The 531382-nt window shown below is 42.3% G+C and overlaps 25 protein-coding genes and 1 long non-coding RNA gene across 44 annotated transcripts; 12 read left to right on the forward strand and 14 right to left on the reverse strand.

Moving 5' to 3' along the window:
- The first annotated feature begins 25614 nt into the window (after positions 1-25614).
- On the forward strand, positions 25615-27742 carry LOC124405292 (divergent protein kinase domain 2A-like). 2 transcript variants are annotated; one of them, XM_046880088.1, is made up of 4 exons: positions 25615-26513; positions 26624-26924; positions 27071-27201; positions 27265-27398. In XM_046880088.1, exons 1-4 carry the CDS (start codon positions 25902-25904, stop codon positions 27280-27282), a joined length of 1062 nt encoding a protein of 353 aa, XP_046736044.1. In that variant the 5' UTR covers positions 25615-25901; the 3' UTR covers positions 27283-27398. The 2 variants fall into 2 exon arrangements, with proteins under 2 accessions (XP_046736044.1, XP_046736043.1); XM_046880087.1 differs by having other exon boundaries at positions 25843-26513; positions 27283-27742.
- On the reverse strand, positions 27660-31339 carry LOC124405291 (eukaryotic translation initiation factor 2-alpha kinase 1-like). The gene is made up of 8 exons (XM_046880086.1): positions 31046-31339; positions 30578-30748; positions 30202-30358; positions 29399-30110; positions 28977-29153; positions 28674-28829; positions 28322-28459; positions 27660-28197 (listed from the first exon to the last, which is right to left on the reverse strand). Exons 1-8 carry the CDS (start codon positions 31113-31115, stop codon positions 27982-27984), a joined length of 1797 nt encoding a protein of 598 aa, XP_046736042.1. The 5' UTR covers positions 31116-31339; the 3' UTR covers positions 27660-27981.
- A 697-nt stretch (positions 31340-32036) lies between these two features.
- LOC124406025 (39S ribosomal protein L15, mitochondrial) lies at positions 32037-33838 on the forward strand. The gene is made up of 5 exons (XM_046881336.1): positions 32037-32288; positions 32569-32723; positions 32884-33049; positions 33176-33335; positions 33450-33838. The coding sequence occupies exons 1-5, from the start codon at positions 32187-32189 to the stop codon at positions 33749-33751; spliced, it is 885 nt and encodes a 294-aa protein (XP_046737292.1). The 5' UTR covers positions 32037-32186; the 3' UTR covers positions 33752-33838.
- LOC124406024 (WW domain-containing oxidoreductase) lies at positions 33453-36159 on the reverse strand. 2 transcript variants are annotated; one of them, XM_046881334.1, is made up of 7 exons: positions 36030-36159; positions 35531-35595; positions 35167-35403; positions 34884-35079; positions 34595-34780; positions 34244-34499; positions 33453-34154 (listed from the first exon to the last, which is right to left on the reverse strand). In XM_046881334.1, the coding sequence occupies exons 1-7, from the start codon at positions 36122-36124 to the stop codon at positions 33924-33926; spliced, it is 1266 nt and encodes a 421-aa protein (XP_046737290.1). In that variant the 5' UTR covers positions 36125-36159; the 3' UTR covers positions 33453-33923. The 2 variants fall into 2 exon arrangements, with proteins under 2 accessions (XP_046737290.1, XP_046737291.1); XM_046881335.1 differs by having other exon boundaries at positions 36026-36152.
- Positions 36160-36239: 80 nt separating this feature from the next.
- On the forward strand, positions 36240-41573 carry LOC124406023 (cytoplasmic dynein 1 light intermediate chain 2). 2 transcript variants are annotated; one of them, XM_046881332.1, is made up of 11 exons: positions 36240-36345; positions 36475-36572; positions 36846-36919; positions 37153-37269; positions 37718-37948; positions 38045-38255; positions 38396-38584; positions 38663-38777; positions 39015-39155; positions 39687-39852; positions 39983-41573. In XM_046881332.1, the coding sequence occupies exons 2-11, from the start codon at positions 36475-36477 to the stop codon at positions 40111-40113; spliced, it is 1473 nt and encodes a 490-aa protein (XP_046737288.1). In that variant the 5' UTR covers positions 36240-36345; the 3' UTR covers positions 40114-41573. The 2 variants fall into 2 exon arrangements, with proteins under 2 accessions (XP_046737288.1, XP_046737289.1); XM_046881333.1 differs by lacking the exon at positions 36240-36345 and having other exon boundaries at positions 36412-36572; positions 39015-39131.
- Positions 41574-41614: 41 nt separating this feature from the next.
- Positions 41615-281678, reverse strand: LOC124406022 (E3 ubiquitin-protein ligase MIB1). 3 transcript variants are annotated; one of them, XM_046881331.1, is made up of 16 exons: positions 281460-281678; positions 280868-281215; positions 280484-280684; positions 280223-280342; positions 279617-279946; positions 279162-279309; positions 278789-279030; positions 278433-278630; positions 229647-229798; positions 46105-46324; positions 45463-45773; positions 44356-44530; positions 44083-44248; positions 43804-43958; positions 43540-43685; positions 41615-41693 (listed from the first exon to the last, which is right to left on the reverse strand). In XM_046881331.1, exons 1-15 carry the CDS (start codon positions 281559-281561, stop codon positions 43545-43547), a joined length of 3009 nt encoding a protein of 1002 aa, XP_046737287.1. In that variant the 5' UTR covers positions 281562-281678; the 3' UTR covers positions 41615-41693; positions 43540-43544. The 3 variants fall into 3 exon arrangements, with proteins under 3 accessions (XP_046737287.1, XP_046737286.1, XP_046737284.1); XM_046881330.1 differs by lacking the exon at positions 41615-41693 and adding an exon at positions 42346-43023; XM_046881328.1 differs by lacking the exon at positions 41615-41693 and having other exon boundaries at positions 42346-43685.
- LOC124406026 lies at positions 124492-135364 on the forward strand. Its single transcript, XR_006929149.1, has 4 exons — positions 124492-124528; positions 126058-126299; positions 134524-134643; positions 135300-135364. It is a non-coding gene; the product is annotated as an uncharacterized LOC124406026 (long non-coding RNA).
- A 1502-nt stretch (positions 281679-283180) lies between the features above and the next one.
- Positions 283181-289161, forward strand: LOC124405068 (CDK5 and ABL1 enzyme substrate 2). The gene is made up of 10 exons (XM_046879652.1): positions 283181-283304; positions 283631-284074; positions 284888-285271; positions 285354-285477; positions 285583-285710; positions 287468-287553; positions 287649-287749; positions 287852-287958; positions 288063-288267; positions 288423-289161. Exons 2-10 carry the CDS (start codon positions 283641-283643, stop codon positions 288561-288563), a joined length of 1710 nt encoding a protein of 569 aa, XP_046735608.1. The 5' UTR covers positions 283181-283304; positions 283631-283640; the 3' UTR covers positions 288564-289161.
- A 610-nt stretch (positions 289162-289771) lies between these two features.
- On the reverse strand, positions 289772-294131 carry LOC124405910 (radial spoke head 10 homolog B-like). The gene is made up of 13 exons (XM_046881180.1): positions 293275-294131; positions 293013-293188; positions 292703-292906; positions 292506-292609; positions 292363-292449; positions 292205-292273; positions 291813-292145; positions 291345-291698; positions 291052-291261; positions 290862-290981; positions 290569-290748; positions 290386-290504; positions 289772-290284 (listed from the first exon to the last, which is right to left on the reverse strand). The coding sequence occupies exons 1-13, from the start codon at positions 293398-293400 to the stop codon at positions 290081-290083; spliced, it is 2286 nt and encodes a 761-aa protein (XP_046737136.1). The 5' UTR covers positions 293401-294131; the 3' UTR covers positions 289772-290080.
- A 2112-nt stretch (positions 294132-296243) lies between these two features.
- LOC124405069 (phospholipase A2 group XV-like) lies at positions 296244-299821 on the reverse strand. Its single transcript, XM_046879653.1, has 7 exons — positions 299424-299821; positions 299096-299238; positions 298793-299027; positions 298462-298689; positions 297195-297366; positions 297004-297126; positions 296244-296912 (listed from the first exon to the last, which is right to left on the reverse strand). Exons 1-7 carry the CDS (start codon positions 299524-299526, stop codon positions 296702-296704), a joined length of 1215 nt encoding a protein of 404 aa, XP_046735609.1. The 5' UTR covers positions 299527-299821; the 3' UTR covers positions 296244-296701.
- A 1039-nt stretch (positions 299822-300860) lies between these two features.
- LOC124405852 (heat shock factor-binding protein 1) lies at positions 300861-302279 on the forward strand. The gene is made up of 3 exons (XM_046881102.1): positions 300861-301307; positions 301486-301552; positions 302021-302279. Exons 1-3 carry the CDS (start codon positions 301209-301211, stop codon positions 302107-302109), a joined length of 255 nt encoding a protein of 84 aa, XP_046737058.1. The 5' UTR covers positions 300861-301208; the 3' UTR covers positions 302110-302279.
- LOC124405848 (protein FAM92A-B) lies at positions 302260-304756 on the reverse strand. Of its 4 annotated transcripts, none has more exons than XM_046881094.1 (8): positions 304630-304752; positions 304379-304516; positions 304153-304281; positions 303850-304030; positions 303511-303735; positions 303197-303229; positions 302944-303105; positions 302260-302844 (listed from the first exon to the last, which is right to left on the reverse strand). In XM_046881094.1, exons 1-8 carry the CDS (start codon positions 304659-304661, stop codon positions 302716-302718), a joined length of 1029 nt encoding a protein of 342 aa, XP_046737050.1. In that variant the 5' UTR covers positions 304662-304752; the 3' UTR covers positions 302260-302715. The 4 variants fall into 4 exon arrangements, with proteins under 4 accessions (XP_046737050.1, XP_046737052.1, XP_046737051.1 ...); XM_046881096.1 differs by having other exon boundaries at positions 304415-304516; positions 304630-304751; XM_046881095.1 differs by lacking the exon at positions 303197-303229.
- A 1503-nt stretch (positions 304757-306259) lies between these two features.
- On the reverse strand, positions 306260-308579 carry LOC124405846 (ultraviolet-B receptor UVR8-like). 2 transcript variants are annotated; one of them, XM_046881090.1, is made up of 5 exons: positions 308374-308579; positions 307642-308218; positions 306860-307084; positions 306519-306680; positions 306260-306426 (listed from the first exon to the last, which is right to left on the reverse strand). In XM_046881090.1, the coding sequence occupies exons 1-5, from the start codon at positions 308398-308400 to the stop codon at positions 306263-306265; spliced, it is 1155 nt and encodes a 384-aa protein (XP_046737046.1). In that variant the 5' UTR covers positions 308401-308579; the 3' UTR covers positions 306260-306262. The 2 variants fall into 2 exon arrangements, with proteins under 2 accessions (XP_046737046.1, XP_046737047.1); XM_046881091.1 differs by lacking the exon at positions 306519-306680.
- Positions 308580-308802: 223 nt separating this feature from the next.
- Positions 308803-341697, reverse strand: LOC124405842 (neither inactivation nor afterpotential protein C). Of its 3 annotated transcripts, XM_046881077.1 has the most exons (25): positions 341609-341682; positions 337412-337648; positions 337112-337293; positions 335373-335477; positions 333308-333696; positions 333102-333192; positions 332907-333002; positions 332645-332830; positions 332377-332565; positions 332085-332284; positions 331654-331997; positions 331365-331575; positions 330960-331101; positions 330421-330882; positions 330037-330326; positions 329717-329976; positions 329567-329641; positions 329289-329476; positions 328980-329200; positions 328717-328817; positions 328253-328467; positions 327955-328157; positions 327781-327865; positions 327007-327574; positions 308803-308813 (listed from the first exon to the last, which is right to left on the reverse strand). In XM_046881077.1, the coding sequence occupies exons 2-24, from the start codon at positions 337599-337601 to the stop codon at positions 327227-327229; spliced, it is 4773 nt and encodes a 1590-aa protein (XP_046737033.1). In that variant the 5' UTR covers positions 337602-337648; positions 341609-341682; the 3' UTR covers positions 308803-308813; positions 327007-327226. The 3 variants fall into 3 exon arrangements, with proteins under 3 accessions (XP_046737033.1, XP_046737034.1, XP_046737035.1); XM_046881078.1 differs by lacking the exons at positions 308803-308813; positions 327007-327574; positions 327781-327865; positions 328717-328817 and having other exon boundaries at positions 328108-328157; positions 341609-341697; XM_046881079.1 differs by lacking the exons at positions 308803-308813; positions 327007-327574; positions 327781-327865; ... (1 more) ...; positions 328253-328467; positions 328717-328817 and having other exon boundaries at positions 329009-329200; positions 329567-329636; positions 341609-341697.
- Positions 308985-311878, forward strand: LOC124405843 (cell division cycle protein 23 homolog). 3 transcript variants are annotated; one of them, XM_046881082.1, is made up of 8 exons: positions 308985-309176; positions 309245-309909; positions 309993-310172; positions 310244-310408; positions 310514-310760; positions 310935-311199; positions 311341-311497; positions 311570-311878. In XM_046881082.1, the coding sequence occupies exons 1-7, from the start codon at positions 309073-309075 to the stop codon at positions 311452-311454; spliced, it is 1740 nt and encodes a 579-aa protein (XP_046737038.1). In that variant the 5' UTR covers positions 308985-309072; the 3' UTR covers positions 311455-311497; positions 311570-311878. The 3 variants fall into 3 exon arrangements, with proteins under 3 accessions (XP_046737038.1, XP_046737039.1, XP_046737037.1); XM_046881083.1 differs by having other exon boundaries at positions 311341-311485; XM_046881081.1 differs by having other exon boundaries at positions 311341-311878.
- Positions 313430-314308, forward strand: LOC124405851. The gene is made up of 2 exons (XM_046881100.1): positions 313430-313649; positions 313751-314308. Exons 1-2 carry the CDS (start codon positions 313553-313555, stop codon positions 314107-314109), a joined length of 456 nt encoding a protein of 151 aa, XP_046737056.1. The 5' UTR covers positions 313430-313552; the 3' UTR covers positions 314110-314308.
- LOC124405849 lies at positions 314597-316506 on the reverse strand. Of its 2 annotated transcripts, XM_046881099.1 has the most exons (3): positions 316332-316506; positions 315993-316198; positions 314597-315684 (listed from the first exon to the last, which is right to left on the reverse strand). In XM_046881099.1, the coding sequence occupies exons 2-3, from the start codon at positions 316065-316067 to the stop codon at positions 314950-314952; spliced, it is 810 nt and encodes a 269-aa protein (XP_046737055.1). In that variant the 5' UTR covers positions 316068-316198; positions 316332-316506; the 3' UTR covers positions 314597-314949. The 2 variants fall into 2 exon arrangements, with proteins under 2 accessions (XP_046737055.1, XP_046737054.1); XM_046881098.1 differs by lacking the exon at positions 316332-316506 and having other exon boundaries at positions 315993-316269.
- LOC124405844 (protein abrupt-like) lies at positions 318557-326452 on the forward strand. Of its 4 annotated transcripts, none has more exons than XM_046881084.1 (5): positions 318557-318859; positions 319152-319583; positions 319756-319858; positions 324315-324748; positions 325010-326452. In XM_046881084.1, exons 1-5 carry the CDS (start codon positions 318680-318682, stop codon positions 325229-325231), a joined length of 1371 nt encoding a protein of 456 aa, XP_046737040.1. In that variant the 5' UTR covers positions 318557-318679; the 3' UTR covers positions 325232-326452. The 4 variants fall into 4 exon arrangements, with proteins under 4 accessions (XP_046737040.1, XP_046737042.1, XP_046737041.1 ...); XM_046881086.1 differs by having other exon boundaries at positions 324315-324738; positions 325010-325181; XM_046881085.1 differs by lacking the exons at positions 324315-324748; positions 325010-326452 and adding exons at positions 321303-321699; positions 323085-323834.
- Positions 341698-344985: 3288 nt separating the features above from the next.
- LOC124405845 (protein Wnt-10a-like) lies at positions 344986-355619 on the reverse strand. Its single transcript, XM_046881088.1, has 4 exons — positions 355049-355619; positions 351167-351420; positions 346515-346798; positions 344986-345752 (listed from the first exon to the last, which is right to left on the reverse strand). The coding sequence occupies exons 1-4, from the start codon at positions 355153-355155 to the stop codon at positions 345225-345227; spliced, it is 1173 nt and encodes a 390-aa protein (XP_046737044.1). The 5' UTR covers positions 355156-355619; the 3' UTR covers positions 344986-345224.
- Positions 355620-376839: 21220 nt separating this feature from the next.
- Positions 376840-393681, forward strand: LOC124405847 (protein Wnt-6-like). 2 transcript variants are annotated; one of them, XM_046881092.1, is made up of 5 exons: positions 376840-377038; positions 383223-383443; positions 392252-392377; positions 392800-393002; positions 393136-393681. In XM_046881092.1, the coding sequence occupies exons 1-5, from the start codon at positions 376971-376973 to the stop codon at positions 393595-393597; spliced, it is 1080 nt and encodes a 359-aa protein (XP_046737048.1). In that variant the 5' UTR covers positions 376840-376970; the 3' UTR covers positions 393598-393681. The 2 variants fall into 2 exon arrangements, with proteins under 2 accessions (XP_046737048.1, XP_046737049.1); XM_046881093.1 differs by having other exon boundaries at positions 392252-392371.
- Positions 393682-412776: 19095 nt separating this feature from the next.
- Positions 412777-424805, reverse strand: LOC124405334 (protein Wnt-1-like). The gene is made up of 4 exons (XM_046880145.1): positions 423756-424805; positions 421134-421396; positions 413511-413785; positions 412777-413376 (listed from the first exon to the last, which is right to left on the reverse strand). The coding sequence occupies exons 1-4, from the start codon at positions 423854-423856 to the stop codon at positions 412819-412821; spliced, it is 1197 nt and encodes a 398-aa protein (XP_046736101.1). The 5' UTR covers positions 423857-424805; the 3' UTR covers positions 412777-412818.
- An 18007-nt stretch (positions 424806-442812) lies between these two features.
- On the reverse strand, positions 442813-448521 carry LOC124405911. The gene is made up of 4 exons (XM_046881181.1): positions 448494-448521; positions 448327-448433; positions 443698-444717; positions 442813-443170 (listed from the first exon to the last, which is right to left on the reverse strand). The coding sequence occupies exons 1-4, from the start codon at positions 448519-448521 to the stop codon at positions 442979-442981; spliced, it is 1347 nt and encodes a 448-aa protein (XP_046737137.1). The 3' UTR covers positions 442813-442978.
- A 12957-nt stretch (positions 448522-461478) lies between these two features.
- On the reverse strand, positions 461479-463463 carry LOC124405912 (integrin beta-PS-like). Its single transcript, XM_046881183.1, has 8 exons — positions 463425-463463; positions 463359-463376; positions 462937-463224; positions 462655-462867; positions 462388-462573; positions 461886-462054; positions 461655-461794; positions 461479-461562 (listed from the first exon to the last, which is right to left on the reverse strand). The coding sequence occupies exons 1-8, from the start codon at positions 463461-463463 to the stop codon at positions 461479-461481; spliced, it is 1137 nt and encodes a 378-aa protein (XP_046737139.1).
- A 57-nt stretch (positions 463464-463520) lies between these two features.
- LOC124405913 (integrin beta-PS-like) lies at positions 463521-472047 on the reverse strand. Its single transcript, XM_046881184.1, is given in 24 exon segments — positions 463521-463785; positions 463854-464018; positions 464088-464186; positions 464263-464433; positions 464855-464921; positions 465006-465234; positions 465402-465606; positions 465965-466166; positions 467598-467753; positions 467804-467860; positions 467950-468082; positions 468174-468342; positions 468740-468862; positions 468944-469156; positions 469226-469513; positions 469719-469850; positions 469913-470074; positions 470148-470315; positions 470396-470494; positions 470571-470741; positions 470844-470937; positions 471020-471227; positions 471342-471546; positions 471901-472047. Coding segments are annotated over 24 exon segments (3873 nt in total). The 3' UTR covers positions 463521-463575.
- Positions 472048-493485: 21438 nt separating this feature from the next.
- On the forward strand, positions 493486-519922 carry LOC124405969. Its single transcript, XM_046881240.1, has 8 exons — positions 493486-493763; positions 496860-497083; positions 505354-505498; positions 508350-508472; positions 508613-508801; positions 519027-519239; positions 519385-519424; positions 519802-519922. Exons 1-6 carry the CDS (start codon positions 493640-493642, stop codon positions 519218-519220), a joined length of 999 nt encoding a protein of 332 aa, XP_046737196.1. The 5' UTR covers positions 493486-493639; the 3' UTR covers positions 519221-519239; positions 519385-519424; positions 519802-519922.
- LOC124405970 (lipase member H) lies at positions 513031-514168 on the forward strand. Its single transcript, XM_046881241.1, has one exon. It carries the CDS (start codon positions 513156-513158, stop codon positions 514134-514136), a length of 981 nt encoding a protein of 326 aa, XP_046737197.1. The 5' UTR covers positions 513031-513155; the 3' UTR covers positions 514137-514168.
- Positions 519923-531382: the final 11460 nt, after the last annotated feature.

Genomic DNA, 531382 nt, shown 5'->3' on the forward strand with positions numbered 1-531382 from the left:
ATTAGCCAAGAAACGGTCATACAAATCAATTCGGAGACCAGAAATTTTCTTCTCCAAAAATCGCGAAAAAAGTAAGGCTAACCCCTTTGGATTTTTGGCAAAAATTTCGACGACTTTGAAAAGTGCTGCAATTAATTCTTTACGGCACTATTCCGACGTAATTTTGCGAGAGAAATCGATTGAGCGCAGTCCCAATACGCTGCGAGCAACGGATCAAAAGTTACAGCCAAAAAACTGCAGATTTTTATCGTCATTTCTCTGCTGTTGGTCGTACGCTTTTTTGAATGTGTTTTTTGAGTTCCTGGGGTTCCAATTAGCCAAGACACGGTCATACAAATCAATTCGGAGACCAGACATTTTCGGCTCCAAAAATCGCCAAAAAAGTAAGGCTAACCCCTTTGGATTTTTGGCGAAAATTTCGACGACTTTGAAAAGTGCTGCAATTATTTCTTTAGGGCACTATTCCGACGTAATTTTGCGAGAGGAATCGATTAAGCGCAGTCCCAATACGCTGCGAGCAACGGATCAAAAGTTACAGCCAAAAAACTGCAGATTTTCATCGTCATTTCTCTGCTGTTGGTCCTACGCTTTTTTTAATGTGTTTTTTGAGTTCCTGGGGTTTCAATGAGCCAAGAAACGGTCATACAAATCAATTCGGAGACCAGAAATTTTCGGCTCCAAAAATCGCCAAAAAAGTAAGGCTAACCCCTTTGGATTTTTGGCGAAAATTTCGACGACTCCGAAAAGTGCTGCAATTATTTCTTTAGGGCACTATTCCGACGTAATTTTGCTAAAGGAATCGATTGAGCGCAGTCCCAATACGCTGCGAGCAACGGATCAAAAGTTACAGCCAAAAAGCTGCAAATTTTCATCGTCATTTCTCTGCTGTTGGTCCTACGCTTTTTTTAATGTGTTTTTTGAGTTCCTGGGGTTCCGAATAGCCAAGAAACGGTCATACAAATCAATTCGGAGACCAGAAATTTTCGGCTCCAAAAATCGACAAAAAAGTAAGGCTAACCCCTTTGGATTTTTGGCGAAAATTTCGACGACTTTGAAAAGTGCTGCAATTATTTCTTTAGGGCACTATTCCGACGTAATTTTGCGAGAGGAATCGATTGAGCGCAGTCCCAATATGCTGCGAGCAACAGATCAAAAGTTACAGCCAAAAAACTGCAGATTTTCATCGTCATTTCTCTGCTGTTGGTCCTACGCTTTTTTGAATGTGTTTTTTGAGTTCCTGGGGTTTCAATTAGCCAAGAAACGGTCATACAAATCAATTCGGAGACCAGAAATTTTCGGCTCCAAAAATCGCAAAAAAAGTAAGCCTAACCCCTTTGGATTTTTGGCGAAAATTTCGACGACTTTGAAAAGTGCTGCAATTATTTCTTTAGGGCACTATTTCGACGTAATTTTGCGAGAGGAATCGATTGAGCGCAGTCCCAATACGCTGCGAGCAACGGATCAAAAGTTACAGCCAAAAAACTGCAGATTTTCATCGTCATTTCTCTGCTGTTGGTCCTACGCTTTGTTTAATGTGTTTTTTGAGTTCCTGGGGTTCCAATTAGCCAAGACACGGTCATACAAATCAATTCGAAGACCAGAAATTTTCGGCTCCAAAAATCGCCAAAAAAGTCAGGCTAACCCCTTTGGATTTTTGGCGAAAATTTCGTCGACTTTGAAAAGTGCTGCAAATAATTCTTTAGGGCACTATTCCGACGTAATTTTGCGAGAGAAATCGATTGAGCGCAGTCCCAATACGCTGCGAGCAACGGATCAAAAGTTACAGCCAAAAAACTGCAGATTTTCATCGTCATTTCTCTGCTGTTGGTCCTACGCTTTTTTTAATGTGTTTTTTGAGTTCCTGGGGTTCCAATTAGCCAAGAAACGGTCATACAAATTAATTCGGAGACCAGAAATTTTCGGCTCCAAAAATCGCAAAAAAAGTAAGGCTAACCCCTTTGGATTTTTGGCAAAAATTTCGACGACTTTGAAAAGTGCTGCAATTAATTCTTTAGGGCACTATTTCGACGTAATTTTGCGAGAGAAATCGATTGAGCGCAGTCCCAATACGCTGCGAGCAACGGATCAAAAGTTACAGCCGAAAAACTGCAAATTTTCATCGTCATTTCTCTGCTGTTGTTCCTACGCTTTTTTGAATGTGTTTTTTGAATTCCTGTGGTTCCAATTAGCCAAGAAACGGTCATACAAATCAATTCGGAAAACAGAAATTTTCGGCTCCAAAAATCGCAAAAAAAGTAAGGCTAACCCCTTTGGATTTTTGGCAAAAATTTCGACGACTTTTAAAAGTGCTGCAATTAATTCTTTAGGGCACTATTCCGACGTAATTTTGCGAGAGAAATCGACTAAGCGCTGTCCCAATACGCTGCGAGCAACGGATCAAAAGTTACAGCCAAAAAACTGCAGATTTTCATCGTCATTTCTCTGCTGTTGGTCCTACGCTTTTTTTAATGTGTTTTTTGAGTTCCTGGGGTTCCAATTAGCCAAGGAACGGTCATACAAATCAATTCGGAGACCAGAAATTTTCGGCTCCAAAAATCGCAAAAAAAGTAAGGCTAACCCCTTTGGATTTTTGGCAAAAATTTCGACGACTTTGAAAAGTGCTGCAATTAATTCTTTAGGGCACTATTCCGACGTAATTTTGCGAGAGAAATCGATTGAGTGCAGTCCCAATACGCTGCGAGCAACGGATCAAAAGTTACAGCCGAAAAACTGCAAATTTTCATCGTCATTTCTCTGCTGTTGGTCCTACGCTTTGTTGAATGTGTTTTTTGAGTTCCTGGGGTTCCAATTAGCCAAGAAACGGTCATACAAATCAATTCGGAAAACAGAAATTTTCGGCTCCAAAAATCGCATAAAAAGTAAGGCTAACCCCTTTGGATTTTTGGCAAAAATTTCGACGACTTTGAAAAGTGCTGCAATTATTTCTTTAGGGCACTATTCCGACGTAATTTTGCGAGGGAAATCGATTGAGCGCAGTCCCAATACGCTGCGAGCAACGGATCAAAAGTTACAGCCAAAAAACTGCAGATTTTTATCGTCATTTCTCTGCTGTTGGTCCTACGCTTTTTTTTAATGTGTTTTTTGAGTTCCTGGGGTTTCAATTAGCCAAGACACGGTCATACAAATCAATTCGGAGACCAGAAATTTTCGGCTCCAAAAATCGCCAAGAAAGTAAGGCTAACCCCTTTGGATTTTTGGCGAAAATTTCGTCCACTTTGAAAAGTGCTGCAAATAATTCTTTAGGGCACTATTCCGACGTAATTTTGCGAGAGAAATCGATTGAGCGCAGTCCCAATACGCTGCGAGCAACGGATCAAAAGTTACAGCCAAAAAACTGCAGATTTTTATCGTCATTTCTCTGCTGTTGGTCCTACGCTTTTTTTAATGTGTTTTTTGAGTTCCTGGGGTTTCAATTAGCCAAGACACGGTCATACAAATCAATTCGGAGACCAGAAATTTTCGGCTCCAAAAATCGCCAAAAAAGTAAGGCTAACCCCTTTGGATTTTTGGCGAAAATTTCGTCGACTTTGAAAAGTGCTGCAAATAATTCTTTAGGGCACTATTCCGACGTAATTTTGCGAGAGAAATCGATTGAGCGCAGTCCCAATACGCTGCGAGCAACGGATCAAAAGTTACAGCCAAAAAACTGCAGATTTTCATCGTCATTTCTCAGCTGTTGGTCCTACGCTTTTTTTAATGTGTTTTTTGAGTTCCTGGGGTTCCAATCAGCCAAGAAACGGTCATACAAATCAATTCGGAGACCAGAAATTTTCGGCTCCAAAAATCGCAAAAAAAGTAAGGCTAACCCCTTTGGATTTTTGGCAAAAATTTCGACGACTTTGAAAAGTGCTGCAATTAATTCTTTAGGGCACTATTCCGACGTAATTTTGCGAGAGAAATCGATTGAGCGCAGTCCCAATACGCTGCGAGCAACGGATCAAAAGTTACAGCCAAAAAACTGCAGATTTTCATCGTCATTTCTCTGCTGTTGGTCCTACGCTTTTTTTAATGTGTTTTTTGAGTTCCTGGGGTTCCAATTAGCCAAGAAACGGTCATACAAATCAATTCGGAGACCAGAAATTTTCGGCTCCAAAAATCACAAAAAAAGTAAGGCTAACCCCTTTGGATTTTTGGCAAAAATTTCGACGACTTTGAAAAGTGCTGCAATTAATTCTTTAGGGCACTATTCCGACGTAATTTTGCGAGAGAAATCGATTGAGCGCAGTCCCAATACGCTGCGAGCAACGAGTCAAAAGTTACAGCCGAAAAACTGCAAATTTTCATCGTCATTTCTCAGCTGTTGGTCCTACGCTTTGTTGAATGTGTTTTTTGAGTTCCTGGGGTTCCAATTAGCCAAGAAACGGTCATACAAATCAATTCGGAAAACAGAAATTTTCGGCTCCAAAAATCGCAAAAAAAGTAAGGCTAACCCCTTTGGATTTTTGGCAAAAATTTCGACGACTTTGAAAAGTGCTGCAATTATTTCTTTAGGGCACTATTCCGACGTAATTTTGCGAGAGAAATCGATTGAGCGCAGTCCCAATACGCTGCGAGCAACGGATCAAAAGTTACAGCCAAAAAACTGCAGATTTTTATCGTCATTTCTCTGCTGTTGGTCCTACGTTTTTTTTAATGTGTTTTTTGAGTTCCTGGGGTTTCAATTAGCCAAGACACGGTCATACAAATCAATTCGGAGACCAGAAATTTTCGGCTCCAAAAATCGCCAAAAAAGTAAGGCTAACCCCTTTGGATTTTTGGCGAAAATTTCGTCGACTTTGAAAAGTGCTGCAAATAATTCTTTAGGGCACTATTCCGACGTAATTTTGCGAGAGAAAATGATTGAGCGCAGTCCCAATACGCTGCGAGCAACGAGTCAAAAGTTACAGCCGAAAAACTGCAAATTTTCATCGTCATTTCTCAGCTGTTGGTCCTACGCTTTGTTGAATGTGTTTTTTGAGTTCCTGGGGTTCCAATTAGCCAAGAAACGGTCATACAAATCAATTCGGAAAACAGAAATTTTCGGCTCCAAAAATCGCAAAAAAAGTAAGGCTAACCCCTTTGGATTTTTGGCAAAAATTTCGACGACTTTGAAAAGTGCTGCAATTATTTCTTTAGGGCACTATTCCGACGTAATTTTGCGAGAGAAATCGATTGAGCGCAGTCCCAATACGCTGCGAGCAACGGATCAAAAGTTACAGCCAAAAAACTGCAGATTTTTATCGTCATTTCTCTGCTGTTGGTCCTACGTTTTTTTTAATGTGTTTTTTGAGTTCCTGGGGTTTCAATTAGCCAAGACACGGTCATACAAATCAATTCGGAGACCAGAAATTTTCGGCTCCAAAAATCGCCAAAAAAGTAAGGCTAACCCCTTTGGATTTTTGGCGAAAATTTCGTCGACTTTGAAAAGTGCTGCAAATAATTCTTTAGGGCACTATTCCGACGTAATTTTGCGAGAGAAATCGATTGAGCGCAGTCCCAATACGCTGCGAGCAACGGATCAAAAGTTACAGCCAAAAAACTGCAGATTTTCATCGTCATTTCTCTGCTGTTGGTCCTACGCTTTTTTTAATGTGTTTTTTGAGTTCCTGGGGTTCCAATTAGCCAAGAAACGGTCATACAAATCAATTCGGAGACCAGAAATTTTCGGCTCCAAAAATCGCAAAAAAAGTAAGGCTAACCCCTTTGGATTTTTGGCGAAAATTTCGACGACTTTGAAAAGTGCTGCAATTATTTCTTTAGGGCACTATTGCGACGTAATTTTGCGAGAGGAATCGATTGAGCGCAGTCCCAATACGCTGCGAGCAACGGATCAAAAGTTACAGCCAAAAAACTGCAGATTTTCATCGTCATTTCTCTGCTGTTGGTCTTACGCTTTTTTTCATGTGTTTTTTGAGTTCCTGGGGTGTCAATTAGCCAAGAAACGGTCATACAAATCAATTCGGAGACCAGAAATTTTCGGCTCCAAAAATCGACAAAAAAGTAAGGCTAACCCCTTTGGATTTTTGGCGAAAATTTCGACGACTTTGAAAAGTGCTGCAATTATTTCTTTAGGGCACTATTTCGACGTAATTTTGCGAGAGGAATCGATTGAGCGCAGTCCCAATACGCTGCGAGCAACGGATCAAAAGTTACAGCCAAAAAACTGCAGATTTTCATCGTCATTTCTCTGCTGTTGGTCCTACGCTTTGTTTAATGTGTTTTTTGAGTTCCTGGGGTTCCAATTAGCCTAGACACGGTCATACAAATCAATTCGAAGACCAGAAATTTTCGGCTCCAAAAATCGCCAAAAAAGTAAGGCTAACCCCTTTGGATTTTTGGCGAAAATTTCGTCGACTTTGAAAAGTGCTGCAAATAATTCTTTAGGGCACTATTCCGACGTAATTTTGCGAGAGAAAATGATTGAGCGCAGTCCCAATACGCTGCGAGCAACGGATCAAAAGTTACAGCCAAAAAACTGCAGATTTTCATCGTCATTTCTCTGCTGTTGGTCCTACGCTTTTTTTAATGTGTTTTTTGAGTTCCTGGGGTTCCAATTAGCCAAGAAACGGTCATACAAATTAATTCGGAGACCAGAAATTTCCGGCTCCAAAAATCGCAAAAAAAGTAAGGCTAACCCCTTTGGATTTTTGGCAAAAATTTCGACGACTTTGAAAAGTGCTGCAATTAATTCTTTAGGGCACTATTCCGACGTAATTTTGCGAGAGAAATCGATTGAGCGCAGTCCCAATACGCTGCGAGCAACGGATCAAAAGTTACAGCCGAAAAACTGCAAATTTTCATCGTCATTTCTCTGCTGTTGTTCCTACGCTTTTTTGAATGTGTTTTTTGAATTCCTGGGGTTCCAATTAGCCAAGAAACGGTCATACAAATCAATTCGGAAAACAGAAATTTTCGGCTCCAAAAATCGCAAAAAAAGTAAGGCTAACCCCTTTGGATTTTTGGCAAAAATTTCGACGACTTTGAAAAGTGCTGCAATTAATTCTTTAGGGCACTATTCCGACGTAATTTTGCGAGAGAAATCGATTGAGCGCTGTCCCATTACGCTGCGAGCAACGGATCAAAAGTTACAGCCAAAAAACTGCAGATTTTCATCGTCATTTCTCTGCTGTTGGTCCTACGCTTTTTTTAATGTGTTTTTTGAGTTCCTGGGGTTCCAATGAGCCAAGACACGGTCATACAAATCAATTCGGAGACCAGACATTTTCGGCTCCAATAATCGCCAAAAAAGTAAGGCTAACCCCTTTGGATTTTTGGCGAAAATTTCGACGACTTTGAAAAGTGCTGCAATTATTTCTTTAGGGCACTATTCCGACGTAATTTTGCGAGAGGAATCGATTAAGCGCAGTCACAATACGCTGCGAGCAACGGATCAAGAGTTACAGCCAAAAAACTGCAGATTTTCATCGTCATTTCTCTGCTGTTGGTCCTACGCTTCTTTGAATGTGTTTTTTGAGTTCCTGGGGTTCCAATTAGCCAAGAAACGGTCATACAAATCAATTCGGAGACCAGAAATTTTCTTCTCCAAAAATCGCGAAAAAAGTAAGGCTAACCCCTTTGGATTTTTGGCAAAAATTTCGACGACTTTGAAAAGTGCTGCAATTAATTCTTTACGGCACTATTCCGACGTAATTTTGCGAGAGAAATCGATTGAGCGCAGTCCCAATACGCTGCGAGCAACGGATCAAAAGTTACAGCCAAAAAACTGCAGATTTTCATCGTCATTTCTCTGCTGTTGGTCGTACGCTTTTTTGAATGTGTTTTTTGAGTTCCTGGGGTTCCAATTAGCCAAGACACGGTCATACAAATCAATTCGGAAACCAGAAATTTTCGGCTCCAAAAATCGCCAAAAAAGTAAGGCTAACCCCTTTGGATTTTTGGCAAAAATTTCGACGACTTTGAAAAGTGCTGCAATTATTTCTTTAGGGCACTATTCCGACGTAATTTTGCGAGAGAAATCGATTGAGCGCAGTCCCAATACGCTGCGAGCAACGGATCAAAAGTTACAGCCAAAAAACTGCAGATTTTTATCGTCATTTCTCTGCTGTTGGTCCTACGCTTTTTTTAATGTGTTTTTTGAGTTCCTGGGGTTCCAATTAGCCAAGACACGGTCATACAAATCAATTCGGAGACCAGAAATTTTCGGCTCCAAAAATCGCCAAAAAAGTAAGGCTAACCCCTTTGGATTTTTGGCGAAAATTTCGACGACTTTGAAAAGTGCTGCAATTGATTCTTTAGGGCACTATTCCGACGTAATTTTGCGAGAGAAATCGATTGAGCGCAGTCCCAATACGCTGCGAGCAACGGATCAAAAGTTACAGCCAAAAAACTGCAGATTTTCATCGTCATTTCTCTGCTGTTGGTCCTACGCTTTTTTTAATGTGTTTTTTGAGTTCCTGGGGTTCCAATTAGCCAAGAAACGGTCATACAAATCAATTCGGAGACCAGACATTTTCGGCTCCAAAAATCGCCAAAAAAGTAAGGCTAACCCCTTTGGATTTTTGGCGAAAATTTCGACGACTTTGAAAAGTGCTGCAATTATTTCTTTAGGGCACTATTCCGACGTAATTTTGCGAGAGGAATCGATTAAGCGCAGTCCCAATACGCTGCGAGCAACGGATCAAAAGTTACAGCCAAAAAACTGCAGATTTTCATCGTCATTTCTCTGCTGTTGGTCCTACGCTTTTTTTAATGTGTTTTTTGAGTTCCTGGGGTTTCAATGAGCCAAGAAACGGTCATACAAATCAATTCGGAGACCAGAAATTTTCGGCTCCAAAAATCGCCAAAAAAGTAAGGCTAACCCCTTTGGATTTTTGGCGAAAATTTCGACGACTCCGAAAAGTGCTGCAATTATTTCTTTAGGGCACTATTCCGACGTAATTTTGCTAAAGGAATCGATTGAGCGCAGTCCCAATACGCTGCGAGCAACGGATCAAAAGTTACAGCCAAAAAGCTGCAAATTTTCATCGTCATTTCTCTGCTGTTGGTCCTACGCTTTTTTTAATGTGTTTTTTGAGTTCCTGGGGTTCCAAATAGCCAAGAAACGGTCATACAAATCAATTCGGAGACCAGAAATTTTCGGCTCCAAAAATCGACAAAAAAGTAAGGCTAACCCCTTTGGATTTTTGGCGAAAATTTCGACGACTTTGAAAAGTGCTGCAATTATTTCTTTAGGGCACTATTCCGACGTAATTTTGCGAGAGGAACCGATTGAGCGCAGTCCCAATATGCTGCGAGCAACAGATCAAAAGTTACAGCCAAAAAACTGCAGATTTTCATCGTCATTTCTCTGCTGTTGGTCCTACGCTTTTTTGAATGTGTTTTTTGAGTTCCTGGGGTTTCAATTAGCCAAGAAACGGTCATACAAATCAATTCGGAGACCAGAAATTTTCGGCTCCAAAAATCGCAAAAAAAGTAAGCCTAACCCCTTTGGATTTTTGGCGAAAATTTCGACGACTTTGAAAAGTGCTGCAATTATTTCTTTAGGGCACTATTTCGACGTAATTTTGCGAGAGGAATCGATTGAGCGCAGTCCCAATACGCTGCGAGCAACGGATCAAAAGTTACAGCCAAAAAACTGCAGATTTTCATCGTCATTTCTCTGCTGTTGGTCCTACGCTTTGTTTAATGTGTTTTTTGAGTTCCTGGGGTTCCAATTAGCCAAGACACGGTCATACAAATCAATTCGAAGACCAGAAATTTTCGGCTCCAAAAATCGCCAAAAAAGTAAGGCTAACCCCTTTGGATTTTTGGCGAAAATTTCGACGACTTTGAAAAGTGCTGCAATTATTTCTTTAGGGCACTATTTCGACGTAATTTTGCGAGAGGAATCGATTGAGCGCAGTCCCAATACGCTGCGAGCAACGGATCAAAAGTTACAGCCAAAAAACTGCAGATTTCCATCGTCATTTCTCTGCTGTTGGTCCTACGCTTTGTTTAATGTGTTTTTTGAGTTCCTGGGGTTCCAATTAGCCAAGACACGGTCATACAAATCAATTCGAAGACCAGAAATTTTCGGCTCCAAAAATCGCCAAAAAAGTAAGGCTAACCCCTTTGGATTTTTGGCGAAAATTTCGTCGACTTTGAAAAGTGCTGCAAATAATTCTTTAGGGCACTATTCCGACGTAATTTTGCGAGAGAAATCGATTGAGCGCAATCCCAATACGCTGCGAGCAACGGATCAAAAGTTACAGCCAAAAAACTGCAGATTTTCATCGTCATTTCTCTGCTGTTGGTCCTACGCTTTTTTTAATGTGTTTTTTGAGTTCCTGGGGTTCCAATTAGCCAAGAAACGGTCATACAAATTAATTCGGAGACCAGAAATTTTCGGCTCCAAAAATCGCAAAAAAAGTAAGGCTAACCCCTTTGGATTTTTGGCAAAAATTTCGACGACTTTGAAAAGTGCTGCAATTAATTCTTTAGGGCACTATTTCGACGTAATTTTGCGAGAGAAATCGATTGAGCGCAGTCCCAATACGCTGCGAGCAACGGATCAAAAGTTACAGCCGAAAAACTGCAAATTTTCATCGTCATTTCTCTGCTGTTGTTCCTACGCTTTTTTGAATGTGTTTTTTGAATCCCTGGGGTTCCAATTAGCCAAGAAACGGTCATACAAATCAATTCGGAAAACAGAAATTTTCGGCTCCAAAAATCGCAAAAAAAGTAAGGCTAACCCCTTTGGATTTTTGGCAAAAATTTCGACGACTTTGAAAAGTGCTGCAATTAATTCTTTAGGGCACTATTCCGACGTAATTTTGCGAGAGAAATCGACTAAGCGCTGTCCCAATACGCTGCGAGCAACGGATCAAAAGTTACAGCCAAAAAACTGCAGATTTTCATCGTCATTTCTCTGCTGTTGGTCCTACGCTTTTTTTAATGTGTTTTTTGAGTTCCTGGGGTTCCAATTAGCCAAGGAACGGTCATACAAATCAATTCGGAGACCAGAAATTTTCGGCTCCAAAAATCGCAAAAAAAGTAAGGCTAACCCCTTTGGATTTTTGGCAAAAATTTCGACGACTTTGAAAAGTGCTGCAATTAATTCTTTAGGGCACTATTCCGACGTAATTTTGCGAGAGAAATCGATTGAGCGCAGTCCCAATACGCTGCGAGCAACGGATCAAAAGTTACAGCCGAAAAACTGCAAATTTTCATCGTCATTTCTCTGCTGTTGGTCCTACGCTTTGTTGAATGTGTTTTTTGAGTTCCTGGGGTTCCAATGAGCCAAGAAACGGTCATACAAATCAATTCGGAAAACAGAAATTTTCGGCTCCAAAAATCGCATAAAAAGTAAGGCTAACCCCTTTGGATTTTTGGCAAAAATTTCGACGACTTTGGAAAGTGCTGCAATTATTTCTTTAGGGCACTATTCCGACGTAATTTTGCGAGGGAAATCGATTGAGCGCAGTCCCAATACGCTGCGAGCAACGGATCAAAAGTTACAGCCAAAAAACTGCAGATTTTTATCGTCATTTCTCTGCTGTTGGTCCTACGCTTTTTTTTAATGTGTTTTTTGAGTTCCTGGGGTTTCGATTAGCCAAGACACGGTCATACAAATCAATTCGGAGACCAGAAATTTTCGGCTCCAAAAATCGCCAAGAAAGTAAGGCTAACCCCTTTGGATTTTTGGCGAAAATTTCGTCCACTTTGAAAAGTGCTGCAAATAATTCTTTAGGGCACTATTCCGACGTAATTTTGCGAGAGAAATCGATTGAGCGCAGTCCCAATACGCTGCGAGCAACGGATCAAAAGTTACAGCCAAAAAACTGCAGATTTTTATCGTCATTTCTCTGCTGTTGGTCCTACGCTTTTTTTAATGTGTTTTTTGAGTTCCTGGGGTTTCAATTAGCCAAGACGCGGTCATACAAATCAATTCGGAGACCAGAAATTTTCGGCTCCAAAAATCGCCAAAAAAGTAAGGCTAACCCCTTTGGATTTTTGGCGAAAATTTCGTCGACTTTGAAAAGTGCTGCAAATAATTCTTTAGGGCACTATTCCGACGTAATTTTGCGAGAGAAATCGATTGAGCGCAGTCCCAATACGCTGCGAGCAACGGATCAAAAGTTACAGCCAAAAAACTGCAGATTTTCATCGTCATTTCTCTGCTGTTGGTCCTACGCTTTTTTTAATGTGTTTTTTGAGTTCCTGGGGTTCCAATTAGCCAAGAAACGGTCATACAAATCAATTCGGAGACCAGAAATTTTCGGCTCCAAAAATCGCAAAAAAAGTAAGGCTAACCCCTTTGGATTTTTGGCAAAAATTTCGACGACTTTGAAAAGTGCTGCAATTAATTCTTTAGGGCACTATTCCGACGTAATTTTGCGAGAGAAATCGATTGAGCGCAGTCCCAATACGCTGCGAGCAACGGATCAAAAGTTACAGCCAAAAAACTGCAGATTTTCATCGTCATTTCTCTGCTGTTGGTCCTACGCTTTTTTTAATGTGTTTTTTGAGTTCCTGGGGTTCCAATTAGCCAAGAAACGGTCATACAAATCAATTCGGAGACCAGAAATTTTCGGCTCCAAAAATCACAAAAAAAGTAAGGCTAACCCCTTTGGATTTTTGGCAAAAATTTCGACGACTTTGAAAAGTGCTGCAATTAATTCTTTAGGGCACTATTCCGACGTAATTTTGCGAGAGAAATCGATTGAGCGCAGTCCCAATACGCTGCGAGCAACGAGTCAAAAGTTACAGCCGAAAAACTGCAAATTTTCATCGTCATTTCTCAGCTGTTGGTCCTACGCTTTGTTGAATGTGTTTTTTGAGTTCCTGGGGTTCCAATTAGCCAAGAAACGGTCATACAAATCAATTCGGAAAACAGAAATTTTCGGCTCCAAAAATCGCAAAAAAAGTAAGGCTAACCCCTTTGGATTTTTGGCAAAAATTTCGACGACTTTGAAAAGTGCTGCAATTATTTCTTTAGGGCACTATTCCGACGTAATTTTGCGAGAGAAATCGATTGAGCGCAGTCCCAATACGCTGCGAGCAACGGATCAAAAGTTACAGCCAAAAAACTGCAGATTTTTATCGTCATTTCTCTGCTGTTGGTCCTACGTTTTTTTTAATGTGTTTTTTGAGTTCCTGGGGTTTCAATTAGCCAAGACACGGTCATACAAATCAATTCGGAGACCAGAAATTTTCGGCTCCAAAAATCGCCAAAAAAGTAAGGCTAACCCCTTTGGATTTTTGGCGAAAATTTCGTCGACTTTGAAAAGTGCTGCAAATAATTCTTTAGGGCACTATTCCGACGTAATTTTGCGAGAGAAATCGATTGAGCGCAGTCCCAATACGCTGCGAGCAACGGATCAAAAGTTACAGCCAAAAAACTGCAGATTTTCATCGTCATTTCTCTGCTGTTGGTCCTACGCTTTTTTTAATGTGTTTTTTGAGTTCCTGGGGTTTCAATTAGCCAAGAAACGGTCATACAAATCAATTCGGAGACCAGAAATTTTCGGCTCCAAAAATCGCAAAAAAAGTAAGGCTAACCCCTTTGGATTTTTGGCGAAAATTTCGACGACTTTGAAAAGTGCTGCAATTATTTCTTTAGGGCACTATTCCGACGTAATTTTGCGAGAGGAATCGATTGAGCGCAGTCCCAATACGCTGCGAGCAACGGATCAAAAGTTACAGCCAAAAAACTGCAGATTTTCATCGTCATTTCTCTGCTGTTGGTCTTACGCTTTTTTTCATGTGTTTTTCGAGTTCCTGGGGTTTCAATTAGCCAAGAAACGGTCATACAAATCAATTCGGAGACCAGAACTTTTCGGCTCCAAAAATCGCCAAAAAAGTAAGGCTAACCCCTTTGGATTTTTGGCGAAAATTTCGACGACTTTGAAAAGTGCTGCAATTATTTCTTTAGGGCACTATTCCGACGTAATTTTGCGAGAGGAATCGATTGAGCGCAGTCCCAATACGCTGCGAGCAACGGATCAAAAGTTACAGCCAAAAAACTGCAGATTTTCATCGTCATTTCTCTGCTGTTGGTCCTACGCTTTTTTTCATGTGTTTTTTGAGTTCCTGGGGTTCCAATTAGCCAAGAAACGGTCATACAAATCAATTCGGAGACCAGAAATTTTCGGCTCCAAAAATCGCAAAAAAAGTAAGGCTAACCCCTTTGGATTTTTGGCAAAAATTTCGACCACTTTGAAAAGTGCTGCAATTAATTCTTTAGGGCACTATTCCGACGTAATTTTGAGAGAGAAATCGATTGAGCGCAGTCCCAATACGCTGCGAGCAACGGATCAAAAGTTACAGCCAAAAAACTGCAGATTTTCATCGTCATTTCTCTGCTGTTGGTCCTACGCTTTTTTTAATGTGTTTTTTGAGTTCCTGGGGTTCCAATTAGCCAAGAAACGGTCATACAAATCAATTCGGAGACCAGAAATTTTCGGCTCCAAAAATCGCAAAAAAAGTAAGGCTAACCCCTCTGGATTTTTGGCGAAAATTTCGTCGACTTTAAAAAGTGCTGCAAATAATTCTTAAGGGCACTATTCCGACGTAATTTTGCGAGAGAAATCGATTGAGCGCAGTCCCAATACGCTGCGAGCAACGGATCAAAAGTTACAGCCAAAAAACTGCAGATTTTCATCGTCATTTCTCTGCTGTTGGTCCTACGCTTTTTTTAATGTGTTTTTTGAGTTCCTGGGGTTCCAATTAGCCAAGAAACGGTCATACAAATCAATTCGGAGACCAGAAATTTTTGGCTCCAAAAATCGCAAAAAAAGTAAGGCTAACCCCTTTGGATTTTTGGCAAAAATTTCGACCACTTTGAAAAGTGCTGCAATTAATTCTTTAGGGCACTATTCCGACGTAATTTTGAGAGAGAAATCGATTGAGCGCAGTCCCAATACGCTGCGAGCAACGGATCAAAAGTTACAGCCAAAAAACTGCAGATTTTCATCGTCATTTCTCTGCTGTTGGTCCTACGCTTTTTTTAATGTGTTTTTTGAGTTCCTGGGGTTCCAATTAGCCAAGAAACGGTCATACAAATCAATTCGGAGACCAGAAATTTTCGGCTCCAAAAATCGCAAAAAAAGTAAGGCTAACCCCTTTGGATTTTTGGCGAAAATTTCGACGACTTTGAAAAGTGCTGCAATTATTTCTTTAGGGCACTATTGCGACGTAATTTTGCGAGAGGAATCGATTGAGCGCAGTCCCAATACGCTGCGAGCAACGGATCAAAAGTTACAGCCAAAAAACTGCAGATTTTCATCGTCATTTCTCTGCTGTTGGTCTTACGCTTTTTTTCATGTGTTTTTTGAGTTCCTGGGGTGTCAATTAGCCAAGAAACGGTCATACAAATCAATTCGGAGACCAGAAATTTTCGGCTCCTAAAATCGACAAAAAAGTAAGGCTAACCCCTTTGGATTTTTGGCGAAAATTTCGACGACTTTGAAAAGTGCTCCATTCATTTCTTTAGGGCACTATTCCGACGTAATTTTGCGAGAGGAATCGATTGAGCGCAGTCCCAATACGCTGCGAGCAACAGATCAAAAGTTACAGCCAAAAAACTGCAGATTTTCATCGTCATTTCTCTGCTGTTGGTCCTACGCTTTTTTGAATGTGTTTTTTGAGTTCCTGGGGTTTCAATTAGCCAAGAAACGGTCATACAAATCAATTCGGAGACCAGAAATTTTCGGCTCCAAAAATCGCAAAAAAAGTAAGGCTAACCCCTTTGGATTTTTGGCGAAAATTTCGACGACTTTGAAAAGTGCTGCAATTATTTCTTTAGGGCACTATTTCGACGTAATTTTGCGAGAGGAATCGATTGAGCGCAGTCCCAATACGCTGCGAGCAACGGATCAAAAGTTACAGCCAAAAAACTGCAGATTTTCATCGTCATTTCTCTGCTGTTGGTCTTACGCTTTTTTTCATGTGTTTTTCGAGTTCCTGGGGTTTCAATTAGCCAAGAAACGGTCATACAAATCAATTCGGAGACCAGAAATTTTCGGCTCCAAAAATCGCCAAAAAAGTAAGGCTAACCCCTTTGGATTTTTGGCGAAAATTTCGACGACTTTGAAAAGTGCTGCAATTATTTCTTTAGGGCACTATTCCGACGTAATTTTGCGAGAGGAATCGATTGAGCGCAGTCCCAATACGCTGCGAGCAACGGATCAAAAGTTACAGCCAAAAAACTGCAGGTTTTTATCGTCATTTCTCTGCTGTTGGTCCTACGCTTTGTTTAATGTGTTTTTTGAGTTCCTGGGGTTCCAATTAGCCAAGACACGGTCATACAAATCAATTCGGAGACCAGAAATTTTCGGCTCCAAAAATCGCCAAAAAAGTGAGGCTAACCCCTTTGGATTTTTGGCGAAAATTTCGTCGACTTTGAAAAGTGCTGCAAATAATTCTTTAGGGCACTATTCCGACGTAATTTAGCGAGAGAAATCGATTGAGCGCAGTCCCAATACGCTGCGAGCAACGGATCAAAAGTTACAGCCAAAAAACTGCAGATTTTCATCGTCATTTCTCTGCTGTTGGTCCTACGCTTTTTTTAATGTGTTTTTTGAGTTCCTGGGGTTCCAATTAGCCAAGAAACGGTCATACAAATCAATTCGGAGACCAGAAATTTTCGGCTCCAAAAATCGCAAAAAAAGTAAGGCTAACCCCTTTGGATTTTTGGCAAAAATTTCGACGACTTTGAAAAGTGCTGCAATTATTTCTTTAGGGCACTATTCCGACGTAATTTTGCGAGAGGAATCGATTGAGCGCAGTCCCAATACGCTGCGAGCAACGGATCAAAAGTTACAGCCAAAAAACTGCAGATTTTCATCGTCATTTCTCTGCTGTTGGTCCTACGCTTTTTTTAATGTGTTTTTTGAGTTCCTGGGGTTCCAATTAGCCAAGAAACGGTCATACAAATCAATTCGGAGACCAGAAATTTTCGGCTCCAAAAATCGCAAAAAAAGTAAGGCTAACCCCTTTGGATTTTTGGCAAAAATTTCGACGACTTTGAAAAGTGCTGCAATTAATTCTTTAGGGCACTATTCCGACGTAATTTTGCGAGAGAAATCGATTGAGCGCAGTCCCAATACGCTGCGAGCAACGGATCAAAAGTTACAGCCAAAAAACTGCAGATTTTCATCGTCATTTCTCTGCTGTTGGTCCTACGCTTTTTTTAATGTGTTTTTTGAGTTCCTGGGGTTCCAATTAGCCAAGAAACGGTCATACAAATCAATTCGGAGACCAGAAATTTTCGGCTCCAAAAATCGCAAAAAAAGTAAGGCTAACCCCTTTGGATTTTTGGCGAAAATTTCGACGACTTTGAAAAGTGCTGCAATTATTTCTTTAGGGCACTATTCCGACGTAATTTTGCGAGAGGAATCGATTGAGCGCAGTCCCAATACGCTGCGAGCAACGGATCAAAAGTTACAGCCAAAAAACTGCAGATTTTCATCGTCATTTCTCTGCTGTTGGTCTTACGCTTTTTTTCATGTGTTTTTTGAGTTCCTGGGGTTTCAATTAGCCAAGAAACGGTCATACAAATCAATTCGGAGACCAGAAATTTTCGGCTCCAAAAATCGCCAAAAAAGTAAGGCTAACCCCTTTGGATTTTTGGCGAAAATTTCGACGACTTTGAAAAGTGCTGCAATTATTTCTTTAGGGCACTATTCCGACGTAATTTTGCGAGAGGAATCGATTGAGCGCAGTCCCAATACGCTGCGAGCAACGGATCAAAAGTTACAGCCAAAAAACTGCAGATTTTCATCGTCATTTCTCTGCTGTTGGTCCTACGCTTTTTTTAATGTGTTTTTTGAGTTCCTGGGGTTTCAATGAGCCAAGAAACGGTCATACAAATCAATTCGGAGACCAGAAATTTTCGGCTCCAAAAATCGCCAAAAAAGTAAGGCTAACCCCTTTGGATTTTTGGCGAAAATTTCGACGACTCCGAAAAGTGCTGCAATTATTTCTTTAGGGCACTATTCCGACGTAATTTTGCTAGAGGAATCGATTGAGCGCAGTCCCAATACGCTGCGAGCAACGGATCAAAAGTTACAGCCAAAAAGCTGCAAATTTTCATCGTCATTTCTCTGCTGTTGGTCCTACGCTTTTTTTAATGTGTTTTTTGAGTTCCTGGGGTTCCAATTAGCCAAGAAACGGTCATACAAATCAATTCGGAGACCAGAAATTTTCGGCTCTAAAAATCGACAAAAAAGTAAGGCTAACCCCTTTGGATTTTTGGCGAAAATTTCGACGACTTTGAAAAGTGCTGCAATTATTTCTTCAGGGCACTATTCCGACGTAATTTTGCGAGAGGAATCGATTGAGCGCAGTCCCAATACGCTGCGAGCAACAGATCAAAAGTTACAGCCAAAAAACTGCAGATTTTCATCGTCATTTCTCTGCTGTTGGTCCTACGCTTTTTTTAATGTGTTTTTTGAGTTCCTGGGGTTTCAATTAGCCAAGAAACGGTCATACAAATCAATTCGGAGACCAGAAATTTTCGGCTCCGAAAATCGCAAAAAAAGTAAGGCTAACCCCTTTGGATTTTTGGCGAAAATTTCGACGACTTTGAAAAGTGCTGCAGCTATTTCTTCAGGGCACTGTTCCGACGTAATTTTGCGAGAGGAATCGATTGAGCGCAGTCTCAATACGCTGCGAGCAACGGATCAAAAGTTACAGCCAAAAAACTGCAGATTTTGATCGTCATTTCTCTGCTGTTGGTCCTACGCTTTTTTGGATGTGTTTTTTGAGTTCCTGGGGTTTCAATTAGACAAGAAATGGTCATACAAATCAATTCGGAGACCAGAAATTTTCGGCTCCAAAAATCGCCAAAAAAGTAAGGCTAACCCCTTTGGATTTTTGGCGAAAATTTCGACGACTTTGAAAAGTGCTGCAATTATCTCTTGAGGGCACTATTCCGACGTAATTTTGCGAGAGGAATCGATTGAGCGCAGTCCCGATACGCTGCGAGCAACGGATTAAAAGTTACAGCCAAAAAACTGCAGATTTTCATCGTCATTTCTCTGCTGTTGGTCCTACGCTTTTTTTAATGTGTTTTTTGAGTTCCTGGGGTTTCAATGAGCCAAGAAACGGTCATACAAATCAATTCGGAGACCAGAAATTTTCGGCTTCAAAAATCGCAAAAAAAGTAAGGCTAACCCCTTTGGATTTTTGGCGAAAATTTCGACGACTCCGAAAAGTGCTGCAATTATTTCTTTAGGGCACTATTCCGACGTAATTTTGCTAGAGGAATCGATTGAGCGCAGTCCCAATACGCTGCGAGCAACGGATCAAAAGTTACAGCCAAAAAGCTGCAAATTTTCATCGTCATTTCTCTGCTGTTGGTCCTACGCTTTTTTTAATGTGTTTTTTGAGTTCCTGGGGTTTCAATGAGCCAAGAAACGGTCATACAAATCAATTCGGAGACCAGAAATTTTCGGCTCCAAAAATCGCAAAAAAAGTAAGGCTAACCCCTTTGGATTTTTGGCGAAAATTTCGACGACTCCGAAAAGTGCTGCAATTATTTCTTTAGGGCACTATTCCGACGTAATTTTGCTAGAGGAATCGATTGAGCGCAGTCCCAATACGCTGCGAGCAACGGATCAAAAGTTACAGCCAAAAAGCTGCAAATTTTCATCGTCATTTCTCTGCTGTTGGTCCTACGCTTTTTTTAATGTGTTTTTTGAGTTCCTGGGGTTCCAATTAGCCAAGAAACGGTCATACAAATCAATTCGGAGACCAGAAATTTTCGGCTCCAAAAATCGACAAAAAAGTAAGGCTAACCCCTTTGGATTTTTGGCGAAAATTTCGACGACTTTGAAAAGTGCTGCAATTATTTCTTTAGGGCACTATTCCGACGTAATTTTGCGAGAGGAATCGATTGAGCGCAGTCCCAATACGCTGCGAGCAACGGATCAAAAGTTACAGCCAAAAAACTGCAGATTTTCATCGTCATTTCTCTGCTGTTGGTCCTACGCTTTTTTGAACGTGTTTCTTGAGTTCCTGGGGTTTTAATTAGCCAAGAAACGGTCATACAAATCAATTCGGAGACCAGAAATTTTCGGCTCTAAAAATCGCAAAAAAAGTAAGGCTAACCCCTTTGGATTTTTGGCGAAAATTTCGACGACTTTGAAAAGTGCTGCAATTATTTCTTTAGGGCACTATTCCGACGTAATTTTGCGAGAGGAATCGATTGAGCGCAGTCCCAATACGCTGCGAGCAACGGATCAAAAGTTACAGCCAAAAAACTGCAGATTTTCATCGTCATTTCTCTGCTGTTGGTCCTACGCTTTTTTTAATGTGTTTTTTGAGTTCCTGGGGTTTCAATGAGCCAAGAAACGGTCATACAAATCAATTCGGAGACCAGAAATTTTCGGCTCCAAAAATCGCCAAAAAAGTAAGGCTAACCCCTTTGGATTTTTGGCGAAAATTTCGACGACTCCGAAAAGTGCTGCAATTATTTCTTTAGGGCACTATTCCGACGTAATTTTGCTAGAGGAATCGATTGAGCGCAGTCCCAATACGCTGCGAGCAACGGATCAAAAGTTACAGCCAAAAAGCTGCAAATTTTCATCGTCATTTCTCTGCTGTTGGTCCTACGCTTTTTTTAATGTGTTTTTTGAGTTCCTGGGGTTCCAATTAGCCAAGAAACGGTCATACAAATCAATTCGGAGACCAGAAATTTTCGGCTCCAAAAATCGACAAAAAAGTAAGGCTAACCCCTTTGGATTTTTGGCGAAAATTTCGACGACTTTGAAAAGTGCTGCAATTATTTCTTCAGGGCACTATTCCGACGTAATTTTGCGAGAGGAATCGATTGAGCGCAGTCCCAATACGCTGCGAGCAACAGATCAAAAGTTACAGCCAAAAAACTGCAGATTTTCATCGTCATTTCTCTGCTGTTGGTCCTACGCTTTTTTGAATGTGTTTTTTGAGTTCCTGGGGTTTCAATTAGCCAAGAAACGGTCATACAAATCAATTCGGAGACCAGAAATTTTCGGCTCCGAAAATCGCAAAAAAAGTAAGGCTAACCCCTTTGGATTTTTGGCGAAAATTTCGACGACTTTGAAAAGTGCTGCAGCTATTTCTTCAGGGCACTGTTCCGACGTAATTTTGCGAGAGGAATCGATTGAGCGCAGTCTCAATACGCTGCGAGCAACGGATCAAAAGTTACAGCCAAAAGACTGCAGATTTTTATCGTCATTTCTCTGCTGTTGGTCCTACGCTTTTTTGGATGTGTTTTTTGAGTTCCTGGGGTTTCAATTAGCCAAGAAACGGTCATACAAATCAATTCGGAGACCAGAAATTTTCGGCTCCAAAAATCGCCAAAAAAGTAAGGCTAACCCCTTTGGATTTTTGGCGAAAATTTCGACGACTTTGAAAAGTGCTGCAATTATCTCTTTAGGGCACTATTCCGACGTAATTTTGCGAGAGGAATCGATTGAGCGCAGTCCCGATACGCTGCGAGCAACGGATCAAAAGTTACAGCCAAAAAACTGCAGATTTTCATCGTCATTTCTCTGCTGTTGGTCCTACGCTTTTTTTAATGTGTTTTTTGAGTTCCTGGGGTTTCAATGAGCCAAGAAACGGTCATACAAATCAATTCGGAGACCAGAAATTTTCGGCTCCAAAAATCGCAAAAAAAGTAAGGCTAACCCCTTTGGATTTTTGGCGAAAATTTCGACGACTCCGAAAAGTGCTGCAATTATTTCTTTAGGGCACTATTCCGACGTAATTTTGCTAGAGGAATCGATTGAGCGCAGTCCCAATACGCTGCGAGCAACGGATCAAAAGTTACAGCCAAAAAGCTGCAAATTTTCATCGTCATTTCTCTGCTGTTGGTCCTACGCTTTTTTTAATGTGTTCTTTGAGTTCCTGGGGTTTCAATGAGCCAAGAAACGGTCATACAAATCAATTCGGAGACCAGAAATTTTCGGCTCCAAAAATCGCAAAAAAAGTAAGGCTAACCCCTTTGGATTTTTGGCGAAAATTTCGACGACTCCGAAAAGTGCTGCAATTATTTCTTTAGGGCACTATTCCGACGTAATTTTGCTAGAGGAATCGATTGAGCGCAGTCCCAATACGCGGCGAGCAACGGATCAAAAGTTACAGCCAAAAAGCTGCAAATTTTCATCGTCATTTCTCTGCTGTTGGTCCTACGCTTTTTTTAATGTGTTTTTTGAGTTCCTGGGGTTCCAATTAGCCAAGAAACGGTCATACAAATCAATTCGGAGACCAGAAATTTTCGGCTCCAAAAATCGACAAAAAAGTAAGGCTAACCCCTTTGGATTTTTGGCGAAAATTTCGACGACTTTGAAAAGTGCTGCAATTATTTCTTTAGGGCACTATTCCGACGTAATTTTGCGAGAGGAATCGATTGAGCGCAGTCCCAATACGCTGCGAGCAACGGATCAAAAGTTACAGCCAAAAAACTGCAGATTTTCATCGTCATTTCTCTGCTGTTGGTCCTACGCTTTTTTGAACGTGTTTCTTGAGTTCCTGGGGTTTTAATTAGCCAAGAAACGGTCATACAAATCAATTCGGAGACCAGAAATTTTCGGCTCTAAAAATCGCCAAAAAAGTAAGGCTAACCCCTTTGGATTTTTGGCGAAAATTTCGACGACTTTGAAAAGTGCTGCAATTATTTCTTGAGGGCACTATTCCGACGTAATTTTGCGAGAGGAATCGATTGAGCGCAGTCCCAATACGCTGCGAGCAACGGATCAAAAGTTACAGCCAGAAAACTGCAGATTTTTATCGTCATTTCTCTGCTGTTGGTCCTACGCTTTTTTTAATGTGTTTTTTGAGTTCCTATGGTTCCAATTAGCCAAGACACGGTCATACAAATCAATTCGGAGACCAGAAATTTTCGGCTCCAAAAATCGCGAAAAAAGTAAGGCTAACCCCTTTGGATTTTTGGCGAAAATTTCGACGACTTTGAAAAGTGCTGCAATTATTTCTTTAGGGCACTATTTCGACGTAATTTTGCGAGAGGAATCGATTGAGCGCAGTCCCAATACGCTGCGAGCAACGGATCAAAAGTTACAGCCAAAAAACTGCAAATTTTCATCGTCATTTCTCTGCTGTTTGTCGTACGCTTTTTTTAATGTGTTCTTTGAGTTCCTGGGGTTCCAATTAGCCAAGAAACGGTCATACAAATTAATTCGGAGACCAGAAATTTTCGGCTTCAAAAATCGCCAAAAAAGTAAGGCTAACCCCTTTGGATTTTTGGCGAAAATTTCGACGACTTTGAAAAGTGCTGCAGCTATTTCTTTAGGGCACTGTTCCGACGTAATTTTGCGAGAGGAATCGATTGAGCGCAGTCCCAATACGCTGCGAGCAACGGATCAAAAGTTACAGCCAAAAAACTGCAGATTTTTATCGTCATTTCTCTGCTGTTGGTCCTACGCTTTTTTGGATGTGTTCTTCGAGTTCCTGGGGTTTCAATTAGCCAAGAAACGGTCATACAAATCAATTCGGAGACCAGAAATTTTCGGCTCCAAAAATCGACAAAGAAGTAAGGCTAACCCCTTTGGATTTTCGGCGAAAATTTCGACGACTTTGAAAAGTGCTGCAATTATTTCTTTCGGGCACTATTCCGACGTAATTTTGCGAGAGGAATCGATTGAGCGCAGTCCCAATACGCTGCGAGCAACGGATCAAAATTTACAGCCAAAAAACTGCAGATTTTCATCGTCATTTCTCTGCTGTTGGTCCTACGCTTTTCTTAATGTGTTTTTTCAGTTCCTCGGGTTACAATCAGCCTAGAAAGGGTCATACCAATCGATTCCGAGACGAAAAATTTTCGGTTTTGAAAATCACAAAAAAAGTGAAGCTAACCTCTCCGTATTTTTGGCGAAAATTCTAACGTTATTGAATAGTGCTGCAAACAACTTTTTCATGTACGATTCTGCTGTAATTAAGCGAGAGAAATCGATCGGGGGCAGTCATAATACGCTGTGAGCAACGGTACAAAAGTTGCAGCTGGAAAACTGAAGAGTCCCATCGCCGCTTGCTGCTTTTGGTCACACGCCATTTCCAATGTGTTTCATCATTTTCTGACGTTCTAATTAGGCTAGAAAGGGTCGTACAAATCGAATCACAGACAAACGATCTCCTAGTCCTTGAAAAAGTATGGCTAACACCTCTTGAGTTGTAACGTATTTCACTACAACGTTTTTTTTTCCTTCAACGTACGTTCGAGTATGTTATTTTAATGCTTCTGCCGAGAATACTTCCTACGCGAATAATGTGCGATTCTTTCATCTTTCTCAATTCTCGTTCTTTTACAGAAACGCGCTGAGCTACAATTATACGACATCACATCTCCACTACCTCAATGTCATTCCGAACATGACCTATATCTTTCCGTGAAATCCTGAATTTGAACAATTCAAACTGCTCATCAAACTGGCCTCTCTTCTGTTATCACTGGATGCAGCCCTTAGGGGGTATGACCGCTCGAAGCTTGTTCTTTGAGTAAATTTTCACAATTTATTTTGCTCAAGTTATTAAAGCTACAGTGGCAGGGTTTTTGACGTATAATAAGACATGTTTTAACTAACAACACAAATTTCTATGAAATACTTTATTGAAATTTATATAAGTTATGAGCTGTTGTGCAGGTCGTCGCGTGAGACGCTCGTCCAATCGGGCGCACAGGTCGTGGCAGTTCTAGTCGTCTGATGGAGAAAAACAATTTCTTTTTTTAATTCATATGAATGTGATTTTTGTGTTCACTAGACGTAGCAAGTACAAAATTTTTCATCGGCATCGCAGCTGTTTGAAAATCCTGTTTAAATTTTCCCGGAATATTGTCAACTAAAACACGAGAGTAGGGCTCAAATATTTACGCAACCGGTATCATTCTAGTTCGGACCATAGGTGAAGGATCCCTCGAAATGTGTGCCAAACCAGAAGTCAGTCGGTCCAATAGTTTTGGAGGAAAATGTCGTTTTGAAAACAACGCGTTTAGCGTTTGCTATACATTTAGCACTTATACGGCTGAGCACATGGTGGATGACAACTGGTTTGAGTAAGATACCCTCAATCAGCTATACCGAGGCCACATTGACCACCCTCCGCAGCTACAAAATCAGAATATTAAAGAATTTTTCAAGTTCATAGCCGGTAATACTTCTTTAACAATGTGATCTTGATTCCGGAGCATCGAAGCACGTACAGTTTGAGAGAGTTTTTCGAACTCTGATCATTTCCAAAGCATTATTCCACGTTAGTCCCACCTTCCGCCAACTGCCTCAATCGAATGGACAATCTGTCTGTTACTCCGTTTGCGTCTTCTGATAGGAAATGATGTGATGCGAGATGTAATTTCACTTCTCACTTCGCCATCATCGAAGCATTTTGATTGGTTTGCAAAGTTTAGTCAACTATTCAGAATGCTTGGATGGTTAAAAATTCGAAAAGTGAATTGATATAATCGACTCCCTGAGCGAACTACGCACGACGCGCCTATGTTTACGGAATTGCCGTTATCGTGGCGTCAGGCGCATTATATGGTAAGGCAAGCATAAAGGAATCGCGAACACGAAGGTAATGGCGGTGCCTTATGTATCATCCGTGATCAGCACAAGGTCGGCTGGGGCTGTTCTTCCTTCGATTGATTATATTCTAATCTATGACTCTCAAAACCCCTCATAAAACTCGGCATAAATGTTTCTGTATTGAATTCGCGTGCGTGGACATGTATTCTAGTTGGAATCGCACTTTTGCAGTGTCGTGCCACACGAAAGCTATGGTGCATTTAAAATATTGTCATCCAATTAGTAATCATTGAGTGTACTCACCATACAATCGTGGAGTAAGCCATTCCCGATTTCGTAATCACCTATCAAAGCAGCTCTGTCAAAATTTCTTTCGAACGATGCATAGCAGAAGACACTTTTGAACAAGCAGAGATACTTTATGTCTCATCCGCTTTGACCATGTTGTATTTCAATAACGTCGTAAGATTTCGTAAATGGAAAGTCTTTCTTATTCTTGGTTTGTTGTCATTAGCCTTAGGATTAAAGGTCGTATTAAAAACATTGCGAGTAACTGCAGCACAATTAACTGATTTGCGAAAATGTCCCGCATGTTACGGGCTTTCGATATGTGGGGCAATTTTAAATAACGAAATAGGCATCAGGCATAGAGGTGTTTACGCTACTTTTGCCAATTTATTCAACACAAAAAATGTATTCTTCGGAAATTACGCCGGGGAAAAAGTTGTTCTCAAGAAACTCGCTCACACTTCAGAGCTATACGCATTTGACAAAATGCTTTGTACTGACCCAAAACTTGTCGAATTATGTCCCAACAATAGTAACAAGAAATCCGTACCTCATGCTATCGATTTTTACAAACAAATCACCAAAGAACTAACCACGGATTTCGCCAGCGAGGATACATCCAACCTGAGGCTCTGTCCGATTATCGATCACATGGACGATCTCTTTTACAATGTTTACGCAAATAGTGGCAATGATAGAAAACAAATATCGCATGCTTACCTCTGGACGATACTGAGGATTAATCCAGAACCGCTGGTCTTACAGGTGATTGACCATGATAGAACAAAATGTAGCTCAAACAGTACTGTAGATAATACGGGAAAGCATTATTTATGTACAAAGAATAGCAAATATAATATAGTTTGTTTAAATAGATATTGCCAACTGATGACGGATGGCCAGTACCGAAATATCACGGGGCATGTGGGAGATTGGTCGTCGAGGAATACGTAGGTCCTCCGTTATCCAATTACCATCAGGAGCCTTGGATAAGGCGAGCGAAAATTGCTTCAAGTCTGCTTGAGGCTGCACAGATGTTCACTTACCGAAGTCCTCACTTTGGCTTTTACTTGACTGATGTATCCCCAGATAACATTGCAATCGACCCCGAAGATAATGCAAAATTTATTGACATGGAAAACATAATAGTGGTAGATAAAAGAATTCATCAAAATAGTAAGTTCAGGGACGTAATAATAATAAGAGCTAAAACATTGATGTTACATAGTTCAATCGGATCTGAAATGTACTGTAGCATTGAAGTGTTATCCAATTCATTAGAACTTGAGAAAAGAATTTGTTCTATAAGTCAATATTTTCAGACAGAACGTCCGACTGGGAGGAGTTGGAAGTTAACAAGGTTGATTTTACCTGTCAAAATTGTTTGGCATTCTCGCCAGTAGACATATGTAGTCATCATTTCAGTGATCATAATTATTATGCAGTCTGCCAGGTAAATTAACTTAGGTCAAAGCATGTTTGAAATTATTGTGCAACATTTTCATTCAGGCTTCAGTTGGATTTACTGTTTTAGCACCTCTTATCACGGACTACAAGCTCCAATGCAATACCTGGAGGATTACTGCATGATATTCCAAATGATATTTTACAGCAATACCCAAATCTCCCAACCCTTATAGAACAGTGCGCTATACCTAGTGCAGCACATACGAGAATAGTAGCTGGGGATCTTCTGCGGGAAGTATTGAATGCGATTGTGCTGAAGAATACAAGACAAATGATCAGACGTTAATTTGATGTAGTATCAATCATTTACGGTCAACCCGTTATGTATTATAAATATACTCTCAACATCAAAAACAACGTGCACAATCATCTCCAAGAGAAAAAAGGGAAATGACAAATATTTTTTTACAGACTAACAGTACGTTCAAATTACTCATATCCAAGTGATTCAATAATTAACAAACGATTCTATTTTTTATTGAACGGAACTCCATACCATGAACAATAAATATTGATGCTTATCATTGTGTGCAGTCTTATCTTCAGTATCCTGTCTAGATTTATTTCGTTATTTATTTATTTAGATTTCATTTCAAACGAAATAGGTATAATCATTCTATTGTAGCTAGAAAAATATTTTAAGTTCTGCACGCCTACACAGCAAATACGCCACAAACAAGTTATTATTCTTTCGGTAGGTGTCGTATGCAACGTAAACACCCGTGGTGACATGATGGCACAACATTTGATATTCCGATAAGTACTGCTAACTATTCTCGAGTAATTTCTTCAGTCTTGCTATTTCAGCTTCTTGCTGTTCTAATTTGCTTTGCTGCTTCTGAATTATAATACTTTTTTCATTGTTGTCGTTTCTTAATTTAGCTATCATTAAATCTTTATCTTCACTGAGTTCTTGCAGAAGTTGTTTCGTTGTTGGCCGTGCATTTGGATCCCTCTGAACCAATTGGCTAAGTATGAAGGCCTAGATTCGAGAAAAATTCACGAAACCAATGAATAATCAAAACCCAATATTTTCAGGTTCCCACACGAATGTAAGTTGTAAGTACAATGAAAAGAATGATTTGTTCTTTCAAACATCAACATACCCATTTAGGATGATTAATCTTCACTGTGTCTGGGATTTGGCCTGAATGCAATGCTCCAATAATCTTGCTGCGTTCCATTCGAGTTTTCATCAACATAATAAGTTCTAGAAGGACGATTCCCAAACTAAAAATGTCACTCTGAAATCAAAAAAGGATAAAAGTAGGAATACTGACACAGAAATAAATACTACTACAGTATCAATTAAGGGCATATATAATTCGATGATAGTACTAGCTTTACAGTTAAAAAAATACCGCAAAGATTACCAGACAGGTAGAAAACATTAAGTAAGACATAAAAAAGGTTGAATTGAATATGAAAAAAGGTGGGAAAAGAAAGAAACCAAAGTACCTTGGGATTGCATTTGCCACGTAATTGTTCTGGTGCAGCATACATGTGTGTACCAAATACAGAATGATGATTTTTTTTCTGCAACGCACAGGCCAATCCAAAATCTCCTAATTGAACCGTAAGATGATCAGTTGTTGATATGAAAATGTTGCTTGGCTGAGAAAAGCGAAAAATAAAGCTCAATAAAATGAATAATTTCCAACATACTATCTTGTGATATTTGTACTTGACATCTGCTCTTACTGTCTCTTCCATTTTTAAGAAATGCAAAAAGTAGATATGTTATTCATTTAACTAAATTACCTTTATGTCATGGTGTACTACTCCACGAGAATGAATATAATCCAATCCAGACAAAATTTGTGTTAAAATCACAGTGACAAGGGGCTGAGAGACAGGTTCCACTCTATCATCTAACCACTCCCGTAACGTGCGCTCGCAGAGTGCCATTTGTATATACAATGTATAAAGGTTCTGGTTCTACATGGAACAGTTGAATTCTGTATTACAGTGATTGATCAGCAGTAAAACCCCACTTGTCAATGAAAATTTACCGTGGCCCAAAATTTTTGACAATGGATCTACTAAGTTCCATTCTCAATTTTTAGCCACTCCATAACCACTTATTTCAGGTTTAAATTAGGCATATCATTTCCCATGCATATGCATATACGGAAAAAATCACAAAGAATGAGTTATAAAATTCTTCTAGCGTTATTACTAACCATCTTCGAATTGTACTGGCATATTTGATGTTCAGAAACTGATTCTTCAAAGGATTCGCTATCTTCACTCGCCTCTTCATCATTTGAATTACTGTCCATTGTGAGGTTCTTGCTACTTTCTTTTGGACAGCTTTTATTACTTTCATAATCACCTCTGAATGACACAACACTGGAGTACGATTTCTCTGATATATTAATATCGACTTCACTGTCCAATATTCTGCAATCCATATTATTTGTTGTAGAATTTGATAAACTGGGGATGCGCAGACCTGTGCTAATTTTTCCATCAGTCTTCCTGCTTTTAGATAAATTTATTTTCACCTCAGAATGGGAACCAAAGTTTGTATGGCTGTTTTTACGATTTTTGCGACTTCGGCTGCAGGACAGTTTCTCAGATATATGTAAGCCGTATTTATCAGAACGTTCGGGTGATGCGTTCTGAACAAATGGAGCTAGAAGTGTTTGCTCGATCCAAGCACCTTTGTACGGCACAATATTAGGGTGATGTAGGGTAGCCAATGTTTTCACTTCTTCAAGATACCGCATGATGTTTTGCACTCTGCAAGATGGCACTACTACCTTTTTTATAGCATATTCAGTTCCATCTAGTCGATGTCGAGCTTTAAACACATTTCCAAAACCACCTTTAGATATAAAACCAATTTCCTCAAACTCGTGTCTGTAGCGGGACCATTCGGCCATTAAAGAGCTGAAATGAGAGGTAAGTGAATTTAGATGAAAATGAAATAGGCTGTATAATCTACAGTATTATTGTCAAACATTGTTTCATTTTTTTATACCTTGGTACTTGTAAGGCACTTTCAGAACCTGTCGAAGCTCTTGCAACAGTAACTAAATGGAATAGTGCTCGCTGATATTGACTTCTGACTAACTCCAGCTCTTCCATGTTATATGAACCATCAATCAACTTCATTTCGTGTAATTTATCACAAATGGCTGTTGAGGGATAAAATGGGATTCTCATAAACAAACACAATTTAATGAAATATGGAACGCATCATTGCCTAACTCTCACAATAACTTAGACCTAGTTACAAGAAAGATAGAATAATCAAATTACGCGAATTTTTGATTGAATAATTCTCAGATCAACTACTTAGCTTTCATGTTTAATTCTTCATTCAGAGTTTATACGATTAAAAATATCATATTTACCATAGTATAATTTATTCCTGCGTACAGTATCCTGCTCAAAGAGTGTGCACAGTTGTTGTATAAGCGCTTCGATGAGTAGGCTGGTAGATGGAGAAACCCTACCAACAACTTGACCACCAGCTTGTACTTCCTTGCAATCATCCATTCGACAAGTTGTCCATGTGTCGTTTCCTGCCAGAAAAGTAAATACTGACACTTGTAAGCCAAACCAATTTAGACAAACTAATTTTACGTTGAGCTAGGTATTGCTGAGCGAGAACAGCACATGTTATTCTAGCTAATAAAATATCTTTGCAATTCCAATAAACGTAAATTTTTTTCTCTTTAGATTTAAAATATGCATCTCTTGTCTAAAATAACGTAATGATGATAAAACACAATGTCAAAGGTGAGGACGTGACACAATTTTTGTATTTGCAAAATGCTCCAACTATTCAAACTTGGAAAATGTTAAAAACACGCTCTAACCTCTATCGAATGTGGTAACAGTCGACAGATCAGCCCAAGGATTGTTTTCGGGTGATACGCTATAATCCATGTTGACACAGATGAGCAACTATTTTCACATTTTTATCCAACACTTCTGCTCCCTGAACCTTTCGATTCACATCACGTATTTTAAATCACATACATATACGCGAACATTGCGGCACTAGGTTACGTATTCACGCATACGCGACATATGGTGTTTAATTTTCAAGGTGATCGTAGTATATTTCTAATAGTGGGCTCCAGAATATTCCACATAAAAAGCGCGTGTAGTGCCTCTGCAGCTGAGCAAAGTACTTTTCTTATCTTCCGCTTGGCAGTGCTGGCAAATTTGAACCACCATGTCCAATTTCAACTCTGTAAAAATAATTTACGGAATTGGCACATCATCCGTTCGTTAACTTTGAAAGAGAATGATAACAGATAATAGCGACTAAGCAGGAAAAAGAATGTACGGAAACTCTTAAAATCCCCGTTAAAATTAATGTCAACAACCGAAGTAACATTCATTGACTATGATAGTCAATCAATGATATTCAGTGAATGATTAAATGCACTTTTTAGTTATTCATTTTCTGCGAAATTATTACTTTATCCGTTTCAGTAAACCAGACACCGTACGAATATTTCAACCCGATAAAAAATTAAGGAAAAATTCGAATTTGAATAGAATATGTAACAATCATATTTTCATAACATTTGTGATAGGTATATCCTCAGTCAACGCCAAATCAGAAAGTGAAAAAATCTGATTTTTTTATTCAATAACATGAGTTGGCGGAATACTTTATTAGTAAGCGTTGACCTTACTAGAGCATTACTGAATATGCCGTAAGGCGTTGAATGATACTTCAATGATCCATCAATCTCATACGTTTGAGCATACGGAAATTGGCTCTTGCTAGTTTTTTGAACGGAGTCAATTGTTTATTAGATAGTCGATTATCAATCGAGAGTCGTGAGTCGCCGCGATTCCAATTAGTGGTGGGGATAGTGGAAAAGAGTAGGAGCGTTGAGGAGCGTGTACTTGCAGGGTGCTTGCTTTGGGATCTTCCTTGGAGTCTTTTAATAACTATTAATTAATCTTTATGAGTGATACAGTTTAATTCTATCTATAAAAATGAGCGGCAAACAAGGACGTGAGTTAGCTCTGTCAATGCTCCGAGTACTGCCCCGTGTAACTTTGGCGAATATTCGAGATAATCCTGGCTCAAGACAAACTGTAAGTTTGTGCTTTCATTTTTTAGGATATAAACATAACTGAAGGTTTACAGGCATTCGACAACGATATTTCAAATATCCCAACCAGTTTTTACCAACACATCATGAAATTTCAATTCACCAATAAATTAGCTCGGCAATATTGTCTCCTTACCGAATATCGGAGTTAAGATTATATCAAGTCAGGTTAGGTTTCCTACCGGCCAGCGGTTCATTGATGAAATATCCCATTAAATGCGTAAGTATTCAGATAATCTTCATTGAAAACTCGTGATGTATAGAAAAAAAGAGGCAGAGCTCAGCACGGAGGTGATTACCATGGAGCAGGAAATAAGGGATCAGGTCAAAGGCAAAACTACATGCGTCCTGGTTACGAAACTGGAAATAATCCATTTTACTTGAGATTTGGTCTCGAGCCATATTATAAAGGGCATCAGTAAGTGTTCTGAAATTCAATCAATCTCTATTAATATTATCCTTGCAATTCAAAGCAATCAATTCCAATTTCTGTTTATATTTTTATTGCAAAATTGCAATTGTTTTTCTTTTTCTACTTTCATGAACTCTCGAAATGATTATTTTACTTTTTTTTGCAGCCTGAGGAGACAGTACCCACCTTTGTCTTTATCGAAACTTCAACAATTCATAGATACAAACAGAATAGATGCTTCGAAACCTATAGATCTCGCAGCTCTACTGAATACTGGACTTTATCATATATCGCCACCCATGAAACATGCAGGAGTTCACCTCACTGATGAGGCAAATATAATTTTATTATTCAAACAGTAACTAACATTATTTGCCGTTTGAGAAAGGAATGAACCATGATCTGAAGTGAAGTTATGCTTTGTGTCTGATATTTAATTTTATTTATAATTTTCACAGGGAGCTGACGAGTTTCAAGGAAAAGTTAATATAGAAGTTCAATGGGCATCAGAGCCTGTAATTGCTGCAATTGAACGAAATGGCGGAGTAATTACGACAACCTACTACGATCAACAGAGTTTGCATGCTGTATTGAATCCCAGAAAGTTTTTCGAGAAAGGTATTATGCAATTTTACACCACCTAATTTTACTGGGAAATGAGGATCAGCGACTGTTTTTTCCAGGTACATAATATTTTTTGTATTTAATTTTTTAAAACAAATATTTATCCAGGTGAAGCTATTCCAAGAAGAATGTTGCCCCCCATGGATTGCTTGGAGTATTATTCAAGCGCAGCATCTCGTGGATATTTAGCAGACCCAGAAAAAATATCTCACGAGCGCTTGGTGCTAGCGCAAAAGTACGGCTATAATCTTCCGAAAATTGAGGAAGATCCTCAATATGAAATGCTGTCTGAACGTAAAGACCCTCGTCAAATATTCTATGGACTCGAGCCAGGCTGGGTCGTCGTCCTCAAGGACAAGGCAATATTGAAACCAAAAGCCGATTATTTGAAAGAATTTTACCAAAATTAATAACCCATGTATTTATAGTTCCTTAAATAAAAACATCATGTACAGTAGAATTATATATTATTTTCATTGGATTAATGTCGTTGTCGTTGTGGTATAAAATTAATAGAAATATCAAAGCATGAAACAAATATTCATATAATAAGGATACGAAGAATCTGTCAATGAAATTTGTTCAGGCAGTCAAATTGTATTTTTCATTATCTGCCAGGCGATAACCCAGCTTCTCTTTACCAAGAACGTTGAGTAACATCTCTTCACTGAGGCTCCATAGTTTTTCAGCTAATGCTGAATCTTGAGCAGCAGCAGAAGGATCACACCGATAGCAATTGTTGAAATAAATACCTGTTGCTCCTTCAAGTTCTGGTGCAGTTGCACAAAATACAGACGTGCTAGCGGCTTGTTGCTAGAATAAAGTAATGGAGCACATTTTGATATTCATGAAATATTCCAGTTTCTTGGAATGTCAGTTTAGTTTGTTCTTCGATTATTTACCAATGATTTTGTGAATGGGCGTGCCAAAGCGAACAATAATCTCCAAGGCCACCAGTGTCTAGATATATCTGTAGACACCATATTTCCAGGGTGTAAACAAAACACAGCAACTAACGGCCACCGTTTGGCTAATTCTACAGCGAATAAAACGTTACAGAGCTTTGAGTTATTGTACGCCCCCATTGCCCAATAGCTACTTGCTGGTGGTGACAAGACTGAGGGATGAATATCATCTGGAGATTTTATAAAAGAGAATCTGGAATGTAAGTAATAGGTCAAGGTTTAATAAAATGCCTCTTGTAAATAGTTGAAAAACATTGTGTGTAGATATTTTTGGTAGAAAAATTTTACCTGTGCGATTCACTTGATAAAACAACAATTCTAGCATTATCCGTATTGTGTATGAGGGGCTCCAGTAACATTGTGAAATAAAATTGTGCCAGATGATTTGTTTGAAACGTTGATTCATAACCATTTACAGTTATTAAGTGTGGCATTCCAAAGACTCCAGCATTCAATATGAGTATATCAATCTTTCTGAAAGTAAAATAGTAACTCAGTAATTTAGTTGTCAGATTTATGCTGAATTAAATAAAGAAAATTTATTTTTCTCGATTGCAAAATGAACGAATTTACTTACGTGTATTCAAGCTTGAGTTTGGAGGCAGCTTCGGTAACATTTTCTAGATTATTTAGATCCAAGTGTAGTAATTCACACTCAACATTTTCCTTTGCCTTTATTATTTTGTTTACAGCTTCTTGGCCTCTATCCGGGTTTCGGCAGGCTAGGATTACTTTGCAGCCATGTAAAGCCAAGGACTTGGCAGTTTCAAAACCTGAATTAAGGTCACTCAAATACTAGTAATAACTAATCAAGAAAGGGAATTTTGAAGCTTTAATGTTTAATCGCAGTAGCTAATTACCTATGCCACAATTAGCGCCAGTAATCACTGCCACTTTGCCTTTAAGATCTCTGCCATGTAGTACAGACAGTGCTGTGCTACTGGCATCAAACCTCTGTCGAATTGGCTGTGACATCTCTCTGTACTCCGTGGCAAAGGCTAAGCGTGGATCTGTGTATGTAGTTGTGCGATTGACGTGATCAACAAATAGAACTTTACCGTTTTCAGAAATACATTTTTCCCAACCAGGTGGTAGTTCTGAAAAGAAGATTATGCACGTTAGCTAGATTGAACAATCTCATTTCGAGATGTTAATAATTAAGCGTACTGTAAAGTTTAAAACTTTGAACATTATTGTTAGTAAATTATACTTTCATGTACACACCTCCTTCTACAACTTTTTTACGTCCAGTACGAGGATGCATCCATTGGGTTCCCTTGGTATAGTGACTACCAGGAAAAAACTATTATAATCCCAGATAGATAAGATGGATTGACTGGATTATGAATTCCTGAGTGTAATTTCGGCTAACGGTAATTGCGTTAACTGAAAATTGCTCAAGACAGCCAGCTAAACTGGGAATTTTGAAATATGCACAAATTAACTTTTTAACCTTGATGAGCAAGTCGGTAAATATAGGGCACTGCCGTTACCCCCGTATCCGTCATACCCTTTTGCTTGCTTCAAAATAAAACCTGTGCCTGACTGTCTTCGGCAATATTCAGTCACCGGTTGTTCCATGGGATTGTTCCATTGTTGGTTCAAACTCGGTCGACTCGGCCTAACCTAACGCAGCTTGACAATCATTAAATTCCTAATATTGCAAAAGCTAGTTATGGAAGAAAAATTTTAAATAAATAGTATCATTCTCGGACTTACTAACTTTACGTAGTAAACGTTGCCATCTAACGTAGCTCGTTCCTCCCAACCCGGTGGTAACTCGTCTTCGCTATCCGAATCCGACATAACACCCACCATCTTGAAATTATAACCTCAATCTGATAGAAGGGAAGTTGGCAAGGATCGAGCTGTCAGTTTCAGAAGCCGGAAAGCGCCGAATTCGATCCGTGTATAGCTGCGAACTTTTGTCGAAATAGATTTGAGTAATTAGAATATTACTGAGTAAAATTTGCTGAAATTTGCATGCCTTGCCACGCGCACTGATAAAATAATCGATTTTAAGGTGTTATTCCAATAACGTAAGTATTCGGCAAAATAGTCATTCTTCCTTTAGTATTGTGAAGTTGGTTGCGGGCCGCGCCCGAGTGAGATTAATCGATAAATTGTATCAGTGTAATAATCGACAAGTATTTCTTCCTGTCAAATGGATGATGGCAGCGACGGTCGTTGAAATGATGTCGCAGACGCAGAGCAATGGGTTTCAGTCAAAAAAGAAAGAAGAGGCGGATAATAAAGACAACTTATGGTACGTCAATTCCAAAAAACGCAGAAAGTCCCTCACCTAAGTAAAGCGTGCATAGATGTAATTGAAAAATAAATCTTGCTAGCGTTAAAAAACATTCTTTCGATCTCTATATGTACACCCACATATTTTTCACTCTATATGTACGTAGCTGGCATGCTAATACACATAACGTGAGCCTCTCTTTCTTTTCTTCCATACACAGTAATGTGTAGTATGATGTATTCATAACCCATAGTTCCCCACTGTATTTTCTGTATTTCAATTCCTTTCCAGGTCCTCTATTTTAGCCGAAGTTCAAAATAGTGGGAACAACAAGCTGCCTTCGTACAAAAATGTTCTGGTACTAGGTAAAGTACATATAACCAAATATGATTAATTTCATGAAACATTGTATTATAATCTTTAAACGTGTTATGCATCTCAAGTAGCAGCGGTGTGAAGGTAGTGGTCATGTGTCACTGAACGCAATGCGTGAGATATTCGCATGACATCATACTTCCTCACCTTGTCTTGTCAGGTGTGGAAGATGTATAGGAGTGTAATTATTATTTAATAATCCCATTTCTCTCTTTATTTTCAGGTGATAATGAGAGTGGTAAGACAACACTCATAGCTAAACTTCAGGGTGTAGAGGACCCGAAAAAAGGTTCTGGTCTCGAGTTTGCTTATATTGATGTTCGGGACGACTACAGAGATGGTAATGAGTCATTGTGTCACTGAAGTAACAGCTGTAATAGTAATAATAATTATTTCACAATTAAAGGAATGGTTGAAACAGGGGATCAGTTTAGAAATACAATTTTGAAGTAAACTTAACAGGATAGTTTTTACATTTTCAGCATGATTCATACCTAACCCGATGCCTTTTTGGATGGTATTTAAGCACAGTATGTTAATCGATTAGTAATTTAACCTTGAAAAAAGATGGGATAGGATTGAAATGTTTATTTACATCTTTCCTGTAAACTAAATCGGTGTTTGATTGATAGACATGAAATAAATGAATTTACATTACTTACAGTAATATGGAAAATGAGAAAGAAATTCGATTCACTCATTTGTCAAATCTTTCAACAAAATGCTAATAATGAAATAACTTTGTTCCATATGTCGTCATTAAGCGGAACTATTGATTGTTTCAACAGATCAGACAAGGCTGTCGGTTTGGGTACTTGACGGAGATCCTGGTCATACAAATCTTTTGAGATTTGCATTAAGTGCAGAAAGATTTCCACATACCTTAGTGATGTTAGTAGCGGCAATGACCAGTCCATGGGCTATCTTAGAACAACTACAGTCCTGGGCAGCAATACTCGGTGATCACGTTGATAAATTGTCTCTTGATAATGACACGAGGCAGCGTTGTCGGCAGCTTAGTAAGAATGTCTTCGTTTATTTTTTAACTTGATAGAAGGGCTTGTAAATTGATGTCTTGTCTGATCCACCTGTGCTTTTCTTCTAACTTTGTTTAGATGTCAAAAAGTGGCAAGAGTATACGGAACCTGGCGACGAATTAGATCCGGGAAGTCCATTGAGACGCACTAGCCGCAATTTAGATGAAGAAGCTGTTGATGGTTTACCTTTGCCTGAAGGAGTACTTACTACTAATTTGGGTCTAGATGTTGTTGTTGTCATCACGAAAACGGATTATATGACAACACTCGAAAAAGAACACGATTACAAGTAGGCGTTAGATACTTTATACACCCTTGTTTATCGTTAGGTATAAATAAACACAGCAACTTTGATTAACACAAGCATAAATAGACCCATAACGCATTTATAATTGATTATTGATGATTATTCATTCGAACTTTTACCAGGGACGAACATTTCGACTTTATGCAGCAATGGGTGAGACGGTTCTGCCTGCAGTATGGCGCAGGACTGTTTTATACTTCCGCTAAAGAAGACAAAAACTGTGATTTGCTTTATAAATATCTAACGCATAGAATTTATTCATTACCTTTTCGAACGCCAGCCTTGGTAGTTGAGAAGGATGCTGTACTTATGTGAGTATTTAAATTATCAAGATGCTTTCAGGGTTCTGTAATATTTTTATGTAACGTCCAACTATTCCGTACTTACAGTCCTGCTGGATGGGATAACATGAAGAAAATAAGTATTCTCCATGAGAACTTGCAAACAATGAAGCCGGACAGTTATTATCGTGACATTATAGCTCAACCACAAGTTAATCGTAAGGTAAGGTGTGAACTAACGTTTTTATTTTACGGATTACCCCAAACAAAAAAGCATCATGTGTCTCCTGAATTGAAAATACATTCAGGAGTAGAATATGAAACTTCATTAATTTTATAACTGTTCGAAAGCAAACAAACCCTTTTTACATATTTTTTAACAACTTTTATGGTGCTTTATGTATTCAATTCGGGTTATGAACAAAAATGAATTATCTGTTTGTTGAATATCTGCTAATAGGCTGTGGCACGGGAAGTCGAAGTTCAAGCGGAAGAAGAACAAGCTTTCCTTGCTAAACAGCAAGCGGCATTGACGGGTTTCAAAGACCCGACACGATCGCCAACGACCCGTAACCAGGCAAGCAGTGAAACCATCATACAGGTCATACCAATTATGATTAGAGCATGCTGTTGATATTTGTGAAATTGTAACTAACAGCGAGATTCAGCGTGTGTCTTTAACTTGTGGAATCATAATATTATATAACGACCAACTGACTAATTTCTAAAAGTCATTAATGCTGGAGCTATTTGTGATATTAAATAATCAAAACATATAATTCATTAACGATAGTACACATTGTGACTGACCACCACTGTAAAACCGATTATCTACACGTTTTTTTTTTTGTCTGAGTCACCTAAAATTATCTGTAGACCCATAATTTAAATCCGATTACATTTTTCTTGCTTAATTAAAGTGAATTACATTTTACAAGCTAAATTAAAGTTCCTAAATTATAATAGTGGCAATAGCTCAAAGTAAACTTGTGAATCGAGCTGTCATATAAAAAATTCTAAATTTTACCTTCATTTTTGTAGCATGCTCTAATTTATTTGTGGTATGGACTTACATTAAATGTCTCTGTAAATTAGTGTTGTCCCCATATCTACATTGAACTCTACATCTCAGGTGGCATCACCTAACAAAAAATTGGATCCAAAAAGTGCAGGAAACACGCCGGGAGGAGAAGGTGTATTAGCAAACTTCTTCAATTCACTACTCCACAAGAAATCTGGAGCATCCCCTGGTTCTCCAGGAACTCCAGGCGCTGTCGTATCCAGTCCAGTTAAAACTGGTAATTTGAATAGCATCAAAATATATGAACGTGAAAATTTAAAGTCAAACAAGCAAAATTTAGCAATTTCTTATAGATATATTACAACGTCATTGAATTTTCTATTAAAGGTATTTTACTCTGTCCACAGATATAACGAGTCCAGATGCAGGGCCGGTCGACAAAGCGGCTATGCGCAATGATGCAGCAGCCGAGTTAGATCGGCTAACGCGCATGAAAAAAATACCGCCACCTGATTTAAACTCTTCATCCGAGTGCTAGACTAATGCGAGCTTGTTTTGCGACCCATTCACGATGGCATGGGACTGACTAGTGAGGCTAGGGCTCTGGTTCTAGAGCGTCAAGCGATCAATTAGTGGATTTAAAAAGCCTAAAATCTACTGAGTATTGAACGCGGCGAGATTGCGGGCTGTGGAAACCAGTGCTTAATCTTGAGAATCCGTATTGCCATTTTGAACTGGTTTTTGATCTAATTGTGTTGCTTATCAACGAAAAGTAACAATCATGCAGTCACTTCTGTCTGCGCACGAGGCAGATGCAGCGTACGGTTCATCATAGTTAACATAAGCTTGTAATTATTTGGCTGACTAAATAAGAAATAGTGCAAAATCAAACGAAAGTACCTACTTTGATTCATAACGTTCTGGATTATTATTTATTTCCTTTGAACACGAGAGACAAAAAAATCATCTTTTTGGCACGAACTATTGCATATTTACATACTCCTGATTATTTAGATGATTTAATGACTCGTTTTATGGGTAATTTTGGAAGCTAATGACTAACGTGGTTGTAATGTGAAAATGGTACGAAGGGAGCAATTTTTCATAATAACGAACGTGCAATATCACATTATGGGAGTTTTGCCTGGTAGTACGAAGGCATTTAACCGTACTATAAATTCAGAAATTATACTAATTACTAATAATCGGGTGGAGAATGGGCCGCAAAGGCAATTATATTTTTTTCCTTCGAGACTAAAATTACTCAAAAAGACATGAAACAAAAAATAAGATAATATATACATAATGCGCTACAGCAGCTACACAACAGCCTTAATTGTTGTCTTATAAAGAAAATTAAAAAATTCATAATATGAAGAATAGAAAACCCTTGAGGTTAAATGTAATGAAATATTTAATATCGTGTAATAAATAAACTTCAATTAAGCTTACGCACATGCCCTTGCGTCTCGTCATGCATACATATAGTAAGTTATTTAGTGAACCGTTGGCAGTAATCTGTTTTTCATTATTAAAAATTTGCACTTTTCTTTGATTATTTCTCTTTCTTTTACTCACATGAAAAAGATAATTTTCATTCATATACGGCACTGTCAAAGTCACTTTGAGGAGTTCTTTTTTCAACACATTACTCAAATTACAATCGGTCTAACTTTGGTGACGTTAATTAATGAAAGGAGTACATGAGTTTGCACGAGTGTGTAAAAAAATTTTTTTGTAAGAGTTGTATATTTTAATGAGATTTTAGTCTTTGTCCGTAGCAGTAAGATGATTCTTGCTTCCAAGTGAAACAAAGATCACGATATTTCTCTACCAAAAATCATTATGCACTTATTGTATACTCCGTCTGCAGTCAAAGCTCATCTCAAACTGTAAACATTTGTTTTTTGATTATATACATACATGGCTTTATACTCATCCTAATGAACAGTGTAATATCATCTAAATAATTGATAAAAATAAATAATTTTTCATACAGTTTGTTTTTTACCTTTAATTACCTTTAATACCATACCTTTTGTTTTATTTGATCAAATGAATAAATCAGTTCACATTTTTAGTTAGAGTTGGTGAACTGTCGAAGAAGTCTTGTGGGAACTTGAAAGGATCAAAGATTAAGGGCATTCTTATTTAACCCGATGTATCGTAACATCTATTCACCGATGAGATGCACATTAGGTTTACGTACTCTTTTTATATGTATATGTAACAATCAAGTTGATGATTACACGTGAACGATTATGTAAAGGTATTCATATAATATACTATAACAAGGACATAGCGGTATTATGCTAGAATACGAAGTGCAGCTACCTACAAATCCCGTTATCTTATCGAAATACCATTAATGGAAGAGTTTTGTGTTATTAAATGGCTTGAATTGCCACTGGTAGTCGAACAGATAGGGAATTATTGTTGAAATGTAGCGCGTATATTAGCAATGGTAGAAATTTACTCAATACTATGTAAGTGCATGATTTTTACACTCCGATTACCTCAACAATGAGATTCTACATTTGCGAACTCATGATATTGTCTGAAAACGTATGAAAATCTTAAAATCCACAAACCATCGCAACAAATTCTTCTTATAATACGCGACTAATAATTATCATTATCATTGCCGTATTACCATGAAGTTCTAAGAAATTTAATACAAAATCTTCAAGCGAATTCATTGCTTATTGGAATTAATACTTAAATCATTGTAACCTTGACGTCACGATTGATTTGTAATATGGATGTACTTGTAAGTTATATTTAGTATATTATTAGATATCTCGTAGGTACATATCTACTATTCATAGGTACTTAAGTACTATAGTGGTTGCAGCGTTATAAATTATCGTTTAAGTTGAACCTCAGAAGTTGAACTAGAGTAAAATATTTAAATCAATGGACAAACTTTGGAAAGTCTGTCTAAAGCCCAGCAAAGTTGTGCTGTTGTTCAACCTCTGGAGAACAATCCGTTTCAGTTTTTATTCTAATTGTAATGTTGCGTATCTAATTAAGGCGGATTCAAGCGTACATACTATGCAGATTCGTTGCCGAACACGATTAGGATTTTCAACATCACCATCACCACGAGAGATGAATAATAAAATCACGCTGAGACACGCGAAAACAATTTTTCGCATAGGATTTTCTAAGATAATTTAATACGAGAATTTTTAGTCGAATGATTATTAATGGAGGATTATTTTGACGTTATTATCTTATATCGGCGTTCTAGATTCAATAACAAAGTTACAAATAATTTTTTTCACGGAATATTACGATTCTTCGATTTAATCCGGAAGAGCAGACTGTAAATATTTACCAAATATAAATGCACGGAAAAAATGCAGTAACAAATACTGTACAATTGATACTTATATAACAATAATCATTAGTTTATCCGTTAACTAAATTTAAATAGGCCAACCTGCTGGAAGAAGAAATTAATATAAATTTAGGTTCAAGATTGTTAAATCTTTGTCGACGGAATCACGATCAAGATAAAAAATTGTCAGAGCTATATTTACAATTCTAAAATACTAACAGATTCTAAAATAGGATCGTCACAATCTTGTCTTGACAATGTGAAAGGTTTTTCTGTATAAGCTGTTGTTCAAATTGATTTATATATCTGCTGTATATGAATTGAGATGCTTATGAACGATATTGTGATATTGATATAGATAACGAGAGAAATTGAATATTGAACAGCAGTGTCTCAATTTTTTTGTTGCCAACAACCATGATATAAAAGCATCCTAACACATTTCTCATTAACCGTAATATTGCATCACACATCACTGACAGCGGTGTTCATCACACTGCCGATATTTATGAGATGCTTTAGTGTAAATATTAAGCGTACTTTAGTATAATGACCCCGACAGCATATCAGACTATTTCATGTATAATGTAACTATAATTGAACTGATAAGACTAATTTTACCTTCTCTAATAAAGCAAAATGCGTTTATCGACTGCTTTACGACAGATAGGGCATTCGGACATTCGATCACCGCACATCTGGCATGTGCCATGTCCGCAAAGGAAGATCATATTTTTCAAACGATCTAAGCAAACTGGACACATTGTCTGAAAAGAACAATGAATATCGTTACAAGGATACGCCAAGCAATTGAGATGAGTTTTCTGTACAGACCAGTTTGGGCAGAGAAATATATCTATGTATAGATTTTATTTTCTTTAATACCTGTTCCTTAATGTCTTGTAGCTGTTGCTGGAGTTTTTGTATGTCACTGTGCGACGTGTCACGGCTTCCGTTATTCATCAGCGCAGCTTCTCCTTCATTGGGAATGACAGGCACCGGCTCTTCTTCGGGATCTGCTTTTACTTCGGATATGGTACCTGCGTAATGCACATGTTTCATGACAGTTGAAATAGTGGTCGATGGAAGCAAAGAATTTTGGAACCACAACCGATATGTACATACATAATTATAAAGACCTATTCAACATTCAAGTACGATTACCTCCTCCTCCGCAGCATATGGAGAGCGGTACCATGTGTTGAATTTGTGCGCGGCATTGGACGCACTTTTTCATCAACGAGGCGCAACTTTCACAAGCACACATGTGACTGCAGGGTCGAAAAAGTACTCCTGCTTTGCGATCAGAGCAAACGACGCATTCTTCGATCTGTGAACATTGTAGGAAGATAATTGATAACTTACTTTTCCTGACTGTTGGGATTGAAGAATGAATATCCCGATTTATCAGCGAATCGAGTTTCACTATACACGTACCTTGATTCTAGATAAAACGTTTTCTCTGCAGATCAGACACTTCTTTACTCTAGGTGCACAGACGTTGCAGCAAGCTACGTGTCCACAGGGATTAAATAGAGTCTCTCTCTTTCCATCAGAACACACCAGACATTCGTCGATTGCTGCTGACGGTACAGGAGCTTCGATGTCGTGCCTACGAAAATCATTTGATCGAACATTTAACGGTATGCTGACGAAAGAAACAACAACTTTTTCTTTATTATAAGCGAATGCAAAAAAGATTTAATCTCGATTTTAAATTCTATTTTAAAATGCATTTTTTTTTAATTAATTCTAAATCGCAGTGGATGACAAAACTCGAACCTCCGTGTGAACTCAGTTTTTCAATCCTTTTATTTGTACACTTTTTCAAACTGTTCTAGGCTTTTAAGAATCAGAAAAACATTCAGCGCTTCTTCTCAAAGTATTCGATATTTGGATAGCTCAAAGTTTTTAAAGTATTGTTCATAATAATCGATATTGAGAAAACGACTGTTCCCTGAAAGACCCAGTGTTCATACGGAGGGTTAAGAAGTCATTCCATGAAAGGTTTTGAATGCCACAAGTTTTGTCTAAGCGGACTACCTTTATAAAATTACATCAAGATATTCGATTTTGAAAGCAAGTAGGGTAAAATTGGGAAAATGAATATCTAAAAAAGGTTATATCGAATGCGTTTATACTCGACTCAGAAAAAAATGGTCGGAGCAATATAATCTTCAATATTTTCGTCGCCCAAAAACAGTTATTTGTTTCGTTTAAATAATTATTTCTGACTCGGGTTCCTTGAGATTTACGTACGATACACAGTCTTGAAAACTTTTGGAGTATTTTTTTAGTTTTATTGGCATGCGTATTCGCCAAACGTAAATAAAAAAAACGAAAACTTCATCGTGCATTTTGAATCCATAACCGAAACTGCATAAATCGAGGGAAATTGAAGGCATAGACAGATAATACAGTAGCGGTCGAAGTAGAATGCCAGAGCGTAGAAACCCGATTTTAAATTCAATCACTTTGGACAAGTTAAAACGATACAAAAAAAGTCCGAATGTAAAATGATAGAATATGAATTTTTGCCCGTACGATTCTTTGTCCTTGTGGCATTTGGTCAAAGTTTTGCAGAGATTTGGATCAGGGCAGAGGTCGAGGGGGGTTTGTCCTTTCTTATTTTTCAGGGTAAGATCGGCCCCGTGAGCAGCCAGGAAGCAGGCGATAGACGCGCTGCTCTTTTTGTCCTGGCCTTGGGCCCCAAGACCCATAAGAAGTCTACCGACGTCTTGGACATCCTGGAGTTGTCGTAACTGGGACAACGTGTGATGTCTCAGAGCTTCGTGCAGCGGCGTATCTCCGTCTTTGTCAGCCACGTTCAAATTCGCACCTTCGCGGACCAAGAGCTGGATGGAAAAAGGGAGAGAAAAAAAGAAAAATTAAATGAACTATCGAGTAGCTAAGGTCTTATGGGGATCCAACAAACCGTAAACCAAAGCAGTAATTAATTTAAATACGGTGTATTTAATTGCAAGAGTAGTTATTCGTTGGAGTTTGTTTTATTAAATCTTGAGTCTGTGCAACAAAATAGGAGCTTTGACAGCGTGCAGGAAGTTTTTTAGTATTATTGATCGAAAACGATCAGCTGATTGCTCTCTTCTCAACGCTGTGTTGCATATTGTGGGCAGTCAGGTTCACAAGTTCGTTCCCAATTTGCAGAGACCGCGTTATACTCACCCTGACTATTTGTGTGTGCTGCCTTTCGACGGCTAGGTGTAAAGCGGTCTGCAGATTTACGTTCTGCAAGTCTAAGTCGGCTTTACCGGCTTGTGCTAATTGCTCGGCAACTTCTACGTGGTTGTTAAGGGCCGCAAGGTGTAGGGCCGTGTAGCCATCGTCTTTTTTTTCATCCACTATCCATGGTCTCGGAAGTTTCGAAAGGAGCACACGCATCGCACTGTAAAATAAAAAAATTTACAGGTGGAATTAATTCTCAAGAATTATTGTGCAAATTAGGATTATTGATGATTTTCGGTAAAAAATTAATTTGCAGAGTCGATCTGAGTGCTTGGAGCTATTTTATTTTCTACTTCGCAAAGGTGTCTGGTGATAAGCTGAATTACGAAACAGTTAGGTACCTTGTAATATCTATAAGGGCAGTTTGGCGCGAACATTTAAATTATTATTCATTCCTTGAACTTTGTAAAACTTTAAGAATATATAACGTTCGTCATCTGCATCCAATTTGCAAACGTAAATTTCATTTAAATTCTCCCTCGGCTTCTTCGCTTGAATTGGAAGAAGCAAAAACGCGAACAAAAGTTGAAAAAAAAAGAAGAATAAAAAGAAAAAAATCAAGACTTTGTCCAGATCACAATAGGTATTATCATATTGCGACGTTTGAAATATCTTGATAATAAGATAGGCGCCAAATTGCAAACTGCCTATAGATCTATTCCGGATCAACTTTTTCACAGTGTAAAGTTAAATATTTTTATGAGTAAAGTTCGTCCATTTTCCTACCAGAGAAATGGGTTGAAAAGTATTTCAGAACTGTCCAACTCCTTTCGCGAGATATAACTTTCGGGTTCGAAATTGTTTGCTCTGTGTATCCTGTTTCCTGCACATACCTACACATCTGCGCATCGCGGTGATCAGTTCACTGATGTGAGCGGAAATCAAACTTGTTGCGACCACATTCCGCGAAGGGGCGCAGTTAGTTTAAATAAAATGAAATAAAAAAAAAAATAAATAAAAAAATAAGTATGAGATGAAAATGGTAAAATCTCATAAAATTGATGGTGCCTTTCGCTTTCTTAATTTCTTCAATTTCATTCGCAACATGATAATATAAAAATTAATATCTACTCCTCACAGATTTTCATACGTACATAGACATAATACAATAACGTGTAATTTTATATCACACACGGTTTGTGATGCTAAATGCGATTCTTTGGACGAGCGAAATTTCGTCCAAATGCTCGGTAGTGATTTTTTGAAAATCAATTTGCCAGCGACCAGGATAGCATGACAGAGACTGAAAACAGGCATAATATCAGAATCATATCCGAGTCTGTAAACTGCGACGGAGGATCTCCGTCGAGCCGGTGCCCTGCACATGTGCAGAGTCTGGTGCACCGCTGCCGTCTTCGTCTCCCGTCTCCCGTCCCGTTTCTAGGGGTAACCGCGTAGGCCGGGAGGTCAGTTTCTTTGGCTAAATCCCTCGAGGAGGCCCGGTAAGACACTGACAACAGCTGTTAGCTCTGGAGCTTCGTCATGGTCCCCGTGCATTCTCGGGTTGAAAACCCACCCGTGGGGCATAATTTTTGCATTGTCGCGAGCGTCGAGTTGTCGGAACTATTCGCACTTTTACGCTAGATTGAGTTTAGTTTGAATTTTTTTTTTTTTTTTTTTCTTTTTATATTTTTTCTATTGCTTTCCCCGGAACCCCGAAAGAATTTATTTTATGCATTATATCTGTAAGTTTGAAAAGTAAGTGAGTAAAAATCACTTCCAGATCAATCGGTTAACGTTGTTTTTTTAGCGAGGGTGTGGATTTATACCAGCTATTCCGGATATTGGCAATTGATCAGTGTCGCTACTAAATCATCGAAACTTCGACCAATTTCATACATATATTTTATGTAACACACACACACATATAAATGAACGAAACTCAAAGCGTCGAGAGCCGTTATTCGTTCGGCGGCGGTGTTATTCCGTTAGAAAACTTTTGTCTCGTCCTATAGTATGGCTCCCTATGATTTACAGCCCGGTAGTGATGCTGACGATAAAGAGAATCGCACAGTTTATTTTTGCAAGACCTGCTGCCACGCAGAGGTCCGCTATTACCAAAGCTTTAAAATATACGACTGTGGATATACATATAGGACGTCTTACTTAGGCGTAAACAAATTTATAAAAAGAGAGATAGAGAGAGAGAGAGATAGGGAGAGAAAAAAGTGAGATGCTGAAAAGAACCTCCTGTAACGTCACGTGCAGTGCTTATTTTCAATATCGACGCGGGTAAATCAGAAAACCGCGGCCAGATTCGCTTATCTTCTCACAGACATGACCGAGGATAAGACTCTAGGATGAATCTTTGTTAAACGCCCTCGTAGTTATAATATAGGTAGGCAGGCGCCGAGGAATTTTAGAGAGACAAACGGTTGGCGCCGTTCGTTACGACTGTGTTTAATAATTAATAAATTTAATTATCTCAGTAGAACAGCTACCGTCGCTGTTACCAACCACTGCGGCTTCTGCCACTGTTGCATAGCGTAATAATTATGAAGTACACAATACACACGCTATAATATTATTACGATAATTGCTTGATTAGTACCAAACGTAATTGCGATGTGCAGAGTTAGTTGTGTGCGATTGTTGATACTTCGCGGAGTTAACCCGTTACGCGATTCTCTACAATATTTGTTACGTAAAATAGGTACAGGACCGTTTATGTCATTGACGTCGACGAGTATTTTTCATCCTGATTAATATACTTGTCGATGATATTATGCATAGGTGGTAAATATTTATTTCAATATAGGTATACGGGCTAAAAATAAGATGTTTTTTCCATTAATTAGAAGTATCGAGTCCGTGATGTTTTTAGAGATTAATATATAACTCAGCTGGGGCACCTCAGTTTTCCTTATTTCCGTAGCTCCTTGACGTTCGTTTATTCTCCATTACCTATTGCATTGCGCACTTTACTCTCCACTTCGACAGTTTGGCAAGTCTTGGAATTCTATTTATCTTCCCTCACTTGCACGCACAGTGCGAGGAACTTTGTTTAGGTAGATTGTTACAAAGTTGAAAATTCTATCAGTCAGTTGGGCGGCCGCCGTCTGCACCGCGGAGCGAATCCAATTCCATCAAACTTGGAGTAATAAATAACAGTTTTGATCCCCCCCCCCCCCCCCCCCCCCGCATCGTTGTCAATCATATTTTGGATTTCCGCTTTACGGACGCGTCATTGCCGTTTCGAATGCCCCTCGCCGCTATTCGGTTTACTTCGAAACTTCACAGCTCCCTTAGCCCAGTGAATAGAAGTTGAATTTATAGGGCTGTAATGCAAAATTATAAATCAGCTGTTTCAACGTCGCATGCGTTTCATTGACAGGTAAGGAGCTCAACTTACAAAGTCTGCGGTCACACCCATCCGGCGTAAGTTATCTTGAAAAACTCGTCTTATGTCATACCTCGAAAACGGTTGACTTTAGGATAAAAAACATACAGGATTTTTGGTAGGTAATTAGATTCCTTATATTTTCTATTTTGAATTTCTGTTTAATTTAACAGCCTTTTCAAAAATGGCGACTTATGCCGGATGGGTGTAACCGCAGACTTTTTAAGTTAAGCTGTCAATAAAACGCATGCAACATTAAATCAACTTATTTAGAATTTCACATCATGAATTGCAGTTTATTGACTGGGTTACACGCTACACAGCGTCATTCTGAAATATATACGTCTACCTATCTGTGCAGGAACTCCGGGAGTCGAGGAAAACGTGCAGTGCACTTCTTGAGGGAGATTCTTTATTATTCTGAGGGGCGGAAATCGGCGCAGGCAGAAAATAAGGGCTGTCAATTAACTCGCGGAAGGAAAGTAAAATAAAGGGATCGTCGGTATTCCCGGTAGATATTCGAAGACCATTAGTTGGAGCGTAAAGTTGTTCTCGTCGATCCGCAAGGTCCCTATAATTTATGCGTTCAATACGTTCCGCGCCGCGTCACGCTGTCATCTTTCGACTCTCGCCGCTTTTTCTCATCGTGGGCGTTTTAAGTCACACGAGGGTGAGGGTCTAAAGGAGGTAGGGCTTGGACGTGATCGAGACGGGGGTGTCGGCAGTGAAAAAAATATATTAATTTCAAGCTTGCTTAAAGTTATTGCAAAAAATTCGATAGCACTCTTCAAAACTTTTTCGCGGTTGTACGGCAATGGAAGTCATATCAAATAAAATACGACGCGATCGTCTCTCCCCGAAGAAGAGAGAGAGAGAGAGAGAGAGAGGGAAATAGAAGACGAAGAAGAAGAAAAAGGAAAAGAAGAAATTGACGAAGAAGCATGCAGAGAGCGGGGGAAAATGGAGGGAGAAAAAGAGAAGGAGATAGTCGGAGGGAAAGCCAAAGTGCTTTTATAATACGAAAAAGTTATGCCATGCGCCTGAGACGTCGTCGTATATTTGTACACGCATATACGTATATAACAAATATACGTACCTTCGTAATAAAATCTATAAATTTTAGGGGAATTTTTTTGGAAAGAGCGTCGAGTATGTAAAGATGTGTGCAGTTAAAATAAATTACCTGCTCTGGAGCAAACTTTATTCATAGATCATACGGACAAAGTTCTAGCTAGAGACTTTCGTCAAATAGATTGGCGAGAAAAAATCTAAACGGGATGATACGAGACGTATGATATTAACCGTACTGATTTCGAATAATATTCAGGTATGCCAGATATTCGTATAACAGAGTGCAAACATTGGGAGTAATTGCGGAGGAAATGAAACGAGGTTTTTCTTGCAATTTTTTTTCGCAGCTTCACCGTAGCGTATAAAGTTCAATAATTGATTGAAGAATAAAAGTAAAAAGAAAAACGTGGAAGAAAAAAGAAGATAAAAAAGTAAACACGGATAAGGATTTCAAAACCGCCGGAGGAATGTTTCCGGCGTATGTTTTATAGCGTGATTCCCGAAGCACCTGGTGAGTTGTAAAAATTTAACAGTAAATTTTCAGTCTGCAGAAAAAAAGCACGTGGGCTCGTACCTCCACGTGGGCCATGTGGCGATGATGCTTGCGGAGTTTCTGAAAAGTTTCTTTTTTTCTCTTCCCTCTCTCTATCTCGCTCCTTTTCTCTTTTTGCCTTTTTCCTTCTCACCGAGAGACGGGCAAGTGCAGGGGGCGAGAAGAAAAAAATAGAGAGTGAGAGAGAAAGAGAGCGAGAGAGAGAGAGAGAGAGAGAGAGAGAGAGAGATAGAGGCAGGGTAAGTGGTGAAGGAACGTTAAGCGCGTTTGTGGAATCTGATAGGATCTCCGTATATCGGTCTACGGTATCCTACGGATGGCGGGAGGAGTACTGGAAGAGATAGAGAGGATCTTGAGAGAGCGACGCACTTTGGGTCAATGCGATCGCATGGCTCACGCTCCAGTGGCAACATCCGAAAGATACTGCAGGTAGGCACGGGGAATATCGGAAGCAAGCAGAGAACGGAATAAAAGCGGGGGATCCCCCGTGCACACAAAATGCCTTGGCGTATTTTTCGAGTGCTTCTTTACAGTCGGAGTGGATTGGATCGGACGAAAGTAGGCAATTGATCGGATAATAGGAAAGATGCGATATTCCTTTCCTCGGATCCTCAGTTCCTGGATTCCCTCATGGTCCGACCAGAAACGCTATCCTCTCTCCTCAGGGTATAAAGAACAGTCTCCATGTCTTATATCCGAGGGTGCGGTGCGGGTGTCTCAATTGCAAAAGAAAAAGCAGCTGGATTGTTTTTGCGCCGAGCACTTTCGCAGCTAGCCGTGCGAGGGGAGATTTGATACGCCGTGGAAAATCCTAGAGCGATCCGCATCTCACCAAGCCGCAAGTTGTAATTATTTTACAAAAAAAAAAAGAAAAACAAACTCAGAGTATTTCGAAGTCGCGATTCGGGACGAGGTATAGGCTTTGGAAAAATCAATTTCGTTCATCGATCATTGGCAGTCAATGGTGACAATGCCCAAATCGATAAACTGCTGCACGACACATCCCTGCACTGATTGTTTGTTGATATTTCTTCTTGTTTAGCGAATAGATTATTCGTCGGTGCACATTCTTGTTTTAATAGTCATAACCCCGAACTCCGTTTTTTCTTTTTCTTTTTCAGAAACGAGAACATGCTTCCCTAATTATCCCGGTTTTTTCTATCAGTCCCCTACTATACGCGTACCTATCCGCCCGTCCAGGAATACGCGTTAAGCCGACGCAGTTGCCCAACAGTCACCACCATCGAGGACAAACGCTATTCCCGGAGTTATGTGACGAGAGAGGAAGAAAAGAAAAAAAGAGAGATAAAAGAACAACGATGCAAGTAATATTATACCGACTCTTCAGTACCCACTTGAAACGATCGTTGAAAAATAAGAAAAGAACACGTTTGTGCCTCGACTTCCATTTCCGCGTAACTTGTGGCAAAGTCAAATTGTTCCAAATTATCTTTGATTTTGCTCGAAAAATGAACCTCATACTCAGCAGGTGCAGCGATTTAAGGGGTTGCCTCATATCTCACTCCCGGAGTAAACTTGAGGAGCGAATGATCCTGGATGCAGGTTCCAGGAGGTTCTGCAGGTTGTAGGAGTGGCGGTGCAAGGGGTCAAATAGAGCGGAGCTGAGCGAGCTCATCTGTCAGAGGGATATATTTACGGAGTAAAATACTGTCAACAAACGTTGTAGGTTGTACATACTCTCAAGGCCCCTTGAGCTCTCCTCCTATTTCGTCCTAGAGCAGCAGGACCGACAACGACCAAAGGATTTCCGAGGTAGGAAACAGGGTCTCCTTGTGTCAAGCCTATCTTGTGCTTTCGTGTTGCCGTGTTTACGTTGATGGACAGCTTCTGGGTTAGTTCCACCACCTGGTGCCTCGTTCAACGACCAACCAAGAACGCTGTTATCCCCCCCCCCCTGCCCCACCGGCTCGTGTATGTGGTAAAAATCCAATTTTACAAATATCCGTAAGGGTCTCCTTGGCGATGATGGACGTCAGAAACTTTCTGCGCGTAGTGACCGGTTGACAAATAATTTTCGACTTTGCAGTGATGGTCGAAAATTAATCTCGATCATTCTCTTTAGGTTTTTAACCCAGTTGCGATGCATTTTTCACATGCATTTGTAGCTTCGAGATTGGGTTATCAGGCATATATTGGGATGATACGAAAAAATCAGTAAGAAAAAGGGAAAAAATAATTTCATAGTAGAATTAACCTTTTCTCTCGATTATCTGAATCTTTTTTTTTATCAGCGAGAAATGAATTGTTTTTCTTTTTTTTTTTCAAATTTTCATTCCCTTAATATTTTGAGATGTTAGTAATTTTAGGTATAGACTTTACAGCTAAAACTGATCTGCGGACAGTACGCGATGTGGTGAATCTTTGAATCATTGGGATTATTCAAATGTTGAATGGTTTTATTTTTATTTTTATCTTGTGTGTATTTATAATAAAGAAGAGATGAAAATTCTCATTCATCCGAAACTTCCTCAATCCAACAGTTTATTTTCCGACCAATATTGCCTCCCCCCCCCTTCCCCGGCCTCCGTTCTCGCGACGTAACGTTGTATTATATTACACTTGATGCAACCATCTGCAAACAGTAGCGCGCGGTATTTCTCCCTTTAGTATTTCTACTCTCGAGCTGTAAACAAGTCGTTTTCGTCGTACGACGATTAGGAGGCAGGACTACGAAGACTACAAAGACGACGAAGAGTAGGAAAAAAAGGATGAGAAGGAGCAGTAGCCTTAGCCTCGAATGAAATTTCCTTATTCCGCAAGTCTAGCATTAACATAGGCACGATGCGAAGGGTCCCGGTAACGCCAACGGGTCAGTACTACGTCGTAATTTATTTTTACGTTACCGTAATAAGTATAAAAAAAGCGCGCGACAGGGAAGAAACTTAGTTTCGGATGCATTTTCGTGAAAAGAGGATGAAAGAAAAAAAAAAAAGAAAAAAAGAATTAAAGCTTTAAGGAGGTCTTTTCCTAGTGGCAATTTTTCCTTCGACAATTTCCGTAACGCGATTAAAAAAGCGACTAACAACGAACGAAATAAAAAAAAAAGGTTGTAAAGAAAAGCAGAGAAACAAAAAAAGAAAAGGAAAAACAAACTCTACAACGAGAAGAAAGTGAGAAAAAAGAAGACGATTATAAAAGTAGGCGATAAAAAATAGGAAATATATATATATGGTTAAGGAGGGGAGGAGGACGGCTCACGCGCGCGTGACGACGATCATGCGTGTGTAAGATCGCTGCGGGTTTAATAAAAATAGCGTCGCGACGCGTCCGTCGTTCGTTTTCTCTCTCTCTTGTAGCAGCACCGCGTGCGCCGGCATTATTCGGGGATGCATATCGGTAGGCCGCCGGCCGGTGCGGCGCGCGGCGTCGCGGTGCTGCCGCAGTCACCGTAACGCGATTTAATTTTAGACCCCCGCGCGGACGTCGAGAAATTCATACTTGCAGCTGCAGCGGAGGAGGGGTGGCGGGGAGCGGTGCCGAATCATCGAAAAAATGACGATCCGTGTCGCTGGCCTCGGGTTATTCAACGCCAAAAGAGAGGATCGTGTGTAACAGCGAGGTGGAGGAAGAGGGTGACAGAGGGTAGCCCTGACGATGAAGACGAAGAAGAAGAAGAAGAAGAAGAAGAAGAAGATGATGAAGAAAAAGAAGATCAGACGCCGCGGGTGATCGTAGACTGGGAATAATAGCCACGGGTCTCTCTCCTCAGCCCGGCTTCTTCATCTTCGTCTTCTTCGTCTTCTTCGTCTTGTTCTTCGTCGTCGTCGTAGTTGAAACCGGCGAGACTTCTTCGGTCCAGGAATAGTCGCCATGTGGCGGAGGAGGCCGTCCATAGCAAACCTATTTCGGGTAAAGACAAATTTGGCCCGAGGGCTGCCGAGCCATGCCGTCGAGCGTTGCTCGTCAAGTGTAGGTTTACATACTCGGGCCCCTGCAGGGGGGGATATGGGTGGCGTTGGGTGTGACAGGGAGGCCAATGGGATGTGTGCAGCCATTTTTAGAGGGCTTGTTGAAGGAGCTGAGGCCAACGGATGCGGCATTCAGTCCGAGGCGGTCTAGCCGGCCAGGAGGCCACGCTGCGGTCTAAGAACTAGCGAACTCCGCGGTTCCGACATCCCGGCACAATCGCTCGGCGTTCGATCCGGTTTTCACCCTCGAAGAGACGTGAGAGTCCAGTCTCGGCCCTCGAAGAACGCGTCGGTCGAATCGCGACGAGGACCGCGGTGCCGTTTTCACGGGGTTTTGTTACTCGATTCCGCGCTTCCTTCGTACGTCCCTAAATTGATCAGTGCTCCTTGGAGAACTGCTGCTGAGAAGGTGTTCATCGATAACCCTAAACGGGTGCTGACACCCTCCTCCGCACGAAGGAAGGAAGAGCGAAAAGTCGAAGGTCCTCACAGAGCCAGACAACTGTTCCGTACTTCCTTACTTCCCATAGTGAAAGCGACTTATGGAATGTAAAGAAGTATGGAGCCGGGTTGTGGCCGTTCGACACCCGGAACCGAAGAGAAGACCCGAAGACGGAGTTGCAGTTAAAGTGAAAAAGTAATTGTACCTCATTAAAGTACTACGTCGATGTAGAAGAGAGAGAGAGAGAGAGAGAGAGAGAGAGAGAGAAAGAGAAAGAATGAGCGATAGAGAGAGAATGAAAGAGAGAGAGAAAGAGAGAGAGAGACGATTGCTGAAGGATTCGAGGTGTAATTCAACCAACCAATCGAAATTTCCGATTTATGGACACGCGGCAATCGACGATTCCTCAGACCCGGTGTGCAGACGATACCCGAAGGAGTTTATAAATAGCGCCGCGGTTCTCCGTGGGGGCGCCGCGACGGGCGTCGTTCGCCGTTCGAAAATAGAAACTCGCGTCCGCGTCGGCCATATTTCCAGAAATAAGTTCTCCGATTTCACGATCTATTTCCGGCACGCCCGCGGCTCCGGTGCAGTAGACCGCCGTATAAGGAGAGAGTGCAACGCCACGTACTCGGGGCCCGGGCTCCCTGGACATCGGGGGTGATTATCACGCCGAGGACGATCGAGGGGACCAAAGATCCCCCGCCGCCTCCCGCAACTGCAACGCCGCGATTTATGCCTCATTACAATTTCGGTGATTCCGGCACCGGCAAGGATCAAATTTATACCCGTTCTGCAGCCCCTCTTGATACGAAGAAGAAATTTTTGTATGCACCTCAGCCTTCTCCTTCTCGCCATCCCTGCCCCCCCCCCCCCCCCTTCACCACTTTCACTTTATCATAAAAAATGGCAATTGATACACTGCTCCGCAACCGACACCGTTATATAAGGTCCGTATTACCACCCCCTCCCCCCTCCCTCTTCGGGCACTCATTTCACTATATTCAATTCAAGATTGCGAACGAAATACGCATTTCACCCTCTCGATGTTCAGCTTCTCAGCGCTGTACTCCCGTCGTTTCTTGAACTGTAATTTTTTATATGAATTTCTGTGTATCAACGATCGGCACGCGGGTGAAAATTATTCGTACAATTTTATGTCGAGTAAATTATCTTTCGAAATGGAAGCTTAAAAGTGAGAATGTAAAGAATCGTAATGCATCGTAATACCGCGATATTTTGATGAGTCCATGATTGTTCGTGAAAAGAAAAAAAAAAGAAAAAATTCTTCCCTGTCATTCGTTTGAATAAGAATTTTGAAACATCGAACGTATAAGTGAGGCATAACGAAATGCGCGGGAGAAATGTCTCCTTTTTACGCACTCGGATCTTGCAATATCCAATTTAAATTCAATTTCCCCTTTACGGCTAGGATATATATGCGTTATATAGATATACAGATTTACTGGTATAACTCGGCATATTGTCGACGATATTGCGTACGTACCTATATCTATAATGTGTGTATTTGTATTTGCGTATACATGTATTTACGTGCATACATATAGGTATAACCTATACTGGGGATAATAAATGCGATGCATAAAGATACGATCCGTGGGGGGAAAATGTTTGCTAGTAAATTACGTATACGTACAGAAACGGTACCATTATTTGCTCTTGCGCCTTCTCACGAGTTCACGACTCGAGTTCATGTACAGCGAGGTAAATATCTGCTTTGAATCACTTCGTTCGTGTATTCAGAAGAAATAAAAATTATTCCCCGATCGTCACTGTCGTTATGATTATTGATATCATCATCATCATCATCATCATCATCATGGTCATTATTTTTATTATTATTATTATTATTAATATCATTCCGTAAATTGCGTGGTAAAATTAGCCAAATCCACACAAAGCACGTTTCAAAATTTTCGACGCGTTATTTCCATAAAATAATATTGATAATCGTAATGATGGTAATATTAATTATAATAATAATAATGATAACCGCTTCAACACTCGAGGTAATATCGTTATTTTCATTAATACCACGGGCACACGATCCGATAGACGATGTATACATGGTGTGCACGGTAATGTTAAACCAGTGTTGCTACATTTAGTCATCAATAATTTACATCACGTCATTGTATAACATAATTTGCATAAACAAGGACAAAAAATAATTAATTACCATCACCCGGGTGAATATAATAAAAATTTTACATCCTCAACGCAGTAATGCGTCCTTCTTAATTTTTTTTTCTTTATATTCTGCTAACGTCTAATCAGAACTTAAAGATCTAACTCATTAAGCTGTTAACTGACGAATTATACGTCATAAATGAATATTGAATTTTTTACGTTATGCGGTTATTGTACATTTACTAATAAGCTTGTTATTAGATAGACGCAGACGAAATTGGAGCATGTGGTGCACTGCTGTTGCAGGCTTCTTGTGAGATTTGTTTTACCAGAGGAAGGAGGATCTCATCCACTCGTACCCGGTCCGATCTTTCCTCCGGCAGCATTTGCAGCGTGAAAATGAAGACCCAGAACAGTTGTTCTAGGTGAAAGATGTTCCGTATGACCTCGTAAAGACGGATAGACAGTGAGTAATGAAAACTCGGATCAATATTCCGACGATTAGTAATTTTCTATTAAATATTCAGCAGGAATCAAGGGCTGAGAACCACTGGCCGAAGGGGATATACACAACCCTGTATGAAATTCCGGGAATATATCAGCCAGAATCATAACTTCAGAAGCGTATAATCATCGGCATTTGCTAATTACAAAGCTGTAATTGCTCGACATGTGCGTACCTGCGTACTCGTACACAGACACCGACAACGGAACCTCGGAATTGGCAACAACTGCTGCTGCAGACCGACGTCTCATGCGATATTAATCACGAATACAGATACAACGATTCTAATCAGACCTACCCGGCGACACATTCTTCTTGTCGAACAATTCCGGGTAATCTGCAAACCAAACTCTCCCCCCCCCCATTTCCATGTCTGTGTATGAAAGTGTGGGTGAATCAGCCAAGTACAACGAACATCGTACGACGTTAATTTGTTACAAGAATATTACAAGAATCTAGACGCAAGATTTTTCGCAGATGTTATCTCACCAGTCACTTCCACGAGTATTAAGTCGGAGACAAAGTAAAGTTGTCTACGACCAGCGTCATTTTCAGCTCGAGGAATCATCGTAGTTCCTTTTTACAGTAAGACCAAAAAAATCAAGGAGGCATGGACGTCCCAATCTTTTACGCAGGTCGGGAGTCAGGGGACTTCCCCGGCGGGTTTAGCACGTGGCGGAGTCCCTCGGGCGACAGGTTTGGGTGCAATGCATGTACCTGGCCGGGCGATCCCAGCCGGCGGGGTACCGATGATCGTGCGAATTGTCAGGGCGCACGTGACCGTCGTACGAAGAGGCCAATAGTTGTCACCAGCTTTGCCCTCTTCTCCCATCACCCAGCCGCCAATTTCGCCCGGCTTTACCCACCCCCGAGTTTTTTTTTCAACCCCCTAAACTTCGCCTCGTACTCAACGCTCTTTTGCCGACTCTGCGTCGGCGTTTAAATGTATCATATAAGCAATCTGACGGACTGAAATTACGTCGGGCTTTCCGACGATGCAGCTACGCGTAATATCGATTATATTCGCTTGATTCGCGCGGTGTTAGCGACGTGTAATCGGTGATTTTCGATTGGTGCGGGTTATACACTGCGAATCGTCGATTCGACGGCCGATAATTAGAGGAGAATCGAATTGTGATCGTCATCGTCATCAAACGACTGTCGATGAATAGTTTATTCGTATTCGAATAGCATATTCTGGGTACCAAAGCACGGATTAGTGCGATTTTCGTTGCAGCTAATTTGCAGCTTTTTACAGCGATGAAATGGGTTTTGTGAAATTTCAGGTACAAGCAAATAACTTGAGGCAATTATAGATTTAACAAGTATTTTGATACGTCAACACACGCGTACGCGTAAAGCTCCCACGTAACGACTGGGTCGTCTCTTGATTAATTACGTAATCATAAGAACATCGAGGCAGAGAAAAAAAAATTCTTAGACTCGACAAACTCAATTAACGAAGGTTATACGCGTCGCCGTCGTAATTCTGCAAAGTGGAACGGGTCGAAGATTCGTCGAATCGTAGAAACATAAGGTCGCGAGATTCATTTAGCAGGTCCGTCTCAACCCGACCTTATAGCTTACTTATCAACGATCAGCCGTCTGATTTAAGAATCGTAACAGCGTCGCTCCGCCATTCCTCTTCAATTCTTCGCCGCATAAGAGGAGGACCAAAATGGCCGCGGGTAAGCAAAGCGATCTATAAAAATTTGCTCGCGGGATGCTAAGACGGCGACTGCGGCGATGTTTTTCCGTGTATCAGAGCCAAATTGTGGAATTTGTAACGGAACTTCCGGTTGTCTTGGAAAGGGTCTATAACCCGATCCTGGTTTCCTTGACAGTGGGAAGAAGTACACGTGTTTACATTTCCAAACGAACGAACGCATCGCGCAGCGCTTCACCCGGTCTGTGCATCGCCTATCTCTCTCATTTTATCTATTTTCTCCTATTTACCGAGATTCCTTCCGGCTTTTTTATCGCCTCACCGATTTCTCCATCCCCCCCCCCCCCCCCTCCCCCCCGCCCCTTCCCTTGGGCTGCCAGCTACGGGATACAATTTAAATACCTACTTCCAGACCATTTTCTACCTCACAGGATAGAACGTGCGCCCCCCCGCCCCCGACATTGTTCAGCCAAATACACCTGCCGAGATCACATTCCTCGTCGAACGTTAAGGAATCTACATTATGCATTTTGTACGGCACGGTAAATGGCAAGATGGACCCGTTCTTAACTTTGAATTTCATCATGATTTATCAGGGTGTCTGCATTTGTGTTTCAGAAAATTTTGAAAGCACGGTTAAAGCCTCGTACTTCTTGGCAGGTAACAATAAGACAATAGACTATAATGCACGCTGGTTTTCAAAAGACCGTCCTTTCAGATATTATCAGAAACGGAGTAGAGCAATTGTATCACTATAACGAGTAGTTCCGTGTGATCGGAATGGATCGTGTATGAAACCGGATCATGGATAATAACGGTGATGGAAAAACGTCGCAACACGTGCCGGAGATGCCGGCTTGTCGTTTAAATTCGACATCTTTTCAATGAACCAGTTGATAACCGCCTGGCTCGACTGATAAATCCGTCTACCCCTGCAGTCGGGGTGGTTCCTCGCTTGCCAGTTTGCGCACGTAAGTGAATCGTCAGCTTGTCGACGAGCCGGAGTTCTCCAGACTCGACTCGCTTTATTCAAGTTCCTCCGGTCCCTCGTCCGGCGGCCATCGCCATCGCCATCGCCATCACCAATCGCCATGGCAGTCTCCAAGCGAGAACCGATTGGAACTCAGCCCGGAAAAGGTGTCGAGTGCATTCCGGGGGCGCATGACGTGAATGGCTGGGCGAGAATCCGCGTTTGAAGTTTCAAAATAAGAACAAAGCATACCTCGGTGCAATTTATAAGATGGTCACGTGCAACCGTCGTCCAACTTTGCCGGCTAATCAGAAAAATCCACCCCCGCATCCCTCCGACTATCGAACCGGGGGATGGGGGTTTATTGAATTGTTCCTCGCCAGTCCTGCCATGCCGGATGACTACCCTCCTCCTCCTCCTCGCCTCCCGCAGGATCCAGTCAGCCGCGAAGAGGCTTTGCCGTTCCGTACGAAACCCCCACCCTCCCACCCTCGGAGCTCAATCAAGACTCTGCTGTTCTAAGATTTTTTACGATAGACTGGAGTTGGCTGTCTCGAACTCTTCTAATAGTTTGTCGGGCTTTTTCTTACTCTTTCCTCCGCTCCCCAGTTGAGACAGCATTTTCCGATTTTAGTGAGCGTTGAATCGGTCTTCCGACGTTCGTCCTTTTCGTTATAAATTCAATTCTTCGACAAAATTCGCTCTTCGATGATCCGACTACGTGTGAGTCTATAGGTACGTATACGTATGATTCAAAATTCTCTTTTTTCCGCAATAATGAACCTCGCTTCAACCCTGTCCCAACCCCTTGAACTTGACCCAGAATTTGATTACTGTCCCATTCTCCTTCATCGAGCAAGGACTGCACAGTGTGTAAGGAAAAATTCCCTGCTTCACCATTCTCGGGATGGATGAAAAGGAAGAAAACATACATTTAGGCGAAGCGTGCGAAGGCCAAAGAAAATATACAGTATAGCCGGTACGGGACTACGTCTAGTTGGGAATTTCACCCGTCGGGCAAATAACGGAATTGAATTACCGCAAAGATTAGTTTTTCTATCGGCATGAGTTACCGGGGTGGGGGGATGGCGAAAGAAAAAGTCGAGAGACGCGGTTGCCGGGTATGGTTTTCGTTATACGAATAGAGGGCAGATAGCACCCCACACCTCGGGGGTAGGTGTAGCAGCCGCCGCGGCCGCTTCTCATCCCGTTCCTGCTCTCTTGCCAGGCGTTTTTCGACCCCCAAACCCCGGCGGCTGAGCGACGGTATGTGTGTCACGTACGAGCTGCCAGCTCCTCCCTTCCCTCGCCCTCGGCCCCCTTTTACGCTCCTGGGAGGATCGCGGGGGTGGGATGGTCACGTGTGCAAGCTCGACTGGTGTGCGAATAAGTGAGGGGGGTGAGGAGGGGGGAATTTCGTGAACGGCATACCGAGCCTACACAATAATACCGCCATATACAGCCCTTTTCTCCCTTACTGATAAACACCGTCAATACGACGATTGCCGGCGTGTAGAAAAGGAGGGGCAGCTTTTCTGTTTGTTTTTTGTATTATTTTGTATGATCCTTGCAAGGCGAAGGAGCTCGAGAAAGTTTTTAAAAACGCTTCATCACTCGTTAGTTGTTACCTGTCTGCTGTCTGCGGGCTCGATTTATGCTCTGAGAGATCGTAACGGCAACATGGTTCCGTAGGTCGTTTGTATCTATTCCCTTGGAATTTAAAACACTGCTAGTTTAGACCACTTAGAGGAAGTTTTCTCGTATTTTACTGCACAGAGTGGAATCGACGTCATCGACGTACTGTGAACTAATACTACCTACATATACTCTGAGTGAAATATTTAATATTCTCTTTTACAGCGGGGAAAAGATGGAAAGAAAAAAGGAGCAGTAAATTGTGATGGAAAAAGAAAATGTTTAAGTTTTCATTTTTAAATACCCAGAACGGAGGCAAAAAAGGTAATTAAAGATTACAATTTGTATAATTATTAAAACCTGATTATTCCAGGACCAAATTGGTCAGATTCAGCATAATAGGTACTATAATAAATACGCTACGTATATTCAATTATATTGAAATCGGTGTATGCCGGTCACGACTTCGACTAGGACTAAAACAATATATTTTTGACGTCTAAAATATTTAGTTATTTGGTATTCACGTAAATAACAATTACGTATAAAAATATTGCCACAACGAGATGAACGACAAGATAAATTCGCGAAGTGAAATGAACATAACGTACATATATGCATTAAAGAAGAGAAAAAAAAAATGATATTTATGTGGTTTGGAAGAATTGATATTTGTGGGTGAACGAAATCGATTTAGGAGCGATAACTTTGCCGGATATAATATTTTCCCAAATCTATCACGTCGGTATGTCAGATGAGAAGCGTTCGGATAAATCTATGTCAATATTTTCGAAGACACAAGACCCGGCTTAATAAATCCCCGTATAAAAGTGCGAGTATTGAATATATAGGTATACATACGTTACAGCAGTAAGTTCGGCGTAAAAAGTAGGTATTTTAACGGGGGTTGATGCTTGGCCGATATCCTACCAGGCTATCCGGCTCGACGAAGAACGGAATTAAAAAAAGCATCGAGGCACCGTAAAAACGAGAGTAAAACGGAGTAATACTTGAGCGAGGAATATTCGGCCTCCGTGCAGCCCCGGAGGCTTCGTAGATATTCGCAAATTCGTAGCTCCGTGGCGTGTCACTGGGATTTTATAAGCAGCGATTTCTTAGGGTTATAAAAAGTGACTGTAAGCTCCGGGTAAAAGTGGAAGCGAGATAGAGAGAGAGAGAGAAAGAGAGAGAAAGAGAGAGAAAGAGAGAGGAGAGAAAGTAGGCTGCTTTTCCTTCTCTCCGGCGCAGCAGGACGATGGAAAACGACGCGCGCTATCCACCGAGTGCCTTGCTCTATTACCATAGCAATAGCGGCAAATCAAATTGAATAGAAATTTATGTATCAGAAGGGTAGTAAAACCGAATAGATTTGGGACAGAATGGGGCCGAACGGGGCCAAATCCATCAACCAGGATTTCGATAAAAGAAGATCGTCCTGCAGAACTCCTTCCTGCGTAGCCTACCTAACCTCCCGCTTTCCCCCCCATGTCCTTTCCCATTCGACGTAGCGAAAACCGAGTCCTTGTCTCTGCCGAGAACGGTCGCGTTTCCCCCCGTCCACTAATCACTTTTTATCACCTCTTCATCTTTATCCGCCATCTTTGGAATCGCCACAACTTCACCATCGGTCATCTCTTAACTATGGATATTAAATTATTGAAGAAATTATTGTACCACGCTAATTCCGGATCTCTTTTACTTTTATATCAACGATATCGAAAATGCTTGAGATATTTGTGTACCGAAAGGGCTGGTCTGAAAGCAGGAACGCGATCGAATATGGGTGAGAAATATTTCCACCTGAAATCGTCCCGAGGCCGGATTTCGAGCTAAGAATGAACAGTAGCCGTGGATTTATCCCGGGTATTTAGAGATCTAGAAAAACCGCCGTTCGCCGGTCCCGCGGGATTTTTCCCTCCTTTTCGAAGGCCATAGCCACTAGATTTTACGATTGTGCCACCGGGGAGTAACGCCGTTCATCGGCAAAGCTGCGATCTTATCGAAGTCAAGTCGTTTTATCGCAACCCATCGAGTAACCTATCCTGGTACAGGATGTCCCACGTCACGTGACACAGGCAGACTCTTACCGGGATGGTATTTAACGCGCCGGGAAACGTTTACCGAGTAAAATTCGTTCCAGATTAAATTTCGAAGCGATGATCGCGACAGAGGGACGTGAAGAAGGCCGGAGGTGACATTAAGCGCGTCGCAAGTTTCAGGCTCGTTTGAACGAACCTGTAGACATTGACTGACTTCGTTGGCACTGGTACAAAAATAGCTCCCAGCGATTCGATTTAATTTGGTAAATGTAATTATGCAAAGTCTGTATTATTGGACGGATGGAAAAGAACGATAGGAAGAAAAAAAAGAACAGGAAATAAAAAAAGAAACGGGGGAAAAAGGGAAATACGCCAATGCATTTTAAACAGCGAAACTGAGTAGGTGTTCGTAAATTTGGCTGGATCGGCTGTACCAGGCTGAATATCGGGGGGCTAAGGTCGCGGGATATTTCGTCCCGCGCCGGCAATCTAAAATCGGATTGCGTCACATCCGATCTTTCGGCTTTCGAATTTCGACCATTCGATTTCGAGACCCCGAGCCGCAGCTCCACCCGCCCTTAACGCCCAGAAGGCCAATTCGCAATCAGCTATTTCAGACGGCCGACGGCACGACGCCGCCCGATTCGTTCCACGTCAAAGAACTTTGAACCAACAATAAGTCCTCGCCCCAAGATTTGCCATTCCAGTCAGCGTCTCAAGCGGAATAAAAACGCGACGGGCGAAAGATTATTTATAATCCGATCGCGAGTCGCCCCAGATCTCAAGAAAGATCGTGAATGACGTGCCTATGTAACAGAGAAAACGCGCAGCATATATATATCGCTTCTCAAAAAATTGCATTACCGTTTTTACCCCGTTAGGCACGAGACCCTTAAATTTTCTCAAAACCGATCTCGTTCCAACGTAAAAGGTTTCAGCATAGAAGAAGCGACTGTGAAACTTCCGCACAGAGTGCGTTTCAAAAAAGCATATAGCTACCTAATTTCGCAGGAAATCTACTCTGGCAATCAATATCTTGTATCCGCGTATATCGAATTGCCAGTTAAACTGAAGTTGAAAAAGAAGCGAATAAAATTTAATTTCCTTTACGTCCGTACGATTGCTAATCAAGCGGGGGGAAAAAATAATAAAAATATCTCGTCCCTGACGATGATATGAACCGAAAGAATTTCACTTTACTTAAAATGCACGAATTTCGCTGCGGAGTGTGTCCTCCCCTTTGGCTGTGGGGGGTAATCGAGTAAAGATCAACTTAAATGAATAAAAATCGGCTCTGTTTTAAATTAGCAAGTTACTCGATCGACTCGCGGACTACAGTATTAGCAGCAGCAGCAGCAGCAACGGCTTGGAGTGGGCTGCATCAGCGCGATGTTAACTCGGTTAGCGTTATCGCGGTAATCATATTTGTCCGTGCAAGACCAACACCCTGAATCAAATTACCTCGTAAAAAAGCGACGCATCCCTAGGGTGAGGTTTTCCCCATTTGCATACGAGCGAATGCGCCGCTTTTATGCAAGCCCCAATTCCCCGTTGTCGACGAACCGATGATTGAATACACGCAAATAATTGCCTCGATTCCCGTGTTGAAGTTGCGGAAAAAGAAGAGAAATTATAAGTAACAAAGAATATAAATTCTCAAGATAATTCTATAGCTGGTGAACGTGTATAAATTTTATGTTTAAAATTGAAAATTTTTATAAATACATCGTCAGTTAAGTATTTGCTCATTTTCAGGCTAAACTTTCACCGAATGACGCGTTTCAGAATTAGTTGCAAAATCTGGGGTTGTAAGTGAAAAAAATGAATCGACATGAAAGGTGAAATTGTGCCGGCGTACGTCCGGTTGCAGGGCGGCAGGCGCTCTTGAGAGAAGGCAATTCCTCCGTTCTGGCAAGCTGAGCCATTTCGAGCGTTGATTCAGCTATGAAGATAGCCGGAGCAGGAGCGTCAGTTCCGCGGGTAATATCTCGGGGTTTTTGCGCCCCCTTTTCTTGTGTGAATAAATTAACGTCGTCGGTACGGCTGGCTTGGGAATTCCCAAGGCTCGTTACGGAGCTTTAAAGCTGCCATTAAAAGACGAAACGACGTCCCTTTGTTTCCCGCGTCTCGCCAAGAAAAATAGGTGATATCCATCATCGAGGTATGTAGGTGCGATATTTTCATATCCCATATATCAAAGCCGGTCAGTTATACCGAATCAATGAAAAATCTTTTCCGTTAACAAAAAGCCCCAACGTTCATTGGAAAAGTTTCTCGGAAGGTTTGATCCGCCTCTTCTTTTCGTCGGCGAAGAAGCGTTGCGAGAATGAAATTCGGCTGATGAATAAAAAATGAATAAAAACTGAAACGGCTCACGCGGCTCGTCCCTCGACAGCCTCGTTTTTTCTCTCTTCATGTTTTACGCTAACTTTTTTCAACTTCAGGTTATAATCCTTTCACAGCTGAATATTTTCAATACCTTTTTAACCCTTTTCTTTTCCTCTCGTCAGACACGTCGTGTATAGTATTAAAATTCACGGAGTTGACGTATCGCGAATAACATTTACAGCCATTCTTCCGGACGTTTTTCACTAACGCAACGATGCGTGTTACCCCGGACGGGCTTATTAATGATATGGCGCAACCGAATCTGGTAAAAGCAATCTGCTGATATACTGCGCGGATTATAATCAACAAATTGACGATTATTTGGGTCAGCGCTACGATCAGTTACATCGCTTCTCCTCGTTTATACACGTTGCTAAATAACGAATCGCTAACATTTCAACAATTCGCCAAGCAACCAAACTTTGTTGTAGGTATAGGAGTGCTACAAGCTATATACGTCACGGGAATGCTGAAGAAAATTAGGAATAGAGGGAAGAAAAAGTGAGATCCAAAGGGGGTGTGGAAAAAAAAATTGCTTTGCTCAGTCGGAAATATTTGACGATCACGAATCGGCGTCGGAAAGCGAAGGCGGCGATAAACGTCCGATGGAAGTCCGGGACATTTACACGTTTGGTTCGGATATCCAGCGATTTGACAACCACTGAAACGTAATGAAAATGGAAATGGAAATGGCGGGAAATGCTTATGCATTCCGTCGGCATTCGACCATACTTTGCCGTGCTCCTGATGCGCCCGCCGATCCTCCGCCTCCGCTCGTTCCGCCATATCACACGAGGGGAGGAAAAACAAATTGGCAAATAAATAACGTTATTTATGATTCTATGCTCTCGACGAGGATTTCGTGCGAGCCTGTTTCTCCCTTTTCCCTCCTTTCCCCCACCGCGGACGACAACCCGGGATAGAAGTACATACATTATTCGAGCGTGATCCGCGCGGACAGATATGGGACCGTAGGAAAGGACGTCGCTCAATTCCGACGCACTCAATTTAGAGGATGTGAGCAATTTCGCAAATGGTTATTATACCGCTGAAGAACCCCGCGAGTTTTTTCCTTGACGAAGTTTTTTCCAGGTTTAATCCGGTATAACGCTACGAAGAAGCTGGAGTTCCAACTAACCTGTGTGCGTATGTTTTGTTCGAAATTCTGAATGTGAATATCAGGGGGAGAAGAGTGTTGGGTCATAGATAGCGCATGCTTCGCATCGTATATACGAAGAGGCAACGTTCACCTGAATTTGAATAATTAAAATTGCTTTACTCCAAATAGGAATAGTTTTGGTTAGAGGAAAGATGAATGAGTGAGAGGAGAAGGAAGAAAGGAAGGAAGGAAGGAAGGAAAGGTTGATGCAAAGGGGGAAAGGTCGTGGCGAACTTTTGGGAAAGTGCGACTCTCTTCCCCACCAAAGAAAACTAATTTAAATCGTATAATAGGTTTGTCGTTACATGCATTCCGTATACATGTATACATATGTAGTACATATAATACGCATACCAACGCGAAAACGTTTCATCGATTAAACGATCCGCAGTATTTTTGACCGACGAACCATAAAACGAAGGCTAGACACTATATAGACGTCACACATTTATTATTTTTGAATTTCCCGCGTGGCTGCCTCTAATTTTGCCAGCTCACAATTCCGTCGTAATTCGAATTCACACCCCCTTGGTTTACGAAAACTATACACCACCCTAACAGCGATGCCGATATAATATTTTGCTGCAGTTAAATACGACGAATCAATCATTTCAGCCTTGCGGTACGCTCTTCGTGCTGTTAAACCTTTATTTTCTGAACAACTCGATTATGTGTAAACTATTCAATGAGTCAAATGCGGGCTGATCATAGAGAAAAAAAAAATTGATGTTTTCTACAACCACTGAAGTATTTTTTCTCGCCAACATTGAGGTTCTCCAAATTTGTCGAGAAAAATGAAACGCCCGCTGAAGATAATCATCCTTTACCTTCCCATTTCAAAAAGTCAACCTATGCGTTCACCCCCGTTAAATAACGGGATGTTTTAACTGTTGATTCAACGGTAATTAACTCTCAGAGGTTTGCTCTTCATCTCTAGTACTAATACAGCAGTAGCAGCAGCAGCAGCGGAGAAGTTCCCGCGTGCAGTGTTCTCACCGTCTTCTTGGCACGTCCCATTCTCGACAAGTTTAGTGCCAGAGTCGTAATCGAACTGGTGGGTCCGTTCCGTTCTTTCATTGCCCACGTAAAACGTTTCGATTTGCAATTTCTTCGCTTAACTGCCCCGCGCTGTCTTCCGAAGCAGTTTAGATACGGGGGAAGCCACCCTATAAGCTACCTAGATACGTATTTTCTCCCCTCTCCCATAATAGTACCCATTTATACACAAACACTAGCCTCTTCCCCAACTTTTCATTTTGCAGCAGCACCTATTTGTCAGCAGTGGCAAACTCCAAGCCTTGTAGGGCACGTTAGTAAAAAAAGGAAGAAAATTGTGAGAAAAGAACAAATTGAATTATTCTACTTCGTTTTTAAAAAGAAACATCCAAGCATTGTCTGACCAATGGACGAATTTCGACAAACCGACCCCGTGCAAACAAAATTTTAGAGTATTATTTCCTCCATAGAAACGATTTACGTCAACGGTCCGTTTCACTTTAAAACGGGAATGAGGTATCAGATTATCATAAAATTAACCGACAAAATTTGCGAACCGTGTATCCGTCTGACAGAAACAGCGGTGAAGATTATGCGATTTTGAATATCTTATTTTTGGTGTTGTGACGTGTCTGCGTGAATTTTGCTCAACTTTCCGAGGATCGAAGCCATCTCCGGAGATATTATACGAACTTCGAGTGCAGAAATCGGAAGCAGTTTTATTTCATCGTCGGCTAACACGCCGCTCAATGTAGGTATCTACCGGTGGAGTGTCGCGTCGGACGAATCGTTGGTTCCCACTACTTGGTGCGTTTGGATCGATGCGGTACCGTAGAAGGATGTATACGTATTTAAAGTAAGGTGAGGCAAAACGAACCCTTCGTCTCCAGAAAAAAAGAGTAAAAAAGATAAAAAACATCTTCGCGAATGGCAAAGAAGATATTTTGTTCACGTTTAAATTAAATTTAACTTAATTTCTTATCAAATCTTTCGCTATCTCAATAAAATGTTATTTTAGTAGGAATGAATGATCATTTTGTTTGACTAAAAATGGTTCTTTTTTTCTTACAACTGTTTGACACGCATTGTAGAAAACGTTGGAACTTTGATCGACCGGGAGAAGTTTTTTTTTCTTTTCATTTAACGTTTTCTGTTTTCTGTCCCCGCATTCAAGGAATAGAAGCGTTGCTATGGGCTCTGGATTTCCCGTAGTATCGATGCTAGTCCGCTAGTCAGCATTTCCAGAATGCGTAACTGGCTTTATTGGAAAAGTCTCATTACGCGTCGGTTCGTCATACGGTCTTCCCTTATTATTATATCAGCACCGAGAGCGGTGGAAAGGATAGATGAGGATTAGATGGGATACTGACGCAGCAACTTCTCGCAGTTGACATCTCGCTAACGAGCCGTATTTCAACGGCGACTTGAAGCCCTGTCTCTCCGCCTGGCTGCAGGTTCACCTTTCATTTCCTGCTGAAGCTTCGAATTTATCAGCCGGGTCAGCAGCGCACTAGTCGAAGAGGGTAAGGGGGACCCCCTCGTTCGTTCGAATGTCGCTTCTTGTTTCCTCGGAGCTGATTACGGACTTGGAACGATTCCTTTTTATAATTCACAACGGATTGCGGGGGTCGCGAACCTCGGTTGCTGGACAACCGGGAGGCTAGGCGCCTAGTCGTCGATAAGATGAGGCGGATATTGCTTCGTTACGGACCGGGTCTCTTGTACCTCTAATGAACGAGGAGTGTGTCCGTTCGAATTTCCAGGACGAGTCGAGCCTGCAGCTAGAATCTGGCGTGACTATGGATGAGAGAATTTTTCCTGCTTGAGGTGAAAAATTTGCTCGCGTGCAGCTAATATACGGAAGCAAGATATCGTCTGCTTCGAGCGGAATATTATCCGAAGGAGTATAGATATGTGTACAGACTTCGGGGAGTTATTAGGGCATAAAACGATGGCGTGTACTCGAAGTTGCTGAGTTTAGAAAATAATAAAAACACGCCAGGTGTATTATAAGTCGACTACGCGATCCGAGGGCCCAGGATCCCGCCGTACTTCCGGCGTAACGATCAAAGTACGGAGATAGCCTTGTTTCGCAAATACGACGGACAGCCGGTCTCCCGCGCTTATAGGTGACATCAGTTTCGTCCCGGATGCAGGTAACTATACATCAACTGTTGTAAAATACAAAATTCCACCGGGATTATCCTTCCAGGATCCGGGTTAAGGGGTGATACTACACTCCGAACTTCAGCTTTACAGTCTTGGATATAGGATTTTCATGCGATTCGCACGATGCTTTTACGACGTTCAAAACAACCTCGGGGTGAAATTTCACCTGGAATTTTCCATCCGCCCGGACCGGAATACTTCATCTAATATTTTCAATTCTTTTGCTAATTTTTTGCTCGGTACTTCTTGCCGGTAGTATATATATATATATATATATGTGATTATAGACTTGGTAAAATCGATAATCACCCGTTGCTGATCAAGACTGGGAAACCGACTGTCTCAGTTTCTTTCTTTTCTTTTTCTTTTTTTTTTTATCGCTTTCACCGACATACTCTCCGCTGCAAATTTCGGTTCTTACCATCGAGTCATAAAATCTGAATGTTTTTCGGTTACGTATGTCCGCACAACATATCTGTTTTAACTGATCTGTAAAATTTTACTGCAACGCCAGTTCTTTTCCTTCTATATTGAAGTATGAATTTTTTTCTTTAGAACCAGGTGTCGAGTCACTCGTTGCGACCATAAGCCAACCTTCGTTTTATCAAGTGGATCAAAAAAGTTATGCTTACGGTAAAGGAGTCTGTACGAAAGATTTTCTTGTTTTCTGTACTGACGGATGATTGAAAAAAAAAATATTATGAAACGGATTTGTTTATAACACAATGCCCCACCTGTGTTTTATTTATTAATTACTATTTGTGACCAATTTATTTGCAAACGATCATTTTTCACCTCGACTCAATTTCGTCATCTAATTTAATACGATTCGTTCCCGAGAAGCTTCTGCTTCGGGTTATTTCTATTTTCCTTCACCCCGAGACTACCAGGTACATATTAAAAGTTAACACCTCTTCCACCGGGAAGTCGTCGAGTCTGCGGCGGCCGTTGGGTATTAGTGGGTAAACTTTCACGGTACGTGGCGGTTAAACTTGACCAAGGATTTCAGAACTCCATTGCGAGAGGGCGGGAGGTAAGGGGTTGGGGGTTACTTTGAATTCTTGTCACGCGCATAGCTGGGAGCTAGATTTATTGATAAAAGCAAGATGCGAATTCGCATCGTGTCTGAAATATAGGCTACAGATCGAGGGGCTGGCGTGGACGGCAGGATCCGGGGCCCGTTTGTTTCACGCCCGACCGGCCGACCGACGGAACGAACGAACCCCGGCATCAGGCATCGGAATTAAAAAATGGTGGCTCCGCATTTTTTCACGTCCTTCGGTAATTTATACCGGATGCCGACCCGTTCGCAACTATATTATATACTTTGATCGCCGATTACAACATAATAGCTTTGCCCGACTTGTTTCTACCCCGGATGTATATTCGAAATTTGCTCATCTCCGTTTGAGCTCCGTATATAACTTCCGGTTTCTATAACTTCTATCCTCCCCCTTCGTTCTGCTTTTCCAGCCATTCGAAAAACTTGCAAATCCGATTTCTTGACGCGGTGAGAGTTTCGGGGCTGGAGGCGTCGAGGCGTAGCTGAGCATAACGCGACTAACCAACCACTGGAATCCTTTGTTCCCGGAGCATAAGGGCGTCCAGTGGGCAGCTCGACGGACCAGCGTTTGGGCGTTACGGAAGGTAGCCAGCTTCGCAAATCAACCGGGATGTTTCGGAATTGAATTTTGACTCCCCCGGGACTAACCAACGGGGTTATCGACGGCCAGTAGGCCCTCTTGCGGAGGCAGAACGCCGCAAACTACAACTGCGAAGATGTTGGCCGACCACCTCTGTGTTCCCAAGTAAGTCGCCAAGGGACAGCGAACCTCCGTTTCCCGCCCCGGCGTCACTTCTTACCGTACGCCCAACGCCCGCCTTCCAGGAACAATCCAGCCGGTCCGATTCTACCCCGTGCACGTGTTGTTCCGCCTCAAGGGTCAAAGAGCCGCGGAGAGCATAGGGCGAGTGTCAAGGGCCAAGGGTCCGAGGTCGAGGGTTTTCAGTTGTGGGCTTAGGAACAACTGCCTACACGCCGCTGCGACAGCTGAGCTTTTAATTTCCTCTCCTCTCGGCGATATGGACCACCGCTGGTTTCAACCTTGGACCGGCTGTATTTTATACCGTTCGATTTATGCTTCATCAGGACTTCGACGTTTTACCGTTTACCGAACGCGAATAACAGCACTGACTTTTCCGTTGCGGGCCTTTGTAGGATACAATTAGTCGTCAATCCACCACTGCCTGACGCTGAGTCTCCAAATTGTCATTAAAAATCGTTATACAGCAATTCACAATCACCCGATTTAAACACCACATATCTTTTTGTGTTTTTTTTTTCTTTTACCTACAGTATAAAACGCTCTACGATTCACTTTGCACCGGACGTTGGCTGCAGGACCAGGTTATACGAGTCGAATGGTGCAAACGGGCAAGAGGGTCCTCGAATTTGGGAACTGCAGTTAGCCGCCGTTCTTCCGTGTAAGGTTTTCGCGGAGGTCGGAGGTCGGAGGTTCGGGGTTCGTGGAGTTTAGTTCAACAGTATAAATGCACGCCCCCGGGGCAGTTTCGCGTGCCAGGACCGCGTGGCACCCCACGACCGATCCTGGTCGATATCCCCCCTCACCCCCTCGCCCCGCCCCCCTTCCTCATCCCCTCTAACTAGCCACGTAGTCATCGCGCACGGCCGACCTACCCGCGCTGACTGGTACCGACAGCAAAGCGGCACAAGTCCTGCAGAGCCACTAGACCAGAATTGACCAATTTACGTATATCGCAGGGTGCGCTAGGTCTTGCTCGGCTGACGAATTGCATTAATGCGCGAAGACAGTGGATGTGGGACCCGGGATTGTGGGAGGAGGAGGGGGGGGGGGGGGGGGGGAGGCAGTGAATAATGATTTAACAGTTTTTCTCCCTCATTATGCCGCCGAGTCGTGTATAATATAGCTTATACCAGGATTCAGGGGAGAGAAAGAGAGAAGGAGGCAGGGGCGATTTTTTTGTAATGATCACGCGGAGGAGAATAAGGGGATCGGGATATAAATTTTGCGTAATCCTTTTAACTAAGGGTAGATAAAGCATTGAGGAAGTCGAGCGAATCGGAGAGCGCGGTTATCCGTTGAAAATAAATGCATTTTTATACCCGCATCGACTTCGCCTCAACCCCTGCCTATTTCTCTCCTCTGCAATATTTTTTTTCTCCTTTTTTTCAATTTTTATTTCTCTTCTCCTTAATTTTTTTTTTTGCTACGGCAGACGGGTTTTTGGGGAACAGACCGAACGGCGTCGCCTTTCTGTTTAACAAAATTGAGAGATGTTCGTCTTTTTTTTTTTTTTTTTGGCATCATTCTTTCTCTTCCCTTTCTTGTTCGTGTTTTTTTTTTTTTTTTTTTTGTGCTTCTGCCATCCTATTTACGGCACACAAAAGCGGCGTGATTAATCGAGACGAGATGCCGGAAAAATTAAAACCTGTCACCGTCGAAAGTGGTGGCGTTGCATCAATCTTTTCCGGCGCGGCTCTACCCTGAAAACATGCGATTGTCACACGTCTGCCATTTTTTACCTTCGCTATTTTTTTTTTTTTTTTTTTTTTTGTTTGCTCACCCAAAGTCATTTTAATCCTCCGCTTGGCGTTGGGATTAATACGTGTATCAATATTCACTTCACATCGACATCCCGCTCCGCGTTTTGTTCAAAAATTTCATACGCATTGTAAAATTTATAATTATACATAATTACTTTTTACATATTAAACATTCCACCCACGAGTAGCTGCACCGAGAGCGAGCGAAAATGGTTAAGTGAATGAATGTTGAAGAGAAATGCGAAACGTGGTGTGTCGGAAGGCGCGCTGATTTCCGCGCGAAGAAATAAAATTTACACCGCAGAGATGCGGTTCCGAAGAACACGAATGTACATACATACATACATAGATCCCTTCGTTTCTCTATTTATTCCTCCCGTTTGTTCATTTCACACTCGTCTCAGCTGGGAATACAAAACAAGGGAATCCCCTGACCGACCGAACACATGGCTAAAAAAACAAAAAAAAAACGCCAAGTTCTCGAGATTCCTCGCATGTTACATTTTCGTAGAATTATAGTCGAGTGAAGTAAAATTTAGCACTAATTTCCCTGAGGTCTAAGGCAACGGGAAAATCTCAAAGGTTTAATAAAAACTGTGCTGCTCAATATTGACCAAATGGAAAAACCATCTTCTTTTGGTAATGAAGGGCGTTAGTCTTTTACTAATTTGTGTTCATTGATATATTCCTCGAAGATGGACTGGATATTCAGTTAATTAAATAAAATTTGTCATTTCTCAGTTCTACGCTCTGATTTAGATTCAGAACGGCATCTCTAAAACTCCTCATTTTTCACAAAATTATTATAGCTCATGGTAGAGCAGAGCGTAATCTTTTAATCCGTAAGAAAATATGTCAAAGAGTGGGTAAACGAAGGTGGAGTTGTGATGTATATGAGAGAGGATGAAGAGGGATAATGCGTGGGAGATTCAGTCGTTGAAACGAATGAACTGATTTCGAGAAAGAGAATCAGGCACGTGTCTGTGTTGCCTGGTTATATTTAATAGAGTGGACGTAGCTTTTCATAAGTTCATTCGTCCTTCTACGAAGATACGCGATACCCTGGAATCGATCCTTTCCCAGCGGATGATATCGTTCAAAAGGTGTAATCGGGCAAAGGACCGCTGGTAACAAAAGAGCCGGCACTCCTTTGGTCAGCGGAAAGTCTGCAAATTCGAAAAGCGCGGTCTTTACTTACGCCGTAATTCAACTATCGGCGGCTTTCTCTTTCTCCTGTAATTACGAAGCAAGCGCGACCCTGTCGGGTGAAATTCCACCATCCGATAGAGAAGAAGAGAGCAGGAGAGAACGAGAGAGTCAGCGAGTCGGAGGGCGAAGATGGGCCAGTGCAGCCAGCCGCAGTCTGCAATGCGGTATCCCGATGTCCGATTCGATTTCAACCCTCCTTTCGTCCATTCCTTTTCACCCCCTCCTCCTCTCTCACTCTCTCTCTGCTCATCTTTCCGTCTGTTTCTACCAGCTAAACGTAGAGAGGGAGAGAGCGAGTGTATCAAAGGGAGACGTTACAGGCCGACTAAAACATCACTAGCTGGTACTCACTCAAATTGATTACAGATTACCTATACGTGTACGTCTATACGTGAGTCTTGTACCTAGGTATGCGTAATTTTACCTCGATTCACACACTTTTTCCAAATCCTTATAGTGTGAGTGGTTCTGAGGAGTAGAAAAAAAAAACAAACACAGAGATACCCGACTTCCGTTCGGATCCTCGTCGAAAACATGACGGTTTCAACATCACTTAGATGATTCAATGCGTATAGGTACCCACGGTACTCATCCATTACCAAATGTCGGAGGAATCATGGTCAACAACTCATGAGGTGAAAACAAGATTTCCGAACAGCATCCATGTTCGATTTCGTAGATCCAGTTCGCGTCGTGACCGTAAAAATAACCGATAACTTAGACCTGAAGTGTCATAATTCTGAATGATCGGAGAAAATGATCTCCCCGATGCGTGGATCGACGGCGTTTCTACCCCGCGACCTGCTCCATAAACTCTGACTCCCATGAGCGGGGGGTTATTAGATCGTTCAGTGATGAACGACCGAGGCCGATGCACGGGGCGAGCATCCGTAGTATGGCAATGTGTCATTGCCATTTAGGATTGTGACTTCCGACCCGTATTACGAGCTCTGGATCACGCGAAACTGGGACTAGAATGCACATCGGATCGACGTTAGGGACTTCCGAGAAGAAGCATGATCCATACCCACTACATTCTTCATGCACCGCGCGAAGTGGGATGGTTTTGATTAAAAGTGAGACACATTTTACCAGACCGCAAGATTTTTCAGGAAAAACCCTTTCCCAGTAGTTGGAATAAGATACGAAGCGAAGTTGATCATGAGCGCAGGGATCAGAGCTAACTATACGCGAATTTTAATCCAAACATTTATAGCTTGTAAAACTCGTTTCATTTCATTGTCAGATTAATCTAGAGAGGCACGTGGCGATGGAAGTTGTGACTATAATAAAATGTCATATCTAGCCAAATTTTTCCCTATAGTAGGTATGTATGTAATAACATGAAGCGTGACAGATGAGCCCGTCTTTCATTGGTATTTTTTGGCTCGTTGTGAGTGGCAAATTTATGAAAATTGCGATAACAGTGGTATGACACGGAGGAGAGTGAAGTGATACGCGGTATCACGAATGCGCTAGCTGTTGCTCTTCGCTAACTGACACGTGGCTCGTCTGTATCAGTTTTGCGCTACGCGCGGTGGTCCAATTTAATGGGGATGGTCTAGTTGTCGGTTGAACATTCCAACTGCACGTATCGGCGAGCGAGTGAGCAGCGTGAAAAGGTAAAATGATAATAATAAACTGAAATAGAAAATCTGGCGAAAAAGTATACCTCTTGTAATTTACGCGTGTATCTTTCGGACTCGTTTGTTTCACTCGGATCAACATTTCCACGTTCTGCTGTAGTTTATAACTCACGAACCGGGCTGTCCATCTGAATGAAAAATTTTCACTGCTGGACAGAAGGTATTATCAAAACAATTTTTTCCAGACCACCAACAGCGTAGGACAAGACTGCTCGGAACGTTGTTTAGCAAATTTTTACTGTCAAAAAATGTACGATTTTTTGGTGGAAAATTGTGGATCAAATTTTTTTTAATCCACCTTCAGTTCTGCAGCTTCAGTGCTTTTTCTCATCAATGCTAGCGTTCTGCTGCCCGGGAGATTAGCATTTACATCGTTTCAAGGGAATTTAAGTGACTAATCGCGTCAAGAGTATACACACAGAAAAATGATTTATTGAACTTAGCAAATATTGCGAAAGAATTTTTTCGATTGAAAGAAACATTATTTGATTCAACGAAAACGTGATGAGAACAATAATTTTTGTTATTAAGTAAGATCAAATATATTTTAATAAAAGAAATATTTCATTCCCCGCATTTGATCGTCATATTTGGTAAGTCAAACTAATTATTTTTGTGTGTACACCTGATTCAAGCACGCTTAACTATTCGTTGTATAATCAATTTTCAACAACAATTCAAGATCATAATTAAAATGAGAAATTTTCAGATCACACATCCTGAAATCTATATGCAAAATGCATGTTATGTGAAAATGTTGGCAATCGCGTCTCCTCTTATCCCGTTTTTTCTTTATCCCTATTCTTCTCCGCTGAGAAAGGTATAAGGTATTCTCATTGTGCCAGTAATTGATGAAAGAATTATACGCGAGTTCTATGGTCCGAGGAAGTAGGTATATGTATATACCTTATAAGCGTTGCAGATACTGCAGTAGCAGCGGAGGCGCGTACGGTGTTTTCAGTCGATAAGCCGGTAGTGGCGGACAGCAGTAGGGGTGAGGTCGAAGGGGATGAAAAATCGAGGAGAACGAAAGATACGAAACAATTGTAGCGCGGGCGTTCTTTTTGTCAAATAAAATGCTGTCGAAGCTCCATCACATCCAGTATCTGCTGTGCCTCTAAGGTAGGTACATATATAGTTATACGTAGTACAGCCGACGGTAAAGTAAATTACAGTAATCCGTAACGAAGTCGTTTGCGGCGAATGTACCGCGATTAATCCTCCGCTCTCTGCAGAACCATACAAACCAGCAAAGAAGGAGGAATCCGTATCAATCCATCGAAACGCTAGCGCCCAGCTACTGTATGGAATTTAATTGCACCCTCCGTTTTGCAGCCGTAAACGATTTTCTTCTTGTGTATAGGTAACGTACGTACATCATATAACGTGTATATACGCTACGTCACGTCGTTTGATCATTCTCCGTTTCTTCGCCTGACCACTACGCTCCGGGTATAGCCCGGGGGCAACAAAATGACGAAACACCAAGCAGCGGCGCGACGCTGCCTTCTAAGGGGTTGAGCGACAGCTGGGGACGACCTCGTAAATCAAGGGGCAAACCGTTTTTCGTTTACAAGGTCACCGTCGTTCGAACTGGCAAATTTTACCCACATGATTAATGCCGCTTCAACCCTTAACGACATCACCTGTCATTGGCACCCAGCGTCGACGCTTTGGGTAGCCGAAAAACTGACCCAAGTCAAGTCTGACCGCGAGTTCAATGCGACATCGTTTGCATAAATTAGTCTAAGGCGCTGTGCAGAGTTCTTTTTACTTCGCCAATTATACATGGTGTTAGCCAAATCGTGGCTGATTCAGAAAAAAGTTTGGTCTTAATGGCCAAATTGTAGTCCTGGCAAAGAAATGCCAGCGTTAATATACATCCGACCAAACATTATTTTTACAGAACCAAAAAGTTTGGTTCATTTTATAGTGTACAGAATACAAAATGTTCCAATAATGTCGAAGAAAAGGTTTGGCATCGCATCATATAGATTCTGTTGGGATTGTGAAATCGGATCTACACGGTGAAATCATTTTGTAAAGATTGAATAACGGTTGTTAAATTGTTCTAATTGAAAAAAAATTGTCGTTACATTGTAATTTATGAATGGACAATCATATCAAACAATGGCAAAGAAAAAAGGCCATTAGGAATTGCTAATTGTAAAAAATGTAAATTTACGAATCCTTATCCACCAAATAGATTCCGTGGGCTGCATAAAGCGATTTAGTTGAATCTACTAGAGCGTGTTCAATATCTTGATAATACCATGAAAAAAGTATTATTTCATTAAATCGACTAGATTAAAATCGAGATTTCATGTTTATAAGTATATTTCATTCAATTAAAAATTTTTTTTGCGATTTTGAAACAAATTATTTAATTACATCTGGTATTCAAAACAAAATATTGTGTTCCCGCAAGAAAATTTTCTACAAAATGCGTCTATTTTGTTTAATTGTGAAACTTTCTTCATACCGGTTCCTTTCGAGTAAAATTTTTGTGCGCAAACGTGCGTCTATTACATACTCGAATAGCTGCACTAATCACCGCATAATGTTCGACAATTCTGATTGTGAGTCAGGAGTTGTCAATAAAAAAACTCACTGCTTTTTATCCATCCTGCAGTAAATCGAAGCTTGTAGGTAAAGATTGTTCTATTCGCCCGTGTTCTACCCTCATTAGTTAGCGGTCGAAGCGACAAACGCTTAGAGTTACACCAACACGTGCACACACACACACACGCACACACAGGCGCAGGTTCACGAATAACAGTAATAATAATTACGACGATAATCACAGCCTCCCTCTGCGACCTGAACCCAGCAGAGGCAATCAACGACCGCCCCGTCTGACCTGTACTCTTCATTACTACTAACGAGCACGGTACAAGTCGGCTGTTACTGCTGACAGTTAACCGCAGGACCAACCGACTTATCGTTGGAGAGTTTCGTCGGTCGTCCTGTTGGCCGTCGTCTCGTACGTTCACAAAGGTTGTTACAGTCCTGATTAATATCAGCGACACCGGGGTACGAAGGAGAATATTTTGGGTGTATATTGTTTTACAAATCGCATCTAAATAATATAATTTTTTTTACTCACGATCGTGGGAGCGCTCAAGTGCTTATAGATCAGTCGAAGGATCACTCACCTGAAACAGAAAAGAATTTTTTGTATTTTATAGAGTGGAAACGAATGAAATTCACTGCAGAGGGAAATGCGCCGGCTTATCTCTCCCACCCGATATACCGAAAAGTTTAGGAAATGTGAACCGGGCGGAGAGAAAGAGACGAGCGCGTAATCGTAAATCACACATTGCGCAATAACACCACGTAATCTACAATCTTAAGACGTTTCAATGTTTTCAGCACTCGGGTTTGCCGCGGTTTCTTTTCGCCAGATCTTCCGCTTCGAGAGTCATCTGTGATTTGTCTCTCTGTTGTTCTACCTCCCCGCGTCATATGGCAGGATATAAAAATACCGATTTCCCTCGACTGTGACCACGTAGTACGTCGGAGACTCCGAGCAAGTGGAAAACGCCGACTTTGTTTTTGGGATTTCACAATTTTTTTTTTATTCTTCTATCCCTTAGCTAAGCGTATTTGCAAAAACATTCACATTCGGAACTCCAAACGATACGTTCTCTCTTCCGAATAAACAAACCGCCATCAAGATACGAGCGCTAGAAACGATCATATCGATCTTTTTATCGCTTCAGCTTGAGCGGTGAGCCAAAAAAATAATTCAAACTAGTTCCGAATAGGTGGAAAGAATACAAATGAGACTCTTTGTCAAATTAATTCTGGCAAATAGATTTGAATCGAAACGTACAACTCATTCGATACACCCGAATCTGCTATTGTGTAGTCTGATTAATTTCTCAACCAAAGGTTCGTGAATCTACAAATTCTCCCATTAAGTCACCGATTACAGATGTACAGAAAAAAAAATACCGTTTCATTTAATTTCATCGCTGAATAAAGACAATCGAGTTATTGAGACGTAGTGTGGAGAAAATACAGGCTGATCTACACCGAATCAATTTTCCGCTAAGATTCGGTCTCACGGAATTTGCAATTGCGCGACCTGGCTAATAACTATTAATCACCATAGAGATATAAAAGCGAAGCGACGGACCGGTAAACAACGAAATCCCCCTCCCCCCATCCTTTCCCTCCCTTTGCCCCCCGAAGTAACACCTGCTACTTAGCACCCCGGGTCTGGGGGCACATAAATTATTCATCGAGACAGTGTGGAAATACATCGAGCTTGGAGGCGCGCGCCAAGTTCTCTCTTCATCCTCTCGCTCTTTCGCTCTCTCTGCATGGTGGCGGCAGTGCGAGCAGAGCAGCCGACAAAGCCGTTGTGTTACGTTACGCGTTACGTCGTGTTACGTTAGGTTACGTTAGGTTAGGTTGCGTTACAAACCAGACTACCTTCCGAGCCGCTTTTCAACGCGTTTTCACCCACGCACTCGAGAGAATCCTCCATCCCTTTTTATACTATTTAAAGCCAGGGTACGCGCCTCTCGCGCTTTTGAGCTTTTAACACTCAACTTGAGTTTCAGACTTTCCGACGGTTTGCCGTTCACGTATATAATCAGAGCTAAGTGTAAGCTATTATCGCCGATGCGAGTTCGCGCCTTCAAATATATACGAAAAATTGATGCCACAGGTCTGACATGGAATTTTAAGCGGAAACAAACGGCGGTGAAATAGTATTGAGAAAAAGTGAGGCTCTGTACGTTCTGTGAAGGGTGTCGACTGTATAAATAATTAAATTTTCTACAACGTGAGCGTTTTACACTCTCTAAAGGTGACGAACCGAATCAAGACTTTCTCGGGGAGACAATCGTCGGCTGGATGAAGACCCAGCGACGGTTTTTGAGACGTAATATTTGACAGGCAGGGTTTGGAGTAGCAGTTATCTCGGGTGTTTATACGCGCTCGTAAAAGGCCCAATCTGCCTCGATAAGTTGCGGTGGAAAAGAGGCGAATCTGTTGTCGGATGAATATTTGTACACCGAGGCGGTCGGGGAAGCCGGCAAATGAGCGTCATAACTAGGGAGGGCATTGTCGTGGTATTGTCGAGCTTTTTACGCCTCGAATTATCAGCCCCGCCGATTTCTCCGGCGAGTGGTCGAGGCCTCGTTTCTCGCGGCGTCAAACAAAGCTTGAACAACGAACAGCGGGCGATGCGATCGAGGCGAGAGAACATCATCATCTCTTCTTCCTCTTCCTCTTCCTCTTCCTCCTCCTCCTCCTCCTCCTCCTCCACCCTCTCCGCCTTCTCGGCGCGAGCATAGGGCGAATTTTATCGCGAAATGAAATCCCCGCCCCCGTCAAAACGGGAAAGGAACCAGATTAGCGGATACAGTGCGGCTAGAGTCACGTCCAATTGTCGAAATACGAAAGCGAAGATTCAGAATAGCCGAGGTTCGGCGGAACACGATTGTCTAGTCAGATTACCAGGATCATCCCGTCCTAATCTCCTTCTGGACCCCCGTGTCTTTCGATCAGTTCCTACGACCTCCGCTCTTTCCGACATCCGGCCTTTGACCATTGACCTCTGACCTCCAACCCTAACTCTGTCGATTCTCCCTACCCCAGATCAAACGAAATCCGGAGACGTAGACGGGGGTGGATAACTCGGGAGAGGCAGCTGCGCCAATCCCGCGGGCAGTTGGTGAATTATTTATGAATTATATCCAAGACCTATTTGCTTTTTAAGACAGATTCACCAGCCCAGCCGAGCCCATCTCCCTACGCCCACCAGGAAGGCCTCGATATACGTCCGCAGGGCTCAGGAAGTTTCGGCAGGACGATAAATCACCGCGGTAATTCCGGCCCGAGGGACGAAAACAAAAACATCAATTTTTATCCACTGATAAGAATTCGCTCGGTTGAAATGTCTGCTTTCATTTCTAGAAAGAGGAATTCGGTCAGAGTCATTGAACATAAAAACGTCCGGTTTTAAGTTATGTTAAGTTATATCCGTAGAGGAATAAAATACGACATAAACGTTTGCGATATTTTCTTTTTTTTTTTTTATTCATATATCGGTAAATACCTTTTGAAATATTCGCGTCGGAAGAGAAAAATTAACCCTTGACTTTATACATCGGTTTACGAAATAACAACGAGAAAACATAGCAGCCAATCACTTTGTGTGTACAAAAACATGTTACGTGTACGAGCAACCAGGGTCCGTCAGACGTACGAATCGTGTTTCAATCGAAACAAATAATTCGGTTCTTTGTCTTTCTTGTGATTATTATCATGTTTGTTTCATTGGTAATGAGTTTTGTCGCAGGTATAATCCTAAGGCTGTTCTTTTGATTTTTCCCTCCCCATCAGCCTCGTCTGAATTTTCACATTATTATGATTAGCATGATAATTATTGTCAAAGCGAAAAGCTGTTCGTTCCAACTGCCAAAGTCGGCGAATGATATCGCGAGCGTGTCTGACTGATGGACGTTAATTGCAAGAGAGAAACGACATAGCTGTGCGACGGGACGACCCGCCGAATGACGATGTCGGGTAGAATTAACATCGGGCCGCGGTGGGGGGTGAAGTTGTCACAGGAGAGGAGGAAGGGAGGAAGGGGGAGGGGGGGGGGGAGGATTGTGCCGGTTGATGACTCGGTTTGGCGCGTGTGAAGTGAGGTGGAGGGTCGAAGTTCAGCTGCATGTATCGTTCCGACACACGTGTGGATATAACCTGCTCCGATACCGGGACCAAAATTTCGCAGCTAGAAGCAGAGAATGATCAAGGTGTTTGATCAAATTCCAAGTTTCAAGTTTCAAGTTTCAAGTTCCACGTATACCCACCGCGTATTCACTAAGCAAGCCTTGGGATCACGACGGACGTGTCGATAAGGTACGGCGTAAAATTTGCGACTAATTTTTTTGCACCATAAGAATGGTTGAGACGCGCGACGTCATGCGTCACTTTGCTCTTATACAGGGTTACGACAGATCCGCGGGACGAGCATTAAGGCGGGTGGTGTCGGGCTTGCAGGTCGCTCGGGGTGTGAAGATATATCACCCGGAAAGAGGGTAGCACTACGTCGAGCCAGGGGAAGACTATTGCTCGAGGGCGGGAAGGGATAAGTGCGTGTAACGAGGACCCAGGTAATGCCTCCTCCTCCCCGTCGCCCGTTCCGCATCGTCGTTGTGCACGTCGGCGGCGTAATCACTGTAGCTTATGCCACGCGGCTTAGGTCAATGTTTGCTCGCGCGGAGTTGCAGGCTTCGGGTGTCGAGCGATTCGGTGAAATACGAGAGCGAGAGGGTGGGAGGGAGGGAGAGGGAGAGTCCTGATCGGACGGGAGGATGGTCAACGCCCTTCGCAGGATAATATGAGGACGCGACGCTGGGAAGCCCGGAATTCCGCACACGGCGCTGCCGCACCTCGAGGTCTCGACAAATTTAATTAGCCCGTAATCGCGAGAGGGGCTTAACCTACGAGATGACGTAATCAAGGCGAAAGGGAGAGACAGAACGACCGGAGGACCGCCTGGTGCTAAACCGACCCTACGACCTCTTTCCGCGCCGGCCTGGAGAGCACCATTTGCCGGGGTCTTCTCCATTAAATGTCGTTTATATATGTGAGCAGACAGAGCCACCCGTCGCGCATCGCAGAACCAGGTTACCCTGTAGCGACGCGGCACGTGGTGGTCCTCCACCTTTTTCAAGGCTCCCATTTACATGGGCCTACAGTTATCAGAGGCAGCTCGAGGAGGAAAATTCACCGACGCTCTTCACGACGGAGGCTTTATTTTTATTTAAGGAGGCACCGATGATCGAATGTTGCATCAAAATTGCAGTGGATCTTGGATCGTACTACTTGTGAGATTGTGCGATACCAACCGGGTATCGTGGATTGCAACTGTTGAATAAAATTCGGTGTTGTTAAGAGGGATTATTGCCTCCGTCGTTAGTCGCGGTTGTGTGTAGGTATAAGGGTGATCCGACGAAAAGAATGGAATTGGAATTTGATTGGTGAAATTTTGGCGTCCAACTTTGCGGGTGCTCGACTTTAAGCAGGTTGAGAATTATGGGAAACCGCCGTCCGCAGAGGGGAGTCGAAGGGGTGGCGAGGGGACAAAGTGTAACTTAATTCTAGGGGTTGCCGGCGAGAACACTTCACGGGATAACGGCGCGGCGGCACTCCACTTTACGGTCGCGGTTTCGAAGGGATAACCCTGAGACTTGGGGAGGATACGAGCGGAGGGGATAAACTCTATATCGGAATGACCAAGTTGGATATTAAACCGCTAAGCCGGGACAGAGTCCGGGCGAAGAGAAGAGCCCCGTGCCATTCTACGGCCGGGACTTGGTCGACTATTTGCGATCTAGCCGCCGTTTTCCCCAGGATCCCGGGATCCATCGCAACCGATTTAACTTGGTCACGTGTCCCGGATCATTCCGGTTCCGCGGCGAGCCGCGATGAAACGAAGGCCCGTAACTTATAAATAATTAAATCGCTGATTAACACGAACACCCGTATTGCGAAAACGGTGCTGGGGGTTGAAAAAAGGAGGAAACTTGAAATTACTGCGCCTGCCGCTCGGCGCCGATGCTACCGATGCTCCTTACGGTATTTTACTCACGCGATACCCGGCTGAAGTTTTGCCATTAAGGTCAACGGAATATTTCTCACTGCAAGATTGATAACTCTATCTGTATTAATAATGATTACACTAGTTTTGGAACAAGATTATATCATACCTATATACTACAGTCGCTTATTATTCTTTAAATATAAAATACGGTTAAAATGAATAAACGGATATTTTCTTCTCCATGATTAACATTCAGCTATAATTATTAAGGGTGTAATTTTATAAAGATATTGGCGATTTAAAGTCTTAAATTAGTTTTACGTTCATGGCCAATCTCGCAGGAGTTTGAAAAAAAAAAGAACGAAGTACGAAAACGATCGTTATTGAGTTGAGTGCATACAGATTTGATCTCTGGCTTCCATCTTCTCTCTTTCTGTCTTTTATTATCGTCTACAAGGAATGAATCCTTTTTCCACCCGACGAGTATTTTTGACGGATCGATCGATCAATAGATCGATCGGGAGTTTCAGGGGGTACGATTTGTCAGGCATGTTTTGGTTGAATATGCGCGATACATACGGGTGTATACCCTTCATGCATTCTAACAGCCGCATACATTACTGATTACCATCTTTACACTAGCCAAGTGACGGGAACGACGTCAAGTGAGGGGGCGTGGGATACACCGGAACGAGGATGAGCGTGGGTTCCCCATGAGTAATAAAAAATAAATTTGATTAACGGGAGGCGGATGAGAACGTAAATAAAAATGAAAATGATAATAAGAGTAAAAAAGGACCTGTGGAGAGAGAGAGTGGTGAAAAACTGAATAAACAAGCAAATAAATGAAAAAACCCAAATAAAATTACGGTAAACCAATGAAAATTCATTAAACAAGATTTATTTTTAAGAATTTTTTTTATCAAAATTTGATTCAGTGCACGCACCGGGTCTGCGTGGGTGCGTAGGTATGTCCACGGTTAATATAATTTGTACAATATATAATGTATTTTAGAAAAAGCAGTAAGGCAGCGTAAACTGTGCAACGAACAGCACGTCTCTGATTAACGAGACGCATCCGTTAGGCGTGAATGAAAAGATTAATACGGTGATGCCCGGTCGACAAATAGCTCGGGGAATGATATTGGCGAGTGACTAAAAGACGGACATTAATGCGGAATGGCGCCTGATAGCGATGCGGCTCTATAGTTTCCCTGCAGGATGGAAGCGGACTAATGCAGTCCGACTCGTTCTCTCTCTCTCTCTCTCTCTCTCTCTCGTCTCTTTCTCTCCATTCCGTTGTCCAGTCCGTAGAAATTGCATTCGACCGGCACATCTCCGTGTAGCTATAACGGGAGATGTAAGCCTATTCAAGCTATCAATTATCTCAAATAGCTGGCGTTAAACCAACCCATTCTACAATTCTCCCCCTTCCCCTATTCTCCCTCTCTCTGCCTACTTCTGTTTCCCCATTTCCTCTCTCTCCCTCTCCATTCTCGACAACAAGGAGGCTGCGGAACGCTCTCCTCCTGACTTCTGATTGCTTCTGTCCCCAACCAGCTGCTGCTGCTTCCGATCAATTCGGTTCGATATTTCTTCCTATTTCCAAATCATTTTTGTTTTTGCGCCTCTTATCGCGATGTTTTCGTAATCTTCTCTTCGCACAACGAAAACCCCCAGGATTGATACAGAGACTCGCGAGATTTTAAGAAGAAGCGAAATATCAAGGAACTAAGTTTTGCACTCAGTGCGTTTTGAGCACTAATCGGAGGGGATGAAACGTGCATCACTGGAATTCAGCCACGATTTCTAAGAGCTTCAAACGTCAACCTGCGGTTCTGAGGATTCGGTTTGCCCGAGAGTTTAATTGTCGCCGAGTATATACACAGATGGAGAGAGAGAGACAGACAGCGGATAGCGGAAGGTTGGTTTTCTTGACAACAAAAGCACCCGGGCGGAAAGACAGACGGCGCCTGATTGCACGACCGTGGGCTAAATCCCGTATACACGGCGGCGTGTGCTGCGGGGGGTTATATGGCGCTTTCCGAGATCGAGGCTAAAGCGCAATTTCGATAAGGCGAAGGGAAACAAAGCGCGAAACGGGGCTAGGATATCCTCGACAGAGAGCGAGGCACGACTGTCACCTTCCGTCGAGAGAGTTCAGAGCCATTAACGGTCTCGCGTTTCCATCCCCCGGGCCGTTCTCTCGACGCGGCGTGGCTTCGTTTTCGCAATTGTCACCCTGGAGGGCGGGATAGTCAGGAAGGCAAGCAGGGAGGTGTCTGCGCCTCCGGTATTTATATCGCGGAGCGTGTACACTCGCAAATAGCTCGTAAATAAAACAACACTTCTGTTCACCACGAACCATTTATCCACGGGTAACCGTTAGTTCAAATTAATGGGCCGAGCTACCGGTATTACGATAGCTGCCGAATGAATATGCATAAAATTGCGCAAAGTGAATTGATTCCCAGAGAGCGAGAGCGAGGGGGTGCGGGAGGGAGAGAACAGGCACCGCAGGGTTCGTCGCTCGCTGTCCACGTCCCCGTATGTAGAATAGCCGCCTCCACACTGACCTCCATGTACCGAATCGCCTGAGTCGAAACTCACTCCCCATTGTTACATTCCGTTATTTGAACTGCCACCACCACCACCCCGAACGTGGGATTGTTGACTCTAATTTTTCACGTCATGACTTCAAATCTATTTCAATAAAAATCATCTCGTCTCGTGTCATTTAGCGATGCGTTGGTGTAACTTATATGTGCCCATTTCACAATCAATTTTTTCCACTTTTACCATTATCTCGATTCAACTCGGCAACTGTGCCATTTCATTCGATGTATTCAGTGTAACATACTTTAAGTACTTCGTGGAACTTCAATTACTTTCACTTTCTACTTACACCGGTAGCCGTGTCAATGAAATTACAATGTTATGGCAAGTGAACTGCAATACTAGAATTTTACTTTTCATGTTTAGGAACCTTCTTCGCCAATCAAACTTGCAAGTTTAGATAACCCTGATATACTTCCTGAGTAAGTTAACGATGTTATTATAACAGATATTCAACTCCGGGTGAATCGGACTGACTTTAAAACAATTACATGATGTTGAACGATGGTATGGTTTTAGACGACGAGGCAGGTTAAAATCGTAAGATATTCATTAAAATTTCGAGTGACTTTCCGAGCGATCATACCAACAAGAGTGAGGAACACCTGAACCCGAAATGATTAGAAGAAGGTGGAGAGATACGGGTGTAGAGGGTGAAGAAGAAGGAATTTCATTTTAACGAGAATAAAGGACTGGAAAAAATTTTCCTTGATGTTTCGAGAATGAGTGGAATAATTGCAATTACGAATATCCTTAGCGAAGGCGAGTACGGTTAATGTAGCAGAGAGTGTAACGAACAGATGGAGATAGAAGTAGAAACGAGCTAGTTAAACGCGCTGCAGGTAAAACTGGAGCCCGGGTAACGAGGGCTTCAATTTTGTTTGAGTATCGTTGTGGCTGTTGCAGGTGGATATAGGATAGGGCTGGTGTTCGGTTCCCTTTATTCTCCGCGGCGAATGCAGAGAGAGGAGTCACAGTGGCCGAGGCGAGGCGACAGCAGTGTTTTGTGTTCCATGTCCAGAGCACCGTTTCATAAATCAACGGGTCCAAAACAGGATGTGGGGCAGCGATTCTGTACGCCCGGCCGCAAAGCCAAACTCGATTCCAACTGTGAATGCGTAATTTCATTTCACGGAGAACGACTCATTGTCAGCCGTGAAGCGACCCCAAATTTTATTTCCTTTATTTGTATCATTTCTTTTTTCAACATACCGTTTGTTTTATTTTCCTTTTTTTTTTTTCTTAACTTTCTCTTTTCATTCATTAAAACCCGACTAATTTTTATTAATTTTGAGAAATGCCTTCAAGATCTGGTTAATTACTTATTTCTTTGATCACCGCGTGACTCGTTTCGCGCGGAATAAATAAGGAACGACTTCGACCTAACGGCGCAGAGACGCGTCCGACGCGATACCGACGGTTACTACTTGGCCGTTCGAACAACGCGTGGGTGGGAAGAAAGTAATTTTGCGAACGTGTGGTTCTGATGGCAGTGAGACGAAGTTCGGTCGGTTGATGGAATTTTTCTATTGAACGGTGTGATCTTTGACGACGTGGGGATGGAGCAAAGAGGGGCGGGAGGGAGGTTTCCGTTTTCCCTGAATCAGCTGCCTGCCGACGAGAAGCAATCATCTAGCCACCCCGCAGGAATAAATTGATATATTCAGGGAGCGTCTCGCAAATAAATTACCCGGATATATTCCGATGGGCGATGACATTTCCGATGTCGCGGAATTTCAAATTCCGCATTCTAAACGCTCGCCGCCGCCACCACCCTCCCCCCTCCCCCTTCTCCAGCTGTCGTCTCTGTACGTAAATATTCTTGAAAAATTCACAGGTTATTCGGGAATACACGTGCCAGTGTAAACAGGAAGCCACTTGGTCCCGGCGTACAGGGTGCAACAACAGCGTGTCCCTTGGATGACACGGAACTCGCCAATCGACTAGTATAGTGGCTCTGCCGTGTAGACCTCAGAAACTTTTGGGAGAGGAGAGGAGAGAGTGAGAGCGAGAGAGGAGAGGACCAGCCAGTCAGGAAGCCCGTTGTCGCGTCTGGAAACTTTTCGCTTCATGTTTATTTCATGTTTATGATAACCCTGCCGTCGTTGAATCTTTGCCTGCGCACCGAAGAAGAACTCGGGCGGCAAAGAGAGTCGGATTCGCGCCTGATTCCGTGATCTATGCTCGCCAGTCAGAATTCAAACACTGCATACGCATTTTATCAAACAGTCGGGTTCAACGTTTTTTTAAACTATAACAGCACCCTGATATACTCTCCTTTTGGTGTTTACTTCGAAGGGAATTGAAGGAACGATGGGTTTTACTAAAAATCAGAAAATTTTATGCGTCACACAAGCAAAGGTAACAGCATGGCTGATTGGTTGTGACTTAAACAAGTGAACAAAAATAGATTAGCCATTCAATGCGCAGTAATGATTTATGGATTACAGAGTTATACAGTCCGTCCATGCTGGCAACGACGTGGATTTGACTCTGAGCAGACGAAAAACTCTTCTCACAGCTGCTACGTGGTGGTGAAATCAGTGATAAATCACTGCCTCTTCATGGTAGCACGAAAATATCACGCGACTGAAGATATGATATACGCACAGTGTCGGAATTTCAACGATTCGTTAAAACCTTCCGTTCATTATTCCTCGAGAGAACCGGACCAGCAATGTGAATTCCTGATTTGTATTTCTCCGACAACCTTACGGAATAATTTGTTCGAAGTAAGACTGCATGAAGTGTAATTCTGGAGGGGCTTGAAGACGTGGCATTACTGTAGAGAACACGTTAGAAGTTCGTTGAGAAAATGTGAGCCCAGACCTTCGTCTGCCATTTTCTATTGCTGAGATACCGAGATATCGAAAGCTCCATTCGATAAGGATCAGCCACACCGAGTTCTTCGACGTCGTAAGTACATTAATGCGTGATCAGCCGCAGCGACTAAGATTGTATCATCTGTCGTGACTTCAGACCGTGAATTGTCGCGGAAAAACGAGCGTAACGGAGAAAAATAGAAGTCAGAATATAAGGATGTTTTATTATAGTTTCTCGTGAACTTATAAAGCATCAGGAATAAACTAACAGCATAGTTTATATACTCAGCTGATCTGGTGCAGTGTAGATAAAAAAAATGATATAGAAAAAATATCGGACAGGTAAAATCACGAGTGCATTTCAGTCCAGAAAGAAAGTCCCATAGATCTATTCTGCAGTACGTGTGTGTTTATACCATATACATGCATTTTACGGTGAGTCCGCGGCGACTCGTCTGGTCTTCCCCTCCGGCAAGAAGGGAGGAGGGGATCGCTTTGGCACGACCCTCAGGAATACGGGATGCCGCGAACGAGATGTTGTAGAGTAGGCTGCAGGGTCGGGAGGACGCTGGAAGCGGTGTTCTCTTACCGCGAGATGCTGGACCAGGGCTTTACGCGAGCCAACGAGGCTAGGAATCAATATACCGTGGCCCATAAGTACGTACAATGCAGTAGGTGGTTAGGAAGGTAGGTAGGTAGGTAGGTAGGTTATACGTACGGGGTACAGTTTGTCGAGTGAACGAGAGGAGTGTACGTACGTGCCTACGGCATGCCTGCCTGCCTGCCCAACCACCGGCCAATGGTCAGGCGAGAGAGCGAAAGAGAGAAGGAAGGAGAGAGGAATTACGGGATATTTTCACGCACTCCCCGACGGCAAATACAGAGAGCGAAGAGAGAAAAGGAGAGAGAGAAAGAGAGAGAGAGAGAGAGAGAGAGAGCGCGAAAGAGGGAGGGCCGCGGGGGTGTGGGGGGGGGGGGCGAGAGAAGGGAGAAGAGCGGGACGCAGGGAAGCATATCGATCCCGGTATAAAACCAGGCCTATTTCCTCTCTGTTGGACCTGTTTGCTAGATGCCTACACCGTGTTTTGTGACGAGGATTTTGGCCGACCGCCAAAGCCACTGAGCTCATTTCAAATAACCGTACGATTTTACCCTCGTGACGTCACTCACGGGTTTAACGAATCAATGATCATCACTGCAGGTGCTCCGCATCCATGATATGTACAGGCAACTCAATCTGCATATACCGCGGTTGTGTGTTCGCGATGTTACAAAAGGGCCTCCATGATACTTGACGATGAAAATGTCGAACCTTCAATCGTAAAAGGCATGCATGCATGTGCGTGCATATACCATGTTACGTCCGCAGGTCAACTGATCCGGGGTAAATATGAACGCACGCGGCCCCATATCGAATTTCATATCTTGTTTTTAATCCGAATTATGATGAAACACAATCGAGGCTCAGCCAGACACATGAATGTATCAATATTTCATCGGGTCTCATCCGCGGCACCAGAGAGAGGTACCGAAAAATTTTTACTCTTTGTTATTCAACGTAAAAGCGAGTTCCATGTTATTATACTTTGAATAAATATAGGTATGTATTGAAACGTTTGATAATTAATATTTTCCCTCCTTTCCACCGTCTTACATTATTTGGAAATCGTGTAACATCGGTATTTTACTGAGAAATATATAAATTAATGGAAACTCAAAGAATTATTGCGAATATTGCCTACAAGTTTTGTGCCAAGAGTTCTCATTAGGTGTGATTTACGTCTCGGTACGTAAGTGCTTGAGAAAAGAAAAGTAACGTAATATCGAGTGGACCGAAGTCTGCTGATCGATTCCCAAATTTTCGACCCTCTCTCCTGCGAAAAGAGTGGATAAGCGAATCGCTCCGTTTTCCTCGCGATAGCCAAGTGAGAGAAATTCACGCGTTCGATGACGCTTCGTTGATTCCTCTACTATATAATTTCCCCCTCTCTTCCTCCCACGTTTTGCCGAACTCGCATCGATTGTCCGCATGTGTCCGTATAATCATTGTTCGACGAGATCGATTTGCACGCCGAATAGTATAAATGAAACTGTTTTCCGAACCTCCAGTCAATCTCGCTCTCGGACGTCCCTCGAGGATGCTGGAGATCGTCGATCAACTAGGTACAGCATCGAAACAGCGACAAAGAGATGGTAAATCGAGTCTAAAGGGAATTGAGAACGTTTGCAAATATTAGTCGCGGAGCGAAGTAGGCGAATGGTGAACGCGGGGAAGACTATCGTGCATCCCGAATATACGACGTATGTGGAGGGTAGGAACGATTGATAATTGGCGAGCGAACAGAGATAAACAATTTTCAATACGTCGATGAATATTTGACGCTCTTTCGATTCGCACGATTCGGACTTCTACGCGTGTCACGTATATTCAAAAAAAGAAAAATCGCTTTTCAAATTTCGGCAGACTGTACGACCGTCTGTTTAATTCGCGATGGTTGGAGTATCGGGTGGAGAGAGGGTTTGAAGAGAGAGAGAGAGAGAAAAAACCATCTGTGAATGGGAAATACAGTTGGGTCGTTGACACGTGCGAATGTACGACAAATACGCAACTAGCGTAAGGTACTTGGGCGTTTGCGGTTAATGTGGTTTTAATATAATACCGGGATAGATCGGTAATAAAACACTACCCGAGCGATATTCTCTTTCCTAAACTCTCAACGCCCCAGGGTGGCACCATATTAAGCCAATAACTCGCAGTTGGCAAATATATTGTGGATTATACGTTTATATAGGTTTCACTGACACACGCAAACGTACACGAACACCCACAGACACACGCGCACAGAGAGAGAGAGAGAGAGAGCTACCGACAACCTGAGGAGTGCCACCTACACCGATGTTATTAATTTTATGAGATTATAACCGTAGAAGGAATTGTGTGGAATTCAAGACAGCGAGAAATCAAAAATAATTATAACTCGAAGAGTAGTCGGTACGGTCTATTCACACGCGATGCGGCGGTATATCGATCAGAGAGCATCATCGCGTCCATCTTCAGGAGCGTATAAAAATTGTAGAACGAGGGTGCAGGCAAAGAGTGTTTGTAGTAATTTATCTGTTCTGTCATCAGGCGGCGTTAGTTAATCAAGGCATAAATCATCGGAACGAGGCTTTTTTAAAAGTATATGCCGAGTACTTGGAAGTTTAGAGTAGAAATTGCCCGGCGAACTCTCGGAAGAAGGCGAAAACATCGGTAAACATTAATTAGTAAAATTGGCTCGCCGTTTATCTTGGCTTATTGACAGGAAAACTTGGAAAACATGCAATTTATCGCTGCTCGGTGTAATAACGAAACCTCAGGCTTGGCTTCGACGCTGGGTAAAAGTACCGCGACTCTTCAAGTTCTCATGCACCTCGCGGTACATCAGCATCGGTTTAAGAACTAATTAAATAAACTCGAATGAACGCGGGAACAAGGCAACGCCCGTAATAGCTTGAAGAAGAAAAAAAAAACACAACAAAAAGAGAGAGCGGAAGTTGACAAATTGTACTTTTAAATGTTCATGGGTAAAGTTTAAACGAGGCCGAGGTTTTAAGCTATGCCTGGCTAACCTACTCCATTTTCATCGCGAAGAAACGGAGTATTCGGCAAGTGCCTCTAAGAGAGGGGACGAAGGGAGAAAGAGTAACGAGATATAGAAACAGGGAGCAGGGTGAGGAAGAGAAGGGGAGTCAAAGGAGGGTGAAAGAGGCAGAAAATTAAATGACGCGAGTAAGCTTCGTTCAAAGTTTTAGATTAATATTGCTACGTGAAATGGTAATTGCGATAAGCCGAAGAAGTTCTTCACCCGAATTGAACACTTTGCCGCAGGGTATATGGCCGAGTGACTTACACAAAGATATTTGCATCTACGAGAATATATACACACGTTTACCCCATCTATGGATACACTGCGTATTTCCCAAACCGGGAAGCTAAGAAATTCTAACAAGATGCCTCCGCTCGAGAATTCATCAGTTTTACCGAAAGACGTTCATCCTTTGGTTTATGCCGGGATTTTCCCTGCTTTCGCATAGGAGAAATATCCTTGAGAAAACTAACGAAATTCTTCAAAAATCCCATCCATTCTGCTTTACGAACGACAGCCGATCGAACTCTCCCAAGTATTGACAAATTTGACGATCATTGGTGGGTCTCGACGACATTTATTACCTGCAGCATGCGATGCGACAGTTTGTCGTCAGTAAACGGCACGTTTCGAAAGATTTTATAAGAATTTATCGGATGTAGCGAATATTGAGACATAGAAAGATTTCGAGTAACGAAAATGAAACAACAGTTCGGTACTGACGAATGAATTTTTTTTTCATTTTAAAATACATCGATAGACAAACGAACTGAATATGACCAAAAAAAAAAAACAACCTAAATTTGCATGCGAGAGAGAAATTGTTCGCCCTACATGTCTGGGCGTGGGAGTTCGAGATTTTGGCAAAGTGTAATTCCCGGCGCTTCGAATTAGCATTTGAATATTCGCATTACTCGTAACTGCCGAGCGTATTACTTGGAGCCAGTATGGCAACGTGCGGTATCGTCGCCACCGTCTGAGTCAGTAATTATAACAAACTATCCCCCGAAGTACCGCGGTGGTGAGCCGCGAAGGAATCCACGTATTTTGGGATTCGGGGGCGGAGGGCGGACGAACATCCGGCTCAACAATTACCCAGAGTTACAATTACCACACCGATAAGCATGCACGTTATACCTCGGTGGTATTAGACACGTATAAAATATAAATATCGAAGCGCAGCTAAAATAACAATTAGAAATATTTTTTATACTACTAAATCTCGTATCTGACAACGACTTGAGTTAAAAGTAGAAAGAATAAAAACAAAAAAATTGAAAAATCTTCACGAAAAATGAACAAGCATGCGATTTAACTTGACCTAACCTAGTGTAATATAATGTATAAGTCGCAATTCGATTGGATCAGGTAAGTCAGATGTCACGCATGGTTTCGCTGATGCGCTTGTCCGTCTGTCTGTCTGTCTGTTTGTCTGTCTGTCGGGGGTTGCACACCATGGGGAGGGGGATGGGTTTGATACGTGCGCCGACTTCAACGGAGAGGAAAAAGCCCATTGGTTTTCTTGGTTTTCGCCTCAGTTTTCCTCGGGCCTTCCTCGACCCGTTGCCGCCGAGGCGTTGCTCTTTCCCGGGCGCAGATGAAAAACATCGAGTCATATAAACGCGGCGGTACCAACGCGGAATACAAATACTTTCGAGTCTCGATTAAATACCGATACACAAACCCTCCGAGGTTCTTCTTCTTCTTCTTCTTCTTCTACTTCTTCTTCTTCCCCTTCTTGTTCTGTTTCTCTTTTCTTTTTTTTTGGTCCTGCTGATCTCACGCCCCGGTTTTCTTGCAGTCCCTTCGTCGGCTTCACGAGTCTCGGAATTTGCTGCTGCTCATTCCCTGTCCCGTTTGCACCACGTAGGAACCCTTGATCAATCTTTTTCTTTCGAATTACGCCGATGAGATAGCCGCCGATTCGATTATACAATATAATCCGCTGTTAAGTAAGCCACTCTTCGACTACGTGAAAACTTTCCCTGATCATCATCATCGAGTTAATCTGTATAATCCATCGAAAAGGCGGCTGATCAGGAGCCGAATTCCGATTGGACGTCTCTCCTCCGAGTAGGTATATCCACAAGATTTAGTCGAACTTTGATCTACTTTCAATGAAATGCCAGTTTTTTTTCTCTCTCTCTCCTTCTCTCTCACCTTGCGGGAAAGTTGACTTTGAGCATGAAATTTGTTGTCCCCGACTTATTCGGCTTTAGCAATGATTCCTCCGTAGGATGTATCTGGTGTTGTAAACGTGAGCGTAAAAGGAGGAATCGTCAATTTCACAGGACGTGTCTACAAGAGAGCAGGGATGCGGAGAGGAGAGAAGAGGAGCGGCAGGCGAGTGTAAAATAAAATTAAAGCCCGGGGAGTTACGACAATAGAAAAGTAACCGTGGAAAGTCGAGGAGGTGAAATGGTCTGAAAACTGGGGAAACTGCTTGGAATACCCTGCAGCGACGGGGCGACGTCGCGTCACCCTTCTGCGGAGGGCGAAAAGAGAAAGAGACCGAGAGAGAGAGAGAGAGAGAGACAGAGAGAGGAGAAAGTCGGGGAACCGCAGGAGCACCTCCTTTTGCGTGGTTTCCTGCAGCAGCATTCCACCGCAGTAACAATAAGAACTGCAACTGGGCGGGGCAGCCTGCACATATTATCCGACACGTACTCATCGCGAAATCTACGAAACACGCTACGTGCTCGTATCAACCGACTTTATGGGGCATATTTACGAGCCTGCGAAAGAGACGAATAACACGTGGTTCTTCGCGAGCACGTGCATCGCGTCCGTCACGAAGCGTGCAAAATGCTTCAAGAATTCATCTTTGAGGGTGACAGAGGAGCCGAACACTCGCGAGATTTTCCGCGCTACACGCGTGTACGTATTCTTATAAAATTTCTACGTCTCGTATTCTACATTGCAGACAAATAAATCGTCATACGCTTCTGGTTAAAGCAAGGGTAGGAAAAATGTGGTCGAGTAAAGAAATTGCAGGCACTGGGCATAAAGTGGCGAAAAGGAAGTAGCCGCGATGATCAAAGGTCGGCGTCAGCCAGTGTCCGCAAAAAGGACTTGGCGAAGCAGTTAAAATTTAAGTGTCAGCGTGGAGGTCGAGTGGCCTCCGGTACGGTCCGGAACCAAGTGACCATAAAACTGCTCCCCCCATACGGACTCCATGAATAATTAATTAGAGAACCACGAACGGCTTTTGTTTCAAGATTATTTCACCCGTCGAGGCCCTGTGCTTGCGTCGTCGTACCCTTAAGGCACTGTATAAGGTAGTACAGTGCGGACACTATAATCACTGCCATTAGCATTATCGACGGCTCTGCACCGTCGGCAAAGAGTAAATAAGCGGAAAGTCCACCGAGAATTGGAAACACGTAAACGAATGGGGCCCAGGTAGACCCTTTGATCGGGTATTCGCAGTGAAACACGTAAGCGGGGTACGTGGCAAGCAAAGGAAGAGATTCCTCACCACGTGTGAAGACGTTGTGTAGGTGTATAGAGACGAAAAGTATTATAGGATGAGAAGAAACCTCAGACGAGAATAAGAGTAAAATGGGATGAAAATAGAAAACGGAGGGGCACTGCGAACAAACTCATCGCCCTCTAGCCGCCCGGTTGCCCGACGGTGGCTCGAAAAGAACCTGCACTCCTTGGCCCCAATATCGTTTCCCTGTTTATACGTGAGCTCCGCAGCAAATACGTCCCGATTATCATATAAAAGGATGAGAAAAGTCTGGCAGAAAACCAGTGGAAACTGCCGGTCTCATACCGCATACACCATACAACCACGCGATACGACGTACACAGGGTATGCCGATGGGAGATACGGGTCAGAAATCATTTTCAAAGGGATATCAAAACGGGAGTGCTTCAAGCTCGAGTTGGAGGATCAAATTTTAAGGAAACCCGCACGACGAAATTGAAACCATTCAAATAATCCATAGTCAGATATGCTGAGCCAGGTTATGATGGCATGGCGGTGCAAATTCGAATGGTTATATTCAACACTTAAATACCGAGGATTCCAACAGAAATAAAAGCCACTTCTATATACTATGAAGTAATAAAGGGTTTCATTGCATCACACCCGAATTGTATCGGTCAAATCAGGAGCGTGCACCTCTGCTTTGGAAGTACGAGGCGAAAGCCGTTGGATAGTGCGAAGACTCTACGAAGTTAGAATTCAAAGGGTCGACGACAGGCAGTGACAGAAAAGTCTGTCCAGCTTTTGGATTGGAAAGGGAGAAGAATGGGAGAGAATCAGAGAGGCGGAAAAAGAGACAGAGGGTGAGAGCGGAGCTGTGCGTATTGATCTGTCATCTCGTTCTGATCGGCTGCGGCGGGTGGCTGACTGGCTGACTGGCTAGCTGGCCCGGTATGGCGTCCATGCAGTGACTTGCGGACCCAATGAGCAGCACTTGGCGCCAGACTGCTGCTGGTGGCGAAGTTTGCTCCTTGGCGATTCTCTACGAATTCTGATCGCAATTCTCCTTGAGTACCGGGCCCTCTTATTTACTCGTTCGAAATCGTGAACCGCTTCGACTCTCTTTCTCGTCCCTCTGGACTCTGGATGCTGGGTAGGTAGGTAGCGAGTAGGTACACAGAGCAATTGCACACGTACGAAATGTCAGCGTTCCGGATATGCGATAAAGAGAATGGAAATCCGTGATGAGAGACGAGGCACGACTGGCACGGAAAATCTTTCCGAGAAAGTTGAAGGCTGGCTCGTTTGATCGCGTTCATCAAACCGGCACCATTACGGGTAAAGTAATAAAAGCAATTAAACTTCACAAAAAGCGCGGGCGTTCGGCCATTTTACGAAGGGGATTGGCAGTGTTCCAGTTATCTTTCCCTAAACTGTACGTGAAAAATTTCTTTTTCAGTATCACCAACGACCTGAAAAACTTTTCTTGCCAATTGATTCAGACGAACGCCAATAATGGTTCTTTGCATGATTTTGCTTTGTACGGACGTTAGAGAGTTACCTTTTTCTTCTTCGCGTTTTTACGATAGAAGAGTAATTATCTGTAGAAATGGTGAATGCGATGGTTGTCAGAGTGCCAGGAACCGTGGGGTAACCCGTTAACCTGGATGAACGCAAGGTGGTACATCTAGCCACGATTACAAGCGAGAATTTCAATCTAGGCCATTCGTTCGCCGTCTCCGACAAACTCGTCCAACGAAGACTCTCGAGCAGCCCTTAAGACTGCAGTATCAAAGGCGTTCCGACCTCTTTTGTGACGTTCCTTTCACCCATCGAGGGACGGTTTACTCCAACGTAAGCGATAGGCGCGGTATATATAACACGGAGAAAGGTGGAAATATTCAGTTTTGACACTGGACCCGAGTGATCGAAGAATCGATGTAAAACGACGGAACTTCCAAGTATATTTTTCCCCAAGAGAGATTTCAGCGAGGTCTGAGTGAGAAACTACAAAGAGGTAAGCCATGCCACGGAATAGGCGACTTCCTCACCTGTCCCTGCCACTTTAACCAGTTCAATAGACCGCAACGAGACTGCCGGAAGATTCAATTTGAGATAGGCGAGAACTCTGAACTCTGAATACGCTGTCGGTGTATCAGAGTTTGCCAGTGCAGTTAGAAGTGAGTGCATGCACTGTGCGCAAGGAATAATAATATACCCGTGCCTTACACCTCTTCAACTCACCTGCCTTTTCGCACCTACTGCGAAGCGGAGGGAGATCGGATGGAATAAAAGAAGAGGCGAGAATGAGGGCCGGAGCGCACCCGTATAACGGAGGAGTTAACCACCTGTGAGCATCTCATCCGCCAAGTAATTTGCGAACAAGTTAAAAGGGTTCGAGTATAAAGCCGTATGTTTTTTTTTTTTTTTTTCTCTAAAGAGAAGGGGAAAAAGAGAAGGGAGAAAGAGAGAGAACGAGAGAGATAATCGTAAAAACGGATTTAAAAAACTTGCTGACTTCGTAGGCGCGAGGTCAGCGTTCTGCGGGGTCAAAGGCCGGTTACGTCGAGGATTTTCACATCCTCGGCCCATTAGCCGCGCGCCTACTTTGCCTACCTCGAGGAAATTTCTAACCTGTGGAGGGCTGAGGAGGGTGGAGGGGGCGGGAGCATTGGATTCGCGGTGTAAAAAGCTATGGGGCGTACCGTAGAGATAAAAAAATATATCCAAGGCCTATAAACATGTTTATAGGAAGGGATCACACTGCCTATTAATATTCAAGAGGCACTGGATCAAAGTTTATTCACGTAAAACCACACCGATATCCCCGCTCATGTAGGTACCGACGCATTTGCATCGACACACACACACTACGGATGCAGGGATGCGTGGGTATCAGTCGTCGTAAATCTAGAACGGTGAAAAAAAAATGTAGCCACGCGGTGATTCATCGACAGCAGTTTATCACAGAATCTACAATTTTTATTACGCCGTTTGTTCTTACTTCGGCTACGAGTTAAGATTTTCTGAACCTGCACTCGACTTCTCCCTGATTCGCACTGCCGAAGGACTGATTTTTTATTTACGAAATCAGCGACGAGATGTGATCGTTCAATCGGACAGCTTTCAAAATGCACATTTCAGGAGGCTGTTAGTCCAGTAATGCTTAGCCGAAAATTTTGAAACGCTGTATTTAGCACACGCAAAAGCTAGTAATTGATGAAAAGTAATACGTATTTTGAGGAAAGTTTCGTGGCTTTGCGTCGGGGGTGCTTTGAAAAGTATTCATTCTCTGAGAGGCGAAGAATTTTCGTTGGGTTCGTTGGTTCCATACGAGGTACGATCAAGTATAATCGAGAGAATGACTTATGTGAAAACCGTTCTAAAAACTGATGGATAGAAAGCGCGCGGCTTTCCAAGTTTCTTATCTGCGTGGTTAAGAGCGTGTGAAAATGCACAATCGCGGGACGCGCTGATGTAGGTCGGTGCGTATGCGTACATGTATGTGTGTATATGTGCTTTACGGATGATTTGCAGACGTCCTCCATTGTTCGTATATCGGGGACGGTGCGTAAGAATTATGGTACTATCAGGACGACGGAGGCTGCTTGTGAAAGGTTTTACCTCTTTAACAAAACCCCCGCCTCTCCCCTTCAACTACAGTCGACTGTCACTCTACCATCTTATTTGGTTCCAAGTCCAACCGAAGTGACTTGGGTTTGAACGTGACCCACATACGGTCACCGAGACGAAAAGGATCGCATGGGTTCTGAGTTTTTGAATAAGAGTCAACATAACACGAAGGAAAATTCAAGGCCATGGGGTTAAATTCCGTGAGCTAGAATTGTCATCGAGTCAGTTTTTCAAGATCTCGCAGCGTATCTTTTTGGCGTTGGAGGTGGCCGACCCAGCTTATAGACACTTTTTACGGACAAATCGCGGTCAGAGGCTTTGGGAACGAATATTTTTTACTTTTGATCAATCATGACGAATAGCAAAACTCGTTCATATTTGCTGTTCGCACGATATTGCTTCAAAAGTTTTTAAACTATTTCATCTTTGCATCAATGACTTTTTTTTACAGATATTGAACGAGGCTAAATCTCGCCATACGGATAAGTGGTACCTTAGCTTGCTACAAAGAGTTCCTTCTAATTTTAAGCCATCGTTGAATCAAAATGCGAAAAAAAATTATTTTTGGGGCCTCCTGACATTGATTGGTTCATGAAAATAAAAGTGGCTGACTCGGCATCCTGTATAATCTTTTATTCGCGGGAGTTTGCGAAAAAAGATCCGTCAAAGGAAAAACCAACAAGCCTATAAAGTGAAAAAGAGCAAAAAGTAAAGAAAATGGAAAAGAAAAACACGAAAACCGGCAAAAAGATGATCTCGTTGAATTCGCACGACAAAAGCGGCGGTGAGGCGGGTGTTCTTTTGTGACCGAGGCTAATCGTCGTTTATTTTCTGATACGATGATGATATCGGGGTGCAAGAAGACAGACTGCGCCGAGTAAAAGTCTACTAATTTCGTTATCGCTTGAAGGAGCATGGTAGATTATTAATTTCGCGAAGCCAAAGTCAACACTCGACATCGTCGCTGCAGAATGAGGGAGGATAGCAAATTGATAACCCTTACGCGGGGAGAAAAGACAAGAAGACAAAAAACTACTGGAGCAGGTGCCCTCTGGGGTCCCCGCAGGGAACTCACTCTGCACCCTCGCCTCTCTCCTCTTCTCTCCTCTCCTTTCCTTCTTCCCTCTTCGAGGAAGACGGACTCACCGAGATCAGAAGAGGGCTGGAAGGAAGGAGCGCGCAACAAGGGGGCAATTAAGAATCTTATCGTCCTCCACCGCGCCTCCCACTCTCCGTTATCATTTACAGGGCTTATACGCCACCGCCTTCCACCACCCAGCATGGCTCCCATACTCGTCCTCATAGAATCTTGGAACCCACCTTGTATACCCCGCGTCGTAAATTTATTCGCCAAAAAGTTTCAACTAGGTATATATATATATATGTATTTTTTTTCACCTATGCATATTTTTTGCTCTTTTCTAAACTGCCCGAAGACGTATATACGTAAGAATGCAATGAATTTTGAGAAAATATTACCATAAATGTATATGAAATATATTTATATATATTTGTGTGTGTGTATAGAAAGTCTCGTTACGAGCGAGAGATAATTATGGATGTATAGGTGTGGGTGTTCGTGTTATACGTATAGATACAGCCGTAGCGGTATCTTTGCGAAATTAGATTTTCGCCGGATAAAACTGAGCTTCGCGCACCGAGCGGCAACTCGCATCTGCTGCTCTGCCCATTTAGAGCACGTGCGACTATACAGTTTTTAATATTGGCAATTAGGCAGACACCGAGTCCCCTGCAGCAGCACACGTACACGGTACAGAAAATACACGTCAACGTACGTACGGTCACACCTATAACAGAAGTTATAGCGTGATGTGTGCATCGTTTATACTCCATGCCTGTCTCGATACTTTCAGCATTATTTTTGATGAATTTATTCTCACAAAGAAATTTGGCAAATATATATATATATATAGTAATACAGTTGGATGATGATGATGATGATGATGATGATGATGGTGATGATAAAACAACGATGTCGCTAGCTTCGTTTTTTATTTTTTGGTGTGATCATTTATAACGGAAAACGACGACGCAGCCATTTTTCAACACTTGTTTCATTAAATCGTTAGTTGAACATTATTTCTACCCCTGGTCCATTCCTCTCCTTGGACATTTTTTGCCACAGGATGTACAAAACTTTCTCTTTCTATATAAAGTTGAAACGATTACTGCATACAGTCAGGTCTAATACAAATTTTACTCGTGTACTGGGGGCTTGGTATATATATTTTTTTCTTCATAGAATTATTTACGGTTAGTTTTTGCTTCAATGATTATCTGTAGACATTTTCTCATAGGATGATCTAAATTTAAAAAAGAATACAATTTTCTGCTATTACAGAGAAAAACATCGTATTCAAGTGACAGAAAATGCGGAAACAATATTGCTGATAGAAATCTATTACACTTCCAAATGCATCGAATAATGAAATCAAAGACTATCGACAAGCCGGTAAATTTCAAGTTAATCTAAACTTGATTGCAAAGATTGTAAAAATGAAATTCCAATTAATTTCCACGTTTTTCTTCAAGGGGTAAAAAATTAACTGGCATTTCCGGAATGACTGAAACGACACCGTTTCTCCTGAAACGCGTTTACTTTCTCCAGACGATCGGTAATCTGCCTGCGAGATGTTGCGATATTATACACAGAATGGGAACTTCCTGCAAACGAATGTGCAAGGTGCACATTAGGCTGGAAAGGGGGCGGTGTTGGTACGGCTGCTGCCGGTCCCAGACGCTCTTAGACGAGCAAACAAGAGATAACCAACCGTCGGTTCTATGAAATACAACTCAGTCCGATGTACAGCGCGATGTTGTAGGCGAGCAGCGCACTAATGCGATTACAATGGGCGACAGTTGTTGCCAGTGCATCTCGAATAAGCTGAGAGAATCTTACTTGGTAGCACGGTGCAGGTGGTTTATACGTTTCAGCGTTTTTTTAACGGCCGACGTTTTCCTCAAGGCGTGAGAAAAACGGTAATTTTTATCATCAAACCCCGGAATAAAGTATTCAACCCGGAGTTTTACACACCGAAATGGTTATTAATTTTTTATTTTTTACATTGCCTAATTAAATTCCTATTCGCGGTAAAAAGAAAGCGGATGCGAAATTGAGCCAGAAATTAATTTTCCTCTTACCTACCACGGGACCTCGCATCGCTAATTCCTTCTACCTATACCTACATATATATATATATATGACACACCTGGTACTTGCGTTGCAGGAGAAAAGTGCACCGAAAGAAAAGCTGGGGAGGAGGTAATAATCAGCCCCGTCGTTCCTGCCGTCGAGAGATAAAGCGATTACTATGTATAAGGATCTTGCGGAGCGATGAAAAGTGTACCGTGAGAAACTTCAAAGAACTTTGAAACAGTAGGGTTGGTGTACGCTGGCGCTCGCTGAGGCGGCGGGGTTTGGTTGGAACCGGGCGGAAGGAAGGAAAGAGCCTTTAAAATCGAGAGGATATAGAGGAAATACTCGAGTATAAGGGTGAGACGAATAATCGGGCGATCTGAAGGCATGCGGGCAACGGGCTATCAATAAAACGATGGCGCGGTGTTATTCGGCGTCGGGTGTAAGGGGCGCCGACGGAATAGGGAAGAACCGAGTTGCACGATTTCGCGAGCGCGAAACTATGTGCCAGTGGGATACACGGCGGGTGGAGAGAATAGAAAAAAAATAAAAATAAAAAAAATGTGGTGGAAGAAGGAAGGGCCCGCCATTCGTTCGATCCTAATGACACGACGGGCTGAGCCACTCGCGCTGCTGGGATAACAGTAATGGTTTTATACATTTTACTTATGGCCTGCAAGCTTTTGCACCCTTGATTTAAAGATCATCTTAAGCTGTGCAGTTCCTACAATCGAACAATAGATACGAAGCCGCACGATTCCTAAACGTATCTGATCTGCGATCGTTCAACCGACATACCGACTTCACCCCGAGCCACGCGATGCTGCGGTATAAGAAAACCGGGAGATTGCTTTATACGGCCGAACAGAGATTTCGTAGGATACCTATATTCTTTCTCCTTCGATTCAATTTTTGGGTCATGTGGGGTGAAGGAATTCCCAGACTTGACTACGATTTTACTCATTATTTTCATTCAATTTTTTTTCTTCTTCTCCACGACAAGTCGTCACTTTGATCCTTCTAACAGCATATATATATTAAGCCTAATATATACATTACGTATACACGCGTGTGTGGGTTTGCATTCGCAGAAAAGGATCCTTGAGTACCCAATATCGCAGAGGCGGTTCCGGTGAGTATAAAAAACGACCACTTGATTTTGCCATCATCGTAAATTAGAATTTATTCAAATTTCAAGGAGTAGCTGGTGGGTAATAACAGTGAAACGAGTCTTCCCCAAGTTTGGACTTTACGAGCCAGGCAGGTAGGTAGGTAGGTGGGTAACTCTCATTTTTTTCCACTCTTCGCGACGCGAGACACACTCGGGGTGGTTTGTACGCGACGTGGAAAAGCCCATCATTACCGCCATAAGCATCTGAATCAGCCTAGGTTTCATTTTTCAAACCGAGAGTACAACACAGTGAAATGTCAGCCAGCCGCGAAATCCCCTCTCGTTGCTCGATACTACCCCAAACGTCAAGTAAGCAATTTTGGTATAAAACAAGAAATTTTGACGCCAACTTCAAGTGAAACTGTCAAACGAAGTACGTTTGTTTTTTCCTTTCATACCAAAACTGCTTCGAGATCATTTTTTTTAGCATTCCAAGTCTGGTGGACAGCCACGTTTAACACCCTGGTTTGTAGCGTATGATACGTATGTATGTGTGTGTATTTTTTGTTCTTTTGCTTGCTCCTTTTCTCACCCGACGTCTGGGCTCTGTAAAAAAGTTCACTCCCAGGGTGTCAAACTTCGCGACTCAACTTTTTACCGTTAGGCTTAGTTAATTAACGTTCCTAGAATAACGTAAGACTGAAATTAATTAATTTCTTATTCTCAGAAGCGCGGTGGCGGTGTTTTCCAAAGTCAAATATAACGAAGACTTGAGCAACCCGCAGGTACATTAGGACGCTCCTGGAATACAAGCACCCTTCGCAGAATGACCCTGCATCCTTCTCCGAAAGCGCAGTAGATAGCTACACCACGTATTAACTAAAGTCAGGGAATATAAACTCAGAGAAATGATCAGAGGCAGAAGGGTGCAGAGTGATACAGGGGTGTATATATAAAGTTACACCATTAGCAAGGATCGCGATGAACGGGGTGTAAATGCCTGCAGGAGACCTAGCTAGATACAGCCTGGATAAAATTACACCGCCCGGGCGATTGGTCCGAAGGTTTCGAGTGACGACTTCAGAAAACACCTGCTTCCCGGATGAACAGTTTTTCTTTTCCCGCGATAAACGAGAAGCCGGAATAGGATGAGAAAAATATTTCTGTTCTATCACCCCTCGCGGTCATCGATACCCGCGTATTCTTGACCCGCGTGGCGTGTGGGTTACACATGTGGGGGAGAAAATGGGCCCCGTACGATAAGAATTATCTTCAGGCGAAAACAAAACAAATGCTTGTCTTGAAATTGTTTGAAAATAATCTTTTCGTCAACGGGTCCCATTTTGCCTGGCTCTTCTTTTCCTGTCAAAAAAATACCGAGAGGCAAATTAACGGAAGTAAAATACATCACGGTGGCAGAAGAAGAGTTTGACTTTCCAGTTCACGAGCGTGACTATTTTCTGTGACATTTTCCTCGGCATATTTCTATGAAAGAGGGTGAGAGAGCGAGAAAGAGAGTGTTCTCTTTTGTTCGATACGTGATAAAACAAGCGTAAATTTTGACCAACTTTTTTTCATTTATCGTTAAAATAACATAGACTAACGAGAGAAACAAAAAAGTTTATCATATTTGATTCGTAGAGAAGAATAATTGAGGACAAATAGGAGGAAGAGGAGGGAGGATTGGGACCGAGAGGAAGGGTACGACGATGGCAAACAAAGAAATATAATCAAGCTCTATTTCTGAAGGTAAATTTAGCGGAGGAAACGGAGTTGCAGGATGTCAGACGTAAAGGAGCTTGATAGATCGATGATTCTGTCGGATGTGGCAAGAGAAACCCGAGGGTACGAAAGAAGAGAGTAAGAGAGAAAGACGGGAAGATAGAAACTGCGGAAAGTACGAGTGAAGGAAAATAACGATAAGATTGATGCCACCGGGTAAATTGAACGTTACCAACTGACGACAGGACGACAGAGGCTGAAAATAATAATGAAACAACGGTAATAAGAACCGGAGGATAAAAAGTAGTAACAATAATACCTTACACGGGGAGGCAATAACAGCAAAGAGACGAGGACACTGCCCGGACCGCTGACTGCTGCAGGGGTAATTTATTTTTCAGCTAAAACGGACCGCGTATATTTTTTGCGGTTCCTCCATCGACGCGGGAAACACAAATAAAACCACGTTTCATCTCGCAGCGATGACTCTGTATTTTAAAACCAATTTTTTCACCTCAGGCAGCGGTCTCTTTCATCTGTTATCAGTTTATCACCTCCAATGCACCTATACTGAAAGGTTCCACACCATGCACATCCGACCTACGGGTGATTGAATGAATGAAATTTTAAGGACAAACGCTACCGCGTTTCAGTTACACGTGTAAATTTTGTTCGTTTTTTCTTCAAATTTTTTTCGCGAAACCAGATGCAGATTGTAGGTACCTACACCGATTTGTCCATGAATTAATCGACGCCGTGTGCTTTCATTCAATCGTTGCAATCCGTCGACTCCGGGGCACGACCCCTAATGAATTATTTATTTAAAATACCTTCGGGATCCGGGCGAGGGTGCAGCGGCAGCGGCTGGGGGGCGGAGTGCTCCGCCATTGTGTGCCGACTTCGGAACCGCGCGCCACCGACGGCGTCGTTTCCGTTGAAAGTTCTTCTTCAATAGAGGCAATAGAACGCGTCTAGAATTCACCATTTCAACGCCAAGGTACCGCCGCGCACGTAGTTCGCTTGTCCACGCCTTCGCGGGAAGCCCCGTAGAGAATGGCGATTAATGCTTTTCTCCAACAACTATCTTTCTCCTGGATAACGATGACCGAAAGAGAACGCATCATGCTTGGATAATTGAATGGATAAAACTGTAGAAAAACTGTGGGATTTTATGTCTTCAAACTTTAGTAGAGAGCCATCGAGAATTCGGCACGAACCAGCTTTCATTTTACTGAGTTAGCTATTTTCTTTTCAAGAACTTTCTTTTTCCAAGTAGGGTGGATGCAATAATACGGTCTCTGCTATGGAGGAGAACGACGCCCTTTACATTGCACGACTACTCTACAACATTTTTCAATTAACAATAGCAAAGATATTTATTTTTCTATTAGAGTGTACAAATACAATCAATAAAATAATACATGACCAATATTCTTTACGTTGCAAGCTGACTTTTATGTATTTCAATAAGAAACGTTATTGACATGTTATTCATTACGTACTTCGTGATAAGCAAATTTATTTTTTGTTAAATTCCCTCTACTTTTCCCAAAATTTTTATTTTTTTTTTTCACGAAACTTGTAGAGAACGAACCACGCCTTGATCGCGCAACAAAAGAAGATCCCGACGCCGAAGAATGTAGGAAATTGGGATCGTTAGAATGATGACTGTATTTCCCCGAAAGCAGTTTTTCGCAGGTGCCCATGTACGTAATGCCTAGGCTAGAATGGGTGAGCTGAGATCCGCTGGTTTATCGGGTAGCGGTAGATAAGTGCGGCGGGTTTAGGGGGATGAGGTTACGCGTTCGTAGGTAAAAGTTTGCGTGTCCCTCTTGAATACTAAAAGCCTGTTTCGGGAAGGGCCGAAGGGCCGAAGGGCCGAGGTAATCTTTGGTTCGCGCCGGAAGGTATTGTCATTAAGCGAAATAGGTTCTGGAACTTGATCAGGATTCAGGGCGGCGGGTAATTCGTTTGACGAAACGAGGACAGATTACAAGAGCGCGAAGTGCAGAGGAGGTCGTGACCTAGGAGTAGGTACAAGCTTCAAACGCAGCTGCAGGAGTAGATACGCGCGCATCTCCGAGAATCAAAATAATCGCATCTAGCCTGCGCAATTCCATCCGCTCTTTGTTGCTTTGTCAGTCGATGAAATCTGTCGGTAAAGTATTCAAGAGCCGGGAAGATGTAGGAACGTCCACAAAGGCGGAGATACGCTAATTTCAGAGAAAAGACATTATACGGAACTCCGCTATCGGTGATTGGCTCAAAATCAATCTTCGATATGCGATATAGGATCGGGCGGGATTTCGTTGAGCGAAGCTGAGCGATTTCGACTATTCGAAAATTTCGAAAAATTTCTAAACATGTTTTGAGAATTTCATGAATTCACGGGTGTAGAGCGTTTGGAGAGACACTTTTCATCCTCTCTCTCTCTCTCCCCTTCCCTCTCTTTCGATCTCCAGTGTCAAAGAGAAAGGTTCGGTGGTGGGTGTCACCGGGGCGATTATCATGTGGAAAGTTTTGCGAGAGTGTCCCTAAATGAGAGACTTCGAAGCTTCGGCCAATTGGGACGAGAGATCAAAACCCCTTTGAACGAGAGAGCGAGAGAGATGTGTTTATTCGCTGAATGGAGATGTACAACTATGCAGTCATCGTTCTGCGATTCAGAGAAATTTTCACAGCGAAGAAATTAAACGGAAAACTGAGGTGGGAGTGAAAATACGCGAATAAAATAGAGTTAAAGATAAAAGTAAGACGAAATTACAAAGGAGTGGAAAGACGACCGATGGGCGTATAAAAGGACGAGACAACGTACAATAATTGTGCAAAGGAAAATACGTAGCAGTGAGTTTTCAGTACTCGGAACTATTGTTGGAGAAAAGCGGTTCTCGTATATCACTGCAGAAATTTACATTTGCTTTCGAAATAAGTTCAGCGATAAAAGCATTTCGAATAAAATTCAACCCTCCCTTCTCCCAGATTGCATGGGTACATAGAATCTTCCGACGTATTTTTGATTTAGTTTTCGTTCAAGAGTTGGCAGGCTCCTTGGAGAGCCGCCAAGATTTTTACCATTTTCTATACAGCCAGCATCTAAATTTTGGGCGCGCACCCTTGTACCCACCGACACTCGCGTGACAAAGAATTCAATTGACGATTCATCGAAAATTTTTACTGCCATTATTCGTCATTTTTAACAACCCAGAAGATACCAAGGCTTACAGTTTTTCACCTACCTAAGGGAATATAGTCCATTATTCTTACGAAAGAAAGAAAAACAACGAATACAGTTATAAAATTCTATCACACGGTGAATCCAGAGATGAGGAAGCTGTCGAAAAAAAAAAATCGATTCCACTTCCAGTCCTCACAATTTCACTTAACCCCAATTGCAAAAAAAAAAAAAACGCTGCAGCGACTGAATCGAAGTTCTGTTTAGCTTTTGGCTCGACCTTAAATTGATCGTTGCCATGCAATGTGTGCCATAAACCTTTCCGCCCACATTGATTCGAGATTTTTTTTTTTTGGAAAGACAAAAGCTTTCGGAATTCCAATTTTCTATATCAATTATTTTTCTCGTAGTTTTCGGAATATCCTGCGCAGTTTCGATATACCTACCGTTGAAAAGAGTAGTTTTTGAAAATTTTCATAAGCTTTAAGAGAAGAAATGGGTGTTTCGTTTTCTGAGGAACTGATACAGCGAGCCGAGGTTTTACTACGTTGATGTGAGGACTCGTGCTCGTCGACGTTTGCTCCTGTTTCCAGGATACCGGAGAGGAGAGCCTGCGCGCGAGGCTAGGCGTCGGCCAGGGTACGAGAAGCAACGCCGGCATCCTCAGTGCGACGCTGGCCGTCGTTAGAGGCGCCCAGAGACGGCAATTTTTTTCAATAAAAAAAAAAATCATTCGCTTCTCATTGTTATTGTTTACTTGGTACCGTACACATACGAATAACCCATGGAGAGACGACGTACGTAAGATATAACGAACACTAACAATTAATCAATAAATTTTAATCGATACATATGAACGCCGATTCGGTTTAATCGTAAATGTAAAAGAGCAAAATATTTCTTTGATCAGTTAATTTTTAGGAATTCTCAAAAATCACTCATTTGAACTTCTCATTTGCAACATTTTGCAATATCAAAAGCGACAATGTTGTACATGCGTGGTAAGCAATGCTCGTTAATTTTCGATACAATTAACATGTTGCCCAATTAACTGTTTATAACGAAAGAAAGTCGTGAAAAGAAAAAAACAAAATAAGAAGAAAAGTTTTTCTTTCCCATAGTATGAAAAGTTTCTAAATTAATAATAGACTTCCGAGGTAACGACGACGGTGTGGCAAGAGCCTTCAGCGTAATATCCGCCCGCTGACGGATCTAATCAATTAAATCATAATTAATCGCGCAGGGATGTCGGTTCCTCTCATTTTCCCCATATTATGCTACTAAGATCAAACAAAATATATCTCGCTATCTCATCGCGTATATCGTTTTTATGCAGAGAACTCGTACAATCGAAATGAAAAAAAAAACATGATAGTAATAATTTCTGTGCCTACAAACTTTTGCAACGTAAAACGAGGCAAGTTTTTTTTTTTTTTTTTTTTTTTTTTTTAGTTCGATCAAGGGGGAAAGCATCAAAAATTTTCATCCACATCTGTCAACGTAATCTGTATTCATTCGACAAAATATACGAGATTGTACGTGAAATAATTTTGTGCGATTTACATGATACCTACACGTACACGCAATATGGTGATATCCAATATTTCGTGTCGCCTGTCAGATTAAAAGAACATCGGCACAAAGGCATGAAGTAAAATAGATTTTTTCAAACATTCCACTCCCTCGTTTCCCATTCAATTTCACCTCTCGAGTACCGTCGTGATATTTTACTTAAAAAATTTTCCTGCCCCTCAAATTTTCTTCACAATTGTACCTGTCCCATTCGGGTAGATTGAAAGCAGTAACAGCAGTATAGCAGCAAAGAGGCAGGGCGAAGACGATTTGATGAAATAATTCCGAAACGAGGCAAGGTATTACAGAAAGTAGAGGACCCTCTGCACCGCCGTTCCCAATTAGTGAAATTTGTTCCTTTGCTTTATATTATCATTATCATTATCATTATCATTATAAAATTCAGGAGGATCGTTAAGATAGATGATAGACACAAAGATTCATCTTCGAACGTGAATTTCGTACAAATTTACCGTCATAATATCTACCGACGATGTATTTTCTTCCTTTCTATCTCTCTTTCTCTCTCTTGGGAAATCGTACCACCCTGGCTACCAGCTCGCTCCCATATACGATACGCGGGGAATAAAGTGGTGTAGGGCAACGTCGCCGGTGGCGATACGTGCTAGGTCTAGGTCCACCGGAAGTCGCGGGTAACGCGCCAAGTAAAACTGGAAGGCACGGCACCCCTTCGTCCGCCAGATCGTTACCTCGGGGACTTTATAGGGAGCATTATCAGCAGCCGGCAGTCGGCGCTGGGCTCCGCGCGTACAGCTCCATTGCGCGTTACCGTCCCCCATAATTTTTTCCTTCATGTTTTTTGCCTGTTTTTCGTGCCAGACTTTTGGGCGTCGCCGCGATTTAGCTTGGGGGACGAAACAAGCACAGACATGGAGACTCGGACGCCGGGTAACGTGGGAAGTGCGTGTGGATGGGTGACTGCCACTTTTCCTTGGGGAAGTTAAATTTTGGCAAGGGTAGAACGGCTGGAATATTCGAATGCCTCGTACGAAACGCGTCTTTGGCCGTGTCTGCGTATAATGTGTGCGTTTCTGCTCGAGTATACGTAGGTAGAAATTGTGGTACATAACGTGTATAGATATATGTACATGCCTCTATGCAGAGTAGTCAATTAGCATACAAAACAGAAACATTTGCGTTGATATTAGCTCGACCCTCGGCCCCTGCCCCGTTCCATATACTTCGCCCGGGTCTTACCAACCGGCAACAAATCTCGCGTGCGCCGCAAAACTCGGGGAGATATATTATTAACAGTATAGTTCATCCTGTCGCCGGTTACGAAACGGCACCAGCCATCATTTACCCCCCTGGCGTAAGCTCACGTGTTGAATTATAGGAAAATGTATAATGTTACGCATTTTCGGGGAGGCGAAGAGGAAAAAGAAACAACCAGCAATCAGTTCGAGACGATTCGTGACACGTAGTTTTTCAATCTCCGATTCTCACTCGAATTTCTTATTTTGGACAACGACGGGAGCACCGCGATCAATTGATTCATCTCGAAGATGACAGATAACATTCTAAGCGTTTCGCATAACCTTGAAATTCATGCCCGTGGTTCCGAGTTTCGTTCGTGATAAAATCTCATTTGAGAAGCTAGGTTGTTAGAATTGTAGTGCAAAAAAATACTCGAACGTTGAAATTTTCAACAGCGTTGCAAATATATTAAAGAAAGCTTGGCAGGTAAGGTTGGTGGAAAGCCCAGCAAAGTACTGAAAGCACGAAGCCTAGTTGATCAGGAACTGAATAAAAGAGGTAATGAACGTACCGTGGCTAGAATAATCAAATTCGTTACGACGAGATTTTAAAACGAGTTACGTAGCATCGACGGTTTTTAAATTTTGTACTGAATAGACTAGATCATTCGTATAGAACTCTGATAATATTACATATCAGCATAAAATTTTTCTACGATTCAAGTCCCGGGTTAAAGACTTGGTTATACAGTGTTTTGAGTGTAGAATTTGTGACCTAAAAATACTTGTGATTTTCCCCGTCAAGAAACGGTTGTCCTGACCTACGATCATCCGGACTGCATGTTATCGTTTCTAAGAACTTGATTTCGTATCTCTGCGACCTTCGTATGTAAGTCTCTCAAAAACACAGAGTACCTACGTTTTAGTGCCTCCATTCTTTGGACAAAAGCACTAGCAATCATAGTATCTTATCTTTCTACCAAAAAAGTAGAAAGATTTCAAGCTTTCAAACCGCGTCGATCATTTCATATCATCAGTACCAAAGCGTTTGCATCGATGATACAGAAGGGTATGAACAGAAAAATTGGTCGAAAAAGAAAGAAAGAAAGAAAGAAAGAAAGAAAAAAAAAAGAAAATGGTGAGATTCAAGACGGCATGGTATTGAATAGAGTCTGGCAGAATAATTGCCGATCAAGAAGACAGGGTGAACCGGTAAGGCGGGGCCTTCAATCACTTAGCTAATCATGGCGGCTCCTTCCCAAGCTGTTATCGCCTTGGGCTGGGGATGACGCTTGATTTCGCAGGGCGTGTGCCAGTCCCTGATTCGAACTTCGTGTAGTCTGGCGGGCACGTCTGAGCCTCCGCACGTTTCCTGGCCAAGTCCTTCGAGTGCCGGATCGCCTGGCTGCTCAGGGTGGCGTTGCCAGGTAATGCCTTATCGACCTGATGCGAGTCTCAAGTCAAAGGGGTAGTTGGTGCAGAACTTATAGGTACCTACCTACCCAGAACGTTGCGACGCGACGCTACGCTACGCGCTCCACCAATCCTTAGATTCGCGTGATGGCTTGACGATTAGTTCGGCTCGTTTCTCGCCTCGGGCTGCTGCCGATGGGAAATATTTGTCCTAATGGTATACCTTCGTTCGCGCGGGTTTTGTTGGATCAACGTAAATGTGAAAGACACCGACGGAGCTCATTTCATTTCGTTGAATGTATATTTTTCCCCGGAGAGATCCCTCCCCCCCCCCCCCCCCCCCCGCCCCTCAACCCTACCTTGTTAACTCGGCGGCATGCAGGTATTACCACTCGGTGTATGCCATACAGATCTACAAGGCGACAGAATTTCATTAGAGGAGGACAGGGTTTCATTCATATTAATGTCTAGGTAGTTGCGGTGGGACGATCTTAATTTGTGGATAATACAATTACAGGCGACGGGGCGCGCGAGTGAATTATTTTACCTGTTTTTCAGATTAATTGAATCTTTCGTTTTCTCTCTTTGCTCGGAGAGATGTGCAGAGGGACTAAAGTTCGCGTCTACCCTTCAACTCGTCTGCTTTCCTCAAAATGTACGAGCCCAATTTCGTTGAAAATCAACGGCAGAGTTGAGCCGTGTTACGTAGGCGTGAATTATCTGTGCACGGCAAACTCGTTGAGCTGGTTTTTCAAACGAAGAACGAAAAGTCTATCAGCGACGTTGCCACGCTTTCCTTCCGGTGACATTTGTTGACACGAGACAATTTATACACCAGATATACGACTGTTTAGTTTTCCTGCCCACGGTTTCTAACGCCAAGTATTAGTTTTGACGTCAAAGCTCGTCGGTAGGTTGAATCACTGTTCCAGAAGCATCCATTTTCGCATCTCAACTGGCCGCATATTGTTTACTATGCCAAAGTTCACAAGCATCTGTATTTTAAATGGAAGGTTTGTACGATCGTCAAGATGATTATTTAAGACAAGTTCTTAATATCCGTTCAAAACTGATTTCTTAATTTACCGTTGGTTGATGATTGTTTAAATTTAAAAAGAACTTTTTACTTGTTCGAATCATACTTGAAAAATCGGTTTTCATAAATTTAAATAACGCGGCTTGACAAAAAAATCCTTCGGTTCCCATTATTATTATTATTATTATTATTATTATTATTATTATTATTATTATTATTATTATTATTATTATTATCCATTTATACTATCGTATGCAATTATAAACGACGAAGAAAGTAAGATAGAAAAGGAGGTTTAAATAAACGACTGGTTCAGCGTTCTCGCGTACGATCTGAAGAAAGAAAAAAAAAAAGAGAAAAAAAAAACGGACGCAGAAAAGAATGAATCAAAAACAAAAACGTAGGGAACGATTGCGAGTTTGTAAAAAGTACGCGCGAAAAAATTCGGCGTTACCTTAAGGGTAAACGGGGGAGAAATCGACGTCCATAACCTAGATACATCAGTGTGAAATAAAAAAAATGGGTCATATTAAAGGTTCATTAGGGCGGCGATGCCTATAGGAGGAACGGCGGCTGGTATCTGACCTAAATTCACGTAGGTTCGACGTCGGGTGCACCACCACCACTGCCACCACCTCCATCTCCACCACCACCACCGCGGGTAGCAGCAGCAGTAGCGGCAGCAGAAGCAGAAGCAGAAGCAGAAGCAACGGCACCGAGGGCGGTGGTTTTGGGGATAGGAAGGCAGGGTTGGCGCAGTTTGAACCCGACGTCTGAGCGGCCGGAGCGCAGGCGTCGCGACGCTCCCACCACCCTGCGGCGCACCCCTGCGGGCGGGGAAGCGTCGCGACGCCCGCCGTCGGCTGCACAGTACGGGCCCGGATGCCCAGCCAGTAGTACACCGACGGTTTGGTCATACAGTTCGCAAACGGTTACCTCCGCTCCCTCATACTCACACACACCTACACACATACACATACACATACACATACATACACACACACACACACCTGTCGTACAGCAGCATCTTCTCGCCGAGTTACATCCGCCACGCATACAAGCCTAGAGGGTAGGGGCTAAGGGGCTGCGCTTTCTTACATTCGGGGAGAAATTATAGCGGCGAAAAGGATGCGAAGTCCTTCTCGAGGGCGACGAAGAGTAGACGTGGTGCAACGGGTTGAGAAATTTTCGTTTAAAGTTTATTCTACCCTCACGTCTTAATCAGGAAAGTACTTGTGCCGACGGATGTTGGGTAAAGGCAAGGAAATTTCCGTCACTCCTTTACACAAGATTCAGGGTATTCCAAGGGTGTTAATAAACCTCCGCGAAGGAAAAACCGGCGCTTTTCAAGCTTTTCGTTGTACAGCTTTAGCTGCTCTTTGTACTCTCGGTAATTGTTTGACGCCCCCTCGTTCTTTCCCGACCGTGTTGTGCGGATTATATTTTAACCTTTCTTCGCGGGAACTTTGCGTGAAAGTTTGCGAAGCCGTAGTCTCGGGGGGTCTTCGAGCTCTGACACTTGTAAAATGGTGCTCAGAACAATTTTCTTTCGGTGAAAGATTCACACCCGTTTTGAATTTATTTGTCAGTCCCTCCAGATTTACCAGGATTAGATAAAACTTGAAAGAAATATTTCCTCCGGTTAAATTGAGCGCCGACACTGAACACCGCGTGGCGAAGATCAGCGCTCCGCATATAGGCCGGCATCGAGACGACGGTAAAGCTCGCGACGGCGTGCGTCGCCTTGACGAAAATATCGCCGAAAGAGAGACAGAAGAAAAGAGAGAGAGAGAGAGAGAGTGGACGACGCGCTCGGAAAGCTCGTCTATGTCTGTACAATGTTTGCATTAGACAATGTGCTTTCAATGTTGAACCGGTGTGCGTTTCGTCAAGTTTAAAAGCCGCAAGCTCTCGGTTTCGATTTCAAATCACGCTTATACGCGTTTGAGAAATGTAACTTGACCGGTGTATTTTCTCACGATCTTTTTATTCGCTTCAACCAGTCAGCGCGCTGCATGATAAGTTGTAAGATTTCACAGATAGAATGGGGATTGGTAACGGAAGTATTCATAGCATGGAAACGATACGGACGACGCATCTTTGCGTCTTTGCGTCGTCTCCCGATGTCAAGCGGCGACGAGATTTAGCCACGCTCTCCTTTATACTTGACGTGCGGTCGCGGTGAGAGTGTGCGAGGGTCTGGAAATAACTCTGGGGATTAAAAGATGGCGACGCTGAGTACCGGCTGGAGATAGAAATTAGAGAGAAATAAACGAAAATACAGAAACAGCAAAAACGAAATTTTAAAACGAAAAGCCCGGCTTTTCCGAGGTGACTAAATGACTCGACAGTGAAAATTTTTCATCATTGTGAACAAATCGCGACAATGAATTGGCGATTGGCAAGAGAGAACGTTTGGAGGTCACCGTTGAACCGACGAGATAGAAGTAGATCATCGGGGACAGAGAGAATGGTAGAAAGAAGTGCGTGTAGAGTGATAAACCGTTAACGTCATCGATACTAGTCGAGTGATCCGATCGTCTGTCGGTTCTGCTGCAGCTCCTGATTAATCAACAAGGTAAAGATAGCAACAATTCTTCTCCTCCCATTAATCGTCGTCACTACATTTCCTTTTCATTTTTTACCGTCTTTTTATTTTTCTCTTTCGTCATCTTGAACTGAGAGAAAAATATGCCCCCGGAGTACGCGCCTTGGCTCTCTATATTCATACATTCGTCGTCGCAAAGTATGCATAAATGAGGAGAACACGACTGGCGTGATAGTTTGGGACTCTAGAGATATATTTAACACGGTGGTCTCGCGTTACCGACATATCTTTGAGAGCTCGAAATAGACAGAGTTCCTCTTTAAACGCGACTTGCGTCGAAATGTAGTAAAACTCTGGTGCGCGTCCTCGTCTGATTCAATGGGTTTCTTCTCCTCCTTCGTCTCCTCGCCCCCAGCAAATTCTTGGCCCTATCCACTTTCCCATCTCTCTTTTTCTCCGCCACGTCTGTCTAAAGTCTAATTGAATTTCATCTAGTTTGATCAAATTGAATTCACCCTTCTTCACCGTAAAAGAAGAAACGATCAGTAAATTCCAAGCACCACTTTAGCCCTAACAGAACAAAGACTTTCAAACCTTTGTAACGACATGAAGCGACTGTATTGTTACAAGCTTAATGCTTTCCGTTCAGTCAATACGCCAATTCAGACCTTGCGGAACCTTAACGAGCCAAAGTAAACTAAAGAGAAACTCAGTCCTCGTTAATCCGTGCCATTTTGTGAATTTAGCAAATTTTTCTCGACAAATTCTTCAAGCTTTACGTTTCATCTGCACACCTATTGTATACACTGAAACTATTCACTTGTGCTTTGAGCTTTGCTCGTGACCCAGTAGCATTCAGGTGCCGGAGAAGGAAGTGACGAGCAGCGAAAAGGGTACGTGAGAGTGACTGACCATTGCGCGAAATGCCAACGACCTCAAGACCGCAATAAAACTCGAATATTGTCATATTGCGAATTGGCGTTTACTACCGGACTCGACATCACAGCTTTGGGAAGAGTTCGAGCGTTAACAATAAACATTCGAACAGCAAAAGGAATCTTGACCAAACGAAGAAAACCAATAGACGGAAAAGAGTCCAGACATCAACAAGGGATGCTGATATTACGCGTAATGTTAAGCTTAGCTGGTTGAACACGGGTCAAATATATAGCACGGTTGAGGCATTTGGTCCCCTTCAACCAGCTGTAGTTGACATTAGACCACACATCGATAATCGTCATCTAGATGTCACGTTCAACTTCGGAATTCACACAAATCAAGACCCTTCGAGTTTTTTCACCCCTCCAAAGAAAAGAGGAAAGAAGAAATATGGCATAGTGTGTGGTGATTGTAACGCAGCTCTCGAAGCAAGAGGACGGAAACGGAACGACAAATGGTGTCAAAATATGTTAAGTGCGAGGTGACATTATCGTTTGTGAAATATGGGTAAATGATATTGTGACGTATGAGCTGTATATACATGACGTTTTGCAATTTTTATTTGAGTAGCGATAAATGGTAGCGGTAGTATGTTCGACAAGTTTTGCACGGTCTGTTCAAGAGCGTAGTGCGACTAAAAGTGTTTTTTAAATTTACACCCGTCTCTTTCGTGAGGTTACGTAAATCGCTGTACACCTGTCCGTCTAAAATCTTGGCGCCTGCAGTCGACTCTGCGCATGTATTTATAGAAAAACTGTATAATTTTAGGATCTCGAGCAGTTGTTGGAGCCGCGGAATTCATTTCGTCTTCTTATTTAAAGCCTCGGATTAATTAGCAAAATGGTTATAGAGAACTTCGGTATCCGGCGTTATGCACTGAATTCGTAAAGTATCGTTATTATTATTTCAACAATCTAGTAAAAGAATTATTTCATTTTCACAATTATCGCGTTATTGGTTCAAGTTAGTTCTACAATGACGGACGTGAATTAAAGCTAGTTGAATAATAAAATAAAAGTTCGCGGTTCTCGGAGGTTCAATTATTAAAAAGTTGGTGGAAATAAATGTACATATATACCTACATATATACATATATACGGTAATATAGATATTATACACACATACTTTTTTTTTCATCGTTTTACCGGAGCCGCGCCGCTTTTCAATTTCATAGAGAGACAATTGCGCCTCGTCGAGTCGAGGTTGGGGTGATGATTCGAACAGCAGAGCCAGTATAGCGAGGGTGGAAAGTGCAACGCCGGGCAGAGACAAGAGCAATTATTTTTAAATTGTCCTTTACAATAATAATGATTCTCCTAATTATCTCAGGGAGACTTTTATATTTAATTGTATAAATTTTTACTATTACAACTAGCAGTAGACTGTGTGGACCTTTATCTACATTTATGTACGCCGCTTAAAAACGACATCGAGTAATTATGTCTGGCTAAATAATCGCTTAGTTTTCATTATTTTTTCGTAAGACATACCTACCCGCGACTTTCTTTCCACTTTTAACTTTGCACCGCACTCTTAAGTGTCGTCAACAATAAATACACACGGTAAAACAATACCAGAATGGATAGACAAGCATTGTCAAAGTTTTTTTTTTTTATTTCTCACACACTTCGAGATATTCGCAAGCCTTGATTTTCGCGGATTCACCTCGCGTTCAGAGAGCTAATAAGATCGGAACCTGTTTCTGTGACGCTGAATTGTCAAGCACTAGTTTCGTAATTTTGGTGAAATCGAAAGAAAGCGCAAAATAACAGCGATCGTCGCCCAAATGTTGGCCAAATACTTATCCGACACTCTGGAGTTTAAAGTGTTCTAATCTTGCCTCCGGACACAATAGCAAGCTTGATACAGATTCTAATCCAATATAAGCCAGCTGGTCAGCCTAGTCCGATGCATGTATACTTCTCTCATTGTCAACCAGAATCTGGTTTTAATTAGATTTTCACCCCCCCCCCCCCCCCTGCCCTTTCGGATCCTGTACGATTCATTACCATGAAAGCAATAACAGTTGATTATAAAGCTCGTGTATTTGGGCAGAATAGAATGGCAAGGAGTTGAGGTTTCGGTTTAGGCTTTCAGGCTTACTGAGAGGTCAGGGGTTGAGAGGTTGAGCTATGAGACTCCGGATCGTCTTACGTTACGTTATTTTAGCTGTGCCTAAACCAGGGAACGTTTGATCAATTCTCTAGATACATAAAACTCAACGACTCTCTGTTAGTCGGTCCGTATGATCGCTTACAACTCCAGAACTACTGAACCAGTTTGGATTCTTTTTTTTTTTAGTTGACAGTTACAACGTGTGTCCAGGTTTTGAGCAATATTGCGTTACAACGCGACCAATAGTTTTGGAGATATGATGATATTTGTAAGTCGGAATGTGATCACACGCTTGTACGAACGCTGACTAGAATCTTACAGATAGAGGGAAGTTATGCTGTAGAATTTTGAAATATTTGAAAATATTGACAAGCGGAGCTGCAACGGGCTTCTAGTCTTTTATATACGATATAATAAAAGTGAGTGGAAACAGTTTTAGCTAGTCGATGGTGTCTCATCGGATATAAAACCACACGAGAGCGATGAACGGAGAAGAATGGTTCGACTAAAGATTAAACATTTTTTTGAAACAGGGAAAAGAGAGATTGCCGCGTACATCCATAGAGGCCATATTTGTTCATGCGATGAAAATATCGTTAAGATCTCTGCAATGTACGAGTTTGACGAGGGAGTGGAGGATCTGGTGTGCAATGAAACAGATGAGTGGAATGTGGAAGATAAATGTATAGGTGGAAAGAGGGATGTTGAGGTGATAGATGTAATAATACTGCGCGGGGACCGCGACAAGACTGTATGAAGTGATTGGATTTGGTTGAATTGATTTTTTACCTCCGTAACGGTTTCGCTGCCTCGAAGCTTTCCTGTTTTACCAAATGCGATTTGAGGAAAAGAGTAGAAAAAATGCGTGATACGCGATCTCGTTGATCGAGTGGGAAGGTGGGAAGGTGGCTAACAGGAGTAAGATGTATTTCAAGTATGCACGTGTATAAATTCAACGGTGGAAAAACACTTCAATCGTTTCAGAACGGAAAATGTATATAATGTATAATATACTCTGCGTGCATGAAGGAAGTGAATAAGCGGTATTTTATGGGAATATATTCTAAAAGGCAAAAGCAATAAACGAAGGAAATGGGTAGTGAAGGAGAGTCGAAAAGTGTCATGCGGGTGGAGAAGAGAGAGAGAGAGAGAGAGTATGAGAACTCGAAAGGCAGCTTAAAGCTTAGAAACATCGCTCCGCGTGCGCTGCGGTTGGAAGAGGTTGAATTTTTCCCATTGAAATAAAATTCCAGACGTGTACAAATTAGGTTGAGTGCATTTCACTATACTTCAAAGTAGCCAGAGTAATGTAATCTTCACGTTCATGCCGACGTGGTGTGCAAGCGGCGTATGCTGGGCGTGTTGCGTTAGTGAAATACGTTTTTCCCTTTCTTCCTTTGATTCTCTTTTCATGTTTAGACTAAATTAGCTACTAACGTCGTATAATCCTCGACGGTTCGTACCTTGCGCCTATTTATCCTCCGCCGACCTACTTCATTCAAATTCTCAAAAACATTTCATCGTCCCCTCTTTATCCTTGCACAAAGCGCCAGAATAAAGTGTGCAAAAGACTCGGGAATCCTTCGTTGAACATTCAAGATCAGAACTCCGGGTATAAACTTTCCATAATAAATTCGAGGTTTTAAAACCCACCCGTAATCCAAGCAACCAAATAATAGTTCTCGTCAAACTCTTTCTAAAAACTTTTTAGAAATACACGTTGGCTCAGCAAGTAAATCACTCCGAATGAAAATACTTTCCAATTAATTTCCACGAGATACTAATCCTCCGCGAATGACGTGAGGTACAAGCGGCAAGACTGTTTGTGGTCGAGAGACACGGAAGTACGCGTAGATATAGTTTAGGCTGTAGGCAAAGTATTTGCACACCTTCAAGTGGAAGATGGAAGATTTCATAATAAAATAATTAACTTAAAAACGAGCTTCACTATCATGCTGTGAAAGTACATTCGTTCGCTCACATTTTGGCGTTGAAATGCTTGTTATTACGGTTATATATGTGCATATAATTCCATCGAAACCATTTTAATTATGCATGTTTACAAGTTTTGATTACTTACAGGCAGGCCTGCTTCCTTGACGAGTTTCCTTTCCTCACATCGGCACCCCGACATCGTGATCCAGGAAGACCACCACCAACCACCACCACCACCACTTGAATATGCGAATCACTCACTATCAACTGGGTATGTATGTACGGATGAATATACATATGCACGCACACCTAAAGGTACTTAGACTGACCGAACTAGGCGACGGTTCGCGGTGTACTGACTAACACAAAAGTTTTGACTGTGGGTATCAGTTAATCGAGCCTCGAGGTCACCCCGGGACAATAGTTGATTGTAAACAGAGAGGGAAGTCTAGCGTATGGGGTTCTGTCGAATAACTTTCGCCGTAAACCAGCAACGACGCTCTGTTTGTGTTATGACAAAACGGCGATCAACACGCTGATTTGTTTGCGATTAAGTACGGTAATTACATGCCACCGACTGCACGGTAATAACAACTTTGGGTTCATTTGATACCCATTGATTTACAATCAAATTCTGTTTATGAGTCTGTACGAATTCGCTACTTAGTGAATGATAATTTGATATTAATGAGATCCGAGATGATTATTCCATCTCCGATGCAAACAATCAGCCCTGCAGGTGCATTGCCTCTGTTTAATTATCATCCACGTACCGCGATTTGGATAAATTCATATTATTTGTTTGTCTCTTTGTTTTCTGCAAAGTCTATTTCCAGTTTACATTTGAGAAGACAAAAAAAAAAAAAAAAAAAAAAAAAAAAAAACGAAATGAAATCTGATTGCGTGTACCAAGTTGTTAAGGAGGTTCAGAAGGTTCCACGTATTTCACAGAAGCGATTTCATCACCGCCCCCAAATCTCAACATAATACAGAACAATTTCCAACAATTTTCTACGTAGCGCCTTCAGCACACACCGTTACTTCGTCCGTGCTCTCTCGCAATTATGATCCGAAAATTGTAGAGGAACGCAATTATCAAAGTAGAGAACCCCTGGGAAAATAAAGTCCCGAGACAATGGAAGGCGACGAAAGGAAAGCCAAGGCTGCGCATTGATAATATAGCGGGGTGCCATGAAGGGGTGACGTCGGTTTAGGGTTAGCAGGACAAGAAGGAGAGACGAGGATAAGGGTGAGGGAGAGGGAGAGGGGGAGGGTGGACGAGAAAAGAGAAGCAGGCAAGCGCGTCACTCACAGCTGACAGCCTCGCCCTGGCGTTCAACGTCACCCAGATTAATGTTTCCCTTTACTTAAAGGCCGCGGCGCAGTAGGCAGAGCACGTCACACGCGGGTCGCCACACAACACACTTATAGTAGCCACACCACGGCGCAACACCTTCGCCGCGTTGTTTCTTTCCGTTCTTGTCAGTGTCGTTGTCGCTATTGTCGGCCAGAGGCAAGCACGCAGGTTCTTTGTCATGGCAGGATGGCGAGGCGACTCGAGGAACTCGCTTTCCCCTTTTCATTCAAGAGGTCGAGAAGCCGAGAGCGGAAAAACACTCTATTCCTGGGATATTACCTTGCTTGGGGATTTGCATTTAATTGATAATCCGTACTGTCGAGATGGAATCCTCGCCCCCTCTTCTTCCGCCTACTTGTACATACCTATGCGCGTATACGTAGGTATATACCTACGTACGTATATACGCAGGAAATTCATTAAACCTTTGAACTTTGCCGTAGGGAGGTTTGGCGAACGAGGAGAGCTTGCGATGGATAAATACGGACGAGGAACGTTATTAGGAATCCATAATCAACAGGTCGGGCCTCCGACTCCAGGTTTGCTCAACAGGTCGGCCCTACCTGCGCAAACTTTGATACCTCGACGACGTTCGTTTTGATAAGTAAATAAGGGTGAAAAAGAAAATGAAACATACCGACACCGATGACCAGCTGGGTATAAGTGCGACGCACCTTCATTCCGGGTATGCAAATCTCAGTGCAGAACGCAGAGCGCATCAATAGTTGCATGTGCATGTGCGGATAAAATTTATACGAGGAACACAATATGCTGCACAGACATTCGAATGTGGAATGTCTTTCCACTCCTTATCTACGAGAAGAGCGATAGTCCTCGGACAAGGACTGCCTGAATCATTTTCTCGCGAAGGTAGAACCGTGCCACCTTTTCGCGTGATCGAACATGCAAATATCTCGAGTGGTCACGATGTGTGTGTAAATTATGGACGTTTGCCGAAATCCACATATCAGCTCACCCTCGGACCTCTGGCCAAATTTGATTATTCTCGTGCTTCCTGTGCAGGTTGGCGAGCAGACAGACCCTTTCGTAGACTGGTTTATTATTCATCAAGAGAAGCGTGAGCTGTGAAATCGAATGATGGAATTATCCTGTCGAAGTTAAACGCGCAACTCGATCTTGATTTCATTGGTATAGAGTTAAATAGCGAGAATTTGAAGATTGAATTTCAATCCAGAGTGGGACAATGCGGTCCACGCTAACAGCGTCTCTTCTAAATGGTTCATAACTACGGTCATATGGATCATATATCAAACGCTCCGATTCTTCAGGGTGACACGTGCTTCCCCGTGGTTTTTTTAATAAATCCAGATGGCTGCTCAGTTGGAGGAATCGTTATGGTTTAAATCGGAAGACCATGCCAACTTCCATTGGGTTGTGTTGATTCGACTTCTCAAGATCACATGAATACGTCAGTCTTTGCAACATTGAAGTAGCCACTATGAAAAGTTAATTATTTCCTTCGCGAATGATTTCTTGATTGAGGCATAACCTTTAGATTGGGCTGAAAATTGAATCACCCTCCAACAGAATGTTCCCGCGTAAGATATAACGAAACAGAAGAAGAGTCATCGCATAGGCACGGCTGTTGTCCAAATTGATGACAATTCTGGTACCTGGGTTCTGCAACGCTTTATTTTTTAGAGATTACTTGAATTCCTGGCAGCTTGTAGGACTCGGAAGCTTTAGTTTCTAACGTTACAACTAGAACCAGCCATCCGCAGTAAAGACACATCATCACATCATACAATATACACGTTTCTCATCGCTTCAAACACACACCACTTATTACCGAAGGATGAATAATGCAGATTCGGTTCACGTTCTTGTTCACACGTGAATAACCAAGACCGCGGCAAAGAAAAGCGATAGCGTATAAACCGAGAGAGCATGTTTAAACCGTCCTTTTCTATATAACAACCGATTTCACAGAAGCCATAAACTCCATCGTCTAGAGTAAATAATCGGTAATACGACTGAGCATTATTACTAGATTCCTGTTATATACCGACGGATCTGAACTATACGGTGAAATCTATGTGATGGGCGATGGATTCCAGTGTGGAGATTGCATTTGCCGACTACCGTCAGGTAGACACCCAGCTCGGTAGAGTTAATATTTACCCTGTTCATACCATTTGCGTGAAGGCAGTGCGCCGAGGATTTCCAGCAGTCATATCATCATTCGCCCGGTGAAAAACCATATCATTCGCTGCGAATTGCTACCAGGAACGAGCTCTGCCGTCTGCTTCCTGTTCCGCGATATTCCCCGCGCTTTATACATTTCGCACTCCGAAATATTATGTTTTCATGGAATCGCACACCTACGTCATATTTAATCCTGACGTATTTTATTACTGTATGAAACGAGAGATGAATCACAGCCGTGTTAAATTTGACTCGAGTATAATTTATTGTTACAATCAGTATTATTATTATTACCATTGTTGTTATATTATTTCGCTGTTACACAAACAACGGAAACACCTCGCATTCCTCATACTCCTTAGACCACGACTGCACGAGCGTGTTTTGTACAAGTATTTACACAGCTATGTATGTATACAATATGCATGTATACGGAAGATTTAATCCCTGACAAATTGCAGTGTTCGTAAATATCCGTCGAGCTTATCTGCCGGATCCATCTAAGCATCAGGGATGTGCAATGCGCGCGGTATTTAGGTTCTCAAAATGTTGGCACTCCGTATTACTCGTATTAAATGGTCGCTAAGCACGAGCTTGAGCAGAAAAAATTGCAAAAAGTCACTGCGAAGCGTTGCGCATTAGCATCAGGGGATGAAAATTTTCAGCGGACGAAAATACGTGCTTCCCGATATGAAACCGGCATCGTGGACGAGGGGTGTCCCGTAAATGTATATGGATACAGTACATCTGTATCGAAACGCGTCCTTTTACTGCATCGTTACGATTCTCCCTCCCCTCGTATTTCACACCCCCGCAAATACCGCGCAACGCCGGGCTTATCGCGACGCAATGACACGTTCAGATGACAAAGTCAAATTTACTACCTTATGTGATGGGACGAGGAGAACCGGAGGCATTGCAGCCAGTCGAGCTATTCAAAAGCCAGTTATCGTTGCTCGGTTACAGGTGGGTCGTAGGTGCGCGCTTTCAGGGTGGTAGATATATCGAGTCGAGAGATCGCCGGGAGGGTTGAACGTTGATTATTCAGTTGGGAAATAGTTAACATTCTACGATTTAATTGGACGCGGACCAGGAACGAGGGTGTCGTTGCAGTCTCGGAGTTGAAATCTCGACAGCACGTAAGGTTCTTCGAAGGGTTTTATGTTCCGTAATGTTCAGCGCCGCGGCGGCTGATAGAATTCGAAAAGTGTCAAGCACCAGAGCTCGAAAATATATGGGCTATCCCGCCACCTGGGTATGTGCGTCAGGAGCGAAATAACGTCCCGGGGTAAACCAAGCGTGTCTGATAGATCTTGCGGCATGTCGCGCGAACGGTAAAGTACCCCTTCCTCCCCCTCGCTGCGGGGGTGGGGACGCCGTCAACGACACCTCAATCACCGATCCATTCGGCACTGCGGCCGCGGTTCCGCGCACTCCGCAACCAACCCCCCCCGGCTTGTGTACATAAACGTGAAATCCATTAACGATACCTTCAATCGACGTCTTTCCTTCACGTGTGCTCTCAGCCGGTTTTCGGACCGGGAACCTCGCTGGTTAAGCAAATAGAACTTTACCTGACAAACGACGTAATTCGGAACTGCATTAACGCCTTTCGCCACGTCGCGCGTCGCTACGCTGCATACATATACCCGATAAAGCTCGTTCGGTCAGAAGTTCGTCACCAGATCGCCTCACCGTCGAGTTTCTGTCTTTCACGATGAACGCCGACTAACGACAGAATTATCCACAACTCAAACACATTCCCCTGGATTTGTTCGCCCAGTGCGATAATGCCGTGAGCACTAATTACACCCCGTCGTCGGACCGGTTGAACCGGTTCGATTTATCGCCCGCGTAACGCAGACAGCAGCGGGGTGCAACGAAAGTACACACGTGAACGTTGTTAGGCGGATGAAAGTCAACAGAGGCGGCGCGTGAGTACGATATGGAAATTGGCTAATGGCACCAGTGGGGGATGGCGGATGACGAGCGAAGGTGAAATTCGGCGATGGGGTGAACGGGGTGAATCGCGCTTTTCACCCACCACCTGCTATGCCATGGGAGGCGAGCATCGCGGTTCTCGTTTCGCGTTTCAACCTCTGAAACCACATCGTATAGATGCGTCTATGGCCGGACATTGATATCCGAGGGTCGTAAAATCCCTGGCGCGAATTGATACGTGTAACGAAAAAGTTCCACCCCGTTACAGGGTGCTCCGTTTAATCGAAACAATTTTTTCACCTCAGCGGTACGAAAGTTATACATAAATTTCTAACTGCAATCTTGAAGAGAACGAATTTGAAGTACTACAAAGAAAGCGCCGGATGGAGGTTACCTCATCAAAGTTTGAGGTTATCATTTCTCGCCCTGGCGAAACAGCCTAGGCGGAGGGGTAGGGGGAGGAGATGGTTTGCTCTGTGTCTGGAGAAGCTAGTCTCCACCTTCACTTCTACTCGCGGCTCCATCGCCGCTCGTCTAGCTCTTCCTGCTGCTGCACTTAGTAGATGGAGAGAAACCAAACTGTGGATATACAGAAACGGAAGTAGATATGTTGATATGGTGTAAGCGGTATAACGCACACCGCGGAGCAAACAAAAGTCACTAAGTCAGATCCCGTCCCGAAGTACCGCCGTTCCGCGTCCCCTTCTCATTCCGCTTCGACGACGAAACGACGTTTCGGGAAAATACATTTAAATGGAGGCCATCCACGAGGCTCTGGGTAGTTGGGTACAATGATGCCTCCGGTCAGCGAGGACTACAATGGTCGCTTCCTCCTCCCCCGAATCTCTCTCTCCCTCTCTCCCTCTCTCCCTCTCTCTTTTCTCTCTCCCGTCCGCCTCGGAGGCCGCGTTCTCGTTCCTTTCTCCGACTATAATTTACCCCTGCTTTGCATATAAAAAGCAACAATGGAAACGGCTTCTAGCCCGGTTGCTGGAGCCACGGTCTCTGTGCGAAAATTTGATTTGTCGTTTCGCGGGTTGAAATTTGTACTTTTTGTGTACCTAACCCACGCCGTTCTCACCGAGGAAGAGCTTCAAAACGGGGACTTCTTGATTGCCTGTTTTCCTTATAAAGTATTGTTATTGTAATATATTATCACCGCGAGAATCGTTTATTCGTGCGGGACGGAAAGAGAAGAAAAAAAAATCAGTGACGAAGACCAATAATACCCACGCAAATGATTAAAGAAAATATCTGAATTACCATTACCGAATTCAACGACATCCTACAGGTCCCCAGGAATCGGAAACGTTTCATCAATTTTGAAGGATGTAAAGGGTGCATTTACATTGTGGTTACACAGCAAAAAAAAAAAAAAAAAAAAAAAAAAAAAAAATGAGTCACGCTTTATATCAGGTATTTTTTGCGTGGAATAAAATTCGACGAGTAACAGCGTTTTGAGTATCGGAAAGCTCCGAGGTTTCGACAGCAGCGAGAGTTACGGATGTCCTTAGTTTGACGGATATCCGGATAAACCGGAGCACCGCTGGGGCTGAGCGTAAATTGTCGGATTTGAAATTTCCCGCTCTGCATCGAAATATTAGAATTTTTCCGAGAGTTTGGTTGAATGCAGGCAAAAGCGGCAGCAGCTCCGGGCTAGAGGTAAAATTTAAATCAGTTTTACATCGTTGGCCGTCTAATATATCTTACCATCTTCCCAGAACTGTCTACCCACACCCGGGATACTGGAAACCGGCTCGCTGGTTGCATTTCTCCTGGCATCTATTTCACGGACGAAAGTTCCGGGCACCTAAAAGGTGAATCCGGAGGAAGCTTCAGCGTTGAGTGGAAAAATTTTTCCACATAAGTTATACCCTGCTTATATCTCTTCCTAATCGCCTCATGTATAACTTCACGGCCGTATCGTAACAAATGGAAAATCTTTCGCCTGACAGAACCCGAATAAGGAATAAGGGAGGAGTTGAGGTTGAGAAGAAAATATTAAGGAGGGGACGAGGAAAATGGATCGGCTGGACATTAGCTATGCATGTTAAGCGAATGCCAAGCTGCAGAATTTCTGACGCAATAATTAATCCGATTAATTAAGACCACTTGCAGGAAAATATCTGCGCTGTGTAATAAATCAAAGTGGTTTTTCCATCTTGGAGTTTTTTTTTTTTTTTTAACCTTTCTTCTTTTACCTCGTTTTTGCCAAAGCTGAAACAAATTACATCTCTTCTATCCACGCCGAATCTCTCTCTAGCTCTCCGGCTGGGGCTGAGACAAACGCACCTTTAAACAAGATAATTGGGTTATTTTTCTCGTCGTCATTTCTCGGCTCTAAATTAAAGGCGCAAGGAAGCACACGAAGCGAGGCGAGGCGAGGCGAGGTACCCCAAGAAATTCTCATTTACAGAGCGAAAGAGAGAGAGAGAGCCTTGATTTCTAAGCGACTATGATAATTACGCTTCTGGCATAATGCCAGAAATTTCTTTTTCCAACGGCGGACAGGGTAAATTTAACGGGTGAATTTATATCGCTAAAAGAAACCAGAATCCCCCCTTTTACGTATAACAGAACATACCCCTATAACAAGGTAGAAAAACCTGCGCACCTACCGCAAAAATGTATCATCTATACTCACTTCCATCATAACAAGCGATATTATCATTATTATTTCCTCGAGATCTCGGTGGGATTATTCGCGGAACCTGCAGCCGGCGACTGGATATAAGAACGTGGTAATCTCCTCCTCCCCCACCCTTCCACCCTCCCATCCCTACCATCCCCGACAGAGTCCACCAATTCCCGTAAATCGTAAATTGCAGCTTATCTCGCAAACACAATCCCCGAGCACCATTATCATGCTGATTCACGATTACCTGTCCACCCGTGCACTAACTGACTTCAGCTGTTTCCCAGCCTCGGTTACCTTGAATTAGGATTAAATTGGAATGAACGCGTTGTCCACGAGTACCGCGGGATATCCAGCGATTGCTGGATCTGGGAAAACTACGGGGACAGAATTGCGAAGTTCTGCAGCATGGCGGACGCAAGTTTCAGCAACACTCTAGAGTTTGGAAATGAATTACCGACGGATGTTTGAATATTTTTCATCCGGTAAGAAAAGTGTCTTAATGTTCAAAGGTACAGTGGACTGCAAACGAATAAGGATATCAGACAATTGGCGAGCGTCTTAGTGATTGATTATAGTAATTGTTAATGGTCCGTAGATATAGATAATTAATAATTGTGAAAGCACATACTACGTTTCTTCCCGTATCCTTGCCTAAGCAGAGCTTGAAGTTTTTCAATTCATTAATTTCATTTCATTTCACTTCGATTATCATTAACATTGATGAAATTCATTATTAACTCGGGTGAAGTGGTCTTGTTTCGAGCGAGTTTCAACGTACTTTCCTCCATTTAAAATACCTATAATACACGTGGATATTATTCGCAGAAGAAACTACTCTCCGCGACATTTGACAAAGGGAATTTTTCCAACTATTATAAAGCACGCGGAAACTTCATCGTCGTTTTTCCATATTCTCGGTTTTATCGCGAAAGATTGGCACGGGGATAAAGTGGAGACAGAATAAAGCCTCGCCTGGAGCGAATAAGAGTTGAAAGATGAAAATTGCGGGTGAGGAGAATAAAAAAAATTGATTTGATAAGCAGGGATTCCGTGTTTTTTCCCTCGGTCGACGATCGCGTTTTTATCCCAACTGACGTGATTCTGCATGGAACGAAAGAAATTAAATAAACAATCTCACGGCAAACAAGTGGACAACGATTGAGCGCTTTTAACGGTGAATAGAGGGTGAATAGAGTTTTAAAGCGAAGGGGTGTCGCTTTTATTTGATCCCTTGCGACTGCACGGAGAGCGTACCTATAATACCCATAGACCTTTACTACCGTAGCGTCGAGGCCGCGTCGCAACGTTGCTGGCAGTGGTTAACACGAGGGTAATATAGACTTTATCTACACGCGTGCGAGGGAGTGTCACGGGATATGTGTAAGCGATTAAAGAGTTTAACAACCGCGCGGCGTGAGCGTAGTTAACAGTAACCGTTTACGCCATCAGCTGTACGTAACGGCGCGGCGGCGACGCCGAGCGTCGTGACGAGGCGACGCCATAAGCAGTCGCGGATAAAAAGACAGAAAGAAAAAAATTTGCCACAGTAATTGTCAGTTTTTATTATCATTGCAATTACGTCCCCCCCCCCCCCCCTTTTTTTCATTTTTCTTTTCGCAGCTATGTAAAAAAAAAAGATCAACGGAAAAACCAGGATGGAGAATCGTGATACGCCCTGCGAGAAATTCAACCATTCATAACAGAGAATTTTGCATAGGGGTAGAATTAAAATGATTAGAGGGTTACGAATAGCTCTGGAATTTTTATACAGATCCACAGGACGAAAGATTTGCAATTTCATTCTACCTACGTGTTAGGAGTCAAATTGAACTGTACAGCTACGTATAATAATTATATTTGGAATAATTGTCCCTCAATGTACCCATCAGATGTGTTGAGAAAGTTTAAAAATGCGTCCAATATCATTCTGAAGACAAGAAAATTAAAAGAAACTTGAGGCCAAAATTGCAATTCGATGCACGTTGAATTTTTTTTCGAAATTTTACTCGACCCGTCCGCTCCCACTGGGAAAAATACATTCTCATTATTACAGCCACGTATGCTACAGACTGTATTAATCAATGAAGGTAATTACCTACGTGAGATTTTCGTTCTCATGTTCCGTTTTTTCTTTTCTGATTTTTTTTCTTTCCCTTTAATATAGCCTGAAACGACTTTGGAAGGGAATTTCGACAGAGGTGGTGCTACATCGGTTGGAGAAAGCACACCCAACGGGTTTTGCGCAACGTCTGGTGGGAAATCTAAGGCTTAACGGAAACGACACGTACGTAAAGGTGAACGCGGAGGGGTTTATATCGTTGTTATTTCTAACTGAGAAAATTGATTGCCGAGGATCACGGGTGGATTACATGTCGAAAATTATCACGCGATGTGAAATTTTATACTGCAAGGTTCAAACCTTAAAAAGACCAAAATTCTGAAAACCAAATACCCGCAAATTTCGAAATTCCGAATTGTCGTAATAGCAGAATTTTGGATCCCGCCCGTCTATTGTTACAATGCTCTATCTCTGTTTGAAAAAAGTTAGGGGTAGGGGAAAAAGTACCCTGTACGTACAGTTTGTTCGAAAAACCTATTGTCATACGTTAGTAAAGAGGAAAATGAAAAATATTCTCGTTCCTAAGGTAGGTGGCGAATGATGATGTTATAACAGTGAAAATACAACGACAAAAATGTATACTGTTCGTGAGGGGGTGGATCTAGACCTGACATCGACCTCTGATCGGAATATACGGTCTATGTATTAGTAGATATCGCTTCTGCGATCGGAAAGCCACTTATACGAGCCAAGAAATCTCTTCTACGCTTGCTATCGTGGCTGTATTGACGATCAAATTTACGACTTGAACATACTCTTTTCGGAGTGGGTAAAAGTCACGTTACTGCGACAAGATTTTACAGCATCTACCATATATATAGGTCTGTGCGGCGGACAGTGCGGTGTTATGTGCGGAGATCAGGAAACAAAGCTGAAAGGGTTTTGGTCAGCGGGACCGAACCGGGCCTTGGAGAATTGTGGGAAATCAACGCGATAATTAAATTAAATTTATTGCGACAAAATTTTTTGTTTCTCCTTTTTTTTTCGAAGACGCGAAAACGCATGTCATGCATCGCGAGATTCCAGACGATGAAAACGTGCCGGGGTGGAAAAAGTTTTCTATATCCAAGGGGGGAAAAAGTTTGACGGCTTCGCTGAGTTTCTCTGACGGTGCCGAAACAAGCTTTTTCGCAACCTGGTATTATGTATGGTACACATATAGCAGTTGTGTCTATTCGCGATGGTAAAAATACCTCGTGAAATCAAATACGAGTCGTGAATTCAACTAGGTTACATCTCCCTCTGAGATGCAGCGACCCTGGAGTATCTCTTCTTTAAATCGACGACGATTCATTCAAGATTCCTTCTACAATTTACGGTGACAATTTTTCTTTCATGCAGTTTCAAGAGAGGCTGATTACCACTGTAACTCGGAAGGAAGAACATTTTTTCCGTAACGGGAAGTGTTTTTTATACCAACTACTGTGATGCCCATTTATTTCTAGAACAGAACCATAGAGAATACCGAATTTAAAAACTGTATACTAATTTTGTTGCAAATATTAAAAACGCATATCTCTGAGTAATTTACCAGCTCAAATTTATAACGAAATAGTCATAGTTTTTTCTAAGATCATTTCTCATACGTGATTAAAATAAAAAATACTACCATCTTGGAGAAAAAAAAAACATTTAAAAAATCATGTCAACTGTCGGGCAAACACAGATATTAAAATTTCTACTAATCAGTTCACTGAATGATTTTCATAAGCCAGATTTAGTATAAAACACCCGAAATCATGTCAGTCACCGCGGTAAACTTGTGGCAAATTTAAGCCACGAAGCCAAATGACGAAACAGATAATTCAACCTTACGTTGATGCGTATAGACCAATTATTATGTATTTGTGACACATAGAACACATGTTCGAAAAGATAGCATTGCTGGCTTTCAAAGTATGAACCATACAGTGAATTTCACTTACTTTTGTACAACTGTACTATACATTAAGCACAGTGTGGAATTTGGTAAAATGTTTGAAATGAAAACTGCAAATAAAGTGTGTTAAGTGCACTCGGTTTAGGTCATGGATATTAAACAGCAAATTTGCTGTAGGGTTCGGCTTTCAGCTGGGCCGTATAAATCCAATCTGAAAGAAAGTGCGTTTTTTCAATACCCAGGGGTGCCGTACCGGTTTAACAGGGTTGAGCTGCCGGGTGTCAATTACAGTGGAAGGGGGGAGCGCGAGTGATTAAAACAAAAAATAAAAACCAGAAATAAACATTTAAAAAAAAGAAAGAAATGGCGGGGAAAGGAGAAAAAAAATTGCTAAATAAACGGCGTAAACGAAACGGACAGCGAAGAGGAGATGTCGCTTCGGCTCGCTAATGGTTTGAATTATTTTAGCAGTGCAGGGGTGGTATTAGGGACGCGGTCGGCCAACGACTCTAATAAAGTAAATAAAAATAAATAGGTGCCTACTCGCCCCGCGTTGTTCCAGGGCCGTGTTCCACCTTCCCGAACGCCACGGCGGCCACCCCGGCTCGGCATACTGCCACCCCTAATTACCCCAATTTAGGGTAATGTTGTTTTCACTCCCAGCTATCTGTACTCTTCTGTTTAATGTACCGTGGCACCTGCTTGCAGCCTACGTTTAGTTTCACGTTTTTATACCATTTTTTACTTTACAGTTTCTGCTTCATCCCCTCTCTTTTTATTCCGTTTTTTGTTGTTGTTGCTTCTTTTCTTTTATTTTATTTGCACTTCCTTTTTGACCTCAAAATTTTCGTTTGTTTCTCCGTGCGAACTTACTTCCCTCCCTCCGTGCATGCAGGGCGAAGAACAACCGGGAATGCTAAGCGCACGGTTGTTCGACGTGCGAATTTAACCCCCGCAATTTATCGCTAGGTAGTTGCACTTACCTCCTTCTAGCGGATATTTATATCCACCTGGTTGTAACAACTATCTGCGTATATACGCGAGATTGTCTATGTGTTTGCATATGCATATAGATATACATATATACATATATGTATTTACCGGCAGAGGGAAAGATACTGGGGTGCAAAACGCGGCCGCCCGATGTTTTCGTACTTTGTATATATCTGTACGTGTACGAATATACCACATGTATATATGTATATGTATACTTTTATTTGTTTCCATTTTAGTTCCAGAGAGCTGCGGCAACCACGTCGGCTGAAGTGTGTGCGTGTGGGAAGAAAAAAAAAAATCAACGGAGATTCAACGAGGGAAGTTGAGGAGACTTTTTTTACAACCATATCCATTTGTTTAGCTCGATTTTATGCCTACGAAGTATACATATATGTAAGTTATATCTCCCCCCCCCCCTCCCGCCCCCCCAAAAAAATAAAATTATACATATCGAACTTTACAAACTAAAATTTGCATTTATTGCTTTGTTCTGTTGAAAATTCAATTGCGATAAAAATAATGTAGACAGTCTGATTAAAATGCAAGGGTGAAACTTTCTGGTGAGACTGCGGAAGGAGAGGAGGAGAAAACAAAAGACCCCCACCCCCCTTCCGCCCCGCGGTCGTTAGTCGGTTGTGCATGCTTCATGCCAGTATTGAAAAGTTTGCAAATTTTTCCAACTCACTCGATAATCTCGCCCCGCAATTTGAAATTCCAATGCAATTCTTCCCGACAAGTGACGTACGTGATCTGCCAGCCTGAGAAAATAAAACACCCAGCAGAACCTATACGTTGAAATACAACGAACGAAAGTTCCGCGGGCGCACAGGCCGAGAACGGGAGGTTCTAGATGCGTTCAGTCGATGATTTGCATACGGTAAGAAATTCGCATTCTCATCCGAAGGGTTCCTCCTCTATCATCAGTCATCCCGCGATTTTGCGGAACGAATTCATAAAAAATTTCCATATTCTCAATTTCTTTCTCCGGATGAAAGTATCAGGGCGGAAATAACGAAGGACAGGGCGAAGCTGATTAGAAAACGGTCGGCATTGGTATTAGACGAATCGTATCGCAAGCATATTCGTTCGTAACGAGTAAAGCAGGTTTGAGGGTGGAATTAAGGAAGACGGAGGCAGGGAAGATGGCGGTTCGGGCTTTCTCTGAATGGAACGGTCGAGTGAGCTCGGCAACGCAGTGGATTGTAAATCTCTATTGTTAACGCGCTAATTATTTAATGAATTTAATTAGCGGAGCATTCACGAATATTATCTATGTCTGTCTGGGAATTTCAATCCTCCAACTATATTCTTGCGCGCTAGGCTACAACAGCTGAACAGAATGCTGTCTGCACCTTAACGTGTGCAGAGCCATGAGTCTCCTTTTCTCAACAATAACGCGAGCGATCCTCTGAATATTGTTGAAAAGAATCCAGCTTCGTCTCAAGCTATCCGAAAGCTCACCTCGCGCATTCAAGTCTTATTTATTTGTAATTCAATCGTAGTTTTCACATCGAGCTTATTAAATTGAAATCCGAGCAAAGGCTCCTTTCGTTCTCGTCGTCATTACACCCGTTCAACGATGATTCCTCTCTCCCATCTCCCGAGGGTTTGTTCATTAATTTATCCTTCAGTTTTCTCCCCCTCCCCCTCCCCCCCCCCCCTGCACACCTGTTATCCATATCCACCTGTGTCGGATTTACGCATGAGACTGGCATACAAACAATCGTTCGATGAATAGGGGTTGAATGGTGACGATAAACGAATCCAGGGAACACGGGCGTACGAACAAAAGGTAAAATTAAGAGAAACTCGGTTAGCCCCATATACCAACCAACCAACCCCCATAACAGGCGGCTACGCATCACGTATAGACAGAGTGATTTTAGACTTGTCTCGGTTCATCGCTTTCGGGTTTTCACAATTTTCCTACGCCAGAGAACGAGGTTCGGGGACGCTTCCGTCGATCGAGGTCTCTCCGTTCATCGGCACGGTTCCGGGACACGCGTTTCTAATGCCTATCTGTCTGGGCTCACGGAGCGGCGGTCGGACTTCACCGCGGGCCGCTCGCTCCACCAGCATCGCGCTCTCTCCCAGCCGAAGGCTCCTCTTTTTGCCCAGTCCGCACACACTGGGATCAATAATGCACCAACCACTCTCCCTCTCTCCCTCTCTCCCTCTAGTCACCCCCGTTCGCGGTCCTTCTCTCTCCCTCTTTCCCACCCATCTCCACTCCACTCCACTCCACTCCTCTCCTCTCCTCTCCTCTCCTCGCCTCTCCCTTCCCCTCCCCTCCTCGCCACTACCCTTCTCTCTCCTCCTCTCCTCTCCGCTCCTCTTTCCTTCGCGGGCCGGGCCTCTCCGCCGCCTCGCCTACCCCTATTTCTCCTCTCTCTTACATTCGTGAATCTCCACCCTCCCTGCCGCACCCCCGAACCCCAACCCCTCGTCCTGGTCCTCGTCTCTGGCCTCAGCCCTGCGCTCTCACGTGTTATACCCACCAATACAGCCTTCGCACCCACGTGCGTGTGAATACCGAAATACGTCTAACGGCAGAATGTTGTCTTGAGGAGTAGGTATAAGGCTGGCTTCCGATGGTTAAATTTATACTATAGAAAGATCGAAGTTGGAAGAGGAGAAGAGAATTTAGAAAAACGGAAAGTCGAATTAACGAAAGGAATAAGTTTACTCGGGTCTTAAATCTCAGCTATACATGTAATGTTTCAAACGCTAGCCCGTTATGCATTTACGGTAGTTTACTTTCAATCAGGTTACAATTCTTGCTGACGCGTAGGTGGAACTTGGTTTTCTTGTGAATTTCCGTCGCCGTCGAACGGAACATGGTGCTATTCACAATCGATCTATTTTGGAGAATTTATGTCCCAAATAAAAAAAGATTGAGGATTATTTTATTTGTCGACAAAAGAAGCTTCACTCGCTTGTATCCCGAGCTCTGGGGACGACGAAAAGTATATCGTGTCGAAAATGATTCGATTTGATTCACTCAAACTCGTGTACGAATTCTGAATATAATTGTATTCAGCGTGAATTTATCTTCGTTGATGACGGAGGTAAGCTTTTTTTGATTAAAAAACGAGAAAACAAAAAAAAAAAAAAAAAAAAAAAATTATTCAATGAATCTGAAACTTTGTAAGAACACCGAAGAATTTTTCAACAAAACTGTCGTTGTATGAATTCGAAATAACGTTGACATATTAATGCTTAGAATTACGTCAACACCATACGACATTTCCAAATAAAAACAAAAAAAAGAATATTGAATCTTGTGTGAATGCGAGCTTTCGATCGTAGAGTTAATTAATTAATCGCTTTCGGCCGGTGTCCGCAGCACAAAAATCCGGGAATTCGAATGGACGGGAATGAAAGAGAGCGCGAGCGAATTTTTCCTTTCTTTAGATTTGTTCAAAGGCGGTTTGCTGATACACGAGCTTAATTATCTCCTGCGGGATTCAAAAGAGGAAAACCCTCCGGGTCGACGAAGAGGACCGTGTTTAACGGAGAGATACCTGATCTCCAATTCTGATGTTTTCACCAGCGTCTTAGGTCTCAGCTTCTTAGGCCATTTTCGCTACCGATGTTTCAGGTTTGCTCCAAAACACGCAGGCCACCCCCAAGGCCGTAAGCTTGCGTCGCAGCTCGCAAGCCTGCCTAAAGTTTTATCAATAGATACGAGAATAGGATTTACAGTGGGACGCGGTGCAAAGACGACTTGATATCGACTAAACTGAACGCGGATGACAAATACTTATACTATTTTTTATTACCTCTTTCGCGGAACGGAATTCTTTTCCCCAATTTGTCTCTAATCTTTTTTTAAAACATATACCACGTGTTACACTCACCGCGCAGTTTCCGCCACACACGTCACGTCATTTGAAAGAAAAATCGCACAAAGTATCTCGACTCACCTGAAACAGAAAAAACAAGGAACGAAATATTAATACTCGCGTTTCATTATCCAGAGTCCAGGCGTATGATTTATTGTTCGTTTATCGCTCGAGATGACGATAATTCAAAATTAATGACGATGATCAGTGTGCTCGTTGAATTTTGCATCAGGGGTGATTATTTTCCCCGGAATATTTTGTACGTCCATATTCATCGGCAAATAGTTTATTTTTCGTATCATTAGTGGAGCAGACGGTACACCGTGGTGCTAGAACTAGATTTATACGTGTTTGTGGTATTAGAAGCGTCGTTGTCTGGCGCAAATTTGTAGAGGATTAAACGGCGATTAACATGTGAGTGACGTTACGACGCGTTAAACGAATATGTATACGTATACCAGCTGCCCTGCAGAGGACACAGGAGGCGGGAATGGGAGAGGCTACCGCTGCCCGAGGTCCGATTATCCATTGCCATGTCCTAAAATCGAACGACCGACAGGTGCTATAACTTCCCAACATCGGGTCAGCCTTCCGCGCCAAATAACTCGGCGAAATTGTTTATTTTTAAGACAAAAAGCAAAAAAGAAACGGCCTTTAAATATTATACGGGAGCTGAAGAAGTGGATTCGGTGATGCTTTTTACGGGAATTTACGAGTCGTTGAAACTGACTGAATTCTGTGTTTTTATAGGCGAAAAACCATCATCTTTCAACGCGGGGATTTTCCCCTCGACTGGAATCAGGGCAGGCTTATAAAAGTCAAGGAGTTTTGAGTAAATGGAGTAGACAGGAGTGGTCTGAACGGAACAACGTAGACTAGGATCCTTGAAGAATGATAGATGCTTTTAAGGGAATGGCAAGAATGAGGTAAAATCGTTCGTCAGTCGCAGAGACTTAATTCTAAAGCGAAATGACGATGTTGTTCAGTGTGAGCGACGCGGACGAATTGGAGATTTCGAACGAAAATAAACAGTATGAAAAATGGTTAATCCTAGTGCATTAACAGAAAGAATCTAAAAGATGTAACGCGTTTTCCTTTGAGAGACACAAATACTTTTGAAAACTCAAGGGGGTCGGATCACCGATATAGCTTGGAATAAAATCAACAACATTCAAGACTCATACAAGGATTTGGCAAATTTCGGTACATCGGATTAGCGGAAGCTTAATAAATTCGTTCCCGGGTTCCTCAGATCTCGTATCGAAAGTTGTTATTCTTTGTGATAAAAAAATTTGGACCCTTCTCAGGAAATATCAGTAAAATATATAAATACTCGGATACTCTTCGATACAGTTATACGAAACGATACCGAAGGTTGATCCTTTATTTTGCCAGCCGACTTAACGGTCTCGTGAAGAACTACTCGAAGTAGAGTCCCGTCAATTCGACACAATCTGGAAACGTGAGTAGTCACCCTGCGGCAGCATAATCGCTAAGGGCTGGCGAGACGTACGTTGCTGATACGGAGATAGCGGCTGCAGTGAAACCGCGACGGGTTGAAGGGTGAACAAATGTATTCATGGTACGTAAAGTTATGGGGGTAGTTATCACTGCGCGATAACTCTTATTGCTGCAATAAAGCCTAGCGCGCCGCTTCCCCAGGGGCGTCAACTGCTCCCTGGGGAACTCCCGACTCGTTACCGTCCCTGCTGCATCACCTTGCACGGTACTCGACGTCGCCTGCGACGTCGGAGGACCCGACCTGGGTAGACAGGTGAGTCAGTTCCTCGTGAAATTTTTCAAATTCGTATATATATTTCCGCCTTCTCTCAGCAGCAGGGATATTCGGCCAGGAGCGATGGGAATACCGAGGTGTTTGCTGGCTGTTGATGCAGGTGTGTGCGGACAGGTGCAGAGGTGTAACGGGGCTCTAAGTGGGATAAAGTGTACCCGGGACGCAACGGCGTGGCGGAGGCGTTGGGAATCGGGATCGAGATGGCTACCGGAGGAAGCGTCGTCGGTCAGGAACCGGACTCTGCAGCACCGGAGAGCCGAGTAAATTCCCTCAAGGCGCAGTCTGCCCTCTGATTACCGCATTCAACGCAATCTCCTCCATTGTCCTGGTCGCACGTCGCCAAGGACATATTAATATTACGTAGCAGTCGCTTAAAGGAGCTGCCGCGACAGCCTTCCAACTAAATCCAACGCCAGTTCCATCTCGGGCGAACTTTTGGTTGGTGCTGCTGCTGCTGCTTCTACTGCTTCTGCAGGATGGAACTGCCAACTTTCATCAACCAGACAGGACACCCTCCCTCCGGTATAATACATTCCCATACACCCGGGTTATATCTCCACCATTAAACACAAATTATCTCTGAAATTAAACGCCGCGACCCAGCATTTCAAAATCGTCATCCCCCCTCAGGGCTCCGATTTTCCAATCCTGTGGGAGCTCGGTTATGCCGCTAATTACAGGAGCCTCACCTGCCGAAATTAGCGGCAAAAATCAGGTGATAAATTTACCGACGATTGGTGCGTTTTGATAATCTTATTTTCTTTTAACAAGCCTTTTTCTTGAACATGTAAAAATCTTACGGAAACTGAACCGAACAACGAGAATATAAAATTCATCTATTCCCTTAGGGAAATTTGAAAATTGGGTAACATCGTTGCTGTCCTATAATTCTTACGACGAGAGCGAAAGAAAAGAAGAAAAGAAAAATATGTAACTGTTGGATCTTATAACGAGTTTCCTCGACTATGAAAAGAGACTACGGAACACTGCACGGATGGGGGAATTTGTAGTATTTCTGCCAACCTCGAAATTCTTGAACTATATTTCACGGGAAGGCTACATTATCAAAGGGTGAAAAATATTAAAACGACTGTCGCGATACGCAGTGGGGCTGAAGGGAGAGCCGCCGGCGCCCTCGGCTCGCCTGCAGGCGGGCCCAAAGAGGCCTCGCACATTTTTCAAATTGCCATTTTGATTTACGACACTTCGAAATCGTGTACAGCGTCGAGTCTAATTTGCATGTAGATTTGCGAGGCGATTCACTCACTCACTCTCCCGATTTTTGACAATTCGGAACGATATTTCCTTTGCGACACCTGCACCTCTACTCTCATTTTATTACCTACCCCGCAACCAAAACTCTGACCATCGCTCAAGCCCCTCATAGACGGGAACTAAAAAATAACCTGACGCGAAACCGTTGACGTGATTTGAAACGAACGACTGATACAAGTTTTGAAATTTGTTTATTTTTAAGTTCTTCCGCCGATTTGCAGGGCTACACTTCGGAGGAGACAAGAGAAGATGAAGAAATTCTAGATGGCTCGGTTAACCTGTACTGGACGAAGAAAAGCGAGACTATAACGCGGCACGATTAATAAAGATGAACTTATTCAAAGCAGCCCGTGTGGCGTTAATCCCGTCGGCCAAGTTCTTGAAAATGGGCAAAATTTATGGGCGTGCATTTCTCGCATTCATTCCGCGACTGTGTAATTAACGAGTGTCTGGTGTAGGTGTCTAGTAATTAATACCGTGAAATAACCCGCACCCACATAATATACAGGTCTATAAATGGGCGGGGTGAATGTGATAAAATCGATGTTTAAATTCTAACGAGAATCTGTATACGAGTACAATGATAATTTAGATATAAAGATAGGAACTAATTTCATTGAATAATAAGTAAATGCTTTAGCACCGGCACCGTAACGTTTAATAAATAATAATTATCGGGGACCGGCTCAGCGTAGTCTCGTAACAAATGTACCCGCACGTGTATTAACGTACCCGGAGCTAAAATATCCGTGCATCGACCGTCTGGTAATTGCATTTTGGTCAGCAAGAGTAAATTCTCTCGTTGCGCCGAGGCTCTACATCCCGGCGAAACGTTCGCGATCAAACTCTGCGGCGCACAGGTGTGCAAAATATCCCGCATGTACCTACCCATCGACCGTTGGACCTGCTGCACCGTCCCGCTGCTGTTCGGATTTCCCATTCGAAAAGCCACCAGGCGAGAAAATTTCTGATTTCGAGCGACTGGGTGATGATTTTACCGGCCGAGCTGTTGTTGCATGCGAAGACGAAAACTACGAAGAGAGATTCTCTCCTGAGGGGTGAAAAAAATCGTCTTTTTAATCAGTCCTCTCCGTTGTTGCCGGCTCGAATTAACCTCGGAGAGTTTTTCCCGAATGAGTAGGGGGTCCAGGAGCCTGCAGAGGAGAGTAATAAGATCCGGTTGTCGCGGTCATGAAGAGAGGCGAACCGAGGGAACTTTCTCCAGGTTCCCGGGGAGAGTACCGAGATGTTTTAATTATCTTTCGAGCACATTTGTCTCGCTTTTCATTGTTACACTGAGCTGCGAGGATTTAACGCGGTCATATCTTACGCAGGTGGAGCGAAACGTTATTCTTTTCGTTTTAACCCGCAGTCGAACAGCCTTCTTATACAAATACTATATATATACATATACACGCATGCATACATACATACATACATACATACATACATAGAGCTGCAACGCCACGTCGACTCGCGCAAAGCTGAGCCTGTGGAATAATAATGTGGAATAACCTCCGCTTTCCTACGGCTCTCGAGTCCACGAGATTTAAATCCCGGAATGACCACTTCAACTCTCGGCTCTTTACGCGAATAACGTTAAAACGAACTTCAACCTCCGTTACAATGTTCAGTGGAATAAATTTGGCGCAGGATTCGAAGTGTCTTTTCATCTTTCTGCTACATGCTACGTATATATATATATGTTACGGTGTGTAAAAAAAAACTAATTTTGTTTTTTATTCTGTTTCAAATGCGCATCAAAATTTCAGTAGAGTATCTCAAATAGAATATCTCAGGCATATAGGACCTCTTAGTCTTGATATTTAGAGGAACCTGTTATATTTTTTCTATTTTATACTTAAATAACACGTAAAAAAGAATCCGAAAATAAAAAAAACAAATTTCTCGTAAACGGCTTGATTTATAAACTATCTAAATACAGGTTCTAATAGGAAATTTAACGCTTCAGAAAAAAAGTACCGAGGTAAGATTACCCTAACTCTAAACGATCAAAAGATATTTGCCCATAAATATTGAGTCATAGGCGAATATCTCCCTAATCGGTTAGAGTTGGGAAAATTTTAATTCGGTACTTTTTTTTATAAAGCGTGAAATTTCTTATAAGAATCTGTATTTTGATAGTTTATAAATCATGCCATTTACGATAAAAAAAATTATAGTATAAAAAGGATAAAAACACAATTCGAGTCCTTATATATTATACATATACATATAATGTAATTGTCGATGCGGCTGATAGTGGTAAGAAGTTCCCTGTTGTCAAAATGAATAAATAAAGTTGATCATAATGACTTGATTCGGCCGAGTGAAGACGATCAGATTATGAGTTTTATTGTAAAACATCTCACGTCGAAATTCCACCCTTCATGATAAAATAAATTCAGTGACGCGAATGAATAATCGATGAAAAATTTCTTCGCCACAAAAAATTGATATCCCATAATTAGTGTTATATTTCACCAAGTCACGTATGGTTGTCAATTTTATATTGTAACATTGAATAATGAATAAAATTAGTGAACGACGAATAAATGATCGAAATCTATAGATATTAAAATTCGAACAGGAATTGAACAGAATAAAAAAATATCCAACTATCGTAATATACGCGGATGTAGTAAATTATATGCTCAACGGAGATATAAAAACGCAGGAGATACCGCAGCTACCTATATAGGTATGCCTGCATAAACTGCGATGCTGCATTTCGCTAGTTCGCAATTTCGATTCTAAATCGCTCCAGCGAAGCGAAGTGGGTTATACAGGTTATACCTACATACATCTACCTGTAACGATGTAGCCCATGCAGGTGTGTATAGGTTACTCGGTAATACGGGCATCATCGCTGAATCATTCATGCGCGGGGCGTATTAGATTAGGGTGGGTAAATTTTGAGTTACGATTAGGCTCTCCCGGATCTCTATGGCGACTCGGAATCCGAGCTGCGTCATCCCGCAGACTCCCCTGGCAATAGGACTGAACGAGTGCCTGGTATAGGGTCTCGATTAGGCAAATCTAAATTCGATATCACGAGTAGATGGCTGGCATGGCGCGGCCGTTTTCTCTCGTGTAATATTCAGCCATGCAGCCGCGGGACGAAAAGCCCTGAAGAAAAGTAATTACACAAATTGATGTTGCGGGCTGACAGAATTTCTTTGCAACGTTGTATTAAACACGGTGGAACGGTCAAACGTCCTCGTTAATTTCGAGGGACCTCAGCACGTGATTACATCGCGTACTGATTGTGAGCTCAAAACATCGTCTGGCGTTTCGAAAATCGACCATCGCGGCTGTTATAATTAATGAAACAAGTAACAGTAAAAATTTTTCCTCACTTTGAGATTCAGACGGCGAAGTCAATCCCCGGAGCTTCAGAATTCTGAGATTCTCGTACCCTTTGTCAGTCTTAATTCAGGCGAAGTGCGTTTTCACTCAACCAGCAAAGTAGGAAAAAACAAAGCCCGCGGCTTATAAACAATCGAGTAAAAAAATGGACTGTATGCATCAGGTTTTTCGGTCACGGGTAGGTCAGCTTTAACATTTCCGTGCCTTCGCGGTCACCTTTCGCAGTGTCCTTTGACCGCTTAGAAAGGGGCCTTTGAAGTAACGATGCAGGAAACGGAAGTAGAATGATATGAAAATCAAACGTTTGTTTCGAAATACAGGAAAGAGCCGGAACTCGCTTATTTGCCATTACATGTCGAATTCCCTGTTTAGCTTGCAGATCCAGAGCCGACCGCTTATACTGAAAGGAAAATGAGAAGGTGGGGGGAGAGATGGAGAGAGAAGCAGGGGAACAAAGAGAAACGAGAAGGAGGGAGTTGAGAAAGAAGAGAAAGAGACGGAGGAAGAGGAGGCGTTCTTCTCTGGTATTCGTATGGAAATTTTAGGGGTTGAATGCGGTCGGCGAGCAGGAGAGAGGAGAGACATTATCTTTCGAAACGAGAGTCTGGGGCGAGGGGATCATTAGGATTCGTATGGACCACTCGCTGTAGATTCATGGGTACATAAGAGCGTCGGGATGCTTGGGAGGGAAAATTAATGCTTTAAAATATCTCGATCCCCGGTTCGACGAGAAGCGATGTCAGCGGGTGATTATCGGGATGGACTTTCCTCCTCAATACGGCATTTGTCTCGGTACAGGGTGTATATATATACACGATTATAGGTATACATACCTACCAACAGGCAGTGGTAAACGGTGAGTTCAACAGAAATTTTTAGATCATAGACTTTATGACGAATAGAAAGCTGCAAATCCATTGAATATTTTGCCAAAATACCAGAGATGTTGACTACAAGCGACGTGATTTCCCATTCAAATAGCCATGCTGCGAGAGATGTTATTTATTAGAAAGGATATAAATTCTTCGTTAGAATATTTTGAATATGAGAAGTCATGAGGTTGAAGTTGCGTACTTTTATGTCACGTTATTGTGACAATGCATTTTTAGGAAACCGTGATATATCTCATCTGCCGGGTTGTCGGAAAATAAACAAACCGTAATAGAGCGAAACGTATTCATATTATGCAAACTCAATTGTTTCAAAGTCATTCCAAAGTTGGAAAATAGTATTTTCGTAAAAATTTTCCTTACGTCAACGTTACTAACGTTAATTTCGTGGCAAGTCATAACGCGTGTCAAACAATTTTTTTTTTTTGCCTGACAGCCGAATATAATGAGACCACGTGAAAGGGGTGTTCTATTATTTTCATACTTGATTAATTAATTTTTAACTGCAGTTACATGAATCAATCCAAAAAGTGGACCGAACAGTGGTTACCGCCATCGTTTTCGTAAACGATTGCAAAGTGATATTTAGGAATATTCTAAAGTTCATCTATATAGTACGATGCAATGTAAAATTTTATCCTTCAATTCATCGCAAATATATTCAATACTGTAATCATCTTCAGCGTTATTAGTTCCGAGACAATAATATTAACTTGTATAAAATTAATCGAAAAACAGAACGCAAGTGTAGATTCGAAGTGTTTGCAGACATGAAATAATGCGGCAATGTTTTTTGCTAGTAAATTCAAGGGGTTGATTAACGGCGAGCCGAAATCGGGACTGAGGAAAACACACCTGCAGTAGCGAGAGTCCGCGTCAGGTCGGCCGGGCGAAGTAGTTCAGACGGTGGGGTCAGACAGCAGTAGTAAAGCCTCGCCTGCGTCAGCCGGCGAATCGTGAGGCGTCGAGCACGAGTGGGTTCTCACCTTGAAATTCTGGCGTGTCTTTGAGGGAGATTCAAATTCGAGCACGTATCTCAGGAAGGCGAGAAGGTGGTAGGTGGATGGGCATGTAGTTTTAGACCTCGTATTTTACTCTCAGAGTCCGCGAGGAGAATATTTTGATAGAGGCCACGTGTACAGGTTAGAAGAAAACAAGGATAGAAGGAACGGAGAGAGTGGATGTACGTAAAGGCGAAAAATGAAAGGCTTGCGAATATTTGCGAGTGGGAAAATTCTTTCCTCTATCCCTCTGCTACGTAGGTAAGCATTATAAAGCTTCCACTTATTGCTCGGGGTCACAAAATGCGGTTTCATCTTATCTGCGGAACATGATCGTAGTTGGAGCTATCATTGTGTACCGGAAGAGTAAATAATTGTTTGCAATTCTTCAGGCTAGGTGAAACAGTGAAAAATTCTTTTTTTATTTTATGTCTGGTAGGAAATAACAAAGGAGATAAAAAAATTCTTTTATACACAAAAGCTCGCTCAGCTGGCATAAACAAAGCGCAGTTCACGATTTATTACCCACAGAGCAGGTTGAAATAAGGGAAAAGTTTCACGGCGCTCGTCTAGTAGAAAAACTAGCTGCCAGAACGCGCCGCCACCGCCGCTGCCGCGTGAGATAAAAGAAAAATGGCGACAGATTTTATCTGTTAATTGGTAGCTCTAAATCCCCGTGAAACCAAGCCGGGGAGGGAAAGAGCTCTGCACTAAACCCGATACGATACCTAACCCAGGCACATAAATAAGGTGACTATAATTACTTTTAAATCAGATGACCCAGCTACTAAATCTCGGGACTTGGGGAACGTCACCGCCACCTCCTAGAAAACCGTGTAATCCCGCAACGTAAATTCTGAAAGTATAATTTAATCGCAATTTAAAAGCCCGAATAAAGCGTCGATAAGAAAATCTCTGCATTATTTATCACGTTCATTTTTTTTATATACTTTTTCAATGCTCTTTACATTTATTTTCACTGATTGATTAGCAATTTCTTCCGTATTTACTTTACGGTAAATAAATATTCTTCGATGCCTTGCAATACAAGAGCTTTTAAAAAGATTTACTCACCATCTAGATATTCCAGGGATAAAGTGTTCAGTGCAATTTAGTCCGGGATAGAATCGCACGAGTATATTCGCACGCCGACAAGCCTGAATCTCGATGAAATTCTGATTGAGTGAAAAAACAATTCCAATGTCGGTATATTTCACTTTTACAGAGCGCAGTTCTATAAACTATTGCGAGGCTCGTTGAAATTCCGAATTATACGCCACTTAACGAGTGAAATTTACTTCCTCTGTTATTCCCTCGATGCGAACAAATTTTTTTACCCCAGATATCCCGCTGCACGTATACCTCTCTTAACACTCCCCTTAATTTAGCCTCTATAGCTCGGAAAGTAATTAAACCCCTTCCGTCAATATTTAGTCCTGAAAGTTGCATAAGTTTCGAAACTTTCTACGTTTGTGCGGTCTGCGAAAATTTTATCTCTAACATTTCCACCGCATATCTATACACGCACGGTTGCCTGTCGGCAAATTTACTGGTCGGAATAAACGGAAGAAAAACTTTCTGGTAGGCGCAGTGTTCGGAGAGAAAACTAGTTTCACCTAAATTAGCAATTCATCTGCTAGTAGATACGAAGATGTAATCTACTACAGAGTCTCTAGTGGTTTGGGTTGTTCGAATCTGAGGAAAGTTTGAGTTTTCGTCATTTCTATTTTTCCTCTTTCTATTCGTATGGATATAGAAAGTATTCTTCAATTACTCCGAGGCACTAGTCAAGTTTTTTTCGGTTATTGTCGATAAAGCGTAGAGAGAAAAATATTTTCATATCAGCGACGATCCGAAGTTGTTATATTTATATATTATATAACTTGACCACGGAGTTCTTCAAGAAAACGTAATTTTTTTATTCGATATTAAAATAACACTTTACTCCACTGTTGAGTCCTTTGAAACGCGAGTAAGTTTTGCCAAGATCCGCTTTCATCCTATTTCAAGAATGATTCACAATTTTTCTTTTTTCCTCAGTTCTTACAAGTTCTTACTCGTGAGAAAAGAAAAACAGTTTTCTATTCGTACGATCGCGTTGTCATTCCCAGCTGGTATTTCGCTGAAAGTAATCAAATTTCGCTACACACGGAACGGTTGATGAACGGGTGAAAATAATAATCTCGTTTAATGTTCCCTCGCGTCAAAGAGTCAAGATCGATACGAAACCGTCTCTCCTAGTGCATTCGTATATCTACATTATACGCCAATGGAAGTTTCGTAAACGCATGTGTAACAGTTTAAACAAAATTGACGCTCTTTTACTTTCTGAAGAGGACTTGTGGACGTTCCTTAGTCAAACATTCAGTTTTTACATAACCTTGACACTTGAAGTTTCTTTGAAACAGTTATCCTTTGCATGACTTTTTCTTTTTCATTGGTATGTGCAAAGAGAAAAAAAACAATGAAAAAATCAATCCGTCACAACATATAAAAAGTACATACTGCGAAAATATATTATTTTTGTAACGTTGTAAAGTTGTCAAACATGCGCGTAATCGTCTGCAGAGCTAATTAACGACGAAAGACAATTAGTAATTAAGACAAACCGATGGACGAGGCAAAGGATACGAACAGGTAACAAAGAGAGCAGAGAAAAAAAAATCAGGAACAGCAAAGGAATAAACTTTCCGGAAACGCGCTGTTTATGCATCAGGGGAGTAGTTCGTGCGTGCGTTTTACAACCCGAAGAAGTTGTGCGATGGGTTAGTGTGGGGTGTGACTGGTACGAAATTCGCCAGTGATATTAACACTCTTAAACGAAGGCCCTGCCAATTTAAAGTTGGCCGTTGTTGTTGGCGATGGGGTAGTTGTACACCGAGGAGGATGGGGGAGCGAACGGAGGGGGGGGGGGGGGGGGGGGATAAAGGGCCAATAGAAACCGGGATGGAGTTTTGGTCCGTTCTTAAACAACGACGCCGTTAACCCGAAGCTCCTCGACGTTTCCCGTGAGGACGCCGTTCGAGCTTCCAGCCTAGACCCGCGCCTCTTATAGGTGCACACAGGCACTGACTGAGCGAAAACTCTTCGAGGAGACTTTATACTTTCCCGAACCAAGGAACCCGGGCGAAATAATTATCTAATAAAAAGTTTACCGTCGAACTACCTACTTACGACCCCCTACGGTAATTAAAACTAGATAACTGATATTAACAGCCGGTGTTATGGCTCGGATACTTCGCATCTATGCAACAAATATCCCTAGACTCAGCGGGCGTGGCGCTGGTTTATTAATAAAACTTCTCTGTTTTGGACTGCTTCTATGGTAAGTCGTCTGGTTATTCGTTATCCTGCATCTGCGAAGTTACGAATACCTCAAGGAAAGAATGAGAAATCGTTTGATCTAGATTATCGTGATCGAAATCCACGGGCATGTTTCTTTTTCTGTTTAGAACTTGATTAACAATCCTCAAAAATCATTGGACATTTGACAATTTCCGTGAAAATTAGAATGACGGGAAAAAGAACAGTGAAACTGAAAGATGAAAGCGAAAAAAGCGAAGTTTTTTGTTGTTGCGTTACTATTCAATATTCGCGTTGAACCGTGTTTCTTCTCTCCGTTTCACTCGCAAGGAAGAGCTGCCACTGTCAACGAAATAAAAATAGCTGGTAATAAAAAGAAGGGCACAGTTTGAAGCGAGGCATTCTTCGTTGTAGCGTACTTGTTTTACTGCTGAACTAAAAACAAAAAGGAGCACAGAAAAAAGTAGATAAAAATGAAAAAAGAACCGCGGGAGAGAAAGAGAAAACGTTTCACCGCATATTATAGCGGCATGGAGAAGACGTACGGGGAAAATGCGAGATGTAAATATGGCTTTGGAGGGAACCTGAGTGTGTGTATGTGTGTGAGCGTGTGAGAGAGAGAGAGAGAGAGAAAGTGTGTGTGTATGGTGGTTTTAAAATATTCATAGCAGTGCACCGCTAGACCAGAACATATGATATCGAGTCTGTCCAATCTTCAGCGAACATACGTTGCCTCCTACAACGCGGCGGGCACTCCGCAGTCACCATGAATTTAGAATGTTCAAGATATGACGCCGCCGAGCGAGCCAACCGAACTTCGGCCTCACCGCCCCCGCGCATTATCTCATCTCACCTTGAAACCTGCTCACCCCCGTACCGTTTTCCCGTTATCTAGTATCATACGGATGAGAATAATTTTCCCCTTTGTGTGAGAAGTGAGGAATTTTTATTGTAGAACGACTTTTGTTTGTCGTGCGCTTAGCGGGGCGGGGTGGGGGTTGTTTTTTTTCTCTCTCTTTATACACGTCATCAATCACGATAAGTCTAATAGACACTCAAATTTAGTCGAGGCATTAACGACCGATTGTCGGGTATAATCTGGCCCAGCAGCGGCAGCAGCAGCAGCAGCATCAGGCTGTGATTGATTTAAATATCGATCCAATAATTTTTAGCGGAAGTTTTTCCCCGGTCGTAGCTGTCGCGATAAATTTTAACGAGTGTCGTCGTTAAGATAAGGCAAAGAGGCAGCAAAGGAGCGGAGAAAAGAAGAGAGGAAGAGGAAGGAGGGAAATAGGAGGAGGAGGAGGAGAAGGAGGAGGGAAAGTAGCAAATGTTTATGTCATAAATCCTAACGGCGGTTTTTGGCAAGTTTCTCGAGACCAAAGAATCCGGAATAAAATGAGCGAAGAGGGAGTCCGCAGTTGCTAAGTAAGTCCCTCGCCTCTCGCTTCCCTTCGTCGACGGTTTCAGGTCCAGGTGACCCCCCGAAGACCGCCGACGTGTAGCGCGAAGCCATGAATAATGCTGATTATTTTAAAAGTTTTTTCTCCCGATTTTGCCAAGCCCTCGGAAAGCCGCTACCACGGCAAAGATGTAATGTCGAAAACAGGACGCTTGCGGTAATTTTCGGCGAAACTTAATATTTCGTAACGTATAATCGTTCCTACATGGTTCTGCAACACTATAGCCGTCTATATTGAATTTTTTTTCTACTTTTACCTGAATCTTTCCGCCAAGTGATGAACCCTTTGGATAACTTCCCTCGTAAAAGTAAAGAATAATTCGTTATTTATCAAGTATTTGAAGAGCGTTACATTCGATTTGTTCAAAAATTGACAAAATTTTAGATCGTATAATATGCTGGATATAAAAAAAATGTCCAACGTTCAAAAAAGTCGGTAAAAAATTCCCACGCAAACATCCCGAAGTTAATCCAATCCTCGTACGAATGCTACCTAAAAATATGCCGGGAGTCGGGGGTAATTAGCTGGCGGTAGGTTTTGATACTTGGCAGAAGACGGCAAGAGGTGGGTACGTGTAGTCAGAAAAGCATGCGACTGTGCAGGGATGTAAATTAAAGTACAAGGAGAAGGAGGAGGCGGAGGAGGAACGAAGAAGCGAATGTCTCGACGCTCGGCGTAAACCAGAAGATTGTTAGTTCTGTTGCAGCCGCCAGGAGCTCCTTGCGCGGTTGGGTATTAATATTCATTTACCGTGCAAGCGGTACACTTAACGCTTGCTGGCTTGAATATTACGTGCTTCGGTGCCCTCGCCACACAGTTTCACCAGTTTTTCACCCTCGTCGAGTACCGCGGGCGATTTCTCGCGTCAGTTAATATGTTCAGCAACCGATCTCTCTCTCTCTCTCTCTCTTACTTTTTTTTAAAAGAGCACAGAGCGGTCCCGCGCCCGATTCTGTGACTCAATTTAATTTATTTTTGTTTTCCCCGCTTCCTCTCATCTAATTTCACCGTGTATTGTATAGAAGAAGCGCGTCGATTCGGCAGCGGTGCATTAAATTCGAAACAATCGACACGAACTGCCTCTCGACGAACGAGAGGACAGTTTTTTGTAAAATTATAGAATAAAAAATTCCTGCGATCGAGAGACGAGCGAAAGTGTGTGAGAGTAAACGGAATGAGAAGAAGATGAAGAAGAAGAAACAAATAAATAAATAAATAAGGAAAATATATTTGATCGCATCGTAATTCGCAACAAAAGTTATAAGAGCCCTGCAATTTTCTCTTCCGTTTTCTCCCCTCGTTCTCCTCTTTTTCCTCCGCACGAAGCGAAGCTAGATTTGTGCAACGCCCGCAAGGCGGCAGATATACCTAACGGTCTACGGCAACCCCGGTCGTTACGGGCACGCGGGGATGAATTGTCGAGGACATTACGGAAGAATTGTTGGCTAGTGCCGTAGGACATTCTCGCGAGGTGGCTGGGGAGGAATAAGGTGAGTTACCTGCAGCTGTGTAAATACATATCGCCCATTTTTCAGCCGCAAGGATCAACCCGATATCCAGGCAAGATAAGACCGCGTGCATATACTTACTGGGGAACTTGTACAGCGAATACGGTTCGGCTGATTTCAAAAGTTTGCGGAAGGTACGATTTCAACCCTCCAGGCAATTAAGAGAGCGCGGGGAAACAAGTTCTCGCAAGGCCCCAAAGCGGCTGTGGTTTCCTGGAAATATCGCTTTTGTCGTCTTATACGGCCTCGTATCCGGACCGGAAAATGTCGAGTTGGGAAAACGGTGAAAAACGTTGAACAACCTTGCCAAAGTGGACGATATTACGGTGGGCAAATCGAGTTCATAAAATTCCAGGTTTATTTGCGAGAATGCAAATCGGTTAGAATTAAATATCCTTTTCGTATAATCTGAACTATATTTTTTTCACCTACCCGTATTAGAAAAAAGCGAGCTACCGACATGGGACGTCGAAAGTTTTGAGGATATTTCGAGAAGAATTATGAAAATTGAACTAATACGAGGGACGAATGATACGGGAAAAATGGGGTTCATCGTTGAAACTTTGTATTGCACTTTGCGTCAGCAGGATAGGCGGGTACGTCGTATAAATTGAAGTCAATTGAATTTCCCGCACTGGGCGAAGGATGGAAGGAAGGAAGGAAGGAAGGAAGGAAGGAAGGAAGGAGCGAGTCGGGGAACCCGAGCGATCGATCTGGTAAAATGTTACGGTGATAATATCGATCTTCATATCCGCAAGGCAAGATTGAAAACAGATTGTGAGCGTTCTTCGGGCGGAAACTAGGAGCTTCTCCTCCTCATCCTCCTTTTCCTCGGAGTTTCGCGCGATTTGTCTTAGCCTATATACCCACCGCGGCAAGGAGCATAACGGAAGTATCTAGGCAAGGAGGACCTCGTCGAGACGAAAGCGACGGCGAGGCGTCGACTCTAAATCGAAAAAGTAAACTCCTTTATTTTACGCTCTCCGGAGATTCGACCTATCATTCGGCGTCCGCCAATCCCGCGGATCAACCAGCTACTAGATACCGCTAATACACGTACGCCTCGGTGCAGCAGAAACTTTGCAAAGTCGAATTCGAACTCGGACGATAGTCGCTGCAGTAGACGCGCCAAGACGAAGCTTAGCGAAGAGAGTATTGCGGAAAACAAACGGTCGAGATACGAGTTTATGGGTATTTGTAAGCTTGGAAGCCGTGACGCAGAGCGCGAGAGAATCACTCGATAGTGCCGATTAAAATAATTCCCAACTATAACGTGTTGAAGATTATTCAACGAAACTTCCACCTGCAGAATCACAAATTTGGAACTGTCATAAAAGTTTTTGTAGCAACGCAACTTCCAGAGCCTGATCAGTGAATTAGGTTTGAATAGATCGGTACGAGCAGCGATAAAATTATTCGTTCCGAATGTCCAGCATATTGTTGAAAACATCTTAAATCGCAGGAACTAACGTTTCAGACAAATCTGAAAGCCGAAGGTTTCGAGAAAGGCATGCTGAGCTTGTTGCTTTTAATCTTTAGAGGCGACGAAGATACAGAATCGTAGAAAATTCCTCATATAATATAAGCACTGCATCTTGACTCGCGCATGTATTATTTAATAAATAGCCAAGATATGGAGATAAATTGTATTTCTCGTAGGACGGTTGAAGGCGCGGCAAAAAGTCAGAAGTAGAATATTTTCCATCTGGCTGCCTACCTGTGCAACAGAAAGCAGTGAGCGAGGCAGCAACGGGGCGAAAAAAATGAATTTCATCCTTCGACTTTTTCCATAGAAAGTACCGCGCGGTTAGCGACTCATGGCGCGTCATGGCGCGTCATGGCGCCTCATGCCTGACTATGGAAACATTGCCGTATCTTTTCCATAAGCAGTATTCTTCGCACCCTCAAGCGTCAGACCGTAACCCCATTTCGCGCCTTCCGCCACCCCTGCGCCCCTTTTTCATCCGGTATATTCGCGATAGACAGAGAGGCTCATATTTGCATTTCGGGGACCTTCTCTCCTCTCTTCTCTCCGACCTATCTGCGAGGTTATATACCCACCGAGACGCGAAGCTGTGCTCTGGTTTTGGCCCGCGTCAGGGATTTTTTTTTATTATCATCCGATGTTACGGCAACACTGAATATATTAGATTACCCCTAGCTGGTTATAAGTCGCAACCAGCCTTTTATATCCACCGACGTAGCTTTTCTCTGGATGAAATTTCTGCCGTGACGGCCAGGCGCCCGTCCAACGCAACCGACGTCCAGGATCCTAATTCGATTCTTTTTCTCTTCTTTCGTGAATATATCATTCCATACTTTGTTTTTTCATTTTCCCTAGACGTAATCGAGATTTTTTACACCTTTCGAATCTACGCGTGTGAAAATTCTATAACCAAGCCGAGGACGATTGAGTCGCGTGGAATGAAACAGAACGAGAAACTGGGTACCGCGAAAAAACGAATGAATAAAAATGAACGAATAAAAAAAAAAAAAAAAACATAAATAAAAATAAATATATTCGACGTTTCTGTATCAGTGCGTTCCGAAACGTCGTAATAAATAACTCCAACTGTCAGGATTGAATCAGCCTCCGGGAACGAGATACGTGTGTGTAAATCCATGTACGTATACCTACATAATATAGATATACTGTTTACGTGGAGATACATATCGAGAGAGTTATGCAGGGAAGGGAAAATAAAGCAACGAGAGATGAGGGGCCAGACTTCGTTTAAGTCAAGCTCTTGACTGCAGCAGCGCTTCGATTATCCTGAGGGAAAACCGTAACTCCGACGTTCAGTTCATAGATTCAACCCAGTCGAGGAAAACTTTCTATTATGATTTCGTTATACTATATTATATATTTTTACAAAGGTTCGAGGCGAGGATTTCGCCGCGAAGTAGCTCGAGGAGAGAGAGAGAGAGCTGCAGAGAGAAATTCTCAACGATCAATTGAGCCCTGATTGCTGCCAGTTGCGAGACTTTCTGCAATATATTTACACATCTGTATCTCCGCGTTCGCGATGCTCACACGTACACGTACGTACACAAACAACCTGTAAAGTATAATAGAATGTATCGCGCGCGTGTGTGTGTGTTTGCGTGTATGTTGTTGTTGTGTACGTACGAAGGTGGAAAATTGAATCGAATAAAATGTGAACGCAATTTGTACTTCTCTCAATCCCTGTATAACAACTTCTTGACAAATGTGCTTCATAAAAATCACTGCGCAATCTATTTCGTCCATATACTATACGTATATCGACATTATTCTGCCATCGTTACATGCCGTTTTATCGTTGACGAGTTTTTTTTATTTTCATCTTTTTATCTCGGAAGTCACGAGCGCGGCGACTCGTTAATTTTCAATACCTGCATCGGTTGAAGCTCGGTTCCAGCTTGCGTACGGATTTTAAAATTTTTTTAGTGCAAATTCGATTGGTCAAAAGCTGCTTTGACGACGGCAGCTTTAGAAAAATTCTTATCCCCGATGAAGATCCCCGCAGCACGGTGTCGTCCTAATTGGCAATCTGCCTCTTCATAATTCACCCTGTACACGTATACTTGAGCACACTGCGCTCAACGAATAACGAAATTTAATAAGCAGTCTTAATTTTCCAAGTATCACGGTGTGATCTCTGACAGAGCCAATTGCACCCCGACGCGTTTCCATTCTTGTCTTCCGAGTCTTTGTCCTCCTTACCAACGGCCTTTCATCCGTGTATCAGGATCGTCAGGTTATTGGAGAATACCTGACAACAAAGGGAACGATCCTGGAACGTCTGAGAGCTGAGCTGCTGTAATGCCATCCCGGAATAAATTTCCCTCCCTCCTGCACTTTGTGAGAAGGTCAAAGACGAAGGGAATCTGCCGGTGGAGGGTAATGTCCAAAGTCCAAGAGGACTAAAAAATTATCAAAACTATCTTGGGGCCTCGTCGAAACTTTAAAGTGTCGATTAAAACGGAGAATGAATATTACCAAACTATAAAACGCGGGCTATGCGTTCGGCAAAGTTCAGCGGCGCGTGTAGAACGACACGGATATGTGCATACATGCACTATCTCTGTGTAAACCCAGGCTCGCAGGGTGACAACGGAAATTCGCAAAGTGTCTGCATAAATCGTGGCAACTGGGTCGTGAAAACAGCCGCACCGTTATACACGAGAATTCGGGCTACGAACTTACCTCGTCTATTCCAAGGAGCCTGACTTCGCGTAAATAGCAAACGAACTTGCATGATATGTGATACCCTGGGAGGATGCGGGAAACTGCATCGTTTCTAACGAACTTCCGGTTGGGACAAAACTACCTTTCACCAACCACCGTTAGCCAGGTACCTACCTACACACGCGACAACGAACCGCAGAACTCAGTGAAAATTCGCGGATTTCTACTACACGAATGATTGACTTGGGCCCAATAAAAAGACGGCTTGGAAAATTTCACGAGACACGTTATCTCTCTGTTAGAATTATCGCGAAATAAGCAGGCGGTCGTGTTATTTTCGTTAGTGCGGAGACGCAAGAGGTGCAATCCGCAAGACTCAGGCGCTGGGTACCCGCGTAAGATTCATAAGCCGGCACAGGGGGCGTCTGGTATAAGTACTCCACACTCGGTGCGCACCACGAGCGCACTAAATCTCAAGACTGCACTTAATTACATTCTCAGGCAGTTGCGTCGTTCCTTAATGCTGTTCAGACAGAAGTAGAGAGGATATTTTTAATGCGAGAAGTTTGAAAGATTCCCTTGTTTCGATCTGATATCTCATAACTTTTCTAGCACTAGAATTATTTCTCTACGCTATTACGCGCATGCGCCGGTGCCACTCGCGCAATTGAGAGAATTTATCTATAATAAGCGATGAAACGTAGTAGCGAAGGAGACAAGCCTCGTGTTACAACTAGCGAGCGTGAACGAGCTGCAACTGTAGAGTGAACACTGAAGAGTCGCGTTTCTCGCGAGCTAATTGCACTGGCACCACCGTTGTGCGGTGCTAAACCCAATATTCCGCCAGAACTGCAGCAGAGATGCGCGAACAATCTGGTAACATGCAATTACAGTGACCGAGGAGCGAGAACCTGCATGAAACAAAACAGAAGATCGCGAATTCTCCGGGTATAAATTGTGGTTGGGCAAAAACAGCACTGCATCTTCGTAAACCCGGGATTTCCCTATTGCGTCGAACTCGCCGTTTAGGGAAATTGCGTTGAAATTCGGAGAGCAAGGAAACACCAGGAGAGGGCGTCGCCACGGCGCAGATGGATTGATTGTGTTAGGAGACAAGCGGCTGACTAATGAGCTAATCCATAGGATTTACTTCATTGTCTCGTAATTAGCAGGTTCACTGAAAACTGAGATGTCTGTCTGAGCCGATTTGTCTCGCACTCGGAAGTTGGATCGACTGATGTTCAAACGAAGTTTCGCGAAGCTTGACAAGAATAAGAATATTCGCCTATACGTATGAGTATTCTATCAGCTTGCACCACCATCTCGAAGACGGCTACTTTCATTATTAACCCAAATTTACACAAACTAATTACCGTAACGAAAGAATCTTATTTCTAGAGGGGGATGAAGCCCGGGGATTTGAGGGAAGGGTGATGACTACGGGCTACTGCCGGGAAAAGATGTGAATTAGCGATAACCGGTAGATGCACGTTTAGATTCCCCGTATAATCAAAGGGAGGAATGAGACGCTCTGGAAGCATTTCCATGGTCGGCTCAACTTTTGCTCGAGCTCGCTGCTCTGCGAGTCGAGGATATTATTAATCATAATTATGTCACGCGCACTCCTCGCGCCTCTATCCTCACTCGTCGTACCTTGGCGTACCTTCCCCGACAACAGATGTCCCTGATTTGTAGTCCGGATCTTCGCAAAGCGGAGCGAAGCCGAGCTGAGCTGAGCCAAGCTAAGCTAACTTAAGCCCAAATACCGAAAGTTGTGGTAAAAATCTCTGCAGTCAGTGTCGTCGGAAAGGGAAAATATTTCTTCGACTCGTTTCGTTTCATTTTTTGCCTTAAAAATTTGCGAGAAAAATATATACCTATATAGCGCACTGAAAGGCGTGAGAACCCATCATCGTCAGAACGAAAAAAAGAAAGGAAGAAAGAAAACCAGGTTAACTTTTCAACGTAAAGAAAAAAAAATCTGAGGGGAAAAACAGGAGGCAGGAAAAATCAGTTTACCGTGCACTGTGTGTGGATGAAACGTGGGGAGCTGAAAACCCAACGAAAACGAGTCAACTTCATGAACGAAAATCAACGTGTACCTACATTTACTTGAAGAGCAGCGTATTAATAATTCATGGAGCTTTGCAAACACTTCTCATGATTGAAATCTTCATCATTACCGTGAACTCTGGTAAATTCATCGCGTGCCTCTCGGTGACGAAACTTTACCGCGTGAAAAACTCAATTATGCAATTCTGTCTATGAATAGGAATCAATGAACGATAACGAGGGTAGATTCTGTTCCTATTTTATTTATTTGCTGCAAGAATTAACCGAGGAGCTTTTATTCTTGCACAGCGACACGTGTGTAAGTGCGATATAGATAATGAAAGTCCAAGGTTAAAATCTCAAGGAAGTAACAAAATCTTGAAGAATTCAGACCATATCCATTGTCACGCCAATGTCAATTGTAAGAGTAGGTAACCCCAGCGGCACAGCTTAAACGGCGTCACCGCGTTAATTACGAGAAAATAAGCCACCCCATTTTACATTACGTGTCTGTAAACAGGAAGAAGAACCAGTGTACATATTTCCTTAGATTTTCTTTTTCCCCACAGGGGTTTATATCATCCTCAAGATACGGGAGTGCGGAGAAATTGACCCCAATTTTGCGTGAGCACGTAGGACCGCCGCGACTTAAGCTAGGCGTCACGAGCGTCGGCAGGTCCCGCGGGTTGTTTTTGGCGTCGACTCATGACGACGACGACGTGCCCTGTAACGTGGAGCATCCATCCTGCAGGGCCCGCGGTCTGATCCTGCTCAATATATCGCTCACGCTTCAATATCCGAGCTTGAAGGATGCGAAGAGAAGGCCTTTCGTCCGATCACGATCCCTGTAGTAGCTGTGGTCTACGGTTTTCTACGAAATTCACCACTTCTTACAAACTGCCTTGATGTCAGCAGATGCATATATCAATTCTAGGACGTTTAACGTCTTCTATTTTGAAGAGGCATAATCTGGTGGCTAGGATATTCGTCGAGAATGAAAACAAGGACAAGCTAGTACTAACAAAGTTAATATCTAGGTTAAATTAAACCAGGTATTAAGATAAAAAGATATCGCATAAAAAATTCTTCTCATTCACGCTACGTACATTGGTAGTTGAAAAACCTATATGGAATTTAATCCTGTGATTATGCCAGAGAAAACAAATATATTCCAATATTATTCTACTCTCACACACCACACGGACAATCCGTGTTGCCGTTTACATCCATTGGAATGTGCCGTTGCATATTTTCTTTCTGAACAATTTCCGATCTCAAATTTTTTAATAGGTTGCGAAAGAATGTACGTCGAAGCCGTAAACGTCTCTTTCGATCAATCGACGTCCCGGTCAGTCGTTCGTACTTCATTGATACAGCCGAATATCACAGACGGCGACGTTACCGTGAGTTATAACTAAAGGCCGTGCTTACACACGCAATTGAAACGAGCGGTGGTGGTTGTTTTATGCGTAATAGCCCGATTCGTCCCTGGTAAAGTGGAAAGGTCAGGCGAGGCTAGTAGGAGAAGGATTGTGCTTGTATTGGGCAATAATAGGAAGGCGAACGGACAGCGAAATGCGTCCTCCGGTCCTTCGTGGAGCTTTGTCTCCGCGGGGCGATAGCCGGACGACAACAATGGGTTATTGTACGTACGTCCAAAAACGGGCTGAAAAGGGGAGGACACGGGACGCAGAGCAAGGGGCCGGTAAGCTCCGTTGATACACGGTGCTCCACTCAAGTTGTTATAGCTGCACCGAAATCTCGAATCTCTAGCATCACCCGCTCTCTCCTCTATCCTTTCCCGGCGACCGTGTCCCTCGAGAACGATCCTGCAGGATCCGAGCAGGAAGGGAGCAGCGACAAGATGGAGAAGACGGGAGGCTACCGGACCAAAAGCTGGGCCTCGATGTGCTCGACGGAGAGACTCCTAATTACCAGCTAACAAGGTTAATCCAAGAGATTTTAGAGTGTGTCACGACGAAATCCGGCGCGGGATTTCTCGTTGATAAGGCATAAGTGATTAATAATATACCCAGAACAACCAAGTCAAGTTTATCTCTCTGGCTGGTTAGTTGCGAATAGAGAAAACTTTTCGGACAACGGAATGACTCGGCGAATTGTCGGGAAAATCCATGAATTTGCACGACTAGGCAAATAAAGCTCCACTCTGCCATGCCAGTAAGAAGTGTAGGTAGGTACAGCAAAGTTATACACTCCGCTTGGAAACAAATATATGGAGGGAGGGTATTTGTTTTGATCCAAGAAGCCCGAGCGCCACGGAGAAACTACACGGTCCGTTGTACAGCTAACGAAGTAATAGGCTGGAGGCTGGCTAATGTCGCGAATGAAGAGTAACGCCAGAGCTTTGTTAGGCCGACGGAGAGGAGCAAAAGGGGAATGGCTTAGAGTGAGGATTAAAACAGCGCTTAGAAATTCGTAGCCAAAAACGAGGCCGCATGAATCAGCTCCGCAAAGTGTGCCGCAGGGCCTCGCGGCTAATCTTCAGCTGGTGGAAGAGGGGCACATACGCCGGTATCAGGGTTCAAGAATGTTTAAACGGCGCTGGGTTTTCCGGGTGATAGTTATACCCTGCAGATCCCCACGTGCGAAGTAACGAGTTTAATATCTGGGATAATCTTTTAGCGTGCCCTCCGGGGATTAATTCAAGGTCAATAAATGTTCCACCATTGTGGAACACCCTGAGGAGGTGATGGAGGGGGAGGGAGGCGGAAGTGTGGCGAGGGGGAAGGCCCGGGTAAGTCGTAACAGTAAAAGAAACGACGGTAATAACAATAGGCTGCAGTATAAACCTAATCATCGCCGAGGAACACGGAGTAACTGCTGTTTTTTTCACTCGACTCGACCCTTACCGGCACCTGCAGAAGAGGGTCGACCCTCTCTCAAGTTTTTGAAACGTCGCGAGGTATAAGAAACTTCGACTAACTGAGGAGCCCGAAGTTCGAAATTCAGCCCCGGTAGTATTTCTCACTATCACAATTGCCATCGGGCAGGCTAATAAGGAACGAAGCGAGAGGAACAGCTGCGATGGATTTCACGTCCTTTATTACAGGGTGCTGATTGGAGGACTCGGTCTGCAGAGTGGCTGCTCGATCGGTAATATTTTATATCGTTACGACCCCGAACTTAAAGCAGCACCTTCTCTTGCATCACGGTAAGTGAGATAACGGCTCGACCTACTAGATCATCGAAGATGTGAACCGTAACTGCAGTCGATGAGCCGATGGTCGCGTTTTAAGCGTTTTTGATCAAGTCTTCAGGTTGGCGTTCGGCGCCCCGAAGAAATTGCAGTTCACAGTCTCGAGTCTGGAGCTGAAGAAGGATGGGAAATTGTGAAATGGCGCATAAACCGGACACGCCTCAGTCGGCCATAGACACATAGGTTTTACGGGACTCTCTTGGTTTCCACTACGTCGCCTACGTACGTGTATAGAAAGGAGCTCCACCGTCTCGAGAGTTCTTCGACTGCCGGGACGAGCGGTAATAAAACACTCGTTTGTTCAAAAGGTAATTTGCAACAGCGAGGAACCAGACGTATACTCACGTTACCATCGATGCAAACTCCGATCGTAATTCGTCGCAACCAGTTCGATCTTCAACTAGAAAAATTCGAAGCCTGCGGTACGTATTTGAAAAGTTTAGATGCAGTTCGATTTATCCGGTTTTAGACAAGTTTGATGATTCAGTACGGGGTTGAACGTCGGGAAGTGAGGCAAAAAATAGCCATCTTCGAGTTAACGGTAATAAGATGAAAGTAGGAAACTTGGAGAGAATGATTGTTTTCGAATCCCGTGAGGCAAGAACAGTTTCAGAAGTTTTGGTTTCGCTTCAATTCCAACGAACGACTTGAACATTCAAGTATCATTTCACATATACTCGGGGGTCTTCTAATGACAGCGGTAGAATTTGATAAGAATATGCGGCAGGGGTGGCGGGTCGTAAACTGTGACTTCCGGGGTAGCAAGTAAGCCGGCTAATTTGAGGAGACAAAATGGGGAAGTGTTTGAAAACGGAAAGATCCGGGAAAGCAGGGAAAACGGGATGTATGGTAGGGGATGAAACGGGACAGGACGGGATGCTGTGGCATGGTGCGGGGGACGTCAGATTTACGAGGACTGAGTTAATTACCTGCGGCTACATCAGAGCGCAAATTAATTATACGAACGTAGCAAAACAAGGCGGTACCAGGATCACGGAACGGCGTCTGCCAGAGGTGGAAGTAAGTCGGTCGCCCTGGAATTCGGAGTAACGGAAGCTACGGTCACTGCCGAAAGAACTCCCGGCGAAGGTGTCCCCGTGTCTTTTGATCTTGGCAACACAAATTCGAGTGGAGAAAACTACCTTTCCTCGTCCTGCCCGTAGTTCTCTCCACCGTCACCGCTCGGTTGTTTACGCATCCGTGCATTCATCCTCCGGGTAGTTGATTTGGCACAACAGGCCCATAAAACGGGCGATTAAGTCGAGATTAACCCCCGCGACCTGACCCACAGGCACGGAGCCACCGAGCGAACCCCTAGGCGCCACGGAGCTCGGAACACCGCCCCGTAGTTCGAGCAGCCTGCAGCCGGGTCGGAATTAAAGGATTTCATTAATGAAAGTTAATTTTCTCCTTCGCCCTCCCTTCCCGGTTATCCCGTAGCCGGTCTCTCTGATCGGCAGGAGGCCTCCCTACCCTACAAGGGATGGAAACTGCACAATGCCACGAGATGAAATAATGTGTTATTCAAGTTCAACGTGGGTTGGATCAAAGGTTCTCGGAATGGAAACGTGCTTTTTGATTGGAGTGAAAAATATAAATCGAAACAAGTCGCGCCGACAATCGCATCTCTATTTTGGAACGGAACTGTGTTTTTTACCTGTGTACCGAGATATAAATGTCACAGTGTGTAAGATACACGAATAGGGTGACTTTGCTCAGTTAGCTACATGGAGTAGATAAAGCATAGACTTTCGTAAGTAGTGGGCGTATAGCCGCGGTCACAATGGCGGGAGTTTCGAAACTCCGGGGATAAATCAAAGTGAGGAGAGATAGAATTGTAATGAGCGAAGAGATAAAGAGGGAGATATACTGGATGGGTGTTCACCCACACAACCGCGCCGCGATTCTTCCTGCGCTCTTGGATATCCAGAGCACGCGGGGCGGGCGCACACGGACCAGAACTGCGCAGAGCGCGCGGCACGGATACACGATAGGTTCTGTCTGTAGGTACGTACGTATTACAGACACGACGCGATGCGACGGGCCGGAGCCAACTGGGACGGGAGAGGACGAGAAAATGGAACAGGAGAAACTAAAACTGCCATCCGCTAGTGCGGAATGGCTTCGGGTTCGCCCAATGTCTTCAATTCCAACGATAGTTCCGAAACAATGTCACCCTTGAATCGGGGACAAACTGATTTTTATACTAAGGTAAAGACCCGGATCGTTGAACACGGTATCAACTCCGTCAGAGGTTACAAAATTTGACGAGAATTGGTCAATTTTTAACGTGTGCAAACGGGATTAACAATATGTGAAAGTATAATGTCAGCAGAAGACTCGTTGTCACTAGAAATGACAAGTATATTGCAGTTAGAAGTATAGCGGTGTCAAATTCACAGTCACTATTCGTGAAGAGACTGTGAACTCCGTGACGTTGACGAAAAAAAGTTTACTAAATGGCTTCGAATGTAAAGAATTTATCGCAAGATGCAATTACTACGGCAGGGACGAAAATTCCAAGTAATGAAGTTCAATTATTTCTTCTTGAGTCAATTTCTTGCATGAATAGTTTCAAAGTACGATGAACAGAATAATTAAGCTGCAAGCAACATCTAACTCTTAGAATTTCAATCAGCAACTTCTCAACTAAGACCATAGTTTTCCAAATTTCAAACTGTTAACTTAACTTCTTCGTGGTAAGAACTGTTTTGAAGTATAAAGATCGTGGGTTTCAAGAGACCGTTTACCGTCAGAATAATGTAGTTTCAAAAACTCGGATACCATTATCAGCAAAAGTGATAGAAGTGATCAAAGACGATATCTGCTCTTACAAAATCATGCCACCCCCAAGTGCAGGAAGACACTTGACCCCAAGCCCTGCAGAAGAAACGCGGGAAAGGTGGAGGCGGTTTTGCGGAAATTGTGGGTCCCCTTTTCGGCGCCTAGGGCAACGATGCAGACAGCCTTTGCTAGTTTATGCGCGGGCGGCCGGAACCGAGGTTAGACTTTCGGTTATACCACGGAAGAAAAACTTTGGCCTGAAGCCACCGCTGAAAGCGACTTTGAGAAAGTCCATTAACAAAGGAAGGGCCAGGGGAGATCATTACCTCGTCGCCGCTCGACTCGACCCAAAGCTCGGTACCGAGAACCACAAAATCGTGAATCCAACCCACGAGGGAGAGGGGGGGGGGGGGGGGGTTAATTTCGAAAGAAAATATCGGAGGAATTGCGTCTGCCGTTGCCAGGCCGGCGGCGAAGGTCAATCGTTACGTGAACACGGATATCCGTTAACATTCCACGCGAGCCTCTCGCTGTGCTCGACTTATTTACTTCCTCTTTGAGAAGGGGAGGGAAGACGTGTGCGGGAGGGTGGGTGTCGAGGGTGGCTGCGTTTGTTCTGGGAAAAGATCTCGATAAAAAATGATGGCTCTGTCCGGTTGTTCGCTCAGCATCGCTGTGGGGTCGAATCATTAATTATACGCTGGACAGACGAAGAGAATAATTCTTTTCATCAATTCGGTCCAGGGGCCGAGTTTTATCGCACGTGAACCGGGTGGTTCGACAGACACAGAAGCGGCCGGTGCGATTTGCCGAATGGCATGAGGTTCCAAGTTTTTAACGATCGGCCAATTACGAATCGATCAATCCTTCCCCGATCTGCGAAGCTATACATCCTGGGGCCAGAAAACGATCGAGTGTAGTCCCATAACCACCACTCATTGTGTGCTTCTTACCACGATGCGTGGACAGAGAATTTTCGCAATATCCGGAGACGATCAGTCAAGACTTGTATTTCGTTTTCAGCAAATTATCGGAGGAACGTGAAAGAAGCGATCCGACTTTCCCGTAAGTTGATGGTTGAAGAGCCAGATATATAACCCGATAATGGTAAAACCACTGGAACTCATTCATCGCGGTTGGCTCTCCGCAAAGTTTCATCACGTGTATTTTACTCAGACTCGGGTATCTCGTAGAGTCGACGGCCGCTGCGTAGTCACGAGTGAAGATATTAGGTTAATGATCCTTAATGGTATGTTTATAATTAATACCTCTGGGCTCTGGGCTCAGGTTGCTGAAGGGGCGACTGAGACGGGGATTAGCAGCGGAGATATTTGGACTGCGAAAGCGGTTCCTTGGTTTAAACTTAATGAATAGAAGTTTTGGCGGAGTCAGCCATAGTTTACCCGTACTCGAAAATTAATCATTCATAGTCGTTAGTGTGTAGTACCCGGTTGCACCCCAGACGACCTTTTCAAACTACTTACACTTGGTTGGTTCAGACTTGGTTCAGCCTAAACTTTGCGGACGTTGTCCTGTCTATGATCGCAACATTCGTGTGGAATGTGGATACGCATCTCCATATTTGGTAAAACTGTTTTCGATCTACCCTCGCGACTGTCCGCTGCAGACCAATCTGAAAGTCTCCACCACGAAACATTTGTTTTCGCAAGTGAAAACCATACTTGAAAATAAAATTTTTCCCCACTCAAAGAGCGTGAGCGGTTGTATTGTTCGAGTGAGAAGAAAAATCCCCTCTCGGGCAAAGCTAATTGTAATAAAGAATGGCGGGTGCGGATCGAGAAGCGAGGAAGGAATAACAATAACAACACTGACAATAAACGCGTCAGGCATAAAATTGGCGTTTGGATTGGTGCAATTAAAAGGGCTATCTTTCCACCTTCCTCTCTCAACGTACCGTCTCGCCCCCTCTTCATCGCTTTCTCTATTCGTTCTTGTCCCGAGGCCGCGACCAAGATTGCTTGTTACCTACCGCCAAGCCATAAATGAACAAATTGGTCGTTCCGTTTTAACGCGTAAGCGCCCGTCGGAGCGATAATCGTTCTTGCAGTAAAACCGAAAAGGTGGATGTATTCCATCACATTGCGGGAACGCGTCTCGCGCAGCTTTAGCTACCGAGAAACGCATGCATGCTATGGATTGGATCCGCGAAAGCAAAGATGGACAAAATCCTGGCGTTTTCATTAGACTCGCAATGGTGCACGAGAACTTTGACGCATCGTTTTCCCCGTATATGCGGTGTAGCAAGTCTGTCTGCTGCGGTTACCTAATGTCCTCTCACGGAGTTATTCCAACGGTTAAAATAATGATTGAACATTAAGGTAACGGTATTTAACTTCTCGGCGGGGGGGTGCGAAGTCTGCGGGGATGTTGGAGATGAGAAAAGTTGAAATGGGGAAATGGGAAATGGAATTGGATGCAAAAGCTCCGCCAACCATTTTCTACACCGAACCCACCACCTTCTTCTCCTCCCTCCCATCTCTTGAACCAAAGACTGTTTCACCGACCTCCTTCCTTTACAATCTCGACTTCTTATTGCGAGCAGATTTACGTGCCGTGCACCTTATGTTCCGCCCTTTGAAAATTACTCAACAAAATATTCAAAGACTTCACGTTCCTGCCGCGAAATTATCGTACCGCGGGGATTATCGAACACGTACCTGTCGTTTCGGTATTCCATGGACAAACCTATCGCGACAATTACGCGACTCTAAGAGACAAGGTATAGCAGCGTACATCCCGCGATGTCACGGCATAACGGGAGACCGTTAAGATAACGCTGGTAGGGTGATTGGACCCCGCCTAATTATACGCGGGTAGGTGTACCTTGGCCGTATCGAGGAGAGGACCCGGGATGATCCTGGATCCTGGATTTCAGTTGTCTCTTCTCGCCAATCCCGACCCCCATAAAAACGACCTTGGAATCCCCCTGCAGCCAGCCATACCCTTTACCCTCCACCCTCCACCCCCGATCCTCTCACAATAATAATTCTGGCGGCGATGTTGTCAGGCGTTTATTACCACCCAGTGTATGGATATACAGGTGCGATTTTATAAACGAATGATTCTGTCGACGCGGTATTTTCACGAACGTGAGTGAAATTTTGGAGCGAAACTAGGAAAGAATTGAGAACAGAGAGAAAAAATTCAATGCAACGCTACACAGCAGAGCTGCCAATCCGGAGATGGAATAATATTAGAGTTACTTTTTCCGTGGTAGCAGGAAATCATTTTGCATACCTAGTTCGATAGGAGCTCTGGATGGTTCAAGCGTGGCTAAGATACTACGACACAAAGTACATACTTTGAGGCGATGGAAAGAGATAAAACGGGTGGAATGCAATGGCCAGGAGAAGAGAGAGAGAGAGAGGAGATAAGGAGGACGAAGAAGAAACATCGACAAATCGAATCGTGAAATCTTTCGTCCTGCATGGCAGGACGAGGATGTAAGGTACGTAGAGTTTTCTCCAGTATGGACTGCAGAGCTTGCGGCTTACGAGCACTAAAATGCACCGAAGTCGACCCGTTTAAATGTACGATGAATTCGAAATCGTGAATAACTCTCTCGCGTTTAAACAGGGCATTTATACTGTGTCTTGTCTGACAAGCTGAGCGAAGTAGGAGATGAGAAAAGGGGGCAAGAAACAAAAACAACCGAAATACACACCAAAAGCAGAGATGGAGGGGATGGGGGGGAGCAAAAGAGAAGAAACAACACAGACTGACTTGCAGTTATTTTTTCGTTTTACATCTCTTCGAGGCACTAAAACTTTTCCGTTTTAAACTTCTTGTTGCTTCGCCCGGCAAAGTGTAAGAAGAGTAGGTATAGAAAGGAGAGTAGAAAAGGAGCGAAGAGATGAGAATAGATGGAAAAAGACAGGCAAGATAAACGTCGGTGTATACAGCCCTATTGTTTCTCGCTACTCTCTCAGGTTTTATAGCAAGCGATTAAAGAGTCTCGAACTTTTTACAAATTCCCTCTGACAGGCAATACACAAACACAGGCGAAGATTATATCCTCTCTCTATCTCTCTCTCTCTCCCTCTCTCGCAGGATGAAATAAATAATTGAATTACGAGTTGAGGAGAAAAAAAAAAATGAAAGGGCAGAGAGAGTGAGAGCGAGAGTGAGAGTAAGTGAGGGAGAGAATGTCAGCTTTCACCAAAGTCGTCTTCTGTTCAAACATCTCCTAATTGTTTCCCACTCAAACTAATTAATTAACGCCCTATCAACTACTATAGGCAATTATCCCTTTCGCCGCATCTCGTCAGCAAGGAGGGAACTAAAACTAATTGAATTGCCTAGTTTCAATTCAGCGAGGGCTTAAAGCTGTTCGGAAATTTCGCGGATGTGCGAGGGATCGAATTTCAATTTCCTGCAATTGGAATTTTTTCACCGGTCCTTCATCCGAAAGCAGCACGAAGTTTTGAAATCCGATGAAAACGGATCACCGTGTTTACACGCGGAAACCTATATAGCTATACATATACGTTACCCGATGGATTATCGTTACCAACAGCCAGCGATAAGACAAACGTTGATTATTGCCAGTGAGTTGTGACGCGAGGATATGCAAAGGTGTGTACGGTTTAACCGCCGGGCGTATCTGCAATCTCCGCAAACGCGTCGTACTCGGTGTATTCCGCCCATGCCTTCCCTCCAGGATTAATTGCGTTAATTATTATGCTAATTACAGAATAACAACCCTTGCCCACTTACATAACACACTACGCACGCTCTGATCATGATATGCGCGGTTTGAGCGTAATTTACCGTGCGCAAATCTACATCGACGATGATGATCTCGATCGTCGTTACCTGTATCAATCATCGATCAATTTGCATTTACCGCGCGGGTACAGTAATCCGTTGTCGGCGCACTTCCCGTCTGAGAAAATCGCTCGAACCACGGAATTGAGTGATCGATGAACCGGTTATAACGTCCAACGATGAAGTGACCTCTGCAGTAATGATGACAAAAATTTTCCACTCTCGTAGTATAATTTCTCTTTTCGAGGGAAAGTACCTGGCCTCGTTATAAAATACGTCTTTGAAGGAGAGCCGTTTGTTCCGAGACAGCGGAGTTGATCTCGTGAAAATCTCGTCATTCGCACCGTCGCCGGGGCTGTCTTGACCGGTGAAGTCACGTCCGTCGTTACCGAGGAGTAAAAGATAATACCCGGGTAAATTTCAGCCCTCCATTCCCGTCGCTGCACCCGCGTACTTGGCAATGTCACCTAAATTGGTATAATTTAATCGTTTTAACGATGATTTAGGAAAGCGTCAGCCGAGGACGCAACCCTGCAGAGTCTCAAGACGGCCGTGACCAAATAGAAGAAAGTCCCGACTCTCCGTCAAAAGCGGGGATACATAATTGCGTAATTAGCGAAAGCTCACGTAGTAGCTTTTGGCCTTCATCTCGGTAAAATTCTGTCGCTCAAAATCCGTCTGCCTGTCTCACCAGGTTCGGAATTTCATTCAATTTCTGCCTTTGGTTCTACGGCGCAAGATGAACTCGCTGGACTTGAACTCTGGTCCGAGCTTAAAGGGGACAAAAGTTATCGGTAATAGGTTCGTTGGAATAATGGACGATGAAGTGGATAACGATCGAAGATATCATCATCGTTACTGCCGATATTATTACTGCAGTCTCATGCGGTAAGCTGGCCAAAGTATGAAGGGGAAAGGAAATAAGATAAAGAATAAAGGAAACAAGAACCAGCGTATACAAAAATGGCTCTATTGTTATTCCACTCGCCGCAAAAGTACGCCGCAGTCGTAAAAAAAATTGTACAATTTTTATCACGTTTTATGCAGATCACTTTACCTTGTATAGCCTCTCCGCCTCCTCTTCTCTCCCCTAAATCCACCCACTCGCTATACTTTTTTTATACGACTTGTGCATATCTCTACGAATAGCTATACAAACTCCACGACTTTGCGGATCTTTGAATTAAAGAGATACACATAGATTCTAGACATTATAAGAACAATCGCTAGCTTCGTACTACGAAGACTCTGTAAGTAAGATGTTTGAAAAATCGTAGGGAATAGCGAATAGATAATCATGCTTTTGTGTACACGACTTACGCGTGCCTTTGTTATTTTGAATAGTCAAATTTTCACGACGAATGTAAAATAGAAATGATATGGTTGATAGAATATCATTAGACAGGATAAATCAGACGTGCATTTGTCATGAAGCTGAAGCTAGGAGCCAGAGTTACCAGCTAAACGTGTCTAATTTCTTGAAAATAGAAAAATGCAGCCCAGTATTATCCTCATAATTCTATAAAACTACTGGAGGTTCAAGCTTCAAGGTATTTTATAAAAGTTTGATTTTCGGTGTTCAATACCTTATTCGAATGAAGATTAGAACGTTTGGCTGCTAATTCCAGCTGCTAACTTGAACGTCGTGTAATTATGGGCGATTGGAAAGAAATGTGCGGTGGGTGCATTGAATTGGGTAAAAATTTAGGATCATCGAGGATTTGAAATATTCGTGAGATACATCAGTCCGCGATGCAAAAATTACCCCTCGCGATATGATTGTGATAATATAGTGAAAGAGGGCAGCAAATGGAAGGGAGATGACGAGGGGTTAATAAGCGGAAATGAACGGTAGAAGGAAGAAAAGGGTGCGGCGCGATTATCTCAAAAGGGGAGGGGCGGGGCAGGGGCCGCGTTGGAAAGGAAAAGCAAGAGAACACAAGGAACAAAAAATTGGCTTTCGCAAGTTCGGGCGTCGGAAGAGGAGCCGACGTCGTCTCGTCGGATCTGCATAATCTTGGCGCGCGGTGCTCCAGACCGAGAGAAAGCTCCCGAGCGTGTAGAGAGAAAGAGAGAGGGAGAGAGAGAGGGAGAGTATTCTAATCCACATTCGTCAGGCTTATAAAACAAGGCGGGAAGAGCACCTTTGCCGAGGTACCAAGAAGGAGAACGTATTAGGGGGGGAAGGAGGAGGGGGCTAGAGATAAATAGAGAGAAAGAAGGGGAGGGAGAGAGCGGCTGACGATGAGACTGACGATGAGACTGACGATGAGACTTTATCTAAACACACCGGAGTCCTGTGACGAATCGCTGCCGGCTTACCCCAACTTCCGGAGACTATTCACTCTTATACGTGTGCAGGCATGTTTCTGCCTTTCCCGAAGCGCAATGCCACTCGGACGTTTCCTGATAACGCAAACAACTTGCCTCGCGAGTAAGTATACGCGAAGTGCAAGAGGATGGAGAGATTAGACCGTCTTTAACGTTTCAAGATTATAGTCTTGCACTGAGGAGCAGCATTGCGAATCGGTTTTGAATTCCGCATAACCGCGTTATAGTTGTCCTGCAGGGATTTCATTGTTATTCCCCCTTATTTTTCTCACACCTCGGGGTAATTAATATCGTTACATTATTATTCAAATTTCGAGAGAGTATAAAAGTAAAGTTTTTTACTTCCCAACTGAGTTTTACGCGGCTAGGAAAAATTTTACCGGATCCCTTTGTAGACCGCGTACAAAGCATTCGGATAAATCCTCCGTCTCCGCGGGGCATTGTGTAATATACGGATGATATTTTTCCGAAAAATAAAAGAGGAAGAAGAATTAAACAAAAGGACTCGAGGTGCGATGTTTTATACCTTGTATAAACACTGGGGTGTTTCGGAGAAAAATAATTTGCCATTTTCCACCATGGCACCCCCTAAAAAGTTTGTTCGGCTTGAAGGGAAGGTTCTGTCAAAAAATGAGCGTTCTACGTTACGTGGAAGATCGCGTTCAGTTGATTTCTCACTTTTATACAGTTTTGTTAAGTTTATAGGTATATCGTTGTGTTATGGATCGTGATTTTTGGGTTGAACATAAATATCAGGAAAAAAATAATAATTGAAGTGCTACAACGTGTTTCTTCACAAATTCAGAAAAATTAACTACGTGACGTAAAATGCTGATACTTTTTGAGTGAAAAATTTATGCATCATCATTTCTACCGCCAATGGTTTCGCAGTTTTAACCAAAGCATTATATCATCGTATCGTAGGTGAGTTATACTCGCGTAATTATGTTAATTAGACTTACCCCGCAATTCTCCAACGCGGTGGTAAAAGTTTTTGCGTTGATATATAGAATGATGGGAAGACGGCGAGTGAATCGGTGCGTTCCGCGAGTCTAAGTTAGCGTACACACGTACAGCCAAGCAGCTGAACGAGTTCTGGAGGAAATTGCATTTTCTGCATCAATCTCCGTCCAAAGGCTTGGAATTTTTCAATATAACACCGTTCACAGACACGTTTTATTGTTCCGCATAATTACACAATCCACTGAGATGTATTATATATTATACAGCGCTGAAGAGAACGATATTGATCGTTTTCAAATGTTGATTCTGTCCTGTTCTGACAAGGGAATACCATCTAACACTTGAACTCTCGGTTCGTAAAATCTGCCAGTAAACTACGTGTAAAGTTGCAGAAAAGAAAGGTGGTGAAAAAAGATGGAAATATAATGCACACAACGTAACTGATGCACATGTCATTCAATTTTTTAAATTTAAGAATTACCTTATCTCTTCTGCAACGAAAGAAAAAATAAATAAATAAATAAAAACTACGAAGGCAGCCAGCTACTGCGATGTAATAAGGAGAAGACGGGCTGGTATCATTTGACAGCTGTGAAAGTGGATGGAGGTGGTATAACTGAAAGGAATATTTTCACCTCGGTTCTATATAATAAGGATCTTTTCATATTTTGTATAGCTCAACTAATTATGTGCCTAGGTTGAAGTTGGGGATTCTTCGTATTTTTATTTTTTCTTTCACGTTTCTCCTTCTCCCTTCAGGAAAGATAGACAGACAGAGAGAGAGAGAGAGAGAGAGAGAGAGAGAGAGGTAGAAAGAGACGGAGCGAGACCGCAACGTCTGCAAGGAGGTTATTACTTTTATGCGTTCTTTTCTCCAGGGATGTTTTCTACGCGATGTACCTCCTCCTGGCGGTCAGATGCGGTTATTACAACTTGAATCAAAATTATAATCGATTATCATTTATTTCTCTCGTTATTTCCCACCGGGTGAGAAATTCGTTCACACCCGTAGCCAACTTATAAAGCTAAGACCGAGAAGAATGCCTCCATTATAATTCAAATGTGAATTATAATCGAAGAAATGCCATCCGCACCTCTTCTACCTATGATATACGAAATCTCATATGCTGGGCGAGAGCGAGAGATAATGATCCAGGTAAAGAGAAAAAGAAAGCTCGACACGATCATTTTTCATAAAAATGTGATATATTCTTAACCGTTAAAAAATTTTTGTAGTTACGGAGAGAATTTTTTTCTCTTGTTATTAAAATGGATGCTCTTTTTAGCAAGACTTGAAGCGCTGCAAATAATTTTCTGTTACATTCTCACGCTCTCCCTCTCTCCATTTTCTGTCAAAGACTGTGAAATTTATAATTCCCTATCCCTCTCTGTGGAATAAGCCGTCTAACGCCAAAAGATAAGGTGAAAAATGAGAACTCGATAGTCTGGGAGTTTAATATCGTCAAGCGTAAGCCCTGCAGGTTCGGGGTTGATTTTCTCTCATTGTTATGTGTCGCGGGGCGATTATTGAAGAGGTCTGAAGAACCCGGCAGCAGGTGAAAAGTATTGGTCGTGTTTCGTCTTAACGCCATCCAATATCGAAGTTAATATCGACGTCTACACAACTTGGTCCAGTCTTATGGGACTCGAGGCGGTACAGCGGGCTTCGCGACGATTAGGAGCACACCACCGTTTCTCCACCTCGCCGATGAATTTCCGGTGTCGGGTAAACAGTGTATTCACCCGCGTATTGCAATAAAACTAACCCGTTTCCATATCGTTTCATCATTTTGTACGGCTCGACGTTTATCACCCGTACCGCACGGTTTTGTTTAAACTCAATTGAACACTGATATCCTTGCTTATTTTATTCTTTCTTTCTTTCTCTCTCCTTTTTTTTTTCAGCGGTTATCGGGTTAAGAGAGCGCGATACGAGTGTCATATCTTTTACATTCTGTGACGTTAATCTTTGAACTCAATACCAGCACTGTATTAGCCGTTGAGGGGTGAATTGGACGAGATATCATCACTTTTTCTTTCATTTTTTTCCACACCTTATACCGCGTGTATTACGAAAGGGAAAGGAATTACCGTGAAAGAAAGTGTCAAGGAAAGGAGTGGGGTGGGGTTGCTAAAACACCGGCGAGATGAAAGTCAGGTGCCGCGTACGTGACGCCACCCTTTCCATCTTCTAGGTATTCGTAGGTTGTTCGCGTTTGCGCCCTTTCCCCTCTGCAACCAGTTTCACCCTCTGCGAAAAAAAGGGAGTCGGAAGTAGCGTCAGCATTTTCGTTAGGGTCCCGGGAGCAGCAAGTAGGTACAAAATTAGAGAGAGGAACGTGCGGGGCGCAAGGACGCTGGTTTATTACATTTTTTCTCCTTTTCTTTTTACTTACGCGCGTGTGTGTGTCTGTTTGTTTGTGTTTGTGTGTATTTTTGGCACCATTTTTTCATATTTCCTGCAGGGCTCGATTGGCTCGTTGCGCTAGAATCGGGCTGGGCCAACGGAGAGGGTAAAATTTATTAATGGCAGGGAAAAATCGAGCGCAGAAACGATTGAAGAGCGAATAGAAGGGAGACAGGCCGTGGAGAACAAGGTAAAGGCGGAATACGAAAGGTCCGGAGAGCAGTTAAGCCCGGCGGGGGTGTTTTCGGGGAAGCTTGAACCCTGAGAAGAAGCCGCGGGACTGTAAAAATCCTGCACCGGAGGGCCACGCGCGCGCCAAATGTCTCAAACTTTGGGCTATAATAATTCGTCGAAAAACGTTGAAACTTAAACCATTCCCGGTGCCCATTAGAAGACGGGCTTAAAACTTTTCACTTTTTTCATTTTTTATTTCTCTTATCCTCTCATTCCTCGCTTTCTTTCGCTTTACCAGCCGTGCCGTATGGGTAATTTATCGAAGACAGCCTAAGTTTCTCCGCAGCCAACCAACTTAGGTACCACAGCGATAGTATTTTTACTTCGCGTCCGTCTTACGCCACCCTTACGGCGAATTTTTCATCGGTTAAAAACGCCTCCGGCTTTCACGCTCTGTTATCGTATTATTAGCCGAGAGTTTTCCCAGCAGGGCTTCGTTCGTCCGTCCGTTCAGCCCATCCTCTGGTACCACGGACACCGGATTCTACGCCAGGTTCATGTGAGTTACGGGTCAATTATGCTACCAGGTAATATACTCGTACGTCAGTCTGAAACAGTCCAGCAGCAGCGGCTCCGTCTCCCTCCCGGAGATCGAACGATCGGAGAGGAAATCGAATCCTTCGTCGACGAGTTACGAGAAACTACACCGAGAGAGGGAGACTCTACTGTAGTAGGATGCAAAAGATTCAACGACATGTTCACGAGATTATACCTACTATCAGATAAGCGTCGAAGCCCGTATTAAAGATTGATAAAAATTAAGGAGGTGAAAAATTTGAGTGAAATGTAGGTATCATTTCCCTAGAATTGCTGGTGCTTGTAACGAGAACACAAATATATGGTTCAAATAAGGCGCGAAAGTAAGCTTTTTACTCTGAAGGTATGAGAGATAATTTTATTAGTAAATGTACGCAGGCAAAAGTAGAGTACAGTCAGATGAAATAATGACTCGATCACTCTTCAGAAGAAGAGCATGGAGATAAAATTTGTCTGTATTATTCTCCATTAAACAGTTTAACTTGACCAAATTATGTAAAATCTATTCAAAACCAATAGCATAACTTGACTGCTGCGAATTTCAAAACAACTTAAATTCAATTAATCTTCATGTGACAATAGACATTTAAACCTGTATAAATTCTAAATTTCGAAAGAAGACTCTAAATTGAACCAAGTCAAACGTGGCCGAGGATCGATATTTATTATTTATTTATTTATCAACTCTTAAAAATGTCATCATAATATCTCGTCCAGTTTAACAATAATGAATCAATTGCTACGAAAACGAAATTGAAGAAACTGATCGACGTTTGATACTACGGAATCACGGAAATTGCTGTTCAATAATTTTATTTCTATAATCATGGAAATGAACTAACAAATCACGATCGTCAAAGATATAGAATAGTTAATAGAATTTTATATGTGATATGTGCTATATGCTGGTGCTTTATTTCAAAACATTGTTCCCCATTAATCATGCGATACGCTCGAATGAAGTTCGCCTTTTATCACCATTAATTACGCGCGACGTGTACAACTGGAGTAGCGACAAAGTGAAAATCAAATTTCGGAAAGTGCCTTCCAGTTCTGCTTCTTTGAACAACCATTTTAATCTGGAGTTCAATATCCAGATATGCGCTGATAAAATACAAGAGTGATCATATATTCAAACGAAAAAGCCGTTCCATCGTGCCCACTCAGCTAATGGCCACTGATTCAGCCCCATTTTTGCTCGCCAAAACGAATCTAACACCCCCGAAGCTGTTAAGGGTACTGATTTGAGTTGACTTTGACAACAAACGGGAAACTCAGAGAGCCCTACAGTTTTGAAGGTTCTGACAGCAAACTTTAACTATCAACAATTATCGTTGATAATTGAATTCTATTGTTTCTGAATCGATAGCACATATTTCATTGACAGTCATCAAATATTTCGTGATACGTATCGGACAAAAAAAGTGAAACAAGCCAGCTACAAGGGTGGTGATTTACTTCGGGCAATTCAGCCATCTCCACCGACGATCTATTTCTGGTATTGAATGAAAGAGACGCTGGCAACGTTATTTTCTCGGGCATAAGAGGGATGCTGCGCATAAATGAGCGTGGTTATCAGGGGTAGAAACTAGAGAGCAAAGAAGAAGCGGCGTAGCGTGGAGCTCCAGCGAGTGAGCTGCGGCGTATAACGAGGCAGTGGTAAAGGCAAAAACTGGCTGGCGGACTGGATACCGCTAATGCATCGCCCCAGCCATCGGAGCGATGAATTATTTATACGTAAGAAGAACCGAGAGGCACCGCAGCTGCCGAGCACATCGATTCTACCATTTGATTCTGCATGTATCTACCTATGAAAAAAGCCCATTAAAACTGAACCCCAAAGGTGTCGGGTTTGCGAGTAAAACACTCCCCTTTTTCAACACGTGATTCTTCACAGTACGCAGCCACCTCGATGTAAAGTAACAAAGTGTTACATTTACTAGACATTACTCGTACCTTTGTCGAAAGATCAAATAAAGTTCGCCGGCACGTTCGTGTAACAAGTCTGATAACACGGCGAAAAGTTTTCTTTTTCTTTTTCTTATTTCCTCCTCTTGAATTTTGAATTTCGTCGACATCACATCAAGCAACGCTAATAATATTTAAGATAAATTTCATTACCTCCAAGGGTGAATGAATGGTGGAAATATTTTGGCGAGCAATCTGCAAGGGTATTCGTATAATAAACGTCTCGTCTAACTTTCGTGGACTGTATCTCTCAGAGCGTTAACAACGGGAGAGGTGGGATATACCGGGACGGCGAGCTGTGCAGCTAGAAAATTATTGCTAGGCCAGCGGAACTCTGCTCAAATTTCTAGGAAGCTGCGGAGTTTAGAGGAAACATGGCCACGCGCGCGTCTCCGTGCTTCCTGAATTCTGCAACAGCAGGAAGCTCGGACGAAGAGGACTGCGAGCTTAATCAACCGGGATATTTCAACAACCAACAACAACTGAGTCGGATGCTCCTCAGCACCGCCACCAAATTCTACACAGACTAACTCGTACTGCGAAACTCGTACACACACAAATGCACGCGCCTAATATACATATGCATGCAAAACTGCTGTCAGATGGATTAAACTTTTTAGCCGGATGCGGATACAAGACCCGGGCTGCAAATACCGACTCGCAACTCTATCGTTGCGGCGTTGCAGGCTCTTCGTTACCGTCGACGAATTTCGTCGGTGATTTTTTTATTCACTTTCAGGAGGTTCGCTTTATCACGAGTTTCAGGACTGGATTGAACTTCATGGACGCTTGACCTAAGCTAAGCTTTTTCGACCACTAAAAATCCTCCGGTTTTCATATATAAATCTTTGGATTGCGTAAAGGAGAAAAGAAGGAATATATCCTTTTTAAGGTAGAATGCGATTTTTCACTTGAGATTCAATTACAGAATCGTCCGCTTTGAAGGTACAGTCACTTTCCGAACAAAAGTTTTTTCCTTACGCAACGAAACTCGTTTGCCTAAAATTTAATCCCCCGACAATCCGTGTCTCAGAACTGGTTCAAAGTTGGTGTTATCATTTTGAAATTACTTTTTGTACGTTCACTGTGGCCACGTCTGCCCCCGGCATTGGATATGAATTGATTGAAATTCTTATTGGATTGGCCGCAAGGAGATGAGAAAAAAATATGTAAAAAGAAAAGAAAGCAAGACAGTCGGTAAAAAATCGAGTGAAGTTCAAATTTTTTTTTTTTTTTTTTTACTAATTTCAATCTGCCGTAGATTTACTCCAGTTGCAACAACTGATCGCAAAGTTAAATCCTGTTGGGACTAACGTGAATATCAAAATAAATTTAAACGCAATTCGGTTACGTTTTCCGAGAAATCGATTCGATCAACGATTCCATAAGAATTATAATAACCGATAAAATTCGTTGGCGAACATTTTTTTCACCATAGATAAAATGAAGATAAACGACATTTGATACCGCAGTGGAAATCGCGCGTGACTTTTGACAGCAGCTGATGCCTACAAGTGGCGGATACACTCGGGATTTTTAACCCTCTGCAGACTCGACCCTCGACGGTGTCCGTTCGAAGGAAAAACAGGATCAGAGAATAGCCAGCAAACAGGGACCTATCTCTGTCTCCCTCTCGCTTTTTCCGCGGGAAGATCGTATAACTTTCGCGAGAAATCCTGGCAATAAATCAAATATATTGAGTCGCGCAGTCGGGAATAAAATATATCGGCCGAAGAAAAATAAAAGTAAAGAAATTGGCTGCGGGGACTAAGCGCAAATTCAATTCATCCTCTTTTCTTGGACCGTCCGGTACGTGGGATCCCGGAAATCTGTAACTTGCCGGTCACGAATGCCCGCGACGTATTCTCGATGATGAACAGGTGCCGCATGTGTGCGTTGTATACTTGTAGGAATTCATACGTAACGTGGATACGTTGCATGCGCGTTGGGAGAATCTCTCGTTAACTCTATAGCCACTTTTACCGCGGATATCGAAGTATTGATTCAGTTCCTTGGCCGAAAACTTTGCGATTCCCCTCCTACGCCCGCCTTTCTCCCCTTCGCCTAGTCCCGCGTATTACGGGCTTAACGTTCTCGACTGTGCATTTACATTTCAATTGGTTAATTAAGAATCTATAATCGAAGGAGACGGTTCGGTTCGGTCGGATTTACTTCCTTCTTTATTTTTATTCGTTCGGAAAGAAAGGAAACAAGTCGAGAGATACGCGAAAAAAAAATTCAAACGATCCTTTTTTTCCAGGAGTTTAGGCATGCAATATTCCGCAGGTTAGAGTTTAGAGATATGCGTAAGCTAAGGAGAAAGAAAATTGTGATATTGGCAGCTGTTGCGAGTAACGCGAGTTGGTATGACAAAAATATGAAACGAAGCTGCGGAAACGTGCAAAGTAAAAACTTGCAGGAGAAATAGTGCAGAAGTAGATTAAAAAGAAGAATTAACAGTGGGCAAGGAAAGAGAGATGAAGGGGGGAGGAAAAAATCCAGCGAAGAGATAATAAAAAATAAAGAGAACACGAGAACCAGTCGTTGCAAGAGAGTTGTCTATTCCGGGGATCTCTTTAAGGGAGGTCCTGCACGTGGTGCTGGTTGCCTGGAGATCGGGGTCTAGATAGTGTGCGGCATGGCGGCGATGCAGGGCTGAGGAAACTCGGGGCGCGGAAAAGAAATCCCCGATAAATCTATCCGCCGAAGAAAGCTTCTACGTGGCGGATATCTCCTTATGTACCGCAGCCCATGTGCACCGCCATATCCAATCTGGATATCGTCGCCCATGAAGCTCGTAGCCTCCTGCCCCCTATATCCAGCAACCCTTTCCCTAATTCGGCAGAGTTTACTTTCTCTTTCGAGCCGGTGAGAAGAACCGTGGCGATAACTCCGCGCCTTCTATCCGATAAACTCTTGGCGATACAAATCGCTTAGCGAAGAGCGAAAAGAGAGCGAATATCGATATTGTCTATAAGGGGTTCTCCGCACGCACTCTGGGAACGTTGCCTTGCCGATTTTTTACCCAATATCCGTTCTCCTCGCGGGATCACTAAACTCCCAGATTTGTTAAATTATTATAAAATTCTAGATAAGCTTGGATAATAATAGCAACCAATTCCTCAGCAATTTCTCATTCGACTTTCCGAGCACGAAACAACAATGACTTTTGAGTGAGTCTTACAATCACTTGACTTTCTCTCAAAGATTGACCAAAGGCTCTGTCCATTATAAGTGTTATTGTTGAATTCTGATGTATCGTCCCTTCATTTTGATGGTTAGAGAATAAATGTGCACGAGTGGCTCTAAGTATCCGAAGAATTTCTTCATAAAGTGTTCTTATTGTACCTTTCATTCTCCCAGTCTTTTGAAGTGTATAGAAGTAAAATTCATAATCTGTAAGACGCGTGGTCGCTCGCTGTTATCGACTGATAAAATATAAGCTGGTGTAGCTAAGGTAGAAAATGGGAATATTAAAGATTGAGCAGGAACGATACGCAACGTTGTCGTTTCCAGAGGAACTAGTCAACTATAGATGATAAATTTCCGTAAATATCCCCCTGATATATCCATTATATCGTTTAAAAAACTAAACAGACCAGGTTTTGACGAATCCATGCACGAGTACAAGGTGTAAGAAATATTGTATTGAAGTCAGTAACGTTATCGTAACAATTCATGCTAAGGAAAAGGCGTTATTCAGTGATTTTGGAATCATCGAAAATTCATTAGACCGTAATAAAGCAAAACACACTTCCATTTCGAAGTATTGGCCCCTGCAAAATCGTTGTAAAATCATGAAAGTGGTGATTTTTTCCCCAATGTTTCGTTACGATAACGTTACTAACTTCAACCTCGCTAAGAAATGTTGACAAGAAAAAAAATGAAAAAAAAACACCGGGAGAAAAAAGAAAGAGGGGTAACCGTGGTGAAATGAAACAGCGTTATTAAAAAATTTCATTTGAGGAAGAGGCAGTCGATCAAAAATGTCCCCTTAATTTGAAAATTAACCGAAGTCTGGAGGCTCTTGGCAGTTTTATCGAGACACTTGGTCTCTGCGTTGCAGGTTCGTCGAGTGTTCAGAAAGGCTCTTCCCGATCGTTGGTTGGCCGAGACTCGGGACCCGGGGGCGGCTGACTTTCCACGGGATCGTCGAAGGTAGGTACGCGCGACGTGATATACGATAGAAGTTATCCGAAGTCTGGATATTGGAATTTTAATATAGGTAGGTACCTACGTTACAATCGCCCCCGCCCACCGTCATCCCGGCTTCTTTCCATACTCTACCAACCGCCGAGCCGCCGTCCAAAGTGGGACGCCATTAATCCCGGGGTCTTGCCTCCCCCCGCAGGCACTTCTCATCTTCCTCGGCTTCTCCGCGGCCATATTTTTCCGTCATTGCTATTATCATTATCCCTATTTTTCCCAAAATTTATCGGTCAAATCTCACCTAATTTGACGACGATGCCACCGCTGAAGAGATTTTTCACCGTCAAATGACGACTTATACCTCGACACGGGGATGGTGGTTAAGGAGCGGAAGCGTGTTCCTTCTAAAAGACATCGTACATACCTGAAACACACAGAGAAGAGGGACAAAATGAGAATAAGAAAAGCAGCAAGACAAGTAAAAGGCGGAAACATTGAAGTTGCAGATAGGCTTTACACCCTTTGAGAGAGCCTGCTTCGCAAGGATACTTTTTAACCCTCTCAGCGCAGAGTGATATTGTCTCGGAGGCCGAGAGGCGCACTCGCACACCCCGAGGGAAAGAGATTAGAAATGTGAGGAGTCGTAGGTAGGAGTAAGAGATGAAAATTAAAATAAAAAAAGGGAAAAAAAGGAAAATTAAGAAATCACGCGAGTGGGACGAAAAGGATAACCGATTTCAAACGCTTCGTTACTTAAGCCGTGAAACCTGAGGCCCACTCACAATCAGAGGTTAAAAATTTTTCTATCATTTCAAAAAAAGAAAAATCAGAATCATCGCTGAATGGGGGTTAATAGAACGGGAAAAAGCTGTTGTATACATTATTCTAACCATTCATCAAGAGCCGGTGCGAAAAAGAAGAGCGCTGTTTTACGTTACAGAAATATAAGGCTTTATTTCGACTATAAATCAATTGTCTATGCATGCGATGCATCGAAATAGGGGCGAGGCACATTCGGTATGCATAAAACGGTCCGCGCCGTTGCACCGCGGCACCGGGAGCAGCGCAGCGTCATGCGGCAACCCGGGTCTCGGCATCGCCGTGCAAACCTCGGTCTATACATCACTGGAACGAACCAACGTCCGCCTACTGTATGAATTTGGCGCCGGAATGAAACGCGAAACTCCTTATATAATCGATAATGAGGTGAAGAGGTTCGCGCACTTTTCATTCATCCTCATTTCCTTCCACTTCGCCCTTTTCGGAGGTGACGGAGGTTAAGGAGTAAATCCTGAACGATTTGACTTCAGGGTCCCGCCTACTCGCGGGCTGCTACGACCTCGACCATGCAGGGAAACACGGTGCCAATAAGATCGATCAATATTTTTACGGCAAGTGTCAGGAGGTGCGATGACTTATGACTATAATAACGCCGGTGACCGAAGTAATATTGTCCCTACCGCACACGCGCCTATATCTATGTTTGCCAATTGGTGGGACCGTGTATCCTGCAAGTGTAGGTATGCGGATAAATCCTTACCAGCAACGCGTGTGCAGTATACGGACACTGGGTCAGGGCTGTAGATCACTGAAATACGATAACCAACCATTGCTCGGTATCTCCCTTTTCCCGATTCCTCCCTCCTCTTGCCCCACACGCCACCCCCCGCCGTCGTTATTTACGAAAGTGAGAAAATTACCAGCTTCACTTACCCCCCGTGCCGAACGAATCGGGTCACTGCTGCAGACGATAGTATTCTACACTGAGAATTAGGATGAGGGACAATGAAGGAACGCTGAGTTGGATACCACACTTTGTAAGATTGAAAGCTTATCTTTCCTCATTCTACATATCTAAATAAGGCTGCTTAATTTCATGCGATATTATATTCAAGGACTGTTCTATCGTCACATAAAACAAGTTATAGTTTTTCGTTCGGTAAAAATTCACCAAAATCAAGATACGCCAAGTTTTATTCGGAATATTGAATGTCATTGCAATCCTGCATACAATTCAAACATCTTCATATCATAGCTGAACAGTCGTAAGTTTCATCCAAATTCTTATTACACATAAAATCATTTTGAATATTTCGTGAAAAGCTCTTCCTGCCTGACGAGTTTTTCTTTTTTTTTTTATTCTTATTAAAAACATCATCTGGTTACAGATATGATAAGCGCGAGAAGCAGCTCCGAAAGAAAAAGGTTCTTCGTCACCGGTGAGTAAATTTCACAATAAGGGCTCGAGGCGATTTTTCATCGGATGCGGAGCCGGATGGATGAAAATCGAGTAATCAGAACACCCGATCCTTTCTGCTCGTCATTAACGTTGACGGAGTCGAACGACCCCGTCACCTACCAACCGAGCTCACAGAGGAGGGCACAGGCGAAGCGTCCGACGCCCTGCGCATCCCGACGCGTCGCGTACTCGAGTCACTTGCCCGTTTGGCCACTCAGTATATAGAGAGAGGCGATGCTCTCCTAGGCACTCGCTTAATCAACAACGATATGAAAATTGGCCATACCAGGGAAACGATAAAGTATTGCCAAGTGTACCAGAAAAATTTTGAATTCATTTTTTTCTTTCTTTCCCTCTTATTTCCTTTGGATTTCTGATTTTTCATTAATGTGTGAGTGATTCTCGTTTTTTTTCCATTGCAATTGTTCGAGCATTTTTTAGTATCGTGTGAGACCTTGCAGTGAAAAGCAGCCAAGCTATGGCAGTTGAAGGTGGTTTCAGCAATTACGAAATTTCAGTATGCAATGAAAGGGGTGCAGAAATTTGCTGAACAACGGGAATTTGAAATGAGCCTATAGAATCGAGTGATTCTGTTACATGGAGTTGATGAAATTTCGAGTTAACCAAAGCACGAAAAAACAAACAAACAAAAAAAAAGAAAACAGCGAAAAAAGGGAACAACAAGGGATAAAATGTTGCGCTGGAGTTTCAAGTGAGAGAGAGAGAAGAGATGGATAGGAAGAGAGGAAGGAATATGGTAGTAAAACCAAAAACACACATTCTCTCGTGAGTAATGCGGGTAATCACCATTATTTTTAAATCTCATTAACGCTTCTGTGTCTACATTATTCTCCATGGCGAAGCAAACACACGTGGGGCCAGTTACCTCCGAACCCCCTTCCATCCCCATTTTGTCGTTCCAACTCCCCGGGTTACCGGAATTGCCACTGCTGGTAGCTGAGCAAATTTATCGTGGCAAAATAGCAAATACAATTACATATTAAACACGTAAATCATGCTAACGAACAAAACTATTTCCCCGAGAAACATACGCGCGAGCGATTTCTGTTCCGGGTGAACCGAACGCGAAACCAATTTCTAATTTCATCGTTGTACCCACAGAACCCGTCCTCCGTCGAATATTATAGATACTCCAGGTGCCTCTTGGGATCCTCAAGGATCCGCAATAACCGGGAGTCGACTACCAGACTCGAGGGGGGGACGCACACGTGACTGCAACTCTCTGTACCAAAATCAACATGTTCCAACCAGTGAAGTTATTTGGTGATACGTACGAGTATTTGAGGTTGGAAATGGTGTAGAAATCCGCGACGTGAGTTGGCCCGGAGAAGCGGAGCGGTTTGAGTGAGAAAAATGGCAAACGAGTCGGCGGTATGTCTCGTAACAACAAAAAAAAAATACGCTGACAGGTATGACAGCTCGGAAATCCCCATGTCATACAGGAATTTTACAAGCATCGTTTCAGTCTTTTTTCAAACGAATACCCTCGCGTTTTTCCTCCAGCCCTGCAGCCGTCGCATCGGTCCAGTGATCCGCACCCTCTGCGTGATAGAAAAAAAAAGTAACAAAAAACCAAAAAACTTTAACGCGATGTTTCTTCGCGAAAAATTTCATCCCAGCCTATGTTTGTATATATAGGTGTTCATTCCCCCATAATCGACGAGCGATATCCCGAGACCGCGATAAGCCTCGGTTTCGTCCAGCGAGGCGAGGCGAGGCGAGGCGAGGCGTCGGTGGGACCTGAACTTGGTCCGACCAGGACCTCGGTTCTGTTTGTTGCTTTGTTCGTCGGGGGATAAGAGTTTGTGCAAAGGAAGGATCAGATACGTGTTTGCGCTCTCCGTTGGGAAACTTCTATTATTGACCACCAGCGTCCCTTCAGAAGTTTCACCAAACGCCTCCTGGCCTCTGCTTATACTGGCAAACAAGCTCACTCCACATATCGTCGAGTCAGCAGGAGTCTGAGATAACATCTATGGTCGACACTGGCGCGAGTCAATTCGAGGATTACGACAACGACGATGATGATGATGATGATGATGATGATAATGATGATAATGATAATGCGATGAATTTTTAGCGAGTAAATGTTTGGACCAACACTCTATGCGACGTATGAAAATCGATTCTAGGGTCGAACGGGACGCGACCGATTAAATTACGAAAGTGATTACAGCAGCAGCGATCGAGGCAAAGGAGAGTCTCAATGTCCGGCATCCAGGGTTTTTGGTCATACACGTGCAAAAACGACGGATTCTTAGCTCACCGTCCGCTCAATCAACTGCGGATTAACCGACTCAGGAACTCGAACGACTGATTCAGAGAGCGAATTTTGTTGATTGCATTTTGTTATCTGAGAAATGAGGTATCACGGTGATGAAACTCTCCATTTGTACAGATATTTCGTATCTGTAGAGAAATGCTGGTAATTCCCTGCCAAGTGTAAGAAAATAATAAGAGCCATAAACATTCGATGATCGTGCTTCGAACGTAGAACGATTTCTGGAATAGAATATCAAACGAACATACGAGTATGTTGTTAGTCTAGGGATCGAGGGAGGCAAAAGTTGAGAGGCAGCTTCAATTTCACAGTGAGTTTATGCACAAGTGGCTTCGCCGATGGAGAAACCTCTATTATGTAGGTACATGCACATTGTACACACCTACTGCGTGTACACTGCGCTCTGCAATAAGCACGCGTGAGGTATTATTACGAGTAAATGGTAACGTACGTATAGCTCAGGCTTTATCCGTCTAATTAAAGGCTGCCGGAATTACGGGGTTCTACAAACGCTAAACCTTCGGCTATACGCCGTTGTAGAATATGCGGATTTCCGCGAAAGGAAACTTGCAAGCCACAGACGGATACCGAGATAATTATTGTGGGTAGGCAACAAATTAGCCGATGCGTAGACGCAATCGCGGAAGAAAAATTGCAAACGTAGAATTTTAAGTGAGGAGATCCGGCATGGCGTGAGTATTTGAGTCGCGGAATAATCTGCAGGGCAGCTGAAAAAAATGATAAAAAGTATACCACTCCCTAGAAGCTTCAGAAATTGCAACGATTTCTCAGGAGTGAGCGAGTGTGACAAAAAGCGACGGAGACACCCGGCTAGCGGGTTTTGCAGTCTAGCTGAAAGCTGGATAATATTCCAAGACGCGAGCAAAAAAAGTGCAATAACTTTGTTAAGGCAAAAACTTGCGAGTGAAAAGTTTGCAGTCAACGGATGCTGACATGTACTCCAATATACATATATATGCATATACATACATACATACATACATACATACACATGTATATTCGCACACACTCAGGTATGAAACCGCAAAGATATTTATACTCTTTCTTATCTACCTCTGAGCGACTCGAATAACGTTTACATAATACTTGCAGTCACCGCTCGTTTTTTTTATTTTCTTTTATTTTTTTTTCCTTTGCGACGCGTAAATTAATGAGCTCTAAGTTTGAAAATAGTTGAGTTGTTCAACTTTATCTTCACCCATTTCTCAACTATTATACGCCAATTTAAGTTCCACGGAGATACCTTATACCGAAGAATCTCAAGCGTTCATCCGACAAAGTCCAAAGATTCCTGCACGTCGGTGTATTTTTTGAGATAACAATAAGTTTCTTTGAAAAGAAGGATCAGAGGAGAAGTGGAAGTAGCTCGCTTACTTTCTTTCGTTGGAAAAAGTATCATTTTTTTTTATCTCTATAGTGCTCTCCTTTTTTCTCGTTCTTTAGCTTGCGCAAGCACACAAACACGTACTTTCACAATATACTGCGAATTGGGAATATTTTTTACAACTTTTGCCCAGATCCGATTCACGGAAATACCCGACATCGAGAGCTCGTAATCATTCGTAAGACATGAGATCGTCTCAAGTCTCAGCTTGATATTGTTTTACACCCTCGTATCTTTCTTATTCGTCAAACGAATCGGATAACTGTTTCGACTTTTTCTCAGACGTTGTTATTTCATTTTTTCTTATTCTTACGGCACATCGGATTTCTTGTCCAAAATATTTATGCCAAAGTTCAGTAACGCTGCAAAATGCAGAAAATCTTCCTCCGTTACAGTTTCGTTTCATCGGTGTTAATTGGGGCGAGAACTTACAATCAGAAATTGTCACATTAGAGTGTAACAACAGAGTTACATATCTGTTAAAACAGTTTTTCGATTTTTTTCTCCACTTAAAGGGAAAACCCTTCCTTGGATCCGCCGGCGATAATTTTAGTATCGAAAGAGCCGAATCCCCTCCCGGCTCTCACACTCTTTCGAAATTCGGGATAGGGGGAGGGGGGAGGGGGTTGGCTTTCTCCACGCATAGTTATTAATGGCAGTCCGCGGGCCGTATCCCATGACTCTGCTATTTTTTAAACCCCGTTGAGACGAAGCTCTAGAATCGCGGGGGCGGTTTTTAAGGGATGATAAAGATGAACAGCCGTAATAAAGGGGAGGATTAGCCGAGATGTCGAGTGGCACAGTGCGAGCGTAGCGTTGCTCGCGGAGTTGAGAGCACGAAGAGGGGATGTGGTAAGCGAACGGAGGGGAGAGAGAAAGAGAACAAGAGGGCTCGCTCAAGAGGACCGGAAAGTTTGTTTCTCCCAGGGTCTAGAAATTCATTTAAGCCTCCACTTTTAGGAAATGAGAACATTAAAATAAGAGTGCTTCGACGTGATCCACTAGTCATCGCCCTCTCTTTTGCCCCTGCTAAATTATATCGACAGTAAATTGAGAATTCGAATGCCTACGTGCGAGATATTTTGGCCGAGCGTGTCTAAGGATTAAATTTTCATTTTTCTGTAATATCATAATCCTGCACATGCTGAACAAAAAGGAAAGAAAAAAAAAAAGATATTGATTTTACCCAAGTAATCCGTTACTTGTGTATTAGCAAGTAACTAGTTTATTAGAATCGAGCAAATTTGTATTCATTTAAATATGCGCCTGTAAAATAAAAAATGCTCTTATTGAATCAAGTAAATCATACTTTATCCAATCACACATAATATGTAACATATTGACTTGCCTTTAGTGAAAGTAATAATCGTTCGCTCGGATGAAATTATTATTAATTTTTTTTTTTTTCTCAAGCGTTTACTCATAGCAATACTACCTGCTTATCCGATAAGCCTCATAATATTGTTTGGAAAATTGAGACGAACGGAATATTGAACGACTTATACCTAATACAAGATGTTGGAAGAGAAAGAGGAAAAATAAAAATATAAAATTGATCTCGTAAAAGACGATACGCTCGGGTTGATATCAGCTAGTAACATAAACCAATTACAGACCCCCCCCCCCCCCCTCCCCCATCCCCCCTCCCTCAAACCTTTTCTCTTTCACTCGCCCCTTTCCATTCCCCTTCGCGCTTCCGTGGAGCTCCTGCAAATTTCCGCTGAGTCGTAAAACACGGGAGCCCGTCAAAATTTATGCTCTTTGTTTTTCGGGATTAAATCCACCCACTGCACGTACACTATGTATGTATATATATATATATAATACCCTATACAGACGTGTATGTGTAGGTTGGGCCGAGAAGCGAGGCCGCGATGGGTAAACCTATACGCATGCATGTATTGTATACCATTTGAACGCAATAATTTATGCACGTGATAAAATTCAGGCCATTCCGATCTTCGGACCGCTTTTTTTCCCCATCGTTTTTCTCCCCCAAATTCTTTGCGCAGCGCCAAACCTATTAGTGCTTTTCTTTTCGTCGTTTCGATCGATTTTTTTACTTTCAAGGGGAGAAATGGTCCCCAGTTCTCTACGCCCAGTGCCGGGCAGGGCAGGGAAGGCCGTATTTCACCACTTGACCGTGGTAAAGTGAAGCTCGACTAAGTTCCCAGAATCTGTGGTCCCTAAGGGACATCTCTTTTTTCAGCTTGCCCGATTTCTGAGATTCTCCGCGAGGATTCCCCCGCGGTTTTTTCAACGTTTTCTACCGATATTTTTCAATCCAGACGTTAGTGGGTTTTTTTGGGCAACCCCTGGAGGGAGCGTCAGTTTCTTAAATACGTTTGCAGAAATAAAATAATCGGGAATTCCCCAGGACATGACTGTCGAGTTCCAAGTTTTGCCCGTTTCAGGATCATTCTGATGCGTTTCCTGGTCAGATTCAGGGTCCATTGTCACAACCAGAGCGTCGGCAAAAGTTGAACAAGAACTAAACCATCTCTGTACCTACATCCCTCGGTATATATATATATATATATATATACGGAGAGGAAATTTTGTTTGCCTCTTTTGCGCGATATGTCATCCGTCTCGTTACACTTTTTCCCCACTTCGACGGGTAGCGAGGTCTATTGTTAGGTATAAAGCCATTTAGAGTCAATAGCCGATAAAAAGCGAAAGCTTTCCTTCAAGTTTTTTTTTTTTTTTTTTTTTCTCTCCCTTTACTTCTCCTTCCGCCTACTTTTTTCTCTCCTCGTCTTTTTTTGGATGTGCGTAAAGGCGGGCGGTGGTGCTGTTACATTCTGCCGCGGGATCAAACGAGGCAAGTTTGAGCGGTGCGAAAAGAAGTTGAATGAAAAAACCCGCGAGAAACGAAAGAGTTGCGCGCCGTAACCTGCAATTAATCACCGCACAACCCGGGCCTCGCCTCGACTTCCTCGTTTTTTTCCCTTCTTCTTCTTCTTCTTCTTCTTCTTCTTCTTCTCTTCGTTCGTCAACGACATCCGGCAGCTCTTCCCGACTTGTCCGCAAGCGGAATCGTCTTTCTAAAATTACGATTCAAACTTACAGCCCGATTCTTCTCGATGTTAGAATAGAGGCGCACCCTTTTTTTGATTTCATAGCTGAAGGTCTGTGAAAATTTGTCATTTGTATCGAACAAGTTTTTTTTCCCCTTGGGACAGGTTATTTTTCACCATCGCGACTTTCCGCAACGTCAACAACTCTGAATTCTCGTTTACAGTGAAAATCAATGACAGTGCTCAGCCTGGTTTTTGCGCATCGAGAAACATTATTTAATCAAACTGAACGTGAAAAAGTACAGTTGAGTAGTTTCAATATTCCAGAGTGGTGGTTTTTACTATGAGCAACCCGTTTGTATATACGGAAAATACGTTTTCCTCGATTTTAAGTAGAGCGTGTCAAGGTATCGCTGCCAATATTTCATAGCCGCTGTGCTTTTTCACTAGCTAAGACTAATGAAATTTGTGAAAGGGGTGAGTAGGGGCCGAAACTTGGAGGGGTCAATATTTCAAATGGTTGATATATCGAAATTTCAAGTATGCGAAAATAAAATAACGAGAGATGAATTGATCGAAAATGAAGAATTAATCTTCTGAGGTGAAAGGTTAAACAGTCATGGCGAGCTTGAGTTAACCCGCCTTCTAGACTATATACCATTGTTGCAATTGAAACCTCGCCACAAAGAGCCGCTGCACCTATCTGCAGCACTCACATCTCTCTTGCTTCAAACGAAAGTCAAAAACACTTTTAAAACCGCCCAAAAGAAAATTGTTCTTTCTTTTTTTTTTTTTTTTTTTTTATACGAAGATGTCTTACTGCCTAAATCCCACATGAAAACGTACAGGATTTCGAAACCCGACGAACCGCTTACGCCAACTACTGACAATGAGCTAAAAAGCAAGGATATTTTAGGCGAGAGAAAGTGCATGTTTGAATAACTGGAAATCCATTTCTCCCGCAGGGATATTTAATTGGAAACTGGCTGCTCCACTGCAACACTCGGCAGTTTGCGTTACTTTGGCATTTGAGCGCTTTAGGCGGCGCTTCGAAACGGAGAAAGCGGGCAAACACACGCGACCACGTACGTAAAAAGGCTAATTGTCGAGTAGCGCCGCCGTAAAATATCCCGTCGTGTAGATTTTACGGTGCAAAAACTAGAGGGGCGTTTTAGAACAGCGCAAAAAGCCACTTTATTTATTATTTCAATTTCTGACAACCCGCACACTTCTCATTTCACTCTACACCGATCTCCGCGTGAAAATTTTTCTTCAGCATTAGCATTGGACAAATATCACATTATCAGTTAACTCAGCGGTAATTAAATTTTTTTTTTGGTACAAATAAGAGCCGAAAAAATGGTCCGAGAGGTAAGAAATTTGCTGTAGTATTGAGCAGCCTCAGACGTCATTTATCTATGATTGGGATAAAATTTTTTTACATTTTATAGTGTCGGTATCTGTCTATGTTTCCGCTAATTGTCTTTCTACTCACGCGGCTCTGTAAAAGTTACTGTTTTTGTCGTAATGCGTCGTTGCCTAACTTTCATTTTTCTACTTATTTCCATTTACACCAACGCCTCGCCATGATATTGTTTATTGTAAATAAGATCATTAGTTAATCCTTTTTACAAGCACTAGTACGGTTGCCGCGATTGAAAATTACGAATATAAATCGTATCATGCTGTTAGAAATATTATTCATTAAATCACTTCTCTTTTGGCTAGCACGTTCCTGACGAGTCCATTCTAATGAATCTAATCTCGTTTTATAATTTCTGCTTTTCCCACCTCGTTCGCAAGTTACCTTATATCTTCTGAATTAATTAAACAAACGAACCCTACGAGTTAAAAGCTGTCCACGTCCTAAGTTAATAAGAATAACCCACAGCTGTGAAACAAACGACATATCTCGAGGCTTTGCTCTAAGTACACCGCATACCGTGGCGAAAATGTTTATCGCTGGGCAACCAGGCACTTGTGTTATTAAAGTTAGATAGTGGATGCGAGTAATACGTCAGGTACACGGTGTATATTAGGTAATATCTGCGTGACTGCAGGGAGTTCTCGGCCATCCGTAGACGTGCCCGGTGTAGGTGAATGTATAGGCGAATGTGGCGAGCGTAGGCATAAAGAGGACCAAGACGAAGGGTGCCTCATTTTGAAGATGGATGCCGCTGGTCCAACCCTTATATTACGAGGAGAGTGCCGCCCTGAGCAATATACACGGCGACCCAGACCTTTCCGACAAGGGATGTTTGCTCATGACCCGTGCACCAATTCACGCACCCATCCATAAACGCACGCGTACGCGCGTTTTTTGCCTCAGAGTTTTTTATCCCCCTCGATTCGCAGCCGGTAGATCGTTCTAGTTTGCGAATAATTCGTCGTCCTCTTGGTTGCCCCGGAGTTCTAATTTCCTCGCTTCTATCCCACACCGAGAATGGATGGATGGACGGATGGATGAGGAATGCGATAAAAGCGCTCATGGTGTATTATATAAACAAGTCCGGCGAATTTATAGACTCAGCGTCTCTAGCTCTTCTCCACATTTAGTTACTCACCCGTATACCGCACGATTATTCAGTGAGTTAACTTGAAACTATTGTGTTTACGCTTCTTTATTTTAAATGGTAGGAAGGAGCTGAAATAGAGAGAAAACCCGCTCGGAGAAGAGGCGGATGTTTCACAATGTTCAGGGGTTAAGACATCGTGTTATAAGAAGAATGTCTTTGCGTTAGCTTTGACCGTCAAACCTGAGAGGAAAACGTGAATAAGTGTATGGAAACGAGCGTGGTTTTTTTTTCAGACTGTTTCAAAAACTTAACTGCGATTCACCGATTTGGATCAAGCAAACTAATGATGTCTCGTCGGGGAAGATCAGTGATCCACACATTGATTTGGTATGTGAAAGCCTGACAATATTTCTGGGACATTTATTGAAAAAAACAGCATTAGGCATCTATTTGATTGAAAAGTGGCTTGTGCCCTGTGCGTTAAGAGTTTTTAAGGTTAAGCACATGTGTGGCACGGAGTATACAACGTGCAGAAATTACAAGTTAATAACAATAGAAGTTGACAAATTTAAAGTTAAATTACAACGTACAAGAAAAGTTTTTAATTATTGTGAAGTGTAAAATAACTTACAAGGTTAGAAACGGAAGAATGATTATTCAAGATTAGTGAGCCTTGCCACAAGTATCGGAGAAACAATCCTCGTGTGCAATGTCCACGTCCAAAGTCAAAGGTCCCGTTTCACTTGTCACCTTCGGTGACGCGACGAGAAGCAAGATTCAAGAGAGAGAGAGAGAGATAGCCGTCTTAATTGCCAGTAGCCGTCTATTCATGGCTTCAATAATTCACGAGCTACGGACTCCTTCCAAGTTCGGCATCCCCTCGCGCAAATCCGCACGCGGCATGTTCGCCGCTGATGCATCGCTCCCTAAACAATCTGTAACTCCAGCCGCAAGACAATAATACCCGCCTTCGACACACCTGCAGAGGAGGTCATGACGATAACGATGTTGGCGTACCCAGGAGGGTGCGGGCCATTTCTCACCGTACATATACGAACGGCGAATGTTGGCTGGCTCACGAGGTTCGCGAGGTTTGAGCATATGCAGATATGCCAGGTCGAATGGCAGGTACATCTTCGTTCGCCACCTCCACTTCTCTCTCGTTCCCCACCGTCGAAATACTCCAGACAATTGAATCGGCGAGGTATGAATATCAAATGGTCTTCGCCTACGCTTCACACTATATATATATATATATGGTATACGGCGGAAGGTCAAAATGCCTCGTCGTGCTCTCTGTTCTCTTAATGTGTATGATAATATTCGGGGCGAAATTCCCGAGTACCTTTCAATTTTATTAATATTTCGCTCCCACTCAGCCACCCTTCGGCCGTGCCCTTCTGTTAGCATACTCGAGACGCTTGTTGGCCTCTTAAGAGGTGCGAATTTCTCCACAACGTAGCGACGTTATACTGGCACGTTGTAACGGGAACTAAATTTTCGTGGGTTTTAACTGCTGCAGTGTCTACCAACGCGTCAAGCTCCATTTTTATTACCACTTCACCGTAGTTCGAACACATATTGGTGAGTCAGCAAAGCAATGTTTCCACCTTGCGTCAACTTCCCCCTTTTACTCTTCACCATGGAATTCAATGAAATTTAGCTTGCCTTTACGATGTACAGTGAACGGATAATAAACGCAAACTAAGCTGTGCAAAAGACGTCGACTCAACTGAAATTTTTATAGAAAGTGGTCAGAGTTATTTTTTCGATTGTATTTTCACTTGATTAATGGAACTGGAATTTGACCTTTCAATATTTTCACGCAACGTCACGATTACAACTGAGCCGCAATCAGTCGATCGGTAAAAGTTTACAGGTGAGTAATTTTTATTTGGGATAAATCCTGCGGGTGGAGATGATACAGGTAATCCGGCATTACTATTAGCATCATCCCCTCGCGACGGGAGTGTGGAGCGGAAATGCGGTCAGGAGGGGCGTAAGCCCGTCCAGTAATCTCTGATTAACGATTTAGCGGTTTGTTCCGTAACTTTCGGGTCAAAACGAGCTCTGCTCGTCGGAAACCTCAGACTACATAAAACGAATACGCTAACCCTAGGTTGTAGGTACTCTTTCCATTGGTTTCTCAATCATTTTTCGTTTCCCTACGCGTGATTCTACAAGCACGTAAGAAAAGCTTTGTCGTTCCTTCTAAACTCCGATGTGCATATGCATGCATACGTAGATGCTTTCAAGTTTTCAGGCGAAGGAACGAGATCTACCTACTCCGAGAATTTTCAAACAACGGTGTATAAAGGTGGATGGCGCAAGGCGCTGGGTGAGAGGGTGGGAGGGAGTCTAACGAACCAGTGGCATGTAAATCTATGTAGATTGGAGTCTCCTTTTTGCGGCGGAGATGTGTGCACTCTAGTATCCTCCTTTCTCGCTTCCTTCCTCTCTCCCCCGCCGTTCCCATTCCCTCTCTTTTCTCGACCCCTTTCCGTATAATCACTCCCCCTTAATTACACCCCACCCCGCACCTGTCGCTGACCCGGACTTGATTTATACCCACAGTCAGTGCTCGCCGACAACGACCCCCGACTCGCGACCTCTTCCTCCAGCTCTCTTATTCCTCATTCTTCGTCTCGCGAGCTTCGTGTCACCGACCTATTCGTTTCTATTCAAAAAGAAATCAGTTTGCAGTCCGTCAGTCAATCTTCTCCGCCTTACCGTCCAGCTTTTATTACATCTTTCCGACGGGAGTAGAGAAAAGCGTCCACTCCGGCATCTTAATTTTTGAATGAAAAAAATTCTCGGAATGATGTAGATAAAATATAAGACCGTTGAATTTTGAGACGGAAAAAGTTATCCGTAATTATGTGAAAGGTTATTTTCACTATAAAATTCTTGATACACTTAGAAAAGTGAGTCTATAAACTCAGTGAATGATCGATTTTACTCATCAAGCTTAAATGCCAGAATTTAATCTTTAGTATAAAAATAATTAATCATCATAACCCAAATCGCAAGGGAACAGTTTGGATTTTGGATGCTCTTCTTCTTCTTCGTTTCTTCTTTTCCTTCTCCTTTTCCCGTTAGAGTATAAAATAAAGGCAATTTGCGTGATACCTTCTCTTGCGACAAGCGACGACGAGGGTATGCTGAGCTTTACTCGGTGCGCAAATGCGCTCAGGGAAACCTCAAGCCATGGCACCGAAGGAAAGCCATCGTCTGCGGCCCGACCGCCATTAGAGAAAGACCCGGATTCATCCTCGAGGGTGTCTTAGACGCGAGGAATGCCACGCGGGCACGAGGAACACGAAGCAGAGAGCGGCGAACCGAGGGCTGAGAGTTTCACCGGCTACTGCACGGCTCGGTATCGCCGAGAGATTTTTGTCACTGGCAATCTGCATAGATTTACATCCGTTTAGTCGCTTAGTTAAACGCGTTATCAAAGTCACTTTCACGCGGGTTGCCTACGGGGCATTTGAGCGTAATAGAGGGTCATTCCTCGAGAGGACGGCCATCTCTCCTCCTCCATTACACCCGTCTATCCATCTCTGTCTCCGATCAGTACCTACCTCCCAGCGATGCCGCGATGCAGGGAAGCTCCGTTCCGAGGCCTCGTTGCAGCTGTGACATCCGGTTAAACGGTCCTTACTGACGATAAGATAAGACCGCTCGACAAGGGAAAAAATTATTTTTGTGCCTGGCTTGAGTAAATCATTTTTTTTTTTTTTTATATATATATATATATTTTTCGTGAAGCAAAACAATGGATAAATATACACCCTCCCCGTTAAAGTTTACTTTTGTAGTCTTGGGAGGAATAACAACGATTTAATGATTTCGCTAGTACAAGTCTACAGAGATTTTGTGTGAGTGATTGTTATACATGAAATGATATTAAAGAGATAAATATTAATATTTTTCGATAAAGTTTGACTTTGCAGTCAGGAGAGTGTTATTTCTAAATTAAAGAAAATCTGTGATTTCAATTACTCAGCTAACAAAAAAACCCAAGAATATTATTTTTTAATAAAAGTGATTTAAATAAGAAACTGAACTTTGTTCAATTTTTACTTACAATAAATATTCGAGGAAATAGATAATTTTTCTTAAAATCTGAAATATCGTTTTGTTTTATACAAAAGCAAACTTTATCTAATGAAACTAGTTTTTTCTTTCATTAGTTACGTGGAAGAAATCAAAAATTTTATATCTGGAATCCAAACTCAAAATTCCTGTTGGCCGATGTAATCGGTTAAAGTCCATAAACAATGCCAAATAACTAGTAACATTCTTCCTTGATTTCGACCATATATATTGGCCCGATCGTATGTATATCTATGCAGAGAGTCACCGTCACGTCATTAAACAAGACTAGAAAACAAAAGCGTAGCGATGAGTGTCAGAAAAGTGAAATATCATGGCGCAGCTATAGAGTATAAAAGAAACGATTCCGGATTTTCGCCTTAGTATTTCCACATTATATCCTGAAATGGACTCTGCCCAGCGTGATGTGCTTATATCATCGACGTCCATCGATCATTCCTCCTTCTTATTATTACTTACATCCGCATATACGTGTATATATCTATATGCTTTGCACAATTGTATTTTCCTTCAGATTTCTTCTGACCGAACTTTATTCATGAAAGAAGGTGAACCGTAGTCCTCTCTGCCTCTCCTAATCTCCGTTTCTCTCTCTCTCTCTTTCTCCCTCTTTTTGACGTACGTACCTTATACCCGCATCGCATCGGCAAGTACACCGATGTCCGTCGACAAAGGAACAATCTTTGCGATCGTTACGGTATAAAATTGCTCCGTCGTGATTGTCAGCAAACCTCGAGTACCGTTACGTCACGTTCGTGGGCGAAGAGGATCATACTGTTCTTTTCTGTCCTCTTCTTTTACTTGTTTTTTATTCACCCCGTATCAGCGAGTATACGTACCAAATTTATTTAAACATTCCGAACCACGCCGTCTTCGGCGAACAAATCAATTATTCAACGAATAAAAGAAGAAGTTAATTAAAATAAAAGAAAGACAATCACGTTCCAGCGCATCATCATTGGGTTATGGAAAAAAAATCCATCTGATCAGAAGTCACTCAACGATATTATCAGCCCAAGATTGGTCTTTGGCGTCGGACTTTGATTGGTCGAGCTTTGAGGCAAGTGCCCTGAATCCTAATAATTAGTTGACCCTAATCCCGAGGCAACGATAACTTCTGCAGGAATGTTCCGCCGGTTATACGTCCACCATTAGTTTCAGTCTGGGGCAATAAAAAGAATAATAACGCCGTCGCTCTAGAATGGAATACGAACACACGTACACGGAGGGGATGGAGGTTGGGTAGACAGAGCAGGTATGTGTACAACGTGATGAGAGCTCTTTCGAGTCGGGTCCAACCACACGAGTAAACCTCTGACCGTATGTGTTTAGCGCACATGTCTATCTACTCTACTGTAATGCAGCAGAAGCTGAAGCAGAAACGGTTTGGCGTGCCGGTGGCTATTATACGAAAGAAGGAGTTAGTTTTGCGGGTAACGACGGTTATTATACGCCAGTTGGTGTTCTTTATTGTTAACTTTACAACTCTACTCGAGGAGCGACACCCGCGTGCGCATATAACATGCAATGCACCCCAGGCGAGGCGACGCGACGCGGCGACCGCGAGTATTTTCTTATGTAAAACCACCCCACATCCCGCAATGCCGCACGAAATGCCAACTTGGCAATGGGGTGGTGCAAATTGGCCGAACTAGTGTAACGTGAATTTATTCCTAGGTTGCTCGAACAATCATGCGTAAAAAGTTGAACTCGTCAAATTTGTATGTAATGCTGGTTCGATAATAGCTGAGAGAAGGGTTTTTATTGGCATCTTCGGCGTTTTACGATGAGGATATAAAAGCACAAGATTCATTGACTCGGGAACGAGATAGCGAAGCTGTAACCGAGGTGGTTTATGCTGTTATACAACGATACGGTAATTGAACGACACTGGCACACGGCTTACGCACTCTGATTCGATTGCCAACTCGTTTTCCTACCCGATAAAAGTCTGGATTGAACGAAAGAGAGTGGAAAAAATAGAAGGGATGATGAAAATAGAGAGAGAGAGAGAGAAGGGAGACTTTGTAACGGAGTGCCAACGCGTATAACAAGAAGACTGATGTATTACAGGGAGATCGGTGAGTAGAGGGAGCGGATGACGGGCTTCCCAAGTGATTGCATGATTGATTGAACCCCGGGCTGAAATACATCAGGCGACGCCTCAGTCAGTGAGTCAGTCAGTCGTTCATTCCACGAGAGTATTGTTGATAGGGTGGTGTGCTGCAGAGCTGTCGAGTGTAGGCCAGAGAATGTTTGTTTTGAAAATTCTAAACCATACAGTTGCGGATCATAGGGAGAATGGCGAAGGGACGGATCCAGGGTGGAATAGAGGCGCCATCGCATACCGTAAGAAATACTCGTAGACTGCGCCGCCAATCGACTGTCAGTCAACAGTCAGCCTAACATTTGGTGAACCATGTCTCGACGAGGATACATGTGGAAACAGAAGATCCCCTTACCAGTCCCTTACGGGGATATAATCTAATATAATGTCTAAAGTGTTGTATTTTTGGAGGGTTCCTGAGTCCCCATGGAATTTCTTGCTATTACGCAGTATTTCACGCAAGTCTCCACGATGAAGGAACACGAGAGAATTAGAATCTCTGAAACACATTGCGGAAAGTGAATATCGTTGTGTACAGAATACAATCCATCTTCTTCGCTGGAAGAAGGCAAGAGATTTTCGTTCTTTCAATTTCAGCCAAGATTTATGAGAAAATTGAGCTTCTGGTATATTTTTCATTTTCACTACGAATTGGATCGTTCTGAAACACTCCTTCAGTAATTTCAAAAGTTTTTAATAACCGCGGTAGACGGTCTGTACCTCGCGACATCTGCTCTCACTATGACTGCATTTATAACTAGCAAAGTGTGCGTTCTATAGATTTTACCTTTAAATCGATCCCACTTCGAAAGAATGTAGGTAAACTACCGTAATAAACCTGCGTTATTGAGAAATTCCTCTCCACCATCTGCGAGGTATGCGAACCTCCTTGACGATCAGACTCCAATTACTGGCTGAGAGTAGAAGTCTTGTGAAAATTTTTTATCAGCAAAGTGCTATTAATTATATGCGCACGGGTAACCGATTAGGTGTAAATTGCCGTTCTACTCCGAAATTTGATAACACGACTTTGATAAAAAAAAAAATTCTATAAATACATATCCTTTCAAAATCACAATAAAGAGCTACGCGATCACATAATTGATATTGGCTCGAAGGAACCAGCCGCACCTCTGGTTTGTGTTGGGGCTGTATGAAGGTAATTGAGAAAGCCTGGATTCACGAGGAGGCGAGGGTATAAAGTAGTTCAGAGCCTCCATCGGTCTCTGGTGAGTGAGTATTATACCTGGTAGATTTCGAGCTCGACTCTATGGCGCAGAGGTGAAAGTAGACTGATATAAGGGTGGCGAGCAACGTTTGGTTCAGACTTCGAGTTAAGCGTGGCAGGCAGAGCGAATATGGAAGGGAGTAAAAGGAGGACGAAGAGGAGAGGAAGACCGAGAAGGAGGCCGCCTGGCCGCCACGATACGGCAGCGTTGATATGCAAAGCAAGCATTCGTCTCTGTCTCGACTGCAGTTTAGTTGGCGCTGGGCAACAAAGTACATAGTAACTTCTTCAGAGCATGGGGAAGGACGAAGACAAAGAAGGTGGCCGTGGAAGACGGAGTCGTTCCGAGGACGCCGGCAAAAGATTGCGCTTATGATTACGCTCGACGTTGATCTCTCCCCGCGATTACCAGCCAAGGAGAAACCAACCCTCTTCTATCTGCTCTTAAGCAAGTCCTTCAACGCTGGCTTCCCGGCTATCCAGTGTAACGAACTTGGCCTACAATGGGCGAGCGGAATAAATATTTTCTCGAAAAACCCCCGAAAACACAGTCTAGGTTGACGACTGCGGTGTTATCTCTTGAGTAGGAAGAAACGGGCAACTCTGGTTACCACTTATTGTTATACCGCGTTTTATGGCTGCTTCCTAATTACCACAATATATCACCAATAGTCTGGTACCATGGTCCCTTGAATATCCACGACGTTGTTGACATTCGGTGCAGGGTTATCCGATAGAAAGCAGAATGAACGACCATCTTCCATTTTCGAGAAAAGTTCTTCAGGCCATGGATTATAAATAGTCAAATTCAAATGTCTTCGAATGAAATGACAGCTTCTCGAACACCATTAATCGGATGTTCACCTTGGGACAAGACTAAACTTACTTCCTTACTTCAGGGAGCTACTCTTACCCTACTGTTCTTGACTGATCGTGGATTGGGAAATTACAGTGAGGTAGGTATGCAATACGCGTGTAACATGGGGCCTATTATCTTGACTTTGCGGGATAAACGGCGAGTGGTTGAGGCTTTCGGACGATATCTCCTCTCTCACGATTCGCCGGACGGTTAATAGCGGTCGATGGAATAGAATTGGGTTGGATTTTATGTCTTCCTGGGACCGGTTATCTCGCTCGCTGCTCTAAATCGGTAGTTAATATAGAATCCCTGTTAGATTGGACATATACCTTGGTCTCGCTCGTTCTCTAACTGTGTAGCGTTTCTTTTTTCTCTCTACATTTATTATCCCAATCGGGATATTTATGTACCTAATAGATGGATCAGATTACGTAGATATTATCTAATTCATTTATCCACACCCACAGTGATTCTTATTTTAACAATTGATTCTCTCTCGCTGTATAACCCGCTACACAAACATACCTACTAGCCAGTATCCTAAGTAAACAAGTGTCTGATAAAATTTTGAAACTCTATTCACTGAACCGAGTATTTTGAAGGAAAAGTAAATTGGATCAGAGGTAATATGTTACACATACTTTTCTCTTCCTCTTCTCTCACAATTTCTTCATTTATTTTAAAGAAGGGGAAAATTTTTCGCTATCGTCGAGCCACCCACTCGAGGATCGAGGGTCTCCATCACTTTCGGTGTATAATAACCGTTTCAAGAGGCTTTTAAGACCTAACGAGGAGAGAAAGAATATAGGGCAGTAGTAGGAAAATAAGATAGCATGTCGAAAAAGGAAGAAGAAAGAGATAGAAGTCACGCAGGGGTGCGCGCTCGCTTCCCGTAAAATTACTCTCGGACCCCGACCCAGGGATCCGTTCAGACTACGTCCTTGGGCCCGGAAGGGTCGACACTCAACGCATCCACCGGTAATGCCCTCTTCGACGTTTCGTCTATGTATACGTAAATAGCTTTGTATACATTCGGCCGTTTGCCCACATAGGAACAGAAAGGAACAGGGTGAACTCTTGTCGAAGGTACTCTAGGGAGAGCTACGACTAAATTAAGTTACGGAATAGCTGTTCTCGCTTTCGTTTCAAGAATGAAAAGGTAGTGCAAATCACGCAGTAAGAAATCCTTGTCTTCATCAGCTGACAAAAATTGCGGTACCGAAGAAATACGCATTTCTGCAGAGCTCTTCAAACTTCATAAAATACCAATCTATTTCCCTTCTGATTAATTATGCAGAAATGAGGAAGAACTGGTGAATTCAGATTTCCGATAAGGCGGACTGAAACCGATGATCCTGGTGCATTTCAATCGTGTCTGCCGCAAGGATGCGGGATTACGATTTCACGGCGAGTGCAGCAGACACTTTCAAAGGACTCAGCTCGCGGCTCTCGTCATCCTTTTAGCTTCCCCGACGCTTCAACGAAGTCGGAGGTATAGTACACGCTCCGCGGGATATCTCGTGAATATTTTCTGCATCCTTACGTCAGAATTGACACGTAAGAATACAAATTCTAGACGCACGTTCGTCAGCGGTGCGAACTTGCAATACCTTTCAATTTTTATTTCTTTTTTTTTTTTTTTATTAATGTCTCCTGTCGAGAAACTGTAAAACGAAAAATTGAAAATATCGTTCTGCACCTGCACATGAAAATAACAGCAATCGGAGCAGCCAACTGATCCATCCACTACCTACATTCTGACCTTCATTCTTCGGTTCGTTTTAGCGGTGGTTTCTTGAATTTTTAACACCAAATTTTAATAGCAGATCGAACCAGAACAAATCACCACGGCTCGGAGCTGGATTCTAGGACGAGAGCAAATCCCACCGAAGCCTAACACTTAGTCGAACCCCTTCTGTCTAGGGATTACAGGGTACAGTGACGTATGGTATGCCGTAAGTTTATGCGCGTGGGAGTTGGGCTTGGACTCGATACAGGGTGTCTGGTGTGAATTGATTCCCACGCGATGCTTGAACCCTGGCACCACGCGTGCGACAGAAATGTAATCCACATTATTCTCTTTCCGTTGAGCTCACTTCGTTTTCAACCAATGATCGTGAGTTTCAAGGAGTGAAAAGTTCAGCGATTAATTGCTTTTTACTAACAAGCCTTACCAGATGTACTTATAATCAGGTGAAACAATATTGTTAAGAAACGCGGCTACAGAGTTGAGTTAATTACAACAAGACGGGTATGCGAGGAGAGTTTATCTACTTTAAGTCAAATCAAATCGTGAAGTAACCAACTCTCGGTGCTACAGCGTTGCCACAAATTCTACAGTCGTACAGAGATACTTCTAAAACACTATGATTCTATGTAAGAATTACGTAGACGGATTCGGAACACCCTTTATACGCGAACACGTGCGTGTAAGAATTTGGACCCTGTCCAACAGTGGCGTAGCAAGGGAGGTCGAGTTGAAAGCTTTACCATCAACGCGTTCAACTTGTGAAAAGTGGTTATAAATTAACTGGGTGAAATGATGCGGAGGTCAATTACGTGCACGTTGGAACTAGGAAAAGTCGCATATCCCCATTACAGCTATGAATCAGTCAAATTTCGAACACTTCCCAATCGAGCCAAATATCTCCAGCCAGCAGCAGCTCTGTCTGTACAGTTTACCCTACGCTCAGGGAGTACCCTGTGTCTTCGAGGCATGGTTGTACACCGCACACGACCCGACACTGTCAACTGACCACTGTCCATCCACGGTCCACGATCCACAGTCCACATTGCCGTAGGCACCAGACCGAGTAGGCCGAGAGCCGTGACAATGAATACATCAGGCTTCCATTTACATCCACATCTACATTTAAATTTACATTTACATTTAGATTTGCATTTCCATTTGGACTAGTACCAGCTACACCCGTCTGCCTTACAATATTATTGCACCAGTACACTTTCAGCTGGTCAGTTTTACTAGTGGCAGGCTAACCACAGCTTACATGGGGAATAATGAATTTCACATTCGAGAAATAAACTGCAGGGAAGAAGAATTCCGGGATATAAACACTGAAGTTCTAGCGTTCGATGCTGTACTCAAGAAGGTGAGATATTCTCACTAAGTTACTAATTGGTAAATGTAAAAGAAACGATGATGATGTAGTTATGGAATAACTGCATGCAGAGATTGAGAGATTTTTGTATCCTCATTCCTCGGGATGAGAGACGCAGAGGAGAATCCCACACCCGCCGATGAATGCAAAGGAATTGAATACGTCGAAGTGAACGTTTGAGAGAGGAGTTGGAGAAGTGGTGCGGTGATGGAGATGAAGATAGGAATATTGAATGCGGCGAAGTGCTCGTTCCTCCTCGATTCCAATCACAGGGATATCCCGACCTCAGCGACGGTGTATGGATAAGTTAATTGTGGCGGTAAGAGCTCGTTCGAGAACGCGAACGCGGCGGAAAGGCGGTGATCGAAAAAGCGATACGACGCCGCAGAGCGGAAACTGGCACATATTTGCAACTCCTCGTGTTTCGTTTACTCTTTGAGAAGCGATGACTCTCTCCGTCTCTCTCGGTCTCTTTCCGTCTCTTTTTCCACACTCAGAGGAACTTTGAAGACGAACTATAGATGAAACTCGAGAGCGCGAAAGATGAACCAACGCGGAGATTAAATATTCAGAAGTATGTACACAAATGAGGGTGAATGCGATAACCACTTTTCAACTAAACGAGAGGATCCTTCTCCGCACTCAAACCAGCTAATTTGTGAATGAAAATAACTTATCGCTCCAGTAATCTACGGTTAATATACAATTCATGTTTAAAACCGATTTTTTCGATTTTTTTTTTATCTTTTAGACAAACTTTAGTTTTTAAACACTTTGCCTCTCTAATGATATTGTTCTAAATATACCTGTCCGCTAACGTAAAACTGTACAATATTCTAGACTCCTGATAAAAACCTTAATAAATTGCGAACTAATCTCTAAAAATAATACGTTTTTATTTTCTTCTTCCATAACTATAGTATTCGAGATCAATAAGTATCTGCCACTAAAGAAATATCGAGTAATACAGTTTCTTATCGTTTCTTTATCGACAAAGACGAAAGAAATATAGGTAATGTTATACCGAACCGCGGGTGAAAACGGTGATCGAGCACGAGGACGCTCCGATATTACCCTGACAATTCAATATCAGCGCTGATTCATGTAAGTGTCAATAAAAAATTACAAGTTGAGAAAAGTTTCGCGCTTATACATGGGGGTTATAAATCAATGTAGGTAGGCCGAGATTCGCGGCGAGGCCACAGGTCAAAGGCTGGAGTACAGGGGAAGAAAGTAGGAGACCGAAAGAGAGAGAAAGAAAGGAAGAGAGAGAGAGAAAGAAAGAATTGCGAAAGATACGATGGGGGGCGATTGGCCCGCAAAGTCAATCTACTTCGAGCTACTAAGGAGAGCCAGAAGTATCAAGTAGGCACAAGATTGAGGGAGACGAGAGGCGGGAGTCCCGAGTGCCGAGTATATACTAGGTACATAATATAAGCCCGTCAGGAACTGATCCGGCAATTGGGATCAAAACATCATCCCCTCGCATCCCTGTAGCCGTGGAAAGAAGAAGGAAAAGGAGAATAAAAAGGTGGAGGAAGTGAGGGGAGGGGGTCATCGGCATCCGAGCATTTTTTCGCTTCCTCGAAGTGCCTATCCGCGATATTCTATTCTAGCTTACGTGTACCGCGAAGCGGGTTAGCGAAAGGGAGATGAAAATATATGGCATTGGTTCACTATTTGGAGTGAACGTAAACGACCGTCATAACGGAGGATATGATACTGAAAAAATAACGAACTTTTATGGAACCGAAGTCGAGACGTGGGAGTAGAATTTTTAGGTATTTTTCTTCAATCAAGCTTTGATTGAAAGTTATTCGGTACACGTTAATTACAGTCGCGCCGGCGATGCATATTTACTTTCTATCAATGCCGACTTCATTTCGAAGTGAGTATAATTACTTCGAGCCTGACTATATCCGTGTTTGTGGAGTATCCCCTTCGGGAAATTGAAGGATCGCTAATCAAAGGTAACGTAGTATTGTCAGAGAGATTGATTCGCGCAGCATGTATGGAAATGGATGCAAAACTCAAGCACAATCCAGAAACAACAAATGGTGTTATTCGGCTTTTTGAGGCACAAAATATTTTTCGTCTCCAGGGACTTACAGACCTTTGATTCATTGAAAATGTACAATTTTCGGATCGAAAGACATTGTGTCATATTTATCTCTAACGTCATAATACTCATATTTCCTAGAAATTTATTTTCAATATAGATTCAATTTTTTACTTCGGCCTGATAAAATGGCTGCAGGTGCATCAAATGTGATAAAAATTGCTAACCTCTGCTCTAAATTACGTCTGGCAATTTTTCTTCCACTTCGACATCTCTGTTCAGCTTCCGCTTTCAGCAAACCCTTTCATCGGTCACCCTGGTTTCTCGGCTCTCCTCCAGCGCAGGAATAGCCGGGCAAATATCTCGCTTCTCGGTTGAAGTTCAATTTTTCACCCTTTTACAAGCAGCTCGATGGTAAAAAAGGTTCCCATCCCCCCCCCGAAAAAACAGTATTGAAACTTGGCACAACGACCTTTTGTGCCGGGGCGCGGTAACGGGACATTGTTGATTCTGGAGGGCGACGGGAACATGACTTATACATACGTCGTATGTACACAAGTTACATAGTCCAAGAAGGTAATCAGCCCAACGATAACGGATCAATTAATCACCAGCCCGGAATCTCTGAAGATTGAAAATTCTTTCATTCCAACAACAATTGATCAACCGAAGACCACCCTGCACCTTTGAATAGTCAAGTCAAGTTTCGACCAAGTCAATCTGTAAGGAACCATCGTCTACCTAGAGAACAAAAATTTGGCAAAGCGAGTCCGAAAATATCGAGAGTAACAAGCTTTGAGATTATTAACGGGATCGAAGGTGACAAGAACTTTTTTTACTCTCCATTTTTCCCCCATTCGAGCATTCAATGTCTTAATCTCGAGAGTGATCAGATTTTCCGACAGTGGCATTGCAGGCTGAATCTGCGTTACTAACGTAAACGACTCGGACAAGCCGTCTCCGAATTAATGTTCACGTGTGTACATATTGATAAATTTTTTGAATGAAAAAATTGAATAATTTCGAAATAATCGTTCGGCCAAGAAATACTCTCGATCACTTTACCTGTCTTTGAAACTCTCTCCATTACCCCTATTACAAAAACAGCGAATGTGACGTGTTGTAATGAAATAAAGTCGCCATGTAAACGACGACCATTCAGCAGTCATGAAATGAAGAGATCCGATGTCGAAAAGCTGGGAAATTGCGTGAGCTTGGAGAAAATAGAAGAGAGAAGCGAAGGAATGGGAGGGATTAACATTTCCATTGATTTACGCAAACTGCCGTGTTGACAACGGCGAGCCTATTCTATATCGAGCCGTGTGGAGTGTCGGGGGATCGAGTTCTCCTCTCCTCGCGGGTTCCCGACTCCTCGGCCGTTCGCTTTTAAGCTTACGAGTCAAGTTTGGGGAAAACAGGAAGCCGGCGTCGGCGTTGGCGTCGTTCTCGACGTCTGCGGGTTTCCTGCGGGGGGGATGGGAAGAAAGATGTATCGCTGAACTGACGGTTTTTCCTGACAGTGGTTGTTGATGCCCGCTTGCTAGTTTTCTAGTACCGGCTACGACAAACGTCCTCGTCCCGCGAACTGGAAACTAGAAGAAGCGCAAACCCGAACCAAAACTTTCTCCGGTATTAAAAAGATCCCCGACGTTTTTTCCGCCACTGCGCAACAGCCCGGCGTACTTTTCCACTTCCGCCGCAGAGTTTTCAAGAGCTTCTTCTTCGCCACGAACCCGAGACCCTTCTCATGCTCATTCTTAATTGCCCGAAGCCGTATCAAATAAACTCCCGAATTCGAGACGGTCTTTCCAATTTCCAGGAGTTCAACGCAGTCCCGAGATTCAAGAAATTTTGCCCTTTCATGCGGGTGGTTACCAAATTTTAACCGGACGTCATTTTGTCGCCAATTATTTGGACTTTGTACCACAAAATCATTTTATTGAGTGCACTCCGGAGTAGTTAAAAATTGTACAATCCGTTTCAAGTAGCTCAGAATTGCATTTCGTAAACTTCAGGATCAAAAAAAGATATAATCTTGCCGATCGAACGTTTTGTTCAATAACAACTAAACACTTCGAATTTTCTGAAAAAATGAACCTGTTTTTCGACGACAACTTGTTTAATGAATTTAGCCTAAGGAAGAACGAAAACATTTTTTTAAAGGGAATTAAGAGTTGAATGTAAAAACTTTGAAACGATAAAGATTTGTGCTCAAAGAAAAACCTGCAATAATTTCTCGCTAAGTGTATGAAGCGTCCGCTTCCACGGTAAAATAGCTAAGAAAGAAAATCGAGAGGTATATAAGAATTAGCATAGCGGACTTAACAAAGTTCGCTCAGCAGTTCCGCTGCACCGCACTTATAGCAATAACTTTAAATGCATTTTCCGGATATATTTACGGCAAGCGCCTATTTCAACGGGGAATTCTTAAAAGCATTTGAATGGCTCCCAAGGTAAGTGGTGAAATTTATAATTTATCCGCATGAGTTAGTTTGGAACTGACAGCGCCAAAGTGATTTGCGTAGTCGATCTGGTGGTACAAGTTGGGAAGAATTTTAATGGAAATATTACATACCCAATTCTACGACGAAACATAATTACTTGGTTATTTAGCAAAATTTGCTGATGCTGATGAACAGAGTGTTAATAATTTGCCAAATCATCCTGATATTCGGTTTATTTGACCAAAAACCATCAGTGTTAAACAGTAAACAGACAGCGAAGCCCAATTACTAATTACGCGGAGGCGTGTTTGGTTATTAGAACAGCGTATAAATATCGTCCAGGTTAGAGTGCAGTGAGTAAATGTTGCCCGTTCATTCATATGCAAATTACACGGCAGCGATTTTTTTCCATTTCCATACCGAAACGAATTACTTTCTTTTCTATGTTTTTTTCCCCTTTACAAATTTGTTAATTTACTGCACAAAATTTTTCATACACAATATAGAAAGTATACGATTATCCATTCGCATTGTTCGACAGATGATCATAACGATTCGAGAAGAAGAATGTAGAATAATTTGGTCCTCGAACGTGAATTTAGGTAAGTCTGTGATTATCAAGTAACAGTGTGCTACTGGGTCAAGTTCATTACATGCAGCGACAATGAGATGAGACTTTGATTAGGAAATTTTTTTATTTCGCCTTTTCCCCCGTCCTTCCCGTTCTCTTCTTTTCATTGAACTTTTGTAACTTCCGGAGAACGGAAAGATTGGGGAAAGAAAAATAGATGGAGAAAAGTAAGGACAGTGTAACGCTATTTGCTCTCACGCGAAAGAGTCTTTCGAAGGGATTGGAAGGAAGGAAGGAAGGAAGGAAGGAAGGAAGGAAAGAAGAAAGGAGTAAAGTTTTCTCAAGTTTTCTGTTGCTGAACCGACGGTAGCCCGTTCCTTCGATACTCGGGTAAGCCACATTGCTTGAAGGATAGAAAAAAACCGAGATAGATATACATCTCCGTATATCGGCCACGAGAATAAAGTCATCACCACTTCAGAATCGTCTGCAAGCTACATCGATGGACAGACCTCGTCTTCGCGGAATTCGATCTGCACATAAATCAGCGAAATCGTGCAACGCGGCGAGATTTGAACGACTAAAAAAAATGTATGCGACTGCTACTGCAATATTCATTCGTCATTTTTATTTCGAAACGTAGAGGTCGTGTAACTTTTTAGATCCTACAATAATCTGCATCTGCATACATATATATGTGTACTTAACGAACGCAGAGATTTGTTTGTTTTTGCACGAAACCCTTCGTCGAGGAAAACTATGGCATGCACAGTTGAAATTACGTCCGTGTAAAATTATTCGATCGAAAAGCTGCGGCTCAAAAGTTCGAAAATATACCTCGAATCCCGGACTCTCGACGACGAGTAAAACCGCACGTATAACGTCATATGTATTGTACCTATGTATAAATCGCGACTGGACAGAGTATATATGTTTGGAGGAAAATTTGCAAAAAGTTTGGCAACAAACGAGGTCGCAAAGCGTTTGGCCATTTCCCGAAAAATGTCAACGCTAGTTTCGTATTTTTCTTGCTGTTACTTTTCCTCGAAAGCTCAGACCGTATATCCTGTACTCAATTCTGTCTCTTTTCTTTTTATCTCGCTGTTTCTCTCCGCTCGTAAACTTTACAAAGTTTTACCAATTCCCGAACACCGTGTGCCACCCCATCGGTCCTCTGTACCGGGAATACAAATCTTTCACCGAAAATCGGACAAAAGCTCTCTGAATATAATGCACAGTGTCCCCAATTTAACCATGTACTAGTATTACGTCTAAATTTAAGTAAAGTAAAAAGTACACGAAAAGTTGAACATTGAAACTATTCTTGTCCAGGAGCAAAATTTTATTTATTGAATAAAAAAATTATGCATCTTTGAAAATAAAATATTTTCAACAAAGCTGCAATTTTCAATGCAGTACTCGGCGGCAAGGGACCAAGGAACGGCCGTTGAAACGGTTAATGTTTCATCATTAGTAAAGTGTATTATAACAGTCAAGTAATTACAGCTCCCGGGAGTTGGGATAATGTCGGGGTGTCCGGGTCTTCCGAGGGCCGCAAATCACAGCGGAACGAGAAACCCTGTCCCGCAGTCAAGGAATAGTCGGACTCCTGCAGCATAAAGATCCCGCGCCCGTTCATCCGCCGAGTCGTAGCCGGAACGCGATGACCAAGGATTGCCGTCCTGAAACTCCCGACTAAATTATCCAACTTCCGCTCGAAGGTCCCTCCGCTTTTCGAAGCATTTCCCGGCAAATTGAAGCGTTTCAAAAATTCCTTCCCGCATCCTTACGCGCTGCACCTTACCCGAACATCCTTTCAAGTTCGCACAAAACAAGGAAAACCCCAAAAAGAATGCCCGTTTAAAATGACAATGAAAACGTTTATTAAACAAGTATTTCCATGATCCATTTTGCAAATTTGTCCCACCAATGCGACGTTTTTGTTCCTTCGCACCTGCGGCAGTAACCGGCCGTCATCCGAGTTGGAGAATAAAAAGTGTGACGGTGTTTCTGATGGGGGTGGAGAGGGAGGAAGGGTAGCACCGAAGCCGTGGATTACGTAATAACTAGAGCACGTTGTGGAGGGATGGGGTGTGCAGTAGAAAGGTAATAGTGTCGGTGGCACGGTGCTTAGATTATAAATTATAATAATTATCCCCAAAGCCATCCGAACCACGTGGGTCACCACGCGCGGCATGCTGTCGCCTTAAACTTTCCACCGAAGGTCGCAAAATTTGGCATTCGCAAAAGCGCACAACTTTTTGCACCCGGGGTACACGCCAACCGGTGTCTCTACCCTCATATAATACCTAAACCCACCTCGCCGCCATTCAAACTCTCCTAATTCTCGATTCCAGCCTCTATCGACGATTCTCTTTGAGAAGAAGAAGAGCTTTTTCGATCGAAATGGAGATGGAAAAGGGAAAAAGCATATTGAATTCAACGATCACAGGAATTAGATGCTTCGCATCTTGTTCAAGAAATCAGTGTTTCGATGTAACCACTCAGTTCAAACCCAGTTGTCGGATTCAATTCCGACGACTACTCTAATTCAAAGGTACGTGAAACATGCAATGAAAAATTGATGATTTCCATACAGCAGATCGAGACTACAATGTAAACGGTTCTCCAAAATACAGTCGCTACATTTCCTAAAAACATTACCAATCCTCCACCACGACGCACGCGTTTCCTGCGAACCTATAACATCTAACGTATATGAAGAGATAGATACTCACGGAGCTGGAGGCAAGGAGAAGACCATCGAATAGGATTTCCATAGATATACGTAGATGTAGGCAGATGTGCGAAGCCACATAGTGGAACTCGCGTTGGTATAATGTATGCATAAAGTGAAACTAGTCTGGCCAGGCCGTGTTCAGCAGTACTATGTAGGCGTGTATGTTGTACGTTCAGTGTGTTCTCAACGAGAAGTCAGAACTCCAGTTACTATCGGCGTGTACACCAAGTATAAGGCGAATTGCGCCAAAGTTTTTGCTCCAGCTAATATACCTGTATATGTATACAGATTTCCTCCAGATCGCAGCGGAAGTTCTATTCGGGATATCGAGAGAATTGATCGAGAAATGGAGGCAGTTATTATTATTACGTGAGGTACGCGAAAATCTGTACATTTTCTGATTATAATAATATACGCGCGTTGAAGAGGTTCATCGCAATTGTGAATTACGATAAATAAAGGATTACTTTTGTTCCGACCTCGGAATAAACGGATTCTAAGAGGTTGCGACGATCGTAAGAAGTTCCTTGAAAATTGGCGGTAAGCCGTTTCGCACAAAGCTTTTTTCTCTAGTCAATTTTTTTCCACCAATATTTGTCGACGTAAGAAAACGGATATTCTAGATACGGAGAAAACAAGCAAATTCGGCAGTTTGGGATCGGAAGCGAATGACAGGGAGCTCCTCGACGTGTCTTTCGGCCTCGAGGGTAAACAGAAGGGATGCGAAAAACACATTGGCAGGATGGGTAAAGGGCGGGGACGGGCGAATAGTAGCTGGTATAGACACTAAAGCTTCGTCGATGTGTGTGCACATGGGTATGTGAAAAAGGCGCACCCGTCGTGCCATTGGCGCCTACTAAAATATGAAAATATTTCCTCAAATTTATCTTCACCTATGGAATCGGCTCTATCTCTTTCCCGAGGTCCCCGCCGGGTCGGCTCTCAAAAGCTCAAGCGAAAAACGCTGTCCTCCCGGCGATCGGACCGAAACTTTAACGTTGATTTATACCTCCTGCAGGATAGTAGAAAGCAACGCGGGAACAGAATCTCGTGTTCAACACTCAAGGTATCAACTTTATCCTGCCTGAAAGTTTAAAAAGTTTCTTCTTTCTTTTTTTCTTGAATCATACGACGAATTAAGGTGGAACGTATCTTTAACCCGAGGAGGATTTATACCGAACGAAAGGTTCGCGAAGCGCGGCACCCTTCATCCGAACTTCACGCACTTCTCTTTCCCTCGTCCTCTCTTTCGTCATTTTTTCTCTCTTCCTTCTTATCGACGGAAAAGCGTCCAATCAATTCTTAAGGTTCTTTTTTCGAAACCAGCCAATTTTTACGATAAATCTACTAAATCTTCTCTGTCTCTTTCTTCATCTTTTCCCTTTTCCTTCTTCGTTTTTTCTCTCATTTGTGAGAGGTGGGCGTGATGAAACTTTTTCCTATCCACTTTTTAAAAGCGCATTTCCAAACTTCGTATCTTGCAAGAATAACGGGCTAAGTATAAAAGAACTAACGTCAGGGAGCTGCCGGTGCTGCTGCTCTTGAGTAGAAAACGAAAGAGGATCGAGATCGTGAAAGAATCGCGAATTCTTGGGAAATGAAGAAAATAAAATGGCTCGACCATATCTCAAGAGCCAAGAGCGTGAAACTGGATAACAGCGGTTAAACAACAACAAAATCCAACCCTTAATATTTATATACCTTACTTATAAGCGTGAAGATGGATGGAGAGCTCTTAATCACCGTTAAGATACTTCCCGAAAACTTCCCTGCACGTGCAGACACAAAGGGATACAAATACAGAAGGCGAGATATTCGAGGGAAAAGAATCTCAAGGGTGTTTTGAATCCCGAAATTGGCACACGATCCAGTTCAGCGTTTTGCTTCGCGTTCAAGGAAAACCCTGCTAACCTAATTTTAGCATCGTAAAAAATCTCCACGGCGTATCGTATTTTCAAAAGAACTTGATCCCACGTCGGGTAATTCAAGACTTGCAAAATATTGACCCGTTCCCTCTCACCTCGTCTACACCTTGCTGCCTCTGGAGATTCTCCCTATCGCTTTGTGACTAAAAAATAAAAATAATCCAGCAACGTTTCCTTGTAGAAGATATCCTGAAACGACTGTAACGGCACACGGTCGACGATTGGAAAAATCGATTATACAAATGAATCGGAAAAGAATTCCCAAACTTTTAACAACCCTTGTGTAAGTATAATTGGATGAAAGAACAACATTTTTACTTCAACTTTTTCTCAGCCAATTTTTTCCGCGAACCGAATCGAACCCAACAAAGAAGACTACTAACGAACAAAAGTTGTTAAAAATTGTTGCATCTCTCTTTAAAAACTAAATGAAACCCGATGTTCGTGTATAATATTTTATAGTATTCGTATGAGAAAAAGTTAAAACTGTACAAGTTTCGAAACCCCTAAGTGTATCCATAATATCCTGTGCCCGTGTATCCTTTGGGCACAGGATCAGCCGACTGACGTAATCGGGTGAAAGTTTCGCAGCAAAGACACAGCGAACGATTAAGAGCTCGTTTGCAGCTGCAGGCATAGCTGCGCGAAGTGTAAACTTGAAACTGCAAACTGTAAGCCACGAATCGGTAGGAAAGAGACAATATCTGGATGTCCTATACTTTATACGGTGAGCTGGGTACACGAGGCAAGGAGATTTGGAAAACATCACACTCAGCTATATCCTCGTAAGAGGAACGGAAGCCAAGGGTAGGCATCGGGTGTACGGGTACACGAAGATCCTACAGGGTACAAGGGAATGTCTGCTAATCCTTTACAGGGAATTCAAGTGATAAATTCTGTAAATCCAGGTTCGGGCACGCCCACGTTTGCACTATTACTAGGCGGAAGGAAGGAAGGAGGAACCCTTTCGGCCTCTTCGTATCCGGCCAACACCCGAGTCGGCGAGTCTTTGGAGTTGAGAAAGCGAAGGAGAAGAGGAAGAAGGAAGGAGTGGAGAAAAAGTGGAAAACTCCGATTACAAAGAGTCCCGCCCTCCATCCCCCGGCAACACCACCCTATCATCTCCTTCGCGAGACTTCGTGTCTTGGATTAAAACTTTGACACTTTGTTACCCCCGGCTTCTTTTTCCCCTTCGTCGTCATCCCGATCCCTTCACCCTCCCTCCTCTTCGGACGGCTTCCGCTCAGCGCGACGCGGCGGCAGCGGAGCGAGCCAAGTGTAATCCCGGCCTTCCGGTACGTTGGACAAATTTCAGTTTCAGAACGAATTTTACCTCCTGACGTACGTAACGTAACCTCCCGCCTGGAATTACCCCGCGACACCGTTATGCCACGGGCCCAACTACATGGCTCACTTATCGCTCACCCTGTAGAATGATATCGGCAAAGCGTCGTGTCGAAGCTTTGCCAGCAATTACTATTGAGAAGGAGGGAAAAGGGGGGAAGGTTGAGCAGCCTGCCAGAGATTTTGGATATGCGGATAGGCTTATCGTTGAAAGTTGGCGGGGATAAGATTTTCGAGAGGAAAGATAAAGGGGGGAAAACATAGTGGATGAAAGTCAAGAATCCCCTCTTTAAGGGCGTTTCCAAACCGTCGGCGTCTCGTGATCAAAACCCGTTGAAACTATGTGTCGTATAACTTGACAAGCTTTTAGGTGAAAGAATCAACGGTTACAGTGTAGTAACGCGAACGAAACATATTTCCAGGAGTTTTTCTTTACTCTAAATAACTTAATATATGAAAGCTTATCGCGATAACGATAAACAAAAAAAAAGTTACAGATATATGCATGAATGCACGCAAACATATGCAAGAGCAGTAAACGCTGGGTTATTCGGTTTTGAAATCAATTCGAGACGGTGAATTACTGGAAGCAATCGACTAGACTGGAGGAAAGATTATCGCCTCTATAAAGACGCAATTTCGCCATCAATCGCTAATCCTCAAAGAAGAATTAGATCCGTAGAGAGAACTAGATCTAGCGAAAACTGGCTTCGCAAACTGCAATCTATCCTGCAGGGGCGTTTCTTTAAAATCTATTAGCTCCAAACGACCCTTGATCAACTTCTGATTACGGTCCAGACTCGTAGATACATTCAATCAACCTGGATACAAATACCGGATACAAGTATCAAGGAGTATATATTTAACAGAAAATACGGATGAAAATTCTCTCATTCGATTAAATAAACTACAAGACGCGAGGTTTCGTGTGTTTGTGAATCTGCAAGCTGACACTTGAGTTACAAAAACAACAAATTTCGATAACTGTATGATGGGAAAATCTCGCAAGACGGAAGACGTGATAAGTCCGTGAGAATAATGATGCTTGAATGTTTTCTCCATATTCCATACGGCTAATTGGTTGAAACTTTGCGAGGCAAAGTATGAATAGAAACGGAATACGGCGCATGAAGAGAAAATAATTAATGAGAACTAACAAACTGACTCGGTCTGTACATTTAAATACCTTGTGAACGCGCTAGACGACAGTTATAACTGCAGTCCCCGTTCCGTCGACGATAAAGTATGCAGCCCGTAGGTAATAGCATAAGGCATTCCTGTTCGAGTAAACTTCCTTCTAAAAACTAGCTAACTGGGTTTCGGAGCGAGTAGGCACTTTGATCGTGCCCCTTAAACCCCGGGGTGTTTTCGGGAATGCACGTTTATTACGAAAGCCACGCGATCCTACCGAGTTCCGCTTGTATACTGCACATTCTACTGTACTTACATAATCCAAACCCGCAATTAGAATCGTGCCGAAGCTAAGTCCTAATTTGTCTGCATATTTTGGATTGAATTTCTGGTAAAAATGTTCGCCAAATATATTACGAATCGTCGTAGAGTCTGTTTGCCGAAATGAATTTTCCTTAGTCATTTGCTTTTGATTTGAGTGAAGGTATTGGACTTGATGGAGAAAATTATTTAATCCAAGGATATTACGTGGAGCAAATCTATACCGTCGAAGGAACTCAAGAATGGATAATTATGATTCGAGCATAGCCGTTAATTTTCCACAGAATAGATCGTTGAAAATACAGATAAAGAAGAAACGGCGGTGGAATAGCGAGTTGAATAAAATGAAGACAAAGCAGGAACGTAGACAAAGGGAGAGACTGGTTAGCGTCCGTACCTGCCTACGTCATCGTGTACAACGGTTCTGCAGAGAATTGGAAGCAACTATCCAATTTCCGAGGGAGCTGCACAGAGAACGGGGCAGAGAAAAAGAGAGTGAGGGGAGGGGGAGAGGAAGGGGTCGAGTAGGAAACTCGGAGGGGATGATGGCGGGGGACCGAACCAAGTCAGCTTAGCGGCCCACTGACCCGGAAACTCTATCCCTACTCCGGAAGCTTTGGAAGATTTCGCAAACGCGACGTCATTTCTTGCCCCGTCTTCCTGGGCGTTCGCAGCAGCTGCCGAGTGATCCAAATTGTTAAATCAATCGAAGAAAAGTAGCTATATGTATACGTCGTGTCTCTTCGACAGGGGGCAATCGGCGGCAAATTCCAGTCCCGAACATTGAATGGCCAAGTGTTTCTGTTGGTTACTTTCTTCTTGTTTTTTTCATATCCGACATTTCATTTCGAGTAATTTTTCATGAACCGTAAATGAAATTGTGGTCACATGACGACTTTCTGGTAGCCTGTGCAGCTGCCTGCGTCATTCCCTGAGAGGAAGGTTGTGAGATAATTTCCGGTTGGACCTTGGGCTAAAATTGATGGAATTCTGGGTAATATTCTCTCGGGGAGTGTAACGATACTCCAGCGGTTGTAAAACTGTAAACTTTAGAACACCACGAGGCAATGGTATAAATAATTAGGCGGGTTAATTTCAGAGTTTCGGTTGACTGAATTGGTCCCAGCGATACGAGCAGGTATAAAATGGGGAAGAAGCGGGGCTACGAGCTCTGACAAAACAAATTTAGTTTGGAAAGTGTGAAAAAACGATTCTCTGTGAACTTTCTCGTAGCTTTCATTATTCTCGACGTTTAAATTTCACCCCTTCCTTTATTTTTTCTGTGCGATTCAAATAACTGCCTGCTATTCGCTACAGGTGCGCGACGTCACGTCGATAAAGCATCTAGCGGGGATTCCTAGTACTGAAAGTGTCAAATGAAAGAATATTAAGGTTAATTTAGGTTATGAAATTTAATTTCAGGTAATTTCGATATATTTCACACGTTTAAGATAAGAGAAGGAAAAAAATCGAACCGTAATCGTTAATCGAAAATTAATTCTTCAATTTATTAGGTTAGGAGGTTGAAAGCTTGGAAGAAATTTCTTCGTTCAAAGGACTCGACGGCGATGAAATACTTGACGCGGGTTTCACAAAACGCATACTTTTGAACAATAAAGTTAAGGAGTCGGGGTTGAACCAACCGTAGCGCTGATTACCTTGGTTCTTTAGTAAACATAACGCGAGACTAACTGGCGACTGTATAGAAACGTCTATTCGTCGCGGCACGTTTGCATACGCAAGCTCTTACCATCGCGAAAGATCTGAAATCTGATTAGAAGTTTGTCGGAGCTGATTCTGCAGCGAGAGCTGGAGCTTTCTTGCCCCGGACTATACACGTAATTATCGCTAATTTTCCTCGGCCGCACGGTTACTGGAGTTAGTCGAGAGTCTTCTCGTTCCCCTGTACTTTGTTTATTTCCCTGGTTACACGGGGGTTATCAAGATGGTGATTCGTTAGCGTGTAACGCAGAAACGCCGCGTCGCGTCGCCCCGCGGCAATGTAAACCGGATGATGTTTAGAAAGTCTCGATACTTCTCTCTTCTCTCGCTCTTGAATTCATCCCTCTATTATCTGCGATCGCGAATTTTCTGAGCAGGGAAAATAGGAGAAACGGGAATTGGAAACAGGGATGAGTACCGCCTCCAAACTCGGGAATATCTCCTGTCCGACCATCCGGAAGGACTCGTGCGGTGCAGCAGCAGCCGCAGCCACGGCACGTCGTCTCGGGGTTGAGATATATGTACGCCGGGAAGAGCGTCGCTCTCCCACCGAAATCCGATCCCGATATGCTTCTCGAGCTCGGATATGGGAGGAAATACCTCAGGCTCGCCAGACTGGAGGAAGAACCTTGTTCAGCTTGATAGCATTCGGGATCACCGCGCGCTAATACCTTGTCACGGCTCTACCCATCAGACCAGAATACACACACATACACAGATATATTTCTTAATTATCTTCAGAGTTTCGCGACGCTCTTATTTTTTCCTCCTCAAATACGCTGTTCTCGATTTATCATTCGCCTGGATACTTTGCGGCGTCGACTGAATATTGAATATCCGTTAAAGTACCTTTTTTTTTTTTTTTATCAACAAAGTGGTATTTTTCAATTTGCATCAGTCTACCACCGTTGAAAGAAAAAAATTAGTAAAAACAACGATAACGGAGTAGAAAATCGAAAGGAATCCAAATAGAACGATATTCATGACCGGTAATTCATACTGACAATACAGACCGAGTGACTAAAGTCTGCCTGTTTAAATAATAAGGCTATCGAGTCGGGTATAACGTGCAGTATGAGGGGAAAAATATCCTCGCCTGTCTTTTTCGCGATGTAACGTCGGCGCCAAGAGAGTCACGATAATGCAATTATGATCCGTCGAGCTCTTGGCGGCGTTGTTGGAACTTTTGGGATTAGGGATGCAAAATGTAGGACAATACATGAATACCTAATTCGTGCAGGCGCGAGTGCTGCCTCGGTGGGAGTGGTGGTCGGTTCTGGTCGCTCCAGGGTTCGCAGCATCGGTGCTTATAGCCCTGCGTGATGTTCACGTGAACGTGGATACAATACACAGACCGCCGCGCCGTGCGCCGCCACCCTGCAGGGCAAGAGTTACTTCCAAACGATTTCGCTCTCATCCGATTTAACAAGAGAGCTATTATAACTCCATATAGATCTAACGATGCTCCCGAGTCCCGGTCCAGCCTCGGGATGCCGGGACTCCTGCGCAGCTATTAGAGTTAAGCCCTGATCCTACTCGTCGCGTCGCGTCGCGTCGTCCGAGTCGACACAGGCTGAATATCGAATCGGTATATTAATCCCCGTGTCTACGGGGATGAAAATTGTTTATGGATTAGCATCATTCTGGTGTCTACCTACACACATGTTTTATATTTACACACCCATAATGCACGTTGACGTTGCGACGTCTTCGCGCTGCTTCGTTTACTCGCAACTTCTCGATGCCAAAGTGACAAAATGATAACTGCATGTGTTTCAGGGTGTTTCGTTTGGAAGCAATATTTTTTCTTTCTTCTTGTTTTTTTTTTTTTTTTTTTTTTCTTACGAAAAATAAAGAAGAGTATATCTTAAATTAAATTAAATTTTAAAGGATCGCCGATCTCGGAATTTCGGAGGTTTTTTATTTTTAATAACGTCAGAAAGATATAATTAAAAAAAGAAAATTTTTAATTGTCATCACTCGACTTCAGCCGCATCTTACAGAGAATTAAATTCTTTAGGTAAAAGGGTGATTTGAATTTCTACTGTAAAGTCGATGGTTTAGCTACTAAAGACGTTTTAAGATGAATTTTTACATAAAATCGACTTTCGAGCCGGGGAGCTTATAAGTTTTGAATCGTTTGAACTACAGATTTCACTGAATAATGTAGAGAATTTAATTCCCTACAAAATACTTCCAAGATCAATCCCATATCATTAAAGAGGCCAGTGTAGCTATTTAAAAAATAATAATAATAATAATAATAATAACATATTTCGAAATCGACGATTAAGTGGCACTCTCCGAGTTTCCACGTTATTTAAATCGGAGAATTTCAAACTTCGACAGTGTCCTTTCAAAATTGGATTCAAGAGACATTCTTGAGCGATGATTTTTCTTTTCTTCTGTCTACGATTTTTTTTTTTTTTAGGCGGGAACGAAAAAAGATTTTGCCTCCAAACGAAACCTCTAGTGCAATGTATGTATTTTGTCTCTTTCTTTTATTTTGTATTATTCGATTATAAATCGGATAAACTTTTTTCCGATACAGAATATTCTCATTACACGACAGTATTTTGCCAGAGAGATTGCCAACACGGAACGAACGAATGTATAACATAGGTGTATGCGGATAAAGTAAACGCCATTTTAAATCGAGACCGGCGGTAGCGGTTGTTGATACCGCAGATGCATAGCGTTATGGATGTACGCCGATAAATATGCATGAAATAACGTGAAAAAAAATTCTTATTTGTAGTTTTTTTTTTTTTTTTTTAATTCGTTTCTTTTTCTTCTTCTTTACACCTTTTTTAACATCATTTCCATTTCATTTCGCATGCAGCACGACGCGGCGTATTCAAATTAAGTATTAAAATACAGAACAGTTCTTTTTCATATTACGTTGGTTTTATTATTATAATATCCTTTCATTACGTTTTTTTTTTTTTTTTTTTTTTACTTTTTTTTCGTATTACGATTATCATTATTTGTAATTTTCCTCCCGTCCTCTTTCTCATCCAACATTTATATCTTTCCATGCTTTTTGTTGATTAATTTCTCCTCATTCCCCCACGTCCCACCCTTTCGTCTCGCTTTCTCACACCCTCATTCTTTCACTCATTCATCTGCATGCATTAAATATACGCACACAATCACCAACTCGAGGCATCAAGTGTCAAACCGGAAGTAGGTCCGTAACAAATTGTTAGCCACAACACTGGCCGAATCCGAGTAAAAGTAAAATACGAATAACCTACATAGTTTTGGTTTTTAATGAAAAACTGTACATTGTGAAGGTATAGTATACCTGCAGGTAATATTAAGTTGACCAATTTTTACCCTCGTCGTTTTTAATGCGGTTAAGATTTTTGAACGACTCAATCATCTTTTAAAGCCCGATTTAATTTTTCTCCCCTAGAGTTTAAAACTTTTATTTTTTTTTTTTTTTTACTCTTTTAATAAGCCCGTTAGTGTCTCAGAGACGCTATATACTGTCACCCTGCGACAGAAGTTTAAGCAAAATTAAAAATCGCGACGTTTTAAATTGGCCGATTTAAAGCGGAATTTCCCATAGACTGTAAATCATCGGGATTTAGAATGTCGACTAAATTCATCCCTCCATGCCTGAGTGGTTTGCAGTTCTAAATAATGCCCTATTCTATCGCAAATACGTAACACGAGGTGTTTATTTACTAGGAACGGGGCGCGGTAACCACTTTCAAGCGACCACAAACGGCGTTGCCATAACTCAATTTTAATCACAGTGAAACGCAAACTTTCCAGCTATCGCCTAGCGCATGGCGTAGGGAACAGAGGCGACACACGCTGCACCGCGGCTACTGTCCTAACAAAACAAAGCGAGATTAAGCCGCGCGAGGCTATGCCGATGGCAGTGGGGGTGGCAATCAGAGTCCGCTGCAAGGTAGATCAAAGGGATGCTCAGACAGAGAGCGTGTCCATCTATGGGCCACGACACGTGTGGCTAACGTAATCAACCACCTGCCCACGCCGTTCCGGAATTCTCACGGTGAAACGCGTTTGTTTTTCTCCCTCCTCACTGTTTATGTTGTTGTTGCGTTGAAGTTGCCTTGAAGCTGCCGTTAAAAGGCAAGTCGCTTTTCATTTTTGAGCATAATAAAATTTGATAAAAAAAAAAAAAAAAGGAAGAAGGAAAGATCCGACGAACGATAGAGCGATCATAAACTGGGTATCGCAATCGTGGAAAACTTTTCTTTCAATACGTCCAGACTGTAAAATATTTTTTAACATTTTTACCTGGTTTACCGTTTGAGTAGCCGGAAAAAAAAACAAGTACCATAGAAACGACGATAGGCGTCACATGAAAAGGATTTCACGAATGTTGAAACTGATGAAATTCAGTTCTGTTTATTAAATTGAATGAAAATAAATGGAATCAACTTGGACCAAATTGAAATTGATCACTAGAATAAATTCGAATTACAGCACGAAATCGAGGATTATTTTCTTCAATTTATTCCAGAAGAATGAATTAATATTTTTTAATTCTGTTTTTCATACATGTCAATATTAAATATTCAAAAATATTAATTCATATTTCTTAAATAAATTGAAGAAAATGACCCTTGATTTAGTGCACACAAAGTAGTATTATCCCTTCAAAAGTTGCGTATATTTCCTTTATTTCGCAGGCTTCTAGCTCTTGAAGTAATAAGTATCAAGTATTCTTGCATTTTAGTGATTTCAATTACCTCTTCGTATACACTGAAATTTTGAAGAGAAAAAACGTTATAATAAAATATTTTTCACCACAACGCACACGTACGAAACATCGAAATAAAAATGAGGAGAGATTATCGTCAGACGATGAAAAATAATCGCGAGACTGCCCCTCGATTTTGCCCGACGACGTTTCACCCCGCAGCGTGGAGCGAGTGTATCCTGAAGGACGCGATTCAACTTCGACCTACAGCATAAGATAATGATAAAGGTGACAATTTTTCCATTCCGACAGTTCAGATTGGAGCCCCCAATCCGGTCGATGACGATTTTGCCGGATTCTGCCGGATCCTGCCCTCGTCCGCGACAGCTGAGTAGGTATTTGGATCAGAGATCTACGCAAGGGGTTCGCTCGGTCTCTGTCTCTTTGATTTGTCGCCTGCCGGCTATTTTCTGCCTAGCCAAAGTGGCCGCGTCGTCCCAAGGGCGACGGTGATGCCACCGAAGAGGACGGAAGTGACGTCGGTCGTCCGATCGCACCACATTCCTGAAATTGGATCGGTAAATCAAGAGCGACCGTTTTCCGGGCTAACGCTCGATTCTCACCGTCGTTAGTAGGTAGCATAATAAACAGAGTTGTCGAATACATCCTCGGTATATCACCGGTTGCACCGTATTGTTTCCTATTTCATTCCAGCGCTTCAAGATGGCTGATATTCGGATTATTATTCTTCCAATTTGTTCCCGTCATCGAATCCTCGAACTTGAGTCGATGATATTCCTGATCTCCGTGGTCGCCTGCATACTTCAATTTCGAATACGAGTACAGACAGATACGCAACTGATCATCTCGTGAGGAGTGATGCATGTAATGACGTGAATTCCATAGATCAAAGGCAAAAAAAAAAAAAAATTACATCGAAACTTGTATTAATATCAGTAAAAAAATCTTGCGAAGAAAAAATCTTTCGTAAAATTGTATTTGCTTTGTGCATCCGCACCGTTTAAGGGGGAGGAAATTTGGCATGATCGTTTATTTTAAACCATATTTTCTCCCTCGGTATCTCCCGACTCCTTCTTCAGCTTTGTTGGAAAATTGTCAATTTCCGCGATTGGTCGGAGTTCGCGAATGGCTTTCGATGGAATTCGGTTCGGAGGGAGAAACGATATTCTGGTTTGTCAATTTCGGAAGTGGACGTCATACCCTTGGCGAGGTGAGGCGAGGCGGGGGTTGTTCCAGGGGTTGTAATACCTAACGACGGCTGTGTGAAACTGCGATCGTAGCAAAACTAGAATTGGACGTACGGCAATAACATACGCGGAGCGTTTTGAGCGACATCCGCATCCTTTGTTTCCCCGGGCTGGTAATAAAAGAAGCACAGAGAAGAAGAGGGAAAAAAAAAACAAAAAAGTAAAACAACGAACAAAAAAAAAACACAACAAAACACGGGGTAATAGAAATAAAAATGAACAACGAAGCGTGGCGTAATATCGCAACGCACAGCAGCTACGCCCTCTATACGCACATTGCCTCATATAACTGGCCAAAATTACGTGCACGGAAATAAATTCCTCGCACTGGCAGCGGCGGATTATTTGATTACTTGAATTTTATTGCACTTTACCAGAGGATAAAGGAGGGAAATTTTTTTAACTGCCCTTCGCAATCGGGGTTGTAGTGTGAAAAAAACTTTCACCACAAAACATTAAATTTTCGATTCAATTCACGATTGGCGAGAGAGGAATACTTTCCTTCTCTTCCGCTCAATTTGTCCCCGGAAAAATTGCAGTTATTATAATGCTTATTCGACTTTACATCATCCGTCGAGTGAATAACGTCACGTAATAAGGTAGAATTGGAGCGCCTAGTATCGTAAAGAAGATATCGAAATCACCGAGCTAATCAAAGCGACGGGATAACTCACGAAATTAATTTACCGCCAATAATCTTTTCCATAAATCTAAGCTAGGGTATAATAGAAATTGGTAAAATTGATTCGTTCCGACGATTATATACCGTCGCGTCGCGTCGCTCGAACCGTTCCTTCAAATTTTATCCTCAATCGCGGATTGGACTCGGGAAGTAAAATACTATAATGACGCCCGATGAAAGAAATTCCAGGAGCGTCTATTCAAGCTAGTATAAGAAAGGTTCAAGCACCAGGGAAAAATTGGGAAAGCTGATCGCGGCGTAGATCAGTAATGAAATCCTTGCAATTCCAGGCTTTTGATTGGGATAAAAAAAAAAATCGTTCCCTACGTCTAAATTCGAGTCGCGTCTGCACAACGCATCGACGCCATTGCTTCTCAAGCACTGCAGCATATTCTCGGTTAAAGTAGACCGCGGTGTTGATAGAGGAGAGAGGCAGAGACTTACCTTGGATTTCCACGTAGAGCAGCGTGATGTAGCGCGTTGAATCCATTGTTGTTTGTGAGTGTTATGTCAGCCGCATGATCCAGCAACAGAGCCAGCATGTCGTCCCGTTTCTTGGAGATGGCGTCGTGAAGTGGCGTGTCCCCTTCAGAGTCCTGAAACAGACCAAGAAACATATTGGTCTCGGTATAATCGACAATGACACAAGTAATTAAGAAAACGTTAGAAAGCGGGCGAAGTCTTGAAGAATAATTTCTGGAATATCTGGGTTCAAAAATCGAATCCGAATAACAAAATCCAAAGTTTCCTTTTCTTTTTCCCGAAGGATAAAATGTGTAAATTATAAATCGGTGAAAAGTTTAACGGGGGTGAGGTGAATAAAGGGGGAAAAAAAAAAAAAACAAACAGAAAAGAAGAATAAAGTTCCAGACTGCGCGGCAGGTGGTACGAGGGAAGAATTGCAAGGTAGAAAAGAAGTCCGAAGACCGAGGAACATTGCCAGCTCGAAACTTACAACTTGCAACCGGCAACCGGCAATTCGCAATAAGAATAAAAAGAGTTTTGCAGTAGAGGACGAGAAGAGGACGAGGGTCGCGGCGTCTTAGCGAGAGCGAGTGAAACTTTAAATCTCGGGATCGAACCGGATATACTGCAGGCTGCACAGGAGAAAAGAAAGTTGAAAATTCTCCCCTAAACTGTAAGAGAGAGTAAGCACCTATCGTTCCTGCGCCTGCCGCGCATAACGAACTTGCATCAGCTTTTCCAAAGCCTCGCCGTGCAGTCGCTGCACTACACGGAATCGGTTTCGAGTCGCGATCCGCGATGAAAATCCGAAAACAGGGCTCGTCCATTACGGGGATGAACAAGCGGTGCGAAATGTGGAAAAGGGAGTAAAGTGGGAAGAGGGAAGAGGGAAAGAAACGCACGGGGAAATGAACAAACGGAAAACGGGGTTGGTGGAGGTATAGCTATAGGTCGGTATACAGGGTGTCGTAAACAATGCTTGGCGCAGGCCGCGCGGACGAAGCGGCGTTATAGCGCCTTTCGCGCCAACTAACCGCGTAAATAATAGGCATCAAGCGCAGATACTTTATGGGATCAGTTGGAAAAATCCTTTGTATAACTCCAATAACTGTGCGGAATAAATCTCCCAGAGTCGGAATTGCCGGGACGGCCGGGACTGTCGGTATAAATGCCGGCCATGCGTCACCCCGCGAGTCGCGTCGCGTCGCCCCGAGGCCGAGCGAACCCCGAACCCCGATCCGGGTTCCAGGATTCCGGGAAAATGGGAAGTCGGAAGAGCGGAGATCGAGCGGCAGGAGTTGCGGAGAGGAGAGCCGTGATCCTGCGGTGTAAACGTCGAAGCCGATTACAAAGACGACGAGATCTGATCAAGCCGGCTTTGTCGTCTCCTCCCCGTTAATGCCTGCTTTATTATATCACAGGCCTCATACTTCTATCGTCGGTTGTTGCTTCTCACCCTTATTTTCGTTTCCAATTCTCTCCGTTCCAATCCCTCGTGGCGGAATTCACTCCACTTCAAGTGTCGGTACCGTGCAAAGCCAAGTCCCGAAAGGATTCAACTCAATAAAGAACCAAAGGAATTTGCAGTATAATCGGTAAAATTCATGTGAAAATAACGATGCTATGGATCCTAGTTGAGAAAATATCTGCAGCATAATAGTTAAAGAAAACGGTGTCAAATTTAAAATTCATTTTTTTCCCAGAGCGAAAATTCTTCCCTCGCAAAAATGTAATAAAGCCTCTGCAACGAATCTCTGCAATTCACCATGGACACATATAACCACCCTTAAATTTTTTTCATCGAGCTTTAACTTTTTTCTACCCCGTCCACACCGCTCTATGCTAATTTGCCACTGCAGAAGAGAAAAACTTTTACGATCCTAATTCGTTGAAAGATCATGACCCAAATTCGATAGAATTTCTCTAGGAACTTCAGCCTTGTCACGAAGTGAAAATCGCTTCAATGCAATTTTCCACCTTTCGAGTGTTCCCTAATCTTTAAAGTCAGTCAAGGTTGAGCTACTAACTTCGACAACATTGCATCGAAGGAATGAACACGAGAGAGTGTGGATGAAAGAAGTTAAGATGTAAATGTAAATGCTTCGTGAATCCATTGGCTTGTGGGACTTTCAAACTGTCTTGCTTGGGCTTTTTCACGTCGGCCAGATCGTTAAAGTTCTCATTGCTATTTTCTCCGGTCTCTTCTTTTTTCACTTTCCCATTTTTCTCGTTCTTCCCCCCTATTTTTTCGCAGCTATACAAGTTCGTCGACAACTTTTGCCTCCCCTCGAAGCGGGTCACCCTTGGCTTTAACTCCACTCCCAGTCTTTCCGTGACTTCAACAAATGTCGCCCATCTGCGGAGCCTAGCCTCCCTTTCAAAAAACTTCTCCTCAAGTTAGCGTTGCTCGACTCAGAGAGCCTCACGCTCTGCACCGCGTACGTATAATACGGCAAAGCTCTCCGCCATTTTTCCTTATATTATTCAGAGAAAAACAAATTACACGTATTATTGACGCCACCTCATCTTCCAAATTTACCGCTTTCAGGAGAAATTGATTTTTTCATATACAAACTTTTACGAATACTCATATCCTCTCCTTTCGCTGATTTCACTTCCATTTTCAATTTACCATCGGTGTTTTAGTGGCCGCGGAATCCGTTGTAGAACACTCGACTTTCAATGTTTCGCTACAATCTTTTCGAGTAGGAAGCAGAGCTACAGCAGAGTTCGTGACCCACGGAGGAATGAGACTCGCCCACCACCGATTCGGTGTAGGTACATTGGCATTCATAGCCGTTGTTGCAGAGTAACGACCTGTCATTGTTGCCGCAAGAATAGCAAAAAGATTTATTACGAGTCGAGAGAAATCAGCTTCGCGATTCTCAATCCTCGCTTTCACCTCCCTCTCTATCTTTCTCTCTTCTTTCTCTCTCTTACTCTCGCGATACGAATATTACCCACAAAACTACGCCAGCCTAATGGACAGCTATTGTCCGAAAAAAATCAACAGTTCAGACGGAGCCTCGAGAATCTTTTATTGTACCAGAAATCACCGTTTTCCACAAACCGTTCTAATACGCGCGGGATTTCCTGGCCGCAAAATCGTATCAAAGAAACAAATTTCATTGACTAAGCGATCACTGAGAAAGAACTTTTCGCGACAATATCTTCAAATACGTAAATATACTTACAATATAAAAATCGAAAACTGGCAACTGATACAATTAATTTGCAAAAAGATTATTATTATTATTGCATGTAAAAATCGTCAGGGTGCCCAATAATAGTTATTTCCAAAATTTGAACAACACTTATTTCGAATACCAAACGAAGTTTGTCTCGTTAGAAGCGTCCACAGAATTTAACGGGGCGGTAAAAACCCTTCGGCTAAAATGAGAAGAGTCAACAACAAAGAAAGGGAGAGAGAAAGATCCCGTGCAAGACAAGACAGCAGATTCGGCTGATATTCGCAACCGGAAGTGCGCAGCTCCGGTACTCAGAGAGGCCGGGGCTTTGGGTAGGTATAAATGACAATCAGTATCGCAGTGCTCCGTGTCTGTTACTTGATTGCAGCGTAAATATTTACGCCACTTAATTCCTCCTCGCACCCTTTCACCCGACTCGTATATCCCTGAGCGAATCGGGATACACGTGCTCGACGACGCCTAGTCTTCCGGATACACCCGGGAGGAGTGTCGAGTTTCCGGTGTAGCTGCACAAATCAAGGAATGTCAGCGAAGATGAGGCTGCTGCAGGATCGGGTCACATCGCCTTGTTTGCTAACTAGGAATCGGAGACGCTGCGAGTGAGTCACCGACAGGATTGTTTCGAGCGCATTTCACCAAAGCAAGGAAATTTTTTATTCAAAATCCTCAATTTTTTCCCCTCCCTTATTTCTGCATGCGGGAAGCAGGAAGAAGAGAGCACGAAATCCCTTTACCCACGGCACGAGTCTTTCTGCCAAGGCGGGTTATGTGTATATACCCTTATATTCTTGAGACGGGACAAAGCGGAGGATCTCGAAGCGGCTGCAGTCGGCGGTATGCGGGCAGTGTGCTCAAGAATTTCATGGAAACGTGGCGAAATGGAATCGAGAGGGCGGAGGATCCGACGGGGATATACGTATACCGAGTATTCAGAGGTAACGAGCGAATAGCAAGCGAGAGAGAGTTGGCCAACTCGTTAAAACGCCCTGCGCCGGCTATACCCAAGTTCAATGGACAACCCAGAGACCCTGCAGAGACGACTGCGAGAGCAAATCTCCGAAGACGTCAATTTCCGAAGACGTCAATTTCCGACGAACTGGATTCAACGATTCCAAGTTACAATCGCCTCTAGTTCGCCGTGTACATCGTACTGTGGTATCGAAGAAATCACACTCAAGACACACAGAACTGCAGAACTGATCTGAATCGAATGAAAAACGCTGCAATCATTTTGCTCTCAAAGTCTGTCGTTCTTCCTTAGTCGATATTCTTTAGTTTCATTTATTCATCGTTCCAAGTTGTGCCCTTTATTAATTTGTTCATGTTTTGTTCTATCATTTATCCGCAAAACTTGACTCGCTAAAATTCCTGCAAAATTACGAGCTCCAATAGAATGTGAACAATTTGTAGGTACGTGTATTGTAATTATAACAATGAGAAAATCCAAACACCAACTATACGGTTGTCGACAATGAAATTGGAAAATAATAACCGAGGAATAGTATGTAAAATGTTTTTTTATATATTCACCCAAGAAAAAAATTAACTTTAACAGTATGTTACTAAATAAAATTCGGATGAGTGCAATATCGTATTCACCGCAGGTGTATAACGATGATTAAATAAAAGGTACGTGTTTCAATTTTTAACACTAACGTATCCATATTTTGTCATTCAATAACGACTTTTTTATTGGCTATAGCACAATGGAGACCAGCCGTTTATAGGCAGATGGAGTACAACTATATCGAAAATGAGATGTAAAATTTTTGTAAATAGAGTGCAGCTACAGTACACTACTGGACCTAACGACCATGCCCGGACGTCAATGAAATGATACATAAGTAACAAAAAAAAAAATGATATATAAAAAGAAACTAAATTTGTAATTATTTTTTCAGCCACAGAATTGATTCCACATCTGATTTTTGTCGTATATACAGAGTTTCGACAATACCATTGTCACCCGAATGAAATTTTCCCCTCTGGTGAAATCGTGTCGTGGTATTATCAACGCCTATGTACATACATACATTATACATATATACTTCGAATTGGCACCAATTTGTACAAAGAGTAACAGAATTATACGGAGCAAGGGAACGAAATTAGCGGCTAACTCGACAAAACCGCACCCCACGTTATACGCGTTCAATTTCATTTCCGAGTTTGGTACGTGGGGAGAGGAGGGGGGGGATGATTTTTGCGAATTGAATCCAGCTATGCAACAATCGATGGTTACCATCTTGCCGGAGCACCTGTGTCGGGGGTTGGAGGAAGTTTGGGGTAGTTTTTCTCCTCGTTTACACGACAGGTTGTGACACAGTTTATCTCGCAAAGATGAGAGCGCTGAGTACATACAACCGAGGATATTCGGAAATGAAACTCATCGGCTCTTCTCGTCGGGGCGTTACGGGCTGAGCAAGCATAAAGCCAATCGTAGTAAACACGATCAGAAGGGGGTGTTAGTCGCACACGCGTGACGGGGGAATGTCGCATTTGCACGGGGCACATCTCGCATTCATCATTAGCTCTGTAATTTATGTCGAACACGGATTGCAACCGCGCTAGCGAGGCTGTACGGCGTTGCCTCAGCGTCCCCTAATTAATATAAATTGCCATTACCGCGAACGGGGCGCGTCGCCGCGTGTATAACGCTGCAAGCTCAGCTGCTGTTTACCGGGTTTCTGCTATGTATTTACCCTCCACATATTTGCCATTTATCGTTCCGTTGTGCAGCCAGCGATATAGCTGCCGAAAGGGTATAGAATTCATTGTTCGATGGTTTTTATTTATTCATTTATTATATTTATTTTTTCTTCTTTTCTTTTGCATAATATAGATACGCAACACCTTCCAAAAAATCTCCATCCGCAAGCACCAAGCTTCGAATCGCGGCGACGTGCCGACCGTTTCTACCCCGGTACAATATAATTTGAGGGTGAGAAGCGACGCCTCGCGGCAGCGATATCGTATCTTGTATCTATGTTTCGCGTATCGCCCAACCCCATTTACTTGCCCCATTAGTATCTCGCCGCCGAGCTGTATATGCCCCCCCCCCCCCCCCCCCGCCACGGCCCTCACCGCTTCTCCTCCGGCAATTGCTTATTTCCCGACGCGAATCCGTTCCTTCTGCGGGTGGTTTATCGCAATACGGTGCACGGGCTACGGGACAGGCGAAAATACCTCCCGGGCACTGCCTGCAGTGTGGGAATCAAGTGCTTCATCCATCTCCCAGGGCAGGAAAGCCGGTATCGCCGCCCCCATTGCAGCTGCCAAACTGCAGGGACTATTTTTGTTGTTTCCTTTGTTGGATATCCACCGAAGGATTTCGAGGCGAGGATGAATGGCGTGTGGTTGATGAGACATGTGCGTGTGTGTGTGTGTGTTTGTATAAGCAACGTGTACACAAAGGAATAACAAATGTTGTTGGGAAAGAAAATTGTACGGTGCTCGTTCCGATGCTGAATGGAATCCATTTTGCCAAGTGGACAGCGGCTGGGGCGTAAGGTATGAGCCTTGAGGTATAGGTTGTTCCTGGCGCCGTACCGAGTCTCAAGGATCGAGGATCTAGAATCGAGTCTTGGCTGCTCTTAACCTGTGTCTCCTCGAGGCTTGCAATCCAAGGCAACGTTACCAACGGCAGCGCGGAGCAGGGCAGGAAGAAAGTACAGGTAGTGGCGAAACTCGTAGCGACGGTTTACGGTTACTTGGACCCGGAGGCCGTAACTTTGGACAAACAATTCATAAACCACTCCCGGTCGAGGTGGAGAAAAAGAGGCTGAAGAATGTGCAGGAAACGGTAAGATGGAAGAAAGAAGACCTTGCAGGGGTGAGCAGGAAAACGGAGGAAGGGAGAGAGGGAGGAAGAGAGAGGACGGGATACGGAGAACGAGGAGGATGAGGACAGAAACGGGTGCAGAGCGATTACGAGGAGCGCCAAAGTGCTTCCTAAATTATTCTATATATCTTTGCTTCTATTCCTGCAGACAATGAAGCATCGACAGAGAGGAATAGAAGTACGTGTATGTAAGGAAACGAAGGGATCAAAGAATTTTCGGTGAAACGGTAATAATAACAATCGAAATAATTATTGCGAAAATGATTAAAAGGTATTATATCAGCTTTTTTCCCACACCTCATTGAAAAGAGAATCTACAAAAGCACGACGTTGATCTCTGAAAACACCTTGGAGAAGCCTGTCGACGGAGAAGCAGCGCTAGCGGAAACTAGGTTGATACAGCGAGAAAACGCGTGTTCTGAGTATATTGGAAAACGAGAAGACAGATGGATAGACAGACAGACAGATGAACAGACAGACTGGCGGAGGTGAACGAATTTTCAATACGAGAGTAGACGAAAAGCTTGAGAGGAAAGGAGCAAACAGAACTGTGGAGGAAAACCAAAAAACAATCTGCTCAAATTGATTACACTTTGATGATCAAGAAACAACGCGATTTTGTATCTACGTGTATATTATTATCACGATAATTAAAACGTGCCGAGCCTCGATTACGGAAGGTTTTATTACTCGATAAAAAAAAAAAAAAAAAAATAGAAGCGCGCCGACTGCGGGGTAGATTCATTAATGTTGAATAACCCAATACCTCTCGACCCGTAATTAATTTGTGACATAATATTACGCGAGGGGAAATTAACCTTGGTAAAAATAAATCGCGGATCACCGCAGCGAGTTCCTTACGTATGGAACTAACGTTTTCATAACTCTGAAGTAACTAGATCTTGTTGAATCATTGTATGTATCCGAGGTCTTTGAAATAGATAAGAAATCGGATATAAAGACGATTTTACTATTTTTCCAAAAAGTGCTAGCTACCTTGATCATTTACGGTTAGTCATATATTAGTCAAAGTTATAACTACCGTTCGTGTATATCATGAATATCTTATCGTGTGGTTAATAAATGTTTCTTACGTAATGTGACGAATTTATCTCTTGGTGTATCTGAAAAATGAATAAACAGTGTTACAGCAAACGTTGGGAGATGGAGGAGGGAGGAAAAGAATGATCATCTAATTTGGAGTTCTGAAATTGCATTAAATTATGTAGAAATAATTAGGCACGAGCTGTACAGGGGCTGGAAAACCGAGAGAAGAAAGGAGCGGGTGTTAAAGATAAAGCGAAAGGGAGAGCAAGAGAGAGAGAGAGAGAGAGAAAGATCGGTGGTAGGAAAAAGACGAGAAGGAAGTAAGGTAGGTTGAGAAAAACAGGACACAGATAATATTCGTAAACCGAAAACTGGTCGTAACAAAATCGATTAACCTGTACCTTAGCTCGGGTACCATAACCGTAACCGTATAATAATAAATCAATAGAGAAATCGTACAATTTCAATCTCATCTCGCAATATATCCGCAATCATCGTGCATTCCTCAGGCAGCTCGGGTACGACGACGACGCGAATTCGTTAGTTCCTCCGACCCGGAACTTATTGCGATTTTATTTCCGAGAAGCGCATCCGGTACAAATAGAATCAATCGAGGAGAGCTTATGCTGCAGAGACGGTCTCTCACCCCCCCTCTGTTCTCCGCTCGTCCCTCCCCTCATCTCGTCTTCGCTCTCCCAACCACCCTTCTCCGTATCTTATTCTCAGTGAAAACGGAAGAAACTCCTTTACCCCCCGGATCGGCGAGCCACCGATCTAAACTACTTTAATCTAGTTGCAAACGATTGGGAAACAGCTAACTTCGAGACTCTTGCGCCTCACTTCAGACAAAGGTAGCGGGCGGTCTATCTCCTCGTCGTGGCCGCTGCCGGAGGCTAGATAGAACGCGTATATATAGTAACACCTGGCCAACGATTTCGGCTCTATTATCTCTAATCCTCCCCCCCCTCCCCCCTCCCCCGCCAACCCCACAGCACTGTCCGAAAGTACGTAACACCATTTCAACTGCCATTGCTGTTAGAGTAGCGAAGGGTGATCAGGAGCGAAGGAAAATTCGTAGCGGTGTCCTACGATGATATACCTATACAGTGTTATTATACCTTGAGATGGTTAAAAAGTGCGACTTATCGGCTTACTTTTATCCGGAACATAGACGCTGTCGGGGAGGACGAGGAGGGCGCAAGGTACCGGGCTACAAGCTCGAAGCTTGGGCTTTGCTTCGGCTTTGCTTGACGTCAGCCTCGGTGCCTAGCGGAAATGCGATGAGATTAAAGTATTTGGAGTAACTGCAAGCGACAGGAGGGATAGAAGCAATGAGAGAGAGAGAGAGAGAGAAAGAGAGAGGGAGAGAGTGACGGAGAGAAACCCGAGAGACAAGAAAAAAGTACTCAGACTTCCCAGCTGTTGGTAATCGATTACCCATCGACGATGGGGACTCGCTCTAAGGATGATGCCATGCCGCACGATGAATTGTCAATTTTGTCATATTTGTCAAGAAAAGATCAACTTACTACGAAAATTTACCTTTTATTTCATTTATTTATTTATTTATTTATTCATTTATTTTAAACATACGGTGCCAGGTTGAAAGTTCTCTTGATGTTCAACCCCAAGCACTCCTGATACCCGTTACGCATTTCCGTCGTCGAAACGCATCGCCGAAGATAAACATCGGCGTTCACATGCAGGAGTGATTTGCCTGTTTGCAAGGCGACGATCGCAGCTATCGGATGCTACGCGGGGCGTCATAGATCCTCGGAAACGTTTTGCCTCGGGAACAGGAGACAAGTCTGGCGTGTCCGTCGTGTTTACGAGGGCATTTACTGCCCATAAAGTAGCACCTAACTGGGCACACTCGTACACAATGCTCACCGAGTCGCACGCCCACGACTCACGTCAGCTTCTCTCCTGGCTCATTGTCGGCGTGTATCCTTGTGTCTGGATACTGCGGTGGCGATTCTCCGCCGATTACATTCCTCTCTATTAGCTGACCTGGCGAAAATTAACCAGACCGACCGAACAACTTGCTGCTGAAAGTCTGTCGCTCGAATATCGCGACGCGCGACAGGAATTTTAAGTCAGATTTAAGTCTGAAGATCATCCTCGATGCTCCGAAGGTGTAAATACGTTTGTGAGGTATATGAAAGAGCGATATTACTGCTTTGCAATGAAACGATTTGCGGGAAGTTTATCTGCAATCATGCGTTTACGGCACGATTTTACGTTTGTACGTATATAATGTTTCAGCATGATATCTAAAATCAAAATCGTTTTTCACAAAACAAAAGGTTCCAAGATTCAAAAGTTATGTATTTACATTCTGAACTTGTGAAACACAAACATGTATAAAATATTGCACGGGCTGATGCAAGAGGGGAAATTCTTGTCAAGAATAATAAAAGCTTGAAGAATTCCTCACAAATTGTTATAACAACGATGAATATTATTCTCTCCAGTCATTTTTCCCTTACTCTCACGTCTTTCTTTGAGTTAAACTGAACACCTATAGTATATTTTATTCCCAGTTCTTATCCTTGATTGTTGAATACAAAATTTTCAAAGAAAGCATTTTCCTCGACGCACAGCTCGCGAGGAGGTTAACTAATTTCGTCAAGAAAAATATGATCACGATATTAGAACAAAATTAGTAGAACTGAGAATTTTTCAGCCGCAAGTAACATCCCCGAATGAAATAATGCACGACGCGCCATAATCGTATGAAATATTTCCTCCAGCGATACGTCTCCACGAAGTAACTTTTTTGCATGAACCAATTCGCTAAAGAGGAAGAGAATCAGAGAGCAGACGATGTTGGTGAATAAAATCACGGCAAAATCCTGTCTTTCCGAACCAGAGTCAGTCCGACAATTTATTGGGGGAATGCCAACCGCCAAGCAGTCCAGAGTCGTTGGTGACACTGGTGAACTGGCGGAACTTTGCATGTCCGTCTGTCCGTTCCGCTTCGTTCCTCGAGAACTTATAATATAAAACAGAGGTATGGAGTGCGGAGGATCATAAGAGTGCAGCCAACCGGCTCAGCACGGCTGGCAACAAACGTGGACGAAACTCTTCGACCGCGTTGGGCAATAAAGTGAACGATACCGCCGGAGTGACACTCGTGAGGAAGTCCCACCAGCTCCGACGCGGCTACCTAGACATGAATATTTCACTGCTAATTTCACCGTCGACTTTATTCCCCCGGTGAGTATCAGTCGCGAAAGTACCTTTCCCTAAATTTTCGTGCGTTTGTGTACTTCAATTTGCCTATTCCCGCGTGTAAAACTGCAGATTCAAGTATCGTTGAGCAATGACGTAAAAGCTGCGAGATATGGAGATTCATTTTCCGATGACAATATTAGGTACTCGACATATCGTAGTTGCACCCTTCATAAGTCTTAAGAATGTTGAAAAATAATCGATTTTCGATCAAATCGATATAATCTATTATTTTTCAAACTCGATTGATCGACCGAACTGATTATTTTCTTTCGCAAACAATTTTTGTTTTTTTACTCCCATGAACGAAGCAATGCAATATCAATTTATGTGATCAGGTGAAAGATAAACGAATATTTTCACCTGAAATTGAAAAATATTCTGAATAAAACTACAAATTATGAAAAAACTTTTCCGCTATTAAGACTATATACTGAAATTTACTAAATTTCGTTTTCACGTACACCGTTTTAAAAAAATACAGCATAATCAATTAAGCGATTAATTTTTACCGACACAATAGTATCGCACTCGATTATTTTCTTGAACTCGATCAATCGATACATCGATTATTTTTAGCCTAAAAGCCATCGCTGATTAAATTTATCTCTTGGCGGGTTCACGAGTGGCCCTAATTAGGTAGTACGCGGATCAACATCGTCAGATCTTTTGAGCTTTCGACGAAACGTTCATTCAGTTTCTCCTGTTATTTTAACCGATTAATTAAAACCGGGAATTCGTCGAATTAGCTAATCAACAACTGAAGATGCGAGCACGTGCACAAGGCTGATGGCAAAATACAGGCTGCTTCAAGATATATGTATGTATATATGTATGTACAGGTACATATTTGGCTGTTGATTAACTAATTCCAGGAATTGCGAATCCAGTTTAATTAACAGGGTGAAATAACAGGTTAACTACCTCGCTACTAATTTCGAAACTGTAGTATGTTCGAGACGACAGTTGACCTTGATTCTTTACTCAAATTTGACTCTACTCTTCTCAAACTTTGACGATGAAGTAAACAAAGTCAGAGTTATTTCAAGAAACGTACCCTATTTTTGCGATAGTGGATTGATAAAAATCTTGATTCGGTAACTTTTTACAAAAATCTGTTTACAGCCACGGCAGAGAAACGAGGTTAACGAGGCCATCGCCAATCCTGGTGTTAAATTAACCCTTTCAGTGGGGCAATTCAGTTCTTTTTTTTTAATTTTTTGCAGGGAAGTGCAATTATGCATTACGTATTTATTTTTCGACGCTGAATGCTAATCCAATGTCAAAAATTGAATAAAACTAAAAACCACCCCTAAATTGGGGTGAAAATGGGGTGCATTATCAATATTGTTTTAGACAGTGTTCCTGAATAAGTTTTATATGAATATTTATTTTGAGACAGTACGATTTTAATCCGAGAATAGGTGCGAACCCCGAGACTATCTATATACACCCCTAAAAAGGGTAAAAACTATCCCTACGCATTGAATTTGTTAAATGTAATAGCCATTCTGAGATCTCTGTTTGTCAACCAATGAATTCCAAGTGATTTTAGTACACGTTTATTATCAAATGTCTCCGTCAACGAATCACATTCAAGAAAATACGTTTTTTCTGTGCATATGTTTATTCATAACAATTACAAAAAATTATTGAATCACAACAAAGCCTAATCATTCCAAAGTTTAGGTATATTTTCACCTGATAATGCAAAAGAAATCCTGATTTCGCACGGAATATAAAAAAAAGAACAAAAGAAAGAAAAAAAGGCTGCCACTGTAGTGATTTTTGTGACTGAACGGGTTAAACCGGATTTAAAATTACAAAATTGATGATCGATAGATACCCAGGTACCTACGTGAGAAATGCGGGAGAACCGAGGAGTAGATTTAGCTCGGAAGTTCGTCTTGCATATTCCAGAAGCGTGAGAATAATAAATCGAGACGATGCCTTTACAACGGTACACTCAGGCCCTCTTCTGGTCCCACTGCGTCTCTGTCCCCCAGCATCACCAGATGAGTCCGGGGACACCGAGTCTCCCGCGTCTTGTAACACCTTACGCGAAGCGACAAGGCGTAGGTACGTACCTTCTTTCCACCGCCCTCTTAGCGCACCCTGCGCCCTTCGCCATCTACCCTAAGCACCGTATCTACCCTGCACTCAACCCACCGTCATCAGACCGGAGTTTTGGATTATGCAGCGCACGACCCAAGTACTCCGGGCTTACTACACTTATTCCCTATTTTATCCACCAGTCGGAACTTCAGAATGTCTCTTTCCAGCTAGACGGCTATTTTTATAATCTGGATTCCCACGGGGAAATCTGCCATGTCGTTTCGCACCTATTTCAAGGACTTTCTCCCACACTGTTAGAAATTTTTGTCATCAAATCACGAGGAGCCTCGGAAGTTTCCAGCCAACGTAAAAATGCGGCAAATCTGCGGCACGATGTTAGCTACTAGAAAAAACTCGCGCGTTTTTAGAGTATCGTTGAGAAACACGTGTTTAAGAAATTCAAAGGAAAGTTTATTTTAGTTATGAATTCAACGTACGTTGGTGCTTTAATCCCGTAGCGATTTCACCAGCGATGGTCGACTCTTTACGTTAACTCTTTGCGTATTCTTACCACCTACTTTATATACATTTTTTGTATATTTAGAAAACTTTTAAACATATTTCTTTGCCGATTTTTGCCATTCCTGATAGTGTACGAATAGGTTTTCAATACTAGAGAGTAATTATTGCGATATAATTTAAATTATTATTGCTAGAAAAAAATTGATTACAAACATGTAAGTTTACGCGTCTAGATGTTTTACAAAAATTAATTTTTCTGGGGTCACTGATTACGAATCTCTAGTCGGATTTAAAAAATTCAAGATAGAGGATTCAATACGGCGAACGAAAATTTCAAATTCGATCAAATCCGTTTTGGGATCGCTGATTACGAATCTGAGATCACATTTTGAAAATTCAGTATAGCGAATCTAATCAAAAATTGTTTGACCGTATTCGATCAAATATGAAATCTTTGTCCACCATATTGGATCTGCCATCTGGACTTTTTCAAATTTGATTTCAGATTCGTACACAACGACCCCAAAACCCACACATACTATCTTGTTATATAAAAATTGACTGAGCATAATAATGTGTGACTCGAAGGGTTAAAGCTAATACCAGCCTTGGAAGTAGAAGAGCTCAGAGTTGGGTCGGGCATGTCGGTGACGGCACGGGCGAAAGTATAGTAGTCGAACTCATGACCCGGTCGGACAGCCGCGACGTGGTCAGGAGTAACGGGCGACGTGGTCAGCCCGGTGGGTCGTACCAGCGATGAGTGTAAGTAGTAGCTGAGACGTCATTGGTCAGACGCCCTACTCCTGACGCAAGTAGAAGCCACGGCTTTGGTCAGACGACGCGCTGGACTACGAGCGTCACCCCGAGAGTGTCAATTTCAGCTATTTATTACTTCTCTCGCTGATTCTGACACAAAGGAAATTTGAGGAAATTCATAGGAGAGAAAAACCGGCGGGTTTTCATTGCGGGTCAGACAACCTCCACGGATCACTATGTAATCGAATTCGTGGCTGTAACGATATTTATCTGCTGTAAGATACAGGTTGCTGTGTCTGGTCGAAGCTGACATTCACGGATTAATCGAATAAGAATCGAGTCGCTAATTGCGTCGTTGGATGTAGTTTGGACGATATCATTTTGTTTATTCAATGGAATTAACATCGGTGTTCGGAATGAAATTACTCGTCTCAACTGGTCGATCGTGGAAATAATGTTGTTAATATCAATAACAAGAATAAAGCTGAACGATTATAATGTAAGAGCAAAAGCAATGAATTTCGGCTAATGAACTCACCCAACGTTCAACGTATCAAATTGGAGGATAATTGTTAGAGAAATATTGATACGAAGTAAAATCGTCGATGGTTAATTACAAGAGTTAATTGGGGTGAAGAACTTTCTCGTTACGGAGTGGTATCAGCAAAATTGGTACCGTTTGATACTCAGGAAGTTGTTGATTACCCACCGTAGAAGTTATTAGGGGAATCTAGAAACACGGTGTGCCGCAACAATAATTAATAAGCTAACGGTGAATGCTTAGCCTTTGTGCAAAAAGCGTTCCTTCGACAACACGGTAAGGAAGACGGGCATTTGACCGTCAGAAAAAGTTCTTCACCGAAATATACAGAATGAAATTCCCTGACTAACTGTCATTTAAAAATGATTTCCCGCTCGAATTTATTTCAAGAGGATGAACAGCAACGAACAGCCGTATAAACCTTGCAAAAAAAAAAAAAGATCACTGGCTGCAAAACCGATTGAAACAGCGTAATTAAGTCAAATGCCGTCTATCCGGGGTGATTAAAGTACGGCCAGAGTGCCTCTCGAGTGTCTGAAACGAGGTCGTGCGTTATCCCATCGACGAAGTTGAGGTGCCGCCGAAGCCCCGCGGTGAATTGCCGAAGAGATAATAACCCCGGCAATTATAGTGATATATCCACTTGGCGCGTATACAGCTCCCTGGGCAAAGCTACCGAGGCTTGCATGCATAATGGCGCCCATCCATGGGAGAGCAGTGAAAAGTGCTTACGGAACTCTCGTTATTACACCTGCGATGTCGTTATTACACCTGCGATCAGTCGGCTTTGGGCCTCGCGATATAAACGCGACGATCTGACACTGAAGTCGAACGGAGGATATCCACCCTCGTCTTCGCCTCGCGATCAGTAACACGTGCATGAATACCCCGTGGTTTGAAGACCCGGGGGAAGTTCAGACTCTGCACGATCATATCGGCGCCCACGTTCCCGGCAAATGTCATTCCGACGAGGTTGGGCCATCCCGCGGAGCGTGCGGCGAATAATTACGCAGATTAGGTAGGTGGCTGGCTGCAGGGTGGCTACTAGGTACATACATGTGGGCGGTTTACCCTGCTTCGCGACAACGCGGAGAAGATCTCGTACATTCGGCCCGTTGACGAGGGCGATAAACCGGAAGTTATCGCCGTAGTGGATCGAAATTGGATAAAAATCGGCCACGAAGTCATTTTTCTCGTCGAGGAGTTGATTCCAAAAATGTGGAACTTTTGTATGGAGTCATTTTTGGTACGTGAGTAACCGGATCTATTATCAAAATTTTCGTTTAAATAAGATCCATGAACCGAGAAGTATACAAAAACTGGGTTTTCTAGGTAACATCATAAATGTCATAAATAACTTATTCGTACCTGAAAAACATACGAGACTATTATTAACAGTTATTCTCGAATATTTTTCACTATGTGTGACTAATTAATAGATTTCCAAATGCGGATGTAAATAATGCCCAAAACCGATTACTTTAAAATGTGTAATGATGCCGAGAATTTTCGTTGTGACGTCTGGAATTATTTTGCTTCAAAGAAATGACCAAAATGTACGCTGATTTTTTTACATAAATAATTCAAGTCCGATTCCTGTAATCGAAAATGATAACCACTTAATTTTATTCTCTCATTTTTAGCGTATTTATATTAAACATTTGATGAAAATCGGATATAATTTGTGTATTTTAATATCCGTGATATCAAACCCGGGATTTAAAAATTTGGACATAACATTGAAATTCGGTGATGTTAAGATCCCGATAAGTGTACGGATTTTAACGGAAATCTGATAATATTTCAATTTCAACGTCCGCAATTTTGAATATCTAAACGTAGACGTCATATTGGAATTGAGTAAGCGGAGAAAAGATTTAAAAGACGAGAATCCCATGGGAATTTGATGAGTTCGAGACTCTTGACCCATTTTTTTAAAACTCCAGCCTCCCAAGACTCAGCCCTCTTCTCTACATTGCCTTCGCTTATTTTCGTTTCTTTATGAAGAATTATTGAATTTCTGTACGAGTGAAATTAATTTCTGCCCGAATGATATTTCATCTCCAGAGTTGTTTCGCGTTTTAATGGCCAGCCATTTAGGGTTCGACGTAGGCAGGTAACTGTATCTTCAACTTCCCTTACGGGATTAATAGCGGACTGCAATAAATCGCCCCCTTCTCGAGCCTTCTCTCCCTTCTCTCTCTCCCTCTCTCCTCTTCCAACTCACTTACCGGGAGTTACCTACGCGCCGTTGTATATCCGGACGCTCGAGGTAGATTTAAAGGTTCACGCTAGATTACGCAAATGGCACGATAATGCGGGGAATCGTTTTCATGCCGAACCATACCGAATAACTCGATCCATCCACCGTATACAGTATATACGCATTATATATACATATGCGTGTGCGTGTTGCGTATATACGGCAGCTTTTATCACGGTACATAAAGAATTTAAATTCCCTCATCAATTATGCACTTGCGCCAAATGATGTCCTCGTCATGCTTGGGTCCATAAGTGCACGTAATTGTCGCATCAATAATTTGCAATTAACCAACTGGTATTACAGTCCTAATTAAACGCGCATCAGGAGTATACGATATATATATTTATATATGTATATACATATATCTACGATATACGTGGGTGGTAATTGTTCGAACTCCGAAGTTGTTGGTAGCTCGGTATTTTAATATAACCGATACACGACCTGACTTTGCCTCTGCATCTCTAATAGATTTCAAAATTCAAATTTAGTTTAAGGAGCAAAGCATCTTGCGCAGGGAAGCCGTGTCTTCGGAAAGTTTCGAAGACCGTGAATGAACAGGATTACAAATTAGTGACTATATGTATATATATATACCTATATAAATTAGGTAAATTTCAGCAAAAATAATTGGAAACTTTCCTAATTGAAATGACGAAAGTTGCAGTGACTACTTTTCCGTTCACTCGCAATCCCCGAAATTTCGTATCGATTTAAGTGAAACTTGACGTGTGATCAAAACTTGAATCTTACTTTCAACAAACAACTAAAGAGATTGACTTTTTTTATTCATACATTACATATGTTGATGATATAAATTTCGTAATCATCTTGACAGTACTTAAGTAAAATCTTTGGAAATTTAATTCAGATACAGACCTATATGGGGTTAAAAAAAGGCGAAACTAACCCCAATAGATTATTACGTCCGAAATAACGTTGAAGGAATAAAAGAAGACCGTATGAAAATCAATTTTGCATTAACGGATACATATGCAGTGTATATTCTATATATATGTACATAGAATGCGGAATATGTAGGTCGATAAGGGGGCTGAATCGGGGGTTGGTGGCCGTTTCGACGGGTATAGGTGGCGGGTCCAGAGCCCTCGGTTTCTATTATTTCTCAGGGCCGGCGAAAGATTAATGTAGGTTGAGCACCGGTGCGCGACGCGTGATCGTAATGTTAAGAGGCAGGCAGTCCGGGTCGGCTCGGGTAAACCTGGGAATCCCCGCAGACCTCGTACCCTGGTTGATAGTAGCGTCGCGTCCCGCTCGTTATAACCACAGACTGGCGAAAGCGGGAAGAGGCGGCGGAAGGACGAACCGAGGGATGGAGAATAAGAGGTTGAAAGAGGAACGGAGACACCGCTCCGCCTGCGGAGCCCCGCAGGAGCGGTTCCTCAAAGATGAAAAGCACCTCCCCTCTCTGTCTGTACCTGCCGACTATTCCCGATCAATTTGGCCGCTCGGTTAACCCAGAAGAAAATTTTCTACCGGATGAATAATGAATGTAATAATAAGCTGCGTCGTTGATTGATCGCGGGTCGACAGAGTTTTATATTATATACATATATATATGTATATATACATTAGGTGCGGAGCTTCCCATCACGACGATCTCTTCCGGAGGTGGATAGGTAAGTGTAGAATACATGAGGTAGGGTGGATTGTAAGATGTAGGGTGTATCGATAGATAAACTCCGCAAGGCATGAAACGTGCGTCTTGTTTAGACCGACAAATTTACAGTAACACACCATTATGAAACATTTTTCAAAGTCCCGACAGTTTTTTGCTCAACAGCTCCGAGGATTCTGATGCGTCTAACGTTAGTCTGAAAGTTCGATTGAAGAGCTAAGCCGTGACAGTTTGTTCGACACGTGTATCGGTATGGGAGAAAAAACAATAAATGTGCGAGACTGTTTGTTCTGGTTGAAAAAGTAACGTCAAATCAACCGGCATGTGGGGGGTAGGAGGTCGTGGAGGATGGCGCGGTGTTAATTGAAGGTCGTGCAGAAAAGCTAACGATACTTTCAGGAACATGTGTTTCTCGCCAGTTGTGGCGCAGAAGTTAAATTGAAAGAAGGTGAAAAGAAAAGTTTTGGTTAACTTTCCGCGCATTCAAAGCGACCGAAAAAGTCAATGAAACATGAATTGGCAGCAAGTTCTGTCTCCGTTAATACGTTAATTTCGATTTTGGATCCAGGATCAAATCTTCGGATCAGCGTCTGAGAGCAGCAGGAAAGTGACTTATAACGACGTGATTCAAAACCGGATTGGAAAGCCGCGGTGTAAAGAAGTCTCGGGGTTTCGGTTATTTCTGGATCATTGGATAGCCGCGAAATCGTAGTTCACGAACCGTAAAGTGCAACAAATCAGAATGCAAGGAAGGCGACACTTTCCTGGGGGCACGAGTGAAGTATCACCTCGAAACTCGGCTAGCTAGTTCACTTGTAAAAATACTTTGGCGAGACGAATGTGCAGAAATATGTCGCCCCGTCTATAGTTTCACATTCACGCCCCGGCCAAAGTAAGTTGGGGTTACTTCCAGAGTCAAGAGGTGCATTTCTAACAAGATCCATTAGTCTTTCTGTCTTCCATTTCCATTAATTTCGACCGGTGTGAAAACTTTTTGGCAAGCGCATATTCTTCCTCGATCGATGATTACACAAGTACCTTTATCACATCGTCATCGAGTCATTAAGTAAGACGAGGGTAACTTTAACTTTGGCCGAGGGCAACTAGGAGTTTGAGAAACTCATCCGGAGGGAAAAAGATGAAGACAATCCGCCAAATGTTGGAAGAGTTTTTGAGACTTTTTTGGGTATGTGAAAGAGTTGGATCGAGTTCTTTCGCAAGTTACATAATTCGCGGCGAAGCTGTAAACGGTGAATTATTATTCAGAGGGGATGACGCCACGTCGCAAAAGCTGACATAAAGCTTTTATTCGATTCTATTTCGTTCTATTTCCTCCCATTCCGTACAGCCCGCCTCTCTCTACTCCTTGTTTCCGTCAATTCTCCTCGTGTACATACATATAAGAAACGTAAGAATAAATTTGCTCCGGCGCTGAAAACTCGGGCAGCAACAAATTGGAGTAGGTATACGGATTATGCAAACCAAGGACACTTTTCAGTTCCTGGTCGGCCCAAACGTGCCACGCCTAGCAAAGTATTCGATTCCCACGAAGCGGGCTTCGCGAATATAAATCAAGCTTCGCTCCGGGTGTTTCATTCACACTCATTCATTTATTTATTTACCTGTTTCTTTATTTATTCACGCACTCTTTCATTTGTTGGTTCGTTCATTCGTTCGATCGTTCATTTATTCATTTAGTCACTCGATATAATATGTTATCGTTAAATTCGAGGCATTTCAATTTAACGTCCCTCTCGCTCTCTCTCTCTCTATCCTTTATTATATGGTATTAGTGTTTGCAATTGGGTTTATATTGATATTTGTATTTTTACTTTTATTTTTATTTCTATTATATGCCTATGTCTATTTATATTTGTATTATTCTATTCCAACTACCAATGCCAACTTACCGTACGGCCTATTTCTAGGATACGGAATAATAAATGATATCTGTTCTGATCTGGTCCCTTTCTGTCTCTCTGCCTCCCTCCCTTCCACCCGCCCTCCCCTTCTCTCCCTCGTTCCTTCAAACTCTGCCTCTCTCTCTCTCTCTTTCTCTCTGTCTACGGTCTTCGCAATTTCCACAAAGCGTAAGTCACCCCCGCGGCATATTCCTCTTCAAAAGCGTGAACTGTCACCAAGGTATTCCTCAACGTATAACGCCAGAGTCGGATTTGAAATTTTTAGAGCAAGAATATAAGGTTTCATGAGAATAAAGTCGAGTTAAAAGCAGCCGCGTAATACCGCTCTTCAAATCCTGTTTGCAAAAGACACAAACTCTTTAAAAGAAAAAAACCAACGTCTCAGAGTTTCAACTTATTCTAGTTTATATAGACGGTTTTCAAAGATTTTTAATTTATTATATACCAAAACTTGGAAAAAAAAAGGAAAAAGAAAATACTAATTACGGAACAGATTGGGTTCTTCTTGGTCGTGAAAATCGGGGGTTGGTAAGGTATATTCGAAGGGTCTTGAGGGCAGGCAGCTCAGTAAGTAGTTCGAAAACGTCGACGATTTAGCCGGAGCTTAAAGCCGCAGGGGCGTCGTAGGGCAGGAGAGATGACGAAAGATGACAAAGAAAAAAAAAAAGAAAAAAGGTGGGAAAAAATTCACCGATGAGTTATAAGATGGGATTTTTTATACTTCGCGGCGGCGTGGCTGCACCTTTACGAGCCATCCGAAGGCGAAGATTTGCATTAACAAGGTCTGGCACGCACAATTGCCCGCTTATAGTCCCAGATAACGCCTCTTTTATTATAATTTCCCGCTCGCCGGTCTATCTCATCTCTCCCACGACGACCCGGCAACCTCCCCGATCCTGCAGGTCTTTAAAACATGTTTACCGAACGAAAGCCACTTTGCCGCCTCGGCGATCACGCGGGATTGTTTCTCTAGTCGGATTAATCCCTCGCGGGGGTTAATTTTTCCGGCCGGTATACCTTCACCTAAATTCACCCCGCTCTATATATATACATATAGCTTCGATGTATATTTATATATATAAGGTTTATTTGAATTTGTCGAGTGGATTTGAGCCGGTGAATTATTATACGCGTTATCCACCTTCGATCCCGTGCCTGATCGTTATGACATTCCGTTCCAATCTGATACAAACATTCCTCGTCTTAATTATTACATACATACATGAAAATACAGCATTTTCAATCAATACACTGCAGTGATTATTATTTGCAAAACTTCAAATGTGGCTGAAAAATAATTTCAAAACCAGTAACGGTTATGTGTGTACAAAACAGGGGAAGAATTTTTGTACTACCAAGGAAACAAAGGACAAAAATAATCGTTTCTTTCTTTTTCTGCTACCCTTTATTTATGCAAAGGTAAAAGTCGAGGATATATCCCGATGTGCAATCGCGCCTATCGTGCACAACAGATGTATAGGTATATAAACGCCAGAACTGGCCGTTCCGAGACAATTTATGATCGAGTTATTTTGATACAGGTAAATAAATTACATTCAGAGAAGAAACAAGGAAATCTCTTTTCCAACCTACACGTATACCCGTCACATCGCGGTCAGCACACGTAGTCACAGGACCATAGGTACATGTATGTATGTATGTATGTCCTCAGGCCAGTGAACATTTGGATCACTTGTCATACGTCATGAATAAAACAATTGGTAAGCGAAACAACATACCATAGGTATATGGCTCGAGGCGATGTCATACAATCCAGCCCGGTGTACGTGAAGAATTTTTCATATTTCTCATACGAAAGAGACACATACGTAATACTTATATGGGTATCCTGGTACGTACATACATACACACACACATACATACCTACGTGCAGGGATAGAGACAGTCATAAAAATTGATAAGCTTTCGTCCTGCGGGATGCCGGGAGTAAATTGCGGAGATTATTGGCATCACATGTTTCGCTTTTTTCGAGTTAACCGGTGTAATTGCCTGGGGGCTGAGTGTGTATAGCCGTGTTCTCCCCCCGCTCGCCATCCCCATAGCTTCGGCCGTGTTTCGTGAAAATAAATCAAATACCGCACAGACAGATAGCGGAGGATTTTCGAGTTGGTAAAGTTAACAGCGAAGTCAATATAAGAGGGCGCAGGTTCCCCTGTCGACACGTTTCGCAAGATCATCTTTAGAGTGACTAGTGGCTCGTATTATGTATCCGAGTCTTACGATCAAAACGTCGAGTACCAGCGCGGCAAGAATAATCGTCTCGACGATTTCTGCCTCGTTCTAATTCCACCCTTTACTTCGTTCGCATTCTGAATAGTCTAGCCACGTGATTGCAAAAACAGTCGTAATTGAGGCGCGGATTTTAGGTCATTGTTTATAACCGCCGTATGGTGAGGCCAATTAGCGCGTCAACTCGTCAGCTGAGAACCATCTGGAGTCACGAAGGTCGGCCTCCGTAACCACGGGGTAATAGTTATTGGTTTGAGGGAGGTGGTTGTGGAGGGGTTGAACCCCGGTGCGCAACTGCGGGCGCGCTGGTGATCACCTCGAAACACCTTTCCGCGGTGTTATGGTTATAATGAAATTTTACAACCCACGGTCTATACACCCGCGTAACAACTACCGGCCTCCTATACATTCCCATAATATACACTCGACCGAATCGATGATATACTGCAGAACTGTATACGCTCGTTGCAGACGTTTTATGTCCGACTCTGTGGTATGAGAACACTCGAAGTGTCCCGTGTCAAACACGACGAGAAGAAAGAGAATTTTGTGCCTCGATTACTTCTCGGCTGGGTGATGCGAGTCAATGGCGTTTCAATAAATGTTCAAAATCGTTGGGTACCGTGTAGTTTCGGTCGTTTTCATTTTGTCCTTAGAATTTAGTCGCATTTTCTATTACAGAAGTGACTTTTAGCAGGGTTTGAAAAACTTTACTAATTTGCTTAGAGTTACGATGAAAGCATTTGGAATATTGTTGATAACGATTTAAAATTACCGAGGTTGAGGTAATGTTATCGGTCTGATTTACATACTGATGAAAGTTCTCTTACCGATTTGGAAACTTTGTTCTGCTGAAACTAATTAGCGTATTATGGCTTCGCAACAACGACGTTAGGGATTAAGTACACTTCAGCATGAGCTGATCAACTCTATCACAGATGTTATAGTTTCGATTTCGTAACATATTGTTAGAATCCGGTACCGGGTAAAACAATGATCAGCAAAAACGGTCGCCGCTTGTAATTTGGATGAAAAGTGTGAGAAGCTCTATGCGAAGTAATGTGGGTAAGGAGGTGTGACTGCGGTAAGAAAACGGTGAATGAAAAAACGAAGAGAAGAAAGTTAAGGAGTCTGAATAGTTGAATATATATGAAGAGAAGTGGCGGCAGAGGGCGCGGTATATTAAGATGTCGCTAATATAACGAGAAAAGAAATAAGGAGAAAATGAAATGAAATGAAATGAAACGGAACGAAATAAAATGAAATGAAATGAAATAAGGGTTTCATTACTCCTCAGAGTGATACATTTCTGAGGACTCTCTCCGACGTCAAGGTGGCTCCTAGGGTGGTGGTATAAGGTGGGTATAAGGTGACAAACGACGCCCAGCATTCCTTGGGAATTAAACACACCCTTACGACGACGCGAGAAGAACGAGAGAATAAAAGTGAGAGACTCTCTCAACCGAGTTTATGAGGGCAAGATAATCCCACCGCACCGTTATTGCATCGCACTGCAATGACTGATTGCGAGTGAGTAATCGGTGCTGCACTAAACGGCTCGTAAAGGCCTGGTGAAGGCCTCCGCTTACAATATACTTACACCTACCATCTCTGACAATGACTGACGGAAAGTCACGAAGCAGAAATGATAAATAAGCGCTCTCTCGTATCGATGAATCATTCTTCCCGGTTCTAAACAGACGTAGAAGCAGTCTGTGAAACGGATAATTAGAATTATTCTGACAACTTGACATTTCCAGGTTTTTCTAGGACCCAAGACCCAGTTTTCCTGAGATTTTCTAGTTTCTAGAAAGTGACTAAAACCTCAATCAATCACCTTATTAACTGTATATTCGGTTCTATTTTTCTCGCTGTAAAAAAGTAAATTTGTCAGGTAAAAAAATCATTTCTAATTCTCATGATAGAAAACTGATATTTTCAGTTGTTTCCATGACCAAAACAAAAATTCCTTTCAAATCCCCTGATATTTCCAGGTTTTTCAGGTTTTCCAGTTGCGTTGCCACCCTGAGAAGAGGAAGATACAAAATTGCACCAGCATCGAATGAGGCTGTTAAGAAAGTTCGTTACGTCTAATACCGCGAGACGGTGGATGAACCCAGAGCAATGACGAGTAGAAATGCAAGGAAGCATCCTGGGTGGTTGAAGATCCAATTCGTTTGAATTAGAACTGATCGAAGCGGTCTAACTCTGTCTGCCAGGAGAGTAGATAGTCACGTCCGATCGAAGAGACAAGAGCGATGCCTCGTCGATCCCTGAATGGGTCGAGACTTCGCGAAGGAACTCTCTTCCCCGTGACTCCCATTTTCCTTCCTTCGCTCTCGTATTTCTCTACCCTCATTTCGCTAATCCTTAGTCAAGAGTTACAGCCTGGTTACCATCCCAGAAAGCAACATTAGCGGAACTATTTGTTGTCGTGATCTGAGCCGGCGAAAGATCTTTGTCGCAAGGGATTAGGGAGTTTGGAAAATTAATAGCTCGCCGTTAGCCAGCTAACGCCGAGGAATATTTGACGGTAACATTTTGAAACCGTTGTTTATCCTGGTATACAACGATTTTCATCCATGTTTTCTTTTCGGTTAAAGTTCGCCTTTTATTCGCCTCCATATACTTTTCAACTCCATCAACGCATTACCGTAATGAGATATTGTTGTATCGATCACTGTGAACATAAATTCTTCCATCATGCAGTGAGGTCAGGACAAAATATCGCCATTACCGTAGTCGGACCCCGGTGCTCACTGTATCCCTTATCCGGGAATCTCGATTCACGTCACGAACTAGAATTATACACAAGGACAACAAACGCAGGCGGAAGTAAAGCCTGAATATTTTCCTTTCGCTAGGGGGAGGTGGAGGGCGATGGTGGTCACGGTTTGCTACGGGGGCGGCGAACAGCGCAACTACCAGAAGAAGAAGGAAGAAGCATTGGAATAAGAATAAAAAACAGTATAAAATAGAAGAGGCGGAGGCGAAGGAAAAGGAGAGAATACAGGCGGCTTGTATTCTTATAAAAAGGGGCATAAATTCATCAGAGATAAACACACACTCTCCGGGTTTCTTCTCCCTACCCAAAAAGACTTCATCCTGGCGGTAGCCCGTGCAAGAGTTATATATCTCCTGGTCGTCCGACGAACGAATGTATTCCTGCTTCGAACCCATGGCGAAGGGTGCCATCTCTCTTTCTCTTTCTCAACTTTGTCTCTTATTTTCGCTTGCGAAAAACTTGGCGACAAAACTCCGCGCACTGCAGAATTAAGTCTGCGTGTCTCTAATCTCATTCCGTTCCCGAAATTTCTGTTCAAAATACTTTTATCCTTGTGGAGGACATATCTACGTGTGATCAACCCCCTCTATTTTCCGTCTCGAATATTGCCTGGTGTTTCGGCTTTCTCAAATTGTCACATCAAGATCGAGGTTATACGATAAGTTATACGAGATATTATACATTCATCCCTCGATCTGCCGCATGTTCTTTCTATTTATCGAAACTTACCCTCGTTCTGGACGGAAATCGAGGATCTTAAGTTTACGGCTCTCTTCCCGTCGAAAAGGAAAAGATGAGAAGGATGAGAAAGGAAACAGAAAAAAAAAAAAAAGCGGCGTCGACATTCCTTACGCCCGTCGGAACGATACATGCGCGGGACAGACATGAGAGGAAACTTTTCGACTCACTCCCAAGCTCTGGTCTTACAGATCTACGAGCTGTTTACCACGCGGAAAAGTCGCTCTAGACACGAAATAAAATATAACGTCCAAGCCACTTGCCTGAACCCGAAAATGTCGACTGCGATAAATTTTTTTTTCTTGTCAGTTTCAACATCTTTCAACGCGCTCAATAAATTTAAAATTGAATAAATTTCTGTATGGAAAAAATTTTGTTTCCACAATTGCCAAAGGAGAAATTACAAATTCAGGTACAAGGTATATAAACACGTATTACATGTAATATAATTTCTGCGGAGAAAGAAAAATGGAAATGAATAAATTAATTTTATTCTTAATTTTTTCGTGTCTTTTTTTTTCGATTCCTGTTTTTCACTTTGAATACCAGCCGAGATAAGGACGAGAGAGAGAGAGAGAGAGAGATAGTAGAAGAAAAAGACTGATGCTCGTATAAAAGAAATGACTGTAGTATAAAAACGAAGTAAATACTTTCGCGTTTATTATCCCGGGACAGAAGTACTTCGTACGCTAAACCCACCACTGCAAACCCAACACACGTGCAGACCATATTCCACGGACATCATGTACGTCGATATACACACAAGAGACACGCGTGTGCGTAAAGTATGCAGGTTACACGTACGCGTGTGTGTATTCCGAATGTTGTGTATATGTATAAGACAAGATATAATATATTTGCGGACGAGGCAGCGAAGCGTGTGTTATTCTTCCTTTATCACACATACGTGTTATACATACACATATAGATATGCATGTATATACATACATAAATACGCATGCATACGCAGTGAGGTACACGTGGTCTATATATATACGATATTCCAGGGCGATCCCGGGGAAAGAAGTATTTTATATTATGTTGTCCGGGATATAAAAAGAAATGTTTAAGGCAAAATAGGTTATTTCCTCGAGGGAATATGTAATGCTAGTTCGTATTAAAATGCAGAAGTACCGTCGTACGGGTAGTTCGGCTCCCCATACAATATATGTATTTATGTACGTTGTACATATACATGCGATATTCGAGATATTACCGAGGTTGTGCAGTCGAAAGCAATACGAGCTGGAAAAATCCTGGTTGACTTCAATTTTTCCTCCGTAATCACGCGGAAATGTTGTAAGAAAAAAAGAAATAAATACAAGTAAACAAAGTAAAAAAAGAAATAATAATAATAATAATAATAAAAATAATAGATAGGACTAGAATTTAGTGAAAAATTGAAGATGAACAAGCAAAAGAAATTTTTTAAATTCGGCAGAGATCCTGCGTCAGACGGAATCGTACGCTTGCATGACTGCCGCAGTGGGTGTCACTGCAATTGCCTGCGACCCTCAACAAAAAATAGAAATAAAAACAAGAAGAAAAAAAGCACGTGGAGCGGAATTGCACGCGTGCAAATTTCCGCGCGGTCTGGCGAGCCATGCGCATGGCAACCCACCCAACCCCCAACCTTAAAAAAAAAAGCAGAAGAAAAAAAATCCGCATAAATGCAAATGACACCAGCAGCGAGAAACGGATATGCCCGCCGCTGACCAGGCCAGGCCATTTCCATTAAACCGAATACTGCGGGAAACCGTGTGAAAAGTATTTTAACGTTGCCGAAATTTTAATTCGTATATACATATTTTGTTTTTTTGTTGTTTTTTTTTTTCAGTTTCTTTTAATCTTATTTTTATTTTTTTTCATACTCCCCCTCACTTTTTCAATTCTACGTGACATTTAATGTACAAAATTATTTCCGCTATCACGGCAATTACAAGCGATGATTATTGTTATTATTTTTATCGTTGACATTGCGATTCGGTGTGGGCGACCACCGCGACGAGAACTCGAGCGTTATGGAAATTGGCAAAAATATACGAGAGAGAGGGAGAGACGTTTTACGAGGATAGTATCTGAACTGAGTGCACAAAACGACGCGGGTTGTTCACACATCGGAGATTCGGTACTTAATTGGCGAGAAGCATGCAGATTGAACAATAAAGATAAGCTCGAATTTAACTTGCTCGTTAATTTCGTCACGTAATTGAAGTTTGTTGAGCACTATAAGCCGACACGTGGTCGATGAAACGTGTTAGTATAATAATTGTCGAAGCGATGACGGACGCCATGGATAAGGTATGCCGCCATATATACGTACGCACGTCGCGGTCGCGTATTCCGGTATATCTATACACAATCCGCCAGGCATTTTGTTCGTTCAGGGTGGGAGTTTTGGCCTGGCACGATTTCCACGTTTCAGCTCCCGTAGGTAGGCAATTTAGGGAACAATTTACATGCCTCTGGTATTTTTACCTCGGATGAAATTTTCCGTCTTTGTTATTTTTTTTTTTTTTTTCGAATTATTTTCATCTTGATATTTCGCATTTTTTTAATTACTTCCGTGTCATTTAATTAAGCTCGGTCGAGCTCGGATATTTGGAATAGTTAACGCACTTGATAATATATAATATAATATAATTTAAAGTATGAAGCAATATGAATAACTGTAGGTCGTGGATTTTTAATGTATAAAAGGAAGTTAAATGAAACACATACCGCGTGCAACTCGAATTTCGAAAGTATACGTGAGTAAATTTATTAAAAACCACTGATTCCTCGTACATGAAATCTAACATTAAATTGTCAATTTTCAATGAATTACGCAGAGCCCAGAGCATCTAAGTTGTTGTCGGTGACAAGATCGATTAGTTCGTTTATAAAATTTGAAATTTAATCCGCGTATGCCGTATGCCCTAAAGACTAAAAAGCTTCGTTGAATGTTCGCGTTTCGGTTAGCTACATATGCACAATTAGACCAAGAGATGTGACGGATTGATGGAAAAAGAGAAGCTACCCAACCTGGTTCAAGGGACAAAGTCGACGGAAATGGAATGACGTCTGCAATGGTCCTGGTGAAACACTGCAGGGTTGAAGAAAATCCCCCTTCTCTTTCCGCCCACCACCCTCCACCCTCCTGCACATGGGCCACTAAGAGGGACATTAATCCAGGTTAAGTCGGGGGAGTTAAATAAGTGACGTCACCGCGGTCCGGATCCGAGTCCCTTTTTCTCCTTGGTTTTCGGGTGTCTCTGTATCTCCCATTCCCTTCCATCCCGTCGCATAAAGTTCGCAACAGAATTGCTTGGAAGAAACCGAACCTGGCGCTGAGGGTGGTTTCGCATTAACGCGTGAAATATTAACGACACTGACAATATTAACAACGGTTAAACGCTCAACGTCGCTTTGTGTCCCATCTGGTAGACCTCGTCACCACTCACTCGTTTCGCCTAGCTTCCCCCGAGAGAGACGGGATGTCGAACGGCCGAGAAGAGCTAAGTGCTCTTTCTTAATTGAACGACCCGCAGGTATTTTACATCACCGAAACGTTTTCACGCAGCGAATGTAACAACGAGGATGCATGTTTCAACACCTTTCATCAATAATTTATTTATTATATCTAATTCTGTATGAATTTTTCATTCTTAGATCCACGTGATCGCCATGTACACTGGTTGAATAATAATTATGCGACAAGTTACCTAGAGCTTGTCACTGTTTCCAACCGATACCTTCAAATGTAACAAAATACCTCTGCGGGCGAAGTTTGAATTAGAAAATAGGGAAATTTATCGCTCTTTTTCACTTTTCCAGTGACAGTGTGAATGCATAGATATCGATATTTCTGCAAAAATTAAGAGCCACGGCTAAGATCGCGTTTTGTCAACTAGGACTACACACCCTTAAGAACCCACAAAACACGTGACATACGACTACCAATGTATCGCTGAGCAAGTGACTAGCTGTTCGGTCAACCTGACCTCTGCAATTCGAGTACCGCCGTCTGTATCAAGCAGCCTTTTATGAACAAACCACGAATTATTCACCTAGATCAAACAGTGTATCATTCCATCGAGAAGAGTCCTCGGAAAGGACGATGTCACGCGATTCCGTCAGCTTGAAGTCCGTTGAAGTGACTGCAGAGAGAACCGTTCAAATTCCCCCGATAGCCGGGGTCGAGGAGGGTTGAAGTCGCTGTCGACCTGCAGGAGTCCCGCGACTCTCGTGGCGCATATAGGTATACACACATATATATCTATACACATACATATATATAAGTTTTTGTCGAGTCAGGTTGGCGGGCGTGGATACATCGTGTAGACAAATGGTCCGGCATCTGTCTTTCTTGCAGGGGAAAAGTCGGCTTGTCGTGCACTATGTTGCCGTGCAGGAGAACCAGAGGCAAAGGCGAAGGCGGAGGCGGAGGCGGACAAGTACGAATGTAATTATACAGGGGAAAAACTATAACCGAGGGTGGCTGGATGTGCGAGTTAACCTGAACCCTGGCGCCGGTTTTGGCCTGCATGGCACGCTGTTGTGCTTATATATATATGTATATATATGTATGTATGTATATATATAAGGCGACACACGTGCAGGTGCGATAAATTTAGTTTACCAAAGCACCCCGCGTGATTCCTACGGGACAAAGATATCCGGGTAAAGTTATACGTGTAAAGAGTAAACACAGGTGAAATTTGGTCCGCGGAACTTTGGCGAATTCGCGAAACGAGTGCTCGTGTACTCCGTGCACTCGGGTGTGTCTGTATACGTACGCAGACGTATTCGTAGGTATACCTGGCGGAGTTTAGCTTCTACTCTGGTCCACCGGCACGGCGAGAGGCGGCGAGAGGCGGCGAGAGGCAGCATGGCACACCACCGCGTTAAAGAGGAGCTTGGTTTAATGAGAAACTTTATAGCTCGTAGTTAATATTCCGTCGAGTGGAATATTCAGCGTACCTACCTACCCCTACACACCCAAGTTTATAAGCGTTGGCGTTGACGGGAAAGTGCGGTCGTAGACGCCAGGTAATAAACAGGTGAGTAAGTTCTCATAGTTTCTTTCTTACTTTGTTTTACCTGTCGAACTTTCCGCCTGTCTAGAGATTGACCTCGAAGAAGCTGCGCGAGGATGAGTTTTCACTTCGGTTTACGGGCTTTTTTAGTTTCTCATTATTCTTCACACCCGGTTTTAAATTTCGCTCATCGCGATTGATTGTCGTAAAACGGAAATGACACCTGCAGGTATTATTGATGGAATTTTCATCGCAATCGAAAATTTTCATTATTCATGCCTCGTTTTTAAACTGGGCTCCATTCGTTATCTGGGAAGAATTTTCATTAGTTATATAACCCGCGCAAAAACCGATGGAGTGAAAACAACGAGCCAGTTATTTGACTTGGGGGGGGGGGGGGGGGGGGGGGGGGCATACACGTATAAGCCTGCCTGTCTACCATCCTTGTTCAGCTTAGTCAACGGTAATTTACTTCGTCAAAGAGTTGTGTTATTATTAAGAGATTAGGATAAGTCAGACGGGTCAATTCGGGAAATACCATGTCAGGTACGCGCCCCTTGAGAATTGAAAATTATGCGATTTGCAAAAAATTGAACCTCAGCGTCGCTAGAACTTGGAAGAAACTCAACTTTTTCCACACACAGAAATATTCCGCAGTTGAAGAGAATTTTTATGCTCAAATTCAGTATTCAAATCAGTTTTTGCGAATAGAAAAATCCAGCTACACCCGCGCAGAGGTTTCGAGATATAATCAAGAGGAAGAAACGTAGCGTACAAGCAATTTTGATATCAGACTATTACACGTACTAAACATTAGACTCTACGCTAACTTGATGAATCCAGTCATCGAAATCGAACGGATCTGAAAAAGAATCATTGAAGTAACGAAGCATCGCTTCATCCTGGGGATCAGCTCCGTTCTTTCGGTAAGTGTGATGAAAATTAGTCGCCTAGCAAGGGTACGTGGTGGGTAAAATAAAGTATCTATATAAGGAGAGGAGAGCCGACGCGTGTTTCGTAATATTCTAGACAAGCTGTTAGGTACATTGTATCAGCACGGCTCGGTTGTCAGACCGAAAGTTCTTCCCGCTGCTGGAAGTCGTGCCGGTGGGGTTGGGAGGGGCTGCTCTTCCAGCTTGGAGCGCATCTTAAGATAGCTGGATAACAGTGCGGAGTAAAAGTTATCGCGAGTAACTCGCGTCGTGCGAGCGCAAGACGGGCGCGTGTATCAAGTGGCTTCCGCGAACTGCAAAGTCCCGAGGCTTTCGGAGACCAAAGTTGAAGCAATAACTATAAAACACTCGAGTCAACCGCACATAAAGGTATTCCGTGCACACATATGCACATGCACACACACACACACTCACACACCTAGACGGCATCGGGGAAACTGTCTTTTATACTGCGACCTCCACCGCGGGCTTCGCTAACGACGAGCCATTTCCGGTCACCGTTCTTTTCTCCCACCGATTTTTCTTCACTGCACAGGGCGACCGATTTCCGGACATCGAAAACGTTCCGTCGATCGGAAGTCATGTTCAGATGATTCAAAGACTTCGTGCTGCATCCAATTAAGATTCTTTTCTTTTTTTTATCAACGCGAATCTTGGCGATGTGAAAATGTGGATGGATTTCAAAGATCGTGAATTGATATATCAAGGAAATCTACACTTCCAAAGGAATATACGCGAATACCCAATGCTTCAGGTTTTCGAAAAGTTGAAGAATGTACGATCCATGTCGAAGCGACATTCATCGCGATAAAAGATCTCGAGTCGCTGTTCGGAATGAGGCAGAGAAGTAGGAATAGAAGGAAAGATACGTAGCTGTATACAGAATAAACACCCGGCGGTGGCATAAATTGCGTTAAAACGCTTACTCGATCAAGATTGATGAACCCCGAGTCGTTTATCTTTCCAGAGCGACTGCCACGACGCTGAGGATCCGGTGCGGTGGGGCTTATTGTTCGGAGATCGACTACGGAAGCCGGAAATTCGATGCACAGTCGTTCTTCACAGTGTGCTATATGGCACAGCTAGCGTAACGCAACGGAACCCGGGCTTATGCCAATATAAGCCTCCGCATGCATTTTCCCTCGCAGTTTTTCAGGGAGTGCAACGAAGCGCGCGAAATATCGAAATTTCCGAGAGTAACGCGAACTTTGAAAATGAATATATCCTTTATTGAAAGACATGACGGTTTCCAAAGAAGTTGATCCATGATGATAGCCACTAACTCACTTACTTTCACAGTTAAAGAAGTGAAACTTGTCTAATTCACTGTAATAAAAATTGTCCACAAGATTTTCCAAGCCTCTGCAGAGTATCTATTCTTATCCGCGCTGCTGAATAATCAAGGTGTAGAAAAGCCTGACCTCAAAAGCTCGGCGATTAGATGCCGCAGCTATGACTGGAATAAAAGGCGCCTGATTCGCTACCACGATGTATACGATGTAGTTGTATTATCGATCACTCGAGACACGATTCCATAAGAGAAGCCCTCGATATCATATCTTACGTGACACACATATCTGGCTATTTTCCAACACGGTCTCCGTGACGAATGACGAGTATTGCGAGTATAGTGCTTTATATATTTTATTGCGTATCCACCTAGTATTCATTCACGTACATATCTGTTTATTCCACGTTGAATTATCGTGTGTTACGAAAAAACACGTTGTGATACTTGTGAGAGAATGGAATTTTGATCTAAGACACCACTTGCTGGGATAATTTCGAAATATTTCATTTCCTTTCTACTTGTTATTGTTTTTTCTTATTTTCTTTCAGTTTTCCGCACAGTCTCGAGCAGCGGCACGTCTCTAATCCAAGTACCACTAGCCACGGAGTCGGAGGGTAAAAATTTGTCGTTCCATCTTTTACCCGCCAGAGGCAACGTTGCGGAGACATTAAAGGTAACTTTTAAAATTACCTCGAAGGTTCTCAAGACGCGCAGAAGATAATGATATAGCTTATTACGCAAGGAGCCTCGAGGAGTCTTTAGTTTCGACTAAAAACCTTGGCGCGTTGGAATTTACACTGCGTGGCTATCGTACTTAGATCAGCGCATAATAATTTCATACAAAGCACTTGTATAAGACTAGCTGAAAAATTATTGAACTTGTTTCGCAGATTGAGAACAAGAAACGCAAATCGTTGAAAATTATTGGAATAAAAATCTTCACGCGAAAATATATAAACTCCGAGTATCTGGGTAAAATGACACTATTCTGAAGGTGTGCAAGTATCCTTGTAGAATTCTGCTTTTTTCGATATTAACAATTCTAGTTACATCCCAAATTTCCATAAAATTAAATAACTTAAGCTGTACAGTAACGAAACATTCTGATCACGGATTATATTTATATCCACGCTATCTTAATTGGTGTGGGACTGCAGCTGGGATGGTGATCACCATTTTGTGTTTTCGTTCAGAGCCATGGATGAATTATAACAGTATATGGACACTCGAGCTCTGAACGGTGAGACAAATTCTTTTTATTCGCGATTTATTTGCAGCTGATATATCTGCTTTTGATACATGCATCGCTATAGTTTATGCACAATAAACCTACTGAACTGTTGATTGATATACGATGTTGATTTTGCTTTGTGAATGACTCATTCAATTGCAACCGCGGTTTAATATCGTCCACGTGGGAAAACCTGTTGTGGCAGTTTCCAGTTCACCGGACTGTGTTTTGCGTATTTTTGAAATATCATATGTATTTGGTTACTTGAATACTAAAAATACACAGTCAAACTATTTCACCCGTTTTTCCACTCCTCTCAAAAAGACGGACGCTCCGTTTTTAACACTCGAGAACCCCACACCGCGAGTCAATTAAAATACCCGATTAGATAACAAATGTTAATGAACCGAAGGGCTGATATCCGAGCAATAAAAATTTTACGGAAATCGGAGATAACGTCAGTCTAAAGTTTCGGCCTCGTAAAGGGTTATCACTATCAGAGAGCTAATTCCACTGATAAATCCATTTTCAAATCGCATAAATTACTTCCCCGATATGACAAACGTATAATCACAATCCAACTCTCGCCAGTATCTGAAAATTACTCGGTACTCTCCAGAAACAGTCTCAAAATTCGGTAAGACTTGGGTCGAATAGCAAAAATATTAAATGAAAAGCAAAAAAACGAGAACAAATAATAGAATAACTGCGTAAATTATGTATTATTATGAGTTTGCGTTGTGATGGGATATTGACAAGAGAAAAATTTTTTTAGACTAAAGTTAATTGGATAGATATATTTGTTATCAGTTCTCTTCCATCATTTCGGGCTAATTTCTTTTCAGATCGTAGCTCGGTATTTCATTAACTTTGCAGGGCCAAGCTTTCTGCCAAACAAAAAGAGATCTGAAAGCCCGTAAAGCCCGGAGGAGGGGAAGGGGGAGGGACCGTAAAGAGCGAATCTTCCGAGAAATATTTTTCGGCTGTGGCGACGCGAAAACACCTCTCCAGAATTTCTTAATGCTTCAGTTACCGTAAATTCCCGTCCTATCTCTCGCCCCCTCCCCCTCCCTTTCGCCTTTCCATCCCCCCATCGGCCCTTCTCTTCTCTCTTTCCAAGGCAATTAAAACGGAGACACAGTTCGGTCGTTAGAGCACGAGGAAAAATTCGAGCCAAAAATCTGAACTTTATCTTACGAGATTCTTTAAACCAGACTGCAAAACGTGCGGAAATAATTAAATATTAGCTCGAGACAAGAAGTAGTTTCCCCTGTGCTTAAAGATGTATGAAGAGTAGATGAAAAATATCTAAGGAATGACTTTTTATTTCAGCATGGGAAGTGTGATTTTCGAACGATTTATTTATATAATATTTATAAAATATTAAAGTAAATTGTTAAAACGGATAAATTTTTTTAGTTTAAGGTGAAAATATCTGTTTTATTATGATCGTGTGGTGAAATTGCTGGTTGAATTTGACAGGAGTTTTTACAGCTGGCGGTGATGATAGGATAGTGTGACGACGCCGCGGTTCAGTTTAGGGTGCGAGATTCGTCTCGAGAGTAAAAGGACAGTAAAATCTTGATGATCGATTTAACGACGATTGAAGAACGACGAATCGTTTGGTATCCGCGGCCGCTCACCCCCCTCCCCCGGAGTCTCAAGAATCTCCAAAAGCATTCGGGCGACGCCCCGCGAACGATAAATCGGAAATACTGCTGCCGGAACGGTCATTTCTTCACAGTTAGAAGAAATAAATTTACCTCGACTGAGAAAATGCACGGGAACACCCCCAGCGAGCGACAAAGAAGCGCGACGCGCACTTTAGACTTTTTTCAGATCTGCAGACAATATCGTTCCTGCGTTTGAACTGCAAGTACGTACTTGAACGACGACTGATGCTTCCCTTTCCACACGTGGGGTGTACACGTTTCGTGCTTCTGCTAGTACACTGGCGATTTTTCCATCCCTCGAAACGTGCAATGTTCTTCAGTTTATCGCAACAACTTCACCGACTGTGGGAAGGAAGACTTAAGAGTTTCTTATCCGTTGTCGGGTGTTGGGAGGGGGGGAAAAACCTAGTTTAACCAAGTTATTTTCTTAATCTATCCTTTATTATAGTTATTGAGAGAAATGACAATCTTTACATGTATAATTGTTCTCTTTCTATAATAAATGAATAAAAATTTTATGGATCTTCATTTTTCTAATCCGCATATATACAATATGTACAATGTACATATACATATACTTACACGACGTGTGCCGTGAAAAGCGTGTCGTCCACGCATACGCGGTGTGGGGATCTGCATTGCCCTCGACAAATCATGCCCACCGTAGAAATCACCCCCCAGTCCCGAACCCCGGGTGTTCATAGCCGAGCCCAGATTATACGAGATCGCGTCGCGGCGCCATAGAGTACAGTTCACGGTGTGTGCGGATGTGCAGAGAAGGGTGGGCGGACATTACGTATGTACATACCTACCGACTGTCCTACGGTCAATGGACCCGTTGCGTCACGGGCAGCCCCTAATTAATTACATTGGTTTTGTTCCCCGCAGGCTTCGCGCAGTCCGCGAGGAGGAAAAGGGGTGGCCCAGGGTATTAGTTCTAGCGGTTTGGTAGCCGGGCGACAACCCTGGCAGAGCTGCGAGGACTTTACTTTTCGATAGAACTCGCGCAGGACCTGCGAGGGGACGAGGACGAGGCAAAGTGAGATAGAATCGGCACCTGCATGTATACAAGGTGGGTATGTAGGTGATACTTTGCCCTCTGATACCATTGTTATTTCAGCCAACCCTCTCAATTCCATTCGAGAAGGTGGTGGAAACCGCGGCAGAGATTCTCTTATGTTTTATCGCGCGTATTTTCCAATCGATTTGCGGGACTGTAAGGAAAGAATTTTCATCCCCCCGCGAATGATCGTCGCATATGGAATAAGGTATACATCTAGAGATGTGTCTTGACTTATTGTTTTCCTGCTTGTACGGACGCGACTTGCATCTAGATTTCTACGAAGAATTGTAAAAACGCAGAGTTCGTACGATACTTGGAATCTCAGTTCTCTGACTTTTCCAGATATTTCAGGCTGTGATAGTAGGATTTTTCCTTTCAAAGTAACCTTTCAAAAAATATGCCGCTGATTAATGACAATTTCTTCAGGCATTAATACTAATACCTTCGATATAATCTGGTAACTATTTTACTACCTGACTATCAATTTACAAACAACATTCTGCGATTTTCCATAAGAAAAAAATTAAAGAAAGTTTGGTAATAAGTAATATACATAGAATGTGTGAAGTCGTGCGACGAAACAAAATATTAAATGCAATTTCTTATTTTAATATCGATAGTAACTTTCTATAAAAACTCGAAATTCCAGTCTTATTTTCGAAATCCCCTAACTTTTCCCTGAGATTTCCCGGTTTCCCAGGTTTTCCCAATGCGTACGAACCCTGAAACTATTCCCAAGTCCTAGCGTGAATCTTTATTTAAAAAATTCATCAGCAGCTTCTTTCGACATATTCTTTTGTTATAAAACTATTTCATCGATTAAAAATTGAATTAAATTATACAATCGTATAAACCGATAACAAAATACTTTGTTGTATGTGCGGTTGGTAACGAAAGTGTAATCTTCTGTAATGAAAGTGCTGGGATGAAAAATAATGAAAAATTTAAATTAAATGAAATAGCATGTAAATGAATAATATTTGGTAAAATATATATACCGCGATGAAACGACAACTTTTACCTTGTTAAACTTTTTTTTTGGTTCACTCGCGCGAAACACTCTCCCTCTTTTTATCAACAGAAATTGTTTTTACTGGTCCAAGTTAAATATTATCACAATCCAACTTTGTTGAACAGATAAAATTACGTAACCCCTTCGAGGATAAACACCTGCCTTGCACATAAACCGTTTCACAAAATCAAAGAAAGTAGATGGATATACGTATACGTGTACCTGGTTAAATTAAAAGATCATTCCACACGTTGCCAGATTCGTTCATGGCGATTTCATTGAATTCGTATAAATTAGCTTCGTTCATTGAATTAACAATGTAAGCTGTATTTCGATCAATTACCTAAATTTAAAATACGGATAACAAGAAAAAATATGATATCGCGGTTGATTCGGGATTTAATATTAAATTTCTGTACAGACGAGATATTTTTTACATCCGGTAGAGAGTATAATTGGACCGCCGAGTAAGGCATAAAATATTTTGTCGAGTCGAATAAAATTTTCTCCTTCCAAGCACAGCAAACAAAGTGGACGAGGAGAAACGGGAAAAAAGAAAGATTTCCTCTGCAATTTATTATTATTTACAATCGATGCATCCTGCACAAGATTCTGACTGACGTTATGCAGACGCTTACGTATCGTGTATGTATATTATATACGTTATATGTATTATATAGCGACATAGCTGTCTGATATTCGAATAGATGCTGAACAGGCTGAGAAGAAGAGATGAGGAATGAAAGGTGAAAAGTAAGGAGAGTATAAGGTACCGGGACAGTATTCGCGAAGAGAAAGCAGTACACGGCTAAATCTCGAGTTTTATATCAGAGGAGAATGAGGCCAGCTTATTGTCTCAGAAAGTTCTCTCGACGATGAAGAAAGATGGAAATAACAAATATGTATAACATCGAGAGCCGACTGTTCCGAATCCTCTATTTCTATAAGATAAAATACCGATTCCTACGTGCGTACACACAAATACAATGTCTGTTGAATTTGCCAAATTTGGCAATTAAATATGGCGAAAGAAATGTTTTTTTGATAACGACATTTGGTTCAACGAAATTGCGATCTGAATAATAATTTGTGTTGTTTTTTTTTTATTCTTGTATGTGCGTGTGTACATGTGTATGATGATAAAAAAATTTCTTGCACCCTTCTTGCATTACTTCTTATTCTATCGAAAATCTAACCGTTTTCGATCGTTTGAAACCAGGCTTGAACGAAGCCTTTGTTAAATCGAAATCATGTGTGAAAAAAAGGGAAGTAAAATAGTAATAAGCAAGAGCGAGTTTAGGATGAGAAGGAGAAGGGTACGTATGGGTACCCGGGCATCAGACAAGAAGATGGAAATAGTTTGTGGATCCCACGTAATTTCGCAATTGCTTAATCCCCAAGAACTTTGGCCAAAGTAAACATAGTTAAGTTGGGGGTTCTGCCTGCCTCCCACTCTCACTCCTCCCCCCCCCCTCGCGCCTCCTACCGGGCGTTGTGCACACAGATCACGGGTACTTTTCCTTCTCTTCCGGATAAATTCCGGGAAAAGAAAGAGCCGGTTGCACCTGCAGACCGAGAGTAGTTTCTCTCGACGTTTGTTCACAACATGCCGGACGCAAATCACACTTGTGTAATTGCGATGCCTCAACTTAAACTTTTCAAAGGCTACCTGCGCTGTTATCTCGCGAAACTCAAAGCAGCCCCTAAATTCGTACATGCTTTGATTTTCTTCAGTTTCGCAGAAAGAAACTGTCCTCAAGTTGAAAATTGACAAATGAAGGAAAATCTGTACGGTATTATATCGTATGTGCAGATTTTGTCATATTCGCGAAATTTTAAAAGCATGTAAAGATATTTCAACGGAATTGAGAAACATATTTTTTAAGACCTAACTGAAAATATCTCGTTTTTGAAAAATATACGGAGTAATGCATCTTTCTCTGAGTTTAGTTAAACTTTTATAATGAAACATGTCAGATCACCCAACGATAAATTGAAAACACGATGCATTCAACACATTACAAAATAATATGAACGTAACTCATAATTTTCCTTGATAATAATTTCTATATCTATATTGAATAAAATCTAAAGAAGCGATAAAAATCATTAATACAGCGCAATTGATGTGTCAATATTACGATAATCAAAAATCCAAAATTTATTATCAAAAAAGAAAAAGTGTAAGGCATAATATATCCTATGAAACCAAAGGCACTACATAGGTTACAGCTCGAAGATTCGACTAAGGGTTGAAAGAATTTTGGAGAAGTGAGTTTTCAACGCGTCGACGTCGAGGGTTTCAGGCGTCTTCGTGAATTGAGGAACGGCTGTATCAAAGTTGGCGCGATCACGACCCCGTGCACAAGTAGGCATAAAGTATGCACGAAATCGCGCCCCATATTCTGTCTGAAGTTGGAGGAGAGCGCCGCAAAGCCCAAACGAATTCTTCGAGGTCTGAAAACCGAGCCTGGGGGATGCCGACGTTTTCGTTAGGAGGCTTATCGCAAATGCCAGGAAAAGTTTCACACCGCACGCCGAGGCAAAACTGTCCATACGAATACCTGTGTGCGTATATACTATATATATATAAATATATACATATTTTGTAACGTTGTAAAGCACACTATATATCAAGATGCGAAAAAGGGTGGCGAATCGATCTGACACCTGATATATGTACCTGCAAGTGAAAATGATATTTTCTCCCTTCCCAAAGAGAAAAGTGCGAGATATTTTTTAAATTGTCAGCCAAGTTTTTTCTGTTTGTTTGTTTTTTTTTTGTTTTTTTTTTTGATGATAGTGAGACGTTACAAAAACACTGTACGATTTTCTCTGAGGAATGAACGCGTAACTAACATGGAAGGTTATACGTCAAGTTTCGTAACAAACAATTTAACAACGCCAATCCCCCCGCCGGAGATGCAGGGGCGAGATGGGGTTGAGCCGCAGGGAAGAATGGCTTACATGAGCCTTGGAAATTTTGTACGGCAACTTGTGTACTTTTAGGAGTTACAAGCTGCAAACACAGTCTGCCGAGTATGTAAGCAATGAATTTATCGATAGCAGCTAATTTTTTTGACGACAATATTTGGGGTTTTATCCTGAGAAATAATTACATCGTTTTATGCAGATTACGTATTTTCGACGAAAAAAACCTGCAGCTCGAAGATAACAATGTTAATGAAAATATCCCCTGTTTCGTAGGGTAAACGATTCTTTTCCGAGAAGTTGGCACCCCTAAGAAATGAACGTCAATCAATTTGGAACACGCAGCGAAACCCACGGGATCCTGATCGAGAAATGAACAATCGCTTATTATCATAACATTGGAATAATTATACCTGAAAAAGTGAAGTAGGTGTTTCCAGAAAGTATTTCGTAGATGATAAAACTGAAATTAATTACCCGCGAACCCTTGAAAAGGATATAAGAAAATGGCGTAAATAATCTTTACCCTGTAGTTTTCCCTGAAATTTCAGTATTTTCCCCAACGGAGGCAGAAACTCTGTAACATATTCGAAGTGTTTTGAATAAAGCAGTAAAGCTTTTGGATCAGCCTATAATCGAAGAGACTTTCGTCCTTTCTTCACGACTTGCAGGGTGAGCTGATAGGGTCCTTTTATTTTAACAACGACTAACGGCCTATATGTGAAACCCCCTGCGATTCCCTTCTTCCTTTCCATTTCCTTTTTTTTCCTCTCTCCCTCTATTTCCGTCTCGTTTCTTGGCAGAGCGTGGCAGGCCGCAGGGAGGCGACGAAGGTGTCTTCCTATCGTAAATAAGCGCCTTCCCACCCCCACGTATCGACTTCGGAGGGTCGGTTTTAACGCGAGCCAAATATTACCGGGCACGAAGTTCGCGACATAAGCAGCACCGCAATTCCCAACTCAGGCAACCTCGATTCCTTCACCAAATTTCACTCACAGACACACGCATGGACACAGCGATGCTACACACGTTTTCGTGCATGCTCGTCTACGTAGGTATAGCCTGGGCAGGGTCGGTATCCTGCAGGAAGCTCCCGCAAGGAGCCGAGAGGAGAGCCAAAGAGGAAACGCCACGACGCGGTTGCTTCTGCCTCGTCTGCAGCAAGGGGAATACCCTCAACGTCAGCAAATATGTTTTATGGAAGGCGTCGCGGCGCCTATAAGCCATAAGTATATGCCTCCAATTTCAGGCTTCCGGGCCATTATACCGACGTGAGAATCGCCTCGCATAAATAATTTAATAACCGTTATGTTGTACATAAGCAAATAAATATATAAATATATAAATATATATATATATATATATATATATATATATATATATATATGTATTGCATTATATGCATTACATGTATAGAGCAATAATTTATTATTATACCCTATATCATCACTGTATAATACATCGACCCGCAAAGTTTATCGTTGAGTAATATTATTTATTGTGTAATATGCGTCAAGTATTTCTGAAAAATATCGGCATTAATTACATGCGCGTAATTGAGAATATAATAGACAAAAGGCAATAAATTACTGCTGAAATGAGACTGATTTGTGTTTTTTTTCTCGTGAAAATTTAAATTCCAATCGTGATAGTAGCTCGTATGTAAACACCTGCGCGAAATTCAGGAAAATCCTTGGCAGTCCTTTTCTGACTCCTGATACAGCCTATAAAATAGTATAAAAGAACGTCGTCGGTAGGTACTTGACAATATCGAATCGAGTGGAAGATTTTCCGGAATACTCGTGTATGTACATACATATGTGTAATATCGATGGATCCTTTCCTTTTGGGAAAGGTTTGATATTTCTTGCGCGCGTAGCTATTTGCGAGTCAGTCGTGTGTTTTTTTTCTTCATATTTTCCTCCTCGTTCGGCTATCTCGGCAAAGCTCGAGACTCGAGTCTCGTATTCGAAATGCCTACGAAGACGAGAGAAGTCGTCGTTGGCAGGGCTCAGCAATAAATCGACCCAAAGTTCGCCAGCAGTGATAATTTTTGTCGGAGTGCGTCAGTGGCAGACCCTCGCCTCAGCTCTCGTACCTATCATTCCTTTTCCGTCAAATTTGTCACCGCCAGAAGAGCAGACAAGGAGAGAGCCAAATAGCCAAAGAGTGAAAGAGCCAAAGTGCTCAAGAGAGAAGCTGCTGATGTCGCAATGAGATCGCCGGAAGGACAGATAGAGAGAAGAGGGCGAAGAAAAAGGAGAAGCTTACATCGATAGAACGGACGCTCGAGTACTGTATACATCTAGATGGATCGAGCCAAACAGTTTTCGAGTAAAACTTTTTTTATGCATATTTTTTTTGTTACAGAATTCAATAATTTGCATCGACAGAAATATCGATCCGCATAACAAACTTCTGCTTGGAAATTTAACCGTGATTGAATGGTCTGGTGAATGATGCCAAAAAGAAAAGTTACAATTTATACAGAGAGTCATATTACATCGAACAGACGGGGGAAGCAATATGCGTGAAGAATTGAAAGACAAAAGTTTAATGGTTGTAAGTTATTGAATGACCCCCCCCCCCCCTCCCCCCTGCCCCCGGGCATCCCGAACCTTCTTCCAACTCGGGTACGGAGGTCAGAGAAGTAATTAAGAAAGTTAGCTGTACAGCTTTCGCTCATTTTCATAATCACCACGATAATGGTATAAATTAACAGTTAGCGTAAATCAGGGATGTTTTTAAGTGGCTCGCCCGACACCGCCGACTCCAATATAATGTTCCTCGCACTTGGCACGCGTGCCTCTAATTCTCGATTCCAAATAGTGAGCTTTTTAATTTCAAAATTCCATATGCATGTGGGAAGAATAGAGAGAATTTGACCGCGGTGAGAGACGAACTCTGATGTAATATATTATATTAATCTACGTTTTATGCACACGACTTGATTTTTGAGAGGCAAAGCACGCGGCGGTTCGTCGCCGAATGTGCCTATTTACTCCTGAGGCAGTCTGGGCGACGTCGTGTTCCTGAATCTACAACCGCGACATGTAAGACGAGGAATCCCCTCGTCCTCTTTGATTAGGAATACGCAGCCGAGCTCCTTCGTCTCCGGCTCAGACGGAATTCCATGGTAGTCTTAGACTTGCGAATTCGAAGCCGCCTAACGAATAACAAGATTAATTAGGACCCTCGCAAATGAGGACGAGGTCTTCGCTCCGCAAACACAACCGACGTTGCTGTAAGGTGGGTTACATGCGGGGGCAGTTATTCGTATACCTCGAGGTGTGCGAGGCACTTTCTTCTCTTTGCTGGTTTGTTACACCACGACGAATTTCGGTGGAAATCTACGGATGTAAAATACGGTGGATGGAACATTTCCACTCACCTCAATCGACTTTTAAGACTAACGCCTACTTTTCGCTCTCTTTCTTTTACAAAGTCATGTTATAAAAAATCTAATTAGATTTTCAGTTTTTTCCGTCAAATCGTAATCATCATTCTGATTCAGCTACGAAATATTCTTTCGGTTATTGATGACAGATACGTGGATAGAGAGATGTGCAGGTATAAAGAGAGAGGATGAAGATGAAAGGGTATAAAAGAAGTATATACAGTATACGGGGAAAAGTGTTATTCCAGCCGCGATCTCGAGAGTAGTCCCTCTAAAATATTTTCCTGATAGGGGAAGGGATAATATATGTGCCGATATATCCTGATTGGAATCTTCGTAGTGATTCACCTACAGCGAAGCCCCCCACCTCGCCGTATCGAGGACGCGTATGTGTACCAACCAGCCAACGGAGCCCCGCCTTTCCCTCTTTTCCGTCCTCCCCCTCGGCCCCTCGCGCAAAACCGGGAGCATGTAATATATACCGGCGTATTCGCGAATCCGAGATAACCCGCGAGGCTATAACCTATCCCATTTCCAAGCGTGAACGATAATTCTACGAAAATACCTGCGCCGCACCCCGTCGCCGTTTGTACGAGTATATGAGCGAATCGGTAAGCGAGCACTTTGCGTATCTTCGTATAGGTGGGTAGAAGGGTTACACACTTGCCTGAGTGAAAGGTGACGAGAATCGCGAGAGTGCACCATACCTAATTCGAATCTTGTGTATATGTAGAGGGAAAAGACAGAATGCGTACACTCCGTCACATTTTGATCGCGAGATTGTTTTTCTTTTTTCATCAACGTTCCGAAAAAAAGGCGCTTGAACCGTTGGTGAAATCACCCTTAATTATTATTCACAGTCAAGTATTATAGTTCCCCTAGGATTTTTGGGATTACTGACTACGAATTTGAAATCAGTTTTTGAACATTCAAAATGGCTGATCTAATATGGAGGAGAAAAGTTTGAAAAATTAATTAAATTAAGACATTTCGAAGGGAATTGATGTCATAATACTTTTAATAAGATGTAATAAATAAAATTTCAAACGGCAGTGTTAATTAAAAGAAAAAAAGGTCAATGTAAAAAAATCCAGTACCTAATTACATCAAAGATCCTATGAACTTGGAGCTATCAGTAGACTTATATATGTATACCGGAACGATTCATTCGTTCAGAGCAATCTATCTGAACCCATGAGCAAAGATAAAGACGCACCTAAGCTCAAGTTTGGTCTCCTTTCGGTTTCGTTCTATATATTCATACCATATATAAGGTATACCTACGGGGGAATTGGGCTGAATCGTAATGCGAGCCACGGTAGAAACGGCGAAAGGGAATTGAACGAAGAAAATCGAGGTTAAGAGGAGAGAAACGGCCGCATGGGAAGTTTGGTACAGGGGGTAGAGCAAAGCGACTCGAGTAGGAATCCAAAACAGGAATAAAACAGGTATAGGGCGGGAGGGTTTAAAGCGGCGTAAAAAATGGCTGCTCTGGATTAAGAGGATTTGGCGGAGCCGTTATCAGGCAGAACGACGACCGGCCCTCCAGCTCCTCTTCGCGGCGTAGGTAGTATACCTCACCTACCTCTACGTTCGTATAGTTGTTCGCCGTCGTTCGTTTCGCTCGCGGCTGCTGCTGCAACCCTCGCAGGCATAAATCATTGACGGCGGGAGGGGTGGAGGGGGGCAAATGAGAGTAAGAGCCGAAGCGTAGAGGGAGAGAGAGGGTGGGAGGAAAGGGTCCCGTGCTACCAGCAAATGTATTTACGCCTATTGATGCATGACCCTAAATATATAGGCGTATGTATCACCCTTTGCGACAGCTCAGAAATAAAGTGAACCCCGAAGAAAAAATACCGGGCGCGCATTGCGCTTCGACTCCAGATCATTTGACGTGGTAATTTTTTATTCATTTTTATTTTTTCTTGAAATTAAATAATAATTGGATGTAAAAAACGAAAATTGGTGCATCGAAACACACTTTTTACCTGTAATCTCTTGTCTCTCTGCATATAACTTAGACTATTTCATACAGACTAATGATCTATGCTCGGAACATGATGATAACTAGAACTAAAAGCGAAAATATAGTCAAACGACGTGCCATTTATGCATATTGTAATCAATCATCGATTGGAGCAAACTGAAAATAATCACAATGTTATAGATACTCGTTTACTTTTAATTATACTCGAATCAGTCAACAATCGCATCAAGCCCGACTAGTAATTAACTGAAGCCTGCCTATTTCATCATCTAACTGATACAGCTTTTCAAAGAGAAGAAGAGGGATAAATAAAATTTTCATGAGAAACAAATTTTGGATGTAAAATTAATAATTAATTGAATTCGTAGAAAATTTCGGCCTCGCGCATGTAATATCCTTTTGTTAGAAATCGTTACATACGGATAGATGTATGGGGCACATTCGTGTAGCTGAATAATTTCCGTGGTTTCGGTACGTGGAAAATGGAGAGAGTCGTAATACTAGGAAAAGATGAAGGTAGTTGATGAGAGTAAAAAGTAAGCTCTAATCTCCGAGGGCGCGGAAAACTTTTTAATTAACCAAACTAAGCACGTTACGTACCTCGGCGGGTGTTGCCGGCTCTTTTTGTGGCCGTCACAACGCCCCTTTTTCACCATAACGATGCTAGCTAAGTGCAAATTTTCATTTCAGCTACCTCCGGGATAAAGAAGAAGGTAAAAAATGTCCCAAAATGAAGAAAACAACCGAATGAACGAGACTTATGCTCACCTAGCCACTGTAGCGTTGCAGGACGGATAAAGATTACAGGACATATACAAACAATAAAATATACACGTGGGACTCGCCAATCAATATCAAAGTTTTTACCGAGAAATTCTTTAAATGAATTTATAAACAATTCAATATAAATATAAAAAATGTTCTGGTAAACTTATTCTTCGTTGAATTTAAATATCAATTTTTAAAAATATAATTCGTAAGAATATTCGGAAGAGCGGATTACAAATATTATCGGATCACAATAAATCATGTTTTCCCCCCAGCAAAACCTTCGTTAAATGCTTCAAAAGAATTTGCAGAGCAAAAAAAAAATATTTCGTAGTACTGACTTCAAGCTTTGAAATATTTTGCAGTAAAAATATTTCGATTCTTGTGTTCTCGATATTTCCTCTCGAACCGTACAATTTCGGGAAGCAGGCATTATTTAACTCGAATAAGACTTATAGACAGATTTATAAAGAGAGCTTTAAGGACAGAATGCAATGAGCTCATCTGTGAGTGAACTTGATTTTCGTCAATGCCTAATAATGACGGTCTGCTGGCTGAATTTTTACAGGGGTTACAGAATACCAGGCGCTTTCATTTTTCGGAGTTCTGCGATCATTAAAAGAAAATTCCACTCACCTGAAGACTTGGATGACAGCCGAGCTCCAGCAACGTTCGTACGACACCCGCATGACCCTTATTTACCGCTATGTGAAGTGCAGTTTGACGCCGTTTATTGCGAGCATTAAGATCGGCTCCTGCTCCGGCCAGCAATGCCATTACACCGGGCTCATCGCCAAAAGCTGCGTGATGAACTGCCCTGTCTCCATCTTTATCCTAAAATGACGATACATTGAATACATGCCGTTAAAACGGTGAAACGAACGATGGATCGAGATGGAATCAGTTATAGCGGTATTTGGAAAATGTTCAATCTCTTCCAACCATTTGAATGGTTCACATTAGAATCACTTCGAGTTTAATATCAGTAATACCTCAATTTCTACGTCTGCTTTATAACGCAGAAGAATTTTGATGACTTCTAGGTGACCATTCTGGCTAGCAGCTTGAAGTGCAGTATGACCAGCAAAGACGCCATTGACGTCTGCTTCAGGTCGCTTCAAACTTTCTTCGCATTTGGCAGCATCCCCATTCGCAGCAGTTTTTACCAATTCTTCATTAACGTCACCGGAGACATGGGATTCAAACAATTTTTTAAGAAGTGCGGATAAACGTTCTAGAAATAACAAGGAAATGAATGAAATAGGTATAAAAGACCTATTATGAAGTGATAGCATTATTTTATAAATTGTGAGTGACTCTAGACGCAATGAGAATTGTTTTTTTTTTTTCACTGTGGAAACTCACCTCCGCTGGTATTTCCGGGTACACAACCATCGCTACTGGCTACTTTGGTAACCGCTTGAGGATTGTATGTCCAAGAAGTACTGCACACATCAACTTTAAGGTCTCCATCGTGATATATTTGCTGTACCCGTCCAACTTTTCCAAGTGTCTGCAAAATCATGGCAATGACTTTGTTAGCCGTCACAGACAATGATTACAAGTACAGTAGATACCAAAGTTGAGCTAAGAATTCTCTCCAATTATTTTATAATTAGAACGACATATGAATTAAATGAAAAATTTTGACTCTCCAATTTTTTATACTGATCAAGAAACCAACTCATTTGAATAACTCAGCATTATTTCAAGTATTATATCGAAAAATTACAAAGATGGATGGATTAAAATTCGGATCGTCAATAAATTGTAGAATGCAGTCAAACTTTTTACATATCATAATGACTTGAAAGCCTTACCGGGACCATAGCTTCAGCCCATTCGCCATGTCCACTTTGAAGGAGTTTGATTTTCTCCAAATCATTAGAAATTTGCACTAAATCTCCGACTGCAAAGGTCTGATTATCAGTACTTGAGCTAGTAGCAGACGCAGAAATCTGTACTTTGGTTAAAACTGCAGGATTGAATGTCCATCGATTTCCGCTCGGGTACGATACGACAATGTCGTGATCTTCATCTATTCCGACGACAGTTCCGGTCGTCCCTAAACATTCAAACATTCCATCTGTCCAACCACCATGACCATGCTGCAGGGATTGCACTATTTCCAACTCCAAGTCAACGTTCACCTGAAGAATGAGAGAAAAAAGAAAAAATTATATTAAAACACATCAATGCAGTAAACAAACTTGAAGTATACCTATATTCATTCATTCAATTTCAAAACATAGGGGACTATATATTTCATTTTGTATTCCACAGTTCTATGCGTACGAATGTCAAAATTAGATAATACCGAAAAATCGACCAATAAATATTATTCAGTGTATCACAATTAATTTGTTCATTGTTTTTTATGTATTAATTTTGATACTGTTTGTTGAAAAAATAATTAAATAAATTACTTGATCTCCAATTTGAAGACCATGTGGACCTGTGCGACCAGGAGCCTGTTCACCCAAAAGTGGTAGATGATCCCTGTACACCGTTTGTCCTTTCGCATCATTCACCACTTTCAGATCAGCCTAAAGTCGAAAAAAATTGGGAGATTCAGTAGAGTTTTCAAGTTAATTACTTTCCACACCCATGTGGAATTTTAGGCTCATTTTCGTGTAACATGAAACGTTTGAAGAAATTGACATTAATCGGTATAAGTGTGAACCAACCATTCCCTCAAATCCGACACGGTAAAGATTTTTAGCTCCATTATCCCAGACAACATAGGCGGCCGATCTAGGACTAGCTGCAGACCAATCCTGCATTTCCGCAACTTTGCCTCTGCGACCATTACCACCATCCTGATCTTCCCATTGCCAGTCGACACCTCTTACAACTCTGGCACCAGGGAAAATTCCACGAATTGCAATCTAAGATGGTCAAACAATTATAACACGTTAGGATTATTAGTCATAACTACTTAGTTCACACTGAAAATATGCTACCAAGTCACAATGTCTTTATCAGTAGCGAGCAGGGGATATTTGCTTGACTTCAGTTTGCAATCATTTTACTCTACAACTACACAGGATATTTGTCAGCTATTAATTCACCTTTTTACTCTTTCGTCTCGGCTCCAACAAGACTCTCTCACTGCCTGGGGTGGCAATTCGATAAAACCTATGCCTCAGGTGATGTTTATCTCCATGATAACAAATGGAGCATAAATCGTAGTTACCGCACTCGGCACATTTCCATCTGATGCCAAAAATAGGCTGTTGGCGACAGGTGTCACACATAGTGCCATCATGCTTGACGCCTGTTGGAGCTGAATCTAGTATACGTAGATCAAACGCTCCTGAGCATCGATAATTTGCTGCAGTTCCGTTATCCCAAACGACAACAACTTCCTCCGGAGATTCAAAATTACGAACAGTTCCAACGTGGCCTTCGCCGCCATCCTAAGGGTAGAAAAAAATTATTTTCAGAACTTTAATACCAGATATTCGAATCTACAGTGATTGACACACACACACGTCGTAGTTCAGAACTAAGTAACGTTAAATCGGTTGTTAAAACAGTTTGCAAGAATACAAAACGGATAAAATTATGAAGTATTCGATGAAATTATAATAAACAAATATCAGGAATTGCTGAGGAAGAAATAATTGTAAAATACGGTACGAGGTAGTGGGTTAACCTAACCTGTTTCCCCCATTTCCATTCCGGACCACGAATGACTCTGGCACCAACTCCTTCCATCATAAATCGCGTTGTGCGAGTCCCGGTACTCGCACCAGCCTCCATTTTTCACTGACAAATTGATTAACGATAGTTTTCTAAATGCAATAGTTATTTTTCACGAATCTTCGAGGAATTCTACCGCCATCTTGGACTAATGTCAAAACAACGACACCAATTCAACGGGACAACTTCACAGAATCAGAAACCTAACGCCATGGAAGGAACTAGACGTTCAGTGACCGCAGCGCTCTCGCGGCTGAAAATCGAAGCTTCATTCCATACTGCCGCATACCAAGAGCATACCTTACTGACCGAGCAAACTGACCCTTTTTCTTCCTATATTAAATAAACAAAAGAAGGAAAGGATTCAAATTTAAACGATGCATCGCTCTTTCGTAGCGAAATTCAGGAAAAATACTCACCAAGTATTTTCACAAAAATGATCCCAGGGGTAACCGAGTCTTTCATTCTTCCGTTAGCGAATGAAGTCAAACTCTTGAGATCTGTAATTCGAAATTAATGTTACAATTCTCTGAAAATCAAGCCTGAATTATGTGATGTGAAAATGCACAGCACCATTTACTGTTATTTAAAAAATATTTAAATAAGTCTGTTTACTCCGCAGTTGGCCTAATTGACAGAGGCAAACACAATTAGTTTTATGTGTCAAGTCTAAATAACTTTACAATTTTCCTGATATAAGTATGTCATTATTGACACTTTTACACATTTTATCTTCAGTTTAACATCAACACGTATCATATGGAATCCAGTATCCTTGAAACTTTGTGTATCTGAATTTACTCATACGACAGAGGTGACACTCTTCACGTGATTTTCATGTTATAAAAACGAATTTTCTCCACTATAATTTCACAGGCCATGAATGATTTGAAATAAATTAAATATTGATTATTATGTTAAATTATTACCCCTACAGAACATGGGAGGATTATATAATCAAACAGGATTTTGAGTAGAAAGTAAGCCTGACACTTGATTTTGCTTGGCTACCTGATTTTGAGTAAAAAAACATTCAATGAAGAATAGAAAAAATTTCAGAAAAAAGTTTACAAACCCGTATAAGAATGGCCGTAATGCTGTACGTCTTCTATTTTCATAAACGTTTCTGTTATAATGTTTCGTGCATTCTTCTGTCTCCTTGCGACTGAATTTTTACCACAGATGAAACGGTATTGAACAAAATAAGTGAAAAAATTTCATCATGATTATTGAGCTCATTTTGTATTTTGCAGACCATACAATTACCAACCAAGTAATACCAAAATATATTCAAAATAATTCTAAAAATGTAATTACATACCTATTCAAATCGAAACCAAGCAAAAATTAAACTACACGGCAGCAATGACGCAGAAATATGTATATATCTATACTCTACGATACATTATTGTTTGAAAAATATCGTTACAAACTATAATAGTGTAAAAATTCCTTTTCATGTGAGAGCACACTGCTTGTAATTACCCTGTTGCTTAGCTAATGCTTGTGTTGATGCCGCAGTCATCAATTAAAACAAATTATTACCGACGTAAGTTTACGTAGTTAAAAGTTATGATCGAGTAAACAGAAATGAATTGCTCGATACATTTCCTTCGCCGATATCGAACGCAGTCGTTGGACAGATTTGAAACAATTGAATTGTTAGGAAGTATAGGGAGTTTCATCTATGATTTTAATGACCGTATTTGTTTGTTGGTTGCACTGGTGCAAAACAAAAGGAATGCACAAATAGCTATTTTCAAGCCGCTCACCGCGCCTCCATTCAGTTCCAATTTCTGCGAGATAGGACGACATGAGTGATTGCAAAGATTGAAATAAGAATTGTGTACTCGAATAATCCGATGAAAATGCAAGGCTTTGCGTGCTCAAGTTTCGACCTGTGTGGTGCTAGTATTTTATACAATGTTAGGACTAAATGTGCGCGCAATGACGACCAATTTTGATCTTAGTTTACATATCTCCGACGTAATCGCAACTCATTTGTGACTCGGCTGTCCCTACCGCCCGTCCCAGGGCAATAATCCACTCGAGGAGCGTATCTCACCGCCTTCTCGCCCCGCCTACTCATCCTAACCATAAATTTCGCGTTTCTTGAAATTATTTTTCAGTTTGTGTGGAATGGCAACAGCCTTAAAGAAGAATCATTCCCGTCGAAGGCTCGCCGCTCTCACATTTCTCTCTAACATATCCCTCGACGGTAGTCACAGGGATACAAAGCTCGCTATCCTAACGCGGAACTCAGTCTTCCATCGCAGGACACTGAGCGACACTCACCATGACCATGGAAACAATATCCATCAAAACGACCTTGAAACATCGGCGTATGAGGGTATCGATGGCTTATCCATAGAGCCGTTGATGGTTGCTCGCAAAGTAAATCCTGTGACAAATTCTCCGCCGGTTCGTAAAGTTCATGAGCAGCACTCTTTTAGCTCGGACTCTGAGGGCCCTTTAACTCCGGCCAAACTTCCTACTGCGGCATTTGTAGACCAGGAGCGAGTAGCAACTTTTGTTCATATGCCACCTGGGATTCATGGTCCTTTTAGAGATCGGTAAGAAAATTCAACAACAAGTTCAACACGTAGTTTCACTTTTTTCTTCTTTAATTATTTTGAAGTCTGAGTGGTTCCAATAAATCCAAGACCAACTGTTCATACAATTCATTTGGACGTGCAAATATTGTTACATAATAATTGTAAAAAGTTCCGACTACACAGAGACAATAACAAAGCAGTCAATGTGTTGCGCAATTGTTTTTCAACCGAGACATACAGTCTGTTATCATCAGAGAACGCTAATTAACCAACATTTGATGTTTATCACTAAGCATTCAATCTCTGTGAACTTTAAAAGTTCTTATCATAATTGCTCGGAGAGAGATAATGCTCTCAGCACCCGTTGAATTGGATTAATTTGATCTGGGTCATTAAAATCTATGCGAGCTTGGCAACGATTGTTCGTTTATTATTCAATTCTATGAATAGCAATTTTATTCGTGTATAATGAAATAATTCACCAATTTTTGAGAAGCTTAGACATACATTACAGCATGGCCTCATGCCAATCTGTATTTCTATGGAGCAAGATCTTATTTTTAGATGACCTTTCCACATTTTCATGTTAAATGACCTATTTTGTATTAATGATAGGCAAGAGACGTAACTTTATTTATTTCACTTATATTTGGAGTAGTCAATACATCTGAAATAACACCACTGTGTAAAGAACATTGAAAAAAAAGATCAACCTTCAAACGGATTCATAACATTCGTATACATGTCGGAATCCAAAACACGAAATGTATGTCATATTTGTTTAGCTTACTATTCAATGTTGAATTAATAATTTATTCAATTACCTTCCAGTACTGAAACAGCAAGTAGTGAATATTCACTTCCCGAAAGACGTATTGGATCCTTTCAACACAGAAAGAGAATCATTCATCAAACTTCAACACTTTCAGAGGATATTAAGCATCATCACAATAGTAGCAGCGAAAGTATCGGCTCTCTACGTTCGAAGTCTATATCACAGTCATCTAGATCAAAATCAAAAGCAATCAATAATGTCTTATCTAACTGTTCCAACAATAACATCATACCTGAAGTCACAAAAGAGCTACGCATGATGCAGCGACCTTTTATTGGCCATAAATTTGGAGACGATCGACTCATCTTGGTGTCTACTAAGAGGGTCCCATTCCTTGTTTTCTCTGCCCTTCCGTACAACAAAGGATCACGTACTGGCTGGTGAGCAAAATTTGTGAGAGCTTTTAACACAAAGTACATATATTTCCCCTGGAATATATCTATGGTCCTGCACACTTTATAGGTCTGAACTTCGAAAAGATCCTGGGCGTAGAAGAAACACTTCAGGTCCAAGACCCCTTTCTGCTATCAATGATACATTAGACCCATTTGGTCTGTTAGGTATCGAGCGGGGCAAAGATGGCCAGGTATGTATGAGTCTTATCAGTGTCATAGACTTTAATGTTCAATTTTTATTCCTTCAATAATCGAGAAACAGCAGTATTCAATATAACTGATTTTTTTTCTCTCAGGAGATATCTTACGGACAACTTCTGATACCATCAAGGCAGTTTTTAAAGGATCGCAAGGGGTATGGAAATGATAGCGAGGCCATAGAGCTTATGCACACAGTTCCAGCTAAGCACAATGTGGCGGCAAGGTATGACTAGAGAAGGAAAAAATCTCCAGCTTGCATACACCCAAAAATGCTTCTTCATGTTTGTTTTCAATTTGATCCTGTTTTGCTTGACTTTGTTCTTGTCAAAGATAAGAAAAGAAATTAATGAGCTTCTTGTATTGAGCAATAAAATAGTGAGTGATTGGTAGAAAACCGCCACATTACTTTCATCATCTAGCAACACTTTCATTTGTTCTTCAGCCGTAGCTTCAATATTTTCGTCATTTTAAATGAGTTTATGAAGTGATCATCATTTCGTTCATGCTCACTTCATCCAACATATGAACGTCAAAGCCTTCTTTGCCAATGTCGAACGACTGACAATGAGGAGGGGCGGGGGGGAGGTACGTGTTAAATTCCAATAACCGGATCTGACTTCTATATAGATGCCAATATCTAAGTTTCGGTCTCAATCAAAGCGTGATCTGATTGTACGTTCTCTATCATCAATCTTGTTACAGGACACAAACTATAGCTTGGAACGTGGACTGTAAACAATGGTAAAACTTCAAAATACTAAGCATCACGAGTAGACGATTTGTATTGTAGGATAACTTTTCTTATACTCTCAATTTCGAATAACTAACCCTGGAAAGCGATATTTTGAAATCTATAACCCATATTATTAATCTTCCTTGTGCAATTTTACAAACTTATCCTTCAATATCAAAGATTTTATAAATCTCACTCCCATCTTTCCGCATTTGAAATACGAATTAAAAGAAATTTTGTCATTCAAAAATGTGTAGTTGAAATTCATAATGTAATATTTTTCGAAGTAAAAGCTCATATAATAATATTAATAGTAAATACACAGCGTCATTTACAATCACACTTATGTATTGGGCACTAACCATGCAGCTATTGGTATTTGTTCAGAGCCAATACAACGAATTAGGAGAATGGTGATCAATTTAAATAAGTCACAAGTCAAATAATCAGCATTAGAAAAGCAACTAGACAAGACTTTCGATTTTTACATTCTGCATATCACCTAATAAGACAAGATAATTTAATTTTTATATATGTTTATGTATAAAATCAAACTTTCATGCTTCCATACTATCTTTAATTTGTGCTTTCTTGCAAAAATGCGCTTTGTGATGAATTGCCTTGAGTCGTGTATCTTGTAAATCGCATGATGAATTCTTACTATTCTTTGCATAATTTTGTCAAAACTGAATCCAAAGGTACATAGTTTTCCTGTTTATTTACTTCAGTGCTGCATAGTACTTGGAGAGTGTTTGCTTTCTCCTATTATAATTAGATATCATCGTCTTATGGTCTCCAAGAAATGAATCTATGTCTAAAGATGTAAAAAAAAATTTCATAGGGATTATCATTTGTTTTTACACAGATGGAGAAGACATTGGTTTATTTGTGAAAATCAACTTTCCAATCCTTGCTCCCAAGTTTATTCCCTGTACCCAATCTCTACCACGTAAAATATTAAGTTAGCTTGGGTAAGTAGCTTATAACCACTGATAGCCCTGTTCTTGCAAAAAATAACACTAATTTCTTACCTATGCTACAGTTATCCAAGATACCGAATAATTTCTGAAAATTAATGTGAAGTTGATTGCAATCAGTGTTCACGAAATATAATTATCACCTTATTTACATCTTACAATTATATCTTATATCTTCTGATTGATTTAATATTGGAAATAAGGGAGCTCTACTACAAATTTTCGTACAAAGCATAATTCAAATCAATTCATCCAGGTTTTATGTTTCAGGTGCTTATCGTATGATACAGCTATACATCGACCGTCACACATTATTCCTGCGTCACCCCCGCTATCTTACAATGCAGATACAAAAGGTAAAAACATAAAATGAAAGTTGCAACATTAAATTTATGCAAACTATCAAAATTATTCAAATTATTGCCTGGCTACAAATTGTTTTCAATTCCAGCTTATGAATGGGAGGATATGCCATACAATCCAAATTTGTTAGACGACCCAGAGTTAATCGCAGGCAAACATCGCACGCTACTTACATTTACGTCATACATGGTAAATATTTGCATTGGTAGATTGTTCGTCAGATTCAGAATTGCTGGCAATTAAAATAAATATTAACTACCTAATTGTACTTTGTGTATTTAATTTTTGCAGACATCAGTGATAGATTATGTTAGACCATCTGATCTTAAAAAAGAACTCAACGACAAGTTTAGAGAAAAGTTCCCTCACATACCGTTAACATTGAGTAAACTCAGAAGGTAAGACCACTATATGGGTATTTTATAACACAATAATTTTGATAACAAAATACTTGAATAAACTCATAAAATATTTTTTACTTCCATTCATGTTTGATTTTTAGTTTAAAACGTGAGATGAGGAAGATATGCAAGCTCGAATATGGTCTTGATTTACTGACTGTAGCTACAGCATATGTATACTTTGAGAAACTGATTCTTCGCAACGTTGTGACTAAGCAAACAAGAAAACTCTGCGCTGGAGCCTGTCTACTGCTTGCAGCAAAGCTCAATGACGTGAAGGGTGATGTTTTGAAGTCTTTAATCGAGGTACTACGTTAGTCTATACGTAACTGAACAGTTGCGTTTATTGAACCCTAATTCCTAGAGATAAGATGGCAGCTGAGTTTAAGCTCACATGTTAGGTGATAACTAGGCATTGAAGATTTATAACTGCTTGTATGTACATTGTTTTTTTTCCACAGAGAATAGAAAGTGTTTTCCGTTTGAATCGCAAGGAACTGATAACGTCGGAGTTTGCTGTACTAGTGGCATTAGAATTTGGTTTGCATTTGCCTACGTGGGAGGTTTTCCCACATTATCAGCGCCTCATGTATGAGTCCTGACCTTCCCCTATACCATTGGTATTAGTACACCGGGCACGAACATTTTCTTCGTCAAACTAAACAGAGCTTTAACAACAATGCATTTTGCGAATTTTCTAAATTTTTGAAAATAATTATAAGTAGAAAATTCAAGAAGAGATCAAACTATGCCCCAAACAAATAAGCATAGAATGATAATCCGAGAAGTGGGTTTAACTTAAATCCGGTGCTAAGTAAGTAAAGTAGCTCTTTACTCTTTGTATACTATATAACATTTAAATCTTAATCTTCTGCATTTTAGCTAAGGCTAATTGTATGAACAACTCGCAAGTTCAACTTACCTTGCTTTGTCCCCAATCTTACATGAGAGTTCATTTAAATTTCTTTATTATTCATATTACTACGATGAAAGTACATGCTTACAGATGTGCGATGGGTAACACTTTGAGTACCAACAAATTATATTATCAAAAAGAAAAAACAGAGTACTTATTTCTGGAATGATGCATATACTGTTTAGTCAATAACTTTATACTCAGTATGTAATATACATAGTCTGAAGGTCTAGGTACTTGGAAATTGAATAGTTTTATATATATAAAAAAAAAAAATTCATTGGATATTACCTTTATAAAAAAATTGAATGTGTAACACATTGAGAATTGTTGTATTTCCAATAAGCTCATGAAAATATACATAAAAATCTATTCTGTAATTTAGCTATTTCTGTTGAGAAGGAATGAAAGCATCTTAACTTGTGGTAGGAATGAACTACATACATATATTAAAAAAAAAAACTGACAGTTTGTCACTGATTTAGTATTCACTACAGACACCTTGTATCTATAAAAAAAGAGTATCTATAAGAAATAACGTTCAAACTTGAATATGGTTTCCAATCATGACCCTTTGTAATTGACTCCCAGATATATTCTAGAGAGTGAAAAAAACACTAACAATTATCAGTGCCATATGTTTCGTTTGGGATTTTAACAGATCATACGTTGGGTACTTTTATCATATATTGTGTATCTGTTGTTATTTATTTTGATATAGAAACTGAAAAATAATTTGATATGAAAGAACGGTGGAATTACGGATCATTCTACTGTAATATATATGCCAAAATGACGTGTAATAACGTTAGTGCACGTAATACTATGTACGTTCGCCCCACGTGAGAATGCGTGGTAACGATTTTTTTTTTTTTTTGCCTTTTTAAGCATGCATTCTAGTCTGTTGTTGATATTTTATTTTATTCCTTAATTTATCATTGATTGATTGTAATTATTGATTTAACGTTTTTCCGGATATCTATTTTATATAGTACTTACGTTTTATCATTTATTGGCATTCTGGATATGCATTGTATTTTAAGACGTAATTTTTGTGGAGTAACTTGTACTTATGTGAATAAATTGGAAAACTGAAGTCATTCTTTCTCTTTTACGTACACATGCTTATATAAATCATAGCAAATTAATCAAACTCATTAGATAGACTTAAATGTCATTGAAGGAGTTAAATTTTCCATGAAGTCACTTTTTCTTGTATTTAGAAGTTTTCAACGACTTATGTTTCGATTCGGTAGGTTCTGACATCTGTGAATGATTCAGTGATTCCGCTGCTGCACTAGCATTTGCTGTTACGTTACAGGCCTCTTCTTGCATTGCTACCTTTTTTTCGTAGATCAAAACTCTTGCAGCCTCTAATAATATTTCATAGAACTCGAGAAAGGAAAGCTGTAACATCAAGTGGATTATTATAATTACCATGAAGTCTTCTTTGTAAGCCTTCACGTTTTTCCAACAATTATTTACCTGTTCAAACCCATCGTACTTACTTCATAATCCATGTTAATGATCATATCAGTTTCTTGATCCTTTATCCCTGGACAGATTTCGGCTATAATTGAAATCATTTTTCGAGCACCAATGTGTCTCAAGGCAAATAGTTCATGAGCTGTAACACATGTATATACCAGTGTGAATGCCTATTCTCACATTCTTGATCACCAGCACCTTACCTAAATCGTCTTCGTAATGTAATACACGTTCGGCAGATTCAGATTGTAGATCAAGCTTTCCTGCTGGGATATAGCTCAGTTTTTCTCCAACAGTAACAGCGTTTATTCCATTGATAACGTATGACGGAATTACAGTCATCTTTGGTCTGGGCCAAGGTAATGGTTTGGGATCGCTGGAACCTATACTAATTTTCATTTTCCATTCATAAATTGGATTCAAAATTATAATCTCTTCATTATATCGAGGAATGATAGAATGTTCTTTGATGGCTTATACTTAAAAAACAAATCACCTTTAGCAATGCATGTGGCTTGGAGAAATTTTTTGGCTGTGTGTGGCGCACCGAGATCACAATATAACTGATAAACGGAATAAATCGGAAACAAATCTCGGTAGACAGTTGACACCTTTCCTATAATAAATTCGAACAATTTACTTTGCTATTTCAGTGATATGAAATGATAGTTATTGACCAAACTGACCAACGTGTTTTCCAGCATTTGGAAAAATATCTTCAATTAGGAGCTTATGTAATCCTCCAGCTAGTCTTCCACGAACAGCTTCTGTTTCTATGTCACCTTCTTTCGTATAAAGATGCCAAGAAAACTCAAGTAGTGCGTGAAGGAATTGATAAAACTCTATCCTTTCAAAAGGGTAATATACCTGGTCGATAAATGCTGATTTGTTGATAGCTGCGTAAGAAAGTGCAAAAATAATATTAACGTCGGAGTTATCATTTATTGAACAAAGAATTATATAAGTGCATTGGACTGACCAATATATCGATCAAACTGTATCAAGCTGATGCCTCTTCCATGGATGTTACAGTCTCTCATGAGCTGCCAGAGCGCAATTTTACCCATTGATAAACGATGCGGAACTCCTTTCTCTGAACAGTATAATTCCGCATACAGCCTATATATTTTACGCAGTCGAAGTATGTGCCTCGCTATACATTTGTGAACCCAGCGTTTCTCATATTGCTCCTCTGTCTGCTCTATCGTGTCGTCTTCCTCTGTGGACTTTTTAGGATGTTTACAAAACTTTGATGATGTACTCGACGTACCATACCGAAAGAAGGAGGATGTCATCTCTGATGACTCGGTAGAGTGGCTCTCTCCCAGATTAACTACAAGTATGTGTAAAAGGAATATACTTTGTTGAGAAACATAATTTTATAGGTAAAGATACAAGAATATTACTGATACTTAAATATTTTATCAATTTTAGCCACATAACATACCCAAAGAATCGTAAAGACAAGTGCACTCAGAGTCACTGCTACACGCGTAACATTTTCCAGAACGAATTGTAATAGAAGACGTGATAGACGAAGAGTGAGCTTCAATTTTTGGTTGCAATAATCTCTGGATGTGAAACCACACAGAAGGACATTGTAGTGGCTCCAGAATGGTCGTTTTCCGGGGCTGTTTGTATTCTATTGAAGGTGGTTTGGGGGTAGACCTACAGCATAATGTAACTGTTGGAAAACCAAGTCCTTCAAGTAAATCAAAAGTATTCAACATAGTAATTTGGAAAGATTTTGTAAACTTCAATACTCGAATAAGTCTTGATTTTTTTTAAGCTCTACTTCGTGATCGCGATCAAACACTGGATTTGTTAAATAAGTTGCACCGGTATCCAGCGATGTTAATATATTGTTGAGAAATAGAGGATCTGCTTCAGTGACACCACCGTTGTTGCCTTGAAAAAAAATTAGAAGTTTGGGTAAATTTATATGGCACACCAGTTCATAATCGACAATGTGTTAACTAACCATTTTCAGTACTTACCGATGATCATACCATACCCGTGTTTTTTATCCATATGCCAGTCACCGGAATACTTTGCACCACCGACTGATTTTAGTTTCAAAACACCTAAATATAAGAAACAATAGAAAATAGTGTAAGGTGCATGTTTTTGCTGACGATACCTTTGCCATGTCTCATTCCATTTAGCCAGTCTCCCATATAGGAATTTTCTTGAGGCCATGAAAGTGACTTATTCAAAAACCCATTCCATACATACTCTCCGTAACTGAATTGTGAAGGAAAGAAATTAAAAAATAATCGCACAGATTTGATTTAGGACACATGAAAGCTCCTCAGTAAATCTCAATACAGACTTTACCCAGTCATCGTCCCATTTTCCCAGTCACCTCGATATACATCCCCATTAGACCAAACCATTGTACCCACTCCATGTCGCTTTCCGTCTTCCCATTGCCCAATGTATCGAGTGCCATTTGCATAAACACGGTAACCAGTTCCTTGTCTTTGATCCATATTCCACTCTCCTTCATAATAGTCATCTTGTTTGTTGTAACGGCAATAGCTGTAATACAACCCATAAATTATAAATTAATGTTACATCAATATATATACAATATTCTAACGGCATGGTCACTTTTAGGGCGTGAACATTTATAAATACAACCTACCCATTTCCGTGTTTACGACCCATATACCACTGACCAGTATAAAAACGTCCATAATCATTTGACACAAAATTTCCAGTACCATGACGATAGCCATTGTGGAATTCTCCTTCGTACCAGCTCTGGTTATTCCATTCGATTCGGCCATTACCTTCAATTAAATTTTGTTCAAATCTTCCCTGTGAATAATGTGAACTGACAATACTTTTTGGAATCCACGAACTCACGTCACCGTTACCACATGTAACTACTGATTTAATAGTACCTTGAAAGTTTCTCCTGACTTCCATCGATATGTACCGTCTCCTTCCATCTGTTTGCAATGTACACGGCCTGTGTATGTATTCTTATTTGGAAATTCCACTTGAACATATTCATCTTGTAGAGTCATCCAATCTACTGAATTGAACCCTTGGCACTTGGATTCCTAAAAAAAACCTATACATGTTTTGTTTCTTGCTATGAATTCGGCCAAAAACTGAATGTTCGGCTTCGATTTCCTCTTATTTTACCTCTTTTATCAAGAAGGAAATAAAATTTGACAAATTTATATTTGCCTGTATATAATACCTTGGCGAGATTTGCTGCCCTGAATTGGGGTAAGTTATCTGCATCAGTCACCTTATGATTCTTGTCAGGCATCATCATCGGAGAGTACCTTCCCGCCACCGTCTGCTTTTGCAAACTAGTTCCATGCCAGCTAATAAAATGTAGCTGAGTTACAGTAATCATAGTTATATAACATTGTCAACTTGCTTCCATTACTTTGTCAGTAAAATTTGGGTGATGTCATTATACAAGAGGTAAACAAATTCATCTTTGGAATTGTAACACCACCGAGCATATGTAAGAATATCTTCTGATGATTTTGACATATTGTCAGATGATGTGGATTTCTTGAATTCTTCGCTCGCCTTTTTGGCAGAGGTAGTTCCTACGTTCTGTGCCTCGTAACTCATATTCCTCATTGCTAATGACTAATCTTGTCTAATGTGTTGCCACTCCCAAAACAAATAAGTGCCATAAAAATCTGAATATTAATTAAACTGAAACAAAAATGATCCATACATGTGGATCAGATTTTCCTATACATTTTCAACACGTCTTATCATCTTTACAATTATAATATGTGAATTTTCTGGAAAATTGTGACTGTGATAATTGTTTTGATAATATATGTGCTGGCACTGAGCTCTCCAGGATTATGCCTAGACGAAATATCGTTAACGTGAGATGATTTAGTGACATAATTGATTCTTCATTTCTAAATTAATCCTACTAATGCTTATACAGAACGAAATAACGATTCACATGAATATGTTCAATTCCAGTCAGTGTTTCCCCTTGACAAGAGAGACGAACAAATAGTGGTTGAATCGCTAGAGATTCCTAGATCAAATGCAGGGAATCCAAAAGTATTGCGTTACGGTTGGTAAGTTGCAAACTGATCATAAATTTTGTATGTAAAGATTTTCTCAAGTCAATCTGTGAACAGGCAATCACTAGTACTAGCAGAGCCACGAGATAACACGGATTTTAAGCCACCCAATGGAAACCTGCATACATCGACATATCGGCGACTGGGTCCGGAGAGTGAAGAAATTGGAATATCTGAGACACATAGAAAACTGGAAGAGATAAATTTGAAAGATGATTATATTACAGTTTATCCACACCGAAGTACTTTGAACATGTTCTCCTTCAGTTTAACAGCTGAGTATGAAATGGCTGTACAACTTAGATTACGCTTGCTAATCAATTTTAACTGCTTCATTCGAATAAATCTATGGAGTTACAAAATCCTATTACACATAGATACCTGGTACAATTGCCCATAATTGAATAAACCATTGAGGCGTCAAGAAATGAATTCCGCCTGTTTCAGTGATGACGAACGAAAGGATGTGCTGGAATCAGCTATGTGTAAACTATATCCGTACAATTATGGCTGTACAGATTATCGAACCACTTCACAGATTGACTATCGTCCTCATTTTCCTATGAAGCCATGGCCAAATCTACCCAAAGATAAGCCGTGGCTTTTTTACAGACGTACATTGCCCTATGCAGATGAAGTTCTAGCTGAGCGTAACTGTAATGAAAAGTTTTATGATCAAGGGATGGAAATGCATAACAAAATTGCCATTATGAAAATGGAACGTTATCGATCTTACGATCCCATTATTGGAAAATTTACCGAACCTTGTAAACTTGCACCACATAAAGCTAAATTTTGAATTATACAAGGATTATTATTTAGCTGAGTAGAAGTAACGCATATATGACTATTGTTACAGGATATTTCATTCTTATACATTACTGAATGTTATAAAAACTCACGAACACTTACAGTGAAAACTATTCAAAAAGCACGTGGACATTCAAGCCTTAAACATGACGATGAACATATACCACAATAAAACCGTCGAACAGAATAACTAGAAAATACACGTATCATTTGCAATACCGATTCTGTGAATGTGTACCCATGTTTTAATCAAGATGGGCAGCAGCGAAACGCCACCAAGTATCCGTAAACCAGCGAGTGCTTTGTGTGTGTGTGCGTATGTGTGTATACATGTAAATATACATGAGTCATACACAGCGAGTAAACTAAATGTTCAAAGTTCCTAAGCTTGTTTTTAACTGAATTACTGCAAAACTGCATTTATAAATACAATGGTTGAGAACGGAATGCTGAATATCTGTCTCTTCTCCATGGTTTCTTCCAATCAGTATCCGATTGTGTATGACGATGTGATAGCAGCTTGAACTTTGTGACATTGACAAATTTGTTATATCAATTTCGGAAACATTTTCCCTGTGAAAAAAAGTAGATTGTATTGATCCATGTATTGAGAACAGATCAATTTTACAATACGGATCGTTGTGTTAGATTGCAATTTTAGACACACGTGTTTGTCATTTCTACTTAGATTCAATTTTAGCTAGGAAGTTTCTTATCAAGATTAATAAATCATTATCACTACAATTTGATGACTGGAATATATATTTTATGCAACCATAATATCACAAACTGTGTATAATTATATGCATTCACAGTAAAATAAGTTATGTACACATATGTATTAAATAAATACGATTTAGAGAGCAGCTATTTCCAATTTGAAATTACATCTTATTTTAACATTCACAATTTTCTAACCGATAAATGAGGGTATCTAGTATGACACGGTTATGTATATACAAAATAAAACTATACAAATCTTGGTCTAGAGTAGATAGATTTTACCATAATGCAATTCATGCTAATATAATTGGTAAATTGGAAGATGAAAATTGGTTGAAATTCAGTATTGCTGTAATTACAGTTACAATAAATTGGACGACAGATATTGTTACAACTCCGAACAAACTATGAAAAATCTAATACTTATATTTACATGTACTCATAGAGCAAAATTTACACGCTTTTGTTATCTTCACATGATTATTCTTCTGAGTAAATCGAGCGTATCAACAAATACTTTGACCGTGTACATAGAAGAAACATGCTAAGACCTAAGTAACGGTATTTAACAAGAGAATTTCTCTTAAATTGTAGTTAAATAAGAGTCCTTGAAGCATAAACTTATTTCGTAAAAATCAGTAACTTATCACAAATTACTTGAATAAACACCTACCTATAAGTTTAAAATTTTTTTTATGATTTGATATTAACAAATTAAACATCAAACTTTGAGAACAGTTGATATGTAGTTCAATATATCAACATTTCTCAGTATTTGCATGTGGTCAACTTTTGGGAACTCCTTGTGATATATTTTTTGTTTTTGCTTATCCTGCCAATGTAAACAGCCCTCCAGACTGCGAGAATTTACAGTCCCATCGCCGTCCCCCAAAACGAGCTTAGGGTAATCATTTAGATCTCCGTATGATAGTCTGGAATATCACATGTGAAATTGAAAATACATTTTCTGCAGTTTTTTTGCGGGAATTCCTAACTCAAAAACAGTCAAGATTCAAATCTCACTTTTCTACTGTTCCCACTTCTGATCCGTGCAAGCAATGAACCGTTACTCCAGGTGCTGTGAACTGAAGCTGATACTTTTCGTTATCTTTACGAAACTCCCAGCCGTTTGGTACATTTATGTCTCTAAAAATATTGAAGAATGATAGATCAAAGAAGTATTTTTCAGTCTTTGAAAAAGAAAAATATCTCACATTAGATACTGCTGCAAATCAGCGAGCGTATAATTTTTAGTAGCTGTTTCAACCAAAACTTCTGTGTCTTTCCAGAATAATTTTGAAGGTAGTAGCCATCCTAGACTGGGGTTTGTGATTTGTTCTTCTCTCAGTACACTTTCACGCAAAAAATAGGTACCCAAATTGTCACCTATAGAGAACAGAGTAACGAAATAAAGAAGCTGTTAAAACAGTTATACTTTCAAGTTTCAGAAAGAAAAAATTATAGTGGCCCATAAACAAGTACCTATTTTAGTCAGCTTTTTTTCATCAAAAAGAGGATTGAGAATACAAATTCTCAGGACAGCCTAGACCACCATTTAGTTTGAGATAAAGTGAACAAATAAAGAACAAAATTTTATTCTCTTTAGAATCATAAGTTGTTGAAATGAACTTTAAGGCTTTAGAATGTGTGTCTTCACATGCACTATATACATAAATCAATTAATTAATATTCATTAGGAGTATTTTAATTACTCAAATGTAGTAACAGGTTTTCCAGATATACTGAAGGTTATGAAACATTCTGTGGCCACTGCAAAAGTTAAGAAATTTATCTCAAGAATATTCTGTTCGTGTTAATTTTGAATGATCAAAAAAATATTAACAGTTTATTCCATAAGTTGTCGTTAAAAGGTCGTAAACAAAAAGAAAAATCGCAAGATCAGAATTAGTAATGGTAACGTAACAAAACATTGACTAATTGATCATTTTGTAGCTTTGGAATGACTTTGAAGCAATTGATTTTTCAGTATGAGCAGTTTTCACTTTATGAAGTAAGGTTACTGAATTTTAGACAGTCCCAAAATTTTGAAATAACGCGTTACCCTAAAAATGCTTTATGTCACTAATGTTACTAACTTCAACTTTGTAAAAAATTATTCGATCACAGAATCGTGAATATTCAATAGTTTTTTCATAGTCATGTTCACATTGTGTGTAATTTCCTGAGATGTGTTGCTGACTAAAGATAAGTAACTGTTTTGAAACATTACTCAGCAAGTATTGAATGTGTATGATAAGTGCGTATGTTTATATTGTGGATAATTATTAACGTCAAGTGTTGTGACAGCTTTTGTCCTTTGTGAGATTAGAAAGCAGACAGAAACTACTGAAAACAATTACTGAAGTTGGCATGCAAAATGATAATTACGATATTATTCTTTGCAGCCTTAAATGAATGAATGAATGAATGAATCAGTTCAACAGTTAATCTCAGTTAGATTTGTTTTACAGCTCAACTTACCGATTGCAAAAACTTTGATAGCTTTGACCGATCCGCCCCATACGCCAGCCAAAGTGATCATAGATTCGATGTACTTATTTTTCCACTTCTGACTTTGTTGTTGGAGGAATATTAAAGTCATTGGACAACCCATGCTGTGAGCAAGCAGAGTTACAGGCTGATTTTTGTTCATTATGTAAGTTTCCTCGACGAGAGTCTTTAGTTTAACAAAGAAATCCTGATTCTCGCCTGAAAAATAACGCAAAAATCATGTGACATATTGAGACACACATATGTGTCGTTATTATTCAGTGCTTAACCACTTTGAAAACCTTAAATTAATTAAACTTACCGGGTCCTTTCCGAAAATCGTAAGGCGCTCCGCGTAATGAAACGTTTCTAATATAGCCTAGATTGTCGACCAGCATATTTCCAATGTCCTTGAAATACGAGCCAGGAAATGCTTTGCTGGGATCAAGGTATTCGACGACAAATGGATCGCCCCAGCCAGGTATTCGAATATCAACTCCTGGCTGATTGTGTGTGGTTCTTGTAACATTATCATAGTTCAGGACCATGTTGTCGATCTAAAAATGTGCCATTACCGATTCATTATCACAGGATTTTAAATTGTTAAATTTTGACAAAATCATACCCAGCATCCTATCGCATATGGCACCAGGAGTTCTAAATTGAGCCAAATATTGAAATAGTCACTCGATGTTTTCTCACAAGCATAATGAATTGTACTTGACTTGTTGAGCTTTGCTTCAACCTGGCTTCCGCCGTCTCCTGGAACTGTGGAAAAATATATTCGCTTCACTTCCAATACACGACTTTGGAAATTGACTGTTCTGTTGAAATCCAAGAACTTACACGACACATAAACAGAGACGGACTGAGAGTAAAAGAAAATACATCAAAATTTACCTCTCAATTGTGTGATACAAAGACTATTTTTACTCGTGGGTATTATTACGTACTCAGTATCACTGGTGATCTTTCTTTGGTTTTTTTTCGCCACCCTGCTTCCCCTTGGATGCAGCAAGAGAACAAAACGATGAATATTACCAATTTAAAGCGCATTTTTCGCAAGCCTGACAATGAGTGATCTATTTCGAGCCCGATATTATTGTCGCACTATATCCGTATTATTTGTCCTGCTTACATCTGCTGTTACGAATGTCCATGGAATAAACACTACTAATAATAATGAAACAACCGTATTTAAATCACGAAGCTCTATTTTTGAGAAGACCTAAGTACTTCGTACTGTACGTGTCGAATGCACACTGTAAATTCACTGAACTTTGAACACGCTGCGCTGGCGAAATGCGAATATTTAGTCAACAGACAATGCGCTAACTCATAGTCATAGAGCACCGACATTGAAGGTTGGACGTAGAGAACCAATGAAATATGGTCAGCTGATGCAGTCGGCCAATCAAATACGTCGACCCGAGATCACGTGATATCTGACAGAAAATCACATGTGCTTTTGTATATCACGAAACCTGCGCATGTGTATCGATATCTTAATTGTTATTGATTGAATAATGATTACAGATTACGATTGGATACGTTGTCGACATGTTATCGATATTTTCTTTTTCAATATCAGCAAAATGTAACCAAACATGCGCAACTATAAATTTTTTGATAAATCAACACGTTCGAGGCTCTACTTTAGCCTACTCATCTTCTGCTGTAACTGATAGCTCCGAAACACATATGACAAACAATTGCGCACACGTGTAGGTTATACCTGAAGCAATATAAATAAGTTCGTTACTGCCAATTGCGAAACATATGTCAGAGGCTGGGGTTTGAGGATTCGAATTATTATTCGTAAACACAAGATGTTGACTCACAAGGACGTCAACAAATCGTTGTTGTTTGCCATTTCCAAACATGGCATGTGTGCGTTAAATACGTCAACCTCGCAGTAACGTAATCATATAAATAATATTCATTTCTGCGTTACGTCTGCCTATAAATTTGTGATGATGTTACGAGTAGATGTGTGCGGCAGCGTAAAATTTGATAGCTTGTTTCAACCTACGTTAAACGGAATGAAATTAAACGATAAACAAAATTTGAAATTTCGCACGACTATATATCTGCGGAGTATGGTCGAATGGAATTAACAAGAATATTGAACCTTATATTTTCCATTATTATACGTATAATACCATTAGTATGTATAAATGGATAACTTCTAGCTCCCTTGATCAAAATTGAACATGGCTTGGTGCGTTGTATCTCGCTTATCGCGGGTATTGCCAGAGGAGGTATTATTCATCACTTTCCTTCGCTGTTTATTCCGTTTATCGTGAATTGCGTGCTTCTCGACCGTAAAATCCTGTTACGATTAATATACATGCAAGTTGCGGTCAGTGCGTTTTACTGATAGCCGGCGTAACGGAGTTTGTTTAATCAATCGCCGGCAAAGATTAGGGTTCTCGGATGGTGCCTTTCTCCAAGTATCACCCACGCGATCCTCTCGTTTATTATGATTGAATCGACGCATGCGTTCTTTCCTCGTAACGTAATTTTTCCTTCGTTATGCATGTCGCGCTTGACAAGTGCGTCCATTCGTTCATGACGTTTACCGACGGATACGCACGCGACTCGTCTGATATTCTTTGACGAGTGAAGTGATTCGGAAATACCGGGAAAATATATAAAAACGTACAACTAACCTACGTTCCGTCTCGTTAAGAGGTTCATTAGGTTATAAAAAACACTGAAAAGTTTATTTAAACAACATGGCTGACGTTAAGCAAGAGCAAAAAACCGAAGACGACGAGAATTACGCTGTCGGTAATAACACTGAGCCAAAAAATATGCAGGAACTCACCGAATATGTACGTAACCTAAAAATATCAACTCTATCGAATCTTTGTTGCTTAGTTCAATATTTCTCTGTCTGAGATTACTCGGATTTTGCAAACGAACAAGTACGAATGTACACAAACAAAGGTATCAAAGATCATAGTAACTCGTTTCTGTATCGCTAATCAATCCTTTGTTGATGTTATTTAGGTACAGGCGCTGCTTCAGCGAATGCAGAACAAATTTCAAACCATGTCAGATCAGATCATCGGACGAAATATCCTTTTATGTACATAGTAGCGTTACTCCGTAACAACAGTTAACCTATTCCATGTGTAAAAAATCCCATGTGTAGTGGTATAATTTTCTTATAACCTCAACATAGGTTAGTCGAAAACCTTTTGTTTCAGGTTTTTCGTAAGCGTAAAGAACAGATGGAAAACTGAGCATTTCTACACAAATTTTAGAACTTGGAATATATGCTGTACTATTTTGCTCATCGCCAGATTTTATTTATTTTCTAATCAATAGGTAAATCTAATTTTTTCAAATTCAAACAGAGTACGTGGATTTTGTGATGACGATATTACATCGACACAACAGCATTTTAAAAGATTCCCAATTCTATACAGATAGTAAATAATTAAAATTTTAAGGGTGTTAGGAAATACCAAAATTTCAGTGGCAACAAACTGTTTATGTCGTTCGGTTCAACGTTGAGTATTATTCCTTAATGAAGATATACTAGATGAAATGGGAAACAGGATAGACGACCTTGAGAAGAATATCGCTGACCTAATGACCCAGGCTGGTGTCGAAGGTCCGGACAAATGAGCTGAAGCTGAAGCTAAGACTACAAGAGTTGAAATGTTAACCAATAATACACCAAACACAATCGTCTTCACTGTATACGCGTGACAACGCAAATTTATTCGTCAAGAGTACAGCTGGCATAGAAAACGATGTTGTATTTTAAACAATATGAATAAACGCACTGTTTTTTTCACTATAATGATACGTAAAACTTACCAAACAAAGATAAAAGCTTATATCACTATTAGCATTTTCATAATTTAACTAAATTACTACAATCAATGTAAAGTACCGTTGAAAAATTATATTCATAGATTCCCTCATGGGATCACAATGCTCAAACAAAAAAAAAATAATAATATTAAGAATACTTTCCAGGCACTTTTATTACAAGCAATTAATTAGGAATAATTAATTAGCTAATTATGAAAGTAAGTATTTCGTACGACGCGAAATTGCATCAATTAAGTGTAAGATATACTGTGGATGACTGACGATGTGAGGGATTTTTGGTAGTTGGGTGCAGCAGGCACTGCTCTTAGGCTTAGGCCACTTTGCCGATTCTGCGATGAATATTCCATTATGTTATCCTAGAATTAGATATCAATATTGTTACTTCGAGTTCATTTACATGGTTTTGTGCCTGTGTCTCACTGATATCTCCTGTATTGATTCCGAGTCTGATTCCTCAGAGCTATGCCCGTATTCCTCGACCCTCGTAGACTCAGAATTTGTGAACCCAGTCTTTAGCGATTCCTAACATAAATCGAATGCAATAATTTGCTTTATGATCGGATCTGACAAACAGCCGAAACAAATCCACAAGAAAAAATATACATGTATAATAATATTTACCAAAGATTCGGTCGGCCGATTGGGACTCGATTTGGAAGTAATCGGGGAGGAAGTAAACCGGCTGGCTAGATTCGTGAGGGAATAGGCTTGCCGGAAAGAAGCCCGTCTGACAGTATCGAGACGTGATACAGACTCCGGGACGCGCATAACTTCTCGAAATTCCTGCAATTTTGATATAAGAAATTGATTACTTAAGTCCGTAATCGGCGTTACGGGAAAATTTGAACCCACTAGAGAATTGATATATTTTTACCCCATTCATATCTCCTCGGGTTACTTGAAAGTCCTGCAAGCCCAGGAGAGGAGAATTATCGTGAATCAAGCGTTAGTCAGATAAATTTATTGCATTATTTAGTACGTTATATAATTATCGAATTATAGCTGTTTCAAATACCTTACTTAATACACAAATTTTCAACGAACTCCAGGCAATGATTGTTTCTTTAGGAAAATATAGTGCAAAAAATAACTTGGCGAACCAATCAGTGAATAATTTGTTTATTTCACATCCGTGGCCGCTACCCCATAGGTAATCCCATAGACAATAATGCTGTTGTTCGTACATACCTCTAAATCCTTTGCTTCGTCGATTTCGGCTACGTCTTGATAAGCCTTGGTAAGAAGTTCCACAGCTTTTGTGTGGAAGCCAAGTTCGACGGTAACAAAATCTAATAAAACCGATTTGACATCGTGTAGTTTCCGCCTTTCAAACGAGTCGATTTGTTCCTCCAATCCTTTAACAACTCTTGATACTTCAACCGTAGCTTTCATTAGCTCAGATTCAGCTTGAGACTGATTAGTATTTTCATTTTTTTTTTTTCATAAGATTAAGGAAATCACGTGGGCGTAATATCGAGTACGTAACAATTAAAAAGTGAGCATATTCGATAGTAAAGAGTAGGATACGATCATTTGTCGATTTCTTGGATTACGTTCCCTAACTTTGTCCAAGTGCTTTCGTCTTGTCAGCTCTTTGTCACGTGCGGCGAAAGTGTTTTTCACATCCTCCCTAGCGTGCTTGCAAATAACAGCATACTGCGATAACGGTGATATCACTTTGCTGTCCAGTCTCTGAACTTCGGCGTCTCTGAAAAATATCCAATTTCGCATAACTTATATGATACAAGTTTCGCTTATTTATCATTCGGTTATTGACTTACATGCTACTTTCGCATTACGAAACTTTTCACACCGATAAATCAATCATACCTGTAATCTCCGATCACCGATAACGTAGTGGCAAAATTTGCCAGGCCATTGCTAAGAGATTGATTAATGTTTTCCGACTCCGCGTAATTTTGGACAACCTTGGCAACCTCGTCATTTTTATCGCGCAATCTTCACGCCCAGAAAATAAATAATACACCGTATGAGGACAAGAGAAAAGATCACTTCGATTACACGATATTTTGTACACTTGACAGATTAAATTTACATCATTATTATATACTTTAAATGCATGGATAAAAACCTTGCAGCCTTCCTTGTGAATGCAGCGAAAATTGTGCACAGTTCGGCGAAGTGTTTTTCAACAGCGGATATGCGTTCTTGAACAAATTTGGCTTCTTGTTCGCTGGTGAAATTGAATAAATGTAATTCTTACCACATGTGATCGTAACAGTGTGTGTGTGTGTGTGTAAAAGGAACGATGGATTAAACGCATCTGTTTTTGGATCGAATACATACCAGATATGATTTTGAGACCTTATTCGTAACATTATTTCTCATAAGAACGATCAAATCCTGGTTATTTCGATTCCTTAACGTTTCTGAATCCTGCACACGTAAACACCGCGCATAAGCACAACGGCCACTGTTTTGTTATAACAGGGTGTCAGTTGCCTAGCTGCACAGGTGATGTTGATTACAGGTGGTGAAATGTGAACTAGCCATGCGCCCCACAGCGAGCCCCCATTACCCGTTTGAATTTTACAACCAAAGAGTTGCGCAATTTAAAGAAATTTCTCATTTCAGTACGTATTATAGGTATTTTTGAAGTGAAGAGAAAATACACAAACATGATACAACACAACCAGGTTTACGTTGGAGTTTAAAATTTATTTTTTTAAAAATTATTCGGTAGAAAACTCTCTTAAAAGCAATAACATTTTACACTTAAAAACTATATTAACGTAATAAAATTTTCGTCATATTTGTGTTACTGATGATAATTATGTACGGGATTTGTAATTATGATTTATATGTATGAATATTTTGTCGATGTATGAATTTGTTATGTACCGTACAAGTGATACGTTTAAATTGTTGTTTTCGCAGCTGAGAATTTGTTCCCCGTGTTTTTACAACAAGATTTTCTTGATTTTCTTGAAGATTTTCTTAATGAAGTGGCGGTTCTCGCCTGGCGTCTCGTACTGGTTTCCGGATCCTCCTGTCAGATCCGAATCGTCGATCGGTGTCGCCGTGACGAAGACGACTGCCAAGATGACAAGGCACAGGATCTGTTCAAGGATGAAACAGTGATTAGAATTTTGAGATAATGGTACTTTTCTTGCGCTCGGCAGATCTTCTTCGCTCAGTTTCTAAGTCACATTTTCGTGAATTTATTGAAATCTAACTGCAAGATTTGAACTGCGAAACTTGAGAGAATAAGTCTTTTTAAGAAAAATGCTTTTGAATCCACTAGGACATTTGTGATCGAACAATAAATTTTGCAGTTCTTTTTTTTTAATTTTACAATAGGAATTCTATTTTTACATTGAAATTAGCGAATTAACGTACCGTTAGAAATTTCATTTTGAAATTTAGGTGTACCCGGAACTAGGCGACTGTAGCGGTAGTGACTCTTTCCACTGAGGAATGGAGATGATCTGATGGTGTCGCTGTCGAACTAGCGGTTTAAATAGTAGAAATATTACAACACTCACCTTAATGTCTACATACATAAATTGAATGCTTTTAGTTGGTTATTTTTAAAGGTAAAGTGTCCACATAGGGTATTTGGGTGCGTATGATATCTACAGGGTTAGAGTGGGGATAGAGAATGGCGTGGAATACTGAAGCGAATATTCCACTTGTTACCCTGCAGCAGATTCGTTTGAGGCGAGCACATCGTTTCGATGTTTGGAGAATATTGTGCAAACGGCAGATATTATAATAAGGCATTTATTTTATATATATATATATATATACACAAAAGATAATTTATTTACAGGCGTAATTTTCACTATTTCCGTCGCCTAGTTCAAAATTGCGCGTCATACAATACTGATATGTTTGAGAGCAACATTCAGCCGTTTGTTATGTGGCATTTCAAATTTGCCAAATTTTTCCCACTCGATTTTGGCAATCTTTTTCGTCTTCAGGATTGCACAACGGCAAACGAATGTCCGTAACCTGTTCCGACAAGAGTTCCTCTTCCTTTTTGCAGAACATCGATTCGTACCGGTTCTCTAACGTCTTGAACAGTTCCGGTCCCGCAATTCCCATGCTCATTCCATCCCCAACACATCACTGAACCGTCTTCTGCGGTAAACAATAACAATTTTGTTTTCTTTCGTGTATTGACCAGGCTCCTTGGGAACTTCTTACTTCTTAAGCTTATTTTTCATTTTTACCTGCGAGAGCAATGTTGTGCTCCGATCCAACAGAGATTTGCACAAACTTGGGCACATTTTTTATAATTTCGGGTAGCCAAGTGGGTTCGGATTCCGCAAGGAATTTATTTCCGCGCCCTAATTGTCCGTAAGTGTTTCTGCCCCAAGCGAAAACTTTTCCATCTATACTTGCGGAAAACATATTACTATGCGAATGTAGTATAACAATTAATTTCTGATTTATTTTTCTTCCTATGTTTGTCTTTCTCTACCGATTCTTTAGAAATTTTTTGTTCGCAGACACATAAGTCAAGTCGTACCCATGTGCGTGTACATAATCTATACTAATGCATCGTACCTACCGTAAAGCACAGCGGTATGCGTCCATCCGGTGAAAATTTTACCATCTAGACCGATGTTTATGTTTTCCAATTTTAGAGGTGTTTCAAGACGCGGATATATCTTCGGATCGAACCCAAGCTGCCCGTGCTTGTTGTCACCCCATGCATACAAATCACCATTTTTCGACAGTGCTATTGTATGGTGTTGGCCGCATGCGACACTTTTTATCCCAGTTAATCCAGGTACTGTAATTTATACATGTATAGTTATGATAAAACATTCATAAAAATATTTTCATAAAAATATATCCATTTGGCAAACTGGATTGAATCTACTTATTGTATTTTTTATCGGAAAAAACCTGTTTCTGGTGTAGAACGATTTGTCTAAATTCCATTATATTCGATAATGTTTAATGAACTACGCTTAGCTACTGATATCTAAAAATGAGATCTCCCAATCGTACTTGTTTGAAAATAAAATTGAATTTATTTGTTCATCCGTCTGGTCACCATTCACAATTTTTTTCTCTCTTTATAAAATTGCTACATACTCTTAAGCCGAACGCTTGAAGAAAGCGTCGCATATTGCATGTTGTAAATAGTTTAGAGTATTCTGTGCAGTCGATGGAGTTGTGCATGAGAAATTTCGGGGAAAATTGACGTCATAATTATATTAAGTATTTTTACATAGATGTTGTTCACCAGTCAAGTATATTGAGTAACAGCGGTGGAGGCGCGTCATAACGGTCATTTCCTTACATAATGAAATTTCTTCACCCTGAGGTGGATGTGTGATTCACCTTGCGTGAAAGTGTCGGTAGCTTTAACGGGTTTCTTTGATTCGCCAATTAGTCCCAATTGGCACTTGTTGCCGTATCCAGCGACGAGTACGTTGCCACTGATGGTTACGAGGGCTGAATGCCGGAGTCCCATTGCGATATTCGCAACCGGATCCAGCGCAGTTTCTTCGAGATGAATTATCGCCGGTTTCTGCACAGGCGTTTTACCAGCGCCCAATTGCCCATAGGCGTTCGATCCCCACGCGTACAAATACCCCCCGTTATCAATAGCCATTGAGCTATCCCAACCGCAGGCAATGTCGACGATTATTGCCTCTTTCAGGGTATCTATTTTTACCAAACTTTCGACATACTTTTGCGCCTCGGTAGCACCGGCCTGTTGCTTGCTGTTCAGTCCACAGGAATAAACCTCCCCCTGCCTATTCAAAATCAGAGAATGTCCCGCCCCGCCGCTCATTTTAGTTATATCAGACGCTCTCAGCCCCCGACCCCGAGGTTCGTTCAAATTTGCCGCCTTAGGGATCAGGCATTGCTCCGATTCTACATCGTGGCCTAGTTGACGGTGGGAGTTTGCACCCTACGGATCACCATCTCCGTTACACGAATGTCATCGTTTCATTTATCATTTATCATTCATTGATTCATTTATTTTCACGCTTTAGTTCTTCGCTATATGTATATTTGTACGATTATATTCGATATATTTTCTGTGATAGAATATGCGGCTCTTACCCACGAGAGAAGATCGAACGTCGTCATTACTTTGATCAACTGATTGTCACGTGCTCCGAAGTATTTGCTTGACAACTTGACATTTTCATTTGATGCAATGAACGGAACCCGTGTTTAGGCTTCCGACTAAACACTTAATTTTATTTCTGATTCTCTACTGTTTAAATCATTTACGACAGGTAAACTGATTGTCTATTTCATTCTAATGCAAACCACGAGTGAAACATACATTTCAGTTTAGTCATCGGTTTGTAGTTCACAGAGCTACAACCTTAACGAAAAACCATGAAATGTCAAATCTTGAATAGGAAATGGGGTGACAGATATTACTAGGATTCAAAAATTGAGATAAGTACCCGTACAGCAAAATTAGCAAGTTATTCTGCCTTGTAGATTTTTGCTTTCGAATTTGTGATCGTTCTGCATTTATATATGCTTAACTAAATTACTAACAAGAGAAATTGTGCAAAAATCAAACATGCATCCTTACCCGGTGAGTAACTTCACGAAAAAAGTCGGTATTGCAGCAGGCTGCATTATCATTCGGTTGCGTGCCATCGTTTATCTAGAGACCGTTGATCTTAGTCTTTGCATTGACCGTGTTCGAAAGTGGCGTTTGAAAATGTTTACCGGCAACGACTGCCAGGATTACTAACCTATAAAAGTATTGTAAGAATTCCGTGCATGTAATAAATTACTATGGAAGATTCGATAGCGAAATATGACCTTAAAGTAATAAAAAGCGACTTAGTCAAAGCAATAAAGGAGTGCTCTGACCGAGGATTAAGGCACACGAGAAAATGGTAGTAAACATCTTCATGCCCATTCCTATGCTGCTTGTAAACTTATTTGATTTAAATATCGTATTTAGGCTTGGAGAGTTAAATTTTTCTCTCAAAGGAGTGAAACTGGATGATCACGATGTGACTGTGGATGTAAGTTTTTCGGATACAGCAGAGGATGAGGAGGACGACTATACATTGGCAAAGGGTTACTTTGACCTGAAGGAGTATGATAGAGCTGCGTTCTTCACAGCGGGCTGTAAAATGTCCAAAGCAAGATTTCTTCATTTGTTTTCACGCTATTTGTCTGGGGAAAAAAAGAAGATAGATGACATGACGGATCTGCCGCCAGATCCATTGAAAAATGAGAGTCTAAAGCAGCTCTGTGCTGATCTTCGAAAGGATCACTCAGCTGGAAATTTGGATGGTTTTGGTCTCTATCTTTTTGGAGTTGTCCTCAAGAAGTTGCACCTTGACAAGGAAGCCATTGAGGTGTTTGTTAACTCTGTTCGAAAGCAGCCAATGCATTGGGGAACGTGGCTTGAACTTGCCGCACTCATTACAGATAGGGAAAAGCTCGAGAATCTCAGCCTGCCTAATCACTGGATGAAGAAATTTTTTCTGGCTCATATGTACCTTGAATTACAGTTAATAGATGAGGGTATGGCTGTCTATTGCGAATTACAGTCAATGGGCTTTGAGAAAAATGGATATGTGCTCGCGCAGATCGCTATTGCTGTTCATTACAAACGAGGTTTACCTTGGTTTCAATTGATTGTCTATACGTCCTGAATCCTCAAATTAGTAAAATCCTAATTGTCACTTTCTCGATTTCAGACGTTGATGCGTCAATAGAAGCATTCAAACGCATAATAAAAGACGATCCTTATTGTCTGGACAATATGGACACGTATTCGAATTTACTCTACGTGAAAGAGTTGAAAGTTGAATTAGCACATTTAGCACACAGGGCGACGAAAATTGATAAGTATAGACTGGAAACTTGTTGCATAATAGGTAAGATAGTCAAATTTATGGTGTTACTTTCTCATTGTAATATCAGTAAATTCAGAAACAGTTTTTTGCAGGAAATTACTACAGCTTAAGAGCGGATCATCAAAAAGCTGCCCTCTACTTCCAAAGAGCACTAAAACTAAACCCACAGTATTTATCTGCTTGGACTCTGCTTGGTCACGAATTCATGGAAATGAAAAATACCAATGCTGCTATCCACAGTTACAGACAAGCCATAGGTGAGATAATTTGAAGTTGAACAACAAATGATTGGGAAATGCAACGAGGCAAGAAATAATTTCGAATCATCGAAACCATTCAAATGTCTTCATAACTTTTTTCAGAGGTGAATCGAAGAGACTATAGAGCTTGGTACGGCTTAGGTCAGACATATGAGATCCTCAAAATGCCTTTTTACGGTTTATACTATTACAAACAAGCGCAGCTGCTCAGGCCTCATGACAGCAGGATGGTTCTTGCTTTAGGCGAGGCTTACGAGAAGCAGGAAAAAATTCAGGATGCGCTGAAGTGTTACTACAAAGCTTGCAATGTCGGAGATATCGAAGGAATGGCCTTGATAAAACTAGCCACGTACGCAACAATCATTTGCCAATACTGAACGAAATGTTATTGAATTAAATTTGGCTAAATTCATTCATGAATCGGATTTCATAGACGTGAAAATATTGTTTCTACCTAGTTTTCCAAGTTCTCTATAAATATGACGCATGTATGGGCTAAAGGAACGTTTACTCTCATTTCTAGGCTCTATGAAAAATTAGGAGAGCAGGATCACGCAGCTGCTGCATACACCGACTTTGTTATGGACGAACACAGAAACGCGGATAGGGGCGAGCTGAGTCACGCATACAAATATCTAACAACGTACCATTTGAAATTCGATCAATTAGACCAGGCTAATCATTATGCTCAAAAGTGTTTGCAGTTTGACGAAACTAAGGAAGAGGCTAAAGCCCTTCTCAGAACAATCGCTCATAAACGAGCAAAGGTGGAAGAGAATCCGATGGTGGTGAGTAACGAGAACAAAATTCTTACATTCCCAACAACGTCTCGCGATATTTTAAAAAAATCCGACCTCTTTACATGGCTATGTCTTAAATTCGCCTAGTTCCAGGGATGGCTTTTAAATTTGTAAATTTCGTATTTTCAGATTGAAGATATGAACGAAACTGATCCAATTGCTGAAGGAACTGGTAGCCGCGTCGATGGAACGCCCGGAAATCAATTATCTCCAATGAATTTGTCTTTTACGCCACCGCAGTGAAGCGTAAGTCGCTCCTTCGCTTCAGTTTCGGGTAGCTAAGTAGGTTTCTGGATCTGTCTATTAATTTTTGATACGATATTACAGTTCAAGTTTATCAATTTTGTCGGTGTTACAGATAGTGCTCCTCAAAAAGTGGAATAGATTAAAAAATTAGGGAGACAAATCTTGTGTTGACACTTTAAAAAGTGAATTTCTTGGCAGAAACTTCCTATACTCATTTGATATATTCCGTTGTACAAAACCCCTGCCCTTTTTCTAGGATAGTAGAATTTTTACGAATGTAATTGTAAGTATTCGTGTACTTACGTAACGAACGGAGAAATCGATTAAAAATACATGTACATACGCCATTTTTAAAGAGTTTTCGTTTTATTAAACTGTCATTTTACTAAAAATCGATATCTATCTTAGACTGTACGATATTTAGTATCCTTAAGGGGGTGCCCTAGTTGATTTTGACGTTGTCGTATATATCTCCAAATATCTGTAAATCCGAAAATATCTATTAATCTTGAAATATCGAAGTCCGCGCATCTCAAATGCGAAAAAAGCTTATTCTGAACAAAAACACTCCAATAACTTTTCATTTGACACAGAAATAAGGAAATTGCGTAGATTCTAGGAAGTCGTAACTGTAAATTCCTAGAATTCATGCCATTTCTTTATTTCTGCGTCGTATATTATATATTTCGAACTAACATTTTTCTACGATTCGAAGTATTCAAGTTATTCAACTGTCCCGGAACTTTTGGCACACCATGTATAATGTATGACTAATGTTTAACCGCTTCAGAAAATGCGGCAATGACTAATTTATAGTTCCGACCTACTGTTTCATCCTCACGCTAATCCGATTATACTTCATAGGTATTAGTGTGGAAATTCAAAAGGCCGTAATTGAAGACACGATTAAGTCCTCGTATTCGGTAATATAACAGAGCAACTCGGTAATCAGCTCCTCGTACCGGTATAAATCACAATCCCTCCGTCCAAATTTTAACGAAGTCTATTTTCCTAACGATGTAAGTGATAATTGATTTTCCGAAAATCTTGCTGTCTAAATAACTACAACTGCATAATTTAGCTTTATCTTGGCTACCTGGATTTTCGAATTTTCTCTTTAGCTGAAAAAATAATTATATGAATATAATTATTTATTAAATAGCAGTTGAACGGAGGTATGACCGGTATGAGTTATGAAATATCTAACAATCAGGTTGTTGGTACCAAAGAAAATACAAAATACAAGTTGGTACAGAAAATTCGAAAACACTCGACTCCGTATGGCTCGACAATGTAGAGTATTTTTTCATACACCTAATAGCTTCGACTGAATTTTTACAGGTTTCAATCGCGCGTTATAATGAGTTATAAATATTCGAATCATGTCGTCGTCATTCTGATATTAACAAAAATATTTGTGCCGAATGAGTCAGTAAAAAGGATGTTTATTATATCATTACTGCATTATACGATTAGTATAAATTGCTTTGAACTAGAAATTTATTCCGGACGAGGGGATAACCAGATCGTGTGAGACGTATATAAACCTCGATCTTTCGCCTGTGTAAGTAGTCACTGAATCGCGATGCTTTCCGGGATCGTTAATAATCCTGCTTTGGCAGCGCTACAATTCTTCGCTGTTGTAACCATCGTCGTTTCTGCGGACGTCGTTAATTACTGGCCGCAATGCCGTCAAAAATTGGAATACTCGTTACCGGACAGTGCATACTGCGATAAATACTTCGTCTGCAAGGACGGAGTTTTAACTGAACGTTTCTGTCCGGACGGACTCGGCTTTGTTCCTTACGCTGGCTGCAAGCCCCTGCATCAGGTCGAATGCGGACCAAGGAATCAGCTGCGTACGTTGGCCGTCAAATTAATTAAAAAATCTGCACGATTTCTTTCTTCTACTTCAATTAAGAAAAATCAGAGAAGAAAAATAATACGAAACTCTTTATCCCTTTATACAGAGACTCCTCTTGGTACCGGGAAGTGCCAGCGGTTAAATGGCGTCTTTTCCGCCCCAGAAGGATGCGGGCGATTTTACAAGTGCTACCAAGGGCTTGCTCAGCCTGACGCGTGTCTGAAGGGTCAGATGTTCGACGAGCAAAAAGTGCAGTGTCGGTATCCCACGAGTGCCGAGCTCTCGTATTGCACTCCAATTTGGTACCCGGAAATGGCCGTCACTCAAGGTATGTATTATATCAGAAGAAATTGAACTGGGCAAAATTGTTCCTCTTTATAACGTGACAGTGGGGAGATTTCTGTTACTAATTTATTTGCGGATATGCAGCTCCTGCAGTTTCAGTAGTTCCTGTGACTCCTGTTGCTCCCGTGGCTCCTGTGGTACCGCCGACCGAGATGCAGACCGTAACAATTCTACCTCCGGGTAGCAGCCTCGAAGGATTAGAAATCATTGTACCTGACCCAAATCTATACAAATGCCCAGCGATTGACGCCTATCCCTTCGGGGCTCATTCCCGTCATCCGATACCTGGCAATTGCAAATTCTTCTTAATCTGTCAATCTGACGGAGTGAAAAAGATCGCCGGGTGCCCAGATGGCCTGGGATTTAATCCGAAGACAAGCCTCTGTGAAGATTCCAGAAATATTCCCGGCTGTGTTTACTATTATAGCAGTCCTAATCAGTAACGCGTGTTGGCAGCTTTGCGCAATTTGTATGCTGCAGATATGACACACACTTATTGCGTTATTGTGAATTTGGGTATCTTATTTTTAGATTTGAAATTTTCCTATAGGTATATACGTAAATTCGTTGGCGAATTGAAAAAATAGTTTAAAATGTTGTGCTAATATTTGATTATTGTATTCTTTGGATTTAATTTCATTAAATATTACGGGCGAATGAATTTTCTTCATTGAATTTTTATTTTTATTCCTGTAATAATGTTATTACATAACTTGCGGTATAAAAATTTTGGTCAAATGTCTAAACATAGTTGTTGTATCGATAAAAAATACTATCATAGGTACATATGACTATGTATAATATCTACGTTTACAAAAGTTGAATACGCATATGATCGATACAAATGTTGTTTGGAAAAATTTGAAAACTTACATACTAAAGTTCCTTATTTGAAGGACATTTTTTGCATAAAACTACTTCTAAATTACTCGATAAATTCAACGGATTACAACAATCCTAGGTATAAATCGTTACAAAACACATCACATTTCTTGTTAGTAGTTAGTAAGTACAAAATGACATGTAGAGGTACTGAATCAGTAACCATCGATAAATTGATCACAATTTTGACTAAAATTGAATTACCCGTACACTGATACCTCGATATCCATCCATAACAGAAACGTTACAATCACACATAATTTCAAATGACAAGAAGCAAATTTCGTCCTCTTAGACTTTTCGAAAGTACAAAAACTGTATATAACATACCTTGCTTACGCGTAATTATTTATACAGTTTAAATAAGTACTTGGCCCCATCATGAAAGGGAACTTGCGGCGCTAGTTGGCTTGGTTTGTTGGAGCATTGTAATAACCGGTAGTCGGAGTTGGTGCTGGTGGTTCGTTCTGATAGTATAAATGTCTCCCCATCGGTTGGGGGATTGAAATCGGCGGCAAGTAAACGTCATTGCACATTAATACAGGTTTCGAGACGGGTCCTACAAACGGCAGTTTTCGGGGATCATGGTTGACCGGGTACTGATTCATGTACCCGGGGTAGTTACACCTGTTTGGAAATGCCTCATTAAAATTTGGCAAAATACAGTTCCCAGCGGCGGCGTTGAAAAAGGCCGAAGTTGACGGGGTGAAGTTCGGTTCCGGCTTGGGTTGTGGGTGTGGGATCGGAATGGGCGCCGAGTTTTGGTAATGATTGTAGATCACACCAGGAGAGCAGATACCGGGTGAAGCTGTCGGAAACCACATTTCACGAACAGGCGTTGGCCTCACGATGGTTCTTCCGCTTATGGGGGTGCCTTTTAGTCTGAAGTGCCCGGATATCATTGAACAGTTTGTTGGTTCCCCGTTATTTTCACGCACTATGTCGTCTATGGTTAGTTTATCCAGTCCGCGGATCTTGAAGTTCCTGAGATTTTGCCGATGCAGACGCCGCTTCCAATCCCTGTATCCTGCTTCTGTTTCACTTTCCCTTGGCTTGTTTTCCCCGAAGAACCAAGGCATTGAATGTGAAACAACGTAGTGATCAAAAATCGGGGTGGAACATCGAGACTCTGTGGACTATTGGGGAGAAAAAAGGATAATTATTAAATAAAAAATCATAACATTTCGATACAGTTCCTACGAAATTCATAGAATATTTTACACAGATTTTGCTATACAACGAGTAAAATAATACAATGAGAAAAAATTTCATGAAAAGTTGAAGACACATTTGATAAAAAATAGAAAACTTCAACCATAAAAGATTTTGATTTTATTTGACGGTACTTCCACTAATTGAATTGGTGTGCGTAGTGATAAAAGGCTTGTTTCGTATATAGTTTTCATCCGATTTTCAGTATGATGTAATGTGATGTATGACTTACCTCAATACGTTTCGTTTTTGACGATTTTTCTTCACGTGCGTAATTGTGATCATTCTCTAGTGCAGGTATCATCATGATAGGTACGTTTGAACAAATTGCTGTGTTACTAACAATTTTTCACAATTATTTTTCTTATGCAAGCAAACGTGCACTTATATAAATTTATACACCAAATATTTCCGAAATGTATTGCGAACAAATAGCACCTGAGAACAGAAAGCAGGTGAACCTGCAATGACGCGTCCTTGGTTTAGCGCAGCGCGGGCAAAACTGAAGTAACTGCGAAAATTTGTCGTCACTTTATACAGGTACGAGTGACTAACTACGCAGAATATATACCCCACTATTTTCAAATTTGTTGTGTATATGATGATACTTGCTGCAGTTATAACCATCGGTACACGAAAAATGTATATAATCTACATTTCCATGTAGGTATGCCAACACCCTTGTGGCCCCCTGTTGCTTTATGTCACACCAAGGATCCGCGCAGTTGTGTCTCATGCTAAGGATTAAACGGTATACGGTCACTTGAGGGATTTTCGACTTTGTTCTGACCTATGGATTATCGTTCCAGCAGGTATGGGCGATAATTCGTGGTATTGACTTGTTTGTTCCGAATGCTTGTCCAATAGTCTCAGGGGTCTCAGGTATGTACTGTAACGTAGCTTAATGCCTGGTATAAGCGACTCCTTCAATTCTGGGCGGAACTCAAAATGGGAAAACTTTTGTCTGTAATTGTCGTTGTGGTGGAAAAAGAGTGACAAGTCGAGGGTCACCCATCCGAAATTCCGAGAGCCAATCAAACCCGGGGAAATTTTGCTACATTAGTTTGTCACTCTTGCCCTGGTTGCGGTACAGATTAGAGATTTCAGTTGAGAAATTGCGAGTTTCGATATTGTGGAACTAGGAGACAAATTATCTGTATCAATTATTATGCAAAATGTGTAAGTACATTGATATATGCTGTAACAGTAAAATAGAATCGTATACATCAACTCGAGGTCAGCGTTCAAATTCTTCTGTATATGATCGACTATAGTTAAATTATACCGTTCAAGTCACTTACAGTCGTTTAAAAATTACGCGCTGTCGCGCCATATTAATTTGAGGCGAATGGGATAAGCGCGTTTGAATTTATGGTATTGCGCAAGCGTCGAGTTGTCGAGCGAATTATCGGGATTATCGATCCGAGCCACGTGAAGTGAGCTGCAAAAGCCGGGACGATCACTTTTATGCATCTCTTTCGTGAAATTTTGTCTAGTGTCAAATTTCGCGAATTAAACATCGTATTGACTCTCGTGTTAAGCTTTGGAAAAGCATGCATCGTCAATGAGTTCGTTTCTTGCAAGAGCTCTTTGTTAATTCGTATACATTGTCTATTATAGATCTTTGACTCTTACGTCAATTAGTACATTGTATCGACTCGTGCGTCGAATCCTTGCTTTTTTTATATTGTTATTATATTAATTCGTTAAGTTTATATTGCATCAGTAATAAAACGACTCTTGTGTCGATTTCGTGATCGCATTACGCGTATTTTTGTCAATCGTATAATCGTATTGGTCATTGCCAAGAAATAGTGACTCTTGCGTGATTGTTTATTGTTACGTGGACATCGTGTATTACGAACAATGTCGACGATTTAGATCGTTCAGCGCTAGGTAAACATATAAAGAGTCGGATTTCGACATTAATTTGTAGATAAATAAACTTGATGTATATTCTGTCCAATTCTTTCTTTCTATAGGTACTCTTGGAAATTAAGATTCTCCCTTCCTTGGGTCCCCAAATGAACTCCACTGTGAGTAGGATCTAATAATTATTTATTTATTTATTATTTATTTGCCGGCCAAGCCGAGTCGTATGTGTTTCGTTTTCGTTAATTTTGATAATTGTCTGGTGCTCAACTTATTGTGAACAAAATTGTCTGAACCTCAACAGACCGCGTCGAGTAAGTAACTCGAAATAAAATTACATTTTAAGTAGAAATATTAATAATCTTCGAATAATAAGTCAAAATAAATAGAAGAGAGTAAGTTACTCCTGTTTCAATGCGCTGTAATGTTGGCCAATCTTCCGCAATCGTACCGGTAAATAAAGATAGGTCTAGTGTAAGTGTACCCGATAAGCCTTTGTTATTGAAATTGAGTTTCGATATTGTTTTGAAGAAAATCGTGAAAAGAGCGTGACTTGTTAATCTGTCGTCAATATACGGGATCGAATTTTGCGTAATTTGACTTTATTCATAATGTCAGTATATTTTTAAATAAAAAAAGTGAAAAAAGACGATCGTTCTACGGTTGAACAGTCTTCTGTGGGTCTAGGAGTTAAAATGGCGGCCGGTGTGAAGTTTTGAATAATCGCGCGTTAGATTAAACTTCGATATTCTGACTTCGCACTGGATGTCGAAACTCGATATTAGTCGAAACTCGATAGTTGTGTTCGATGTGTTTTGTTGAGATTGCTGATGCGTGCTTCGCGTGATTATTTCCCTTTCGATCCCGCAAAGAAAACATACAGAAAGCAGAAAGGTAGCGAACTGCGGGAGAGTAAGAGAGAGAAAGAGTAAGAGAGCGATAGAGAGACAGAGAGAGAGACAGAAAAGGAGTGAGTGGTGTTGTTATGCTTGCGTTGTGAATGAAGACATTTTTCGCTAATTAACCGAGGGATCGTCGCGGCCCGCAATGTCGAACCAAATATGTCTGAAATGGAACAGTTTTCTAAACAACATTGCGACGAGCTTCGAGAGCCTCTGGGAAGAGGAAGGCCTCGTCGACGTCACCCTCGCCAGTGACGGGCAATGCCTTACGGCACACAAGGTGATCCTTTCCGCCAGCAGCCCCTTCTTCAAGAAGGTCTTTCAGGTAATTTGACTCGACTCGTCAGCGGCTGAAAGAACCCTTCCGCTCCTCATAGCACGTGTATTTCACCACTCGATGATATAACCTAAAACTGGGTTAATTTTCTCTTATTTTTCGTTGTATCTAAACGGTGTCAAGTTCATCGTTACACAGCCAAGAGTTCGATTCTTTGAGTAAATTGTATCTGTTATTGGTAGTCGTGTTTTGATGTAACGATCACTAACCTGTCGGTTGGCGAGCAAAATTCTATCCCAAATAACGAGCGACAATGTCAATCATGTCAACTTACTTTCAGACCAACCCTTGCCAACATCCGGTGATAATACTGCAAGATGTCCACTTCAGGGAGCTGGAGGCACTGCTTATATTTATATATAAGGGCGAAGTGAACATAGAGCAACAGAATTTACCGGCACTTCTCAAAGCGGCTGAGACATTGAAAATCAGGGGCCTGTCCGGTGGCGATATGTTTGCTAAAGAATCGTACAAGAGATTTGTGGATCAGGATAATCCAGAAGTCGACGATATTACACCGGCCAAAAATGATACACCTAAAAAGAAACAAAAGGTTGGCAAGAGAGCCAATAATTCTATTCTTGAAAAAGCACTGACTCCCCAGCTACCGCTGAACGATAGCACCAGCGACACCACTACCTCAAATGTTGAACAGAATTTCAAGGAATCGGATCCAACACCTGACCCTGTTCTTCTACGACTAGAAATGAAAGTTAGTCGGTTCAAATTTCTGTATTGTTTTCAAGAAATAAGTTGCAAAAAAGATTTTGAATTATTTTCTTTAGGGCAAAGAACTCGAAATTCCATTGTTATTTTGACCCATAAATTATTAAATTTTTTGCCCATTTCATGGAATGTTAATCAATAACTTTTCGCATTTGCAGACAGAGCCGTTGGAAATCCATGTGGAAGATTTTCAGAAGCGTTCACCAATCCGCAAAGATGTGCTGGAGCGACTAGACACAGGGCAAAGTGACGCCACACAAGGTTAGTATTAATTTAGCAGCGCATGATGCAGGTTATTGTTGTTCGTTCACTGGTCAAACACCCTGCGATATTTTGCTGAGTATCATTTTGTACATATGTGTTACTTTTCCATTGTGGAACAAAGGTTTTTGAACGATATTATTTTTGGCCTTTATGTCTGCCAAGAGAATGTCTGTTACTCAGTTGTCACAACATGTCACCCAATTTTGTTTCCACAACTTTTCAACGAAGTTGAGGCATATCTAATGTTGAATGACGCACAATTATATTTTTCTCGACATTGTACTGATATTTCGATTGTTGTTTTACGATCAAACTCTTTCGACAAATTAGTTCCAGCTTATCACCAACTGTTTGAAGAATCGTTAACATGCCAAGGTAGCTTGCATATCTGACACTTCATTTCACTTTGATGTTTAATTTATGCTGTGAACATTTTTTTAACCATCCGTTTATTGCAATTGACGCTTATTGATAATTTTACATGATTTGATTTGAACATTTCTCTGTGATTGTGTCGTTTGCACATAGGCAATATCCCTTTTTTCATCTCTCACTTTCCTTCACAGAGCTTTAAAATTTCGTAATTTAATCGATGGTCCGTTTCTCAATTATATTTTTTGATTGAGTTCGTTTTTCTAAGTAAAAGAGTACATATATGTACGTGTATTCTTTCATCTCTTAGCTACGAATAGCAATCATTTGTAAAAAATTTTCAAAGAAAGTTACCTGGACCATAAAATAATTTGATAGAAGTCCTGGACTTTCTTTTGTTTCAATTTTGCTGGATACCAGCCTAGTGGAAAAAAATTTTTCTTGCGAAGGCCATAAATTTGATCCACAGTCAACTTTAAAATGCGATTCAAATCTTGGAATTTTTTAACCAAAATTCAGAGGACATCCCTCTTTCTTTTGTTTCAATTTTGCTGGATACCAGACTTAGTGTAAAAAAAAAATTTTCTTGCGAAGGCCATAAATTTGATGAACAGTGTGCTTTCAAATACGATTCACATCTTGGAATTTTTTAACCAAAAATCAGAGGACATCCCTCTTTGCTCCGATCCTACCACCACATCCTGCGGTTCCCACATGCCTGCGAAAAGTGTATTATTTTACAAATTTATCTACAACGATCTGATGGCGAATGTATATCATTGATGTTATTTTCGTTGCTTCACCAAAATGCTATTTACATTCGCAAACCTCATGTTTTAATTTGGTAGTGAAAAAGTTTTAATGAAACACGTGGGTTTATACAACTTAAAAGAGAAAAAAAACAGAAAAATAATGCAAAAGAGCCCGGAGAATTAGTTCCTAGAACTAATTGGAATGGTACGTTGCCTCTCATCTATAGAATATTTTCCACTCTGAAAACCACTACTACCACTAGTCGTGTCTTGGTGTGTTGTGACTCGCTAAACGGCGATGTGCTGATGTGTGGCAGGGTCTGGGAACAGCCCTGCTGAAGATATATCTGGTTTATCTGGACTATCTGGGATACCTGGAATATCGGAGGAGAAGCCCGTCGCTATCTACGCCTACCAGCAGTTACCCTATGCGGATCTTCTGCCGAACCCAGACGTGATCGCGACGTGGGCAAGTTCCCGGCCGATAGACGCCCTGGCTTGTGATCTGATGAAAATTTTATTCACCCCCGAAGAGAGGATCTTGTGCAATGTTAATGGAAAAATGGGGAAGCAGCAATTTGACAGCAGCAAAATACATCTGATAAGAGAAGTACTCCTTCACTTCAGTGGAATTGCATCGGATAGCCTGGAATGGGAGGAAGCTTGGAAAAATTGCGTAACCAAAATTGATACAAGTAACAGAGGTTTGAAAAGGTACTTATTCCAAAGACGATCTGTTTACTCGCAATGACTAGGGCGTTCCAAGTCGGTGATTAAACGGAAACGTTTTCACTGGCTGGAATAAAACTTATGTGTTAATAGTTGTTAGTGTTGTTCGGAAATTTTTTTTATGGTAGAAGCCTGATAACTTGATCTATTCTAACTTGTTGTAGATGCAATATCAGCGTTACTCGTTTATCTACACTCATAATTATTATACCCGCACATATGGCAAAAATTATACATAGTACTCAACCTGGTTAAAATTGACATGAACAATGCTGTTGTCTGAAATAAGCAAATCAAAACGTTCATCACCTTCGGCCTGCAAGGTAGTCGTGCTAAGAAAAACCATCAAATTCTGACCGTTTTCCATTCGTACTATTGCATAAGAGACGAGATATCAAGCTTCTACGGTACTTTCGTTTAGCTTAAATTTCTTGATCCGTCAAAGCCATTGATGTCCAATTTTTCAATCGGAAATGTCATAGTGCATAAGAACTGTTGCTGTTTAGAATATTTTCCATTGTGATTTATTTCTATGGTATACATATCGATAGCTGCCATAGGCAAACATTTCCTGATAAATTTAATTAGAAAAAACCATGCTACAGTTAGTGCACTTCTTTTTCGGCTCTCTCATATGTTATAGCTTCTTCGTTTCGATTCATTTACTTCTTGCGTATTTTGAGTTGCAAATTTGATAAGAGTTGCAAATTCATAACAAATTCATGCTAAATTTGGACTGGCTGATAATTACTATGTTTTAAATTGAGTTTCTTTGCCTCGCAAGAGGACAGCACGAGAATCAGTTTACAGAAAACAATGTACAAATATTTTGTAACCACCTATAATGGATCAATATTCTACAAACAGAAAACCAATTCAAAGCAATTCATTGCTTTCAAATGCGACTTGAAATTTATATCTGAGAATCAGAAGTTCAGGTTGATGCTTGATTCTTTTTCAAAATATATTGGATTTCTTTTATACAATGAAATAATAAATTAGGGTAGAGCAGACAAAACCATGAGAATATTTTATCATACTGCACTATGTGCCTTGAGGCATGAAATAACCGAAAGACCGAGATTCTTGGATTGAGTTGGTTTCAGTTTGGTTCGTGTTACACAAAGAATATTTTTTATCAAAGTCTTATAGCATTAAATGTAAATTTTTATCCATATGTAAACAAACGTTACATCCTCGCAGGAAATACATCAAAGAATACTCACTTGTTGCTTGAATAGTGTTATATTTTTTAGATATTTGTTTGGTTACTCATATATTGGATGAGAATTGAACATATAATACGTATAATTACGCAGGCTCTGTTTTTTTGAAAAACGCTTTGAAACTATCGTTATTTCAATTTACAGGAAGAAAATATTAAGATCGCGCCGGCTCGTGAATCATGTTTTCAGTTATAGCGACTCTAGGTAACAGTAACATTCCTAATAGAATGATGATTTTTTTTGGATGCTAAAATGGTGTGTACTTGGTCAACCACGAGAAGAGAATTCGCTCGTACTCGGTATGCTTCCTTGGATATACAAATATCGCAGACATCAGCCGCCGGGGAGCGTCTCTTGCTTTGAAATTTCATGGCAGGTTTATTTAATATTCATTATAAATAATAACTATTATGCATAGATCTAGATAGGTCATAGAACAACTACAATTAATTATGTAAGCCTCAATATAGTTAATTAAGAGACGATGTTTGCTATTGAGTTATTTAAATTTAAAAGGGCTGTAATAAGCTTGTAGCGATTGACGTGTAACAAAACCGCGTAGCAATATGTGTATAAATTGAAGTTGAGGATATTAATTGACGATTGCTTTAATTTAAGAGTAGAAAGTTGCGATTAAGTAAATGAGGTTCAACGTACTTCGCTTAATGTTGTTTTGTCGGACTGTTTTATAATTAAACTGAGTCATGTAAACGCGAGTTTAGTGATCCAGAGTGACAAGTCACGTCACTCTAAAAAGAAAACGAACTATTATTCTTGTTACTATAGTTAAGTGGAAAATTTTTTTATGTTTTTTGTGAAATATCCCGCAGAAATTTTACTCGAAATTATTTTTCTGTTAATTCTCGTTTAAAAAGAAAAAAAAAAATTCTTTTGTTTTATTGTTGTTTTTGTTATTGTTTTCAAATCATCCAATCGGCGTACCAATGATTATTTTTTATAATCTTAATCTAGAGACGATAGATGTACACCTGTAACTTGGAAGAGAAAAATAAATGTGTTTTACATTTTTAATTGACATTTGTTTATTCCATATTATACCTTTGTTTTTAGTTGACATTAAGAATATTTACGAGCCTGCAAATAGTTATATTGTATACAATCTGAGGTCTCTCTAAGAAGTTGAAGTTGAATAAATTCTCAGTAAAATTTCAAAAAACTTTTTCCTCTCTGAGCGATACTTATTACAAATATTTCTTATCTTCTCTTTGGTGCGAAGATGCAATTGAATACGATAAAAAAAACTTGATTCTCGAATAAAGAATGATTTTCCCTTGAAAAGAAAAAGAAAAACAATTGACAATTTGTGCCTGAAATTGCGTTCAGCTTAATCGAGGTCTTATCAAATCCTTCCAGGATGCTCGAAGCCAACGGTAACCGTAATCGCGGAGGCTCGGGACACCTCGAGTCCATCGGTGGTTTCGAAATATCCTTCGAGTGTAAAAAGCCCGAATCCGCACCCATCTAATCACTTGAAATTGCCAAATGTAACCAACTCACCCGAAAATTCATCGACCGATTCCCCAATCGATCCCCCGGAGCCATTGACTTTCCCATCCGATCTAAATCCAAATATATCTCAGCCAGCTTTTCCCCCCTACAACACAACGAATCCTAGCAATGATTCCGAGTCCTTTGAGGACTCTCAATTACTAAAAGGTGGTCCCGCCTACCCTCCTTTCCCCTGCCCATTCTGCGATCGGGCTTACACCAGTTGGGGATTCCGGAGGAGGCACATCAAGGCTGTTCACACGATATCACCGATGCTCAACTGCAAGTGGTGCTTACAGGTTTGAATTAATTCGAAGAGTTGATTGCCCGAGGTTTTGGTACGCTAATCTATGCATAATTTTACACTCGGAACGCCGAGATGCCACGAGGAGTATGTCACCATTTATTTGAAATATTAATTTTCTTTTTCTTTTTTGGTTTTTTTTTCTTCTGTCTTAGTTATGAGTTTGAATAGAAAATATCTGCACCTTCAAAGATCGGTAGTTTTTTTGTCCTAATTTTTTAATTTTATCACTTTTCTTTTTATGCGGTGCACGCAGGTCCTACCGACGCATGCGGCATGGAGACGACATGTGATATCTGCCCATAACTTGTCGGCAAGCGACGCTCACAATGGTCTATTAATTCTGGAGGAAGCTCATATGGTTTTACAAATTGCTCATCCTACTCGGCTCGACACTCTGGTTAACATTATTAAGCAAAGTTCTCAGCAGCAGGATAACGCTCAGGGCAACAATCAGCCCGACAAGGATAACGATTGATAAATATATCGTAAACTTCGCGAATAAGGTAATTGGCAAATGGGATTATAAAAGGTAATTTATTTGCATTATACGTTATGAAACAATTGGGTTTAGTTTAACGCTCAAATTATGGTTTCTTCAGTAATTCATTTATTCTCCACTCGAACCGAGTTTAGTCTTCACTCCAGCTGCGTGGATAGAATTTTGAACTGTTCCTGGTATTTATGGTACTCGAGCTTCCATCGGCGTTGAATATGCGAGATATGATAAGTCGGAACATGCCGATAAATTCGTACCTAATTATATCCAGTAAATACGAATGAACTATATTCGATGCATAATGATCATGAGAATTGAAATAACCGCAACCATGCTATGGTAGTATAGTATAATATAATATGCGTGATGTGTAGACATAATTTTTCATTTAATTTTTTCCCCTTCACTTCCGTTTGTATTCGGCAATTTTGTATAACGTATACGCGGATACGAGTATACCAATTTATACATATGCCAGAGATGAAGTAATCGGTTCAAAGTTTATTCTAGAAGTTTTGATGGTACGGCATACCTACAAATATCGTAGCTTATTATCGTCTCTATCGAACGGTGTATAAACGTCGATTGCTCACCCAAACGCAGGAAATGTACATTCAAACTTTGGATGGTTATTACAGCTGAAATTTTAGCTCCGTATCTACGGTGAATTTTATTGGATTGAAATGATCAAGGAAGTTGTAAATTTGCTTTTAACATTTAATAACGCGGAGAAGTGAAGTCTTACAAGAATATTTTTTTGTATCAGATTCGTTTATACCTTGTAATGACGCAGGTGCCTTTGGTTACAGAAATTGCGTGCAACGCCGATGCGTAAAAAACAAGAAAAAAATACGATAAAATATCTTGAAACCACTTCGTCAAACGAACGGGTATAAGTTTAGTTATTGCAAATATAGGGTTCAACGTTAACAGTGGCCTTAACAAATCTCTTCGATATTAAAATTACTTGAAGAATATTTTTCTTTCAATACTCGAATTATTCTTGTTGTGTAATGGAAATTTTTGAAATTGCATTTTCGAAAGTTGGTTTGAATAGCCAATTTTTTCCGCAATATAAAGATACACAGCGTCGTAATTTAGGTGCTGCATCATTTGATCGATATTATGTGCAGATAAATTGTCTCATTCAATACTAGGATTTAGTAACTTATTTTCACCTAGCACAATGAACAACATTGATTGGTCTAGGTACGTACGCGTTTATCCCCTAAAACATATATTTTCATACGTATTTACGTACGTATATCAATGTACTGTGATTATTAGTCAAACATTTCTTTTAAAGACTATATATTTCGTCAATTATGTAAGGAGATGGTTATCAATTAAATACTACTATTATTACATATATTTATACACTCAGATATCGTTAATTTTATTACTACCATCATCATCGGCATTATCGTTATCACTATTATCATCATCATCATTATTATTATTAATATTATTATTATCGTTATTATTATATTATTATTAAGTTTTATCATTATTCTCGACTGGCTTTTATGAATGGCCAGTATATGAGACGAAGAAAAAGAGTTTCACTATTTTATTTACTACGAGCTATGAAAAAATAAACAAGTATTTAACTTATTACTATATTTGTTGTTTCTTATTTTCATAGTGTTAAGGTACACTGTCATCTTTCACTTCCCTGCTTTCTTTTTTTTTTTATATTCTTACAATTCTTACCTTCATTTTGTTCTATCTGAATACATATTTTATTCAGCTACTTGCTCATTTTTTTCACCTCTTCGAGGTGCAATTCCCGAACAAACGTCGTAAATATATTGCTTTCTATTTGTCTATTTTCTGTTGTTTATCGATAAAATTTACGATAACATATACGTAGATTTACGAAAGTTTCGTTGTTGCGTTGTTCACGATTGCGAGACGATGACAAAAAGTGGATCGAACGTAAGATACGAAAATTGATGGAAAATAAAAATCGTTTTACAAATCGGCCACGAAGCCTTCAACTATGATACCAGGCGCTATTTCCGTTGTAATACTCTCGCTGGCGTCCAGAACGTTCTCTCTTTCATCTCTGCCCCAGCCTCCCTCTCGTCCGTACTTTTCGGACATCCGAACCATCTCGTTAGGACTCCATTCTGGAGATTCGCGTCTGGTGTGACCAGAGCTTACCCCGCTACTCCTGTAGACGACGTTACCGTCACCGTACGAGTCGTCGCGAGTCGAAGAATTATGCCCCATGTACGGAGGCGGCGTTGGCGTATGATTGTCGTATATTTGAGTACGTTTCATCGATGCTCTATGATGTTGCGTCTTCCTTAACATCCCCTGTTCATTTAAGAATACAATTAATTACGCAGATTCGCGTACGATACGACGTGTTACTGATTTCATCCATTAACTATAGAATCCGATAAAAAGCCGGGGAATTTTTAATTCGAATCTAGTGCCTCCCACAAAATTAATTTGAAGCTATGGTTTTGTTGAACTCGCAAAACCCCAGGGTCTGAAGTGTATAACGTAGATCGGTTTACCTGAAAATTGAACGGTGGTTCGTCGTCTGTGTAGTTATTGTTATTTTTTCGCGCCATCATTTGCATTTCGTGGATTGGGTTTACTCTGTAATAGATGTGTTGGAATTATTTTCCACTTCTGATTTCAAATATCGAATTTCCGTTTCGATTCTGACGTAATTTCTCGTCACTTACCGATTGCTGCTCACTGAATTTCTGTTCATTCTGTCCTCGAACTCCCACTCGTTATTGTAGCCACTATTCAAGTTTCCTGATCTCATCTCAGAGCCGTAATTATTATTCAAAGGTTTCTGATTTTGGGGTATTGGGGGAGGAGGTACTTTTTTCCTAGAACGGATTGACCCTGTGCCGTCATTTCCACCGCTGTACCCGTGATTCTATGTGCATAAAAACAAACATGAACGCCGTCGCTTTTTAAGCTTATTTTTTCACAAGTCTAAGTAGTAAAAGTAACATCAAAATGAAAACTCACTGAATCTGCATTATTTACTGCAACCCTTAAAGGGTTAGGAGCGTTGCTGGGCCCTGGATAGCCCCGGGTTGGTTTTGCTGGTTGAACCTCTGCCGGGGGACACTTCACGGGGATATTCGGATCTCTGGAAAACGGAGTGTTGATCAAACTTTGACCCCCGGTCATTGGCGCGGGAACCACTCGGTGCGGTGAGTTGGTCGTTTGAACTTCGACGTCTGTAATTAAAGATATCGGTAACATTTGTCCGAGCGGAATGGTGCTGCCAATGCAGCTGCTGTTCTTGATCACTTGAAAGTGGATGATGACGATGATTTTCTCGCATTTTCCTGGCTACGCTATAATAATACGTCGCTATATGAAAAACGTAATCAAATCGGGACGTGCTAACGCGGATCGTACATGTGCGGCGAATGAATGGCAGATGATAATTGTGCTTCGTTGAATGGTGAAATTGATATAAGCACCTCTAGTGTGGACGATGTTAGTTCCCCAGGGTACAGTTTGTCGTCGTAAAGGAGCGTCCCACGGCTCGGGTTCGTCCTCAGATGCGAGCGTCGACATGGATCTGTAGAACGCATGTTTAGCTGGGTGAAAAAATCTCCCAAAACTTACCTTTTCTCAAAATACAAAATAAAAAATGACTTAGAGAGAAAGATTTCATCTTGCGGAAGAGTTGAGATATCTCTAGATAGGTCTCGGCTCTGTGATATCCGGTAATATCTCTTACCCTCGAGGCCTGTTTATCCGAGACGATTTCGTTGGATCGCTCATGTAGCTACTATCGAAGTAGGGAAGCTCTTGGTTCATGTCGAAGGGTAGCTTGTTCACGGTAAGACGCCGCTCGCCAAGGTACAGCGATGCTTTGACTCCGGGGTTAATCCTTTCTAGGGGTACGCGTTCACTCGTTGTCTGAAGTTTGGCTATCATCGATTGATTGAACAGGTGGACCTAGCATAAGTAGGGCAGAATTTCATCTCCAACCTCTTCGCCGTCCTTTCTCTCCTCAATTGTAATCAAAGTAAAAAAGTGACATTACTTGCTGTGAAAAATGCACGAGGTCTTGATACCGGGCTGCACGGTAGTGTAGGAGGACTTGGAACATGCTCTTCGACCTCCACTTGCTGCTGTAGAACATCACAAAGTTCTTCGTCTCCTGATCCCACTGATCTGACTTCAGGTCCCCCTTCGGAAGGGAGTGCTTCCTCACTGAGTGACCCCTGTACGCTGTTCGAAACATTGCAGGGTACGATGAAATAATTGTTAGACTCAGTAAGAGAACTTGTCCTCCATTTTTCATGGAAACTCAGAATTTACCTTTTTGTATCATCACAGCTGCATCCTCCTGCGACATCTCCCTGTTCTCCTTCGCTGTTATCGAGGCTTGCTTCACTGAAACAATTTCCGTTAATTCTCTCTTGTCTTTCATAGAAATGTGAAGAGTTTAACATCACGCATATGACTTACCAACAGTTCTTTTAACGCTGACAATTTTCGAGGCCATGCTCTTACGCGCGAGGAAAGCCCTCATCATGCACTGCACCTTGATGATCTTTTTCACCTGAGTCTCGTATAATCTCGACAAATACTCCTCGTTATAGTATTTGAGGAAAACTTTCGTCTTTCCGATCACCCATCCCTCCATTTTCAGTCGCACCAAAAGCAGTCTACAATTGTCCTTTGTCAAGTCAACGTTCTCGTCGAAGTCAAAGGCGAGGAACTTGTACCTGGTAATTAAAAAGAGATCAGTGTTGCCTGGAAACAACCGTGTTTACTTGATGTCGTACCTCCTGAGGAACTCTTGGAAGGGTATTCTGTGCGGGTAACCGCGCTGCCTCGCTTTTGCGGTGTCGAGGACAGCCAGGGCTCGTATCTGTTGTTTAACAACTTCCCTGTAAAATCCCCGCGGTACCCCTTCGAGGTCCGAGCGAAGACACCTTACGAAATGAGTACCGCCACTTCCCCCACCGACGGACAAAGTTTTCAATATCTCGAGACTCGCGGACCGGAAGGTGGCAGAGCAAGTGCGCATCTTTCGGGTTTGAGAAAACTGTCCTCTCGATGCGGTGTTGAATTTCTACGATAGTAAAGGAAAATATTTGCATAGTGCCAACTTGGCAGTACTTCATCCTAATCTATGGACAAATATGCCATTACAGAAAGCAAAGTACCCTTGTCTTGGTATTTTCCTGCAGTAAAATTGCGCCCCATTTTCCCTTTGTCGTTTTTTCCGCTGGCTTAGGCTGCTGGACAACGATTGTCAGGTTACCGGAGCGTGTCAACTGGTTAGTGAACATCTGAACGATCGCTTCCACACTCGAGAGCCTCATAGTTTCGATCATCTCGGGGGGTACAAAGTCCCGGTTCTTCTCCGATATCTCGTGAGCGTCGTAGACGAGCTTTCCCGTGTAGTGAGCGATGCTGAACTCGTGGTTGCTTAGAGCCTTAACGTGTACTCCTTGCGCCGACGTTTTCAGGGTCTCACAAATGTACCGAGCGTCCTGAAGCTGTCGCGAAGCGTCCTCTATTATGTGAAATAGTCCACTGGTCTTACCCATTAACTGTTCAACCGCCTCGCGGTTATCGTAGAAATGAAGTTGCTGTACGGGGATTTCTTCTTCTTGTTGCTCTTGCTGAAAGTCACGGATAGAGGGTTCCATCGTTTTGACATAATGGTAAATGATTCAAAAAAGGACAACTGAGTGCTTACCATTTCCCACACGAATACTCTCTGGTTATAATGACACTGCAGCTGCTCGTTCATTGTGTTTACGAAAAGTTGCTCGATTCTGTTGGCCGCAAAGCATTCGAATCCAAATAGGTCTAGGACATTGATACAGTACTTGTCGCCACTGAAAACAACAGTCTTTAGGTTGAAATTGTGCCTTTATGAATATATTGAAAGTATCGGTCCTACAAACCAGTTGGAGTGTATTTTTTTATTTGTAATTCGTTATACGGACGATTCATGGAAAATAGAATATTTTTTTGATTCCATATTGTTTTTCGATATTTTAATCGTGAATTTCTGTCGTCCTTTTCTAAAATTACTAATCTTCTACTTCGTAATTCCGTTGAATTGTAGTTTAGTATTTTCTAATAAAAAGTTACTCACAACAAAGTCCGGGTTACTGAGAGCTTGTAGTTAATGTTATTGACGGTCCAGTCAACTAATCTTTGATAAATCGTATTCGCAAGCACATCCCTGGCTTCCTTGGCTTCCTCAACAGTATGCCTTCTTCGTACTGCTGACCCCTTTTTGATGAGGCAATAGTTAGTCAGTGACCAGGAGAATTTTTTCAAATCCACCCCCAGCAACTGAGCAGCTTGAATGTGAAAAAAGTGGATTCAGAAAGTGGTTTGAACATAAAAATCAGGACTTGGAGTAGTCAACAATGCTATACCTTTGCTTGTTACGTCGCTGTTCTCGATTTCGGCATCGGAGTTGTTCCCCTCGACAAACTTGACCTCTCCAAGGATTAAAATCGCCGCCAGTGTTTTCCAAATCGTTTCTGATTCTGCATCCATTTCCAAAATTTTTAACGCCTCTCTAAAATCTTCAAACTTCCTGGAATTTCCGTGAGGGTCGTTTCTGACTTTGAACGATCTCTTTTTGTTGCCGCTAGTCTTGTCAGCGATTCTCAAATATCTGTATCTTCGCCCAGGGCTTAATGAATACTGTCGCAATTGACCCGCAGTGTCGAGACCGTCGTAGAAGTAGTAAAAAATGTGGAAGTTCGATTGATTTCTGAAGCAAAAAAAGAAAAGAATTTTTAACGAATGAATCGACTGTAATCAATCAACTGGGTAGGTACGATCCATTTTCTCAACTCACCTGTCGCGCGTTGAGACGCGCCATTTCTCTAATTGGTAAAGCATAAAAATGGCGCCAGATGCCTTTCCGGTGGTACCGAAGGTGGTTTGGATTTGGAGAACGCACCTGGTTGAATTTGGGTTTAATGGTGTCGCGGCGTTGCTCATGGCGTGGATTACTTCGATAGCCTTGAAGACCCTGACTCCCGCGTCTTGCATACCCTTTCGTGAAACAGTAAAGAATAAGCAAAATCTTCTCGAAAAGAATAAATTTTCCAGCAGCGTATGAAAACCAAACCTTTCGCTTTGCTTACCTTTCCCAAGTACATCAAATGTCTCACTACATGCATCATGTTTCGCGTTTTCCCTGAGTAACTTTCTCCTGCGAATATTATGTGCTGAGTTTCTTCGTTGTGCAGGACGTCTTGGTAGGCGCTATCTCCTACCGCGTATATATGAGGCGCATTGTCCGATCTGGATTTGCATTGATACTTTGTGTGGAACTGGGAGTAAAATTGAAAAAATTGAAACTTTGTGTTAAAAGTTGTACTAGGAATCCAGTTTACCAGAACTGGCACTTACGTGAGCTCCGTAGATATCTTGTTCCTCATTTGGGTTCAAAATTAGCAAGACATCGCCGACGAAGGACTGAAAGTATCCTAGCTTCAGTCTTTCCTGTAACTCATCGAGGATCGTATCCTCTGAAAGGTGTTCCAGGGCTGCCAAATCTTCAACCAACATTTTCTCAAGAGGTCCCGTCTGATGAGTCTGCAAGTACGGTCACGTAGAGAAGTAAGGTTCAGCAATTTTTAGTCAAATTACAATCTGATTGGGAAAGCGATACCTTGAGGTGTCCCGTGCGAACGATTACTTCCGGTCTTCTGTCAAGTCGTCCCTTTCCGCTGAAGTCCATGGCTAAGGCTTTCAAGTCCTGGGCGAGCTGAAGATGAGGGTTTTATCAACGTTGGCATAAATTTGCTGGCCATTATTCCGAATTTGTTATATAGTGTTATTGTTATATAGCGTTATGACAGTTTACCGGATAGTCATTCTCCGGTAGTTCTGATAAGAAAGGGTGCTCCATTATCTCTGCCATAAATGGTCTATTGTCTGGATTCTTCTCTAGGCACCTATCCAAAAACCGAATATCAAACTCAGGACACAAATTGATCTGACAATAGGTCGAATTCAAAATCAAAATTGGGTTACACTACGAAAATTCTTGTGTGCAATCGTGTCACTTACTCCGCAATAAAATCGTTGAAATTCTGTGTCCAGTTAGCCGGTCTGTAAAGATTGGGTGGTGGGTTTCTGATGATTTGGAAGAGTGCTCTACTCGGATGCATGTCCTGAAACGGTGGTTTGCCATCGGCTAATTCAATGGCGGTTATTCCTATAGCCCAGACGTCTGCTCTGCTTCCGTACCCCGTTTCCGGTGTGTCTTTGCTGGTGACCACTTCCGGTGCCATCCAGCAGGGTGATCCTATACAGGTCTTCCTCTTACCCAATTCTCCCTTTATCATACGAGACAATCCAAAGTCCACCAGTTTAACCTCCCCATTTTTTGTGAGGAGTATGTTATTTCCGCGGACGTCACGATGCAGTATATTGTTCTCGTGAAGATGCAGCAATGCCTGGGTGAAAATGAAATTAAAGACAAAACGCGGTCATTGATATTTATCAGTTCTTGGAGCATATCTTTCCAGCAATTCAGAATCTGTAAATGGATCCGCAACGATACGTTGTAAAAAGGGGACAACAATCGCGTCAGCTTTTTCCGTATCTATGCATTGTACGTAGCGATGCGTTAGGTCGCTGGGCCATCCGCAGCGTCTGTTTGAATAAAAGGGTAAAAGAAGTGGTTGAATTTACTGCTAATTGAACGATCTAAAGTTTGCGGTCGCTTAACGATTAACAAGCAAACGAGTGTTACGGGCTCGGAGTCCTGGCATGCGCATGAAATCATTAATTCCTGGCTCATCAGGTTGACTGCTTCCCCTTGCCGAGGCGGGAGAGCCAACGAAGAAGAAAGAGCACAATAGAGACGGAGCGAGAGACGATAGGAGGGACAGAGGGAGAGGGTTGGGGTGGTTACTGCAGTTCTCCTCGCACTGTAGCTCCAGAGCGGGAATTTATTTTCCGTGTAATTTGCTGGCATTAAACGTCAGCGTGGTCTGATTTACCGCAAGAGTGACCGTAGAGACGAATTGCTACCGGCCCAGAGAAACACGTACTCCGTCGGGCCCCGCCGGACCTCCGAAGGGCATGAGACCCAATAAACCGTCTATCACTCAATGAAAACTCCACCACCAAAACGGCCAAGATCTGCTCAAGTTGGAAGACTTTTGCTCAGCTTAAACTGTTGCCTCACCTATTCTCACACCTCTTGTGGTACCCATCCCGAATCCTGAAGAAGGAAGAGGATGCAGATTTGGCATTAGTATTTGGTCAAAAGCAAACGCTGGTGCGAGAGCGAAGAAGCATGAAATAATTGAAGTATTAGTCTTGCGATGTGAGTACTGAGCGAACGGAACAAGATCGGATTAATTCACTTGAAGGTCACTCCTTTGACAGACAGCCCTGAATTCGATGTGTCAATTCACAGTTCGTTGCTGTGTCAGAGTTCCTTTTGTCTATATGCTTGTCATGTGGAGTATTTACAGCTTCCGCATATCATTCGCGCGTAATGGTCGATCTCTTGAATGTGAGGAAAGATACGTTTCGTTTTGTTACACGTGCTACGCGAGGATTTTTTATTTAGCTTTATTACCAATCTAATTTGACTTTTTGTTTGGTTATATCTTTCTTTTCTCTCTGATTTTTTTTTAACTCTGTCGACGAAGCGTGTTCCACGAATCGTGGACAGGTTAGCTGCGGCTTGGCACATGTATATTATGAATGGATAATTATATCGTAATGGGCATATTACAGCTGGTAATTATATCTCACCGGTGCGGCATTATAATTGCGGACGAAGTGTTCGCCGCTCAAGAAACCGCCGAATAATGCATCACGAACCAAAAACCGACGGCGCCAATTTTAGGAGGAAGCGGTCAGCGCTTTGCACACCATTCCTGATCCGCATTGTCTGATGTCTCACTATATGTATAAGTATATCCTCGCAGAGTGTGTAAATCAGCAGAAGAACAGAGAGCGAGAAAAAAAGAGCTGAGAGAAAAATACGAAAGTGATGCACCCTGTAATTTTATCCTGCAGCGAATGAAATCAATGCCGCGTGAACAGGAATGTTTGGGAATTTTAAATTCGCTGAAAAACAAGAAGACAAGATACGAGAATAATAATTCCTCACCTTAACGACTTCTTTCAGTATATAACCGATGTGTTCCTCCTTAAGTTTTTTATCCGAGGCTGCCAACCCTCTGACCAAGTCCATCACAGATCCACCCTCGCAGAACTGTAATCATTTCAATTCTCAATAGTATAAAGGACGAGTTCTTTATCCTTCATCGCTCATTTTCTCACAGTGTTTTGAAACTTAATGGCAAAGAAACAACGACACACTTTAATAATACCGACAGTGAGAATAATACAGAAATCCCAGAGTAATCGAGGAAGTAATCTAGATTCGCTGCAGTTGATTGCGCGCTTGCGCACTTGTCCAGAGTTAGCTCAAGATTTGATTTAAAATTGAATTGTGGTCGCGCCTTCGTCAATTTTTCTGCAATCAAGCTTCAACTTAGTTCTGTGGTTTCCCGGCTGAATTATTTTCCCTTCTTCGCTCATCGTCAGTCTCCGGTAACACTGTACATCAGATGCGTTTTGTTCGCGTAACATTAAAGCTGCGCTAAAACGATTTTTCCTCGTGGAAGTTCCGAGCCTAGCCTAGAGGGAGTCTTGCACCAGGATACATTCCGCATCTGGGTTCGTATTTCACGGTGGTTAATTTTTTAACGGAATCAAAAATATTTCCACCCGACGTACGACGACGAAGAGCTACTATCGCAATTTTACCTTGGAAGAGGAGAAGTTCTGCCAGGCTCCGGAGCCCAGGCGCATCGCGCAGTTAACGACAATGTGGCAAAGATTTACAGCTAGCAATGTTTCATATCAAGCGATTTTATGGCGTACCGGCCTTGCAGCCTTTACCGGACTGACGATGAGTACGCACGGAGTGCGTTTAAGCTGATGCGAGTTTGTTACGCTCGCACGCGGTGCCTGCTCTTCGATGTTCCCAACCATCGACGTACTGCGATCGTTTAACGGCTCCGTCGTCCTCCAATGTAATTAATTACGAGGCCGAAAGTAACGACGTACTCGATTTAAACCACCGATTGCGAACGTTGGGAATATCTGAACTTTCAAAGGGCTGTAAATCGTCGGATAAGATGGAGGAAGTACAAAGAAACGATATATATATATTCTTTCCTCCCAATTATTTCGGTGAGATTAAAAATGTACCATTTATTCAGCATCTTTTTTACAATGTTGAAGAAATGAAAATGCAGCAAATTGCAGCAAAGTTTACGGTGCACCCTCACTTTCTTTTACTCTAAATTGTTTTGTGGTCATTTTTACACGAAGCACGAGTTTCGTCTGATGAAAGTCAGGGCGGAATGCCTACGATTGCGTCGAGAAACGAAAGCTGTAAACCGTTGTTAATAGTGTCCATACTAATAAAGTCCTCGCGTTTGAAGTCACTCCGTAAGTTACAGAGATATGAGATTGCAGATTGCAGGTAGCCGGAGTTCTAAGTGAAATAATATTTGACTCACAGGAGGTCTCCTCGTAAATTTTCCTTGTCACACGGCAGAGTTTCGTACCTGCGTGTCCGAAGAAGTTTAATGATCGTTTAATGAGGCCGTGAATCGTAAATTACCAAGAAAGTTTCACGGTGCACGTAGGCAGGAACGTTGGTATAACACAATATACTACATACGCCGAAGATATAGTCGCGGGGCAGAATCATCTGCGGATCGGTAGTTACTTAATCCATTGAAGATCGTTATCATCATTATTGAGATCTTTCGAAAATCAAGTTATCCGAGTTCAGCACCTCGATCAAAAGAAACGCCGAAGACGAACGCTTACCTCCATCACGAACCACACTTGATCGGGTTCCGTTTTCTTACCAGACCTCCTTCGGTAGATTCCATAAAATTCTGGCAGGTTTGGATGCCCGGCAAAGTCGCGAAGCACTCTGTACTCCTCGACTATCAGAGCCTGCGTGTCCTGAGTCAGCTTCTGGACTTTGATAGCGACTTTTTTGTTTCCTGCATCAAACGAACCGCGTTAATCATTTTATACCCTCTAAGACCACCCGCTCATTGTTCGCCGCAGAAAATTCTGCCCCCTATTGTTACCTCACTTGATCTTAATATTAAAACGGACCGGCCTGTAAATCCGTCGCTTCAAAGACATCACCGCAGACTCCGGACCCGATTCGATCCTTCAGGGTGTATCGCTTCCCTGGATCCTGGATACTGTCCAGTCGTTGAAGAGTCCCTCCGCCTCCTCCCCCTGCGTCCCTGTGATCTTGGCGGCCTTCTCCCCACCCTCCACCCCTCTCATAGTCCTCCATATTGTTCCTACCGATCTTTATCAAACTATGATCAGGCGAAAATGTATCTGAAAAGAAAATTTTTGTTCAACAATTTTTTAATGTCATATAGGTGGAAAAATTAGTCGTGTTGTAAATTATACTCGAACAATGCTCAAAAGTGCTGTTGTTACATTGTGTGGTCCGGATTCGAGCTTCAGTTCAGCCGGTAATTTTTCTCGCACTGAAAATAGTGCATCGCAGCGCAAAAGCAGAAACAAGTATTCTGCTGTGAGTATCAGTTGCGGATTTATCGACGAAAATAATTGGCTTACGGGGAAATATTGGGTGGAATGAGACACCCGGTGTGTATATTATACGTCCATGTATTATACCGCGTATTTCTTTATTCTTAGCGGGGGTGTGTGCCTGACGTCGGAGTTGCCCAAGAAAATTACACACGCTCCAGTAGCAGGAGGAACAGCTCCAGGAACACTTGAACGACGTGACCCCGCGTCGGCAGAGTTGTCCCTCAAAGCATTATAAGCATCGCGCCGGAAGAAACACTGCGGCTCTCAAAGTGAGTGTTAATTATTTCCGATTTCACCCCGATATTACGCAGGCACTTAATGACTAATTAGTCACTAGTGGGCCGCCTGGGACGCCACCGACGAGAGTCGAAACGACAAATTCCCCCTCCGTGTCCTCGTCATTTTTCATCCCGAATCAGATCCCGTCGAGACAGCGTCGGTGCCGGTGCCATACGGATAAGAGCCTTTGTGAGGCCTCGTAAGTCATTCCCTAGATCCGTTTAGCAGCGAGTTCTCGTTACGCAAGGCGAACTAGAGCCAGAGAGATACGAGGGAAAAGGAACAATAGAGGAAGGGAAACACCGGGTACAGAGGATTTCGATATGTAAAGTCGACTGAGGCGTCTGTTAATTTCCATCCCCTCACACATGCGCAACACCCTGCAAGCTCACCCGCTTCCTTACTTACAATTAGTTATTGACCGAAATCTGTTCACCAGTTCGTGCGACTTGTCGCAGCATTTATCGCGCTTCTCGTAAAACATGCCCCAGCACTCACATAATTCCCTAATTGGATCGCGTTAAAATTTCAAACAGCACCGTTCTCCCTTGGCGCATGCCCGATCGGCCTTACATGCTTTTTGCTCTCCGTGTCGTCGATTACACAGTTCTTCCCGAGGCAATTTTGTGGTTCAAATAAACAGCTGAGACCGTTATGCGTCATAACCGTAAAAATTTATAATTCGGCAATTATTCAGCTCAATTTTTTACGGCATGAATTAATCGAGCAACGTTTCCGAAGCGAATCATCAAAATACAGATATATACAGACAAGTTGTGCAGTCGTATTTGTAATATCATTGAAAGATATTCTTTCTTCGCATTACCTTGCAATTTAAAATTAGAATTTGAGATGCCAGGATTAATCTCGCCAAATAACGAGTGAAAATCTACATTAGAAATGATTTATAGCCGCGGTGTTGCGACGTTTGTTCTTTCTCCAAGAAACGTGTCTTCTGCTCGCACGTAGATATGCGGAGCGATGAAGTTTGAATTTTCTGCTATCCTGCGCGGGGTTCGGAGAAGGAGGATGAGGAGGAGGAGCTGCTGTGGTCTCGGTGACAAGGGAGCGACGAGGGGGGTTGTTGGCGGTGACGGGTCTGTCGCTTGGTTCGATTACATCTTACAAAAAGTCGCATTACACGCGACACGAGTTGCGAATAAATCGACGGATTATGCCAATAAGTCGCGAACCCGGGGAATAAATGAATTGGCTGATGATTCGCCTTCGAACTGTTTTACCGAGTTCGCGGCTACGTCCGAGGAATTTAACGCCTCAATGAATTTTTCACCTCGAAACCTGTCCTCGTACCTCTTCACCGGAATCGCGTCTGATTCCTCATCTTTATTCATTCTAAACCCTGATCTTTTTTAGTTTCATGAGATTATGCAGAGATACTCACATCGACACTTTACCGATGATCCTTACTTTTTATCTCATACTTAATACAGAAATCAATCTGTCTGCAAAAAAAAAAAATCTTACTTCTGACAAGCTTCGAAAATCATTAAAAAAAATTCAAATACAGTTTATGATTTTTATTCTATAATCTTTTTATTTTTGGCTGCAAATTCACAACGCGTAGAATATTCTTGCTTGAACTGGACATTTTTTTACGCGCCAAAGTCTTAGATCTGCGATATTTGATGAGGTGGATGAAGTGAAAATCACTTAAAAAATGAGAAAAATTTAGACATACCGACGAGTACAAAATAAATTTGCTTACGTAAAAATAGTTTTTACCTGGTGATAATTATTTCCCATAAAATACCTTCTACCCGTCCGAGTGTTGTCCAATGAAAAACAGCTAATTTGATTATGTTTTCATTGCGATGCAGGGAGTGCACGCGGCCGTTTACCGCGGTATGCATTATACAGTATATAGTTTAATCAGTCCCGGGAATCTCCGGACGACTTGGACGATCGTTCTGTGAAGTTCGCACGTCTTAGTTTTTTGACTTTCTCGGTACACCGCAACGCAGACACCGTTCATCCCGGTCTCTTTCTTCCCTCCCTGCCTCCTCTTTCAGCCTTTTCTTTTCTTCACTCCTGCTGGTCACAGATCGATACAGGGAACCATCGATACGTCAAACTTGGTCGGCTATGGGCGAGTAAAACAAGCAGGAACACGTGTTCTGGCACCTCCCGACGCGCGTCGAGGAACGCGATATCTCGTACCTTATAATACCTCTCCAGGGAGATGCGAACAAAGAGAGAAAGACGCCACAAAGAGACGTGAAGAAAGAGAGATAGAGAGAGAAAGAGAGACGACGAAGCCGTAGCCGTTAATTATTGTATTAACAACCGAGATCACGGGGACGATATAATTTAAAAAGAAGTTTTTACACATATTTGCGAAGAAACAAGTGATTATCGGTCGGATTTACCCTCTATCCTTTGTCCGGTTTCATGTCATGGACACCAGCGGACTCGTTTTATCATTCGTTTAAGTTTTGTACGGCTGATTTGCTTATACGGTGAGATTTATTTGTTTTTTTGCTTAATTTGAATAGTAAAGCCAAAGAAATATGGGTCCAATGTCTGGAACGTAAAGCTTTAATGGGGTGAAACCACCCCCAAAAGTAAGGCATGTCAAAACACGATTTGGCAGTTTCACCCACAAGAACATGATATTTTTTAACTAATCTAACTGGAAAAGTTTTCTCATAACTAGAAATGAAAAATCTAATTTTCTCAATTAAAAAAAAAAAAAAAAAAAAAAAAAAAGTGTTGCTTAGTTTTTCGTGTATTGTAATATATTGCAACAGAAATCAAATCGGAGATATCGAACTGGGAATCCTTCCTTGGAAGATTTCGATTTTGAGGAATGTAATTTCTGTTTCTCAGCTTATTGTTTTAATTAATGTTATATTTGTTAAAAGTGATCTTATATCATACTACTTCAATTCTTAATAGTTTGTGGGAGGAATTTAATAAGTAGAGACCATTATTTGTTTAAGATTTATCGTAACTAGTAAGATTTGCTCAGTTCAGTAGGAAATATTGCTAAAAATGTAAAGTTCCATCGTTGAATGTTTTATTTTAAGAGATACCTTTAAATTATATCATCATTAACACTTTACAAGCCTTAATTATACCCAAAAATCAACTGTTTCAACTCACCCCGCCCAAACAGAATGACTTGTTACGTTCAAGTCGTTTTTTCGCTACATAATTCACACTTACACTTTCTTTGTGTCAGTCATCTGAAAGTGTAAGAAATGAAATATCGATTGTCACTAGTCTCATACGATCTGTGCTTATAGAATTTTTTGTACGAAGCAAAATGTCAAAATTGTTTCAACTCCCCTCGGTCTCCCCCATAAAATCTGAGGAAGAAATGAAACGAAAATGCACACACTCGGGTGGGTTTCACAACGGAGATGAAAAAAAGGGAGAGAGATGGAGGATGTATGATATAAGAAGAAGTGCCCTTAAATTTCCGAGGAAGAAACTCACCTCTAATTAAGACGTCTGGCAGACTGGCAGGTTGCAGGCCCCGCGGCGTCCGCGGCGTCCACCCTCGCAATGCGGCCGCCCCGACGCCCGGCGTCCCCTACGCCGGCTTGGCTTCCATGATCCAATAAGGCGGACCTAATTAACTAACTGCTAACTCACAAGCCTGTTAGCTCATTGATTTCATTCTCTTTCTCCCAACCTGCCTTCCCTTGAATCATTTAACCATTTTCGACTTTTGCATTCCCCCGCACAGCTATGCCTGCGGATTCTCTCACAATTTCGCAAACCTTTTAACCGATCCTTTCAATTCTCCATTAACTGATAAATTTTCAACGCTGTTTACAAAATATTTATTTTCTCACAATGTGGGAAGTAGACCGTCTTGCACGAGAAATCAGACAACAATTGTATCGGTCTATTACTTCAGATTATTAGTGTTGAAATATAAACACTGTGCCAAGTGTTCAGTATTGCAGAAATATACTTCATTTCGTTTACATTCAGGAAGTTCAAAATTACAACAAAAAGTCAATGTAACTTCTGGACGTGAAATAAGAATATTTTGTGGAAATTTAACAATCCTCTTCAATTCCTACACCGTTACGGTAATTCGGGAAACGCGAAAAATGACAAAATTAATAAGCGGTGGATATTAGCGGACTTTTCCTGGCCCTAGCCTAACCTACCCTGCACGGACGACCTCGTTTGTTGAGAGGGTAATCGGCTTAAGAGCGATCTAAGAGTAAGCAAAAATGGAGAGTCATACGTGCTTGTAAATGCGTACGAAGTCCTCGGTAATTACCTCGGTATACCGAGTCTCCTTACTTAGAACTATGCGCGAGGAAGGCTTGCTAGGGACTTCTTGCATCGACAGTGGAAGAGAGGAGTCGGATTGATGTTCTCGCACGCAAACGCGCCGACTCATATTTGACGTTTCGTCGGAAACAGGACTGAATTATAATCCCGATGTCCGGAGAGAAGTTGAGAAGTTTCCTGCATGGCCGACGCACGAAGTAAACGAGAAGACACTCGGGGCAAAAACAGGCCCAATTAATCTTGCAGCTAGTTATTTGATTCGCTTGCCGAAGAACTTCTCGCGTCCGTCGAGTCTGCATTGACGTGCTGCCGTCTCGGTAATATTAGTCTCAATAAATTAACGTGTTTTACTGTAAACTCGCATCGCTCGCTATTCGCATTAACCTCCACGCTGCAGGTAAGGAGGCGACTCTTTTGCGACGAGCTAAGCCTCGTCAAAGGTACCGACAAGATACAGGGATGAGGCTCGAAGCTTTATACTCGCGGTTTTTTTTCCACACTTCTTCCTCCCTCCCACTTTTCTGCGTTGTCGTTCTACACCAAAGTTTCTTCTATCCTCTCTTTCTACGATATTCTTTTTTTCCCTCCCCTCAAGCATTCATCATCCTCCCAAATTCGCGTTCTCCTACCCGGGTCGAAAATCCTCGTGTTGTAAGGTACGCTGTATTCCAATGTTCCAGTGTTCCGATTCGCCTACATAACACTGCAATACCATCCGGTATTTATTGTCTCATACAAAATCAATAAGGGGTTGCGGTTTGACGAGGGCTATTGAGAGTGTGTACGTGTACATACCGTGTGTACGCGATTCCGACGTACCTACCTCGGCGAGGCAGTGCGCAAGTACAAGACATATCACTGATCGTACGATAAACCGTGTACCGGTCACACTTCGATTATAAGCGGCGCGAATCAAAGGCATTGGAAATATAAAGCTCAGGTTAATGAATAAACATTATGGAAGACCATCTCACATCTCGCATCTCGCATCTTGGATCTCGGATCCATCGTATCTCGTGAATCGGCGATCGATCGATCTTGCCCACGCTGTGTGTGCCTTTCTACCATAGGTATACCAACGGCGAGCTCGGTGGAGAGCAAGTTTTATCAACGATCGCTAGATGCAGGTTAAGACTCGAGAGATATATTAGTCTTTCTTAAATTTTCATGAAAAATATTTGGAATTTATGCCGGTGCATATCTTTTATTTCAATAAAAATTTCAGTAATGATTCCGTGAAATATGTCAAGTCTCACTGGTTCTACGTTTTTTTTTTTGGAATGCGAGAAAGTTTACTTTCGCTGTCGAACGAAACCTGCTAGTATCGTGAAGGAAAACGATGGAGCTAAAAGACGTCGATATACTTCATAGAAATGTATTTACCCACACATAAAGAGTGTTTATCGGTCCCGTTGCATTTCCGGTAGACCGAGCTTACGGAGTGCTTTTGAATCCACGGAAGCGTAGTTAACATGGCGATTACGACTAGATCAGGACGGAATAAGTGCTTGAAAATAGTCGAAGAGGCTTACCGCCTGTAGCTTACAGAAACGAATGAGGATCCTGGAAAAGACTTGAATGGTTAAAAGCGGGGGATTCAGTCAGCCAGGGGTGTTTTGATTGAGGTTGTATTTGAGGAGGCTAGAGAAAAGAGCTGAGGCCAGAAGTTCACTACCAGTTTTATAAAGGAACTCTTTTTATTATTGTACGTTTCAGTATACAGTCGTGCCTTTCGCGTAGTATTTATTATCGCTAATAATACTGCAGAGTAGAAGAGGTGTTACAATTTATTTGATTTGACGTTGTATATAATGATATATAATATATGTACGAACATACATATACATATATATTTAAATATTAAATAAACTTATAATAAATAAATTAATTGAACTCTTATTGGCTAGGAATTGTTTATATTATTTAATACTATCTTAAAGTTATGAATCTTGTTATTATTATTGTTGTTGTTGATATTATTATTATTGTTATTGTTATTTTTGTTATAAACGGTACATTAATTATTGCCTAGGCTTCTCACCGGCAACGGTCAATTGCCCTTTTATTACATATACATACATGCATATTCACCTATCTATAATTATAGCCATTGTTATGTTACAATTTTTTAACTCAATACTATGAACGCCCATCTTATGAAATTCATACAACCCTTAAGAATTACTTAACTACATCATTATTTGTGTCAGTCTGGTCATTTTCACTGGTTAGGTACGTATATAATAATATACAAGCTTTCCAAGTGATAAATTACATTTTCAAATTGTATAATATAATTCTTTAATATTTCTAATGACAAATCTTATCCTCGACGAAGGAGAAATGGGCGGCTTATTTTTCCTACAACGTTGTCGGCTCATTGAAATCTCCACACTGCTTATAGTACCAGAGAAAAAACTAAAAACAAATGTCGAGCGTCGATCGATCGGGTGACACCGTTCAATTTGATTTGGTAACGCGTTCGATGTTTCCTGACAAAGAAGACTCCTCAAGCCAAGAGCGAATGTCAAAGATACCATATGATTTAGCTAAACAATCGAAAATCGCGGCATAAAGTCCCTTATGTGTGTGTTATAAAAAATTCACCCATCTCAGTACTATTTATCTTTGGTCTCGATCGCTTTTCCCTCCATGAGAGCCATCAGTAAAAACATGAAAATAACCCGATAATAATCCGCGCACAAAACAACGATCATACCGATGTTAATAACGTCGAAATTGTTCCGTTGAAAGTGATTTGTTGCATACTCTCCGGTATAAAAGAAGAATCCGAATAAAGTCACTTGCAGACCGTCACCCATTCCTCGACGGTGCAATTTTCGCACTGAACGAAGCAGCACCAGTGGAACTTGCAGTGGCATCGTTCGGTCCGTCGTTGACGAACGACGTTGTAGCCGCGGCCGCAGCAGAGCGAAGCACAGCCGTCCCCGCTGGGGCTGGTTCGGTTGCACCGCCTCCCGTTGGTGCCGGGAATGTCGGCTGCCGGGTCCCGCTCGCAGAAATTCGGTGACTTTTGATAGTAGAAAAGCTGCTTCGCGAGGTCCTTGGGCTTCCGTTTTCGGCCGCCCCTGTGCTTGCGTTGCTTTTGCCTGTGCTCCGGTCTTCTTCGCCGCGATCCTCGGACTCTGGTCAGTGGCGTAATGTTTCCTAAATTGCTCTGGGCGACGAGAATCGCGCTGCGAAAACGGTCCTTCAGCGTCTTGCCGATTATACGGAATTCGGGGACCGCCTTCCAGCACGTCTTCAACTCGCAGGATCCCGACATTCCGTGACACTTGCATCGCACCTGCATGTTGCTTGACAGCGCCTGAAAAAGCAGCCGAAGATATTTAATATCCGTAATTTAAAAGTGTTGGTAGTTTTTTACGCGGTGCGTAGACTTCGCGGCAATTCAACCCCAACGAAGAAACAACAAACAATGTCCGTACAGGGAGATTTTGGGATAGAGGGATAATCACCGGAAAGAGTTTTCGGATCTAACATGTTGTGCAAACGGAAAGGCTCACGTTGGTTAGCAGGTGCCTATGGAGTGGAGGGAGAGATGGGGATGGGGATGGGGTTTTAGACAAAGAGGTGTCGCGTACAAAACAGTTAATGAGTCTATGGCTGGGTGGTCCAGCCCGGGGGCCTCGTCTTAATAACGTGAAGCGTGAGCGGGCTCGAGTAAGAGATGCACGGGGCCTCGTAAGGAGTCGGTGGGTAGGTATTGAGGCCGCGAGCGAGCCGTTAAAAAGTAAAAAGTTGGGAAAGAAACGAAAAAGAGAAGAAGAAGAAGAAGAAGAAGAAGAAGACGAAGAAGATGAAGAGGTGGAAGAGGAGGAGGAGCAGGAGGAGCGGGAGAAGGGCGAAGCAAGAAAAAACAAAAGACACGCGTATGCGTCTGAATTATTGGACGTTGAAAGCACGTTGACGCCATCGTCGAAACCCTTGGACAGGGGCTACGCTGGGCCACAAAACCGGTAAGAAAGTTGAAACAAAGAGGAGTTGCCGAGGAAAGGACTGTCCGCACGACGTCCAAATTCCATAAAATAATCAGAGGATTCGGACAGGAAAATGAATCCCAACTCACCAATCGTCCGGCCTGGTTATTGTGCAAATTGACCGTCGACTGGATGTCGCCCGCCTTTTCACGCGAGTCCAAGAAGTGCTTTGAAAACTCCATCCCGTAGTCCAGGTTGTGGGAGCATCCACCCCACTTCCACTGCGCGCCTCGAGCTTTCGCCGGAGGTCTGCCCTTGTAACTGGATGGATCACAACCGCAGGACACCAGACGACCCATGCTGCAAGCTCTGGCGACGCTGTGCGCGACACCAGCGGCCGATATCGCGTAGGCGAAGGCCGTTTCTCTGTAACCTGAAACATCGACGTCAGGATGAAAATCATCATCGCGAAGTCGGCTTATGATAGGCGGTTTGTTTGTAGCAAATTCAATAGTGATTTCATCATTCCTGTTGCGTGCCGAAGGGTTTCACATATTCTATTATATCTTACTGGATTGGATCGACGGATTCTTGGGGTGGGATGGACTCAATTTGTTGGTTTTGTTTCGACCTGATGGAAGTGAATTTCTGGACAGCTTTCACTCTTAAGCTGGTGAGTTACACACGAGAGGGAGAGGTTCGAGCTCTGTAGCTCGAAACAAAGTGACGGGATAGCAAATTGCAACTAAATTGCGCTACGGCTACCCTGGACAGCCACAAGTTACGAGTCGTAGTCCTTAGAAGGAAATCCGGCCGACGTTTGCAGTCGACTCCGGCGGATGGACAGGCTTCAGACGGTGCGGGTACGGCAGAAGTATTACTTAGCTGGATGTCTTTTGACGGCGCGGCGCGGCGCGGCGGGGCTGAATTTCCTTGCGGGGTGGGCCAGCTACCTCTTCTTATCTCGCCTGCCTACCCGCAGCGAAATAAACTCGAAGGTATTGCGGTGACATTTGGAAAGGCTCAACTGCGGGAGACTTTGTAAATAACGTTACGTCAAACGCGGTTTTTCTCCGGATTACGGTGACCGAGACGAAGACGAAGAGACGAAGACGGAACAGAGGGCGACGGCTCGACGCGAATTGACGGACAACCGAGGATCGAACGGCAGCAGTGGTGGCTGTCAACTTACAAACGATACGACACAGGCCTCTCTCCCTGTACGCGGTGGAATACACAATGCCTCCGAGCTGCTGTAGCACTTGAGAGTTTTGCACTATTCATGAGATCCCAGCAAAAGCGCCAAGAAGAGTTCTCCGAGCATCTCCCGGTCCCCTTCGGTGAGGAGGATTTGTTGCCTCCGGACACGATGACACGTCCCGCGGTAATCGTCGTCGTTACGTTCATGCGGAATACTCGCGGAATCCCTCGACGTTTGTTAAATTTTCGGATCCAAAAACGACGAGGATTGATCATCGGAACCGCTCCTCGTTGCTCGCTTGTTATTCCCTACTACCGTAAGCTTTTCTCTCACAATCAGCTCGACCACGTCACGATCAGCCTTGCGCACTTTATATCCACGCGTCGTCTCCGGGAATTAAATCGGTAAAAAACTGAAACGAGAATTATCATCTCCTGCCTTATGGTATAGCTGGTATCATCTTTTTCGCGGTAAACGACGGTGCGGAGATCTCCGCTCTCCACGGCTCCGTTCGTTCGTCGGGTCCGCGTATAAGGACTCCATGGGTGGGAGGGGTTTCGTACGTCTTCTGCTATATACGGGTATTGGCAGCAACTGTTTTTTAATGCAGATAGCTACCAGGGCTGGTGGACAGCAGCGGTACCCGGGGACGTAGCAATAAATCCTCTCCAGGGAGTTGTACGTCTCTCCGGGACCCTCTGCTCTTTCCAACGAGCCAACGCGAGCACCTCCGATCCCAGCGCTATCTCTACCTACTGTCCGCTCCGTGATCCCGACCAAGTATTTTCGCACGCAGGGCCGCCGTATGGATATTTATTCCATCACTATACGCACTTAAAAATACTTCCCTTTTCCATAATCTTATTTCCGCCAACCTCCCTCAAAATTCTTGCAGGCTTACAACCTACTTTTTTAATCATTTGTCGTACACATTCGAATCGCCAGGTTCTCCCGCCGAGGAATCTCTTTATTACGCGTGAGGTTTCGTTCATCTCATTCTTTTGGCAAGGGTTGCAATGGCAGCGGAGTTTCGAAACAGAATTATACTCGAACCCATTCTTTCTGAATGAATTTTTCTCCCCTCCAAGATACCGTTATGGTAAAATTTTGAGTTCAGCCCGCAGCTTCCGCAGGGTGCCAAAGGAGGTTTTTTGTCGAAGTCGACTTGTGCCGCCCTGTACCGTGTCTTCGGCGACAAGACGGATCGCCCAGCAAACACTATAGGACCTTTCTTGCCCGGGCTTCCTGTCAGTGGTAAAATAATGATTAATTCTTCGTACGTTAGATCCGCTCCTTGGGGATTCGATTCGATGCCCGATAAACGCAAGCGGTAATAATGTGTCAGCCGTGCCCTCTTTTCTCGGCTCGTCGCCCCGTCGCTCGCGCGTCGATATCAAAGGTTATTGATTTGGTTACATCGTCAATTACACGCGTGGTGCAGCCGTGAAATCAACCGGTTGACCACTGCTTTGCACGATACACGTGTACGAAAGAGAGGGAGGAAGATAGGGAGATACAGAGAGAAAGAGTAGGGTGGATCGTGCTGCAAGGTATAACACACACCGGATTGCGGATTAAAATGCATTGACGGAGCCGATTTACTTGACGGCGCGATATGCTTCGTACTCTCCTTCCTCTTCGTTGGTAAGTGATCCGGTAGTTTGTTTTTATTTATTTATTTATTTTTCAAACGCGCGCTCGAGTTGACGGATTGGGATATTTCTATCTTCATCTTCATCTTCATCTGCATCTGCATAGCTAGCTGCAACTCAGCGTCTGCGCGGTCTCGTACACGAACCCAGAGACTGTTATTGTTTTTTCGCTTTTTTGGAGGACAGTTTCTTTTTATCGTTGATCACCTGTTACTAAATTTTCCGTGCTTTTAGACACACCGTTTTTTTCCGACCGGCTCTCCATTGTCGCGTTGTCGCGCGCTAACCGAGTGACATGTTTCGGATCTTTGGTAAGCAGCACGTGTACCCTGATTAGAAGAGCTGAGCGCCGCCGGCTCCCCGACTCGGGATGACGAGGAAAGAGGAATCCGCAGATCGCACGCCCCCAGGATCTTGTATTAGATTCGAAAAAGGGGTAGAAGAGAAACGGAAGTGGTCTGGAACCGATCAAAAAGCCGTTAAGGTCGTAATAAACACCGAATCGTTTGACGGCCGGTGAGCCGGCGCTGCTGTTGCTCAGGGTGCACGTGTGTGGCCCTGACGTAAGTAAGGTGCTCGTGTATTTTCGTAATATATTAAGTTGTTTACCGACTCTTCGTGGCTGAGTTATGAAAGCACCGGGGATTTAACGACTCACGGGAGCCGCTGTAGTCGCTGCAGCCAACCGACCATCCCGCCGTTCCGTTCCGTTCCGTTCCCGTTTCTGCGCGATGCTACGCCCGAGGATGGCTTCGACTCTCCCGGGAACAAGATGGACCCTGTCGAATTTGACACGGTGGATTTGTGGCGACGCGAACGCGGACGCGGACCACGGTATAGACCCATGCACTGTATGCCTCCGACCGAAGAGCGCGCGGCTGACGAGAGATTTATAAAGGATACTGACGATGAAAAGGAAGAGGCGTCGCTTCCTGGAAACCTACTGAGGCCATACCCGATATATAACGACTCAATAATCGGCAAATCGGTCCTTTCTACGGCAACGGATCCTCCTCACCGAAACAGCTCCTCAACTTATTGTCAGACCCAGGAACGATTAGCCACACTTTTTTCATACCGCGTTAACAAAATCCATCCACTCTCAGGCATCCTCTCTTCGGCCAAAAGGCACCGGGACAACCGTTATCTCCCTCTTTATTCATCTTGATACGTCTATACGTCTATACGTCTTTCATTCACCGGGTGCGACAACTAGCTAGACCTTCAACGTTCTCTTCGCACGCTCCCTAAGCCTCACTTACAGTAGCTGCATCCACCGGTTGACATTGACGCCTTTCAATTTCAATTGCCAAGGGTGTGCTCCTGCCTTTCGGACCGTCACCCCACTACGTATCCGTTGACGGGTTAATTTGTTCGCGGTGGTGAAGCACCATGGACACAAGGAAGTTCGAAATCACGTAGGGGATCGTGGGTAGTATAAAACTCCGGCAATACGAACAATCAACACCTTGCTTGGAACAAAAGAAGTGAGGCAAGGGTGGACGTGTGATCTTGGTACGATAAGAACAGGGTTTCCTAACTTTTATTCCCGGCGAACTGTTTTTATTATTTCGTTCTTCGGTCTTAGGCTTTCAGGTCAGGTGCGCTCGTTGTCCGGTGTGTCATATGGTCGTCGCACTAGCCGGGCTGTTCTGGACTCCGGAGCAACATTCAGTCGGAACGAAATATGTTTCCGTCCATGCGTCACGTACGAAGCAAATTTATCTGTCACACCGTAACGTTCTCTCTTATTACGGAATTGGGTCAGGTTTTCCACCGCCGCACGCAGGATGGGTGTGTATGCCTGCCTATTTGATTTAGGCATGCCTTAGGATGGCTGCTGCCGCGATGTCCTAAATCAAGCGCCGCTCTTAGCCTCTCGTAGCGAGTCGTCCACCACCTTGTCAAAAAGATCCCCGACGGGAAATAAGGAAAATCAACCCCTTACCTCGCTGGAGAAGGATGCTGCTCTGCTGATTGCGGCTGTTCGTCGTCAGCGAGGAGCAGTTCCACCTGTGCCATGCGAACTGGTGCTGACACTCGGACACGGCCATTTGCAGTCCCTTCAGAGCAGCGACAGTCACGTCACTGTTCCTGTTGCAGAGTTCTCGCTGCTCCTTGGTCAAACCTGGGATACCACTGCACACAATGGCGTTTCCCCCGGCCCAGTCGTCGACGGAATTGCTCATCAGACACGTCGCCCTGTTGAATCGAAGAGAGGACAGGGTTTCAGAAAAGCACTTGCAACAAGACACCCTGGCTCATACAGATTATTTTCTTCTTCATCCTGACGCTTGCGAAAATGATCGCGAAACCAAGCCGGAACGAAACATTCTTTAGGCAACCCTTTAGCGACACCAGGAGCTAATTTTCCCACGCGAAGACGCGCACGATCCGTTTGAGTGATTTTAGGGTTCGGGAATTCGACTGGGGGACATTCCTCCTGAGGATGGTATGCGATGATCTCCCCCCAAAATCTCTGGCTATCGGATTCCTGATCAGGAACACGAACACAGCTTCTCCGGGGTGTTCGTTCATCCCTCTCTCTCTTGCTCTCTCTCTCTCTCTCTCTCTCTCTCTCTCTCTCTCTCTCTCTCTCTTTCTCCCTCTATCTTTCTCTTTTCCTCTCTCTTCCGCGCTCTGCAGTGTTCGATTATTTAGAGGTTGGCTAAAATTTCATTTCGTACTGGTGCACTTAAAAATGATTCATCGACAGGATCGCAGTGCCTTCTAATCGCTGGCAAGGAGTAAAGACTAAAAAATCAAGGGGAACGCGAAGGTTTTACTTCCGAGCTTATACCTGTATTTCTCCCTCACGAGCGATTCCCGATTCACAACCCAAGGTGGGTATTCCTCGTTAAAAGCGAAATTCCGTGTTTCTCGTCTCCAGCTCCGAGAACTCGAGTGAATAAAATATCTCCGCCATCTTGGATTCTTTACGCACGTTTCTCGAAGCTTCAGAGAGCGTCCGTCCCAGTGTGCAGTTGTTCCAAAAACATACAACTCGTATATATATATACATACATACATATATATATATATATATATATTTCTGCTACCGGTGGACGTGGCTTGAGACAAAAAACTGTGAGATACAACGCAGCAGGTAGTTATCGTGAAGTTATCGCACGCCAAATCGGTAAACGTCGCCTTGGGTGTCGCTAAAAACATTTCCCCTCAATAAACATTAAATTCCATCACTGCCGTACAACGTGAGTAACCTCGATGATAGGCATGCGTCAATACATCTACACTCGGAATAAATTAATAAGCATAATATAACAGAAGGATGAGAAGCAAAGACGTATTTCTGATAAATACTCCTCAATTTGGCCAATATGTGTTGAAAAAAAAAAAAAAAAAAAAAAAAAACTCTCGCATGAACTGAAAAAAGGAAGATCGGACCACGTATAAAAGTAAAATCAGATGATAACGATACGTTCCTCGGGTGTGGAACGGTGTCCGGCAATTTGTTGAGCCAGTTCCAATCATTAATCTACATTCGTCGGACCATTAATAGCTGCGAAAGATAGCCGGACTACGATGTAGCCGTAATGGGGTCCTCAATAACTCGAACTCCTCTAACGCCTCGAAAGATTCAAAGGCGTTCCTGTAACGCTGCAGCAGCGATCGTCGACGAGGCTGGTCTCTTCGTAAAACGTACGCGCCACGAGCCTCTACCAATATTACTACACGTATAAGGTAATTCTTTTGGCTAGGAACGTTACTTTCGACGCAGGATGATTTCGCAAGCTGAGTAGAAAAAAAACTGCATGACGGGTAATTACTATTCGCGTACCTTGTGTCAGCCGATACGTCATAACACCAAGGCGCAACCTGACGGTGACCGGCTACCGACGGCATACAAGGAGGACCGGGTCATCTGTTTTTCTTTACTATGTTTTACGAGGCGAAGGTCGAAAGGTGCGAATATTCAAAGAGACGATAAGTTGGATACCGTCCAAGAGGCTCTTAGGCTTTATCTTAAGCGCCGGCTGCTGCCTGAGCCTAATGGTTGGCTGTTTAGAGGGCCGCTATCGCGGCTGATTATTAATTTGGGAAAACAAAACGGCGCCACTCCCCCCTTATCTCTTATTCGCGTTTTTTGATGACAGGCAGCTGCGGACAAAGTCACGAGCGTCGTTCGCTGGGGAATGGGCAAATAAATCCTCATCTTATCTCATCGGACCGCGTATACCTGCCTTTAATTATTCTGACAAGGGCAATTTCTAGGAATTGAAATATTCTTCTATAAAGTGAATATTTCATTCAGATATTTCTCGAATATTCAACCAGGACTTACGGTCATCGTTCGATTGTTATTAATTCACTGCCATGCTCAGCTCGTAAAGAGCGACAAATTACGGGAATATAAATTAATGAGGTAATTTACTTGTAAACTTGTTTAAGATATCTTTAACACGCGATAGTGCTATTTTACAATTAGCCTCGACGCAGCTTTCATTTTGGCTGATCAAAGTTACGAGGAAGTAGATAACTTGAATTGGTTATCAACACCGAGACTGCCAGACTGTGCGTACGTCTAAACCACAGCGGAAAGTCTGAGTAGTAAGATATTAATTTAGAATGGATCGTAAAGGGGTAGGATAACAAAAATCACGATATCCTGCGAAAGTTGAGGGGGCTTCTTAACTTTTGACTAATATTCTCGAAATGCAAAAGTTGCACCCAAAGTAAATCTCGTTCCATTTCCTTGAGCAGAGTTGGTAACGTTGAGCTCGAGAAATCCTTCGGGTATTGTTGGCTGTTGTTTGTGAGCCGTGCCGATAGCCACTAACTTCGTGACACGTGAACTATACTTCATTGAGTGTTACATTACCCCCCTACGCGTCGGTATAATTCAATGTCGTCATGTCAAGTTGTCGGTGAAGGATTATTTATTAGAACGGAGAAGCTGTTTGTCACGACCACAGAGTCGTGTCGCACGGTAGTCGTGTTCATGCCTGTATACTCACTCTTTGTCGGAGCGAACACCGGCTTCGATATTATATTATTAATCGTGTGCAATCGACGCTGCACTTTCATTGCAATTACCGAACATGTCCGCCTGGAAGAGAACGCTCGGATGTAATATTCAGGTGAAATTTAACCGTTAAACTTTCGTCGTTAATTTATTCTCTTCTTCTACCTGTTAATTCTCTTTGCCGGTGTGAAAAACTTCCGCAGAACTTTGCTCGACTCTAGGCCCAATTGTCACGGGACAGGTGAGCGAGTTTTGAAAATGTCTATGGTGAAAATCGGCTGAAGTGTGATTTTTCTGGAATTTAGACTTTGGGTCGTTTTAGAGCTGTGTCATCTCGGGGGGTCGCGGGGTTTAAAGCGACGAGGCAGTCAAAGGCAGGGAAAAACGCCTCTATTGACAAATTCTTTCCGCAAGGCGCTACCAGGTCGTCAATTTTTCACTGACCGAAATTAGTCACACCCTGTCCAATCCTCTGCCGTTTCTCTCAATCGCTGGGTGTATTCACCCTCTACGTAGGCAATTCTATATTCTTTAGATTATTGTAAGAATACTCCATTCGAACATTTTTGTAAAACTTTCCATTCTTAAGTTAAAAAATAATTATTCTCGAACTTCCCAGCGAAAAAATAAATTATGCGATAATGATCTCTTCTACTCTGACATGTTTAGCTGTAAGTCGTTACGTTTTTTCTTTTTTTTTGCGTCTTATGTCAAAATTTCCATGGATAAGACGAAACAACTTCATCAGATAGTTCCGAATGCAGATCGTCTTCTTCGTGCCAAGTATTATCTAGATATAAAACTTGCAAGCTTTGATAAATAAATGAATAAACGTGTCTTACTTACCGATAGTTTGAGATAAAAACGACCACAGTGGCGAGAACCAGCTTGTAGAATCTCGATACTATACGCGATGGGGCTGGTTTGGGCACACGGCGTCGAAACGAAGGCATCCTGTCATCGCCTCAATATGTCATGAAAATTTTTTTAATTCGCGCTCACTCGATCCGTTCACTTTAACGAGTCCTGTGTCCCTCTCTCTCTCCTTCTCTTTCTTTCTCTCTCCCGTCTCTCCTCCGGGAATCAACCCTTCCGGGTCGCAGAGCGGCTCCTCTGATCAGCACGTGGCACGCGTCAAGGACTAGCCTCAGGGACCGGCGTAGCTTTGACAGCACTGAAGAGCTCGTCACTGATTCACTAGATGCTGGGCGATGCAATCTGGATGCATCCGAAGGGACTTGAAAGACCCCGCGGGAGAATTAGTAGCCGCGGCGTTCGGTTCTGTCAAAAGTTCGTTAATTTTCACTCGCGGCAGCGATTGTTCATTGCCCCGTGCGACAGTGGTCTTGGAAAAATGAATCTGTTTTTAACAAACGTAAAACTGCACTATTTCATTGACTCGGTGTGTGATTTTCCACTCCCCCCTCTTCTTCGGCTTTCTCCACTTTGGCGTTTTCAAAATATCGTTACATCCTTCTAGCCCGCTGGATTTGAATTTGACGTTTGGTATATATATAGTTTTAGACTTGTGCTACGCGATCTTTGTATTCTTACATCCCGGTTTTATTTTTTTTTTAAATTTGTTCCACTTGTTTAATCACTGGATTTGCCAAGCCATTGATGAAACACAATCCGGATCTTCATGTCGATGATTTCAGGTCCAAGCTTTCGGTTGTCCGGGGTCCGATTAACCGTGCTGAATTTCGAGAGGGCGTTTTAAGAAACGATAATTACACAGTGGCCGGAAAAGAAACGAGAGAAGTAAAAATTGTCGGGGGTAAAAGCAGCAGAAAAAAAGAGAAACCCAGGTTTCTCCACACAGAGCCCACGAGGAGGAGGATGTGTCAGTTCGCGTACGTTCACGGCAAAGCCTTGAGCTCAAATAAAGTAAAAAGTTATACAGCCGGGGTCCTGGCGGGACGCGGCGAAGTGCAAATAGTATTCGATAGTGTTAAGGACAAACTTCCCGTGTCGGGCATAGATGGAGAATGGATGGGTTTACTCGGCGGGACGACGTGTGGCTAGGTTAGCGAATGTATGGGCAGATTCTGTAACACGGAGCTGTCAGTCTCTGTCGGTGTGTCTATGATGGACTCGCGCAGTGCGCGGGGACCTTCCTAACCTTCTGCTTCAGGGGAGAGTGGCGGAGGCTGCGAAGAACCAACCCCCACCACGATCATCATCTTCTCCACCACCATCACCATCGCGGCATCACCTGCACACCACACCACAACCACCACTATCGCCATCCTCTCCACCACCATCACCCCGATTCGAGATATGTGCCCGGGTACCTCGACGACATGGCACGGACCTCCGTGTTCTGCATTCTCTTCTCTTCTCTTCTCTTCTCTTCTCTTCTCTTCACTTTGCCCTCTGGTATACACAGATGATCTCGGCGTTGAAAATTCCCCGCCGCTGCCGCCGCCAATTACCATCGCGGCTGCGCAAATCTTCTGCAGGATTTCTCCAAGTGATTTTCACCAACCCCTCCCTCTACCTGCGAGTCTCCATCTCCTCCTTCACCCTTCTCCCTTCTACACCTTGACACTGCGATATTCCTCATTCCTTTCGCCACCTTTCGGACCCCGATTCATTCTCTGCTCTGATGCGACACATTCCCCTCGTCACGATAAACTCGTGCCAATTTGCCCGGTTTGCGCCAATTAAACTTTCCCCAAATTCAAAATCATCACCTGCATGTCCTCCTATCGCGCGTTATCATCTCTCTTTCTCTCTTTCTCTCTCTCTCTATGAAGGTATTGCATCGGCATTACTTCCGTTGTCTTTTGCCTCTACAAGATAGCCTGGAGACGTTGTCTCAAATATTATACCTACTGCATCGATAAATCAATTATCCTCAAAGCATCCGCGCCTGCAGTCGAGAGAGAGAAAGACAGAAAGAGAGAACGAAACTTTGGCTACTCAGCTGAATCTTTCCATACCGTCTTGCCGCTGCGGAAAGTAATTCCTTCGGCCGGTGCAGCAGCCAATGCCGAAAGCTCCGAAGTCGTCGCAACGTGGGGATGACGGAGTCTGCACCCTTCGGTGGTGGCCCTTTGGTGTCCTGGAGGGAAACGGCGAGGAGGCTGGACTGCAGAGGTCACGTGATGGGGCGGTGGGCGGGCTTCAACCTCCCCTACCTGCACTCTTGCCCCCCTCAGAAGTCACCCTACCCCTCCGTCACTCCGCCACCCTCGAAGAGTTAATCAGCGTAATTGAGGCTTATCTCCCTCCCTCTCGCACCGGGTGGATTTTAGGCGGTGCAACTCAGCGCGGGCTTGATCTTAGACCATACCCAAGATCCAGGGGTTGTAGGCACGGATCTGAAGCGAGTTACAAAAATGCCACGACGAATATCACAACCGATTTCTCCTCCCGCAGACGAAAGCACGCTGCTCGTTGTACAATTCAGCGCTGGTTTCTAGCCGTTCCTGAGTCGGGCTCGCAGGTATCTTTACGATATCATCGGCGAGTCGCTCCTGGACGGTTTCTACTTTCTGGGCCTCGGTTTTCGGCCGCTCGACCACCGCGTCCTGCAGCTACCTATCGAAAGACATTACTTATCAAACCCTGGGCGACACTGGCACGCGAGCTACGATACAATCTGGTCGTTCGATCATCCTATCACCGAGCAATGCGCGCCCGATTCTTCCTCCTCGAGGGACTCCCCAAGGCACAGACCCACGTCCTGCAGACCGCGGCAGCTACCACGGCATCTCGATTCCTCGACAATATACTAATTGGTTCTTGTCCCAACCGGAATCAAAAATCCTACTCTTCCTACGCGTCGTGACGACCTTTTTGAATAGCTCACGTAGGAATAGTGATTCGGCGGTAAACCCTGGTGCTTACTTCCACAGAGTACCCCGTGACATGTATACCTGCGCGTCCAGGCCTGTTGTAGGAGGCGTTTGTTTCAAGATGGAATGAAAATATGAGACACGCCAGTGGGCACGAGGATTAAGGAGACCACCGGGTCTCTATGGAAATAATTAAAGATCCATAAAGAGGATGAGCATCGTGTTATGTGGGCATAACGATCGGCGATGAATATTTATGTCGCTCTTGCGCTTTATAGATCTCGCCTGAAGGCAACGAGTCAACCTGCGCATCGTCAACGCTTGTAAGTATTTATACCGTGGATGATCGTTAGCCGAAAGATCCATCGATGGATTTCAATTGCCTGTCCGGTTGATCGCTGTATTATTTATTGGCTGACGTCATTTTTACGTATAAAAATTTTAATCTCATCTTGTAATTTCATTAGTGGCTGTTTAAGATTTGACAAAATCTGTGCAACTATCTGTCCGATCTTGTGGAACGTTTGAGTCAAAAAATCGTGGATCACAAGAAACGAATAATCAATGTTGTAGAAATTTTTTTTTTCTTTTTTTTTTTTTACCCACAACTTTACCTAACAATAAGCAGTCAACATAAATCAGTTTGAAGTTTTCATTAGCGTTCAGTCCTCGCACGTACCACCATTTGTGTAAATTCGCTGCTCAATCGTCACTCGTTTGGTTACGGAGGCACTCGAAGTGTTGATCGATGGTAGACATAATATGCGTCCGTATTCGGAGATTAATAATCGGCGACGTGGTCGAGAAGAGAGCTGGGAATTGCCGGGTGAAAGGGCCAAAGTTCGCGGTATTTTTGAACCACATCCCGTTGAATGGCCGGCTTCCTTCCCTGATCTATTGATGATTATCAACACGTTTTAGGGCGTAAAAACATCGCGAGAACAGAGTGTGATAATCGATTGCACCGGGCTGCCACGATGCCGGCATTTCCGCGAAACGGTGCGGCCCACCGTAAAGGAGCTACTGTGAAAATCGTTAATTGTTAACCGAAGCCTACGTGCATGCGGTCCGGTCTTTTAATTGAGACGTGACTCTTCCGCTCCGCGAGACTCGGCTCGAATTTCTATCCAGATTTCACGCTACCCAGGATGCTGGATCTTCCTGAGTACCGGAATCACAGCTTCACCATGCGAACGCGACTCGAGAAGCTTGTCTTTGGAGGGAAGAATTCTTCCGAAGGAAAAGTTTCGACTGTTGTTAACCACGCTTAAAGTAAAACCTTTGGTGTTGTTCAATAATCAAAGTATATACGGTCTTCGAGTAATGCAGAAAAAAAGTTCCACGTATACGGCATGAAGTGAAAGCGCGCTTGGCAATCTTATTTTTCTTTCCACATAAATTCCCGCAAGTTTTCTTTTTCCTTTCCCGTTTCCTTTTTTTTTCAAATTTCCTGCGTTGTGGTTAAAAAATCCGCATAAAAAGAATACCAAAGCCAACTTTGGGGGGACGCCTGGGAGGTTGGTTGAAGTTTGCGAAAAATTTCAATATACAAAGCGAAACAATTCGAAGGATTTGCGATGAAACATTCTGCGAACTGCGTTACACGCGCAAGTCTGCAAAGTACAGAATATTTTCGTCCGACCGCAATATGCGTCGTATTCCTGGAATTTCGAAGTAGCGAACTTGTGATAAAATTAATTTTTCATAACGTAAAGAAAAAAAAAAACAAAAACGTAAAGAAGAGGAGAGAAAAAGCAGTATAAACAAAAAGGCAAACTAAAAACCACGTAATGGTTGTACAATTTTTACGCGGATATTCATGCCTACGCATTTTGCGAGTAAATATTCGTTAACATCCGGCTTTGCCTTAGATTGTGGCTTTTGGACCGTCGCTGTTAAACTTCACACGAGCGGATTGATTGGGCAGAGATCCTCGCGTAGGTGGGCAATAATGGTGGGCCCGCCTTTCAACCTCTCAACCTTTTCGTATTATAACCTTTATCCGCCACTTTGTGCTCCGTCGCGTCATCCTGCGGGTATGCAAATTGGGCACGTCTACTGCTCTTCAAATTCTCTCCACGGGATCTCGCGCCTTTATTTCTCTTCTCTTTAACTCCCGACTGCAACCAACCCACGTCCTTTTTCGTTTGTCAGCAGCTTGTCCAACCTATTCAGCGTTAAACGAGCACTTTGCAAATTTAATACCCGCGCAATTGCTAACGACGGACTCTTGGTCATCGGGATATGTACGCACGTATGCGTAACGAGTGCGTTCCTCCTTTTTACCTTTCGTATCCGTTTACCCAGCGAAGGATAATCAAACGGCCTATACCTGCCGAGAGAAAAAGCAAAATATAAGCTTCAGCAATCCGTAATGGCGGAAGGATTAATGGAAGCACATAAAATATTATACCGCGCAAGTTTGTCGTGATGAAAAAAGCAATTACTCGTTAAAACGGTCGACGATCTCGTCCATCAAATCACTTTGAAAAAAAATTGCGCTGACTGAGAAGGGGTTAATCATCTCAATCCTTTCCTTTGACGAGGACCCATGCAGTTGCAGCCTTGAGGGTATGTTTCGTCGCTTTCAGCCTCCTACATGCGGAACCCTTTTTAGGCTGGAGTAATACTAGAATTAATTATTCCTTTATGCGTTGGTAATGAATGTACAAACATCCTGACGAGGAGCGAGGGAGGGAGACAGCGAGAGGTAAACCCTTTCAGTCTCGATTCATTCACGCGAAAGCGGCGGAGGATAGGTCCTGTCAGATAATCGGTTCTCTCTGCCCGTTTATTTTTGTATATTGAAACGGTGCGGCACAACGCGCGGGACCAGCCGATCCCATGAATAGCCTGGGCGTGCCTGCGACATCTGGGTGTTTTTTGGGCACCATTCGGACTCTATGGGACAACATAATGGCTAATGATGGGGTGTTCTACTCGCATTAGCCCCGCGCAACCCTCCGGCAGCAGCTAAACTTGATCCCCGGATCACCGGCGAACCTCATCCTACACGTGGAATTATACTGGCGGCGATATCTTGATCCGATTTCTCTCTTGTACTACATCAATGGAATACTTTTTATCCCCCTCCTCCCCCCTCTCCGCCCCCCTCCCCCTGCCCGCCAACTGGAGTCTGCGACGAGGACTGAATGCTCGTACGAACATTACCGAATGTTTGAACCTGTTGAATGAAAAAAGGTGACTTGAAAAATTCTTGCGAGTGGGGGATCAACCTTTGGCGAAATTCCCCAGGGAGATCCGTTAGGAATATGCTGTTCATTTTCGTGTCAAAGTTACCTACTGGCACTCGATACCATTTTCACAAAAGGTGAGAGGACCTTTCAATTTGTGATTCCCACCGCTTCTGAAAACCAAGAGGTACTAATTGAAAATGTACCGACAATATTCCCTTTTTCGAAAACCACTGTTCATTGCGATAAACTGTTTTTATTTTGTTAACACTGAAAGAAATATAAGTTCAGAGTTGTCGGGCAAAAAATGTTAGGTAGAATGCAGTAAAGATGGATCCTGAAAGTGCACTTAGGTCCTCAATTCTGCTTGACGAGAGGACCTTTTCGTTTACCGGGTATTCGAATGATTGGCATCCAGCGATCCCGAGATCTTACTTACAGCACTCGGAGCGGAGGTCAAAAAGATTCTTTGAAATGCACGCCATATTGTTAAACGGTTGTCAGTTGTTATTCTTGCGTCGAAGAGCACGCGTATAATCTAACCGTGCGCGCAGGTAGGTAGGTACACACTCCGACATGTGTAAGCGCCTTTGTACCTGCAGCTACAGTCACTGTGCCAGGGTGTGCATAAACGTCGTCCCCGCGTCTGTCTTCCTCGTTGTTTACCTGTTGCCAGATTCCGTTAAGGATATTATGTCTGCGCACATTGTGCGGGCCGTATCTCCCCGTTTCCATCGTACAAGGTTCTACTGTGCTTGAGTGAGTACTCGTAGGTACCTACCTATATCCGTTTCATTACCGATATTGCTATCCGAGACCTGCTGCCGTCCCGATCGTCGAGTCCGGCTCGAAAAGGCAAGCCTTGTTCGGGATCGTTCAGCCGTGATCAATTTGTTCGGCAAAGTATCCCGAGGATGATCTGCTTTCGAAGATCAGAGCGACGTAGCCGCCTCGCCTCGCCTCGCCTGTTTGTGTTTGCACAAACGTTTACCGGTTAAGTAGAAAATCTGCTCACGATAAAAGGAGATCCATATCCATATCCATATCCTCGTCATTGTTTTCTATTGTATCGCGATCAGCCCGGCTATTACGAGCTTACGAGCTATATCTCCCTTTGCACCCGTTTCATTCCGCATTCTAAAGAATCGGGCACCGAGAAGCGATTCTTCATATCCGGTCCTCGACTCGCAACAAATCGGTCCAGACGCCTTCGACCCGAAACTTATATCTTCAGCCGAAAATCCACGGCTTACCATTAACAGCACGTGGTCTTGGCCATGCGAAATCCTCCAGCAGCAAATGCACCGGGCCAGAAATTTTAGGGACAAACGTACCGGGTTCGAAACGCGTTGTTACAGGTCCGATTGAAAACTGAGCTACAAGATTGTCGTGTTAAATTTCAAACATTGCGAGGAAAAGTACAACGTCTAGGGTTGATTCGTGTTGCATTTAAACACGTGGAGTTGAAAAACTGTACCAACGTTAGAATCACGTCCGAGTCACGATTGACGAGGTTGCGCTTTGGACGTCCTATACTAAAAGCATAGGTACAACGAGTACAAAGATCAAGTCGAGGGAATCAGTTCCCACAATCCTCGGCTCGGGCCACCGTCGTCGTGTGGAGTCGTCCTCCATGCTCCATGACCGGGTATTACGACAAAAGGTTTCCTCCTGCAACGGTATTTGAAATAAATAAAATGAGAAAATAAGATAAATGTTCATGGGTGGAGCGGCGAGGCGGTGCCCTGCTCATTGCCACCTCCTGACGTTCGGTCGGCCAACACCATCGCGTGGGCGCTCTGCAGCTCCGCCAAGCCGGGTATTCTTTTCTCTATTCCTCTTCTCGCCTCTCTCCCCTTCTCTCCTTCATTCTCCTCCTCGTCCTCCTCTTCTTCGAGGGTGGAGGACCACGCAGCCTTGCTCAGCTCGCGCGCCCGGAGGGTCCACCGATTAAAATCTTGCCACCTACGAACACGCCGCCCTTCTTCAGGGTGCCGTGTGGGGATCCAGTATGGCTAATCGGCGCTGTTTTACACGCTCCATGCGTGATTAGGATCTTAACACCTACGCCTCGCATGTTTCGACCTTAGGGCTCTGATTCCGGCCTCTCGAACCGCCCTGCGATTCGGTCCTTCCAAGTGTCGCGTTAAGGTTGCACGTATCCTTTCCCAATCGTGCCTGAATCCGTCAAATGAATAATCGAGTATCAAGTGTGAGAAGCATGCAGCTTTTCTCGCTGTTAAAAATATTTGCTTGTTGATCTGTTCCGACTACAAATCTACCGGTACTATCACTGCGTAAATTAGACTTGTGAAACTCGCTGTACTCGGGATCTAGGATCTTCCATGCTTAAGATTGTTCTTCTTACGCGAAGAAAATAAAACTGTCAAGCGATTGATTGAATATCGTCAGTGTATGATCTATGAAGAAGCGAAGGTGGGTCTAATTGGATTCGATGGTCTTGCCAAGTGGGAAAAATAAAAACTGTGGGATCTCGATAGCCGCGGTGAGATCTAATTTCTTGACGATGTATCAATCACTGTACCTCAAAATACGTTTCCCACAGCATGAAACGGGACCTTCCGCACCCGAAACATCATCCGCTGGGTTCCTCTTCGTACTCTTGAACTCTTTTCAAAGAATTGAACGACTATTCTTCCGCCCCGTTTTCTTCTCTCCTTTTTTTTCTTTTTTTCTTTTAATGAGTTTCAACGAAGTACCTAGCCTCGTTTGTTCGATTCAAGGTTCTGGCCATACGCTTACCCACCTGCAGCCTACCTACCTACCAGATTTGCTGCACGGTGGTCCATTTACTCGACTGTCTTTTACTCGCTGTTGAACTCGGTAAGAAGTTTATCGTATAATCGATCTGCAGCGATAAGTGATCAGTGATCAGTGATCAGTGATCGGTGATCGCGCACAAGGATCTTCGAAGGCATCGAGTCCGACCGCGTCTTTCCATCTGTCCCCTTCTCAATACCGACGTCCTGTAGCTACAGCCATAGCTCCCCCGCGTCCAAAGATTGACTCTCCGATCTGAGAGGGACGTCTCAATACAGCCGCATCATTGCATATAATAATCGGACAATGCGAGTCGAGATATTATCGCCGTGCATTGTAATGCGTGTATAATAACGCAATTAACACTTCTTTGTTGAGCGGGAATCGTGTTTGGACACAAACGGTCGGTGCCCGAGAGCCTTTTATCGGTTCTGGATCTGACATTATTCGAGATTTTACATTATAAAGGAATTCGCTTCGAGCAACGATTTTTATTACGATTCATCGATCTAATCGAAGATTTCTGGTGCACGGTTGTTAGATTCTCTCATCGCTAGTTACCGTGGAGAGTTATTTCTTCATTTATGATTCTTTTTCTTTTTCTCAATCTTTGCCTGTTTCTCTCTGATTAAAAATTTAAAATAATACGCAAAGTATGAATATACATAAATCTGGCATGAATTAACGACAAATTATATTTACGGCAGGGACGATCGGCGTTCGATGTTCCTTTTTAATAATTTGACTAAACTACGTTGTTAATGAATTTGAGCCTAATGAATTCTTGGTCAAAATTAAGCCTAATATAGAGCCTAGCTTTGTCGTAAACACTCATTTGGGCCTGATAGTTTTCATTGCTGGGTCCGCTTCGTTACCGATATTACGCGATTTCGTAATTCATTTATTTTTCAGCCTGCGGGCCATTTCACTAATTTATCACGTCAGGCTCGATCGTTTGTTTTTCGTTTTTTCTCCTCTCTGTTTCTGGTTTCATTTCTTCTCATCTCAAGTTACATCTACATCCGTCGACTCGTTGAAAAATTGCCTCGAGTATAAATTGCATTGCCCGACGATGAGCACCTGTCACGCCTCGGCAAATTTTGATTAATTCAACAAGCACCAAAAAAAAAAAAAATTATTTAACTCATTCAACACATAGCAAGGAAGCGTGGTGTGCGAAAATCATTTACCAGATCTGTGTGGACGTCTATATCTACGGTAGAAGAAGAATGGAGTATAAAATGCTTTAGCGACCCATGCAGGGCCACCTATAATGTGAAGTAAGATGTATCTTTTTGTTTCGCCCTGTGGGAACCAATTTTCGTATACTTCAGGGAGATAAAGGATTTCATGAATGAAACTGATCCTCTCCGGGCTTCTTTTTCCCTTAAATTCTTCGTTTTTTTCTTCTTTGCTTTTTTTCAAAAGAAGCGCCTGCCCCCTCGGTATAACAACTTTAACAACTTAACCGCTTTCGATCTTTCATATAATCGCGGTGAATAGAGACGTACCGTTTTTTCGGTTTTTTTTTATTCTCCACCCGGCACACGGCATTATTTCGTTATGGAGTAGTCAGTCTCCAGTCAGTCGTCAATGATACGCTCCATTTTCCATACCCCTCGCGCCGTCAAATCCGATCTCACGTTATTATGGCGATGAACAAACTAAAACCTACGGTGTTATAATGGACTTGGGGACAGTGCACTGAAAATAGACGACTCTGTCATTTTTATTCAATCTGTATTCAAACAGTTCATTTACACTTATAGGTATACAGTTATTTTTACTTGACAGTAAATTTTGTATACCAAATTTTGAATACTGTTATCAAGATCTGCTGAGGATGCTTCATTTCTAAACTCGTCTGCTAACGTCCAACATGTCTTCGAAATCTTGACAAACCCTGCGAAATTCAGAAAAAATCTGTTAATCAATTGGCAACAGGGGTGATTTTTTTTTGATTTTTTTTTTTGTTGCTAAGAAGATTCAACCTATTTTTCTATGTAATATATACAGCTTATTTGATCCGCCGAGTACGAAACGGATTGCTAGTTAATTTATTTTGAATACCAGGCTAGGATCTTGCCGATCCGAAAAAATATATTGTTTTTATAATTATCCTGGTGAAATTCCTCGCTACGAATTAGATAGCATCGAATCAAAATTATAAATATAAATTATCTTAAGTATACTTAATTATACTTCACTACGATTCTCGGACCGTCACAGAGTTCCGCGCTTAGTCCGATAAGACTGTAAGGGTCCTTTTTCCTCCGACAATTAGAGAGCAAGCCACCCGAAGTCCGAGATTCCTTGCCACAGGAATGCCCCTTATACTCAGACCGTGTCATGATTATACCAAATTGGTGCAATAAAACCGCGTTATTAAAATATATCTCTTTAAAGTCCGAGAGTTCTCGACAGGAACTCCGTATCTCCAGTGCGTCTGTGGGTGCGTCCGGCGTAGACTGCCGAGCGGAAATTTTCGCGTCGAGGTTCCCTAATTTACTATTAAAAAAAGAAGAGCCTCGAGGATCCGACTGCAGGAGATGACGGGCATGACATCGTCGGAGGCTGGTCGGTGCGGTATATCAGGCACAAATATTGCCGGATTCCGTAGCGTCCCCCGTCGGGCATCTCACCGTAATTAACAATCTGTTTTGTATTCGGCTCACCTTGGCGCGACGTGTGCGGTCCGTGACGTCATAATTTGGGCCTCTTCTTCGGCCGGCTGCAGGGACCCGCCCCCTTAATACAGAGCCCGACACCTCGGCTTGGCTCGCACCTTTCGTTGCCGGGGAGGTGGCTGCGACACCGAGGAGGATTCACCCTCCTCGAGGCTAAGGGGGTAGTTCAGAGCAGCCTCGGGACTTCTCCGGGTCTCGGATGCGTGCCCGACGCGACGGTGGCGTGAACGGTGAGCTCTGCCGAGGCTCGTTCCGTGTCCAGGAGGTATTACATGCGCCTCGATGCGGCCGCGTGCAGCAGGGTGAAGGTGAAGAGAGAAAAGGCGCTGCCCGGGTAGGTCAGCGGGATAATAGCCTGGACCGGACTTCACACGAAGCCGCTCGGAACCGCGGAGGTCCGCCACGAGGAGGAACGAACGGCACTCGAAGAGCCGGGCCTCAGATGATACAGACCTCAAACCTCCTCGGATTAATCCGGCCTCCGCTCCTTTACCGCGACCTCGAAAAAAGCCCAAGTATTCACGATACCGTGCCAATCGGTGCCGCGGGAATATATTACGTGCCTAATTACACGTGTCCAGCCACCCCGGGCCAATTTCCGATCTTTCTCCCAAATCCTTATACATGTGTGTAAATAAAGGCGATATACCCACCTACCCATCTACCTACTCCTCAACCGGATAATACCCTCTTCGGTGGACCCGCTATCTCCACATGCTTACACAGCTCGTAACGCGCTCGTGTGCGTGCCCGAGTCGGGGGCGAAGGGGGGAGGCTGGACCCAGTGGGTCCGTTCAGGCTTTGTATGGGCCGCTGTCAGGCCGCAGGGGCCTTATTTCAGAACCGTGTCGAATCAGGCACGACAATTGCCCTAATATCCACACGAATGGTGGGGCCCCAGTGCCGCTCAAAGGGACGAGATGAGTTACAGAGATCAGTTCTTGTATATATAGTATCATATGGCGCGGCGTGTGGCTTGGTAAAATAAAATCGCGGGGACGTCTCTGTGTGCAGTCGGCGTGTTTGTGTTCGACGGGGGGATGAGTGAGCACCATTAGTTTCAAACTTTTAACGCTAGTCAGGGAATAAGAATCCGGGAAAAAATCGTTTAGGAAAGTAATAGAAACTGGCCGGGTTTCGTTTACCGAACCATTTCGGCACAAAAGCTCGGGGACAATTGGTCATTACGATCTGTTTGCGACGCTCCTCGATTGTTTGCACTTTTTTTTTCAAGCCCTTCTTCCTTATACGCGCGCATATATTTCGCCTAATACCTCCGACCTTGCCCTACGCCTGTATAATTTAACCCCGAAGAATATCCTCTGCAATAAGATAATAAATGAAGTAAGTTTTATTGCGGGAAACTCGAGTTTTCATCGTTGAAAAACGAAATTTTTGGAAGGCGAAGATGTGTTTGAATTTTCCTCGTTCGTCCATTTTTTTTTCTTTCGCTTTTCGTTCCGACCTACCCCCTTCCGCTCGACGCTTTCACGGTATGGGTGGGTTCCGGAGATTTTTGGGGGTTCCCAGTTTTCCCCAGACGCTGATAAACGGATTAAGAAACTTAAGGTTGTTTCGTCGTAAAAATAACATCCTACTTTTTATTGCGGTGATTCAACGTACACGGCGTAGCCTGCACGTCGACGGCTACGAGCAGGCAGAGGATAAGAGGAACTGCTTGAAAACCAACTCGGCTCCGGCTCGTCGAGCTAATATTTACATACATATTTCCAGGGTCTCTCGTTTTCCGGACTGATCACTTAGTTTCACCTGACAAACAGAGATTAACAAACTACGGTGCAAGGTGCACCGCAAATATTATACACTTTTACACTGTAATCGGATTTACTACCACATCAGTTATTATATTTCGCGTAGCAATTCTTCAGCCTCATCAACTGTTAAACTGTTATACAAACATTCGGCCGGTGCGTCGTTTTTGTCCGCGGTACCTGCCAACCGATTTTGTCGAGTTTAAAACTGAAAGATCGTAAACTCACGTTTGGTGGTTCACTCGGCTGCATCATTTCGGAGTAGAACTTCCAACTAAGTAGGTACAATCTAAAATTAAATAGCAACACTAAACTATACGACAATCTTGCTGATTACGCGTCTGCTGAAATGTTATTTGATGGAACTGATTTGCGTAATAAAAAATGAATGCAAATGCCTGGACGTCGCTTGGAGAATCAAAAGATATCTCTGGTGGAATTCGGTTCGTTAAGAAGAAGGTTCGCCTTTGCATATAAGAAGGCCCGTGGAACGTTGTGGCGGATTCATCGTTCTTAAGCGTTTGCCCAGGTTGTTGCAAATTGCATCGCGGGTTTCGCGTCTCAGTTCTCGCTCTGGTTCTTCACGGGTCCAGATTTCGTCGGTGTTATAATTTGAGGCTGTTTCAGGGAGGTCCAGCCCGAGGGCTGGGCGCCAAGAAGTTCAAATGAAGTCATCAGCTAGGTTGGGGAGGCTTGCCTGTTATTACGACCTGGTACCGCGTCACCGTCGCTCGTTCGAGAGAGAAAGAGACCGGAGCATCTTCTCCAAAGTTCGTTTCGCACCCCCCTCTTTCGGCCCGCCAAAAACTCCCGAAGATCGTCGGCGGGATGGAGGAGGAGGAGGAATTGATACCGAGCGGGAGTTTTTGTGTCAATTTAATTAATATGACCTCTTCGATCTCCCCGCCACGGGGGATGAAGGGATGGAAGCTACCCGGAGGCTGAGCGGAGTAAGTGAGTTCCTCGTATCTCCTGAAACATCTTCAGGATGCGAGGACCTCGGTGGATAAATTCCTAAACCGAGGTCGTCCTTCTGTGGGCAAAGTATATTCCCAGGCGCCAACAATTTAGAACAATACCAGGGTAGAGATGGAAGCTTCAGAGTTAACCGTCATTTTGACATTAGGCTAACCCTATAATTTACTCCCGAGAAGCCTCACTCCTCTAAATTCCATTATGTATACGATTCATTTAGGGACAGGAGTCACAGCGTGAATCGTAAATTCTACGACAGCTTTTCGTCTCACCTTTTTCCCGACTTCTTTTTTTTTCTCTTCCTCTTCCTTTTGTAGCAGCAGTACTTTCCCTCTCTTTCGATGACTTTCGGTTGAAACTTTCATGCAAAATTTTCAATCTGTCTGAAAATATCCTTACACATCTCGATCTCAGGATAGAATACGTTTATGCACCATTATATGCGAGGATCCTACGGGACACAATAGATCTTTGCTACTTCTTTGTCAAGCTGATGTCACGCTGAGATTTCTCAGTTTTTTTCTTTCATCCTCGGGGCTCCTTCCTCCTTCGACTGCTCGTTGTCTCTCCTTTACTTTCGTTTTCTCCTGTTTTTGTTCCCTTTTCCAATTCCCTTCATCGAATAATTCGGCCCCGCGCAGAAACTCGTACGCTGCAGCGCCGTTTGATCCAGGCTGACTTGACCGTCTGCGACGCGACCTTGCAAGCTCGTTGCTGCAAAAACCATCGGCTCTATTCTTCCCGGGCTTCGCAGGCCAGACTCCAGTTTGTCAGGTCAAGGATGCCCATCGATCTAACCGTCGATTCACATTCCGTGAATACAGAGTCTGGGCGTAAAATATCGCCTCAAATCACTTTTCCATTGCTATACTATTCGTAGACGGATTAAAATTTCATTGCGATCTGCTGCAAAAGTCTCGAATCAATTTTTCACCTCGACTCTCGCCCGTTTCGCACTTCCACCGCGGATTCACAGTTTTGGTCTTAAACGGTCCGTTAAATGGATAGTCGACTAAGTGCTGCCGTAGCTGGAAGCCAGTAATTCGCCAATAATAGCTACGCGTAGAGCGACTACAAGCAGAACTGTGCTCCAGATCGGTACAGTCCGAATAAATATCGCTCAGCAGTGCAATTACACGGTATACCTACTTGGTCCCCATAGCACGGTGTTCGCCAACTTTTCACAATGGTAATTACGCATTTGACTGCTCGTAAATTTGAGCTCCGCTAAACTCGTATATGGCGCTGGGCGACACACCGCTTAGGTTGCCGAGGCTCGAGTCTCGCTTGCAAAAAGAGAGAAGCGGTAATCACGGGAAAAGGGGAGTGAGAGAGAGGGAAGAGGCTAGAATAGCGCAGCTTGCGCAGCTTGCGCAGCTTATTGTTAACTCAGCTTAGGCGCATATCACAATACATGCTCTATCATGTACTCTTCCACGCAGTCGGCAAGGATCGTGCTTTCTATTCCCATTTCGGAACGATCACCGAGCCAGTCTACTAGGCCTCGGCTCCGAGTAAGTTGCGAGGACTCTTGACCCTCGGGTCAATCGGCCGTGTCACCAGCCACGAGGACATGTTACGGGCGATTTTATTGCCGATGAAGCTGAGAGCCGTTCAAAAGCTCTGTAGTCGTCCATTGAGATAAATCGATACGCGAACATGGATTTATGCACACACGTACCTTTATAACGCACTTGAGAATTCTTTACGAGTCGCAGTTTCTCGATTGATCTTCGTTAATTGTGAAACACGTATGATGAATTCGTTTGTTATTTGGCTGATTCGCACGCAATTGTGCGATAGAAAATTGCAAAAGGTATAGTTATGATGTAAAACTATATAATGCTTACAGATCAATTTCAAATTTTGTGATTCCGAGGAAGTGTTATATGTTTATACATGATCATTAGGTCTGCATAATTTCATCGAGGGAACCTTATCTCTAGATGTTGCAAAATTCGACGGGGAAAGTTCTGAGTTTTCAATGCTACTTTGTGTTTCTATAAAAACCGATAAAAACGGTTTCTGAACAAAAAGCGAACCGTAATGCGTAAAGCGCGATGCGTCAACCCATGGAGTGAAGCTTTATTAAATTCATTGGCCGGGGTTACAGGGTGGCGGCGTGTCCCGAGAGGGATATTCAATTAGGTACTGGCGAAGGGGGTTGATATCCCCTGCGCACTCCAGGGTTATTAAATTCTCAGGTGGATAAGCCGTGCAGGCGAGGTTCCCCGTGGCCGATCCGGAGCGAGAGAGAGAGAGAAAGAGAGAGAGAGAGAAAGAGAGAGAGAGAGAAATAGTGGGACGGAGATGAAACTGGGGAGAAGGAGAGGAAGACGGAGAGGTAGAGGACCCGCTAGACGCTGCGGGTGGAGTAGAGGCTGCATTCTCTGGTAATTAGTCTCACCCATAAATTACCCACCATTCCGCGTCTGTGTTGGTCGAGTTGGTAACACTGCAGCACTTATACCGCAGCTCGAGGACCATTGTGCTCCCCGAGGAGACTCACGGGAACAGCTCACCTGTACGGAGGCAACCTGGCGACCCGCACCTGGTGCACTGCCCCGGGACTCGCGAGTGTGCGCATTATACGCAGTTCCTGTGCACGTCGGTCGACGTCCTGCGTGTCTGCGTCGCGCGTTTTCGTATACCTATATTAAGCCTCCTTTATTTTTGTTACGCGCATCAGTAACCCCGCGCGTTGGTATTAAGACCGATTACACCGTGAGAAGTTAAGCCTCCGCATAAATATATTTATGTGCATCCTATACGTGTTGCTGTACCGGCTTCATGCCTCTACGTAGCTACCTAGTTACATAGGTGTACGTAGCCAGGGGTAATATATGTATGTAATAAATATTCAGCGTGTGAGGGAATTCGTACGATCGTCTCTCATTCAAATTGCGGTGTCTTATACTCTAACAGTGTGCAGCGTTGGCGCGAATACTTAGCTGTACCGAGCTGACCTGCGATGAGGTGAAATTGTCCGTCCTGTTGCTATCCTCTGGCCGCGACAGCCTTGCATTTTCCAGATCATAGAGACATTTGAGTTGGGGCTTGTAATTTGGAAATCATTTGTACCTTTGGATTCACCGGGGTTTAAAGAATTTACTCCAAGTCTGATAGTGGGAGAATTTGAACCATATCATTACCGAAAACTGAGTGAAAAGAAATTTTGCTTTTTTCTTTTTCCAAAAATTTCATTTCATCTATTTTCAAACACCTAACGAAGCGTTACTTCCGTAATAGTGAGCAGAATATCGACTGAAGTGAGTGTACCTACTTGACTTTTTGTCTAGTGCACCGCGTGACGTAGAACTGAAACGTGATTGAATTCTTAATTGATCGAACCTGCTTTCGCCCATTCGTATCACATTCGGGTATCAAAATCTAAATATGGAATCAATGATACAGAGATATAAATGTATCGTCTAATAATAAGTAAGCTTACGTATTAGGGTAAAAGAAAAATATGTCCAAGTAAAAGGGACCGAAGCATGGCTAGAGGGCGCACTGATTCGAGTCTGTGGGAACGGAGGACGTTTCCTATCCCCCCTCCCCTCCCCGCCCCCCAATCCTCTCTCGCTTCTCCTCGCTGTAGGTCCCGATCAGGACCTGTTCTGGCCCACTAGGCCCGGCGAACGCCAAAGAAAGGGCATCGCATCGCCTCGCCTCGCCTTGCCTCGCCTCGCCTCGCCTCGTCTGGTATCGCCTCGACTTGGCGCGGCTCGCATGCGTGTATATATGTATATAGAAGGAGGACCCCGCTGCTAAATGAGCTGTAATAGGGACCCCCGCTGACCCCTCGGGCCGAGGGCCCCGCCGCCACTCATTCTGGGCCCCCGGGGCATGATAGGGGTATTCAAAATCTCCCGCTCGCTCGAGCGACGTGAGCCGAGCGATGAGATTAAGAGATGGTCCAGCCGTACGCGCTACACGAGAGACAATTTAGTCAATTAAATAATTAATATATCAATTAACCCAACGGAATGCCGTCTCTCTCTCCGTACGAGCCTCGAATGTGGCCTCGACTATTAACAAGCTGCAATGATAAGTTGGATTCCTCCTCCTTTCCCTCTTCTTACTCGAAGCCGTGCAGGTATAAGATGAAGAAGCACCAGTCATATCACGTCGTTTTGATTTTCACCTCGCCGAAGGGTCGTTAAATTTTTCTCTCATCTTGGGTTTCCTTTCTTTTTCACCTCTTTCTTTTCATTCTTTTTTTTCCACTTTTTTTCCCAGTTCGTGTATCATATTATACGTATACCTGGCTTGTACCCATTGCAGTTGAGAAATTTCCTTACTGCACGAGTTCTTTTCTTGCACCTCGTCAGGCACGACGAATGTGCCGCCGGAATTTGACGCTAGAGCGTAAAGAAGCTTGTACGTTGTAATTTTTTGGTGTAATTAAGTATAAGAGAGAATTAGTATCGGTTTAATTAGAGGCAGTTAATTGTCCGGTATAGCTTCACCGCGGGGAATGAAATACCCGCTCCGAATCGCATTCCTCGGTGTCGTAAAATTGAGCTAATTGCATCGGCGTCCCCCCACCGAAGCTAACAAGCCTCACCGTCAACCTGATCCAAAAACGAGAGAGAGAGAGAGAGGGAGAGAACAGACGGCGGGAGGGGGGGGGGGCGGCGGAGAGGGCGAAGAGACGGAAAATAAGAGGAAGAAGCATAACAAACAATGTGAAACACTTGCGGTGGGGTGACGCGAGTTGTCACCCTCCCGTGGTCACGTGGTACTGCCGAACGGGGGTGTGGGCACCTACATATACTGCCTACCTGGGTGCCCCGCGTGCATCTCTCGACGGCGCGGCGTTCCGGGTGAGTCGTGGCGATGCGGTATTCACGGCTTTGTCGTGTCGGCATAGATGAAAGAACGGTTCAAGCCACACGCCGCACGGCAAGCTTTTTCAATAGCCCACTACGCCACGGCGAGAGAGAGAAAGAGAGAGAGAGAGAGGGACGCCCGGGTTCGACGGAAGAGAAGCAAAGCTCTACGGAAACCGTACGCCGAGATGCGGAGAGGCCCGAACGCGGGATGCTGCGAGCGCGCGAGTGGGCTACTGAGTGCCCCTCCAACAAAGGCTGACAATGGGACTTACTCGCCCATTATTGAGCCCTTACTTACACATCCAGGGGCGCATCACCTCTTGGCGTTTCGGATAATGTTGAAAAAAAGCAAACGACACGAAGAAAATAAATTGGGCGACTGGCCTGCCGAAGAGCTGCAGGCCTCCGTGTCGACCGTGGTAGACTCTGCACTCGACCCGGTATTTAAATACCTTATAGCTGTTCTCAAACATCCAATACATTTTTTTTTTACCTGCTAGTTATACCGGAAATACGTCGGGTCCGTTATGCAATCGATTATTCATTCGCCGTTTTCTTCGGCGTATTATTGAGTTCGCTGATTATACATATAAATTCCTCGGATACACTCGTTTCATTTTACCAAGTTTGATTAAAAATTTTCAAATCATTTTTTCAGGCGTTTATAGCATTGCGACGAGAGATGAAATCTTCAGGGTATCGCGAAAATGTATGTTAATTGCTGAATTGAATTATATTGACTCTAACGAGATACTATTGAGTGATGTCTACGGCTGCCTTGAAAAGAAGAATTTGGTACTAGAAAACCCAATCATTTCGTTTTTTTGCATAGAAATATTTTTGTTCTTTTGTGCATCTTCTTATTGCGACTTTCTCAACGAACCAGAGTGCTGCCTAAACGTCTGCGTAGGTTTTAAAGATTAAGTAGGTTGAATTTGAGGTTGAAATTAGCATTTCCGGCAACACAGGTATATTAGTCAAGAATGTGAAAAGTGTTACAACTGATTGTGAGACAGGCTACTCCCACTGCCTGAAAGTGATTTCGAGTCTTAGCGATCCTGAAGAGTTCACAGCTTCCCAGGGTGCGGGAAAACGTCTCCGTTACAAAATACCGAAGCCTCCGAGCCGAACCGGATAAGACGAAGGTGGTATGGCAGTTTAGATAAAAGGTGCAGCCCACCCTTTCCCACTCATTCATACCCCGACTGCCTTTCGATGCTTCGTGGTATGCTGCTCGAGCCACGACACATCTGAGTAATTCGTCCAACCTGCCGGAACCCCAGAGGTGGAAGGATAATCAAGTCCCACCGCATACCCAGTGCACAGCTTCCGATTGATCGTGATCAGGACCTCGGGGCACCGTTCCTCCGACCGAAATCCAAGTTCAGTTCGCGAAGAGGCGAAATACGATGATTGCACGAGTGTAGGATCGGCGCATGCCCAGAGCCGCGTTATCGTAGTCGCAAGAGACTAGAGTCTGGTCGTTTCTCCCGTCTCCGCGTCTAGCCGCGAAGCTGTTACGAGACCCGCGAACGGTGCCTCCTGGGCTCGCGGTCTCGCGGCCGCTTCTCCGCGTTCACAGCATCCCGCCGACTCTCGTGGACCATAAGAGGGGCTTGGTGCGGTCTTTTGCCGCGACGTGGCGCTCACCTGCCTCGCCGCAGTCTTAAGGTGGACCGTTGCTCAGCGAGAATCAGCCGCTTACTTCTGCCGGTCCTTTCCCATACTCTTACCTTTCGATACATCTTCGCGGCATTTAAAGTAATCTCCGAGATTAGGCAACCGCACGTTACGCTCGGACTCGGTTCCTCCGCGACGTATCCTCCTGGGAGCCGTCATCCCTTCATGGATTATCCACCTGGAACCGGCGACGAGGCGATCGATTGATCCTCGAGGAGAGTACCTACCTGTCACCGCGGCGAAGATCCACCTGCTCCAGGGGTGGTTGATTCTCGGCTTGGAAGTTCTGATCGGTAGCTGAGGTAGCTCGAGCCGATTTCATCAAAGTGGTGGGGATTCTATGGTGGGTTTCATAGTGGGGGTAACGGAAGACCGAAAGATCCGGGTGACACAGTTCTGCAGGCCGCTTCGCGTGTCAAGTTTTCCAGTTTTTTAACGCAACGACTTTACCGTCGCATTCAAACGAGCCTCAAAAACTTCGCGATCGAATTAAATCGTCCCTACCGTCTCGCGCCGACTCTCCGTTCACGGAGTTCAAAGATAGTGCTTCGTTAATTTTTCGTTGTTCCTTCTTCTTAGCTGTCTCGCTATCTCCCTTCTTCTGTACACATTAAAAAAAGGACCTTGCAGAGGAGTATAAACTTTGAGTGATGTTCGTCAAGATGAAGATAAAGTGAATAAACGATAAAAGAATGACGGAGGTCCATCGAAATGGGTTGCCGATTATCGACACAGCTTGAAGGACCTTTCTATCGATAATCCTGTGTCGTAGTGCGCGACGATTTTCCAAAAACGTGTAAATATTTTACAAACCTGCAAAAGAGCTGAAGTCATCGATTCGATTGGGGATGCGAAGTGACTAGAAATATAATAAAATATACAAATATATAAAAAAAAAAAAAAAAAAAAAAAACGAAGAGCGAGAATCAACACTGGTAGATGCTGATGCTGTTATAGAATCGAGGTGAATTAGGGGAAACGCGTTATTCGGTGAGGGATTTCTTGCCTCGGAGAAGATCTCCGAGTCTATCTCAGGGAATGGAGATGCGTACCGTCCTGGTGGCGGTTTGCCTGTTACTCGTTACTCCGATCACCGGATCTCTTTGGTGAGTTCCTCATCCTGATTTTAAAGTTTATTAAATATCTAGAGGTTCGAACTCTCTTACTTTTATAGTTTAATTTTTTAAGTGCTAAGGCTGCTCGATCCGCGAGAAGCTTGTACGAGTATTTTCAGTACAAGTAAAAAGCGAAAAAATCGTATATTATCGATTTCTTGTTTTGATTTCTGTTTTGCGAATAAGACCCTTTCAAATCTTCAAAACTTGTGTTCCTGGGATTCGGAGCATAACCTAGGGTACGCTGGACCGTATATATCGATAACATCTCTTCGTAAATAAAGCTGTCAGTCCGGCTGAGACTAATGGCTTGTGTTCTGTCCTGAAATCTCTCGATTCTGTGACTAAAATTTTTTTCCACTCTTTGCTCGATCAAGGCGGAGCCGTGTTTTATAAATCGAAACTATAAAATCGCGTGCTTGCAAAAAATTAATAAGCCCTCTATCGTGAGCAGTGAACCAAAGTGGATTCATAATTTATCGCGAAGAGTTTCCATTTCTGTATTATAATCTGGACCAATGAAGACAGCGTTCAGACCATGGACAATTAGCAATTTTCATAGATTTTATACTATCAATCTCTTCCTGAAGCACGATGCGAACGATCCTCTTCCAAATTGTTTTTTTGTTTTCGTTTTTAGCAAAGCGAACGAGCGTTTTTAAAAGCGTGACCACAAGCGATGGCTCAAACTCACTTAACGGTGGATACAAACGGAAGTAAATTAGTGCGGCGAATGGTTGAGCAATAGTGGAACTTGGGGCTTGAAAAAGTAAAAGAGTCAAGTGGCGTTGCATGGGCCTGGTAACACATGATAGCCATAAAGAGAGGGTGAAAACAAACAGAAGTCATCTGTAATGCATATAGGCTTAAGTTTGTTGCGTTCTGCTCTCTCCGCCCTTCTCGCCTTCGTAAACAGGCCTAGGTGTGAGAAAATGACTGACTCGAATTGCGCGACCACCAAATTTCATTGGTAACATAACAAACAATTCCTCGTCACGTTTTAATCGATTCTTTGCTGGCGAGCTATACGTTGCAGGTACGGTCGCCGAGAAGCTTGCAAAACTGCATAAGTCTCGGCCGCGAGAAGCCTCAGCCTCCTATCTTTGTCGTAAATAAAAGAGTCAGCTCTTGCTCGTCAGGGCCCTCTGCTCCCGTTAAGTTTGTCAATATTTGCAGTCAGATACCATCAGGGCTCTTATCGCGTCTGTCACGAGACAAGTTCCGGCGAGAGTCTCGAAAGTTCACGAATAAAACAACAACAATCATTGTCAACGAAAGTTAAGCGTGAAAAAAGGGATCACGAAATATACAGTCAAATCCTGACTTAAATCTTTGGTATTGTAAGTGATGACTTGGAATATTGACCGCTTGGAATCTAAACTGCGTTCGTATTAATAAAGGACGAGGAATATTTTGTAATGATTTTTGAATTTCACAAAAGAAGAAATGTTGCGAAGCAGGATCACGCCTCGAGTCTAATTTAAGGGTACATGGGAGTTTTTCGTGGTCGGTAATTTTGAATTCGGTCCTGGCCGCGTTCTCCTTCGCGTTTCTGGACGCGGAGGATGAGCGTATGGTCGGATCAGCGGAGGATAGTTGGCGATTACCTCTGGACCGGATTCTTTTCCCCGGCTGGCATTCTCTCGTTTTTTCGCGAATCGCCGCACCTCCGTCTCTCCGTGGCAAGAGCAAGAGGAGCAAAAGGGAGACGAAGAAGGAGGGCGGACAATGGTCTCTCCGTCGCGTCACCAAGTGTCCCGTAAATCTCCGGCATCGCGTATAATTTGTTCCCCCGACACACGCCGACCGCTCCTGCAACGGAGACGGAGAGAGAGCCTGACGGTCATCGACTACGCCACGGCTACTGGCTGCTGATCGCAAGCTGGAATTCCGTATAACCGAACGAGATGCCTACTTATACATACACACACGCACACACGCACACACACACGAGCTGAAATTGTCGGGCGTATCCAGATTGAAGAGGGGAAAAAGTCCCCCTGCTAGTTCGGGTCAGCGTTTTTCGCCGCGTCGAAGGCAAACTTTACCGACTACTCAGCGATAAGACGTCCTTGGGAAGACGAACGATGCTCGCTATTGGTTCGGGCGTGGTTCAGATTCCCTTGTCCAAAGACCATCGTCCTACGGTAAAAGTGCGTTGGGCCGCTTAGCTTTGCGCCGGTTCTTTCGGGCTCCGCGGACGCGATAACAAATCCTGGCCGTGGTTACCGGAGGCGATATACCGAGATTGCTCGGTGGGGCACCATCGTCAAGTTAACCAATGAGCCACGGTGGGCAGTCCACCGAGTCCCGGACGATCCGGGTCGCCTTCCGAGTCCGCGCTGGTTGGTATGGTCCGCGAGGAGTGGAGGTCCTCCTCCCACCTCCCGCGGGAATCGACGCCGCTTGTTTGCTCACCTGAATACCTGATACCCCCCGGGCCCCGAGTAATCCTAGCCACTTCGGCTCGCTCGGAGTGTCGCCAAGCTCTTGATCCACCGGCGGAACAACACGCGCACGGCACGGCACGGCACGGCACGGCACGGCGATCGACGCTCGGTGGATTCGCTCTTCATTGGCCGGTCGATCGTTATCATCCCTCTTTCCCGATTTCCCCCGCGTGGATCTCGAGGAATTTCTTTTCCATCCACCTCGAGAGGGAGGGCGCTCTTCGAGTACGGCTCGAGTGGTACCGCCCGAAAGTTGGTGCACAATAATCCCCGCGATGAATGATGATTGGGTAAATATTGTTTGTGTGCCAACGCAAACAGGGATGCGTAGGTGTGCGGGTATTTGGCTAGGCAGGTATAATCGCGCTTCTGACTCGAGCATGCGGCGCTGCAGCAGCGAGGTACGTCCGTCGACGGTCTCTTCTTCGCGTATTAAATATAGGTGCGGGCGTAGCTCTACGCACCTCGATCACTCCCGCATTTCTGGACGAATATAACCCAGGAAGGAACGCCTGCCGGCTGAAGAGTCCGTGGTCAACGAGTCCCATTAATCTCGGGCTAGATTTCAGATCGGTTTCTCTGATCCCACAGCTGCTCGAAGCTTTTCACTATATAGGTATGTACGATTAGTATACGCGTGGAGATGGCGCACCGACCTCGGTACAAAGTGGCGCTAATTGCATGCAACGAAGCTACGAAAGTGGCGGAAAAGAGGGCAAGGAACTCCCGCGGCTTCGGGCCTCGCTTCTCGAATCTACACGCGTTACCAAAAAGAAGCGACGCACCGCGACCGAGGCGGCATGCGGGAGTAGTTCGAAAAAACATTAAGCTGCATTAGCACGCTCCCATTGCTGCGCCACGTCCGTAACAAATCCACCTATGGTGACTCGGTCTGCTCCGCTCGGCTTCAGGCCCCCGCGGGGACCCGCGGACCCGCAGGACCCACGGGGACCTACGGGGGGCCCTGTAAATCAAGCACGAGGTACGCCTCGGTCCGGCCGCCTGTTACACACCCGGTTAAACCCGCGGTTTGTTCCAGCGCTCTTGATTCCTTATCCCGTCCTGGTAGCTGATACGCGTGTCATTGCTGGCTCGACCGACAGCCTCGGCTGGTCTCCTATTGTGACAGGATCGAACTGGAAATATCGCAATCAGTGCAGGGGACGCCCGACGAGTCATTCTGCTTACCTGAGGAATTAAGCGGCGCAGCCGCGATTCTCACCCCCGTCCGATTCAGCTTCTCCAGAGGCCTTTGGGACCCCGAGGAACGCCGAGGCGTAACACGATCGTTGAAAAATTTCCTCCCACATCGACAACATTCTCGCGACTTGTTCCCTCGGAGATGTCCTCCTCCTGCACGGTCCTGGACTTAGTCGCTGAGATTCCCCTCGCGTGTTCACCGCGTGTCCCATTCCTTTTTGGATTTTTATACACGCAAGTTGAAATGTCTCCCGCGCCACTGCCGGGGGATAGGAACACCTTGTTCCTGGCATATTCGAAGCGACTTTCTCGAGAAGTATAACACGCAGCGTTGCCTTTTCCTTTTCCTTTTTCTTTCGTCCGATCCTCGCGGATTTTCGCATTCGGGAACGGACGGTGAACTTCGTACGTATGCAGCGCGAACCGCGCCGCCGGATAACAGGGCCAGTTGCTGAAGAGAAGAGCTTCGGCAGACAGCGTGGAGCTCTACGCCTCGAAAAGAATGCTGTGCGTCTAATGACGTGATAAATCTGATCGTAAGTCAGACCGGAGAGAAAGGGAGAGCTGTAGAGAGTATCTTCTTCGTGAGTCTCGCCCACGATTCTCAGCGACAGGTTCGCGTTGAGTGGGCTGAGATGATTCGGGATGATTGAAAAAAATTTATCCGCATTTCGTTTTATTATTATCTTTTCATTGCCGAATAAAATTTATTCCGCTTTCGAGATCGCTACGGAATATCGCATGGCTCACTTTTGTAGATCATATGCGTAAGTAGAGACGTGGATCGACGCGATAGTATGAGGGTGTTGTAGTATCACACGCGTTGAATAGAATTAGCAGCCATGATTCGCTTTGTGTTTACGAGGACGTCGTAATTTCATAATTTTATTATCTCGTGCATTGTATCGGTGGCTTCTTAGGTTTATTTGATCACGAGAGGGTTGCCTATGCGAGGGCCAACTCCTCCGAGGCAAACAGTCGTGAAATACGTGCACCAACTCGGCTCACCCTCCTCTCTGCCAACAGCTTAACATAATATACACTGGTGCCCGTAACTTTAACGCAAACGTGACTGTTATGTCAGTCGTTACATGTTCTCGGAAACTGTGAGTGGCGCTGATGCATTCCTAGCTCGTAACGCGAGAGAGCGAGATAGCGGGAGAAAAAGTGAGAGAGAGAGAGAGAGGAACAGAAAGAGACTTATACTTCTTCAAACACCTTGCCTTGTTTCGTAATCACCCATCGTCAACTGACGTGATAAATTATTCAAGTCAATCGTATAAAGAACAATTCAATCCACCCGTCGCTTTTATTTTTTTCCTCTCACTTTTCGGTTTTTATTTGTTATTTCAATTTTTGAACCGGAACATTTTACGAGAGAAGAAATACTGGGGAGGAGAATAATTATAATAATAATAATAACAATGATTCATTTCATTTTACCATTTGCAAGGCTTGCTCTTGAATTTTTGTAAAATGTATTTTTCATCTCTTCATCATCTCCAAGATATACGATAAAATTGGGTTACGCTTATCACCAGTGTATAAGCGGGGCGAGTGCGATTAGAGAAAATAAATAAACATTCGAATCTACAAACGATTTAATTATATTTCAGTAACCGCTTCGCGGATGTGCAAGGCTGACGACGTCAGTCAGCGCTCAAACTGTGGCAACACAAGTTCAGTACATATACAAACAGATTTTATTACGCCTAATTTTGATCACTCACCACGGAGTTTGTATATTCTGTCATATATATATATATTTTTTTTTTCCTTGCCCCCCCTCCCCGCGATGATTTCGTCCAACTTTATGGGTTCTTCGCTCTGTCAAACAACTGTTGAATTCAATTGTCCACTGAAACATTTTTTCCCAGTTTCAATTAGTAAGTTGTCCTATAATACGTATTCAAATGTCTGTGAATCCTTAAAAACTGGATAAAACGAAAATGTTCACGATTAAGTTACTTATTTTTTATTTAATTTCGTTTTTGTTAACGGATTTCAAGCATCGAACACTGTGGTTTCCGACATTTTAGCCCGTGCTGTTTATTTCGTAGTTGTGTAGGCGAAAAAGTAAAAAGTTTGGGGCAAGCGAATATATAAATCACAACGTTGGATCAGACAGCTTCTCCCCTGGGAGCACAGAGACACAACATCTCGCGAATCCTTGGCGACCGCTTAATCTCTCTCTCTCATTCGTTCTCCTTCTCTTGATCCGCCTGTCCCTCAGGCTTCTTTTACTTTTCATTTCCCTGAGATACGACCTCGCCTAAATACGCGACGACGCCTAGTCTCAAATACTGCTACATGTCGCTCGCCAGATTTGTGGCTTCCCTAAATTATTTTCAACTGACTTACGTTCTCGCGGTTGCTCAAGGGTCGCCCAGTTTTCTTTGCCCTTGGAAAGTTCACGCCAAGGTGAAAGTGGAAGAAATGTACAGACTCCTAAAAGTAGCATTTCACATAAAATATAGCTTTTATTTCCAAAACATTCCTTACAATTGGTTCAATGTCATTTTCAGGGTCGCCGGAAGTCAGGTCGTAATGGACCCGATGCTGGTGTGTAAAAAGACGCGACGACTGAAGGGTAAGCTAGCCGACATTTGTCGGAAGGAGCCAGCGCTGCTGAAAGAAATTGTGAAAGGGGTTCAAGTTGGCACCAGAGAATGTCAGCATCAATTCAGAAACAGAAGGTGGAACTGCACGACGGTCAGGCGTTCCCTCAGGAAAATTTTACTCCGAGGTAAGCTGCGGAAAGAGATTGAGTTTTAAAAAAAATCCCAGGAATTTTAGGGGGGGAAACACATTTCTTTCCCTCCCCCCATGCGTCGCGAAATTCACGGTTCCACAAATTTTCGAGACGATCAAAGTGACATTGATATTCGATATCTTCATTCTCGTTCTGCTGTTGCTTAGGAAAAAAAGACGTAGAGAAGGGAAAAGAAAAAAAGAAAAAAAAAGACACAGAGAGCGAGAGAGAACGAATAAGGAAAAAGGAGCGGCGTGTCGTCGCGCTGGTAGGTAATCCGCACCGATCAGCCATAAAATCGACCAGGATTGTTCCGGAAAAGACTAAAGGGTCCCTCGAGGCTCGGCGTGATCCTCCGGCAGAACTTCGTAGGTAGCACTTGGGGTTTAACGCCCATGTTCGCCTTATCAGTACACGCAGCCCCTCAATTAGGGGATGCTGCGTGCGGAGAAGTCGGATCACCGGAGGACCACACAGCAGGAGCTACCTGACCCTATCGGTGGATCGGGTCCATAAAAATTAAACGCAGCCAGATAAATAAACGTCAATAGGGAATTGAGATAGGCGTCAAGACCCGAAAGGGAAAAGAAAGAAGAAGAAAGGAAAGGAAACTGAACGAAACGGAGAGAGAGAGGAGAAAAATGAGGGGATAAACCACCTAAATTTTGTCGGAATTTCTGCCTCAAGTTTTTTACTTCAGATAAAAGCGTAATCTATAGTTGTCTCTGTCAATTTTTAAAGGGTCCTTTCCAGCAACCTCGATTCTGGCTGAAATAAGAAAAGTCCCACTCTGTCATATAACGACTACAGTTAGGTTTGGAATTCTTTTCAGTCGGTCGAAAAATTGGGTAATCGAGATCGGACGAGGAATCAATTAATAATTAATCGGTGCCTTGGATCGCCGGGTAATCCGATCTTCGGTAAATCTTCATTGCTGGCTCTTCCGTAGCCGCATGCGGAGCTTTCGTCTTTTATTTTCTCAACTTCGAAATGCATACCTACCTGCGGTGCAACTTGTTACCTTGTTGACAGCGCCCCGTGGGAAGTCCTTCGTGAAATATATGACACCCTGTACCGAGCACCCCCTGTTGACTCGACAAATGTCTTTGTGATCTTTGTGAAAAAAGGGACACAGCTTAAAAAGGCATTGCTTTCGTCTGATAGTCTGCAGGGGAAAAAATGTCGGACGTTCGATATCCATTTCTCAGCGAAACGACTGCTTTAAAAATTAAACGAAAGCCTCCAGCTTCTTCACTAGTACACAACGTACTTCATCGCCAGACTTAAATTATAAAAAAATTCATCAACAGGCATATCGTTTGTTCGACACTCAGCAGAGTCTTGTTTTGCACCCACTTTTCAACCCCGCGTGGTATATTTCCGTTGAAAAAAGAAACTTTCCTCCCCTCCGTCACTCTCGGGGTAAAGTTATGGCTTTCCAATGACGCGTAATCTGCCGTATTGTCTCGTTTATGAGGTGTCGCAAGGGCGACGCGGGCTCGACCCGTGGCCAGGTGGAAGATGTCTCCATAAAGGTTCGCGTAGTGACCCTTAGCTCCCGAATCATCGGGAGACCGACGCCACCCCACCGAGGGTCGTATTTTAACGCGAACGTCCCACGGATGACTCGAAATTGGTCATAATGTTGACAGCCAGCCATGACGAATACGACCCGGACCCCAAGCTACTGTAGATTCGACTTTTCTCCGTCGCGATTGCCTCCGTCAGTGCAGTAAAATAGCGAAAGATAAATCGAAACGTTGACCCGAAAAATTAATCGAAAGAACGAGATTCAGATGTCTGATTGTGGGTAATACATTACGCCGTGTAACCGGGGTTCGGTTTGTCCGAAGGATAATAATTATATCCCTGTCCACGCGTACGTATTCGGTCGATTATTTAGCGGTGATATCTGATCACGAATAGCGGGTATCTTAAGGGCTTTAATTAGGGGAACACATTGCCACTAATATCTGACGGACAATGTCAATCTGTCAGGTGGTACTAAAAGGAAAGGGATATCTCATAGGTACACGCGATCGGAGATTTAGATGTTGAGCCTGATGAGCCGGAATCAACTCAGGTTCGCCCCCCCCCCCCCTTCCCTTTTCCCGACTCCTCGCCCACTCTCACTGGTCCCCTCAAAGTTATCCAGAGAATTGTTAGGAATTCCGAGTCTAAATTAAAATTTATTCCGCTTCCCTCTTAATCCTCAGATAAGGACTAATAGAGGTTCTGCTCCTGAGTTAGGGTAGACCTTTTTCAGCCGTGCACGGTGCATATGTTTCAAACTTCTGAATGCATCCTATATAGGATGAATTCACGTCTTATGAATTTGTTAGGGTTAATTCCACCGTCACTATTATTATTTTCTTTTTCCTTTCCATTCCCTGTTCATCCCTTTTCTCATCTTTATTTCGTACTGAGTGCAGTCCAACGTACTGTACTATTTTTTGGTTCAAGATTTATTCCATGTCCGCTAATAGCTTAGAGTTGAAAAATGATTCCTACTGTTTAAAGTAAAACATATTTTGCACCTTGTAGTTTTGTACTTCGAAAGTGCCAACGAACAGAAAACACTTCCCTCTTATATTGCAATCCTTATTTATGCGAAAAATATATGCATGGGATTATTGTACGGTGGTCGATGAGATGAGCGTTGATATACGTTTGTCGTCAGCGTCGAGTCGTCTCTTCGTGATCGTGGGCTGCAGCGAGCTGCGGGCTGCGCCGTGAATGCATACAAACGTATTAGTTAACACCCGTGGAGGGAAAACACTTAGCACGGGTTCGCTAACGGTTGCCGGGTTCGCGTCCGGCCATAAGTTCTTATTACCACACGTCACCTGGCGCAGCAGTTCTATCAGATGCAGCGAAGAGCCGACGGTGCGCCATCGGCCGCAGGATAAGACGTACGGAGCGGAATTTATACGACTTATAAATTCCAATGAAAGAATTATCTCCGAGTCTTGTCCGATAGCCGCGTGAATTCGATAGCAGACGCTCGTTTTCTCAACGGTGAGTATTAGCGCACGTTTACGATAAAACGTAGGGGAAAATCCACGCTTATGATCTACCGCATCGAAAAATATTACGCGGAAGAATTATACCGGGGGTTATCAAATTCGGCGATTCACGGCTGGATATCTGTTAATTCGTTAACCGTTGAAGATTTCTGCCGCAGCTGGGGTTTAACCACGCGCCTCTGGTTGGATCTTTAGTTTTATTTCGGGCCGCGTTATATCTCCACCTGTATCTCGGTGCCTATACTTTTAAAAAGTATCCCGAACCCGGCAAGGTCTCCGGGTCTATCAGCTCCTCGGTCTCTCCGCTAACGATGTTCTCTCGGCAAGGTTTACTGCGAAATAATGTCAGAGCCTCTGGTTACGAGGGACTTGGCTTAATTTGTCCCCCTTATTAGAGATACGTTCGAATGGATGTGAAAGAATACGTGGGTCCTTGCGGGTAATTTGCAAGGACCACCGGGTTCCGCCACCGGCATTTATTACGTTTAAACTTCAATTTTTATGTCCTTAGATATCGGCTTATGTCTCCTGCTTACATATAAGTGCAGTAATTTCGCGTCGGCCCGCGATCCTCGTCCCACTTCCTCACGCGGAGAAAATCAAATCCTTTCGTACTGCGCAAATGTAGCGCGAAAGAGAGGGCCGGTACAATTATCCCCCGGGCACCAAAAATCCTTGGTTTTCATTCCGTCGCGAGGAGGAGGCTGCGTTTCTCTTAAGAAGCGGTCATCTCCGGAGCCGAACTGCATCGCGGGGAACGAACCTCTCCTTAGACTCGAGTCGGGCGACGACGGTGAGTTGCGGGGGTGGGCGAGGAGGGCGCCTCCTTGGATCTGTCGGGGCGATGCATTCAAATGTCAGCGTTCCCAGACCGGACTCGACGCCGAAGAGTAACAGATCTGTCCACCGCCTTCGGTGCAGTAAAAGTTAAGTTAAAGTACGGTAGCCCCGATACAATAAACGTAAGGGACACTAAACTGTTTGCTGTTGTCAATCCTTTGTGGTTCCACTGGACACGGCGATGTACCGGCAATGTATCTCCGATGTTACTCACCCCCGATCTTTTGCCCGGGAGCATTCCGCGCCGCGCGGATCACCGGGGGTACAATCCTCCTCAATATCATTCCGCGGAAAACGCAGCCGCAGAGCTTCGACGAGCTTAATCTACTCGATTTTCTCGTGCACGGGGCGCGTGCAGCGGCGAATCGCGGTTCCTGTAGAACGAGGAAGGAATCCTGTGCGTTGCTTTCCGCTTGAAAAATGACGATAGAATGTTTAGAATTGCGAACATTCACAATTCCATCTCCGCAGTAATTACCGAGGTATTCCTGCGGCCGCGCCGCGTCGCTCGCGTCTCTCTTCGGCCGTTCGCGATGGAGACGGCTGCGGGTCTTACCCGGATGAGAAATTCCATCGCAATCCGCGAATCATTGCCGGATGCATAAAAATTGCTGGGTATTCGAAGAGAGGCGAGGGGAGAGGGAGAAAAATAAAGTGTATTGACGGGGCGGGAGGAGAAAACAAGAGAGTGAAAAAAATCGGGAACAAGCCACACTTGGTCATTGCTGCGTGCGGGATTTTTATCACTCGGTCATTCTCATCGCGGAGGTATTCATGCGTCCAGTTAGTATTTATTGGAAATGGTCGGAGAGGCCGCGACTCGGATCGTACAGAAATAGCCTCTTCGCTCGCTATTCTCTCGCTTAGCTTTCGTTGAATGTATTCCCATCGAGCGATCCGCGGACTTTATGTCGCCAGATAAGAGATAACCATGGGAAGAAAGGTCCGGCCGTTCGTTCTCAAATAAACCGCAATCACGTGGTTTTTAATTTCCCCAACGTGAAACGAAACACACGCGACGGACCAAAATCACTTTCTGACTTTCTCTCCTCGGCTCCTTTCACCGCGAGCAAAATTATGCATCACTCGGTCAATCGATGAGGACATCCTCGCCGTATAATAACCTATCGGCAATAAGTTTGCTTAGCTATGGTGTCCGATAAATCTAGGCTCTCGAAACGTGTTGCCGCCGTGGCACGCAGCGCGCTCAATACCATTTACGTCAGCGGCGGTAAATCCGCAAGACCGCAGCCTACGGACGTTTAACTATATAGTTTAAGTAAGTATGGCCGTTGCGTAATCGGTGATCGATTAATTGGCCAGAGATTAACGAATGCGAGTGCTTTCCTGACTCCCTCCATAAATCACTCGATCGTGAACGTCCCCTGCACCCTCCGGCCGCTGCGCTGTGCCGCTGCAACCTGCCGCAGTGCGCAATGCCATCATGCGTGAACGTCATGTAATCCTCTACCGTAGCGGCAATGCTCGTTGGTATTAAACCTCGTTCCTTATTCGATCGTAATTCCAAGGTGAAGACGCCAAAGTCTCGGGTGAAACAGCCACGAGGGAGGGGGAGTCGAGAATAAGTATTACCCTCTGGTGCGTAGGTACGCGAATCTGGTAGAATGTTGATAATTGGCTCGAAGTATCCGACGCACCTGGCCGCAACCTGCACTGCCGCGATAACGATCCTCGCCTGTCTAATTGATCCGAAGTGATTCAAAGCCACCGATAATGTTCACGTAACAGATACACGCGCGGGACTCGATCCTCGGTTAACCTGACGCATCATGATCATCTCCTTCGGTCCACCAGCAGCTTCAGCTACAAGCCCGCACGTCGCAGGATCACACTGGCTGGGATCGAGCCGGTGTACTCGTGTTTTGCATTCGGAATACGTATGCCGATCCAGAGTAAGGAGACTCGGTACTTTTCGTCGGTGGAAGAAAAAAAGAAGCGCGGAGAAAAAGGGCAGAAAACTGTGTGTGTCGCGGAATAATGGAGAAGGTAGCGGAGCCGGCTCGGCTCGTCTTTCTCCGGAGGCAAAACGACGCTTCCGTCACGGTTGGATCTAAGGAGCTGCTGATGATGGTGCTGCCGTCTTCTCTACTGCCTGCCTACTGCCTTCCCTTCGGACCTTTCGCTTTCCATATCAGATCAACTCGTATATAAGAGTATCGTATCGCTTAAATACACACTGAAAGGTGAGTTGATGCATCAGAAGATACGCGGGCGGTGGCAGCCAAGGTCCAGTCGCTACGTCGCTCCGTCGATTCGTGCTAAAGATACCCGGCTGGAATCCATGGGAACCACGGTGAACCGTGCTTAACGTGTATAACCCCTTCCCCGCCACCCCTTAACCCCACCTCACCGCACCTCCCTCGACCAACTTCCACGTGACTTAGCCTCGGCTTATTACGTCCACGCAGAACTCCGCAATTCAGGAACATCGGATCGCGTCATGTCATCATCTTCATTCCTAGACGTAGTACGTGTGTCCGTAGGCAAGACTCGTGTATTTCGTGGATTCGTAACGTTCGCTCCCGAGACCCGGAGAGCCATTCCGCTGATGTATTACGGCCGTTCGAAGAGTGACGCAAACTCGAATCAGCTCCTGTACCACGACTACTGCGACGATGGATCTTTCGGGAAGATTTATACGTGAGACGGGCCTGCAGTCGTCTTTCCTGCAGACACAAGGTGGATACCGTAATTGGAGAAACATTCCACCTTGTATGAGTTAATTCCATCGATCGCACGGAGATATCGTGGCTCAGGGAAGGAGCACGGAGCGAGATGGAAGGAGAGCGAGAGAGACAGAGAAAAGAAACGACGAAACAAAAACCAGAAAAAAGCAAACGGAGAGGGTAAAAGAGAAAGAACTCCTTCGTGATCGTTACTTACACACCGAGCCCGGTACCGGGCTCAAGATTTTGGTAATCGGCCGCCGATTTGCAAAGCCCGGATGCTCGTCCGTACCATGGTAAGGGTAAAACTGTGTAATCTAGTGCGCTCTCTGAAAGGGTACAGAGCTTGACGCATTGTGCGCTAATGATGGAGTGGTAACGTGACAGGTGAAATCCAATACGCTCCGGGTCCCACCCAGTGCACCCATGGTTGGACACGGCGGCCAAACGAAAGAACGAACCAACGAAGGAAGGAACGAAGGACCGGGTTCGGGTCTGGATTTGGGCTCGCATCGGTTGGCCACTGTGAGAGCGAGGACCGTGCGAGAGATCCAAGCGACCGTCCGTTTGAATTGTTTCGGATCGTGAAGAACTCGTACACCCAGTGAACAATATTTATTTTTACATCTCCATGGTTGGTACAACATGCCGATATACGAAAATAGTACGATATAACCGAGCCTAGGAAGAGCGTCGTGAAGCCAAGATGCGTTCCGTGCTTCGAGTCGTAGGTCGAATTGCCAAGCCCTGGATCCTGGTCATCCTGGAAGACACCGCGGTCCTTTGTATATCCTTGGATATATACGGTGATGTGGTGTCAACTACCTCGGAGTATCGGGCCTATCCCGAATATTCTCAATTGGTCGTTTATTTGGAACGTCGTTGAACCGCCCATCGTTTTTTCTTCTTCTCTTTTCGTGCCAACATCTCATCTCACGAGTGACTCGGCACTGCAATTAAATCCGGTTGTTTAACGTCCGCGTGATTACCTCCGAGACTGTCTTTGCATTCCTCGCCCTTATGCTCCACTCCTTGTTCGTACCACTCGGGACGGGCTCTCGTACCCGGGAACAAATTCTCGGATCTGTTGGGTACATCCTCGCGAAGAAAATTCTGAGATTAATCTCATTACCGTCCGCAGTCGTCTCGGTTCATCCTTCTCTCTCGCCTCTGTGCACGCTGCTGTCTGCCTGCAGCGTACGGAGCAGAAGTCGAGGGATCGCTCGAGAGGAGACCAGTTAATCGAGGGTTATTACGCACGCGGTTTATCACGACGCGTCAGATGCCTTGTTGCGCGGAAAGATATTAGAGTAAGATAGACATTAAATTACGCCTTGTACTGCCCCAGTACGGGCCAATAAAACCAGACCTCGCTTAAGCGGAGGCTAGGAGATCGGCGTATGGTAATTCACAACAAACTGCTTGCCGTAATTAGTGTTATTCAGAGATGGCCTACATCGGCACGTGTTCGTTGTAAAAAGCCACCGTGAAGTATATAAACGTTGTAGGTAGGAACACGACGTCTTTAGACCCCGCAACTTCCTCCGCGATCTTTATCCCTCTGATATCGTCTCACCTCATCCCGTATAATGTGTAACCTGCAGTCACGCCCACGGTTTCTAAACGCGAAAACGTCACGGCGAAATTTGCTCGATTCGCAACTCATGGGTCGACGATTCTACGGAGCTTGAAATTTATACCGCGCCGATGGCGAAGAGACGGAAACTTTCGATGGGTAATTGAAATTACACGTCGGTACGAGATTGACTCTCCCATTCGTTACCGCTGCAGGTCGATACAGTTCGAGGAGTTGATTGGCCGATCGGTACCCGGTCTGGACGCTCAGATCTTTCTCAAGCCCGGAGGGCAGCAATTAATTTATCCCCTTCATCGGCTCTCACAAGTTCTAATTGTCTTATCCGTTTAATGATGTGTAATCCGATTTGTTTTCGATACATTCAATCTGATCTTTTAATCTTCCGGCGTTTATTTATTTAATTCACTCGATACACATCGATTCGCCTCGTCAATATTAAATGCATCTCTGCCCTTGAATCTCTGATCCGGTTCCCACTCTCATCACCCATTAATACCCGATCTCGTGATATGATTCTCAGAGATTCATCTTGCAGTATTTAATTAATCATTCTTGGCTTCGATCACCGCGCCTTGATTTATTACAAGAGTGTATTTTACTTTCTCATTATTATTATATTGCAATCTAATTTCTTTTTTCCTTTCTACATCAGACACGAGAGAGACAGGTTTCATAAACGCCATCACGGCTGCTGGGATCACTCACGCTGTCACCAGGGCCTGCACCATGGGCCACCTCGTCGAGTGCTCGTGTGACAAGACTATCAGCAAAGGTAGGAGTAAGTATCGCTTCGCCACTTTCAAAATAAGCTTTTTCAATCTTCTCATCACGTCTGTCATTCCAATCTTGCGAAAGGATCGAGTAATATTTCTACATTTGCTTCAACTGAGACGACAAACGTGAAAAAAGTTTAGTCGCAGACTTAGTTTTGTAAATTTTCTAATATTCAATTTGATGGAAATTAACAGGGTTGATATTACGATGAGAAATTCATAACTCGGAAATCTGTATCAGACCTGATTATTCTTACAATTAGAGACAATTGCGACGTTGTTGAAATGTTGTTGCCTGTAAGATTCAAAACAACATCGTTGACGAATTGTTCCACTTTGGCTTTGGACTTGTTCATTGTTCCGGAAAACAGTTAATTGAATAAGGACACTGCAAATGTCCCGGTTAACGGTGATCGCCTGTACGCAGGAAATCGCGGTGGAAAATCAGCAAGCCGAGCAGCTGATCGAGCCAAAGGTCCTTTGGCGGAGGGTGAATGGGAGTGGGGCGGGTGCGGGGACAACGTGAATTTCGGTTTCAAAAAATCCCGAGATTTCATGGACGCGCCGTACCGGAAACGCAGTGACATCAAGACGCTGGTGAAGCTGCACAACAACGACGCCGGTCGTCTGGTGAGTCGATCTCTCTCAAGCCGTTCGCTCCTCTTCCTGAACGTCGATACCGAGAGTCCTGATCCATCATCCCTCCAGCCCTCCTTTTCAGGTCGATTTCAGCTGAAAATCAGGCTATTCTCTCGTTTCTCAGGCAGTGAAAAATTTCATGCGCACCGAGTGCAAGTGCCACGGTCTCTCGGGTTCGTGCACCGTCCGTACTTGCTGGAGGAAGATGCCGCCGTTTCGCGAGGTCGGCAATCGTCTTAAGGATTCGTTCGACGGAGCGGCGAAGGTGATACCGAGCAACGATGGTCACAGCTTTATAACCGAGGGTCCGACGATCAAGCCTCCCGGTCGTTTCGATCTCGTTTACAGCGAGGACTCACCGGACTTTTGCAAGCCGAACAGGAAGACCGGCTCCCTCGGGACTCAGGGTAGGCAGTGCAACGCCACGAGTCCCGGCGTCGAGGGCTGCGAGCTTCTTTGTTGCGGTCGCGGTTACGACACGAAAGTCGTCAAGGAGAAGGTCAACTGTCATTGTAGGTTCAAGTGGTGCTGCGAAGTAACGTGCAACACGTGCGTCGTCAAAATGTCGGTAAACACGTGTCGTTGAACGAGGATCTGGGTCTTCAGGTCGTCTGACCTGTATTTCAGAAAATGACAAAAGGAAAAAAGATAAATCGATACATAGAAAATATAAGTAAGAAAGAATAAAGTCGAATCTTCTTCCGATCGTTCTCAGGAAACCACGTCACGTCATTTCCTATCGTTTAATCAGCGATTATAGGCTCCAGGCTATAGGTTATTTTACTATAAATACGTATGTTTTATTTCGTGGTTAACATCGCGACTCAATCACACCCTAGGTAAGCATAATTCATCGAAAATTACACGGTGATAATACTTGGCCTTTATAAACACTTTGGGCAGCAAGGAAATGAGGTGGAAGAGCAGCCGAGGAGGGGGGAGCTCTGTTTTCGATCTGTTTTTATGTACATGTACATCTTTTATTTGTAATTTGTATGTATACATATCTATATATATATATACACATAATTTTGTCTTGCCATAATAATTATTGATCGTTGTGATGTATGTTCTATGTGATTAATTAGGTTATATATGTATAATGTGTATAAATTTCGGTCGTGTATCGTTCTGTCCGAAATTTGTCGGTCCCATCGCGAAATATAGTGAATATATTTTTTTCTTTTCTAAATAGCAAATAGTATTTCGATTTTATAAAATTCTTAGCTTCATATTCTAGCGTCTATTCCAGCTTCTCCGTATTTAATCGATGTATAATATTCAAGTATCGTCCACATTTATCGAGCGGGCTAATATTACATATTATCCGCTGCTGTAGGTTGAATAATATATATTTAATGATTGATTTATAGTAATAAATTCGCTTATCTATTCTATTAAATACGTAGAAATCTGAGAGTCTATAGCTGGTCTTCGTTCATTAATTATTATACCATCATGTGCCTTGTAATGACAACAATATTTTCCTAATTGTCCTCTGTACATAAGACTGATATATTAATCTGAAAAAATAAAAAAAAAAAACGAAAACACATTTAATCATTCGATCATCTTCCTTAGAGCGAATTATTCTAAACTCTGTCTCCATGCTACATGTACCTAATAACTATTTGCGCAATCAATACGCTAGAGTTAGTATATAACATTCAGCATATACGAAAAAAATGAGAAATTCCTTCACAAATTCAATTCGACGAGGGTATTCTGCGCCAACGTTGCGGGTTAAAAGGTAAACGGCGCAGGTTTACTGGCATGTCTTATATGTGGAGAAGAAGTCGATAATTGGAATAATTTAGACGTTAAATGAGAAAGGAAAAGAAAAATCGAAAAACCTGTTGATCGTTCTCGAGCCACGTAGTTAAAAAATTTTACGACGGGCTACTATACACGGATACGTATGTCAATCCTTTATTCGACAAAGCCCTGTATTATGGCCATGCCCGTACAGCTATATCCGGCTTTACGGGGACGCGAAATTCCATTGTTGTAAAACTATTTAATAGGGGATGTAGAGAGTATTTTTTTCCTCGTTTTTCCCGGCGAGGAACGCGGCCGGAGGTAACTCTTTTATAAAGTTAAATTACATCTAAAAGTTGTGTTTTACACAGGCTGTAAACTCTCCGTCTAATTCCTCGATCCTTCCATAGTCCTTACGCTTTTTTTACAGCGAGATATAAACCTCGAAAACGATTTCCAGCCGCGCCCTAGCCTTTTTTATACCTTCCACGGTGTACGTATTAACACGTTACGGACATGCCTTTACAGCGCGACAAAGAAGCCAGACCGATTCATTTATCCAAACTCCCCCAACTTCGTATTGGAAACGAAGTTTATTCAACGAACACACCGATTTACCGGATACGACGCAGCCTCGTCAAGCTTGAGATTTTGCACACGGATTTCGACGACAGTGATACCGATTCATCCCGCAGTATCGTGGTTGGGCTCCAACGATGCTGAAGGTAAGCCGATTCGTTCTCTCAAACGTCCTAACTTCATGTAAACAAAGTCGTTCACTCGTACCTAGCGACAATCATAACAACTTACTTTACGCAGCCTCGTCAGTCTTGCGTCGCGTCCGAAACAATGTACACGCGTTTTGGCAGGTGCGAAAATGCTAATCTGTTCGGTTCTGCAATTATGCAGTTGTTAAATCGTGTTACTTACTGATCTTTCCAGCGATTCAGTCGATCTCTCGAACCTTATCGAGCCAGTGCGAGAGGCAAAATCGTTTTCATTGTTCTGTTAGCAGTAATAAGTCCAACGTGGTCAACATGGCTGACGGTGTCTCCTCTCACCTTGAATATTGTGTTACTACCGCATGCAGCTCGCGAGTCTTAAGCTTTCGAACAGTTAATAAATATACACTTGACTTAATTCTTCAGCGATTATTAACGTTGTGAAATTTTTACAAAATTGTACAGTTCCATTCAAAGTCCATGCAATCGTAGACCCGTAAATTTTGAGTGCAGTGCAGTGTATTTGCTGGAAAAGGATACGACAAGTGGATCTCTGAGCGACGCAGTAAACGTGGAGGTGTTCGACTGGAGAAATGCACATCAAAGGTAATTGCAATAAAAGAATCTAACGATTTTCTTCTACGCAAATTTATTACTCTGTGTTTTTTATTGTACGCGAAAACCCTTTGCAACAAATTGATAGCAAGATTGGCACCAATTTTTCTACTTTGTGATAGCTCAAAATCGCGTCTGGTAAAAATGGAGGAACGAATAGAAGAAGCGTTCTGGGTAGGGGAATCGTTAGGCGAGATAACTCGAGTTTTTGGATGTCTGAGGCCGCGGATGCGGGACATGCGATGCAATTAACCCCACCGCTAGGTGGTTGTATATCCCTTCGCCGGCACCCCGACGCGATTAGCCTCCGAGGCAAGAGATTGGCCGGTTCTTCGGCAGCTGGGTGGTCCTCTCGTAATTTCGAGCTGCTGTTTTGACGGGGCAAAATGGCCCCGGCGATCACTCCTGCACGTTGCCTCGTCGCACGCTGTACGAAAAACTTCATTTCACCCTTAGGAATTTTCTTTTAGGCATCAATTTGGGGATAGAGAACGTTACGGCTCTATATCTCGATCGGTTTAACGCGCCTCGATCGACCGACGTTTAAATTTTATTTTTTCACCAGATGCTTGATAAATCGCTATTAGGTATACCGAATCACTAGCGTCTTGATTATTCTCTGGAAGACTCAATTTTTCAGACTAATGAAAAAATTCGGTATAAATGAAGGTTCGGAATGAAGTTTTTCACGCTCTCCGAAACTCATTTTCTAATTTTCTATTCACCTGACACTGATCTTACTCGCTGTCCTAGAAAATTGAGATGTCGAATAATAATTACAGTTCACCTGATTGTACCTGCGCTTCTCTTATTTATCAATGTTCAATGCGCACGTCTTGCCATTGCCAAGTATGGGTAATAATTAATCTAGACCAGCAGGAGTGGGATGCAGATTAGTGTTTGAACCTATCCACCCGATTATCCTAATGCGTTGGTTTATTTTTCGAACAATGCATTGCGCTGTGCTACCCCAGCTTTTTCCCTCCTTTTCTCCAACCGAGGAGAGCAGCCCGTCGATAAAAGAGCGATTTGACGGAAGCAGAAGAGACGTACTTACCTTTTTATGGTAGCATTTCGTGCTTTCTGGGATGCCGTTCGGTAATTACGAACATTTAAATAATCAGTAATTCAAATTCTTTATCGCGGTGAAAGTGGGGCTCGTCCGGTAATCTGCTTGGTAGCTCTGGTTCACCAGGAGGGTATTATATCGCCAGAGGTGGTCGTCTACTCCGCCGACAGTAATATTAATTAAACAATCTCATAAGCTTAACAAACGACCCATACCTTACCGACTTTATTGGCCCAGCGAGAATGTTAAAATGTTCCAATCTTAATTAGCTAGGTGTTTACAGGAAGATAATTTTCTAAATTTAATACCTTGCTCGGACCCGCTGCAGCTCAGCTCTTATTCCCTGAGCATCGCGACCTCACATCCGCCCTGCACTGCACGATTCCTACTGCCATAGAACTCGGTCCGCCTGTTCACGTGACACTCCTCCGTATTTCATTTTACTTACATGCTCATTTTCACAAAGTTTTACATATTTTTACCTCATCCATATCGTAATATCATGCACCTACATGCGCAGTTTCCTCTTTCTTTCTCTGCCGCTGTGTCCGATTCCGCTTCGTATGTCAATATTAGTTTCGTTAAGCTCGTAAATGTTAAGCATGTAAGGCTCGTTAGCTCTGCTGCTTCGAAATTGATTCCAATAGTCGCAACCAATTGCCTTTCCATTTTTGTTTATTCATTCTATTCATTCATTTTTATCTTTTCGTTACCGTCGACACTTATCGATTAATTTTTTCATTCGACTTTCTAATTTTGGCCACCCGCAATTTCAGCTTCTTCAAACCTCGAATCAGAATTAATAGCCTTCATGGTTCTCTGTGCTCAGTTACATAGCAATAAATTGACCCTTGAGATTCCTTTGTACGCGTAACCTTCGCTGCCTTTAAGAAGCATCTCGTATGTTAACCAGACAACTTTTGCTTCGAGAGAGTCGATTTCCACCGTTGTTTATTATATTTATAAGTACTTATCACTAACGTGTATGAAAATACTGACTCACAGTTCTGCTTTGGGACGATTGCTTATCTGCCTGTATTTTCGTCGAGCTAGAACATACATTTTATTCCTTTATATCATTACTAAAATTGTTCAGCTCACCGCAAATACGCAGGGATCACCGTTTTCGCGCTTCTGTAGGAATCTCATAACTTTCCCTCATCAATTCAAGTAGTTTGAAAATTTCAATTATTTCAGTACTCGTGGAAATAGATTTGTAAGATTGGAGAAAATTTCCACTCGTCTAATTCCACAAAATATTATTTTCAATCTTGCCTTTTCATTCTCCGAAGTGAAAGGCTTCGTACATAATATATCTCTCGGCATGTCCATTACAATATTCATGCGTGTCGGCGGGTATTACGCAGTAACTGCACTCGGTGGGTGTTTTCACCGCCTCGTTTGCCGCCACCTTAACAATGGGACGGGTTACAATCGGCAGTAATCGATGACGACACCTTGCCCAGTGGTTTGGCCTCTTTAAATATCCTCATTACCACCTAGTTCGCTTGGCAAACAGCAATTGAAACTGGTTAGAACCGTATTAGGAGCACTTAGCACTTAGGCAGTCAATATCTTCTTCCGTAAGTGTATATATCCATCCAGGTATCGCTATACATACATAATATCTCTTAAGTATGTTTGAATTGAGCAAGATATCTGGTTATCCTGTACAACTTAACCCCGTTGTCCTCCTTTGCTGCCCCCGTTAATGAAATAAATATCATCACACGATTACTGCCGAGCTTTTAAACTTTTGCCTGCATTTTCATCCTCATTACGGAATTATTTATCAGCGCTTCAGCGTAAGCCGAATGGTTTTTTCCTCTTGCGTTTTTCTTATTTTCTTTTTGCTTTTTTTTTTTTTTTTTATTCGCATCTCGGAGTGATTTGTGGCGTTATGGAAGGAGATGAGCATTTCTCTCGAATTCTTACTTCGTTGTACCGCTTGAAGAGATTATATTGCGAACGCGGTACGCGGGTTATGCCCGGGTATGCGTGTTAGTGTTGCTGGGTACTCACAATCAGATTCTACACCGAGACTCTACCGCGTCGGACTTTACGCTCCATTCTGGAATCGTTGATTAGGGCTTCCATCGCGGGAACGCTGTGAGGCCTCGGTGATCAGCTCCGGGACTTCCAACAACGGCGGGGCTCTCGATTAGTTACGGAATTCCATAAGTTACACTTTACGACGATGCTCGAATCGAGATAATATTTCCACTGGAGGCTTGCTGCACCGGCAACACAGCTACGTCTACCAAACAATCTCGGCAAAATGCAATATCGTACTTATAACTTACCTGATCGCTCGAATTTGCGCGCCTCTTTACTGCACTCCTTTGAAACTCGCAAGTGCTGCAGAATGTGAACCTAATTCAACCTCCAGGTATTCACTTTATATTTTTCTGTTGGTTCGGAATTATCCTAAATATTCATTTTACATTTTTATTTACTATGTCTTATACCGCTTATTAACGTATACTGTTGAAAAAATGTTGCGTCTGCGATGTGTTGCAATTACAGGGTAACGCGTTTCTGCAGGCCGTAACTCGGTTATAATGATATGTAGATTAAGTCATCGGGTTTATTTCAGAATCCTTTATACAAAATCTTATGAAATCGTAATATTTTTACTGACAATCTTCGTTCGATAATTTCAAGTTTTTATTGAATAGAAAAATTTATATCATCACCATCTTTGTAATATTTAAGATTGATAAGTTGTGCAGTAAAAATTAAAAAAAGCTCCACAAACGCTTTCCTTAATTTCATTCTTGCATATTCGTTTTCTTCTAAAGTTGTATAAAACTTAGGAATCAATAGATGTTCATTCAAAAAAAGAAGCAACCGTTTGTATTCCTCAATGGCAAACATGTTTTAGCTTACCTCTAAATATTATTTGAAATAAACCAAAGGGAATTAACCACGGTGACCACAGAGTTGAACATTGAAAAATCGAACTGACTTTAGTGTCACTTGAGTGTCTGACTTTTCTTATTCTACGGGACGGTAGTAATATGTTCGGTGTAATAAAAATGAATGGAATCTCGAGGTGGGCAATCTTTTATAGGAGAGAGAGTAATTTAGGGTAATTTTAACGGGCGTCTTGATAAGCGAGGTAGGATCGCGATAAATTGGTGTGACTTAGCAGTCAAAGGTGGAGAAAAGAGAGGAGAGAAACGAGAGAGTGAGAGAGGGTTGGGGAGGAAAAGAGGTAGGCCTGGACGCGTCGTAAAGCGAGCCCGTTTATTCGCTCGGTAGGCTGCGTCCAAGGAGTGCAACAACTTGAAACAACTTGAAACAACTTAATCGGCAGGGTGCCGCGACTGGTCCCGCTTCGCAGACGTGTCCGCGCACTCGCTTGATTTATCCTTATTAATAAAACTTTAAAGTCGTGTTAACATGCGGCGAGATTCTCTCCTCTCCTCTCTTCTCTCCGCTTTCCGCTCTCCTCTCGGCTTCTCTTCTCTTTTCTCCTCGTGCGTCGTGGGCTCCATTCCCTGGAGCTGCATTCGGCTCTTCGCCAAGGATCCTCTCCCTCTCTTCGTATCGCAGATATATTGTCCCTTCGTACTCTGTACGTGCAGAATCGAGCGGCGAGCGTGGCTTCCCTTCCTTTACCATGGGTCAAAACATTCGCAACACATTTACTGACCACACTGCACTCGCCCAGCGGGATGCCCGTGTGTTCACGGGATCGCTATACGAGATATCAAGGATTATTAAGACTACATAAACACCGGAGTAAAATCAGAGTTATGACTTTGGGGAGTTGTGAGTTAAGGGCGAGTTACCAGCTCACCGCAAAATAAAGAGAAGAAAAGAGACGGGACGAGAGAAGGGGGGGGGGGGGGGACGGAGACTAGCACAACAGATAGTTGGATACAGAAAGATTGCGATATATTCTCTGGTCGTCAATTTTTTTTTTATTTTATTGTTCTTTTTTGGCAATAGTGAAAGACATGTTAGAGTCATTACACTCACTTCAATATGTAGTCTGTGTCAAATTTTTTACATATAACTCTCTGAACTGAAAGGAAAAGGGAACGAATTCGACTTACATTATTTTATAAGCAATATGGATGATGCCGAGCTGCTTCCACATTGAAGATTAGTAATGGAGAATTTAAGAATTTGAGACAAAGCGATACGTTCATCTGTCGAGTAGTCTTTGCGAACGGTTTTTTTCGTTCTTATTTGCTCTCGTTCCTACTTGTTTGGCAATCTTTGCTCAGTTTAAACAGCTATGGTTCGACAAAGAGGGAGTCAAAAGGAAAAACGGAACGTAGAGAAGAAAAATACCTGTAGTAGAAAGTGGTCCTTGAACCGTTTCTCGCACCTCGTGCTTGTATCTCGTGCCACGTACTTCCCCACGTTTTTATTCTTCATTGACGAGAATCCGAGTCAACATAAAAAAAGGAAGGAAAAGAAAAGAAAAAAGCCTGAGGACTGTATCAATATTCGATCGCTTGGTTAGCGCCTGGGAACAATCGATGCCTCTGTTCTCGCTTCGCTAATCACGACTTAAAAGAACAAATCGATATCAAAGTTGTACCACCAAAGACGAATCACTTACAACCAGGGTAGGCCATGTGTCAACTTGCTAGTGTATTTTACCGTACCATTCATTAGCTAAACATTTTCATCCGATAGTATTTTATGCCATCTGTTTCTCGATTACTACTCTTATTTCTTTATCGATAATTGCCCCAGCGGTGGCTTAGAATCGTGCCAAAAAAAATTTCTTTCCCCAGAACTCAGGTGTACAATCCAACAAAACTGCTCTAACTTCTGGACTGATTGATTATTGACATACTTTTTAAGAGTCTTTATAGTCAGACCACGCGTTCTCTCGGCTTACACGGTAGCTTCTTCGTGCATTTGAAGACTTCCACGCAGGTTCTGGATGGAGTTGCAGTGCCAACGAAGCGCATTTACTCATATGCTAATTGTTGTGGCTAACTAACGCCTTGGTTAGCAACCGTATAACGCATAAGCTGCCGGGGGATCGGTGAACTCGCGAGGGAGAGCCTGTAGCTATATTTAGAGAGGTTTAGGAACGTGGACATTCGGACACGTATAATCCCTATGTGGAAGGTTATACCGTGTCATTGGAGTAACGTACAAAGAGATTCCTCTTTTCGTCTTTCTCCATCTTTTCACCCTCCCACTAAATTCCAGGATGTCTAGTTGCCCGGATCAACTGTAGAAGTGTCACGGAATATGAACGAAGTCTATATTGAACCGGGAAATTGCTAACTAAAGAAGCAGCCAGTACCATTTTCCTCTTTTCCTGAACGGTCAAAATGTCAATTGCAACTGATTCGAGATCCTATGGGTGGTGATAATGAATCTATTACGGACGTCTCACCACGAAGAGGATCTCGTGTTGCTCTCTCTCTCTCTTACACACACACACACACAATTGTTTATGCTTTGGTCTCCCCCCCCCCTCTCCAACTTCGTTTCTGTCGTCAGCTCTAAAAACACGTATCGTATGAGTTATCGGATCTTTTGAGAAAATTCTTATTCATAGAGGAGAGTTTGGCACAGTGGAGAATATTACGAGGGCCGAGTCCGTGTCTCGCACTTGTCTCCGTTGTCTCGTTGCCATGTCGCGTGTCCGCCCACAACCTCGGGAATATGAATGCGATCGTTTAACCGGTGGACACGCCACGCGATCTCGCTGCAGCACACGGTAATCTTATGGAACTTGGCCGCGGCTCGCACGCGCGCTATGCTTCTAACCAGCCACCCACAACGTCGTCGACGATGATCTATAATCATTTATTACACACTCCGGCTCGCCCTCTGTTCAGGGATCAGCACCCATGTCCGCGACCCAACCGAACCTCGCGATTCGTACTGTATAATCCTGACGGATATTTCACTTCGGGCGAAACGATGACGCAAGGTGCCTCGTGTGCGTGTACATACATTGTACAGACGATTACCAAACGATATATCCAAACTCATGCTCATCGGGTCCCGAATCATGAATTACGCTTCGTTTCATCGGTCCAATGGATCCTAGATCGACGTTTGATAAGGGCGCGAGCTGCCCTCCCACCCAGGAAACAATGCCTGGGGCCCGACGACTCCGAACGGCTTCGTTAGGCCCCGCATCGTTGGCATACCCCGCGGGGAAGTCCCGATTCGAGGGACCGTCTCTCCCCGCGCGTCACTCACTCGGACCTCGAGTTACGTCGATTCGCCGATTCTTCCATGATTTTTTTCCGCAAACTTTTCCCTCCTGCCTTCAGCCTCGACTGCCCCGCGGTCTTCGAGTCCTTCATCCCTGACCTGCAGCCCGTTTTACGAGCAGACTAGACCATTCGACCCAACTCCTCGGCTGGAACACCTACCTCGATAATTACGTGACATTTGGTTTTTTGTTTTTAACGTTTTATTTTTTTTCATCCTTCGATACTCTTCTTCCTCAATCTTCTTGTTTCCACATAATTGTTGGTGTTTTTTTTCTATCCCCTTTGTCTTCTACCCTCTCGCCTACGGGCGTTATAAACTGAAGGAGGATGAAGAGATGCGGACGTCGAAAAAGATATTCGAGGTGGCGTAATATCCACTTGTTGAATTATTGTTATTGATTCGTAATTATCTGCAAATAACTCAATAACCTGAGATTACCGTGCCGTCGGTTCAATAAAATATCAATTTCGATAATGGCCTCCGAGTCGTCCCGCGTCTCCTCGCACACATTCACGTTACCTTCAGCAGGGCGAGAGATCGGAGTGCGAGCGAGGATGGAGAAGGAGTCGAATCGATGACGAAGGGAGGCAGGGGGCGAGGCAAGCCGAGGAAGGTGAGTGCCGGGGGCAATTTTGACGCCTCCCAGCGACCTTGGGGTGTAATTACGTCGGTCGCGGAACACGGCGGTGGGTCCGAGGATCGACTCCGTAACTTCTTCGCCTTCTTCTTCTTCTTCTCCTTTTTCTCCTCCTACTTCTTCTTCTTCTTCTTCTTCTTCTTCTTCTTCTTCTTCTTCTTCTTCTTCTTCTTCTTCGCTCCAACGGCGGTGGCCGCCTCTCGAGGCCTGGGTATGATTCCTCGTCCACCTTGGATGGACCATATACCAAGGTGGGATGACGCTCGTGCTGCAGCCTCGAGTCCGCTCTGTCATTACCTCGGAATTTTTTACGCTTATAGTTGAGCGTTTGTTAGTCAATCCAGATGTAAACGCGGAATGGCAATTTCCAGTCTCTCCGCGTGTGTGCAACAAGATGTTATAATTCATTCACGCAAATGACTCACTATTGGACGTTTCTTGGGAATTGCTAGGTATGTGAGCAGAAAGTGAAGCGTAAGAGCGGATGTTGCAAAAAAAAAACAATGTAATTTTATCTGCGGAATACCGAGACGTAATTGCCCCCGATCCTCGTTCGACGTGTCAGACAGAAGTACTTGCGTATCCTATATCTGTATTATAATCGTACATTGGTTATCCGTCACCGACGATCTTTCCAACACAGGATCAAATCTTTTACCTTCGTTCTCACACTCCGTTTGACTGCAGGATACCCAACGCACACTCGAACACACGCCAATCACGTTTCTGTAGATATAGATACGCGGTATCAAAGACCGAAAGAGAGGGGCACCGAGAGACCACCATCGCAGAGATACAAATTAATGTTGTCCGATCCCCAGGACCACCCAACCAAGTTATCATTTTGACCCCCTGCGAGAAGAACTCCACCTACACAAATATCATTTATACACTTGGAGATGCATCTACATACTAGTACATACCTACATACTATATATTTTTATACAGCTAATGACATACATTTCTACGCACAGCTTCTATAGGATTCCGTTTAATCATTCCAAAGTGTCTTCATTGAACTCCCCCCCCCCCCCCCCCCCCCCCAAAATGCTCGTCTCTGGAGTCCATTGACAAGCAGGAAAGTTACCTTTCGGACTGTTTTCGTCGTCCCGTTGTGGTAGAAAAGATTAGCCTTGAGCTGCAGGTTTGACGATCATTCGAGAGAGATTTTGATGCGGTGGATGAGTGACTTGGCACTCTTGGCTGGGCATAAAGGGTTGATTATGCCGGGGCAGTACACGGTACGCTTTCAGGCAGGCTTCCGATCATTATTTACATCGGTTACCAGAGGTGCCCAGGCTCGACTACTTGACGAAGTCTTCGTCTTGTATCTCCCGCTGCCGTCAGCAAGATCATCTCGTAATAGTGTTGTAATGACCCTGCAGCATCGGCGGTAGTCGTGCCGCCGCGCATCACACATGCTCATCCTACGTATCCACGTGAGTGTACCACACGCGCAAAGGCAGTGCTAATGAAATGGAGGGGATAAAAAAAGCGAAAATTGTGAAAAAAGAAGACGCGGATTTGTGTCAGTAACAAGAGACAGCAATCAAACAGCTAGTTCGTCCGGTACCCCGACCACTCTCGTCTTCGTGCACCTTCTCACCCGGTCAGCGTTCGGCTTGGTCGCTGCTCCGCGTAGACCTCGTACAAAAACCACGACACCCCATCCTGCCACCGAGGGCGTTGATTAGCGTGTTAATTACCAACACAATCTACCCGGCGATATGGGTGTTCCGAGGTAGGTATAAGCCATCGGGCGAGTATAAGAGGCGCGGGGTATCCGCCAGAATCCGCTGCTTCATCCAGTGTAATTCGGTTGAGTTATGTAACCACTCGGACATGGGGTTGTCTTTATTATACTATATATATAGACCTTGTACCGTACTCGATATTTCGCCGCTTCGTCGTACTTACCCAAGATTCATCTCTTGGATATTAAACTCGTAATGCACCGGGACAAATCTAATCTTAATTCGGTCTGGGATATATCCGAGGAACGTTTACGAAAGTGATTTTCCGCTCTGATCTCGATTTTTCTCATCTAGAATAATAATTTTTCGATCCAGATTCTCAATGCGAAGTTTCGGCCTTATACCAATTACGAGGATTAGGTATTTGTGTAGGACGCTTCTTTGATAATGGGATATAAGGTGTGTCCGCGACGCGTCTACTGGGTGGTCATTCGTGTGCATCTGCGGTTGATCGGACCTCAGGTATTTCTAATATCATAAAATCATTAATTATCCGACAAAGTTACGACGCCTCCAGCTCCGCGTGCTGCTACCTAGGTGGCCACTCTTCGATGACCGTCAGCTTCTGTGGACGTACCTAACGTTCTTTTGTTCACGGTTTAATCAGTTCGTGGTTTTAGAGGATGCGTGTCGGGAAAGGAGGAGAGAGTAATCAACGGTTCGGGTAAACACCTAAAATAATATTACAATATCCGCCATCGCGAAGACGGATGATTTTTCACAATCTTTCAAAGATTATTTTCTTCTCTTATAGTATATTTGTCATATCTCCGCTTCACAGCTAGGCGGCATAATGTATATACATAGATACTGTACTTGCGTCGGCGGGTATAGAGCTTTTAAAAGAGGCGGTTTATATACATTTGAAAGACACTCGGGGGACCACCTACCTTTTACTCAAGTTGATTTGACTTCAGGATTATCCCCGGGATTTTCGTATACACATTATATCCTGTTTGCTACGGGACCAGTTCTCTCTCTCTCCCTCTCTCTCTCCCTCTCTCTCTCGGTTACAGTCTCGAGTATAAGCTTGAGGACTCGTTACGTTTTTTACCCGATGAACACGCACGCAATGACTTAATTCCGAGTGAGCGGACGACTTGGCACGCTACCGCTCCAGGGATGAGCCTTGACGCTGTTACGGTTTCGTCTTTTCGAGTCGAGTGTTAGGGAGTATAGAGAGAGAATAAGAGTGCATGTCTCGTGGTCCTTGAGTGGCGTAGCGAATCACTGACGAACCGCTCTGGAAAGCAACAATTGGATTCCACTTAATTCGAAAAACACACAACGGGTTGGCGGCCTCCTCTGTGTCGACGGCGAGGAACCGCTTATTCAATTATCTTACGACGGTGCGTGAACCAGCCGCCACCGTCGGCTGCTTCAGCAGTCGCCGTGGAAGCGACAGAGCGTTACGAATCAGGATCTCTCGATATCCGAGACCCGAGTTTTTCCTTCACGGAAAAAATCTAATATTTCCTAGAAAAGGATCAACAGAGCTAATCGAATTAGCCCAGCCAACCGGGTTTCTGCCGTTGGGGTGGTTTAAGGATCTCAGGAACAAAAGCGGAAAAATTAAAAAAAAATACGTCCCTACCTGGACCGATAAAAAGAAATTAAAAAACAAAATTGGATTGTAGATTTTTCGACTCTTTGACCCCGCACGTTACCGTGAAGCGAGTTTAATCGCTTCAACACTCTATTCTCAACGCTGATGAAAACTCCTTAGGAATTTTCCGAATCGAATCGTCGTTTCCCCGGTATGTGATAACGGTGCTGGAGCTCTGACATACTGAGGCGCGGTGCCTGGGGCAAGTCGCATGAGTTCGGTGTCTGCACGGGACATATTTCCTCTGTTCCTAGTCTGTTCCCACAGTCGCGGGGCGGATTCCTCGCGATCCTATCCAATGCGAATTCGCGGGAATCTTATAACACATGCCAAAACACCGTAATTCGAAGGTCTGGACACGGTGGTCTTATAGATCGTAGCGCACCTTGACGACGCTTCGAGTCCGCGATCGCGTTCCCACGCCCAGGACATCGCGTCCTTCCAAAGATTCCAGCCATTCCTCAACTCGCTATCCGAGTGGCGGGCAAAACTTGGATCGCAAAAACCAGAAACTGTTTGATTTATCACGGCCGTCCTTACTTACCGCTCTTTTTTACATACACCAATTACAAACTTTCTCGTACCCCCGTTGCAGCTGACCAGCTGTCCCCAACTGTCCTCACTTTGCTCTCCCGTCCTGCAGGTCCCGGATTCCCTACTCGGGATTGCCAACTCGGCATTTATTTCACTCCACTCCATCTGCGGTCGCTACAATTATGGTTCTTTCATTTTTAATTTCTTACTACGAAGTCAGTTTATGTCGTTTAAAGAAAAATCTCGAGTACCTACCTTATACCGTTCCATTTCGATTCGAAAATCGCACTGATTTCACGACTTTCACCTGCAATTTTTACTCGTAGGTAATATCAAGCGTGGATTACGATGTTTTCGTTATCTTTTTTCATCTAGATAAAATTTTTGTGATCGTCCCGCGCTTCGCCTCCGAATCTGGATGGATGCTTGCTTGCTGCTCCTTGCAATGGGGATAGAACAAGGTACACGCGGTGGAAGTCGGTCGTCATAAAGGCGGCCGGCTAGTCCGCGTTCGCATCTGATAGAGGCGATGAAAACATTTAGAGGTTACGAGGGTCCTTGCGCGATAAGATCTGAACACAGCGGGCCGCGACACGCCACGTGTTGTGGGCGATCGTCCGTCGAGTCTCATGCGCTGCATCCCTGATGCGCGCCTCCGCCTCCTCGATTGCGAGAGCTTACCGTGCATGTGCCTCCCCTTGGTACCGTGGCTGTATAATCCCTTTTCACGAAGGGAAGTCGCATCGCATCGCCGCGTGAGAAGTCCGTTTGTTGGTCTGTCAAACGGGAAAGCAAAAGGAGAAGGAGAGATAAAAGATTGTACTTATAATCAGAGAGAAAAAAAATGTAGTTAAAAAAATTTATTCTGCTTTTATTCTGCGCCAGCTTTCCGATCGCTATTTTGACATTCGCGGACAGCTGACACCGCGCAAGCACTACGTGACGCAGTTGGTTATTCCATCGGCGCAATAATTCGCCGCGTGCATTCATCTGGCTACATGCAAGTATCTGCCTCGTACCGCCGATCCAAATGCGACCGAGATCCTTGCCCCTCGTTGCACGCGCTCAAGTTGTGCAACGATTGCAATAGTTTATCGTCCCTCTGCTCCTCTCTCACGGCGTACTGCGCCGATTTCCTCTCCAACGCCGTATCAACTGACAAAAGATTCTCAGTCTAAAAGGCCGGGTGTAGTCTCATCGGACAACTTCATAACTCGCGGTTGAATATCGTGGGAGGCCCACGGGCTGGCCCAGGCTGCCCCGAGCTTCAGCTTGCTGTTCAGATCTTGCAGGCTGACCAGGCGGGCTCGGCTTCTCTCTCGTTGAAGGCTGCACGCGACGCGATAAGGCTCAGGAATCCCGGAGGAATCCAAGGATAAAAGGGTTCGGACCGTTCGAGATAGGGACGTTAATGGTTCTAGCACCCCTACGGTATCTCGAGCCGTAGGCGCCCCCAAGCGTCCCGCCTCCGATGCTCACCTTCCTGATTATTCGAATTAACAATTCAGCCAGGAAGGGAAGAAGGGCGCGTTCACCGAATTTCGTTTCTATTCCTTGTCGGTATTCCTGTTTTATTAAGCTAGACGAAAATTCAGGAGCTCTACGATGCAGCGTGATTTTGGTAGTATTTTGAAATGTCAGCCGCTTTAAAAGCTAAAAACTGATGATTGTATACAAGACGATGCATTTGATCAGTAAAAGTTTCGATTATTTGGACTGAAGATACTGAAGCGACAACGACAACGACGATCACTGTTTGTTTATTTTATTTTTTCTTATTTTTCATCCATCGCAAATAAATTATCACACATCTCCATTAATCGAGTATTCAAATGAGAGATCTTCGTAATATATTTTTTTGAACCTGGGGAAAGAAATATATTTTAAGATCGATGCTTGCCGATTCGAACCTTTTTATCCGCGGATTGGTTTATAGTCCAGTAGTTTATTTATGTGATAAGATTCCGAGTTCGGTCAGTCGCCTTAGTCACCTTGCTCTGACTGTAACAGGTTTGTGAAAAAATTTATTTCAATGCCACAGAGTGTTGATGAAAACGTAACGAATCCACGCGCTCGAGTCAATTATGTATATTCCTGCAAATCCACACGAATCGACAACCACGATCTTGCCTCTACCTGCGCTACGTGAATTATGACCGAGACTCGCGACAATGTGATTTATCACGATAATATTCAATATAATTTCGAAGAACGTAGCTCCCGCGACAAATTTTATCACTGCTAATTAAGGGTACGGCTACGATTCAGAAGAGAAAACCTGTGCCAACGTGATTTGCAAATTTATTCCTATGTATATAGATGTGGTTGAAATTTTCTCGGAAAAAGAATTCGGTCTCGCATATATCCTTGGCGACGGGGTCCTGGACCACCTCGCGAACCGCGACGAGAAATCGCCGCACGCCCACGGCGATCTCTCCTCGGTTTTGTATTTTTTTTTTGTTTATAATTTTTTTTTTTATTCGTTTATTTTTTTATTTTTTTTTTATTTTAAGCAAACGACGACGGCTGGATGAAAATCTTTTCGGCGGCCGTCAGGACGAGAGGGCGGGAGGGAGGGAGGGAGGGAGGGAGGATCTCGCGGCGTGACGGTATGCGTAATAATAGTAAAAGTGAATGAATCCGGTAGGGCCGTCGGGCACGGACGTTGCCGGGGGTTGGAAGGGCGCGGGATGCCGGGGGGAAGGGGGGTGGAGGGGAGGGGGATGAACGGGGTCCAGGCGGGAGAAAGATAGGGGGCATCATGCTCGGAAGAGGAGATCAAAGGGACCGCCGTGAGAAGTGCCCGGCTGCCGGAGATTCTTGTCTTAGGATGCTGGGAGCCTCCCGAACGAAGAATTTCTTTTACGATCATAGGCGGGCGGAGTGCGTACCTACCGTGCCGCGTACCGCTTTTATGAAAACCACCCCAAGCTCTGGATCTTCTGGCGTGCGCTGGATGGATGGTGAATTGAAAAATTGGCCGGCAAAAATTTAGCGATTTAAACAGTGTCTAGTCCGTTCGCTCGGGCTTCTTTTTCTTCTGCTTGGTCTTCTTTTACTACTTTTTCTTCTTCTGCTTCTTGTTTTAATAACGAAATAAAAGTAAGACGGGCGTTTAGGGAGACGGTATATTTACGTTGGCGATAGTGGTTGATGAGGAAAAAAAATGTCTGTATGTATGGAGAAAAGGAGGTAAAAACGTTCTTCTCCTTCACCGTTTCACTTTAGGTTCGTGAAACGCACTTACCTTTACGGTAATCTGATACGTGCGATGATCCTTGTCTTCGACGTTTATCTCGTCTACCAATAACGACGCGACGTGTTGGCGGAGTGGCGAGGGTTATGTACATGTATATACACACACACACGCGCGCGCGCACATATAGATATATATACATATATACACATATCACAGTACACTTGGGTATAACAGAATCGTGAAACATTCGATAATACACGTGAAATAGTTTATTTATAAATAATGGTCAATAATCATATACGAAGGATATAATGATGATCGCCGTAATAATCGATAATTTTTCCATTAGGAATCTCATTTCTTAAAGTTATATACTATAACGTCGGTGTACAAGAGTAGAAAAATAATTTAATAATACGCTGGGGGATTTGTATATGTGGTCGAGGAGTGGTTGTAGTAGTAGTAATGGTAGTAAGTAATAGTCGTAGTAGTAGTAATAGGTATAAAATAATGTTAAGTACGAAACACTGGGAGTGTAAGAATCTTATCTAAGATGGCCGCCATGTGCGTGTGCGTTGCGTGTCGGTCTGCGCGCGAGTATCGCCCACCTTGTGAATTTAAACGCTAATTATTTACAAATTTTTAGGTATATAAGTCTCGCTTTACAGTTCCACGTTTACATGTAAAGGTTACTTGCACCGTCGAGCACCGCGTAATATATATAATTTGACATTACTCGAGAATAATATCGTTACATTGATCGCAGATAGTCGCTAACTAATTTTATTTACAGTTATCATATAGCATAAATCTTATACCTTATCTTACTAGTCGTATGTATATATGTATATCTGTATAAATTTATAAACTAAACACCTGCTTTGACAATAAATAAATTCAAAGATATTTACCTTAATCGTCCTACGTTAGATTATACAGATATGGATTTAGACAGGTGAATCATTAGGAGGGATTATCGATTCGTAAATAACGAAATACGTGGGTAAAAATTATTTACAATTCTCTCGCGCCTATAATTGTAGTACATATATAATATATATATCTATATCTATATCTATATCTATATATATATTATACATTTATACTTATTATATAAATTATTTGCGAATCGCTGTATAATGCACCTACTAAATACACTTCACTGTTCAGTCTTCTTTAAATGCGTGTCTAAATATTATATATATATATATATATATATGTATATTATATATAATAAATAATGATACGTGTCGCGTAATACTGGGCATTGAAATTATATGGTCAGGTTTGTTATCCGTCGATAGTAACCATAAAAAGTAGAGAAACTTTATAGAAAGGAGAAGAAAATTAGTAGAGAAATTCTGATTCAACGTATTATAGGTATAACTCGAATGTTTGTAGTTTTGGTCGGATAGTCATAACGTTAACATAATTATATATAATTGTCGGATGGGTTAGAGGTAATCTGCATCGGTTGTCGAGAATATACGTACATCATATCTATGCACATAGCTTCTTGCGTGGCTTTCTTATCGTTAGAAAAAAAAGAAGATATGAAAAAAAAAACACAAAAAAAACTCTGATTATCCTTCGCCAGGAAGGATTTCCGCGGTCTCTCTATATATCCCCCGTCCTCTCTCTCTCTCTCTCTCTCTCTCTCTTCTCGATCAATTATCACGCCATCCTTCCGCACACTCACTACCTTACAAGCAGGTGTGTATAGTTTTCTTAGTCCTGCAGAGCTTGCATTTCACCTTGCAGCACCAGTGAAAGGTGCAGGCGCATCTCTCGACGACCACGACCTCCTGTGTCTTGTAGCCCCTTCCGCAGCACATCAAATCGCAACCGTCGACGCCGATGCTCGTGTCGTTGCACTGCCTACCGTGCGTCCCGAGTATTCCCAGTTTTGGATTTTTCTCGCAAAACGCTGGGGATGGCTCGAGGTACACCAAATCCTTGACGCCGGGGGATTTGTGGTCCGGATTGTAAGGTTTCAGCTGAAAGTTGTACCTGTGCTTACGACCCAGACCCTCTCGATGTCCGTGGACCGAGTTACTCGCCGAGTTGCTCGTTATCATGTTACTGTTGCCCCGAACCCTGTCCGAGTTGCTGACCATCACTCGGGACGCACCGTCAAATCGATCCTTCAGATTGTCACCGACGAGTCGGAAGTTTGGTAAACGCATCCAACACGTCTTTACGGTACACGAACCCGACATACCGTGGCACTTGCACTCTTTTCGCATCTCCGACGAGACGTGCTGTAATTATAAAAGATAAAAATTCATCAGCCCCTACACAAACCCGGTGTCTCTGATCGTCGTTACATCGCCATTCCGATTCCATTTCAAACAACGCAATATATTTTCATCTTTGTTCCACATTGTCAACTTACCGCTCTTCCAGCCTCGTTATTGTGCAGGTTCATCTTCTCTCGTAGGTTTCGTCCCCGTTCACCGGTGTCCACGAACTCCCTTGAGAACTTGAACCCGTAACCGATGTTGTCCGAGCATCCTCCCCATTCCCAGTCCCGCACGTCCGACGGGGCTCTCGACTGATGGGTGTAGTCGCAGGAGCAGGACTGGATGCTGCCTTCGCTGCAAGCCCTCGCGATGCTGTGAGTTACAGCCGCGCTGGTTATCGCATAGATGAAAGCGGTCTCTCTGCACCCTGGAATAACAAAACATCGCGGAAACTGTTTAGCGACGGGTTTTCGGAACGAGTGGATATAGCTTTCGCTGAACGTCGTCTCCTGCGTCTTTCGACTCGTGTTCGGCGACGAAAATTTGTACTCTTTTCTGATTGGCCCTACGGCTTTGCAAGGGTTTGGGGTGAAGATTCGTTTAGGAAAAAACTCTTCCGAATCTTAGATGCCGCGTGTTCATGATCGCCGAGCTACTACTCGTCGAAAAAAAAAACCAAACAAACAATGATGGATTTGGGGATGAAGAAAGTGTGTGAGAGAGAGAGAGAGAGAGAGAGACGGCGAATGGTAACCGAGCCGACTTTTTGTGAGTAAAACTATTAAAAATCTGTTAATTACACAAGATTATACTTTACGGTCTGGCCCCGGTGAGCTACGCCGTCCTTTGTGCCGCCGACCTGGGTGCTATTGACGAGTGCGTTTTGCGCGCGCCATATCGTTCAGGGGGTTAATGGGGAACCCTTTGGAGGGCGTTAACCCTGCGAGTACACTGCTGTGGGAACCGGCCCGTCTGTGATTCGGCTAAATTCGCAACTGCGCATTTTTCCACCAATTCTACTTCGACTAATATCTATGCGCCAACGCGCCGAGGCTCGGATGCTCGGTGACAAAACTTTGTCAGGCAGGAGGCGCGTGGGAGGTGACGTCACGACGTCTCAATCCCTCCGACTACCTGCGCGAGGACCCGCAGGACCCACAGGTGGAAGGACCGGCCGAGATGACCCCGAGGTGCGCCTTTCTGACCTCCCGCGCACAAATCTCACCCCTCCAACGATCTACCGACCTTATCTGCATGCGACGCAGGTGCCACGGCTCGCACCTTTTCGGAACCTACGCAGCAGCCCTGTATTCTCGAAGTGAAGATATCACGTACACGCGTGAATCAGCGCGGTGATAGGATTTTCTGTGTAGTCGAATCGACTCATTTGTAATCTCTCGATTCACCATTTCTTAGCTTGAAAGCTGAAACCACTGATCGTGGTGAAAAAATCAATTTGCGAGAAATACAGGTGTGCTAGATTTTCTCTCGAAAATTGACACGGTTTCTTCTTTGTTCGTCGATCGTGTAAAATCGGTAAGAAATCTGAATGTGTCCAGCGAGATGGGGAAACTGAGGACAGAGCCAGAGACAAGCATGTAAGCCAGAAAGGTAGCCGAGCGGAATCATGTCAAATAATATCTGGAACAAATGAAATTTAGGAGCCAGGATGACGGTGGGCAGCGGGGCTGAGGGCCATGAACAGCCAGAGCGTCAGGCCCCCCGTGAGATTTACCAAAGTCCCCCGGTGTCTCCGCTCATAACAGACTGGAACGGTATAAATCTTGGTAGCCATTATTGAACGCCCGAAGGGATTTCGGCACTCGGCGTGAGTCGAGGCACCCTCGACGCGGTAGTCATCACCCAGCGCTTCTGTTGGCTTAAACGCTTGTCCCGGTCCCAGGATTAAGGAAATCCAAAGGACATATCCCTCTGGAGTCCCGAGCTCGAGCCCCTGGAAGCTTCGTGACGAATCAGGATCTCGCGGTGGAAAAATTTACGCTGCGCTAGAATCTACGGGGTACCAGGTTTCGTTGATTTTTTTCTATTTTTCTTTCTTTCTTTTTTTTTTGGCATTTTTCGATTGTACCGAGGAAGTGGATTATTCATATATCGATTCAAATTTTACGGAGGAAACATTAAAACTGCGCCAAAGACTTTATGGTGCATCGCAGCAGGTGACCCGTAGACCGGGCGGCAAATATTATCACATCGATAAGGCGCGGCCTGCAGTATTAACCTGCGTTAACTGGAACCGTTTTATGACTTTCAAACAAAAGATAACCGGTCGATAAACCGCTGCATCGACTATGACGCAGAATTTCCCCGTGGGAATGGAACCGGGATCTCGTATATATCGTTGGGGAAAAACGCGAAGCCATAATTTTCAAGTAAAATAATGTGACTCAAAATACAGAAAAGGTATACAATATGTACCTATGCAATCGTTCTTCCTGGGCGAGTCGATCGCTGTATGGTTTACACACATCCCACCATTACACACACACACACACACACACACACACAGACACGTATGAGCATAATGTGAACAACGTACCGGTGTGTTTGCACTTGGAATTCTTTCGTCTTGTTCTCGGGACAATAAATAACTTGTCTTATCGATGTTTAAATATTCGAACGACTTTTAGAGCCGCGGTGGTGTGGATGACCAAATAGGGTTTTCTCGTTTTTTGTTACCTTCCAATACTGACGTGAATTTTTTTCCTATATTACCACGCGACGGATGCAATTAACGGAGCAGCCTACCTCCGTTATTTTTTCAAACGTCTACCCGGTCGGTTGAAAATAATCTCATATCTGACTTCACTTTACGAATTCGAGAAAGTTCGAGAGAAGCACATAGTCTTTTGCGGGATCCTGGAAGCACGAGAGCTGCGTTGACCGATTTCACCCGAGGGCAAGTTACACGACGTGCAACGCGAAGATCGCTCTGAGCGACAGAGCGGTCGACTTTACGAGACGCATTTACGTCAGGCTTAAATTCCACAAAGATAAAATCACGGGAAATTATTGCTACCAATACTGGCGGACGTCTGTCTGTCTCTTTGACTCTCCGAAGGAGTCGTGGCGGTGAATCGAAACTGTTCTCGCGGTCTTGGCAGTCCTGGGGGTGAGAGGAGAGGATAGTGTTTGAAAAAGGGTGAGGAGAGGGAAGGAGGGAGGCGATAGTGATATTGATACAAGGGGGGAATCACTGTCAATGTGAAAAAATGGCACTGCACCAATTTCTTAGCCATGATCCTGAGCTACAGATTCTTGAAATGCTCCTTGCGAGATTCCTGTTACGGTCTTAACGATCTCGTTCCCACTTCTAATCACGTCTTCATTAAAAGCGCACGACCTGGCGCTCCGGATATTTTCGAGCGTCTCGGGGCTGCGCGTTCCAGACATAATCAGCCGTTTATAGGATAAATTGAATCAATACTGGTCTTGCTGCTCGGACCCCATCGGGGCCTGACGAGCCTCGTATACCGTGGGCCCTATAAGGGGGCTTCCTGTTTTTGCCATGGCGTTGCGCCGCGATAAATCCCGGCCTATGATGGGCTACATGTGTCGACTGCACGCCACGATTTCTTGCAAAACGTGCGCCGCACTCCAACTCGTATTTACTTCATTTTTACATCTTATTTGGTTTCCGACTATACCCGAGATCAGGGATAGGCAGCGACTCGTCATTCGCGTCATTTACACACGCGCCTTTTCCTATTAGCGCGCTCTTCTCTCTCACAAATTTACGAATAAACATATATATTCTCAATTTTATATTCAATTCTCAACTCCGGAGGTAGGTATGTATAGGTACGGTAAAAAATACGATGATGAAATTCTACGATTTCTCAATTCTGCATAATTTACCATCGAACCCCCACGGGAAATCATATTAGATAACAACATTCAACAATGAATTTATTCCACAGTTGTAAGTTACCATGGTATCCGATTTTTTGAAACACGATTTATTTTATCGTATAAATTATTTTCTTTTTTCAAAATATCATCTTTGCTGCGCACTTGAAGTTCAAGGAATATCTTTCTTTTTTATTATTCTTTTGTACAGAAGATGAGATAATATACTTTGCAAAATCTGTTCTTTTGAATTTCTGTACTTCAGGGTTAAATCATCAATCGTTGCTGGGTATTGTTTTTGTTACCAAATTGATAGGCCAAGGTGAGGTGTCGCAATATACGGCTATAAATTTGTGAAATCTCGCCGATTTTTGCCCCGACTGTACTGAATATTATAGCTGGTATACCGAGCGCCTCCGTAGTCTATAATCATTTTGCCGCCAACCGCTGCTGACCGTCCCCGCTACCACACACATTGCTCGAGATCCTGCAGGGACCCGGAGATCCTGGGTTCCGCAGCGTCGAGCCTGACCGCAGACTATTCCGGATTTCGGTTTTCAGCGTTCGCGCCGCAGCATCGTTTTTAGTTTCGCCTAATTATATCGCGAGCTGGGTGCTGCGGGGCGAGGTGAGAATCTTGTTCATTTTTTCTTCCTACCTTTTATTTATTTTTTTGTTTTTCATCTTATTTTGCGGAAGATGCGAGCGCGTTTTTCTCCGAGTCTTACGAGGCTTGTTCGAATTATTTATTACTCGGACCATTCGCGAATCGTATCGGCAACCGGGCAAAAATTTATCCGGCAAGTCGATCGTTAGAAGAAAACCGTGGCGAAAGCTGCACGCAAACACGTGTGTGATAATTGTATGGGTGAAGACCAACAGCCTCGTGTACATCCCAAAGACTGTTATTAGGCCGTTAGAATTTCGATACAATGCCAATGAACTGTTGTTCGGGACTACGGCGTGTATATCTCATCATCGTGATCGAAATCGGAATAAAAACTACTACAAATCCGAGATAATGATCTTTGTCCACGTCATGAAGAGATTTTATCAACGCTGCTCCCTGTCCCTCGAGCTCTCTCAGCCTCTCGTTCTTCTCCGACAGATATACATATATCTATATGTAATATGCTTTATTCGTGTGCGCATACAATACGAGCCAAAAGTTTGAACCTTCGACTAACCTCCGTATGTCCTTTAATAACCGACGAACAAAGTTTTTCCAGTCATTTTTTACTTCAGAGGAAATTCATTCGTGCACCTTTCGTCAAATTGATTCTTCTAATTAATACTCGATGGCTTCTCAGGCCCATTGGGAGAGCCCGCTATGCCCACGTAGTAAGCGAAGGGTGAAGAGTTTAGAGTAGGCCAATAGACAACCCCAACCTAATATACACGCTGTATGGGTCCGCCAACCCGTTGTAGGGATTTGTCCTTCTGCTTCATTGTCTGTTTGTACAAACCATTATTATTGAAATGAGGATTAAAGAGGGTTTGTCCGCGCGCGTCTTCATTTCTGCAGTCTCTCCAACGCACCCTCGACACTCGGCTCGGGTGGTAACCGAAGCAGGGCTGTTACACGCGGCAGTTCGTAGTTGTAAATGGTGACATAAGAATAAAAAGATGAAGAAAAAAGAGCCAGGAAAAATACTTGCATTCGTTTATTGATTTTTCGAAACAGATTTTTTTTCAAATCGAAGCCCAACGTGGCGATACAATTTTTACGAACGAATGCAGGGGAGATGAAAAATGAGATGCTGATGTTCGGGGCAGCCAGATGTGGAGTCTTATTGTTAGATCTATCAATATCGATTGTTCACCTCGCCGGCAGCGGGGAAGCCGAGGTTCAATTTTTTTTATTTCAATTTACTCTAGATCATCTCGCGTATTACGACCCGTGAGTTCCATTATAAACGGACCCCCTTCGGAAATAGAAAAGAGAGAAAAAAGACATTCCTCTTCTCAGGTACTTGGACCCCATATGGCCATTTAGTGAAGTGAAAAAAAAAAGAGGCTACATGTTATTTTACATGCTCAACGGGCATAGACGCCGCGTAGCATGTGTATATGGGCAATGGGCATACTTGTACCGCTCTGCACAATGGGCGTCCTGCTTTCTCGGACCCTAGATACCGAAACCCTGAACGGCATCGTGTATCCTGCCAACCCCTGTCACGTGATCCTCGAGCTGTTGACAACTTGACAAATCGGTCAGACGCGCGCCCGTTGATGACAAGTGTCATTAACAAAATAGGATTTCGCTGTTTTGTCAGTTGCGCAGGCAATTAGCGGTTCACTGCTCCATTAATAATTTCTCTGGCTATATCGATTTGTCAAATTCTCCCTCTCTCTTTCTTCCTCACTTGTTTTTTTCCTTTCCATCTTTTTCCAACGTACATCCACACATGGACCGGTGCTGTTTATTGTGTGAAGACACATATTATGCGTGGACGGTTATGCAGGTATAACGTGGATACAAAACCGAGACCAGACTTGGTTCGCATAGAAATATAAAAGTCGTGGGTAGCTGATGGTCGCATATGTAGGCATCGCTTGTGAATCTTTGCGAGCGTTCGTAGGTTTCGAAAGTCCGTGCATGATAGTGCAGTGCGTAAGGTATAGCGGTTCTTGAAATTTCGTGAAATTAGCTAACCAAGAGAGAAAAAAAAAGAAGTAGAAAAAAAAATGGAAATGAAAAAAAATTCGTCAACTTCGTTGATCGAAAAATGTCTATACACATCGGTATTTCGGTACCGTAAAATAATCCTTTACCCAGCTGCAGCTCTCTGTTTATACAATGTTATAACAAGAGTCGTGACCCTACCCAGGGAACGAAACTTGCCGAGGTACCAACGAAGACACTGCAGAGACCGCATGACGATATATTCCCAGGGCACGTTGACGCGATTTAAAACCGCTTCCACGCTTCTTACGACCGGGTTCCCTTTAAAGAGGAGTCTCTCCTCTCCGAGGCATCGGGGCCCCGAATACGTATAATAAAACAACCACCGGCGAGAATCGCTCTCGACAAATTGTCGATTGAAATGCTTCCGAGAGGAAGGAGGAGAGGAGAGGAGAGGATAAAACCGGGAGAATTCCACCGCATATCTCTACCCCTGCCTTTGTCCGACGATGTCCAAACTTTCGCAAGCTTTCTCTCTTTTTTACTCTCCTTCCACCCCCTCTCTCCTCTCTCTCTCCCTCTTTCCACTACCTCGTTCGATCTCCCTCGGGAACGGCACGGTTCGGTATCTTCCTTGGATATTAAAAGGTCGTAAATATAATCGCGAGGCTGTCATAAAAATGCAAAGAGAAAAAGAGGAGGAGGGTGTACCTACACGGGTTATATACGTCGAGCTTGGCCAAATGTATAAACTGTGATTTATTCACTCGTTTCAAGCTTTTTTGCGAGCTGGTGTTCTTCTTCACTGTCTTTCAATTTAATCTCAGTGCTTCTAAAGTGCGCTGAATCGAAATTAAACCGTGATGAAGGAACGGGGAAAAATACATTCGTAAAAAATTTTAAACCTTTGCATCTCATGTCAGCATTAATGGTCGGGAGGATAAAAAATGAACGAAAAAAAAAATCAATTCAATTCTCAATACCGCTGAAAAATTGTTTCTCATAATTATTGTTTGCGTTGTAAAAAATTTTTCACAAAAACAAAGCTTATATAAAAGATCGTACGCTGTCGGCTTGTTGCTAATCAATAATTTGTCAACGTTTGTAATACTGTTACAAGTATTGAGATACTTATCTTTTATTTCGCGGAAAACTGATGCGTTTAGAGAAAATGAATTCACGCGGCATTCAGCGTGTTCGGAAGTCATCTTTTCGGAAAGAGGAAAACACATTTATCGCAAACCTTATCTACTAAGATGAAAGATATAAAAAATCAACTCACCCTTATCAACGATTTTTCCAAAGAGATTTTTTCCACGTAGAAAATTTTTCGTCGAACAATTCCATCGTCGATTTCTAAACTGATGCTGACACTCGACTATCGCTTGATTAGCTCCTCTCGCCACAGCCATCAACACTCCAGGATTTTCTCGTGCCAATCTTCTCTGCTTTCGTCTGAGAGTTGCATGGATCGCTGGATCCATATGTGTTACGGCGGGTGATACTGGTGGAAAGTTATTCGGTTCTCCAGCCTTCGCGATACCCCTGTGAAGTGGTAACGGTTATTTATTTCGTTCAAAATCGTGGATGGAGGCACTCAATGTTTTTTTTTTTTTTTTTTTCATTTTCTCCTTACTTTCTCGATAGTCAAAATTACCACCCTCGCTCTTCTAATATCGCTACTAATTACTATTCAGATACATCGCAGACTACAGTCGTGAAGGCTCGAAGATTAAAGGACGGTAAGGTGCGGTAGGATCAAGTGGCTAGAAAGTACCACCGGGTACTTTTTCTCTTTAAGCCTCTTGAAGCTGTGACGCTTTTCGACGTTTGTGTTTCTATATTTTTTAACGAGTAACACGAGTTGAATTTCATAGATGAAATAAGTTGATGCCTATTGATGAAACGATGTTCTGCTTTCGATTTTCAAGTGACTAGTCACGTTAAATTTTAAAATTTGTAATATTTCAATACTACACTCATTGCAGTTTATACCCAATTTAACTAACAAAATTTCACGTTGAATTACGCAAAAAGTTCCAGTATTTTTTCGATGAAATAAGTCATCTTAAATTCACTGGAAAGGCAAACGTTGTCTTGCGAGGTCACGTCGAGCTTTGATAAATTCAGATATTGCGCATGGTCAGTTACGAAAGTGTCTCGCCTCCACGAAGTCGTGCAATGTCGTCACGATTTGGGGTGGACGGGAGGGGGCAACAGTTCTTGTAATCTCTGACTCTCTCATCGGTCGAGAGGATTCAAAAATAACTCGGTTGTTTTATAAACGAATAAAAGTGTCTCGTATAATCCTGCGTCAGGATGGTTGGACGACGGTGCGCCGAGAGACAGGCTTGACACACTAATAAACACACAATTACATCAGCGTCACTCCGTCAACGGTTAAACGCGCAGTTTAAAGTTTAGAGTTATGTCTGTTACCCGAGCGTCGCTGCATCAGAGAGGAGAGGATTGATTTTGATTAACGATCTCGACGATATGTCACGGTTGCTTCATCCGCGGGTAAAATTTGAAATTGTATAATATCGCGGGTGTTTTGCCTAACGAGACGGCCTATCTACTTAGTTTTCTCGCCGCGATTCTTCAGATTTTCAATCCTCCTCGATGCAGCGATATTGTAACACTCCGCGTATAAATCAGCCTCTCGTAAGCGACGAGTCCTCCACATACATTATGTACGTGGACATTACGGCACACGCTGCACTCGTCGAACACATACCCTGCCGTTGGCTGTGCGTGTGTATGTATAATAGATGCACGAATATTGTCGTGCGCGTAACATATCTACAGACAAACGCGCGTACGCCGATAGTTTAAATAATTTAACAAAGATTTATAGGTATCTCCGCGTCCCGATGACACAAATTTGCCATCGATCGTTGAATTATTCAACAACAGCCTATGGAGAACTCGGCATGGAAATACCTGAAGGTCCCTAATACGGGCTTAGACTGATCTATTAGTAACCGCGATAAACTCCGCGGCTCTCCGTCGTTACTTTGCTGCGCACACGCCACCATCGTCACCTTCGCGTTACATGCTTCGCAGCTAGGAACGGATATGCGCATGATCTTCGAGTGAGAGGAGGCTGCATGGCTATATATGTGTATGGGTAATTCGAGTTTTTGCCCTCCGATTTGCCCCCCAGAGACCCCGGTTGGATTGTATATTATGCTCGTGCATTATACGGATAAATATATACATGTGTTACATTCTCTCGGGATGAAGATCAAGTCCCACGGTTCAAGATCATCGAAGCGGGGTTGAGCGTCCCTGGCGTCGTTCGATTGCCGTTCCTTCGACGTAAATTACAAGCAATATCGTATAATACCGGTCTCGGGCACACTTATTTATCGACATCACTTATTGAATGCACGCGGGGTGGCAAAGCCACGGCCCTCCTTTGCTGTTGTACCTTTTAGCATCGGCTTGTATAACTTCGTGGGACTGTCGGTGCGGCGATACTCACAATCGTACTTTAGATCTGTATCGAACAAGTGCTGAAAGCTCGGAGGACTCTGTCTTGCGAAACGATCGAATTCATCAAACGGATGCAAAGTTTTATCAAATTTGATTTCATATCACATTTAGTTTTTTGTATAAGGCTTATACGAATTATTCGCGTTTTAGCTGATTTCTATCTTCTGCATTCTGTCGCGTGAAATCGTTTTTGTAACGTATCTTGCATGTTATATCATGTTTTTTGAACTAGCTTTCGCGAGTGAACTGCAGTTGCGCTCTAGAAGTAACTTGTTGCTTCCACGAGATCGTTGCGCATGGTTATTGTTTTCGTTTCTCAACATGCGTGTCAATTCCACTTCCAATTACAGTTATTAGCCATACTTATGTTAAACACTTGGAAAAACAAATGGTTTGACAAACTTACCACCACATCGAGCCGCGTCCCCTGTTTTTATTTCTGGTGATATCCGCGGGTAGGACTGGGAGAGCTACTGCCAAGGCTCCGAACAACATCCAAAGTTTCATCTTTCCTGAGGGTTGTGTCGCGGTTTCGTCCTGTAGCACAATGTCACTGACTCACTCTCGCACCAGCCCGGCAACCCAACTCCAAGTATATCAAAGGAACATCACTGGGCCATCAGAGTCGTGTATATTATCGCGCACTCAATCGACGATTATACACTGTCCCCCGAAGGTGGAATAGTGCGAGTAATTCTTCCGGCACGTTAACAGCTTTCTATTCCTCGACGTCGTCGCAGTGTCGGTTTGATGCAGATGTTATCGGAATGTGAGAAAAAAAAAAGATTGTAGAAAAGCTAAATGAAACAAGGGCACGTCTCAGCTCGGCGCCGTATCTGTCTTATCGATAAAACCGAAGGCCCTTTCAGAGGTGTGTCGAATGAGTCGAAGGCGGTATCTTTGCAACGAACGAGGGCGAGAGTCTGGTGGGGGTGCGCAGGTGTGGAAAAAGTATTTAGCAACAGCCCTCCGAGGTTGTCGGGTGAAAACGATCGGCGAAGACTCGACTGCCAGGCTGCATGCGGCGTTCAATCGGCACGAGCCCAACTCTCGGTGTGAACGGTTGTAGTTTGACTGTGACGGGTTTGGCTTTGGCAGCGAAACGCGCCCCTACCGAAGCATAAGGGGTGGTGCAGCTCACCCGCCCTGTGTAATAGTGGGAGAAGGGAGGGCGACCCCCCTTCCGGCTCCCTCCTGGTCACCCGATGTCCAGGTAAACCGTTGGGCTCCTCCGGCTCCTCGAGGGATGAATGAACCAGTTTCCTCGGTTTCGCGTCTTTCCGCTCCCGCGGCTCCCTGTAGGTACTAGTTGTTCCTTTTTTCGACCAACTCCGACACCGGTTGGACCGCGAAAATGGAGGCTGCGGCTATATGCTGCCTGCGTGTGCGTGTGCGTGTGCGTGTGCGTGTGCGTGTGCGTGTCTTGTGTGCTCGGTTGAACGGTACTCGACGAAACAACCTCCGCCAAGCGATCGAGTATAGGACTCTGGTTGCAACTGCACGCGGTCGTCTGTGAAACCAAGAGTAGATCTGGTCGGCGAGCTTCCCGGCAGGACCCCCCCAAGACCGATTAAATCTCGCCCCGCCTCTGGTCCAGCCCTCCCGTACTCCTCCGGGGCCGCGCTCTCCCGGCGCCTCTCTTTCGCTATCCTCGGCAACGGGAGGAGAGCTTTCGTTGCCGCGGCAGGTAAGAGAGCCCCACAGAAACAGAGAAAAACCGAGATAGAGAGATAGAGAGAGAGAAAGAGAGATGTTAACTTGCGCGCGCACACCGACTATCTTTAGTTCAACAAAAGATCTCAGGCCTTACGCTCTTGGTTCTCTTTACTTTTGCGTCAATCCACCTGCTTGCCCCCCATGCAAGTGTTGCAGAAACAGGCATAAGCTGCGAGACACATCGCGTTGTTTTTTCTTCCAAAACACATCGAGCAGTTTAATCGCTGCCGATTCGTCCTTTTCTCTCAGATCCTGGGGATGTTGGTCGAAGCACAGAGCAGGATATAACCTAAGTATACACGAGACTCTCGGCTCCTCTTCCTCGCAGACCGGCAGCTCCACGATCACCAGACATCGTAGCTTCTCTGCGGCTCACTTTACCGAGCTGACGTTTCGAGCACGTGGTCCTCAGAGGGACGCTGAGGGCGTCGCCTCGGCTAACTCCACCTCCGGCTCGGCTCTCCTCCGCCTTTCGTTATCCCCGGTGACCTGGTTGGTTCCTTCGGTCCCTGATGTTCCCTGCACAACAGCCGACCCAAAGACCGACTCGGTTTCCTCAGGTCGATACTGTCGCTCAGGGCTCTCTATGATCGGATGAATCGGTGCTATCATCACCCATCTTCATTGTCGTTCATTTCTTTCTCTGGAGTCGTCTGAGGGTGTTTTATGGATACAGCAAACATATCCTCACGGTTTTCTCTAATGTTTGGAGAAGCTGCTTCTCAAGGGTTTTTTCACGCGGTGAGGAAAGATGCACCCTTGACACTTGGCTGGCATGCTTCAAGATCCCCGATTATTGTATTTATTAATTCAAAGCCCGGTGCATGCGCTGCATGCTTCGCGTAGAACGGTTGGCGGAACAAATTCAGCGCAATGAGTTCAATTACGTTTTTACCACCAGTTGTATATTCATTTATTTTATAAGAGCATCCTGAAGCTTTACGACGCGATAGAGAACCGGCCGGCTGCATGTACATCCTGACGGAATGGACCCTCCGAGTAGGTATTTATCGCCCGCGGTTTATCGTCCGCAAACAACATTATATCCGAGGCAATTACGTATGGTATGCTCGCTCCCGCGTTTCGATTCTCGATCCTCAATCCCTAAACCTTGCTGCAACCGAAGGATTTCACGGTGCACCAATTCCGCCACCCCTGCACACGCAATGAGCCACCCATTATGATTTCTCTCTCTCCGCGTCAATCGAGTCCCCGTAGGTTACAGCTGCAGAATTTTTCCAAACTGCAGTCGAGAGGGATGGAGTCAGGAATGAAAATTCAGGACACCATCGTTTTACCAAGATTTCCTATTTCTCGAGGACCTGGAGTGTCTCGACTTAATGCGTTCTCAAGTGACTTCCAGGCGTGCGAGTCCATGGGGGACACTACACTGCAGTGTTTTGATCGGTCGTCCAAAACCGTCGAGTTGCAGCTGCACGCGCAGGCCGTCATGACCGAGACGAGATGAGGCAGATTTCCGGCTTTACCATTAACTTTTGCGGGAAAGCAAACCGGCATATGCTGTACCTAGAATCGTCAAGTCGCTATATCGCAGCTAGCGTAGTAAAAAACTGCTTCAATAGACGGAAGAATTTACTCTGAGCCAGGAAGATCTAGAACATCGCTAGCCTGGCGGTGGATAAAGAATTTGCCAGGTGCTGTGTCAGGGTTTCAGCTCGTGGCGTAGCAGCGTCTGGACCCTTTGCTCACACTTGCACATGCACATGTCCTATGTCTACGTAGAAATATTGTAAAAATAGCGGAACAGATGTGCAACTGCAGACCCGGCGGGAAGATGAGGGCACGTGGCTTTTAGCGGCGATGCCCGCAGAGATGACCGCGAACGGTAATTCACCGGCTGTCAAGATTCTTCCTTCTGCAGCAGGCGCTCCTGCGCCCTGGGATGGCCGACTACAACCCTGCAGGGCGAGAGACTCCGAATAAGTACCACTCGACGGATCGCCTTGCTGCACTCTCTATACGTCGACCCTAAGATATTTTTAACATGATTTATAATGCTGCTGCTGATATTGTTTTGACTTGAAGAAATTCCACTCTGTAGTTTTAAACTCTTTACCGTCTATCGCGTATTTTTTGCACCGATTTTTTTATACTTCGTTTTTTAAACGTTGACTAGCAATGCGACCACTTGGATACCACCGACATTCATTCGACAGCGCGAGACGTGCATCTAAAAAAAGATGAAAAGCCATCCTGGCATTATCCCTGGGAGCCTGCAGGCTCGTAAATTGAGCCACAAGTCCCAGCGTTGAATAGGTGCAAACGAACTTAGCCATCATCGGAAAAAACCGCCAAAGACTTCTGGACCACCGTCGTCACGTCCTTGCTGGACCACAAGAAGAATGAAGACGAAGCAGGCAACGGAATCCGATAACAATGCGATGTCGTACCGAACCAGTGGCTTACCGATGCCTCAGCATGTGCCCATGAGTTGGTCTCGATCACATGTTCTTTCTTAATTTTCGAAACTGAAATGAAACACCGGAGATGCCTTCTCATCGGTGGCTATCACCACGACTGAATGGATGTCCGCACTGTAATTGGTGACAAATTTCACCTCTGGGGGTTAAGAGGCTCGAGCTTGAGTTGAATCGCGTAACCCCGTCGTGTTCCGGGCTTCTGTATATAGTTGCCGGAGATAATCTGTCTTAGAGAAAGAACTTATACAATGAAGGGTGGGCCGCTGGGAAGCCGCGATCCTTGCGGAATCTTACCGAGATCCTTATCCCTCGGGACGGGAGCTGGCGGACAGCTGGCGACCTCCCTTGAGGATAAGTTTAATGTAGGTTAATGTTCATCCTCGTTAGTTAAGGGTATAAAGACAGTGGGTGTCCACTCGGTGCGAAGGACCGAAACATCGCGTCGCTTGAGGCCTGAGCTTCTCGGGTAGGAGGGGGTGAATTCGGAACGCAAAAAGAGTCGGGTTTTCAAAATAACGTGGCCAACCCGTTCGAACCGGTTGAAGAATCGGAGGAGTGGAGTTGGATATAGTAATATCATGCTAGTTGGAGCGCATGATTCGGCGCGACGTCCTTGGAATTCCTGAGTGGCGTGTGACCAATCCTTCGTCCTTGTCTTCGACCTAGTCGCCGTGAAAGGATCTCGCCCCGAGGAGTCCTGGTTCTACGGGTTCCTCACGACCACCGTACGGACGCCTACCCCACTATCCTCACGCTCCTTTCCTCTCTCTCTCTCTCTCTGTCTCTCTCTCTCTTTCTCTCCCTCTTTCTTTCTCGCCCACACGAGACATTAGGCGGGGTGCGAACAAGGCGGAGACATCAAAGCTGAGAGGTAATTATTGCTCGACGGTGCCACTCCGGACGATTCAACCGTAGAGGCGCCAGGACGCCTCCTTGGAGTCTGATCGTCCTGTGACGACTTTCACCCCTAAGCACCCGCCTCGCCGCACAGCTTTCTCGAGACAGAAGGAAGGCGATGGGAATAGACAGGGGGAGAGGGAGGCGGAGAGGGATCTCGCGGTCCACACTTACCCTCGCTTAATTAAGAGGAAGGCGTTGATCCGTTATACCTTTAAAAAATTCCGATACTCCGACTCACCGCAATGACATCACGTGACTCCTCGTCGAATCATGGCTCCGTATTCTCGTTTGTTCATTCTATAAGAAAATTTAGGAGACGATTGATACGGATGAATAGTACATTTGTGCAAATGGTGGGAAGTTTTAAATGACTGACTCAATTTTTGTTCACGTCATCTTGACAGAAAAAAAAAAGAGCAGTATATCGTTAAGATTAATAATATGCAAGTTGCTTTCATATTACATTCTTCTTTTTTATCGATCACATAATTTGCATGTGCTTTCATGAGAATAATGGTAGTCTCGTTTCGTTTATTGTACATCGAGAACAACCAGCTCAGCGTTTATCTTCCCCTTTTTCCGCTCCGCGGAAGTATTATAGGTGGGTACATGTAAATTTCTGCGATGCAAACGGTAGCTCGGAGGCGAAAAGTAACGAAGGCCACGTTGAGACGAAGAGGGATCTGTTAGCCGGTGTCTTTTCACTGCAACAGCGTTAGCTGCTTAAAGCATTAGGACAGGCTTCGACGGCGTGGAGACGTCACAGTATTTCGTGTCTTTTGAGAAGCCCAGCGGACGCGCGGAGCGTAATGCTTCACCAGCGATTTTTCAAATTCCTACCTACTTTTAGCTGCTGTAACACACAGACATTGTACAGGTATATAACGCAGGCGAGGAAAGAGATGTGAACAGGTCAGGTCAGGACAGGACAGGATGGGCCTTGCCTTGGACTTACTCTTTGCAATTCTTTGGGAACAGGGACGGATATCTGGTGAAGCAGCACTTCGGACATAATGCATATTGATCACGGTTGAATGGCATTGTGTTAGACATTTGTACAGTAATAAATACATAAATGTTTAGCCATAACAGAGAGGATAATTTGGCGTGCAGCCCCGTGGGTGGTTGCGGGCCCCCTCAGGTATGCGCCTGAGGCCTGCCTCGACTCTCGAGCTCTTTTGGTCCTTTCGTCTTTTGCTCTTTCGGTCACACGCTAGCGCGGTGGAGACGTGTTTATTAAACGCCGACGGGCTAGAGAAATAACGGCCAGAAATCTTGGGCACGATCCTTACTACCGGCCCGTGGCAAATCGGCCTCCCAGGAGTCAAATGAAATGGGTGGTACCTCACCCAAATTTTGCGGTTTCTGCCATACTTGTTTCCTCTCTCACTCTCCTCTTTCTCTCGGTTTTTCGTTGTTATTTTTTTTTATTTTATTTTTTTTTCAACACTGGCACAACCTCTACCACGAGCATCTCTCGACGTCGTCAATGCCTCACTCCAACCCGCTAATTATCTCCAACTACATAAATTATACAGAGATTTTTTGGAGGCATAACCGCATGGCATACAGTGTCGGGCCGAGGTGTATTCGGTGAATAGGTACGGGACGTTATCCGCATTGCTACCTGCCGGACGGGCCACGCGGTACGGGTATAGTAATAATAATTAAGAACACCTCACGGCGTGATTTCAGACCACGGATGAATGGACTGACGTGAAGCTGGACCGAATTATGATTAATGTTGACCAACCGCAAATTTAACCTTTGGATTCTGCGCCACCCACTTAGTCGAGAAAATTACTTTCGCTCCCGGGTCGTCGTGTCTTGCGTGCAGGTCACTTTTTCAAGAATACCTCACTCTGAATCCGACACGTTTCGACAAAGCTTCAACTTAATCTTTGGGATCAGTTTTATTCGATGGTACAGTTCTTCATTTTGGTTAGGTAACAAGTAGTTGAAAAAGCTACTACTATTCCATTCTGAGACGAAAAGTTTTTTCACTCCAAAAATTGCAAAAATCTGAGGTTCAAGTTTTCTAATTTTTGCGAAAATTTTCATCAATTTCGAAAAGAAATAATGGAATCAAGTTTCGACCAGTAATTATTTGGTTGTGTTGTTTTATTAGAAGAGAATTTTATAACGCCTTAAAAAAATTTCAAATAAAATTTATACTTACAATTTTAGAGTAATAATGATAAAAATCATTGCACCTAATTACTCTTGCGGAGATGATTGGTTCAATCGAGGCACTTACTGCAATATTTATAAATTTAATTACGCACCACAACAAACAAATTTGCAAAAAGAGCGATTTTGAGTTCGAAAATGGAAGTCGGCCACTCGGGCACGACAAGCGTATGCAGACAGTCCTTATTATATATACTGACAATGTTTGTCCAGGCGGCTGAACCGACTAGTTAAAGACAAACACGTAGCGCAGTCTCGGCCGGGGTAAGATGAATGACTCGATCCTCGGGCAATTAATTATATCCCCAGTGTTACAAATATTAATTAATCGTCCTCGCGTCTTCTTCCACGACCCGCACAGCTCGATCGCTCTGCGTGAACACCTGTTCGTGGAATGATTTCTACGGCAGATTCTCACACACGGTGTCATTAATTACCACACACGATCAGGCATCGACCATAAGCTGTTTGACTTTGTGTAACGAGAATCGAGCCAGACGTTTGTGGCTGCATTACAAAGTCAAAATTCTCACTCAGCCACATGCTCAATGTGCACCATCGCGGGGCTGAATCCCCAAGAAACCTCGACGTCATTCAAAATTGATCGAATTTTTATGAAATTAGATTCTTTTCATCTGCGGGTTTTGAGGGTCTTTGAATGCTATCAGGATAACGAAGAATTTACTTAATGTTATAGAATGGTAAAGTAATACAACATTTTTCCCTCAGTTTATTAATTGGCTCTTGAAGACCTTTGAAAATCAAGTTTCGTCGAAATGGTTGATTAAATTCGGATCGAGGAAAAATTGTATCTTTAAAGTATCGACTATATCGAAGAACCGAATCACGTGGAACGAATGACTATATATTCACCTACAGTGTTAGAAGAAATGTCGAAAAAAAAATTTGTCTCCGGAAATAAGAGAAGTGAACGATCGACGCGATATGAACGACTTCGGGATCGGTGCACGAGGTGTCAGTCGTAAATCTATCAATCTTTTGTCCTACACGTGTGAATGTCTACTACGGATATATTTATTCCAGAGGTACAGATTTTGTCCCCTTAGCTGGCGCAGGCATGAGGTATTTCTTGAGGGTTTCGTGACGTGTTAATACGCTATGACGAACGGTGGACGCGTTTGGTTTACGAAGCAGTAGCCGCCACAGTGTCGAGAGAGAAGCCACTGGACCTGCTGCAGTTTGAAACAAAATCAGCAGTCACGTGTGCGAACGAGTTTGTTGACGATAAATTGTTGCCTTTGACGCGTCGAGAGTAACGATTACCGATCTCCGATCTCCGATTGCCGATCGATCAATCGACGCGAATGATACGGTCGGATTTCCAGCTGATGAAAAGAAGTCGCGTGCGACATTATGCTGTTGAGAATGACAAATAACGAGAGGTCGAGGCGTTAATGAGCAATTAAACTGGTCATTATTAATCGTTAATTGATTGGTGAAATTAGCGGACACGAGCGACGAGAGCCGTTTCATATTTCAAAGAAGAAGTTTTCGTTCCATTCTCGTTTTTTATTATTTTTCTTATTTTTTTTTCTCTCCTCGAATATCGGATCGATCCGCATCGCTGGTCGTGCATCTCATTTCAGCCGAATATGTCGAGTTATATTATTCGTATACCGCGAACTCGAAAATAGGTATGCATAATAAACGATTACCAATCGACGCTTTGCGTTCTATTAATAAATTCTGGCCAAGCTCTTCGTAGATCATTGTATCGCTCGCACTCGGGCATCAGGGGCCTTCAGGCCCCCCCTAATTGCTCAGATTCATTAACCACTTTGGATTACTAACGTTAATGGGCTCCATGTTTCTTTTGCCCTGTATAATACACGGCTCTGTGGATTGTTAGGGTGGGCTGTATACCTTTTAAAACAACCTTACGTAACTAACCGTATACATACAGTATTCCCACATGAATGTACTGGGTGTTCCGACTGATCTATACTGCACCGGCGTTATCACTCTGTCACAATTTACACACCGATAGTGCCAATTCATTCTAACGTCGAAAATTCGTGAAGAGATTGCACGTTTCCATACTTGATAATCTTCTTCTCTTTTTTAAGAATTTCAACAGCAGGCAAACGATCAACCGAAAATCATTCGATCCGTTAATGGAAGCATTTTGGGGATAAATTAGACCATTCGATATTGGCTCAATCAATACGTGTTGTCAATTTCTTGACGAATGAGTCAAATCAGACACCCCGTATGCATGGTCCTATATCCCCGGCGACGAAGTTGCTCGGCTATTATATTGACCAGTACGCAATATGTGGTCAGCAATTTAAATCCGCGAAAAACACGACTGGACGATAGTTTAGCAGAAGGTACCGTGCGTCGTGAGTTTTAGTTGGGTTGTATCTTTTCACAAAAGTCTCGTTAATTAGCGAATTACACCGTCGTAGAGTTAACCGAGCAGTTCGATCTTCCGGCAAACATGGGTATGCGGTTTGATAAAATGAATCGACAAACCATAACAGTTTGAGAGAATCGTCGTCCTCGCCCCGTTTCGCCGTTAATGTTGATACAAAGAGAGAATAAATAAACGATCAAATAAATTTTGTTAAAACTAAAAACAAAGAAAAAATTGAAAACGAAAAAAAAAGAATACAAAACAAAAAATCAACCATTTCAATTTTGTCTCGGCGGATACACGTACGTGTGCTAATGGGAGTAAAAAATCAATTAGCGACATCGCTGGTACATATTCCGATACGTACGTGCATCGACCGGCATTCTTTATACTCAACCGCAGAGCTGCAACCTTGCAGACTGCACTGTGCTTCACCATCACATTGCAGCAGTAGGTACACCCAACCGCGTCAGCCAGACAACGTCCGCGCACAAACGGGCAGGTATATAGACATTCTACTCTGTTTATACACATTTCACATACCTACTTACACTCAGATCCGTACCAAGGATTCACAGAGCCCAGCCCTGGGACTTTGTAAAGAATCGACCATATGTTATCCGATTATATGCTCCGAGGCTTGATTCCCAGGTTTACTGGTCGCACTCTCTGTTCCTTGGGCAATTGCTGAGAAGTTGACATGAAGAACGAGAAATTATATGCAGGCTCGGTTGCATGTGGTTAAAAGTAATACCGTTTAGAAAATTGTCAGTTATATAGGTACGTCAGTACCGCGAGTGCCGAGGAATTACAATACTTGTACCTTTCCAATTACCCTGCAGACCACTTCGGTATATTCATATGATTGAACATTTTAATGCGTAATGGGTGTAAATAAAAGGTTTGCGAAAATTATGGGGGTTGAAAAACGCGGACGTGTCAGTCATGCACGTACCTGGCGATGCACGGCTTACTCGGGCAGTGCACACTTCTCATGAGTTTAAGACACGCGAAATATGGGCGTGGTTCTGTAAGACAGTGGCACACGCAGCTTCCAAGTATACCAGCCAACGTAGGCCTACATACGTAGGTACGGTCGTCAAGAGAGAAAAGTTGTCTGCTCACGGACCACAGCGGAGCATTGCTGGTATGCACATAAGTCGATCACCTGTCTTGGGGGAGAAACTTGCATCGGGAGGGCGGTGCCATCTTTGGACTACTATCCGCGGATTCTTGATTCGCGTGCGAATTTCTCTGGGAATTCTCATCGCAGAGTAATCTAGTCTGTATGTATATATGGTACGAATTGGTGGAGTTTAAAGTGAGAAGTCTTCGTACCATTTTCGACCCGGTGCGTGTGGCAAGTTTCTCCAATTATCAGAAAAAAGTCACGAGTCCTGAGTCACTTGCGCCGATAGAGGATAAAAACGATGATAACTACCGAACGTTTTTTTTTTTTCTTCTTTTTCTTCATTCTATTTGAAAATGTTTTTCAATGTAACGTTTTGTTCATTATCTCCGGGTAGATCTCGCCTGCGGGTTATTCCACCCGTGAGATTCCGTTGTCTGGTAGGATGTGATCATCGACCAAAGATCGGTGGGGGCCCCGCGTGTATTATATATATATATATATATGTATATATTATATATGTATATATATATATATATGTATAAAAGATAGATAGATCGAAAGAGAGGGGAAACAGGGAGAGGGATAGGGATCGAGGAAGATTAGCTACCAGCGGAGCAGAACCGGATTTTAAGTAATTAGTAGCAGTGATATCCGACGATGAATCAAACGACGTAACCCCTGAGGTCCGACCATTTCGTTCTCTCCAGAGCTCGGACGGCGACGCGGGCGGATTTCGAGGAGGATATCGCCTGGTGTCCCTCGGATATCTCCGCAGCCTCCAGGCACTGCCTGCCCCGTGTGTGTACCACGGGTATACCGATCACGGAGAAGGTTCAGCCCCACGCCCCGCTGAGCGCTAATGGACCGATCGTGGGTGGCTCGATCGAACGATTCGGTCGATCGCGAGGCGCCGATACCTCGGCGATTACTGAATCACGATCGACCAAATCATTTCCGTTTATTTGAATCACCCGGAGAATTGACCTGCAAGCTTTGACTTTCACGCGGTGATTATCTAATGAGATTTTGACTCCTACACTTAGTTGTAGAGTCGAGAAAAATTGAGAAGAAAAGGATACAGGAAATACGAACGTGTCATTCGATCGCACGAGAATTATTCTCTTCTCACGCGATTGATCATCCAAAAGACGCATTTTTTCTCTGAGATTTTTCATGCAACGGTCACTCGGTATACCTGCATTTTACCGTGAGCTCGCCAGGGTGAGGAGAATCACGCCAACCCGGTTATCCCGTGATTTTCGCGACTACACCACACCCCCGAGGACGAACTGGGCGTGGCTCCTGGACAAAGAAATTTTGTTCTGCAAATTCGACCGGTGCCCACCCGCATGTCGGTAAAATGAAATCCGTGAAAAATCTGAAATTCCTACTTCACTCTGTCCTAGCTGCAGCGGCGCAGGGCCGATGAAAGTACCTACAGGGTGAACAAACAGCCGCGGTAGAGTAGAGACCCGACCACCCTGACTGCGCGCGAAACTAACTATGAAATGGTATAAATCACTAACGTCATTCGGGCACAATTACGGTTAGATACGCCGGAGGCTCTATTTATCAATTCTTTCACCTCGGGGCCACCTTTTTTTCTTTACGTCGCGTTAAACATTTTCTTGTTCATTTTAATTTTGTCGGTGGTAAAGGTGGAGAAAAAAGAGCAGAGATGGAAAAGGAAAGATGTAAGTAACTGGAGAAGAACTCAATTACCCGCGATAAATTCATCGGGGCTATCTCACGGCGGGTATATGAGAGTGGAGTAAGGTACTTATTAGCCATTATACAAAGAGCACCTTTCAAACTGTGATAATTATGCTTCGGTAAAGTGTAGAATAGTAAATGGGACTATATGCAGCATCTAGACCCGAGGCGACAGGGAAAAACAGCTGTTGAAACGCTAACCCATGTTATAAATTATCGGAAATTTTACTCCCACCGTTGCGAATGTTCAGGTATTGCTAATCTGGTTGTGAAATTTTCTGAGACAAGGATTCTCCGTTATACGAGAATATTTCAGGCTTCAGCCTTGGCATCAATATCGTTCGGTTTTTCTCATTTTTCTACCGCCCGTAAGAACGATGATGGCGACTGGCCTTCTTCCGGATTTGTCACAGCCAGGTGAAGGGTGCTGACGCCGGGGAGTAAAAACGAGAGAGAGAGAGAGAGAGAGAGAGAGAGAAGAAGTGAGAGAGAGGAAGGAAGGGAGGGAGGGAGGGAGGAAAAAAGAGGGAAAAGGGAACGCAGATAAATAAACCGGCCGCCGGATATATGGTCGTTTGCCCCTGGGCCAGCTGGGACATTGTCGAATACGATGGGACATTATGGTACACCGTAGAATGGGACCCCCCGTGAGCTCTACCTGAAACCATCAATGGAAGATGGCGAGTATGAAGATGTCTTGGTGACGTTTCATTCACTCGCCGCTGTTAGTCACCTTATACACGATCTAAACGGTAGTCAATTTTCTGATGCTCATTCAATACGCGCGCTCACAAATCAGGATGATTGAGAGGATGGCGTCTGCACATCGTGGAGATGATGGAGCTTCGTCGCACAGGGTGAAACACGAGTAATTGCCCGGTTACTTTACACCTTGTACTTCGCGGTATCCTTTTATGCGGAAAACTAAGTATAAGGGATGTCGAAGTGAAAGAAGATGTAATTTTATACTTTTACCTCGGGTGTGATTTCGAAGTGATTGATCAACCCCGATCGTAATAATGGGGTAGAGAGAAATTGCAAAATAAAGGATTGAGGGGGAAGAAGAAACCGGATTCGATTCATCGCGCGGAGAATGCAGAGAGAGACTTGGATGTAACCAATTTGTGAGCCGAAGTATGGTGACAAATACACAATATTGCCATAACATATCGCCCGGCTAAACTATCGATCGAATTAATAGTCACCGGTTCTGACTAATAGCCTCATTAATTAATGATCCACACTGCTGATTAGACTAATCCGGCTTAATTTAGTGATCGGTCCCTCGCCAGTCCGAGAGGATAGATTCCTTCGAGATAGGAACTGGTGAGAGCAACCTATATGGTAGCTCGGTCAACTAAAATGATCCGACATCCCCAAATTGACTATACGGACAGTATGACGTCAGCCTAAGATCGAGCAGAGATATGTACCTTTGAAAACTCAGCCTCCTTTGGTCCAGCCTGTCTGCTTTTGTGAGACTGCCTGCCTGCCTGCCTGCCTGCTTGCTTGCCTGCTCGCCTGCGTGCAGCGTGCGTGCGTGCTTTCGACTTGTTTTTCTTATTCCCTCTATATATTCTTTTATTATGGGGCAACGATTTTCGATTCACACGAGCGCCAGCGAGAAAAGAAATGAATCTGGGCCAATATAACGGTAATATATAGATCTTTAGTTTCAGAGCGTTGCCAATAAAGTGTACCCTGAATTCAAAGCTGCATGGCTTTAGCGTTTCGGTACCTGTAGTGTGCTTCTTCCAGAGACAGAAGCATGGGTCGAAGAGTTGGATGTGTGAAAATGGCAAAATTGGTCCAACGAAATTTCCCGTAGTCAAAGGGCTCGACCGGGTGGCCGTCAGGATAGCTGCTTCCAAGTTTTCGACAATTCATGCGGAAAGTTTTTAGTGGTTCGGTGTTTAGGTAAGAATTAGATCTCCAAAAAGGAGAAGAAAAGAATATAACTGAGAGTAGGAATCAGGTTTGGGCTTCTAAAGACTCCCGCGCGACAGCTATAGGCGCACCATCGAAGGGACAGTTTCCGATGTTTATATATTGAGAAACATTCGAGCCGTGGACGGGTGGTCAAGAGTGGTCAGGAGTGGTATCCTTGACGTGACTCGAGCTTATATATTCCCTCGAGTGTTTAAGCGGTTGTATAAACAGAATACAACGCCGCTCAAACAGCCAGCTAAAAGGTTTGAGTTGTAACGCGTTCTCGAGCGGTCCACGTCCGTCTACGCGCAAACAGATCAAGACAGTCGCGATGCTGACAGGTCGGTGCCATCTTGGTACCGCATCCACACGGCTGCAGGGCTCCATCCGATATACGTCCATTCATTACACATTTCCTCTAATCGTGTGCCTTTTTTTTCATTTTGTTTTTTACCATACGGCAATTCCCAAGGCGATATGAGTATTCCTGGAATAATGAGAATACTGAACGAAAATGATCAGCGTGGCATATTACGGTTCCTCGATGCTCGACTCTCTGCTTCACCGCCTCGGCATCGGAGCCTGGGAAAGGACACGCGAGTCTCGAAGAAGGCGCTGGCTGCTCGCTCGGAAGCAGTGATTAGTTCTTCACTTAAAAGGACGTACGCTCCTCCCAGACGTCACCGGACACTCTGATCCTCGGGGTCGAGTGAGCCAATCTCCTACAACAATGAGCCACTCCAAACGCTGGCCAATCAACTCGCGGGCTTTAAAAAGCCACCAATTATCTCCGAACCGGGTACAATCGAATAACCCGACGACTATCCATCGGGAACAATGCTCTGAAGCCAGCTCTCAGCTCATCCTTCTCGGACTTGAGATGTGTCGCCATTTTTCTAACGCGCGTTTACTACGTGACTGGCCAAACGTTCCTTCCCACGGACCTCGGAGATCCGGCACCATGCTCTCAACTTCGGGATCGAGAACTCGGACTGTGCTAACCGCTCAAGTTCGAGACTCAAACTGCCTGTCATAATCGATTTAATCCACTCGCGACTTTCTTAAACCACTTCTCCCCGCTCACCCAGAGCTACGGAATGGTGGCACCCTGTCCACTTTCATTAGTGCTTCGGGTGTGTTATGACAGCGTTTTGTAATCAGCGGGAAAATAATTTACACACACGAACACACGTGGCAGCGGTTTGGGAGAGCGTGGGATATATCGGCCAGTTGTGGGGGGGCCTTGTGCCTCAGAAATCGGTAACTCTTACCGTAACTACGTTATTAATAAGGCAGACTCTGTACATGGGTTCGAATTTTATATCCAGGTGCACCATCGGCCTGACGCGGCTCACTTTGAATCACACACGCGTGCATCCGGCATAGTATGCGCTTGCACCAAGAGCGAGCGCGCTCTTGCACGTACGTGTATAACGTAATATGTATATGCATGTGTATGCGGCCATGTGGAATCGGGCATACGAATATCAATAATTACTAAGTAAATAGATCGGTGTTCAGCATACAGACATGTATATGTATTTCATAAATATTTAAGATACAGATTGTTTGCATACTAATACAGTTATACCAATTGTACAACGTAGTAGTTGCTGCAGTTATCTTCTCAACGAATCGGAGGTTCGATTTCAGTTTACGAAATTAGCAATGATCGATCGCGTGCACTTCTCTTCGAATGTTGAAGAGTAGTCTGATTTTTTTTCACCAAATCCTTTTTGACATGCGCTAAAAGTCTACAAGCTTCTAAATTAGTCACGGCCAAACTGAAGCACTTGCCTATTAAGATATTTAATTGGTTTTTCTTTCTTCTTATTAGTCCGCTGAAAGAGAGACGGAACCAGTTGTAATTTAAACAAGTCTTATTTGCACAGGCTTTACAGGCTTCATTCGTGAAAGCTTATAACAATTTAAGAGAGCGTATTTTACGGTCTCACGTTTTTGTGTACATATCACATCCGCAGTGCCACTTCTCGTTCGTAGCAAGCTTTTAAATCTCACTCAGCTTAATCAGGCTAATTATCTGAAAAGTGAGTGAAACGACTCTACGTGATAGACGGAGAACGCTGCGAACTTTGTTGCGTGATAACGTAGCGCTCGAGGCAAGCGTGCAGCATTGGCATCTACTTATAAATTCCTGCTAAAAAAAAATTTGTAGAAAAATACGCAGAGGCTGGTGTATAAAGCTCGACATAAGACTAAGTCCTGGTGATTTCGTGAGTGGGCCCGAGCCACCCCGCATTAGCATCACTATCAAAATAGGCATCGAGCCCGTGATTGCTTAATCTTGTAAATGTTGAGAGTGCTCGCCGTGGGAAAAGCCGACGAATTCTATGTGTGCGGGTGAATGAATTCCGGTAATAAAAATTTACCGATAATCAACCGGTTAACAAACCTCGAAAGTCATCGGTATACCGCTTGAGGTGGTCAGTGCATATTGAACCGTTTCATTATGGGGGCACTCGTGCTCTGTTTTCTCCCCGCATTCTTTTAAGATGAAAATTTTAGTTGAGCTCCCGCCTTCCTCCCCCGCCTCGCAACCAGGGGATGGTGCTCGGGGTGAGTGAAGCTGTGTCTTTAAGCTGCGCACCCTGCATAGCAGCTCGCTCTGATCGCAAATAGGATTTAGATAGGTCGAGCACGGCCCGTATAAATATTTGGCCGATGCTTTGGTGATGGGTTGACGTTTGCGCGAACATTCCGTTGCGGTCGCAGAGACAAGTGCACTGCAAATAGAGAGTGTCTTGTGGAAAGCAGGATTCGGTCGACGAAAATGGAGACGAAACACAGGGCAGGGATGGTTGCCTAGACGGAGACGGCAGCTTATATAGGCTGCGGGACAACCGTTCGCTACGATAAAACAAAAGGATATATAAATGGCTGTCGAGGTGAGCGAGGAGTTTGGAGTTTCTGACCTGAAAGGTAAAAGGGGTTCGCGCCTTTACAAGTGCCAAGGAGATCAAGTGGGGGGTGAGGGTTGACTTTGGGGTGTTCGATGCCGTGCGTGTAATTTCCTGTTGTGCCTGTCATTGAACGAGAATCGGCAACTCCGTGACGTGACAGATAATATGTCAGGGTGATGTATCACCGACACTGTTAAGCAGCGGATTACACTTGTCACCCGGTGGTATCCCTCTTTGTGGTTTTTAGCTTCCCTCGCGATATTTATCTAGTGATATTTGACTTCACATCCTGGAGGGTGCGTCGGGTTTGTTCCTGCGCGAAGCGCTAGCCGAGACCTCAAACAAAACCGTCGAGCCTTGTCTCTTTATCTTAATTCTTAAACAAAAGAGTAACAGACTTCACCTCTTATCTGATTGCATCCCGCGTGACGACTTCCACCGTGTAGCCTTCTTCTCCTGCGCATAGCTGATGCGACAACCTGAACCCGGAGAAGGGTACCTGCCAGTTACGCTGACGGTGTTAAATCCTCCTCCTCGGGATTTCGGACCCTTCGTCTCGACGTTAGAAAGTCATCCTTTTATAATTTTCAATGTTTTCTTTAGATTTGCCAAGTGTCAGATAAGATTCGAGACTCTCGATTTACGGCTTAAGACCATTGTAATTCTCGCTTGAGACTGACCAATTTCAAACTACCGACTCCGGGACCCCCCTTCCCTCGCATTCCCGATACGGATCTTAAGGCGATGGTGCTAATGGGGAACATCTCGCAAATGATCTTCCCCGAGATAAGGTACACCGGTCGAACGCAAAGGATACTTTCGGTAAATCCACGGGAAAGTTATAGATTGTAATATTTTCCAAACGATTGACTATGCATTCGGTAAAGTATCGATCGAAGCTCTTATAGGCGAACACTGTACGTACACAAGTTTAGGCTAGAAGCTTCGTATCGGATCGTTTATCTTGTTCGGTAAATGTCTATACCATAGGTATACTTGCTTGAATATACTATACTCTGCCTCACTCATCCGACAAATATTTATCGAACGGACGAGTGATCAGTGACGCAGACTCCCAGGGGGGTCCAGCCGAGAAGCAAAACTGCTGATCGAGCTCTGAAGATCCTTCGACGCATTTGATCGTAATTTGATACGAATGGCGAATTCGTTCTAAATATAAATGCGTCACATGCGGATACGTATAGTGTAAACTGAGATGTTCAATTGAGTGGCTGAGTGATTAGCTATTCCGTCGGAACCTCCACCTTCACACCGATCCAGGAAGGTCGATTGGATAAAAACTTCATTTATTTTCACCAAAGTTATTCCGAGTCTAATATACTTCTCATGAAGGATTTGACATTTGTGTCTTCTTTACAGATGGAATGAAAAAAAAAAAAAAAATTATGCAAAAAAGAAAAGAAACCACCAGCAATTCAATTATAGGAATTTTTCCAGAAATTGATCCTGAAACCTTTCTATAGTACATTACTTGCGTTAACCAATGGCGGTGAAAAAATTTCAGGCAAAATTTGGTTTTCAATTATGCCTTGGGCAAGAATACTACGTGCCTGATTATAGACAACCCAAAGTACACCACCTACTCGATGAAAAAAACTGGTGGCGTCATCTGACGCTCTATCTGTTCACCACAATCTCAGATGTGAAATTACGAACCTGTTGCGGGTTGCAGTCAGTTAGGCGTGGTAAAAATTATGTTTTATAAGCGACAAACCTCGGCGTCGTCATATAACTAATATAGTAACTCAATATAGCGCAAAGTCCAGGGTGGCAATTTTATAAAATCAATTAACGATTTGCAAAATAAAATTTACCTTAGAAAAGTATGTCGAATCGCATTCTGAACGATAGGTATTGATTTATCAGTACTTGCAATAATGGAACGGGTGTGATTGAATGAGTTACGGTACCGAATGAGATCAATTTTGAAAAATCGAAGCTCCCCTTTTGAACCACACAGATGCAACTGAGGACTGTTTTCTGTAGTGCATGTTGCCTGCCATAAGGCGGCTGGATGATTCATTCACAGCTGAAAATTTTCAAAAATTGTGTTTTGGTAATTGTGGATAAGTTTGAAATTACAAAATATTCTTTATTATACATACAGTATTGTCGTACTAAGATTTGGAAACACAATCAACGCTTTGGCAAGCATTAATTCGTCATAGTTCGTTCGAACAGATACTATTTATGTCGAATAATCGCTTCTTAATATTACTCATTTACTATTATTGGTATAGGTGGTTTTTATGGCGCCAGTAATTTGGGACGAGGAACGTTAAATAGTTGTCATATAACTAGGTTAATTTCTTCCATATGATGCTCCGTATGACCAAGATTGAAGGGCCAGTTTCTTTGGGAAATTCGTTTCAATTCACCGCTCAACAAATTCACAAGGTCGTCAATATATCGCAAATCCCGAATTTCCTTCCTCAGTTTAGTCGTCGCGGTTGTTAGGTTTCCAGTCTTTTGCTCAGCCCACTGTGTAACATGGAAAAAAGACGATTATTTTTACAGTTCAATTCATTGTTTCAAATTCTTTAAATCGGTTTAGCTTGGACGTATGTTTTCAAGGAGAGCTATCAATGACATATTCTACCGCTGTGGAACATCCTCAAATCGTCAATGGTCCTAGTATTATAAGCTAAAAAAATATTTCTCAACTCTCACAAATCAATACAAACAACTGTCTCATGTTTCAGTGATATTTATATACATTTGGATCGTGGTGATCGCTTATGTAATTAATTATCAATTACGTAATCTGCATATATAAGTCGGTACGCCATACTGACCGTTGTTAATTGAATGGTTCCGCATTTCCGCACAAATGAAAATGTTCACTGAATTCTACACGAAAATTAATTACTGATTGCCTTGATTACAGCGTGCTTAATGAGTTTGACTAATTAAATTTGTCAGTTAAATTTTTCGGCTGTTTCTGAAATTCGTAATTGCTATTGGGTATAATTAATCGTTCAACTTTTATCGAGGGGAGAAGATTATACCTCATAGTTTTTCCTCAGTGACGAAAGATCTTCGGAAATGTCCCTATTTGTGTCTCGAATGTGGTTAATCCTCTCCTGGAGCTGACGGACGACGCTCTCGGGGTCATCGGGCGCCTCCGGAAAGGAGTGGACGACTCGTCCTTTTTCCCACGAATCAGCACTCAAGACGTCGTGACCCGGTAAGTCCTCGTAGCAATTTTCGTCACTCCGAAAATTTTGGAGGGTCGAGACGAGCCTTCCGGAGACCTTCCTCGGTGTGACAGAAGCTGGGGCAGCCAAGGAGTCCTCCACTCTGCCAATGCGAGAGACGTCTGCCTCGCTGCGTCGTCGCCACTCGCAGTTCAGCTTCTCGCAGCTCGATCCGCTGCTCGTTAAATCCGGTGTCAAAATCCCGGGAGGACTCTCGCAGTTAGCAAAGGCGAGGAGGTCCCTCGAGCTCCTGGACGCGTTTTTACAACCCTCCGGTGATCGTCCCGCGAATCCTTTTCTTCGCCCAGGAGCCGCCGGAAGTTTGATGTCCAAAACGTGGTGGTCGAGGACGGCCTCAAGCTGCGAAGCGCCAACCAGTTGCTGATCGATCAGGCTGCTCAGACGCCGGTTTCGTTTGCTCGCATACCTTTTGCACGGCGTCGAGGGCCCCGTTTTCGGGCTTAACGAGGTCGGCGGTGAATTGGTGAGGATTCTGTAGTCCCGGTTCCTGATCAACCTTTCGGGTGTGTAGGACCGCGAACAAGTCCCACAGGGCGGTTCCTCAGCCAGGCAAATCCCGTCAGGATCTTCCACCGGTGACGAGGAGTGAACAGGTTGGAGTTGATCGTTCCCGACTTCCCTCTCATCGACGGAGTCGTCATCCTCCGATTCCTCGTGGCAAACCGTCGATGCAGGAGACCCGTTGCAATTGGACTTGGGGACGTCGTCGTCCTCGTCGACCGGTTGTCCAGGACTTGAGCCGGTTAACCACCATCCGAACTCGTCGCAGTTAACGTTGCAGCCACCCCCGGTGGTACCGCGGCTCTGTTTTTTAAAAAAAAACATTGGACTCACATGCAGAAGTAAGAAACGCGTTGCTCCTGCAGGCTGCAGGAAGTGCATGCGGGAAAGGACGAGTGGAGAGCGCTGGGATATTTTGGGGTGGATACTGAGCCGAGATTTGGACTCGGACGCTTCTGGCCTCGGGAATAATTCTCACCACCGGTGCGATGCCAGTGCAACAGCGAGGAATCTCATTGCGAAACTGTCACACCATGTGGAGAACTGCAGCGGAGGGCTTTGCCTCGCTTTTGCTGCAGAGCCAGCGTTAATCCTTCCTCCGAGAACGGCTTGACACATTTGATACTTCGAGACGTGACACTTGCTTGGCTTCTGTGTTACTACAAACTCCGGCAGCCGCTGCTTCGCGGACAGTCTTATATGGATGCGAAACTTTCGCTCAAAATTAGCTCACTAAGGTGGACGAAGACGCGAAAATTACGTAGTCGCCAAAACCGGATGAGAAATTGGAATGTCACTAAGTGTATGGCTAATTACTTCGGACTGAATTTAGGCGAAAGACCTCGACGCGTTTTACGTTCACGTTCACGTTCACCGTTCACCGTTGTGCAGATCGAACCACGACTGTCGCGACGAAGCTGGTTATTGTCATTTCCGCTGATGTACAGTCGACTCGTTGCCATGACGACACTAATTAAATAAATAGACGCCTGCTGGGTCACGTCGAATGGTCAGGGGTCAGAGGCCACGTTTCGCGGATAAGGTGATCGACCGTTTAGTTTGCAATCTACCACTGTTTCTGATAAATGGCACGTTCAACCGATATAGTACATGACGCGAGATATGTGCATTGTATTATTGTCCGTTGAACACGGCGAACTTGCAGACCAGAGATAATTATTTATCCACCGAGTTCGAGGCCCATAGCCGTATTCTGCGGGTGTTAATATGTCTCGCGTATTATAGCTGTCTGCCACGACCAGTCAGAGGCCTGAGAAAACACCGTAGATAACGCGGTGCATCATATGACGATAAGGAAAATAAGCAGCTTAAACTCGCGATAAGTGGGCCTGGATCTGCAAAGTAGACTCGTTAAAAAGTCTATTTCAAGTTAAGAGAGCAGGTTCAAAAGTTTAAATGCTCTCAGCTCTTGAACAATGGTAGAATTTCGTCGATTATGATAATTCATCAGTCTGATTTGCGAACAATAAGTAACGGGGCTTATTATCTTCCAGATACAAACTTAATTGCTGAATAATTATCTACCGATTTTTGTAAACGTACCTTTATACTTTTGCTTTTTGTTCAGAGTCCATGAATTCTATTCCGGACGATATTTCGGACGATATTTCGGACTCGGTTATCGCCTGTGTCAACAGTGAAATGGAATTTTAACTGCGATTTGTGTGTACGACACATGAGCAGTGACGAACAGTACAAACATGAATTTTTCAAACGACTGTTTATTTGACCCGCGTTCTGGTAACTCGTTGGAATTTCGAGATCACAGATTTTATTACCTGATGCTGAACGTGGAACTGATTTCATCGGTTCTTGACTAATTGATCATCAATCCCGACAATATTTACGATGTAATTTCAAACAATTCTACAGTAATTCACTACATCGACATAAATTCATTTCCGAGCACATGTATTGTACCGCTACCGTTGCTTAATCAACAGGATGTACAACCGCCGATCTATAATCATGGTACTTACGAGCTATTGTATATCATTTGACAGTTATATGTATTAACACGGCCATGGCACAGAAGAACATAATCTGCAATGTCGTTATACGACGACGACGTGATATAAGGGGAAAAAGTAAAGGAGAAAGAGAAAACGATACCAGTTCAGATGCACAATGCCGAAGTTTAATAATAATCGGATAATGATAATTGCGTAGCTGTTCGTATCTGTAATTAATTTCGGTAGTCAATTCACGCCCGTCCGATGCACAGAGCGATCAACCATTTTATTGGACATACGAATGCGGAGCTATTATTCTCGATGACTGCTGTAGACATACCGATGTCGAAATTTTTTTTCTCGCAGAACATACCTCAAATCTGCATTTTCAATTATATATTTAACAAGATAAATTGGAGACGTGCGTTAAGTGAAAAATGTAATAACGATCAAAACCTTTGGAACGGCCTCTGAACGTGTGTTTGAAAAACTGCCGAATTTCCGACTCAACGTTAGAGAACAGATGGAAATTGCGATCAACGTTTCGCATTAATAGCGCCCGTTTACGCCGCGATTGAACGATCAGAATAAACTGAAGAGTTGTATAGTTGATAATGTTGCTTACCTGAGTTATTTAGCTGATTGCAAGAAGTCAGTGCGTGGTCTAGGGGTACAACACATATGAGATGACCATCATGGCTAATCTTTCGAGTATTCGAGACTATACGCTGACTTTAAATTTTTCTGGAAATATTTTTACAGGTCAAAGTACAAAATTTCGTCCAAGTTTTTCTCAGTATATAAATGATATTCTCTCGACATACTTCAACTGCCAAATTTCAATCGTTTCTCTTACGTGGAATGCATGTTGCATATTGATATTTTCTATCTGATCTTTATCGTTGGTATCAATGAAAAAATGCAACGTCGACGCTGATAGCGAGGCAACCGCGGCGCGAACACCTCCCGTCTGACTACTTTGCGATGCAATGTTCAAGAGTGTGTGCGTCGGTATATATGTGCAGTAAACACTTTCCTCTACACCACACCCTATAATGCATTCGTCATTTTAATACGTGCAAAAAGTTACGTAGTACTTGTACACACACTTGTGTACGAATGTTATGCATATAATTTCAGTGAAACGCCATTAAAATGTCACAGTTCAACGGTAGTTTGTCAATTACTTAAAATTTATTATCGATGACGGCGCAGAGATGCGTCAAAAGGTAATAGCTGCCATGAAAACTGATAATTTAATTACTGAATGCGGCTAAGCAAGAGCAACATTTTTTTGTAAATTGTCAAAATAAAAAAACGGACTTGAATGCAACGTTGCGCTCTTGACAGTTTCATTTGAGCGAGATACTTTTTTTTTAACACAAATCTTCTGTAATACACTCTGGTTTTTCATGTTCAGATGGATTTTACTAATCACGAGTATTTCAAAGGAATTTCCACTAAAGATTAAAAAAAAAGTAAAAGTCGGTTTCCAAAATTCTTTAGACAAATAATGGGTTTCGCTAAAGCAGCTGTTATTTTGAACTTGACATAATTTTTTTTTTTATTACTTATGTCTTCAGCAATATAATATGTGGTTGAATACATGCCCATAACGTCCAGTTAAGACAGAAGCCTTGGGCAACAAACCTTCAATCTTATCTGAAAATTCATGTTGTTCGGAGATCTTTTCGAGGGAAAGAAATCGGGATTCAAAGGAAAACTGTGGAATCGTTATGAAATTCCAAGGACGAAGAATATTTAAACATAATTGGTATTCAGAGAATCCAGTCAAAAACATGCTGATCAAATTTTCAGATTGCAACATCCAATAAGATATTCAGAGTAAATTTCCAGAAAGATATCAGATAAAATCGTGAATTATATGAAGAGCTCTGCGAATTAGGGGTCTTTTGGCAAATCTGTTAAACACAAGATAACTCACCAGCAACGCGTAAAAAATTTTGACTCCACTGGTGCCATCTGTGTAGCCGACGAATAACCGCGGGCCACGCAGTCGGGAGTAGACCCGAAAAAAGTCCTCCGCCGAAACTCAAGCCAACTTTTTTGGCCCAATCTCTTTGACGAAACAGGCCGCAATTAATTGGCCACTCTTCTTCGCAGGCGAATGTTTGGCCATGACGTCAGACCGGGCAAAAGGGCTGCTCAACGGTGTCCTTACCGCCATCGACGGCCCTCCGTTCTCCGTCGAAGGGGTCGAAGGACGTCGAGGCGCGTGCGTCGCGACGGTGGCGCCTTTCGAACCCTTCGGGGCGGCTTTGGGGGTGGATCGATAGTCCACGCGGCCTTTTTACTGCCGAAAGCGGTGTAAACCGTACTCTCAGATGCCAATAGCGTACGCACGTCGTACTCGAAAAGACACCTTCCGGTCTCCGCTGCAGAGGGAGGTTTATCTTTGCGCCCCCTTCGCGTTCTCCGGCGTTCCTCGGCCCGTTTTCTCATCTCCGTTCCGCAACCCCCGGGGGCCGAATTTCGCGTTCACCCGACCCGCCGCCGTTCCTCGGCGCCGCCGAACCCCCTGGGGATTTTTTGAGGTTATGCAGGAAGCCGGGGGTGCCGCGCTATCGAACGCTCTCGAAGAGCCCCCGATGCCACGGTTCAGGCTCAGGCTCGCCTTTCTACCCGACGGCCGCTAAAACATGGCTGCTACGTCGTGGGGGTGTCCGAAAATGGGGGCCATCGTCCCTCTGCTCGTCCTCCTCGTCGGCCTTCTCCTCGTCCTCTCGCGCAACGCCGCCGCGGAGAAAAGCAAGGAATGTAAGTATATAGAAACCGGATGCTGCATGCTTTTAAACATTGCGGTACCTACACTCGATACCTTACATGTTTTTCTCACATCAGGCATGTTTTTACTCTGGCGGGATGCTTTGATTCTGCGCGGTCATTTTTCTTCTCTTTTGCTTTTATTTTTCTCTGTCTTTCCTTTAACCCTTTTCTTCGCCAGACTCACATTGTTACACTGGGATGCTCATAGACTCTCCAGTCGCTCTTATCATCCTTTAGTAATCGACAAACCATTCGTGTAATGTCCAAAGTAAACCTCGCGCTGATCCTTCAAAATTTACCCGGAAATAATGGAGCGTTTAGTTAAGGATCGTCTAGCTATTTCAGCCACTCATAACGTGATGAATTACCCGTTTGGTTAATGCGAAGGGTAATACGTCTTTATCGATTCTTGATTTTTTTATATTTGTTCGAACATTTTCGAAGTTTTCTTTTTGTCGTGTCTTTAGGATTTGCTGTCGTATAAATCTCACTGGTTCAACTGAATTGCTATCGTTGTTTAAAATAAATGTTTTTTCGAATTGAATTATCGCGTCAAATCGAGTTCGTCTGGATCAGCTATAGCAAAGTTGTAAGTCGAAAGATTGTGCAACAACTTTTCATGCATGTATTTTTGTTGCAATTTGATTTTTCACGCACATTAATGAACCCAGAAAATTCGCAGAGACGTTGCGATAGTTTTTTCATGCAGAATCTAGTCTCGAGCTTAAGAATAACATGGTTTATTACATCAAGCGATTAATAGTGAACTGTGATGGAAATTTTGAACATTTTTGAAATTGGACATTCCTCAATCAATCGTTCAAAACGTTTTCAAATAAGCATTTTATCAGCTCTCCGAATATCCTATACTCTGTCGAAAATACAGTTTACGTATTATTCTAAACCTGATAACACATTAATTTCGAATCCAGTCATGGTCTCATTTTTAGCGGGAACTGTTCTCAAGTTCAGTTGATTCAAAAATCAGATAGGTACTTTGCAGATTTTTTCCGTTAGATTAAACCACGACTGAACTAGAATCGAGATCAAAACCGTAGCAAATTTAAGTCCGAATTATATGTGTGTAGCAAGTGCGAGTACTTTACAGTAGAATTCTAACCATCTAGGATGAAAAAAATTATTAGTTGTGAAATAAATTATTGACGTAGGATTTGCTTGGTTGGCAACGTGCTCGGTAAGGGAAAAAATTTTTGGACCCTCTTAACGCGTGAGTGTATACCAATGTATTTACCCCCTCAAACTGGTGGCCAATTATTAGGGCTGGTCTACACTTTCGATCACGCGACACCTGTCACGCACTTTTTCCATCTGCATACCCGAAACTACGGTGTTGAACAATATTTTTATACAAGAGCTGGCCAGCTTTTACACAAATCGTAGGTCGGAGTATGAGGGTACATATTATTACCTCTTCGTTTGCGATATACCTCCGGAATGGGGTATATATACTATACTGCAAGAAAGCACAAAATTGATTTTAAATTTACGGCCGGTGGTACACGGTTAAACGGATACGGATGTCTCGAGCATCTGCGCGTTCTCATCACCGGTTCGATTATACACGGTTCACGGTTCAAAGCTGATCACTGATACCGAACAAGTAATTTTATCCGTAGATCGTGAAAGCTGCAGGTGATACTCTCGCGAATTTATTTCTATGGATTTGATTCTCCTTGGTTAAATATCCTTCGGAAGCTATGTGAATGACACGATTGCCTTCAACGCCGCGACGTGAGACTTGAATTTTCTCTTTGAAGAATATGTCATAAGAGGGCAGAGTGTCAGGTGAATTTCGATAAATTAAATAGATTCATTTTAGAGACATGGAACTACGCAATAAAGGCTTCAATTTACAAATCGTTTCTCCTGGTATAATGTATGACTAAATTCTGTACCCATTAATCTCCGATATTATACCTTTCGTAAATTGATATTTTGTAATATAAGGGATATTTTCCGATGTGTTGGAATTGGTTTAATTTTCTCGTAAATCGAGAAGAACCTGCAGATTCCGGACGAAGGGCGTCAAAGTTTGGGGGTAAAACAATCGATGTCACGAATAAAAGTCGAGATTTATTAGCTATTATGTTTTGCGCTCCGTCCTCGCAATTTCAACCGTAAAATACCGTCGTAAAAAAGTACTATTGCAAACCGTAAACCGCTAAAACACTATTGCCGAGACGTGGTAGGTGTTTCGTCACTAATGACACATTCCTTGACTTATGGTAATCAGGCATACATTGATTGCAAGATTGTCCATAACTGATCGTGCTATGCTATTAAATTATTGAACCAAAAAGTATCCTCGATAGGTGCAATATTATTCTGACTTGAGGAATAATAACCGAAACGTTTTCAAATGTTTCTGATTTTTGCAGAACAGAATAAATTTGAGTAAAGCAATTAATCTTTCACCATTTTTTTTCGTAGGCACACGTAGAATTTTCCGACAGAACAGCTTCAAACCTTATCAATATACGTTTATGTGAAGCTGAAAACGTTTGAATGCATCCTTTTGCTCGAGTATTTTCCATGTATGCTGAGCTAGCGCGAATCTTTTCTCCGCGATGAAAACTCCGGTAAAGACTCAGATCGTTTTCCTGCAAGCTCGTTGCAGAACCTTCGTATCAGAGTTAGGATCGCGTTACTTTTCTTCCGTTTCTCTTTATTTTTCGTCTGTTTTTTCTATCCCCCTACCATTTCTCCTCTTTTCTTTTTTATGCACTTGTTTGCTCTGGAGAAATCAAGCGTAATATTTATACAGCTGGTGGTGAGCGGTTGGCAAAGTTCTCGAGAGTGTGAAAGCTCGATTTTCGGAGAGCACGGTTAAATTCCGCATTAAAGTTTGAAGCCCTTTTGAGTCAAAGATGACTCCTCGGTTTAGTGGAGCTAATTTTGAAACTCGAAACAGCGCTGAGGGTTTCACCCCGAGGCGAGGCTGCGGCGGACAAACAAGTCCCTTCTCTCTTGAACGCGAAAAATATGAGAAGAGGAATTTTTGTTTTTCCCTTTTCACGCGGGGTTTGAGATTGTGCGAGGCTGCAGGCTGTCGAGAGCCCGGCCAATAGGTAGCGTGGCTTAATTTCATTAATATTCCCCGCGGTCGTTGATGCGAAAATCTGAACCAATGTGAAATATTTTGGCATTTGAGGGATAACGCAGTGGGGTGAGGGGACTTTTTGTTCGCGTGATGGTTAATTTATATTCGCTTTATATGTACATAAGAATTATGTACTGACTTGGGAAATAAACAGGGGACTAAATGTGAAAATTACAGCAACAGAAAAAACAAGACTGTACGATTTATTTATATGTATGGTTGTAATTAATTATTGCAATGGTCAGGTTGAGTTGTTAAAACGTACGATAAAGTTCATTTTTACATAACTACCGAATGTAATTCCAACGATATCACAGCGGCTTAATTCCTAATTGTTTAGCGTAAGCCTTGAAAATCCTGTTGAATATTTAGCGGGCTTTTACCTCCTCGGCGGCAGCTTGAACGGCGGAATTTGATGACTTACTTAAACTCATCGTATCATTATTTTTAATCTTCCAAACTCTTAACACAGCTATGCCAAAAATATGCTGCGCGCACACCTGCCGCGCCTCGCGAGCACGGTAGAAACCCAAGTCCACGAACGAAACACTCTGGTTGATGAAAAATATTTTTGCATTACAATCACAGAAAAGGAATCCTGACTTCATTACACCGACGATTAAAAATCAAAATTCTGCTCTCGCTGAAACTTCATGTCACTCCCAACTGTCGTGAAATTGCATGACGTCGTCGAAAATGTGGTGATATCGAACTAATTGAGGCAGTGGCGGATTGTTCATCTTCAAAGATCAAACTTATACCAAACTCGATGCTTGTTTTACAACAGTTTCATTTCTCGCGTATATAACATGTCTTAAGACCTCTTTTTCATCCTTTGCATCCTCCTTCGTGCTGCCCTCACTCGTTGCTTGTCTTTACGATATATCGCAAGGGCGAAAGTGCAGAAGGACGAATAAAACCGCTAGTTATCGGTTTTTGCATTACCCTCAAAAACCCTTGTCAGTCCGATCGGTGACTCGACTTCTTGCTTCTTGCAGTTAATTTCTCTCCGACGATCCTGACCCCGCAAGAACTTCTGCAAAGATGATTTATATCGAAAGCCTGTTTTCTTGTATAGAATTCCAGGACTACCCGCACTAGTCCCAAACGGTTACCATATCGGGCACTCAATGTCTGCTCAAGTGTTGAGCTAGATTTAAAAAAGGAAGAAAAAAAAAAAAAGAAAAAGAAAATAAAGCGAAGTACGACTGAAAATGAATTGCCTGAAGCAATGAGCCGTTTCGATATCCTGCACGTGAACATTGGAAATGTGTATTTTTTTCAATCTCATTGAGTGAAGTCTACCAAGGGATGAGAAACCAGGAGAGAAACGCTTTCTGCACCGAATCGTTCACCGGTGGAATTGATAAAATTTCCACGTCCATGCAGCCTCCGGCGGGAGTCGAACGATACAAATGGAGTCTTAGATAGACGTTGAACAATCCGACTGTTCAATCGCGTTGTGAAATTAATCAAGACAACGTCCAACCTGAGCTCTCCGAAGTCCATTTCCCCTGAAGACCGAGGGGATTTTGTGGCCTGCAGAGTTCCGGAGAGTCTGAGGGCATTAAACCGTGGCTGATGGTAGGTATAGCGGCGTCAGAATGGGGTTAAGCCGCGCGAGAGGATACATGGCTGTCGTTGTGGAGGCAGCTGAGTGAAGGAGAGACCTGCAGCAGGGGAATTTCCACCCTTTCCAAGAGTTTATTATGCCTGTCTGGAAAAGCCGAGGTCAACTTTGAAAGGGCGAATCGTCGCAAACTACCCCTGATGGTCAGAAACGAGACCGTTGTCTTGCCGACAGACTAATTACTCCTAAGAATTTACATAACGATGTACACTGACCGCGCCATTGCTTCAAGACTAGCCTGTTAATTACCGTCTCGTGGACTAGAGCGTCCCTTGGCTTGTATACGTAGTTATCAAATGGGAAATGACGCCGTTTATTTAGAAATTGAGAAGCGCCGGATAAAAATTTACTTCTTGAACAGAAATGAAACGGCAGGGTTTATAGAGGGTTAAAATTTCTGGCTTTTGCGACAATTGCCAACTTATACATCAACCGTCCAAATAATTGCTTCGATTGTTATTGGCTATGTCATCGTAAAAACTGATGGCTTTTTGTATACATATATGATTTAACGGTAGACGAGAGAATGAAAAGAAAGTTCCGACGATGTAAGTTTGACGAAGAAATAAAAAGGAGAATATATATTAAAAGCCTGAGTAATATAAAATAAAATTAACTACTGTACGGAAAATAAAAATGTGACAAGCAAAATGTATAACGTTTACAAACGCTTATGACAGGCTTTTCATTAAACTCCAATATCCCATTTAGGGGAAAACACCGGTTCGACGTGAATTAATTCGAAACCACTGTTACCAAGGTAATAAAATAACGATGATAATAAAAATTACGCTGGCTGATTAATACTACGGAAAATGTTGAACCTGCTTCACCCGGTATATAAAAACCCTGCGGTATGCCGTACGAATATACATACGTATTACGTATAGGTTGGCAAACGTGGTAAATGAAATGGAAGTAAAGCAATTTGAGGAGAAAATGAGAATCGCGTTGACTGCAGCGTGAAATTTTTCAAAGGCACACGTATATGTATGTATAATGTATACATATGTATACATGTACCTATAAGTGTACATCGTCATAGCACATACATATAAAGGGACGAAGCGCTGGTTACGTTCGTCGCTAAGTTGAATTGTTTTAAGTCACGGTTCGCAATCTTCGAACGACTATCCAGGTGTATTAGACTCCTTGTAGGTATAATAGCTCCATACCATCGCAGAACCATCTCCAAGTCTTTACCAACTTGTCAGATGCAATTTATACCGCGGAGATGCAGGCACAATAAACTTGCCCTCTTCATCACCCGTGTAAAACCACTTTGCTAAACTTCTATGCGCATTATCTACAATACACCTGCGCTTGAGTATAATAATGCGGAAATAAACTCGTTGGTACAAAACTACGCAAAACAACTCGTGCATTGAATCACACATTCGTTCACCCGATCGTCTCGACGGGAACGAAAAGCTGAATGAACAAAAACGCTCGTCTTTTTGCCATAGTCGTAACTGATTCGAGGGAGCCAGATGTTATACATTTTTTCTAAGTGCGAGGTATTGGCAATCTTGTAATCTGACCAACGTTTTAATTTCTCGTCTGACGTTGCGATTCTCACGGATTGAAAAATCTGAAAATATACATGAATAGTTATAAATTGATGAAAAAAATATATATATATATTTTTCCAAATTGCGTCAAAACCTGTATAACGTTATACCAGGTATATAGGAATGATGAATTTTTCAAAACCTTAGGTAGCCAGAATTTTCAAACAGGAAGATATGGAAGTTTAAAAAATTCTATGTTAAATATATTGTATTATTACATACTCAAGTAATGTTTTCAGTCAAATATTATTTCAATTCATGTTTATCTACGATGATTTTAAAAAGATCCCCGCTCTTGGATCTTCCTTATAAATTGTGCCAATAAAATAAAGAGTGAAATGAAGGGAAAAAAAAACTTGAAATGTGGCTCTGCGACGTGTTACAGAGGGCCATGATCTGTGACCATCGAACATAGCGAGCAGAGTCATAGTGATCTTCACAGTTATTTAGAACGCCTTCATGTACCATTATAGACGCACACGAGGAGCTGGGACTGTGTTGAGAGAATTCAAGTAATCTACCGGGGAGGCAAGTAACGATTGTCAAGAGAATTCAACGTTCGAGCGCGTTGGGATTCGAACCGACGTTCGTCGGGCGCTTCTGGCCCGAATGCCGTGCCTAAAACCGCGCGGCTATCGATACTGCCACTTTCGGGTGCGTAAAATGCCTATTTCCCTCACTAATGAATACCGTTGTTCGTTACTGAATGAAAAATAATAGATCAAACGGTCTAGGACTGCATATTTTAAAGATGAAATTAGTCAGATTTATTTTCATTACAAAGCGTAACACCATTTTGTATTTTATCAACTAAAATAGATGTCAGTGTTTATAGACGAATGACGAAAGTTTTTTTTTAATACTTATTACTTCTGATCTTGAGTCCGCGAATTTCCTTTCAGTTTAATGTTATTTTGACATGCTTATAAATGTCTATGATTAGATCGACTCTGTCTTTTATTCCATGTAATTAATATACATTTTTAATATAAATCGTGTATACGAAACGTCGTATTCAGCAAGCACGCAGCCGCGAGTTATAAATAATATCGTACAACCGTGTCGAATAATTCACACAGTAAACAAAGGCTGCTTACTCGAGTTTGTTCTTAGCTAGGCTATACACCAGATTATCGAATACGGAAACCCTTCACCCTTGCCCTATATATATATATATATATATATACAATACTCGTACGTAGTTTCGCCCAACCCTTTTGTTCGTAGATTTCCACATTGAACGGCAAACTTATATATCTATAGACGTCAGAAAGGGTTTCTATCGCCGGTATATTAATCCATAGGAAATTGAATTCTCGAAGAAAATCTTTCGTTCCATTTCGATTGTGAATGACAAATCTACGCCGGTGTTTCAATTTCATTGACTTAAAGGCCAGTCGTCTGCAACGTCAAATTGGGAAATTCGCTATCTGGAATAAACTGTGTGCAGACTCGATGCCCACTTGAAGCTGAATGCGTTATCAAAGGTGCCAGTCACACCTACATCTATAAGAACTTTCCGATCAGACGGATTGTGCTCATTTTTCGGCTTCCGTACCCCAAAAGGTTAAAATGGAACCCTTATTGGACCATTTCGTTATCCGTCAGTCTGTCTGAAAAATTGTTAAGACCCTTTTTCTTAGGAATGGATAAAGATATCGAGTTCAAATTAATGTCGAATACTAAGGTCTACGGTCTGTTCGAGGTGTAAAAAATTCAAGCTTCTCAGTCAACGCAATCAAAAGACACGGTAATTTATGTAACATATTTTGATACTCGTAAACTCACTCGTCAAAACCTGTAGGGTACTTTCCGTTGATCTAGAACCATGAAATTTGGAGAGAAGCAAGGTCTCGCAGCATAAGTAAAGGAAAAAAATCTAAAATTGTTAATTTGTAGTTAGAACATATAAAAAAAATAATTCAGTTTGTACAGAACCCTCAGGGCGCGAATTCTACTCGCAGTTGTCCAGTTTTTCCTTCTTTACACATGTTCCCGGTTATGTCTTGCGGCATATAGTATAGTATAGTCTATTGCTGTCGATATTGGCTGCAAATATTATTTCATTGCCTCAATTTTTTATGACACTAGAATTTCTTTCTTTTCGTGTAATTATTGCGGAAAGTGGTGAAGACAGGGAGTGACAATCAGTCTGACTGTTTAAAACATTCGAGTTGAACGTTTCTTCTTCGAATATTTATTTACAGCTTAAAGTAGCTTTGTCAGTTATAATTCATTGGTATTGCGAAACAGCCGAAAAGAAATTGATCTAAAGATTCAGAATGTATATTATACTTTCCTTTTAAAAGATGTTATATAAACGAAATACTCACAATTCCATCAGCGTTACTTCCTGCAATGCTTGGTGAAAAAAAATTGCACCGTGTTTCGCCGGTAGAAATATAGTCGAAAGTAAGCATCGACGATATATTATTTTCCCGGGGTTTTATCGCTCCCCGGAGAGCACTATAAGCAGGAAGGTGAACCTCCTTGTGTGTCTGTATGGGTGGGGGTGGGTGGGCTCAGTGATGCAGACTGTGACGTATTTTGAAGCTTACCTGCTAGTTTCCGATGCACGGAAATACGCGAGCTGCATCACAATCGGTGATGTCTTGGCGTGGACGCTCCGTGAAAGATAAAAGAACGGAAAGTTTCGAGGGGCGATGCCATGCGAACAGGAAAGAAGGAAGAAGAGATGAGGGCTCGAGCCATCGGACCAAGTTAAAGAGACACTGCGAACAGCGAAAGCTTGTGATCGGAAACTAACATCGGACAAAAGCACCCTTCGTAGTTCAACGAATAACTCGTATACAGGGTGGTCGGTTTTTATCTCCACAGGCGAATATCTCACGTACGCAAAGGTATGTGTAAGGAAAAGTTTTATACGAATCTTACTTATGTTCGTATGGGTCGGTGTTTACAGAATTATGGTGCGATTTTTAAGATTTTGCAAGTAACATGATTTGAAAAAGTCGTATCTCATAATCAGCAGTTAAAACCGACCACCCTGCAGATCATTTTTGAAATATTTCTTCGCAAAAAACCAATTCCCAGGAAATAAGTCTGTCTGCAAAAGTTGTTCTGATATAATTGGGAAAGTATAGTATTTCAAGGTCGATAAAGGTTTGGTTTTGGAGTGGTCCAGCATTGTCCGTCAGTCGATTAGCAACGCTGAATTTCATCTCGCGTATTTTTTCGCTTTATTCCTCGGATGTTTTTACTTACTTGACTATTTTTTTCTTCTGCTACAGCAGCAGTAGCGTCAGCAATATCGCGAGTGTGGTTGGAAGAGGTAAAATAAAATTGAGAAGATTGCAGGGTGGCGACTGATTATAGTATCCTAAGTGAAACCCCGTACATGAGAAGAAGAATTACACGTGAAAGATGAATAAAAATAAAACTTTCTCACAGTGCTGTAAAATATATACCTACATCCGTCTAGACGATATATGTATACTATTAAGCTTCGACTTTCAGACACGTCGAACGAGGGACAACATATGGGGAAAAAAATTTCACTATGAAAAAAAGTGTGAGAAAAGTGAAGATGAGAAACTTGGCAAATTGAATGCTCGCCACAGCGCAGCAGAGCTGCACTGCAAAGTGGCAACTTTTTTATCAAGCCATTGAAACTTGAGGGTGTGGGTACATGGTGGAAAACGAAGGACAGCAAGTGCTTCTAGTTGTGTCTGTGTCACGTATGTACTGGAGGAAGGTTTTCCGCGAACCGTTAATTGCCAATTAACACCAATCGTTCGGTACTCTGTACCACATCTATCGGTTCACCGTCGATAAACCATAAACCATCGATTCCCGTGCACCGTCGTAGACATACTTACATACCTGTGTAGTCTGCAGCGTCGAGATTCGCGGATTGTACAAATATCTCGCTATTATTGATTCGATAACTAATAGCGACGTTGTATTACTCGAAACTATTTTTGTTCGCAAAGTGAACAAGCAGCTGGATTCCTGCAGGGCAATTCTCATTAAATACCGGCACGCGGATCACAGCGCAGCTTTATGGTAAACGACGATTAGCCCTGTTTAATGGGGGTAAACTGCAATCGCGGTGGTGTAAACTCACCTTCCGCATTGCAGCTTCATCCCCGCATCACGCATTGCATAAAAAGTGCACTACTCAACTCGCGGCTCGTGTCTCTCCCGCAGGATCTCCGTATAATTAAGGCACTCGCTGTGAATTACTCGAAACACGCACCGCGATGGCGTGTGGGTACTTAAGGTGTTTCAACAGCTCTAGATTAACCAACTTTATGAAAGGAACCTAATTAAAACGACACCCTTACAGCACAACGTATTTTGCAATGATGTAGAGGTCTGCGATTGCTCGTGAATTATATTATTACATATTTCATTTACTTGTCTTGGCTGGTGTCGGAACGGAAATCACTAGAATTATATTTATCTTTTAAAGATAAGAAAGGAATTTTCCCACAATTACAAGAAACCAGGAGAAAAAAATCCGTCTATAAGGTTATTACTGCGTTGACATTTTTTGCCACCTTTTCTCCCTCTGTTTTTTTGACCAGTCAAATCTTCAGGCACGGAACATTTTACCGTACAGTGCTTCTCTTGAATTCATGTCTCCGAAATAATTCAACCTTATTCAGTCTGGCTGCGTCTTATGGCCTTGCCTCGTAGTATTTTTGCATGTATAATATCAAGTCTAATTGTAAGCCTCAGAGTACAGCAGCGAGAAGGTTAAGCGATTGAATTTCAAAGGGAATTTGCAATCCTTCTTCCGTTCTTCGCGAGTGTGAGAACGGATCGAGAGCCTGTTGAACACCGAAAATGATATCATGAAATCAGCCCAATCCTATCTGGTTGATCCTTGAATAAGCAGTTACTAGACAGTTTATCAAAGATATCGTTGCGAATAGTGAAATCTCGCGTTTTACCCCCCCTTTCTAATGACCTAGTACTCATCACAGATAAAAGATGCGTAAAGCTTTCATGAGTTAAAAGAAGAGTTGCTGCGCCAACCATCATTATAGTAAAAACGATCTCGCTTCGGCCGTTGAACTGATAACACGCATTTTCCAATGAACACATTTTTCCTCATTTTTTAATTCGCTGACGGTTTATTCGCTTCACAAGTCAGGAACTTGTTTGATTTATTTAGTAACGCCCAGTTTGTTACAATACAATGACTTTTTTCCACAAAATGACACAATACTTTCAACTTTTTTCAAATTCCTCGTGTGGTTCACAGTCTTTTTCCTTGTACCTGTAATGTCGTTTCCTCAGTGCGCGGTTTTAGTCGACAAAGAGCAAATATGCTTGATATGAACACATTTTCCATACACCCGTTAGTTTTATATTCTCAAAAACACCGTTCCTCTTAACGTTATAAAGATTAAAACATTTCAGAGCAACAATATTTCCTCTGAGCTATAGGAAGTAATGGTAATTGTAGGTAGATATGAAGATTAGTATGTTTATTATAGTTGACAAACTTCGTCATTGACAAATTTTTAGTATTATTATTATTATATTTATTGTTATAACGTATGATAGTTACAATATGTTTTCAGGGGTAATAGTGAAATATATAATGATCAACTGAATTAGGCTAGTTGAGCATACTAAAAAATACAGGTTTGTCCGATCATGGATCCCTGAATATTATTCACGACAGGAAAAATTTCATGTGATGTGAGATAGGTAACATATTAGAAAGGAAGATATAAATTCACACACGAAAAAATTAATTTATCATTCGGCGAAGAAAGTTGACTGAAACTAGTCCCCCGACTCATTTTAGAATATTTAATAGACTCATGATGTTAAATTCTTGTTCGCAAAACACCATTAAACGCGTGATTGTTTGAATAGTGATCACTTGATTCGGTGAGACAAACGGTTTATCGTTATAAGTTAAGAAGTTAAAGAGATTCAATTGGACAAAACTTGGGGCTAATTCACGTATTATGAATAAAGAAAATATGTGCAAGGGTGTGAAGAATTCTAAAATTGATCCTGTTCGCGAAGAGAGCTGAACGTGGGGTTTTGGAAAGTCGTCACTGCGTCGACGTAGAGTGGATTTTGAGCCTGAAACAAAAGCGAGGATGACGTGAAATTCAACGTAGTGATTCCAGAATAAAACTTATTTCTAGAATTTAATCGTATCAGCCTTTTCATACCTGACCCCATTTTGGATTCGAACGCTCTTTCTCGAATTTCTGGAACTCTCTCTTGTCATGGATATGCGTTACCACCTTCCATGCCAGGATAGTCAGCAATCCCAGTAACAGAGTAACAGCCATCACGGCGAGAGTCGCAGCTGCGGGGAAAAAATCATTTCACCGATTGGATAAGGATGACGAACGGAAGAAGCGGTTGAGATAAACAAGTCTCGGGCTGGGAATCCTTACCAACGAAATCATCGATTATAGGATACTTTTTATCCTTTTCCGCCATTACATGGATATCCTGGCCGACGTAGAAGTATGTAAAAACGAACGTGGAACCGTCATCGGCCGGAATTTGGCAATAGTGCTCTTCTGGTCTTTTCTCGTCAGTGTTTTCCTGAATCGCGTCAACCTAAAATCAAAGAGTATTCAACTTCTGGAGTAAACATTTCGGCGTTTCTTCATTTAGATTCTACAAATCCGAGGTGCTCGTGTTGTGAATTCTATTTTGTCTAGCCTGGTGTAACAGTTCGTTCCCTCTAGCCTTCGATCTAATAGTATATTGCGTACCCAGGGCGTAAAGCCCGCTTGGTCCTTGGTGCACACCATGATTTACGTAACGCATGTATGGATTTTTTTTGTTCACGATTTTAAACACGTTATAAGTGTGTAAACATATTTTTTCTCAATTATGGATAATTTTCTTGAAGATGTTGAAAAATATTTTAGCGGGTGGGCAAAAAACCTGGAAACGCTCGCGTAAGTGTGCAAACAAAGTATTTCCGAAGATTGCGGTTGCTGTACTTGCCTTTGTAATTTTGTATTTACCGCAACCATCACAATCCGGGGGTGTCGCGTGGATACTGCCGGTTTCATGCACGACACACTCAACGCAGGCTTTGAGCTCGTCACACTTTTGACTTGGACACGTCTGAAATAGAAGAAAGTTTGTAAATTTTGCGTTCATGGTTACACGATTGCCAAGTGCCTGCGAATAGTAACACAAACGCACCGGGCATTCCTCGCAGAACTCTCCGTGCCTTTTCATTTTCTTATCGCACACGCACCGTCCCTGTTCGCAACTCCCGGCTTTGCTGCAAATATCGGCATTTTCGCCCGGCGGGTAACACAAAGTCTTGTCAGTTTTGATTTCGCACGCGTCTCCGTCCCATCCACCGTCACAAGTACACTTTCCGCAATCGCACTTCCCGTGTCCTCCGCACATCTGAAAACCACGCAACTTTTCAGTACCTCTTCCGCACAACGTGACTCACGGAGCAAATCATCGACCCACCATTCCATCAGCGGATCGTCGGCATGAGTTGTCGTCGCACTGGCAAAATGAGCCGTAAATGTTTTCCTCGAAGCAGCAGCACTTTCCGTGTCTGCATATTCCCCGATTGCTGCAGACTTCCTCGGACGTCTTGCTCGCCCGGCAGCCCTGCATCAGCTTTCCTGCGTCGTCCTCGTCCTCGTCTCCGTCCGTCCCACCTTGGCAGTTTTTGCCAAAGAAACTCGCGTCGTAAGAGCAAACTCCGCAATCAAGTTTCCCGTGACTTCCGCAACGCGAAGCATCCGTTTCCTATGAGAAGCGGCAGAAATTGTTAGGAACAGGAACGAATTTGTCACACAATCTACCCGTACATTGAAGATTCACTGCAGTCTTGGAAGAAATTTTAGAAGTTACAAAAATTATCTACAAGGCGCAACTCTTACGATTTCGGTGGCCTTAGGCTGTGCATTGAAACTTAGTTTTGGAAAGATTGTTCAATGCAAACGGACTGTACCTTGGGTTTGTCCTTGGAGCATTCGCAGCCACATAGAAGCGAAACGTTAACGATAAGTACTTCGTTGATTCCTTGCGGTTGAATTTCGATGGTCTGATGCCAATCTTCTTCGCGCTCAGGACAGGTTACTGCCTGGAATTAAGTGATCAGCATTTAGCTTTCGCAAAAATGAAAGAATCATCGTGATATCCGACCTTTATTTCGGCTACAAATTCTACGGTATCCTCAATGTGAATGTTTGTGCATTTATCCCTTTGACGGAAGTCCTTGTCCTTGCCCAAACACTTTGAAAGGAACCGAACGTGAACGGAATTTGAAGATGTCCGACTTGTCATCGTGACAGATTCGACTAAACTCTGAAAAGTGGCCGATCGTTAGTTCGAATATGTGGAAATTACCACGAAATAGTTAACAGTCTGCAAACCTCGTATTCTTTCCTGATCACTTGCAGAATGTTGCTAAAGTCACTGCCAACTGTACGAACTGTGGAACCCTTAATCACGCGTGCTATCCCATTATAGACCTCATCGCCAGGCAAGAATACCAGAAAAAGGATGTTTACGGAGTTATTAGCAGCTTGGCGATTAATCTATCGAACACATTCATTAGTTTCACGTTACGATTTGAAATCTAAATACCACATTACGTCACGATTCACCTGGCCAACGGAGGGAAAGTCTTGAAGTTCTGCATACGTATAATACCCTGATTTGTTCAAATGGCACTGCTCGTCATTAGGTTCTGGCAATCCTCCGATCTAATCAGCAATAATTATCTTATGAAACTGGTATCGTTCGACAAAATTTCAAAGAGTTGACTCGAAAACCACGCACCTTACCGTCGCCAGCGATGTGAGGAGGTCCGTCACTTGCGTGAATAAGAAGATGTCGGGCGTTTGATCGCCAACCAATCTGTTCTCTACAAACGATGGATTGCATGATACCATCGAAACCGCTCTCTGGGCCATCATTATAGCCTACGTCAGGGGAATCCATACCTATATTCTGCATACATTATCGCGATTACAATAAAAAATTTTGCTCGTACAAAGTAGATTTACCGTTTTTGGTCACCTTATGGTACCTTATGCGGCTATCGATTGATCTATTAGTGACCACATCGATCACATATAAATATAACCATGGCCACAAATTTCTAGGAGATTGTTTTCACTTTTAACCATTGCAGAATTTGATTCTCAAATAATCGAATGATAAAAGTGTGTGTTGATATTTTCTTTGGGGTTGTATTTTTTATTTTTTTTTTGTGAATAATTTAATTATTGCATAAATCTATAGTATGAGATAGAAGACCAAAATATTTGAGAAAATGTAACTAAAAATGGAGCAGTGGCTGCGGTTAACGCCGCCTCTATTTCATCTTGTTGAAATCGTACCAAAATTTAACTGCCCAATTCCTACCCACCTGGAATTCCTCAAGATTTTTTGTCAATTTGAGGTTGTGTTTGAAAGCGTAAGCCGGATCTTTGATTCTGAAACAAATTTAATTATTCGCAAATTTATTCATTTCACCGGTGGAGAAACTTGGATAAAAGTTTCAGTTTTTGCTCCATTACTTATTCTTATATAGAGCGGTTGATGGGTAGTTTTGTTGGTCGATAAAGCTTCCAAATCCCAACTGGAAATCGGATGTGAGGTGCTTCAGCTCATCGGCTATCGCAAACCCTAGTTTGGCAAGTTTGAATCGAAATTTATCCATCGATTCTGACAAATCGACAAGGAAATACAGATCCATTGGATAATCCCTGGCCCTTTTATACGTCAATTTGAGACGGTACTCTTCACCTGAAAGGATAAGTCGTTGAAATCGAATGATGTATACTGTACTACTATAAAGATTAAAACTGCGAAAATTTCGAGGAACTCCGCTCTGATCAAGTACTGTGGATTGCACAATTATAAGTATAAAGCACCGAATCATAAGTCGATCATGTCGTGTATCTTATACGCACCCTTTCGGAGCCTCAAGTTGACACTTTGCGGTCGGAGCTGCACCACTTTCTCTCCATTCTTCATCGAGGAAAACTTCCTGTTTTCAATCTCCTCAAATTCGCTTGTGTAATTCTCTTTTTTCCCGTTACTGCACCACATGCTGGTCTGGGCAGCCTGAGCTTTGTTCATACACCGTGATTCCGTGTGCATCGTTTTCTGGGCATCCTACCATAGAATGGCAGAAAACATAAACTTGTGAACTCAAGATTAAATGGCGGCGAGTAATCGGAAAAGGTTTCATTAGAATCTGGTTGTTGAACATTCAGCGAATGCCCGTGAAAAATTAATAAATCCAATTGGACCTAAATATATAGGTACAAATCAGACTAGATTTGTAAGCTGCGAATCTAAATAGATCTAATCAGATCCATGCATACATGATCAACCTAGATTTGTTACGCATAGATCTAAGTATTTCTATAAGTTGTACATGGTTAGATCGGATTTAAAACAAACTTTGGATGTAATGAAATTTCTTCATTTCTTCTCGCGACTGTAAAACTTGACGAAAGTCATATCTCACCTCGATATTACACCAGATACAGTCCCGAGTTCTAATACACGCCGCGCAAGTCTCCTGCAGGGTGCAATCATCGCGGACATTTTTCTGCCCAAGGATGACGGCCGATTCGAACGCAAGGATTATCAGAGCACAAAACCAGACACGCATATTTGTTTCTAATTCTCGGGAGTGACTGAAGTCACTAGAGCATGAATCCTCAGAACTTGGAGTTGAACGTTGCGGTCAACAACGAAGAGTGGTGGCAAGGATATGCGTCAGAGTCAAACCACAGACTAAGAGATAAACAAATTCAGTTATACCAGCAAAGCGGCAAAGTGGAAATAATTCTTCGAATTACTAATAATCCAGTTTAAATGTTTTTTATTCTTTTGTATTATTTCTAGTATCGTACATTTTGTACATTCATCAGGTTACTACCAACATTTAAATCCTGCCTGTCTACTGTTGGTATTACCGGACAGGTGTAATGTCCAGATAAAAATTTTCATCAGGCTGAGATAAGGCGATGATCAGGCTTGCCCTACCGCTTGATCAGGACCTGATCAAAAATGTAAAGTGCCTTTCTAAAATACCCTGATCAGGCTGAATTCAGGTACGATGGTTGAACTCTGATAGTTTGAGGCACTACCTGATCAGACTCGTGTAACGATTCTTCGGATTTATTTATTTGCAATATAATGTAACGAATTATTTAGTTTTCTATAGATTCACAGCTAAGGCTACCAAAAATGAAACGCTGATATATGTCGGTAGATGTCTATTGAAATGCAAAAAAACTGCGAAACGATATTTCGTACGATTTTACAGGTATAGATCCGATACTACTATCATGACATTCCCAAGCATTTTTGTGACGCCTTGTGGCTGCTCGCGATACTTGCAATGTGTCAGGTTTACTCAGGGTTAGATCAGGTGCAACGAAGTGGATTTTGCCTGACCTGAGCCTGCCTTGATGATGCGCGCGTGATTTCAACCTTAGACATCAGGCTAGCCTGATAAAATTTCCACTCGAGTAGTTATCCCAACACGAGGCTATTAAGGGAGGAATATTTTTGTGACATTCGTTGAGTATTTAACGGAAAGTTGTTATTACAGAAGCGTAAAATTTTGCGAAAGAAATTTTATCAATGGCAATGATTGTCGATTTAGTACAGCTTAGGATTTCATTCAGAAATCGTGAGCGATTTTCACATAATAATACGATATTATTCGGATTATTATGAAGCGTTCAACGAGGCCGGGCAACGAACAGGAAAGTATAGAATTGAGCTCATGTAGACGTACTCACTTTAGCAGGTTCAAGCTAACTTGCAGTAACGACGAAATTACTGCAATTTTACAAATGGGCGTTTTTATCGAGTAAGTAGGTTATACATGGATATCATACAAATAATCTACAGAAATATTGAATTACACAATATATGTATTTATACAGTTTCATTGAATTAAATTCTTACTGCTTCCAACTGTGCATTCCTACTGTGGAACTCGCTGCTTGGCGCCAGCAGATGAGCAACCAAAGTTACATTTGCGATCTGTACTGCCATTTGTGAAATGACGCCTTTCAGAAATGGTAGTATGACGCATCTAGACGAAGCTCTGATTCCTTATCCGCGAGTGTTCAGTTACTCACTAAACTCCAGATATGCTTAGTCTTTCCAATAAAGGTATAATCAATTCATTCGGAAAGACAAATAGCCTATGGTTACAATGAATTGACAAATTGCGGCAGAAGTGGGTATAACTTAAAAGTACGAGTAGGTGCTTGGTTTGGCGTAATGAAGAAAATTTGCAGAAAAGTTTGTAGGGTTCTAATTAGAAAGATCCTCTCTTTTACACGTGGGGTTCTCGACTCTTGTCACTGGGTCGACGTAGATTGGATTTTGACCCTGAAACAAAAAAGAGGATAATCTGAAATTTACCGGGGTGATCGAAGAATAAGACTTGTTTCTCGAATTTAATCGTATCAGCCTTTTCATACCTGACATTTTAATTTTGCTCGCTCGTTCTCGAATTTCTGGAACTCTCTCTTGTCATGAACATACGTTACCACCTTCCATGCCAGGATAATCAGCAATCCCAGTAAGAGAGTAACAGCCATCACGGCGAGAGTCGCAGCTGCGGGGAAAAAATCATTTCATCGATTAGATAACGACGACGGACGGAAGAAGCGGTCGAGATGAACAAGTCTCGGGCTGGGAATACCTACCAACGAAATCATCGATTATAGGATACTTTTTATCCTTTTCCGCGTTTACATGGATAGCCTGGCCGCCGTAGAAGTATGTAAAAACGAACGTGGAACCGTCATCAGCCGGAATTTGGCAATAGTGCTCTTCTGGTCTTTTCTCGTCAGCGTTTTCCTGAATCGCGTCAACCTAAAATCAAAGAATATTCGACTTCTGAAGTGAACGTTTCGGCTGTTTCTTCATTTAGATTCTATAAATCCGAGGTGCTCGTGTTGTGAATTCTATTTTGTCTAGCCTGGTGCAACAGTTCGTTCGTTCTAGCCTTCGATCTAATAGTATATTGTGTACCAAGGGTGTAAAGCCCGCTTGGTCCTTGGTGCACACCATGATTTACGTAACGCATGTATGGATTTTTTTTGTTCACGATTTTAAACACGTTATAAGTGTGTAAACATATTTTATCTCAATTATGGATAATTTTCTTGAAGATGTTGAAAAATATTTTAGCGGGTGGGCAAAAAAACTGGAAACGCTCGCGTAAGTGTGCAAACAAAGTATTTCCGAAGATTGCGGTTGCTGTACTTGCCTTTGTAATTTTGTATTTACCGCAACCATCACAATCCGGGGGTGTCGCGTGGATACTGCCGGTTTCATGCACGACACACTCAACGCAGGCTTTGAGCTCGTCACACTTTTGACTTGGACACGTCTGAAATAGAAGAAAGTTTGTAAATTTTGCGTTCATGGTTACACGATTGCCAAGTGCCTGCGAATAGTAACACAAACGCACCGGGCATTCCTCGCAGAACTCTCCGTGCCTTTTCATTTTCTTATCGCACACGCACCGTCCCTGTTCGCAACTCCCGGCTTTGCTGCAAATATCGGCATTTTCGCCCGGCGGGTAACACAAAGTCTTGTCAGTTTTGATTTCGCACGCGTCTCCGTCCCATCCACCGTCACAAGTACACTTTCCGCAATCGCACTTCCCGTGTCCTCCGCACATCTGAAAACCACGCGACTTTTCAGTACCTCTTCCGCACAACGTGACTCACGGAGCAAATCATCGACCCACCATTCCATCAGCGGATCGTCGGCATGAGTTGTCGTCGCACTGGCAAAATGAGCCGTAAATGTTTTCCTCGAAGCAGCAGCACTTTCCGTGTCTGCATATTCCCCGATTGCTGCAGACTTCTTCGGACGTGTTGCTCGCCCGGCAGCCCTGCATCAGCTTTCCTGCGTCGTCCTCGTCCTCGTCTCCGTCCGTCCCGCCTTGGCAGTTTTTGCCGAAGAAACCCACGTCGTAAGAGCAAACTCCGCAATCAAGTTTCCCGTGACTTCCGCAACGCGCAGCTTCCGTTCTCTATGAGAAGCGGGATAAATTGTTAGGGACAGGAACGAATTTGTCACACAATTTATCTGTACATTGAAGATTCGCTGCGGCGTTGGAAGAAATTTTAGAAGTTACAAAAATTATTTACCAGGCGCAACTCTTACGATTTCAGTGGCCTTAGGCTGTGCATTGAAACTTAGTTTTGGAAAGATTGTTCAATGCAAATGGACTGTACCTTGGATTTGTCCTTGGAGCATTCGCAGCCACATAGAAGCGAAACGTTAACGATAAGTATTTCGTTGATTCCTTGTGGCCGAATTTCGATGGTCTGATGCCAATCTTCTTCGCGCTCCGGACAGGTTACTGCCTGGAATTAAGTGATCAGCATTTAGCTTTCGCAAGAATGAAAGAATCATCGTGATATCCGACCTTTATTTCGGCTACAAATTCTACGGTATCCCCAATGTGAATGTTTGTGCATTTATCCCTTTGACGGAAATCCTTGTCCTTGCCCAAACACTTTGAAAGGAACCGAACGTCAACGAAGTTTGAAGATGTCCGACTTGTCATCGTGACAGATTCGACTAAACTCTGAAAAGTGGCCGATCGTCAGTTCGAATATGTGGCAATTACCACGAAATAATTAACAAAGGAGCTTGCAAACCTCGTATTCCTGCTTAATCAGTTTTACAACGTTTGAGAACGTAGGGTCAACGATTTGAACTATTGAACCCTTAATCCTTTGTTTTATGTTTTTGAAGACTTTCTCAAATGCAGTGTTGAACACCGCGAAAATTATATTCACGTTATTGCGTTCAGCCTGCCAGCTCACCTATGGAATTCAATAATTAGTTTTGTATTCCAAGATAACATCAAAATATAAGATATTCAGACCCCATAATTATTACTCACCTGACCGATCGATGGATAATCCTGAAGCTCCGAGTAAGTATAGTGCCCTGATTCGTTCAAATGGCACAGCTCGTCATTAGGTCGGGGCAACCCTGCGAACTAGTTAGCAATACTTGTTACATGAAACCTGTATTTTCTCAGAAATAGTCAAATAGTCGACTTGAAAACTACACACCTTGCCGTCGCCGGCTATGTGGGGGGGAGCGTCACTTGCGTGAAGAAGAATATGACGCGCGTCTGACCGCCAACCAATCAGGTCCCTACAGACGATAGTCTGCATGATACCGTCGAAGCCACCTTCTGGGTCATCGTGGTTTGATATCGTGTCGGCACTGTTAACTTTTTCCTGTACAGTTACTCTTATTTATTATCGAGAAGTTTCCTCTAAATAATTTTATCGAGTTACGCATTGATTTATCTGATACGCTCTGCGTTTTAGCTCGCCTACCTGGAATTCCGTTGTGTTATTCGTCAGGCTGAGGCTATGTTTGAACGCGTAAGGTTCCTTTTTCCTGAAAAAATTTTAATTCATCACATAAGGGCTCAGCTACGAACTATGAAAAAGCTTGAATGAGAGGTTCTGTCTCTGATATATACTCTATGCCAGTTTTAAATGTCGCGAACGAAGGGTACGTATTTTTGTCAGCAAAGCTCCCGAATCCCAACCGAAAGTCGGAAGTCAGCTCTTTCAGCTCTGTCGCTAACACAGACCCCAGTTTGGAAAGAGTTTCTCGAAATTTCTTCATCGTACCGGACACGTCAACAAGGAAGTAGAGATCCATTGGATAATCCGTGGCCCGTTTGTACGTCACGGAAAGACGGTACTCTTCACCTGGATGTAAGAAGCGATGATGTTGAAGGACAACGCTCTAATCAAGTAGTGCAGCTTGTACCTAACATCATGTACTTAACCGTAAGTTGATCATGTCGTGTATCTTATACGCACCCTTTCGGAGCCTTAAGTTGACATTTTGCGGTTGCAGCTGCACCACTTTCTCTCCATTCTTCATCGAGGAAAACTTCCTGTTTTCAATCTCCTCAAATTCGCTTGTGTAATTCTCTTTTTTCCCGTTACTGCACCACATGCTGGTCTGGGCAGCCTGAGCTTTGTTCATACACCGTGATTCCGTGTGCATCGTTTTCTGGGTATCCTACCATAGAATGGCAGAAAACATAAACTTGTGAACTCAAGATTAAATGGCGGCGAGTAATCGGAAAAGGTTTCATTAGAATCTGGTTGTTGACCATTTAGCGAATGTCCGTGAAAAATGAATAAATCCAATTGGACCTAAATATATACAAATCAGACTAGATTTGTAAGCTGCGAGTCTAAATAGATCTAATCAGATCCATGCATACATGATCAACCTAGATCTGTCACGTATAGATCTAAGTATTTCTATAAGTTGTACATAGTTAGATCGGATTTAAAACAAACTTTGGATGTAATGAAATTTATTAATTTCTTCTCGCGACTGTAAAACTTGACGAAAGTCATATCTCACCTCGATATTACACCAGATACAGTCCTGAGTTCTAATACACGCCGCGCAAGTCTCCTGCAGGGTGCAATCATCGCGGACATTTTTCTGCCCAAGGATGACGGCCGATTCGAACGCAAGGATTATCAAAGCACAAAACCAGACGCGCATATTTGTTTCTAATTCTCAGGAGTGACTACTGTCACTGTTATATAACTTCTTAGAACTTGTATGAGAACGATGGTCACCACTCGGGAGTAGTGGTAAGGGTTTACGTCATTACTAGACCGCAAATGTAGATTAAAGATTCAATATCAGACGTTTTTGCTATAAAACGTTTTACAATATAGATTCTGTAATTTTCTCACTCGCTAAAACTACGCATTTTTATAGCATGCACGACATTTATTCATTCATACTATTCTGCAAACGTAGCATTAATCGTTGAAATTATTGATTGTACAATTAAAAGACGTTGGATCGTTTCACGTTCTAAGTCAGAAGTCTGTATATTTATGTCAAATCTTGGCGCCGCGAAATAATAAAATTAATGGTAAAAATTATCGATTCAGTATGATTCGGAATTCTCTCCAGGAACTATTATAATAAATTTTTAATATTATCAAACAGAATTAGTATAATCATATTGCATAATAATAATTATATCCGTTTTTTGACGCGAGTGGGCGGCCAATAGAAAAGCATTCAATTAACTCCATAACCATAAGTATATATGAAGGCAATCCTAACGAAAATGTACTCACCTCAGTAAGTTAAAGGAACTCAGTGTGCAACCAGTGCTTATTACAGTTACTTCCAAATTGAACGCATTTTGAAAATTCGGATATGTGCATATATTATACGAAAGAAAATTATAAATAAATATGATCAAATTCATCATTTTTGATTAGCCCAAGTTTAAAAAAATACAGTAACTGCCTCCTCTCTGGACTCATGTTCAAGTAACTATAAACATACCAATTATGCTGCGTGCAGAAGGGTATGCAAATTCCTCAGCCATTGTCTGGTCAGTTGACTCTTTCAAAAATCAACTCAGTGCTGTCATTTGTCTCTGGAAATCCGAAACAACCATAATTTGGGGTTCAGTCGTTATTCATTTGAATGTAATTCAAATCTGAACCTACGTATACACGACGTCGATCCTCGCTTATTGCGTTACGTTATATCAAACCAAAAAAACCATTCTTAAGCGATGTTAAAATACTTCAGATTCAAATGGTTCAAAGTCGGTGGGAATCGGATACCGAAAACATAATATGTGCATTGTGCAACCACGGAAATTCCAACGCGATTTGCGTTCCAAACGAATATTGGAACGAAATACTTTCATTGAGTATTTCGGTTAGGCAAGGCTCAGCTATTATTGTCGTTTCCTGATGTGAGAAGCAAGATCAACAGGTTTCTGATCATTCTTAAGATCATGCTTTTCACGTAGAGACTTGACCGTAGGATTTTGAAAGGTTAAATCGCTGCTCCTTTGTACAGTGAATTTTCATCCTACGATGGAAGTATTATTATATAGATTGAAATTGCTGGTTGATTATTGAGAAAGAGGATCCTTTCAAATGACAGAGAAAAACTTCGTCTCTTTCCTGACCCCACTTGGGTCGCGTGCGTTCGTTCTCGAATTTCTCAAACTCGCTCTTATCGTGAACGTACGTCACGATTGTATTTATCATAATGATCAGTAGTCCAATGAACACAGGAAATATCTCCACGCTAAGAGTCACGACTGTGGAAAACGTTAAACCAACCCGATGATAACAATGAGAAAAATCATCGAGGAGAATCAGGTATCGAATCAAGAAGTCTAATTTTTACTAGCCGAATTATACACAGCAAAGCTCTGCCTTCGAGCAACCGCATTCGCAGATAATCTCTAAATCGATCAAAGAATCGATCATTCCGTAAAGTCTGGAAAACAACAAAAAAGCGCTTAGGTGACATGGGAGAAAAATAAATGCCTTTATACCGGACCTTTATATCCACTTCAAATTCCACAGTATCGATGTATCGGATTGCATGGCATTGATTCGTCTGCTGTAATTCTCCGTTCTAGTTCAAGCACTAATTGCAAGAGAACTAAAAATCCACGAATTTCGAATTCAAGTTATCTGTCATTCTCTTGTAAGAGGGTTGATCAAATTCTTAAACTCCGATCAACTCTAAAAAAAAATAGGTGAGAGGTTAAAAAATGGCACGTATACACTATTAACAGTTCCAATTTACACCAAATCAACGATGAGGGTAGAATGTCTTCGATAAAAAATAGGCTCACCTTACACGCACTATCAACAATTTATGTGTTTTTCTAGTGCCATTGCGATTGGAACAACTGGTAACGAAAAGACGAACTTGATTCGGAGCGACGGAAATGCAGCGCTCCTATCGTCGATCCCCTTCGGCCGCCTCAAATCCCTGAATAATTTACTCTCATTTCGTATTCCGCTCATACCAATAGATATTGGCGAGAAAACGCGACTTCTCCATTTTGTTTCCATAATCGAGAATGCAACGATCTTACCACGATGTGTATCGCAGGAATCACAGTTACTTACCTTTCCTCCAGGACGCGATTTACTGTATGAACTTTTAGCAGTGATTTTTTTGTCAATTACGGAACGCGCAGATCCGCCAATTGCTAATTCGTCTATCCAGGTGTTAAGCAATCACCCCGCGCAATCATGGGATAATCCTTATTCATGGATCTTCTTAAAACCATACAAAAGCGGCAGGATCGGATGAGCCTCCAATGCAACGAGCATCGTTGTAGAGGGGCAGGATTAACTATTAACTGAAATTAGTTCAGAGTGGTCTGATTGTGAGCGTTGTGGTGAATACAAACTACCGAGTAAACTTTACACGGTGAAGAAGAAACCGATCTTACACATTCTCCGAGGACTCGCGGCATAAATACAAGTCGATGAAACTTCTCTTGTGAATTATAACGTGGCGCAGGATTCCATACAACCCTGACTACCGGTGGTAGATCGAGGTGCTCAAATGCAGCTCGCACAAACCAGAGAACACATTCCGTTCTGGTATGACTGCAGGAGTCGCAAGGCAGGCGTTATTGATATATGCCAACCACCGTGCCTTAAAGACGAAAGACGTAAACCCTGGAAGCCGAAATCAATAGTCTGAGAAGAGACTAGAGACTGCCTCACCACCTTCCTCGGACAGGGATCCCCGATGCTGGATGCAGATACTCATCGAGCCATATTCCTTGTCTCTTGGATGTGGCCACACAAGCGCTCCCACAGTCATAGGCGAGGTGTTCAGAGTGCCAAGTCGAAATGGAATGTCACTGTTTTCGAGTATTACAAGCAATGGAATTCGACATCAAAAAGGAAGTGGTCGGAGATTTGCTAGTCCTTAAGTGGCCTTCTCGTTCATCTCGAGGGTCACGGGCTGGCGGGCATTTTGTTAAGCTCCATAATGCGTAAGCTGGTGGCTTCCATGGGCTGACAGCGGAAGTAAGACGAGTGGCATCGTTATATTCAGTAGTGCTGCGTCACTCTGGAGTGCCTTTTTCATGGGCAACAGCTGTCGCGTCTAGAAGCTCTTCTCTGTTAGTTGTTTACTGATTTTTAAGCGGGACGTTTAACCGGCACGTGCGTAACAGCTCGACGCTGCCAGAGCAGAGAGCTTCTTTTACGGAAAATCTTAATTCATACCTAAATGTATGAAGAATGAATGTTTCGCTCTTTATTTGTCACTTTTTGTCCCCGGTAGAAATTTCAAAGTCATTTCAGTCGTATATTTCATGATTAATGAATTATATAATACGAAAGACGTTTTAAAGTGTCCCTGATGAACAATGCATATAATAATTATATTGCTTTCGAAGGATTGAAAAGTCCTTCAATTCTGTGAGGAATGGTGAAATTGCGTCATTTTTCTTTTGGAAACTATATAAGAAAATTGATTTCTTACATATATTCGGCAATTCTTTTATACCATTTCAACGAAAACGCGTAGATCCATAGAGGCAATAAACATTGGAGCGTCGAAAGCTGGTTCCGGTTTTTTACACGGTCGACACGCCGACCATCCGGATTGTTCGGAGAACTTTTCTTCGTAGCTTATTGAATTCTTGCGTGTCGAATTAAATTTTACCGACTGACTTTTTTTTTACTTTTTCCACCTTTTTTCCATTACGACTTCGGAGTAACAGGCGGATGGCGTGCCTGCAGGATATTCTCTGGCTAACAGCTAGGTCGTACTACTTCTATGTCTTACTACGGCCGACGAGTTCTAAACACTCGTTTCGTCTTACCGGGAAGTAATTTGTTCCCTGGGAAAAATCCCGGAGCTGATCGTTTTCTCGGATACGTCGGCTTCACTCCACACTCGTCGTACAGCGATCTGCAATCTCAAATTTTTTGCGATGCGATTTCCAAATATTGGACTCGGTTAGTCCTAGCCGTCTTCTTGCGTTATTGACAAATGCGAAACCTGATATCAAGCGGCCTTTCGATGAAAAGCGTTCAATGTCGATTGGTTATTGCCGCCCTGTCACTCCCCTCTTAGAAATTACAGTAAAACTTTAACGAGATTCGTACGAACTCACCTTGCATGCTCATAGCTACAAAAGCAGGGGATTCCTGCAGGAGAGAGGCAATTACCCGTAATGCCTAGCTGTACTTGTAAAGTCTACTTTGTAAAGAGCTTGTAAATCGGTAACGTGAAACTTGTTATTCAGATACTTTGAAAGAATTAGGAGCGTAATGAAAGTGCTGGAAAATCCTCCTACCTTGTCATCAGCGACGAGTTGCGCCTTTGCGCCACCGACTATCTCGCAAAAATATTCGGCTGAAAAATTCACGTTCAAAAGTAACTTGCAGCTGGTCATAAGAACGTGCCGTTCAATGTATAAGCTCGGCTCTTGAGTCAGGTTGGTGGTCTCTGAAACGAAACGACTTTACAAGATCAACTAGGACTCTTATGGGATCAGACAAGTGGTCTTACCAGCAGCTCTCCTGCTTTCGGTTCACAACTACTGTCTCAGCCGACAAATTCTCAACCCTGCAAAAGAGTTTCAGCCACTTAAACTTGGTTTTAGAGTAAAGAACCCAATTCCCGAGACAAATTTCTCTCATATTACACACCGAGCGAAATATCGCGTTCGGGAAAGGTTCGAATTAGACAAACAGTATACGCGATGATTTCCGATCAGTTTAAAAAATGGCAGTATTTCTTTGCTACGGACTATCGGGAATAAAAGTTCACCGCGAAAATATCGCGGAACCGCGTCTTTGGAAGAAAAAAATAAGAGGAAAATTACAATTCTTCGGTGTCGCAAGTAATTGGGTGAAGAAAAGACGTCCAATGTATTATGAATCTCGTTAAAACGATGAAAGTTTTCAAAGTGCTTACAATAAAGAGTGCAGCAAGAGAGATTCTCGATAGGAGGTGGGCTTATCGCGAATTGGCCCCGTGGACACTCGCCGCCCTCCGGCAGTGTTTCAGCAAATTTAGCCACTTTCTAACTTTTCGAGCGGCACCTGCAAGAGCGGGTCGGTATTACACAACGTAGAGAGTCGAGCACGGAATTTCCCCGAGCGTTCAGCCCGCAATCTCCTCTGTCTGAAGTCTGCGGCATATCAAACAGCCGTCGACTCGCCGTTATAATGTTCCAGAAATCCGTGGCAGTGAGCGTAGGTAGAGATAGGTAGGTATAGCGTGAAATGTAATTACGAATTTGCAGAACTTGTCAGATAGATTCGCTAGCCTCGAGAGTTCAGCGGTGAAAATTCACCTCACATTCGCTATCAAACTCAAACAAACAAACAACCGAGGAAACAAGAGATTCGTGTACACCAAAATCTCCGGCTGTTATGCATCTATGGACCTGCGAAACGGCCTCTGATATTAAATCGGGAGTGAAAGGATTCTCGGCAAACGGGGTGAGCTTTAAGGGCGATTGGCCGAGGGGCGAGAAAAAACGACTAGGCTGCTCCGTGGCCCGTTACGATCGTGCTTGCCCGGTAAGCCCTCGTGATTGCCTCCGATGAAAGAGATCAAGATGCTGTTTCTTCACCTTTCGTTTCTTCCTTGGCCACAGTTGCCGCTGCTCATACTTTGTGTCTCGAGTTTCCGCTTACCGCAGCAAATATCATCCATCCATAGTATTTTAAGAGTCGAAATTGAGCCTGACTTACATCCGTGGTTCGTCAAAAAGTTTGTCTTGTACTGAATTTCGCATTTAATCGAAGAAAAGACGGTTCGCTTTGCCCCTCTTTTATTAATATCAATGTCAACTTACCTCGGGGTAGAAATAAATCACCACCGAAGATTAGGGTGGTAATTAGTGAGATTTAAGGCTCCTGCTCAACGGTTTTCAGAGCCTTCATGTTCAAAGCCCGGGGTAAAATCCAACTCTCCGAATAATATTATTGACGTCTCGTATATCGCGCTCAAGGAGGATCAAGATATTCGCAGAAGTTGGTAGAATCCAATCATGCCGGGATATTGTTGGATTATAACTCGCGCCGTGTAGTTCTCGCTCGCTCTCGGCCTCTTCCGTCCTTCTCTTTATTCCGAGACTGTTGGATTCACGGGAATTTCTATGGGGATGATATTCGCCCAGCCCGCAGTGACGCTCCCGTAAACTCATAATCATTATCGACAGAATCGGTGCATTTAGCAGATGGAAATAAAGGATCGAGTACATATACGGAGAAGAAAAAAAATATCACGATATCACGTGATATTGCGCAAGTGTTAAAATATTATGGACGAGAAAAAATAATCAATCTTCCTGCACAACCGGCGTTGCTTTAGCTACTTCAAATTTGCAGCCACCACTGCATCATTCCGTTGATCAGATTTCACACCACGCAACGTGCAGGTCGGTAACTCATTGAAAGCCGTCCCCCGGTGGTAATTGTTGTAGCCATAAATCAGTCTTCGTTAATTCGGAATAAAATTCACACGAATCAGTTGACAGATCAACCTCAACGGTAAACAAATCCAGTGCTGCCTCTGTGGCCTCGTTAAACAACACAGAGAAGAGTTCACAGCGTACGCTGGTGGAAACACCAGCAACGATTCGGATCAAAGCTTCAGTGGTTATTAACACTGCCGGTTACCTCGATTGTCTTTGACGTTTTGAAAGCAGTTTTTCACGCGTGAAAAGCCGCGAACAGACTTGGAATTTCAAGGAAAAAGATCCGCGCTGGAAAATGTTCGAAACTGTCTTAGATCAAGAGCCAACATCCCGAAGCAGGAGCGACGTTGAAGTACCTGATTGTTGGTATGGAGATTGTGTCTTGCACTGAGAAATGCACGGATGAATGTCGTGCACACTTGTTGGTCGATACATAATGCATTGTGAGCTAATATTAACGCCACCGCATTCAACAATCCGGGACGCCCCTGAACAATGCTTCATTTCGCGTATTGATCATTGTCCGAGAAGATGTCGGAATCGCGTAGTTAAGCCCCCGACCACTTTGTCAAACCTTTGTGAATGCAACTCCTCGACAAATTCTCCCAGTATCAATCTGTCTCTCTTTGTGGCTCTCTGAATTAATCTGGATATTTTTACGAGCTTTGTCATGATAATCGTACGAGCTGAGCACAAAGCTTCGCTTGGAGCATTGTTGAATTTGGAATTATAGAAACAGCTTGATTTCATCATTTACGATATCATACAGCAGCACGAGAAAATAACCCGCACTTTATATTCACGAATCAAGGCAAGTCTCGAGGTCGAGTCCTCTTAAATTCAGACTCTGCGCCGTGATTTCTCATACCGATATACTGGTAACGTCTTAAAATTGGGCTCTGTTTCTCTCTTTCTCTCCAGTATCCTCGTACCAATAATTTTGGCCTGCCGAGTTTCAGTTATAGAAGGGAAGCAATATTCTCAAGGAATATATAGCTTTTCAAGTGCTTGGAAATTGAGCCGCATCATATTAACTTGTTACCGAGTCAATCATTTTATAGCAGGGACTCTTAAGGTTTCCTGTTTTATTTTTATTTTACTCTTATCTCGTCAAATATTTGATCAGAGGGAAGAACTGTATTACGTAGTAAAAATTAATATCAGAATCAAGATGAAGGAGGGTATAAGAAAGCATAATTAAAAATGAAACAGGGATATTGATTAGAAAATCAAATTTAGAGTACTTGTTTGAAGTATATATAATATATTTATGTACAATAGTAATGTACAATATACAATAGCTAAAGTAATTTTCAAATATTTTTATACATCTTATGAGTAATAACTATACTTTCAATTTTCTTGTTGATCACCGTAACATCATTCGTTTCGTTTGAGGACCTGACGGTCACAGAAATCTAAGGTTTTTATCTTTTGCTTGAGCACATATGTTGCAAGTGTCTCCATGCCAACCGCAAGTACCACATTTTATCCGGAGAGATAACAAACGGCTTTTCCAAACCCCAATAAATGGTTATTTCATTTACGGTATCAGCAGCTGCGTCCTTAAGACGTCGCCGTCCTCCGTTTCTGTCCTCTTTCCCTGAATCTCGTTCTTCTTTCTGTCGCTTCTTTTTCCTTTTTTAAGTTCTGCTGCAAATTCAATAGAGAATTTCCGATGTTTCGTCAAAAGGCGAGTATACAACGTAACTTGTGGCGTAAACAATATATTTTCAATCGTAGTGTGTGTATTCATATGTGGTTTGATTTATTGCATGAATTTCAAGCCAACTATCATAATGCCAACTTTTCATAATTTTGCGAATATATTTTTATCGGCTATATTGTTTGGCAGGGATGTGCGTTTGAATTTTTTTTTAACTTTTGAAGAAAAAAACGTGTTTTCGATATTTTGGCATCCACACCGTTTCGCTGTGCCACCCTTGAATTAATTATTCGTAGAGATTGAATATCCCGCAACCTTATCTCAGCTTTGAAAATCTGAATTATTTATTCGAGAGGAAATGATATGCGAGAAAAATCAGACGAAGGCGTTTCGACGAGGAAAATGAATAACCAGAGGAATCTTTTTGGGCAAAAAATGTAGCTGAGTGAAAAACGAGCATGTAGTGACGAGATTAATCCAAGTTACGGCAATCACAATGTCGTTACGAGGCGAGCCACGCAAAACTTACAACTCGGCTCGACGAACTAGTGGAACTCTAACTTTGTCGTAATGAAAGTTCAGATTGATGCTTTCAGATGAGCTTTTCTATTTACGGGAAAGCTGGGCGGCTTCTTTGTGACCGAGTATAAACGCTGAGGTGAAATTAATATTTGCACATTTTAATACCGTAAGTTTAATAATTGCTTATTGCTCCATGGGTACAACCCATTGTAGTTTGAGGCCCGCCTTTATCACCCTGCTAAAAGTTATCGCCACCCCCAAAAGGAAATAATAATCACGTCCCATTCCTCGTACCGTATAATAATCCAGGTGTGAATTACGGCTTATAAATATGTATATATTACGAAACAAAAGTTTAAACCCACCTTCGTGTTAAGAGGTGGTCCCGAATGGATCCAAACGATTCGATTGATCATTTCAATAACGGAATGACGAGCTCCTGTGCTGAATAATTAATAAAAACACGCTTAATTTCTGCAAACTCACTCGCCGAATCTCGGGTGCTGAACTTCACTCATTCATTGCCTGTCCCGCGCAAATTCAACCCTTCAACACCGCCGAGGTATGAATAGATAACGCGTATGCATGCACAGGTGAGTCTCACTGCGCCCAAGGCGAACTTTATCAGTACCCAATGATGTATTTTCAGGAAATGCTGACACGACTACGGGCCGGAAGTGCACGCAGATAGCTGTTATCTGCTTGCAGTTTAACCGCGGGTGCAGTTGTAACAACGCCTATAATCGCCGCAACTCTGACGTTTGAAAATCAAAAATTTACCAAAAGTGAAATACCGATCAAAGATAAATCATTTTTAACATCGCAAGATTCAAATCGTAATTGGATACAGTGTGCATACGAGACTAATCCGAGTCCCCGATAGATCTTTGAAATACAATTCCAATTACCTTTCCACGTTCAACTTTATCGCACCTAATTCGAAACTTAGTTTATATCGTCTGCAGTTTACAGTAAAAAAAAAAAAAAGGAATTTCAATATTCATATTCAATATCAATACACAAAGAGTAAAATATTGTCTTCCGTCTCATTGGGGTAGTGGCAGTACATTAATGCGGAAGTAATAGCGCAAAATTTGATATGACAAAATCTGCTAAATATCGTTTTATTGACCGTTATACTTGAACGCTGATCGCATGCTGAGTACCTCAATCTCACGAGAATATAATTGTGAATTCGAGGAAAGACAACTATTCATTAGATATCAATTTACAGTTATTAAAATGACAGGTGACAATACTTGAACACCCTTCATCGTCACAAATCAACAAGCCGTTTCCGGTCAACCGAAATAACTCACCCATCCGTCGGACCATAGATGATCCGTTACTACTGCAGCCGAACTTCGTCTGTCGATTATCGGGCATTTCTACTTACAGGTAAACAGCGATGGCAAGTAGTAACGGTCTTGCATCGGACAGACGCGTATCGGAGATTCGAAACATTGTGCAGTTTGAACGTTTCCGAATGTGATAAGTGACCGAGTAAACTAGCGCTCATAGAATGATAATATCATGTTACAATTGCCACATATCACAATTGTAAAATACTGTACATGATACACGTGTGAGAAAAGCCTGCACAAGAAGAAATTAAGAGTATTAACGTGAGTGTATCAATTATTAACACGCTTAAGCGCAATTATTGATCCTTTTATTTTATAAAATTATAAATTGACGGCACTAAAACGAATCGCTAGAGGGTTGGAGACTAAAATTTTGTTTCTTGGTCGTTTTAGAACTAAGGATCAAACATATACAACCAAAGAAGGTCAATAATTGGGACACGGTTAGTAACTGGTACACTCACCTTATACGATCTAAGTGAACCATCTCACGAATCACGTAACGAAAGAACTTCAAAGTAATAAAAAATTTCCTTTGCGTAGTAAACTAAGTAGGGTTATGATATAAGAGGGTGTGCTCGATTCTTTGAAACACAAAATTCGGTACAATTTAATATATACCTATGTGTATATATAATATATATGTACTTACGGTAAGGTGATACCGGGGCCGGGTGACGGGGCGTGTGTAATCCGACGCAACGAGTTTGCCTTAACAACTTACCCCTATTTAAGGGGTTCGCTAGAAGCTCGTGATTACAGGGGGAGGTTAGACAATTTAGAAAGTTGTTCCCCCGCGACTTGCTGAATCTGGGTGATTATAGGTTTACTCCCGAGAGACTAACGTGAATGTATAATATGCATTTCCCAGGCATTGCCCAAATTGAAATTAAATCATCTATAATATTATGCCGAGAGTTTTCCGCATAATTCACAGCTAAACGCCAGCAGATAGGCAACCGTAGCTACGCTTTCAATTTTTGACACCAAAGTTGTTGTGTTAACAACAAAATGTAGCTTCCGTTGCCTATTTTCAGGCGTTAAGTGCCAAGTTCCCGCCTGATGGAGAAATTTAAGTCCATCGATCTTTATCGCGAAAAATCCCGATAAAAATCCGACAAAAAATAAGAAGCACGAAAATGAAACTACACTACTGCATTCGTGGTCGGATTAATTTTCGCGCATTGTGAACCATGGTGCGGTAAGCATGCCGACGTCGGTGATTCGCAAATTCACCACTCGCTATTGTCTATCGGCTCGTTGCAGGCTGCTGCAGCGCATCGATTCAACCCCTGTACCTACTTCATTCTGCGTATATTAAGTTTCGCAAGCAATACATTGTTTTCCGACTATATTTCATCAATAATTAGGAATTCCAACGAAATATTCACGCCAAGATTCACCGAGTTTGTTGTGGCTACATTTTATCCGAGTCTTTCGACTCCCCCATTCTTTGATGACTTATCGTAAAATTTTGGGGGAGCAAAAAGGTACCGAAACAATGTTCTCGATGAGGCCAAAACAGTGTATCCGGCTTTGTTCTTCTCTCGGAGCTGTTTTTTTACGGTTTCTTTTTTCTCGCATTGTATTATACGGATAATTAGTATTTACGCGACGTTTTGACAGCGACAAAAAGAACTTGCCCGCGGGTGGCTGGCGTCTAATAATGAAAGGAGGAAATCATCCAAAACAGCTTACCTCATACACACAAGTTTCAGCTGTGATTTAGCTATTAATAACGAAAGGAGTTATATTATCCCGCTGAAGGGTCAAGCTTTCCGCTGGGTCAGGCGGGGCAAAATGAACAGATTACTTTTTCCCGTGTCCGGCGACGCATACGAACACACACACACGCACACACCTTCGTAGACGTTTGTCCCATGAAATAGTGCGGACGTAACAATAGCCGTGATTTATTTTTGTAATTTAACTAAAGCCCGTCCCGCAGCCTGCAGGCTGACCCCCCACCAATTCCTGCACCATGAGAGAGTCTGAATATTAAAACGAGCTTGGCACGAATTAAAACTGTATTTCACATCCGCCATTCGGGATCCCCTGTTCTAGTCACCGCACAATCATTAGACGCATAGTTCGCGTCTCCGTAGAGAAGGAGGGATGTTAAGCTTCCCGAAAGGGGATTCTCTCCAGTATCTAGGCTCCGCTGTCACTCGGGAAAAATGGAAGGAAATTGGTGAAAAAGAACTGCCTTGTCAAATTTCTCATCTAATTAAAAGACAAGAGGAAGACCGATAAATTGTCGCGTGCCTATGCCTTGTCCAACTTTTCGAGTATCGCTTTTACGAATTATATATCTTGAAATTACTTTGAAAAACTTTTTATACCAGATCGACAAAAAGATAGCGGAAAGATAAGAAAATACAATTCTTTTACACGCTGTTCTTTATCCTCTGATATAGATTCTACGCAATACTTATGCAACAATCTGTTTCGGCAGACATGGATCGTTTAATTTGTTAGTTGATTGTGTAATTCCCCGATTTATTACATCGCTATATCACTTAATCATATATACCGTGTAGCAATGTTTCCATACTTTTTTCCCCAAAGATGCAGAGATATTTTTCTACGGGAAACTTATATGCATCATGCACTGCATTCCTGAGTCTTTACAATGCTAGCGGACGTATTTACTCGGTTGAAAGAATTTCGCAAAGAATCGCGGTCTTGCGGGCAAGTCGGAAGAGTTGTTATCATGATTTCTGCCATTTAAATTACTGCGGAGTAATTATCGCGATGTTGATTGACAGTAAAAAAAATAAAAGGACAAAATTTTATCAGCTACTCCCTCTTCGTATTAATTGTAAATATCGTTTCGATACACTTGTGATATTCGCGAAAACTTGGAGAGCAAAGATTGAAGGTTAAATAAATAAGAAAAATGGGGAGAAAAAAATGTGTCGGGGAAAAAAAGCAAGAAAACGGTGAGAAAATGAAATAGGCGGTTAAACTTGAAGCGAATATATTTCGTGTTTATGGCGGAGGCGAGGGTGGTGGGTGGTGGGTGGTGGGTGGACACGAATACCTACACACGTAGACCCGAGACATTCACCCCGCGGTGTTTCCCTCGACCATGCAAAGTCTTTCGGGTAAATTCTACTCTCGCGTAAAATGCTAAGCGCGCACCGTGAAACTCGCCCGGCTTCCCCGCTTTCGGCGGCTCTTGCACGCGGCCATCTAGTTTCTTTCACGTCGTCGGTCTTCACCAGCCAACCCGACTGGAAAATGTGATTCAGCGAAAACCTCGACGAAATTTCACATCACCGGAACATATTGCGTCCCGTTTTTAAAGCGTCGCGATGTTCCGCGCTATTCACGCTTTTACCAAAATTCCTCCACACTCGTATTCATATGCAGGAATTATACTTATACGGAATCGCATGCGTCTATTGCACTCGTTATTATTATACATATGCAAGTCGTATTACGCACGCCTTGCCGCCGAGATTGCGAAGCAATTGTTTTCGAGAAATTTCTATTCGTTCGAAAAACGAGAGAAGCAACGTAGAAAAAAGAAAAAAAAAATACTGGCGGTATCATTTTTTCTTTTCTTTTTTTTTTTTCACTCCCACAATGTGAAATTTTTCGAGAACAACGATCTAGGGGAATTTAATAAATCGGCTAAAAGCCTTTTGAAAGTATATTAATTTTAAACGTCAGTTATAAAGTTTGACAGGCCAGCTTCCATAGTGTCAGCAACTTAAATTGCTCGTGCGGATTTTATTTCTTTCAAATTGACTGGACCAGACGGTATGTTTTTTCACTCCGTGCACGAATTGATACAGGAATAAATTTCACTCGATCATTATTTGACTGTTCGGCAAAGATAGGCGAGAGATATTTCAGCCGCCCTCACGTGCCCGAAATACGAATTCTATCATTACCGTGATTATTGACCCCATTCCGTAAGCCTCTGGTAATCATCCACGTCCGTATCCGAATAGACATTTTCTCGCCATCAAGCACTTATTATATATACGTTCTAACACGATTGAGCGTTTTCCGGCCTTTTGTCAATTGTATAATTCGTTAGTCACCATCTTCGAAAAGGTTTCCGTCAGATTCAAGCTGTTCATTTGAGAGTTTCGGTAATTTGACGAGTTTAAAAAATGCTGAAATATTCAAGAATTCGCAAATTATTCGAATGGAATTACTCCTGAAGAGAGTCTGTCTCAGAATTTTTCTTTTTTTTTCTTTCCTTTTTGCAAACGAGGCTGTATAAATTGAAGAATCTCATGGCATATGTACCTACAGGCTCATCAACTTTAAGTCGAGGGCTTTCATTCCACACAACGTTATTGAAGAAGGCCGCAGCTACGCCCTAACCTTCTTTCACACGTACCTAATATCCATCATTAGAAAAATCGTAGTGAGCGTCATTAGATGAATTGCCGCGGGGTCCGCTGTGAGCGTCAGAATTTTTGTTTACTTGCGTCAAATTTTTTGCTCGTTAATGTGCGCTCAAATCGTTTTGGACACCGCAGTTCCTTTTTTAATACGCTTCGAGTTTATACATTGAAAAGAATCACCCGCTTGCAAAGATTTGACCTTCAGAATCTTTGCAGATCGCCTTAGGCACGAGGACAATGTATAATCATGGAGTTAGACAACGCGTTTGATTACTAATAATATAAATAATCGTAATAATAAATTAGAGTTTGAAAAGTGGGATGAAAAAAAAATGCAAAATACCTCACCTCATGTTTATTTAACGCATACCACTCGAGGATGATAATTGTCTCCGAGAGCCTCGCACTAGTCATTGCTATGCAAATCGCAAAATAAACTTAACCGATTTGCCAGGGTTAGAATTATTATACCAAACTGCCAAACTTTTCAGCGTCAGTATAATTGTGTAATGTATAATGCGCGTAATGTGCTTGTGCGCATTATAGTATCAGGTTAGAAATCTGCACTGTTGGATAAGTTCAAGTCTGTCTTTTCTCTCCTATTTTCAGAACGAAAAACCGATAATTCGAGAATTCTGTGTTAACTGAAAAATTGGCAAATTTTGGCAGAATTTCTCTTTAAGGTTCGCGAGTGAATCTTGGAACTAATCATGACCCGCTTTCTCACTGGGTCGGCGAAGGTCGCGTCTGAATGCTGCACGAGATCCGTAATTGAGTCGGGACCCGCGAAAGTTCGTCATCTTCCGCCAGTATCTTCTCGAGTATCTGGCAAGTATCTCAGGGTACAATCAAATTACCGAATCCACTTTCAGAGACATTATCGGAACCGTTCGTCCCTTTCTGCCTTCCGGATTCCCCTAACTTTTGTGCTTCTACGCCAACAGCATCCTTCAAGGATGTATAGGAGCTGGTACTGTCAGCTAGAAAATACGTCGATACGAAAACATGACTGAGTGAAGGTAAAGAGTTGAGAAGTCTAACTGAACCTGATTTAGTTGGACATTATCAAAAAACACCATGAGATTTGGGAACCAACGTTTAAGCTCTGAACTTCGACCGTTAAAATTCTCTTTTCAATAAAGTCTAAGAAATCGTCCGATTTTAAAGATCAATAGTTTACCTTAATCATAAATCGATATAATAAAAATCTCCTGAGAAAGATTTTTTTCTTGAGCTCGTCGATTAGTAAAAAAATAATCTATTATATGTAAAATCGCAATAATTCACAAACGTTGGGCTTGTAATTTAGTAAAAAAATGATTATTGTTATCAAAAATCAGCGGAGAATTCATTCACGAAGAAAATGATCTATTATGAATCAGAATTGAATAAATAATTTGGATTTTCCAACAAAAAATGATAGTGTAACTGCATTATTTTTCCGTAGAACATATAATCAAGTTTTTAAATCCAAAGTTCACAGGTTTAAATTTTTTGCCTGTATCGCGAGAATGTTTTTAGTTAACTGCAACTGTAGATCAGCTTCCATGACACTTTACGATTTCTTGTTTCGTCACGCTTTTTCGATCTGACTGTACGTCCCATACATCCTAATTCGCTTAACCGATGATCAATCCTCGGCTGTGCAATAACGTTATACTGCAGTTCGCACAGCTGATGTGTATTTACTGCCCGTCTCCCGCCATATTGCCTCGAATCGCAAAATTGCCTCCTTCTCGAGTCTTAAAAGTTTCACCGCTATCATCATTACGCTTATTTATCGTCGTTTTCGCTCGGGAGGCTGAAACATCCTGTAGAGGAGAGACGAACCCTCGAGTTTCACTGGCAGAGAATTAGCTCGCTAGAAAGTGAATTAACTCTTAAACCAAGTTGTAATTAGTTAATTACGAGACTACTGCAGCATTTCCACGACTTTCTGCTCATGATTTTTTTCCTCCCTTTCTCTCACTCTCTCGTACCTTTTACTTTTATTTCGTTAGGGTTGTAGTTTGCACCTACTTTGGCTCAAGTTTTCAAATAATCGACGTAACAAGCCTCCCTCAGTCGCAGAACTTACTTAGTTTCTTCACAAATCAATGGTGAATTGGTTCCAAATTAATCATCGTAAGCAATTATTTCAGATATTTCTATCTAAAAGTGGCAAAATGGACAAAAACAACAGGTCTTCTTGCATTTTTTTCAATCAAAGGATCAAACAAATAGTAAAAAATAAATGAATAATGAAAATGAAGTGAGAAAAGGAGGATAAAACGTATGAACAACGAAGCACGACGAGCATAGCTGTAACCTATATATCCTACAAGTTTGGGCTAATAGCTTTGCTCGAGTACTTTATTCTTTATATTTGTCGGCCAAAGTATTCCTTGAACTGAATTATTACTATCGTTCTGATTACTTTGATTAGTATTTTTGTTGGTGCTGTGATTGTTGTTGTTGTTGTTTTTTTTTTCCTATTTGTTTGCTTTTCTCCCGAACTTTCTTTTGTCGTCTCCAAATACTAATTAAGAACCTCGGGCTGCAGGCCGGTGTCAGACGCGAGACTAGATGTATACCTATAGCATAACGAAGGGGACAAACAGAGCAAAGAGAGAAGAACGACGGGTTGAGCGATGCTCCTGGAGTCTCGTAATTAAGAGGTGATTTTGTCCGACGATAAGATAAAACGAAAGCTTGCCTTGAAATATTTTTCAAGCGCGAGACTTCAGACGCGAAAAAATAACTCTGCAGCCTTCAGAGGATTCGGTCATGGAAACTGAGGATCGCACTCGTTGCCTGTACGACGCTGCTCTCGTAATTACCTTGTTCAAGTGTAGTATTGAGGATCGGACGAAACGTTTTCTCAACACGTTTTGCCTCCCTATCTCTGCGATTTTCCATCCTCGTCTTGTTTATTAATTAGCAAAACTTAATCGATCAATGATTGAAAAATTTGTTCCATTGTAATTCCGAGCGATGGGGAAGCCTGGCAGACGTCCGAGAAACACGTTCGTTCCTACGTAACGTCTGTGCACGTGATTACCTGCAACGTTCGTTACATAAATTGACAAAGGAAATTTTTCACAATGCCAGTGATATACTTTGCAATTATAAGTCTGTTTCCGTTGAAGAAAACGTGACTATGGCGAGAATTGCGGGACAATTACCGGGTGTGACGTAACTAAATGGAAACGAATTTTTACACAAGAAGTCTAGGAGAAGAGAGCGGGTGAAATTGAGCGAAACGTAAACGAGAAACGTTTTATTATCTTCTTAATTATGAAAATTTTAAGCTTTGAAGGGTGGCCGATATGACGTCGTCTTTGATTATTCGCCCCGCTACCTCGGCGGCTTCCGGTCTCTTGAAATATTGCCGCGAGCCTTCTTTGACGGCCTTTGTTTACGACCCTTCTACCTTTCCAAGTGTATTATACCTATATTTAGTCATAGAATACAACGTAAAATTTTCGCAAAAATTTTTTAGTTACTTTTTCATCTCTTCTGAGTCTCAGCGTGACTTGAGTGGTTGCGTTCAGGTCAGGTGCTTAATTTCTTGTGCTTTCTTGGCCGTCAGAGCGATTGCCGATTGTGTCGATCGCGTGAACTTGTCGCATGCGTGTTCACCAACACACCGGTGCTAATTGAAGCGCTGTAGGTGTGGGTGTGTCGATGTACTATCACTTCAGCCGCTCTGAAAATTTCCAAGCCCTCATAGTCTCTAAGTGTCGAATACCTCAGGTACCTCGGCTACTAATTAGCTGTATCCATCAAGGACCTGGCGAAGGACGCCGTTTGGATTCTTGGCCTGTTTCCCTGGCACTATACTAGCTAATAAGCTCCGTTCTATTTCAAGAGCGGTGAAAACTGTGCTCAAAAGGCTTGATTAATTGGCCGATGTTTAAGTGAGACTTGATTACTGTGCGCAGAAGATCGATGGTGTTACTTAGTTACACAGGAGCTGGTATCAAAGATTGAAAAGCTTACGTGTTGCAGCCCTGATTTTGGTGCCCGTTATCAAATTCTTGAGGATAGCTCGGAGGTGGTAGACAGCAGGCTGTCGGATTTTCTGGCATCAGTCAGATCCATTCATGTATACTATGTGCTTTTTCGAAGGGTATGGAAAGGGTTGTTCATAATCAGCTGACTGCCTACTTAGATTCAAAGTGCTTATTGGATCCGTATCAGTCGGGTTTCCGTCAAGGGTAGGTACAGTACCCAACCAGTCTGTCTTACTTAAATTAACGGCTGATGTTTAAAAAGCCATTGATGACCGGTTTATTACCTTTATTATTCTCTTCGACTTTAGTAAAACTTTCGACACTGTTTTTCATGCCAAGTTGTTGGGCATATTAAAGGGTCTTGGCTGTTCAGCTTCGGTGGTGAAATGGTTTAGGTCAAATTTGAGCGATCGCCGTCAGGCGGTCAGAGGGTTGGATAGTGAGTTAATATTAACGACGGGTCTCACATGGAACGGTACTGGATCCGCTACTTTTTTCAATATTTGCGAACGATTTGCCCTCGTCGATAGTTCACTGCAAACACGGTTTATATGCTGATGACCTTCGAATTTATTTTGCATTGTTGCCATTGAATTGTCATGAGAGGAATAACATATGAGATGTAATATGATATATTTATTGTGCAACAATTCTTAACAACCTACTTGGGGTACTTGATATTGAACGCCAGCATCTTAGAAGCATATGTGTTAAGCTTATCTCGGGAATTGCGAGAGATTTGCCTGATTGTTTATGTTTATATTTTTTACTTTATATTCTCTGTCGTTTTATTGTGTTAAAATTTTTTTTTACCTCTCTTCTTTTGTTATTTTAGTATAATTTTTTGTTTAGTTTCGTTTTATTGTGGTTTATGAGTATACTTACACATTTATTATGTACATATATATTTTTTTATGTACCGTCTGAGAGGACGTGTCTCAGGGTGAATAAAAGCTTTTTTCTTCTTCTTCTCCCTCCCTTTCATTACCACCGTGTTTTTCCGACAGGAACGTTAATTCGATTACTTGAGATACTCCACGCCTCGGTAGGCGCCGCTAGTCCATATACTGATCACAGGAAAGTTTATAAACGATAAAAGATTATCGTTTCATCGCGCTCCTATCACGTAGAATATCCAGGATCAACCTCTCAAATCCACCCCTGAATATTCCCTAAAAACTCTCAGGACGCGTGATGGTAAGAAACATGTTTATCCACTACACGGGGACTCGTAATGGTGCAGAAGTTTTAGACTAATGCGGAGGAAAATATTATACGTATTATGTCACGGTACGTAATGATTATTTTTTGAAGAGGACTACAATTTTGTACTAAAAATAAAAGTGACTCTTAGACTCTTTGACATATTTTTGGCCATTAAGAGAAATTTAATAAAAAAAATTTAAGGCTTACACTCGGCAATTAAATTGTCAATTAAATTCATCATTACTTCTTGGATTCTGCACACGTTAAAGGTTTCTTTTTCAAACAATTGGAGACTCTAATTGAAACGTTTCAAAGCTGCGTGAAATACTCCCTTCTTCTGACTCCCTTCTCACTCCGTTTCCGTTCGAACATAGTCTTAAACGTCTACACATGTGCACAAACAGCCATAAACACGTGCAGACCGGACTTGGGGTGTACAGATGAGTCATATTCTTGCATAGGGGTGGTTGCATGGCGTCATCCCTCGACCAGCTCGCCTTCTCTCTCTCTCCCACTATAACACCGAGAAATCGTTACTTCCATAGCACCAAGGAAGTCGAGACTTGGTAAAAGACGGATGCACCGCCTATGGAATAAGGATAAAGATAGAACGAAACGAGGAAATGATCATGTCGTCCGAAAGAGTTAAAAACTGCAAAACGATGGGACGAATACTATCGAAAATTCGTTCGAAGATTGCGTGGCGCGCCAGAAAACTAAAGTCCAACGTCCACTGCAACGTAATTTTTTAATTATTTACACTCTCGAGTGATACTTTGAACATCCAGATCAATTTCAAACTCTATGTTCATCGATATTGTACCCACATCTGCAGTTCGTAAAATTTTGAGATCGCGATTATTTCGATGCGTGTTACTAATTTGATATTCATTCTCTTTAAATGTCACGAACGACGGAAGAAATTCCAATGAAATGTCTATCTGAATCGAATCATCTAATCAATTGATATATATTTCATACTATTATAATGGGTATCGTTGCAATAAAGATTTATGCAACACAGGTAACTATTTAATGTAGTTATAACTTATAATACCTACATATTTCTGTGTGCAACGTCATATCCGTCTGTTCTTAGCTAGTTTGATACATTCATTCGCAGTTAAGTAAGACTTTAAAGTGAATTTAGTCGATGCATCAACATCAAATGTTTACAATAGTTACAATAAATTATATATCCAATAACCATATAATCAAGAACATTAGTGAAGTATATTAGACTTTCTGCTTATAGCTACAAAACATATTCTCATACATTCTTCGGTTATAGTAAAATACTTATAGTAACGACAACTAAAAACTGCTTTCGATGTGGCGATGATTGAAATCATTAGTCTCGGTGATAATTGCAAGCGTGCACCGATCGAACCCGACGCAATACCGAATCGCGAATCGAACGACCCGATGCACAGTAGTTTAGTCTCGGTTAAATACTTCCCGCGCAGTTTTCGCCGCGTCGTTCACGTCGTCTATATCGCGGGGTCTGCGCGCATGCGCAATCGGATAACCCGAGGGTAGCTTTCGCCGTTCGCTCGGTTTAGTGCCACACGAGACACGGCCGCGCATGGCCGACGATGACACCCGTCCCTCCCCGTCGTCATCGTGTCGTCAAGTTTCGCGATATCGGCTTCTAAATGTAAGATAATCCGAACCGGAAGAAGAACGGTGCCGCGGTTCCGGCGCGGTTCAAAAACGCGCGCGAGTGTCGAATGCGATACTCGGGGATGCGATCGGGACCCAGGAGGGGAACCACCGCGTGGCTCCTCCTCGCCGTCCAAATATTCGCCGCCATCTGCATGCAGGAGCACGCGGCCGAGGGGAAGAGCGAGAACTGTGAGTAACCCTGCAGACGCGATACTCGAGACTCCTCCGAGTCTCTTCCTCGCGGACTCGACTGCGCGACTTGCAGCGAAAGAGGAGAGCTTGCGGGCTGCCGGCTCGCGAAGGCACTGTTTGAAGAGAGTAATATTGATCGCGGGGGGCTTACATTGCCCCGTAAGGGAGAGAGAGACAGGGAGAGAGGGAGACGGACGCGGGGCGGATCGCGGTCGAGGGTGAGGAGGGACGGCTTTCCTGCGAGCTTTCCACCGAACGAGGGCTCCTCTTCTTCGAGGGGTGAACGAGCCGACGCGACGCGACGCGACGCGATGCGACGCTACCCTGCTCGTGCACGAGGGCGTCGTTTACTACGCGAAACGTTCCACGAACTCGACGCAAACAAGACGCGCCTATTTACCAACCACCGCGTATATGAATGAGGAGGAATCTTTTCCACTATTCTAGATATGCTCGCGCGAATCGGGTGAAGAATTTCTCATGCACCCCGTTACCCAGGGGCTAACTTTCGAATCTCTTTACTCGTATATTCCGCTACTTATTCTCTATTATCGTCGGTTCTTGGTTTGCATGAAGCTGATGTTAGTCATGTTAACGTAACGAAACAGTCGTTGCTTCTCAATTTTAAAACCCCTTTCAAGGATTTTGCTTTTCAAAATTATACTATATTTTGTTTGGCATGGTTTACTTCATTTCGGACATTGCTAAGGGTGCGAAGTTACAGTTTTTGCTGAGCTTGCAACGTTCAAGTAACGTTACTAACTTCATCCTCATCGTTTTGCCAATTCTTATATTAGCGGAAGCTGGCTCAAAAGTTGAATCAATTTTTGATGAAACATTTTGCTGTCTGTTGTTACAAAGGCGATTATTCTTGGCCTGAGTAAAAAAAATTGATTTCGTGTCATTTCGTTTCGAGAAATAATCACGATCTATGTTTCATCGTCGGAAGCCTCGGATGCTGTAGATTGCGCAAACCTTTAAGTCTGGGTTAACGGGAATAAACATCTTTAACTAATTGGACGACTTAATCCACATACTTGGAAAAACTGTTTTAGGCTATCGGAAATAGTTGACCTCAGCAGAAGTTCGCAATGACAATGGAAATCTGTACAAGGAATTGTTATATATTCTTTCTCATTTTACAATTTCAGTCAGTTTGCACGACAGGTTCGTTTTTTGAAAAAATTAACATCTGCAATATTTAATAGACCTTACAAAAGTATACGAATGATCTTCTCTTTGGAAGTAATTGACGAAAAGCATCGAAATATTTTTCAGGTATATATGTATACTTGAGCAAATAAAAATGTTTTTTTTTCTTTCGCTGAAAAGACTTGTAGGTATACTCATATACGAAGCGTATAGCGATGCTCGTCTTTCCCTGTCGGTTTCCTTTCAGGCACGTCTTTTCCCTCGATTTCTCATCGCGTATCGTATAGAGATACCCATTCTGGCTTTGATTACTTCGCGGTGGTTCGTATCGGCGGCGTACTATATAGTCGAAAACCCGGACCTCCTTTAATCCCGTGAAACCCTCGAGGGAAGCACCGCGGCTTTCAAGTGTAACACCGGTTGATTCCCCACGTCGCGGTCGTGGTCGTTGTTTGAAACGTTCGAATTTGAATCAGGTATATTTTCTTCTAGGGCGAAAATAATTCGCTCACTTTTGTCTTCCTTTCAAAATTTTATCACTCTTGTACGAAAACAATTCGTCGACCTCAGAGTCGAGCTTTCGCCGCATGACATAATTTACTCCACAGGTACACACATTACACTTTCGAATTGTAATTAGACGAGCGGCGGGGGAGCTTTTAGGTCAATGCACTTACCTACTCTGCGAACAGTTAATGCGCTTAGTCTGCACGTGGTCGTGGCGAGAAAGGTGACGGCACAGATTTCAAGCACGATAATCACACATGCGAAGATTTGTTTTGTCATCACGGAATTTCTAACGCACGCCCATGGCGTGATGAAAGTAAACTCTTCAGTGGGACCGGGTTTTTTTTTTTTTGAAAGGGTGAAACGGAAGGAACCCTTAAATTTTTTCCGCATGAATTTTCGGAATAATTTATCTGTTTATCGCGAAACACGAGCTTCTCGAAATACTACGCAATGTTGCAAACTCACAGCTGATCAGCCAAGTGCGAGAATCTCCGCGCATTGAAATTTCGCAAAGTTAGAGAATCGTGGGGGGGATGTACGCGTGTACAACAGACTCGTGGTACATACGTCGAGCGTGCAAGCTCGAAACGGAAGTTTCGAAACGTTCCGGATCTGATATACCGCCGTATATTATAATAGAAGGCGCAAGTTTGAAGTAATTAGTGAACTTCGTAATAACAGATTGTTCGCGTTCGTTACACACGTGCAGAGCACGCCTGTATAGGCATAATATACCCGATTGCAAATATTATCCCGTCAACGCGCAATTACGCGGTCGCAAACTTCGTCCAGCTCGCATGCTGGATGCAATGCACGCGCAATTTTCATTAAATGCTGAACACATGCACGCGACGCGGAGATTCGCGTTTCCGGTTTCTCAACTCTCGCGCGACATTCCGGGATCGGCAAAAAAAGGGTGACCCTCCGGGTGTAACAGCTGCGCGAAGCACGCTTCTTCCCGTATACCTTGATGAAAATCGCACACGCGGAGAAAAGCTCCGTATTCACCCCGCTCTAGGGATTAAGACAGCCGTGAAATCGCCGCCCGATCTCCGCTGCTGGATCGGAATGGGAAATTCTTGCTTACACCCCGTCCTTCGCCCTCTCTCTTTTCTCCGCGTGTTTTCAGCAGCGAGGATCGCTCCTTGGGTTCAAGGGACAACCGGCTGAAGTTAATCGTAGCGAAAAGAGATCCGCCCTTTGCTATGTCTGTCATTATCTCCGAGGGGTGCCAATAAATCAGGGAGCAATGGATCGGATGATTTCCCAGCCCTCGGCGAGCCTCCGGTTAATCTGGACGAGCCGTTCTTTCGATGTTTCAACAAATCGGCCGAAGCGTGGAGCTTCGGTAGATACCGGTCCTAATCGAACGACCGATCTCCATCCTTGCCAATATACATTCGATCAACCCCCCGTGTATTTCATTTACAGACAAGATGATCCACGTCTGCAAAAACCACTTCCTGCAGCAGCTTTACCGGAAAATAGACGGGGCTGTGCTGACGTCGCAGAATGAGCGGAATCTCGACTGCGCCATCACATTTCAAACTCACAGCATCCTCCAGCGGTTCATGCTGCGCTTTGATCGACTCCAGCTCGACTGCAACGACCACTTGTACATCTACGACGGGGCGCATGCCGTCGGAAATTACAAGGTGAGGATACTTTTTTTATAAGGGGACAGGTTAATGGCTGGCTGCATACATGGGACGTAATATTGGGAGAATTGACGTCAGGCAGAAAAAATTGTTTAGACGACAGAGGGATTAAGTTGATGTTTAGAACGTATTAACGAGGCTAATCTACTTGCTATACCTGTAATTAAAAAAATCTACGTGGTACAGGAAAATATTTGGAAGCGTTTAATTTTTAACCTAAGGACTACCTATCTTATATGCACACGTTTACAACTTCGGAGAAATGTAATAATATTATGACATCGTTTTTCATAGGAAAGCACGCATTGCTTGACCGATTCGGAGCTTTACTTATTAGATACTCGAACTGGCACTTGTTGTCAAAATTTTAGCCATGGAAAAATTATCATTTGTTCAAGAAATAGTCGGAGCATTTTTTTGCTATTCTTAGTGTTCGCCGTCGCTGTTAATCACTGGATGTTTATTATACCGTTAAAATTCGATGTTTCAACATATTTTTCTCTATCAGGATGGCTGAAAGCCAGCCGCCGCATCGTGCGGCAAGCTTTACTCGATAATGGCAATTTTCGCTTTTGAAATAGCGCTGATATACAAATTCCATTCTCGCTTTGGTTTGTTCCGGTTTTTTGCACCGCGTTCCATCACTCCAGACGACTCCGGGAGGATGAGTTTCTCCTTGTTTCGCCCAGTTCCTCCGATCCAACTCGGGCGAATATTCCAACCTTCTCGTCTACCTCGAAATCTTCTCATTTTCTTTACATTAGCTCGCCTTCAACTCTCGCTGCTGGTCTCCGTCTCACGATTTTCATTCGCGAATAAAATTCACTAGACTGCGTTTCTGATACACGTATATTGAACCACGTTCCCAGCCATGATGTATTTCGATGTTATTTCTACTACTTTAAATTATTTACTCCAATCGATCGGAAGTTATACTTCGATTTATTATATTCGGTTATTCAAAAATTCAGAATATCGAGTTTCGTTAATACAGCTTTGCTTGTCACCCATTTTTAACGTTTCGTGTTTGATTACAAAAATTCACGCCATTGTTTTATCAGAAAACAGGTAGTGCTTATGGTTTTCTATATTTATTTTTCAGTCATGACCGATGTATAATATAAAAAAAATTTCGTTTCATAAATTATAACATCGATTTTGTTGCGCATAATGTAAAGGAAAACCTAAAAACATGTTGCAAAATTTGGATAAATTATTTTAACACGTATACTTGATACATAAATTCACGTTCGTAGTCTTCGTCCAGTTGGACATGCATTAACTCAGAAGCCTACACCTTTTATTGATTACTAATTATAAGTAGACCTATTATACTTGCACGCCTTGGCACGCGATGCGTATAACAATACAGACCAGTAAGCTTGGATTTTATAACTTCTGAACAGGATATTTTTATCGCGAATTTATTGTGACCCGCAATTAATTAAAAACGAGATGAGAAATTTATAAGAAGGCTGAATTCAGCGACCTAATTTAAGTGGCTGCTATATATCGTACCTGATATCCTCCAACAGCCATTTTATTTCCAATAGAATCCTGCAAAGGATACTTCATACTCTGCATGAAGTATACCTAGATTAGAAAAGAAAAAATTTGAAGAGAAAAAAAAAAACGACAAGAAAAAAAGAGATGGAGAAAAAACGACGGAAAGAATGGACCGAAGAGACGAATCCTGATTAATGATGCAAGTTTTCAACCCCTCTTCCCACTTTTCCCTGATGCCTCCTCCTCGTCCTCTTCTCTCTGCACGCCTCCTGCTTGGAATTTTTAATGGACGAATACATTAAAATTCAGCCTACATACTATATACACCTATATAGTTATATATGGACACCTTGTACCTCGGACACACGTCGACTCTCTCCGATGCGTCATGAGTAAAAGCAGTGACAGCTCACAATTAGCATAAAAAAAAAATTTGAGCCGTAGCGTTGTGCGCTTTTTCTTTTTTTTATCAATAATTTCAGATTGATTAATCACGCCGATTATGAAGGGTTTGATTTGCGCGCTCGTTCGAAAATTCAAATCCCCTTCGACGGTTGTCCGAGATTTCACGTGAATAAGTCGTGAATAATTATATGCCAATTTTAACACACCAAGATTTGACACTTGATTCGGTTTGTATTTATGGCAGATTTTGAAAACTTTTAAAAGTTTCGATAAAACGTAACTATATGCGAGTTAAAAAGAAGGGGAAAGGGGATGAGATGAGAGCATATTGTTACACGAAATTGGGACGAGCATTTTGTTTCACGGTTTTTGGTAGTCCCTCTCGGGGCAAGTAAAAGTCTCGACGGAGAGATAGACCAGAAAGGGAGAGATAAGGGAACTAACCGGGGTTAAAGCGGGAGGGAGTTTATCGAGGAGAGCTGGAAGAGTGGCGGCCGTCGCCTCCAATCGAGGGTGACATCACTCGCAAAGAGGGAAGATTGATGCGGTGGAAGGCTGTGACACTTCCAGTCGTTGTGCATCCCTATATCGGACTTGAAAAACGAACACACGCACAGACACCCACACCCACACCCACACCGTGGCAAAACGTCAACAGCAACGATATAGCAAGCGAGAAAAATCAAACGGACAAACGAGAAAAGTTATTCCAAGTCTCGAGTGACTCGCATGTTTTGGTGACAATGATAGAAAAAGGGGGTAATTGGGTGGGGGTGAAAACTTGAAAGGGTCAATATTTCGCATGGCCGATGCAAAAATGTGAAAATAAAATCATCATCATTCATCTTTTGTTCTTTTATTTTTGCATGTTTGAAAATTCGATATATCGGCCATTCTATATATTTACTTTGTCAATTTTTTATCCCCGCCCGGAAAATTTGGGCTAAGGTCAAGATACAAATTTTATTCGTTCGGTGATACAAATTTTCAATCCCTTTTTTATCCTATTTAATTATACGACAGGCAATGAGACTCGCTTCATTTTATCCCGACAAATGGTATTTCATTCGCTTTCGCATTATCTTCTTCATTCGGCGCTGATTTTATCTGATTGTGAGTCAATTTTATCGCTCGGGTTACGTAATTAGAAACGTAGACCCCGAGGGGCACGTACCGGGTCAACGTTCAAGCTTTACGATCCGTTACAAAACGGCTCGTCGCAAGTTGCATAAGTTCTTATCGCGCGTTTTATCGCCAATATTATCACGTTATTATCATACCTAACGGGTGACTATCCTGTCTCGTAAAGTCTCGAGTGCCTATAGCACCAAATTCCTCCGAATATAATGCGCTTTTATCCACCCTGATGGTCACCGAATTCATGTTGGAGCTTTCGGGCTTACCTGGGAGAGAAAATGTCGATAACAAGAAAAAAAAAACAACAACATAAAACACCGATAAGATAAACAAGAAGTTATAATTACAATGGCTCCTCCAATTATAGGTGTGAAAAAAATCTCCCCCCCCCCCCCCCCCTCCCCCAAATACTGTACCTCTTGCGTACATATTTACACGCATCGTATAAACTAATAAAGCGGCGTGGATTAATAATAACAAAAAATAATTTGCCACCGCACCGTTTGTTTAAGGGGTAAATTTACCGCGAAATTCTCATCGCTTGCGTTTACACCCTATCTTCGATTTCGCGATGTAACTTTCTGGCCATAACGATTTCTTATAATTGGCAAAGCCGCGTCGTTCCATCTTCTCCTCTTTCACCTCCCGCGGGATATCTTCCAGATTGGGAAGAAATTATACCGGAGCTTCGTTCGCTAACAATCTGTGGGAGAACTTATAGCTTTCGCTTTTATCGTAATTGCATCTGCAGACCCTTCTTGTGCGATCGGTGCAGTTAGCTGCCGCTACGGATTCTCTACTCTCTGCTCCTTCATCTATCCGCGAAAATCTTTGACGAATAATATCACAGCAGCTGGAGTCATTCATTCGCACGGCGATAATTAACCGCCACATATACACGGTGAGCGGAAAAAAATCGCAATTATGCCTTTTCATCGTGTAAACGGCAGTCCGACAGAGTCGAGGTACCTACATATTCTATCGCTCAGGACTGATCTGCGGCTGGCATTTGGGTAATTAATTGTGTCATAAAGCAAAGCTGAACACGAGAACGGTTCGTCTACCTACATTCATTATTATTACTATACCGTATAATAAATAAAGACCTTAAGTATGAAGCGAGCCGCGAGGGAGAACTCGAGCCTCAACCTTCGTAATTAAACAAATAATCAGTCCAAAACCGTTGACTACGTATCTCGGCTTTGCACATTTCATCTCCTCGTCGGACAAAAGTCGTTTTTGAAACGATGCAGGCTGTGTAACATCGACTATACTTTCTGGCAGATCATTTTTTCAGGCAGGTAATTTGAATTTTTGCACGTCAATACCGATTGTAAGTTTTTAAAATTTTTTAGCAATACCAAGAATTGATATTTTATGCAATCATTACTGTTCAATTTTACGAGAGAATTTTGGTTTAGGAACAATAATCTAATCAGCCTAAGGCACTTCGGCTAGTTTCCGTTTTTTGTTGGGTGTCAATTGTATGATTTAATATCTATTATTTATCTACCTGTGATATGTGAAATCTAAAGCCTATTTCTTCCTAATAATTTTCCATACATTTTAGAACCTATTCTATTTAGGAAATATCGCTACGCGTACACTTGATTAAAGGGGAGTCTCGAAGGAGAGAGATAGTGAGACCTAGGTACACCCTAAACTACCCGGAAATAAATATAAGTTTGTTGTCTTTACTCAACGTATCTATGCCAGCTCTCTGTGCATAAAATATTCCCTTAAATAGTGTGTAATACTATGATAAAGCTCCATAAATTATAATCTTTTATCCTTGATAAATATCTATCAATCCTTTCTTTTCTTATCGTGCCACATTTCGTAAGGGTGTGTTTTGACAAACTACAAGCTAATCAACGAATATGATTGTAATTCTGCATTGAACTATTTTTCAAATTCAATGGATGTGCGATCACGAGGCTGACAACAATTCATCAGCCTCTTCGGGAGAATTACGGCCTCCCTATAAAGGCGCGGGATGATAACCCCTTAAATACATTTCGGCTATTATCATAATTCCCGTGTTGTATAAGCAGGTGTAAAATACTGCGAGGAGCCGTAAACCGAGGCCGAAGGCCCCCGAAGATCCCTCCGAATAACAGGGGCGAAACTCGTTCGCTGTCCCTCCTGCTTGCGTCGTCGTCAGTCTTCGCCCGCTTTGTATACCCCTCATCGAGGGCTCCCTGAAGGGTTCGGGGGATGAGGGTGCGTAACTATCGATTCACCCCGAGGACGAATTTTCCCTTACGAAAGCTTTTCGTCAACTGTCAACCGTCGCTCCGAATTAGCGGAGGAACAGCTTTAACTGGCAGGCAGGCAGGCGTTTCGACGACCGTGTCACATTTTATCCAACTTCTCTATTACCAAGCTCCTATGAAATCCGATTTATTTGCGTGACGATAATTATACCGACTCAATTGATCCCCTTGACGTACGTCGAAGATTATCTTGTACACTTGAGAAAGGCTTGTATCGTCCAGGATACGTCAAACCAACGGACCTCGTATCGAACGACTGATTTTATCGCATTTTTCCACGCTCAGACTACGGCAGAACTGAATTCTTACAATGCCCGTCTTGACGGTGGAATTTTGATTCTGCACCCCTTTCGCGGTTTTCTATACGCAGCGAAGATCCTCAATTTTAATTAAACTCGCCTGTCTTTCATAAGTTTAAAACTTGCACCCTGAATCGGTATTAATAGGCATTATAATTACTCATATTCTCTATTACTCACGGGTGACACTTTCATACGAAATAATGCGATTTTTTTAATAATACAAAGGCGGGTTGATCGGTATTAACGAACTGCAATTACAGTATAATCCAAATTTGGAAACGCCTGATTCTCTAACTTTGAATTATTACTTCGACTTTCATTGGGGAGGGGGATAACATTTCGGCATTTCAAACACCCGAGTAACTGCACTCGGGGCTGCTGTCGCGGCTGGAAACAAAGCTTCCGTATCACGACACTGTGTTCAGCGATCAATACACATGATGCACGTAGAGCATAAACTCGGGCTCGTGATATTCGGGCGGTATAATTGTGCTAGGAAACGGGCAATTGGTTACTTCCAGTTTTAGTACAGGAGTGAAAATAACAGTTGTCTGTACGAGCTTCTGCAAGCAGGAGGAGCATCGAGCAATTCCGAACAGGAAGGATGACTTGGGAGCTTGCAGCATATTCGCCTCGTTAGGTTGCACGTGTTTCACCGCGAACTATCGCACGATGCAATTTCCACCAAAGCCTTTCTTCGGGGATCATAATTACGACGATGTAATTATAATCAGGATTTTTGGAAGGGAGGGAAACGCACACGTGGCGTGGCTTAAGTAATGAAGTAACAAAAGCCGGATAATGAGCGGGTGGCTCTTTTCGGAGCTTGCCTTTAACTTGTCGCTTCTTCGCCGTGCAGGTGAATTATTATCGGTATAATGCTTCAGTCGAGACTCTACTGAGCCGCCTCTTTCGCTGCCCACACGACACCTTATATTTCAAAAATGTCTCGGGAATATTTTATTAGAAGAGGTTCACGCTTCGGGCACGTAAGCCGAATATTTTCGAAACACCGTAAATGTCCTCGAACGTAACTTATAGGATATTTATGAAACACGTCGTATCAATATTCCGCACACATTTCGTCATGTCTCAGCTATTTTTCTTGTTTTACTTTTTGACGCATTTTTTAAACGATCGACAAAATTTATAGTTTTCAAAAATGGCGCTGAGAAGTGTATCTCAAATCCGTGATGGATTAACGTTGTTTTTCTCAGTTTTACGTCAGTGATACGCAGATATCCTTGAATTAGCAATTTCTTCTCAGATACTACTACAAATGCACGATTTCTAATATATTTCTTACAGCATCACTTGAAAAGTGACCAAGATCTCATACATTGCAATTATAATTAATTCCTTGCATCAAAATTAATTGAGAAATTCAAATATTTCCGGAAGTAGAATATTCAACATTTCTCAGTTAAATATTGCTGAAAAATTACGTTCTTCATTTGAATTATGATAATATTTAAACATTGCGTGTCGCGTGAGTGTGCAGAATAGTGTGAACCGGAATTGAACGGGCGTAAAAGTTTGCCAAGTTTTCAGGTGGCCGTCGGCTCATGCGGGGATGGGGATCATTAGGCGTGATTTGACAATGTTATTGCCCGCAATTTACGTCCACTGGAATATGCAAAGTATGACGAAAATTAAGGCTTATCTAAACCACCGTGCGCTCCATCAACCGCCGCTTCAGCGGCAGCGGCGACCTACGAATGGTTAACACTCGTTAACCTTTACCAGTGATTACGAGTAGGTACGAATTCATACGAGTCTTTGTGCCTGCGTTTGGTGTCCGGATGATTTAGGGGATCGACGCTGTGTGCCTGCACAGCGTTAATTATCGATATGCAATACACACCAAAACCATATCCAAACTAGGGGAATGTGATTATAACAATACGTGCGCCGGTTGATCATTACCGTTGCGTAATGCCAGTAATTAGTAAGTCGAACCACCGAATTCATGCTTTACGACTTACCGGGCCGCGGTGATTTATATTTTCTTGCAAACGATCGCATCATTTCTCATACACGACTGGGTGTATTCGCAAATTATACTTCTGCACGTTATCGCGGTCTGAAGTTGGAAGAAATGAAAAGGAAAATTAATCCTCGTTTTCGCCATTTCAACATTGATATTCCTAAGAATTTATAATGAATTAGAGTTTATTTAGTACCAGTTCCTTTTATTTTTTTTCGCTAATTTTACCCCTAAAATAACCTGAAAGTTCACTACAAATTTTTTTACTCGGTTCAGGTCATTAACATACTTTATCGAGTCTTTTCTTCTTTTTCAATTCCCATTATCCTTGAATCAAGTCAAAAGGCAAAGCAATTAATCGCATCGCTGAAAAAAGCACATCCTCCGTTTCAACGGCAACCCGTCTTACTCGCGCGTATCAAGTTGCGGTACAGTAGGCGTTTCTTTTTTCATCGGCGAAATTTATCGCTAAATATGCTAATTCATGCCATTTCAAATCAGGCGAATTGGTTCATCAATAAGAACAAAATTGACTTTGAGTCTGCAGTTAATGACTTCAGAAGTCGTTTTCAACGTTACGACGAGTATCTGTATACCCAGATACCCAGCAAAACTCGATCGTGACTCGACATGCGTCCTTTTTTTGGTTTTCAGGCTGATCTATCCTGCCGGAACACGAAGCAGAGTGTGGGTGCCATATTTACGAGGACGAATTTCGTCACCTTAAAATACGTGACGGACGGCTGGGGCACAGATTTGAATGGTTTTCGTCTCGTGATCACCGCCGTCAAGGATCCCAGTGAGTATAAACCTTCCGTTGAAATTGACCACTCTGTTCCCATTCTACGACGCATCCCTTTTCTCTCTTTTGCTTTCTTATTCCTTCAATTTCAAGCGCACTTTTCAATCTCAATTCCATTTCTCGATTGAATTTCTTTCCTCACTCCTTAATTCTTTCTTTTCATTTTATACTTGTGCTAATTGCCCTCGGTGATAAATCGTTACGTCGATAAGGGGACGTCGGGTCTTATTCAGAAAACAATACTCAGTCACGCCCAAGTCGGTAGTAGAGCGTTCAATGAATAAGAGCACTTCACCCGATCGTCCTGCAGGCCGCATTGTTTCACGACCGCGTATAAATGGCCTCCTTTGCTCCTTTTCATGTATCCAGGAACCGACCTCTCATCTCGCGTTGATTTAAATACATATATATATATATATATACTATCAATTATTTGTCCGTTCAACGCGATAACGTACTCGAGGCAATCAATTCGATCCTCTGACGAGAGTAAAAACGGCGTAAAAATCTTTCATTCGCCACGAGAAGGAATAATTTCTGCGTCGTTTGATCGGATATATTATATTCAATTCCCACGAGTTCTTAACGTTGTTCAATGTACAAATACAAACTCTGCGAAGGTATCGATTGAAATTCGAAACGACGGAAAAGTGTAACCCTAGGTATTATATCTATATAACTTGGTACAGTTTGAACGCCTGAATTCTCGTGCAGAGGTATTACGGCGCGATATCGAACGTATTCTGTTTATTTCTTCGTTTTGTCAAAAGAAGTAGGTGAAAAAAAAGAAGAAGAAGGAGAAAAAAAATCAAACAGAAAAGCAGTGGGAAGGAAAGGGCAGAATAGAAAATAGAAGAAAAGTAGCATGTAGCCGCGTCTCTACCAGCGTCTTCGTGAATTCCGAGAGGCGGTCCGACGATCGTTGTGTCTAGATACATCAGTGCAGATATCCAATAAAACGATAAGGATATATATATATATATATATATTTTCTAGGAAAAGTTTCGCGAAGCTCATACGCTTGCCCAAGAAGAAACGTCGATGCAATTCTCCTGCACTGCGGTGCAATCTTCGATTGCGTGGCATTTATCTTGTGCACTTTTTCGTCTTTACTACCTTACCCAGAAAGTTCGCACAATCTTAACGCAGGAAAATATTTCAGAAGGAAAAGTATGCATGAATGTTAATAACCGTAGGTATTTATAGAAGGTTTAAAATGAAAAACTCGTTTCCGTTTCATCTTCATTTCTCTTCGTTTCTCTCAATTCTTTAAACGATTCGTTTTCTCGACGGTGGAATGAAATTTTCGCACCAACATCCCGAGACGGTATTTAATTTTCATTGCTTCGGGATTTTCGGGTCCGACGATTTCACGGCTCTGTTGTTATTAATCCCGCGCTTGTATGCTGCACGATTGTGTGGCATGATAGGTCTGTTTCTGATACGCATCGGGAACCATTTATTCGAAAAAGGTGCTACCGGTGCAGGCTAAGGACTGACCGTCTTTAGTCACGAGAGCGACAGATTCTTTTTCGGATAGGTATTCGTATAGCTTTACGTTTTAAAGTACCGGCTTGGACTTGGGTGCAAGATAAATTGACCAAAAGAATTCGGAGCTATTAAATTATAAAAAATTACTCTACTCTCAGCCACATCCGCTAGCTATAGATATACTTAACCAGCATGAAACGCGCGCCCCCGTCCATTTATTTCATTTTATTCAGACGATTTCTCTCCTCCTCGCAGCTGTGTTAACTTTTTTTCTTGCTCCCCAAATTATCATTCACTCTGAGGTTGGTTCATTTCTCGAACTCGAACTCGAGAGAGAGAGAAAGAGAGAGTTATACTTTTGAATTAAAAAAAATTACCAACTGTGGGGAGTTTCTTCTAATTTTAACAAGATAATTAAAGATAATCGCATAATATTAGAGTAATATACGAAACTTTGACATTTCGTTGAAATGGCAGAGGGAAGAAAATTTGTTACTTCTCAACGAAAATAAGGCAGGAAAAGAAATGTTTGAGCCGTGAGGACGGCTCGAGTCGTTATAACACTTTGCACACGTGCAGCAGTTCCTCAGCGTAAGACACATTGCCGAGGTATTGCATCGCAAGTTTGCACCCCTTTATCGCATATTTTTGCCCAAGACGTGCCGCTTTGAGATCTGGGACGCAGCTGCCACGTAGCTATACGAAATAGTTCGAAAACTCTTTTCTCCTTACTGCCGAAGTTTCCTTGTATAATTCAAACTCGTTGTGATTAAAAGTGGCAAACCCCTTGCTGGCGGGAAAAAGTCGCTTTCAAAAAAAAATTTATTGCGAATTTCAAAAAGTCAAATGAGAGCATCGCGAACATGAAACATGATCAACGGTTTTGAGTGTCCCTATATCCAGCGAAATTTCGATTGAAAAGCGAAATCCTCACGTAACCGAGGCCCGGAGAATCCTCGCGTTCGCTCGAACTGTTCCTCGGGAAACCGACCGGAAGTTGATCCCCCACAGTACGTCGGCATGTGATCTCTTTTCACATGCATCAGAGCTGGCACCCTTTAATCCAATTCGCGCATACGGATTCGCCTTTCGGCTGAAAGCCTCGGCGACGATCCGCTTTAATCCAATTGGGCTCAAACCAACCGCGACTGGCGTCGTTTAAATGTTTGTCATTTTCCACTTTGTTCAATTTTTAATTCGTTCTATTTCAAGTCCTCTTTCGTTGTGACTAACGAAAAGTGATTTTGTCCCAAAGGAAGCAGCGATACGTCTTTGAACCTAGACTAACTATCGTTTCTTTTCTTCCTTCGTGATATTATTTTCATCTCTTTTCATTTCTTTTCATTTCTTTTCACAGAGCATACGTGCAAGGACTTCAAATGTAACTCGAGAGAGTTCTGCATAGACACAGACCTCGTTTGCGACGGTGTGAATCACTGCGGAGATGGATCAGACGAAGCTACTTCGACGCTGTGCACCAGTGAGTATAATACGAGTCTTGATTTTTCACACCCTTTTCTCTGACAATGAGTCTTAATATGCACGCCTCCAGACCGGCACAATGTGTCATGATTCGATATTTCTCATCGACGCTCGAATTTCTCCTTGTTTGCACCACAGACACGAAAGCCTCGACGATCCTCGGCATGGAAAGAACGTGGTTCGCGGTTGCGATTGTATCGACGCTGATCACCTTGGCTGGCATCGGTGCCGGCGTGGTCATGTGCTTTTGCAAACAGAGGACGTCGACACCCAGGCATTTGCACAACGCGAACAACGCTCAAAACCATCCACCAGTCAGCTTCCCATGTGAGTTCACCCATAACGATCATACGAATATCAAACCGTCGTCACTCGGTGACAACGATTTACTTGTTTATTGAAATAGTCTCATTCAACCCATTCACTTTTTTATACACTATAGTCTACAAAATTGATTTTTTTTTTTTTTTTTTTTTTTTTTTTACCGCTTTCTCGATATACATATACTGCATATTAAATAATTGTCAAGTATATGGAACGGGGGTAAAACAAATCTGAAACATCGATTGACGCTATTATTATTTTATAGAGTTATTCTCGCATTTCTGGAAGAACGCAAATTTCTGAAAAACAACTTGAATTTTGAAAAATGTAGAAAATATGTCAAAATCGTTGAAAAAGTGTTTCTTTACTCAAATAAAGGCATTTTATTTTCAAAGTGAAGGGGTTACCCGTGAAGGTCCTCTTACTTTGGTATAACGTCGAGGTCCTCGTGGGATCGTTAAAGACCCCAGCCGTAAGTTCGTTATCGTGACGAAGCTTTTTAACATTTGGGGGAGAGAACTTTTTAAATATCCTCCGAAAACTTTAACTAAAAATTGTCGGGGTACGAACAACCCCATGGAACCTTTAAGGATTAATCTAACGTGTGAAGCTTTTACGCAATGCAGCACACCGAGAAGAAAAACTTCTTCCGTATTTGTTCAGGACAAAAAGAATCTATTTCAATATGAAACTATCGATTAATTTACTCGACATCTGAGCGAGAAAATTTTATATTATTCAACAAAAATTTACTTTAATTCAATTAAGTTTTCTTCTCAGCGAGAAAATTTTCTAATGGGTTCATATTCGAATGGATTTCTTGGGTGCGGTTAATTAATTGTGAATAACCGAAGTTCGGGGTACTTTTATCCAACCCGATGTTAAAAGACTCGTATCTGGCAAAAGATGGTTTGGAGGATCGACCGACAAGCACACGAGGAATTTTAACGTACCAGCCGCCGTCTGTATAAGTATATAGGTATATACTTATACTCGCCTATCCTATATATGTGGAAGACTAAAACCCTGCTTGTGGAAGTTCGTCGTTCGCACTTGGTGTAAATCTCGTCGCGTGGGTACATTAAATACTAATGCAAAAAGGGGCCTGCGAAATTTCACCGGGACGGAATCGACGTGCTTCTCTACTAGGTATATTAAACATTATGGTATACGCGTAAGTGCAGAGCGTCGATGAAAACGTGAGCCGAATTTATTTCACGGTTGAATATACGTTATCTGCATTCACCGTTGTTTTTTTTTTTTTTTTTTTTGTTTTTATTTATTTATTTATTTTTTTTTTTCGTTTTTCGTCCGTTCGTTTCGTTTTCGCTCGTCGGCTACGATTAATACTCGATGCAAATTTTGATGAAAATTCGGCTAGAGTTTGCACACGCGAGAACGTGGGTGCCGATGATATTCATCACGAATAATAATCGGTGGAAACTTTCTTTCGAATAAATTAACCGTGTATGCCTACAACTTTGTCTGTGTAACACCTTACCGTTAATTAAACTTGCAGCAAAGGCTAATGAATTCGACTTTCACGCTACTCCTTTCGTATCGATTTTGTGATTGACAAAAATTGCATGTACACAATTTTTGGCAAAGGGATCGTTTGGATGTTCAGACCGAAACGTTGATTTTGACAGGATAATAATTTTCCCTTTTTCTTATCCCTTCGTGAGTCTCAAATAGAAAAAATTAACACGAAATTTTTTGGAAAATTTCCAACTATCAAGAAATTGCTTTGATGCGTACAGTACGTGTTGAAATTCGAAGAAGGAATAATCAACCCACAAACAGGTGAAAAAGGAAAAATTTATCTCAATCAAACACGTTATGCATACATACATAAATATTAAACGTACACATTTGACTATGTAGGAATCTACGTACACATTCATCTGCACGGTATCAATAATTTTTAATTCGGTATTCCATATCATGGAACTTAATGCTTTGTAATAACACTCAGTGTCGCACCGTTATCTCAATTATCAAAATGTGGGCGTAATACTTGTCTGGCAAATTTCTCTTCCTTGTGTTTTTATCGTTCCGTTGTGTATTCGGCGATAAGCTTTCGAGTGCAATTTTTTTAGCCGTGATTTGCGAGCCGTCAATAAAACGAGATTGTAGAATCGAAACGAAATAATCCTATTTGAAAAGTGATTGTTCTTGGGAGAAATTTTGAAATTGCAATTATCAGACATCGAATATATGCTCGTGGATTTCTGTGCACCAGTATCTGTATTAGTATAGACGATAGCCACTTATTCTAGATAGCCACTTATAAAAGCCAAATCAGACACGCGTGAATCAGCGCCCTCGAAAAAAAATATATCATTAATGCGATAAACTTACCGTACCGTGCAACCTGAGATAAGAAGAGAACAAATAAAAAGTAACAAAGCAAAGGCAAACGTGAACAAAATCTGATTCTTATATTCGCACCATTTTATCATCGCGTCATAACGTATCAAATGATTTTTTTTTTCTTCTTGTTTCTTTATCATTAGGAAGTTTATTAAACTTATCCACTTCCATACGATTTGATCGGACCTGTAATATCTCCTCAAACGATCTACAGATTTGGTGCAGAAGTACTGACACACAGCCTTTTGGTCTTGTGATCATTACCGTTATTGTTATACAAACGAGCACAGGAGGTAACCTCATATTTATATTTATTCTTCTCGACTTATTTGTCAACCTTATTTTCGAGGTTACGTGTAAGTCGTTCATCACGCAGTTGCAACATAATGATATACTCTGAACTAGTAATCAGGACTCGTCATCGAACTGATTTTTCTATTTTTCGATGAAAAAATTGTCATTTACTATTTTTATCATGTTTGTCCAGTATCCTGCGTTATTTGTTTAAAATATTGCCCAATTCGTTCCAACCGATCCTTGTTCGCTTATCAGATATACTTGACACAGATTTTATCGGAATACGGCACTGTCGCTCGATACAGAAATTAAGAGAATTAAACTCGTGCTGATTTTTATTTCAGTCTGTAAAGAAATTGAAAAATCTAGTGCAGGCTTAAAAGACTGCAAATACACTTTGGATAAAGTTTAAACAGTTTTTTACGACGACATTCGTCAAACTGTAGTAATGAGAGTAAAATCAAAATCTTTTAAGCCATGTTGACCATCAAAGTGATTTTTTTCTCTGGTATCCAAGATCTATCATGAAAAACATCCATGGATGTTGACGTTTCAGCCCTTTGGTGTGGGGGTTCTCATAAAAACTATAACATTCATTAAACAAACTTTACGTTATATATAATCCACTTGAGAACAACAAAAAACAAAAAACGAGGAACCACTTTGGCCAACTGGCACAACAATTATCGAGAACCAATATGCGTCAAATATATTTCTTGATAATTGTTGTGCCAGATGGGCAAAGTGGTTCCTCGTTTTTTGTTTTTGATTGTTGTCAAGTGGACTATGTATGACGTAAAGCATGTTCAATAAATGTTACAGTTCTGAGGAGGGCCCCCAACAAAATAGCTGAAATATCAACATAAATGGATGTTTCTTACCATTGAGCTTGGAAATTAAGAAAAAAATGTCATATGAATCAAGAAGGTCGATTAATTCGTTTACATGACGTACGCTGACCAGTAAAGCTAGGCACAGTTTGTCAATACATTTATTTATTCACGCTTTATAATTGGTAATTCAGATTTTACACCTAAGGAAATCCCATGTTGCATGTAATCGCGCAGCAAACAGAAGTGACGCAGTGTTGATTTTTAGTGGCATCGCCTATACTCACACTCGTCCAATTGTTGAATATAATCTGTTGAACAAGGAACAATTTAGCGTCATTAAAGTCATTATCACAGGTTGGAATCGCGGTGGCGCAGGCGCTGAACCGCTATCCATAGCACATGTGTGTCATACTTGATTGCATATAGTCACATCGAATCGGTCGACAACGACAGTCGTCCACTTTGCTGTCCTACTGACCCGACCGCCGCTTATTCTACACCGAGAAAGTGACCGACGAGACACTTTTCATTAATACTATTTCCGATTCACTGTCCGTTGGCTCTCAGTCCGATTCGTATCACCACCGGAAAGCATCGACTCGGGTTGCGAAGGTGCGGAAACTGCTGCCGAAACACCGTAAAAAGCTGGACGAAAAAAAGGATTGCGAATTATTCCCGCGTGTGCAGAGTGGAAAATCGTCGAACGAAAGGGTGGCGCGAAATCAAGCCAGAAGACCGTTTCGTCCTGCATTGGGATGAAAGTGCGTAATGGTACCGGAAAACGGTGAGGCTTCGAGCCGGATTTCACGCCCTTCAACAGCCGAGTAGTACGAGGGTGAAAATTGAGAAGCGGCATGGCCCTGAGGAGGTTTTTGATTTTCGGGGCGATGGTGTCAACGGCGCAGGCGCAGACAGGGAGGGACTTCTTCTTGGGTCCTTGCCTGGTCAAGACGAACCAAACCTGCCCGGACGACGAGGTAAAGTTCTTCCTGTATACCAGAAGAAACCGCGAGAACGGGCAGGAGGTGAACATCACGAAGTCGGGCTCCTCCAACATCCGGGAGCTTAACTTCAACCCCGGCAACCCGACCAAAGTCATAATCCACGGGTACAACTCGGACATGCAGCTCGACTCGCTGGTCCGCATAAGGAACGAGTACCTCGCGAGGGGCGAGTGCAACGTCATCGCCGTCGACTGGCATCGGTTAGCCGCAGCCCCGTGCTACCCTGTCGCCGTGCACAACGTCCCCCACGTAGGACGGTGCCTGGGACAGCTGATCCAGATCCTGAGGGACGTGGGAGCGACGGACCTCCACGTCATCGGGTTCTCGCTGGGTGCCCACGTGCCCGCCTTCACGGCGAGGGCCTTGAGGCCCTATAAACTGCCCCGAATCACGGGCCTGGACCCGGCCATGCCACTCTACATAACCGTTAGCCGGGACGAAAAGCTCGATCCCAGGGACGCCGACTTTGTCGACGTCTTCCACACGAACGCGTTCATCCAGGGTAAGGTCGAGGCTAGTGGGCACATCGACTTCTACATGAACGGCGGTATCACGCAGCCAGGCTGCTGGGAGAAGAGGAATCCCTTTGGGTGCAACCATCATCGAGCCGCCATCTACTTCGCCGAGTCCATCAACTCCGAGGTTGGGTTTTGGGGATGGCCTTGCCCTGGACTTTTATCGTATCTACTCGGACTCTGTCCACCCAGGTTCCCCGCCGTGCTGGCTGGTGATCGGTGCAATACTCAGTACCGGGGTTTTCATCTGGTCAAAACACGCTCCCAGGAACCCTTCGCCGAAGGACCTTTCGCCGTCGATCCGAGGGATACTTGACGGAAGGATTTGTCCGTCTCTGCGAGGAACCGAGACTGATGATTTTGGGTTGCGTTGTTTTCAGTGCGAACGGAAGAAAGTGCCGGTTTCAACTGACCCTTTTACACACTTTGTTCTAGTATTATACACATAGACTTTCGATTACGTTTAGGACTTGTGAAATACTAGACATAGTATACCTCGATGTGTTTTATTTATTTACTAGCCGTATATATCATTGATCCAACGGTTGTTTGTTGTTGATACAAGACCTGTTGTTATACCTACAAGATTAGTATGCCGCGTGATAACGTCTACTATGGATAATCGACGTACGATCAGCTGATATTTTATAATGGAGCCACGGTATAAATTTTTCCACAGTAAGGTTGAAGGGAGTTCAAACTTTAATTGAGAAAACGATAACGACAAATGAAAACGAATTTCAACGTGGCGCAAAAATCAGACTTTCGCACCGCTTCGTGAAGTTTGTTTTTTCGTACTGTTTTTGGAACAATTTTCGATGTCATAACAGCAGTCTTTTGCACAGTCTCTTTTTACCGTCAAGTTCTTCAATCTAGAACACAGACTGTAATTTTTAATTTTGTTATACTTCACTCGTGTCATTATCAGGCGTCCAGTCAAGGATTGTTAACGATTGTTTAATGTGCTACTAATGACGTATTGCTAATTGATCGCTCTAAATAATGGCAATTGGGAAAAACAAAAGATAGCATTACAGTATCGTCAAAGTCGCAGATTGTTTCGTAAGTGTGTATTTTGTTTCCGCTCAAAATCACGATAAGATTATTATCGACGCCTTATCATATCGATGAAACTGAATTTCAGATATAAACATCTCGAGATGGGCGAACGCTTGCAATATATAAAATTCTGTTTTACTGATACAGTAGAATTTCTTTCGCCTGTAATACATCATTAGTCACGTAATTTTTTTCCTCTTAGGACTTCCACTAATTTATTCACATCTGACCTATGACACTATGTCGTCCATACAGTTGTTCCTTGTACATTCAAGGCCAGCGATGTCCATCGCTGTAAGCTCTTACAGATGTGGTTCGTATTAAAGCCACGTGTTTTTACACATCGCATAAGACAGTTGTGTGCCTATACCTAGGCTATGTTGGCATGTATACTGTAGCCGTAAATCAATGCGCTTACGATGACAATCGAAGGGAAGAACTCCGGCAGCTGTTGCGGTGCTGAATTACATGTTCTTATTTTCTTTTGCTTTGAAGAGTTTTTTTTTTTTTTTTTTTTTTTTTATTCTTCTTTTTCGCTTTCTCTCTTTGCTTGCTTGCATGTTTCTATATTCTCACCATTTTTCATCCTTCTTCGAAAAATCTTGTAAAAATGTGACCATTCGTGAGAATTTTGTGAAAAGACAAGTTTTGAAAAAATAATTCGAAATCCTTCTTTTTTTAGCCATTTATAATTTCACACTTCACCTTGGAATACTTTTATGACCAATTCACGGTCACCTGAGTAAGTCACGCGACAAACTTTCTAAATCGAAATTTGATCGACTAATAGTTAGACAGAAAAGTAGGAGAAAACAGTTATGTTATATTAATTATGTGTATATATAGAATTGAAAAAATGATTTTTTTATTTTTTTTTTGTACTTAATTTAATTATTCAACCACTATTTTCTTTCGCAGTATATCATGTATTTTTATAAAACTTTGTAAAGTACTGTCGATATAAAATATAAGACTCCTAATGATGTCTGTTTTATAGATAAAAACAACTTATTTCAATTTACAGTTTTCAATTAACGGGAAATTGAAGATAACTGTCAACTCGATCGGCCGTTTCGTTTGCGGAAATAGTTTGCTATCCGAAATTGAACAGCCCGAATTGCACAATTGAATAATTCTTCAGAACTCTTTGTCTCGATTTCGTTTTGCACTAGGTATTCAAGTTTCGCTCGAATTCGATGGTCAAAGAGAGAAATTTAAGCTGTCCAAAAACCCCAGGCATTCTCCTCATTATTTTTCCGCTCTTAATAATTCTTCCGGCAGTTGTCACGAAATGACCTGAACGTACCTGGACGTCGATTATTAAGCCTCAGTATTCTGCCACCGAGACCGGCCATCAGCTTCCGTCGGGAGTCCGTCAACCCTTATTAAGGTAATCCTGTCGTTGGCGTCGATCTGTTATTAGGTGTATAAACCTACCGGCAGACGTTGCGGGGGTTCAGGCCTTGATGCCGGTGATCGAAATATGACGATGCTTGACTTAACAATATCTCGTTTCAATTACAATTTGCTGCAGACGATTACGCAACGCGATGCGGTGGCCTGATTAGATCATTAATTGAAAAAATTTGATATTCGGAGTAAGGAAAAATTATAAATTATCGACGTTGTACTCGAGTCGGAGATGAAAATTTGGCGAACGAAAACGAAAAACAATTCGTAGGAACTGTTTGGCATATTCGCATATATATTGCTTTACAGACTGCAGAAATGAATGTTGAAATGAAGGAGAAGTGTACAAGGGAAAAGAAGTTTTTAAATAAATATCGAAGACACGTCGGACTCACTCACATAACGAGTCAATCGATAAGTGAAGGAAAAGAAGAAAAGGAAACCACAGTACTTAATGCTGAGCACGCCTCGCCTTCGCTAATTGCGATAACCGCGGAACGTACCTGCCTGAAATAATGTAATTTTGACAAATGGAAAACTCGTCTTGTGTGAAAATACCCTACTTAAGATGGTCTTTATACATGTTTCGTTACACTTATCGCACTTCGACTCAATTCTTGAATCAGTACTTGACCTCATTCGTCTCATACAGTCAAATTTGAGGCTCATTAATACCCAGCGAAACGCTAGACAAAAACGTCGGTGAAGTTTTTGAAATACATATTATCGATGAAGAAATTTTTTTTATTATATTTACGTCATCGTTGAATATGAGTACAGGTGCAGCGACAGTGTTCGAGGGGTTTATTATTCCAAGAGGCTTATTCGATCTGACATTTGATATTCTTTCCGCGTATGAATTATTTTCATGTTGTATGTATATAATGTGCACCGAAATACATACGTGCACGCGTATTATACCGCGTCGAACAGTCGATGGAGGGAAGGATGAAAGCTCATAAATAGTGCACTCTCGATTCTATATTCTATGTATGATACGGATCCACATATGGCGGCCCACCACTTTTCCTTCTGATAGCTGCTGAAATGAAATTTAACAAGAAAGAAAAATGCCCAGCGTAGCATTCTGGCTTTTCTGCCTACGTCAATGGACTTGTTTTATGCCGACATTTTTTGTTATGTGCAGAGATATTTACGAAACGAAAAGTTTTCTTTTTTAGATTTTGGATATTGAATGTGACTAAATGTTCCGAACTTCAGCTTCAATTTCACTTCAATCTTTTCCTCCGAGTTCCAAGTTTGATTTTGTACCATTTTTTCACCGACGTCTTACTAGCAAAGAAAAAAAAAACACCTGGATATGGTTCGCGATGAAATCTAGTTGAAACTTTTCAAGTAGGTCGAGAATGGCCGAAGTTCCTTTCAAGAGCTAGCCTGCAACAACACATTTTCCGTCCAACGCTTTCAGGAAAACACGAGTCGGTGGTTGACGTTCGTTTCTTTGCGGATTTCGCACTTCAAAGTACTATTAGTGCCGTTTGCAGCAGCAGCCATGAGGTGCAAAACCGGAGAAAATCGACTGATTAGTTATCGATCCGGTCGAGAATTTTTTCGAAGCTCGTACGTAACTTTCAAGTTCCACTTATATTTCGGAGCGAAAATAACAGTAGAAAAACGAACGTCGGCAAAGCCTGTAAAGAAATGCGAAATATGAATTGAAACAACCGCAATTGTAAGTAATGGATCGAAAAGCTCTCATCTCGGAACAAGATCATCTTAACCCTTGTAAAGAAATATGAAATTGAGCAAAAGAAACGTCATAATATGGAGTTAAAACAGAGTGGTTGGAACGATAATTTGTGTTGCAAATTGAAACGTCATTTATTTGAACTAGCGAGATACTTTTTTTGCCATATCTGGTAGATTGGACAATTTTTTATTATTTTTATTTTGTATACAATCGGGTTTCGGAGTGTCGATTTACTCGGCAAGAAGACAGATTTCACTTTATATTTCAACTCATCCGCGGTATCGACTCGCCTGAATTATGCCCACGTTTAACCACGAAACTGGCGAGCCGCAGGCCTCGCAGATATGTAGGTAGGTACATCAAATCTCTGGACAGGATCGAATTGAGACGTAAATCTCCGAGCGTTCTCCGGCATCTCGGGGGGCAGTTTGTGGCCAGGAATCAATAATTCAATTCTCCCTCGTAATATCAGACGCCGTTACGTATAACACAGGTAACACCGAATTTCCGATCGTTCACGAGGTAAAATGCATCTTAATTTTTTCCTCTCCCCTTTCCTTTGCTTCGTCCCCTCACCACCCTTATCGATTTCTTATTATTGGAAACGAATTTCATCCCTTTGGGATAAAAGTGAAAAAGTGTAAAAAGATCAGACAACAAATGTGTCACAATATAATATCGAATTTTCAAAAACGTGAATAGAAACCCAAAATATAGAAATATAAATTCTAACGATTCGACGACGATGTTCCATGAATTTTTTAATTTTCTACACCCTGAAACTAGAAAAGGTTACCTTTCCACAATCCGCTTTTCCAAGTACCTATACGTATCTACATTTTGAAATAATCCTAATTACACAAGTCTTCGAATTTCTCCTAATTTTGTACTTCGAGCAATATTGCTGTATAAATTGAGGAAGGTGAGGGCTCTCGATATTCAGCCGCCCTGCAATGCAGGTAGAACAATTTCACCTGCACGACGTCTGTCGCGCTGGCAGGACTGATGTGCGTGACTGTGTTCCAGTGCAACAGATGTACGGATCGAACGGAGCCAGCGCGGGGATGCCCCCGGGGATGACGACGCTGAAGGGTCATCCCCTGCAGGGCGGGATGCTGGGCGCGACGACCCTTCCGCGGCCGGGAAACTGGCTGCGCCCTGCGGGCCTCAGGCTCGGGCACAGCGCGGCCCGGGTCCGCCTCTACTGCCAGGCAAAGTGAGGAGCCACGGCTCGGACAGGTGAGGAAATCATCCCGAGGGATTCGATTTTATGCCTTGACGATATCGGGTCACTAATGCCAAAAGGGCGTACTTCAAAATGTGCGCCCTTTTGGCTCTGGAGAACCAAAAAGGTCATTCACGTTGACTCGTATTATTTTTACAGTGATATCTCCTCCAGCCAAAAAGACGAGTGGTTCGTGTAGGTGAGTCGATTTACTTCATTATTCACCTTGAGAAATATTTTTTCATAATTTCATTCCACCCGCTATAAATAAACCACGTATATATGGAATTGTCCTGAGTACTATATGTACGGGTGAAATTTCTTTTTGCTACGGTAGAATCAGGTGTGTAAAAACTTTTTTTCGATCAAGCTTACGTAAAAATTTTTAAATCCTGTAATCTCTCGAAAACACGTATATATGAATAATTGCTCGACGGTGAGTCCGAATGTTCGCATTTTTGGATAGCGCAAAAACTCTTCAAGATTTGATAAATCACATCTTTCTTATGAGTTAACTTCCGATCAAATTCGACGAGTGATAAAAATCTTGTATGTTGCAATCTCTTGCCTTGACAGAGGCGGGCCTGGACCAGAGCCCGCAGGGTGATCGGACGGTGGTGCCCACACCGCCCGTGACGGGAATCTCAATACCGTTGCTTCCCACCAAGGCATCATTATCATCACCATCATCATCATCAGCATCATCATCAGCATCATCATCATCATCAGTCGTCGGAATCGTCATCGCTCGCCGCAGGATGATCGGTATCATCGTAGTCATCGTCATCGTCATCGGTCATCATGAACGACTTTAGAACGTGTCAACATCGGATCTGAGAAGCAAAGTGAACAAGAATGAAAAAGGAACTGCCGCCCGATTCGTCAATTAGATAATTTCACCCCTTCGCATATCTAATCGGTTCGTCATTCAACAATCACCATATCAATAATCGATTATGAAATTTTAAACGGTCCAAATTTACCGTCGATTTGCTATAAACGCGAATTTCAAATTCTCGAGGAGTATTCAAAGATTTTCGCTTCTTATTCAAATCTACGTGTAAACTGGTACATTAGGAGAAAAATATATTTGCATATAGAATATAGTAATGAAGATAATTCTTATCAAATAATCCAAAACACGTGAGTACATGAATTTGGGCGGCATAATTATCATCATGAGATCAGGTATAAAATGTAGAAGAAGTGGGATTGTTCTAAACTTGTTGCAGGTATAAGAAGAAGTTGCCACATATAGTACCAATGTTATTAAATTATACCTATTACGGGAATGCGATGTATTTTATGAAAATGCATTTAGCTTTATTACAATATATGATTGATGATAAATATCATCCCATATATATATATACATATATATATCTATAATAATAATAATAATAATGATAATTGTTGTGCGGTTAAAGCGAGATGACGAGTGGCCGAGTGTGATCGATAATTTAAACGATAATTGAGAATATAATAAGGAATAATAGTATGAGTAAATGGAAATCAGAAATGATTACAAAAAAAAAATAAAAAGAAGGGAAACACTTCGAGGGTGATTTGTTAAACAATTATCCAAGAAAAATGAGATGTTAAATGAGCTAACGAACGGTAGTAAATTAATGAATTATTCCAAGTCGTTTTTGACGTGCAACAACAACGTCAATATGGCTGCCACATCCTCTGCGATGTGTTGATGAAAAAGGGGATGTGAGATGCGAGGTGAAAGGTGTCGAAGTATCGATGGGAGGTAAACAATTTGATTGATAATTACGATGAGTGTTATAGTAGATGAATTTCTATAACGAAAAACTTATAATAATAGTAATAATATTACCAACAATGAAATAATATCGATCACATGCATATAGTACAATTTTAAGGATGATGTGTAAGGATGAAAAATTATTTCGGCTGTTGCAAATATGCAGCGAAGAAAAAAGTTCGCTCAGAGAATATTGAATATCACATTTTTGAAATAATTTATGTAATGTAATTATAAATATGATATAGTGTCATATCATATTCATATACATACATATATATATATATATATATATATATATATATATATATATGTATATATATGTATATATACCTGTATCCGAGTATATATATACATACACAACTAATCGTTCAACTCTGTGCCCTCTTCGTGCGCACGTGTAGAATAATATAAATAGATAACAACATTACATATTATTATACACACATACATTCGTCATATCAAAAGCTGAAGAAAGTTGAAATTTTATAAACGTTAGAACGAGAAAACAGTATCAAAGCATTTCAAAACTTTTTAAACATGTCCGTCGCTTTCAGAACATGTTGTATAGATCCCTATGAGTCCGATAACAATTATCTAATTCTGCCAATTTTTTTCACGCCTGCGGATGAAATCTCCGGATTAGAGGAGAATCGTATACACTTTTTACACTTTTTGTTTCCTTTATTCACTGAAAAAACAAACAACACGTCCTAATCCATATCTGCAGGTTGTGAGCTGATTAAATAATTTTAGCTATGGATAAATAGTTGAAATCACAATGAAATATTGAATATAATGGATGTAATATATTATTACACACACCGTTGTACACGAACGATTTACTCGGATCCAAGCCTACAGTATTGCAAAATTCATTATCGTATTGCAAATTTTTCTAGATCGGAAATTAATATTGAAAATGAAAAGGAAACTTGCAGCGTGGTAAAATTTCCTCGGAGTTTAACCGTGAAATAGAAATTTCAACAAAATGAATACAAAGGAAATTTACAATTCGTCTATAACGCAGATTTATCTGCGAGTGAATCATTTTTCGGGGTGTGAATATAATCGTGGGAAAGATTGATTATATAATTATACGTAAGATTAACATTGTCATTTGATTTGAAGCGCGAAATGAGACTATAATAAAATTAAAATTTTCACTCGTACGTGACAATATATAAAATATATCGTGCGTGATAAGAAATTGATAAATAACTAAATAAATAAATTCATAACAATAATAAGAGTAACGCTAAATTTTAGTAAGGTTTCGAGTTGGAACTCGGACTTACGAGATATATAACGTAGAGAAATCCGATTCTCGAATCGGTCACAAGAATCTAGCTGTTATACTGCCATAAATAATAGGGTAAGAATATGACGAAAGAAAGGACGACGTGATAAATAATTGACTCGTTCATCAGGGCCGCCATATGATGAAGTAATTTAAAAAAAATTTCATAGGAAATATACGGTAAGGTTTAATTAGCGAGATTGAAAATTGGAGTTGCTTTAATTTCTAAAATCAGACAAATCACGGCTGCAGCGACGTTGCGACGAGGTTTTTAAGGTACAAATTACGCGATTCGATCAATTATTGCATATCAAAGCCGATATTATCAGGATAATATACAATTTTCCAAGTAGAAGCTCAAGTCAAAATATATCATTAACAAAACACATATCAATGAAATCTCAGCTGCAGCTCGTCAAATGTCGAAACAGCAATCATCTCCCGGTATAGAAATATGTTGAATTCCAAGCGTTTTCGGCGAAGAATGATGTATTCGAAGTTTAGAAAAAACAAAAAAAAAAAAAAACAAAAAAAAAACACAAACTTATGATAAAATAATAATAATTTGAAAATATTGAAAAAATCACTCGATGAAACGTGTCGCAAAATTTTATACTCTCAAATGAAACGGGGTGTAGTAATTTGAATGATCAATCGAACGAACATCTCCGAATCAAGTGTTCGCATTGAATTTGTTTATAGTTATAAATTAAAAGTGAATTTCGAATGCCGCGTGCTTGGTATAATTAAAATGGACGAAGTAACGGGTGGAAGGGGGGCTACGAACGTATCGTGATTAGTTTATGGCAGTATTCCTTTGTAAATTTCATACTCGCGTGTATAACTAGACGTGTAATATTACACAATTATATGTATATGCAATACGGTGCGAGACGGCTGGTAAATAACTAAATAAATAATTAAATAAATGAATATACATACATACATGCATACACAAGTGGTGCAGAAGGCTGGACCGCAACCCTTGATAACACAATGTACAAAGGATTTTTCACACGTTACTATTATTACCTACATAAACCTGCACACCGATGCCAATCACTCACGATGCGCGGACTTAAGTCTAACAATAAGATTTTATTGCCACCCTGATTTTCATCGATGAGTTCGTTTCTAGCTGGTATAAAACTACGACAGCAACAAAACAAAAAACGAAAAAAAAAAAAAAAACTTTTCAACTGGTTACAGTAAACTGCTGCAGCTGATTATACATGTATTTATCCAAGCACGTTGTTATGCCTGCGAATTATATCTATATACGGGATAATTATAGATACGATTAATTAACAATTACATTTATCTACCTAGTCCTGTTTGAATAATGATTAATAAATACCGAATAGAAACGTGCTTTGATCGTGCGGTGTACTCACGCGTCTGCTATTATATATATATATATATATATATACATTATATATAACTATAATTCATAAAAGTTTGCAGACCGTGAATCAATTTCGTGTCAATTACGTTAGCAATAAACCTATACGATTTCGGCTAAGGTTCTATGTTTCCATCCATCTTCCTCCCTCTCAATCTCCCTCTCTCACTCTCCCTCGTCTAATTACAACTATTCATCTCATCTGGCACTCTTGATTGTCCTAATTTTCTGTCATCTTCACACTTTCACGATTCAAATCCAACTGTATTGCATGATGTACCTTCTTTCCGATCCCTCTTTGAGCTCTCTTTTCACATTTGTTTCCTCAAATTTTTCGAACCGTTCGAGTTTGCTTATCGTAGCTGATTAGCCGATCAGTGGGTCAGTGTGATTATTAGTATTATTATTTTATTGTCTTGTTTATTCGCTCGCTTATTTTTCGCTGTTTATGTATGTCATCGTTTATATAGCGATGAAAATAACACTGAAATTTTATAGCATTAATTGCACGATAAGAACGTGTATCGCGAACCGCATACTCTGTCCTGCGACGAGTTTGACCAGCAATTATACATACGCATACCTACCTACACAATATTATAATATTTACAATTAGCATCGTCGTAATAATCCAATAATTGATAATTAACGTACGCCTATGAATACTATAAATGAATAAATATTATTATACATGATATACGTATAAGTTATTTTTAAATATTAGAATGACAGAGACTACAACAATAATAATAATAATAATAATAATAATAATAATAATAATAATAATAATAATAATAATAATAATAATAATAATAACAACAACAACAACAACAATAATAATAACAACAATAATAATAATAATAATAATAATAATAATAATAATAATAATAATATCGCGTTGTATAGATAACATATGATATGTACTTAAATTGATTTCCGTAAATCATTTGACGCACATACGACGAATGATTGTTTAGCCATCTTTTTCTCATTCATCTCACCTCAATCCTCTCGGCATTAGAAATACGTGAATGTATATAGATAGGAGAATTATGATAAAATTTTGCCAGAAAACGACAGTGTAGGTGTAATGAAGAAATTGGAAAATGCAAATTAAACGGCATTGCTATTACCATAATTTATACCTACCTGCGTCGAAATGTGTACAAGATTTAGCTGAATTATCATCATTATTGTAATTATTAATATCACATACACTAGAGTACCGTCTACAGTAATTAGAAAACATATTCATGTATGTTGAACAAAGTTAACAATTATCTATATGCTATACATCACGTAGGTATATATATATATATATATATAACCGATCGTTATAATGTGTCACGCAATTATCATCGCGGATGTATAATTGCACTGCATGTATGCCGGTGCAGTGAAATTCGGGTGAAAGGTTTCATTGTTATTGTAACTAATCGTATAAAACAACTGAAATACTGGAGAAAAATTGTTTAAAACCTGTACAATAAATAATATTGAAAAAAATCTTCTGCGCAGAATTTTCTCTCGGAGAAAATATTTGCGAAAAACAACAATATGCCGTATAATATTATATTGGAGAATAAAAATAAAAAAAAAACGGCGAAATGTATGATATTGTTATAAAAAGAAGTATTAAACAAAATTCGCGCACATTAAAGCATCATCTAGATCATTGAAAATCTCATTATCATTATCACCATTATTATTATCGATTTTATGAAAACAGACATTTTTTTTTTTTGGATTTATTTTCAAGGGGAATATAAATACAAAATGAATTTAAAAAATGGAACAGTGTTAGTAAGCCAAAATGAGAATGAAATTGAAATATTGTTCTCTTTTAACAATCTTAAGACAAACATACGGAATTAAATTAATTAATCGTTATTCATTCGTATACACATATTGATCATGCATAATACGCATATTTTATTATAGACCTAATTTTCAATTTTCAACTTTAATTGTATAACAACGTCATTGATAAACTGCAGTATAATATTTAGAAACTGAATTAATGATAATAATATACGTAATTTATGAAGCGTGCATATTACGTCTATTTGGCAAATAATATGCATGCGTTGAAAGGAGACTAAAAGTCTTAGATGAAAATCGATAACGGAGATGACTATAAAACTAAATCAAATATGATCAATGAAACAATCACGTATATATGAACGAGGTAATAAATATGTATATTTCTATATATTGTTATATGTACAATTATACGTGGTCACTGATAAGTTGTAATATCACATCAAATCACCATCGCGAATATTGCGGGAGATTTTTAAGATGAACAGTTTCTTTCTCCCTCCTCGAAAATTATAACAATGATATTACGTATAGAAGCGTCAATGTTCCATGGAACGCTACGTTTTATGTATATGTGAAATTAATATCATTATAGTGACTGTCGTTAAAGGATAAAACGATAAATGAAAGGAAATAATAAAAACAAAAAAAAAAAAAAAAAAAAACAAAGAATCAAGCAAATTAAAACAGCAACAAACGGATGATTGAATATTCGTTGAATGTACAGAATACATCATATTATTCAATGATCGTTTAAATCGTGTTTACAATAGTTAGGTAATTGGTATCTAAAGTTAATAAAAAAAAAACCGCTTACACTGTTTTCTATATACACACAAAATGCACGAACTGCGCAGGGAAACACATTATCATTATACGATTCATATTCACAATAATCAGCGATCATCCTTTGCGTAAAAACGAAATGCACAAGAATATAGGAAATCGAGAAAGAAACAATCTTGAATAAAAACAAAAAATTTTCAAAAAAATGGAGTATAAATACTACGCGATAAGCTTGCGAAATTGATAATTCATCTATTATTGGCATAAATCAGGTCTTGTACGTACATCCTAATTACCGGATATCGACAATTGCCTATTATCGAATGGCTACAATTAAATTACGAAGACGGTAGATAGAATTGAAATTGGAATTTTACAAGCTATTCGCTATAACGCAAGAACGACGACGTATAACAATAAGTAATGGGAAACAATACAATAATTTTCATACTGTTTTTACTTTTACTATTATATTATTATATTTACATATATAGTATACCTACTTGTGTACATACTGTACAACATCATATTATGATTATACTTATTATACGCTGCATCTATTGCATATACGTATTACTGTATATGTATGTATATCATCCTTATCCATACCTACGCGATACGAAATATAGCTATTATTGTTATTATTAAATGAATATATCCACAAGTCGAGCAACGTTGTTCTATCAAACAAAGGAACACGTTGCGTTGCTTTTTCAAAATTATCAACGCCAGTCAAATGCCGGAATGAGAAAAAATATAAAATACTTGAATAATCAGTCGAAACAGTAATGATAATAATAATAATAACAAATAAGCCACCAACAATCGATGCCTGCTGTAAAAATGTTTCTGATGCGTGACGGATATGATACATGTACATATATATACATCTAAAAATACGTATATTTTAAAATATCGAATTAACTGCATACGTACATGACATACATACTATACATACACTCCACTAGCTAATTATACCAACTATAAATACTATAATACTTAGTCATACCTGACACGTAAGAATTATTTGTTTATATCCGAATGAACAATGGATATACGATTTATGCAATGAAAGATATTCGACAAATGTGCAAATCAATTTAAGTTGCGTGTACAGGTTGAAATTTTCATCAGCAAACGGTTTCATTTATTTTGTTTATTAATTTTTTTCTCTAAAAAACTAAAACATTGAAGATCGGTGTAAAACGGGCTATACAATATGCACAGGATAAGGATAATCCTTATTACGTTCTTCGTTACTGTTTTTCTGTTTATCTGACCACTCTGTTGTGGAAATACGTTTTTCGATTACGTTGATCGCATGCGGAATAATTAACCACCGGAAATTATAAGGACTGCATCGTATCACAAACTAGCATTTATTAGTATAATAATAATAATATTAATATAAGTAATAATAATAACAACCACAACAACAACAATAATAATAATATAAATAATAATAATAATAACTATACAGGAGTGCAATGTACGATTATACATGCATACCGAATACCGATATAATATATCATATACACAATACAAAATTTCCGTAAATGAAAAATGACACACGTGATGAAAAATTATACGTTTATCGAATTATAATTGCGCTCGCATATCAGCCTATTATACGTTACGTTATAGTGCATAAATACTACCAAGCGCATATCACGAATAACAATAAAATGCATCATATCAAATGACATCCATAGCTAATCAATTGAAAAATTACAACAGCGAAATACGTATACAATAATGAAAAGTGCGTATGTAGGTATGTATAGTTGAGTTGATGGAAGAAATTTTTAAGATACCCTATTAAGGGTATATAATTATGATAATCGCTTTGTCCGAAATACACAGTGAAAAAATAAGTCACCTTGAATTAAATGAACGGCGAAGACAAGGAAAGAATGAAATACGAAAATTTAATAGTAATATATTGATATGATATGAATGGTGAAATGAAGAGAGAATAATTCATTTACATGTAATATGTATGGTGGTTGAAAACGGACAAACGTTGTGTAACTATACATAATATAATATGTAGAAAATTGAGCAATAGATAATAGATTATTTATGTATAGGTGCTTGAAGTTGTGATCACGTTGGAAGAAATGGAAAAATTGAAGGTAAAAGAAAAAAAAAAAAAAAAAAAATTACAACAATAATATGTATGATTGAAAAGAAAAATCAGTGATTTTATTCATTTCATTTCTCGACATAAAATGCGTAATGTTTGCTTATAATTATTACACTTACTTCTGTAATACTTGTTATGTCAGCAGAAAATACATATAAATTATACGTTTATGCGAAGTGGGGAAAGAATTTAATCGAAAGAGATAAAAAAAAAAGGAGGAGAAAAAACGAGACGGAAAAGTAAAGAGTTTGAGCTGTATTACCTAATTATATTATAATTTATGCGCACTGCAATAAATTGTGATCAGGCGATTGAAAGCACCCCGCGAAATGCACTCGTATAATAATAACAATAATAATAACAACAACAACAATAACTACAGAAAACTTGACTGCCAACCCCTAAAACTTCATGCTTCGCAATCTCCTGCAGCTGTCCTGTGAATGAAATAATCATGATAAAAACAATACTATAAATAATAATAATAATCGTCATCGTCATTAAACTCATCGTCGGTATACGTGTACATATTGATATTGTTCAACAGGGTGATCCGTTCGAAAAAACCATGAATACCGTCGTGCTCTCGATAATTAATATTTATTCATTGTTCATTACAGACAGACGTATATATAATAACAATAATACACACCTCGACCAACCTATGGTATGTACCACATAAATTGGCCATTTCAAAAGTCAAAGGGTCAAAAACGAAGAAAAAAAAAGAAGACATATGTATATACACAAGTAAAAAAGTTTTTCGAGTGAAAGTTTCTTTTTTTTTTTTTTTTTTTTTGTGCTTTGTTGTCACTGCTTTTTAAAACGCTTTTATACTATTTTTCTCCTTTCTCTCACATTGTACACATAAATTACGATATGACGAGCAGGATTTTTCCACATTTCCAATGGGGCGAAAGAGAAAAAGAAAGAGAGATCCTGGTATGAAATAATACGGTTCACCCTGTTATTATACTATGTACGCACGTATATAATATAGGTACACCGCAGTCTTAAGTTTAAATGGGAATCATGTTTGTAACCCATGTAGAACGAAATAGCGTTGTACAAAAAAAAAAAAATAAATAATAAGAGAGAAAGAAGAAAACGCAAAAAAAAAAAATTAAAATGAAAATTGAAAACGGAATAAAATCCATGAAACTTGTATTCTATAGTTTGACCACTGCAGATTTATCCGTGTGTGTTCGTTACTGAGAAATGTTTCTTTAGAAAAAAATATTGAAAAATCAATCCAAGTCTCTTTACTTTATCACAAGTAACCAAATACCTTCCACGTAATACCTGAACCCTTCATCTTTCACCTACAACAATATCTGACGATAATTCTCCAAGGATCGAATTTTGCCGTGTGAATATATATGGTATGAATATTTTCTGCTAGAAATTCGAATGCTCAGGTATATACTGTTCATTATTTTTGCATAAAGTGGTAAACTCACAAGCGTAATTTTTAGATATTATTACTTTAATTTTTTCTCTTCATATTCTTTTTCAAGCGTACTATAACATTACGAAACGTACTTCAAGTTTGGTGGACATGTATATTCACATACAAGCATGGAATAATTCAATTTGAAAATGATATTTCATCAAAATGTCATACTGAAATTCATCACAATAAATGATCATTCAGCGATGACAGACACCAAACTTGCATGTGCATAAATATAAATTACAAGATCTCTACAATCTAACACGATAGTTGGTCGAATTTTATGGACTAGAAATTTCTTTGACGCGGAACTTGAAATTAGTCTTTTTATAAATTTAGGAAATCATTTTCTAATCTCCGAAATCACTCAGTAATATTAAAATTAAATTCTGCATTAGTATCCATTGGTATAGTCATGAGATTGAGAACACAGAAATATCTTTGCAAACTCAGGAAATCGTATGAAATTTTAGAGTTTGTAAAAAATCACCCCATCAAAGTAAAATTATTTGTCAAGTAATCGATCGTAATCATTGTATAAAATGTAAGCAATCATCAAATATGTAATCACGATATCAATTCTTGTTCCAGTAAAACACCCCTTGGAATATGTATAAAAAAAATCACCTGAAATTGCAATTTTTCGAGATAAGTTTTTTGTTTTTATAACCATCGGGTGAGTGGACAGAGGGCGAAGAATGTCATTAATAGTCTAAATCTAATATTCTTTACTAGATTCCGCTGTAGCTTTGGCTACCATCCCTAAATTTATATCATACCTAAGTAAGAAAATATCTATCGTAGGCGAAAAATTGTCACTACCAAAATTGCAAAGAATCAAATTTCTTATAAGTATAATTACGACCATTTTTACTGCAAAGTTGTAAACCGATAAGTTGTTTGACAAAAACAAATTTCCCTATAAATTCAAGATGGCGGCTAAAGCTACAGCGAAATCTGTTTCGAAATTTGGACCACCAAATCCCTCCCCCCCCCCCCCCTCCCCCTCCAACGATTACGAAAAGAAAGTTGTCGTATCGAAAAATTGCAATTTCAAAGTTACATTCCGACTGGACGACCGGAGGAGGATATTCGTCGAGTAGCAGGGTAGAGTCCAGGGAAAGGGGGAAGGAAGATCGTGTCGTGTTGTGGGTAGAGTGCCGTTGCCGGATTTAGTTTGACGGTAGGTAGGTGCGAGCGTATTCGACCCTCTCTCTCTCTCTCTCTCCTCTCTTTCTCTTTCGCTCTCTCTCTCTCTCTCTCTCTCTTCCATCTCGGCGTTGACCCGAGCCAGTCAACTGAACGGACTGAGTCAGTCTGCTCGCGGCGTTACACCGGCGCGGTCGGTCGAAGGCAGTTTTCCGGTGCCTTTTGCGAAAACGATGAATCGAATTCGAGGGATTCGCGGGGGTCGAGTTACGTTACTTGAGTTTTGAATTTCGAACGGTGCGCGCTTCCGCGGAAACAGACTTCGTTTG

This window comes from Diprion similis, chromosome 4 (genome assembly GCF_021155765.1).
Source record: "Diprion similis isolate iyDipSimi1 chromosome 4, iyDipSimi1.1, whole genome shotgun sequence".
In the NCBI taxonomy this organism is placed as follows: Eukaryota; Metazoa; Arthropoda; class Insecta; order Hymenoptera; family Diprionidae; genus Diprion; species Diprion similis.

What these genes read in the sequence shown, in the direction of transcription:
- LOC124405292 (XM_046880087.1), top strand. Translation starts at nt 25,902, where the DNA reads ATGTTGTATTTCAATAACGTCGTAAGATTTCGTAAATGGAAAGTCTTT. An exon ending in TAAAAGAATTCATCAAAATA is followed by an intron (nt 26,925 to 27,070) that starts GTAAGTTCAGGG and finishes CAATATTTTCAG; the next exon opens with ACAGAACGTCCGACTGGGAG. An exon ending in ATTATTATGCAGTCTGCCAG is followed by an intron (nt 27,202 to 27,282) that starts GTAAATTAACTT and finishes TTACTGTTTTAG; the next exon opens with CACCTCTTATCACGGACTAC.
- LOC124405291 (XM_046880086.1), bottom strand. Translation starts at nt 31,115, where the DNA reads ATGGATTATAGCGTATCACCCGAAAACAATCCTTGGGCTGATCTGTCG. An exon ending in AGTGCCTTACAAGTACCAAG is followed by an intron (nt 30,111 to 30,201) that starts GTATAAAAAAAT and finishes CTCTCATTTCAG; the next exon opens with CTCTTTAATGGCCGAATGGT. An exon ending in GTGGCAAATGCAATCCCAAG is followed by an intron (nt 28,460 to 28,673) that starts GTACTTTGGTTT and finishes TTTTGATTTCAG; the next exon opens with AGTGACATTTTTAGTTTGGG.
- LOC124406025 (XM_046881336.1), top strand. Translation starts at nt 32,187, where the DNA reads ATGAGCGGCAAACAAGGACGTGAGTTAGCTCTGTCAATGCTCCGAGTA. An exon ending in CCATATTATAAAGGGCATCA is followed by an intron (nt 32,724 to 32,883) that starts GTAAGTGTTCTG and finishes TTTTTTTTGCAG; the next exon opens with CCTGAGGAGACAGTACCCAC. An exon ending in GAGTTCACCTCACTGATGAG is followed by an intron (nt 33,050 to 33,175) that starts GCAAATATAATT and finishes TAATTTTCACAG; the next exon opens with GGAGCTGACGAGTTTCAAGG.
- LOC124406024 (XM_046881334.1), bottom strand. Translation starts at nt 36,124, where the DNA reads ATGGTGGGTGTTATGTCGGATTCGGATAGCGAAGACGAGTTACCACCG. An exon ending in AAACTCAAGCTTGAATACAC is followed by an intron (nt 34,781 to 34,883) that starts GTAAGTAAATTC and finishes TTTTACTTTCAG; the next exon opens with AAAGATTGATATACTCATAT. An exon ending in TTATCAAGTGAATCGCACAG is followed by an intron (nt 34,500 to 34,594) that starts GTAAAATTTTTC and finishes CTTACATTCCAG; the next exon opens with ATTCTCTTTTATAAAATCTC.
- LOC124406023 (XM_046881332.1), top strand. Translation starts at nt 36,475, where the DNA reads ATGATGGCAGCGACGGTCGTTGAAATGATGTCGCAGACGCAGAGCAAT. An exon ending in TCGGGACGACTACAGAGATG is followed by an intron (nt 37,270 to 37,717) that starts GTAATGAGTCAT and finishes TTGTTTCAACAG; the next exon opens with ATCAGACAAGGCTGTCGGTT. An exon ending in GCAGCGTTGTCGGCAGCTTA is followed by an intron (nt 37,949 to 38,044) that starts GTAAGAATGTCT and finishes AACTTTGTTTAG; the next exon opens with ATGTCAAAAAGTGGCAAGAG.
- LOC124406022 (XM_046881331.1), bottom strand. Translation starts at nt 281,561, where the DNA reads ATGGAGGCTGGTGCGAGTACCGGGACTCGCACAACGCGATTTATGATG. An exon ending in ACCCGGAAATACCAGCGGAG is followed by an intron (nt 279,031 to 279,161) that starts GTGAGTTTCCAC and finishes TGTTATTTCTAG; the next exon opens with AACGTTTATCCGCACTTCTT. An exon ending in ACGTTTTATCTAGAATCAAG is followed by an intron (nt 44,249 to 44,355) that starts GTACGTGTATAG and finishes CAATGTTCACAG; the next exon opens with ATCGAAGAATGCGTCGTTTG.
- LOC124405068 (XM_046879652.1), top strand. Translation starts at nt 283,641, where the DNA reads ATGGCAACAGCCTTAAAGAAGAATCATTCCCGTCGAAGGCTCGCCGCT. An exon ending in CATGGTCCTTTTAGAGATCG is followed by an intron (nt 284,075 to 284,887) that starts GTAAGAAAATTC and finishes ATTACCTTCCAG; the next exon opens with TACTGAAACAGCAAGTAGTG. An exon ending in TTTTGAAGTCTTTAATCGAG is followed by an intron (nt 288,268 to 288,422) that starts GTACTACGTTAG and finishes TTTTTTCCACAG; the next exon opens with AGAATAGAAAGTGTTTTCCG.
- LOC124405910 (XM_046881180.1), bottom strand. Translation starts at nt 293,400, where the DNA reads ATGACTCTACAAGATGAATATGTTCAAGTGGAATTTCCAAATAAGAAT. An exon ending in CGGGTATGGTATGATCATCG is followed by an intron (nt 292,274 to 292,362) that starts GTAAGTACTGAA and finishes TTTTTTTTCAAG; the next exon opens with GCAACAACGGTGGTGTCACT. An exon ending in TCATTAACATGGATTATGAA is followed by an intron (nt 290,285 to 290,385) that starts GTAAGTACGATG and finishes TTGATGTTACAG; the next exon opens with CTTTCCTTTCTCGAGTTCTA.
- LOC124405069 (XM_046879653.1), bottom strand. Translation starts at nt 299,526, where the DNA reads ATGCGCTTTAAATTGGTAATATTCATCGTTTTGTTCTCTTGCTGCATC. An exon ending in GATTTGCAGCAGTATCTAAT is followed by an intron (nt 297,127 to 297,194) that starts GTGAGATATTTT and finishes CAATATTTTTAG; the next exon opens with AGACATAAATGTACCAAACG. An exon ending in GAAGTGGGAACAGTAGAAAA is followed by an intron (nt 296,913 to 297,003) that starts GTGAGATTTGAA and finishes GTGATATTCCAG; the next exon opens with ACTATCATACGGAGATCTAA.
- LOC124405852 (XM_046881102.1), top strand. Translation starts at nt 301,209, where the DNA reads ATGGCTGACGTTAAGCAAGAGCAAAAAACCGAAGACGACGAGAATTAC. An exon ending in TGCAGGAACTCACCGAATAT is followed by an intron (nt 301,308 to 301,485) that starts GTACGTAACCTA and finishes GATGTTATTTAG; the next exon opens with GTACAGGCGCTGCTTCAGCG. An exon ending in AGATCAGATCATCGGACGAA is followed by an intron (nt 301,553 to 302,020) that starts ATATCCTTTTAT and finishes ATGAAGATATAC; the next exon opens with TAGATGAAATGGGAAACAGG.
- LOC124405848 (XM_046881094.1), bottom strand. Translation starts at nt 304,661, where the DNA reads ATGTTACGAATAAGGTCTCAAAATCATATCTG. An exon ending in CAAGAAATCGACAAATGATC is followed by an intron (nt 303,736 to 303,849) that starts GTATCCTACTCT and finishes AATACTAATCAG; the next exon opens with TCTCAAGCTGAATCTGAGCT. An exon ending in CCCGAGGAGATATGAATGGG is followed by an intron (nt 303,106 to 303,196) that starts GTAAAAATATAT and finishes TCAAAATTGCAG; the next exon opens with GAATTTCGAGAAGTTATGCG.
- LOC124405846 (XM_046881090.1), bottom strand. Translation starts at nt 308,400, where the DNA reads ATGACGACGTTCGATCTTCTCTCGTGG. An exon ending in CGTTCGATCTTCTCTCGTGG is followed by an intron (nt 308,219 to 308,373) that starts GTAAGAGCCGCA and finishes GGTGATCCGTAG; the next exon opens with GGTGCAAACTCCCACCGTCA. An exon ending in TACCGACACTTTCACGCAAG is followed by an intron (nt 307,085 to 307,641) that starts GTGAATCACACA and finishes TATAAATTACAG; the next exon opens with TACCTGGATTAACTGGGATA.
- LOC124405843 (XM_046881081.1), top strand. Translation starts at nt 309,073, where the DNA reads ATGGAAGATTCGATAGCGAAATATGACCTTAAAGTAATAAAAAGCGAC. An exon ending in TTAAGGCACACGAGAAAATG is followed by an intron (nt 309,177 to 309,244) that starts GTAGTAAACATC and finishes TATCGTATTTAG; the next exon opens with GCTTGGAGAGTTAAATTTTT. An exon ending in GGAAACTTGTTGCATAATAG is followed by an intron (nt 310,173 to 310,243) that starts GTAAGATAGTCA and finishes AGTTTTTTGCAG; the next exon opens with GAAATTACTACAGCTTAAGA.
- LOC124405851 (XM_046881100.1), top strand. Translation starts at nt 313,553, where the DNA reads ATGTTCGACGAGCAAAAAGTGCAGTGTCGGTATCCCACGAGTGCCGAG. An exon ending in GGAAATGGCCGTCACTCAAG is followed by an intron (nt 313,650 to 313,750) that starts GTATGTATTATA and finishes GCGGATATGCAG; the next exon opens with CTCCTGCAGTTTCAGTAGTT.
- LOC124405849 (XM_046881099.1), bottom strand. Translation starts at nt 316,067, where the DNA reads ATGATGATACCTGCACTAGAGAATGATCACAATTACGCACGTGAAGAA. An exon ending in CAAAAACGAAACGTATTGAG is followed by an intron (nt 315,685 to 315,992) that starts GTAAGTCATACA and finishes TCTCCCCAATAG; the next exon opens with TCCACAGAGTCTCGATGTTC.
- LOC124405844 (XM_046881084.1), top strand. Translation starts at nt 318,680, where the DNA reads ATGTCGAACCAAATATGTCTGAAATGGAACAGTTTTCTAAACAACATT. An exon ending in TCTTCAAGAAGGTCTTTCAG is followed by an intron (nt 318,860 to 319,151) that starts GTAATTTGACTC and finishes ACTTACTTTCAG; the next exon opens with ACCAACCCTTGCCAACATCC. An exon ending in TTCTACGACTAGAAATGAAA is followed by an intron (nt 319,584 to 319,755) that starts GTTAGTCGGTTC and finishes TCGCATTTGCAG; the next exon opens with ACAGAGCCGTTGGAAATCCA.
- LOC124405842 (XM_046881077.1), bottom strand. Translation starts at nt 337,601, where the DNA reads ATGGAGGACTATGAGAGGGGTGGAGGGTGGGGAGAAGGCCGCCAAGAT. An exon ending in ATTTGATGTACTTGGGAAAG is followed by an intron (nt 332,285 to 332,376) that starts GTAAGCAAAGCG and finishes GTTTCACGAAAG; the next exon opens with GGTATGCAAGACGCGGGAGT. An exon ending in AGGAAAATACCAAGACAAGG is followed by an intron (nt 330,327 to 330,420) that starts GTACTTTGCTTT and finishes TTACTATCGTAG; the next exon opens with AAATTCAACACCGCATCGAG.
- LOC124405845 (XM_046881088.1), bottom strand. Translation starts at nt 355,155, where the DNA reads ATGCCTTCGTTTCGACGCCGTGTGCCCAAACCAGCCCCATCGCGTATA. An exon ending in GTTTTTATCTCAAACTATCG is followed by an intron (nt 351,421 to 355,048) that starts GTAAGTAAGACA and finishes TCGATTCAACAG; the next exon opens with GGCGACGTGTCTGATGAGCA. An exon ending in CAGCATCCTTCTCCAGCGAG is followed by an intron (nt 346,799 to 351,166) that starts GTAAGGGGTTGA and finishes TCGATGTTTCAG; the next exon opens with GTTACAGAGAAACGGCCTTC.
- LOC124405847 (XM_046881092.1), top strand. Translation starts at nt 376,971, where the DNA reads ATGGAGATGCGTACCGTCCTGGTGGCGGTTTGCCTGTTACTCGTTACT. An exon ending in CAGGAAAATTTTACTCCGAG is followed by an intron (nt 383,444 to 392,251) that starts GTAAGCTGCGGA and finishes TTTCTACATCAG; the next exon opens with ACACGAGAGAGACAGGTTTC. An exon ending in ACAACGACGCCGGTCGTCTG is followed by an intron (nt 393,003 to 393,135) that starts GTGAGTCGATCT and finishes CTCGTTTCTCAG; the next exon opens with GCAGTGAAAAATTTCATGCG.
- LOC124405334 (XM_046880145.1), bottom strand. Translation starts at nt 423,856, where the DNA reads ATGAAACTTTGGATGTTGTTCGGAGCCTTGGCAGTAGCTCTCCCAGTC. An exon ending in TGGAAAAATCGTTGATAAGG is followed by an intron (nt 413,786 to 421,133) that starts GTGAGTTGATTT and finishes TTGTTATTCCAG; the next exon opens with GGTGCAGAGAGACCGCTTTC. An exon ending in ATAACGAGGCTGGAAGAGCG is followed by an intron (nt 413,377 to 413,510) that starts GTAAGTTGACAA and finishes TTATAATTACAG; the next exon opens with CACGTCTCGTCGGAGATGCG.
- LOC124405911 (XM_046881181.1), bottom strand. Translation starts at nt 448,521, where the DNA reads ATGGCCAAACATTCGCCTGCGAAGAAGA. An exon ending in AAATTTTTTACGCGTTGCTG is followed by an intron (nt 444,718 to 448,326) that starts GTGAGTTATCTT and finishes TTTTTTTTTAAA; the next exon opens with AAACAGAGCCGCGGTACCAC. An exon ending in CACTGAGGAAAAACTATGAG is followed by an intron (nt 443,171 to 443,697) that starts GTATAATCTTCT and finishes CATGTTACACAG; the next exon opens with TGGGCTGAGCAAAAGACTGG.
- LOC124405912 (XM_046881183.1), bottom strand. Translation starts at nt 463,463, where the DNA reads ATGTGGCTGCGAATGCTCCAAGGACAAACCCAAGGTACA. An exon ending in ACTTACGCGAGCGTTTCCAG is followed by an intron (nt 462,055 to 462,387) that starts GTTTTTTGCCCA and finishes CTTTGATTTTAG; the next exon opens with GTTGACGCGATTCAGGAAAA. An exon ending in CGAATCCAAAATGGGGTCAG is followed by an intron (nt 461,563 to 461,654) that starts GTATGAAAAGGC and finishes CTTTTGTTTCAG; the next exon opens with GCTCAAAATCCACTCTACGT.
- LOC124405969 (XM_046881240.1), top strand. Translation starts at nt 493,640, where the DNA reads ATGCGATACTCGGGGATGCGATCGGGACCCAGGAGGGGAACCACCGCG. An exon ending in ATGCCGTCGGAAATTACAAG is followed by an intron (nt 497,084 to 505,353) that starts GTGAGGATACTT and finishes TTTGGTTTTCAG; the next exon opens with GCTGATCTATCCTGCCGGAA. An exon ending in TACTTCGACGCTGTGCACCA is followed by an intron (nt 508,473 to 508,612) that starts GTGAGTATAATA and finishes TTTGCACCACAG; the next exon opens with ACACGAAAGCCTCGACGATC.
- LOC124405970 (XM_046881241.1), top strand. Translation starts at nt 513,156, where the DNA reads ATGGCCCTGAGGAGGTTTTTGATTTTCGGGGCGATGGTGTCAACGGCG.